A 576,716-nucleotide genomic window follows, 5' to 3' on the forward strand; every position below is an offset into this window, starting at 1 on the left:
CCAAAACACACAATGAATACATCTGCCTATAGACAGTGTGGAACGCTCCATCAGAGTGTGAAGAGAAATGATTTTTCTTTCACCGAGTGGCCACCCCTTGTGGACCGAGCAGGCCAGCTTGCAGCTCTGAGATAATCCTGGATGCAGCAGTCACTCTGAGCGAACTCTGAGATAAGTCTGGATGCAGCAGTCACTGCGAGCAGCTGCTAGCTCGGAGTCCGGAGGGTGGTTTTACATGGTGCCCCTGGGGTGCAGTCCAATGGGGGGATGAATTGAAGATGCACGCTCCGTATCGGCAAGTGATGAAGTTTGCGCCCGGTTTGAGCAGTAAGTGTTCTCCATATTCTCGCTCTACGCACGGTTAATGTTTTCTGAGCCTATAAAACGTGTTAAATGCTTTTATTCAATGAAACCGAATTACAGTGAATTGAATAAACATTTCCTAAACTGCAGCAGAAATATCAAATCTGATTTAGCCTCAATCTCCACTCACTGGAATGGTGTTTTTAGTAAATTGCCCGCTGTTAGAAACCTGTTGCATTGATAGTGCTTCTATGTTTGAAGACATTCTGCACGCTTTGTAAAAATGGTTTAACTCCTTGATGTCTGAGGAAGTTTAACCCTTTACGATGCAATGCTTCTAGCACTCAATGTGTTAATAAATCCACCAATGACGTGTTCTGATTTTAGAAAGGATGTTAACATTTTTTATATTTAATGTTTATATAACTTTATTCAACTTGTCTGCTTTCGTAGAAATTAAATAAATACATAGTAAAAACGTGCTAACAACTTGGAACCAGCTTCAATGTATTTGGACTGTGATAGTGGTTCTCATTATTATTATAAAGTTTATTATTAAATTCTGCAGCGTGGTACAATAAAACGATTATATGGAAGCCAATTGTTAACAAATATTGATTAACACACATAGCTCCAGACAGATATTCAATGTCAGGGAGGAAATGAAGAAATCGTATAAATTGCTAAGATAGAGTTCTAGGGGGACGTAGCACAGACTGTATAATCGGAGCCTCTCAGTGACTCTTCGTTCTATATACGTGGCGCGTTTTTACGAATCTGAATGTTCACGAAATGTTGAAATTGTTAATACAATTTTATTCAAATCAATGTATTCGATCTAACTGACTAAATTCACTTAAAGAAAATGTTCCCTTCACTCTCTTATAACCAAAGTAAACCCACGCTGAGCCGACCGGGTCCTGACTATAATCGCACGGGTCATAAAGCTGCAGTTACATTTGTTTGAAAAGGGCTCCAGTCAAACGGCAGCAAATTAGATGACATTAGCTTCTATTCGGTTCTATGTTTCCATTTAAACTGTTTTGTTAACGACATGCCGTTAGCTACATAGCCTCGATTTCTTTATTCCACGTAGGACAGGGACAATCACACCTTCCTATCGTTATAGGAAACCTTACTTCTTCCATCTGGAGGTTTGAGATCTGGATATGCCCATAATGGGGGTCCCATCCAGAAAGAGGGACAGACAGGCTGCGGCTGATAGTGCCCGTTTACAGTGAGGCTAATCATGTGCTTGCGCTGTGCTGCCTGAGGACAGTTTCTTGGTTTCCACGGATATGTGACACCAGGGAACAACATTGGGATTGTAAGACAGGAACACAAAATCAGGAAGGTCCAGGTTATATCCAAATTATCGGGGAGCCTGGGGAAGTCTGGGGTCTCAGATAAAGAAATCATAAATCTGATCACTAGGAGAAAAGGTTATCCTTCTCTGCAGTTTGTAAATTAGATCCTGTCACAAAACGTACACATCTTTATTCACTAACGTGTGAACTCTCTGGAATATAAAGTGAATTTCATATTTCAGGCAGAATAGTTGGAGAATTGGTAAATGATCCAAACTGGTGCTCCTTTCAATTTGGCCTAAAATTCACTTTGAAATCCTAATTCACGTTTTAGCAAAACGTGTAGAATTAATGATGAGTCCTTCAACGTGTAAATGGTGCTGCGATGGCTGACGTGCTGACGCCATGTTTTCACGGAAGTCTTGTTAAGGACTGGTTAATTACACCGTAACGATGTGTCCAGAGGAGTAGTTACATCTCTAGCACCAGACGGGTTAAACTCTCCGTGTGCGGGTACAAATGCCAGGCACCATAACCACTTTAAATATGTGATGTGGTGATGGTGCGTGGAACACTATAAAATATATTAAGATGTAATTTCTGATAACGATCTAATTATACCTATTTGTGCAGAATTTGTTATTTAATGCTGTTTTTAATATTTTAAAAGGTATTTGTTGATCCTTTTTATAGTGATTCAGAGAAGTTTAATTTACTCTCCTGCCCTCTAGTGTTCTCACAGAGTATGACATTGAATCTCCATAATATAAATGATTTGTTCATAACTACCCATTCACAGCAAACAGCATTATCTACCACGAGGTTTGAATCCGTTTTAGAATGTCTGTAACTGCCAGAGGAATGACAATCAGGGAGAACGTAAAGGCAGGAGTGCAGGCATGACTTGTAGACAATATTCTAAGAATCAGAACTGGAATCACAGCAGACTTTGGAGAATTTTTACCTTAAATTGGAAATTCACTTTATTGATTAACCCTACATGAATGTGTCAATTTTATTTGTAGAAATCAAATTAAAATCCAACTTCTATCGTCTTAAATCAAGTGTAGGATAATCGCACTGACGTTTAAGGTTCAATGATCCCAAGAAATCCCGTAACCCCCTGTCTCCCATTCACTCGTGTTCATTGCTGTTCTGCAATCCACGAAAACGCTTAGTCCATAATTTGCTCCAACGCTGTTTATTAACACAAATACATTTCGGGTTTCTATTCTTTCCTTCTGCAGAGAGGCAGTCAATCTATGTTCTACATTCACAGTTAATTCGCCCCATCCTATAGCCTTTTTAACTGGCAAGCTGTGGTTGTCATGGTGACATGTGTCTGTGCTTTGTCATGTAACAGACTAACCTACCTTTGGTTAGACCCCAGTAGATGTCATTGGTGGGCAGCCAAAAGAAGACTTCTTTTTTTTTTATATTCAGACAGATTTTTGCGCCTCCACCATTTTGTACCAGTAGGTAATATACAAGTATTCTGCCTCACTTCCAATAGCCCCAAAAAATGGGGAAGATTACTAAATACTGTTCTGATGCGAAAACTAAGATATGTTATTTTTTCTGCCTAAGTTCCTCAATTTTGAGAAGAAATATTGTTCCAGAAATAAACACCAAATTTAGAGTCACGGAAAAAAGAGAAATGAAACAAAACACTTTCTGATTAAAAAAAATAACGGATACATCTATTGTGGGGCCTAAAAATTATATATTTTTTTTAAAAGAATCAACAGAAAAAAAAAACATCTAATATTTGTGTCAAAACTGCCAAAGTATTTACAGAGGTCATAACCTTTCAATGCCAAACGATTTAATGTCTTTCCAAACTGTATCAATAAGACGGCAAAAATCTCAACATCTCAGAAATTGGATAGCAACCCTGTCAATAAAAAATATCTCTCTCCAAGCACCATAACCACTACAGCACACGTCCGGACAAAAGGTAGATCATCAGATGTTGTAGAACTACAACTCCCATAAGGCTTTGCATGGCTTAAGAATGCCTTTAGCATGCCAAAGCATCATGGGAGATGTAGTGTTAAAACAACTTGGGATCCACCTTTTGGGCAGCCCTACTTTAGTATATAAAATTATAGTTAAGGTGCAAAAAAGCATCAGAAAAAAATATATTGCGCCAAACAAAACTTCAAAAAAATCTCCCCATTGCCTTTAAACTCCTTCTGTTCTTCATGGTATGCTATACGACATGTGTCCCTTCTTATTTACTGTTGTCCAGTTTGTTTCTCCTGTGCCTTGTCACTACAGAGCCACGCCAACGTGATATGGGTAATATTGTTTATTGTGGACATTCTGTGCCTTGTCACTACAGAGCCACGATAACGTGATATGGGTAATATTGTTTATTGCAGACATTCTGTGCCTTGTCACTACAGAGCTATGCCAACGTGATATGGGTAATATTGTTTATTGCGGACATTCTGTGCCTTGTCACTACAGAGCTATGCCAACGTGATATGGGTAATATTGTTTATTGCGGACATTCTGTGCCTTGTCACTACAGAGCTACGCCAACGTGATATGGGTAATATTGTTTATTGCAGACTTTCTGTGCCTTGTCACTACAGAGCTACGCCAACGTGATATGGGTAATATTGTTTATTGCAGACATTCTGTGCCTTGTCACTACAGAGCCATGCCAACGTGATATGGGTAATATTGTTTATTGCAGACATTCTGTGCCTTGTTACTACAGAGCCATGCCAGCGTGATATGGGTAATATTGTTTATTGTGGACATTCTGTGCCTTGTCACTACAGAGCTATGCCAACGTGATATGGGTAATATGGTTTATTGTGGACATTCTGTGCCTTGTCACTACAGAGCTACGCCGACGTGATATGGGTAATATTGTTTATTGCAGACATTCTGTGTCTTGTCACTACAGAGCCATGCCAGCGTGATATGGGTAATATTGTTTATTGTGGACATTCTGTGCCTTGTCACTACAGAGCTATGCCAACGTGATATGGGTAATATTGTTTATTGCGGACATTCTGTGCCTTGTCACTACAGAGCTACGCCAACGTGATATGGGTAATATTGTTTATTGCAGACATTCTGTGTCTTGTCACTACAGAGCCATGCCAGCGTGATATGGGTAATATTGTTTATTGTGGACATTCTGTGCCTTGTCACTACAGAGCTATGCCAACGTGATATGGGTAATATTGTTTATTGTGGACATTCTGTGCCTTGTCACTACAGAGCTACGCCAACGTTATATGGGTAATATTGTTTATTGTGGACATTCTGTGCCTTGTCACTACAGAGCTACGCCAACGTGATATGGGTAATATTGTTTATTGCGGACATTCTGTGCCTTGTCACTACAGAGCTACGCCAACGTGATATGGGTAATATTGTTTATTGTGGACATTCTGTGCCTTGTCACTACAGAGCTACGCCAACGTTATATGGGTAATATTGTTTATTGTGGACATTCTGTGCCTTGTCACTACAGAGCTACGCCAACGTGATATGGGTAATATTGTTTATTGTGGACATTCTGTGCCTTGTCACTACAGAGCTACGCCAACGTTATATGGGTAATATTGTTTATTGTGGACATTCTGTGCCTTGTCACTACAGAGCTACGCCAGCGTGATATGGGTAATATTGTTTATTGTGGACATTCTGTGCCTTGTCACTACAGAGCTACGCCAACGTGATATGGGTAATATTGTTTATTGCAGGCATTCTGTGCCTTGTCACTACAGAGCCATGCCAGCGTGATATGGGTAATATTGTTTATTGTGGACATTCTGTGCCTTGTCACTACAGAGCTACGCCAACGTGATATGGGTAATATTGTTTATTGTGGACATTCTGTGCCTTGTCACTACAGAGCTACGCCAACGTTATATGGGTAATATTGTTTATTGTGGACATTCTGTGCCTTGTCACTACAGAGCTACGCCAACGTGATATGGGTAATATTGTTTATTGCGGACATTCTGTGCCTTGTCACTACAGAGCCATGCCAGCGTGATATCTGTAATATTGTTTATTGCAGACATTCTGTGCCTTGTCACTACAGAGCCATGCCAGCGTGATATGGGTAATATTGTTTATTGTGGACATTCTGTGCCTTGTCACTACAGAGCTACGCCAACGTGATATGGGTAATATTGTTTATTGTGGACATTCTGTGCCTTGTCACTACAGAGCTACGCCAACGTTATATGGGTAATATTGTTTATTGTGGACATTCTGTGCCTTGTCACTACAGAGCTACGCCAACGTGATATGGGTAATATTGTTTATTGTGGACATTCTGTGCCTTGTCACTACAGAGCTACGCCAACGTGATATGGGTAATATTGTTTATTGCAGACATTCTGTGCCTTGTCACTACAGAGCCATGCCAGCGTGATATGGGTAATATTGTTTATTGTGGACATTCTGTGCCTTGTCACTACAGAGCTACGCCAACGTGATATGGGTAATATTGTTTATTGTGGACATTCTGTGCCTTGTCACTACAGAGCTACGCCAACGTGATATGGGTAATATTGTTTATTGCGGACATTCTGTGCCTTGTCACTACAGAGCCATGCCAGCGTGATATGGGTAATATTGTTTATTGCGGACAATCTGTGCCTTGTCACTACAGAGCTACGCCAACGTGATATGGGTAATATTGTTTATTGCAGACATTCTGTGCCTTGTCACTACAGAGCCATGCCAGCGTGATATGGGTAATATTGTTTATTGCGGACATTCTGTGCCTTGTCACTACAGAGCTACGCCAACGTGATATGGGTAATATTGTTTATTGCAGACATTCTGTGCCTTGTCACTACAGAGCCATGCCAGCGTGATATGGGTAATATTGTTTATTGTGGACATTCTGTGTCTTGTCACTACAGAGCTAAGTCAACGTGATATGGGTAATATTGTTTATTGTAGACATTCTGTGCCTTGTCACTACAGAGCTACGCCAACGTGATATGGGTAATATTGTTTATTGCAGACATTCTGTGCCTTGTCACTACAGAGCCATGCCAACGTGATATGGGTAATATTGTTTATTGCAGACATTCTGTGTCTTGTCACTACAGAGCTACGCCAACGTGATATGGGTAATATTGTTTATTGCAGACATTCTGTGCCTTGTCACTACAGAGCTACGCCAACATGATATAGGTAATATTGTTTATTGCAGACATTCTGTGACTTGTCACTACAGAGCCACGCCAACGTGATATGGGTAATATTGTTTATTGTGGACATTCTGTGCCTTGTCACTACAGAGCTACGCCAACGTGATATGGGTAATATTGTTTATTGCAGACATTCTGTGCCTTGTCACTACAGAGCCATGCCAGCGTGATATGGGTAATATTGTTTATTGCGGACACTCTGTGCCTTGTCACTACAGAGCTACGCCAACGTGATATGGGTAATATTGTTTATTGCGGACACTCTGTGCCTTGTCACTACACAGCCATGACAGCGTGATATGGGTAATATTGTTTATTGCAGACATTCTGTGCCTTGTCACTACAGAGCTACGCCAACGTGATATGGGTAATATTGTTTATTGCAGACATTCTGTGCCTTGTCACTACAGAGCTACGCCAACGTGATATGGGTAATATTGTTTATTGCAGACATTCTGTGCCTTGTCGCTACAGAGCTAATCCAACGTGATATGGGTAATATTGTTTATTGCGGACATTCTGTGCCTTGTCGCTACAGAGCTACGCCAACGTGATATGGGTAATATTGTTTATTGTGGACATTCTGTGTCTTGTCACTACAGAGCCATGCCAACGTGATATGGGTAATATTGTTTATTGTGGACATTCTGTGTCTTGTCACTACAGAGCCATGCCAGCGTGATATGGGTAATATTGTTTATTGTGGACATTCTGTGCCTTGTCACTACAGAGCTATGCCAACGTGATATGGGTAATATTGTTTATTGCGGACATTCTGTGCCTTGTCACTACAGAGCTACGCCAACGTGATATGGGTAATATTGTTTATTGCAGACATTCTGTGCCTTGTCACTACAGAGCTACGCCAACGTGATATGGGTAATATTGTTTATTGCAGACATTCTGTGCCTTGTCACTACAGAGCCATGCCAGCGTGATATGGGTAATATTGTTTATTGTGGACATTCTGTGCCTTGTCACTACAGAGCTACGCCAACGTGATATGGGTAATATTGTTTATTGTGGACATTCTGTGCCTTGTCACTACAGAGCTACGCCAGCGTGATATGGGTAATATTGTTTATTGTGGACATTCTGTGCCTTGTCACTACAGAGCTACGCCAACGTGATATGGGTAATATTGTTTATTGCAGACATTCTGTGCCTTGTCACTACAGAGCCATGCCAGCGTGATATGGGTAATATTGTTTATTGTGGACATTCTGTGCCTTGTCACTACAGAGCTACGCCAACGTGATATGGGTAATATTGTTTATTGTGGACATTCTGTGCCTTGTCACTACAGAGCTACGCCAACGTGATATGGGTAATATTGTTTATTGCGGACATTCTGTGCCTTGTCACTACAGAGCCATGCCAGCGTGATATGTGTAATATTGTTTATTGCAGACATTCTGTGCCTTGTCACTACAGAGCCATGCCAGCGTGATATGGGTAATATTGTTTATTGTGGACATTCTGTGCCTTGTCACTACAGAGCTACGCCAACGTGATATGGGTAATATTGTTTATTGCAGACATTCTGTGCCTTGTCACTACAGAGCCATGCCAGCGTGATATGGGTAATATTGTTTATTGTGGACATTCTGTGCCTTGTCACTACAGAGCTACGCCAACGTGATATGGGTAATATTGTTTATTGCGGACATTCTGTGCCTTGTCACTACAGAGCCATGCCAGCGTGATATGGGTAATATTGTTTATTGCGGACATTCTGTGCCTTGTCACTACAGAGCCACGATAACGTGATATGGGTAATATTGTTTATTGCGGACATTCTGTGCCTTGTCACTACAGAGCCATGCCAACGTGATATGGGTAATATTGTTTATTGCAGACATTCTGTGCCTTGTCACTACAGAGCTACGCCAACGTGATATGGGTAATATTGTTTATTGCAGACATTCTGTGCCTTGTCACTACAGAGCCATGCCAGCGTGATATGGGTAATATTGTTTATTGCGGACATTCTGTGCCTTGTCACTACAGAGCTACGCCAACGTGATATGGGTAATATTGTTTATTGCAGACATTCTGTGCCTTGTCACTACAGAGCCATGCCAGCGTGATATGGGTAATATTGTTTATTGTGGACATTCTGTGTCTTGTCACTACAGAGCTAAGTCAACGTGATATGGGTAATATTGTTTATTGTAGACATTCTGTGCCTTGTCACTACAGAGCTACGCCAACGTGATATGGGTAATATTGTTTATTGCAGACATTCTGTGCCTTGTCACTACAGAGCCATGCCAACGTGATATGGGTAATATTGTTTATTGCAGACATTCTGTGTCTTGTCACTACAGAGCTACGCCAACGTGATATGGGTAATATTGTTTATTGCAGACATTCTGTGCCTTGTCACTACAGAGCCATGCCAACGTGATATCGGTAATATTGTTTATTGTGGACATTCTGTGCCTTGTCACTACAGAGCTACGCCAACGTGATATGGGTAATATTGTTTATTGCAGACATTCTGTGCCTTGTCACTACAGAGCCATGCCTGCGTGATATGGGTAATATTGTTTATTGCGGACACTCTGTGCCTTGTCGCTACAGAGCTAATCCAACGTGATATGGGTAATATTGTTTATTGCGGACACTCTGTGCCTTGTCACTACACAGCCATGACAGCGTGATATGGGTAATATTGTTTATTGCAGACATTCTGTGCCTTGTCACTACAGACCTACGCCAACGTGATATGGGTAATATTGTTTATTGCAGACATTCTGTGCCTTGTCACTACAGAGCTACGCCAACGTGATATGGGTAATATTGTTTATTGCAGACATTCTGTGCCTTGTCACTACAGAGCCATGCCAGCGTGATATGGGTAATATTGTTTATTGCGGACACTCTGTGCCTTGTCGCTACAGAGCTAATCCAACGTGATATGGGTAATATTGTTTATTGCGGACATTCTGTGCCTTGTCGCTACAGAGCTACGCCAACGTGATATGGGTAATATTGTTTATTGTGGACATTCTGTGTCTTGTCACTACAGAGCCATGCCAACGTGATATGGGTAATATTGTTTATTGTGGACATTCTGTGTCTTGTCACTACAGAGCCATGCCAACGTGATATGGGTAATATTGTTTATTGCAGACATTCTGTGCCTTGTCACTACAGAGCTACGCCAACGTGATATGGGTAATATTGTTTATTGCAGACATTCTGTGCCTTGTCACTACAGAGCTACGCCAACGTGATATGGGTAATATTGTTTATTGCAGACATTCTGTGACTTGTCACTACAGAGCCACGCCAACGTGATATGGGTAATATTGTTTATTGTGGACATTCTGTGCCTTGTCACTACAGAGCTAATCCAACGTGATATGGGTAATATTGTTTATTGCAGACATTCTGTGCCTTGTCACTACAGAGCCATGCCAGCGTGATATGGGTAATATTGTTTATTGCGGACACTCTGTGCCTTGTCGCTACAGAGCTAATCCAACGTGATATGGGTAATATTGTTTATTGCGGACACTCTGTGCCTTGTCACTACAGAGCCATGACAGCGTGATATGGGTAATATTGTTTATTGCAGACATTCTGTGCCTTGTCACTACAGAGCTACGCCAACGTGATATGGGTAATATTGTTTATTGCAGACATTCTGTGCCTTGTCACTACAGAGCTACGCCAACGTGATATGGGTAATATTGTTTATTGCAGACATTCTGTGCCTTGTCACTACAGAGCCATGCCAGCGTGATATGGGTAATATTGTTTATTGCGGACACTCTGTGCCTTGTCGCTACAGAGCTAATCCAACGTGATATGGGTAATATTGTTTATTGGGGACACTCTGTGCCGTGTCGCTACAGAGCTACGCCAACGTGATATGGGTAATATTGTTTATTGCGGACATTCTGTGCCTTGTCGCTACAGAGCTACGCCAACATGATATGGGTAATATTGTTTATTGTGGACATTCTGTGACTTGTCACTACAGAGCTACGCCAGCGTGATATGGGTAATATTGTTTATTGCAGACTTTCTGTGTCTTGTCGCTACAGAGCTACGCCAACGTGATATGGGTAATATTGTTTATTGTGGACATTCTGTGTCTTGTCACTACAGAGCCATGCCAGCGTGATATGGGTAATATTGTTTATTGCGGACACTCTGTGCCTTGTCGCTACAGAGCTAATCCAACGTGATATGGTTAATATTGTTTATTGTGGACATTCTGTGTTTTGTCACTACAGAGCTACGCCAGCGTGATATGGATAATATTGTTTATTGCGGACACTCTGTGCCTTGTCGCTACAGAGCTACGCCAACGTGATATGGGTAATATTGTTTATTGCGGACATTCTGTGCCTTGTCGCTACAGAGCTACGCCAACGTGATATGGGTAATATTGTTTATTGTGGACATTCTGTGACTTGTCACTACAGAGCTACGCCAGCGTGATATGGGTAATATTGTTTATTGCAGACTTTCTGTGTCTTGTCGCTACAGAGCTACGCCAACGTGATATGGGTAATATTGTTTATTGTGGACAATCTGTGCCTTGTCACTACAGAGCTACGCCAACGTGATATGGGTAATATTGTTTATTGTGGACATTCTGTGCCTTGTCACTACAGAGCCATGCCAACGTGATATGGGTAATATTGTTTATTGCAGACATTCTGTGTCTTGTCACTACAGAGCTACGCCAACGTGATATGGGTAATATTGTTTATTGCGGACATTCTGTGCCTTGTCACTACAGAGCTACGCCAACGTGATATGGGTAATATTGTTTATTGCGGACATTCTGTGCCTTGTCACTACAGAGCTACGCCAACGTGATATGGGTAATATTGTTTATTGCGGACATTCTGTGCCTTGTCACTACAGAGCTACGCTAACGTGATATGGGTAATATTGTTTATTGCAGACATTCTGTGCCTTGTCACTACAGAGCCATGCCAACGTGATATGGGTAATATTGTTTATTGTGAACATTCTGTGCCTTGTCACTACAGAGCCACGATAACGTGATATGGGTAATATTGTTTATTGCAGACATTCTGTGCCTTGTCACTACAGAGCTATGCCAACGTGATATGGGTAATATTGTTTATTGCGGACATTCTGTGCCTTGTCACTACAGAGCTATGCCAACGTGATATGGGTAATATTGTTTATTGCGGACATTCTGTGCCTTGTCACTACAGAGCTACGCCAACATGATATGGGTAATATTGTTTATTGCAGACTTTCTGTGCCTTGTCACTACAGAGCTACGCCAACGTGATATGGGTAATATTGTTTATTGCAGACATTCTGTGCCTTGTCACTACAGAGCTACGCTAACGTGATATGGGTAATATTGTTTATTGCAGACATTCTGTGCCTTGTCACTACAGAGCCATGCCAACGTGATATGGGTAATATTGTTTATTGTGGACATTCTGTGCCTTGTCACTACAGAGCCACGATAACGTGATATGGGTAATATTGTTTATTGCAGACATTCTGTGCCTTGTCACTACAGAGCTATGCCAACGTGATATGGGTAATATTGTTTATTGCGGACATTCTGTGCCTTGTCACTACAGAGCTATGCCAACGTGATATGGGTAATATTGTTTATTGCGGACATTCTGTGCCTTGTCACTACAGAGCTACGCCAACGTGATATGGGTAATATTGTTTATTGCAGACTTTCTGTGCCTTGTCACTACAGAGCTACGCCAACGTGATATGGGTAATATTGTTTATTGCAGACATTCTGTGCCTTGTCACTACAGAGCTACGCCAACGTGATATGGGTAATATTGTTTATTGCAGACATTCTGTGCCTTGTCACTACAGAGCTACGCCAACGTGATATGGGTAATATTGTTTATTGCAGACATTCTGTGCCTTGTCACTACAGAGCTACGCCAACGTGATATGTGTAATATTGTTTATTGCGGACATTCTGTGTCTTGTCACTACAGAGCTATGTGTAGCGGTACTTACCCTCTCCAGGGGCCGGCCGGGGTCCTCTCTTCTCGCCGCGCGCGGTCCTGCTCCTGCACGAGCCGCGCGCGGCTCAGCCAACGATAAGATCAGTCAGGCGGGCAGTGACCGCGAGAAGCGGTCACGTGTCCCGCCCGACACTAAGAGCGTGCCGCGCGTCTCGGGCGCGCTCTTAAAGGGACAGTGGGAGACTAAATTAGAATCAGTCTCCCATTGGCCCCTGTCAGGCCACATTCCCCATACACTCACGTTTTGGGGGCGTGGATATGACAGGGGCCAATCAAAGTGAACCTTAGGGTATTTATACTCACCTGTTTCCCTTGCTCCTTGCCCTATCGTGGTTTCTGTCCAGTTCCCTTTAGTGCTTGTATCGTTCAGTTGGTTTTTTGGTGCTTGACCTTGGCTTTGTTCCTGACTCCGCTCTCTCCTTATCCTTGCTTGCTTATCCGCTGTTTTGTCCTCTGTGTACCAGTCCTCGGCTTGTTCTACGTTACGCTGTCTCTCAGTTCCCTTGACCTCGGCTTGTTCTGACTCTGTCTTTCTCTCGTCCTAGTCCGGCCATTCTAAGGTCCGGTAAGACGAACTCTGTTTCTTGTCTCTTGACTGTTGAACTATTCCTGCGTGTTGGGGTATATTACCGTGACACTATGCCAACGTGATATGGGTAATATTGTTTATTGCAGACATTCTGTGTCTTGTCACTACAGAGCTACGCCAGCGTGATATGGGTAATATTGTTTATTGCAGACATTCTGTGCCTTGTCACTACAGAGCTACGCCAAAGTGATATGGGTAATATTGTTTATTGCGGACATTCTGTGCCTTGTCACTACAGAGCTATGCCAACGTGATATGGGTAATATTGTTTATTGCAGACATTCTGTGCCTTGTCACTACAGAGCTACGCCAGCGTGATATGGGTAATATTGTTTATTGCAGACATTCTGTGCCTTGTCACTACAGAGCTACGCCAACGTGATATGGGTAATATTGTTTATTGCAGACATTCTGTGCCTTGTCATTACAGAGCTACCCCAAAGTGATATGGGTAATATTGTTTATTGCGGACATTCTGTGCCTTGTCACTACAGAGCCACGATAACGTGATATGGGTAATATTGTTTATTGCAGACATTCTGTGCCTTGTCACTACAGAGCTACGCCAGCGTGATATGGGTAATATTGTTTATTGCGGACATTCTGTGCCTTGTCACTACAGAGCTACGCCAACGTGATATGGGTAATATTGTTTATTGTGGACATTCTGTGACTTGTCACTACAGAGCCACGCCAACGTGATATGGGTAATATTGTTTATTGTGGACATTCTGTGCCTTGTCACTACAGAGCTATGCCAACGTGATATGGGTAATATTGTTTATTGCAGACATTCTGTGCCTTGTCACTACAGAGCTATGCCAACGTGATATGGGTAATATTGTTTATTGCAGACATTCTATGACTTGTCACTACAGAGCTATGCCAACGTGATATGGGTAATATTGTTTATTGCAGACATTCTGTGCCTTGTCACTACAGAGCCACGATAAAGTGATATGGTTAATATTGTTTATTGCGGACATTCTGTGCCTTGTCACTACAGAGCTACGCCAAAGTGATATGGGTAATATTGTTTATTGCGGACATTCTGTGCCTTGTCACTACAGAGCTACGCCAACGTGATATGGGTAATATTGTTTATTGCAGACATTCTGTGCCTTGTCACTACAGAGCTACGCCAACGTTATATGGGTAATATTGTTTATTGCGGACATTCTGTAGCTTGTCACTACAGAGCTACGCCAACGTGATATGGGTAATATTGTTTATTGCAGACATTCTGTGTCTTGTCACTACAGAGCCATGCCAACGTGATATGGGTAATATTGTTTATTGTAGACATTCTGTGCCTTGTCACTACAGAGCTATGCCAACGTGATATGGGTAATATTGTTTATTGTGGACATTCTGTGCCTTGTCACTACAGAGCTACGCCAAAGTGATATGGGTAATATTGTTTATTGTGGACATTCTGTGACTTGTCACTACAGAGCTATGCCAACGTGATATGGGTAATATTGTTTATTGCGGACATTCTGTGCCTTGTCACTACAGAGCTACGCCAACGTGATATGGGTAATATTGTTTATTGTGGACAATCTGTGACTTGTCACTACAGAGCCACGCCAACGTGATATGGGTAATATTGTTTATTGCGGACATTCTGTGCCTTGTCACTACAGAGCTACGCCAAAGTGATATGGGTAATATTGTTTATTGCGGACATTCTGTGCCTTGTCACTACAGAGCTATGCCAACGTGATATGGGTAATATTGTTTATTGCAGATATTCTGTTCCTTGTCACTACAGAGCTACGCCAACGTGATATGGGTAATATTGTTTATTGCGGACATTCTGTGCCTTGTCACTACAGAGCTACGCCAACGTGATATGGGTAATATTGTTTATTGCGGACATTCTGTGCCTTGTCACTACAGAGCTATGCCAACGTGATATGGGTAATATTGTTTATTGCAGACATTCTGTGCCTTGTCACTACAGAGCCATGCCAACGTGATATGGGTAATATTGTTTATTGCAGACATTCTGTGCTTTGTCACTACAGAGCCACGATAACGTGATATGGGTAATATTGTTTATTGCAGACATTCTCTGCCTTGTCACTACAGAGCTACGCCAACGTGATATGGGTAATATTGTTTATTGCAGACATTCTGTGCCTTGTCACTACAGAGCCATGCCAACGTGATATGGGTAATATTGTTTATTGCAGACATTCTGTGCCTTGTCACTACAGAGCTACGCCAGCGTGATATGGGTAATATTGTTTATTGCAGACATTCTATGACTTGTCACTACAGAGCTATGCCAACGTGATATGCGTAATATTGTTTATTGCAGACATTCTGTGCCTTGTCACTACAGAGCCACGATAACGTGATATGGGTAATATTGTTTATTGCGGACATTCTGTGCCTTGTCACTACAGAGCTACGCCAACCTGATATGGGTAATATTGTTTATTGCAGACATTCTATGACTTGTCACTACAGAGCTATGTAAACGTGATATGGGTAATATTGTTTATTGCAGACATTCTGTGCCTTGTCACTACAGAGCCATGCCAACGTGATATGGGTAATATTGTTTATTGCAGACATTCTATGCCTTGTCACTACAGAGCCACGATAACGTGATATGGGTAATATTGTTTATTGTGGACAATCTGTGTCTTGTCACTACAGAGCCATGCCAACGTGATATGGGTAATATTGTTTATTGCGGACATTCTGTGCCTTGTCACTACAGAGCTACGCCAACGTGATATGGGTAATATTGTTTGTTGCAGACATTCTGTGCCTTGTCACTACAGAGCTACGCCAAAGTGATATGGGTAATATTGTTTATTGCAGACATTCTATGACTTGTCACTACAGAGCTACGCCAACGTTATATGGGTAATATTGTTTATTGCGGACATTCTGTGCCTTGTCACGACAGAGCTATGCCAACGTGATATGGGTAATATTGTGTATTGCAGACATTCTGTTCCTTGTCACTACAGAGCTATGCCACCGTGATATGGGTAATATTGTTTATTGCAGACATTCTGTGCCTTGTCACTACAGAGCTACGCCAACGTGATATGGGTAATATTGTTTATTGCAGACATTCTGTGCCTTGTCACTACAGAGCTACGCCAACGTGATATGGGTAATATTGTTTATTGCAGACATTCTGTGCCTTGTCACTACAGAGCCATGCCAATGTGATATGGGTAATATTGTTTATTGCAGACATTCTGTGCCTTGTCACTACAGAGCGACGCCAGCGTGATATGGGTAATATTGTTTATTGCAGACATTCTATGACTTGTCACTACAGAGCTATGCCAACGTGATATGCGTAATATTGTTTATTACAGACATTCTGTGCCTTGTCACTACAGAGCCACGATAACGTGATATGGGTAATATTGTTTATTGCAGACATTCTGTGCCTTGTCACTACAGAGCTACGCCAACGTGATTTGGGTAATATTGTTTATTGCAGACATTCTGTGCCTTGTCACTACAGAGCCATGCCAACGTGATATGGGTAATATTGTTTATTGCAGACATCCTGTGCCTTGTCACTACAGAGCCACGATAACGTGATATGGGTAATATTGTTTATTGCGGACATTCTGTGCCTTGTCACTACAGAGCTACGCCAACGTGATATGGGTAATATTGTTTATTGCAGACTTTCTGTGCCTTGTCACTACAGAGCCACGATAACGTGATATGGGTAATATTGTTAATTGCGGACATTCTGTGCCTTGTCACTACAGAGCTACGCCAACGTGATATGGGTAATATTGTTTATTGCAGACATTCTGTGCCTTGTCACTACAGAGCTACGCCAACGTTATATGGGTAATATTGTTTATTGCGGACATTCTGTAGCTTGTCACTACAGAGCTACGCCAACGTGATATGGGTAATATTGTTTATTGCAGACATTCTGTGTCTTGTCACTACAGAGCAATGCCAACGTGATATGGGTAATATTGTTTATTGTAGACATTCTGTGCCTTGTCACTACAGAGCCATGCCAACGTGATATGGGTAATATTGTTTATTGTCGACAATCTGTGCCTTGTCACTACAGAGCTACGCCAGCGTGATATGGGTAATATTGTTTATTGTGGACATTCTGTGACTTGTCGCTACAGAGCCACGATAACGTGATATGGGTAATATTGTTTATTGTGGACATTCTGTGCCTTGTCACTACAGAGCCACGCCAACGTGATATGGGTAATATTGTTTATTGCAGACATTCTGTGCCTTGTCACTACAGAGCTACGCCGACATGATATGGGTAATATTGTTTATTGTGGACATTCTGTGTCTTGTCACTACAGAGCTACGCCAATGTGATATGGGTAATATTGTTTATTGCGGACATTCTGTGCCTTGTCACTACAGAGCCACGCCAACGTGATATGGGTAATATTGTTTATTGCAGACATTCTGTGCCTTGTCACTACAGATCTAGCCAACGTGATATGGGTAATATTGTATATTGTGGACATTCTGTGACTTGTCGCTAAAGAGCCATGCCAACGTGATATGGGTAATATTGTTTATTGTGGACATTCTGTGTCTTGTCGCTACAGAGCTACGCCAACGTGATATGGGTAATATTGTTTATTGTGGACATTCTGTGTCTTGTCGCTACAGAGCCATGCCAACGTGATATGGGTAATATTGTTTATTGCAGACATTCTATGCCTTGTCACTACAGAGCCACGCCAACGTGATATGGGTAATATTGTTTATTGTGGACATTCTGTGTCTTGTCGCTACAGAGCCATGCCAGCGTGATATGGGTAATAACCAAAGAAAAAGTTACCTGCGCTCTCTCCTTAATCCCTATTTATACTTATTGAAACAAATGGAGGTCATTTAGTTACTCCAGTAGTTAGATGAGAGCGCAGGTAACTTTTTCTTTGGTTTTTACTGTAAGTATTGGGCTGGTGTGTACTGTGGTTGTTGCTGCTGCCCTGGAGTGATGGAAATGAGCGCAGGACTTGTCTTTTTGAATTAGTGATATGGTAATATTGTTTATTGTGGACATTCTGTCTCTTGTCACTACAAAACCACGTCAGCGTGATATGGGTAATATTGTTTATAGCAGACGTTCTGTGTCATGTCACTACAGAGACATGCCAACGTGATATGGGTAATATTGTTTATTGCGGGCATTCTGTGACTTTTTTAAATGGTTCTGTTTTTTTTTTATTATTCTACAATGGCAGTTTTAAATTTTGTAGTGGGTACATTAGTAGAAGCCATTACAGTTCTTTAATTCTTGATTCAGGAAGTGAGTGTTCATGTTTGTAAAGTGACATTTTTTCACTGTACACATATCGATACTAGGAATGTGCATGGGTAAAAAGTTCAGTTTGGAAATTCGGGTAAGTAAAAAAAATTGTATGCTTAGCCAATTGAGACCAATGGCATTCTGTTCATTCGGGCACGCAGCATTTAGGTATTCAGCAGTTCTGCATGTCATTCGTTTCAGGCATTCAGCAGTTCGGAATGTCGTTCGTTTTGAAAAATAAACATTTGTGTGTTTTTTTTCTTAAAGAGCAATGTTTTACATTGCACAGTGGACCACAGCAGTACCCAGGCCCAACCTAAAGAAGTGGTCTGGGTTTAGTTAATAATTAGTAGTGTTAGTTTAGTGTATATATACAAGTTACAAAATGATTTTTTCATTGCACAGATAGCGCAGCCAATCAGGGAGCACTACCAGCATGCAACTCTTCTGAACCCTATATAATCCCACCCCTGTGACACCAACATTGTGGAGAGTTTAGGAGCAGAGTGTGAGAGCAGAGAGAAAGCAATTTGTGTGAACAAGCGAGTGAGAGAGGGGAGAATGTTAGGAGGACGTGGACGCTCCATTATGGTTTCTTTTGTTTTTTACATTTTAATTTAAATCAAATCACAGAAAACTATAAAAAAATAATCACTGTAGCAAAGTCACAGTGCAGCACAGAGACACCCTGGCAATCAGACTACCTGGCTTACACAGCCACACACTCTCTCACCCCCCTCCCCTCCCCCTTCAAAAAAAGAAACAAAATGCAGAAAAAAAGGCAAAACTTTTTATCTCTCTCACTCTCCCTGGAAAAAGCAATGTGGCTCCCCAAGTTTGCAACAAGTACAATAAATGTAATGTAATTTATATCTCTCAGTCTCTTGTGCTATCACAGCTAGTCTGGTCACATGAATGCAAGCCAACATCCTGACAGCCCGATTTATGTACTATCCCACCTCAATGACTCTGTGTGCCTTCATTGGCGAAGTGTCAGTAACAAAATCAAGATTAATTGTCTGTCCTCTAACATCAATCACCAAAATGTGCTCATTTCATTGGACTGGGAATAGTGAAACCGGATTGGACAACCAAGCATTACATTACATACACAAAAGGAATTAACTTATTGGTCAAGATTCCTGTCATCATTCATGTAATTTCCCCCCCTCCTCTCTTGTTTTGCCACTTTAAATCTGAATCGCTTCGGAACTTCGTCACTTCGGCACTTCAGACATTCGTAAAAATCCAAATGTTCGAATGGCATGAAATTCGTACGACTGTACATTCGGAATGAAATTAATTGCACATGTCTAATCAATACTAAAAGAGAGGACACTACCTTGGAATCTGCATTTACTTAACGGTTATACAAATGCTTAGTGCTAGAGGCCCCCATGTAGAAGTGGCTCCAGAAGCAGACACCAGGCAACCAATCTTGGACAGCAAGGTAAGGACTCAAATCAGGACCACCCTGCTGAATTAAAGACATTTGGGAGTATGCAATGTGACAATGTTTAGAAAATTTCTGATATCAGTAGTATAAAGAGGATCCAGGCACTCCAAGTATCTTCAATTGTATTTGTTAGGACAAGTGAGACACCACAATGTTTCGACCCCTGAAAGGGTCTTTGGGAAATTTTTTGATGACAATGTCATTTCAAGAAGATTTTTCCAAATATATAAAATATGTTCTTATCACTTTATAACCAGATTGTCTACTTGTTAATTATTATCTTTTCAGATGATGCAATGAAGTCCATCGGTTACAATCTCCAGTTAGCTGGTGGGAGCATTTACATAATTACTGCTGTTATTACATTAGACTGTTTATCTTAGAAATTCACATATTCAGATCATAATTCCTATAATAACTGTTAATAATAATAATAATAATAATAATAATAATAATAAATATTATTTTCCATAATTAGGTATGCACAATTCGGAGATATTTCACAGACAGACAGGCTGACCGATTGATTGATAGATAGACAACCAATGGAGAGAGGGAGGAAAGGATGGATGGGTAGACAGACCGATGAATGAAGGAACAAGAAGTACAAACTGGGCATAGAACCAAGGCTTGGGCATTTTGTCTTAGTCTATGTGGAAAAATGTACTTTGATTCCAAGGTTCAAGCTTATAGGTGTCATATTAGATATCCTATATTAAAATTGGCTAACTTGGACTCAGGAAATGCTTGATGCTTAAAACGACACTTAAGACCATATATGTCTAGTTCCGGGAGCAGATAGCAACCCACCTGAGCTGTTTCTCCTAAATCAGTCTGTTCTTTCTCTTCCTCTGAATTTATCTGTTATATGTACATGACATTCATCCCTATGTCTTATCTGTACTCCTTTCACCCTTTCACTCCCTTCCTACTACTGTCCTAGTAGTATTTGCACGTAAGCACTTAAGTTTTAATGTATAAAAACACAACTGACAAAATAAAGGTCAGAGGCTTATTTTGAATACCAACAGGTGTCTGGTGTCTGAATTCCAAGTGCACTTGAAATAATAACTTGGGTTTCCATGAATATACCAAAGATCACTTTGGATCTATATCATCTATTACTGGGTGAGCGGCCACAGGAAAGAGATAGTTTAGATGACTAGTGTTGGTTATAGTCTTCTAAACTCCATCCTATCAGCCTCAATGACTCAAAGGTTCAATGACAGTCAATGCAAGTGGGGTGCGTCGTGCCGTTTTAAGTATGAATGGCCCTATTGCGGTGGTGCCCACTCGGCCTCACGCTCTTTTAAGCGTGGTAAGTCAGGGGACAAAGGGGACCTGATGTCGTAAACAAGATGCGCCCCTGGCTCACCCGTTCTAAGAACTGTCGGGCTGTGGGATTGCTTCTGGAGTGGTTCATAGATGGGTTCTGGATTCCCTTCTCAGAACTTGAAATCGGTTCTGGATTTTCCTCAAGTGGTCCTGGACAAGCTCCAGAAGGAGGTATCGCCGGGGTGGGTGGCGGGGCCATTTGATGTCACTCCGCTGCCCAATTTGCGTGTGCCCCTCTAAGGCATGGTGCCCAAGAAGGAGGCAGGGAAAATTCTCCTAATTCATAATTTGTCATACCCTCACGGGGGTTCGGTGAATGATGATATCTCTGCAAAGCTGTGTTGGGTGTCTTATGCTTCATTCGATGCTGCAGTTCGCATAGTTAAGGCAGCGGGTCCTGGGGAATTGCTGGTAAAGGTGGACGTTAAAATGTTGTTTCACTTATTTCCTGTGCACTCGGATTGCCATAACCTCCTCGGTTGTGTTTTTGATGGTCGGTATTACGTGGATATGTGCCTTACAATGGGTTGTTCCATATCTTGTTTTTACTTCGAATGCTTCAGCACTTTCCTGGAGTGGATGGTGTGGCAGAAGTCAGGGATCGACTAGCTGCTACACTATCTTGACGACTTTCTGTGTGTGGGCCTGGCGAATTCCCAGGCTTGTCGGATCTTGCTCAACACGGTGGAAAGGGTGTTTGGGCACATCAGGGTTCCCCTAGCGCATGATAAGACGGTGAGGCCAGTGACATGCCTTAGCTTTTTGGGCATTGAAATAGATTCGGTGGCCATGGAGTACCCATTGCCTCAGGATAAAGTGGAAGAGCTGCGCCGGGATGTGTCGTGGCCCGGGGCTTGCAGTTGTGCCAGCTGCAATCTCTGTTAGGGAAGTTGAACTTTGCATTTTGTATCATGCCCATGGGGCAGGTTTTCAACAGGCGCCTGGCGGCCGTGACCGCTGGGGTGGCGAGGCCTCTGCATTTTATTTAGCTCACGTGGCAGTTGCGAGACGACCTGGACGTCTAGGATTCTTTCCTGGCTGAGTATAATGGGAGATCATATTTGCAGGCGCCAGAGGTGTCTGGTTCGGATCTTCACCTCTATAAGGACGCTGTGGGTTCAATCGGTTTTGGGGCAATCTTAGGGTCGCACTGGTGCGCTGGCACTTGGCTGGAGGCATGGTGCGCCTCTGGCCTGGCTAGGAATCTTGCCTTCCTTGAGCTTTTCTCCATAGTGGTAGCATTGGAGTTATGCGGTTTGGACTTGTGGGACCGGCGGGTCGTTTTTCATTGTGATAACCTGGGGGTCATGCAAGAAATTAACCAGCTCTCTGTCTCTTCTCCACCCATGGTACGTTTGCTCCAGCTCTTAGTGCTACAGTGCCTGTGCCTTAATGTGTTGTGTAGGGTGCTGCATGTTCTGGGGATTTATAATGTGATTGTGGATGCTTGCTCTCGTTCACAGTGGGCAGAGTTCCGAGCGGCTGCACCTCACGCGGATGAAGGCAGTTGCCCGTGTCTGGTGGAGCTGTGGTCCCTGGATTCGGCAGGCTGATGGATCTGGTTCGCGGGTCGGTGTCTAGTTCCACTTGGACCAGATACTCGAAGGTATGGGTGGAATGGCACAAGCTGGAGTCAAAGGTAGGGGTCTTTCAAACTACATCCGCTCGATTGCAGGGTCTGTTGCGACTTTTGGAGACGTGGGTTTGTACAGGCATGTTGCCTTCGGCGGTGTCCTTGCGCTTGTCTGAGCTGAGGTTTCTGTTTAAATTGCAAGTCTTGGGGGATGTGACTGTAGCAGATGGTACCAGGGCTGTCCTAAAAGACTGTAATATTATTGCAATTTGTGTGTTATTTCTGTTTCTATGGTTAAAATGTATGTGGGATTCGCATGATTGTTCGGTAGTTTCCATCCGTACTCCATACGAATGTAAACTACCGAACCAATAGACCACTCCAGAGAGAAGTGTGTACCTTATTAATCGTTCACACTTCTCTAACTGCAGGTTAATCTGTACTTTAGTGCTGTATCTGGGTGGCCGCCGTTCGGTATACGAACACGTGGCGACGGCCATCTTATGCACGGAAATCCCAGCGGTGTTTGGTCGTCGAGTGTCTGGAACTCAAATCGGACACTCGATTACCCGAACATCACTGAGACCTCCATGGCTCCGTAACTCCCGAACGGGAAGGCTAATCAGTCTCCCGTTCAGTAGTTTCAAAGTACCGAACAAGGGGATTCATACGGAGTATTTGATGTGTATTTTACCTCCTGAACGAAGACCGACCGCAGGGCCAAAACCTATGGAACTCTTTTCGGATACCACCTCGTGTGCGGTCGGTCAAATTACACCCTCCACCTAAATCCCGAACCCCTGGTCCGATCTGGGTGATTTTTGGATATGTTAGTCACCCGGTTCAGGGCTACCAGGGGGTACCCCCAGGATTATTTTAACTGCTTGTTTTGGGGTACATTCAGAGCTGGGGGAAAACTACAGTATGTATAATGGGATTAAGTGTCATACTGAGGTGAGGAGATGTGTGGGAGGTAACGGTTACACTATTGGATACTGTCCTAATTAATGGGAATCTCTCCCTTGCATGGAAAAATGCTTTATAAGGAGACTGTGTGGATTAAAAGTTAGTTCTGCTCCTGATGCTGTGTGTCGTCCAGTCATTGGGATCTGTATGGGGATATTTGTGGATTACTTTATTTGCTTGAATTACTGCTTCATGGTGTTTTTACTACTTGTTCCTGAGCTTCACTGGGATCTATAGTGGAGTTAACCTGTGGAATATCAGGCCTCCGCTACAGTGACCAAGGAGTTTCTGGTGCGGCAGGCAGTTAAGGGGCTGTTCCGGGGGTCGTGTTGCTGTGGATTCAAGGAGGCCAGTGTCGGGTGCACTCCTGGCGCAATTATGCCAAGTGCTCCCACAGGTGTGTTTCTCGGACTTTAAGGTGCAACTGTTTAGCCTCGCCTTTTCGTTCGCATTCTTTGCTGCCATGAGGATTGGGAAGTTAGTGTGTCTGAGCAAGTCGAACGTTGGTGGAATCTTTTTCACTGATGTTGAGGAGGGGGAGTTTCCTTTAAGATTCACCGCTCCAAGACTGATGTGTTTGGGAAGGGTAACTGGGTTCAGCTGGCGGCAGTCCCTGGGTTAACCACCTGCCCAGTCCTGCCTTTTCAGTGTTTTTGCGGGGTTCGCCCTGCACTGTCTGGCCCGCTGCATGAGGATGGGAGCTTCCTCTCCCATTTTCAATTTGTCAGGGTTTTTCGTTTAGGGTTGGCTGCGTTGGACTTGGAGGGTGCTCTATCTGAATTGGCGCTGCAATGGAGACTTCTCGGCTGGGTATGCCAGATCAACAGGTGCAGAGGATAGGGAGGTGGGAATCCAGGAGGTTTGTTTCTTATGTGCGTCCTGCCGGTCTAGTGAGCTAGTGTTTTTTGTTTTTCCTCCTCAGGTTCAGTCCCCCCCATGGTCTGGTTGATCAGGCACTCCTACGTACACTGGGTACAGTAGTGAGCAGCACTTCGGCCGAGGGGGAGCTTCTCAGTTTCACACCTTTGACTGCTGTGGTACAGTGGTTTGGCGCCAGAGGCATGAGGTGGGTCCGACTCCTCCCTGAATTGGTCAGGCTCTCTCGCCTGCTAGGAACGCCATCTGTGTTGGTCATCCATTTGTGGGGCAACGACCTGGGGACCGTGCTGGTCGGGGGCTTGGTGGACATGGTCAAAAGGGACTTGTCCCATATATTGACCCTGTTCCCTGATTTCTGCAAAATTTGATCAAAATGAGGAAGTGGCTAGGAAATATTAATGGCAGTCCAACAGCAAGAGTGCGCTGGAGCGCTGCCGCAACAAGTTTAATAGGAGGGTTTCGAAGTTTGTTGTGGGGGTTAGGGGTATATCCATTCGTCATCAGGTCTTTGAGAAGGAGGCGGCAAATTTGTTTTGATGGGATGGGGTGCATCTGACCTAGGCGGGCTTGACCTCTTTAATCTGGCGATCCAGGAGGCGGTGGAACAGGCCTTGGGTGGGTCCCACCACTGATTTTAGGCTTTAAACAGCAGGGTTTGTGGCGGGGGCATGTCTTTGCCAAATAAGGTGAGAGATGGTTTGCAGGTTAGATGAATAAGGGGGATAATGGCCAGGTCTCATTCTCCCCTGTCTCTTATGGTGAACCTTAAGGGGTACCAGGTTGGATGAGTCCCCACCGAGCTAAAAGCCGGCTGGTGGGGAGCATTATGGTCAGGCCCCACCAAGCTAAAAACCGCCTGGTGGGGAGCCCAAAAGAGAAGAGGAGTTTTTATTATGCCGAGGGGGGGGGGGGGGGGGGGTGAGAGCCTTTGGGAAGAGGGATTTAGATTGGCAAGGACGATTCGGTTACATTACTGTATGACATTATGCAAGTTATTTATGTTAATGTAGATATTTTATTATGTACAGTTTTATATGTTGAAGGAGTTATACACTATTTGGATGTGATAATAAATGCTGTGGCCTGTTATATCCAAGTTTTGTGTCTGTCATTATTTGGGGAAGTAATGATTGGTTGAAGGGGATATCTCATCCAATGTCCACTACGTACATACATGAAGATTTATCAGGTTCTGTGCTACAATTCACATTCCCAGTATGTAAAAACACGTCCCTCTTTGTGGTGCTCTTGGGATCTAGGCCAATGTTATTTTGTGTTTAAAACCGTGTAGCAGTTCCTGACTCAATAAAACAAGTACCAGACTGGGTTGTTTTAATATAATTATTTTCCTTTCTCCACAGATCCATCACCTTGTATACATTCTACATCGGTCAGCTCTTCATCCTGTGTTTCCACCATGAACTCTTTAGATGGTCTCACAGCTTATATGGGGAGTTCTCACACCTCCCCAAGGCCCACTGCAACAAATATAAACTCTGAATGTTCTCCTGCGATTAATATTGGTGCTCCTTACCGAGTGATCACATCAACAGTGGGACCTCATTCTCTATCTTCTCAGTCCATCCTAGACTTCTCTGGACATGAAAGACCACAGGTAAGTGTGTAGCTGGAACCTTAATGCATTAGTGTTGCATGGTATTCCTAAAAAGTCTTTAAATTTTATTTATTTACATTAAAAACCAAAGAAAAAAAAATACCTGCGCTCTCTCCTTAATCTCCATGTACATTTAGACAAATGGAGGTCATTTAGTTACTCCAATGGCCACTGGAGGGAATGCCCGCACGGCAACGTCAAGGCAGGCCCCCCTAGACGGGTCCCACTCTGACCCTTTACCTTGCTTCCTTGAGGTTCTGGCAAAGATATCTCTAACGAGACAGAAAGGGGTATTTTTTATATACACCCCTATATATTTATTAACCCTTACTAGGGAACACATGCGATGGGCGGCAGCATTGTAACCAGGCTGTGTGATACAAAAACTCAATACAAATACAAAAAAAGACAAGTCCTGCACTAACTCCCATCACTCCTGGATGGCAGCAACGACCACAGTACACATCAGCCCAATATATAGTATGTTTAACCAATCTACACAATCAAATGTACTCTCCTCATCAAAGGATATGTTTATACCCGGGGTTGCCAATAAGTGGAAAAGGTTAGTGGCCTGGTCAGTATTAACAGGACTTGCCTTAGACCTTCAGATGCCATGTGCAAAACAAAATTCTCAGCGCCCCCTGGCCACATCCCTCTCTGGCCACTCCCTGCTCCCTGCTAAGTCTCGTGCCAGTGTGTGTGAGTAATCCTTGTGTGCATGTTTAAATGTAGGTGGAATGTCAGTTTTTGTGTGTAAATACATGCATGAAATTGTGTATGTTTGTAACTTGTGTGGGTGTCCTGTGCGTGGAAATGTGCACACATTTTATTTTTATAACTAGTTTGCTGTTTTCCCGTATTCTGACATGTCTTTGTCCTTTATTTCTCCTCCATTACTCCCCAATGTGGTTCTTCCCATCTATTTCCTATGTTTATCATTCTATTCATATTCCCACGTGTCTATTTTAATGCATCTCTCTCCTGCTAGTCTATTAACCATCCTTCCCTCACTGGTGTCTTCTGCTATAACTGTCACATACATCTCCATACGTATGTCTGTCTCTCATCCCCCCATTCCCGCCCCACCGGTCTCTACCCACACCCATTTCTAGCGTATCCTGAATCCCACTGGTCTCTCCCAGGGCTGTCTTACTGGCCACAGGCATAGGTGCCCCATAGGCTAGCTAGCCTTTCTGTATTTTATTCTTTATTTATTCAGAACGTTCAAACCTCTTTATTAAAACGTTTAGGTGGACTAATCACCTGAGTATCAGCTGTTATCGGTACATGCAATCTTGCTCTTGCAAATACATATCTTGCCCTTGATGAAAACAATGTACACGTACGAAATGTACATAAGCAAGACAGTATTTTCTGAAGCCATTAAGCTATAATATAATTCTTCCAATATTTTTTTTAACAGTCCAGTCAGTTGCCTCCCCCTGCTACCTACTAAAGGTTTGTGTGGGTTAATCTCTGCTAATTTTGCTGGAGTTACCAATAAGCTTCATTTTATCCTGTTAGTGGTTGTGTAGGTAGGACCCCAGTGAGCTGCTTTGCCCGGGGGCTTTTAATGCTGTTAAGATGGTCCTTATTTCAACACTGTCCAAACCGTCTCCCCTACTTCTAGCCCAGCTGTCTCTTATCCACCCATCTCTCACTTTCAATTACCATCTGTCTCTCCCCAATTTCTAACCCTTGTTGTCTCTCCATCCCCTCCCTTGACTCAGGAACTCCTGCAGGGGAGTGTGCAGCCAGAAATCTCCCTGTGCACTCTCTGTCTCAGGTTCTAACAGAATGAAAGACTCTGCAGGGAGCACACAGCTGGTAATGCATCTCCGAGGTGGGAGGTGCTTTCTCTCACCTTCAATCCCTAAGAGAAACTGCTATGTTTCACAGAGGGTTAATCCAGCCTCTAGTGGCTGTCTCATTGACAGCCGCTAGAGGAGCTTCCGCTATTCTAAAACACTGAACGTCCATAGGAAAGCATTGAGTAATGCTTTCCTATGGGCGGTTTGAATGCGTGCGCGGAAGAGCATTCAGAGCTGAGAGGCGGAGGGATACCCAGCGCCAAGGGAGTCCAACGCTAGAGAAAGGTAAGTGCTGAAGACACACACACGCTCTCACGAACAGATGCATACACACCAGCTAACAGACACACACATTTACTGACAGACACACTCAGCGACAGACATACACACACACTCACTTACAAAACATACACTCTCACTGACAAACACACACTCACTAACAGACATCAAACAGACTCACTAATACACACACAAACACACTCAGTAAGAGACACACAGTAACACACTCACTGACACTCACTAGCAGACACACTCACTGACACACTAGCAGACACACACACTGACACTCACTAGCAGACACACACACTGACCCTAGTAGACACAGTCACTGACACTCACTAGCAGACACACACACTGACAATCACTAGCAGACACTCATTGACACTCACTGACACTCACTAGCAGACACACACTGACACTCACTAGCAGACACACTCACTGACACTCACTAGCAGACACACTCACTGACACTAGCAGACACTCACTGACACTCAATAGCAGACACACTCACTGACACTCACTAGCAGACACACTCACTCGCACTCACTAGCAGACACACACACTGACACTCACTAGCAGACACTCATTGACACTCACTGACACTCACTAGCAGACACACTCACTGACACTCACTAGCAGACACACACTGACACTCACTAGCAGACACACTCACTGACACTCACTAGCAGACACACTCACTGACACTAGCAGACACTCACTGACACTCACTAGCAGACACACTCACTGACACTCACTAGCAGACACACTGACACTGACTAGCAGACACACACACTGACACTCACTAGCAGACACACTCACTGACACTCACTAGCAGACACACTCACTGACACTCACTAGCAGACACACACACTGACACTCACTAGCAGACACTCATTGACACTCACTGACACTCACTAGCAGACACACACACTGACACTCACTAGCAGACACTCATTGACACTCACTGACACTCACTAGCAGACACTCATTGACACTCACTGACACTCACTAGCAGACACACTCACTGACACTCACTAGCAGACACACTCACTGACACTAGCAGACACTCACTGACACTCACTAGCAGACACACTCACTGACACTCACTAGCAGACACACTCACTGACACTCACTAGCAGACACACACACTGACACTCACTAGCAGACACACTCACTGACACTCACTAGCAGACACACTCACTGACACTCACTAGCAGACACACACACTGACACTCACTAGCAGACACTCATTGACACTCACTGACACTCACTAGCAGACACACACACTGACACTCACTAGCAGACACTCATTGACACTCACTGACACTCACTAGCAGACACTCATTGACACTCACTGACACTCACTAGCAGACACACACACTGACACTCACTAGCAGACACACTCACTGACACTCACTAGCAGACACACACACTGACACTCACTAGCAGACACACACACTGACACTCACTAGCAGACACACTCACTGACACTCACTAGCAGACACACTCACTGACACTCACTAGCAGACACACACACTGACACTAACTAGCAGACACACTCACTGACACTCACTAGCAGACACACTCACTGACACTCACTAGCAGACACACTCACTGACACTCACTAGCAGACACACACACTGACACTCACTAGCAGACACACTCACTGACACTAGCAGACACACTCACTGACACTCATTAGCAGACACACTCACTGACACTCACTAGCAGACACACACACTGGCACTCACTAGCAGACACACACACTGACACTCACTAGCAGACACTCATTGACACTCACTGACACTCACTAGCAGACACACACACTGACACTCACTAGCAGACACACTCACTGACACTCACTAGCAAGACACACACACTGACACTCACTAGCAGACACACTCACTGACACTCACTAGCAGACACACACACTGACACTCACTAGCAGACACACTCACTGACACTCACTAGCAGACACTCACTGACACACTCACTGACACTCACTAGCAGACACACACACTGACACTCACTAGCAGACACACTCACTGACACTAGCAGACACACTCATTGACACTCACTAGCAGACACACACACTGACACTCACTAGCAGACACACACACTGACACTCACTAGCAGACACTCATTGACACTCACTGACACTCACTAGCAGACACACACACTGACACTCACTAGCAGACACACTCACTGACACTCACTAGCAGACACACACACACTAACACATGTTTTTTTTTTTTATTTAATCCCCCAGCCTCCTTACCTTTTGGAGTGCTGAAGGGATTCCCTGGGGTCCAGTGGTGCTGCTGGGCTCCTGGGCTCCTGGGCTCCTGGGCGGGCGGGTAGGCAGGCTGGCTGGCGGGCGGGCACGCGCGCGCGAGGGAGCACTCTCCCATGTGTGCTTCCTCTTCAGCTCCCTCGCGCACCGAGTAGGGATGCCGGCGCCGGAAGATGACGTCATCTTTCGGCTCCGGTATCAGAATGCGGCGCGCAAGGGAGCTGAAGAGGAAGCACACATGGGAGAGTGCTCCCTCGCGCGCCCGCAGAACCGGGCGCTCGGCCACGCTACAATAGGTCGTCGGTTGGAGGGGAGCGCAGTGCGCTTCCCTCCTTCCGGACAGCCTGATTTTGCGCCCCCAGGGCCGGTGCGCCCTAAGGCGGCCGCCTGGGCCGCCTTATGGTAGCGCCGGCCCTGCTGGTCCTGAGTATTAATACAGATCAGGAAGAGGTATTTTAACTTGTTCTGCATTTAGTGTCACAAGAGAAGGAAGATTGGTCTAACGTACATTACAGTCAAAAAAGTTTAGTTTTTTTTAAATGCAAGCTATTGGGACACCAGTGAGTGAGTGGTGCCACTGGGCAAGTGGGCACAGTATACGCTGTGAGCCTGACACACACGCTGGCAGGAAGGCAACTGCAATTAGATTACACAGGAAAAAAAAAAGCAGACTGATGTTCTAGCCCTAAAAAGGGCTTTTTGGGGTGATGTCCTTACAGCAGAGATCAGATGAGTCCTTCAGGACTGTAGTGGACACTGAATATACTAGCCTATGTATCAGTTCCCCTACCAAATCAGCAGCAGCTACACTGTCCATACTCTCACTAAGAATGCAGCTTCACAATGAATGTAAAATGGATGCTGTCCAGGAGGTGGGAGGGTCTGGTAGGGAGGTCTGCTGCTGATTGGCTGGAATGTGTCTGCTGACTGTGAGGTACAGGCAGGGTCAAAGTTTACTCAATGATGATGAATAGGGGACGGACCAAACAGCGCATGTGTTCGCCATCCGTGGCAAACGCGAACAAGCGATGTTCGCCGGGAACTATTCGCCAGCTAACAGTTCGGGACATCACTATTACCAAATGCTAACTTTTAGTTTTTTTACTATTTTGGCCACATCTGCGGAGTACCACAGTGGTTTCTTGATTTTTTTGCTTTTACTGACAAGCCTAATGCAATTTTCTGTTGCCTTCAGCAGTGCAACTTTGAAATAATCCCATTTCTTTTGGACTCCATTTAAATTGCTCCAGTCTGATAATGACTCCTTTACACATATTCTAATTTTAGAAAAGTCTGTTTTTCTAAAGTCTAAAACTTTTGTTTTTGTGTGGTGTGACTCAGTCACTGTTCTTATATTAAACCACACTGACTGATGATCACTGGATCCTAAACTTTCACCTACAGTAATATCTGATACCAAATCTCCATTTGTTAACACTAAATCTAGTATGGCCTCTTTACGAGTTGGCTCCTCAACGACTTGTTTTAGAGACAATCCCAGTAGGGAGTTTAGAATATGTGTGCTCCTGGCACAAGTAGCTATTTTTGTTTTCCAATTCACATCAGGAAGATTAAAGTCACCCATGATGATAACTTCCCCCTTTATTGTCATTTTAGCTATTTCCTCAACTAGTAGATTATCTAACTCTTCAATTTGTCCTGGGGGCCTATAAATCACACCTACACGAGTTACTGTGTGATTACCAAATTCTAACGTAACCCAAACGGACTCTAGGTTCGTCTCACTAACCTTTATTAGACTAGATTTTATGCTATCCTTCACATACAGGGCCACCCCTCCCCCTTTCCTGCCTTCCCTGTCTTTTCTATATAAAGAGTACCCTGGTATTGCTATGTCCCAGTCATTTTTCTCATTATACCATGTCTCAGTTACAGCGACTAAATCTACACTATCAGTTGCCATTATTGCCACAAGTTCATGGATCTTATTCCCTAAACTGCGAGCATTTGTAGACATGACTCTAAGCTTATCATTTTTTAACACACTTGCTACAGGCACCTTCTGTCCTTGTTTGGGGGGACAATTGGATTGATGTTTTATCACCCTTTTGCCACCCCCTTCCCTCCTAGTTTAAATACACAAACAGTGTTATCTGCAAAAGGCCTGAAGGGAATGATTCTACTCACCCAATAAGCTGTAATTGTTCTGGTGACTATAGTGTCTCGTTAAGTAAAACTTTTTTTTGTTTAATATAAAATTATATTAATATATTATAAATATAATTTAATATATAAGGATCTCTTTACATGGTCTCACACACTAGTAGACACACTCTTACTGACGTTCACACTCTGTGTCACTTACACACTCACTAACACACACAGTGTCACTAAAACACAAAAGCACACCACTTTACATAAAGTCACACATTATTTACACACACACACACACACACTTACAAACATGCGCACAATAAACAGTCCACCTCAGCCTCCAGATATGCCATACCAGAGTGCTGTGGAGAAGGGGACCAACCTGTAGAAAGTGATATAGGGGTCTATTGAGCCCACAAAATGTTTATTTATTTTTATTTGTTTTTACTTTTTAATGTGGCTGATGGCTAGCAAGCGCTGGTCAGCCACCGCATGATTAACCCTCACACTGCTAATTGCTAGCACTGCTAGTTGGAAAATAGTTATTTAACGTATTATTCGCTTGCAAAATATATGAATGATAATTTGCGAACGTTCATCTTGCTGTTTGCGTTCGGTTTATCTTCGACTGCCACGCGGTTGTTGATAAATCTTTGATGCTTTAAATTGGGTCATATTTGGATATTGGCATTTTTCTGAATGCTTTTAAACTAATTTTACAGAATTGGTTGGACTGACTGAATCCTGAAATCAGTTAGCTTAAGTAAATCTGTGAATTGCCGATGCAGTCCAAATTCAGTCATTTTCACACAGTCTATTCAATAACCCTGTTAATATTCTGATTTGTATCATTATCCAAAAAGTGAAGTCCTTCTGGACTCCTACTGATTGAGCTTTAATAGAATTTTGTGAAGCTCATCACACAAGTTTACATACATTTCTTCTATCCTAAACCATGTAAACGTCTATTTCACGCTGTTTTGACAGAGGATCTAGATACAGTTGGAAATGTTGCTTTAAAGTTTTATTGTCTACACATATGAGTTCATTCTTCCTTGGCTTTAGAGTCCTTCAAGTTTAATAAAGCCATGCAACGCCCACCATAAAGCCATCCTGTAATAAACATTTACAGTTCTTGTCATCTTTTGGCAATTAAATGTTCTTATAATAATGTAGCTAATGTTTTTGTTTTTGTTGAAGCTCGGTCTTATGAATAACGTCAACTGCTCAGAAGACATAAAACCTCCACCCGGTTTGAGTGGGTTGGCGAGTCCTTGTGTTAATAGTTATTCCTGCAACAGTCCTTCAGCTTTGAGCAAACACATCTGTGCCATCTGTGGGGACAGATCTTCAGGTAACTGCTGATTTAACTTGACACTTTACACTCTATTCAGCGTCAATCCAGTGAACTATACTGTCATTTGGACCTTTGGCCAGTTTGGGAACATTGGAAAACCCAACCTGCCCTTTAAAATCGGTTTCTGCAATGCCGAGCTCCTCTTGTTAATAAATGCATAACAATTTGCATGTCAGTACTATTATTATTATTATTGTCATTTATATAGCGTCCATTTATTCCGCAGCGCATGACAATATTATAAAGGGGGAAAATTAGCAAAAAATTAGACAATTACAAAATGTTACATGAACAATACGATGAGGACCTTAGCCAAACAAGCTTACAGTCTAGAGGAGGTAGGGTACAAAAACATGACAGGATGGGCATCACGGTGGGTTTTGGCAGTCTCTTAATTTATTGAAGACTAGGGCAGAGTCTGATGGGGGTAGGCAGGATATTCCAAAAGAAAGGCTGACGGCAAGAAATTCTGCAAGTGAGAATTAACATTAAGGGTGCAAGCAGCGGACAGGAGAAGGTCATCGGCAGGTCAGAGAGACCGAGAAGGATTCATACCTACGAATTAGTGAAGAAATATAACAGGGGCCAGAGTTTGTTTAGAGCTTTATAGGTAAGGGTTAGTATTTTGAATTGACTCCTATATACAGAAAGTCAGTGTAATGATAGACAGAGGGGTGAGGTGTGAGTGGAGCGACAGGAGAGAATGATCAGCCTGGCGGCGGCATTCATTCATTGCAGATTGTAGCGAGGCAGTATGGCTGCTGGAGAGACCAATTAAGAGATAATTACAATAATCAGCGTGAGACATTATGTGAGACATTACATCTTGTGCAACTAAGGGGTGTGCGCGGGAATATTTTTTCAAGGTGGAGGTGACAGGTTTTGGCAACAGACTGGACATGAGACGCAAATGTGTTAACACCAAGACAGCTAACTAGCAAGGATGAGCTAATATGGGTACCATCAAGTTGCAGGGAGAGTGAAAGAGGAGGATTAGTATTATAAGGGCGGTAAAACAAGAAGCTCAGTTTTAGAGAAATTGAATTTCAAAAAAGCCCGGAGGACATTTGATTAGAGATGGAAGAAAGGCCACCGTTGTAGGACAGTGGGGGAGAGATCAGAGGAGGAGAGATATATCTGGGTGTCATCAGTGTACAGCCACTGGCGGATCCAGGGGGGGGGGGCAACGGGGCAATTGCCCCCCCCCCCCCCCCCGAGAATCCGAGGTTCTCCCTCTCCCCTGCCGGCTAATGCAGGGCTGGCGCTGTCTAAGCGCTAGCCCTGCAATGTGCCTTCATGGACCGGAGGGGAGATCAGAGATCTGCCCCACATACATACACTGCCCCCATACACACACATTGCCCCACATACATACACTGCCCCCATACACACATTGCCCACCATACACATACACTACTGCTCCCACACACATACACTGCCCCCATACACACACATACACTTCCCCCATACACACACATTGCCCCCATACACACACATTGCCCCCACATACATACACTGCCCCATACACACACATTGTCCCATACACACACATTGCCCCCACATACATTGTCCCCACATACATACACTGCCCCCATACACACACACTGCCCCCACATACATACACTGCCCCCACACACATACATTGCCCCACATACATACACTGACCCCATACACACATTGCCCACCATACTCATACACTACTGCTCCCACACACATACACTGCCCCCATACACACACATACACTTCCCCCATACACACACATTGCCCACATACACTGCCCCCAATACACACACACACACCATACACATGCACTGCCCCCAATACACACACACACACCCTACACATGCACTGCCCCCACATACATACACTGCCCCCACATACATACACTGCCCCCACATACATAATTGCCTCACATACATACACTGCCCCCATACACACATTGCCCACCATACACATACACTACTGCTCCCACACACATGCACTGCCCCCATACACACACATACACTTCCCCCATACACACACATTGCCCACATACACTGCCCCCAATACACACACCCTACACACACATTGGCCTCCACACACAAACTTCCTCCCATAAACACATTGCCCTCCACTCACACTGCAATGCACATACACACACACACTGCCCCCTAACACACACTGCCGTCCTCATGTACACACTGCAACTTTCACACACACACTGCTCACACAGTCCTTCTTACACAAACACACACACACTGCTACCCTGCTCCTATGCCCTACTACAGCCCCATTTCCAAGCAGACCTCAGGTAAGTTGTCAAACTGTTGTTAAACGGTTTGACTACTTACTCTGGGAGGGGGTCCCGGCACTACTGGCACCATAACCACTACACTGAGCTGTAGTGGGTATTGTGTCTGGATTATTTCTTTAAATAATCTGCAAGTGCCCCTCCCGAGGTCAGGCTCTGGATCCGCCACTGTGTACAGCTGGTAGCAAAATCCAAATGAATTAATACTTTTGCCAAGAGAGGCAGTATAAAGCGAAAACAGAAGGGGATCAAGAACAGAGCATTGGGGGACTCGAGGAGGTATTATTAAAAAAAGAGACACCGAATGAACATTGTGAGTGATAGGAGGAGAACCATGACCGTGTCACAGAGAGCAGTGTTCAAAGAGTTTGAAGAAGGAGGACATAATCGACAGTGTCAAAAGCAGCAGAGAGGCCAAGAAGTATTAGTTTAGAGTAGTGGATTTAGCTGTGATTAGATCATTTGTAACTTTAAGAAGAGCAGTCTAAGTAGAGTGGAGGGGGCGGAAGCCAGATTGAAGAGGGTTGAGAAGAGAGTTAGAATTGAGGAAGCAAGCCAAAGTAAAGGCACGTCTTTCTAGAAGCTTTGAGGAAAAAGGGAGGGGTATGGGACAATAGTTGAAAGGGGAAGAAAGCTCAATAGATTACTTTTTTTAGGATGGTTTTGACAGTAGCATGTTTAAGGGGAGCAGTAACAATGCCAGAAAAAAAGAGAGCATATGAATATACACATTAAGGGGAGCAGGGACAATGACAGAAGACAAAGGGAGAGAGATCTGATAAGGTGAGATAAGACAGGATCAAGTGGGGAAGTGGTGGGGTGTATGGAAAGAAGAAGCACAGTCATCTTTTGTTCAGTAGTTGGCGAAAAGGCCTGAAGCATAGGAAAGGCACATTCGAAGTGCGACATGAGAGAGAGAAGAGTGTAGGGGTTTAATCTTGTCAGTAAAGCAGCGTGCAAAGCTATCAGCTGTAAGATTAGTTGGGAGCTAGTCACAGCAGGTTGAAGAAGAGAGTTGAAGGTATCAAAGAGACACCTGGGAATGTGGGACCATAAACTAATGAAAGAGGAAAAATATGACTGTGTGAGATCTGCACTGTACGAACGCACAATGAATTCATAATGGAGAAAGTCTGACAAGGTGCAAGACTTCCTCCAGCAGCTGAATGGGAGCACCTCTGCAGGTAGCATGTTGACTGGCCATAGTTGGAGACACGTCCTCCTTGAGGTCTATGTTTGGAGTGGGGCTGCAGCGTCCAGGGCAGTGGTAAAGTTTGTGTTATATTAGAAAATAGCCAGAGAAGGACAGGTGAAAGTAGGGATGAATGAGAGTTAAGAATGGATATCAGCTGAGAGTTGACGGAGGTCAATAGAATTCAGCTTCCTCCTAATTTGAGGAAGGTTAGGTGAGAATGATGGGTGAGGTTTGCTCTCAAGAACAAATAATTAGAGGTGGTGACACGGAAAGGGAAATTGTACTGTTACAGAGATTAGAGATCGTACATGCATCTAAAAAAAAAAAAAAAAGATTGAGGGTTCTGTTAGCTTCATGTGTGGAAGAATCATCCCAGTGGGATAGACGAAGGGAAGAAGTAATTGAAAGACGTTTTGAGGCTATTGAGGTCAAGAGTTGGTACATGGGAATGTTGAAGTCCACAAGAATTAGGGATGGAATATTAGAGGAAATAAACAGGGAGGCCAGGAAGCAAAATGGTCAAGTATGAGAAGAGGGGAACCAGGGGGTGGTAAATAACATCAATGTTTGCAAAGATGGGTTTGAATTAGGGCAATGTAGCTAATATTAATTACTTTGTTAAATCTGAACCTTCAGGCAAACATTACGGCGTATACAGCTGTGAAGGTTGTAAAGGATTTTTTAAACGAACCATAAGAAAGGACTTGGTCTACACTTGTCGAGACAACAAGGATTGCTTAATTGACAAACGCCAGCGCAATAGATGCCAGTACTGTCGTTATCAGAAGTGTTTGGCCACGGGCATGAAAAGGGAAGGTGTGTATGTTCAATGACTCCCTCTAAAACTTCCATAAGTTCCATTACAATGGTGTTTTAGTAAATTAACATGTAACGTAATAGCATATTACTGTGTGAAAAATCTCTGTATTCCAAACGTTTTACTCTTTGAGGAACCATATGTCCAGTCTGTTCCGCTTGTTTGAGGATGCCCATAAAGGTATTAAAGTTGTCATCTGGGTTTTGGACCTTAAGAAGGTTTTTAACCCCTTAAGGACCAAACTTCTGGAATAAAAGGGAATCATGACATGCCACACATGTCATGTGTCCTTAAGGGGTTAAAGAATAAACAAAAAGATGTACAGCACTTCTTATTCTAAACAATGTGTCACATTGCTTAATGAAGACACTCAGTGAAAACGTTGCTGTTTTACCAATAAAGGGATGTAATCTTTTCACAATAAAGAGAGAAATAAAAAATATTTTTTGTGTATTCTTTGATACTTAAGGCGGAGCTGGAGTCATTGCACTCTTAAGAAATATACTATTGCTATTTAAGAAGATTTTTGGTGTGGTTCAAATGTTTATTACAAACAATAATATAAACAACGTACAATAAAAAGTTTAAACCCCAACGTCCGATGTGTGACGCAGCAGGAGCAAATATTGACCTCTCTCGAAATATCTCAAAACTTGTATTTTTATATTAGTTGGAAGTCTGCTTTAATGGTAAGAATTTACATTTTGGAATTAATAAAGCCTGATTTTGTACTCCCATTCTTTATTCTCTAATGACATATATCAACTTTCTCATCATCAGCGGTGCAAGAAGAGAGACAAAGAAGTCGAGACAAGAGTGACACGGAAGCCGAATTGACATGCAGTTCAAGTGAGGAAATGGCGGTGGAGAGAATACTAGACGCTGAACTTGCTGTGGAACCTAAACTCGAGGCATTTGGAGATGGCAGTTTGCCCAATTCTGTAAGCAAGCTTTAGTATAGTAAATTTCAAGGTGCCTTTGGTTGCCTATATTAGCGTGTATAGCTAAAGGTAAAAAGCACAGTGAGATGTAGGCATAATTTGTGTTGCCCTCAGCCTAATTCACACGTTGTATATACCTAATAATGGAGCATAGACTAGGTGGAATTCCTGTCATACGCCTGCCATTACTGTTAGAACAGCAACCATGCTCGGCGACGCCAAGACCCCAGGGGACTTTTCGGAATGTGCCCGGCCAGAGCCGAACATTAGTGTAGGCTGACACTCACCAACTCTCCCTGCCGCACGGCGGCCTGGACGGCTGTCATGCTATCACATCAATGCAGCCATTGAGGACTATGTCCCGCCAATTTTTAATTTGAATTTTAATTTTTCATGCCCCACATCCCCACGACAGGCGAATGATAGATAGTTTATGATCTGTTTTTGTAACGTACTGTTTAATTAACCTACCCACACATAACGGCTTAGCTATATCACACTCCGACTAGAAACCTCTGCAGGGGACCCGTTCAGATATACGCTGATTTATCATGGGCTGGGTGATAGGTGTCCGGCTCCTCCCTGAGGGTTGCCTCTGGGCCTCGCACACATCGCTACTATAAACTTAGCGCTTCGCGCTAGCCTTGGTAATCAACTAGTGTTACCTGAGTAAGCCTGCCTATCCCATGATATTACCAGATCGACGAATAGGTCTAGCCGGTTTGCAGCTTAATAAAACACTTTAAGCCGAAGTTATGCTGCATAGTAGGGCTTCGTCTGTAAATATTAAATATTACAGAATTGACATGTACACTCATAATCACTCAGGTATTGTTTAGCCTGCCTAGCTTGTTTAGCCTATGTAACACTGTTTTGTCTTCCCTAGGCACATTTTGTGTGAGGTCTCAATCGTGCATAGTGGACAGTATGCCACAAATATAGGCAATATGTTTCTTATTTGGGTTTTATTTTCTTTCTGTGTATAGTACCTACTCCACCTGAATATCCTGGCCTAACCTACTTAACCATCATCACACTCAGACCGCTGCTGTGCTTAAATATGTTTGCAGATTAGATTCCTCAAAAATTGAGTGTGCCTGATTATTAGCTACTGGTACAACTATGAAAACCTGCATGTTCATGGCATATCTACTAACATAATCGAGGCAGGACAGATTAGGAACTAACTGAACATACTGTGCTAACTAGCAGCTCTCTAAACACCATACTGCCGGACTGTCTGACCTGTCGTATTTACTTACCTGCCCTCAACACAACGTTTAAGTTAGTGTATAACGTTGAATTTATAAAGCCTATGACTCTTAGCATATGTGATTGTTTCTACCAATGTTGTGAGATCAGCTTTTGAAATAAGCCTGTAATCAAAAAAAAAAAATGCGCTAATGCCCATGCCACTGTTTTGAATGTTTGATATACACGAGTACGCTGTTGTGGCGTCTGTATTGTTATTGTACTCACCTGCGCAACCAAAATAAAGAATTAAAAAAAAAAAAAAAGCACAGTGAGGAAGATGAAGGAACTGAGTCTCAATAACCATAAACCAAAAAAGGCTACTGAAAATAATCTATCCCTGTGTTACCTCGGCACCGTGGACTGACTACTAATGCCTACCTAAACCAGTCTCCCTGCCTAAAAATAAATAAAAATAAACTAGTGAGACAGAACCATCTGTCTGTGGATTACGTTTATCTGTTGCTCATTCATCTGTTTGTTCGTGCCTTTTCTTGTCCGAAGGGGTCCAGTGTTATTTCCCCTTTTTCCCGAAAGACTTGCAAAACTGCCGGCCACCCAGTGGGAACGTGTGCTGCTTATTAACCTCTTGGCCTCATTGAACGTTGTGGTTAACCGTAGACACTTCCCCATGTTAATGGTCGGCTGGGTGGTCGTCGTTCGTATCAACGAACACGAGGCGACGGCCATCTTGGACATACGAACACCCAGCGGTGTTCGTCGACGATTCTGTGGAACTAAAAACGGCTACTATTTTCATACGAACACCGCTGAAACCGCCGACCTCCCTTCCTCTGTTTCATCTATTCATACGAACGATGGCTGTGCGGCACATTTTCATACGAACAGAGCCACCCTCAGATAGCCGTCCCATGGAGCCCATTCGTATAATGAAAGGACTATGTGAAAGACTTTGGCTCCATGGTGATTGAACTATATGCATAGGATCTGAGCGCTATTCTGTAGTTTTGTGCGATCAGATCCCAGCTATCTGGGGATACGTTAAATGTGGATATTCTGTTGGGGAATTGTGAAGTTATATATTTTTGTGTATTTCTGTTACACTGTATAACATAGAGTTTTGCCTCTATCCTCGGAGATAATTGAGTTACTTTCCAATTATCTCCAGGATAGAGAGGAGGGTCCTGTACAGCTAAAGGGGAGTGATTATATGTATAACATTGTGATTGGCTACTGTAATATTATTGTCCCAGTTTTCCACCAGGTCCCCTAGGGGAGTGTCCACCTGGTGGAAGACCTGCATAAATACCGGGCAGGTAGCCCATATTAAACAAGATTCCTGCTGACCCTCAATACGGAGCTTTGTCTCGTATTTGGAGGGAATTATTCGTATGTTTTTCTCCCGTTCAGGTGTTTGGAGCATTCGTATGGTGTGGATGATTCGTATGATTTCTGTTCGGTTGTTTGGAGTGATTTGTAGCTGCCTTTGCATTCGGAAAGGGAACATCTTACACGGCTTTACCCCTTCTATACCTGGGGTGCCATAACAACTAGTGCATACTAAATGAAAGTGCTACCAAGTGAAGTGAAAACAAAAATAGAGAGAGCTCAACGCGTGTTTCGGTGTGTCAGCACGCACACCGTCGGCAGGAGTTGTAGCACTTTAATTTAGTATGCAATAGTTTATTTTGATTTAACATTAGGTAGAGAGGCTGGTTGAGGTAGGCATTAGTGGTTAGTCCATGATGCCGAGGTAACACATGGATAGATTCTTTTAGTAGCCTTTTTTGGTTTATGGTTATTGAGGTTCAGTTATATGTGATAAATGTTTTGATGTTTTAATATATAGAAAAAAATATTTGAAAAGTTTATCACAAAATATTTATTCTGATGGAAATCTTATCCAACAATAATAAACCAATTATATAATATTGCTATTCATATACAGCTATGGGAATAGTAATTGCCTGATCATTTTATATAAAGTAATCTAAAAAAATACATTTTTTATTAGAGTAAATTCTTTTAAAGGTTTTACACAAATTTCCATTTTAGAAGAATACAGCTCAATGAGAAGTCACCTACTCTGGGCAATTGCTGCCTCTTAAGTTTATCTCCACTGAGCTAAACAAACCAGGAAGTAATATTACCTGTCAGCTGCTTGGAAGCCAAGAGGGTGTAACCATTTTCATTTATAAAAGTGTCTACTTCTATTGAAATTTTGCAAAATAAAAAAAGAGGACACACTCTTCACTCATAAAGCATTTCAGCAAACTAAAGTGCTTTAGGGGTCTGGAGTGTCCCTTCAAGCTTTTTAAATAATTTCATATTTTTAAATAAACATTTATTTTTTAAAATCTAAATATTAAAATATTTGTCAAAATATTAAATAATTTTAAAGGTTTATGCAAGAATTTCAAACCGTTTGAAACAATATTAAATCCAGGTTTTAATTTGGTGACTTTTTTTGTTATTAAAACAGACATTTCTTTACAGGTCTACATTCAATTTGAGGGTCTTTTACGTGTGTTTTGTTTTCCGTCCCAGACAAGTGACCCAGTTACTAATATATGCCATGCAGCTGACAAGCAACTGTTCACCTTGGTTGAATGGGCAAAAAGAATACCGCATTTTTCTGACTTACCTTTAGAAGATCAAGTGATTCTATTGCGAGCAGGTAATTTTTAAACTTTATTTATTTTACATTGTTACATAGTTACATAGCTGAAAAGAGACGTGCGTCCATCAAGTTCAGCCTTCCTTACATATGTTTTTGCTGTTGATCCAAAAGAAGGCAAAAAACCTAGTCTGTAGCGCTTCCAATTTTGCAACAAACTAGGAAAAAATTCCTTCTTGACCCCAAAAGATCAGTCGGATGTAGTGATGTCGCGAACACGACATTTTCGGTTCGCGAACGGCGAACGGGAACTTCCGCAAACGTTCGCAAACCGGCAAATCGCCATTGACTTCAATGGGCAGGCGAATTTTAAAACCCACAGGGACTGTTTCTGGCCACAAAAGTGATGGACAAGTTGTTTCAAGGGGACTAACACCTTGACTGTGGCATGCCGGAGGGGGATCCATGGCAAAACTCCCATGGAAAATTACACAGTTGATGCAGAGTCTGCTTTTAATCCATAAAGGGCAGAAATCACCTAACATTCCTAAATCACAATGGATATGGATTGACACCTGACATATGACATATTGACACCTTGACATATGGATTGACACCTTGACATATGGATTGACACCTGTCCTCAGAGACCCTGATACACACTGACACAGAGCAGAATAGGAAAAAACAAAGTGTATAGGCGCCCGCTATAACGTGATGAATTAGTAAGGGCTGCTGTATACAATACTGCTGTATACAATACAAGGATTCCCAAAACCTTGTGTATTGGTGAAACAGAAAATATAAAATATGGCGTATACTGCGCCCAAGGATAATACGTACATACACCTCTGAGAGGAGAGTTGGTAAGTACCTCGAAATAATAAAACAGAGGAAAAAATAATAGTGCAATACAGTTTATAGCAAATATTTGTGCTGGGTAACTATAGGAAAATCACTCACATAGGGTAGAGCTATATAAGAGCTCTACTTTGTTCAGCGTGGACGGTATAATCCCCGTCTAAGGATACAAGCTGGTACAGATGATATTGATCCTCCAAATGAGAAAATGAAAATAAAAGAGAGAGACACTCTGATAGTGTAGTAAGTACTGTAAAACCAGGGTAGTAGATAAAGTATTGTACTTACAATTTATAGAGCAAGACCTGCTCTACTAATCACAGCATGGGTGGTACTATCCCCACCTAAGGTTATGATGGCACCAGGTAGTCAGCAGGACATCAAATGTAGGTAAAATAATAAAAGATAAGTAGCTAAATGCAGTAAAATAAACTATTTATTATAAAAATATATTACATATAAAAGTACAAATGTACTTGCTCTATAAATTGTAAGTACAATACTTTATCTACTACCCTATCGGCCGTGTAGGAACGCCTGAAATGGCCACACACCTTCCTGGCCTGCTTCAGGATGTCCTGTAAGCCTGTGTACTTATGCACAAAGCGTTGTACGATCAGATTACACACATGTGCCATGCACGGCACATGTGTCAACTTGCTCAACTTGCCCAATTGCTCAATGCCGCTAACACATTTTTTCCATTGTCACAAACCACTTTGCCGATATCCAGTTGCTGCGGAGTCAGCCACTTTTCCACCTGTGCGTTCAGGGCGGACAGGAGTGCTTGTCCGGTGTGACTCTCTGCTTTCAAGCAAGTCAAACCCAAGACGGCGTGACACTGCCGTATCCGGGATGTGGAATAGTACCTGGGGAGCTAGGGGGGTGCCGTTGATGTGGAGCAATACCATGCTTTGCAGACCAGGTATCAGTGGTCAGATGGACCCTTGCCCCAACACTGTGTGCCAGACATGCCATTACTTCCTTTTGCATAATCGAGTACAGGTTGGGGATTGCCTTTTGTGAAAAGAAATTTCGTCCGGGTACCTTCCACTGTCCCAATAGCTACATAGATTTTGAACGCCTCAGATTCCACCAGCTTGTATGGTAAAAGCTGGCGGGCTAATAGTTCGGACAAGCCAGCTGTCAGACGCTGGGCAAGGGGGTGACTTTCTGACATTGGCTTCTTACGCTCAAACATGTCCTTGACAGACACATGACTGTGGGCAGATGAGCGGGAACTGCTCAAGGTGGGAGACGGAGTGGCGGATGGTTGAGAGGGGGCAAGGAGGACAGCAGTGGTTGACGTGGCTGGAGATGCTGGACCAGGAGGAGGATGGCGGCTTAGAGTAGGCGTGCTGCTTGTACTCATGTGTTGATCCCATAGGCGTTTGTGATGTGAGATCATGTGCCTACGCAAAGCAGTTGTACCTAGGTGGGTGTTGGACTTCCCACGACTCAGTTTCTTTTGGCACAGGTTGCAAATGGCATCGCTGTTGTCAGAGGCAGACACACAAAAAAAATTCCACACTGCTGAGCTCTGCAATGACGGCATTCTGGTGGTGGACACAGCATGCGTTGATTGGCGTGCTGTCGGGCTGACCCCGGGTGCCGATGCATGCTGTCTGACTGTGCCACTAGCTCCTTGAGACGACCTCCCCCTGCTTCCAACTCGTCTCCTCCTCCTCCTCTCTGTCTCCCCATCTGAACTTTCGCCCCGGTTCTTCTTCTTGCCGAGCGGGCACCCACGTGACATCCATGGACGCATCGTCATCATCAACCGCTTCACTTGTATCTGACAACTCAGCAAAGGAAGCAGCAGCGGGTACCACATCATCATCATCACACCGTACGTCCATGTGGGTAATGCTGCCTGAGACATATCCCTGTTATCTACATCCTCTGGCAATAATGATTGCGCATCACTCATTTCTTCAAATGGATGTGTTAGCCAGTCAACTATGTCCTCAGAACTTTTCAAGTTCAGGGTACATGGCCTCTGAAAACTGGGCATTATTCTAGGGCCAAAGGGAATCACAGCACCACGACCACGATGGCCCCTGTGGGGTGTCCTGCCTCTGCCTGTCATTTTTTGGGGGATTAGTGGTACTATGCGTGCAAGCTACTGTGAGACCAGATATGAGTGGCAATGTGCAATGGCAGAGGTCTGCAGAGTACACGCTGTAGGCCTGACACACCCGCTTGAAGACAACTAACTGCTATTCAATCTATAACAGTGAAAAAAAAAATGTTTTAAATGCACGCTATTGTGACACCAGAAATAAGTGGCAATGTGCACTGGCAGAGGTTGCCAGAGTACACGCTGTAGGCCTGACACCCGCTTGAAGACAACTAACTGCTATTCAATCTATAACAGTGAAGAAAGTTTTTTGGTTTTAAATGCACAAAATTGTGACACCAGATATGAGTGGCAATGTGCACTGGCAGGGTTCTGCAGGGCACACGCTGAAGGAAGGCCTGAAACGCCTGCTTTAAGGACACTGACTGCTATTAGCTTACACTGGAAACCTTTTTTTCTTTGTAAAAGCACGCTACAGAGACACCAGAAATGAGTGGCAACTGTCAAAGTATGCTGGCAGGGTTCTGCAGGGCACACGCTGAAGGCCTGAAACACCCGCTTTAAGGACACTGACTGCTATTAGCTTACACTGGAAACCTTTTTTTCTTTGTAAAAGCACGCTACAGAGACACCAGATATGAGTGGCAACTGTCAAAGTACGCTGGCAGGGTTCTGCAGGGCACACGCTGAAGGAAGGCCTGACACACCCGCTTTAAGGACACTGACTGCTATTAGCTTACACTGGAAAACTGTTTTTCTTTGTAAAAGCACGCTATAGAGACACCAGATATGAGTGGCAACTGTCAAAGTACGCTGGCAGGGTTCTGCAGGGCACACGCTGAAGGCCTGAAACACCCACTTTAAGGACACTGACTGCTATTAGCTTACACTGGAAAACTGTTTTTCTTTGTAAAAGCACGCTACAGAGACACCAGATATGAGTGGTGGCACTGGGCAAATGGGCACAGTATCCACTGAGCCTGACACAGAAGCTGGCAGACAACTAACTGCTCTTCTTCAATCTATTACAGTGAAAAACTTTTTTTGGTTTTAAATGCAATCTTAAGCTATTGTGACACCAGCAGTGAGTGAGTGGTGGCACTGGGCAAATGGGCACAGTATGCACTGTGAGCCTGACACAGAAGCTGGCAGGCAGGCAACTGCAATTACATTACACAAAAAAAAAAAAAAAAAGCAGACTGATGTTCTAGCCCTTAACCCCTTAAGGACCAAACTTCTGGAATAAAAGGGAATCATGACATGTCACACATGTCATATGTCCTTAAGGGGTTAAAAGGGCTTTTTGGGGTGCTGTTCTTACAGCAGAGATCAGATGAGTCCTTCAGGATTGTAGTGGACACTGAATACCCTAGCCTAGCTATGAATTTCCCTATCTAATCAGCAGCAGCTACACTTTCCCTCCTCTCACTAAGCATGCATCTTCCGAATGAATCGAAAATGGATGCTGGGAGGGAGGTGGGAGGGTGTGGAAGGGAGAGACTGCTGCTGATTTGCTGGAATGTGTCTGCTGACCGTGAGGCACAGGGTCAAAGTTTGCTCAATGATGACAAATAGGGGGCAGATTGAACCGCCTATGTGTTCGCCCGCGGCGGCGAACACGAACACGCTATGTTCGCCAGGAACTATTCGCCGGCGAACAGTTCGGTACATCACTACATAACATGTTTGTTCAGAATCTGTCATGCGCACATTACTTATCTACAAGAATAATGTAATATTTCATTGTTGCAATTAACACATCAACCTTTGTACCAACGGGTTTGCTAAGGCTAAGCTCTGCATCTGTCTGTTATATGATATTCAGAATTTTCTACTTTACACCACATTATCAAGTCTAGTAATCAATAAGTGATGTAATCATTGTATCCATTAGTACAAATGCCCAGAAAAAGGCAAAATGGTTCAAACAGATCCAACACTTAAAGGGACACTATAGTCACCAAAACAACTTTAGCTTAATGAAGCAGATTGTGGTGTATAGATCATGCCCATGCAGTCTAACTGCTCAATTATCTGCCATTTAGGAGTTAAATCACTTGTATTTCTGTTTATGCAGCCCTAGCCACAGCTCCCCAGGCTGTGACTGAAGCAGCCTGCATGAAAAATGGTTTCATTTTCAATCAGATGTTACTTACTTTAGAAGTTTTTATCTCCTGCTACGTAATTTAACTTGAACAATTATCAGAGCCAGAGATAATAAATTTAAACAGACCGTGCAATAAAGGAAGTTAAAACATCAGATCTCTATTTACAGGAAGTGTTTGTGGAAGGCTGTGTAAGTCACATGCAGGGAGGTGTGACTAGGCTGTATAAACAAAGTGATTTAACTCCTGAATGGAAGAAAATCGAGCAGCGAGACTGCAGGGGCATGATCTATACAGCAACACTGCTTCACTAACTAAAATTGTTTTGGTGCTAATATTATCAGTTTAAAGTTCAGAGTTTATTTAGCTTCAACATTGCCTCCTGTCTGTTAAACCCAATATATCTGATATAAAATGGAAGACATCCCTGGTACGGTCATGGATATGCTGCATGCGATATTCACATTCCTTATCGGTTCTTAGCGATGTTATGTGTCTATTTGTAGGTTGGAACGAGTTGCTGATTGCATCCTTTTCTCACCGCTCTGTGTCTGTTCAGGATGGTATTCTCCTTGCAACAGGGCTTCACGTCCATAGAAGCAGTGCACACAATGCTGGTGTAGGCTCCATCTTTGACAGGTAAAACTTCTTCTAAGTCTATCCTTTGCCAACAATACCGAAAACTTCTCACTGATTTTATTTCAATAGGGTGCTGACTGAACTGGTCTCTAAAATGAAAGACATGGAAATGGATAAATCAGAGCTGGGATGCCTGCGAGCAATTGTTTTATTCAATCCAGGTAAAGAAAACTAATTCCCGTCACATCTCCATTCTCGTTTACTTTGATACAATTAATAGAACTGGTAATTACCCTTGTCTGATAACTAATTCTAAGTCATGACCAGCAGAACAGGTTTTCAGAACCTCACCACCAGATATTCCACTTTGTAAGGGTCAACAAAAGACATCCAGTTCACAATAATTAATTTAATTCTTGTATGTCTGTTACCTTTTACAATCTAGCCTATGCTTCTTAACGTGATTAACATCAATGTTTTTTTGCCTAACAAAAGATTAATTTCATGTGTTGAATGTGTTGGACTGCATAGTCAAAACTGAAGCAGAGTGCGAGTGAATACTGAGAATGAATTTAGTTAGTCCCAGATCATGTCTCAAGCTGGTTTTTGTTCACATGTGCCGTTACAGAGAGAATCTGCATCATTTGCACATTGACCCCAAAAAGGGCAGTTCAGATACAAAATGATGGCAAGTCCTTTGTGTGAGGGACATAATAATCCCAGAAAACCATTTTGACGTTAGTGAGGTGTGGTTTATAACAATCTGGGCACTGTGAACATTCATTCCATATTTGGTAAACACTTTGATTTTTTGGTGAACACTTTTATTTTCTGTCCTATACTAATCGAGACACTACTATAGATAACAGCCAGATAAAGAAAGCTGGAAGGTAAGAAATGTACATTAAGTATGTCTAATTAGTTTACGTCATTATTTTAGATGCAAAAGGACTATCTAATTCTGCCGAGGTGGAGGTGTTGCGTGAAAAGGTATATGCAGCTCTAGAATCCTACACCAAACAGAAATATCCCGACCAACCTGGAAGGTGAGAAATTCTCCTCCTCCTCAAATGGCTGTTAGAGATCCTTCCTGGGTCATGGCTGCCTAAATTGCATCCAAACATTCAGTGTCTCCTCCATGCAGACACTGAACTTTCCTCATAGAGATACATTGATTCAATTCATCTCTATGAGGAGATGCTGATTGGCCAGGGCTGTGTTTGAATCATGCTGGCTCTACCCCTGATCTGCCTCCTTGTCAGTCTCAGCCAATCCTATGGGGAAGCACTGTGATTGGATCAGGCTACCACTTCTAATGATGTCAGCAGACTGCTTTCTGGTCTGAGGCAGACAGGGCAGAGCCAGCAGCTTCAGGCTTGAATACATGTAAGATGTTGCTATATTTAGGGAGGCATGAGGGGCCCAGGGGGGCTAGATGGTGGTTTTAACACTATAGGGTCAGGACCCTATAGTGACCCTTTAAAAGACAACTCCCCAAAAAATATTGAGAAGCCTCTGACTTTGTCCCCACGTGCACGCGCGTCCGCCTCTTGTGCACTGCTGAAACTGGTATGAGGTCTGTTAGGGAGGGAGGGGAGGCAGACACACTGAAGTAGAGTGAGCCTGCCACTTCTGTTAGTTCAGGGGAGCTAACTGAAGTAGGAAGGAATCCTCCCTGGCTGTTTGACAGCCGGGGGGAGTACCCTTGTTAATTTATAAAAGTGCTGATTTCTCATAAAAATCTGCACTTTTATGAACTGGGGTTAAATGAGGGTACTCCTCACTCATAAAGCACGTCAGCAAGCTGAAGTGCTTTTGGGGTGTGGAGTGGTCCTTTAAGTCCTATTCAATATACGTTACATCCTATTCCATTTAATATACATGGGACCTAAGTTCCATTCCATACACGTTACGTCCTATTCAATTGAATATACACAAAGTCCCATTCCATTCACTATACATTAAATCCAGTTCCATTCCATATACGTTACGTCCTATTCCATTCAATATACATTAAGTCCCATTCCATTTAATATACATTAAGTCCAGTTCCATTCCATATACGTTAATTCCCATTCCATTCAATATACATTAAGTCCAGTTCCATTCCATATACGTTAAGTCCCATTCCATTCAATATACATTAAGTCCCATTCCATTTAATATACATTAAATCCAGTTCCATTCAATTCACGTTACGTCCTATTCCATTGAATATACATTAAATCCAGTTCCATTCAATACACGTTACGTCCTATTCCATTCAATATACATTAAATCCAGTTCCATTCAATACACGTTACGTCCCATTCCATTCAATATACATTAAGTCCAGTTCCATTCCATATACGTTACGTCCTATTCCATTCTATATACATTAAGTCCCATTCCATTGAATATACATTAAATCCAGTTCCATTCAATTCACGTTACGTCCTATTCCATTGAATATACATTAAATCCAGTTCCATTCAATACACGTTACGTCCTATTCCATTCAATACACATTAAATCCAGTTCCATTCAATTCACGTTACGTCCTATTCCATTGAATATACATTAAATCCAGTTCCATTCAATACACGTTACGTCCTATTCCATTCAATATACATTAAATCCAGTTCCATTCAATACACGTTACGTCCTATTCCATTCAATACACATTAAATCCAGTTCCATTCAATACACGTTACGTCCCATTCCATTCTATATACATTAAGTCCCATTCCATTTAATATACAGAAGAGCCCTTGACCAGGAGAACAGGTTTTGAGAACCTCATGACACTGGCGCGTATAACTCTAACACCAGATTCTAATAATTCTAATATTTCTAATCATTTGTAAATACAAATAAGGGAATTTGTGTAAGAGGAAGAGTTCGGAGGTGTTTAACCCTTTAAGGACTGAGACAGTTGTACAAGTTGTCATAAAAACAAAACGTAAACAAAACCTGGCATTTGCGCTATATGTCTGTCCAACCGTAATTCACCTCTTTCATATTAAATGCACCCCCCCTTATTATATATCATTTTATTCAGGGGAAACAGGGCTTCCATTTAATTTATAATATTTATATATTAAACATAAATTAATATGAATAAAATGTAAAACAAAATGTGAACAATTACGATTTTTTTAGTACTGCCTGGCATTTTAACTGTGAATGTCATGATACTGTTAGCTGTTACTGCAATACAATGCACATATTTGGATTCAGTAAAGTCTCTCGAGTACAATAGTACCCCCAAGTACAAGTTGTATAGTGTTTTGGAAAGTTACAGGGTCAAATATAGCACATTCAATTTTTTAGCTTATACACATTGAAAAATCCCAGATTGGTTATGTTGCCTTTGAGACCGTATGGTAGCCCAGGAATGAGAATTACCCCCATGATGGCATACCATTTGCAAAAGTAGACAACCCAAGTTATTGCAAATGCTGTATGTCCAGTCTTTTTTAGTAGCCACTTAGTCGCAAACACTGGTCAAAGTTAGCGTTCTAATTTGTGTGTGAAAAATGCAAAAAACTGATTTGAACGATAATTTTGGCCAGTGTTTGTGACTAAGTGGCTACTAAAAACAACTGGACATACCCCATTTGCAATACCTTGGGTTGTCTACTATTGCAAATGGTATGCCATCATGGGGGTTATTCTCATTCCTGGGCTACCATACGGTCTCATAGGCAACATAACCAAACTGGCGAATTTGAATGTGAAAAAATGGAAATGCAAGTATTCTATTAAACTCTGTAACTTTTGAAAACACCATAAAACCTATACATGGGGGTGTTCTGTTATACTCAAGAGACTTCGCTGAACGCAAATATTAAAACATTACAACTTATCAAAAAAATTATATTGTCAAAAAAAATTATATTGTCAGTGAAAGTGTTGTGTGTGAAAAATGCAATCAACTGTACTTTCACTGACAATATCATTGTTGTGATATGTTTTACTGTTTTGAAACACTAATATTTGTGTTCAGCGAAGTCTCCCGAGTAAAACAGTAACCCCCGTGTACAGGTTTTATGGTGTCTTGGAAAGTTACAGGGTAAAATATAGGGCTTGTGAACTATATACTCTGGACTTTCTGCCTGAATTATCAGGCAAGTCCCTGAAATTGTAATTAATTAAATGACTTAATCATGTAAAAATATTATATAAATATATATGTAGAATTTAAATATAAATGTATATGTGTTTAAATATTAATGTGTATATATATATATTTTAATATTATTTGTATTTATATATATAGTTACATATATGTATTTATAGCATCATTCTAAATGTATTGTGATTTAAATATATATGTATACTAATATAAAAATACAGTTAGAGTGAAATATACCTGTATATCTTTTTTTTCAAATTTAATGTAATTTTATATTTTATTTTTTAATTTTTCAATTTTTTAATGATTATTTAATACATATATAATTTTAATTATATGGAGAAATAAGAGATGCACTCTCAGGTCTTTACGGGATTTCAATTATTTTTATTAAGTTGTTTATAGTAGTAGAAAACAAGAAGACAGAACAAAAAAAAAAATACCATACACTAACCGAGAGAGGTATTACAAAACGACAACCTTTCTCGATTAGGACAACAACACATAGGGTATAGGAAGACCCTGTAGGGTCGAAACGTCAGTCACATGATGTAACTATTTTACCGGAAAAAAAAAACGGATTTTTCGTAAAGACCTGAGAGTGCATCTCTTATTTCTCCATATATTCCATAACGTGGGATTGCACCAAGGCATAAAGACATCTACTTAATGGGAGATAGGGTGAGTGCCAAGCTATCTATTTTTGTATATAATTTTAATTTTATATTTATATTTATATTTATATTTATTATTGCCATTTATATAGCGCCAACAGATTCCGTAGCGCTTTACAATATTATGAGAGGGGATTTAACTATAAATAGGACAATTACAAATAAACTTACAGGAACAATAGGTTGAAGAGGACCCTGCTCGATCGAGCTTACATTCTATAGGAGGTGGGTGTAAAACACATTAGGACAGGAATTTGCAATCAAATAAGGTGGGCTGCCCTTTAGGAGAGGGCAAGAGACAGGTATGTGAGGTAAGGGTTAGTCTTGGAGGCCATAAGCTTTCCTAAAGAGATGGGTTTTAAGGCACTTCTTAAAAGATGCAAGACTAGGGGAGAGTCTGATGGCGGCAGGCAGGCTATTCCATAGGAAGGGAGCCGCCCGCGAGAAGTCCTGCAAGCGCGAGTTGGCCGTACGGGTGCGGACAACAGGCAGAGCGGAGAAACCGAAAAAGGACATACCTATGGATCTGTGAGGAGATATAAGAGGGGCTAGAGTTGTTCAGTGCTTTATAGGTGTGAGTTAGTACCTTGAATTGACTCCTATATCATACAGGAAGCCAATGTAAGGACTGGCAGAGGGGTGAGGTGTGAGAGAAACGACTAGAGAGGAAAATCAATCTAGCAGCAGCGTTCATTACGGACTGTAGGGGTGCAGTACGGCTATTGGGAAGACCAATCAGGAGAGGGTTACAGTAATCCATGCGGGAAATTACTAGAGCATGGACAAGCTCCTTGGTAGTATCTGGTGCAAGAAAGGGGCGGATGCGGGCTATGTTTTTAAGATGGAATCTACAGGATTTGGCAATATGCTGGATGTGAGGCTCAAAGGTGAGACCAGAGTCAAGTATGACGCCAAGACAGTGCGCTTGCAAGGATGGACTGATGTTGGTACCACAAACTTGAAGGGAGAGCGAAAGAGGAGGATCAGTATTAGGAGGAGGAAAGACAAGAAGCTCAGTTTTTGAGAGATTGAGTTTCAGAAAGCGGGAGGACATCCAGTCAGAGATGGAAGAAAGGCAAGCAGTGACACGTTGCAGGACGGGAGGGGAGAGGCCCGGGGAGGAGAGATATAGCTGGGTGTCATCAGCGTACAGGTGGTAGTGGAATCCAAAAGAGATAATAAGTTTGCCAAGAGAGGCAGTATAAAGAGAAAATAGAAGGGGACCAAGGACGGAGCCTTGGGGGACTCCAACCGAGACAGGGTGAGGGGAGGAGGTATCATTAGAAAAGGAGACACTGAATGAGCGTTGGGAGAGATAAGAGGAAAACCATGAGATAGATAGATAGATAGATAGATAGATAGATAGATAGATAGATAGATAGATAGATAGATAGATAGATAGATAGATAGATAGATATTCCAATAAATGGATAGCACTCCAGGGTCTTTCAGATGAAAATAAAATTTTACTTTTAATTCATGTTGAAAATAAAAAATAAAATACATCAACGTTTCGGCTCTCCTCTGGAGCCTTCTTCAAGATGTCTGAAACGTTGAGAGCCAAAACGTTGATGTATTTTTTTATTTTTAACATGAATTAAAAGTTACATTTTATTTTCATCTGAAAGACCCTGGAGTGCTATCCATTTATTGGAATATCTACATCATTGTGCTGGATCAGCACCGGGCAATATTAGTACCTTTACCAGGAGTGCAAGCATTTTTGGATTTTGTATATATATATATATATTATTATTAAAATACACTTAGAATAATAGTTTATGTGTGTGTATGTCAATATAAAAGTACTTAGATCATATGCATATATATATATATATAATATCTAAGTACTTTAATTTACTTTATTAAACTTTTGTTTACTTTTACTTACTTTTAAAACTTTTTTACAGGCAGCAGGAGGACAGCCTGAGAGCTCAGGCAGTCCTCCTGCTGGCACTGCATGAGCAGGCTATTCCGGCCATGTGATCGCAAGGACCCCGTGATCACATGGCCCTGGAGGGCTGGGTCATGCTGAAGGAGGCTGCCTGAGCTCCCAGGCAGCTCCCCGGAACGCGACTGCCGTCGTGGGATCGGCGGGGACCCAGTAAGTCCCCTAGATGGCGGGGACGTTCTATGCCACCCACCAGCATTTAGGACTGCCCAAAAAAGGACTCCATAGAACGCAGCCTTCCTTAAGGGGTTAAATATTTACTTACAGCAGTTAATGATCTAGATATATTTAAAACTTCCCTCCATTTTACAGGTTTGCAAAGCTTCTCCTACGACTTCCAGCATTGAGATCTATTGGACTTAAATGCCTGGAGCACCTCTTCTTCTTCAAACTCATTGGTGATACCCCCATAGACACATTCTTAATGGAAATGCTGGAGACACCCCACCAAATCCCTTGATATCTTATTTGTGAAAACCCATCAAGATACTTTGTATACATAGCCCTGTGGTGTCCTCTTATGGTTCAGAAACTTGGAGAACGCTATTGATCTAAACACTGGAAAACAGATGTGGACTTGATAGTAACACCTTCTTCACCTCTATTAACATGAATGAAAGTTATATACAGCACAAACAAAATGTAAATTATGTGTGTTTCTATTTTATAATCTGCGCCATTTTCACTTGAAAATTTATTTGTAGATAAAAAGAGATACATATGGAGCTGGATGAGTCTTGAAATGTCCATATGTAGAAAGAATGTCCATATAACATAAGCCATTACTAAGTAGTTTGTTTAAAGGGGCTGCTAGGCACCATAACCATAACAATCGAATTTCTGCAGTGTTTGGCACTTACTTGAGTCCACCAGGCACCTGCAATCCTCAATTCTCTTCTGATATCAGTAACGGGGAAGTCCCTACTGTAGGAGTCTGGGCAGAAGGTGTCAGTGGAAGCACGGAAATGCTAAGCCATTTGAAGAAGATTTGACTACTTACTGCCACATGGTGCCAGGGGAATCATAGCACCATAACCACTATAGCACACAGGACTATGTCATGATGTTTGTGACAGGAGAGATGGGGTAACAGTTTACCAGGTCCTACACAGGCCTATACTTTGACTCCTACTATAGGAATGGTGAAAATGACTTAGCTCAATGTCTTTATGGCCACCATGTTTATCCCAGATCTAGGTGGCTTCCTTATGTTACCTTATGATCATTTCACTGTAGTGTTATTTTATGCTTAGAAGGTCCCTTTAAAGCATCATAACCACTGCAGGGTGCTATAGTGGCCTTGGTTGGTTTCACTTTTTACCTGTGATCTCCTGTGCACTGCTCCCAACCTCCTATGAAACCCTATGCTATCTGGGCCTGGTGGTGAGGGACTTAGCTCATTGGATAAAAGTGATCAGCTCCCAGTCAATGAGCGATCCACTCATTGCAGGGCTTATCAGACACAAAAATGTTCTAAAACAGTTTGACCGATTGCACTGCTGACACCATAACCACTACAGCGAGTTGACCTGTAGACAATAAATACTGCTTAGTTGGGAAATGTTTACTGCATTTGTGTACCTTAGAGAACTTTCTTGCTGATATAATGAAATCACTAATTATGTCCTTTTCTGTCTTGTAGTGGGTTTTCCATTTCATACTGTGATCTATTTATTTTATACTATTTCCTATTGTTACCTCATGTTACGTGGTCTGTATATTAAACTGAGAGGCTCTATGTCCTTTTGTACTTTGAGTTTTTCACGAACAGGTACGCAGGTCAGGTATACATGGCTAATTTCACATTTCATGAATTGATCAGATATCAGGATTATAGAACGGCAACATTTATCCAATTGTACGAAACCGGAGACTGGAATCCAGCTTGTCAACTTGTTCTAGTCAGTTTGGGTGGAATTGACCTATGTCTGCTTATGATCCCTGGTTTGTTCGTTAAAACTGCGTTCACCTAACAAAACCATGAAAAGTCCAGACCACCCATATGCTTGTTAACCTCCATTACCTCTGTTAACACTTCCATAATGGATCACACCTGTGTTCTAAACTGTTGGCTGGATGGACATCATTCATATGTATGAACACATGGTGGCTGCCATCTTGTTCCTGTGAATGCAGGCAGCGGTGTTTGGTCGTTGAGTGTATGGAACTAAAATTGGACACTCTACCTCGCGAACACCGCTGAACTTCCATCTCCGCCTGCATACGTTTCTATACATCTGAGAAGAACACTGTTCGGTGGAATCATTCCCACAAATGAGGGGCACACAATCAGCATACGTGTGAAAGCATCCATTTGGTATTTTGTACGTTTTCATGCTCCCGAAAGAGACCGACTGTCAAAACTTTACCCCGGTGGCGTTTTGGCTGTGTTCATGGGATCCGAGCGCTTTTCTGATATGTTGTGCACTCAGATCCAGCTATCCAGGGGTATAAGACTTGAGGGGGTACATGGTTGTTTTATGTGTGTTTTGGGGTGTCATAAAAATTGGCGATTTTTCTGTACCTGAGAGATAATTTAAAGGATCATGGGAAGGATTACCCTGTAAATTTTTATGGGAAACCCAGTCTAGGGGCTTTTGCATAAAAGGCCGTGTGTGGCTCTGAATAAACCAGTTGGCTCCCAGAACTGTGTGTCGTCCGGTTACTGGGTGATTGGGATAGATCTGCTAAACCATGCTTCTTTTCCAGCTTCTGAGAACACCAGTGGAGATTTTGGATTTTAGTATTGCGGCTCCACTACACAGAGTTATTTATTGAAGTGTCAGATAATTAAAAGTAATTTTATTGCTACAAGATGTAGCGACAGGCCCGCTCCACTGAACACCTGACACACGGTCAAGTATGTTATGAGGTTGAAGCCCAAGCGCGTAAAGGTAACACACGAAACTCGCAATGTTCTCAAAACTTTATAAATACCCATTCTATTGTACAGCGTGATTACCTAATCCATCCAGAAAACCCACCTTTAATGTTTTTTTACCAGCCTATGTTATTCAATTCATCTGGTTTGTTCCTAGGGTTCGACTACATGTCTACTGTTCTAACTCCAAACCCTTGTCTTGTCTGCCTGTCATGACTATTTTGAAGCGACATAAAAATAAAAATAAAGATTGTCAAAAAAAGAAGTAATTTTATAGGAGCACTTTAAACACCATGACAACTACTGGGCCCTGGCACCATTGTAAGCATTTTACTTCTTATCTGGGGTTTTCTGTGCACTGCTCCCTTTGTCCACTATTTCCCATGGAGAGGTCTCTATCGGAGCTGAGGCCTGCAGTGCATGGGATGGTTTATTGGCTGAGTGCAATCAGCTGACACTCTCCATCAATGAGCTAGCAGAGTTTAGGAAAGCTAACGGAGCCTCCGTCTCACCATAGGAAGTAGTGGGAAGTCATGACCGAAGAAGGTAAGAAATTACATGGGTTGGTTTATTGGCTGAGTGCAATCAGCTGACACTCTCCATCAATGAGCTAGTGGAGCTAAGGAAAGCTAACAGAGCCTCTGTCTCACCATAGGAAGTAGTGGGAAGTGGTGACCGAAGAAGGTAAGAAATCACATGAGTTGGTTTATTGGCTGAGTGCGATCAGCTGACACTCACCATCAATGAGCTAGTGGAGCTCAGGAAAGGTAACGGAGCCTCCGTCTCACCATAGGAAGTAGTGGGAAGTGGTGATCAAAGAAGGTAAGAAATCAAACTGTCCTTAAAAGGATTGACTGCTTACAATGGGCGAGCGCTAGAGTACTCCTGTCACTATAACCACAGCGAGTGATCATAGTGTTTGGAGTGTTCATATAAATTCTAGGCTAAAATAGACAGGCTGAGTAAACTGGGTTCGTAGCCTAAAATGTAAAATTCAGTTTGGGGCAATTCACTAAACATTAATTGGAGCGAACTGAAAACTGAAAGATAAAATTAAGACTCAAAAAAGGCAAACTGTGATTTTTTTTTTCAAAATCAAGTATTTTGGCCAAACGTAATGATTTGGAAGGAGTTTTAGTTAATATTTCTATTACTAGCTCTTACCCAGACTGCCAGACATTATTTTATACAATTCCATTGCCAAGATTTTCAAATTCCTGAGGAATACATATATCTTGTTTTTGTGACTTATGTCTAATTGGGCATATCTAATGATTATTATTGTTAAACAGAAAATAAAAGGGAAAAGAGATAAACATGTGGTATAGCGAGTAGGGGCAGACAGGAAATATTATTATTATTATGTTATTAAGTGTTCTTGCATAGCAAGACCACTTAATGTTATCTCACATATATATTATTATTAAGTGTTCTTGCATAGCAAGACCACTTACTGTTATCTCACATATATTATTATTATTATTTGCCACCCTAACTCCTCCCACAGTTTTTACACTACATAGACAGTAATATACCGAAACGTGCGGATTGTTCCCGATCGGATTGCTATTACTTTGTGGAACGTTTCGCTGAATGGTTCACGGAATATCCTCGTTCTTGTGGCGAAATTTGTCCCATAGGAATGAATGGCAAAATGTTCAAAACTAGAGTGGGAGCTGGCAAAAGCTGAAAAATCAGGACATGATTTCTAAACTGCCACCACTCCCTAATTTTCAAGCCCACCTACACAAATCTTATATCAAAATGTTCAGCTATCCCTGCTGCCACTAAAAATGTCCACGGCTAAGCCATAGTCCTGGTAGTTTTCACAATATGACCATTTGTTGAAACTCCACTCTAGCCACCTCAAACTTGAAGGACGATTTCTAAACTGCAACTGGTCCTTCATTTTTAATACTTCAGAGACATCCATGCATCAAAATGTAGGTCTGGGTCTTGTGATTCTCACAATATAAAGCTCTTCACTGTAGGATTTATAGTTTTTAAAATATGACGGTTTGAAGATGGCAACCGCCAAAATACTCTGACCTGTGCCAGGCTGGAGCAGCAAGTGATGTCATAGACAGGGTCTTTCGTACACCTGCTAATGTTTTTCTAAACGTATGTTTTAATGTAACTGTGAACACTTTGGGCAACAACGTTGCAATTAAATGTGCTATATAAATAAATAATAACAGTTACTCCGCCCACTCTAGTTGTAGACTACTGGTGGAGGCAAGAACACTTCACACAATTTCCCCAGAAATTGTAGCTTTTCTAGTTAAGTGTTCTTGCATAGCAAGACCACTTAATGTTATCTCACATATATATTATTATTAAGTGGTCTTGCATAGCAAGACCACTTACTGTTATCTCACATATATATTATTCTTATTATAGCCAAATTTACCACCCTAACTCCTCCCACAGTTTTTACACTACATAGACAGTAATATACCGAAACGTGCGGATTGTTCCCGATTGGTGTGCTATTACTTTGTGGAACGTTTCGCCGAATGGTTCTCGAAATATCGTCGTTCTTGTGGCGAAATTGGTCCCATAGGAATGAATGGCAAAATGTTCAAAACTAGAGTGGGAGCTGGCAAAAGCTGAAAAATCAGGACATGATTTCTAAACTGCGACTGTGCCTTCAGAGACATACTCTTTATTGCATCAAAATGTAGGTCTGGGTCTTGTGATTCTCACAATATAAAGCTCTTCGCTGTAGGATGTATAGTTTTTAAAATACGACCGTTTGAAGATGGCAACCGCCAAAATACTCTGACCTGTGCCAGGTTGCAGCAGCAAGTGATGTCATAGACAGGGCCTTTTGCACCTGCTAATGTTTTTATAACTGTATGTTTTAATGTAACTGTGAAGCACTTTGGGCAACAACGTTGCAATTAAATGTGCTATATAAATAAATAATAACAGTTACTCCGCCCACTCCAGTTGTAGACTACTGGTGGAGGCAAGCACACTTCACACAATTTCCCCAGAAATTGTAGCTTTTCTAGTTAAGTGTTCTTGCATAGCAAGACCACTTAATGTTATCTCACATATATATTATTCTTATTCTTATTATAGACAAATTTGCCACCCTAACTCCTCCCACAGTTTTTACACTACGTAGACAAAAATATACCAAAACGTGCAGATTGTTCCCGATCGGATTGCTATTACTTTGTGGAACGTTTCGCCGAATGGTTCACGGAATATTGTCGTTCTTGTGGTGAAATTTGTCCCATAGGAATGAATGGCAAAATGTTCAAAACTAGAGTGGGAGCTGGCAAAAGCTGAAAAATCAGGACATGATTTCTAAACTGCCACCACTCCCTCATTTTCAGGCCCACCTACACAAATCTTATATCAAAATGTTCAGCTATCCCTGCTGCCACTAAAAATGTCCACAGCTAAGCCATAGTCTTTATAGTTTTCACAATATGACCATTTGTTTGCAACTCACGCAGTCCATTGACATTCATTGAAACTCCACTCTGCAAAGCTCACATTTGAAGGGCAATTTCTAAACTGCGACTGTGCCTTCATTGTTACATTGTTAATATCTCAGAGACATACTATACATCAAAATGTAGGTCTGGGTCTTGTGATTCTCACAATATAAAGCTCTTTGCTGTAGGATTTATAGTTTTTAAAATACGACCGTTTGAAGATGGCAACCGCCAAAATACTCTGACCTGTGCCAGGCTGCAGCAGCAAGTGATGTCATAGACAGGGCCTTTTGTACACCTGCTAATGTTTTTATAAATGTATGGTTTAATGTAACTGTGCAACAACGTTGCAATTAAATGTGCTATATAAATGATAACAGTTACTCCGCCCACTCCAGTTGTAGACTACTGGTGGAGGCAAGAACACTTCACACAATTTCCCCAGAAATTGTAGCTTTTCTAGTTATTATTATTATTATAGCCGAATTTACCACCCTAACTCCTCCCACAGTTTTTACACTACATAGACAGTAATATACCGAAACGTGCAGGTTGTTCCCGATTAGTGTGCTATTACTTTGTGGAACGTTTCGACTAATGGTTTCCGAAATATCAACGTTTTTGTGGCGAAATTGGTCCCATAGGAATGAATGGCGAGATGTTCAAAACTAGAGTGGGATCTGACAAAAGCAGAAAAATCAGGACATGATTTCTAAACTGCCACCACTCCCTCATTTTCAGGCCCACCTACACAAATCTTGATAGTTTTCACAATATGACCATTTGTTTGCAACTCACGCAGTCCATTGACATTCATTGAAACTCCACTCTGCAAAGCTCAAATTTGAAGGGCAATTTCTAAACTGGATTGTGCCTTCGTTGTTAATATCTCAGAGACATACTATACATCAAAATGTAGGTCTGGGTCTTGTGATTCTCTTCGCTGTAGGATTTAAAATACGACCATTTGAAGATGGCAACCACCAGTGAAGTGAGCAATTTGGAGCAGTTTGTTTTTAACCGCTCTATTTGAAATCTATTAGTTCCTGTTGGTAGTTGGTGGAATGTTCGAGGGATTTGAAAGATTTGAAAACTCCTCTCTGCCCTTGCTGTAGAGTAAGTGAACCACACTCCAACCTTTCCACAGCTACTCCAGCCACTCCACCCAGTTACTCCGCCCACTCCATCCAGTTACTCCACCCACTCCAGTTGTAGACTACTGGTGGAGGCAAGAACACTTCACACAATTTCCCCAGACATTGTAGCTTTTCTAGTTATTATTATTATGTTAATTTTTAGAAAGCGCCATCAAATTCCGCTGTGCTTTACAATGGGTGGACGAACATACATGTAGTTGTAACCAAGAACAGAGGGATTGAAGGCTTGCTCAGTGAGTTTACATGTTAGAGGGAGTGGGGTATAGTGACACAGTAACAGAGGGATTGAGGGCCTGCTCAGTGAGTTTACATGTTAGAGGGAGTGGGGTATAGTGACACAGTAACAGAGGGATTGAGGGCCCTGCTCAGTGAGTTTACATGTTAGAGGGATTGGGGTATAGTGACACAGTAACAGAGGGATTGAGGGCCCTGCTCAGTGAGTTTACATGTTAGAGGGAGTGGGGTATAGTGACAGTAACAGAGGGATTGAGGGCCTGCTCAGTGAGTTTACATGTTAGAGGGAGTGGGGTAAAGTGACACAGTAACAGATGGATTGAGGGCCTGCTCAGTGAGTTTACATGTTAGAGGGAGTGGGGTAAAGTGACACAGTAACAGAGGGATTGAGGGCCCTGCTCAGTAAGTTTACATGTTAGAGGGAGTGGGGTATAGTGACACAGTAACAGAGGGATTGAGGGCCTGCTCAGTGAGTTTACATGTTAGAGGGAGTGGGGTATAGTGACACAGTAACAGAGGGATTGAGGGCCTGCTCAGTGAGTTTACATGTTAGAGGGAGTGGGGTATAGTGACACAGTGTCAGGGTACCTGTGGTCTCTACCTCCGAAAGAGGTAGAGACTTAGCTGTTCCTCCATCCAGACGGTCTGATGGCTCCCTTCCCCGCGGTCTATCCGGTCATGCTAGGCCGGCCGCGAGGGAGTGACTGCCTTTTACAGCATCTAGGCAGGAAGTAGTCATCAGGACACTCCCCCGGAACAACCTGTCAGTCAATGGCTGCAGGACCAATCAGGACGCCTTGGGGGCGTGGTTACTGCTCTGAACAGGGTATTTAACAGAGCTTCTTTCATTAGCTCATTGCCCTGTCGTGGTTCTAGCTTGTTCTAGTCACTCAGTGCTTGTATTCTATTATCCCTTTTGGTTTTGACCCGGCTTGTTTACCTTACTCTGCTTATCTCTGTTACCCTTGATTCGGCTTGTCTCTCGCTTACCTGTATTCTGTTACCCTCGACCTCGGCTTGTCTTTGACCATTCTATACTGTACTACTTACGTTAGTCCGGCCATTCTAAGGTCCGGTATACGTATCTGGCTACTGTTTGTACTCTGCGTGTTGGATCCCTGTCCCGATCCTGACATTACGACAGGGCCAATGGATCCTGCAAGTACAAACAGTCAGCTGGCTGCTCCTGATCCTAGGTTTGAAGCCATGGATCACAGAATGGATCAGATGGCGCTTGCGCTACAGGCTCTATTAGCTTGTGCCAATAAACCACCAGAGGAGATACGTAATACCCCTGTTTCTCCTGTCGGTTCAGGTCTAGAGGTAGCCACAGTGGGTGCTTCTTCTCACATTACCCCCCCAGTACGCTATGGTGGGGCTCCTGAGAAGTGTCGTGGTTTTTTAAACCAAATTAGTATCCACTTTGAATTGCAACCTCGCTCTTATCCTACAGATAGGGCAAAAGTAGGATTTATTATCACCCTACTCATTGAGAAAGCTCTGAGATGGGCCAACCCACTATGGGAGAACGATAATCCATTAGTTTATAACTATAACGCATTTGTAGCTGCTTTTAGAAGAACATTTGACCCTCCAGGTAGAAAGGTTAATGCAGCCAGATTACTGTTGCGCCTGAGACAGGAGAACCGAACACTGGTGGATTATGCACTAGAGTTCAGGTCTCTGGCGGCAGAAATCAAGTGGAATGAGCAGGCGTATATGGATGTATTTTTGAATGGCCTATCTGATGTAATCCTTGATGAGGTTGCTACCAGAGAACTCCCTGAGAATTTAGAGGATTTAATTTCGTTCATCTCTCGTATAGATGAACGTCTAAGAGAGAGACAGAACACTCGAGAGGGGAACCAGAGACCTTCTTTTAGGTTAGCTCCCGCTGTTCCAAGTCCTGACTCCACGATATCTTTGCTTACTGAACCTATGCAGAAAGGGTATACCCGCCTCTCTGAGGAGGAAAGACAGCACAGGAGAAGAGAGGGTTTGTGTAGGTATTGTGGAGCCAAGGGTCATTTACTCTCGAACTGTTCTAACCGCCCGGGAAACGCTCGCACCTAAGTCTCTCTAGAGGACAGGCCTTGGGTGTTTCTATTTTGTCCTCTACTCCTGATTATAAAGATCACAGGCTTCTGCTACCAGTTTCCTTAACTTGGGGGAAGGAAGTAGTAAGGGCTATGGCATTGATAGATTCCGGTGCTGCTGAGAATTTTATCGACCAAGCCTTTGCTAGTAAGAACAATTTCCCATCCCAGCTAAGGGAGACACCTTTGGCCGTTGAGGCCATAGATGGTAGACCACTACTAGACCCTGTTATCTTTCGTGAGACCATACCCATTAATTTAAATGTGGGTATCCTACACGTGGAGAATTTATCTCTTCTGCTCATTTCGTCTCCTTCCGTTCCCATAGTTCTGGGGTACCCATGGTTGAAAAAACATAACCCTATTATCGATTGGGAGTTAGGAGAGATACTCTCGTGGGGCCAGGGCTGCCAGGATCGGTGTTTGTGCAAGGTTTCTCCATTAGCTAATATTAACATACCGGAGAATCCTACTCAGTCCACAGAAAGACAAATACCGGACCTTTACCTAGACTTAAGGGCAGTGTTTGACAAGAAGAATGCCGATTCTTTGCCTCTACACAGGTCATTTGACTGTAAGATTAAGCTTCTACCCGGCACTATGCCTCCGAGGGGCCATGTATATCCTTTGTCTGTTCAGGAAAACTCGGTTCTAGAGGAGTATATTCGGGAGAATTTAGAAAAGGGATTCATCAGGAGGTCTTCTTCTCCGGCCGGGGCTGGGTTCTTTTTCATTAAGAAGAAGGATGGCACGCTGAGACCTTGTATCGATTACCGAGGCTTGAATAAAATAACTGTCAGAAATGCCTATCCTATCCCACTGATTACCGAGTTATTTGATCGTCTTAAGGGCTCCAAAATCTTCACCAAGTTAGATCTCAGAGGGGCTTACAATTTGGTGAGAATCCAGCAAGGTCACGAGTGGATGACGGCATTCAATACCCGGTATGGCCATTACGAATACACTGTTATGCCATTTGGACTATGCAATGCTCCTGCAGTATTTCAAGATTTGATTAATGAGGTACTTAGGGAGTTTCAGCATGATTGTGTTATTGTTTACCTAGACGACATACTAATACACTCTAAGGAGATTGAGACTCACCATAGACAGGTCAGAAAGGTATTACACAAGCTGCTGCAACATGGTCTATATTGCAAATTGGAGAAGTGCAGTTTTGATCAGTCTCAGGTAGACTTTCTTGGATACGTGATTTCTGGGGAGGGTTTTAAAATGGATCCTGTAAAACTTCAATCTATTTTAGACTGGCCCTTGCCCAAAGGACTCAAGGCTATCCAAAGGTTTATTGGTTTTTCCAACTACTATAGGCGCTTCATTAAAGGATACTCCTCTATCATTGCGCCTATTACCAATATGACCAAACAAGGGGCTGATACTAAGTTCTGGTCTAAGGAAGCTCTGGGTGCTTTCAAGACTCTCAAGGAACTTTTTGCCTCGGCTCCCATTCTAGTCCATCCTGATACGACTCTGCCTTTCTTGCTCGAGGTCGATGCCTCTGAGACAGCAGTTGGGGCTGTTCTGTCTCAAAGGTTAGGGGTGGATAAACCGTTACACCCTTGTGGTTTCTTCTCTAAGAAATTTTCTGGGCCTGAGAGCAGATATGACATCGGGGAAAGGGAACTGTTAGCAGTCATTAAAGCCTTAAAGGAGTGGAGACATTTGTTGGAGGGGACCCTACACCCTATTACGATTTTGACGGACCACAAAAACTTGTCCTATATTGGGGAGGCTAAGCGCTTATCCTCTAGACAAGCTCGTTGGTCCTTATTCCTGACTCACTTCAATTATGTACTGACTTACAGACCTGGTTCTAAAAACTCTAAAGCCGATGCATTATCTCGCCAATATGAACCTTCTACTGTACCTGAACCAGTTCTTTCTTCTATAGTTCCGAAATGCAATATCATTGCTAATACGAATCTCAGGATTCATTCTCCATTACTGGCCGAGATCATTAAGTTGCAACATCTAGCACCTAAACAGACTCCTGCGGGCCGTCATTTCGTTCCTCCTGCTCTTCAACTGGAACTTTTACAGTGTTTACATAATAGCAAGATGGCGGGACATCCTGGTATCCGCAAAACTTACGCATTGATCTCTAAGGACTTCTGGTGGCCTGCTTTACGGAGGGACATTGAGGAGTTCATCGCTGCATGTGAAGTTTGTACTAAAACCAAACAACCCCATACGCTTCCATGTGGATTCCTGCAACCCTTGGAGGTTCCAGAAAAACCATGGTCCTGTTTGGCCATGGACTTTATTGTCGATCTACCTATCTCTAAAAGACAGACTGTTATCCTCACCGTGGTTGACAGGTTTACTAAGATGGCACACTTCATTCCCCTGCCTAAACTCCCGTCTTCTCCCGAATTGGCAGAGATATTCGCTAAGGAGATTTTTCGCCTACATGGGATACCCTCTCAAATTGTATCGGACAGAGGCTCCCAATTTGTTTCCCGCTTTTGGAGGTCCTTCTGCTCTCAACTTGGTATTAAATTAAACTTTTCTTCTGCCTATCATCCTCAGTCTAACGGAGCTGCTGAACGTACCAACCAGAAAATTGAACAATATTTACGATGCTTTGTTTCTGAACACCAGGATGATTGGGTCGGTTTGATTCCTTGGGCGGAGTTTGCACACAACAATCTCGTTTGCGATTCTACTCATTCAAGCCCCTTCTTCATGAATTATGGTTTTCATCCGTCTATTCTTCCTTCGGATTCCCCTTCCCAGGGGGTGCCGTCGGTTGATGTTCATGTTGCCAATTTGAGGAAGTTGTGGGATCAAACTCGACAAATCCTTGTGCACAACTCTATGTTGGTCAAGAAACACGCTGATAAACGTAGAAGGGCGGCTCCGGTCTTTGTTCCAGGTGATAGGGTATGGCTGAGCACGAGGAACATCCGTTTAAAAGTGCCCTCCATGAAGTTCGCTCCTCGTTATATTGGACCCTACAGGGTGCTGACCCGTATCAATCCAGTTGCGTATCGTTTAGCTCTTCCTAATACCTTACGCATCCCGAACTCGTTTCACGTTTCATTGCTGAAACCACTCATATGTAACAGATTTTCCTCCACATAGCCCCTCCTCGCCCCGTTCAGGTGGAGGGTCAGGAGGAGTATGAGGTTAACTCTATTATTGATTCTCGAATCTCCCGGGGGAGAGTACAATATCTGGTTGATTGGAAGGGATATGGTCCTGAGGAGAGGAGTTGGGTACCTCAGGAGGATGTTCATGCTCCCCGTCTCCGCAGGGCGTATCACTCTCGCTTCCCATCTCGTCCCGGTTCATTCCGCCCGGTGGGCGTATCTGAGAGGGGGGGTACTGTCAGGGTACCTGTGGTCTCTACCTCCGAAAGAGGTAGAGACTTAGCTGTTCCTCCATCCAGACGGTCTGATGGCTCCCTTCCCCGCGGTCTATCCGGTCATGCTAGGCCGGCCGCGAGGGAGTGACTGCCTTTTACAGCATCTAGGCAGGAAGTAGTCATCAGGACACTCCCCCGGAACAACCTGTCAGTCAATGGCTGCAGGACCAATCAGGACGCCTTGGGGGCGTGGTTACTGCTCTGAACAGGGTATTTAACAGAGCTTCTTTCATTAGCTCATTGCCCTGTCGTGGTTCTAGCTTGTTCTAGTCACTCAGTGCTTGTATTCTATTATCCCTTTTGGTTTTGACCCGGCTTGTTTACCTTACTCTGCTTATCTCTGTTACCCTTGATTCGGCTTGTCTCTCGCTTACCTGTATTCTGTTACCCTCGACCTCGGCTTGTCTTTGACCATTCTATACTGTACTACTTACGTTAGTCCGGCCATTCTAAGGTCCGGTATACGTATCTGGCTACTGTTTGTACTCTGCGTGTTGGATCCCTGTCCCGATCCTGACACACAGTAACAGAGGGATTGAGGGCCTGCTCAGTGAGTTTACATGTTAGAGGGAGTGGGGTATAGTGACACAAAAAGGTAAGGATAGTATTAGACTAGAGGAAGAGAGGAATCAGTCAGGAGGTATTAACAATTTAATTGATACGCTTTTATGAAGAAGTGGGTTTTTAATGAGTTTTTGAATGAGTGGAGACTGGGTGAGCATCTACCGGAGGAGGGAAGTGAGTTCCACAGGAACGGTGCAGCCCTCGAGAAGTCTTGAAGGTGAGCATCAGAGGTGGGAGTACGGACAGAAGATAGACGATTCCCCTTTTAACTAATACTAAGCAATCTTTTATTAGTATTATTAAAATGTTGGTCTTTCAGTCTTTTAATACATGGCTCTCTAAAACCGTAGGAATTAGGGAGCTATCTACTAAGATGCTGCAAGATGCAGCTCCGGCACTGAATGGATTGGAATTTAATTAATTTGAATGCAATTCCGAACAGAACAAAAAGTACAGAATGCCATCCTTACATGAATGCACTAACTGAACTCATTCTGCTTGGACGAAATTCTGTAGTTTTGCCAGCACCATGTCTGTATGATAGGACGTTTGAACAGTGAATGAAGAAACACGAGAACCCAGAGTATTGTGGGAAAATGTCTTTAACATTTGAGAGGTCTTAAGCTTCTCCTTGGGTCAAAGCTGATTAAGCGTAGAAAAAATACAGAAGACAAAGTAGTCCCTATGTTTTAAAGAAAAGAAGAACAGATCCTGAGAGCGGAAGAGGAGAGGAATCAATAGGAGAAAGGTAAGCTTGACATGGCAGTGCCGCTTTAACACACAGATACATATACACAGTGACACATACACATACATAGATACACACACTGTCACATACACACTGTGATGAACTGATCCTCGTCACATGTGCTTTGAGGGGCCTGCTGGCCAGCGTCTTACCAAAAGACTATGGGCCCTTTAAAAATTATGTGAACAGACTTGGTCCGTGGGATTTTATATTTTGTTCGAGAACCGAACAGCCGCACGAACCGGAGACCACCATGGAGCTTGTTCAGCCTAATTGCTACTTTGTAGCAATTTCCACCGCAGTGTTCTACATTTCGTCTGGATGGCTGTAATTCCTATGGACAATCACGAGGTGGCGGCCATCTTGCTCGCATGAAACCAGGCAGCGGTGTTTGGTGTCGAGTTCATGGAACTATTTTCGGACACTGAAACTCCCGAACTTACAGCATCGCCTGTGTTCGGTTCTACAAAACTCAGAAAGGCGCTGTTCAGTGGAAACGTTCCCACGAACAAGGTGATGAAGCTCTAGGGTAAGACTATTGACTCTGTTCGGTAGTTTGTTCATTTTTAAACTATCGAACTAGACTGCACTGATTCTCTGGCTTTCTTATATGTGTGCTGCACCTGGTCATGTGACCTGGCACGCAGTGATGACCTCAGAGACCACAAGGGAGTGAAGAAACTACTTCCACGTGTTGTGGTTAACGCTAATTGGAGATTAGCCAATCAGACACCCTGTGTGTATATAAGCTAACCTCTCCCTTGCCTTAGTGCCCTGTTGTGGTCTTTGGTTTACCATTGAGCGTTGCACTTGTTATTTGGATTTCCTGGTCACTGATATTTGGCTTTGTCTCTCGTTATTCCGTCACTCTGTTTCCCTTGACCTCGGCTCGTGTTTTGACTATCCCTTTTTGCATAACCCGACCATTCTAAGGATCGGTATTGTAATTCTCTATATTCTGTCCTGTCTGCGTGTTAGGGATCCCTAGTGAATGCTACACTGGAACTGTTTTAGTCATGGGACCATGCGGGCAGTGGGTCAAATTATGACTTCCAGAAAATTCCTTAACCCCTGAACTGATCTGAGTGATTTATGGATATGTTAGTCACCCAGAACAGATCTATCAGGGGATGTAACGTTCATGGGGATTATGTGTGTTTAACCCCTTAAGGACACATGACATGTGTGACATGTCATAATTCCATTTTATTCCAGAAGTTTGGTCCTTAAGGGGTTAAAGGTATTTTTTTGAGTTTTGTAAAAAAAAAAAAATGTTTTTTGTGCCTGGAGATAATTGAGTTTATTACAGTGCTTGACTCTATTATCTTCCAGACATAGGGGAGGGAATAACCTATTTTGTATGGGAGTGTCCAGGACCTGAGAGCCAATGTAATCGTGTATATGTTATTACTGTAGTCTACTCTCAGGTCCAGGGGGGAGTGCCCCTTGCATGGGGACCTGCATGTAAGGCCAGTTGTGGCTACCATTAAACAGATTTGTTTTACCCTTCATGAAGTCTAGGCTCATGTTTGGGGGATTGGAGAGCTATATTCACTCTAGGGATTGCTATAATCACTATACTCCCGTGGATCACAACAATTGCTCTTGTAAGAGCAGCCTGCTTTGCTCTCTTGACTTGGAGAGGTCTACCTATTGGAAGCTGGATCCTGGTCGTGGGTCCAGGGAGGGTGGAAGACAGCGAGACCCCAACCAAGCTGCGGCGGTTTGTGGGGTTTACAGTGGTTATGGGGTTCCAGTATGGTGCTTATGGTGCTCGCTAGTACTAGGAAGCAGTAATTGACGGAGGTACCCGGTCAGGGTGTCAGGAGGTCCGTCACATATGGTGGCAGCAGTGGGAGGGCTTCCTAGTGTGAGGAGAAGCATCCTGGAGACACCGGTATTGTGTGGATTTATAATTGAGGGCAACGCCAGCATTCATGCAGCACCCCTGGTTGCGGAGGAACTCACCATGATAGACCATGTTGGCTATGGTATTCCAGTGCAGTGCTTGTGGTGCACACAAGTACTAGGAAGCAGTGATTGACGGAGGTACCCAGTCGGGGTGCCAGGCGGTCTGTCACACACACCAATTCATATACACACATACATATACACACCAACTCATACACAAACTGACAGAGATGCACACAATGACACATACACACAAATTGACACAAGCACACACTGAAACATACACACACCCTGACACACAGAGCATAGTTGCCAAAATATGAAAAAAAATTCCAGAGACATTTTGCAGCACATTATATATATAATTATATATAATAATTCTATGTATATATTTATGTAATATTTTTACATAATTAGGTCATTTTATTAATTACAATTTGCAGGACCTGCCTGACAACCCAGGCCGAAAGTCCAGGAATTGAATTTGCTAGCACTATATTTAACCCTGTAACTTTCAAAGACACCATAAAACTTGTACATGGGGGGTACTGTTTTACTCGGAAGACTTTGTTGAAAACAAATATTAGTGTTTAAAAACAATAAAACATATCACAGCGATGATATTGTCAGTGAAAGTGATGTTTTTTTTTCCACACAGAAACAACACTTTTACTAATGATATCATTGTTGTAATACATTGTATTGTTTTAAAACACTAATATTTGGGTTCAGTGAAGTCTACTGAGTTAACAGAACCCGCTATGTACAAGTTCTATAGTGTTTTTGAAAGTTACAGGATCAAATATAAGGCAGTTTTTTCACATAGAAATTTGCCAGATTGGTTATGTTGCCTTTGAGAGCGTATGGTAGCCCAGGAATGAGAATTACTCCCATGACGGCATACCATTTGCAAAAGAAGACAACCCAAGGTATTGCAAATGGGGTACGTTCAGTCTTTTTTAGTAGCCACTTAGTCACAAACACTGGCCAAAGTTAGTATTCATATTTTTTTTTGTTGCATTTTTAACACACAAACAAATATAAATGCTAACTTTGGCCAGTGTTTATGACTAAGTGGCTACTAAAAAGACTGAACATACCCCATATTGAATACCCTGGGTTCTGTTCTTTTAAAAAATATATGGTTTGATGGGGGTAAAAAATGTCCAGCTTTAAAAATGTCCCAAATAGGACATGGGTGCATGATGACCAGCTGTGAAAATTCCAAGGAATACGCACCATCCAAATAAGGTCTTTTAGCCCCCAGAGAACCCAACACACCTATACATGGGTGGTATCACTGTACTCAGGAGATGTTGCTGAACACATATTGGGGTGTTTTTTTGGCAGTAACCCTTAAAGTTCCCAGTACATGCATTCTTAAATTGCCATGTGTGTTAAAAAAACACCAATTTTTTTTTTTTTTTTTTAAATTTGGCATAGATTGGTGATAAAATGATTGCATGAAATGTGTCAAAATACCCCAGGTTTAATACCTTAGGTTGTCTTCTTTTAAAAAAGTAATACATGCGGAGAAACCAAGCAACGAAAACCTCAAGCACCCAGGGCCTAACCAAGATGGCGGCCCAGAGGCAGATCGAAAGGAGACAATCACGTACTACACCGCCCAAGCATATTCTGGATTTCTATAACCAGCTTTGTACTTACCTCTGGAAGAAACTGCGTAAACGGAGACAACTCTTCAGGCAGGCATTAAGAGACGCAGAGGCATGGATTCGACCAGCCACCAGGCGCAGTCTGCGGGAAAATGTAACCCGCGACTATGGAACAGCATCTCCAGCGCAACGGAGCCACAACACTACAAGGCGGGAAACGGCGTCATGTTCCCTGGGCAATGCTGCTCATATCCCCGGGCCTCAAAGCAAAACGCACAACAACACTCAACAGGCTTATCAAGCGGCATCCCCAGAAACTGCTAAACAAAGCCCAGCCAACATGCCCGAGCTGTCTACCACACAGGGACTCTGGAAAATTCCGACCTCCACGCTCACATCACCAGCTCCCCGAGCCTCAACTTATGACAGGACTCACCAGAACGGTGAACATCTTTCGACTAGTGGCAGCGTCTCTCCCACTACAGGCATTGGATGAATGGGCTGCGGTCCACCCTGCAGCAAAGCTAATTTCCACGCTGCCAGCCCTCTATCACCGGAGGACACCGACTAACCCCTGCCGAAATCACCTGAACGCTATCCAGTTACCAGTCTCTTTTGACTTTGCGATTTTGCCCCTTTTATCATTACTCTGCTAGCCCATATATTACCTGTCTTTCCTAGAGCGCATTAATGATTTATAGATCATGAATATGTGTAGCATGTCTTAATCAGGGTTTTAATTTCTTTTTGTTTACCATACCTACTTCACTCGACTACCTAACCTGCAATTAGAGCTATCCTTAGTAGATATAGCCGATAGGTATATTTGTATAGCCTGGAGTTAAGCTTTTATATGCTGAGTGGGTGCAGGGCGAGAGTATCTGACCTGATGTTATGTTATTGCTCTACGGATTATTCACCTTAGACGAGACCAAACTAGTCAGTCGATTGCCTAGCTTAACCTGCCTGAGCTACTATGCTAAGGTTATAGAGCAGAAAGTTTACGTGCTTTATAACCCTGTTTCCCTGCTTTCATTTTATAAGCTTCTTACTTAACCTTATTGAATAATATGGGGTGTAATACGCGCTGAGCTGCGCGATACGGTTTGTTCGTTTATTTAGCATACAATTCTACGTGTGAGCCTCCTTATAATCGTGATACCGCACCATGACCGTGGCTAATACCGCAAGCCAACTGTTGTTTTGTGACACATTGCTCTATTTAACCGTGTACCCCACCTGTCCTGTTCACAGAGCAGGGAAAGGTGCCTGTAACATCGATGCAGCTATGCATTCTAGAATACTTATGTAATAAGATACCATGCTATAGTGACTACCCTCCTGAGCAATGTTAGCACTCTAAGCCTGAAATTAATGCTCTAACCTTTAGGCCTACGCGTATGTTATTTTAGTTAATGCCTATTAATCTATTTTCACCAAAAAAATGTGCACTGTTTTAATGCCATGACTGTATAGAAACTGTGTTATGCTTTGGCTTTCAAACGCTGTTGTGGCGAGGAAAGCTGTCTGTTATCTTCCATGCACGCAAAAATAAAGAATTTAAAAAAAAAAAAAAATGTAAATGAAAAAGACAGATACAGACAATAAATATACATATAAATCATAAAAAAAAAAAAAAAAAAAAAAAGTGTTGAACGGCATGATCTTCGGTATTTTATACACAAATGAAAGGGGCATGCTGAATACCAGCAGGGTTCGTGGGTAATAGTATCTCAAAAAGAGTATCAGGTGTATGACAACCAGGTCCCACTCGGCGTTCGGTAATAAAAGATGGCCACCACCACGTGTTCGACATACGAACGGCCACCACCCTGTCGACAGCCAATTAGGCTGCGGTTAACCACAAAACCACAGCTTCAGGGTGGTTAATCAGGGGCACACTCCTCAGGCAGGGTGCTTGATCGTCCAACAGTTCGCCATTTGGTTCGGTACTTTGTTCGAAACTCTCCTACATGAACGGCGACCACCCCGTCGGCAGTCAATTAGGCTGCGGTGAACCACAAACCGCATCTTCAGGTTGGTTAATTGGGGGGCACACTCCTCATGTAGGGTGATCAGCCGTTCGATAGTTTGTTCGGAATTGTGAGAGGTGAACGGGGTTAATTTGCGGCACACGCCAGGAGCCGGGTGGTCGGTCATTCGTACATATGAATGGCCCGCAACAGTATTTCGGGAAAAGCGACAAATTAGCAAAGTTGTAGCAGACAGATGGGACTTTATAACAGTGTTCGGGGAAACTTTTAACACAAACTAGGAGGGAACTATCCTTAGAATAAACAGTGAGTTAGTCACATTGTATATGGCCCATAGTTGGTGGGCAGGAGGTCAGCTTCCACACTCCTCCAGGAGTTTGTGCCAAATGTGCAAGGTAAAGAGAGTCTGTCACAACATGTAGCTGTAAACCCTGCAAAGAGCTATAACCACCGCAGGGAGCTATAAACACTGCAATGAACTATAACCACTCTACGGAACTATAGCTATTGTAAGGAAGTGTAACCACTGCAGGGAGCTATAACCACCGCAGGCAATGGCGTACATACCGCGGTCACAGGGGTCGCAACTGCGACGGGCCCATCACTCCAGAGCGCCCGGCCGCCCTGCGGACCACTGCGACCTGGTTCCCGCCGCTGGGGCTGACGTCCAAGGGGTCCATCGGGTGGCCCATGCTGTCAGGGCCACACGATGGTGATGGATTGTCACAGGGCCCGGTCAGTGCTGGGCGCTTTAACAGCGTGACCGGGCCCCCTGTGATGAGATCACACGCTGGGACGAAGTGACTGCATGTCACTCCTCCACAGAGCCCACGTGGGAGGAAGAAGAGGGAGTCAGAGTGGGAACTCTGACTCTGTAACGGAAATATACCCCAACTCGCAGGATTCAACTTAACAAAAGACAACACGGAGGAGAGATACGTCTACCGGACCTTAGAATGGCCGGACTCGACGTATATGAGAGGAGACAGAGTTAACGATCCGAGGTCAAGGGTACAAAGAGACAGCGTAAACTAGGACTAGTTACACAGTCTGGTACACAGTAAACAGCAAGCTGGCAAACAGAACAGATAAGGATAAAGAGATAACGTAGTCAGAAACAAAGCCAAGGTCAATACGAAGGAACACAACTGAACACCACAAGCGCTAAAGGGAACTGCAACAGAAACCACGATAGGGCAAGGATTGAGGGGAAAAGGTGAGTATAAATACCTTCTAAATTAATGTGATTGGCTCCTGTCATATCCACACCCCCAAAAGGTAAGTGTATGGGGAGTGTGGCATGACAGGGGCCAATGGGAGCCTTTTGCCAATTTAGGCTCCCACTGTTTCTTTAAGAGCGCGCCCGAGACCCGCGGCACGCTCTTAGATTCAGGAGGGAAACGTGACCGCTTCTCACGGTCACTGCCCGCCTTCTTGTTGCAGCCGTCGGATGAGCCGCGCGCAGCTTGTGCAGCAGCAGGACCGCGCGCGGCTCGAAGAGAGGACCGCGGCCGGCCCCTGGATAAGATAAGTAGCGCTACAGACTCCCATCAACCTGAGCCATCACTGGACCCCAAGGAAAGTCACCCTCCTGCACCTAAAAGGTAGGAAACCGGAGGGTGACTTAAACATTGTGTGTGTGTGTGTTTGTAGTTGTTTGTATATGTGTCGTGTGTGTGTGTGTGTTTGTCTGTATGTATGTGTGCCTGTCTGTTTGTATGTATGTATCTTTGTATGTGTGTGTGCCTGTCTGTGTCTGTGTGTGTGTCTGTCTGTATGTATGTGTGCCTGTGTGTTTGTATGTATGTGTCTTTGTATGCATGTGTGTCTTGTTTGTGTGTGTGTGTGTGTGTGTCTGTCTGTATGTGTGTGTGTTTGTAAGTGTGCCTGTCTGTTTGTATGTATGTATGTGTCTTTGTATGTATGTGTGTCTTGTGTGTGTGTGTGTGTGTGTGTGTGTGTGTGTCTGTCTGTATGCATGTGTGTGTGTATGTGTGTCTGTCTGTATGTATTTCTGTGTGTCTGTATGTATTTCTGTGTGTCTGTATGTATGTGTGCCTGTCTGTTTGTATGTATGTGTCTTTGTATGTGTGTGTGCCTGTCTGCGTCTGTGGGTCTCTCTGTATGTATGTATGTGTGCCTGTCTGTATGTATGTGTGTCTTGTGTGTCTGTATGTGTCTGCATGTGTGTATGTGTGTGTGTGTGTCTATATGTATGTATGTATGTGTGTCTGTATGTATGTGTGTGTGTGTCTGTCGGGGGGAGGGAGTGGGGGGAAGAGGTTGGGGGGCCCACGGATCCAGTTTCACACCGGGTCCCCATGAATTATGTGTAAGCCACTGACCACAGGGATCTATAACCACTGCAAGGAGCTATAACCACTGAAGGGAGCTATAACTACTGTAATGAACTATAACCACTGTATGGAACTATAACTATTGCAAGGAAGTGTAACCACTGCAAGAAGCTATAACCACTGCAGGTTAGAATGTTTACACCTCACAACATAAGTGTCAAAACCGCAAGAGTGTTTCCCTGGATAGCCGTCATTCGTACAGACGAACATCACCACGGGGAGCATTTGTGGATTGTTTCCCGCCTCGTTCATTTCCCGAACAAGGACCTCCCCGGTGCCCCATTAGAATGCACATACCAATTAATCAGAACATTCACACTCGCACTCGTGAAACCGTAAGTGCTTTCCTGGGTGGCCGCCATTTGTACAGACAAATGCCACCCAGGGGGAGCATTCGTACCCCAAAAGGAGACGCTTCTCCTTTCTGGGTTTCACCTCAGAATATCGTGAACGTAGATTAGTCGATCGAGGGACCAAGCCGAGGGTCCCTGAGATTGATGTGGGCACATTTGGGGCTGGTGAGTTTGGCGGGCTCCCTCTTTTCCCGCAGACAGGCTTTTCTGTGAGGCTCCTGGGAAGAAGACCCCCTGGCGGGTGGGAAACCCTATGCTTGTAGTGGCGGGCTTTGGGGACCCCAGGGAGGGGGGAGGATCATGGGATGAGTCCTTGTATGTTAGTGTGGTAAACCCCTTGCATGGGGTTATGTATAAAAGCCGTGTGTGGCCAATAAAATTGTGTTGTACCTCCAGGACTGTGTTTCGTCCGGTTACTGGGAGGAAATGGGTCTCCTTGTACTTTAAATGGTTCTTGACTGGCTGAAGGAAGGGAATTAGCAGAGGTAACCAGTTGGGTTACGCGTAGTCTGCTACTGTGCTGGCCTTCAATTAGAAATTCACTTTGAATTCTGAACAATTCATACTTTAGTCAATAAACTTGAATATAACCCAATTTTCCCCCAAAAAACTTACATGTAATTGGTTGCTTATGGTGTTTTGTATTTAGAGGGAGCAGTAGCTTGTAGTGGTGGGTTTATACATCCATAACTTTATTTATTATATCTCTTCTTTTTCTGTAACCAAAAACGTTAGGCATAAATAAGCATAAATTAACATATATACATATATAACTCCACCCATAGTGTTATACAGTGACCCAACCGTCCTTGCCAATAAACATACAGTGGTTCCTAATCACCACTTCCTCTCACTTCCCCCCTCGTCATAAAAATCATATCTTTCCAATGCCCGCCATCAGCCGACCTTATCCACGCTCGATGGGCACGAGACCTCAGGCAAACTAATGTTAACCGTTTGAAGCAGGGGAGGTTGAGACCTTAAAAACTTATTCATCTCATTCCATATACTTAAACGTAACCCCTCAAACTCAATTGGCAAGGACATACCCCCGGCTAGCTGTGACTAAATATACTAATAGGGCGGGCGGGAGGGAAGCTGTCTGCTGGCCCGTAACCCTGTGTGTAGCTGTGTGACTATGTCTGTCTGTCTTTAACCCTATGTGTCAGTGCATGACTGTTTGTCTGTGTGTTACACTGTGTGTGTGACTCAGTGTGTCTGTGTGTAACCCTGTGTGTTGGTGTGTGACTCGATGTGTCTGTATGTAAACCTGTGTGTAGGTGTGCTGCTGTGTGCAACCATGCATGTAGCTGTGTGACTCTGTGTGTCTGTTTATAACCCTGCGTGTAGCTGTGTGACTCTATATGAAGGTGTGTGACTGTGTGCAGGGTGGCCATCAGGGGGTGATAACCACGATGGGCCCCATGTGTAGCGCCCGAACTGCCGCCGGTGCACTTGCACTGGGTTCCGCATGCCGTTGGGCTCATATCTTCAGGGCCTTTAAAAAAAATTGCAGCCGCACTGCAAGTAGTGCTGGGAGGAAGTCACGGCCGGTCACTTCCTCCCAGCTCACTCCCCGCGGGAGGAGAGACAGCGTGGAGGCCGTGAAGAGGGAGAGCCCACATTAACTCCCATTTGCCCCAGCCACCCTCCTCAAACGAAAAGGTAAGAAACAGTAGAGTGGCTGAAAATTAGCTGTGTGTGTGTATGTATGTAAGTAGGTCAGTATGTATGTCAGTATATGTGTGTGTATGTATATATGTCAGCATGCATGTATGTATTGTGAAGGATTCTCCTATATTCATTCAGCTGTTTTACCTCCCTGCCTTGAAAGCATTCAGTTTATTTGTTCATTCGGTAAACCTTCCATTTTACCGAACAAAGACCACCCTGGGTAGCAATTAGAGCATGGAACTCTATGTAACTACACGAAACCGCAAAGTAATTGAATGCTCCTAGGTGGCCGCCATTTCGTGCATATGAACGCACGTGGTGAGAACAATGGATGGCGGCCAACTTAAACTCCTGAACGCACTCAGCGGGACTTGGTAGTCGAGTGCCTGGAACTGTTTTCGGCATGGCACTCGCACGAACACCCGGTCCCCCATGGAAGTCCCGCCTGACCTATTTCTACTCACAGTACACGATTGGCGTTCAGGAGTTTCAAACAACTGAACGATGGTAGCATTCTCCACGTACCATCTGCATTCTAACTATAGTGATTTTCATGTAATTTTATCCGAACGGAGACAGGCTCTTACTACGAATTTCGTGGAACTCTGGATCGGATAGAACCGCATGGCGAGCCGGTCAAACTTCCACATGATGCGACACAAAAAGTACCAAACCTTTTTTTTTTTATTTAATATGTTGCTCCCAGTATCCTCAGCTACCCAGGGATGTGCTTTTTATATTGTTATGATGTGCATAAAGTATAGTTTTCAAAATTGTGAAAAATAGTAATTTTTCTGGCCAGCAGATAATTGAGTTTAGCATGCTACTGAAACTCAATTATCTAACCTGGCCCAGAGGAGGATCTTGTACTGTATAAATTGAATGCCTGTTGCTTTGAATAAATCAGTCTTGTTCCAGCATTAAGCTTTGGCTCATGTGTGGATTATTTGGCGATACCAGCGTTATTTTACGCTGTGGATTATTGGCGTATTTTATTCTTAGGAAAAAGGAAATATTTGACGGGGATACTGATTACTACCATCACAACTGGTGGCAGGTGTGGGATCTTCCTTTTTTCTGCATCAACATTCCAAGCAAGGCACTGGGGACAGTGAATGGAAGGCTGGTACATGCAGCTTAAAAGCAACACTTTAAAGGAACTGTTGGAGGTCCGTGGAAAGAGTACCAGCAGCAAAGCCAAGCGGGTAATCATTGCTGAATTAATGGAGCTAGACCGGGATAACTTGGCTGTGGCAAATCTGACCATTCGGGAGATTGGGACCCTGGTGGTTCGGGAAAATGAATCGCCAACCAACATGGAGATTCGGGAACGGCTGGCATGGTTCGGTCCGAATCCAAGTGCCGAAATCGTCATGCAAGTGATGAATATTGTAGCAGAGGAGGCGAAACAAAGAATGCAGCTGGAGCTGCAGATAAGGCTGGCGGAAACCCAGCGAACCGCGGCAAGTTCATCGAACGTAGGGAACAGCACAGTGGATGCACGAAAAATTCCCTTCAGCGCTTTTAAAAACTTTAATGAAAATGACTGTGAAATTGATGGTTACCTGGCAGACTTCGAGCCAGTGTAACCTGCACAAGGTGCCTGCGGATGAGTGGGTCACGGTATTATCTGGGAAACTGTCAGGCAAAGCAGCGGATGCCTTCAGGGCAAAACCAGAGCAGGAGGTCCACAGTTATGCCCGGGTCAAAGTAGCGCTCCTAGCTCGGTACGCCATAATCCCAGAAGCGTACCGCAGGAAATTTAGAGACTCACGCAAAATGGACCGAGACTCATATGCAGAGTGGGCCTGTTGGTTACAGCTATCTGTTGCCAGGTAACCTGCAGCTTATGTTACTGGAGCAGTTCTATGATCACATCCAGGCAGATGTCAAGGACTGGGTAAGAGACCGCAGACCCCTTTCCCTACCAGAGGCTGCCAAGCTTGCCGACAAATTTACGGATACCCGCAAGATGACCCGTGTTACACCCCGGAGCCAACCCCCTAGGACCGAGGGACCACCACCACCGGCAGTGACCAGATACCAACCACCCAGCAGGCCAAGCATCTCCAACCCACGGTGCCCAGCAAGCAACAAGCCTCGCTTTTTCTGCTGCAATCAACCAGGGCACTTACGCAACAATTGCCCACTGGAAGCACCCAGGTCCAACTGGACGCGCCCCAGGTTTTCACAGCACAGGGCCGCAGCCCACTGCATGGACTATCCCGTACCCTCTGCCTGGGATGCCCGAGAATTAAGGCGAGAGGAACCCCTGGGCACCCTATACGAAGCCCACCTGGTTCAGTCGACCATCACCGACAACCGACAACATCATTTTCAGTTGGTGATGGTCAATAGGAAAACCGCCCGTGGCCTGAGAGACAGCGGTGCTACCATCACCTTAGTCCAGAGACATTTAATCGATAATGCAGAAGGTCCAGGAAAGTCCATTGCTGTGCGAGTGGCAGAGGGGGCTATTTACCGGATTCCCACTGCCCAGGTACACCTAGACTGGGGCCGACAACGTGCATGTAGGGGTCAGGAAGGAGTTACCCGCAGAGGTCGTACTGGGCAACAATATTGTTCCTCTAACCTCCGCTTATGTACCAGCAACCACTCACGAGACACAAGCTGTGACTACTTGAGCCCAAAGCCATGCTGCCAAGAGCCATCCACCTCCTACTGAGACCCAGGTAAACCAACCTACTTTACCCCTGACTGTAGAGCCCCTCCCCTGGGATATTTGGGGAGGGAAGTAAACCATAAAAATACATAGTAAAGTATAGGGAGAAAGCTAGGGCAGGCCACGGGGGGCTGGAAAAGGAACAGTTAGTCTATACGACTATACAGGCTCATTGAGACCCGTGTCAACACACCCGGCCCCCGGCCCCCGGCCACCGGCAAAAACACCAGCTGGTAATTCCCAGGAAGTACCGGCGGGAGTTATTGTGGATTGGGCACGATGTCCCCTTAGACGGACTAGGCATACTCCGGACGTTACATCGGGTAACCCAGAACTTCTTCTGGCCTGGGGTATCCGACGATGTCCGAGCGTATTGCCAGACGTGTGAGGTATGCCAGAGAGTGTGTAAGAAAGGAGACCGCCTGAAAGCTAAACTGTTCCCGATGCCTATAATAGAGGAACCCTTCAAGAGAGTATCTGTAGACACTGTAGGACCCCTGGCCCAGCCTAGCCGCTCCGGTAAGCGCTATATACCTACCGTAGTGGACTACGCTACCCGCTACCTGGAGGCCGTAGCCATCTCCTATATTCAGGAGGAGACGTTGACTGATGCCCTGGTAAAGATTTTCTCTCGAGCTGGATTTCCCAAAGAGATTTTATCAGACCAGGGTACGCAGTTCACTGCTGAGTTAACCCAGCAACTGTGGAAGGTCTGCGGGATTAAACCCCTGACAAGCTCCCCGTACCACCCTCAGACCAACGGTCTCTGTGAGCGCTTCAACGGAACTCTGAAGCAAATGCTGAAGACGTTCACAGGAGCCTACAGAGATTGGGAGCGATTCCTGCCACACCTCCTGTTTGCGTACCAGGAGGTACCCCAGGAATCCACCAGGTTCTCACCCTTCGAGCTGCTGTACGAGAGGTGAGTGAGGGGGCCCCTAGACCTTATTAAAGATCATTGGGAGGGCCAGACCGAGATTGAGGGGCCCCCATTGTGCCCTATGTGCTGGAGCTAAGGGACCACTAGGCGGCCCAGCAGCACCAGAAAGTATGATACGATCGGAGGGCCAGGTACCGGAACTTTCAGGTTGGGCAAAAGGTAATGGTTCTAAGACCCATCTGAACTGACAAGCTCCAGGCTGCCTGGCAGGGCATACAGGTGTGCGATACCACCAACACTATAGCCAGCTGTGAGAATGAGGATGTGAAACAGATGTTTCACATCAACATGCTCAAAACCTATAAAGAAAGGGCCGAGGAGGTGACGGCCATCTGTGCCCCCACTGGAGAGGACACAGAGGCCTTGCCCTCACCGGACCTGTTAGGGGGCGACAGGGAGAGGAGGGATATAGAGTTGGTCCAGTTGGGGGAACAGCTGGGGGCCCAAGAAAGGGCTCAAGCCTACCGCCTGCTGGAATCCAAACAAGCCACGTTTTCCCAGAAACCTGGGTATACTCAGTTAGCCGTCCACAGGACAGGCACCTCTGAGACAACCTCACCACATTCCCGAGGCTGTTAGAGAAATAGACGAGATGCTTCGTCTGGGAGTGATAGAACACTCCGATAGTCCTTGGGCTTCCCAAGTCCCAGCAACCCCGGTAGAAAAGAAAAAGGTACACTTTGCTGCTTTTAAAATGTTTATTGAAGCAGAGGGGGAAATTGATGGGTACCTTGCTGATTTTGAGCGGCAATGTGCTCTACAAAGGGTACCCACAGAGGACTGGGTTACTATTCTATCCGGAAAGCTGTCAGGGTGGGCCAGCAAAGCTTTCTGGGCTATCCCATACGAGGATATTGCAGATTATCGGTTGGTAAAGGAAGCCCTGCTGACCAGGTATGCAGTCACACCGAAAGCATACCGGAGGCGCTTCAGAGACACCAACAAGCTGACAGGAGATTCTTATACCGAGTGGGCATGCCGGGTACACCGCACAGCATCCCACTGGGTCGCTGGATGCCAAGCTGTATCTAGGGAAGAGGTGCTACAGCTGTTTTTACTTGAGCACTTCTTTGACAAGTTGTCCCCAGGAGTCAGAGAGTGGGTCCGAGACCGAAAACCCTCCACCATGCCTGAAGTTGCCCGCCTGGCAGATGAGTACTCCGATGCCCACAAAGTGGATAACTCTGTAACCAAAGCAACAGCTTGAGTGGAATATCGACCAGTGGCACCCCTTACAGCTACCACCTACCATCCACCGGCACACTGCTCTCCAGCACCACATTCAGCGCCCCCTTATGAACAGCAGTCCAAGTTCAAAGCTCAAGACTATTCCAAGCCCATCCAGTGTTATGGGTGTAAGCAACTGGGGCACAAGAGACCTGAGTGCCCATTAAACCCAGCCAGAGAGTCCCAATCATGGAGCCGGCCAGCCGGAGGAAATCCCTGCACACCCCTGCCTGCTGCACACTGCGTTGAGGAGGAAGAATGTTGGGGTATACTTCATGAAGCAGGTCCTGTCCAAGCAGCCCACCGTGACAATAGGCAACAGCCCAGACAGACAGTCAAGGTCAATGGGAAAGTAGCCAATGGCTTGCGTTATACTGGCACTACCATGACCCTGCTGAAGAAGAACCATGTATCCGAGAGCCAGCATACCGGGGACACTGTGGCTGTAAGGGTAGCAGGGGGCACTGTCTTTTGCCTACCTGTTGCCCGTGTACATTTGGATTGGGGAGTGGGCTCTGGACATGTGAATGTGGGGGTGATGAAGGATTTAACGGCAGATTTCCTCCTGGGGAATGACCTGGCCCCTCTTGTTTCGGCCTACGCCCCAATGGGGCCCGCTGAAGCTAACCCAGTGACCACCCATGTCCAGGCCCGTGCTGCTGAAACCGTCCCACCTGCTGCTGAGAACAATGTAAGACTATCTTCCCTGACCTGTACCCTAGATCAGGCCCCCTTAGGCTGGGGTACTCCAGAGGCCTTTGGGTGGGAAACCCAGGAGGATCCAAACTTGTCCAAGTATAGAGCTAAGGCAGATAGTCAGGAAGAGGGTTTGGGTGGGGAGCGCTACGAGTAGGTGGGGGACAGGCTGTATAGAATTCCTAAACCTTCCCAGAGAAGTAATGCCCCTTCCCAGAATCGACAGCTGGTGGTGCCCGCGAAATACCGGCAGGAGATTCTGAGAATAGGACATGATGTACCGCAAGTAGGACATCTAGGTTCCCGTCGCACAGCACATAGGATCACCCAAAACTTCTTCTGGCCCAATTTTAATCAGGCTAGTGTATGTGGTACTACCTACGTTATTGCCAGCTGTGCAGATGAAAGGATCCAGCGGTCCTTTCATGTGAACATGCTGAAGGAGTATCAGGAGAGACAGGAGAATGTCGCTGCAGTGTGTGCCTCTGCTGCAGACGACCCTGAGAGCCTACCTCTTCCTGATCTACTAGAGAGGGACCCCCAGACTGACCTTACTAGTCTTGTGCAGCTAGGGGACCGGTTGAGCCCCACAGAGTAGGTACAGGCGAAGCAGCTTCTGTGGGAGAATCAGGCGACGTTCTCCCAAAAGCCTGGCTACACGACCCTAGCTTTACATAAGGTAGAGACAGGTACCCCTCCGACAGGCCCCCTACCGTATCCCTGAAGCAGTCTGAGAAGGAATGCGGAAGGAGATACAGAAGATGACCCAGCTAGGGGTCATCGAGCACTCAGACAGTCCTTGGGCCTCGCCTGTAGTCCTGGTGCGTAAGAAAGATGGGACCACCCAATTCTGTGTGGACTACAGGCGACTCAATGAGAAGACCCCCACTGATGCCCCGGGTAGACGAATTGTTAGATCGCATAGCCAGGGGACGCTATCTAACTACCATAGACCTGTGTAAGGGCTATTGGCAAATTCCCCTGGCTGAGGATGCTATCCCCAAGTCGGCGTTTGTCACCCCGTTTGGCATGTACCAATTTAAGGTCATGCCATTCGGGATGAAAAATGCCCCGGCTACCTTCCAACGTATGTTGGATAGGCTCCTTGATGGCTTCCAGGATTTTGCTTGTGCATACCTGGACGACATTGCGATCTACAGTGAGTCTTGGGAGTATCACTTGGTGCATGGAGGGCTAGTTCTGGACAAGATTTTGGCCGCTGGCCTGACCTTGAAGCCAGACAAGTGCCATCTAGGTATGGCTGAGGTACAGTACTTGGGTCACAGAGTGGGGTGTGGAAACCAGAGACTGGAGCCAGCCAAGGAAGAGGCAGTGGCTAACTTGCCCACACCCCGCACCAAGACCTAGGTACTGGCCTTCTTGGGGACTGTAGGGTATTATCGACGTTTTGTCCTTGACTACAGCGCTATTGCCAAGCCCCTGACGGACCTGACTAAGATGAATTTACCTAGGCAAGTGCTGTGGTCTCCAGCTGCGTTCATTGCCCTCAAACAAGCACTTGTGAATGCCCCTGTCTTGGCTGCCCCAGTACCTAACAAATGTTTTCTCGTCCACACAGACGCTTCCATGTTTGGACTGGGGGCTGTGCTGAGCCAAGTCAGGGAGGATGGAGGAGAGCACCCTGTCGCATTTCTCAGCAGAAAACTACTACCCAGGGAAGTGAGCTATGCGGCAGTGGAGAAGGAGTGCTTGGCTCTGGTCTGGGCACTGAAAAAACTGAACCCTTATTTATACAGACAGGAATTTTCCCTTGTGACTGACCACAATCCATTGGTCTGGCTTAACCAGGTCTCAGGAGACAATGGCAGGTTGCTGTGGTGGAGCTTAGCCCTACAACCGTATAATTTTACCATCAGCTATCGACCCGGTAAGCACAACGGGAATGCCGATGGATTGTCCCGGCAAACAGCCTCCTAGTTCCAGTCATCCCCAAGTTGACCCGCAAAGGGTCAAGCCAGGTCTGCCGGAGTGTCCCACAAGGAGGGAGCCGTGTGACAGATCCCTCTGTCTTGGAACTGTGCTTATAACCCGCTGGGTTAGTCTGTTTTTTGGTTAATTGCCTGTCCGTACCCCTATTCGTTTATTTCCTAAACTCATGAACAAACTGCCGAACGGCCGACCACCCAGCCTGGAAGTGTGCTGCTGGTTAACCTCTCGGCCTCATTAGAATGTTGTGGTTAACCACAGACACCTCCTAATTCTCAATGGTATGCTGGGTTGTCGTCGTCGTTCGTATGCCGACCACGAGGCGGCGGCCATCTTGGAAGCACGAATGATCAGCGGTGTTCGTCGATGATTTCCTGGAACTGAGAAACGAACACTATTTCTCCCGAACACCGCTGAATCCGCTGACCTCCCTTCTCTGCCTTTCAGCATAAGAACGCCCGTCCGTTCGGTACTTTTCTGCACGAAATGACTTAACCCAGATAGCCATCCCATAGAGCCCGTTCGTATACAGAAAGACACTGTGAAATACTTTGGCTCTATGGCGATTGAACTGTGTGTATAGGATCTGAGCGCCATTTGGTAATAATGTGCGCTCAGATCTAAACTATCTGGGGATACGTTAAATGTGGTTATTCTATCCGTGTAATGTGGAGTTATGGATTTGTATCTGTGTTTATTATTATGTACAAAATGGAGTCTAGCCTCTATCCGTGGAGATAATTAGATTACTTCCCCGGCTGATTTGAGCTTTTCTTAGCTGTCTCTCCATTCGGAAGGTGAACGTTCTCAGCGGTATTAACCCCTTTTATACCTGGGTGTGCCGTAACAGTATGTATGTCTGTGTCTGTATATCCTTATGCATGTGTGTGTGTTTGTGTGTGTTACAACACTCACCGCCAGGGGAACAAAGCCGCCGTTTAGTGAATAATCCCCTTTCTCCAGAAATGCAGTTTTAATCCAGCCGATCGTCAAACTCCCGAACGGAGCATACAAATGCGGCAACTCCCGATCAGCAATTCAGTCTAAATCCTTCCACAGCTAGAAATAACGAAAAGTACTGTCCCAATAATAAATCCCTCCACAAATGAGACCAAGCTCCGTCTTGAAGGTCAAACAGGAATGTGTTTAATGGGGGCTACCTGCCCGGTATTTATGCGGGTCTCCACAAGGTGGACACTCCCCTAGGGGACCTTGTGGAAGACTGTACAATATATTGGACAGTAGCCAATCACAGTGGCTTCAACATAAGCCCTTCCCATCTTACCCATAAATCCTTCTTCTCTATCCCAGAGATAATTAGGAAGAAACCTAATTATCTCCCAGGATAGAGACAATCGCCATTTTAAAATACAGTAGGAAAAATGCAATAAAATACATAACTTAAGAAATACCGAATGCATATGGTTCGTGTAACGTATCCCCAGATAGCCTGGATCTGAGTGCATATTTCTACCGAACAGCGCTCAGATCCGATGTACCTAGTTCAATCGCCATGGAGTCAAAGTCTTTCACAAGTCCTTCGGTATACGAATGACTCCATGGGACGGCTACCTGGGTAAAGTCCATACGAATGATCGAAACTCCCGAACTGACCGGTGTTCGTACGCCTTGACGAAATAGGCGGGCGGCAGCTTCCAGCGGTGTTCGGCAGATAAAGTATCCGTTTTTAGTTCCATAGGATTTGCACCGAACACCGCTGATTCTCCTCGTGTCCCAAAATGGCCGCTGCCTCGTGGTCGGCATACGAACGACGACCACCCGTACGAATGGAATGGAGAGGTGTCTGCGGTTAACCGCAACGTTCTAATTGAGGCCAATAGGTTAACAAGCAGCACACTCCTCTCCTGGGTGGCCGTCCGTTCGGTAGTTTCAATCGGTACTTGGGGAAACACACGAACAGGGGCATACGGACAGGAAATCCAACAAAATTAAGGCAAACAGACGAACCAGCAATATAAGTCCATACAGATGGATCTGTCACACGGCTCCCCCCTTGTGGAACACTACGGCAGACCCGGCTTGACCCTTTGACGGGTCAACTTGGGGATGACCGGATTATCCCGGCAAGGACGTCGGTTTGCCGGGATAATCCATCTGCATTCCCATTCTGCTTACCGGGTCGGTAGCTGATGGTGAAGTTATATGGTTGTAAGGCTAAACTCCACCGTAGCAGTCTACCATTGTCTCCTGAGACCCGGGTTAAGCCAGACAAGGGAATTGTGGTCCGTCACAAGGGAAAATTCCTGTCCATACAAATAGGGGCTTAACTTTTTCAATGCCCAGACCAGTGCCAAGCATTCTTTCTCCACTGCCGCATAACTCACTTCTCGGGGTAACAGCTTTCTACTGAGATATGCGACAGGGTGCTCTCCTCCATCTTCCCCGACCTGGCTCAGCACAGCCCCCAGTCCATACATGGAAGCATCTGTGTGTACGAGAAAATGTTTGTTAGGGACTGGGGCAGCCAGGACAGGGGCATTTACAAGAGCCTGCTTAAGTGCTTGAAACACAGCTTCACAAGCTGGAGACCACAGGACCTGCTTAGGGAGATTTTTCTTAGTCAGGTCAGTCAGGGGCTTAGCAATAGAGCTGTAGTCGGGGATAAAGCATCTGTAATACCCTGCTGTCCCTAGGAAGGCTAACACTTGGGTCTTGGTGATAGGTGTGGGCCAGTTAGCAACTGCCTCTATCTTAGCTGGCTCCGGTCTCTGGCTCCCACACCCCACTCTGTGACCCAAGTATTGCACTTCAGCCATGCCTAAATGGCACTTCTCTGGCTTCAATGTCAGGCCAGCGGCCCGAATTTTGTCCAGCACTACCCCTACATGCACCAGGTGTTCCTCCCAGGACCCACTGTAGATCGCAATGTCATCCAGGTATGCACAAGCAAATTCCTGGAATCCATCGAGGAGCCTATTCACCATATGCTGGAAGGTAGCCGGGGCATTCTTCATCCCAAATGGCATGACCTTAAATTGGTACAAGCCAAATGGGGTGACGAAGGCCGACTTGGGGATAGCGTCCTCGGCCAGGGGGATCTGCCAGTAGCCCTTACACATGTCTATGGTGGTCAGATAGCGTCCCCGCCTGTAGTCCACACAGAACCGGGTGGTCCCATCTTTCTTAGGCACCAGGACTACAGGTGAAGCCCAAGGGCTATCTCCTGTATCTCCTTCCGCATTCCTTCTCGGACTGCTTCAGGGATACGGTAAGGGGGTTGTCGCAGGGGGTTCTGTCCAGGGGTCTCTACCTTATGTACAGCTAGGGTAGTGTAGCCGGGCTGTCTTGCCTGTCCCTTCTCTGTGGGGCTCAACCTGTCCCCTAGCTGTACAAGGCTAGTAAGGTCAGTCTGGAAGTCCCTCTCTAGCAAATTGGGAAGAAGTAAATTTTCTGGGTCGTCTGCAGCCAGGGCACATACTGCAGCTACATTCTCTGGTCTCTCCTGATACTCCTTTAGCATGTTCACATGAAAGGATCGCTGGATCCTTTCATCTGAACAGCTGGCTATAAGGTAGGTAGTATCACACACCTGAGCTAACACTTTATACGGGCCCTGCCAAGATGCTTGCATCTTGTTTGCCTTCACAGGTTTGAACACTAACACTTTCTGCCCCACCTGGAAGACCGCTGCCGGGCACCCCGATCGTACCATCTCCTCTGTCTCCCCTGGGCCACCTGGAGATTCTCTCTTACCATCAGAGACAGTTTCTCCATGCGGTCCCGGAGTTACAGGACATACGGCACGATGGGGGTTCCTTCTTGCTCTGTCTCCCCCTCCCAGTGGCCTCTAATGAGATCTAGGGGTCCGCGGACCCTTCTCCCATAAAGCAACTCAAAGGGGGAGAACCCAGTAGATTCCTGGGGCACCTCTCTGTAAGAAAACAACAGATGAGGCAGGAATCGCTCCCAGTCTCTGCAAGTGTCAGAAAAGGTCCTCAACATCTGTTTGAGGGTGCCATTAAATCGCTCCCAAAGACCGTTAGTCTGTGGATGGTATGGGGAACTAAGTATCGGTTTAATGCCGCATACCCTCCACAGCTGCTGGCTGAGCACAGCGGTAAATTGGGTTCCCTGGTCAGAGAGAATCTCCTTAGGGAACCCGACCCTGGTAAAAATCCTAACCAGGGCATCAGCAACTGTCTCTGCCTCTATATTAGACAGCGCTACTGCCTCTGGATAGCGAGTGGCATAGACCACCACTGTGAGAATATATTTCTTACCGGATGGACTAGCCCTGGCCAGTGGACCCACAATGTCAATGACTATGCGGGCAAAGGGCTCCCCAATGATAGGCATAGACATAAGCCTAGCTCTTGGGTGGTCCCCCCGCTTTCCTACCCGTTGACAAGTGTCACACGTACTACAATATATCCGCACAGCCTGATTAAAGTTTGGCCAAAAGAAATTCTGCATGATCCTATAGGCTGTGCGGCGGGACCCTAGATGTCCAGCTAACGGAACATCATGCCCGATCCGCAGAATCTCGTGCCGGTATTTTGCGGGCACCACCAGCTGTCAATTCGGCGGATGGGCAACACTTTTCTGGGACGGTTTAGGGATCCTATATAACCTGTCCCCCACCCACTCATACCGCTCCCCATCTACTCCTTCCTCTCCAGTATCTGCCCTGTCCCTATACTTCTGGAGGGTCGGATCTGCCTGGGTTTCCCTCCCAAACTCCTCTGGGGAATCCCAGCTAACAAAAGTCTGCCCTAGGGTATCAGTCGGGGAATCGGGTCTTACCTGGGTCTCAGCAGCAGGTGGGCTGGTGCCAGCAGCACGGGTCTGAGCATGGGTAGTCACTGGGTTGACATCAGCAGGTCCCATTGGGGCATAGGCAGAAACCAAAGGGGCCAGGTCATTCCCGAGCAAAACATCAGCAGGCAAGTCTTTCATAACCCCCACATTCACATGTCCAGAGCCCACTCCCCAATCCAAATGAAACCGGGCAACAGGTAGACGGAACACGTGCCTCCTGCTACCCTCACTGCCACAGTATTTCCAGTGTGTTGGTGTTCAGAGACAAGGTTATTTTGGAGCAGGGTCATAGTGGCTCCGGTGTCTCTCAGACCAGTGACCACTTTGCCATTTAGCTTAACGGTCTGCCTGTGTTGTTGACGGTTATCCTGCTGGGCTGCTTGCACTGGGTCTGCCTCATGTAATATACCCCAAAATTCCTCCTGCTCAAAACAGTGAGTGGAAGGCTGGGGTGGCTGCTGATTTCCGCCGGCTGGTCTTCTCCATGACTGCGCTTGGTTGGCATTGTTCAATGGGGAGTGCCTTGTGCCCCAACTGTCTATTGTGCCCCAACTGTTTGCATCCATAGCACCAGATCTGCTGAGAGTAATCCCGGGCGTTGAATCGGGCTAGCTGAACATAATTGTTTGCTGGTGGCATTGTGGGGGTGCATTGCGCTGGGGGGTGATACACAGTAGTGGTTGGAGGTGCTGCCGGTTTGTACTCCACTCGGGTAGGGACCTTGGCTGCTGTCTGGTCTAGCTTTCATGCATCTGTGTATTCATCGGCCAGACGAGCAGCTTCAGGTAAGGTAGAGGGTTTGCGGTCCCTAACCCACTCTCTAACTCCTGCAGGTAACCGGTTAAAGCAGTGCTCCAACAAAAATACTTGCAGCACCTCTTCCCCAGTTACCGCTTGGCACCCTGCCATCCAGTGGGCTGCGGTGCGGTGTACCCTGCATGCCCACTCCACATAGGAATAGCCAGCCTGTTTGTTAGTGTCCAGGAACCGCCGCCGGTACGCCTCAGGGGTGACAGCGTATCTGGCCAAAAGGGCATCCTTCACTGCCCAGTAACTTGTAATTTCCTCCTCTGGGATGGCCCGAAATGCCTCACTGGCCCGGCCGGATAACTTCCCAGAGAGGATAGTGACCCATTCCTCTGCGGGTACCTGGTGTAAGGCACATTGCCTTTCAAAATCAGCCAGGAACCCATCAATCTCTCCCTCTGTTTCAACAAAATTTCGGAATGCAGCAAAGGGTACCTTTCTCCGTCCATTATTATTATGGGGTACCTCTGCTGCTGCAGCTCCTCTTCCCTGGAGCGCCTGTTGTGCTGCTACCGCTGCTTGCACCTGGACCACAATATCTGCTGCAGGGTTGGGGCCAAAGTGTGCCAGCCTTATCTGGACTGCCCGGTTAAATTGTATCTCCTCGGGTGTTAAATCCAGTATGCCAGGCACATTAGCTCTCTCCATTCCCTGTGCTGCATCCATCTCCAATAATATAGAAATAATCTCTCTTTTCTTGAGATTACTCGCTGATCGTCCTCTGCGTTCCAATATATCTTTAAGGGTAGCACGCCTTAATTCTTCATACTGCATTTCCAACCTGGGATGTGTAGCAGGCCTTCAGGGCGGTGGGATTCATCCCGTCGCTTGCCACCAATTGTTACGACACTCACCGCCAGGGGAACTAAGCCGCCGTTTAGTGAATAATCCCTTTTCTACAGAAATGCAGTTTTAATCCAGCCGATCGTCAAACTCCCAAACGGAGCATACAAACGCGGCAACTCCCGATCAGCAATTCAGTCAAATTCCTTCCACAGCTAGAAATAACGAAAAGTACTGTCCCAATAATAAATCCCTCCACAAACAAGACCAAGCTCCTTCTTGAAGGTCAAACAGGAATTTGTTTAATGGGGGCTAGCTGCCCGGTATTTATGCAGGTCTCAACAAGCTGGACAATCCCCTAGGGGACCTTGTGGAAGACTGTACAATATATTGGACAGTAGCCAATCGCAGTGGCTTCAACATAAGCCCTTCCCATCTTACCCATAAATCCTTCTTCTCTATCCTGGAGATAATTAGGAAGAAACCTAATTATCTCCCAGGATAGAGACAATCGCCATTTTAAAATACAGTAGGAAAAATACAATAAAATACATAACTTAAGAAATACCGAATGCATATGGTTCGTGTAACGTATCCCCAGATAGCCTGGATCTGAGTGCATATTTCTACTGAATAGCGCTCAGATCCGATGTACCTAGTTCAATCGCCATGGAGCCAAAGTCTTTTACAAGTCCTTCGGTATACGAATGACTCCATGGGACGGCTAACTGGGTAAAGTCCATACGAATGATAGAAACTCCCGAACTGACCGGTGTTCGTACGCCTCGACGAAATAGAAGGCGGGCGGCAGCTTCCAGCAGTGTTCGGCAGATAAAGTATCCGTTTTTAGTTCCATAGGATTTGCACCGAACACCGCTGATTCTCCTCGTGTCCCAAAATGGCCGCCGCCTCGTGGTCGGCATACGAACGACGACCACCCGTACGAATGGAATGGAGAGGTGTCTGCGGTTAACCGCAACGTTCTAATTGAGGCCAATAGGTTAACTAGCAGCACACTCCTCTCCTGGGTGGCCGTCTGTTCGGTAGTTTCATTCGGTACTTGGGGAAACACACGAACAGGGGCATACGGACAGGAAATCCAACGAAATTAAGGCAAACAGACGAACCAGCAATATAAGTCCATACAGATGGATCTGTCACAGTGTGTATCTGTATGTGTCTGTGTGTCACTATGTATGCCTGTATATGTGTGTATGTCTGTTTTAGTATGTGTGTGTCATTATGTATGCCTATATGTGTGTATGTCTGTTTCAATATGTGTCTGTTAGTATGTATGAGTGTGTGCGTCAGTATGTGTGTATCATTGTGTGTGTATATGTGTCCTTTTGTATCTGTGTTTGTGTGTTTATTACTGTGGGTGGGATTTGGAGGTGTGCCCTGGGGCAGGTTTGGAGGCGGGCCCCAAAGGCCCAGACTCTGAGCTGTGTTACGGGCCCCAATATTTCTGATGGCTGCCCTGACTGTGTGTAACCCTGCGTGTAGCTACGTGACTCTGAGTGTCTGTGTGTAACCTATGTGACTCTGTGTGTAACCAAGTGTGTATCTGTTTGTCTGTGTGTGACTGTTTGTATGGGTGTAACCATGGGTAACTCGGTGTGTCTGTGTGTAACCCTGTGTGTAGCTGTGTGACTCTGTGTGTCTTTTTTTAGCCCTGTGTGTAGGTGTTTGTGTGTAACCCTATGTGTAGGTGTGTGACTGTTTGTCTGTGTGTAACCATGTGTGTGTCACTTGGTGTATCTGTGTGTAATCCTGTGTGTAGATGTGTGTGACTGTGTGTCTGTGTGTAACCCTGCGTGTAGCTGTGTCACTCTGTGTGTCTGTGGTTAACCATGTGTGTAACTGTGTCACTCTGTGTGTCTCTGTGTAACCCTATGTGTAGGTGTGCTGCTGTGTGTAACCCTATGTGTAGCAGTGTGGCTGTTTGTCTGTGTGTAACCCTGTGTGTGTGACTCAGTGTGTCTGTGTTTAACCTTGTGTACAGGTGTGTTACCTTGTGTACAGGTGTGTAAGCCTGTGTGCCCCTTTGTGATTCTGCGTGTCTGTGTTTTACCCTGTGCCTAACTGTGTGACTCTGTGTTTAGGTGTGTGACTGTCTGTAACCTTGTGTGTAGCTGTGTGACTCTGTGTGTTCAACCCTGCATGTAGTTGTGTGACTATGTGTGTAACCCTGTGTTTAGCAGTATGATTCTCTGTATCTGTGTTTAACCTTGTGTCTAACTGTGTGACTCTGTGTTTAGGTGTGTGTCAGTGTCTAACCCTGTGTGTCTGTGTGACTCTGTGTGTGTGTCAACCCTATGTGTAGCTGTGTGACTCTGTGTATTTGTGTTTAACCTGTGTGTAGCTGTGTGACTCTGTGTGTAACCATGCGTGTAGCTGTGTGACTCTGTGTGTCTGTGTTTCACCCTGCATTTAACTGTGTGACTGTGTGTTTAGGTGTGTGACTGTGTGTAACCCTGTGTGTAGCTCTGTGACTCTGTGTCTGTGTACAACCCTGTGTATAGCTGTGTGTCTGTGTTTAATCCTATGTGTAGCTGTGTGACTCTGTGTGTCTGTGTGTAACCCTGCATGTAGCTGTGTAATTTTGCATGTCTGTGTTTAACCCTGTGTGTAGCTGTGTGACTCTGTGTTTAGGTGTGTGGCTGTGTGTGACCCTGTGTGTAGCTGTGTGACTCTGTGCATGCGTATATGTTTGTGACCCTGTATCTGCGTGTGTTTAACCCTGTATGTAGCTGTGTGACTCTGTGTTTGTGTGTAACCCTGCATGTAGCTGTGTAATTTTGCATGTCTGCGTTTAACCCTGTGTGTAGCTGTGTGACTCTGTGTTTAGATGTGTGGCTGTGTGTGACCCTGTGTGTAGCTGTGTGACTCTGTGCGTGTGTATATTTTTGTGACCCTGTATCTGTGTGTGTTTTTACCCTGTGTGTAGCTATGTGATTATGCGTGTCTGTGTTTAACCCTCTGTCTAACTATGTGACTCTGTGTTTAGTTGTGTGACTGTGTGTTCAACCCTACGTGTAGTTGTATGACTCTGTGTGTAGCTGTGTGACTCTGTGGGTAGCTGTGTGACTGTGTTCAGCCCTGTGTGTAGCTGTGTGACTCTGTGTTCAACCCTGCGTGTAGCTGTGTGACTGTGTTCAACCCTGCGTGTAGCTGTGTGACTCTGTGTGTAGCTGTGTGACTGTGTTCAGCCCTGTGTGTAGCTGTGTGACTCTGTGTGTAGCTGTGTGACTCTGTGTGTAGCTGTGTGACTGTGTGTGTAGCTGTGTGACTCTGTGTGTAGCTGTGTGACTGTGTGTGTAGCTGTGTGACTCTGTGTGTAGCTGTGTGACTGTGTTCAGCCCTGTGTGTAGCTGTGTGACTGTGTGTGTAGCTGTGTGACTCTGTGTGTAGCTGTGTGACTGTGTTCAGCCCTGTGTGTAGCTGTGTGACTCTGTGTGTAGCTGTGTGACTCTGTGTGTAGCTGTGTGACTGTGTGTGTAGCTGTGTGACTCTGTGTGTAGCTGTGTGACTGTGTTCAGCCCTGTGTGTAGCTGTGTGACTGTGTGTGTAGCTGTGTGACTCTGTGTGTAGCTGTGTGACTGTGTTCAGCCCTGTGTGTAGCTGTGTGACTCTGTTTTCAACCCTACGTGTAGCTGTGTGACTGTGTTCAGCCCTGTGTGTAGCTGTGTGACTCTGTGTTCAACCCTGCGTGTAGCTGTGTGACTGTGTGTGTAGCTGTGTGACTCTGTGTGTAGCTGTGTGACTGTGTGTGTAGCTGTGTGACTCTGTGTGTAGCTATGTGACTGTGTTCAGCCCTGTGTGTAGCTGTGTGACTCTGTTTTCAACCCTACGTGTAGCTGTGTGACTGTGTTCAGCCCTGTGTGTAGCTGTGTGACTCTGTGTTCAACCCTGCGTGTAGCTGTGTGACTGTGTGTGTAGCTGTGTGACTCTGTGTGTAGCTGTGTGACTGTGTGTGTAGCTGTGTGACTCTGTGTGTAGCTGTGTGACTGTGTTCAGCCCTGTATGTAGCTGTGTGACTCTGTGTTCAACCATGCGTGTAGCTGTGTGACTGTGTTCAGCCCTGTGTGTATCTGTGTGTGTGTGTGTGTGTAGGTTGACTGTGGGTTGTTTTATAAATATCTCTATATTCTATATCATGCATATTTGATGCGAGTTAAAACATGAAATTCTTGATATAAGAGGCCTATTTTCATGTGACTTCCTGAAAAACATTTGTGCAGGGTTTGCAGTTTTGATATATGACTTTTACTGTAAACATGTCTGACAGGGGCCAGTGTGACTGGGAGATCCATTTTCTGCAGTAATTGGAAGCAGATGTGGGACAGGATTCATGCTGGCTTCTCTGACAGACTCGCTTTCCTATGTAGAGAATCCGTGCTGTACCTCCCTTTCCTATTCAGTCCCTTTCTAAGAAGAAATGATCCACAAACTGGCCAATAGCTGCCAGTAAGAATGACAGAAATGAGGAGAGAGACTGACCGTTTACAACTGCACAGCCTCGGGACGTTTAGAACTATGTAACTACATACCGTCTGCGGCAGTCCAGTTACTGAGATGTGGAATCTATAGACGCAGGAACAAAGCAGCGATAACTGGGGTTATATGCGACATAAATGTAAGTGTTAGAATGAGAATTGACTTACTGCGTTTACCTGTTTATTATGCAATAGCAAAAACTGAAGGGTTTATTCGCTAAACAGCAAACCGTAGTTAACGTATAGGGCAATCTTATGGGAAAACAGACTGAAATTTTCAGCCTTGTCTAAAGTCACAGCTTGGCTGGTAAATTACATTCTTAGTGAATGCAATTAATAGGAACACTTAATGAGTTCTTAACCCCTTCCACCCACCCCCGCCAGTCCCCCCTCCCGCCTCCCTCATACTGTCCAATCCGGCACGACTGGCGTGAGCCTCACAATTTAATGACCAATCTGGCGTTACTAGCGTGAGCCTCACAATTTAATGACCAATCTGGCGTGACGGGCACAAGTCTCACAATTTAAAGACCAATCCGGTGTGACTGGTGTGAGACTCACAATTTAATGACCAAACTGGCATGAGAGAATGAGCCTCACAATTTAATGACCAAACTGGCGTGACGGGTATGAGCCTCACAATTTAATGACCAATCTGGCGTTACTAGCGTGAGCCTCACAATTTAATGACCAATCCTGCGTGACGTTTATGAGCCTCACAATTTAATGACCAATCCGGTGTGACTGGCGTGAGCCTCACAATTTAATGACCAATTCGGCGTGACTGGCGTGAGCCTCACAATTTAATGACCAATCCGGTGTAACGGGCCCAAGTCTCACAATTTAAAGACCAATCCAGTGTGACTGGCGTGAGACTCACAATTTAGTGACTAATCCGTGGTGATGGGCATGAGCCTCACAATTTAATGACCAAACTGGCATTAAATGAGCCTCACAATTTAATGACCAAACTGGCGTGAGAGTATGGGCCTCACAATTTAATGACCAAACTGGCATGACAGTATGAGTCTCACAATTTAAAGACCAATCCGTGGTGATGGGCATGAGCCTCACAATTTAGTGACCAAACTGGCATGAGAAAATGAGCCTCACAATTTAATGACCAAACTGGCATGAGAGAATGAGCCTCACAATTTAATGACCAAACTGGCGTGAGGGTATGAACCTCACAATTTAATGACCAAACTGGCATGAGAGTATGAGCCTCACAATTTAATGACCAATCCGGTGTGACGGGCACATGTCTCACAATTTAATGACCAATACGGCGTGAGGGTATGAGTCTCACAATTTAAATATTTACTCTCCTACTGCGACTGGCAAATCCTGACTTGAAGTGGTGTTGCCGGCTCCTCTTGCAGATGTGGTGATTAACGTAGAAGACTTGGTGTCACGGTAAGACGCCTGATTGACTTTACAATACTGATGACATTTATTAATTAGAATTCATTTATTTATCTGTAAATCATGTCTCAAGCACATCTCTAAATGTTTAGGATTCTCTGAAAACTGAAACAATGGCTTCTTTAGCCTAACATTGGCTGATTCTGCCGAATCTAGCGAGCAATTACTTTTCTTAAAGTTCAGATTTTGGTATGAATGCATGTAATGTATAAAGAAATGGTTTACAGAGTGGAGTTTGTATAAGATCCATTTATAAGGCAGTATAGCTGCTCGTTCGCCAAGATATACTGTTTCTGGGCTGATAATACTGTTATTAGAATCGTATGTGTGTTTATCCTGTGGACATAGTGAATATGAAATGAAGCATGTATCTGGCAGTGTTAATTTACTAAACAGCAAGGTGACAACAAAAATAGAAATATTAGACTGAAATTGGAGTTTTGGAAAAAAAAACAAATCTAGTTTGGGTCCAGACGCTGGGAGGTGAGATCTGATCAGACGCCAGTCTCAGTTTTCTTTGGAGCTGACTGGCGGATTGCAAAAACGTTGAGAAAATATTCACCATAATCAGCTAAACTCTGTTACCATAGTCTAAATTAATTTCTCCTTTTCAAATTCGAATCCCCTTTTAGTGATTAAACCTTCTGATCTGAAAATATGAGTTTAATGCCAACATGTCCAGCTCCCAGAGCTCCCTCCCAGTCGGTCGCTCTTCCATTTATTCACTATGTACGAAGTGTTTATAAACGCAAGATATGAGATGCCGATTGCCAATTCTCTAAACACAGCCAAGTATCGCAGTATCATTTGTACGACTGAAGTTGTTAAAGTTTAACCATTAATGCACCTTCCTTGCGTGTGCCAAGGACTTCTCTAAACACAGCCAAGTATCGCAGTATCATTTGTACGGCTGAAGTTGTTAAAGTTTAACCATTAATGCACCTTCCTTGCGTGCCAAGGACTTCTCTAAACACAGCCAAGTATCGCAGTATCATTTGTACGACTGAAGTTGTTAAAGTTTAACCATTAATGCACCTTCCTTGTGTGTGCCAAGGACTTCTCTAAACACAGCCAAGTATCGCAGTATCATTTGGACGACTGAAGTTGTTAAAGTTTAACCATTAATGTACCTTCCTTGTGTGCCAAGGACTTCTCTAAACACAGCCAAGTATCGCAGTATCATTTGTACGACTGACGTTGTTAAAGTTTAACCATTAATGCACCTTCCTTGTGTGCCAAGGACTTCTCTAAACACAGCCAAGTATCGCAGTATCATTTGTACGGCTGAAGTTGTTAAAGTTTAACCATTAATGCACCTTCCTTGCGTGTGCCAAGGACTTCTCTAAACACAGCCAAGTATCGCAGTATCATTTGTACGACTGACGTTGTTAAAGTTTAACCATTAATGCACCTTCCTTGCGTGCCAAGGACTTCTCTAAACACAGCCAAGTATCGCAGTATCATTTGTACGACTGAAGTTGTTAAAGTTTAACCATTAATGCACCTTCCTTGCGTGTGCCAAGGACTTCTCTAAACACAGCCAAGTATCGCAGTATCATTTGTACGACTGAAGTTGTTAAAGTTTAACCATTAATGCACCTTCCTTGCGTGCCAAGGACTTCTCTAAACACAGCCAAGTATCGCAGTATCATTTGTACGACTGAAGTTGTTAAAGTTTAACCATTAATGTACCTTCCTTGCGTGTGCCAAGGACTTCTCTAAACACAGCCAAGTATCGCAGTATCATTTGTACGACTGACGTTGTTAAAGTTTAACCATTAATGCACCTTCCTTGCGTGCCAAGGACTTCTCTAAACACAGCCAAGTATCGCAGTATCATTTGTACGACTGAAGTTGTTAAAGTTTAACCATTAATGCACCTTCCTTGCGTGCCAAGGACTTCTCTAAACACAGCCAAGTATCGCAGTATCATTTGTACGACTGAAGTTGTTAAAGTTGAACCATTAATGCACCTTCCTTGTGTGTGCCAAGGACTTCTCTAAACACAGCCAAGTATCGCAGTATCATTTGTACGACTGAAGTTGTTAAAGTTTAACCATTAATGCACCTTCCTTGCGTGCCAAGGACTTCTCTAAACACAGCCAAGTATCGCAGTATCATTTGTACGACTGAAGTTGTTAAAGTTTAACCATTAATGCACCTTCCTTGCGTGTGCCAAGTACATTAAGGAATATATTTAGTCCATGTAACAAAATGAACCAGGGGCGGACTGAGAACCCTCAGGGCCCCCGGGCAAAATAAATCAAGGGCCCCCTTACAGGCCCCACCCATACTCCGCAGCAAGCGCCACCCATGTCCCGCCTCCATGCACCGCCTCCAGCCACACCCTACACAATCTTTAGACACAAGGAACAAAAGTGCAATAATCCCTTCGAGGCCCCAGTAGAGACTACAATTGAGGGCTAATGGGCCATGGAGGGGGGTCTTTCTAGCAGAGGCTATCTCAGTGTCCTTTAGAGAGTGTGTTAGAAAGAATCCCCTCCAGGCCCCATTAGAGACTACAATGGAGTCTAATAGGCTTGGAAGGGGGTCTTTCTAACAGATGCCATCTCAGTGTCCCTGCTGGAAACAGTCGCCTCCAGGCCCCAGTAGAGACTACAATTGAGGGCTAATGGGCCATGGAGGGGGGGAGCATTCTAGCAGAGGCTATCTCAGTGTCCTTTAGAGAGTGTGTTAGAAAGAATTTCCTCCAGGTCCCATTAGAGACTACAATGGACATAGCTCACTGATACCTAGGCCAAGTTAGCTCCTCTTACCTTAATTACTGTTGCTGGCTGGCAGTCTGTGGGCTTGCTGGAAGGCTGTGGGCTTACTGGCTGCGGCTGGCAGGCTGTGGGCTTGCTGGCTACTGCCGGCAGGCTGTGGGCTTGCTGGCTGCGGCTGGCAGGCTGTTGGCTTGCTGGCTGCGGCTGGCAGGCTGTTGGCTTGCTGGCTGTGGCTTGCTGGCTGCGGTTGGCAGGCTGTGGGCTTGCTGGCTGTAAGCCTAACTGGTGGCCTGTGGGCTGGCTGGCTGGCCGGCCTGTGGGCTGGCTGGCTTGCTGGCTACTGGGGCACTTGTAGATTATTTAAAGAAATAATCCATGCACAATAACCACTACTGCTCTGTGTAGTCGTTATGGTGCCAGGAGGGCCCCCCTTTCAGAGTAAGTAGTCAAACCCTTTAAGAACAGTTTGACAACTTACCTGGGGTCTGCTGGGATATGAGGCTGTAGTAGGGTATAGGAGCAGTGGTGCAATGTGTAAGGGGTGCCGTGTGTGTGAAAGGTTCAGTGTGTGTGAGGGGGTGTAGTGTGTGAATGTGAAGGGTGTGTGGGGCAATGTTAGTATGGGGGGCTGTGTGTGTATGGGTGGGCAGTGTATGTGTGTGTGAGGCAATGTGTGTAAATGTGTATGGTGTGTGTGGGTGTATGGGGGGGCAGTGTGTGAATGTGTATGGTGTGGGGGGGCAGTGTGTTTATGGGGCTAGAGTTCACTCTCACCACTGCGACCACCAGGAATCCCTGGTGGTCACAGTGTTGAGAGTGAACTCTAGCCTGTAGCTCCAGGGCTAGTTTACTCTCGCAAGAGCCGTAACGTTGCCGTGGTAACCGCGGCAACGATCTGTGCTCGCGCAAGGACCCAGAGGAGCTGCAGGCTGAGCTCCCGGGTCCTCTCTTCCTCCCTCCCCTGCCGGCTGCCCGCACGGTGCCTGCGGACAGGGGAGGGAGCAATTGCCCTCCTCTTACTCCCCCCCTCTCCCTACCCCCCTCCCCCTCTTCTTACCCCCCTCCCTTTCTCTTCTTACCCCCTCCCTTTCTCTTCTCCCCCCCTCCCTGTCTCTTCTTACCCCCCCTCCCTTTCTCTTCTTACCCCCTCCCTCTCTCTTCTTACCCCCTCCCTTTCTCTTCTTACCCCCCTCCCTTTCTCTTCTTATCCCCCCTCCCTCTTTCTTCTTACCCCTCCTCCCTCTCTGTTCATTCCCCCCCTCTGTTCATTCCCCCTCTCTCTGTTCATTCCCCCTCTCTCTGTTCATTCCCCCCTCTCTGTTAATCCCCCCCTCTCTGTTCATTCCCCCCTCTCTGTTCGTTCATCCCCCCCTCTCTGTTCATTCCCCCCTCTCTGTTCGTTCATTCCCCCCCTTCCTCTGTTCATTCCCCCCCCTCTGTTCATTCTGATCCCCAACCCCCCCCTCCCTCTGTTCATTCCCCCCTCCCTCTGTTCATTCTGATCCCCAACCCCCCCTCCCTCTGTTCATTCCCCCCTCCCTCTGTTCATTCCCCCCCTCCCTCTGTTCATTCCCCCCCCTCCCTCTGTTCATTCCCCCCCCTCCCTCTGTTCATTCCCCCCCTCCCTCTGTTCATTCCCCCCCCTCCCTCTGTTCATTCCCCCCCCTCCCTCTGTTCATTCCCCCCCTCCCTCTGTTCATTCCCCCCCCTCCCTCTGTTCATTCCCCCCCCTCCCTCTGTTCATTCCCCCCCCTCCCTCTGTTCATTCCCCCCCTCCCTCTGTTCATTCCCCCCCCTCCCTCTGTTCATTCCCCCCCCTCCCTCTGTTCATTCCCCCCCCCCTCCCTCTGTTCATTCTGATCCCCAACCCTCTCTCTTTGTTCATCCCCCCCCCCCCCCCCCCGTTCTTACCCACCCCCTCCCCTGTAGCGTGGCCGAGCTGCTGTGTGGTCCGCGTGCCCGGCCGGAGTGATAGGAAGGTGCACCTTCCTGTCAGTCCGGCCGGGTACAGGAAACAGAAACTTCTGTTCCGCGCGGAACAGAAGTTTCTGTTTCCTGTACCCGACCGGACTGACAGGAAGGTGCACACTGAGCACCTTCCTATCACTCCGGCCGGCACCGCGGACCACGCAGAAGCTACAGGGGAGGGGAGGTGAGAAGCTGCAGCCGCCTGAGGCTCTGAAGAGAGCGCTCAGGCGGCTGCAGGATTTAAAGGGGCGGCCGGGCCCCCTGATGGCGGGCCCCCCTCCCGGCCGGGCCCTCGGACCATGTCCGAAGTGCCCGACCGGTCAGTCCGCCCCTGAAATGAACGTTACAAAGAACTGACGTGTACAGGGCAGACATGACTAGCTGCTAGGATAAGTGATTCGAGTATATGGCTTAACGCTCTGTAACAATTAAACTGAACACATACAATTTCCCCACAATATGAATACGAATAAACTCATGTATGTACGTAGTGGGGAATTACGATGAAGCATAAACATAACTAACCCCATTCAACCTCCCCCCAATAACGACAGACAACGTAGTATGGATGAACAGGCCACAGCATTTACTATAACATAAATAAATTACTGTATAACACACCCATAACTCCATATATTAAACTCTTCTTTCTGTAACAAACTTGTTAGAAACAAATAATCATAAATAACATATATACATATACAACTCAACATACAGTGCTATACAGAGAACCCCCCGTCCTTGCCAATAAAGCTACAGTGGCTCCTAAACACCACTGCCTCTCACCTCCCCCCCCCCCCCCCCGTGATAAAAACATATCATTCCAATGCCTGCCATCAGCCGACCTTATCCACGCTCGATGGGCACGAGACCTCAGGCAACCTAAAGTTAAACCTTTTGAAGCAGGGGAGGCTGAGACCTGTAAACATGAGGAACTTATTCCATCCTTAACATAACCAAACTTAATTGGCAAGGACATACCCCCGACTCGCTGTGACTAACTAAACCTACACGGGGTGGGCAGGCGGGAAGCTGTTTACTGCCCCGAATCCCAAGTGGCACTGAGGTAAGACTTTCCCCCCTACTAGCTCACATAGCCCTAACCCCACCCACACACATACACACACTACCAAAGACCCTCCCATGCATCTATCCCCAAACTCCTACATGTGCCCTTGTCCGCTTAGCTGCGCTATCTCCCCAGGGCCTAACTTCCCCGTCCATGCTTTGCATTCAGAGTCTCTGTAATAGAATAGCAATAAACATTGAAGACTGAATTGCTAAATTTGCCAAAAAATAGCCAGGCTGTCACTATAGATTAATCAGATGTTTTTACTTAAATGTTTCAATTCGGTTTCAATACACCACAAATTGATGTTTATGGACCTCTTAAAGGGACACAGCCTGAATAAAATAAAAAAAAATCACTATTTAATAGATGTAGTCCAAATAAAATCTGTTTTTATTTTTTCATGGTGGGAGGGGGTATATCTAAAAACAGTTTGCAGCTTGTCTGCAGCCTTTGCAAGTCCTTCCCTTGTAACCCCACCCAGACTTTCTATGACTGTCCAATCATAGACTTCCCAATCCAGCTCAATGACAAGTCTTGGCAAGGCAGGTGCTCTGGGTAGTTGCTTTCTCTTGAGTTTAGCTCCACTGAGCTAAACAAACCAGGAAGTAACAGGACCAGTTATCTGATTGACAGCCAGGGGGTGTAACCAGGTCCATTTATGAAAGTGACAATTCCTATTAAAATCTGCACTTTTTATAAAAAATAATAAACAAAAGACACAATCTTCACACATAAAGCAATTCAGCAAGCTAAACTACTTTACGGGTCTGGAGTGTCCCTTTAATGCATATGTTAATATTTCTAACTGCGTATTTTAGCCAAAAAAACTTTTTTACCAAGATCATTTACAAAAAACGAACAAAGACAAAAGACGATTTGGGTTTCAGCTATAATTTATTTTATTAAATTCAAATATATTTATTCAATTCAGTTCCAGTATCTGGATTTGCACACTTGTTTCTGGACAGTAGCAGAGTTAATAACTAAAATGAGAATTCAGAGTGAATTCAAAGAGAATTTCAAATATAGGGTCAAAGTAGCCAAAGTGGAGAGAGTCTTGAATTCAGCAGCTTTAGTGAATAGACCTGTAAACGTCTGGTGGGAATGGAGACATGGCTATTTACCAATAGTAGTTCACTTGTTCCTGGAGAAATTCAATTATATCAGTTCGTTATCGCTTGAGATTTGCTTTTTAGAAATCAACAAACATAAAGAGCCAGTCAGAGCAAATTTAAAGGAAAAAAAGCTAATGCAAAATGTTTGTGTTTTTCAATGTACACCTTATAATGATATGGAGATTAGGGTGGGCACTCTCTTCTACCCTACAACAGACAGAGGGTCTCATTCTTCTGCGACTACACTGTGTAGTGGGTGTATCATATAGTATATCGTCTTCCAAACTGTTTAGGCGCCCTTAATATTTCAATATTATTCCAAGGCGCCCCAAGTCAAAACAAAATTCTAAGTTGTATATCTGTACAGCGCTGTGACATATTGTGGTTCTTTAGTATATAATGTACAGTGTTTTAATTGTGTTTGATAGAAGGTGTGCTTGTATATAATGTTAGTGTTTTGATACAGGGGTGTGTTTGTATGTAATGTTTGAGTTTGATTGCAGTGGTGTGTTTGAATATAATGTTCACTTTTGAATGCGGATGTACATTTGTGTGTATATTGGTGTTGTAGGGAAGGGGTGTGTTTGTATATCATTTTGAAGTTTGAATGCAGGAGTGTGTTTGTATATTGTGTTAGTGTTTGATTGCTTGGATATATGCACATACACTATCACAAACATACATACATACATACAGATATGCATACACATTAACACACAAATACATATACATACACCAACACATACACAAAAATTCACAGACACTGACACAAACAAACAGATATATACACACATCAACACTGACACATACACACACCTTAACAAATGCATACACCGACATATACACACATAAATACACACTCTGACACACACAAACACTGACATATGCACACACCATGACACACAGACACACACACTGACATATACAAACACAGAAGCACACTGACATTGTAACAGATCCCCTATACTCTAGCTGAGTATATCCGTGCCGAATCTCCCGAAATCCAAGTGTATCAGAAGGTGTAGTGAATTATAGCTCCCAATCCCCCAAACATAGAAACATAGAAACATAGAATGTGACGGCAGATAAGAACCAATCGGCCCATATAGTCTGCCCAATTTTCTAAATACTTTCGTTAGTCCCTGGCCTTATCTTATAGTTAGGATAGCCTTATGCCTATCCCACGCATGCTTAAACTCCTTTACTGTGTTAACCTCTACCACTTCAGCTGGAAGGCTATTCCATGCATCCACTACCCTCTCAGTAAAGTAATACTTCCTGATATTATTTTTAAACCTTTGTCCTTCTAATTTAAGACTATGTCCTCTTGTTGTGGTAGTTTTTCTTCTTTTAAATATAGTCTCCTCCTTTACTGTGTTGATTCCATTTATGTATTTAAATGTTTCTATCATATCCCCCCTGTCTCGTCTTTCCTCCAAGCTATACATGTTAAGATCCTTTAACCTTTCCAGGTAAGTTTTATCCTGCAGTCCATGAACCAGTTTAGTAGCCCTTCTCTGAACTCTCTCTAAGGTATCAATATCCTTCTGAAGATACGGTCTCCAGTACTGCGTACAATACTCCAAGTGAGGTCTCACCAGTGTTCTGTACAATGGCATGAGCACTTCCCTCTTTCTACTGCTAATACCTCTCCCTATACAACCTAATACCTCTCCCTATACAATTCTGCTAGCATTTTCTGCTGCTCTATTACATTGTCTGCCTACCTTTAAGATATCAGAAATAATCACCCCTAAATCCCTTTCCTCAGATGTTGAGGTTAGGACTCTATCAAATATTCTGTACTCTGCCCTTGGGTTTTTACGTCCAAGATGCATTATCTTGCACTTATCCACATTAAATGCCAGTTGCCACAACTCTGACCATTTTTCTAGTTTACCTAAATGTGGCGAAACCGACCTCGCCACGTGTCCTTGGAGGGGGCTGATTGCCCGCCTCTTGCCTTTGGACTATGGACCAGACTTTATGGTAATGTGATACCCCAGATAGCCATACCATGGAGCCTATTCATATAATGAAAGACTATGGGAAAGACTTTAGCTCCATGGCAATTGTACTGTGTGAGTAGGATCTGCGCGCTATTCGGTAGTTTTGTGCGTGCAGATCCCAGCTATCTGGGGATAGGTGAAATGTCTGTGTGTTATGTGTAAATGTGACTTTATGTATTTTAAAGTGTTTTATGTTGTTTTGCAACCATGTTGTTAATGGAGTCTGCCTTTAGTCCTGGGTAATTGGATTACTTCTCCAATTAACTCCAGGGCAGAAGGGAGGAAACCAGGGTGCATTGTGGGGATGTTTTTCTGCCAGCTAGAAAGGAACAAAAGATACTTTTAGTAACTTTTGAACCCCTGCTCGGATTCATGCCATTTTTTAATATGTTGTTCCCCTGAATGGATTGATTGTGGATATGTATTTTTATGTGAATGTGATGTATGGTTTTAAAGTTATGAAAGTTGTGTAAAAGTATATTTTACACTGTATGCATAATGGGATTATGTGTCACACTAAGGGGAGGGGATGTGTGGGAGGTAACATCTATGTCATTGGTTCTTTTATGCCTCCCCCTGGGTGTGGCCTGTATGTGTGAGTTGGAAATAAAAGCCAGGCTGGATGAGCCAGTCCAGAGTTCCTGTTTTACCCTCAAAGTGATGTGTCGTCTCATTATTGGGGGAAGGATTTATTGTATGCTGTTCCAGTTGACTGCTAGGGGTACAAGCCTATTCGTATGGTTCCTATTCAATGGTCTACAGCATTCATACGCTTGGGAGAATTTAAAGGTTTCTTGGATTCGGTGATTATGGTGTCTGCCAGAGTGCTTGGAGTCCTCAGGAAGCACTAGGAGCATCCATTAACGGAGGTACCAAGTCGGGGTGCCAGGCGATCCGTTACATTGGTGGCAAGCGGTGGGATGGCGTCCTAGTGCGAGGTAAAGCAGCTCAGAGACACTGTTTGGATTTACAAATTGAGGGCAACGCTAGCACTCGTGCAGCGCCCCTGGGAGCAGACTAGTATGGAAGGTTCTGGCTCTGGAGATGATTGGCTGGCCGAGGTGAGGCAGCGAGTGGCCGAGTATGGGGATGATATACCCATGGAGACACGCCGAGTGATCTGGAACCAGGTCATGGCCGAGCGAAACACAAGGCTGGACCGAGAATTCCGGTTGGCGAAAGAGAGGAAGTATGCTCAGCAGCAGGAGCGTTACAGCAGCCGAGTAGAGGCTGCATCCGAGGAGGTTAGCCGTCTTTCCCTGAGGCGGCGGGAGGAACCCAAAGTGGGGGTCCTCATAGACTGGTCCTGTGAGGAACCACAACAGGCAGGTAGAGATGGGACCAAGGTCTCTCCACCGGGATGCTGGGCAGCCGGCCCAGATCCCCAGCAGCAGCCAGAGTTGCCAGGTGGGGAAGCAGGTGGCCCTTACTCACAAATGTTGAGGGGCCTCACGGATTGGTCCTGGGAAGACCCACAGATGGCAGGTGGAGATGGGACTGCGGTCTCTCTACCGGCCCTACAGGGATGCTGGGCAGTCGGCCCAGATCCCCAGCGGCAGTGTGCGTTACAGGGAGCTGAAGGTGCCGTTCTTGCTCCTCAGCGGCAGTCTACGGTGCAGGGAGAGGAGCCTGTTATCCCCTCTCCCCAGCGGTTGAAGGTGTGTAAGGGAGAGGAGTTTGTTATTCCCTCTCCCCAGCGGCAGCACAGCTCACCAAGGGGAGAAAGTAAGCCCCCCACCAGCGCAGATGGGACCGTGGTCTCTGCGCCCTGCCTACAGGGAGTACAGAGGGTCAGCCCTGCTCCCCAGCGGCTGAAAGTGTGTAAGGGAGAGGAGTTTGTTACCCCCTCTCCCCAGCGGCAGCTTAGCACACCAAGGGGAGACAGTAAGCCCCACACCAGCGCAGATGGGACCGTGGTCTCTGCGCCCAAGTTACAGGGAGCTGAAGGGGCCGTCCTCCCTCCCCAGCGGCAGTGTGATTTGTTGGGAATTGGCAGCCCAGTCTCCATTCCCCAGCGGCAGAGTATCCAGCAGGGAATGGAGAGCCCAGCCCCCTTTCCCCCTCAGCAGGACTCTGTGCTGGGAGGAGAGACAGTCGGTCTCCCTCCACAGAGACGGGAAGTATGTATGGGAGAGGATATTGTTACCACCTCTCCCCAGCGGCGGATCATTAATGTACAGGGAATAGAGAGCCCAGTCTCCATTCCCCAGCGGCAGAGTGTTCTAATGGGAGAGGAGCTGGTTACCACCTCTCCCCAGCGGCAGCTTAATGTACCAGGGGGAGACTGTAAGCCCCACACCTGTGCAGATGGGACAGTGGTCTCTGCACTTCCAGCACAGGGGGTAGGGACGGTCGGTCCTGCCCCCCCACGACAGGGCTGTTTAGCCAAAGGGGAGACAGTCTGTCTCCAGCAGCAGAGCTGTGTACCCAGAGGGGAGACGGTCGGTCTCCCCCTCCCACAACCAGGCTCCAATCAGGCTACTTCAGTGGTAGCGCTGGCACCAGGGCAGAGTACCGCTGGTCTCTGCCCACTCAGCAACCCACCAAGGCAGACTACCAGTCCCCCACACAGCCGTGGTGAGGCACCTGGACCTGGACAAAGTTCTCCTCTACCCAGGTGTAGTAACCAGTTATTGTGGGTGGGAGGTACTGCTGTTTGTGCTTCATGGGTGGGTTGCTGGACTAACCAGGGCACTGACCGGCAGGAGGTCAGATACCCTGTTAGTCTGGGGGGTAAAGGGGAGAAGTGTGGCGAAACCGACCTCGCCACGTGTCCTTGGAGGGGGCTGATTGCCCGCCTCTTGCCTTTGGACTATGGACCAGACTTTATGGGAATGTGATACCCCAGATAGCCATACCATGGAGCCTATTCATATAATGAAAGACTATGGGAAAGACTTTAGCTCCATGGCAATTGTACTGTGTGAGTAGGATCTGCGCGCTATTCGGTAGTTTTGTGCGTGCAGATCCCAGCTATCTGGGGATAGGTGAAATGTCTGTGTGTTATGTGTAAATGTGACTTTATGTATTTTAAAGTGTTTTATGTTGTTTTGCAACCATGTGGTTAATGGAGTCTGCCTTTAGTCCTGGGTAATTGGATTACTTCTCCAATTAACTCCAGGGCAGAAGGGAGGAAACCAGGGTGCATTGTGGGGATGTTTTTCTGCCAGCTAGAAAGGAACAAAAGATACTTTTAGTAACTTTTGAACCCCTGGTCGGATTCATGCCATTTTTTAATATGTTGTTCCCCTGAATGGATTGATTGTGGATATGTATTTTTATGTGAATGTGATGTATGGTTTTAAAGTTATGAAAGTTGTGTAAAAGTATATTTTACACTGTATGCATAATGGGATTATGTGTCACACTAAGGGGAGGGGATGTGTGGGAGGTAACATCTATGTCATTGGTTCTTTTATGCCTCCCCCTGGGTGTGGCCTGTATGTGTGAGTTGGAAATAAAAGCCAGGCTGGATGAGCCAGTCCAGAGTTCCTGTTTTACCCTCAAAGTGATGTGTCGTCTCATTATTGGGGGAAGGATTTATTGTATGCTGTTCCAGTTGACTGCTAGGGGTACAAGCCTATTCGTATGGTTCCTATTCAATGGTCTACAGCATTCATACGCTTGGGAGAATTTAAAGGTTTCTTGGATTCGGTGATTATGGTGTCTGCCAGAGTGCTTGGAGTCCTCAGGAAGCACTAGGAGCATCCATTAACGGAGGTACCAAGTCGGGGTGCCAGGCGATCCGTTACACTAAATCATTAGCCATTTGGCTTATCCCTCCTGGAACATAAACCCTGTTGCATATCTTAGTATCATCAGCAAAAAGACATACCTTACCATCAAGACCTTCTGCAATATCACTAATAAAAATATTAAAGAGAATGGGTCCAAGTACAGATCCCTGAGGTACCCCACTGGTGACAAGCTCAAGCTTCGAATATACTCCATTGACTACAACCCTCTGTTGCCTGTCTCTCAGCCACTGCCTTACCCATTCAACAATATTGGAATCCAAACTTAAAGATTGTAGTTTATTGATAAGCCTTCTATGTGCAACAGTGTCAAAAGCCTTACTGAAATCTAGGTAAGCAATGTCTACTGCACCACCCTGATCTATAATTTTAGTTACCCAATCAAAAAAATCAATAAGATTAGTTTGGCATGATCTCCCTGAAGTAAACCAATGTTTTCTCTGATCTTGAAATCCATGTGTTTTTAGATGTTCAACAATCCTATCCTTTAACATGGTTTCCATCACTTTCCCCACTACTGAAGTAAGGCTTACTGGCCTATAGTTGCCCGACTCCTCCCTGTTACCTTTCTTGTGAATGGGCACAACATTCGCCAACTTCCAATCTTCTGGGACTACTCCTGTTATCAATGATTGGCTAAATAAATCTATTAATGGTTTTGCTAGTACACCACTAAGCTCTTTTAACCCCTTAAGGACACATGACATGTGTGACATGTCATGATTCCCTTTTATTCCAGAAGTTTGGTCCTTAAGGGGTTAATAGCTTTGGGTGTATTCCATCAGGTCCCATTGACTTATTTGTCTTTACTTTTGAGAGATGAAATAGAACCTCTTTGTAACGGATCACCTGGCACCCCGACTGGGTACCTCTGTTGAAGGATGCTCCTAGCACTTCCTGAGGCTTCCAAGCACTGCAGCAGACACCATAACCACCGTAGACTCCTCCAGAGAGCAAAACAGGAACCAGCTATTCCAAGAGCTTAACAGTGATGTAGCAAGGGAATATGACAAGCATAGCAATCCCTTGTAGCAGATTCCCCCAATAAGAGTTGACACTTCAAATTGAGGGTGAAGAAGAACTGACTGTGCTGGCACACCCAGCCTGGTTTTTATTACGGTCTTGCACATACAGAGCACACCCACAGGGAGGTACAAAGTATGTACCACAGGGAACAACATATGTAAAAATCAGCCCATTCGGATAAAGGGTTCGGGAGTTATGGGACTGTAACGGACCGTTTCACTCACAAGAGGATAAAAATCGTTTAGTCGATAATCCACTTTTCCATAGACCAGCAGCTACTGCAATCACCAATATCCCGAACTCCAAACTGTACAAATTCACCAACTCCCGAACTGGAAACACACGAACCCTGGAATCAGCCGAACAGGAAAAGCATACAATCCGCTTACACTCCTGGCAGTCAGCATACAATCAATTCCCCCAATAATGAGACAACACTTCGTTTTGAGGGTCAAGCAGAATCTGAGGTGCTGGCACACCCAGCCTGGTTTTTAGTACAGTTGTTGCAAATACAGGTCTGCCCACAGGGATGTATAAAACAACCAATCACATCACAGTTACATCCCACATATTCCCTCCCCTTATCCTGAGAGGAAACTCAATTACACATACAGTTAAAACATACTTTCTATCCAACTTTCATAACTCTAAAACCATACATCACATTCACATAAAAATTACATATTCAATCAATCCATTCAGGGGAACAACATATTAAAAAATGGCATGAATCAGACCAGGGGTTCAAAAGTTAGTAAAATATCTTTTGGGCCCTGGCTGGCACATGGCTATCTGGCTCAGACCGGTTTTACAGAGCCCTCTCTCCTGGAGACAATGGAGAAGTAATCCAATTACCTCCCAGGACAGAGACAAGACTCCATTATGCACATGGGGACACAAAGACAGTAAAACACTTTAAAATACATAAAGTCACCTTTTACACATAACACACAGCCATTTCACATATCCCCAGATAGCTGGGATCTGAGCGTACAAAACTACCGAATAGCGCTCAGATCCTATTCACACAGTTCAATTGCCATGGAGCTAAAGTCTTTCCCATAGTCTTTCATTATATGAATGGGCTCCATGGCATAGCTATCTGGAGTATCACCGCTCACACAGGGCAAGTACCGAATGACCCCACTGTATTTAAAGGGCCAGAATGAGTGACATGCACTCTGTTAGGGCCGAATACGTTTTTTAAAGGGCCCAATCTCCCAGGGCCATAGTCCAAAGGCAGCAGGCGGGCAACCAGGCTTCTCCAGTTCATAGTGGCGAGGTTGGTTTCGCCACAGGGACTTTGAAGTTTTGACCGACCGCACAGGCAAAATAGCCAAAAACAGTTCCATAAGTTTTGGCCTTGCGGTCGGTCTAGGTTTGTGTAATAAAAGTCCCGAACAGCTTGCCATCCATGGATATGCTGAAGTTCGTATGAATCCCCATAGTTAACTTAGTCTTTCTACCGAACGGCGGGCTGTTCGCTAGTTTTGGCACAAATTCCCGTTGTTATGGAGGTCTCAGCTGTGTTTGCCTACTCGAGTGTCCGATTTTAGTTCCAGACACTCAACGGCAAAACATGGGAATTAAGATGGCCGCGAACACATGTCGAAGTCCCGAAATGGCGGCCACTTTGACGACTTCGGCACTTCGACGACTTTGGCACTTCGATCGCATTCGAAGTGCCAATTTAAAAGTACAAACACTGCTCCAGGGTATTTAAAGGGCCAGGGACAGCATGAAAATCCATTATGCCCAAATGTAGTTCTTTAAAGGGTCCCATCTTCCCGGGACCATAATCACTGGGCAGGAGGCGAGCTAGCAGTCCCCTCCAGTAAACTGGGGCAGACTCTGGTGCAGGGTCCAGTCTGCTACACTCTTCCTCTGTAAACTCACGTGTAATAAATTACTCATTTATCCTTTTTCTTAACTGAGGTCCCGCTCCTTCATTTTCATCGGTAAATACCGAACAAAAATATTTATTGAGGCAGTCAGCTAGACCTTTATCCTCTTCTATATACCTTCCTTCTTTTTTTTTTTTTTTTTTTTTTAAATTCTTTATTTTTGGTGCAGGTTTGCAGGTTAGTACACACATTGTTTTAAAGACTTTTGAAACATATGGTACATTTAAGTCAGGACATAAGTAGACATTGTGCATATAATCAGACAACGTGGTATGTTGCACTTTTTGTATGTTTTGGTGGTCTGTCATGTTGTATCGACATGGGTGCTATGTGGGTATGATCCCCCACTATGCATGCAATCAAGTGGATGACGTGCCGTTGAGGTGTATGTGTGTTGAGGCTCCATGTGGTGATGTAGGGGGGTTGGTAGTCGGGAGTCTGGTGGAGTTGGTCCATGGGCTGGTTGCTATTGAGTCTTCATTGTCTATGTAAGTCCCTTCAGTGCTCAGTCAGTCCCTCTCTGGCGTGTCGGGTGGTACAGGGGGGGGGGGGGGGAGTTTCCTAAGCGTTGTGTGCGCGTCGTGTGTGTGTGTCCTTGGGGATGTCGGCTGTATTAGGCGCCTATGTGAGTGTATTTGGATGTCAAAAGTGGAGTATAATATGTGGAACTCAAAACGTGAAACATTAAACATTGAGTAGCTTTAAGCTAATAGAGTTCTCAAGAATGCCCCTTCTGCTTGGGCTATTAGGGTACGCTGTTCTATTCAGGTTTTTGGTCCCCCAGTTCTCCGGTGTTCAGTGATGGATGTGTCTGAGTCAGTGTCCATGAGGTGCTGCATGTCCAGTGGTCCTTGGGCTGGGCTCTGCTGCGGGTGTATGTCCAGGGCTGTTAGGAGCGCAGGAGTGTCCGCTGGGTCTGTGGCTTTGTAATATTTCTCTCCCTTGGTGATCCATATAGTTTGCGGCGTCGCCCATCTGTATGTTAGGCCTGCCTTCTGCAGAGCTTGTGTGAGAGGTTGCATGGCTTTGCGCCACTGTAGTGTGGCTCTACTAAGATCTTGAAAAAAGGCTATTTTACAGTTCTCAAAGCCGTATGGTGACTTTCCTTTCATCGCTGCTAGCAAGGCTAATTTGTTGGACATCGTTTGGCACCTGAGTATAATGTCTCTCGGCGCGGTTGCAGGAGCTTTAGGGGATTTCGCAATTCGGTATGCTCCATCAAAGGAGAAGTATTTAGCCTCTTTGGCTGGGAGTAGTGATGCCACTAACCTTCTGATGAAGTGCGGTAGCTCTTCCAGGGGTACGTTTTCAGTTATTCCCCTTAGCTTTATGTTCTTCCTCCTGCTCCTGTCATCAAGCAGTAACAAGTGTCTGCTAGTTTCTGCTTGTTGAGTCTGTATGTGTTGCACCCTGTCGTTCAACTCTTTAAGTCCTTTTTGCAGGTCTGTCACGTTGTGCTCAGTGGCCTGTGTGCGGCCCTGGACTGACCGTACCTCCATTTTGAGGGCCTCCAGATCTGCCTCCCACATCCGTCTGAGGTTATTTTGGAGACCGGTTAACATTTCTTGCAGCTCCCGTTTGGACGCCGGTGAGTCCGCACTATCCGGGCTAGGAGGGCCCTTGTCCGACATATTAGGGCCTTTCTGTGTGGTTTTGCTGACTATCCGTACCGGTGAGAGGGAGTGCTCCCGGGCAGGTGAGGGCTCCCGTAATGATGGGGTTTTTGCTGGTGCCGGTTGCTGGAGCATGTAGCCGATGTCGTGTTGTGGCTTGGCTGCGGGCGCAGTTTGTCTTTGGGATTTTCTCCCCATGCCGCCCGTAAGCAGGTCTAGGTAGTCGGGATCGGAGTCGTCCCAGTCTAGGTCTAGTGGGCCTCCGAAGACTGCTGGAGTGTGCCGGATGGCGCGGTAGGCCTTGGTGCCGCGGGTCTGGATTTTCTTGCCCGGGGTGTGAAAAAAAGGCATCGGCGGACTCAGGGTGGCGTGCTGTGGCTATGTTTGACACTCTTTTGTCGAGTTTCCCCAGGATGGTGGAGATATTAGCTGGATTTTATGATTCAGCGCACGGAGCTCAGAAAATGGCGTCTAGTCGGTTGTGCTGTCAGGCTCCGCCCCCCCTTCTTTTGTTTTTAATCTAACTAATCCTTGTTTTACTTTTCTTTTCTCATTTATGTATCTAAAAAAAGTTTTGTCCCCATTTTTTACTGACTGTGCTATTTTCTCTTCTGTGTGTGAGTTGGAAGCTCTTATAACTTGCTTAGCCTCTTTCTGCCTAATCTTATAGATCATTCTGTCTTCCTCACTCTATTTTTTTTTATAATTACTAAATGCTAACTTTTAGTTTTTTACTATTTTGGCCACATCTGCGGAGTACCACAGTGGTTTCTTGAATTTTTTTGCTTTTACTGACAAGCCTAATGCAATTTTCTGTTGCCTTCAGTAGTGCAACTTTTAAATAATCCCATTTCTCTTGGACTCCATTTAAATTGATCCAGTCTGATAATGGCTCCTTTACACATATTCTAATTTTAGAAAAGTCTGTTTTTCTAAAGTCTAAAACTTTTGTTTTTGTGTGGTGTGACTCAGTCACTGTTATTATATTAAACCACACTGACTGATGATCACTGGATCCTAAACTTTCACCTACAGTAATATCGGATACCAAATCTCCATTTGTTAACACTAAATCTAGTATGGCCTCTTTACAAGTTGGCTCCTCAACGACTTGTTTTAGAGACAATCCCAGTAGTTAGTTTAGAATATGTGTGCTCCTGGCACAAGTAGCTATTTTTGTTTTCCAATTCACATCAGGAAGATTAAAGTCACCCATGATGATAACTTCCCCCTTCATTGTCACATGAGCCAAGACTTCATGAAGGGGTAAAACGATCCGTTTAATCGGGGCCACAGCTTGTCCTTTTATGCAAGTCCTCCAGCAAGATATACTCCCATATGGACCTTGTGGAGGACTGGAACACAATTACAGTAACGAATCCACATACAGTTACAATGTAAAACACTCCCACATAAACAGTAAAATCCCTCCTCTCTATCCTGGAGATAATTGGGTTAAGTGGCCGTAGTAATCTTAATTATCTCCAGGTAGAGATAATATTTCCAAGGTATAACTTTTACAAAACACATTAAAATACATAACTAATCTTTCACATAACTGAACCTCCATATGCGACATATCCCCAGATAGCCATGGGGTTAAAAGATTTCACCGACCGTTCAAAATAAGTCTGTCCAGCATTAGTTTGTGGGTTTTCATGAACAGAAAGTAGGGAAATCAATGAAAAGGTGAATGACTCTCCTGGCTCAGTGTATGTTAATGGTTCGGTAGTGTTCTGTCGAACAAAGTGTCGAACAGGGTTCTCCTAACTTGTCGCAGCTAGAAACAGGCGTTTGGGAGTTTTGACTGGGGTTGCGGGTCGTCGAGTAGCCACTTTAGAGTTCCATGCACTCGACGACCAAGTTATGCTGCTATCATTCATGCGACAAGATGGCCGACGTTTTCTCCACCATGTGGCGTTTGGCTATACGAACGGCAGTCACACAAAGAGAACACTGTGTTCTTGTGGTTTGTTTCAAGTTAACATCCAGGAGGGTGGTCGTTGTTCAGTGAATTGGTCGGTAAACAAAATAAAAGGTGAATAGAGCCAAATGCTCAAACAGCATACTAAAAAGGGACATTGGTGCATACAAAACAGGGGTTTTGTCACAGACATATTGTGGCAGAACCAACCTTGCCACTGTGAACTGGAGAAGCCTGGTTGCTAGCCTCCTGCCCTGCGACTATGGCCCTGTGGTGTATTAACCCTGTAAGAAGGGTATTTGGGCACAATGGATGTTTGTATGCTGTTCCTGGCCCTTTAAATACTGTGGAGCAGTATTACAACTTTCAAACTGGCACTTCGGATGCAGTCGAAGTGCCGAAGTCGTCGAAGTGGCCGCCATTACAGTCGAACACGTGGCGGCGGCCATTTTAATCCAGTCGAACGCGGTGAGCTGTTCCTTCCCCTACCCTTCGACACTGCGGCTGGAGACTAAGTCCCGTTTGAAGATTCGAACACACGTTCGAACGGGACTTTGTCATTTCTGGGTGTAAAATAGACCTCTGGTAGACAATATAACACCATGGAAACACAACCCTGGTTTCACTTCGACACTTCGGCAAAAGTCGACGTGAATTCAACGATTCGAACGCTGCCTTCGGATGGGACTTTGTAACTTTTCAGGGCAGAAATAGACCGACCGCACAGGCTGAATCTGTGGAACTGTTTTGGGCGGTCGGTCATAAAGGATTGCTTGCGTTCGGTCATAAAGGACTTCCAGCTAACTATTTAACCCCTGGATGGAATTAGCTGAATTTTGGATATGTTTGTAAGTACAGTATGCTGATTATTAATATGTGTTTTTATGAAGATTGAATGTATCGTTTTCGAGTTATAAAAATGTATAAAAATGTATAAGTTTTAGCTTGGTGTTAATTGAGTAGATACAGTAAGAAACTCAATTATCTCCCAAGCAGAGGGAAGGGAATATGTGGGATGATTGGTTAATGCTTAATTGCCTGTGGGCGTCTCCCTTGCAGGGGAGCACTTCATAAAAGCAGAGTCCCTGTCATTAAACATGAGAGAGTTCTTCTTGACCCTCAATACGTAGCCTTGTCTCGTTATTGGAGGGAGCTGCTATATCACACTGGGGATTGCTCCCTTGAGCTTTAATCACTTAACTCTTTTAAGAGCTTGTTACTGATACGCTCTCCTGGAGGAGAGGTCTTCCCCTCACGGTCCTGAATGCTGGAGGTTCATTCAGGGTGGAAGGAAGACGGCGCGGCACCAGTTAAGCTACGGTGGTTGTGGAGTCTGCGGTGGTTGTGGTGTCGTCTGCAGTGCTGGGAGTCCTCAGGAAGCGCTAGGAGCATCCGTCAACGGAAGGTGATCCATTACACATATATACACACAAACAAAGATGCACACCCTGACAAACAGATGCAAACACACAGATGCACATCCTGACATACACACACAGTCTGACATTCTTGTAACACATACATGTCATGTTTTTTTATATTTACAACCACCCCCTCTTAGCTTACCTTGTGTCTCCCACACACATTAGGTGCACTGTGTAGGTTAGGTTACAGTTAGTTAAACTGTGTGCATGGGAGTCCGCAGGAATTTTTCCAGGGGGAAACGGAGTGTTAGGAAGTGCGGATTGACGTCAGGCATGGGTGCTACAGATTGGCTAGAGTGGTCAGCATTGGCGCCTGTAGGATTTTTTCCAGGGGGTGGCATAATTGTTATGACATCCATGCTTGGTCCCTTTTTGACATTGTCATGAAAGGGATGGATCATTGTCATTATCACATAAAGCCAGGGTGAATAGCGTTTTCACAACTATGGTGTCAGGAATACATGTTTGTATTCCTGACACTATAGTGTTCCTTTAAGCAAATTAAAGGAACATTCTGGTCACCATAACAACTTCATCTAAATGAAAATGCTATGATGACAGGAAGCCCCTGGGTGCTCTCTTTCCTTTAAGGGGTTAAACTGCTCTCAAATGGTTTAGCCACAACGGCTTCCTCCAGCTCCAGATCTCCAGGTCGCTCAGTGGTATACGGCTTCTGAGTGTCAGGAAGTGCAGATTGACGTCAGGCATGGGTGCTACAGATTGGCTAGAGTGGTCAGTTGACGCTCTAAACCAATCACTAGTTCCTGGTTCATAAAAATGTTTTACTTTACCACTCTAGCCAATCAGCAACACCCCTACGCAGCAGCCTTCTGTGTTTCCTGACACTCAGTAAATAAAAGTGAACACATTAACACTGATATTTTTTTTTACCTGGGAGATGAGAAGGTCAAAAGTTTCCCTGCCAGGCCCAGGTACCAAAGCCTTATGATGTGGTGTCCAGAATAAAGTGGAGGGTTCACTTCCTGCTCCAATCTCCTTTTCTTCTCCTTCATTTGACACAGTCTTCTTTTTCTTCTTTTTCAGTCTTCTCTCCTCCTTGGCTCCTTCTGCTCCGTTACCTTTCTGCTACTTTCTGCTTATTTTGCTCCCCCTTCTGCTCCTTTCACTTTCTGATCTCTTTCTGCTCCTTCTCCTACTTTACCTTTGTGCTCTTTGCAGACCCTTCCTTCTCCTTGCTGACCCTTCCTGCTAATTTCTGCTCCTTCTCCTACTTTACGTTTGTGCTCCTTCTGCTCCTTCCAGCTCATTGCTGACCCTTTCTGCTACTTGATGTCCCTTCCTGCTCATTTCTGTTCCTTCTCCTACTTCACCTCTGTGCTCCTTCTGTCCCTTCCTGCTCCTTCCTGCCCTTTTCAGCTCCTTGCTGACCCTTTCTGCTCCTTCTACTTTACCTTTGTGCTGCTTTACCTTCCAGCTCCTTGCTGACCCTTCCTGCTCCTTGCTGACCCATCCTGCTCCTTGCAGACCCTTCCTGCTCCTTGCAGACCCTTCCTGCTCATGTCTGTTCCTTTGTGCTCCTTCTCCTTCACTTAACTGATCTGTAGGCTGTCTCTGCTGGCTGCATGTGCTGCTTCTCTGCAGTTTCAGTCAGCAGAGAGAAGCAGGGATAAGATGTAGCTTCCTATCCCTGTCTCTCTCCATACACGGTATTGCAGTGTATTTTCAATCTCACATGAAAAATAGCAGAACAAGCTGAAAAATACAGGGGCAAGTTCTCCCCTCCTTCCCCTCCCCCCCCCCCCTCCCCCTGCGGACGCCCATGACTGTGTGGGTTTATATTAATAAAGGGACATTACATGCTCCCACACACATTAGATGCACTGTGTAGGTTAGGTTACAGTTATACTGGGTGGGTCTATATTATTAAAGGGACTCTCCAGGCTCCTACACACGTTAGAAGAACTGTGTAGGCTATGATACAGTTAGTTCACTGTGTAGGTTAGGTTACAGTTAGTTATACTGGGTGGGATTATATTATTATTAGGGACACTCCAGGCTCCCACACACATTAGGTGCACTGTGTAGGTTAGGTTACAGTTATATTGGGTGCATTTATATTATTAAAGGGACACTCCAGGCTCCAACACACATTCGATGCACTGTGTAGGTTAGGTTACAGTTATACTGAGTGGGTTTATATTATTAAAGGGACACTCCAGGCTCCCACACACGTTAGATGCACTGTGTAAGTTAGGTTACAGTTATACTGAGTGGGTTTATATTATTAAAGGGACACTCCAGGCTCCCACACACATTCGGTGCACTGTGTAGGTTAGGTTATAGTTATACTGAGTGGGTTTATATTAAAAAAGGGACACTCCAGGCTCCCACACACGTTAGATGCACTGTGAGATTAGGATATTTTTGGAAGCTGCAGTGGTTATGGTACTTGGAGTGTTAATTCAAAGCCATGGTGTATCTAATAAAATTAGCTCAGTCTGTGTTTTAATGATAGTCCCTGTAACGGACAGTTTCAGCAGACAAGGGGTTAAAATCCGTTTAGGCGATATTCCCCTTTCAGATATAAAGGCAGCTACTGTAGAACACCAAACTCCCAAATTGAATACAAGTGAATGACCCAAACTCCCGAACTGCATACAAGGGAATAAGGTAGCACTCCAAACTCCCAAACCGAAACCTCACGAATAGCTGCTAGCAGACGAACAGGAAAAGCTCCCAAGCGGTTTACACTCCTGGCAATCAGTCTCTAACATCATACAGTAAATCCCCCCAAAGACGAGACAGAGCTCCGTGTTGAGGGTCAAGCAGTGGTCTGGTTTATTCAGGGCTACCCACCCAGTATTTATGCAGGTCTCCCACCTGGTGGACACTCCCCTAGGGGACCAGATGGAAGACTGTAACACAGACAGACATATATCACATTTCAGACACACAGAAGTAAAACATCCCCACAATGCATCCTAATTTCCCTCCCTTTATCCTGGAGATAATTGAGAAGTAATTCAATTATCTCCCAGGACAGAGGCAAACTCCATTATACATGTGGGGACCCAAATACAGTAAAATACATTAAATCATCTAATATTACATTTTATACATAAAACACAGACATGTCACATATCCCCAGATAGCTGGGATCTGAGCGCACAAAACTACCGAATAGCGCTCAGATCCTATTCACACAGTTCAATTGCCATGGAGCCAGAGTCTTTAATTACACGAATTGGCTCCATGGCATAGCTATCTGGGTTAACACATTCACATATACAAACTACCGAATTAACCGATGTTTGGCTAAATCGCACAAATAGGAACCAGGGGGCTGGAGGCTCAGCGGTGCCTACACGTAAAAGTGTCCGCTTTTAGTGCACTGATTCCGGGCTGAGCTCCGCTGGCCGTCCGGGGAGCTCCATAACACCGCCACCTAGCGGCCAGTAAGTGTAATCGCAGACACCCAGTAACAGTCAATTAAGCTGTGGTTAACCGCAGCTACTGGGTGGTCAATTGACTGCACACGCTCGTTAAGCCGTGGTTAACCGCGGCTTCAGGGAGGTAGATTGAAGGCACACGCTAGCTTGCCGGCTCCCCATGACTCTGGGGAGGCTAACAGAAGGCAGTTCGTGCGGTAGACAGAATCTACCGGACGGCTGTGCAGAAAGGCATGAAGAAACCTTTCTGCACAGTAAAATTAACCGTTTAACTGCCGGTCCATAATCCAAAGGCAGCAGGCGGGCAACCAGGCTTCTCCAATGCAATGTGGCGAGATTGTTCTCATCACATCTCTCCCCTTTTCCAAACAGACTAACTAACATCTAACAGACTAACATCACATCTCTCCCCTTTTCCAAACAGATCTGACCTCCTGCCGGTCAGTGCCCTGGTTAGTCCAGCAGCCCACCCACAAAACAGAAAGAGCAGTACAGCCCACCCACAATAACTGGTTACTACATCTGAGTAAGGGAGGAACTTGTCCATGTCCAGGTGCCTCACCACCGCTGTGTGGGGGACTGGTAGGCTGCCTTGGTGGGTTGTTGAGTGGGCAGAGACCAGCGGTACTACCACGGGAGTAGTCTGGTTAGGGCTTGATTGCTGGAGACCGACTGTCTCCCCTTTAGATGCACAGCTCTGCTGCCGTAGGGGGAAACCGACTGTCTCCCCTTTGGCTAAACAGCCCTGTCGTTGGGGGGCAGGACCAGCCGTCCCTACCCCCTGTGTGGTAAGTGCAGAGACCACGGTCCCATCTGCATAGTTGTGGGGCTTACAGTCTCCCACTGGTACTCTAAGCTGTCGCTGGGGAGAGGGGGTAACAGGCTCCTCTCCCGATAGAACACTCTGCCGCTGGGGAAAGGAGACTGGGCTCTCTATTCCCTGCACATTAATAATCTGCCGCTGGGGAGATGGGGTAGCAAGCTCCTCTCCAATATATACTTCCAGCCGCGGGGGAGGGAGACCGACTGTCTCCACTCCCAATACAGAGTCCTGCTGCTGGGGAAAGGAGACTGGGCTCTCTATTCCCTGCTGGACACTCTGCCGCTGGGGAATGGAGACTGGGCTCCCAATTCCCCAAAAATAACCCTGCCGCTGGGGATCTGAGCCGACTGCCCAGCATCCCTGTAGCTCACCCTGCCGCTGGGGAGGGAGGACGCTGCTCTCCTCTCCCTGTACTTCACACTGCCTTCCCGGCATACCACTCTGCTGCTGGAGGGCAGGAACAACTACCTCTGCCCCCTGTAACTCAGCCTGCCGCTGGGGAGGGAGGACGCTGCTCTCCTCTCCCTACACTTCACACTGCCTTCCCGGCATATCACTCTGCTGCTGGAGGGCAGGAACAACTACCTCTGCCCCCTGTAACTCAGCCTGTCGCTGGGGAGGGAGGACGCTGCTCTCGTCTCCCTACACTTCACACTGCCTTCCCGGCATACCATTCTGCTGCTGGAGGGCAGGAATAACTACCTCTGCCCCCTGTAACTCAGCCTGCCGCTGGGGAGGGAGGACGCTGCTCTCCTCTCCCTGCACTTCACACGGCCACTGGGGAATGGAGGCTGGGCTCCCAATTCACTGCAGGACCAGTGGAGAGACCTCAGTCCCATCTCCACCGGCCACCTGGGGTTCTTCCCAGTAAAACTTTACCATCTGGTCCCCGCTGAATGGGTCTGGCTCTGGGTCTGTCATGCTGCTCTCCTGCTGAGCCTTCTCACTGTATTGGAACAGCTACTGGCAGCCCTGTTCTAGCTCCATCTCCCGGGTCACCAGGTGGACCAGGTCTTGCTCCATCTCGTGAGTGTCATCCCAGTCATACCTGCTCTCCCTCCACTCCAAGAGATCACTGAAAAAGACTCCCATAACAAGCCAGGACCATCAAACTCCTCTCCCTCTGGCTTGTCATGCTCGGCTGTCCAGGGCAGGTACTGTGCCCCATACCACCAGAGCGCCTGGTAGGCATCCTCCAGCCACATTTCCTGCCATAACCGGAGCTCCAATTCCTTTACGCATTCCTCCAGGGGCTGCTCTCCCAGGAAGGGCATCCGCAGGGCTAGTCGCTTCTGCAATCGCTGGTCTTCCTTGGGGAGTCTCTCGCCCCGCTGGTAATCCACAATACCCAGTGCCTGGTACCAGATGCCTTTGCGGACTGCATCTCGGTCATCCATGACACCCTCATCATACTCCACTGCTGGTTCTTTCCTGGTGCTTTCAGGGTCGCTGTACTCAGACATGCGTTGCCCACAAATTGTAAAATCCAAAGAAATGGTGTCTCCTGTAGCTGTCCTTCTGGCTGTAGGAACGATCCTGCCGCTTGCCACCAATTGTAACGGACCGTTTCAGCAGACATGGGGTTAAAATCCGTTCAGGCGATATTCCCCTTTCAGATATAAAGGCAGCTACTGTAGAACACCAAACTCCCGAATTGAATACAAGTGAATGCACCAAACTCCCGAACTGCATACAAGGGAATAAGGTAGCACTCCAAACTCCCGAACTGGAACCTCACGAATAGCTGCTAGCAGACAAACAGGAAAAGCATCCAAGCGGCTTACACTCCTGGCAATCAGTCTCTAACAGCATACAGTAAATCCCCCTAAGAACGTGACAAGGCTCCGTGTTGAGGGTCAAGCAGTGGTCTGTTTATGCAGGTCTCCCACCTGGTGGACACTCCCCTAGGGGACCAGATGGAAGACTGTAACACAGACAGACATGGATCACATTTCAGACACACAGAAGTAAAACATCCCCACAATGCATCCGAACTTTCCTCCCTCTACCCTGGAGATAATTGAGAAGTAATTCAATTATCTCCCAGGACAGAGGCAAACTCCATTATACATGTGGGGACCCAAATACAGTAAAATACATTAAAACATATAATATTACATTTTATACATAAAATACAGACATGTCACATATCCCCAGATAGCTGGGATCTGAGCGCACAAAACTACCAAATAGCGCTCAGATCCTATTCACACAGTTCAATTGCCATGAAGCCAGAGTCTTTAATTACACGTATTGGCTCCATGGCATAGCTATCTGGGTTAAGACATTCACATATACAAACTACCGAATTAACCGGTGTTCGGCTAAATCGCACGAATAGGAACAAGGGGGCTGGAGGCTCAGCGGTGCCTGCACGTAAAAGTGTCCGCTTTTAGTGCACTGATTCCGGGCTGAGCACCGCTGGCCGTCCGGGGAGCTCCATAACACGGCCACCTAGCGGCCACTAAGTGTAATCGCGGCCACCCAGTAACAGTCAATTAAGCTGCGGTTAACCGCGGCTTCAGGGAGGTAGATTAAAGGCACACGCTAGCTTCTGGGTGGCCAATTAACAGCGCCTGCCGGCTCCCCACGGCTCTGGGGAGGCTAACAGAAGGCAGTTTGTGCGGTAGACAGAATCTACTGAACGGCTGTGCAGAAAGGCATGAATAAACCTTTCTGCACAGTAAAATTAACCGTTTAACTGTCGGTCCATAGTCCAAAGGCAGCAGGCGGGCAACTATGCTTCTCCAATGCAATGTGGCGAGATTGCTCTCGTCACAGTCCCCATTTCGTATTTTTTTATTTTATTTTTTATTCCTTATTTTTGTGTGGGTGGTATCACATGGTTGGTTTGTAAGGTATAATGCATATAAAACATCAGTAAATAATTGGTAATATGGTAGTCACATTGTAATGACTAACAATACATTGAGTAATTCATATACTACACACATTAGGTGCCCTCACTAGCTATGTGAGGGCAATATTGAAAACTCGAAGCTTGCTAAAACTAAATCTAAAGCAAATGAGGACAACTAAAACAAGTATAATTTCCAGTCTAAAACTGGACATTAGCTGGACATGAGTCCCCGATGGTGCCCATTTTTTATAAACCCGTATTTTGTAAAATGTTTGAATATTTAGTATTGCGTTGGTTTGAGTAGAGATCTTTCTCCATCCCTGATCGAGAGTCTTTTAGTAGTTAAACGTTTTCCAAAGTAACTTTCTGGAATTTTCCATTTCCTTACAAGTCATTATTTTGTAGCTGCCAAAATGTGACATGTATTTCCAGAGATGCTGGGCTTAGTCAATTAGAAATATGGTTATACTAAAAGTAAAGATGGTTTCTTCCGCTTCTATTGGCCAATATTGTTTAATTTATTTATGACAGATTCCCTGTCCCTGGATTATTGTTTTATTTGACTGCTCCGGTAAACAAACTCCACCGAACAGATTGAATAAATTGGTTCGTATACTGAACCATCTACCAAATGGATTGACCACCCAGAATAGTCATGTGCCGCTCATTAACCTGCCTGACCTCTTTAAACACTTTCGGAAACCACAAATTATCAACATGCTAAGTGGTCGGGTAGGTGGCCGTTGTTCGTATTACCAAACACGAGGCTGCGGTCATCTTAACTTCGCGATCGCCTACAGTGGTGTTTGGTCGTCCAGTTTATGGAACTAAAATTGGCAACTCGCCGTTGCAAACACCGCTGGGACTTCCAGCCACAAGTATGTTCGATTTAATTTGAGTAACTGGAACGGCGTTAGTCAGAAACAACCTCCCAAACGAGGGGCACACGACCAGCTCTCATTCAAACAGATACTTTCGGCATTTTATTATGTTTTGGACTCCCGAAAGAGAACAACCGACCAGCCTGAATCTTTGGAACTATTTTGGGCAGGGGCCTCGTGTGCGGTCGGTCAAAACTAAGACTTCCATTGAAATACAGAACCCCTGAACTGTTCTGGGTGATGTTGGTCACCCAGATCAGAGCTATCAGGGGACATGACTTTTGTGGGGTTTCCATGGGTTTTTGGGGTACTTTCGGGGTGTCTGTAAAAGTTGTGTTTTTTGTGCCTGGAGATAATTAAGTTAGTACAGTTCCTGACTCAATTAACTGCATTTCCAGCGTCACTCTAGCATCATACCATAGCAGTGTACAGGTTTTGGGGATTACATCAATCCCCACCCAGGTGCCTCTGTGTCTGGGAGATAATTGAGTCAAAGACGGGTAAATTAATTATCTCTTAGATACAGAGGACCAAACATAAAAAACATAAAAGTACCCCAAAAACACAGTTAAATCATAAAGGAACCCCACATGTCTACATCCCCAAATAGCCCTGATCTGAGCGCCCAAGTTGTCCATATAGCGCTCAGATCCATGGAGTGTAGGGGAATCATCATCAGGGCAAGGTTCTGACTGGCCGCACACGTGGGTGATACCTAAAATAGATCCAGGAGAGACAGGGGTTTCAATTTTCGGGAGTTCCTGTAAGTGAAGACATGGGTGCTCACCCTGACTCTTAGGGAGCGATGGTTCCCCACAGTCCATAGTACCTCCAATTAGTTATCTCCTGTCATGTCTGTAAGTGTGCAAAACAACACTATAAAAAAAACTATAATGGACTCTAGTGGTACTGATGGTCAGAGTAACCCTATCACTCCTGGTCTGTTAATTGACATTTAATCATATACAAGAGGCAGCTGAAGGGTATTAACAGAGCAGGACATAAGAAACTCTAAAAGAAACACACTGTGGTATCAAAGCTGATTGAAAATTAAACCTTTTTTTTTTTTTTTTTTAAATGCAGGCTGTGTCAGCTGTGACAAGGGCTGCATAAACAGAAACAAAAATGATTTAACTCCTAAATGGTAGAGAATTGACCAGTGAGACTGCAGGAGCATGCTCTATACAACAAAACTGCTTCATTAAGCTAAAGTGGTTATGGTGGTGACACTGTGACAGCACTGCATGTCCCAGGCAATAACAACACAAAAATTATACTTTCCCACCAATAAGAGGCTCATACAGATTGGCCCCCATGTTACTGTGTGATGATAGGCTGCTCAGAGCCAGAACCTCCAGCAGACCGTGCCCATGGTCCTACTGCCAACCCCGAGCTATATTTATAAAGAGAAATCAGAGTGCAAAGATACAGTTAAATGCAATTAGTGTTCCAATGCACTAAGGTACTCTAAAACCTATAGAGCAGACCTGCCAGATACTCTAAAAAACCTTCCCAAGTTTTAAAAGATATCAACAAAAAATAAAAAATAACATTAGTATCGGCACTTGGCAGATAATCCCTTATTTTGCAAATGTAGGGACAGAATTTATAATCTCACAATATAATGATAATTACTAAAGATGATAATTACTAAAGTCCAATCAATATTTGTTAACGATATATCCCTTTTTAAGGGAATTATGTCCTCTGTGTCGTCTGATGTGATTTAGTATTCAACCTTAAATCAAAAAGGATACTGACATAGTGTAAAAATCCAACAATTTATTTCCCATACATAAAGCCCCCTAAATAAAAACTCTTACAGGATAATGTGGTGAGACTTATTTCTAAGTGCCACTAACAAAGCATTAGTACAATACGGTGTATTTACCGGTATTTAGTTGTTAACTGCTCTGCTGATGGAGATGTGCTGATCAGTCCTGTGCACTCAAACCGATCTCAATCCAGAGACACCGGCTGTCAGGTACTGCCGTATTGGTTCTCTCTATTCAAAATAGACAATCCTATCATCTACGTGTTTCGCCCGTTAAACCGGGCTTTCTCAAAATGGATAATTTGTGGGAAATAACGATGCACTCACATGACATTATTGCACAGTCGTTATTCGGCATGTGCCAACCATACCTTAATAACACACAGACACCAAGTTTTCTGTTGGAGTATAACGTCCACAGCTTTATTAATTAATATGAATATATATATAATTAACAATTTAGGGTCATTGTCAACAGTACTCCTTTCGTTACGCTCTTTCCTGTATCATACCCCCGACAATGACCCTACCAAAATAAACATTAACATAACCAATAATATTTACATGTAACTCAACGGCCTACCAAGAGGCCCCACCTCCATTTGTCCAACTGCAGGGGTGTACCCAGACACCCCTACACCCCTTGGTTCGTAGCCACCGATGGGCTCGAACCTACCTCCAAACTTTTAACTTCCGGCCTACTTTCGCCTAGACCTTGGCCTACCAATTTCTTAACCCACCAAACTTCCAGTTTAACCAAGACCTTTTCCCGCCGCTGTGACCAAACGGGAACAACTTCCAAAACATAGGGTGGGTGGGAGGGACAATTTACAGGTAAGAAAGGCTCAAATTAGAATGGACTTACCCTAAAATGGCCGCTATTTAACATCCCTTCTAAACCACGCCCCCTAGCACAAACCTTAGGACAACCCCTTGACCTAAACTTCACCTGCCTACTCCTGGCTCTGTCAAGGCCCACTTCTCCCTGCGTTGCTCCGTGGTTTCATGACATTATTGCACAGTCGTTATTCGGCATGTGCCAACCATACCTTAATAACACACAGACACCAAGTTTTCTGTTGGAGTATAACGTCCACAGCTTTATTAATTAATATGAATATATATATAATTAACAATTTAGGGTCATTGTCAACAGTACTCCTTTCGTTACGCTCTTTCCTGTATCATACCCCCGACAATGACCCTACCAAAATAAACATTAACATAACCAATAATATTTACATGTAACTCAACGGCCTACCAAGAGGCCCCACCTCCATTTGTCCAACTGCAGGGGTGTACCCAGACACCCCTACACCCCTTGGTTCGTAGCCACCGATGGGCTCGAACCTACCTCCAAACTTTTAACTTCCGGCCTACTTTCGCCTAGACCTTGGCCTACCAATTTCTTAACCCACCAAACTTCCAGTTTAACCAAGACCTTTTCCGCCACAGCACTTGCCTTGACCCCTTAAGGACATGTGCGACCCCCACCACACAGAAACAGGGCTTGTGCTATCCCATCTTGCAAACCTAGATTAAAAAGGTCATAGCCCACATCTGACAAATGCACTCCGTCTGCCCGAAAATAACCAGGTAACCGCTCTTCCAATTCCCGATGCCGTACCACCACTCCTCCTAGCCTACGAATGAACGTCGACATGGTCTTGTTCACCTTACCACGGCATCGAGAAACAGCCTTCACATCCCTGGCGTATCTCCAGCATAAACGAGGTACCATCTCCGACCATACCACTTTCACGCCAGGGATAAGCCCCCTCAATTTATCCACATCCCGCTTCATCCATTGAACCAGATCACGCTGGGGAATCAAGCCTAAATCGTTCCCACCCCCGTGAACTACCACCACATCCGGTAAGGCCCCTTCTGCTACCTTACGAAACAGTGCCGTACACATGTGCTGCCAATCAAACCCCCGATAACCAAACCAGAATAGTGCCACCCGGTCCACAGGAAAGCCCAGCTGCGTTCCGTCTCTTCTAACTGCGGCCCTCCTCCGTGCCCAGTGAATATACGAATGGCCGATTATCCACACCATCCAACCTAAAAGGAAACATAACAGTGATGAAGCAGCACATACCCCCCAAAACACATCCACTTTCAACCCCCAACTCAAACCAGCCTATCTGGCCGTACATAAGAGCGAAAACGAAGCGATTCCCATCTCCCAATCCTTTTTATCCGCTCATCCCCTAAGCCCAAGCGAGCCGCTTCGGTCGCTGCACCAATGCGGAATGAATGTGTACCAAACTGCATGGGCTCCAGACCCAATCTCTGTAATCCCAAACGGAAAACCCGCACAAATTGGAACCGAGACAACGCCGTACCGTCGGCATGAATGAAGAAACATCCTCTCCTTACTGGGCGGAGTACTAAAAACCCCCGCCCGCTTGCCACCGGACACAACCCTGACCCCGGCAATTCAAATAACGTTACCGTGAAACCTTTCCCGAAGACATCCGTCTTCGATCGAACCAGCCGGATCATCACCCTGTCCCCACCAACCGTCACATCCTCCAGCCTAAGTCCGCCAACCCCTTTCTTGTTGGCACTAAGCAACTCCCCAATCCGGAATGCCCCAAAAAAGGCCCACGAAAAAGCCACCGTAAACAACGTCACCTCGAACCCGGAAAAACAGATCTCCGGCAGTATGCCCAACAACCCTTGCAACACTGCAAACGAGACTGGTCGTCTCGTATCTTTCGTCTTTTTACCTTTCTTAAAACCCCGAACTGCCTGCCTCACTATAAAATGTTTCGTGACATCCGCCCATCCATTAAATTTAAACATAAACGCCAAAGCCGACAAGTGCCTATCCACCATTGACGGCGACGCCTGCTTAGCGAACAACCTGCACAGTATCCATAACAGTACATCCAGCCGAGCATCCTCAGAGCTCCCTGCCCCAACCTCCTGCATAGTATCCTCCCAAACCTGCCAAACCTTAACATAGGAAAACCATGTCCCAGGCGCCAGAGACTTCTTTACGTATTCCCCAAGCAGGACGTCCCGAGCTCCCACATCTCCGCAGGACAGGCCAGGCCGTCCTCCTCCGCCTCCGGTGCCGCCTCCCGAAAGCGCTCCCACTGCAAGCGAGACAGCGCGCCAGCAACAACATTGTCGAGTCCCGGAATATGCCGAGCACGAAACACAATATTACACGACATGCACAAGAGGACCAATTGCCGCAACAGCTGTACCACTGGCCAGGAGGAAGCAGATAAACCATTAATAGCCTGAACCACCGCCATGTTATCCGAATTGAACACTACCCTTTTATTGGCTAACTCCGCCCCCCATAACGACACCGCCACCACAGCTGGGAAAAATTCCAAAAAGGCTAAGTTCCTAATTAAAGGGCTCGCCTTCCACGCCTCCGGCCACTCCTCCGCGCACCATTTTCCAGCCAGGTACGCCCCGAACCCGACGCTACCCGATGCGTCCGTAAATAAACCCACATCCGCGGAGGATCCCACCGGATCCCGAAAGAACACTCTCCCATTAAACTCACTCAAAAACCTAGCCCAAACCCTTAAATCCTCCTTCATGTCCACCGAAACTCTGACATAATGCGACGGCTTTTTAACACCACTCGTCGCCCGTGCCAACCGCCTGCAGAACACCCTCCCCATCGGAATGACCCGACACGCAAAGTTCAAACTACCTATCAACGATTGAAGCTCACGCAAGGTCACCTTCCTTGCCTTCTCAACCGTGACCACCAGCCGCTGAAGGGCGTGTAGCTTGTCCCTTGGCAACCTACACTCTCTCTTCACCGAGTCGATCTCCAACCCCAGAAAGCTTAGGCACGTGGTGGGCCCTACCGTCTTGTCCTCAGCCAACGGCACCCCAAATGTTTGCGCCACCCACTGAAAGGTCTGTAACACCTGACTACAGCGTTCCGTGTGAGGCGGGCCAACGCACAGAAAATCGTCGAGGTAGTGCACTATTGCACCCCCAGCCGATTCCCGCCGCACGACCCACTCCAAAAAGGTGCTAAACCTTTCGAAGTAAGCGCACGATATGGCGCAACCCATAGGCAAACACAAATCCACAAAATACCCCCCCTCGAAATAGCACCCCAATAAGTGATGACAATCCGGGTGTATGGGAAGCAGCCGAAAAGCTGCCTCCACATCCAACTTAGCCATCAGTGCCCCCTGACCTGCTTTCCTAACCAACTCAACAGCCCTGTCGAATGACGTGTAGGAAACAGAACACAGGGCCTCATCGATATCATCATTAACCGAAGCCCCGTGTGGGTACGATAAATGATGTATCAAACGGAATTTACCCACCTCCTTCTTGGGGACTACCCCGAGTGGAGACACTCGCAAACCAACCAACGGCGGGGAAGGGAATGGCCCCGCCATTCTCCCCAATTGTACTTCCTTACATAACTTATCTCGAGCTACCCCTGGATGTTCCCCCACAGACCGCAAGTTTTTACACAACGTTCCCGAAGCCCTATCCTGAAACGGAATCCTGAAACCTTCTGTAAAACCGAGCAGCAAAAACCTCGCCACCTCCTGGTTATCGTACATTCTTAACCAAGGCAGCATCGCGCCTACCTTCACCGGTGACGCCCCCCGCTGCAGACGCAGCAGCGGATGCACCGGCGACTCCCCCTCCAACGCTCGGCTTACCCTTCCTAAAGCACCTGGAAACTCCATGATTGCCCCCGCAACCGGAGCACTCATGTTTGAATCTGCAGGACGCTCCCCACTTGCACTGGCTCTCATTGTAGAGCCAGCAAAACCCCTTCTTCTGTCCCGCCGACGCGGTACCCGAGCCCGCGCCGGCTGTTCCGAGAAAGGGGGCACTCTTCTGTGCCATCATCAGCCTCATCCACAAAGGCAGGTCCATCTGGTCCCACCGCATGGACGGATTAGCCGCTAAGCGTTGACGAAATTGTTCGTCATACTTCCACCACGCCAAACCCCCGTAGGTTCGATACGCGTCCCCAATCCCGTCTAAATAACAAAACAGTTGCGAACAGCAATCAGGGTATTTCTCCCCGATCACGCTCGCCAAAATACAAAAGGCTCTCAACCAGTTCCCAAAGGACTTGGGTATCTTCCGATACCTCCGCCTCTTTTCCTCCTCCTCCTTTTTAGCATCCTTCTTATCCTCCTCTTTCAAATCCAAAAACTCCTCCAGAGGAAGCAGGGAAAATATTTCCACAAACTCCCCTCTCCATATCTTATCCTTAATCTCCACCTTTAAGTGGCACCCCAGCGGCCCTGCAAAAGACACATGAACATTCTGCCGCGCCGCATCCGTCACCTCCCCGCAGAGATCGACAAGATCTCCTTCCCCACCAGTCAGTCCCTGACCCGGTTTCGTGTTGGCCTCACCCCCTTTCAGCGCTGCGGCCGCTGCGGCCTTCGACCCCGCCTCCCGACCGCCATCCGCGACCCACACCTTCTCAAACTGCGTCGGTGACCCCCCGTCCCCCGACCATGATTCTAACAATGATCGCAAACACCCCAGTAAATTCCCCGAGTGTGGTGCAGTTGGAGACTCACCGCTCGAGCCCCCGGCCGCTGCTGGCCGCGGGGGCGCCATCTTGTCCACAGCATCAGCCGACCCAGAAGGAACCAGTGGACGCCGACTCCTGCCCGCCTGTTCGTGCTTCGCTCCCGTGGGCGTCCTACACAGCGACCTGCAAGGAGAATATAGCCTGGGTGAACTGTCCGACTGCAGTCCCACCCGCCCCTCATCCCTGTGAGCAGACGTGACATCCCCACTCCCACGCTTGTAACGTCCCTCCTGCTCGCTTCTCCTCTTCCTCCGAGTAGCATAACTCCTCTCTGACGATCCTGACTCACTGTGCCTGCGCCTCCTCCACCTGTCCCTGGAAACAGACCTCTTCCCCCTGTTCCGATTCCTCACTGGGCTCCTGTCCCCTAGCCTCCGTCTGTCTTCAGATCTCCGCCTGCTGTCCCTACACTCCGCTCCTCCACGCTGACGTCCACCGTTGCTCCCACTGCTGGCGCTCCTCCTATCCCGCTGATCCTGGGAGCGACCCCTAATGGCCTCCCGCCCACTGCTGTCCTGGGTGCCACCGTCATGCCGGCCAGCCACCCGCTGTCCTGTGGCCACTGCGCTTGTCGTCGTCCCCCTCTGTACACCTGCACGCCTGTCTCCACTGCGCTCCACACTACTGCTCCTTGCTGCATTAGAGACCTCAGCTACACCACTGCTGCGTCCGTCACCCCTTCTTCCTATGCTCCTGGTCACGCTCCTCCGCTCCTGTAAATCTACAGCACCATCCCTCTTGTCCTTAGCTCCAGTCGCTGCCTGCTGCCTCATGCTGACCTGGTCCCCCCCCAGATCTTGGGAGACCGCTGCCCTGTCACTGCCAGTACCATGCACCCTCCCCTGCCCCTCAGCTCTGCCCCCAGGGGGCGACTCACCGGGACGTCTTGGGCTGCCATCGGACCCTTCCACCGAGTCCTCTATGTCCACTCCAGCACTGGCCTGTCCCCCCGCCTCCCTCCGGCAGGGGGCGCTCGACGAGGGAGGCCTCTTCCTGGCCTGCAACCTCACCGCCCCGCCGTTGCGCCCGGCTGGCGGTCCCGGCCGGCGGTTCACTCCCCGTCCTTGTTTTCCGGCTGGTGCCACGGCCTGCCTCAAACTGCTGCCCGCTGAGCTCCTCCTCCGTCGTGCAGCCGGACCCGCTCCAGGACTCAGCCGTTGAGGCGGCCTGGCTCTCCTCTCCGGCCTCCGATCCGGAACCGCATGGGGGGGAGCAGACGTGCTCGGAACCCCCAACTGCTCCTGCAGCCATGCCATACCCTTCTCCTTCACCACAGACCGCACACCCGACAAGATTTCTTCCAAAGAAGCCATGCTGCACCTGAAAAAGAAGAAAAGAAGAGCCCAGCCGACCTGCAACAATTTACAGGTAAGAAAGGCTCAAATTAGAATGGACTTACCCTAAAATGGCCGCTATTTAACATCCCTTCTAAACCACGCCCCCTAGCACAAACCTTAGGACAACCCCTTGACCTAAACTTCACCTGCCTACTCCTGGCTCTGTCAAGGCCCACTTCTCCCTGCGTTGCTCCGTGGTTTCAGGTCTTCAAAATAGGAATTCTCGTTTTTTGAATGAATTAAAATATTGTACAATCTATGTTTCTTTAGAATTTTTCCATTCTTTGTATAACATTTTCTATAGTCATTGAAGTCTATTAATATATCGTTAGCTAATAAATATGTCCTTTATATATATCGTTAGCTAATAAATATGATTTAGAATAATGTAGAATAGCACATTTCATTTAGAAAAGCCCATACTCTCTTTGGAGACACTCTCTCTCGATGTACCTCTATGGATTTTGAGACTTAGCTATTGATTGAATTATTTATCTATTTACTTCCCTTGCCCCTGATAATGACTAGATGGGAATGAGAGAGATATTCATATTTTCTCTCTATATAAACATTTTTATATAATCTAACAATATAGTGTTTTTTTATGTATGTAAATCTAGTTAATGACATTAGTATAATATGTAGAATACGCCTCATGCTATGTATTTTGTGTCCAATAATCTGTAGGAATGCTTTTTGCTCTATTTTCCTGGAGCTCTTACCGGGACTGTTCGTCCTTCTGCTTCTTCTTTCTCTTTCCTCTCCTTATTCACACACTGTGTGGTTTTATTCTCACTGCGGTTGTTCATATGTTTCAATACTCACTTGTATTCACATTACTCTTCTCACATCTTTTTGATTTCTCTTGACTATATTTCTTATGGCATTCCCTCACTTACCTGATCTGTTCGCTGCCCTTCCATCCCTCACTTGACTGATCTGTAGGCTGCCCCCCATCCCTCACTTACCTGATCTGTATGATGCCCCCATCCCTCATTTACCTGATCTGTAGTCTGCCCTTCCATCCCTCACGTACCTGATCTGTAGGCTGCCCCACCCCTTCCCTCACTTACCTGATCTGTTGGCTGCTCCCCCCATCTCTCACGTACCTGATCTGTAGGCTGACCCACCCCTTCCCTCACTTACCTGATCTGTAGGCTGCCCCCCATCCTTCACTTACTTGATCTGTATGCTGCCCCTCCATGCCTCACTCACCTGATCTGTATGCTTCCCCTCCATGCCTCACTCACCTGATCTGTAGGCTGCTCACCCATCCCTCACTTACCTGATGTGAATACTGCCCCCCATCCCTCACTTGACTGATCTGCAGGCTGCCCCCCATCCCTCACTTACCTGATCTGTATGATGCCCCCATCCCTCACTTACCTGCTCTGTAGTCTGCCCTCTCATCCCTCACTTACCTGATCTATAGACTGCTCCCAACACTCACTTACCTGATCTGTAGGCTGTCTCTGCAGTTGCTGGCTGCATGTGCTGCTCCCCTGTGGATTCAGTCAGGAGAGGGAAGCATGGATAAGATGTAGCTTCCTATCCCTGCCTTTCTCCATACACAGCGCCACGTGCTGGCCATCGCCGATATTTCACTGTTTTCTAAATCTGAAAAAAAAAATACTGGCACCAGGGGAGGGGGGGAGGAGCATCCCCCTTGCCCCCTTCCCTCCCACCCCCCGCGGATGCCCATGAGCAAGTTTAATGCTTCTCCACAACCTGCAGTGATTATGGTGCTTAATGTGTCCTTTTAACACACACACTGACACTCCATGCCGTTTATGAACCCAATTTAAAAAAATATATAATTCACACACACTTCTAGATTGGCCAGTAGGTTAGGCCATTAAGATTTAATCCCTGTATAGATAAATGTGATTGGGGGCAATGGAAGCACCTGAGAATTCTAAATATCCTTAGTGAGAATTAAAAACAATATATTTTCATTGGTGTACAAAGTTACTAAGCAGATATAACTTTTAGATTGATATGGGGGCCAAGAGAGGCCATACTTACTCTGCCCAAGTTCACGTCACTAATTATTAGCAATTCTTTATCTTGAATTTTGTTGAAATAAAGAGCAATAATTGTGCTGATTTAGTTTGTTCTGACTAGCTCTGAGATAGAGTGAAGGATATAATTTAGAATAAACAGAGCCATGTTCTGGAGCGTTGTGGTGAAGGTCATGCTATGGTCTACATCATGCACGCTTTCATTCTGTGGTCAATGCTGTCTCTAGTATTGAACTTCTGAACTCTTGCACAAAAAAATAATAAATATGCAATAATCCAAGGCATAGAAAGTAAAGGAGCACTTAAGTATATAAAATGTTATATGTGTGCTTTCGTATTTTGTTTTATGCCATTTATTATAGCAATATAGTAATATCGAGGACCAATAATAAAGTCCATCCTTCACCTTCAGTCATGAAATGTCTGTAGTAATGGGGTACTGTATTGTTCTTCAGAAAGAAAAGATTCCAGCACTTTGAATGATGAAGAAGGTGAAAATAGACTTTGTGTCTTCCTGTTATCATTGAGTTGGGAATCAATGATGGAAGGAATGGGGCTTTAATCTGGTGGTGAGGATATTGTTTAACAGTATTTATGGGAGGCATTATGTGGCCGGCATTTATTCATCATCATTAGAACCTGTAGAGCATGCCTAATCCCACAAGATGCATATCCCCAGAATTGTTATGAATAGTTAACTGGCAGTGTGGGGTGAGGACCTTCTTATGGTTCATTAGGTGCATCGCTAAGGGGGTATGGGGTCTCCAGTTATGAATGTGGGGCCCTTTAGCTCTGAATCTTCTTGCCTGCCTTTTGGTCTTCCTGCCCACTCTCCTTAGTAAGTCACTCTATCATATTCCCTGTGTCTATATTACTGTGTTACTTTTGCTCCTTTTTGGCTCTGACCAGACTGGGAGATACCCGAGCACCCATGCAGTCAATGCATTTATGGCTAGGTTGGGGAGATCATCATCAGATCTTTCTAACTTGTTCTAAAACACTTCATTTAATTCACAAGTAAGCTGCTGGACCCTGTGTAGTGCATACTGTTTCATTCAACCTTTGATTGCTGCCAGCACCTCTGTAAAGGATCTAGCTGAGTTCCCTATAAAAGATCTCTGTGTAATGGATAGAAGTAGGGACCGGATTTTACATCCACCTCTCTGCCCCTCCACACACTGTACCCATGTGTTGACTAGTGAGCAGTATGCACTAGGGCAATGGTACTACAGACTACATGTCCCATGATGCCCTCACAATAATAATACTGGTCTAGTGTCAGGGGAAATGTAGTCCAAAACTTCTGGAGTAAAGAAAGTTGCCTACCCTAGGAGCTAAGGGCAAGCAATAGCCCTGTGAATCGGAATATGTAGCTTAGAGGGAAACCTAAACATGATGGTGGGATTGAAGTAAGATGTGGAGGAGAGGCAAGCTGGAGGAGTAGGAAACACAGACGGTGGATTGCATAAAGGACACTTATGGAAATAGAGACAGATGGATGAGGAAAAAAGTGGAGATGAAATTGAGGCAACATCTCAGTTACTTACAGACACATCCCCTCATTGTTACACCTACAAAGTCAACCCCACATTCACTCACACATAACAGTATACACACAAACACAAACTGACACAATGTTTACATACATTTCATATACACACTCCATGCACCCAGATACACCCCCATGTCCACACAACCAAAGAAACTCAGTGTTTTCTCACGATATCTATCTATTTATAAATATATATATACTACAATATTCAAACTGGGGTAGTTTTATAACTCACTTCATTTCCCAGCCCAAGTGGTTTGGCATTAAAGTTCCAATTTCTTTTTCAGTCTACATGTATTTATTGCTAAACAAGTGTTGGGGTTCTTAACTAAACAACTAATTGTAATGTATCAAAATTTAGACTAATATAGCTCATCTGCCACCATAGCAGAATTGTGGATTTTTTACCAACCATTTTTTTTTGGCTTGAATTATCCAATTCAACGTTCAAATGCAATTAACTGTTTAGTGAAGAAATCAATGTATGTCTATGTCTTGAAGAAATCAATGTAATGTGTGAGTCTGCAAATCTATGTATTTGTCTGTGTGTGTTTCTGCAAGTCTATGTCTGTGTGTGTCTGCAAGCAGTGGCAGATCCAGAGCCTGATCTCGGGAGAGGCACTTGTAGATTATTTAAAGAAATAATCCAGACACAATAACCACTACAGCTTAGTGTAGTAGTTATGGTGCTAGTAGTGCCAGGATCCCATCCTAGAGTAAGTAGTCAAACCATTTAATAAGAGTTTCACAACTTACCTGGGGTCTGCTGGGATATAGTGCATAGAAGCAGTGGTATGTGTGAGGGTTGCAGTGTGTGTGTAAGGGGTCAGTGTATGTGTGAGAGAGCTGCAGTGTGTGTGTGAGCAGTGCAGTCTGTATGTGAGGGGGGCAGTGTGTGAGAGTTGCAGTGTATGTGTGTTTGGGGCAGTGTGTGAAAGGGGGGCACTGTATGTGTGTGGGGCAGTGTGTGTATGGGGGCACTGTATGTGTGTTTGTGTGGGGGGGGGCAGTGTGTGTATGGGGGAAGTGCACGTGTGTATGGGGGGCAATATGTGTATGGGGCAATGTGTGTATGGGAGGATAGTTTGTGTATGGGGAACACTGTATGTTTGTGTGGGGCAGTGTGTGCATGGGGGGTGTAACGGCACCCCCAGGCATAAAAATGTTAAACCGCCGTTTAGTAGATCTTCCCCCAGGCACAGCTACTGCAGAACCCCAAACTCCCGAACAGGATACCAAGTAGCACTACAAACTCCCGAACTGAAACCTCACGAATAGCTGCTAGCAGCTGAACAGGAAAAGCACCCAAGCGGCTTACACTCCTGGCAATCAGTCTCTAACAACATACAGTAAATCCCCCAAGAACGAGACAAAGCTCTGTGTTGAGTGTCAAGCAGTGAACAGACAGTTCTGTGGCTTTATTGTTCTTATATACACATTAGTACCACCCACAGGGTTTTGGAAAACAACCAATAAACACGTACAATACACTCAGACACTCCCACACAAAATCCTCCCCTCTGCCTGTGATACAATTAGCTTACACAATGGGTAATGTAATTATCACAAGCAGAGAAATACAGTTTTTTCCACATTATTCATAACTTGAAAAGTATGCATCACATTTACATTGTCAGAATCAGCATTCTCCAAATACAAACATACGTCAAAATCATACAAATTGGTCCACTGGTTCAAAAGAAAGATCGTAGTCCATTGTGACCAAATGAAGCATGGCGTTTCTACCCAAAACCAGTTCCACAGAGTCTTCTATCCTGGAGATAATTGGGAAGTAATCCAATTATCTCTAAAGACAGAGGCAACACTCCATTGAACACATGGCAGCAAAATACAATAAAATACATAAAAATATATAACTGTGCAGCCATTGCATAAAATAGGTACATTAAACATATCCCCAGATAGCTCAGTGTACATGTGTATGGGGCAATATGTGTATGGGGGCAATGTGTGTATGGGAGGACAGTTTGTGTATGGGGAGCAATGTATGTGTGTGTGGAGCAATGTATGTATGTGTGGGGCAGTGTGTGTATGGCGGGGCCGTGTGTGTGTGGGACAATGAGTGTATGGGGGGACAGCAGTGTGTGTGGGGCACTGTATGTGTCTGTTGGACAATGTGTGTATGGGGGCCAATGTGTGTATGGGGGCAATGTGTGTATGTGTGGGCAGTATGTGTGTGGGGCAGTGTGTGTATGGGGCACTGTATGTGTGTGTGGGGGGCAATGTGTGTATGGGGGCAGTGTACGTGTGTATGGGGGGCAATATGTGTATGGAGCAATGTGTGTATGGGAGGACAGTTTGTGTATGGGGGGCACTGTATGTGTGTGTGGAGCACTATATGTATGTGTGGGGCAGTGTGTGTATGGGGGGTCGTGTGTATGTGGGGCAATAAGTGTGTGGGGGGGAAAGCAGTGTCTGTTGGGCAATGTGTGTATGGGGGGACCGTGTGTGTGTGGGGCAATGTGTGTATGGGTGTGCAGTGTATGTGAGGCAGTGTGTGTTTGGGTGACAGTGTTTGTGGGGCAGTGTGCGTGTATGTGTGGGGTGGTGTGTGTATGGGGGGGCAGTGTTTTGGGGGCAGTGTGTGAATGGGGGGGGGAGAGGGTAAGGAGGCTTTTGAATAATGTTTTCTTTTTTAATTTAATAAAATAAATACATGTATGTCCCCCCTCCCTTCTTACCTTTACTGAGGGAGGAGGGGGGACATTTCTCAATCCCTGGTGGTCAGTGGGGAATCCCTGGTGGTCCCAGTGGTTAGAGTGAACTCTAGCCTGTAGCTTCAGGGTTAGAGTTCACTCTCGTGAGATCCGCAGCGTTGCCGTGGTAACCGCGGCAACGCTCCGTGCTCGCGAGAGTAGGAACCGGAGGAGCTGTAGGCTGAGCTCCCGGCTCCTCTCTCACTCCCTGCCTCCCTCCCCTGCTGGCTGCCAGAAATGTGCCTGCGGACCGGGGAAGGAGATCTCTGATCACCCTCCCTTGTCCGTAGGCACATTGCAGGGTTGGCGCTTGGACAATGCCAGCTATGCATTAGCCGGAAGGAGAGAATCTCGGGCGGGGGGAAATGCCCCGTTGCCCCCCCCCCCACATGGGATCCGCCACTGTCTGCAAGTCTATGTCTGTGTGTGTGTGTCTGCACAAGTTTATGCTGTGTGTGTCTGCAAGTCTATGTATCTGTCTGTGTGTGTGTGTATGCAAGTCTATATTGTGTGTGTCTGCAAGTCTATGTATCTGTGTGTGTGTGTCACGGTCTGTAAGTCTATGTCTGGGTGTGTGTCTGTAAGAAACTGGATGTGTGTTTCTGTAGGTCTATGTCTGTGTGTGTGTGTTTGTCTGTAGCTAGTTGTGTGTGTGTGTGTGTGTGTGTCTGTTTGTCTATGTCTGTGTGTGTCTGTAACTAACTGTGAATGTGTCAAGATGTGTGCCATGTAGGTGTTAAGGGGTGAAGTCTGGGGAATTGCCAGGGATTGTTTTTTAGAATGGGGCCACCAAATTTAGTTTTGGGCTCAAGCCTCTGTTTTTTTTAACCTAGCAATGCCCTTGGGATTTATAAAAAATTAAAAACAAATCATCAGAACATATAGTTTTCATGGCCCAAAGGTATATTTTTTGTGCTGTTATACGTGTGCTGGCACATGTTGAAGCAGGTTTGAAGATGTCGAGGAAGATATTTTAGGCACTCTGCATTTTTCTTCTTCCATTCTATTCCAGCGTTGATTACTCCCAGAGTTAGCTTACCATAGCTTCGTACACTAGGATATTCTATATGTAAGGTAGACATTTAAAGAGACATCATAAGGTAAAACGTACACTCCATTTTATTATATTGTAAAGATTGCATTAACAAAATATGCAAACAAAACTGAAAAGAAAAATAATTAAATACAGAGAAAATCTGAGGGTCTCCTTCTGGTTTATCCTATCCCATCTTGGATACGCAGCACAGAGTGTGAGTGCTGTGTAAACTGACAGCAGTCATTCTGCACTGGCTATCATCTTACATTCACTTTGGCTCACTTAGGTCCACCTGTGGCTCTCTTTCCTGAGAATAGACTTGGTCCTAGTCTCATACTGAGTTGCTTGATTGACACCATTTTATGAACTGGTCCATCCATGGCTCTCTTCCCTGGGAGGAGAAAACTTAGTCCTAGTCTAGTACTGGGCTGCTTGATTGACACTGTTTAATGAACTGGTCCATCTGTGACTCTCTTTCCTGGGAGGAGAAGACTTAGTCCTAGTCTAGTACTGGGCTGCTTGATTTACACCATTTAATAAGCTGTCCATCCATGGCTCTATTTCCTGGGAGGAGAAGGTTCAGTCCCAGCCTGGTATTGGGCTGCTTGATTGGCACCTCTGAGATGTTTTATTTTTACAAACTGTTGTAGTTCTAACCAGGCTTGGTGCAAGGATGTTTGGCTTTACAGGCAAATATGCATTTTGTGTGTCTATTACTTTCCCCCTGCCCTTTTATGTGTCTCTTTCTTTCCCCCAGTCCCTTTCTGTAGTTCTCTCCCCCCAGGGCCCTTTGTGTGTCTTTTTTCTACCATGTCATATAGACATAGATGTATAGCAACACATAACCATACAGGCACACAGAATAACTCAAGCACAGGGCGGGGCCTGACATCTGATCGGAGCAGACACATGCCTTGCCAGCTCCTGCTCCAAGCACTGATTTTAAGCATTAGATGGCCACTGATCTACAGCTCAGACCCCATAAATGCAATAGCATGAACAGGGGCATCCTGGCGAACCCACCAATGTTAAATTTGTAACGCTACTCACCGGATCGCCTGACTTCTGACTTTCGGCCTACAGGCGGACCTGGCGTAGGAGAGACGGATGCTCTCCTGGTGTCCTGGTCGGCTGAGCGGATCAAGCAGATTGGTTTCCCCCCCCCCCTCTCCGTGGACCGGTGAGGGATATCCCGTTCCCACCAGAGAAAGCTACTACATCTTCAAGGCATAGGAGCATATACTCAACTTACAGAAAAGAGGCAAGTGGTGAAGCTAAGATGTCCTCCACACCAACCGAGCACATGCACCACTAGGAAATCAAGTTCCAGGCAGCTTTTGATGTCCTGTGTGCAGCATTCTGGACCCGGATCGAGACCCGCCAGCAAAAACAATAAAATAAAGATTGATACAAAGAAAAGAATAATTCAGGCACACAGTCACATACAGGTACAATGTCATACAAATACAGACACACACAGAGACACTGTCATATAGAGACATACATACACAATGGTATAGTCATACAGATACAGACATACAGAGAAGGGCCAGATCCAGAATCTCAGGAAGAGTGATAAGATGTCCGGATCCAATGGTGGTTGGACCTGTATAACAAAGAAGAGTCCTCACTCTGCTTGATTGACATTGTGAGAGGGAAATAATCCGATTACCCGTTTGTACAATCCTGTTCCATGCCAGACCTGTCAAAACTCGTGTAGGGGTTCCTGGTCTACACGCCACCTACAAGATAGGGTATAATATAGTGAGACCCCTAGGTCCCTGTACCCCTGACTGTCCAGGCACGTCTCTCCCAGAGTAGGCCCTAGGTCAAGGGACCCAGGAGTATGAATTTGAGGACGGAAGTCAAGGCCTCACTATAGAGGGATACCTCCCTTCTTAGCTTGGAGTCCCGTTAACACATAGCGTTCTCTAATACGCAGGCAAGACATAGAGCAGATCTAACGAAAAAAACAAGGGTCTAGCTTCAACCGTCCGAAGCAGGTGTTGTCCGTTTGAAAATGCCCGCAGTCCTATCTCAGTCTGCTACACCTCCTGAGCAGTACTCCAGCGGTAGGTTGCGTCCCGACTTTTGACGTCTGTGTAGGAGTCTGGCACACAGGGTTCCTCCATAGAGTCCACCATAGGTCTCCTTGATGGTAGTTGAAACAGTGGGTTAGCAAGAACCCCAACCAAGACAGTTCTCGTGGGGTATATAGAGAATAGAAGGAGGGCCCTCCATATCCAAACCATATTCTCCAGATATGTGCTCAGAAGAGTAGGGGCAGTCCTGTCATCCCATACCAAGATTGTAATGACCAGGGAACCCATATCAACCGAGGATTCCGTTCTTTCCATGCGATCCATTCGCACGGTGTACCTACAGACCAAGTAGTGGGCCTTCCCTAGTCTTGTTACCCGAGCAAGGCAGCGCCCGTTTGCTCTATGAAGGCCCCAGGATCTCATGTCACCTTGACATGGGAAAAACTGTCTGCGCAGTTTGTTCGCAATGGTCTGAATATCTTAAACAGAGTGCAATTGCTTGTTTTGATATAGCGTTGATTATACCAAACCTGCACTCTTGTAATACCTGAGGCTCATCCGTTAGCCATACCGTCTCCAGGAGTGTGTGTGAATAATACCACTGTGAGTAATTCTCGCGTGACATACAGTGGTCCGGATCCAGTAGATCCATCATAGGAGGTGAAATAGAGGGACCCAGTCTAAATATGTATACCCTGTATGATCAGGCAGCCCTCTATAACAAAATCGGTAGTACGGTCTTTAGATCTAATGGAATACAGGAGGGGCGCCCCTCTATGCAATCATCGTTGTCCTGTTCAGGTACAAGCCTGTGTGACAAATAAATAGACGGCACCGTAGCGCGTTGAGTGAATGAGAGAGTCGCACTCTCTAATAATGTGACTGAACTCCGTGTCAGAATCTGTCTGATAGCATGAGCGGGCCGCGCCCATTAACCAAATCTTATAATTTACATCCGTGTCCGGTTCCCTCTATGAGTATGTGTCACTCAAAACATTTCCTCTGTATCCAGCTCGGTGTGGGGCTGAGGTTGAAGGAGGGTCGCGCCCTCTAATAATGAATCAGTGTCCGGTACAGTATATGAGAGGGGTTCGCTCTCTGCTCGTCAAAATAAAAATATCAGTCTCGGTCCAAGACGATGGAGGGCCGCACCCTCTTGTGATCCAAACTAGAGTCCCTTAAAGACTCAGGGTGACCAACTTCAGGGGTACACCATTTACTAATATCAGCATAAAACTTAGATCCTGAGGTGGGTCTCTCTCTGACCACGAGACCTCTCTCTAAAATCGCTCACTTGAGAGATGGAATTGACTGGTAAGAAACCAGACCGATGGTAGATGGAATAGTATACAACTTCGGGCCGTGTCAATCCTTAATAACAGAAAGGGATGATGAGAAAATGCAAGCTTTGGAAACAATGATGGAAACTACCAATGGACTGTCCGGATCCCGTGCGCACGCGCAGGATCCAGGATGACCGTCGGTAGCCTGAGGAAAGCTGGAGACGTTCTCCGCTATCCAAGAGAGCTCGGGAGGTCGGAGGAGGTCAAGTCAGGCCTCTCGATTACCCGAGCAATAGGACAATTGGAAGGCCTGAAAACCAAGACACAACAAAAATGTAGATAACGGTAAATACGTACCTCGGAGAGAAGGTAAATAACCGATCGGAAAACAATTTAAGTAAACCCAACTGAGAGGGTCAGGAGCTAAACCTGACGTAGGACTAACTACCAATACCTAAGATGGATACCGGGAAGGCAGCTAAATAGTTAGTTGCTGAAGGCAAGGAAATCGTGTTCACCTGTTGGTGTCTGAACACTGGTCCCTGCTTGTGCCAAATTCTCTTAGGAGATGTGTCGCTGCTGGGTTAGTGTACACCGTGGTTGCGTGCCCGGGAATCTTCATAAAAGCTTTGCCCCTCAGGGCATGAGGTGTAAGGCCTTCACCCTTCCAATCATATTTAGGTGTCTGTATCCTGGTGTCCTCTTGGGTAGTATGGCAGCAGTGCTTGCCTGGACACCCACCTATATCCATGTCAATAGTGGGCACTGATCTTTCCTCCGTGATATTTTCCCAGGCCTGCGGCCCAAAGGGAGTACGGGCATAGATAGGTCTGGCCAACGATGGGCATAGTTAGAGCAGGCCAGACAGAAGGGCACAGACATAGCAGGCCGATCAAAGTGGCACAGACATAGCAGGCCAATCAATGGGGCACAGAAATAGCAGGCCAATCAATAAGGCACAGACGTAGCAGGTCCATCCTGGGTTGGTGTTAAATGAGTAATGGGGACCTCGGTGTGGCAGAGACCCCTAAATATCTGTAAATCTACAGGGTACCCTGAGACATAGGACCCTTTTAGACAGTGTAATACTGTGCGAATAAACATGAACTGGGACTAGCAGTCCCTAAATGCCCAGCAAGCAAAATAGTGGTATTCCAGCTGTAATTGATATAGGCTGAAAAGGTTCCAGTGATTATTGTGTCCACTAACTCATGATATATTGAGCGATTCCATTTTAACTGAGAGCTGGTTTGCGCCTGAACCTGCGGATCTGTATGGGATTTCCTCATCAATATTACGCACCGTCAGTATATCCCCTGAAGGGTATTTTATCCATGGTATGTTTCAGTAAAAAAGGGTTAAACAATAGCCCACTCAAGGCACCCCTCATTGAGCTTGGAAGGGACCACCTTCAAACTCTACAAGCCACAGAAACCTAATAAAGGTGAATTAATGCCAGTAGAGACTGGTCTCCCATACCAGTTTGAGCCAGGGCTGTATAGCTTTATATATCTGCCATAGACAGTGAACATCACATTACAGAGGAGTCATCTCTGACTCCAGAGATGAATCAGGAACATATATATATTGAAGCAGAGGGGTTGGACATAAGGACACCAGATAAATTGTGCAACATAAAAACATTCACTTACCCTAGTTTATTAACTCCAACTGGACTCTGTAAAACAAGAATTGCCTTAAACTCCAAAAGTGCAAGCATGTAAGAAGCAATCCCCACTTAGAAGGCCCCCTAGTTGGTCGTATAGTACATGGGTCTTAGAAGAAGAAGCCGGCAACGGCGCCCACGTGTGTGAGCCTGCCGGCACCGCGAGAATTCCCGGGGTGCCGGCAGGCTCACACTGAAGCTCGGGGGATCAGAGGAGACAGACAAATGACTAATCTACTGAAACCCCGAGCGAAGCGCCAGTAGACCAGCGGCGCTAGAAAGTGGGGGGGGAGGGGGGAATAAAAAACAGATGGAAGGCAAACTGAAAGGCCTCCCGAGGAATCCCCTATAAAAACCACCCCCTAAAAGGCAAACATCCCCAAAGCAACAGCGGGAGCCAAGAGGAGTAAAGGGACAGTAACCCCAAACTAAATATAATAAAATATAATAAAATAATATATCTAAAATATAACTAAACAATATATATATATATATAATACATAAACAATAAATATATAATAAACATATAAAATTATAAAATATAATACATATAATTCATAAATAAATCATAATAAATCCCAAAGCCACCAACTAAAAATAGAAGGAGGCAGTGGTACGCTGACCTGTACTGATGCGGAGCAGCAAAGAAAGAGGAAATGATGAATGGGGAGGGGAGTTTTATAGTACCTAACTTTTTTCTGATTGGTTGTTTTCTGTGCTGCTGTGGAGTTCTAGTAAAGAGAGACTAAAGCAAATATGAAGCCTCCTGTCATGTTATAAAATTGGGGGTATATGGACTGAAATAGGTTTATGGCTACAATCTGGGAAAGGGGCTGTGGTGCAATCAGGGCTGGCGCTACCTGTAAGGCAACCTAGGCAGCTGCCTAGGGCGCACCTTAGCAGGGGGCGCCGGATCCCTGTGTCCGGAGTCCCCGCTGCGGCTCCTAATGCTGTGCCGCCTGAGCGCTTTAGCAAGCCCCAGGCGGCACAGCACTGCTGTGCACAGAGCGCTCCCTCCTGCCGGTCTCTCAATGTAGTGTGGCCGGGCGGCGGGTTTCCTGTACCCGGCCGCCGGCGGACTGACAGGAAGTGCTCACTGAGTGAGTGTGACGAGAGCAATCTCGCCACATTGCATTGGAGAAGCCTGGTTGCCCGCCTGCTGCCTTTGGACTATGGACCAGACTTTAAAAAACGTATTTTCCCTGCAGAAAGGCTTATTCGTGCCTTTCTGCCGGGGTGTTCGGTAGATTTTATCTACCGAGCAAACTACCGAAGGAGCGACCACCTGGAAGCTGGAGTGTGCCGCCAATTTACCTCCCTGAAGCTGCGGTTAACCTTTGGTGGTTCTTCCCCCCCTTAGTGGTCCTCCCTCTCCCAAACCCCTAAGTGGTCCTTACTCCCCCCTCTCCTCCCCTAGTGGTCCTTACCCCCCTCCACTAGTGGTCCTTACTCCCCCCTCCCCTCCCCTAGTGGTCCTTACTCCCCCCTCCCCTCGTGGTCCTTACTACCCCCTCCCCTAGTGGTCCTTACTCCCCCCCTCCACTAGTGGTCCTTAACTCCCCTCCCCTTTCCTAGTGGTCCTTACCCCCCTCCACTAGTGGTCCTTACTCCCCCCTCCACTAGTGGTCCTTACTCCCCCCTCCCCTCCCCTAGTGGTCCTTACCCCACCCTCCCCTCCCCTAGTGGTCCTTACTCCCCCCCTCCACTAATGGTCCTTACCACCCCTCCTCCCCTCCCCTAGGGGTTCTTACCCCCATACCCTAGTGGTCCTTACCCCCCTCCCCTCCCCTAGTGGTTCTTACTCCTCCCTCCCCTAGTGGTCCTTACCACCCCCCTCCCCTCCCCTCCCCTCCCCTACCCTAGTGGTCCTTACTCCCCCCTCCCCTCCCCTAGTGGTCCTTACTCACCCCCCTCACCTCCCCTAGTGGTCCTTACTCCCCCCTCTCCACTAGTGGTCCTTACTCCCCCCCTCCCCTCCCCTAGTAGTCCTTAAACCCCCCCACCACTAGTGGTCCTTACTCCCCCCCTTCACTAGTGGTCCTTACTCCTCCCCTCCCGTTCCCTAGTGGTCGTTACCCCCCTCCACTAGTGGTCCTTACCCCACCCGCCCCTCCCCTAGTGGTCCTTACTCCCCCCGCTCCCCTAGTGGTCCTTATTTCCCCCCTCCACTAGTGGTCCTTACCACCCCCCTCCCCTCCCCTAGTGGTTCTTACTCCCCCCTCCCCATACCCTAGTGGTCCTTACCCCCCTCCCCTCCCCTAATGGTTCTTACTCCCCCCCTCCCCTAGGGAGGGATGACCACTAAGGAGAGTGGAGGAGGGTAAGGACCACTAAGGGGGGGGGGGAAGAGGGTAATGACCATTGGGGGGGCGGGGAGATTACCAGTTAGGGGGCTGGGGGGAGGAGGGGAAGGTCTACTAAGGGGTTTGGGAGAGGGAGGACCACTAAGGGGGAGAGGGGGGAGTGAGAAGACCACCAAGGTGGGACTGCAGAGGGACAGGGGGCCAAGGGAGAGCACTAAGGGACAGAAGGAGAGAACACAGAGGGACAGGAGGGAAGGGGAAATCAATAATTGACAGGAAGGGAGAGCACTATGGAAATGTGTTTTAAAAATAAAGAGCTGCTCCCCTCTCAGTCCCTATCCTACCCCACAAACCATCTCTTTTACATTACACACATACATAATGCATCCCCACCCACACACACACACACACACAGAAAGATACAATGCATTCAAACTCACACACAGACACACCTGAAACACACAATGCATCCCTTACGTTCACAAAAACACTCATTCTCTTACACACAGAAACAAAATGCATCTCTTACACAATCAATGCACCCCTTACAGACACACACTGCATTCAATTACATACACAGAAACTCACCTTGCACCCCTTACACACACACGCACACACAGAAACATACAGAAGTGGTTTTATCAGAGTCCATACAGATGTTCAAACAGCTACTAGATGCATACTTGCAAATACAGAATATTCAAGGATATAATCTTTCAATGTAGGGTAATAACTGCTTGATTCAAGGATAAATCTGACTGCCATTCTGGGGTCAAGAAGGAATTTTTTGTCCTAGCTTGTTGCAAAATTGTGCTTCAAACGGGGTTTTTTTTTTTTTTTTTTTGCCTTTTGGATCAACAGCAAAAAAAAAAAAAACAGGTGTGAGGAAGGCTGAACTTGATGGACGCAAGTCTCTTTTCAGCTATCTAACTATGTAACTATGTAATTACACGCAAACAAACACTGCATCCCCTATAAACACGCTACATTCCTTACACAAATTGGTATCCCTATACACTACATTCCACAAGAACACACACACATTGCATCCTCTACAATAACACATAAAACATCCCATACACACATACACTCCACTTCCTGTGAGAGAACTCATGGGTGGGCCATGTAGGTATTTATGGGTGGGCATTGTAGGCATACTCACGGTCAAGCCCTGGGGGCCCAGACCTTGAGCTGTGTAAGAGGCCCTAAAAAATGGAGCTGCTTCCTGTTCGTTAATTGTTGTGAGCACTGTTAAAAACAGTCTCCAGAGAGCCTCTTCTACACCAGACCTGTGGAGCCAGACTGAGCCCATCATCAGCCTCTTGTCCTCATCTGGTGGTAAGTAGGCATTCCAATATATTATTAGTGGCACTAATCTCTAATTTACCTCACATTAAATGGATACTATAGTCACCAGAACCACTACAGCATAATGTAGTGGTTCTGGTGTCTATAGCCTGTGCCTGTAGGCTTTTTAATGTAAACAGTCGTTTCAGATAAAGGACACTCTGTGAAGACTGACGGCCCATATGGCAGAGCATATGGGCGGGGCATTGTGATGTCACATGGTGGGCAGGACATATCAGGGGGGGGGGGAATTTTTTTTTGCCTAGGGCGGCAAAAATCCTTGCACCAGCCCTGGCTGCAATTGGGGGAGAGGGGCTGTAGTGTAGCGTTACTTACCTTATCCAAGGGCCGGCCGCGGTCCTCTCTTTGAGCCGTGGTTCATCTGACGGCTTCAATAGGAAGGCGGGCAGTGACCGCGAGAAGCAGTCACGTGTCCCGCCTGAATCTAAAAGCGCGCCACGAGTCTCGGGCACGCACTTAAAGAGACAGTGGGAGCCTAAATTGTCAAAAGGCTCCCATTGGCCCCTGTCATGCCACACTCCCCATACACTTACCTTTCGGAGGTGTGGATATGACAGGAGCCAATCACATTAGTTTAGAAGCTATTTCCCTTAGTTCCTTGCCCTATTGTGGTTTCTGTTTCAGTTCCCTTTAGCGCTTGTTGTGTTCAGTTGTGTTCCTTCGTATTGACCTTGGCTTTGTTTCTGACTACGTTATCTCTTTATCCTTATCTTTTTTGTTTGCCGGCTTGCTGTTTTCTGTGTACCAGACCCCGGCTAGTCCTAGTTTACGCTGTCTCTTTGTGCCCTAGACCTCGGAACGCTCTTGACTCTGTACTCCTCTCATATACGTCAAATCCGGCCATTCTAAGGTCCGGTAGACGTATCTCCCCTCTGTGTTGTCTGTTGTTGAGTTGAATCCTGCGTGTTGGGGTATATTTTCATTACATTACGATAGGGCCATGGACCCCGCAGATTTAGCTCAGCAGATGGCTTCTCATGAGGCTAAATTTGTAGAGCAGGATCACCATACGTTCTTATCTAGAACTATTCCAGCAACCACACCTAACCCTCCTACACCCCTTCCTCCTGAAGTATCTACTTTGCCTAATACTTCAGCCCATTTAACACCTCCTCCTAGGTATTGAGGGGAATCTAAGACATGCAGAGGTTTCATTAATCAAATAGAATTCCACTTTGAGATGTATCCACGTTCCTTTCCCACAGATAGGTCTAAAGTGGGGTACCTTATGCACCAACTTATCGATAAAGCACTTGAGTGGGCAAATCCTATTTGGGAGGCTAATGGACCTATGGTGCATAATTTCAATAGTTTCCTTACGGCTTTTCGTAGAACTTTTGACACAACTAAAAGATCAAAGAATGCCGCTAGAACATTGATGAGAATTAAACAGGGTTCTAGGTCTGTTGCTGACTATGCCATTCAGTTTCGTACCCTTGCTTCACAGGTAGATTGGACAAACAATGGGCTAACTACTGCATTCATGGAAGGTTTATCGGACACTATATTGGATGAGGTAGCAGCTAGGGAGCTTCCTATTGCATTAGAGGACCTTATTGACTACCTCATTGATATAGATAATAGGATTCGTGACAGGCTCTATACTAAAAACAGGAATAGACGTTTGGTTACACCTATTAACCCCAGAGTTGATAAACCTGAGATTGTCAAAGTATCAGAGGAGGAACCCATGCAATTAGGGGTTGCCAAACTCTCTGATACTGAAAAATTGCATAGGAAAAAGGAAGGACTCTGTCTATACTGTGGTGGGAGAGACCATTTGATAAAAGAATGCCCCGTGCTTCCGGGAAACTCACACCTAAGACCTTATAGGGGAATGGCCTTGGGTGTGATATCTATGCCTCCTAACCGTTTGCTTCTCCCTGTTTCTTTATATATGGGAGAGAGTTGCATAGCTGAACACATACAAGCCCTAGTTGACTCCGGGGCAGCTGATAATTTCATGGACTCGGGGTTTGTTAAGAAAAACAACATTCCCATCAGAGAGAAGGAGATACCCTTGGCCGTTGAGGCCATAGATGGTAGACCATTAAGTTCTCCAGTTGTTACTCATGAAACGGTACTGTTACACATGTATACAGGGGTTTTGCACTTTGAAACCATTCAGTTCCAGGTCATCACATCTCCCTCTTCTCACATCGTGTTAGGGTACCCATGGTTACGTACTCACAATCCCATTTTCGATTGGGAGTCAGGGCAAATAAAATCATGGAGCGAAGCTTGTCACGAGTCTTGTACTATTTAAGTCACCCTCTGAATTCTATTAATGTTCCTACCACTCCTCCTTTGTCTACGGTTATATCCCCTCAGTACTTACATATAGTTACATAGTTAGATAGCTGAAAAGAGACTTGCGTCCATCAAGTTCAGCCTTCCTCACACCTGTTACTTATTTCTCAAGACTGTCTTCGATAAAAGGGAGGCTGACAAATTACCGCCTCACAGACCCTACGATTGTGCTATCGATTTATTGATTTATAGAAAATGGGTTTATTAGGAGATCCTCTTCTTCGGCTGGAGCGGGGTTCTTCTTTGTATCAAAGAAAGAAGGTGATTTAAGACCGTGTATCGATTATAGAGGCCTAAATAAAATCACTATCAAAAATGCATACCCTATACCTTTAATCACAGAATTGTTTGACAGGCTCAAACATGCTACTGTATTTACCAAATTGGATCTTAGAGGTGCATACAATTTAATACGTATTAAGAAAGACCATGAATGGAAGACGGCATTCAACACTAGATCTGGCCATTACGAGTATACTGTTATGCCATTTGGTCTATGTAATGCTCCAGCAGTATTTCAAGAATTTATTAATGACGTCCTAAGAGACTTTATTCACACATTTGTAATTGTGTACTTGGACGACATATTAATATACTCTACAGATTTACATACTCATCACAGACATGTTACAACAGTTCTAAAGACCCTTCTTGCTAATGGTCTTTATTGTAAACTGGAAAAATGTCTATTTGACCAATCCGAAGTCCAGTTTTTGGGGTATTTGATTTCTGTTAAAGGTTTTCGTATGGATCGCCAGAAGCTTTTTGCTGTCATAGAATGGCCTCTACCACAAGGTTTGAAAGCCATTCAGCGTTTTCTTGGATTCTCTAACTATTATAGGCGCTATATTAAAGGTTTTTCCTCTATTGTAGCACCTATCACCCGTATGACAAAAAAGGATGGCAATACTCGTGTCTGGTCTACCGAGGCACTTCAGGCTTTTGAATTTCTTAAGACTACGTTCGCCTCTGCACCTATTTTACAGCATCCTGTCCCCTCACTGCCCTATATTCTTGAAGTTGATGCTTCCTAAATTGGGGTAGGTGCTGTCTTATCCCAAAGAGAGTCGCCTGAAAAGCAATTGCATCCTTGTGGCTTCTTTTCTAAACAAATGTCCAAAGCAGAGAAGAATTATGATGTGGGTAATCGCGAACTCCTTCCTAGTATTTTAGCACTTAAAGAATGGAGACATTTGTTAGAAGGAACTAAGGATCCCATCCTCATATTTACAGATCACAAGAACCTATCCTACCTTAGCGAGGCTAAAAGATTGTCTTCTAGGCAGGCTAGGTGGTCACTGTTTTTCTCTCATTTCAATTATATTATCACCTATAGGCCAGGTGATCGCAACACTAAAGCAGACGCTCTGTCCAGACAGTTCGAAACTGCTGACAAACAGGAGATTGATGTTTCTCCTGTCATTCCCCCAGACAGGATAATAGCTACTACTATTTTGTCTATTTCCTCATCCCTCTTGCAAGCCATACAAGCGAAACAAAGCATGGCACCTAGCGAGAGGCCTAATGATAAACTGTTCGTTGATGTTCCCGAGAGACGGGATATTCTGTCATTGTATCATGACACTAAGACTGCTGGACATCCTGGTATTTCCAAAAAGGTGTCAGCTGTTTCTCTGTATTTTTGGTGGGATTCTTTACGCAAGGATGTCACCGACTATATAGGTGCTTGTACTACTTGTGCCTGCATGAAATCTTCTCGTAGAGTTCCTTGTGGGCTGTTGCATCTGTTACCCGTTCCCGAGAGACCTTGGTCTAACCTGTCAATGGATTTTATTGTTGAATTACCCCCTTCGAAGGGTAACACAGTCATCCTGATGATAGTAGATCGGTTTTCCAAAATGGCTCACTTTGTGTCTCTTCACAAGTTGCCCACATCCAAGGAACTGGCTCTTATCTTCGCTAGAGAAGTATTTCGGTTACATGGTATTCCCGTATCTATTGTGTCCGATAGGGGTAGCCAATTTATTTCCAAGTTCTGGAAAGTCTTTTGTTCGGAAATGGGTATTTCTCTCTCATTTTCTTCCGCTTACCATCCCCAGTCTAATGGAGCTGCTGAACGTGCCAACCATTCTCTGGAGCAGTACCTTCGTTGTTTTGTGTCTCACCATCAGGACAATTGGCCTGACCTGTTTCCTTGGGCTGAATTTGCTTGGAATAACACCACTCATGATTCTTCCGGCAAAAGCCCTTTTTACGTTGTCTATGGCCAGCATCCCGTTGTTCTTCCGGCTGCGTTCTCCTCACAGGGCATGCCAGTTCTGGATGAGCATTTGGCTGGTTTGCGTAATACTTGGGAGCAGGTTCAGCGTTCTTTGGTGGATTCCGCTGCCCGCCAGAAGGCTCAGGCTTACAAGCATCGCAGAGCGGCTCCTTCTTATGTTGTGGGGGACAGGGTTTTGCTTTCCACGCGGAATATTCGCCTCCGGGTGCCTTCTATGAAATTGGCCCCCCGCTTCATTGGTCCTTTTCGTATTCTACATAAGGTTAATCCTGTTTCGTATGCCTTGGGTCTGCCTAAGAATCTGCGTATTCCTAATGTCTCTCACACCTCATTGTTGAAGCCTTACGTACGCAACCGCTATACCCGGCATACTCCTCCTCCCCCTCCTGTCTCTGTGGAGGGTCATGAGGAATTTGAAGTGTCTGCTGTTCTTGACTCTTGTTTCCTTAGGGGTCGACTTCAGTACTTGGTACATTGGAAGGGTTATGGGCCTGAGGAGCGCAGTTGGATTTCAGCTAATGCTGTTCATGCTCCCCGCCTTGTGCGTTCTTTCCATTCTCGTTTTCCTGCCAGACCTGGTCCTACCCGCCCGGAGGGCGTGTCCTTAGGGGGGGGGGTACTGAAGCGTTACTTACCTTATCCAGGGGCCGGCCGTGGTCCTCTCTTCGAGCCGCGTGCGGTCCTGCTGCTGCACGAGCCGCGCGCGGCTTATCCGACGGCTTCAATAGGAAGGCGGGCAGTGACCGCGAGAAGCAGTCACGTGTCCCGCCTGAATCTAAGAGCGTGCTGCGAGTCTCGGGCGCGCTCTTAAAGAGACAGTGGGAGCCTAAATTGCCAAAAGGCTCCCATTGGCCCCTGTCATGCCACACTCCCCATACACTTACCTTTTGGGGGTGTGGATATGACAGGAGCCAATCACATTAGTTTAGAAGCTATTTAAACTTATCTTTTTCCCTTAGTTCCTTGCCCTATCGTGGTTTCTGTTTCAGTTCCCTTTAGCGCTTGTTGTGTTCAGTTGTGTTCCTTCGTATTGACCTTGGCTTTGTTTCTGACTACGTTATCTCTTTATCCTTATCTGTTTTGTTTGCCGGCTTGCTGTTTTCTGTGTACCAGACCCCGGCTAGTCCTATTTTCTGCTGTCTCTTTGTGCCCTAGACCTCGGAACGCTCCTGACTCTGAACTTCTCTCATATACGTCGAGTCCGGCCATTCTAAGGTCCGGTAGACGTATCTCCCCTCTGTGTTGTCTGTTGTTGAGTTGAATCCTGTGCGTTGGGGTATATTTTCGTTACATGTAGTGGGGATGATATGGGAATGTTGCAAGGGTATAGGGGCTGTAGTGGGGTCATAGGGGTACAGGATCTGAGAGAGGAGGACAGGAGCTCTAGAGGGGGGACACAGGGGCTGTTGAGGGGGGCAGGAGATGTAGAGGGTGGTCAGCTACTATAGAGGGGACAGAGAAACATAGAATGTGACGGCAGATAAGAACCAATCGGCCCATCTAGTCTGCCCAATTTTCTAAATTCTTTCATTAGTCCCTGGCCTTATCTTAAGTCTAGGATAGCCTTATGCCTATCTCATGCATGCTTAAACTCCCTCACTGTGTTAACCTCTACCACTTCAGCTGGAAGGCTATTCTATGCATCCACTACTCTCTCAGTAAAGTAATACTTCCTGTATTTAAATGTTTCTAGCATATGCCCCCTGTCTTGTCTTTCCTCCAAGCTATACATGTTAAGATCCTTTAACCTTTCCTGGTAAGTTTTATCCTGCAATCCATGAACCAGTTTAGTAGCCCTTCTCTGAACTCTCTCTAAGGTATCAATATCCTTCTGAAGATACGGCCTCCAGTACTGCGTACAATACTCCAAGTGAGGTCTCACCAGTGTTCTGTACATTGACATGAGCACTTCCCTCTTTCTACTGCTAATACCTCTCCCTATACAACCAAGCATTCTGCTAGCATTTCCTGCTGCTCTATTACATTGTCTGCCTACCTTTAAGTCATCAGAAATAATCACCCCTAAATCCCTTACCTCAGATGTTGAGGTTAGGACTCAAGGACTCAATCAAATATTCTGTACTCTGCCCTTGGGTTTTTACGTCCAAGATGCATTATCCACGTTAAATGTCAGTTGCCACAAGTCTGACCACTTTTCTAGTTTATCAGCAAAAAGACATACCTACAGAGGGGGTACTCCAAACACAGTGTATCTTCCCACTTTTTGACATTGCAAATAAAGATCTATCTACTTTGGGTTTCATGGCTATTGGAGGGGGGCGAACAACTTTAGAGAGCTCAGTAGATTGGAAAGCCAATGGATCTTTGAATTGGAATCTCTTCATCCAAGTGGCTTAAATTTAGATTTTGATTTAGCTCACTTTTTATATTTTTTTTATAATTTGGCTTGTATATACATTTTTAATATTTCATATTTTTATTGATCTAATTCACTACATAGTAACTCTCAGTGTCTGTCCTCATACCCTGCAAACTATATTGGTGATAAATATAAGAGTCAAACCCGTATATGTATTTCTAATAAATATCTATATGTATTTCTCATTTGGATACTTGGGAAAAACGTCCATCTGTCCATATTGTTTATTTGTATACAATGAAAAACCTATTGTACCACATAGAGATGTTTACACATATTTTGTACATGTATATATAAGTTATCAGTAATGCTTTTTTATTTCTGTGGAGACCGTATAGGTGTTATATTACACGTCTGGCAATGTTTCCCATTTCATATATGGACGATGTACCACTTCCGGTAGAATACAAATGGGAATGGACTTCGTATGTACGCCGTAATAGCGCACACAAGTGACCGGAAGTTAACGTCATTGTACGCGCGACCCGGAAGTGAATGCGGTTTAGCCGCGACCCGGAAGTGGGATTCATTTCTGCCGCGAAAATTTGAAAAACCAAAATGCATAACAACTATTACACTGAACTAAGTCTGCCATTTTAATGAGATGAGGAGTTTAAATTAAACAAATCTTACCTTTTGTTTCTTTTTTCCCACCTTCTGTGTACCTTAGACTAGCTGCAGTTTATTTCCAGAATATTTCCAAATATACTTTGTAGAAGCACAAAGTATACTTACCTTGGCTTACCTTGGGCCAGGGAGGGGTGAGCCAGGAGCTGGAGCTGCATCCAGCATACAGTGAAGTCGGACGACCTCTCCTGCTGATGTTAGGAGGAGAAGCGTCCACTGTTATCCGCTGGGGAGTCTGGGAGAGCAGCAGTGGAAGTCACTCCCCCTCCTCCTGACATCATCAAGAGAGGCCTACCGACTTCCCTGACCGCAGGGAGAGTGAGGTGATTTGAAAAATCTGATTCTCCAGCCAGAGGCAGGGCCAGCGCCAGAGGCAGGGGATTCGGATTCTTATGCCCCCCCCCCCTGCCCTGGCGTCCAATGGATGCGCCGGCCCTGACGCTAATAGATACGTTAACAAAGTTACGCTAATGTGTTGGCAATGGTGTAAGATATGTGATCTATTCAAAATACTTTAAAATGGCTGCTTTTAGAAAAGTTGATTGTGGTGTAAATATTTTTTTGTTCTCTCTGTTATCATGTCATGTCCACTTTGATCATTTTTGTCATACACAGCAGTGCTCCACCACAAACACTGCAAACATCACCACCTGGATAAAAACACGAGCTGGGTAACCACGTTACAACAAAATGGTCAGTCACCGTGTACAAGCATGTTCTATACAAACATATTGTCTTCATTTTAGTACAGAAGGTGAGGGATGATCTCCAGACTGAAACATAAAACCAGCATGACTCACATTGCTTGAATATAATTATAGGAACCATAACTCTGTGTGCAGAGAGCTATTTTTAATAAATGGATAGAATGTGGGAATAGGAAAACATGTTCCTCTTTTGAATTAGGGACAGCTATTTTCTTTGAAAGGAGATGAAACTCGTAATAAGTGCATACTCAACTGATCTTAAAAGCAGATGGAAACCCATGAAATGGCAATGTTGGCTGCTAGCACCTTCAATGTGAAGAATGATAAACTATTTGGTTGTTTATTTTAATATATGTTATGCCCTGCTTTAACTAGTTTGTGACTGGAGCATTTTTCATGGAATAAAACTCGTCAGCTCATGGTTGGAAGTGTTGGGTTTTTCTCTGTTCCACTATTCTGGACCCGTTTTAGGTGTGTAGGCTTATGGGACTAAATCTGAGGTTGGATTACCACGTCTTGAAGCCCAGAAAAATCTTTGATTTCCTGGGTCTCTTTTGAGGACTTCACCAGCATGTCCTGCTATAAGTTTGGGCTCTCAGGAACCCTGTCCTGTTAAATATAGTGGCAGAATGCCAGAGACACACAGAACATTACTTTCCTTGATTTCCCACAGGCACACCTTGGAAATTATCCAGTATTAGCTTGGGTCTTCTTGGAACTTGGCGCCCTTTAAAAACATCCTGTGCTTTGATATATATGATTATTTCAATGCTTAACAAAATAGATACAAAACCCAATACAGATGTATCGTGTAACGGATCACTTGGCACCCCGACTGGGTACCTCCGTTGAAGGATGCTCCTAGCACTTCCTGAGGGCTCCAAGCACTCCAGCAGACACCATAACCACCGTAGACTCCTTCAGTTAGCAGATCAGGAACCATCTCTTATAAGAGCTTAGTGATTATAGCAAGAGAGTATGACGAGCATAGCAATCCCTTGTAGCAGATTCCCCCAATAAGAGACAGATCTCTAAATTGAGGGTGAAGTAGAACTGAAGTTTAATGACACATACTCTGCTTTTATGCAATTCTCCTATGCAAGGGAGACTCCCACAGACAATCAGTAACCATCCAATCGCTAACTGGTTACATCCCACACATCCCTTCCCCTTAGCCTGAGAGGTAACACAATTAACCGTACAGTTAAAACACACATTTTTACCCAATTTCTATCATTTTAAAACTATACATCACATTTGCATAAAACTTTTCTGAATCAGCATACATAGGGAACAAACATATCCAAAAATCATTCAAATCCGTTCAGCCGTTCGGGAGTTAGCTGGAAATATTGTTTTGACCGACCGTACACACATTTTCATGCCCAAAACAGTTCCAGAGCTGTGCAACCGGTCTATTTCCCATGTTAAAGTCAGTTCAAACAGACGAACGACAGCCATTCGAATTGTCGAACAAACTGTTGAACAGCGTTTGAATTGTCGAACGGTGTTCAAATTGTCGAATCAATTAGTTCCAGGGAAGGTAAACTTTCAGCGGTGTTCGTGTCGTCGAGTAGCCGATTTTAGTTCCATGAACTCAACGGCAAAACACCGCTGACCACGTTCGAATTAATTAAAATGGCCGACGCCACGTGTTCAGTTTTTGAATGGCGGCACTTCATAAAAACAATAAAAATGGTGAGAGCACACTACATTAAATGACACATTGCAAACTGTTTTCTCTCCGTGATCCCTTGTTAAATTCAGATCTCACGAATATAGTTGGAGCACCATGGGGTTAAACAATAGCAAGGGCTAATGAGAGATTGAAGAGGGACAAAGCAGCCAGTTTCAACTGGTCTGGCAGTGTCCCTGGGACAACACCCTGCTGGAGAACAATGGGACAGGAAAAAGGGGGAAGGAGGGGAAGAGGCACATTCTCCCATGGAATCAAAGGGGCAGAAAAAGTGTGTCAAAATCCAATAAGCCCAAATAGACTTTTTAAACGGCAATACACCCCAGGGGCCATAGTCACAGGAAAAGGATCTGTACTTTTAAACTGGCACTTCGGATGCAGCCGAAGTGCCGAAGTATTAACAAGGTAAAAGATATAAGGTTAAAAATAGACCAAGTAAAGAAGGTGCTACGATTACCTATGTGAGCCACTTAAACACATACAAGTGAAAAACATAAAAACAATAAAAATCGTGAGAGCACACTACATTAAATGACACATTACCCTTATTGCACTCTTAGGCCAATCGGTTCGTCAGTACTTTGGTCACTCCTGCAAGTAACATATAAAAACAGCAAAAAACGCAAATAGGGTAGTGATATTAAGCCTTAATATAACTAAAATTGGAGAAGGTCTCACTCACATGGTCTTGAGCCACTTAAAATAAGCTGGCTCAGACTACCGGTGTAGAAAGATATCTGCACGTGGCTTGCAAACCACAAACTGCTTTTTCTCCGTGGTCCCTTGTTAAATTCAGATATTCCAGGATGCAGGAAATCGAATAAACAGGTTTATTGAACACACTTTAAAACAACTGGGATAAAAACAAAATAGTTTGTACAAATATATCTTTAAAGTCCACTGTGCAGATCTAGTGACTTGACGCGTTTCGGCCTCAGCCTTTATCAAAAGTCCTTTATCCTTTCTTTTTCCTGGTGATTTAAATAACCCAGTTTTGGCGTCTTTTTCGATCCATTGCGCCATTTTCACTTCCGCTTTCGGTGCCAGGGCTGCATCCTACGTCCTGGCGCCCTTTTTGTGTGGCTTCCGGTTTCCTGTACGTAGCGTCATGTCGCAACTTCCAGTCCTCGCGTTATGACGCACATCCGGTTAGGACGGAACATTGAGTTCAATTCGCCCATAAATACAATGGCTTTTCCATAATTAAAGAGGGCAAGATATATATTCGGACATTTTAACAGTACATGTCTGTTTACATATTCCTATCGGCATTACATATTAGCACTTTTATATCAAAACATAGTCTAATACAATAAAAAGCTTTGCTAAAAAAATATTGTTGATTTACTCATCATGATACATAACATGAGGGGACAAGCACATACAGGGGAAAAATGAAAAAAAGGGGAAAAAATGATAAATATTAGAGTTACATATTAAATACAGTTTATACAAATACCATAACCCCATATTTAGGAGATGTTTGGTAAAAATGCATCATTTAAGATCAGCCCACACATACAAAAAATATAAAAATTCTGAATAAAATACAAAACTTAAAAAGCATATATAAATTATGACATCAGTAAAAAAACACAAACTGAAAAGGGATCAAGATGACTATAAAACAGGAAATATCAGACCTTTTAAAAAAAGTAACCCAAGAGAGAATACCCAGAGAATTCAGTTTCAAAATAGGAGGAATAATACTCATAAGAGAAGGGACTGTTATAGAATGGAGAAAAAGTGAGACATTTCTAATCAAAGATACTTAAATCAGAAGACTAATCAGCCCCAATATAAAAGCCCAAAAAGGATTAGAAAGGATGAGGAAAATAAATGGACTGAGGTGAAATATGGAAGACGTTCGTGGAGGGACAAAAGAGATGAATTTAAACCAAGGACCCCTAACGTTCACCTTTCCAGCAGATTCAATAGACTAAGGAACCTATAGGAAGAGAATTCTTCTTTTTTAGACAGGGGTCTGGGAAGAAAAATGGGGAGAAGAGAAGGCCTGTATACCCCGACCAAGCGAGGCAGGGAATTAAAAGAGGGGGAAATAGAGAGTACAATAGAAGAGAAAAGGAGGAAAGAGGAGAGGAGAATAAGTCAAGGCTAAATAGTGCCCTAGAATGAGGTACCTGTAACAGGTGCCCTCTTTAGTCTTAACTTGCAGAGAGTCCCAGTAAGGAAGTATTTCACAATTTGGAATTTGCACATGTCCTATCAAACATGATACATTAATTTCCAAAATTCTTCCTGCTTGGGGGGACACCATTCAAGATCCTCTACATAGCCTTTTGAGGCAGCTTTGGGCATTATATACAGAGCCTGGCACGGCTCTGGAATTCGTGAGTGTATCCAATTACTTTTATACTCATTTATTTGTACAATCTATACTATGTACTGTTCTTTTGTGTTGTTGTAGAAATCTACTACATGGAATATTATCTGCATACATCTGCACATGTATAAGTATTCTTAACCATTTTTGGCCAATTTTTATTGGTACCATTGGTACTCAGGGAGCAGGGCCGCCATCAGGGGGTGACAACCGTGACGGTTGTCACGGGCCCGGCGGTCCTGGGGGGCCCGGACTCCTTTGGCAGTCCAGGGCCCCACAATTACTTTCTGCACATATATATAGCGATCATCGCTATATATATGTGCATCCGCGGGCCCCCCGGCTCCCTATACTTGCAGAGGGGGCCCAGCGGACTGCAGGAACACTTTCCAGCATTTCCCTGTCTCTAACTCCCGCGAGACGTGCGGCCGTTAGAGCGTTGCCATGGCAACGCTCCGCGCGGCGCGCACACCACATCTCGCGGGAGTGAGAGCAGGAAATGCTGGAAAGTGTTCCTGCAGTCCGCTGGGCCCCCTCTGCAAGTATAGGGAGCCGGGGGGGCCCTACAATGGCACCGGACCACCAGGGATCAAAGGATCTTCCCCCCTCCCTGAACCAGGTAAGAAACAGGGAGGGGGGAATAACAAAAATAAATTTACATTACTAGTACTACATTTACATGCATACACTACTAAACACATACACACACTGCATTCACTGCATTCATTACACTCACACACACTGCATCCACTGCACTAACACACACACTGCATCCACTGCACTAACACACACACTGCATTAATTGCACTGACACACACTGCATTCACTACACTGACACACACACTGCATTCACTACACTAACACACACTGCATTCACTACACTGACACACACTGCACTAGCACACACACACTGCATCCACTGCACTAACACACACACTGCATTCACTGCACTGACACACGCTCTGCATTCACTGCACTGACACACACTCTGCATTCACTGCACTGACACACACTCTGCATTCACTGCACTGACACACACTCTGCATTCACTGCACTGACACACACTCTGCATTTACTGCACTGACACACACTCTGCATTCACTGCACTGACACACACTCTGCATTCACTGCACTGACACACTCTGCATTCATTACACTGACACACACTGCATTCACTACACTGACACACACACTGCATTCATTACACTGACACACACTGCATTCACTACACTAACACACACTTCATTCACTACACTGACACACACTGCATTCATTACACTGACACACACTCTGCATTCACAACACTGACACACACTGCACTAACACACACACACACTGCATCCACTGCACTAACATACACACTGCATTCACTACACTGACACACACTCTGCATTCACTACACTGACACACACACTGCATTCACTGCACTAACACTCACTGCACTAACACACACTGCATTCACTGCACTAACACACACTGCATTCCCTGCACTAACACACGCTGCATTCACTGCACTAACACACACTGCATTCATTACACTGACACACTCTGCATTCACTACATTGACACACACACTGCATTCACTGCACTGACACTCACTGCACTAACACACACTGCATTCATTGCACTAACACACACACTGCATTCTCTACACTGACACACACACTGCATTCACTGCACTAACACACACTCTTCATCCACTACACTAACACACATACTGCATTCATTGGGGGGGGCAGGCCGGGGGGGGGGCCCAGACCTTGTGCTTTGTCAGGGGCCCCAAAATTTCTGGTGGCGGCCCTGTCAGGGAGTGGTGTGTGTATGTGGCACTTGTTGTCCTCAAGTACCTTTATTTTTCTAATTTCTAATTTACTCGCAACACTCTCGATCTGATCGCGGTCTACGTTTGACTATTCTTTGCAGCCATGTTGCAGTGACCTCTGACTCCAGTATTGGATTTTCATAAACTCTTAACTCCAGTTTTGATTTTGTGTTCCAGTTATCTATAATAATTTCTGTACCATGTTTATCGAATGAGGCCTCAATTTAATATTTTTGAATAAGCTTATAAATTGAGATAATAATTTTGGATAAATGTTTAAAATTATTTAATATTTGAAAAACATATTTCGATGTACTGTTTGTTCTAAGAAAGTTTGCGGGAAAATTTCTAATTCAACCTCAAAACCTCAAAACAAAAGCCACTCTGACTCTATATAGACAAACAGGAAGGGGAGACTCTATAATTACCCCTTCTGAACAAGGAGGCCAGGGCCTCATATTTACAGATTTCCAAACACGCCATCCACACAGAGAAATGTACAAGCAATGATAACAGAAATCCACTAACTATTTACTGCTGACCACTAACCAACTCTCACATCTCCAAGTCTGGATAGATGATCCACCACTATGCAATGCCTGTGGGAAAGCATCGGATTGGCTAAAAATTGTAAATTCTCATGATGTCACCAAGGAGATGAATTGGGGAGGGGGCCAGTGCAGGTGGACCTGCGCAGTGCTGGGAATAAGGTGATGTTTAAGCCTTTCTAAGATGGCTAAGGGGGGGCAAGCCACCTAATTGGTGGTTTTAACACTATGTTTAGGAATACATTTTTGTATTTGGTATACCAAAATACAGTCAGGAACAAGCAGCAATATAATCCAAAATTCTCCTACCTCCTCCCCAGCAACTGGACAACACACAGCTCTGGGGGTATAACTGAATTTATATTCTTATGATAATCTCACATACACGGCTTTTATGCCCAGTACCATGCAAGGGGTTTCATACACAAGAAATGCAGGGGTTTCAATTGCAGAATCCCCTGTGCCTGAGAGATAATTGCTTGAGTAAACTCCTCTAATTTAATTCTCTCTCAGGTACAGAAAATTCACAAAATGTCCCATATGCCAAACATACATAGGAACCCCACATAAAGCACGTTCCCAGATAGTCCTGATCTTAGTGACCAACATATCCAAGAATCACTCAGATTGGTTCAGTAGAACAGGAATGCCATTGTGGGGAAGTTTTGACTAGCCAGACATGAGGCACTAGCCCAAAATAGCTCTCAGTTCGTGAGGTTCCTGTGCGAGCACCATACAAGGGAATCTCTAGCTTTCTGCGTACGAATGCTCCGCCTGTTTGGTAGTCTATATTTCCAGAACACCGTTCATGTAAGTCATTGGGAACAGGAACTAAAAGAGTTCTAGGCACTCGACGACCAAGTACCGCTGCCCTCGTTCGGGAGACAAGATGTCCGCCATTCTCTCTGCCACGTGTTCAGTTTTACGAAATGGCGGCCTTCAAGGGGAAGCACTCATTAAATATTTTTCGCACTTAAGTGGCTGGTGTCAATGTTCTAATGGGGCACAGGGGTGGTCTTCATTTGGGAGACGAAGGGATTAAGTTTGTATGAAGTCTCCCGAACTGCCAAAGAGCAACCACACAAAATAACAGGGGAAAAGACACAGTATTGTAACGGGAGGGGGGAGGGGGGTACGGAGAGAGAATAAAGGGAATAAATGTAGCTGGTAAGTGTCTACTCCACTACATGTTCATTTAATCTCAATGGTTATCCCCCTTCCCCCCGTTACAAATGCCATCTAAGTAACATGACATATTGTTATAATAAATTCACCTATTGCTCAGCAGTTATGCTGTACGTCACGATTCCGGGAACCAAATACGCTAACACACACACAGAAAAGGTGCAGTACCAGACCTTAGAGTGGCCGGGCTAAGCACACAAAGAATATTCAGGAGACAAGCCGAGTAAGGGGAACCAGAAGACAGGATAACGAGAGACAAGCCGAGGTCAAAGGGTAGGAGAAAGTCACAAAGTCGGATAAACAAGCCAGAGAGTACGTAACCAGAAAGCACACGTTCACAATCAATACTATAAAGCAAAGACCACAACAGGGCAGGGAGGAACAGGAAAGGTAAGTATATAAATCATTAGGTTAATTCTGATTGGATAATTTCCAATCAGAATTAACAATCACACGTGGGAGATATCTAAACCTCCCACTGTGATTGAGGCACTGTGCCTTTAACGCCGGGTCAGGTGGCTGACCCTGGCGTTTACAAAAATGGACGGTCTCCCAGCGTGCAGCGTCATGCATGCTGCCGCTGGGGGACGGAGAGGAAGACGCGGGCGGCATCCAAGGCTGGGAGGACTGCCGCCCGCCAAGCGTACGCCGGGAAGGGGACCGCGGGCGGCTGGAGGGTGAGTGCCGCGAGCGGACTGCAGCCTCCCCTTGCAGCCGCCAGCGGGATCCTGACACTGTATATATCCTCATAATCTGAATGTTTATTTCAGTTTTTTCATATATACATTCTTTTCTAAAGTTCAGAATACAATATATATTCAGAAGTCATTTCCACTCATGTTTGTATTTGGTTTGTCTGAATATTAATTTGCACTGTAAATTCGGAAACAATTACAATGTTATCCTCGTACCCATTACTGTTGAGTGATAGGTTAAAAATGGACGCAGTCTGAAGCCTTTGCCGTGGGATTGGGGATATGAAGAATTTGGGAGCAGGGTGTTTATTTTACCATAGGACCATATAGTCTACTAGTACAATGTCCGAGGTCCAGGTAGAACAATGTATTCATTTTTTTTGACTGGATTTCTATTCTCTGTTAATCTTTTTTTTAATTTAATAACTTTATAAATGTATATCCACTTCCAGGTATTCACATATCCATTGCCGTGCTAGGGAAAGAACAGCCATAAATGAGAGCTCCTGTCCTGGAGGGTAACTCCCATTAGACATGTATGTCTGTGCTTGTGTGTTTTATCTGTGCACATACCTCCCTCCCAATATTGGGAGAATGCAAATCTAGATGGGTGGATGCATGTGGAACGTCAAGCACGTAATTCGGGATGGGGGGACTGGACCCTGAAATGAAAACTTGTTACTGTGTGTATAAACGTGTGCACCTAGCCCTCATTATAAACAAATAAAGTCATATAAATGACACAGTGCTGGGTGTCATTAATAAAATCGCAGAGCTCTCGACTCCCCCCCAAACTATTAAATGGCATTATATTCCCATATTACACACTTTATTGTTGGGAATTCTCTCTCACCCTTTACGGACACAGTACATACCTCTAAACATTGATGAAGTTAAAAACTTGCATTATTGTACACTGAATAGAAAAGGGTGCAGTGCTTCCTAGTAACCAGTCTCAGAAAGAGGGGGTTACACAGACTCTTTTAGAAGGGTCGAGCACTGGTTTTTGCATATTTCTTTTAGACGTGTGAGATTTCAATATTTGTGAGTGATCCTGCTTTTCCTGGAGAGTTACGTGGTTGTTTCTCTGCCTCTGTTAATCCTCCAGCAGGCTTCCTACAGACCCTCTTTGTTCTAGAAAAAATATCTTACAAGCAAAGACTGTTATATGATTCAGCCTCAACCGAATCGTTCTTAACCCCTTCTGTTCATACTGACAAATTCACTTATTCATAGACTTGAATATACTGAGATATCTCGAATTTACTAGAATTGGACTGGAAAGCAGTCATTTAATGTTGGTGTGGCTGCTTTGTCCTTGACAAGAATCGACTGATATGTAAAATGTAAAATACATAGGTAGGTTTTGCTTACCCGAGTAACAATCACATCTTGATACGTTTATATCTTGTTTTACTCACAATAGACTTTCTGACAGCTGAAGGTATATCTTTTTTATGTGATTGGTACAACATTATCCCAATTATATGTTGATTGTTGGTTAATAGTTTTCTGACACTCACAATATTCAGCTGTAGAATTTAAAAAAAAAAAACATTAGACTTACAATACATCCTGTTTGAAACTAATTATGATTCATCCGGATTTTGGGCAATTGGAAAAACAAAATAAAAAAAAAGATGAGGATTGACGACTACGGGGCAGTCACTAAATGTTGATTTTATTCACAGAGCAAGTGAGAAGTAAAGTTAAAAAAGATATATATTTATATATATTTAGTGAATATATTATACATAATTAGATAAAAATAGAATTTTTTTTACTGCTCCTCCTTTTTTCCATTTATTGGTTATTTTTTCTCACTTGATTGGTGACTAGAGTTAAGCGGACACCTGGATGTTCAGGTCCTGCGGGTTCGGCCGAACTTTGAAAAAAAGTACGGGTTCGGGATCGAACTTAACCTCGAACTTGACCCCTAACTCCATTGAAGTCAATGGGGACCCGAACCTTTGGGCACAAAAATGCCTCTAAAAAAGTCCTGGAAAGGGCTAGAGGGCTGCAAAAGGAAGTCAAATGGAGGTGAGAGTAGGACAAGTGCCCTGCAAACAAATGTGGATAGGGAAATCACTTAAAATAACATAAAAATTAAAAATACAGCTAAGCCATAAAATAGCACTAGATAGAATCTTTGATTTTAGCTTTGGAAGAACATAAATCAAAATCTAAAGCATGGCTGTCAGGAGGATCACCAGAATTATCCATTTGAGAGAGGGTTGGAGTGCAGGGTATTCTCTTTCATTGTTCAAACTGAGCTCAACTCCTGATGCATGGAGAAAAGGCCTTCACAAGCCTCTGCTATTGTGTACATAGTTTATACTAAGTGACCTATAGGTTGAGGAGGCGGTGACCGTGGATGGTGTAGGTGGAAGCGGCAGTGGATGAGGAGGAGATAGCCAACACTTTTTTTTTTTTTTTTTATTGGGTTAGCCCCCAAAATATTGCGACATATAAAAAAAGAAAACAAAGAATAAGTGCACTTGAGTATAACAATGGCTGGGTGAGGCCGGTATAAATGTCTATTCTGCACAAGGTACAGACAATTCTGGTGGGATCCATGCCTGGTTCATTTTAATAAACGTGAGCGTGTCCACGTTGGCTGTGGACAGGCGGCTGCGCTTGTCTGTGATAACGCCCCCTGCCGTGCTAAACACAATAATACAACAATAATACAACAATAATACAACAATACACTGGCTGCAGGGCAGGCCATCACCTCCAGGCCATCATCATGTGCCCAATTTGGAGACCCAGAAGTTGAATGGGGCAGACCCATCAGTCAGTACGTGTAGGCGTGTGCACACATACTGTTCCACCATGTTGCTGAAATGCTGCCTCCTGCTAAGACGTTCCATATCATATGGTGGTGCTGGTTGTTGTGGCATGCTGACAAAGCTTTTCCACATTTCGGCCATGCTAACCCTGCCTTCTGAGGTGCTGGCGCTGTGGCGGATCCAGAGCCTGATCTCGGGTGGGGCACTTGTAGATTATTTAAATAAATAATCGTGGCACAATAACCACTACAGCTCAGTGTAGTAGTTATGGTGCCAGTAGTGCCAGGATCCCACCCCAGAGTAAGTAGTCATACCGTTTAATAACAGTTTGACAACTTACCTGGGGTCTGCTGGGATATAGGGCATAGGAGCAGTGGTGTGTGCTAGGGGTGAAGTCTGTGTGAAAGGTGCAGTGTGTGTGTGAGCAGTGAAGTGTGTGTGTGAGTGTGTGAGGGCGGCAGTGTATTTCAGGGTTTATCTATCTCAGCCCCCCTTTATCTATCTCAGCCCCCTGTACCCACCTCAGACCCCCTGTAACCACCTCAGGCCTCCCCCTGTACCCATCTCAGACCCCCCCTGTACCCATCTCAGACCTCCCCTGTACCCCCCTCAGCCCCCCTGTACCCTCCTCAGCCCCCCTTCATCCACCTCAGCCCCCCTTCATCCACCTCAGCCCCCTTCATCCACCTCAGCCCCCCTTCATCCATCGCAGCCCTCCCTGTACCTGCCTCAGACTCCCCTGTACCTGCCTCAGACCCCCCTGCTCTCACCTCAGCCCTCCCCTGCTCCCACCTCAGCACCCCTCTATACCCACCTCAGGCTTCCCCCTGTAACCACCTCAGGCCTCCCCTGTACCCATCTCAAACCCCCCCTGTACCCATCTCAGACCTCCCCTGTACCCACTTCAGCCCCCCTGTACCCACCTCAGCCCCCCTTCATCCACCTCAGCCCCCCCCTTCATCCACCTCAGCCCCCCCTTCATCCACCTCAGCCCCCTTCATCCATCTTAGCCCTCCCTGTACCTGCCTCAGACTCCCCTGTACCTGCCTCAGACCCCCCTGCTCCCACCTCAGCCCCCCCTGCTCCCTCCTTAGCCCCCCTTCTCCCGCCTCAGCCCCCCCTGCTCCCACCTCAGCCCCCCCTGCTCCCTCCTTAGCCCCCCTTCTCCCGCCTCAGCCCCCCCTGCTCTCACCTCAGCCCTCCCTTCTCCCACCTCAGCACCCCTCTCTACCCACCTCAGCCCCCACTTTACCCACCTCAGCCCCTCTTTGTACCCACCTCAGCCCCTCTTTGTACCCACCTCAACCCCTCTTTGTACCCACCTCAGCTCCTCCTCCACACACCACATCTCCCCTTGCACCCACCTCAGTTCCCCTGAACTCACCTCCGCCACCATTCCTTCCTACACTCTCCCCAGGATCTTCCTAAGCACCTATGCACCCACCACATCCCCTATGCCACCTCCACCTACCATAGCTCCTATGCCTTCCAGTACCCACCACAGCCCCTATGTCCCTCCCTGCACCCACCATAGCCCCTTGTCTATCCGCATCCACCACCCACCATAGTCCCTATCCCTTTCAGTACCCACCACAGCCCTTATGTCCCTGCTGCGTTCACCACAGTTTCTATGTCCCCTCCTGCGCTTACCACAACCTCTGTCCAGCCCCGCACCCACCTCAGTCCCCGTACCTCCCTGCGCCCACCACAGCCCCCGTGCCTTCCTGCACCTACTTCAGCATCTACCCCCTATGCACACACTACAGCTATTATACTACTTACACACAGTAGAGCCCCTATTATCCAAACACGCACACACTACAGCCCCAGTAACCACCAGATGCCTACTACAGATTCTATCCCACACACACTGCAACACAACCAGCCCTGTCCACTCACATACTGCAAATAGCCCCATTAACACACGCAAACACCCACAAGGAGTCTCGCTGTTAGACACAATCCCACATGCAGCCTCCCCACAGATACACATCACAAACAGCATACCCACCACTGCAATACTGCACACAGCTTCCATACACACAATTATTACAATCACTTATATAGCGCTTACATATTCTGTAGCGCTGTACAATAGGTAAAACAAGAGTAACGATTAATTCACAACACTTTGACATACAGGCACACAACATCACTAGCAGCATCCCCACACACGCAACCCCACAAGTAGACTCCGAACACATGTGGCTACTTGTATGGTTGCACATGTGGGGGACGCTGCTTGTGATGTCCTCAGCAAAATCAGTGGAAGAGTGTCACTAAATTTGCTTTATTTCTTTATTTTAATTGCTGGGGAGGCACGTCAGCAAGGGTTACTCCATCTAAATACAGTGTTTATTAAAAAACTGTTTCTGCTTGGACTAACCACTTAAAAGCAAATCTAGCCATTTTTGGGGGCTCCACAGGTGTGGGAGTCAGGGCTGTGTCTGTGTGGCTCTCACACAGCCATTCTGTGTACTTGCCAGCCTACACATAATATATGTGTGAAAGCAGCAGAAAGAAGGGGGAGAAGAGAAGTAGGGGACCAAGAAACCTTGTACCAGGATGGGGGGCCCATGATCACCCACTGCCCGAGGGCCCTGTGAGTGGTCAGTCCGCCCCTGATGAAGAGCACGCCCCAAAATGTACTATTTAGCAGATTAGTAGCAAAACAATTAGAATGTTTACAACGTATTATTATTATTATTATTGCCATTTATATAGCGCCAACAGATTCCGTGGCGCTTTACAATATTATGAGACGGTTATTTAACTATAAATAGGACAATTACAAATAAACTTACAGGAACAATAGGTTGAAGAGGACCCTGCTCGATCGAGCTTACATTCTATAGGAGCTGGGGTGTAAAACCCATTAGGACAGGAATTTGCAATCAAATAAGGTGGGCTGCCCTATAGGAGAGGGCAAGAGACAGGTATGTGAGGTAAGGGTTAGTCTTGGAGGCCATAAGCTTTCCTAAAGAGATTGGTTTTAAGGCACTTCTTAAAAGATGCAAGACTAGGGGAGAGTCTGATGGCGGTAGGCAGGCTATTCCATAGGAAGGGAGCCGCCCGCGAGAAGTCCTGCAAGCGCGAGTTGGCCGGACGGGTGCAGACAACAGGCAGAGCGGAGAGACCGCGAAAGGACTTACCTATGGATCTGTGAGGAGATATAAGAGGGGCTAGAGTTGTTCAGTGCTTTATAGGTGTGAATTAATACCTTGAATTGACTCCTATAGCATACAGGAAGCCAATGTAAGGACTGGCTGACCGGGTGAGGTGTGAGAGAACCGACTAGAGAGGAAAATCAGTCTGGCAGCAGCGATTTGACTCTCAGATATGAAGTGCACCCCACTAATGTACTTGTTTGCAGAATTATTTTCTAATCTGCCCCTCAAAGCGGCAGAATCCTCTCCCTACACTAATAAGAGCTCATGTGCGTTCGTCACTACGCTTATATATAGAGGCTGGGTCACATGCTGCACTGGCCAATCACAGCCCATTAGTAGGCATGACTGTGATGGCTTCTAAGGGCACATGAGTCAAACGCTTGTTGATTGGCGGCCCTGCAGCCTTTAAAAACGCGCCAGTAAATCGCTGAACACCAAACTCCAATCCGAATGTACAGTGATATGTCCATGTTCGGGTCTGGGGTCCAAAAAACTTAATGTTCGGTACGAACCCGAACTTTACAGTCCGGGTTCACTCAACTCTATTGGTGATCTATATCGTGAGAAAATAAGTAATATTAATATTTTACAGTTTACTGTTTGGTCAGTTTCAAGCCTCTTCGGGTTGCTTTGCATTTGGCTTAGTTTGTCTGAACTGCCATAGTTCAGTCCTGAATTGCCCGAAATTATAATATAGTTACGGCTTCATCCCTTGTCTGTCATTGGCCACTTGAGATGTAGTGCACTATACAAAATATTGGGCACAAAGAGTCCTTGTTCAACAAAAATGTCTGTTTACTGGTCATGCAGTAGATTAGCCACCAGGTACCAATAGTTGGAGAGATATTTGTGTTTGATAATGGAGATGTGGTATGGACTACTTTCTGGAGAATGGATTTCACGTTCTCCTTAACTATTACTGAAGCTTGAACTTTCTTTGAGACCTTCAAGATCTTCAAGAATCCCAATGCACTCCATTCTGATGTGTAACGGATCCCCTATACTCCGACTGAGTATATCCATTGTAAATCTCCCGAGTCCCAAGGTAAAGCATTGATTATAGCTCTGGTATACCCAAACACCAGCAAAGACTTGATGAAGGGTACAAGAAGGAATCTTTTATTACAACCCAGTGGCCAGCTTATATACACAGACCCCCAGCATGGGGTCTCTTTATTCACTTGTACAGTAAGCCCGCCCAGGCACCTCTGTGTCTGGGAGATAAGAGAGCTCGCTTTTGCCTAATTTAAAGGGACACTTTAGTCACCAGAACAACTACAGCTTAATCATTGGATTGGCTAAAAATCTGCAATTTTTATGATGTCACCAAGGGGGTGGGGCCAGCACCGGCAAACCCGTTGAAAGCTGAAAATAAGGTGAGTTTTAACGCATTCTGAGGTAGCTAAGGGGGCGGGGTAAGCCACCTAAATGGTGAGTTTTCACTAGAGGATGTTTGTGTTCCTGACCCTATAGTGATCCTTTCATTATCCCCCAGGCACTAGAGTTACAAAATATTAACATAAACCATTAAAAATACACCTAACATATATCTGAACCCCCAAAGCATTATATCCCTGGATAGCCTGGATCTGAGCGCCCAAAATATCCAAGTAGCGCTCAGATCCCACAAACACAGCCGAATTGCCACCAGGGTAAAATTTTGACCGACTGCACATGTGGGCGTCTGCCCAAAATGGTTCCAGGGAAATAGTGGTAGCGGTCGGTCACTTTCGGGAGTTCAGAACCGAATGAAATGTTGAATGGTTCCCATGGCTAATAGGTAGTGATTGTTCGCCTAGTTCGTGCGAACAGTCCTACTGAACAGCGCTCTCCTGTCTTGTCAGGAAAAGAAGCAGGCATTCGTATGAAATCACCGGTGTTTGCAAGGTCGAGTGTCTTACTTATAGTTCCAGACACTCGACGACCAAGTCCTGCTGCCTGCCTTCGTGCGACAAGATAGCCATTTTCTCCAGCATGTGTTGTTTGGTGTAGCGGAACCCTATTGTGGCTGTCCTTCCTGTATTGTTGATTGCCCTCATCTACCCTACCTTGGCCCTAAAGACAAATACTATGCCTGGCCCTTGGATTACCCCAGGGCAGTGGTGCTACTTCAAATCGGCACTTCGGATACCGTCGAAGTGCCGAAGTAATCGTCGAAGCGGTCGAAGTCGTCGAAGTGCGAACGAAGTGCGAACGAAGTGCGAACAAAGGGCCACGTGGCGGCGCCCATTTTAACTCCGAACATCGCCGACCCGTACCATCGACTCCACTTCGACACTTCGACTAACGTCGAAGTACCGGCCACACTTCGAACGGGACTTAGACGTTTTTATGCCAGAAATTGACCGACCGCACAGTTCAAATCTATGGAACTGTTTTGGGCAGGAAAATGTGCTTGCGGTCGGTCATAAAGGGACCTCCAACTAACTATTGATCTAATTAAAGGCTGCTGATTATGAAAATGCATGTTTTATGTTTGTAGCACGAATATTATAGAAGTTATGGATATTGTGTAAAAGTTATGTTTGAAACTGTACAATAAGTGGATTATCTCCCAGGCTAAGGGGAGGGAATCTGTGGGTTGCACCCAAGATACTATTGGTTGTTGTATGCCTCCCCCTGGGTGTGGCCTGTCTGTGTACAGTTGTAATAAAAGGCAGGCTGGATGTACCAGCCAGCAGTTCTGTTCCTGAAACTGTGTGTCGTCCAGTTATTGGGATTGCTGTGGGGATATCGCTGTGTTACTTTGCCTGCTGGAAACTCTGCCTGTGGATTTACTATTGCCTTGTTCCTGAGCCTTCCTGGGATCGTCAGTGGAGAATAGCTGTGGGATATCAGCTCTCCGCTACATTTGGTTATATGAATGGCGGCCACACAGGGAGAGCACTTAAGTTTGTAGTTAGTTTGTAGTTAATGAGCCAGGGGGGTGGTCAGTGTTGGTAAGATTGCTACTCCCGAACTGGGGAAATGTGAATGGGGTTCAGAGAACCTAATATACGAAAACTTAGCAGAGAAATGTCTTAAACACAGGGAAAATGTTCAGTTTGTCACATGATGCTGCTCCCAGTATCCCATGGATAGGTTATTGTATTGTACATACAGAATTGGCAGACCTTATCTGCTGAAATAGCAAGGTTTTAAGTTAGCAGGGATGCTATTATAGAGCTAACCCAACTGAAGATGAGCAGTCAGAGCAATGTGATGCTGGAAAAGAGAGCCTTCCAAGCAGCAGGAGAAAGCTTGGCTGGTCATTGGTCAACAAGACACCTATTTAGCACCACATTTTACACTGAATCCATAAATATTCAAGCAAACATTTCTGGACAAACTGAAACTTGATAAAATTGCAACATATATAGAATTGGAAAGACCAAAACCTCTTCATGCACTCATTGGAAACTAAGGATTGGCCAGCCACCATTCAATTACCCGGGATGAGTGCCAAGGTATGCAGTGCTGTCATGGTTTCCAAATTAAAAGTGATAATAACTGCTCTGGGATGAGACAGGGAATATTTACTCCCACTCAGCATCTGCCACAGTCAGGAATCTCGTAGAAGATATGCTGTTTGCTCATCAAAAACCTCACTCACTATACCCACGAGTAAGAGGGAGGCTTGGGCCCTTTCAAGAGGAACACTGTAGCTGTATGTGTTTTAACAAAAGGAAATATGGTCTATTAAAATGTTACTCCAGGCATCATGACCACCTCACTAATTGGACAGTTTCAAGCTTTTTGGTTTGCCTGAAATAATCACAGCTAAAATTAATCAAAATAGAAATGCCACATGAAAAAATCCTGAATCACCCAAAACATTTTTTGTTTTGTTTTGGGTATAAAGAAACAGTGGTTTAAAGTGGTTATGGTTATTGAAGTCTGCATGTGCAGTATAACAGTTTGAAACAATGCAAAAACATAATGAAAGCACATTACTGCTGGTGGTGTGTAACGGCACCCCCAGGCATAAAAGGGGGTTAAAAGCTGTTAAGGAGATATTCCCTTCCAGATATACAGGCAGCTACTGTAGACACCAATCTACCGAACCGTAGAAGCATATGAAGGCTCTCAAACATACGAATGCAGCCGAATAGGAAAAAACATACGAAAGGTTTACACTCCTAGCAGTCGAACTGGAACAGCATACAATAAATCCCCCCAAGAACGAGACAAGGATCCGTTTTGAGGGTCAAGCAGTGAACAGCCAGAGCTGTGGGTTTATTGTTCTTATATACACATTAGTACCACCCACAGGGTTTTGGAAAACAACCAATAAACACGTACAATACACTCAGACACTCCCACATAAAATCCTCCCCTCTGCCTGTGATACAATTACCTTACACAATGGGTAATGTAATTATCACAGGCAGAGAAATACAGTTTTTCCACATTATTCATAACTTTAAACGTATGCATCACATTCACATGCATTACATTTTCAGAATCAGCATACTCCAAATACAAACATACGTCAAAATCATGCAAATTGGTCCAGTGGTTCAAAAGATAGATCGTAGTCCTTTGTGACCAAATGAAGCATGGCTTTTCTGTCCAAAACCAGTTCCACAGAGTCTTCTATCCTGGAGATAATTGGGAAGTAATCCAATTATCTCCAAGGACAGAGGCAAAACTCCATTGAACACATGGCAGCAAAAGACAATAAAATACATAAAAATATATAACTGTGCAGCCATTGCAGAAAACAGGTACATTCACCATATCCCCAGATAGCTTAGATCTGAGCGTACATTATTACTGAATGGCGCTCAGATCTCATACATAGAGTTCAATTGCCATGGAGCCAAAGTCTTTCACATAGTCTTTCATTATATGAATGGGCTCCATGGCATAGCTATCTAATGTATCATTATTCAAATAGGGGAAGTACCGAATGACCCGGCTTTCATGTCTTTGCAGGGGAAAATCAAGTTTTTTAACATGGGGCCATAGTCCAGACGCAACAGGCGGGCAACCAGGCGGGCAACCAGGCTTCTCCAATGCAATGTGGCGAGATTGGTCTCATCACATCTCTCCCCTTTTCCAGACAGACTAAGAGGGTATCTGACCTCCTGCCGGTCAGTGCCCTGGTTAGTCCAGCAGCCCACCCACAAAGCACCAACAGTAATACAGCCCACCCACAATAACTGGTTACTACACCTGGTTAGAGGAGAAACTTGTCCATGTCCAGGTGCCTCACCATGGCTGTGTGGAGGACTGGTAAGCTGACTTGGTGGGTTGCTGAGTCTGACCTGGTGCCAGCACTACCACGGGAGTAGTCTGGTTGGAGCCTGGTTGCTGGAAGGGGAGCCCGACTGTCTCCCCTTTAGATACACAGCTCTGCTGCTGGAGGGGAAGACCGACTGTCTCCCCTTTAGATACACCGCTCTCCTGCTAGAGGGGGAGACCGACTGTCTCCCCTTTGGCTAAACAGCCCTGTTGTTGGTTGACAGGACCAACCGTCTCTGCCCCCGGTAGCTCAGCCTGCCGCTGGGGAATGGAGACTGGACTCCCAATTCCCTGCAGATCACACTGCCGCTTTGTTATATGCTAACAGTGTTATATGGTGCTGTGTTATATGTTAACAGTGTTATATGGTGTTGTGTTATATGCTAACAGTGTTATATGGTGCTGTGTTATATGTTAACATCATTATATGTTGCTTTTTTCAGTTATTGTATTGTATGTTAACAGTGTTATATGGTGCTGTGTTATATGCAAACAGTGTTATATGGTGCTGTGTTATATGTTAACAGCGTTCTATGGTGCTGTGTTATATGTTAACAGTGTTATATGGTGTTGTGTTATATGCTAACAGTGTTATATGGTGCTGTGTTATATGTTAACATCATTATATGTTGCTTTTTTCAGTTATTGTATTGTATGTTAACAGTGTTATATGGTGCTGTGTTACTTGCTAACAGTGTTATATGGTGCTGTGCTATATGCTAATAGTGTTATATGGTGCTGTGTTATATGTTAACCGTGTTATATGGTGCTGTGTTATATGTTAACAGTGTTTTATGGTGTTGTGTTATATGTTAACAGTGTTTTATGGTGCTGTGTTATATGTTAACAGTGTTATATGGTGTTGTGTTATATGTTGCTGTGTTATATGCTAACAGTGTTATATGGTGCTGTGTTATATGTTAACAGCGTTTTATGGTGTTGTGTTATATGTTAACAGTGTTTTATATTTTGTTATATGTTAACAGTGTTTTATGGTGCCGTGTTATATGTTAACAGTGTTTTATGGTGTTGTGTTATATGTTAACAGTGTTTTATGGTGCTGTGTTATATGTTAACAGTGTTATATGGTGCCGTGTTATATGTTAACAGTGTTTTATGGTGTTGTGTTATATGTTAACAGTGTTATATGGTGTTGTGTTATATGTTGCTGTGTTATATGCTAACAGTGTTATATGGTGCTGTGTTATATGTTAACAGCGTTCTATGGTGCTGTGTTATATGTTAACAGTGTTTATGGTGTTGTGTTATATGTTAACAGTGTTTTATGGTGTTGTGTTACATGCTAACAGTGTTATACGGTGCTGTGTTTTATCTTGCTGTGTTATATGTTAACAGCATATACGGTGCTGTGTTTTATGTTGCTGTGTTATATGTTAACAGCATATATGGTGCTGTGTTATATGTTAACAGTGTTATATGGTGGTGTGTTATATGTTGCTGTGTTATATGCTAACAGTGTTATATGGTGCTGTGTTATATGTTAACAGCGTTCTATGGTGCTGTGTTATATGTTAACAGCGTTTTATGGTGCTGTGTTATATGTTAACAGTGTTTTATGGTGTTGTGTTACATGCCAACAGTATTATATGGTGCTGTTTTACATGCTAACAGTGTTATATGGTGCTGTGCTATATGCTAACAGTGTTATATGGTGCTGTGTTATATGTTAACCGTGTTATATATTGCTGTGTTATATGCTAACAGTGTTATATGGTGCTGTGTTATATGTTAACAGTGTTATATGGTGCTGTGTTCTATGTTAACAATGTTATATGGTGCTGTGTTATATGTTAACAGTGTTATGTGGTGTTGTGTTATATGTTAACAGTGTTCTATGGTGCTGTGTTATATGTTAACAGTGTTTTATGGTGTTGTGGTGTTGTGTTATATGCTAACAGTGTTCTATGGTGCTGTGTTATATGTTAACAGTGTTTTATGGTGTTGTGTTGTATGTTAACAGTGGTAAATGGTGTTGTGTTATATGTTGCTGTGTTATATGCTAACAGTGTTATATGGTGCTGTGTTTTATGTTGCTGTGTTATACGTTAACAGCATTATATGTGTTATTAGCAATAATCAGCATGGTTTTATGAAATATAGGTCATGTCAAACTAACCTAATTGCATTCTACGAAGAAGTAAGTAGAAATATAGATCAGGGTGTTGCAGTGGATGTGATCTACTTGGATTTTGCCAAGGCATTTGATACGGTTCCTCACAATAGGTTAGTCTTCAAACTAAAAGAAATTGGTCTAGATTAATGTTCTTGTTCTTGGGTAGAACATTGGATTAAGGATAGAGTACAGCGAGTTGTCATAAATGGTAAATTTTCAAGCTGGACAAAAGTGGTAAGTAGTGTCCCTCGGGGTTCTGTTTTGGGACCGCTTCTATTTAACATATTTATAAATGATCTTGAAATGGGCATTGAAAGCCATGTATCAGTGTTTGCAGATGACACAAAACTTTGTAAAGTAATAAAATGTGAGCAGGATATTGCCTTGCTGCAGAGGGATTTGGATAGATTGGGGGACTGGGCACTAAAATGGCAGATGAAATTTAACGTAGAAAAATGCAAAGTTATGCACTTCGAGGTCAAGAACGCACAAGCAATTTACACCCTAAATGGTAGTGAACTAGGGATAACCACACACAAGAAGGATTTGGGAATTGTTATAGACAACAAATTAGGTAGCAATATGCAATGTCAATCTGCCGTTGCTAAGGCCAGTAAGGTTTTGTCATGTATAAATAGGGGCATAAATTCTCGAGATGAAAATATAATTTTGCCTCTTTATAAATCGCTGGTAAGACCACACCTTGAATATGCTGTGCAATTTTGGGCACCTGTTCTAAAGAAGGATATCATGGCACTAGAAAAAGTGCAGAGACGAGCTACAAAATTGATAAAAGGAATGGAGCATTTTAGTTATGAAGAAAGGTTAAAAAATTGAAATCTCTTCAGTTTGGAAAAACAGCGACTTAGAGGGGATATGATAACATTATACAAATATATTCGGGGCCAGTACAAACCATTATCTGGAAATCTATTCATAAACAGGGCTATACATAGGACACGAGGTCACACATTTAGGCTTGAAGAAAGGAGATTTCATCTAAGGCAAAGAAAAGTTTTTTTTACAGTAAGAGCAATAAGGATATGGAATTCATTGCCGGAAGAGGTGGTTTTGTCAGAGTCTATACAGATGTTTAAATTGCAATTGGATAAATACTTGCAAAAACATAACATACAGGGAGACAATTTCTAATTAGTTGGCTAATAGCTGCTTGATCCAAGGAGACATCTGACTGCTATTTTGGGGTCAAGAAGGAATTTTTTCCTAGTTTGTTTCAAAATTGGAAGTGCTTCACACTGGTTTTTTTTTTTGCCTTCTTTTGGATCAACAGCAAAAGCATATGTGAGGAAGGCTGAACTTGATGGACGCAAGTCTCTTTTCAGCGATGTAACTATGTAACTATGTAACTATGTATATGGTGCTGTGGTATATGTTAACAGTGTTATATGGTGTTGTGTTATATGTTGCTGTGTTATATGCTAACAGTGTTATATGGTGCTGTGTTATATGTTAACAGTGTTATATGTTAACAGCATTATATGGTGCTACGTTATATGTTAACAGTGTTATGTGGTGCTGTGTTATATGTTAACAGTGTTCTATGGTGCTGTGTTATATGTTGCTGTGTTATATGAACACAGTGTTATATGATGCTGTGTTATATGTTAGCAATGTTATATGTTGCTGTGTTATATGATAACAGTGTTATGTGATGCTGTGTTATATGTTAGCAATGTTATATGGTGCTGTGTTATATGCCAACAGTGTTATATGGTGCTGTGCTATATGTTAACAGTGTTATATGGTGTTGTGTTATATGATAACAGTGTTATATGATGCTGTGTTATATGTTAACCGTGTTATATGGTGCTGTGTTATATGTTAACAATGTTATATGGTGCTGTGTTATATGTTAACAGTGTTATATGGTGCTGTGTTATATGTTAACATTGTTATATGATGCTGTGTTATATGTTAACAGTGTTATATGATGCTGTGTTATATGATAACAGTGTTATATGTTAACAGCGTTATATGGTGCTACGTTATATGTTAACAGTGTTATGTGGTGCTGTGTTATATGTTAACAGTGTTCTATGGTGCTGTGTTATATGTTGCTGTGTTATATGAACACAGTGTTATATGATGCTGTGTTATATGTTAGCAATGTTATATGTTGCTGTGTTATATGATAACAGTGTTATGTGATGCTGTGTTATATGTTAGCAATGTTATATGGTGCTGTGTTATATGCCAACAGTGTTATATGGTGCTGTGCTATATGTTAACAGTGTTATATGGTGTTGTGTTATATGATAACAGTGTTATATGATGCTGTGTTATATGTTAACAGTGTTATATGGTGCTGTGTTATATGTTAACAGTGTTATATGGTGCTGTGTTATATGTTAACATTGTTATATGATGCTGTGTTATATGTTAACAATGTTATATGGTGCTGTGTTATATGTTAACAGTGTTATATGGTGCTGTGTTATATGTTAACATTGTTATATGATGCTGTGTTATATGTTAACAGTGTTATATGATGCTGTGTTATATGATAACAGTGTTATATGTTGCTGTGTTATATGTTAACAGTGTTATATGGTGCTGTGTTATATGTTAACAATGTTATATGGTGCTGTGTTATATGTTAACAGTGTTATATGGTGCTGTGTTATATGTTAACAATGTTATATGGTGCTGTGTTATATGATAACAGTGTTATATGATGCTGTGTTATATGTTAACAGTGTTATATGGTGCTGTGTTATATGCTAACAGTGTTATATGGTGCTGTGTTATATGTTAACAGTGTTATATGGTGCTGTGTTATATGATAACAGTGTTATATGATGCTGTGTTATATGTTAAAGTGTTATATGGTGCTGTGGTATATGTTAACAGCGTCATATGGTGTTGTGTTATATGCTATCAGTGTTATATGGTGTTTTGTTATATGTTGCTGTGTTATGTGATAACAGTGTTATATGATGCTGAACAAAAAAAGAATGCATTTATTGTTCCTCACAGGGATATAGTATGTATATATAAGTGCTTTAAGGGACATGCCTGAAATGCTTTATGCATAAAGAATGTGTGTTTTTTACATTATACAAGACGTAAAGATTTAAATGGAAATTGACACGTTTATAAATGGACATGGTTACACCCCCCTGGCTGTCAATCAGACAACTGGCCCTGTTACTTCCTGGTTTGTTTAGCTCAGTGGAGATAAACTCAAGAGGCTGCAATTGCCCAGAGCACCTGCCACTTAAAGTCTGGGTGGGGTTACAAGGGGAGGGCTAGCAAAGATTACAGACAAGAGATTTGCAGCTTTTGCAAGCTGTGTTTCCACCAGCAGCCATGCAGACAGATAAACTTCTGCAGGCCTGGATTTCGGTGGCAAATTGGGATTTGAACAACTGAGAGCCTAAAGTGTTTCAATATTTTTAAGCATTTGCACCCCTAATGCCACTTGTCATCACCAGTGGGGAAAGGTTCAAAACAGACCCTGAACATTGTAGTATATATAAAAGAGGCATACTCAGGTATGTTAGTGCTATTTACTGGTTCTTCAGGGAAAGAGGCCTAGCCCTGGATGGCGTAATGTATCCAGTGGACCACTTTCATCTCCAGAGGGAGAGAGTTGGGTCAAATCCCCGGTCACCAAAAGAAGGTACCCAGGTGTTACAAACTGCCATTTGTAACTGGCCCTTTAAATGACAAATTGCCCTGCTTCCCTGGGTTGTGGAGAAGCCTATTTGCCAGCCTCTTTCATCATGACTATGGCCCCTGGGAGATTGTGCCCCTGAAAACTTATGGACTTTTATTGGGTGTGTATGGCCCTTTAAGAACTATCTGGGGACATATTGTGACTTTGTTGAACAATGCCCCTTTAAGACGGTGTCCCCAAACCTTTAATACACAGTGTTCCTGGCTTTCTCCCACTTGGTTCAGCAAATGGGGCTTACTGAACCAAGTGCCACACAGGCGGACCCCCCAGAAGTGGAAGTGTGCAGGCAATTTACCTCCCAGGCTGTGAGGTTACTGCCGGTTAATTGCCGAGCGCTGGGTGTCCGCTGTTCATGCAAACGAACACGTGGCGGCGGCTATCTTTGTTCATTCGAACGAGGTCAAATTCATGGAACTAAAATCGGCTACACATTTCCGCGAACACCGCTGACCCTTACCTTCTCCTACACTGAACTTTCAGCTGCAGAGACTAAGTCCCGTTCGAAGATTCGAACGCACGTTCGAATGGGACTTAGTCATTTTTCTGCATGAAATTGACCGACCGCACAGCCCAAATCTATGGAACTGTTTTGGGCAGGAAAATGTGCTTGCGTTCGGTCATAAAGGACTTCCGTCTAACTTTTTATCCACTGGATGGATTTGTGTGATTTTTGGTTATGTTTATATTTAAATTGTGCTGATTATTAATATGTTATTGTATGGTTTTAAAGTTACAGTGTATGTGTAAAAACTGTATTTTTACTGTCTGTGATAATTATGTTAACCTATTGTGTAACATAATTATATCACAGGCAGAGGGGAGGATTTTGTGTGTAATTGCTGGGAGTGTTTTTTCGGTAATGTACGTGTGTTATTGGTTGTTTTGTAAAACCCTGTGGGTGGTCCTATCTAAGGGAAACCTGCATAAAAGAAGGTTATTTTGGTTCCAATAAAACAGAATGACTTGACCCTCTAACTTGCAGCCTTGACTCATGTTTGTAGGGGACAGCTATAATCACTACAGGGATTGCTATGCTCTTCATACTCCCTTAGCTACTGGGCTCTTGTAAGAGCTCTTGTTCATGATCCTGCTTCGCTCTACAGAAGGTAGAGGTTCACCTACTGGAACCTAGAGCCTGATCATAGGTCCAGGGCGCAGAGCAGACGGCGAGATATCAGCCCAGCAGCGGTGGTTCGTGGAGTATGCAGTACTCATGGTGGCTACGCAGTAGTTATGGTGTCTACGGTGCTGATGGTCCTTTGGTGAGCGTTAGGAGCATCCTTTCTACGGTCCAACTTCCAGCCAGCCTGGAGGCAACTGTAACACCAGGCTTGCAACTTATAGAGATGTGCTGCTTGCTGGGTCTTCAGGACTTAGAGGCTGAACCCTGGTATGTATACAGTGGACCACTTTCATCCCCTTAGGGAGAGATTGGGTCCGACCCTGGGTCACAAAAGGGGATACCCAAACTGGCAACTTATAAAGATGTGCTGGGTCTTCAGGGATTAAAGGCTGAACCCTGGCAGGGCCAGAAAAATATTGGCCTTGTGAGCATAAAATAAAATCTAGACCTGCTAAAGCAGAATCCTTCCAGACTTCTGTGAAGGACAGGAAAAAAGACTGTCTGGTGGCAAGATGGTGGATCTATTTATACCAATTTCAGAGTTGTGAACTTGTGTTAACCTCTTTTTCATGGGATTTTCCGTTTTCTTTTAAATGTATATTAAAGATGTAGCAGCTGGTATCACAATCCAGTTCAGACAAGGCAAAGTCTAGGCAAGCATTGCATTGAAAAGGAAAAATCGAATTCTAGTTTAATTTTTCTCGATGCTGAGTGTCAGAGGGACAGAGCTTATAATGTTGACTGAGCGGGTAAGAAGGAGGCTACAGGATAAAAGGCTGGGGATTTCTCTATTTAACAACATAGTAATGTGTAATAAAAAGTGTAAAAAGCAGAAGGGAATGGGGATTTAATGAAATGAAGTGATTATTTTCCTTTTTAAATAGTTTTGTAAAAGAAAATTCTAAGATCGGTAGTACTATGTTTAAATTTCTCTTTATTGAAATAATTTTACATTTATATACACATTTATATACTCTTAGTTAATATTAATATAAATAATTTAAATACAAAGAACATAAAATACATTACATACATGACAAACATACATAACTTATTGGTTAGTATGTTAGAAACATAGAAACATAGAATGTGACGGCAGATAAGAACCATTCGGCCCATCTAGTCTGCCCAGTTTTCTAAATACTTTCATTAGTCCCTGGCCTTATCTTATAGTTAGGATAGCCTTATGCCTATCCCACGCATGCTTAAACTTCTTTACTGTGTTAACCTCTACCACTTCAGCTGGAAGGCTATTCCATGCATCCACTACCCTCTCAGTAAAGTAATACTTCCTGATATTATTTTTAAACCTTTGTCCCTCTAATTTAAGACTATGTCCTCTTGTTGTGGTAGTTGTTCTTCTTTTAAATATAGTCTCCTCCTTTACTGTGTTGATTCCCTTTATGTATTTAAATGTTTTTATCATATCCCCCCTGTCTCGTCTTGCCTCCAAGCTATACATGTTAAGATCCTTTAACCTTTCCTGGTAAGTTTTATCCTGCAATCCATGAACCAGTTTAGTAGCCCTTCTCTGAACTCTCTCTAAGGTATCAATATCCTTCTGAAGATATGGTATCCAGTGCTGCGTACAATAATCCAAGTGATCTGTCTAGTCCCTCCGTTCTGGAGTTATGGCACTCTAGAGGTCTCAGCGGTGTTCGGTTGTTTGAGTGTCCGATTTGAGTTCCAGACACTCGACGACCAAACACCGCTGAGATTTTTGTGCGTAAGATGGCCGCCGCGCGTGTGTTCGTATACCGAACAGCGGCCACCCAGGCACTTAACCAATATCAATTAGCCTGCGGTTTTTGAGAAGTGTGAACGCTTAACGTGGCGCACACTTCTCACTGGGGTAGTCTGAGGGTTCGGTAGTTTCATTCGTATGCAAACTACCGAACCCTTATACGAAAATACATACATTTTTACAATACACAGAGATACAATTAAACGAATGCAGTTTTACACAAATATTACAGGACAGGCTTAATACAATCCGCTACAATGACTCCTTTACACATATTCTAATTTTAGAAAAGGCTGTTTCTCTAAAGTCTAAAATGTTGGTTTTTGTGTGGTGTGACTCAGTCACTGTTCTTATATTAAACCACACTGACTGATGATCACTGGATCCTAAACTTTCTACTACAGTAATATCTGATACCAAATCTCCATGTGTTAACACTAAATCTAGTATGGTCTCTTTATGAGTTGGCTCCTCAACGACTTGTTTTAAAGACAATCCCAGTAGGTAGTTTAGAATATGTGTGCTCTTGGCACAAGCAGCTATTTTTGTTTTCCAATCCGTTAAAAGGGAAAGAGTAAAGGTAAAGAGTAAAGGTAGAGAGTAAAGGTAGCATGTGTTATCTACTAGGTAAGGGAAATACATAACTATTAGGCTAATTCTTTTATCTTTTTAATCCACCTTTCATAGTGATGTATATATTTATAGTTATTGTTTGAATATGCAACACCTCTCCCCATTTCAAGCTGGAATATGAGTTGTTTTTTATACTGTTCAATATCTGGAGTTGTTGTTTGTTTCGAAGATCTTGCATATTTTCGCCGCCATAAAAGATTGTATAGTCAGTAGTAAATAGTCTTTTGGGAGTTTACCCCAATTAAGATGGAGCAAACCAATTTCTGGGCATTTTTTTACCTTTATATTTACGAGCGACAAAATAAAATATATCAAATCCCACAGAGTACTTATCTTTGGGCAATCCACCAGATTTGCAATATATTCATGAGCTAGACATCTCCAACAAAGATCGGTAGTAGTAAACCACTAATGGTTGATGAGTTTTCAAACTCGTATTAGATATCCTCCCATTGATTTCTGTGTCATATAAGACTATTCATTTTAACTATATAAAGCTGTTTTTTTGGGACAGAATATGTTCAGCGTGAGAATTTTTTTACACTAATTAATTGGTCTTTTCCATTTCCTTCATATACAATTCTGTCACAGGTTTGTCCTCTGCTCTTTTAATCAATGCCTAAATATGGGATCTCAGTCTCACTCTATTTCAAATGTATCAAGGAAACAAGAGATTAAACAAAACGTCCCAATCTAACAATGACTCCAATTTCACCTCCTAAACTACCAACACAGTGTCAGTGAATCTCCACGAGTGTAACAGTGTGTGTGGAGAAAGAAAATGTCTTCCAATCTTTGTGATGTATAAATTTACATATGTAGGGGCCACACTGGATCCCATTGCCATCCCTTTTGTATGCCAAAATTAAAAAAAAAATGAAAATAAGAAGAAATTCTGCATGAGACATAATTCCATGACTATAATGAGGAATCAGATATGTGATATTGGACACTGGGGCTAGAGCAATGTTTTATATTATGGTTGCATTTGGAACAGTGTATCAATATCTTACACCTTGGAAAGGTGACCTTATTTCATGCAGATGAGAGAGTTGGTCGATGATGTCTAAGTCCCATAAACTCTGTGAGTGTTTTCTTTCTCAGTCAGCTTCTAGGCCAGGCCATGCTCATATAACGGGATATTACAACACTCGCACAAAATGTGTCCTCAGCTGACAGATGAAAACCAATGGATAATAATTTCTGAAGACAGATGTTACTATTGTATCACAAAGATTTTTAAAGTCATGTAATAGTACATCTAAATAACTTAAAGCAAGCGTACCCTAAAAGTAGACCCGCAGATGTTGTAGAACTACAACTCCCATGATGCTTTGCATGCTTTTGGAATGTCTTTAGAATGGCTAAGCATCATGGAAGCTGTAGTTTTAAAACATCTGGGGATCTACCTTTAAGGTGCCCCTGGCTGTGGGGTTAACACGACCCATTTTGCACTCTGTCAATATTAATTATATAGTTAATTTCAAAAGCAGGTGAGATGTTTGTCTGGGACATTGGTTAATCTAACAATTGAGAACTTTATTAAATCTGTGCAACGATAGTTTGCCATCAAGAAGAAACACATTCTCTGCTCTCTTTAAATGATAATTATTTTTAATACGTTTTATTTGTGGGCAATTTATCCTACAATCATTGTAGAAAATGGTTATCTGTGACACATTGCTATTAATATATTTGATAACTATATATATTTATGAATAAATTGTAAAATATATATATATTTGTTTTCCTCACAGATTTGGGAGAACTTGATTCTTCAGGTAAAAGAAAGATGATAAAGAAAAGACAAGTTCTATTCATCCTATACGTGTTCCTGCAAATCTTGAGTTCTGTGGAGTCGCAGGTCAATCCAGGTGAGTGCCTTCTCTTTCTCTAATAATGTTGGTTTGGAGTGTGATTTGGGATAGCAGCCCATCCAAGCAGAGACAGCGAAAAATCCCTCTCTGCGCCAAGAAAACAATCTTCCAACCTATTTTTAGTCGTATTTCCAAAAGAATGGCAGCATAATAAGCAAATAAATGTAGCCATGTTCTCTAGGCCATCTACACGGAATGACTCTGGGGAGAAAGAAGGACAGGTAAAAGACGTCATTAGGAACTGGGGAAAGTACAAGACAACAGAATGTGGCAACGAGAAGACTAGGATGGAATCATAGGAGAATTGAAGAGGGTGAGGAACCAAGTAGGTAGGAACTGGCAACTAGGCTCGGAGATTAAATTTGTTATGGTCGAATTCTTCAACTCCAAGCAGAAATGTACCCAAGTCGTGAACCAAACAAATTACGCAATGATGAACATGATTTGGTTCTAAATTCCACGTGTGGCATCACAAAAAAAGTAACCTAAGTGCTGGTTTTATTCACAGATCAAGTGAGAAGTGACCAAAAGAGAGAATAATAAAAAATAAAAAAATACATTTATTTATTATAGATTTACTGCTAACCCTCCGTTTTTTTAAATCAGTTACTTTTTCTCGTTTAATCTGGAAACCAATGCTCCTAACAGTGTACTGTAAAGTATATAAATAATAGAAACAATTATAAACCAAGAATGAAATGGTGGAGAAAAAAGTGATTGAAAACCGCTTCCACCTGAAGTCAATGGATAGTCAATACGTTGTTAAGTTTGATCCTTATTATCTAATTTTAAAAGAGCACTATGGGGTCAGGAACACAAACATATATTCCTGACCCTATAGTCTTAAAACCACCATCTAACCCCCCCCTCCCTCCCTCTTCCGCGGCCCTTTCTTGCCTCACTAAATATAGTATAATCTTAATTGTATTCAAGTCTGGAACTGCTGTCTCTGCCCCTGTCTGCCTAAGACCTGCAAACTGTCTGCTTACATCATGAGAACTTTTATTCTGAGACAATCACAATGCTTCCCCAAAGGATTGGCTGAGACTGTGAAGGAGGCAGATCAGGGGCAGAGCCAGCACAAGTCAACACAGCCCTGGCAAATCAGCATCTCCTCATAGAGATGAATTGAATCAGTTAATCTATATGAGGAAATTTCAGTGTCTGCATGCAGAGGGAGGAGATACTGATATGTTGTGATGCACACTACGTAAGACTGCTTAACCCCTTAAGGACTGAGCCAATTGTACAAGTTGTGATCAAATCAAAACGTATAAAACCTTGAATTTGCACTATATGTCTGTTCAGGTGTAATTCACCTGTTTCATATTATGTGTACCTACACTTATCATATATAATTTTTGTGACGAACCGCCTGGCACCCCGACTAGGTGCCTCCGCCAATCGCTGCTTCCTATTAGCCTTGAGTACTATAAGCACGGAACCGGACACCACACGCCCCTTAGCCGCCGCAGCTTGGCTGGGGTCTCCCTGTCCTCCACCCACCCTGGACCTAACACAAGGCTTTCAGTGGGTGGACCTCTCCAACTCCAGAGCGTATAGCAGGTATAGCTGTGTAGCGCTTACTAGAGCTAGTAATTATAGCCAGTGTAACGGACCGTTTTGCTCACCAGAGGTTAAAAACCATTTAGGCGATATTCCCCTTTCCAGATGCACAGGCAGCAACTGTAAGCACCAATCTCCCGAACTGCAAACTCTACAAATCCTGGAAACAGCCGAACAGGAAAACCATACAAAAGGGTTACACTCCTGGCAGTCAGCATACATTCCAATTCCCCCAATAACGAGATGACACTTCGGTTTGAGGGTTAGGCAGAATCTGACTGTCCTGGCACATACAGCCTCTTTTATTCACAATCCACAACCACAGTACAGCCCACAGGGTATTACAGAACAACCAATCAATCCGTACAATACACACAGCCACACCCACACAAAATCCTCCCCTCTGCCTGTGATATGATTACTGAACACAATGGGTAATCTCATTATCACAGGCAGAGGAATACAGTTTTTACACAATATTTATAACTTCTAAAATATACAGGTCACAAACATAAAACATATATTTTCATAATCAGCATGCAAGAAATAAACACATACTCAAAAATCAGGGCAACGGGTCAGGGGTTAAAAAGTTAGATGGAAGTCCTTTATGACCGACCATTTTCCTGCCCAAAACAGTTCCATAGATTTGGGCTGTGCGGTCGGTCTATTTCAGGCTGAAAAAATGACTAAGTCCCATTTGAACGAGCGTTCGAATCTTCGAACGGGACTTAGTCTCTGCGGCTGAAAAATCATTGTGGGAGAAGGTAAGGCTCAGCAGTGTTCGCGGAACTGTGTAGCCGATTTCCGTTCATTTGGCTACACATACCGCTGACCGCATGAAATGAACCAAGATGGCCGCCACCACGTGTTCGTTTTTCGAATGGCGGCCACTTCGACTACTTCGGCACTTTGACGGCATTCAAAGTGCCAATTTAAAAGTGTGACGAGAGCAATCTCGCCACATTGCATTGGAGAAGCCTGGTTCCCGCCTGCTGCCTTTGGACTATGGACCGGCAGTCCAAACATAAAACATATATTTTCATAATCAGCATGCAAGAAATAAACACATACTCAAAAATCAGGGCAACGGGTCAGGGGTTAAAAAGTTAGATGGAAGTCCTTTATGACCGACCATTTTCCTGCCCAAAACAGTTCCATAGATTTGGGCTGTGCGGTCGGTCTATTTCAGGCTGAAAAAATGACTAAGTCCCATTTGAACGAGCGTTCGAATCTTCAAACGGGACTTAGTCTCTGCGGCTGAAAAATCATTGTGGGAGAAGGTAAGGCTCAGCAGTGTTCGCGGAACTGTGTAGCCGATTTCCGTTCATTTGGCTACACATACCGCTGACCGCATGAAATGAACCAAGATGGCCGCCACCACGTGTTCGTTTTTCGAATGGCGGCCACTTCGACTACTTCGGCACTTTGACGGCATTCAAAGTGCCAATTTAAAAGTGTGACGAGAGCAATCTCGCCACATTGCATTGGAGAAACCTGGTTCCCGCCTGCTGCCTTTGGACTATGGACCGGCAGTTAAATGGTTAATTTTACTATGCAGAAAGGTTTATTCATGCCTTTCTGCACAGTCGTTCGGTAGATTCTGTCTAACGCACAAACCGCCTTCTGTTAGCCTCCCCAGAGCCGTGGGGAGCCGGCAGGCACTGTTAATTGGCCACCCAGAAGCTAGCGTGTGCCTTCAATCTACCTCCCTGAAGCCGCGGTTAATCGCAGCTTAATTGACTGTTACTGGGTGGCTGCGATAACACTTAGCGGGGCCGCTAGGTGGCGGTGTTATGGAGCTCCCCGGACGTCCAGCGGTGCTCAGCCCAGAATCAGTGCACTAAAAGCGGACACTTTTACGTGCAGGCACCGCTGATCCTCCAGCCCCCTGGTTCCTATTCGTGCGATTTAACCGAACACCGGTTAATTCGGTAGTTTGGCTAAATCGTGTTAACCCAGATAGCTATGCCATGGAGCATAGTGTAATTAAAGACTCTGGCTCCATGGCAATTGAACTGTGTGTATGGGATCTGAGCGCTATTCGGTAGTTTTGTGCGCTCAGATCCCAGCTATCTGGGGATATGTGACATGTCTGTATTTTATGTATAAAATGTAATATTATATGTTTTAATGTATTTTACTGTATTTGGGTCCCCACGTAGTGATGTCGCGAACACGAAATTTTCGGTTCGCGAACGACGAACGGGAACTTCCGCAAACGTTCACGAACCGGCGAACCGGGCGAACCGCCATTGACTTCAATGGGCAGGCGACTTTTAAAACCCACAGGGACTGTTTCTGGCCACAAAAGTGATGGAAAAGTTGTTTCAAGGGGACTAACACCTTGACTGTGGCATGCCGGAGGGGGTCCATGGCAAAACTCCCATGGAAAATTACACAGTTGATGCAGAGTCTGGTTTTAATCCATAAAGGGCAGAAATCACCTAACATTCCTAAATAACAATGGATATGGATTGACACCTGATATATGACATATTGACACCTTGACATATGGATTGACACCTTGACATATGGATTGACACCTGTCCCCAGAGACCCCGATACACACTGACACAGAGCAGAATAGGGACTGTTCCCCTTACATAGGGTCACTTGGCAGGTATGGATTGACAACTGTCCTCAAAGCCCCTGATACACAATGACACAGAGCAGAATAGAGACTGTTCCCCGTCCTCAGAGACCATGATACACACTGACACAGAGCAGAATAGAGACTGTTCCCCCTACATAGGGTCACTTGGCAGCTATGGATTGACACCTGTCCTCAAAGCCTCTGATACACACTGACAGAGCAGAATAGAGACTGTTCCCCGTCCTCAGAGACCATGATACACACTGACACAGAGCAGAATAGAGACTGTTACCCCTACATAGGGTCACTTGGCAGATATGGCGTGGTCGTGGGAGGAGGAGGATGACTTTCACCTCTTCCCCTGTTAGATTCCCGTTGTGCTGTGACATCACTCTTATACGTGGGTAAAGCATACTTTTTTTATTTATTTTGCAAATGCTGCATCCGACTTGTAATTCGGTAACATTTCCGCCACTTTCTGCTTATACCGGGGGTCTAGTAGCGTGGACACCCAGCACAGGTCGTTCTCCTTCAGCCTTTTTATACGAGGGTCCCTCAACAGGCACGACAGCATGAAAGACCCCATTTGCACAAGGTTGGATGCCGAGCTACTCATTTCCCGTTCCTCCTCCTCACTGATGTCAATGAAGGTATGTTCTTCCCCCCAGCAACGTACAACACCACGGGTACCAGATAGGTGACAACGAGCACCCTGGGATGCCTGTTGTGGTTAGTCTTCCTCCTCCTCCTCAAAGTCACATTCCTCCTCTGACTCCTCTTCCTCACAATCCTCTTCCAGTGTTGCCGCAGGTCCAGCAAGCGATGCTGATAAGGCTGTTTCTGGTGGTGATGGTGACCACAACTCTTCCTCTTCCTCTTCACGCTCATCTACGGCCTGATCCAGCACTCTTCGCAGGGCACGCTCCAGGAAGAAAACAAATGGTATGATGTCGCTAATGGTGCCTTCGGTGCGACTGACTAGGTTTGTCACCTCCTCAAAAGGGTGCATGAGCCTACAGGCATTGCGCATGAGCGTCCAGTAACGTGGCAAAAAAATTCCCAGCTCCCCAGAGGCTGTCCTAGCACCCCGGTCATACAGATATTCATTAACGGCTTTTTCTTGTTGGAGCAGGCGGTCGAACATTAGGAGTGTTGAATTCCAACGTGTCGGGCTGTCGCAAATCAAGCGCCTCACTGGCATGTTGTTTCGCCGCTGGATATCGACAAAGTGCGCCATGGCCGTGTAGGAACGCCTGAAATGGCCACACACCTTCCTGGCCTGCTTCAGGACGTCCTGTAAGCCTGTGTACTTATGCACAAAGCGTTGTACGATCAGATTACACACATGTGCCATGCACGGCACATGTGTCAACTTGCCCAACTTCAATGCCGCCAACAAATTTTTTCCGTTGTCACAAACCACTTTGCTGATATCCAGTTGCTGCGGAGTCAGCCACTTTTCCACCTTTGCGTTCAGGGTGGACAGGAGTGCTTGTCCGGTGTGACTCTCTGCTTTCAAGCAAGTCAAACCCAAGACGGCGTGACACTGCCGTATCCGGGATGTGGAATAGTACCTGGGGAGTTGGGGGGGTGCCATTGATGTGGCGCAAGATGCAGCAGCAGAAGAGGACTCAGCCGGGAAGGTTATGGAAGAGGATGGAGTAGGAGGAGTAGAGGAGGTGGCAGCAGGCCTGCCTGCAAGTCGTGGCAGTGTCACCAACTCCTCTGCAGAGCCACGCATTCCATGCTTGGCAGCCGTCAGCAGGTTTACCCAATGCACAGTGTAGGTGATATACCTTCCCTGACCATGCTTTGCAGACCAGGTATCAGTGGTCAGATGGACCCTTGCCCCAACACTGTGTGCCAGACATGCCATGACTTCCTTTTGCACAATCGAGTACAGGTTGGGGATGGCCTTTTGTGCAAAGAAATTTCATCCGGGTACCTTCCACTGCGGTATCCCAATAGCCACAAATTTTTTGAATGCCTCAGACTCCACCAGCTTGTATGGTAAAAGCTGGCGGGCTAATAGTTCAGACAAGCCAGCTGTTAGACGCTGGGCAAGGGGGTGACTTTCTGACATTGGCTTCTTACTCTCAAACATGTCCTTGACAGACACCTGACTGTTGGCAGATGAGCGGGAACTGCTCAAGACGAGAGAAGGAGTAGCGGATGGTTGAGAGGGGGCAAGGAGGACAGCAGTGGTTGACGTGGCTGAAGATGCTGGACCAGGAGGAGGATGGCGGCTTTGGGTTTGCGTGCTGTTTGTACTCATGTGTTGATCTCATAGGCGTTTGTGATGTGCGATCATGTGCCTACGCAAAGCAGTTGTACCTAGGTGGGTTTTGGACTTCCCACGACTCAGTTTCTTTTGGCACAGGTTGCAAATGGCATCGCTGTTGTCAGAGGCAGACACACCAAAAAAATGCCACACTGCTGAGCTCTGCAATGACGGCATTCTGGTGGTGTACACAGCATGCGTTGATTGGCGTGCTGTCGGGTTGACCCCGGGTGCTATCTGACTGTGCCACTAGCTCCTTGCGACGACCTCCCCCTGCTTCCAACTCGTCTGTCTGTGTGTGTGTAATCAGCAGTCTGTGTGTGTAATCAGCAGTCTGTGTATTCAGCAGTCTCTGCATATTTTGCAGTCTGTCTCTGTGTGTGTAATCTGCAGTCTGTGTATTCAGCAGTCTGCATATTCAGCAGTCTGTCTGTGTGTGTAATCAGCAACCTGTCTCTGTGTGTGTAATCAGCAGTCTGTGTATATACTCAGCAGTCTGTGTATTCAGCAGTTTCTGCATATTTAGCATTCTGTGTGTGTGTGTGTGTAATCAGCAGTCTGTGTGTGTGTAATCAGCAGTCTGTGTATTCAGCAGTCTCTGCATATTTAGCAGTCTGTCTGTGTGTGTAATCAACAGTCTGTGCGTGTGTGTGTGTAATCAGAAGTCTGTGTGTGTAATCAGCAGTCTGCGTATTCAGCAGTCTCTGCATATTTAGCAGTCTCTCTGTGTATGTGTAATCAGCACTCTGTGTGTGTGTAATCAGCAGTCTGTGTATATACTCACCAGTCTGTGTATTCAGCAGTCTCTGCATATTTAGCAGTCTGTCTGTGTATGTGTAATCAGCACTCTGTGTGTGTGTAATCAGCAGTCTGTGTATATACTCACCAGTCTGTGTATTCAGCAGTCTCTGCATATTTAGCAGTCTGTCTGTGTATGTGTAATCAGCACTGTGTGTGTGTAATCAGCAGTCTGTGTATATACTCACCAGTCTGTGTATTCAGCAGTTTCTGCATATTTAGCAGTCTGTGTGTGTGTGTGTGCATGTGTAATCAGCAATCTGTCTGTGTACTTGGCAGTATGTGTATTCAGCAGTCTCTGTATATTTAGCAGTCTGTCTGTGTGTGTGTAATCTGCAGTCTGTGTATTCAGCAGTCTGCATATTCAGCAGTCTGTCTGTGTGTGTGTAATCAGCAACCTGTCTCTGTGTGTGTGTAATCAGCAGTCTTTGTATATACTCAGCAGTATGTGAATTCAGCAGTTTCTGCATATTTAGCATTCTGTCTGTGTGTGTGTAATCAGAAGTCTGTGTGTGTAATCAGCAGTCTGTCTGTGTGTGTGTAATCAGCAGTCTGTGTATTCAGAAGTCTCTGCATATTTAGCAGTCTGTCTGTGTGTGTGTAATCAGCAGTCTGTCTGTGTGTGTGTAATCAGAAGTCTGTGTGTGTAATCAGCAGTCTGTGTATTCAGCAGTCTCTGCATATTTAGCAGTCTGTCTGTGTATGTGTAATCACCACTCTGTGTGTGTGTAATCAGCAGTCTGTGTATATACTCACCAGTCTGTGTATTCAGCAGTCTCTGCATATTTAGCAGTCTGTCTGTGTATGTGTAATCAGCACTATGTGTGTGTGTAATCAGCAGTCTGTGTATATACTCACCAGTCTGTGTATTCAGCAGTCTCTGCATATTTAGCAGTCTGTGTGTGTGTGTAACAGATCGCCTGGCACCCCGACTGAGTACCTCCGTTAAAGGATGCTCCTAGCGTTTCCTGAGGACTCCATGCACTCTGGCAGACACCACAATCACCGAATCTGAGAAGCATATGAATGCTCTCAAGCCTATGAATGCTGTAGACAGTTGAATAGGAACCATACGAATAGCAGTCAACTGGAACAGCATGCAATAAATCCTTCCCCCAATAATGAGACGACACTTCACTTTGAGGGTAAAACAGGAACTCTGGACTGGCTCATCCAGCCTGGCTTTTATTACACTTGTACACTTACAGGCCACACCCAGGGGGAGGCATAAAATAACCAATCACATACATGGTACAACCCACACATCCCCTCCCCTCAGATAACCAGTTAACATAATTATACAGCCAGGAAAACTACAGTTTTTATACATGTGCTATAACTTTAAATCCATACATCCAATCTTCCTAAAAACTACATATTTAGAATCAGCACACTTTAAACATACACCCTTCCAAAAATCCCTCCAGTGGATCAAAAGTTAGCTGGAGGTCCCTTTATGACCGACCGCAAGCACAATTTCCTGCCCAAAACAGTTCCATAGATTTGGGCTGTGCGGCCGGTCAATTTCATGCGAAAAAACGACATTTCGAACGGGACTGGAGTCTCTGGAGCTGAAAAACAAAGTGTAGGAGAAGGTAAGGGTCAGCGGTGTTCGGTAAAATGTGTAGCCGATTTCAGTTCCATGAATTTGGCTACACATACCGCTGACCTCGTTCGAATGAACAAAGATGGCCGCCGCCACGTGTTCGTTTGTCGAATGGCGGCCACTTCGACTACTTCGGCACTTCGGCTGCATCCGAAGTGCCCATTTAAAGCTGCAGTACTGTTCCAAATTATTTAAAGGGATAGTCTTATAAAATCCAATCTGCTAAAAGAGTCTTTAACAGGTAATACCTTCCAGGGGCCATAGTCTTAAAGGGTATTGTTACCCAAAGTCTCAATATGTCCCCAGACAGTTCTTAAAGGGCCAGCAGCAGTACAATATAATACAATTCACTGGGCTTAAAGGGCCAGCAGTCGCACAATAAAATACAATATTCCCCAAATAACCCAGGGGCCATAGTCAGTAGGTAGGAGGCTAGCAAACAGGCTTCTCCAGGGCCCAGTGGCGAGGTTGGTTTTGCCACAGTGTGTGTAATCAGCAGTCTGTCTGTGTTATGTATTGGGGTGTTATGCAGTCCACCTTCCAGTAGATTGCAGCATAGTGAAGTTATGCTCTTGTTCTGTTGTGTTAGTCTCTCTTGTGTTATGTCACTATGTGTGTGTACTGAAGTAAAGAGAAGTTCTATTTTACTACAATGTCTGAGAGCCATTTGTGAATATATAACATGCTAATACTTTAAACTGGCGACGAGGATGGGATGTCAGTAAATGGAGACTGCAGTATATATATATAAAGGAAATAAGATCACCCTGAGTGAGGAAGTAAAACTTTCCTTTTGGAATTCCATTATCTACAAATATCTCCAGCATGGCTTCTCTGGGACACATGGAGGAATTTGATCTGGCTAATCCTGCCTCATCGGACTCATATACTGAGCGGTTAGTGTTTTTCCTGGAAGCTAATAAGGTTGTTGAGGCTATTCAGAAGAGAGCCGTGTTACTGAGTGTTATTGGATCCAAGACTTTTGATATTGTCCGCTCACTGATATCTCCTGCTAAACCACAAGACTACTCATTTGAAGAAATACTGGCACTGTTAAAAAATCATTTAGCACCCACCCCATGTGAAACAGTGAGGTGTTTCCATTTCAATAGACACAATCCATAGGCGTGCGCAGCCTATTGCATTAGGGTGTGCACCCTAAAGCACAAGCACACGCCGCGTATATATATGTATGTATTTATATATATATACACATATATCCACACACACACACACTGCTGTGTGTGTGCTGTGTGAGGGTGCTGTTAGTGTGATGTGTATGTGAGGGTGCTGGTAGTGTACTATGTGGGTGAGGGTGTTTGTGTGTGCGTGCGTGCTTGTGAGGGTGCTGTGAATGTACTGTGTGTGAGGGTGCTGTTTGCGTGTGAGGGTACTGGTAGTGTGCTGTGTGTGTGTTTGTTAGGGTCCTGTTTGTGTTTGTGAGGGTACTGTTAGTGTGCTGTGGGAGTGTGAGGGTGCTGTTTGTGTAATGTGTGTGAGGGTGCTGTGTGTTTGTGAGGGTGCTGTGTGTGTGTGTGCTGTATGTGTGTGGGTGCTGTGTATGTGTGTGGGTGCTGTGAATGTCTGTGGGTGCTGTATGTGTGTGGGTGCTGTATGTGTGTGGGTGCTGTATGTGTGTGGGTGCTGTATGTGTGTGGGTGCTGTGTGTCTGTGGGTGCTGTGTGTCTGTGGGTGCTGTGTCTGTGGGTGCTGTATGTGTCTGTGGGTGCTGTATGTGTGTAGGTGCTGTATTTGTGTGGGTGCTGTATTTGTGTGGGTGCTGTGTATGTGTGTGGGTGCTGTATGTGTGTTGGTGCTGTGTATGTGTGTGGGTGCTGTGTATGTGTGTGGGTGCTGTATGTGTGTTGGTGCTGTGTATGTGTGTGGGTGCTGTGTATGTGTGTGGGTGCTGTGTATGTCTGTGGGTGCTGTGTATGTGTGTGGGTGCTGTGTATGTCTGTGGGTGCTGTGTAAGTCTGTGGGTGCTGTGTATGTGTATAGGTGCTGTGTATGTGTGTGGGTGCTGTGTATGTGTGTGGGTGCTGTGTATGTGTGTGGGTGCTGTATGTGTGTTGGTGCTGTGTATGTGTGTGTGTGGGTGATTGTGGGGGGTGGAGGTGGGGGTACATTACTTAATATCCCCCCTCCCTTCTTACTTTATGTGGGGAGGGGGGATCCTTCCTTGCTGCCTTCCCTGGTGGTCCAGTGGAGGTGGGGGCAGATCAGTTAATATCCCCCCTCCCTTCTTACCTTATACCTGGGAGGGGGGATCCTGCTGCTGCCATCCACCCCTGGTGGTCCAGTGGAGAGTGAACTCTAGCCCCGCAGGGCTAGAGTCCACTCACGCGAGATCTGAGCGTTGCCGCGGCAACGCTCAGATCTCGCGAGAGGAATCCGGCGGTGCTGCTGGCAAGAGCTCCGCCGGTCCTCTCCTGCCTCCCTCCCTGCCTGTGGGCCGGTGGGGAGAGAGGCTGAGAGCAGAGCCGGCGCTCGGATAGCGCCGGCTCTGCATGGACCGACAGGGGGGATCCTGAGATCTCCCCTGCCGGCCTCAATACATAGGCGTGCCGCGGAGATTAGGGTGTGCCCAGGCACACCCGGCACACCCCGTGCGCACGCCTATGACACAATCAGAAACCAGGTGAAAGCATTGCAGCATACATTGCAGGACTGCGCAGGCTGTCGGAAAATTGCAATTTTGTTAAGGGACATGCTTGTGTGTGGGGTGCAAGATGAAACACTGCAGAGGAGACTTCTTGCAAGACAGAATTTAACTTTTATTATTGCACAAGAGGAAGCACTCGCAAATGAGGCTGCATATGTCCATTCAAAAGAGATACAATCCTCCTCCAGCAAAGAGAACTCACCTGAAATAAATCTAGTGAAGAAGACTGATGTTAAATCAAAACACTGTTCACCACACACTGATGTCACAGCTCCATTTAAAGGAACTTGTTATAGTTGCGGTGGAAAACACAGGCGTAATACATGTCGTTTTTGAAATGCAGTTTGCCACACATGTAAACGTACAGGTCACATACAGACAGTTTTCCAAAGACAAGCCCGTGGAATTCAAACCAAATATAAGAATGTGAATAAAATACAAACCACAGCGCACTCTGTTAATACTCCACAAACCGTTTCAGATAGTGAAATGACTGCAGGTGTTTACTCAAATGACTATGTGAATAAAGTGGAAAATTCGCCATCAGGACTGAAGATTTACACTGAAATTGTGCTGCAAGATGTTCCGTGCAAAATGGAAGTAGATTCTGGGTGCGCATATTCTTTGATTTCAGAAGAGACATTTACATTGTTATGGCCTCATAATTCTCCTTCAATAGTACCTTGTGATATTCATCTGGTGGACTACAACAAACAGGCTGTGGATTTTAAAGGGGCTTGTTTCATACTGTAACGGAATGCAGTATATTAGTCCACGATCTCCGTTGGTATCTTAGGTAATCCACAGTCAGAGTAGAAAGCACGGCAATATTCCCAATCCTCCCAATAACCGGACGAAACACAGTTTGGGAGTCAACTAACTTGCTTTATTCACAGACTTCCATATTTATGCAGTTCCCCTTGCAAGGGGTTTCCTTACAGCTGTTACAGGGGATTTCTCCCATCAGGCAGCAGGATTATCCCAACAGGCATTGCTGCACGAGAGGGATACTCCCACTAAAATGGACGGTTAAGTGGATTATCCCCTCGTGCAGCAAAACTGGCAATTTACACAGAAATCCATATTTTATACAATTTTACTCGCTTTTAGACGAATGACCGTTCGGTAGATAGCTGGGGTCGGCGGGCACATTTAGTGAGAATACCGCTCAGATCCCAGCTAAACTAACTGAACGCCGCACAAAATACATTAAACCATCGAGTTCGGTCTGAAACTACCGAACATCGATGGGGAACAGAATGTGACGAACGCGGAACTCCCGAACGCTCTGGAAGTCCAGCGGTGTTCGGATCATTGAGTAGCCGTTTTCAGTTCCAGGCTCTCGACGATCGAACACCGCTGCAGAGACAAAGGATCCAAGATGGCCGACCGCCGCATGGTCGGTAGCCGAACGACGGCCACCTAGGAGAGCCTTTAATTACCGATTGCAACATTGTTGCAATCGGTTAATTGGTGCCACACGACTTGTGAGTGGGTGGTCTACCTGGAGAGCCCGCATTCATCTGGCGAACGGCCCGGATAGCCGTGTTTCGTCGAACGAAAGGTTTGCATACGGCTGCCAGCATGCGAACGGCCATAATACATCACATACACAGTTTAAGATATACAGTACACATTCAGCCTACGGACAACCTTTAATAAATATAGTCCAGAAGTGGGTAGGTTTGCCACAATGCTCCCCCAGAACCAAGCCGGCATACACAGTCTGATCCCAACGGATCGGCTTGGGGATGTCCGGGAGAGTACTCACAGATCACTTCTCGAGTTCAGTTTGTCTGGATAACCCGTCGGCGTTACCGTTTTGTTTTCCTGGGCGGTAATGGATGGTGAAGTCAAAGGGCTGCAGCGCCAAACTCCAGCGCAGCAGCCTGGCATTGTCCCCAGACACACGGTTCAGCCACACCAACGGGTTGTGATCTGTGAGTAAGGAAAAAGGTTGTCCATACAAATACGGCTGTAACTTTTTAAGGGCCCACACCACGGCCAGGCATTCTTTCTCAATGGCGGCGTAGCTCACTTCACGGGGCAACAACTTTCGGCTTAAGTAGGCTACGGGATGCTCTCCGCCATCTGCTCCCACTTGGCTCAGCACTGCCCCCAATCCAAACATTGAAGCGTCTGTGTGGACAAGAAATCTTTTAGTTGGATCAGGAGCAGTTAATACAGGAGCATTAGTCAGAGCCGTCTTGAGTTGTTGGAATGCCTGCTCACACTCTGGGGCCCAGACAACCAGTCGGGGAAGGTTCTTTTTGGTCAGGTCCGTCAGGGGTTTGGCCAGGGTGCTGTAGTCGGGAACAAATTTTCTATCATATCCGGCAGTCCCTAGGAACGCTAGCACTTGAGTTTTAGTCCTTGGGGTGGGCCACTTGGCTACGGCCTCAATCTTGGCTGGCTCGGGTCTCTGCTGCCCACACCCTACTCGGTGTCCCAGATACTGCACTTCGGCCATCCCTATGTGGCACTTACTGGGCTTTAAAGTTAACCCGGCTTCCCCAATACGGTCTAAAATCGCCCCTATATGGCGTAGGTGGTCTTCCCAGGTCTGGCTAAAGATGGCTATGTCATCTAAGTAGGCACAGGCATACTCCTGGAAGCCGTCCAGTAGCCGATCTACCATCCGCTGAAAGGTAGCCGGAGCGTTTTTCATTCCGAAGGGCATGACCTTGAACTGGTACAGGCCAAACGGAGTGACAAACGCCGACTTGGGAATGGCGTCATCGGCTAGAGGAATTTGCCAGTATCCCTTACACAAGTCAATGGTAGTGAGATACTGACCCCGTGCCATCTTATCTAGCAGCTCGTCTATCCGAGGCATCGGGTAGGCATCAGACACCGTTTTGTCATTTAGCCTCCGGTAGTCGACGCAGAATCGGGTGGTGCCGTCCTTTTTAGGCACCAGGACTACCGGCGATGCCCAGGGGCTATCTGAGGGTTCGATAACCCCTAGCTGTAACATTTCGTCCAATTCTGCCTTCATATGGGTCCGGACTGATTCCGGAACCCTATATGGAGCCTGTCGCATAGGTAGCTATCCCGGGGTTTCGACTCGGTGGGTGGCTAGTGGAGTGTACCCAGGTAAATTGGAGAAGGTAGCCCCTTTAGCTACAATCAGCGCTTGTACCTGGGCACGCTCGTGAGGGCTTAGCCGCTCCCCCAGCTGAACTCCCCGGGAGGGCTCTATCGGCTCTTCCGGTTCTAGTAAGTCAGGTAGGGGCAGGTTCTCCTGATCTTCTAAGGCGGAGGCACAGATCGCCGTCACATCCTCTATCCTCTCATGGTAGGGTTTGAGCATGTTCACGTGGAGCATGCGTCTCTTCCCTACCCCTGAGCAGGGGCCAATCACATAGGTAGTGTCGCATCGCTGCTCTACTACCTGGTATGGGCCTTGCCAGATGGCCTGCAGCTTGTCTGTGCGGATGGGTTTTAAAATTAAAACCTTCTGCCCCACCTGAAAGCTGCGGTCTCTGGCTCCTCTATCGTACCAGCGTCGCTGGCGTTGCTGAGCCGCCTGGAGGTTGGTGTGCACAGCCTGAGTTAGCGCCTCCAGACGGTCTCTGAACTCCAGTACGTATGATACGATAGGGGTTTCGTTAGTAGTACTCTCTCCCTCCCAGTGTTCCCTAATCAAGTTCAAGGGTCCTCGCACCCTCCTTCCAAACAGTAGTTCAAACGGGGAGAATCCGGTCGACTCCTGGGGGACCTCTCTATACGCAAAGAGTAGGTGAGGCAGGAACCTCTCCCAGTCTTTGTTGGTTTCCCCGAACGTCCAAAGCATCTGCTTCAGCGTCCCGTTGAACCTCTCACATAGCCCATTGGACTGGGGATGGTAGGCAGAATTGACTATTGGCTTAATGCCACATACCTTCCACATATGTTGGGTGACCTCAGCAGTAAATTGGGTGCCCCGGTCCGATATTATTTCTTGGGGAAACCCTACCCTGGAAAACACTTTCATCAAGGCTTCAGCTACGGTCTCAGCATGAATGTTAGTGAGGGCCACAGCCTCGGAGTACCTGGTGGCGTAGTCCACTACGGTTAAAATGTACTTTTTGCCAGAGGGACTGGGTTTTGGCAGGGGCCCTACTATGTCTACAGCTACCCTGCTGAAGGGCTCGGCAATAATGGGTAGGGGACATAGCTTGGCCTTGTGGCGATCCCCCCGTTTACCTACTCGCTGGCAGACGTTGCAGGAGGTGCAATACTGTCGCACGTCCTGAGAAATTCCGGGCCAGAAAAAAGCATGCGTTAAGCAATATCGGGTGCGGGTCATCCCTAGGTGTCCTGACAAGGGAATATCATGAGCGATTCTAAGCAGCTCCTGCCTATATTTCTGCGGTACCACTAACTGTTTGTTGGTCAAGGTGACAGACCCCCCCACGTCTTTTGCCGTGACACGGTATAATAACCCTTTCTCCCACGTGTATCGCTCCCCCTCTAGCCCTGCCTGGTCAGCGTGTGCCCGGTCCCTATATACTTGTAAGGTGGGGTCTGTCTGTACTTCGGTCACAAAGGTAGTCGGGGTATCCCAAGACATGGGAGTCGGGTGGGGGTCATGGTGTCTTACCTGAGCCTCAGAGTGTATCGGTGTAGCCGTGGTGCGAGCCTGCTGCCGTGTAGTTACGGGATGGGCCTCCTGGTATGGAGCCTGGGGTATAAAAGCGGAAGTCATCTGACCCAAGTCATTCCCCAGTACCACATCTGCGGGTAAATTTAGCATAAGTCCCACTTCCACAGTCCCCTCTCCCCCACCCCAATCCAAATGTACCTTGGCAGTGGGTAGCCGGTATACTGCTCCCCCTGCCACCCGTACTGCCACTGATCCGCCAGTGTGAGTTGCGCCTGGTACCAAATGCGGTGCAACCAAAATTAGAGTGGCTCCCGAATCTCGGAGCCCTTGTACCTCCTTCCCCTCCAGGGTCACTAGCTGCCGATGATGTTGTCGGTTGTCGGTGGCTCGGACCGACATTACCTCGTGGAGTACCCCTAGAGGTTCCTCGATTTGAGCGCTCAGCATTTCTTGGGTGGCTGGTGCTACCTGATAGTGATGCGCAGCAGCCCTTGGTGTTAAGTTTTGTCGCACCTGGTTCCATGCTTGTCGGCTCCGGTTTTGCGTACACTCACGAGAAATATGTCCCCACTGCTTGCAGGTGTGACATTGAATGTTAGCCCGGCCATTGTATCGAGAGGGGGGTGGTGGATTATTTAGTGCTGGCCTGGACAGGGGTACTGTGGGGCCGGTAGGAGAAAAATTATTGGGTGGCCCAGTAATCCGAGGGAGAGTCTTACTTTGGAGTCCGTGATGCCTCCTGGCATCAAAATGCTGATCCGCCAATCTAGCGGCTTCGGGTAGGGTGAGTGGTTTCCGATCCCTCACCCATTCTTGTGCTTCTGGGGACAAGCCATTAAAGAATTGCTCCAGCAGCATTAACTGCCGCAATTCTTCCATATTGGTAGCGTTGCTGGCTTGTATCCAGCCTTGTGATGCTTGGTCCAGCTTATGTGCCCACTCTGCATGGGAATCTTTCTCAGGTTTGCGCAAGCCCCTGAACTTGCGCCGGTATGCCTCTGGGGTAATGGCATACCTCTCCAAGATCGCCCTCTTTAATTTAGGGTAATCCTTGCTGTCCTCTCGGGGCACAGCGCGGTAGGCTTCAGCGGCCCTACCCGATAATTTGCCTGCCAGTAGAGGTACCCATACTGCGGGTTCCAAGTCGTGCAAATCACACAGCCTCTCGAAATCCTGTAAATACCCGTCGATCTCGTCCTTTTCTTCACAAAACACTTTAAATGCGTGATGTGGGACTTTGGGTTTTACCTGTCCGTATATGGAGGCAGTAACAGACTCTGCCCTAGGCGGTGTCTCCGGTGTGCGGTTTGCCATCAGATAATCATGCACATCTGACATCAGCACGGTCATTATTTCCATGGGTACTGGCTGTGGTAGGAACTCCATCCTGGTTCTCAGCTCTCTCTGGTATGGGGTCTCTTCCATGGCTGGTGGAGGTGTAGCGCTGCGGGCTCTGTCTCCCTCCATCAGTTCAGCGATCAGCACAGCTTTAGATTTGTTGCTGGCTATCTTACCCCTGGCTTCCAGTAGTTCCTTTAAAGTCTGTCGTTTCAGTATGGTATATTCAATCTCCATACGAATTGCCCTTGCTTTCCTTGTTCGGTAGTTTCAGTTTACACGAACACTGCTTTTCGGCTGTAAGGTTCGGATCCCGTCGCTTGCCACCAATTGTAACGGAATGCAGTATATTAGTCCATGATCTCCATTGGTATCTTAGGTAATCCACAGTCAGAGTAGAAAGCACGGCAATATTCCCAATCCTCCCAATAACCGGACGAAACACAGTTTGGGAGTCAACTAACTTGCTTTATTCACAGACTTCCATATTTATGCAGTTCCCCTTGCAAGGGGTTTCCTTACAGCTATTACAGGGGATTTCTCCCATCAGGCAGCAGGATTATCCCAACAGGCATTGCTGCACGAGAGGGATACTCCCACTAAAATGGACGATTAAGTGGATTATCCCCTCGTGCAGCAAAACTGGCAATTTACACAGAAATCCATATTTTATACAATTTTACTCGCTTTTAGACGAATGACCGTTCGGTAGATAGCTGGGGTCGGCGGGCACATTTAGTGAGAATACCGCTCAGATCCCAGCTAAACTAACCGAACGCCGCACAAAATACATTAAACCATCGAGTTCGGTCTGAAACTACCGAACATCGATGGGGAACAGAATGTGACGAACGCGGAACTCCCGAACGCTCTGGAAGTCCAGCGGTGTTCGGATCATTGAGTAGCCATTTTCAGTTCCAGGCTCTCGACGATCGAACACCGCTGCAGAGACAAAGGATCCAAGATGGCCGACCGCCGCATGGTCGGTAGCCGAACGACGGCCACCTAGGAGAGCCTTTAATTACCGATTGCAACTTTGTTGCAATCGGTTAATTGGTGCCACACGACTTGTGAGTGGGTGGTCTACCTGGGGAGCCCGCATTCGTCTGGCGAACGGCCCGGATAGCCGTGTTTCGTCGAACGAAAGGTTTGCATGCTGGTAGCGTACGGCTGCCAGCATGCGAACGGCCATAATACATCACATACACAGTTTAAGATATACAGTACACATTCAGCCTACGGACAACCTTTAATAAATATAGTCCAGAAGTGGCTAGGTTTGCCACACATACCAGTAAAATATGGTAAATTCAGAGGACATTTACGTTTAATAATTACTAAGGGACAAAGAGCAAGTTTGCTAGGTAGAGAGTGGTTTGAACCCTTAGGAATTTCATTAACTGGAGTTAATAGTGTAGCCACAGATATTCTACAGAAAGTGATTGATAAATTTAGAGCCGTTTTTGAAGAAGGTCTTTAAAGATGTTTAAAGGCCCTTCTGTTCCTTTTGTATTAGATTCAACAGTATCCCCAATTCGTATGAAACCCCGCAAAATTGCATTAGCTCTCAGACCAAAAATAGATGCTGAGATTACACGTCTTGTGGAACAAGGCACACTTGAACCTGTAACACACCCAAAGTGGTGTACACCCATAATTCTGGTGATGAAACCAAATGGGGATGTCATCTATAGACTGTAAGCTCGATTGAGCAGGGTCCTATTCAACCTATCGTTCCCGTAAGTTCTTTGTAATTGTCCTATTTATAGTTCAATCCCCCTCTCATAATATTGTAAAGCGCTACGGAATCTGTTGGCGCTATATAAATAGCAATAATAATAATAATAATAATAATAATCTGTGCTGACTACAAATGTACAATCAACAAAGTGTCCCTATCAAATTCCAGCTGTTAATCAAATTCTTACTACTTTGGCAAAAGGAAAAGTATTTGCCAAGTTGGATATGGCTCAAGCCTACCAGCAGTTACCTGTGGATGATGGGGCTGCTGATGCACAAACGATAATAACACACAAAGGAGCTTTCCGAGCAAGACGTTTGCAGTTTGGAGTTTCCATTGCTCCTGGCATATTCCAGAATTTAATGGAGGACCTCTTATCTGGACTTCCAGGTATAGTGCCTTATTTTGATGACGTTCTTATTGGAGCAGATTCTATACAGTCATTGGCTGCACAGCTACAACTTGTTTTACAACGTTTTCTTGATGCTGGTCTAAAACTTAGAGCGGCACTTTCATGGCCGAATCCCGTTTTTTTTTTTAACCCCCCCCCCCCGACTCCACTACATCTAATTGACCCCTTAGTCACCCCCAAATGTCCCTAAGCCATCTTTAATTTCTGCCCCGATTTATTTTCACCATCATCTTTGTGTGGGTAGATGAAGTCCCACACTAGATAGTACTGTGAGTTTCCTGCACATGCCCAGTGAAACACTTGGGCATGCAAACGGGAATTTCAGCTATTCATTCGTCAGAAAGACGAATGAATGACTAGAAATTTCAGGCGAACAAACAAACACTGAATATCAGTGTTCGTCTGTTCATTCCGTTTATTACAAGGAGAGAGCTGCCGGCGTGCTGCTCCCTCCTTGTAATATGTAAAGATAGAAGCAGCAGGGAGCAGTGCTCCCCGCCACTTCCTAAGTCCCCCATGTCCTCCCTCACTCTATAATAGCATAAGGGGCATGTCCAATACCAAACTGTTGTCCTCCCACCCCTGAGCCCTAAATAACAATAAGGGGGGGACCTATTGTCCTCCCCCCAGCCCCCACCCCTGAGCGGTGGGTGGGGGCCCTAAATAAGAATGTGTAGGGGAACCTACTGTCCTCCCCCCGGCCCTCACCCCTGCGCGGCTGGTGGGGGCCCTAAATAACAATAAGTGGGGGAACTTTTGTCCTCCCCCCGGCCCCCACCCCTGAGCGGTGGGTGGGGGCCCTAAATAAGAATGTGGGGGGTACCTACTGTCCTCCCCCCAGCCCCCACCCCTGGGCGGCGGGTGGGGGCCATAAAGATAATGGGGGGACCTACTGTCCTCCCCCCTCTGGCCCCCACCCCTGGGCGGCAGGTGGGGGCCATAAAGATAATGGGGGGACCTACTGTCCTCCCCCCCGGCCCCCACACCTGGTCGGCGGGTGGGGGCCCTAAGACAAATCCCCCTCCGCAAAAAGCGAAAAAAAAAACTGCCGAAAAAGAAAAAACCAGAGCGCAAAAATAATAATCTTTCTTCACCCATGGAGGGCTCCGTGCAGACTGAGCTCTGCAGGGCGGGGGAAGGCTTATAAAGCCTTGCCCCACCCTGCAATGAGGTTAAGAACACTCAGATTGGTTGGTTTAAGCCAATCAGAGTGCTCTTGGGCATTTTACACAGCGTGGGAAAAATCCAAAGAACTTTCCCACGCTGTGTAAAATGACAGAGCACTCTGATTGGTGGATTTTCAAGCCAACCAATCAGAGTGCTGTGACAGGTAAATGTAGAGACTTGCCTGTCAGTCTCTTCATTTACCTGTCAGAGCACTCTGATTGGATGGCTTAAACCCACCAATCAGAGTGTTCTTAGCCTAATTGCAGGGCATGGCAAGAGCCTGGGGGGAGGAGTCTAGGGGGGAGGAGTGTTATGTATTGGGGTGTTATGCAGTCCACCTTCCAGTAGATTGCAGCATAGTGAAGTTATGCTCTTGTTCTGTTGTGTTAGTCTCGCTTGTGTTATGTCACTATGTGTGTGTACTGAAGTAAAGAGAAGTTCTATTTTATTACAATGTCTGAGAGCCATTTGTGAATATATAACATGCTAATATTTTAAAGTCTGTGTGTGTAATCAGCAGTCTGTCTGTGTGTGTACTCAGCAGTCTGTGTATTCAGCAGTCTGCATATTTAGCAGTCTTTCTGTGTGTGTGTAATCTGCAGTCTGTGTATTCAGCAGTCTGCATATTCAGCAGTCTGTCTGTGTGTGTAATCAGCAACCTGTCTCTGTGTGTGTACTCAGCAGTCCATGTATTCCGCAGTCTCTGCATATTTAGCAGTCTGTCTGTGTGTGTGTAATCAGCAGTCTGTGTATTCAGCAGTATGTCTGTGTGTGTGTACTCAGCAGTCTGTGTGTGTACTCAGCAGTCCGTGTATTCAGCAGTATGCATATTTAGCAGTCTTTCTGTGTGTGTGTACTCAGCAGTCTGTGTGTGTACTCAGCAGTCTGTGTATTCGGCAGTCTGTGTATTCAGCAGTATGCATATTTAGCGGTCTGTTTGTGTGTAATCAGCAGTCTGTGTATTCAGCAGTCTCTGCATATTTACCAGTCTGTCTGTGTGTGTGTAATCAGCAGTCTGTGTGTGTACTCAGCAGTCTGTGTATTCAGCAGTATGTCTGTGTGTGTGTACTCAGCAGTCTGTGTGTGTACTCAGCAGTCCGTGTATTCAGCAGTATGCATATTTAGCAGTCTTTCTGTGTGTGTGTACTCAGCAGTCTGTGTGTGTACTCAGCAGTCTGTGTATTCGGCAGTCTGTGTATTCAGCAGTATGCATATTTAGCGGTCTGTCTGTGTGTGTGTAATCAGCAGTCTGTGTATTCAGCAGTCTCTGCATATTTAGCAGTCTGTCTGTGTGTGTAATCAGCAGTCTGTGTGTGTACTCAGCAGTCTGTGTATTCAGCAGTATGCATATTTAGCGGTCTGTGTATGTGCATTCTGCAGTCTGCATATGTGTGTGTATTTAGCAGTCTGCGTGTGTTTGTATATACACATTTAGACAACGACACACTGCTATACACACACATGCACTCATCCAGACAGTATATACTGCCTCATTGTCAGGATCGGGTCAGGGATCCAACACGCAAAGTACAAACAGGTACAGGGTACGTATACCGGACCTTAGAATGGCCGGACTAACGTACAGAGAGTATAGAGAATGGTCAGAGACAAGCCGAGGTCGAGGGAACGAGAGGACAGGTAAGCGAGTAACAAGCCGGGTCAAGGATAACAGAGGTAAACAGAGTAAGTCAAACAAGCCGGGTCGTAACCAAAAGGATAACTGAAAACACCAGAGCACTGTGTGACTAGACAGGCTAGAACCACGACAGGGCAATGAGCAACAGGGCGAAGTATGTTTAAATACCCTGGCTAGAGAGGATAGACACGCCTCCGACGAGTCCTGATTGGTCTCCAACGGATTGAGTGACAGGTCGTTCTGGATTGGCGTCATGACGTCGGTCTCCGGGCACCATGCTACATAAGGAAGTAACTCCCTCGCGGCCGGCGTCTATGTGAACGGGTCGACCGCGAGGAACAGGAGAAACATGGCGTCCGGACGGATAAACGTCTAAGTCTCTACCTCTCTCGGAGGTAGAGACCTCAGGTACCCTGACAGTACCCCCCAGATATTGAACCTTCCCCCGTGAGAGTCGAGAATCAATAATAGAGTTAACCTCATACTCCTCCTGACCCTCCACCTGAACAGAGCGAGGAGGGGCTGTTGTGGAGGAAAATCTGTTGCATATAAGTGGTTTCAGCAATGAAACATGAAACGAGTTAGGGATGCGTAAGGTAGCAGGAAGAGCTAGACGGTACGCAACTGGATTGATTCGAGTCAGTACCCTGTAAGGACCAATATAACGGGGAGCGAACTTCATGGAGGGCACTTTTAAACGGATGTTCCTTGTGCTCAGCCATACCCTTTCACCTGGAACAAAGACCGGAGCCGCCCTTCTACGTTTATCAGCGTGTTTCTTAACCAGCATAGAGTTGTGCATAAGGATTCGTCGAGTTTGGTCCCACAACTTCCTCAAATTGGCCACATGAACATCAACCGACGGCACCCCCTGGGAAAGAGAAGCCGAAGGAAGAATAGACGGATGAAAGACATAATTCATGAAGAAGGGGCTTGAATGAGTAGAATCGCAGACGAGATTGTTGTGTGCAAACTCCGCCCAAGGAATCAAACCGACCCAATCGTCCTGGTACATCGTAAATATTGTTCAATTTTCTGGTTGGTACGTTCAGCAGCTCCGTTAGACTGAGGATGATAGGCAGAAGAAAAGTTCAACTTGATACCTAGTTGTGAACAGAAGGCCCTCCAAAATCGGGAAATAAATTGAGAGCCTCTGTCAGATACAATTTGGGAGGGTATCCCATGTAGACGAAAAATCTCCCTAGCGAATATCTCTGCCAATTCGGGAGAAGACGGTAGTTTAGGCAGAGGAATGAAGTGAGCCATCTTAGTGAATCTGTCAACCACGGTGAGAATAACAGTCTGTTTTTTAGAGATAGGTAGATCGACAATAAAGTCCATGGCCAAACAGGACCATGGTTTCTCTGGAACCTCTAAGGGATGCAGGAATCCACAAGGGAGTGTATGGGGTTGTTTGGTTTTAGTACAAACCTCACAAGCAGCGATGAAATCTTTAGTATCTTTACGTAAAGCAGGCCACCAGAAGTCTTTGGAGATCAAAGCAAATGTTTTGCGAATACCAGGATGTCCCGCCATCTTGCTGTTATGGAGACACTGCAACAGTTCCAGTTGAAGAGCAGGAGGAACGAAATGTCGACCCGCAGGAGTCTGTTTAGGTGCTAGATGTTGCAGCTTAATGATCTTGGCCAGTAACGGGGAGTGAATCCTGAGATTCGTATTAGCAACAATATTGCATTTCGGAACTATAGAAGAAAGAACCGGTTCCGGTATTAAACACTGTCTTCCACTCGTGGCCTTGCTGGATTCTCACCAAGTTATATGCCCCTCTGAGATCCAACTTGGTGAAAATTTTAGAATCCTTTAACCGGTCAAAGAGCTCGGTAATCAGGGGAATAGGATAGGCATTTCTGATGGTTATTTTATTCAAACCTCGGTAATCGATGCAAGGTCTGAGTGAACCATCCTTCTTTTTAAAGCGGCACTGTCATGCCGAATTCCGTTTTTTTTTAAACCCCCCTCCCGCCTCAACTACATCCAATCGACCCCCTAGTCACCCCCAAATGCCCCTATGCCCCCCACATTACCTATTTTTTATTCTTTATTTTCTGCCCCGATCTATATTCAGGGCGCCGCCATCTTTGTGTGGGTAGGTGAAGTCCCTGTGGGACACGTCATCTGCCCACACTACACAGACTGTGAGATTCCCGCACATGCCCAGTGAAACATCTGGACATGCGAACGGGAATTTCACCTATTCATTCATTCATCAGACAGACGAATGAATGAATAGAAAAAATCAGACGAACAAACTAACACTGTGTATCAGTGTTCGTTTGTTTGTTCGGTTTATTACAAGGAGGGAACTACCGGCGTGCAGCTCCCTCCTTGCTATATGTAAAGACAGAAGCGGCAGGGAGCAGTGCTCCCCACCACTTCATAAGCCCCCCAGGTCCCCTCCTCACTCTATGGGGGTCAATATGACCCCCATAATAGCACAAGGGAGATTAAAATCTCGCCTGTGGCTGCTCACTGTAAAAAAAAAAAAAAAAAAAGGGTAATAAGGGGGGGACGGGGGACCTACTGTCCTCCCCCGCCGGCCCCCACCCCTGGACGGCGGGTGGGGGCCATAATGGGAATGAGGGGGGACCTACTGTCCTCCCCTCAGGCCCCCACCCCTGGGCGGCGGGTGGGGGCCATAATAGTAATAGGTGGGGGGGGGACCTACTGTCCTCCCCCCCCCGGCCCCCACCCCTGGGCGGCGGGTGGGGGCCTTAATAGTAATAAGGGGGGGGGACCTACTGTCCTCCCCCCCCCCGGCCCCCACCCCTGGGCGGCGGGTGGGGGCCATAATAGTAGTAGGGGGGGGACCTACTGTCCTCCAGCCCCCGGCCCCCACCCCTGGGCGGCGGGTGGGGGCCCTAATGGTAAAAGGGGGGGGGGACCTACTGTCCTCCCCCCCGGCCCCCACCCCTGGGCGGCGGGTGGGGGCCATAATAGTAATAAGGGGGGGGGACCTACTGTCCTCCAGCCCCCGGCCCCCACCCCTGGGCGGCGGGTGGGGGCCCTAATGGTAAAAGGGGGGGGGACCTACTGTCCTCCCCCCCGGCCCCCACCCCTGGGCGGCGGGTGGGGGCCATAATAGTAGTAGGGGGGGGACCTACTGTCCTCCAGCCCCCGGCCCCCACCCCTGGGCGGCGGGTGGGGGCCCTAATGGTAAAAGGGGGGGGGGACCTACTGTCCTCCCCCCCGGCCCCCACCCCTGGGCGGCGGGTGGGGGCCATAATAGTAATAAGGGGGGGGGACCTACTGTCCTCCAGCCCCCGGCCCCCACCCCTGGGCGGCGGGTGGGGGCCCTAATGGTAAAAGGGGGGGGGGACCTACTGTCCTCCCCCCCGGCCCCCACCCCTGGGCGGCGGGTGGGGGCCATAACGATAATGGGGGGGACCTACTGTCCTCCCCCCGCCCCCACCCCTGGGCGGCGGGTGGGGGCACTAAGTAAATTCCCCCCCCCCCCCATCAAGGTGACTAGGGGTGCCCAAGCCCCTAGTCACCCACCCCCCACCCAAATAAAAAATGCCCCTACCTACCCCCCTCACCCTAAAAAATAGTGAGGGGGGAATAAAATTGCTAACCTGTAAAGTAAAATTAAACTTACCATTCGACGTCTTCTTTTTTCTAAAATCTTCATTTTCAGCCCCAAAAAAGGCCAAATAAAAAAACATCATAGCCGTCGAACTAAAAATAAAATAAAAAACCCGAGCGCAAAAAAAAAACCCGACGAAAAAGAAAAAACCCGAGCGCACAAAAAAATAATCCATCTTCACCCATGGAGGGCTCCGCGCAGACTGAGCTCCGCAGGGCGGGGCAAGGCTTATAAAGCCTTGCCCCGCCCTGCAATTAGCCTAAGAACACTCTGATTGGTGGGTTTAAGCCAATCAGAGTGCTCTTTGTCATTTTACAAGCGTGGGAAAGTTCTTTGGAATTTTCCCACGCTTGTAAAATGACACAGAGCACTGTGATTGGATGGATTTCAAGCCATCCAATCACAGTGCTCTGTGTCATTTTACAAGCGTGGGAAAATTCCAAAGAACTTTCCCACGCTTGTAAAATGACACAGAGCACTGTGATTGGATTAGGGCCCCCACCCGCCGCCCAGGGGTGGGGGCCGGGGGCTGGAGGACAGTAGGTCCCCCCCCTTATTACTATTATGGCCCCCACCCGCCGCCCAGGGGTGGGGGCCAGGGGGGGGAGGACAGTAGGTCCCCCCCCCTCTTATTACCATTATGGCCCCCACCCGCCGCCCAGGGGTGGGGCCGGGGGCTGGAGGACAGTAGGTCCCCCCCCCTTATTACTATTATGGCCGCCGCCCAGGGGTGGGGGCCGGGGGGGGAGGACAGTAGGTGTCCCCCCCTCTTATTACCATTATGGCCCCCACCCGCCGGCAAGGGGTGGGGGCCGGGGGGGAGGACAGTAGGTCCCCCCCCCCTTATTACTATTATGGCCCCCACCCGCCGCCCAGGGGTGGGGGCTGGGGGGGGGAGGACAGTAGCCCCCCCCCTCTTATTACCATTATGGCCCCCACCCGCCGGCCAGGGGTGGGGGCCGGGGGGGAGGACAGTAGGTCCCCCCCCCCCTACTACTATTATGGCCCCCACCGGCCACCCAGGGGTGGGGGCCGGGGGGGGGAGGACAGTAGGTCCCCCCCTCTTATTACCATTATGGCCCCCACCCGCCGCCCAGGGGTGGGGGCCGGGGGGGGGGAGGACAGTAGGTCCCCCCCCCCCTCATTATCTTTATGGCCCCCACTCACCGCTCAGGGGTGGGGGCCGGGGGGGGGACAATAGGTCTCCCTCCCTTATTTTACTTTACAGCCCCCACCCGTCGTTTAGGGGTGGGGGGCACAGGCTGCTCACTGCTTACTAGACATGCCCCTACTCGCGGTATAGCGAGTAGGGGCATATTATTTACTATTCATTTTTACTTAGTATTAGTAAAGTTGGCTGAAAGACCAGTTTAGGTCTTTCAGCCTTTTAGTAGATAGCTCCCTAATACCGTGGGAATTAGGGGATTATCTACTAAGCGGCTGCAAGATGCAGCCACAGCAATGAATAGGATCGGGGTTTCATTCATCAGAATGAAATTCCGATCCGAACAAAGTACCGAATTGCATCCTAACACCAATGGAGAAACAGTGCTCATTCTGTTAGGATGCAATTCGGCAGTTTTGCCGGCGTTCTGTCTAAGTGACAGGACGTTCGGCAATACTGACAGGAAGCATTGTGGGAACTGGGAGGAAAGCTAGGGATCATGAGAAAATTGCTCTGACCAGCGGAAATGAAGCACACTTTGCTCCTCCGCTGGTCAGAGCTGGTCAAGCGGAGGAATCCTCCATAAGACAGAGTCCCTACTTTGTCTTATGATTTTAAAGAAAACTAAAGAAGACAGGAAGAAAAGAATAACAGATCCTGAGAGAGGGGGAGAAGAGGAAGAGATTGAGGAAAGGTAAGTTCGGCATGACAGTGCCGCTTTAACAACAAAAAATCCAGCCCCGGCAGGAGAGGAAGATCTCCTAATGAATCCCTTGTCTAAATTCTCCTGAATATACTCCTCTAAAACAGCATTCTCTTTAGTGGATAGAGGGTATACATGACCCCTGGGCGGCATGGTACCAGCTAATAGATTAATTTTACAATCAAATGTCCTGTGTGGGGGTAGCGTATCAGCATTCTTTTTGTCGAACACTGCTTTTAAATCCAGGTATAGAGGGGGTATCTGTATCCCCTTAGACTGGGTAGAACTGTCTGGTGTGTTAATTACAGCCAATGGGGATACCCTGCGTAAACACCTCTCCTGACAACCCTGACCCCATGAGAGTATTTCCCCTAACTCCCAATCGATAATAGGATTATGTCTCCTTAACCATGGGTACCCCAGAACTATGGGAACAGAGGGAGACGAAATGAGCATAAGTGATAAGTTCTCCTCGTGTAAGATACCAACAGTCAAGTTAATAGGTATAGTCTCACGCGAGATAACAGGCTCGAGTAGCGGTCTACCATCTATGGCCTCAACGGCCAAAGGTATCTTTCTTAACTGGGATGGGATAGTGTGTTTAGTAGCAAAGGCTTGGTCGATAAAATTCTCAGCAGCACCGGAATCTATCAAGGCCATGGTCTTTAGCACTCCCTTCTCCCACGTTAAAGAAACTGGTAACAGCAACCTGTGATTTTTATAATCATGAGTAGAGGACAAAATAGAAACACCCAAGGCCTGTCCTCTAGAGAAACTTAGGTGCGGGCGTTTCCCGAGCGAATAGGACAATTCAGGCGCAAGTGACCTCTGACTCCACAATACATACATAATCCCTCCCTTCTCCTGTACTGTCTCTCCTCCTCTGAAAGGCGAGTATTGCCTATCTGCATAGGTTCAGGAAACAGTGAGGTATTGGAATCAGGACTTTGAAATGCGGGTGCTAACGTAAAGGTAGGTCTAAGATTCCTCTCTCGAGTGTTCTGTCTCTCTCTTAAACGCTCATCAATGCGAGAAATGAACGAAATTAAGTCCTCTAAATTCTCAGGCAGCTCCCTAGTAGCAACTTCGTCAAGGATAACATCTGATAACCCGTTCAAAAATACATCTATATAAGCCTGCTCATTCCACTTGACTTCTGCCGCCAGAGACCTGAACTCTAGTGCATAATCCACAAGTGCTCGGTTCTCCTGTCTCAGGCGCAACAGTAATCTGGCTGCATTGACCTTCCTACCAGGCGGGTCAAAAGTTCTTCTAAAGGCAGCTACAAAAGCATTATAATTATATACCAACGGGTTATCGTTCTCCCATAATGGGTTGGCCCATCTCAGAGCTTTCTCAATGAGTAAGGTGATAATAAATCCAACCTTTGCCCTATCGGTAGGATAGGAGCGAGGTTGTAATTCAAAATGAATACTGATCTGGTTTAAAAAACCACGACACTTCTCCGGTGAACCACCATAACGTACTGGTGGGGTAATACGGGAAGAGGCACCTACAGTGGCTACCTCTAGGCCTGAATTTACAGAGGAAACTGGAGTAGTACGCGTCTCCTCTGGTGGGTTATTAGCACGAGATAATAACGCCTGTAGTGCTAAGGCCATTTGGTCCATTCTGTGTTCCATGGCATCAAACCTGGAATCAGAGGGACAAACCTGACTGTTTGTACCTGCAGGATCCATTGGCCCTGTCGTAATGTCAGGATCGGGTCAGGGATCCAACACGCAAAGTACAAACAGGTACAGGGTATGTATACCGGACCTTAGAATGGCCGGACTAACATACAGAGAGTATAGAGAATGGTCAGAGACAAGCCGAGGTCGAGGGAACGAGAGGACAGGTAAGCGAGTAACAAGCCGGGTCAAGGATAACAGAGGTAAACAGAGTAAGTCAAACAAGCCGGGTCGTAACCAAAAGGATAACTGAAAACACCAGAGCACTGTGTGACTAGACAGGCTAGAACCACGACAGGGCAATGAGCAACAGGGCGAAGTATGTTTAAATACCCTGGCTAGAGAGGATAGACACGCCTCCGACGAGTCCTGATTGGTCTCCAACGGATTGAGTGACAGGTCGTTCCGGATTGGCGTCATGACGTCGGTCTCCGGGCACCATGCTACATAAGGAAGTAACTCCCTCGCGGCCGGCGTCTATGTGAACGGGTCGACCGCGAGGAACAGGAGAAACATGGCGTCCGGACGGATAAACGTCTAAGTCTCTACCTCTCTCGGAGGTAGAGACCTCAGGTACCCTGACACTCATACACAATACTATACACACAGACAAAGTACAAACATTGTAAGTATTTTATTAGTGATTTAGGGAATCTTCTGCTTCCAAATATTCTCGTTCTTTTATGTACGTTGTGTGCTATGATGTCATGCATATATAATTAATTATGCAAATTAGCACGGCCAGTATTTTTTTCCAAAAAAATGTCAACCCTATTTGGCTGCTGTTTGATGAATAGAGCCGAATAGACTGAAGGGTTCTCATGTTACAAAAAAAACTGTTTCAACACTCAAGGCAGGAAATAGCTGGGGGAAAAAAATCAAATACTTTAAGGAGAGCAGAAAATCGAATCGTTTACTATACACACAGCAAAACATCTCATAAACAGGCATCCTTAGATACAGTATAATTATAAAAACACAAAATAATAACCCGTGGTTTAATACAGGAATTCATTCCAGATACATTCATCTAGTAGGAAAAGAGAAGGAAAAAAACAAATATCTCTAAGCCAACATTTTCTAAAAAACTGTGATACATAAAACTGAAAATGTATGCCATGTGGTCATTGTGTTTCCATCGCCACCTACTGGCCATAGCTAACTATGACAAGGAATCACAATTCCTATCGGGAGGGTTCACGGGAGCTAAATTCATTTTATTATTTGATGTCATTTATGATTAAAAAACAAATCACTGATTAATATAGAGTATATACCTATATAGTTTGTATTACAGTATTCACACATTAAATGAAATGATTTCTGCATTGCTGCTGCTAATCTTTCCAAACACATGGACGTATAACAGTAAACATCCACATACTGTGCAGCCAGGCACTCGACCTCACTATACAGAGGAGAGTTCCTGACAGTCACCTGGGGGCGCCCCAAAACAGCCCCTGTCACTCCCTGCACCCACTACAGCCCCTACAGACCTGCACACACCAGAGATCCTATGCCCCCCTATTCCCTTATCTCCCCTGCATCCACTACAGCCCCTATCCCTCTTTGCACCCACTACAACCTCTTCACTGGACCCACAACAGCCCCTATCCTCCTGCACCCACTACAGCCCCTATCCCTCTTTGCAACCACTACAACCTCTTCACTGGACCCACTACAGCCCTATCCTCCTGCACCCACTACAGCCCCTATCCCTCTTCACACCCACCACAACCTCTTCACTGCACCCACTACAGCCGCTATCCTCCTGCACCCACTACAGCCCCTATCCTCCTGCACCCACTACAGCCCCTATCCCTCTTTACAGCCACCACAACCTCTTCACTGCACCCACTATAGCCCTATCCTCCTGCACCCAATACAGCGCATATCTCTCTTTGCACCCACTACAACCTCTTCACTGGACCCACTACAGCCCCTATCCTCCTGCACCCACTACAACCCCTATCCTCCTGCACCCACTACAGCCCTTATCCCTCTTTGCACCCACTACAACCTCTTCACTGGACCCACTACAGCCCCTTTCCTCCTGCACCCACTACAGCCCCTCTCCCTCTTTGCACCCACTACAACCTCTTCATTGGACCCACTACAGCCCCTATCCGTCTTTGCACCCACAACAACCAGGGACCAGTGAGACACGTGGGGGGATTTTGATTGGACCCTGGACAAGCATTTACTTGGGCCCCCTGACTACATATAGATACACACAAATACACTACCTGACACACATGCAGATACACACTGACCACATATAAATACACACAAGAACATACAGATACACACAGACTACATATAGATACACTGAGACACACACAGATACAAACACTGACATACATGCAGATACAAAGGTACACACACTGTCTACATATAGATTCACCGACAAACACTTACACACATACAGATACACAACCTGACACACATGCAGATACACAACCTGACACACATATACAGATACAAACACTGACACATACAGATACACACACAAACACAAATGGACAACATACAGATACAGAGACACATTCTGACAGACGTATACTTGCAGGGGGGGGCCAGCAGACTGCAGGATCACATTACCGCTCTTCCCTCTCTCCAACTCACGCGAGATGTGCGGCTGTCCGAGCGTTGCCATGGGTTACCATGGCAACGCTCCACGCGGCACGCACGGCACGCTCGCAGGGAGTTAGAGAGAGGGAAGAGCGTTAATGTGATCCTGCAGTCTGCTGGGCCCCCCTGCAAGTATAGGGAGCCGGGGGGCCCACAATGCCACCGGGCCACCAGGGAATCATGGACCAGGTAAGAAACAGAGAGGGGGGAATACAATTTAGTACATTTACATTATTAGATGACATGCATAAACTAGTAGACACACACACACACTCTGCATTCACTACACTAACACACACTCTGCATTCACTACACTAACACACACACTGCATTCAATACAATAACACACTCTGCATTCACTACACTAACACACTGCATCCACTACACTGACACACACTCTGCATTCACTACACTGACACACACTCTGCATTCACTACACTGACACACACTATGCATTAACTATACACCCAGCATCCACAACACAAACACCCTGTATTCACAGTACACACACTACATCCACCACATATTCAAACACTCTGCATTCACTATACAGATACACTGCGTCTAATACACACAAACACTACATCCACTACACAAACACACACTACATCCACTACTCCAACACAATCTGTGTTCACTATATACACTGCATCCGCCACACAAACACACACTCTGCATTCACTGCACAAACAGTATCTAATACACACAAACACTACATCCATTACACACCATCTAATTCACTTCCACTATACACACCACATTCAGTCCTGCATCATTGTCAGCGGACTAGGTAGGAGTCCTGTGGGCGGGCGGGGGCAAAAATTGTCAGGGGCCCAAAAATGTCTGATGGCAGCCCTGAGTGTGATCACTCTGTTCTTTACAAATGCACTTGCGGCTCTCAGGCCTAGCTCTCTTGATTTATCCCCAGGCTGGACGGATCGTGCAGCCAGCCAATAGGGCAGAAGACTCTGTTGCTAGGATCCCTAAAAATCCCCACATAGCTAACAGTTCCAAAAGGAACTAATATGCAAAACTATATTTTTATTCAGGACTAGCCCATGTGCTCATTACATTTAGATTTCTGTGACAACTTCAAAAAACACAAATAACCAAATCATATCAGACAACATACAGAACATTATAATAACATAATGACATATTTATAAAGGGATGGGAAAGACAGTAAGTAGCACAAAACACGTCTCCTGCCTCCAGAATTAGCAACATGCAAATCTACCTGAATATGCAAATTAACAAACCATGCTATTATTACAGTATTATATGCCTGTAGTACATATAGCTGTTACTACCATCAGAGGGTACTATACAAGCTCCATAGCCAAATCCACCTAGTTGGTAGGAAGCATTAGCAGGACAGGAGACCACACAAAACAATTAACAATAAATACATTACAAATACCCTGCATATATAATGGGTACTGGGAAACTTAGACATAGGAGTAGTCCGGGGTCCGCCATAAAGTGTATGTCAGAAACTCCTGGTGATGGCAACTATACTCATTTTACAAAAATATATATATTATAAGAACTGCTGATAATTACCAATATTATATGATTAACAGACTCTACAGGCGGAGATCTTACAGCAGCTGTTAAGGGAAGAGTTTGTGTATACTGTCTGTTAGATATGATTTTGTAATCAGCTGCCATTTGAAGAATTTCTTCAAGACTTTTCTCATCAATATTCCTGGAGTGACATCCAGGAAATCTCTGTTGATCTAGTGTAGGTTTCTTTAATACATAGATCCCTGTTTATATATTCTAGATCGGGGGTCAGCAACTTACGGCACTCAAGGTTTCTTTGCACGGCACTCAAGGCTCTCAGAGCCAAACAGCTTTGGCCAATCCGGAGTCCCAGTGGACTTCATGTATCTGCTAGTGCAAACCTAGCAGGTATTGCAGGTGGTGAGGAACAAGCCTCAATGTACACATTGTATTACTTAATGGAAGTGATGTCAGATCACTTATTCCCCGTACTTGTGAACGGGAATCCACACTGGAGTAGAGCAGCCTGCAGCAGCTATAACGGCTACTGCCTTTGACCTATATCTGGCCAGCATGGTCCCTACTGGACACACAGAGCTGTGGAAGAAGCCTCCACCTCATAGAAGTTAGACAAACAGCACCTTCTCCTCCTCCACCTCCCCGACACACACACACACATAGTCCTCACAAACAGAACACCACTGACAATCCACATACATGCACTCAACTTCACAAGCAGCCTCTCACATGCAATACCACAAGCACATACAAACACACTATGTGACATATCATGAACACACACTATTTCATAAGCAGTCCCCATACAAAGCCCATATTCATAGGTATCATACACAATACCCCAAATTTCTCATGAACATAAACAATATTACACACACAGCCCACATACACACAAATACAATGCTACAAAGCAACTGCAGCACCCATAAATAACACAAGCAGATATGGCAACATACACTCATACCTCAATGCAAAAAAAATAAGATTGGCATGCAAAGGAACTTCAAGATCCTGTTTTGGCACATTACTACTAAAAGGTTGCCTACTCCTGTTCTAGATGCTCGTAATAGTAATCTTGTCTGTCATTTATAAACAAATACCCAACTTTTGTAGAACAAGGTTCAACACTACGCATGGGACTAGGAAAGTATTGGCCCAGCTCAAAGTACATGTCTTTCCTGTAATGGTGCCTTTGCTTTGAGGGTAAAATTTATCATCAAACCAGAGAAAGTCATAAAGTATTTATTTGGTTCCAGCTTCTCGGAATACATAGTTACATAGCTGAAAAGAGACTTGCATCCATCAAGTTCAGCCTTCCTCACATATGTTTTTGCTGTTGATCCAAAAGAAGGCAAAAAACCCAGTCTGAAGCACTTCTAATATTGCAACAAACTAGGAAAAAATTCCTTCTTGACCCCAAAATGGCAGTCAGATATCTCATTGGATCAAGCAGCTATTACCCCACTAATTAGAAATTATATCCCTGTATATTATGTTTTTGCAAGTATTTATCCGATTGCAGTTTAAACATCTGTATGGACTCTGATAAGACCACCTCTTCAGGCAGAGAAGTCCATATCCTTATTGCTCTTACTGTAAAAAAAACCTTTTCTTTGCCTTAGATGAAATCTCCGTTCTTCCAGCCTAAATGTGTGACCTCGTGTCCTATGTATATCCCTGTTTATGAATAGATTTCCAGAAAATGGTTTGTACTGGCCCTGAATATATTTGTATAATGTTATCATATCCCCTCTGAGGCACTGTTTTTCCAAACTAAAGAGATTTAAATGTTTTAACCTTTATTCGTAACTAAAATGCTCCATTCCTTTTTTCAATTTTGTAGCTCGTCTCTGCACCTTTTCTAGTGCCATGATATCCTTCTTTAGAACAGGTGCCCAAAATGGCACAGCATATTCAAGGTGTGGTCTTACCACGATTTATAAAGAGGCAAAATTATATTTTCATCGCGAGAATGTATGCCCCTATTTATACATGACAAAACCTTACTTGCCTTAGCAACTGCAGATTGACATTGCATATTGCTACCTAATTTGTTGTCTTGCCAGACTAAATGTGTGACATGGGGAGAGACATGGGGACACTGAGACACTAGAGACACTGGCAGGGAAGCATGGGGACACAGACACTTGGGACACTGGGAGACATGGGTGCACTTGTGGACGTAGACATGGGGACACTGGGAGACATGGGGACACAGACATTTGGGGACACGAGGGATACAGAGACATGGGGACACAGGCACTGGGAGACATGGGAACACTGAGACACTGGCTGGGAGACATAGGGACACTGGGAGACATGGGGACACTGGGAGACATGGGGACACAGACATTTGGGGACACTGGGAGACATGGGGACACTGAGACACTAGGGACACTGGCTTAGAGACATGGAGACACTGGGAGACATGGAGACACTGAGTCCCTAGTGTCTCCATGTCCCAATGTGTCTCCTAATGTCTCACAGCATCCTCACGTGTCTCAGCATGCCCACGTCTCAAAGTGCCCCCTAGTATCGCAGTGTCCCCATGTTTCCCAGTGTCCCAAAGTGTCTCAGTGTCCCCACATCTCCCAGTGTCCCCTAGTGTCTGAGTCTCCCCATGTCTCCCTGCTGCCTTTCCCCCCCATCCTTCACTGTAGTCTGTCTCGGCAGGCTGGGAGCTGCTGTCTGAACTCTCTGTACTGTGTAGCTGCTCCCCCGCAGATCAGTGAGTAGAGAGAGGCAGGGAGATGCTGTAACTTCCTATCCCTGCCTCTCTCCATGCACAGTGACCCCAACTGGCCGGTGCTGGTATTGCAGAGTAATCTCCGTTTAAACTGAGAAAAATATTTGCATTTGTATTGCCGGTATTACTTTAATACTGTCACGGCCAGGCAGCCTCAAATACTGTCTGTGCCTTAAAATGCCAGTCAGGTGGCAAACCTAAGAGTAGTGTGTAAAAAAAAAATATATATATATATATATATATATTTTTTTTTCTTTTTTTTTTAAATGGGCCTGCAGCTCCATCAGCCCCTATGTTAATCTGACCCTGCATAGACTATGGGCCGTATCCAAAGACCCTGTTCGGAAGTTAAACCTCCCCAGCCACCATTAGCAGCATTCCCTGGGTTCCCCTGGTTTGGCAGTTTCCCTTCATTCGAATTGAACCGAACACTAGCTCCCTGGTGGCCGTTCGCATGAAGAAACCCACAAATTGTCCTCAGTGGTACTTAGCCGCGAACCCTATGGAACTAAAATCGGCATGAGGACTTTGTGGGTTCCCGGGCACCTCAGCAGGACTTAGTGGCGAATGTTATGAACTGTTTTCGGCATGAGTTAACCATGCGGCTCCTGGACAACTTGGTCCGGGATTTTAAACGACTTTGCGATTCGCCAGGAGAGCACTTTTTGAAAGGAAGGTACCTGAGACTAAGGGGCACAAACACTACCTTAGAGCTAGCCAGAGCACCCTATATTTCATATGCATGAGCTCCCGAATATATATTTTTATGTTTGCCTCTCTGTTCCTGGGAGATAATTAGCTTACCAGTCTTTAACGTAATTATCTCCCAGGCCCAGAGATTTATGGGAGAGGCTTGTCTTGCATTGAATGCATTGAATACCCCATGCTGGGGATGTGTATAAAATTAGGCAACTTGGCCATAATAAAGCAGATCCTTTACACCCTTCACGCAGTCTGGGCTAGTATTTGGTTGGATCAGCTATACTCTCTGCAAGAGAGCTTAATCACTTGAAGCTGTTCCCAGTACCCTGTTCCAGGGCGGGAAGCGATGGAGAGACCCCAGCCAAGCTGCGGCAGCTGGGGGCTAAAGCACTCCTGTGTCCCAGATGAGAGCTAGGAAGCGAGCTTGACAGAGGTACCCAGTCGGGTTGCCAGACAGTCTATCGCAGTTATATAACAGGGTATTCTTATTGTTATTAATATTAGCAGTAGTAGGACAAGAACAATTACTTATCTTTCTGTTTCTGTAATTTTTATTGAATGAGAGTTGGCAGTATAAAATGAAAAAAAAAAAATCTGTCTGCAGTAAAATCCTGTGGCCCAATTAAGGAATTAAGGGTAATAGAGAGCCGAATGCTCACGTTATCTCTTTCCCTCTTGTTTCCAGCTGTCTGCCGTTACCCTCTGGGCATGTCTGGAGGCCAGATTCTTGATGAAGATATTACAGCGTCAAGCCAGTGGTCGGAATCTACAGCCGCCAAATATGGAAGGTAAATCAACATCTAGTAAACGTTCTTGGACTTGCTACTGTATGAGCAGGACTTTCATCAGACCTGTCTGTGTAAAAACATCTATATAACGATGAACCTTAATTCTCAATCTATATCTCATCATTCTCCATATTTAGGTATTGGATATCTTGGTCCTTTTCAATATATAACAAACATTTCTGGAATAAGATTAAGGTTCTTTTTTTTTAAATGTTAGATTTATAAAAATCCTTACGCAGCAGTAAAGTGTCTCAGTTTATTAGAGTATGTGCACAACACATTTCAACATGTCTTCCTCGGGTATATATTATGGTATAAAAAATTCCGATTTCTTTTTCTTTTTTTTACAAAATTTTTGTATTTTATTGTGTTTTGCATACAAATGTGTAAATCCACTAGGGTTGTGCACGGGGAAAATATTCAGTTCGGCATTCCGAAATTCAGGACTTCGGTACTTTGGCACTTCGGCACTTTGGACTTTCGGAACTTCAGCACTTCAAAACTTCGGCTCTACTGCACTTTGGAACTTTGGCACTTTGGCACTTCGGAACTTCATCTGAGCAGTGAGTGGGGGCCCTAAATACCAATATGGGGGGGGACCTATTGTCCTCCCCCCTGGCTCCCACCCCTGAGTGGTGAGTGGGGGCTCTAAATTAGAATAAGGGGGGCCTATTGTTCTCTCCCCGGCCCCCACCCCTGAGCAGTGGGAGGCGCCCTAAATAAAAATTGAACTCCCCCTAGTTGACTAGGGGTCACCAAACCCCTAGTCACCCCCCTTAAAATTAATAATGCTCTACCTACCCCCTCCCCCTAAATATAGTGAGGGAGGACCAATAACTAAGTACCTGTAAAAATTCTTCTTTTTTCTAAAATCTTCTTTTTTCAGTCCCAAAAAAGGACAAATAAAAGTCCATAATAACTGTCTCACTTTGAAAGAAAAAAAAACAAAAAAAACCTGAGCGCAAAAAAAATTCAGACAAAAAAAACCCACTGACAATGAAAAAGTAATCCATCTTCACCCATGGAGCGCACCCCGCAGACTGAGCTATAAAGCCTTGCCCCGCCCTGCAATTAGGCTCAAAACACTCTGATTGATTGGTTTAAGCCATCCAATCAGAGTGCTCTGACAGGTAAATGAAGAGACTGACAGGTAAGTCTCTACATTTACCTGTCACAGCACTCTGATTGGTTAGCTTGAAATCCACCAATCAGAGTGCTCTGTGTCATTTTACACAGCGTGGGAAAGTTCTTTGGAATTTTCCCACGCTGTGTCATTTCTGAGACGGCAGAGACGGTGTTCTGGAGCTCCCAGGGCAGCCAGCGCTTTTCTGCCCGGCTTTCCTGCACCAAAACCGGACACTATTACATGCAGGCACCGCTGAACCTCCAGCCCCTGGTTCTTATTCGTGTAGATTTAACCGAATACCTGTAAATTCGGTAGTTTGTATATGTGAATGTTAACCCAGATAGCTATGCCATGGAGCCAATTCGTGGAATTAAAGACTCTAACTCCATGGCAATTGAACTGTATTCATGTGGTCTGAGTGCCATTCACCTAATAATGTGCACTCAGACCTGAGCTATCTGGGGATATGTTACATGTCTGTGTTTTATGTATAAAATGTGTCTTTATGTATTTTAAAGTGATAGTCTGTTTTTGTGTCCCCACGTGTGTAGTTTTGCCTTTGTCCTGGGAGATAATTGAATTACTTCTCCAGGGCAGAGGGGAGGAAGCCAGGATGCATTGTGGGGATGTTTTACTTCTGTATGTCTGTAATTGGTACTTGTCTGTCCATTGTTACAGTCTTCCATCTGGTCCCCTAGGGGAGTGTCCACCAGGTGGGAGACATGCATAAATACAGGGGCAGGTAGCCCTCAATAAACAGACCACTGCTTGACCCTCAACACGGAGCCTTGTCATGTTCTTGGAGGGATTCACTGTATGCTGATAGGGACTGACTGCCAGGAGTGTAAGCCGCTTGGGAGCTTTTCCTGTTCGTCTGCTAGCAGCTATTTGTGAGGTTCCAGTTCGGGAGTTTGGAGTGCTACCTTATTCCCTTGTATGCAGTTCGGGAGTTTGGTGCATTCACTTATATCCAATTTGTGAGTTTTGGTGATTTTACAGTAGCTGTGCCTGTCTTTAAAAAGGGGATTATCGCCTAAACGATTTTAACCCCTTGTCTGCTGAAACGGTCTGTAACAGGGGGGGCACAGTTTCTTTTTTGTTTTTTTTTAACAGTGAGCACAGGCTGCTCACTGTGTACTAGACATGCCCCTACAGGGGCAGAATTTACTAATACTAAGTAATCTTTACTTAGTATTAGTAAATTTGGATGAAATACCAATTTAGGTCTTTCAGTAGAGTTGAGCGGACACCTGGATGTTCGGATCCGGAGGGTTCGGCCGAACTTTGAAAAAAAGTCTAGGTTCGGGATCGATCTTGACCCCAAACTTGACCTCGAACCCTTTTGAAGTCAATGGGAACCCAAACTTTTGGGCACAAAAATGCCTCTAAAAAAGTCCTGGAAAGGGCTAGAGGACTGCAAAAGGAAGTCAAATGGGGGTGAGAGTAGGATAAGTGCCCTGCAAACAAATGTGGATAAGGAAATCACTTAAAATAACATACAAATTAAAAATACAGCTAAGCCATAAAATAGCACTAGATGGAATCTTTGATTTTAGCTTTGGAAGAACATAAATCAAAATCTAAAGCATGGCTGTCAGGAGGATCACCAGAATTATCCATTTGAGAGAGGGTTGGAGTGCAGGGTATTCTCTTTCATTGTTCAAACTGAGATCAACTCCTGATGCATGGAGAAAAGGCCTTCACAAGCCTCTGCTATCGTGTACATAGTTTATATTAAGTGACCCATAGGTTGAGGAGGCGGTGACCGTGGCGGTGTAGGTGGAAGCAGCGGTGGAGGAGGAGGTAGCCAACACAGTTTTTTATTTACACAAATATAAAGCACCTCGCTTACAGCAGCAGTAGCAAAGTATCCAACAGCTCAAAATACATAGTAAAAACAAAGAGAACGTTACCTGCGCTCTGGCCTAAATCCCCATGTACATTTAAACAAAAGGGAGGCTCTTTAGCTTTTATTCCAATGGCCATTTGAATATAAGCTCACCTGCCACGTCAAGGCAAGCCTCAATAGGTGAGTTCCTACACTAGCCATTAGATATGCTGAAATCAGCCAAGAATCTCCAATAAGACAGGAAGGGGTATTTTATAAACCCTTTCACACTTAACCCTTTATAGGGCTTCTACACATACAATAAACTTTGCTGGTATCAGACAAAGTGTAAACATCTCTAATGAGACATGAAGGGGTGTTTTATAACCCCCTACATACCCTGAACAAGGCTATAACATATAAATCACCTTGTCGGTATCAGCTAAAAGGCAAATTTCTCTGTTGAGACAGGAAGGGGTGCTGCCCCTACATACTTATAAACTCTTAATAAGACAAACCTGGGGTGGCTGGCAGCAATGTGACCGTGTCGGTGTAGGTGGAAGCGGCTGTGGAGGAGGAGGAGGAGGAAGTAGCCAACACTGTTTTATATATATATTAATTGGGGTAGCCCAAAAATATTGGGACCAGGGCCGCCACCAGAAATTTTGGGGCCCCTAACTGAGCTCAGGGTCTGGGCCCCTGGGGGCCCACCTCCAAAACCGCCCACAGAGACCGCCTTCAAATCACGCCCACAGGAATACACACACAGACACAAACACATTCACTGATACAAAAGGACACAGATACACACACACACACTGATACATACTAACAGACACACATACTGATACGCATATAGGCATACATACTGACATACACACACTGAGACATACACACATATACAGAAACACAGGCGTACATAGTGACAGACACAAACTAACATACATACAGACACACATGCATAAGGACATACAGACACAGACACATTCATAATGACATACAGACAGACATTCATACTGACATACACACATTCATACTGACATGCAGACATACATACACTGACATTCATACACACATAATGACATGCATACAGATAGACATACATGCATACAGACATACATACAGACATACATTCATACAGACACTGACATCCATACATACACACATTCATAATGACATACAGACATACATACATTCATACAGACATACACACATTCATAATGACATACAGACATACATTCATACATACATTCATACAAACAGACATACACACATTCATAATGACATGTAGACATACATACACTGACATTCATACACACATAATGACATGCATACAGATAGACATACATGCCTACAGACATACAGACATACATACAGATATACATACAGACATACATAGTTACATACATACTGGCATACATACATTCATACAGGCACTGACATCCATACATACACACATTCATAATGACATGCAGACATACATACACTGACATTCATACACACATAATGACATGCAGACATACATACAGACAAACACACACACACACACACACAGACAGACATACATACACACACAGACGTACACACAGACAGACACACACAGACATACATACACACACACACAGACAGACAGACATACACACATACAGACAGACATACATACACACAGACATACATACACACAGACAGACATACATACAGACATACATACACACAGACATACATACATACATACAGACAGACAGACATACAGACAGACAGACATACATACAGACAGACATACATACACACAGACAGACAGACAAACACACAGACAGACAGACACACACAGACAGACAGAAAGACATACAGACAGACATACAGACAGACATACAGACAAACAGACAGACAGACAGACACACACAGACAGACATACACACAGACAGACAGACAGACATACAGACAGACAGACAGACATACACACAGACATACAGACAGACATACAGACAGACATACAGACAGACATACAGACAGCGACCTAAACTGCAGGACTTGTGTGGAGCCAGAGGAATAACGCCTGGTGGGTGTAACAAGGCCGAATTGACTGCTGCGCTCATGGAGGACGACCAGGCACGCAGTGAGGCAACAAACCCCAGCCAGGGGCCGGAGATGAGGAGGAAGTGCGCAAGGAGGTGTAACGGCGCCTGGCATATTACCCAGAGCCACCCTCAGAGGAGATTGTCAGCAGGACCTTTTTGGAGGTGCAAGCCTATGTCCTTGCCAATAGACAGAGGGCGACCTCCGTGAACCCAGATGAAGGAAGAAGGGAACAGAAGGCGCCGGGAAGCACAACCCCCCTGTCCGACAAGCTACCAAGGAATCCTTTAACTCTGATCAATTGGAGGGCAAGTCTGGTGCAGAGCGACTGACCCGTGCGTGCTGCAGCTGAAACTCCACTATCGCCTGCTACTGCTCGCACAGTGTCTCCAGCATGTGCAAGGTGGAGTTCCACCTTGTGGGCACGTCGCAAGGCCAAAGTTACGCTGCAGCGCAGACAGGCGAGCAGCAGCAGGGTGAGAACGCAGAAAGCGCGCATAGCTGCTTCAGTGAATGTCACATCGTGTTCCAAGTTGTGGATCAGTCTGGTGATGGCTTCTGGTATCCAGTACTCTTTTTACTGAAGCTGCATCAGGGTCCATGGTATGTGGCCGCTCAACACCAGGGGGCATGCGGTTAGCCTGCACCAGACCCTGCTAATCCATTCCACACTGTGACTCCTAACTTCAACATCAGGCATACTGGGTCCCGGTCGTCCGACCACCGCCCAGACAGTGTCTGGGTCCCGGTCACCAGACTGCGAAACTGCGAATAGCTCATTAAATCTGTTATGGTTCCTTTTATCGCTCCGTCTGTTACTTGGATAACTGTGGGAATTCTAAAGATAATACATGCCGACGAGCACTTGGGGACAGCCGCTCCGCTTTTGCACCCTGCTCCCTCTTATGCTGTGCTGGTGCCTCTTTGCGACCAGCGCCTCTTCCTTCAAACTGCACACGTCACTCGCATGACCTTGATTCCATGTGATGATGATGACCTCATCATCCTCCACATTATCTTCCACCCACTCCTCAACCCTGCCCTCCTTGCCGGTATGCACACTGCAGAAAGCCACAGCAGTTGGCACCTGTGTTTTTCCAGCATGTAAAGTCTGCAAAGGACACATGGAAATTGTTTTAGAATTGTATCCAGGCAACAATTAATATATATAAATATAAACCGACCTCTCAGTTTGACTTGTGAGGGTATTGCCCCCGAATTACAATATTGTTTTATTGATGTTTGACGGTTCTATTTGACTGTCAGATATGAAGTACAGGCCGTTATGTCACAGCACTATTAGACGCTTCGATTTGACTCTCAGATATGAAGAGCACACCCCAAATTTACTATTTAGAAGATTAGCACCCAGAAAATAAGAATGTTTCAAACTGCGCTGTAAGCGCAGTATTTGACTCTTCTATTTGACTCTCATATATGAAGAGCATGCCCCAAATTTACTATTTAGCAGATTAGCAGCCAGAAAATTAGAATGTTTGAAACTGCGCTGTAACTGGACTATCTGACGCTTCTATTTGACTCTCAGATATGAAGTGCACCCCACTAATGTACTTGTTTGCAGAATTCTTTCCTAATCTGAAAGCGGCAGCATCTTCTCCCTACACTAATAATAGCTCATGTGTGTGCGGCGCTACGCGACTCCAGTTTATATATAGAGGCTGGGTCACATGCTGCACTGGCCAATCACAGCCATGCCATTAGTAGGCATGGCTGTGATTGCTTCTAAGGGCACCGAGTCCAACGCTTGTTGATTGGTTGCCCTGCAGCCTTTCAAAACGCGCCATTAAATCGCTAAACACCGAACTCCAACCCGAACATACAGTGATATGTCCGTGTTCGGGTCCGGGGTCCAAAAAAACTTAATGTTCGGTACGAACCTGAACTTTATGCTGTGCTGGTGCGGGTTAGCTCAACTCTATCTTTCAGCCTTTTGGTAGATAGCTCCCTAATTCTGTGGGAATTAGGGAGTTATCTACTTATTCATTCCCATCTATTGACTGGCTAAGTAACTTACATTTTATATGAATGTGTTACTTGATTGTTGTAAGTGTTGCAAATGCTTACAGCTGAATCCTGACTATGTTTGTATACTTTGTAATTAAACTGGTGGTATACAGTGTAACATTCTTCATTCTTCCGCTGGGCATATTAGTACTTCGGCAATTCTGTGCTTCGGAACTTCGGCAACTTCAGAACTTTGGCACTTCGGCACATCTGCACATTGGCAATTTCGGAACTTCGGTGTTACGACACTCACCGCCAGGTAGATGAAGCCGCCGTTTAGTGAATAATCCCCTTTCTCCGGAAATGCAGTTTTAATCCAGCCGATCGTAAAACTCCCGAACGGAGCATACGAACGCGGCAACTCCCGATCAGCAATTCAGTCGAATTCCTTCCACAGCTAGAAATAACGAAAAGTACTGTCCCAATAATAAATCCCTCCACAAACGAGACCAAGCTTGAAGGTCAAACAGGAATGTGTTTAATGGGGGCTACCTGCCTGGTATTTATGCGGGTCTCCACAAGGTGGACACTCCCCTAGGGGACCTTGTGGAAGACTGTACAATATATTGGACAGTAGCCAATCTCAGTGGCTTCAACATAAGCCCTTCCCATTTTACCCATAAATCCTTCTTCTCTATCCCGGAGATAATTGGGAAGAAACCCAATTATCTCCCAGGATAGAGACAATCGCCATCTTGAAATACAATAAGAAAATTACAGTAAAATACATAACTTCAGATATACCGAATGCATATGGTTCGTGTAACGTATCCCCAGATAGCCTGGATCTGAGTGCATCTTTCTACCGAATAGTTCGGCAGTTTCATTCGGTAGTCCAGTATCACACGAACAGGGGCATACGGACAGGAAATCCAGCGAAATCAAGGCAAACAGACGAACCAACAATAAAAATCCATACAGATGGATCTGTCACATTCGGCAATTCAGAACTTCGCCAATTCTGTCCGAATGTCCGAATCACCCGAAATTCATCCGAATTTACATTCGGAACGAAACAAATTGCACATGTCTAACATCCACGTCAATGTATGAAAGAAGAAAAAGGATATAGTAAAATGACTATTACATACGGTAAGTAAGCTATAAGTGCAGAAACATTAATCTTGCAAAAGGTATCAGCTTAGAATTCCTCTATAACCTGTCTGAGAAACTTATGGATAAAGGTAAGTCATTTGTTAAGCCACAACAGTATTTCCAACTTGTAATAGGCAGGCAAGTAGGAGCAGTGTAGTGTCAACAAGTCTATCCCCCCATCAGAATCAGCATCTAGAGAGCATGTTCTTAGCGGGCTTGTTTCGGGTTGGCGAATTGCCTTCCCTTGGGTCTCTGTGCGTCTCATCCTGGGTACTCCTTGCTTTTTCTACTTGTTGGACTTTCAGTTTTAAACTCTGCATTAACATCTCAGGATCTTCGTCCTCAGCGTTTGCCACCGGAGCCAGTTTACACCTCTCCACTAGTGTAGCAAACAGGATGTCGCTGAAGAGTGACACTGAGGTTCCCTCAAACGGTCTACCAGCATTCTGGAATGACCCATAATTGCTGTGCGCACCGTGATGTTGCAGGTGACAATGAATTATCTCTGGGGGGTGCAGCCGGGGCTGTGGCAGCTTTGTATGCATGGAAGGCGGTAAGTATCATGGATGGGTACAATCCTCCCTTTTGGCCCATTGAGCCTATCAGCTTTTGGGAGTAGGGCAGTAGTTCTTCCCCACTTACATCTTCTGCTATGCCTCTCATGCGGATTTTGCAACGCCAATGCTGGGCTTCCATCGAGGCCACCGTAGTCTCTGTACCTGTTGGGTAAGACTCTCCAGGTGGTTTGTAGTCGAAAGGCTCATGCCTGCTCCCTCTCCTCCACTCCTCTGAGCTTCTGCTGGAGAACTCCCACCTCCTGTTGTGTCTCCTGGAGGTCTGCATTGCAAATATTGGGGTAATTGTTTTATATACCCCTTCATAAAGGGTGATGAATCATCCTCTGAGTCAGCTTCTGGGGAGGACACATTTTGTCTGGGAGAGGCAAGATGCTCCTTGTCTTCCTTGGAATCCTCTGAGGCTTCCACCTCGTACCTCGTGGCAGGCGCCATCTTGGGAGGTGCTGGCGCACAGGCCACTCGAAGGAGAGTCCGATATCTTGCTGTTTAGGAGTCTCAAGAGTTTAAAATTTTACGGTGCTTGCCTCCAATGGTGTCTCTATGAGGGTGACTTTGTGTTTATGCTTCCGCTGGTCGTTAAGTCGGTAGTATATTGGGTCAATCTCTAGGGTAGATGAGGAGCTCCACTAAAACATGTCTGAACAGTCGTGTGTTCAGACACACCCTAAGTTGAGATTTCGGCTCTTGCTGTTTGAATTCACAAAGAAACTTTTCTTTCTCAGGTTGAATAGAAGCCACACCAATGCCTATCTATTCCTTATAGATATACTATTGGGATATTTAAAAATCGGGGTGAAAGTAATTACATACAGTAAATGAGTTCCTGACATTACCCACATATGTTAATTTCAATGATGGATTTTAAATGTATAGACAGACAACTGTGCAAAAATATAGCTTTATTACAAAATGAATATCATATAAAACAACACAAATATCAACACAACTGCACATACATAAGCTACATCTAGTATGAAGGACCAACAAAGAATTACAGCCACGAGTATTCAATAAATTAGCCATTTTTAACACATAAAAGAATGGGCTCCATGGTTGAACGTGATGGACTTTAGTCTTATTTAAACCTATATAACTATGTAACAGTAATAACTATTTTCAATGGCGGCTAACCTGTTCTAGCACCAGACAGCTAAATATTGATCTAAAAACAAACTCCTTATGCAATCTGTAATCCGACCAATAAGAAATATACCACAGTTTGTTAACTAGCTTAAAACACAGCCATAATATAGAGTAACATATTGCTTCATTTCTAATAGAAAAATCATATATATTAGACTGAAAGATGAAGAACTAATTAGTAGGTTACTCTAAAAGAAATGGATGACTTGGCAAAATTATTTTATACGCAGTTTGAAAGAAAATGACCACGTATCATGTTAAACTTCCAGAAGGAATTATTTTAATTCAACTGATAAAAGGACTGGTTTTAGGAATACACTTCTATTTGTAATAGAAAATGTCAACATTACCAAAATTGGTTGATTTAGGAAAATCCCTAATTAGTATCTAATTAAAAGATTTCAGGATCGTCATGTGGACAAATTTTCTGTGTACACCTCAACTCTCTTTGTATCAATCCAACGATCACACCTGAGATCACACCTCAGAGCACACCTGAGACAAGCTTAGCCATTTACTCCAACATCGAAACATAGAACGGGACGGCAGATAAGAACCATTTGGCCCATCTAGTCTGCCCAATTTTCTAAATACTTTCATTAGTCCCTGGCCTTATCTTATAGTTAGGATACCCTTATGCCTATCCCACGCATGCTTAAACTCCTTTACTGTGTTAACCTCTACCACTTCAGCTGGAAGGCTATTCCATGCATCCACTACCCTCTCAGTAAAGTAATACTTCCTGATATTATTTTTAAACCTTTGCCCCTCTAATTTAAGACTATGTCCTCTTGTTGCGGTAGTTTTTCTTCTTTTAAATATGGTCTCCTCCTTTACTGTGTTGATTCCCTTTATGTATTTAAATGTACCCCCACTGTCTCGTCTTTCCTCCAAGCTATACATGTTCCTTTAACTATTCCTGGTCAGTTTTATCCTGCAATCCATAAACCAGTTTAGTAACTCTTCTCTGAAGTCTCTCTAAAGTATCAATATCCTTCTGGAGATACGGTCTCCAGTACTGCGTACAATACTCCAAGTGAGGTCTCACCAGTGTTCTGTACAATGGCATGAGCACTTCCCTCTTTCTACTGCTAATACCTCTCCCTATACAACCAAGCATTCTGCTAGCATTTCCTGCTGCTCTATTACATTGTCTGCCTACCTTAAGTCATCAGAAATAATCACCCCTAAATCCCTTTCCTCAGATGTTGAGGTTAGGACTCTGTCAAATATTCTGTACTCTGCCCTTGGGTTTTTACGTCCGAGATGCATTATCTTGCACTTATCCACATTAAATGTCAGTTGCCATTTTTCTAGTTTACTGTTACGGTTATCCTTAGTCTTGCTGAGAGTTGGACCGCTTAGTAGTCTGGATTCCTATTGCTGAAGAAGGGAGAAGCTGCTTTCCATAGTATTCCATACGAGTCCTGTAAATATAGAATAATCCCACTAGCTATAGCACAACTAGGATACCCTTCTGCCCACAAAACGAGTCAAGGCTACGATTTGAGGGTCAAACAAGAACTGAGGACTGGGATGCCCAGCCTGCTTTTTATTGTGGTCACATACAAAAAGGCCACTCCCAGGGGGAGGCATAAAATCACCAATCACATATTGGGTGCAACCCACATGTCCCCTCCCCTCAGATAAACAGTTAAAACAATTATATTATACACATCTGCACCCAAGTTCTGGAAGTACCCCAAAACCAGGGGTTACGCCTTTAAATCCTGCACCGCTGGATAGACCTTGTTCAGGGGAGCAACATATCCGAAAACTGGCTCGTTCGGATGAACGGTTCGGGAGTTATGGTGTTCCAAAGTTTTGACCGCCCGCACAGACTTTATAGCCGAAAATAGTTCCATACGTTTAGGCCTTGCGGTCGGTCTCTGTTCGTACTGTAAAACTCCACGAACCCCTTGCCATCCATAGTTACCCCGGGGGTCGCTGTACTCCCCATGCGAGGAGTAATCGTCTTTACCGACGGTGGGCCGTTCGGTAGGTCCAGCACGTAGTTATGATATCCTGGAGGTCTCAGCGGTGTTCGCCTGTTCGCGTCTCCGTTTTTAGTTCCATACGATTGCTGGAAAACACCGCTGTTCGAACGTAAGATGGCCGCGAACACGTGCAAAGTCCTGAAATGGCGGCCATCTATACGTTTACACAAAGGATTCGTGCTGAACCATACGAACGGCTGCAATGAAGAGAAAAAGGTGCAAATAGCACTTAAAGGCACACAGTGAAATAAGGTTTTTGTAACATTTACCTAAATCATTTGCCATTTGGCTTATCCCTCCTGGAACATTATTATTATTTTATTATTTATATAGCGCCAACAAATTCCGTAGCGCTGTACAATTGGTGGACTAACAGACACATAATTGAGATCAGACCACTGGACGTACAGGAACAGAGGGGGTTGAGGGCCCTGCTCGATGAGCTTACATGCTAGAGGGAGTGGGGTATAGTGACACAAAGGGTTAAAGTAGGGGAATTAAATAGTTTGTTAGAGAAGGGTTTACTGAGTGCTTGGTAGGTCATTTTTGACAGTTGCAGGAAAGGAGTCATGGGGTGGGGGATGAGAATCCTGCTGACAGTTTAATTGATACACTTTAAAGGGACACTATAGTTACCTGAACAACTTTAGCTTAATGAAGCAGTTTTGGTGTATAGAACATGCCCCTGCAGCCTCACTGCTCAATCCTCTGCCATTTAGGAGTTAAATCCCTTTGTTTATGAACCCTAGTCACACCTCCCTGCATGTGACTTGCACAGCCTTCCATAAACACTTCCTGTAAAGAGAGCCCTATTTAGGCTTTCCTTATTGCAAGTTCTGTTTAATTAAACTTTTCTTATCCCCTGCTATGTTAATAGCTTGCTAGACCCCGCAAGAGCCTCCTGTATGTGATTAAAGTTCAATTTAGAGATTGAGATACAATTATTTAAGGTAAATTACATCTGTTTGAAAGTGAAACCAGTTTTACTTTTCATGCAGGCTCTGTCAATCATAGCCAGGGGAGGTGTGGCTAGGGCTGCATAAACAGAAGCAAAGTGATTTAACTCCTAAATGACAGTGAATTGAGCAGTGAAATTGCAGGGGAATGATCTATACACTAAAACTGCTTTATTAAGCTAAAGTAATTTAAGTGACTATAGTGCTCCTTTAATGAAGTGAGTTTTCAAATATTTTTTGAAGGAGTGGAGGCTGGGTGAAAGTCTGATTGAGGAGGGAAGGGAGTTCCACAGAATAGGTGCAGCCCTGGAGAAGTCTTGAAGGCGAGCATCAGAGGTGGGGATCCGGGCAGAGGATAGGCATAGGTCTTGGGCTGCGCGCAGGGGTCTCGACGGGACATACTTGTGTATGAGGGAGGATAGGTATGTTGGAGCAACATTATGTAGAGATTTGTAAGCAAGCGCCAGAATTTTGAATTGGGCCCTATATCTAACTGGAAGCCAATGCAGGGACTGACAGAGCGTGGAGGCGTGGGAGGTGCGACCAGACAGGAAAATAAGGCTTGCAGCCACATTCATTATAGATTTCAGCGGTGCAATCTGGGAACACGTAAGACCGGTGAGAAGGGGATTGCAATAGACAAGGCGAGAGAGAACAACAGCATGAACCAGTACCTTAGCCGCGTCCGGCGTTATATATGGGCGGATGGGCGCTACGTTCTTGAGTTGGAAGCGATAGGATTTGGCTATCGATTGGACGTGAGGAGTAAAAGAGAGGTCAGAATCAAAGAGAACCACTAGGCAGTGAGCCTGCAAGGTAGAGGTGATAGTAGCACCGTTGACTTGGATAGAGACAGACACAGGAGTAGCAGCACTTGAGGGAGGAAAAACTAGAAGTTCTCTTTTGGACAGGTTGAGTAGTGAGCAGCCATCCAGTTGGAAATAGCAGAGAGGCCGTCAGAAACACGAGTCAAGGTGGGCGGAGAGAGATCAGGGGAGGAGAGGTAGATTTGCATGTCATCTGCATATAAATGATATTGGAAACCAAAGGAGCTGATGAGTTTACCAAGGGAGGTTGTATAGATAGAGAACAGTAGGGGGCCGAGGACAGAATCTTGGGGGACGCCTGTAACGTACCGTTTCAGCATAAAAGGGAATAAATCCGTTTAGGCGATAATCCCCTTTTCTAGAGACAGGCACAGCTACTGCAGAACACCAAACTCCCGATCTGGATACGAAATAACACTCCGAACTGGAACAGCTGAACAAGAAAAGCATACAATCCGCTTACACTCTTGGCAGTCAGCTTACAATCCAATTCCCCCCAAGAACGAGACGACACTTCATTTTGAGGGTTAAGCAGGAACTCAGGACTGGGACACCCAGTCTGGCTTTTATTACAAACAAGTACATACAGGACACTCCCAGGGGGAGGATGAAATTAACCAATCACAGGGATGTACCTCCCACACATCCCCTCCCCTTAGTGTGACACATAATCCCATTATGCATACAGAGTAAAATATACTTTTACACAACTTTCATAACTTTAAAACCATACATCACATTCACATAAAAATACATATCCACAATCAATCCATTCAGGGGAACAACATATTAAAAAATGGCATGAATCCGACCAGGGGTTCAAAAGTTACTAAAAGTATCTTTTGGGCCCTGGCTTGCAGCATGGCACGATCTGGCTCAAACAGAAGTAAAACATCCCCCACAATGCATCCCGGCTTCCTCCCTTCTGCCCTGGAGATAATTGGAGAAGTAATCCAATTATCTAGGACTAGAGTCAGACTCCATTAACCACATGGTTGCAAAAAGACAGTAAAAGACATAAAATTACATACTGATACATTTAACACATAAAACACACATTTCTACATATCCCCAGTTTAACTGAACACATAAATACCTACATAATATTTAAGACAGTATTACTGTGATATGTTACAAAGTCTTAAAGGGACATTAGTCCCAAAAGTCCCAATATGTCCATCGCTGATTTTAAAGGGCCAGTAGCAGCAATATACATTATTACATGCCCAAATATAGTTTTTCCAGTACAATATGTCCAGGGGCCATAGTCGCAGGGCAGGAGGCTAGCAACCAGGCTTCTCCAGTTCACAGTGGCGAAGTTGGTTTCGCCACAACGCCGACAGAGAGGGATTGGGGAGAAGAGGCAGAACCAGAGAAAGAAACACTGAAAGAGCGCTGGGAGAGGTAGGAGGAGCACCAGGAGAGAGCAGTATCCCGTAGACCAAAGTTACAGAGAATGTGAAGAAGCTGTTGATGATCAACAGTGTCAAAGGCGGCAGAAAGATCAAGGAGGATTAGGATAAAGTATTGGCCGCGAGATTTAGCAGCATTTAAATCGTTGGATACTTTGGTCACAGCAGTTTGGACAGAGTGACCAGCGCGGAATCCAGACTGAAGGGGGTCAAGCAGAGAGTTGGATTAGAGAAAGTCTGTCAATCTGGCGTACACAACTCTCTCTCGGATCTTGGATGCAAATGGCAGAAGCGAGATAGGGCGGTAGTTGGATAGGGAGTTGGGATCAAGGTTGGGCTTTTTCAGAATCAGGGTTACGGTTGCATGTTTGAAGGGTGAGGGAAATGTGCCAGAGGAAAGGGAGAGATTGAAAATTTTAGCGAGAGGAAGAGCAAGAGAGGGAGACAAAGTGCAGATGAGATGCGAGGGAATAGGATAGAGGGAGCAGGTGGTGGGGCGGGAGGACAGGAGCAGAGCCTGTTACATATCTTAGTATCATCCACAAAAAGAAATACCTTACCATCAAGACCTTCTAAACCCATGTTGTCTCGGATCTTGAAATCCATGTGTTTTTACATGTTCAACAATTAAACTTAAAGATTGCAATTTATTGATAAGCCTTCAATGTGCAACAGTGTCAAAAGCCTTACTGAAATATAGGTAAGCAATGTCTACTGCACCACCCTGATCTATTATTTTAGTTACCAAATCAAAAAGATTAGTTTGGCATGATCTCCCTGAAGAAGATCATCAAGACCTTCTAAACCCATGTTGTCTCGGATCTTGAAATCCATGTGTTTTTACATGTTCAACAATTAAACTTAAAGATTGCAATTTATTGATAAGCCTTCAATGTGCAACAGTGTCAAAAGCCTTACTGAAATATAGGTAAGCAATGTCTACTGCACCACCCTGATCTATTATTTTAGTTACCAAATCAAAAAGATTAGTTTGGCATGATCTCCCTGAAGAAAACCCATGTTGTCTCTGATCTTGAAATCCATGTGTTTTTAGATGTTCAACAATCCTATCCTTTAACATGGTTTCCATTACTTTCCCCACTACTGAAGTAAGTGTCAGGATTACAGAATGATCCAGCACGTAGAATTGTGTAACACAGAGGACTGATAGGTAACGTATACCGGACCTTAGAATGGCCGGACTAACGTACCAAAGAATAAGGCCTAAATACCCCTCCTCTAGGTCTGATAGGCTGTAACTGGCCTTTGACCCTAAAGGCAGTTACCAGGTTCAATTTGCATAATTGCTGCTCAGCATTAACCCTTCTGTGGATTTAGTTGCTGCTCGGCACAACTTTTCCTGTGTGGACAGTAAATGCCATTAACCACATTTTTATAAGCGGATGAATACGTGACATTACCCCCCACCTGAAGAACGCCCACCGGGCGGGCAGGACCAGGCTTGAGAGGAAATTTTGCGTGAAAATAGCGAATCTTGCGGCCAGCATGTATATCAGATGCCGGAACCCAAGAACGATCGGCTGGTCCATAACCTTTCCAAACCACCAAGTACTGTAAAGTGCCCCGAGAAAACCTGGAATCAATTATGGAGGAGACCTCATACTCTTCCTGTCCAAGAAACAACTAAGGGAGGAGGAGGGACACTTGAGACAGTATATTTATTGCAAACAAGAGGTTTGAGCAAGGACACATGAAATGTATTAGGAATTTTCAAGGAGGCCGGAAGGGCCAGAGAGTACGCAACAGGATTGATCCTACGAAGGACACGAAAAGGTCCAAGGAACCTAGGAGCAAATTTCATGCTAGGGACTTTGAGCCTGATGTTACGAGAAGATAGCCAAACCCTCTCACCCACTTGGTAAACAGGGTTGGCACCTCGACGTGTATCAGCAAAATGCTTGAAACGGTCAGCAGCAGTACCCAGAGCAGATTGAACTTTAACCCAGGTATCACGGATGGAAGCCAGACGGTCATCCAAAGCAGGAATAGCCGTGTCAGAAAAAACAGCCGGTAGGACAGTAGGATGCCGGCCATTATTAACAAAAAATGGACTATGCCCAGAGGAGTCAAGGTCAGCATTGTTCCTAGCAAACTCGGCCCATGGTAATAATTCTATTATTGTGCTATTAACGAAACAACGCAAGTATAACTCCAAAGACTGGTTAGCCCTCTCAGCTGTACCATTAGTCTGGGGGTGGTAAGAGGATGAAAAAGACAATTGAATCCCCAATTGCTTATTGAAAGCCCTCCAAAACCGGGATACCAACTGAGAACCTCTATCAGATACAATATTGTGACGAATGCCATGCTCACGTATAAAGATCAGTACCAGGTCTTGAGATGACGTTAATTTCTTGAGAGGGATGAAGTGAACCATTTTAGAAAAACGGTCAACAACCATGAGAATAGTGGTATAACCATTAGAACGAGGAAGTTCTACAATTAAATCCATAGACAAGTGGGACCTTGGGACCTCAGGAACGAGAAGAGGTTGTAACAAGCCACAAGGGAGTTTATGAGGTACTTTGGAAACCGCACAAACAGAACAAGCCTGCACATATTCCTTAACATCCTTCCTGAGGGAATCCCACCAGAATGACCTCATGATAGCAGAAGTGGATTTATTAATACCTGGGTGACCAGCAGACACATTGTCGTGAAACACCTTCATGATATTAACCCTTTCCCCCAATGGAACAAACAATTTGTCCTGAGGTTTACCGCAGGGCGCCTGAGACTGAGCCTCCATGATGGAGCCAAGCAGCGGAGAGAACAATGAAAGGATAGTGGAAGCAATGATACATTCCGGGGCTATTGTATAGACTCAGTATCAAACTGTCTGGATAAGGCGTCAGCCTTGACATTTTTAGAACCAGGTCTATAAGTTATAAGAAAATTAAAGCGAGAAAGGAACAGAGACCACCTAGCTTGTCTAGAAGACAATTGTTTAGCATTTCCTATGTAAGCCAGGTTTTTGTGATCAGTAATGATCAAAAGGGGGTCCTTGGAACCCTCTAAAAGATGTCGCAACTCCTTGAGAGCTAGAATAATGGCCAACAATTCCCTATTGCCAATATCATAATTGCGCTCGGCAGGAGACAACTTTCTAGAGAAGTAACCACAAGGATGCAATGGAGTATCCTGGCTCTCCCTCTGGGAGAGAACTGCCCCTACCCCTGTCTCTGATTCATCAACTTCCAGTATGAAAGGTTTACTGGTGTCAGGATGTATCAATATGTCGGCGGAGGCAAACCGCTGTTTGAGAGTTTCAAAGGCTTCTATAGCCTCCTTAGACCATATCGTACTGCTAACCCCCTTGCGTGTCATATTGGTGATGGGGGCTATTACTGAAGAAACTCCCTTTATAAATAATTGGCAAAACCAATGAACCTTTGAATGGCTTTCAACCCAGTGGATAAAGGCCATTGTAAAACCGATTCCAGCTTTTTAGGATCCATCTGAAACCCTGAGGCAGAGATATTATATCCCAAAAAACTGTACTTCAGACTGGTAAAAGATACATTTTTCTAATTTACAATAAAGTTGATTCTTTAACAAGGTCTGCAGACGTGAGTCTGAATGTCAGGAGTATAAATAAGGATATCATCCAGATAGACCAAGACAAACGAGTAAATGTAATCCCTGAGTACATCATTTATGAAATCTTGGAAAACCGCTGGAGCATTGCACAACCCGAATGGCATCACTAGATATTCATAGTGTCCACTTCTGGCATTAAATGCAGTCTTCCACTCGTGGTTTTCCTTGATTCTCACTAAATTGTAAGCACTTCTAAGATCAAGCTTAGTAAATACTTTAGCACCTTGGAGTCTATCAAATAATTCAGCAATAAGAGAAATGGGGTAGGCATTCTTAATGGTGATTTTGTTCAATGCCCTGTAATCGATACATGGGCGCAACTCACCGTCCTTTTTAGATACAAAAAAGAATCCTGCCCCAGCAGGCGAGGATGATTTTCGTATGTGGCCTTTATTCAATGAATCCTTAATATATTCCTCCATTACTCTACTCTCCTGAGGTGACAGAGCATAGACTGCTCCCTTAGGTGGCATAGTGCCGGATAGTAAATTAATGGAACAGTCATAAGGTCTGTGAGGAGGTAGAGTATTCGACTGAGTTTTGCAGAATACTTCTTTAATGTCTTGGTACTGTATAGGGATTTCCGGGTTTTGAGGTGTACTAGTGGGTAATCCAATAGTGCCCACTCTTTTGACAACATTCAATATACACCTTTCATAACAATCCTTACCACATTCTAATATTTCCCCATTAGCCCAGTCAATATGAGGGTTATGCTTGTTAAGCCATGGAAAGCCTAATATGATCGGACAGGAAGGGGATGCAATAACCTGAAATGTAATCTCTTCCTTATGTAAGGCACCAATGGAAATATTAATGGGTAAGGTTTCATGCGTTATTAATGGTTGTGAGAGTGGTCTCCCATCAATAGCTTCAACAGCTAGTGGTGATAGTCTCTCCTTGATAGGTATAGTATTACCTTTAACAAATTGAACGTCGATGAAGTTTCCAGCGGCACCTGAATCCATCAGGGCTTTGCATGAAAAGTTCTTATTTTCAAAGGCAATAGTAATATCAAGGAGAAACCTATTTTTATCCATTCCAGAGGACATTTCCATTACACCTAAGACCTGTCCCCTTAAGGTGCGGTAGTTTTCCGGACGTATGGGACAATTGTTTCTCATATGTCCTTTTCTACCGCAGTATAGACATAGGCCTTCTTTTCTCCTATATTGTCTTTCTGCTTCTGACAGTCTAGTGACCCCCAACTGCATGGGTTCGGGTTCGGGTTCGGACTGTACAGGAAATTCAGGGACAATAGGTTTGGAGAAGTGGGGTGCTATTCATGTGTCTGGTCTTGTTTCTAGTAGCTTCTCGGGTTCTCAATCTATTATCAATTTGCATGACAAAAGTGATAAATTCATTTCGTTTTTTGGGTAAGTCTTTGGCGGCAATCTCATCTAGCATAGTTTCAGATAGTCCCTTTTTAAATGCAGAGATTAACCCACTATTAGTCCAGTCTACCTTGGAAGCTAGGGTATGAAATTCTATGGCATATTCCGAGATAGACCGGTTCCCCTGTCTGATATGCATCAGGGCAGTAGAGGCGCCTTCCTCCCTGCCTAAAGGTTCAAACTTAAGTTTTAATTCTGTAATAAACTCCTGGTAATTGTGTGCCACACTCCTATTACTCTCCCATAATGGATTGGCCCAAGCTAAAGCTTTACCTTTTAATTGATTCATCAAGTAACCAATGTTAGCTCTGTCTGTGGGAAAAGATCCCGGTGAGGCCTCAAAATGATACTCCATGTGGTTAATAAATCCCCGGCATTCTTAAATATTACCATCAAAATGCAGAAGAGGCAGGTGCTTACTCTGATAAAATTTACCCGGCTGGGAGGAGAGGTCACTGGCGGCAGTGAGGGAGCTCAGTCTGTTCTTCCTGCTGCTCACTGCTCCCTCGCACGCGCCTTCTGTGGTGATGCTGGGTGCTGGAATATGACGTAATTCCGGCCCAACATCACTAAACTGTGCACATGAGGGAGCACTGAGGAGCAGGAAGGGAGATCTCCAGAGAGAAGATCCCCACTGAATCCCAAACCAGCTCCCAAAGATAGGGAGCAATAAATAAAATGATTTGTGAGTGTGTTCAATAATGTGTAAATATGTGTGCCTGTCAGTGTGTGTGTTGTCTGTCAGTGAGTGTATGTGTGTGTCAGTTGGTGTGTGTGTGTGTGTTGTCTGTCAGTGTGTGTGTATGTGTGTCTGTCAGTGAGTGTATGTGTTTATCTGTCAGTGCATGTGTATCTGTCTGTCAGTTAGTGTGCGTGTGTGTCTGTCAGTGAGTGTGTGTGTCAGTATGTGTGTATGTGTGTCTGTCTGTCAGTGTGTGTTTCTGTCAGGGAGTGTGTGTGTCTGTCAGTGAGTGTGAGTGTGGGTGTCTCTGTCTGTCTGTCAATGAGTATGTGTGTCTGTCAGTGAGTGTGTGTGTCTGTCAGTGAGTGTATGTGTGTCTGTCAGTGTGTGTGTGTGTCTGTCAGTGTGTGTGTCTGTCAGTGAGTGAATGTGTGTGTGTCTGTCAGTGAGTGTGTCTGTGTCTGTCAGTGCATGTATGTGTGTCTGTCTGTCAGTGAGTGTATGTGTTTATCTGTCAGTGCATGTGTATCTGTCTGTCAGTTAGTGTGTGTGTGTGTCTGTCAGTGAGTGTGTGTGTGTCAGTATGTGTATGTGTGTTTGTCTGTCAGTGTGTGTTTCTGTCAGGGAGTGTGTGTGTCTGTCAGTGAGTGTGAGTGTGGATGTGTATGTCTGCCTGTCAGTGAGTATGTGTGTCTGTCAGTGAGTTTATGTGTGTCTGTCAGTGTTTGTGTGTGTCTGTCAGTGTGTGTGTCTGTCAGTGAGTGAATGTTTGTGTGTCTGTCAGTGAGTGTGTCTGTGTCTGTCAGTGCGTGTGTGTCTGTCAGTGCATGTGTCTGTCAGTGCGTGTGTGGGTCAGTGTTGCGATGGCCGCGGCTGGACAGTGGAGGACCTGGAGGTGCATGGAGGCACGCAACGCCACGTAACATTCAGACATGACGTCAATGTGCTCTACCTTCACAGGGTTTCAAGGAGAAGCCGGAGAATCCGCTTTGGCACAGGGTGCGAACGCCACCAATTGGGGCATACCAGAGGCATGACTCCGGAGTCGCATACTGGCAGTGTCAATATTGGCTGATATTGTTTCGTTTTTTTAAACAGGGACCGGGGTTTATCAGAGGGCGGGACTGGGATTTAGTATTTAGGGACTGGGATTTGGGGGCGGGGGAGGCTGTGATTTAGTATAGAGCGGCCAACTGGGATTTAGTATAGAGGAGTAAATGGGATTTGGTATAGAGGGAGGGACTGGAGTTTAGTAGAGGAGGGTGCTGGGGTTTAAAAGAGGGGAATGTTGTTTTTTTATGCTGTACTTTTCAAAATAAACCTACCTATGAGTCTATAAAAATTTAAGTTTTTTATTTGCGGCTCACATACACGTAAACCTTGTTTATTAGGCCCGTGCTAGCCTTTGAGTTTGACATGCTTGATCTACACCACAGATCACATTTATGATCATCTCAGTCTTCTATACTTCAGAGCACAGCTAGGATCACAACTGACATCGCAGTTAGGATCACAACTGAGATCACACCTGAAACAGCAGACCCAAGATGAACTCGACGTTCTACACCTGAGATCATACCTGAGAGCACACTTGAGATCACACTTGAGAGCACACCTGAGGCAAGCTTAGCCATCTACAGCTGAGATAACAGCTAAGATCACAATTTAGATCACACATGAGACAGCAGACCTGAGACTAGCTCAACGTTCTTCACCTGAGATGCCACTTAAGAGCACACTTTAGACAAGCTTAACCATCTAAACCTCAGATCACAGCTAGGATCACACACCTGAAACCAGCTCAACCTCCTACACATGAGATCACACCTGAGAGCATACCTGAGAGAACAACTGAGATCACACCAGAGAGCACACCTGAGACAAATTTAACCAATCTACACCTGAGACAGCACATCTGAGACTAGCTCAACCTCCTACACATGAGATCACACCCGAGAGCACACCTGAGACAAATTTAACAAATCTACACCTGAGACAGCACATCTGAGACCAGCTCAACCTCCTACACATGAGATCACACCTGAGAGCATATCTGAGAGAACAACTGAGATCACACCCGAGAGCACACCTGAGACAAATTTAACCAATCTACACCTGAGATCAGCTCAACCTCCTACACCTGAGACAGCACACCTGAGACAATCTTAACCATCTACACCTGAGATCACAGCTAGGATCACAACTGAGATCACACCTGAGACAGCACACCTAAGATCAGCTCAACCTCCTAAACCTGAGATCACACCTGAGATCAGCTCAGTCTTCTACACCTGAGAGCATAGCTAGGGTCACAACTGAGTCAGCAGACCTGAGATCAGTTCAACCTCTTACACCTGAGACAGCATACCTATGGTCAGCTCAGCCTTCTTTAGACTCCAAGATTGTTGATTATTTTTAGAGTCTCAGCTTTCTTGACAGCCACTAGAGGTGACTTTCAATGCCACCTTATGGGCCCTGGGAAGAGCAGTGCACTGGGGTCCTTCCTACACAACCATAAAATGAAGCTTATATTTATTGGTACCTCCATCAAATGCAATCCATTCATACAATACACACACACACACACACAGACTGCTGAATACATTTACATACTGCTAAACACACATACAAAAATCCTGAATACTGAATACACACACACAGAGACTGCCGAGTACACACAGACAGCTGAAGACACACAAAGACTGCTAGATGCACACATACTGCTGAATACATACAGACTGCTAGACACACACAGATTACTGAATACACACACACACAGACTGCAGAATATATACAGACTGCTGAATACACACATAGACTGCTGAATACACACACACAGATTCCTGAATACATACAGACTCCTAAACACACACACAGACTACTGAATACACACACACATACTGCAGAAAATGTACAGACTGCTGGATACACACACAGGCTGCGGAATACACACACAGACTGCTAAATGCACATAGACTGCTGAATACACACACAGACTGCTAAATGCACACATACTGCTGAATACATACAGACTGCTAGACACACACAGATTACTGAATACACACACACACAGACTGCAGAATATATACAGACTGCTGAATACACACATAGACTGCTGAATACACACACAGATTCCTGAATACATACAGACTCTTAAACACACACACAGACTACTGAATACACACACACATACTGTAGAAAATGTACAGACTGCTGGATACACACACAGGCTGCGGAATACACACACAGACTGCTAAATGCACACAGACTGCTGAATACACACACAGACTGCTAAATGCACACATACTGCTGAATACATACAGACTGCTAGACACACACAGATTACTGAATACACACACACAGACTGCAGAATATATACAGACTGCTGAATACACACATAGACTGTTGAATACACACACAGATTCCTGAATACATACAGACTCCTAAACACACACACATACATCTGAATACACAGTCATACACAGACTGATAAATACACACAGACTGCCGAAAGCACACACACAGTTTGCTGAATACACACAGACTGCTAAATGCACACAAACCGGAATGGATCTTGTACCGCTGCCCTTTCAACTTCCCAACCACCTAGACGAAAAACGTTTTGGAGATATAATTTATATCGCTCCATAAAAGCCAGGGGTAAGATTCAGCAGTGTTCGCACAGGAACCCCGGAAAGCCAACTGTTACGGTTGCCCCAGGCTAGCTGAGGGTTAGACCATAGAAAGTGTGGGGATATTTATGGGATGATAATATTAAACAGTCGAGAATTGCCCACTATTTCAATTCTCTTAGATCGTAGAGATCGTTATCATGTAAGTGAAATGTATTCCATACAAATAAAATCACAATTTGTTATAAAAATAGATATAATTTATTGTGACAAATAAAATAATAATAATATTAGGCAGCATGCATGATAATAATCAGTGAATATTTAGTATAACATAAGTATGCAATACAGTGGAATGGCTATACACGTCCCAATGGCTAACAGCATCAACTGTCAAGACTTTGGATTTATGAGAGTACTTCACAGACAGAAAGCTAAAACTTCACACAGCCCAGCGAAAAGTCGTAAAACCTTGGCTAACAGTTAAATCAACTGAGTAACCCTTTCAATGCTGGCTAGATCCTCCGAGGCATATAATATCCTATTCTCATGTAATTTTCAATTAAAATAACATTTAAAGCAGCTCATTAATCATTTCCTGGAACCATCCTGTAGTGGAGCAGCAGGGGTTAATCCAAGGGCTCTCCGCTGGTAATCAGGATTCAGCATACAGAAGGCAGGACACACAGCATAATTCCCATTCCCAAGGACTAGACGACACATAGCCTGGGAGTCAACTGAGGCTTATTGGCACAATCTCCTTTTATGACATTCTCCCATGCAAGGGAGATACCGACCATAATTATTACAGTAACCAATCCCCTGTATGTTACATCCCATACATCTCCTCCCTTTAGATTAACAATTAACCTCATTAAAATATACAGACTTTTCCCCCATTCTTGGATGTACCTCAAATATAGGGGGTACATCCTTAAATGGGGTACCCCTGGTAGCCCTGGTCTGGGTGAGCAACATACTCAAAAATCACCCAGATCGGACCAGGGGTTCGGGAGTTATGGGACGGTAAAGATTTGACCGACCACATGGGCAAAGTATCCGAAAACAGTTCCATGAGTTTTGGCCCTGCGATCGGTCTCTATCATTCACCCAAAAGTCCAGAACTCCTATGCTATCAAGTACTAACTCTGCGTTCTGATGAATCCCCTATTTTGGGTGATTCATCCTACCGAACGGCGGGCAGTTCGGGAGTTTTAAACGAACCTTTCGGCAGTCCTGGAGGTCTTAGCGGTGCCTGGTTAGTCGAGCGTCCGATTTCAGTTCCAGACACTCGACGACCAAACACCGCTGTTCATGAGTTTAAGATGGCCGCCGCCACGTGTTCGTTTCCCGAATGGCGGCCACCCAGAGGACAAAGCCCACACTGCACTGATTGCCAATTAGCTGTTTGCAACATTGTTGCAAATGGTAATTGGAGGCACACTTATTCCTGGGGTGGTCTGATCGTTCGGTAGTTTCACCTGTATAAGAAACGGGGTGATTTTACCGAACAATCAGTTGAATACTGCATACAGGGAATACATAAAACTAGCAATAATAACGAATCAGTTATTGTAGAAGTCCCAAATACCGTTCCTTCACATAGAAAAAGTCTTTTTACAGTCCTTTGTGGCTACTTCTGCCACAATGCTCCCCCTGAACCAAGCCGGCATACACAGTCTGATCCCAACGGATCGGCTTGGGGATGTCCGGAGGAGTGCTCACAGATCATTTCTCGAGTTCTGTCTGTCTAGACAACCCGTCGGCGTTGCCATTTTGCTTCCCAGGGCGGTATTGGATGGTGAAATCAAAAGGCTGCAGCGCCAAACTCCAGCGTAACAGCCTTGCGTTGTCTCCCGACACTCTGTTTAGCCACACCAACGGGTTGTGATCTGTGAGCAGTGAGAATTGTTGCCCATATAAATAGGGTCGCAGTTTCTTGAGGGCCCACACCACGGCCAGGCATTCCTTCTTGATGGCGGCATAGCTTACTTCCCTGGGCAAAGGTTTTTGGCTTAAATAAGCTAATGGGTGTTCGCCGCCATCGGTTCCCACTTGGCTCAGCACTGCTCCCAATCCAAACATAGAAGCATAGAAGCATGGTGGACAAGAAAGTATTTAGTTGGATCAGGAGCAGCAAGTACAGGTGCATTTATGAGCGCGTTTTTCAGTTCTTGGAATGCCTGTTCACACTCTGGGCTCCAGGTGACTACTTTGGGAAGGTTTTTACGGTTAATTGGGCTCAAATTTCCGGTAATAGCCGGCTGTACCTAGAAACGCTAAAACTTGTGTTATGGTCCGGGAGGTTGGCCATTTTGCTAAGGCCTCTATCTTGACTGGCTCAGGCTTTTGTTGCCCGCTCCCTACCCTGTGTCCCAGGTATTGGACCTCTGCCATCCCTATGTGGCACTTACTGGGCTTCAAGGTCAACCCTGCCTCCCTAATGCGTTCGAGTATAGCTCCTATGTGGATTAGATGCTCGTCCCAGGAGTTGCTAAATATAGCTATGTCGTCTAAGCAAGCGCACGCATACTCCTGGGACCCATCCAGTAGCCGATCCAGCATCCTCTGGAACGTAGCCGGGGCGTTCTTCATCCCGAATGGCATGACCTTGAACTGGTACAGGCTAAACGGGTTAATGAACGCGGACTTCGGTATGGCGTCCTCGGTTAGTGGTTAATGGCCCCTGCCCATTTTATCTAGGAGCTCATCTATCCAGGGCATAGGGTAGGCCTCTGAGACAGTTTTATCATTAAGTTTTCGGTAGTCCACGCAGAAGCGGGTAGTGCCGTCCCGCTTCGGTACTAAAACTACCGGGGAAGCCCAGGGGCTGTCGGAGTGCTCTATCACTCCCAATCGTAACATTTCGTCAATTTCCATCCGCATATTCTCCTTTACGGATTCTGGTATGCGGTAGGGTGGGTGACGAAGGGGTAGTTGCTCTGGCGTTTCTACTCTGTGGGTTGCTAGCAACGTATATCCTGGTAAATTAGAGAATGTGTTCCCATTTTCCTGGATATTAGCTCTAATATCTGGGCTCGCTCTTGGGGGCTAAGTCGCTCGCCCAGTTGTACCTCTCCCAGATCTTCATTCTGGTCCTCTATCTCTAGTAGGTCAGGAAGGGGCAAATAGTCATGGTCTTCTGCGGCAGGGGCGCAGATAGCATTTACCCCCTCTGCGCTTTCGTGATACGGTTTTAACATATTCACATGGAGCATGCGTCTTCCGCCTGCTCCAGTGCACGGGTCGATCACATAGGTGGTGTCACATATCTATTCCACCACCTTGTATGGGCCCTGCCAGGAGGCCTGCAGTTTGTCGTTCTGGACAGGTTTCCGGATCAGTAACTTCTGTCCGATTTGAAAACTGCGGTCCCGTGCCCCCCTTTCATACCATCGGCGCTGACGTTGTTGGGCCGCCTGGAGATTGGAGCGTACGGTCTGGGTTAGCGCCTCCAAGCGTTCCCTAAACTCCAGCACATATGGAACGATAGGGGTACCGTTACTGGTTACTGTTCCCTCTCAGTGTTCCCTAATCAGGTCTAGAGGGCCCCGCACTCTCCTTCCGAATAGTAATTCGAAAGGGGAGAACCCAGTAGATTCTTGAGGTACTTCCCGGTATGCGAAAAGCAGGTGGGGTAAGAACCGTTCCCAGTTCTTCTGGGTATCTATGAAGGTGCGGAGCATCTGTTTAAGAGTCCCGTTAAACCGTTCACAGAGCCCGTTAGACAGGGGGTGGTAGGCAGAATTCACGATCGGTTTCACGGAGTAACCTCTGCCGTGAATTTGGTACCCCGATCCGAAATAATCTCCCTGGGGAACCCCATGCTGGAGAATATTCAGATGAGGGCATCCACTACGGTTTCAGCGTGGACATTAGTTAGGGCCACTGCCTCGGGATACCTAGTGGCATAATCTACTACCGTTAGGATGTACTTTTTGCCGGAAGGGCTTGGTTTGGCTAGGGCCCGATTATATCTACAGCCACCCTACTGAATGGCTCCTCTATTATGGGGAGAGAATGAAGTTTGGCTTTTACCGGTCTCCTCGCTTACCTACTCTCTGACAGGTATCACAAGTCTGGCAATACTGTTGAATATCTTTGGACACCTCTGGCCAAAAAAGTTTTGAGTCAGGCGGTGCTTGGTCCTACTGACCCCTAAATGCCCGGACAGGGGAATATCGTGGGCAATTCGTAGCAATTCTTGCCTATACTTCTTGGGGACTATTAATTGTTTAATAGACACAGGAATTGACCCTGCCACAATCTTCTCGGCACATCGGAATAGCAAACCTTTTTCCCAAGCATACCTCTCTCCCTCCAACCCCGTCTGATTTTGTGCTACTCTTTCCTGGTAAACTTGTAAGGATGGGTCAGTGGCTATCTCGTTACCAAATTCTAGGGGAGGTGCCCAGGGGACAAGAGGGGATGTGGGGGTCTCGCTTACCTGAGCCTCAGAGTGGTTGGATGGTGCGGTGGTACGGGCCTGCTGTCGGGTAACAACCGGTAGTGCTTCTTGTGCTGGGTGTCGTGGAACAAAGGCGGAGGTCAGCTCTCCCAAGTCATTGCCCAGGATAGCATCTGCCGGTAAATCCTGCGTGAGGTCCACTTCCACGTCACCTGACCCCGCTCTCCAATCCAAATGTACCCTGGCAGTGGGAATCTTATAGTTAGCGCCTCCTGCCACCCGTACTGCCACGCACTCCCCAGTAAGCTTGTTCTTTGGGACCAAATGGCTACGAACCAAGGTGATGGTGGCCCCTGAATCACGTAGACCTTGAATACGCTTGCCCTCCATATGGACCCCTTGGCGATGTCCCTGGCGGTTGTCTCAGGCAGCCTGTACTGGGTTGATTTCATGCAGGGTACCCAAGGGTTCCTCGGTGGATTCAGCAGGGTACGGTGGCTGCTGGGGCTCGCTCTGATAACAATGCACTGCTGCCCGGGTATGGTAGGAGTTGCTCTGGTTATTCCAGGTTGGTCGGCTCCTGTTCCTGGGACAATCCCGCTGTATGTGGCCCTGTTGGTTGCATGTGTGAAAGCGGATAGAGGACCGGTTGTTGTACCTGGGTGGCGGTTGGTAGTTTCCCCCTCCTGGACGAGGTGGTGGTGTGGTGGTGGTAGCTGGAAGCGGTGCAGTGGTCCCGGGGGTGGGACGTGTCCATTGTGCCCTCCTGGCGTCCTGGTACTCGTCTGCCAGTTGTGCTGCTTCAGTTAAGGTACGTGGTTTTCGGTCTCTCAACCAATTCTGTCGGTCCGGGTGTAGTTCTTGAAAGAACTGTTCTAATAACAGCAGTTGCAGCATGTCTTCCACGGTAGTGGATCGAGCCCTTGGCAGCCCTGGTCAGACGGTGTGCCCACTCCGTGTGTGAGTCTCGGTCCTGTTTGCGCAGTTCCCGAAACTGTTAACGGTAAGCCTCTGGGGTGATGGCATACCTGGTCAGGATGGCCTGCTTCACTTTCTGGTAGTCCCTGCTGTCCTCATCTGGCATGGTGCGGTTGGCCTCGACTGCCCGGCCTGATAACTTGCCCACTTGCAGGGGTACCTGGTCGGCTGCGCTGATGTCATGCAATTGACATAACCTCTCGAAGTCTTGCAAATATCCATCAATGTCCTCTGTGTCCATATAATTTTTGAACGCGTGGTAGGGAATTTTGGGTTTTCCCTGGACAATGCTGAGCGGTGTTGGAGACCCCTCTCTGGATCTCTGGTTTGCTTGTTGCTTGGCCATTAAATACTTGTGCACGTCGGCCATGATCCGTTCCACCTTTTCTGTGGGGGGCGTCCCTGGGAAAAATGCCAGCCGGCTCTTGAGCTCTTTTTCAAACTCTGTCTGTGTATTCTCCATTGGAGGTGCTACAGCAGCCGCTGCTCTGTCTCCCTCCATGAGTTCAGCAACGAGAATGGCTTTGGCTTTGTTACTGGCAATGATTCCCCTTGCTTCTAATAGCTCCTTTAATGTAGCTTGTTTCAAGCGTGTATAATCCGTCCCCATTCACCACCTGTTCGGGTAAATTCACATACCCTTGAATTCCGGTTCTCATGTGAATTGGGGTTTCCACGAATTGCTGTTCCTTTCTCTTTATTCGTGTCAAATCTGCCGAATGACGTTCTGCTGTGCAGTTAGAATCCCGTCGCTTGCCACCAATTGTAGCGGAGCAGCAGGGGTTAATCCAAGGGCTCTCCGCTGGTAATCAGGATTCAGCATACAGAAGGCAGCAAACACAGCATAATTCCCATTCCCAAGGACTAGACGACACATAGCCTGGGAGTCAACTGAGGTTTATTGGCACAATCTTATTTTATGACATTCTCCCATGCAAGGGAGGTACTGACCATAATTATTACAGTAACCAATCCCCTGTATGTTACCTCCCACACATCTCCTCCCTTTAGATTAACAATTAACCTCATTAAAATATACAGACTTTTCCCCCATTCTTGGATGTACTCCAAATATAGGGGGTACATCCTTAAATGGGGTACCCCCTGGTAGCCCTGATCTGTGTGAGCAACATACTTAAAAATCACCCAGATCGGACCAGGGGTTCAGGAGTTATGGGACGGTAAAGATTTGACCGACCGCATGGGCAAAGTATCCGAAAACAGTTCCATGAGTTTTGGCCCTGCGGTCGGTCTCTATCATTCACCCAAAAGTCCCGAACTCCTATGCCATCCAGTACTAACTCTGCGTTCGGATGAATCCCCTATTTTGGGTGATTCATCCTACCGAACGGCGGGCCGTTCGGGAGTTTTAAACAAACCTTTCGGCAGTCCTGGAGGTCTTAGCGGTGCCTGGTTAGTCGAGCGTCCGATTTGAGTTCCAGACGCTCAACGACCAAACACCGCTGTTCGTGAGTTTAAGATGGCCGCCGCCACGTGTTCGTTTCCCGAATGGTGGCCACCCAGAGGACAAAGCCCACACTGCACTGATTGCCAATTACCTGTTTGCAACATTGTTGCAAACGGTAATTGGAGGCACACTTATTCCTGGGGTGGTCTGATTGTTTCTGTAGTTTCACCCGTATAAGAAACGGGGTGATTTTACCGAACAATCAGACGAATACTGCATACAGGGAATACATAAAACTAGCAATAATAGCGAATCAGTTATTGTAGAAGTCCCGAATACCGTTCCTTCACATAGAAAAAGTATTTTTACAGTCCTTTGTGGCTACTTCTGCCACACGTCCAATAAGAATAATCTACCAGATTCTATAAGACGAATTTTAATTTGCCTAAAAAGATATCATCTTATTTAGAGCAAATCAATACACCTGGATAAAAACATTGGTATGCTAACACGTGATAATATCACATTAATATATAATTATTCTTAATTCCACCTGAAGAATGGAATGTTTATAACTATATATTCTTTAGTTAACTAAGATTTCTAAATATTGAAATCTGACTGTGATTTATCCAGTCATATATCATGCTATTAGATTTTTAATTAATTTAGATTCATTAAATAAAACCAGCATAATTACCAGTTAAGTAGATATTCTCATCAGATGAGTAGGTAGTCCCAGGAACTTGAATGCGTGTATGATTGGTTGTATGGAGGTATGTAAGTAATAGTAAAGAGTAAGTGTCAAGGAGTGTTTCTTGAGTTGGGTCCAAGAGAGTTTGAATGTTGAGTTAGTCCCTGTGACGAGACCAATCTCGCCACATTGCATTGGAGGAGCCTGGTTGCCCGCCTGCTGCCTTTGGACTATGGACCAGACTTTAAACAACTCTTTTTCCCTGCAGAAAGGCTTATTCGTGCCTTTTCTGCCGGGGTGTTCGGTAGATTTTATCTACCGAACAAACTAACGATTGCACGACCACCTGGGAGCTGGAGTGTGCCGCCAATTGACCACCCTGAAGCTGCGGTTAACCGCAGCTTAATTGACGAAGGCAGGGTGGTCTTTGTTCGTCGACCGAACACGTGGCGGCGGCCATTATACAAGTCCCGTACGGCCAGCGGTGTTTGGCACCTAAACTATGGAACTATAAACGGACACTTATTTGCACGAACACCGCTGAGCCATCCGTCTCCTGGTTCCTGTTCATGGGGATGTAGCCGAACAGCCGTTTATTCGGTATTTTGTTTCATGTGAATTTGTGGTAACCCAGATAGCTATGCCATAGAGCCTATTCGTGTGATTAAAGACTTTGGCTCTATGGCGATTAAACTGTATTCGTGGGGTCTGAGTGCCATTCACCTAATAATGTGCACTCAGACCTGAGCTATCTGGGGATATGTAACATGTCTATGTTTAATGTATAAAAAGTAACTTTATATATTTTAAAGCATAATACTGTATTTGGGTCCCCACGTGTGTAATGGAGTTTTGCCTTTGTCCTGGGAGATAATTGAATTACTTCTCCAATTATCTCCAGGGCAGAAGGGAGGAAACCAGGATGCATTGTGGAGATGTTTTGCTTCTGTTAGTCTCTAATGTGATACATGTCTGTCTGTGTTACAGTCTTCCTTTTGATCCCCTAGGGGAGTGTCCACCAGGTGGGAGACCTGCATAAATACAGGGGCAGGTAGCCCTCAATAAACAGATCACTGCTTGACCCTCAACACGGAGCCTTGTCTCGTTCTTGGGGGGATTCACTGTATGCTGTTGGAGACTGATTGCTAGGAGTGTAAGCTGATGTATGCTTTTCCTGTTCGTCTGCTAGCAGCTATTCGTGAGGTTCCAGTTTGGAGTGCTACCTTATTCCCTTGTATGCAGTTCAGGAGTTTGGTGCATTCACCTATATCCAATTCGTGAGTTTTGGTGATTCTACAGTAGCTGTGCCTGTCTGTAAAAAGGGGATTATCGCCTAAACTGATTTTTAACCCTTTTCTACAGTCCCAGAGTGAATATCTGTCCTGGATCTCTCTGAATGTCCGAATCTGAAAGCCCAAACTCCTCCAACCAACCTCTCTCTTCCCTTTGTCCTAACTTTTAAAGGGCCAGACTCTCTGTACGTCATTAGGTGATAAGGCCAATAGGAAACTGAAGGTGTGGTCAACCTGTAGATTGCAATTTAGGTATTTGGTCCATAGAGGGCAGTCTCGCCTCACTAAACCTTCCTATCCAGGAAAGAGTTAACTTTTCCTGATGATGATTTTGACGTCATTTGGCTTATCTAAAATAACTACCATAACTTAATTTTGCTGTCAGTTCAAAGCGTTTGCCTCAGTCTTTGTGGCAACGACTTTGATCGTAATTTCTAAAATTGACAGTTCTAAACTCAATTTCACCCCTTACTTACAATGGTATTTTGTAAAATTTAGAAAGTAAAATTCATTACTTAATCTTCTCTGTCACTATTGTCTGTGTTTAGAATTATTTATATTCCATTAACATTTCATCCCCCTGCTTCATTGCTTATCACTTGCTTATAATGCATTCCTTAGCTCAGGCTCAGTGGTTAGTGTTACAGAAGGCAAGGGGAAATTATGAATCTTTGTTATCCTGAAGATAGCAAAATGGAGTCCGCTCTGTTCTGAGTGACTCAGGCAATATACACTTTTACTTTCTATCATAGCACAAAATGTCTGCCGATATAAATATCCTGACAAAAGGATGCTCCTAGCACTCACCAAGGACCATCAGCACCGCACCAGACACCAGAAGCACTGCAGATCCCATGAACCACAGCTGCTTGGTTGGGGTCTCGCCGTCTCCTACCCACCCTGGACCTATGACAAGACTGCAGGTTCCAGTGGGTGAACCTCTCTTCCTTCCAGAGAGCGAAGCAGGAACAGGAACAAGCTCTTACAAGAGCTCAGTGAAGCTAAGGGAGTATGCAGAGCATAGCAATCCCTGTAGTGATTATAGCTGTCCCCTCCAAACACGAGTCAAGGCTGCGAGTTGAGGGTCAAGTAGAACTGCTTTAATGAGCATACAGGTCTTTCTTATATACACATTTCCCCACAAGGTTACCACCCACATAGACCTTGTGGAACACAGGACACAAAGTTACAACAGCCAATCAACACAGTACAGTACAGTCAGACACTCCCAGCTAATACACACAAACCTTCTGCCTGTGATACAATTACTGTGACGAGACCAATCTCGCCACATTGCATTGGAGGAGCCTGGTTGCCCACCTGCTGCCTTTGGAGTATGGACCAGACTTTATGTGAAAATGTTAACCCAGATAGCTATGCCATGGAGCCAATTCGTGTAATTAAAGACTCTGGCTCCATGGCAATTAAACTGTATAATGATAATATAAATACCCTAAATCTCTAGCTTAAATAAGCTCAATGTTATTTGTAAATTCATCTATACAGAATGTTTAAACAATTTGGTTATACATAACATAAAATGTAACAGATATAATGGATTCACCAGACTAATTAATGAATAGTCCAATGATGTCTGTGCAGACTCCTTAATTCAGAAATTCCTTTAAATAGTGATACTCCGTGATATAAATGACTGTGTGTCTATGCACAGTATGTACATTTTCTGGTTTGCTGCATTGTGTGTGAATGTGTGTTGTGGCAGAAGTGCGTCTGACCACGTGATCTTGGAGAGGCCTGTTTGCCAGCCACCTGCCTCAGGACTATGGTCCCTGCGATAGACCTGGGCTAAATATACTTTTAAAAAGACTCTGTTTGTGCAATTGCGATTATGTTGTTTGGTAACCGCCCGAATCTGAGACCACCCGGGAGCTTGTTAAACCCTATTAACAGTTGGTAACGATTTTAACTGCAGTGTTCTAATTGTCTGGGTGGCCGCTGTTCGCATGACTGACCACATGGTGGCGGCCATCTTGTTCGCATGAACGCAGACAGCGGTGTTTGGTCGTCAAGTTTCTGGAACTAAAATCAGACACAGAAACTCCTGAACACCGCTGGACTTCCATCATCACCTGTGTTCGGTTCTGCACAACGTAGAAGGGCACTGTTCGGTGAAATTGTTCTTCTGGATAAGGGAAACAAGCTCCAGAGAAATACTATTGACTATGTTTGGTAGTATGTTCAGTTTTTAAACTACCGAACTAGACAGACCGCAAGCCCTGATTCTCTGGAACTGTTTTTGTCAGGAGCCATGTGCAGTCGGTCAAATTATGACTTCCATGGAAATCCCGAACTCCTGAACCGATCTGGGTGATTTTTGGATATGTTGGTCCCCCAGATAGGAGCTATCAGGGGATGTAACTTTTGTGGGGTTTTCATGTGTTTTGGGGATACTTTCGGGGTGTTGTTAAAATATATGTTTGCTGTGCCTGGAGATAATTGAGTTTAGTACACTTCCTGACTCAATTATCTCCCAGGCACATAAGACAAAGGGAGGGATTACCTTGTTTTGTGTGGGAGTGTCTTGGACCTGAGAGCCAATGTAATTATGTGTATATTTTACTGTAGTCTCCTCTCAGGTCCAGTGGGGAATAGCCCTGGAATATGTATCCGAAGACCCCTTATATTGGGAGTTGCATGTAAGGCTGCATGTGACTCCCATTAAATCAGTTCCTCTTCACCCTCAACACAGAGCCTCATCTTGTGCTTGTAGGGAACAGATATACCTGCTTTGGATTACTCTACTGGCTATATTACTAGCTATTGAAAGAGCTATCCTGCTTTTACTCTCTGGAACAGTAGAGGTCTACCAACTGGAAGTTGGATCCTGTCTTGGGTCCAGGTTGGGTGGAGGACAAAACCCCGGCCAAGCTGCGGCAGTTAAGGCTCTACAGTGCTGATGGTGGAGTGCCTGTAGTAGTATAAAAACACAATATAGTGCTCTCTGTATAGTCTGGAATAAAACTAGGATAAAAAGGAGGAGGTATATTCACAAGCCGGGAGCAAAAGGAACATTGCTCAGTATAGGAAGCGTAGGTGGAATAATGCCCACCAAGAATATTATTATTATTATTATTATTATGTTATTTATATAGCGCCATCAAATTCTGCAGCGCTTTACAATGGGTGGACGAACAGACATGTAGTTGTAACCAGACAAGTTAGACACACAGGAACAGAGGGGTTGAGGGCCCTGCTCAATGAGGTTACATGCTAGAGGGAATGGGGTAAAATGACACAAAAAGGTAAGGATAGTATTAGACTAGTGACAGTTGCAGAAGAGGAATAAGTTGGGAGCTATTAACAGTTTAATTGATGCGCTTTTATGAAGAAGTGGGTTTTTTAACGATTTTTTCAAGGAGTGGAGACTGGGTGAGCATCTAACGGAGGAGGGAAGTGAGTTCCACAGGAACGGTGCAGCCCTCGAGAAATCTTGAAAGCGAGCATCAGAGGTGGGAGTACAGACAGAAGATAGACGTAAGTCTTCAGCAGATCGTAAGGGCCTAGACGGGACATACTTGTGTATAAGGGAGGATAGATAGGTGGGAGCAGCATTATGTAGCGATTTGAAAGCAAGAACCAGAAATTTAAATTGAGCTCTATATTTTATAGGAAGCCAATGTAGGGACTGACAGAAGGGTGAGGCATGGGAGGTGCAGGCGGACAGGAAGATGAGCCTCGCTGCCGAATTCATCATGTACTGTAACAGCGCAAGTTGGGAGCACGTAAGACCACTGAGAAGCGGATTACAGTAGTCAAGGCGAGAAAGGACAGTGGAATGGACCAACACCTTAGTCGCATCTGGCGTTAAGTAGGGGTGGATGCGCACAATGTTTTTGAGATGGAAATGACAGGATTTGGTGATAGATTGAACATGAGACTTGAAGGAGAGGTCGGAGTCAAAGAGAACACCTAGGCAGCGAGCCTGCGTGGTGGAACTGATAGTAGCACCGTTGACTTGGAGGGAGACAGACACAGGAGTAACAACACTTGAGGGAGGAAAGACCAGAATTTCAGTGTTGGTCAAGTTTAGTTTAAGGAAGTGGGTAGCCATCCAGTTAGAAATAGCAGAGAGGCAGTCAGAGACACTAGTCAAGAGGGACGGGGAGAGATCAGGAGAGGACAGGTAGATTTGCGTGTCATCTGCATAGAAATGATATTGGAAGCCAAAGGAGCTAATGAGTTTACCAAGGGAGGCTCTATAGATAGAGAACAGTAGGGGACCAAGGACTGAACCTTGGGGGACACCAACAGAGAGGAGTTGGATAGAAGAAGCAGAGCCAGAGAAAGAAACACTGAAAGAGCGCTGGGAGAGGTAGGAGGAGCACCAGGAGAGAGCAATATCTTGTAGACCGATATTGCGGAGGATGAGAAGAAGCTATTGATGAACAACAGTGTCAAAAGCTGCAGATAGGTCAAGGAGAATTAGGATAGAGTAGTGACCACGAGATTTTGCAGTGAGTAGTTTATTGGATATCACTTGCGAGTCCTCAAGTTCTTCATGATGAAATTGTGGTGTTTATAATGATAGGCTGGGAGGCTCCAAAAAAGCTTACATTTGCTATCTTTATTGGAGACAAATACAATAAAACAATATAGCAAAAAGGCTGTATAAAACACTAATGTGTTTAACCTGTTAGCAAGGCTTTTTCAAAGTGCTACAGCATACAAGACCTATCCTGTTTAAATAGCATTGCAATTACTGACATCATTCTAATTAGTGACATCATAGATCATGTGACCAAACATACAGAGAGCACTATATTGTGTTTTTATTTCTCCTCCTATACACCAAGGATACCGGTTTTGGCACTATCTGACACCAGAACATGCTTACCCCGAAGACGCCTCTGAGAGTGTACCGGGAGCATCATCATATCCATAGACGGGGATTGTACCGTCCAGGCGCATATATCTGGAGCTGAATATAAGCTCCAGAAAATTGTAAGTGCAAATTTTTCTTTATTTATCACAATCAGCTATTTAACATACTACACTATATCTGTGTCCTCTCCTCTCTCCCCTACATTTCACTGAGCTTGAGAAGACTACTACAGGCACTGCTTCCTGACACTACCTTCTATACCTACCATTCTGCCAGAAAAGAAGAGACTCTGGTTCCAGGGAAGTTCTAGCAGCCATATTATAAGCACTGATACATTCCACCCCTTACTTACTGTATCTGGTATCACCCAACCTTATCGACACTCCTTCTTCTTAGACAATCTTTTAATGAAAAGCACTTGGATTCCTCCAGGATTTCTACCTAAATTCCACGCACACACACATTTACTCTACAATTTGTACCCATTAGCACACTGCACACTTACAATCACAATCTACACACACATACACAGAGTACAGTATGTATACATTACGCTCTGAAAAGCATGCATCGAAACACATGCTTTCTCACACAACACACATCACATTACACAAAAACACACACATTCACACACTACGCACACACAGGCATGCTTACAAGCAGAAAAATAACTCATATCTTTATTCACACATATACGCATCAAAATACACCAGACCATACTTCCAAATTCATACATTCCACAACATAATAGCAATACATATAAACATTATCACCAACATGACACCTTCTTGTCCAGCTACAGTTATAGTGACTTATTGTGACTTAGCAATTCTTAGTAAACTCAGTCCCCTGTGAGGCCATGTGGGATAGCTAACAAATGGTGTTTTTTACTTTGTTTGTGTTATTTAGTCCCTATGAATAAACAGCATTATTTCAAATGTTTCTTTAGCAAAAAATAACTTATGGGATTTTCTATCAAAGCGGAGGGAGTGAGAAGAGTTCCCCGTAAAAACGGGGTCCTTAGTCTCACTACCGCTACCCCCAGTCTTAGTATCAAAACAATAAGAGCAACGAAAATAACAAAAACTTTAATAGAACAACTTTAAGGGAAAAAAAAAAAATTAATATAATATCAAAAAACACACCACCTATTAAATCACCCCACTCAGTGAGGGTTAAAAACAAGATAATACGATGCGACTGTAAATGTATTATATATTGTGTCTAGAAACTTGATACACCAGTACTTTTTGTGATTGCTGTTGCTACTTGCATTCCAATAGGTACCCAGCCACACTGGTTCGCCAGTGTAGCACTGCACTGTTTTTATCCAGTTTTCTGATCAGAAAAGAGAGACTCTGTATTGCTCTGTTCAAGCTGCTTTTGGACTATTATCACTTTGCTTCCGCTCTGAATTTATTTTTGTGTGATTGTGTATTTTATTAAAATGTTCTCTTTCAGGTTGGATTCAGAGGATGGGGACGGAGCTTGGTGTCCAGAATTACCGGTCGATCCAGCAGAGCTCACTGAATTCCTCCAGATCGATTTACGTGTTCTTCATTTCATAACATTAGTTGGTGTTCAGGGTCGCCACGCTGAAGGCCATGGTAATGAATATGCCCAGATGTTTAAAATCAACTACAGTCGTGATGGCACTCGTTGGATCTCCTGGAGGAATCGACATGGAAGACAGGTAATCAGTGATTTGAAACCCACCCAACATGCATAGCTGGCAATAGTACATTCTTTTAATTTATTTTTTTCACCTGTGATTAAAACACAAAATCACATTGACTAAAGACATTTTAATGCTCATCTGTTCGTCTTTTCTGACGAGGAAGTAATTTTTCACGAATCTTCTTAATGCTTCTAGGTACTTGATGGAAATGTGAACGCATATGACATTGTTTTAAAGGATCTAGAACCCCCAATTATTGCCAGATTTCTCCGCTTCATCCCAGTGACTGACCACCCTATGAATGTTTGTCTAAGAGTAGAGCTGTATGGCTGCGTATGGCTAGGTAAGATCCCATGGTAAGAGTCTGTGGGTCAAACCACTCAATTTGAAAGAGATGATTTATTGTCTATATTTGCTGCTTTGTTTATTTTTTGTTTAATTCATGTGGATTTAGCTTGTTGCTATTTAGAAGAACTGTTTTGGTATAATGACTGATTGAGCGACAGATGGGGAGATGTTAAACTGATTAAGCAGAATAAAATAATAACGTCCAACTGATATATATGCTCCGCTCCGTAGTCTATCATTCAATGTAAACCCGTCATTTAAAGTCTGCTAGAGATAAAACGTGATTCATATTATTCAAACTATTTACCAGGTGCTACAGTATTTCCTACAGATATTCAGCCCACTCATACGTCACTCAATTCTATTGCCCATCAAATACACTTTTGTGATATACTACACCTGAAAAAAGGATAATGAATAGAGAACTCTCTCCATTCAGTGACCTCAATAAGGAAGGTCAATACACACAATAAATTCAAGTAGGAATGTCCACCTTCATAAAATCCAAGCTTATATTCACAAAGTATCCACACCACACTGAAACAGTAAATGCCTCAGAAATTAGGATCATAAAAAGAAAGCAAGAAGGGTCTACATGTTTCTCTGTACAAAAAAACAAGCAAACAAGTCCTGCACTCAAACTCCCACTACTGGTGGGCACCAGCAACGACCATAGTACACATCAGCCTCAATCAGTGGTGGATCCGGGGGGGGGGAGAGGAGAAAACCGACGGTCTCCCTCTCCCCTGCCAGCACATGCAGGCGCTAGCCCTGCAATGTGCCTGTGGACCAGAGGGGATATCAGAGATCTCCCTCCCCGGTCCGCAGGCACTATGCTGGCAGCCGGCAGGGGAGGTAGTGAGAGAGGACCCGGGAGCTCAGCCTGCAGCTCCTCCGGGTCCTACTCTCGCAAGAACGGAGCGTTGCCGCGGTTACCACGGCAACGCTCCAAATCTCGCGAGAGTGAACTCTAGCCCTGGAGAGCGGGCTAGAGTTCACCACACCACCACTGGGACCACCAGGGATTCCCCACCGGACCACCAGGGAAATGTCCCCCCTCCTTTTATATATATTATAAAAAAGCCCCCCCTACCCTTATCACACACACACACACTCTACACACATACACTGCCCACCATACACACACATTGCCCCCCATACACACACATTGCCCCCAATACTGCCCCCCATAAACACACACACTGTCCCCATACACACATACTGCCCCCCCATACACACACACTGCCCCCCATACACACACACTGCCCCCCATACACACATACTGCCCCCATACACATACTGCTTCCATACACACATACTGCTCCCCATACACATACTGCTCCCCATACACACACTGCCCCCCATACACACACTGGCCCCCATACACACATACTGCCCCCCATACACACATACTGCCCCCCATACACACACACTGCCCCCCATACACACATACTGCCCCCATACACATACTGCTTCCATACACACATACTGCTCCCATACACATACTGCTCCCCATACACACACTGCCCCCCATACACACACTGCCCCCCATACACACATACTGCCCCCCATACACACATACTGCCCCCATACACACATACTGCCCCCATACACATACTGTCCCCCATACACACATAGACTGCCCCCCATACATGCATACTGCCCCCAGTACACACATACTGCCCCCATACACATACTGTCCCCATACACACATACTGCCCCCCATAGACACATACTGCCCCCATACACATACTGCTTCCCATACACACACTGCCCCCATACACACACTGCCCCCCATACACACATACTGCCCCCATACATACATACTGCTCCCCCATACACACATACTGCTCCACCATACACACACACTCTACACACATACACTACCCCCATACACACACACTGCTCCCCATACACACACACTGCCCCATACACTGCCGCCCCATACACACACAGTACCCACACTCACACATACACTGCAATACTCTCACACACACACACTGCAACTGTTACACACACATACTGTCCCACACATACACTGCATCCCTGACATACACTGCCGCCCTCAATCACACACTACAACCTTCACACACACACACACACTGCTCACACACTGTCCCCGCTCACACACACACACACACACACTGCACCCCTTACACATTGCACCACTCACACACACCACTGCTCCTATGCCCTACTACAGTCCCATTTCCCAGCAGACCTCAGGTAAGTTGTCAAACTGTTCTTAAACGGTTTGACTACTTACTCTGGGAGGGGGACCCGGCACTATTGACACCATAAACACTACACTGAGCTGTAGTGGTTATTGTGTCTTGATTATTTCTTTAAATAATCTACAAGTGCCCCTCCCGAGATCAGGCTCTGGATCCGCCACTGGCCTCAATATATACAGTCAAACCAAAGAAAAAAAGTTACCTGTGCTCTCTCCCAAACCCCTATGTATATTTAAACAAATTGAGGTTATTTAGTTACTCCAATGGCCATTAATGGGAATGCCTGCCCGCCACGTCAAGGCAAACCTCTCAGGTGGATCCTACACTAACCTTTCACCTTGCTTCGTTGAGTGATCTAAAAAGTGTCAGTGACACCTTCAACATTGTTCTAAAAACTAGCAAAAACCCCAATGCACAGGACAGCAAGATTCTGAATTCTAGCATCAGAGCGTCTGTGTACTTTGTTGGCATTTGTAACAAAACCCTACCGTATGCCTGGGAATATTTACTGCTACCGGCCCTTTAAGAGCTAACCGGGCACATATACAGGAACAGAGACCATGGATTATAAAGAAATATTGTGTATCCAGCAAAAGACATCAAACTGGATATAATTGAATGTGCTTACCTGTTTCATGGGGATTATTCTTTAAAACAGTTCGGGACTTTTCAAGCATTCGTTTACTTATGCGACCCAGACGGTATGGACTCTGCATTCATCGTACGAATGCAAACTACTGAACACTGGACCACCCTGCTACCTAATTATGTGGTAATTTACCTCCCTGATCGGCACATCCAGCTCTTATGGGAAACACACGAAAGCTTTGTTTCAGTTCCTGGGTGGCCGCCATTTCGGGACTTTTAAACGTGGTCGCGGCCATCTTAACTCCCGAACAGCAGTGTTTTGCCGTCGAGTGTCTGGAACTAAAATCGGACACTCGAGTAGGCGAACACCGCTAGACCTCCATAGCACCGTATATTAGTGCCAAAACTACCGACCGCCCTGCCGTTCGGTAGAAAGACTTTGCAACATATAGGGATTCTGGCGAACCTCCAGATATCCACGGATGGCAAGCTTTTCGTGACTTTTTACTGCACGAACGAGGACCCACCGCAAGGCCAAAACTCATGGAACTATTTTCGGCTAGTGTGATTGTGCGGTCGGTCAAAACTTTAAAGCTCCATAACTCCCGAACCCGTTAACCGAATGGGATGATTTTTTTCATATGTTGCTCCCCCAGATCAGCGCTATCTGGGGATACTGGATTTATGAATGTACCCCAGATATTTGGGGTACATCCAAAACTAGGGTAAAAATGTGTGCTTGTTAATTATGTTAAGGGTTTATCTGAGGGGAGAAGATGTGTGGGTTGTACCTTATCTGTTATTGGTTACTGTGTTAATTATGTAGGTGTCTCCCTTGCATGGGCAGCATCACATAAAAGGAGAATGCATGCCATTAAAGTTCAGTTCTTCTTGATCCTTCAAAACTTAGCCTTGTCTCGTTCTTGGAAGGGGATTTACAGCATAACCACCTGGCTCTTTTAATAGCTCTGCCTGACTCTTCACTTGGATCTCGTGGATGGGAATAAGCAACTCCACTACTACACAGCAACTTGCCGGGAAAAAGGACGTCTCCAACGGCTGATACCCTCTCACTACCTGGGTAGCCGTTACAGCATTTATCAGATTTTTCTTTTTTTAAACTGTCTGCACTATTAGTTTTTATACATTGTGCCTTTAAATTATTATCAACACCAGAGAGGGAAATTAATAATATCTCTAATGTATCAATGTGTGTAAGACAATTTTATATTGATTTAAAGTGACACAACCACATTCAATTTGTACAATAAGCACTTTAAGTAGCACATTAAGAATTGTCTTTAGGCAATCTGTTTTTTAAAAAGATTTATTTTGATATACACTTTGTGTTCTAGCACTTTAATTGTGAATTTGCACAGATGTTATGTAGAAGCGCCTTCTGCATTGGGTAATTTGACCATTTTTTAAATATGTATATTAAGCCCTCCACCAACACAACATACAATCTGTATAACACTATTTATTATATTACCTATGGTAAAATGTGGACATTAGACAGACTAATTTAATGATTGATGGAGGAAAAGAAGATTGGGTGATATATATATTTTTTTTCATTACTACACTGTGATTTGTTTTAATGTTTTGTATTTGAAGTTATTTCGTTGTACTAAGACACAAAGGAGTAGGAGGAACACACGTGAGGTTTATTTTGTGATAACGTGTTGGGTTTTGGTGGTAAATTGCAATAGTTATTTAATTAAACGATAAATGTTTGATGTAGTGATTTATATTCGTAATCACAAACATCAGTGGAATTTATTGCACCCTTAAATTATACATTCTACTCTGCTTTGCTAAGTATAGCATTTTCCACCACAAATCGTAAAGTGGCTCTGTCATCCTCTGGGGTCTTATTTTGTGAAGACCTCTGATGGTTATATTACTGCTTGATGTCCGGTAGGCCCGTTCTGTCTTCAAGTCCTGCTTCGTCCTCCAGGAGCCTGCATCAGTACTATTGTGCATGTACGAGAGTATATACTAATGTACTATAGAGAGTAATGTGAAACCACGGGAACCTCCATAGATATTTTCTTGCGATTAAACTGAAGTAAAAAGTGAAAAACCTAAACAGAGGTCATTCCACCTTTTGCTAAGTTTTTTCAAGAAAGGAAAAAATACAGATGGCAAAGTAGTCCCTACTTGTCCTTATTACTTTAGGGAAAAAGGGCTAAAAAAGACAAGAGGAAGAATGGATAATTAGTGGGGAGGAGAAGAGGAACAGATTGAAGCAAGATGACATTATATTGATCATTCAAACCAGAAACCTTTCTAAAACAAAGTACTTTTATTAAATATAAAACAATGTCTTTCTTCAGATGGACTCGTATCCTACAATGCTCCATCAGGACAGCAGTTCATTCTACCTGAGGGTCAGACCATCTACTTGAATGACACAATATACGACGGGGCTGTTGGTTACAGGTGAGACAAGTTGATCACAGAGGTTTAGGATGTGATGATAAATAATATTTAAGATTTCGGAAGTGAAGAGAAAGCTCATTGCAATAGGAAAGAAACTCAGAACAACGTCTTATCTTTCATAGAACGTTGTGTACCCGAGTATGGTGGAAAAGATTGTAAAAAATATGGTATTTTATGAATAAATATCAATCTACACAAAATAAAGTCTTATACCTTAAGTCAGGGGTCCTCAAAGTACAGCGCGTCAGGCCGGATCTGGCCCACCAGAGTCGTGAACCCGGCCCAAGCATTTAGGGCCACCCGATGAACCCTAGAACTTCTAGGGCCCGGTCAGCGCTGCGGCCGTGCAATAGCGCGATCTGGCCCCTTTAAAAAAATTGCAGCCACAAGTAGTGCTGGGAGGAAATGACGGCCGGTTCCCTCCCAGCTCCCTACGCGCGAGAAGGAAAAGAGACAGGCCGCAAGGACGGGAGAGTCACGCCGACTCCCATCAGCCACAGCCACCCTCCTGCAAAAAAAGTAAGACAAATTAGCTATGTGTGTATGTATGTATGTATGTCAGTATATGTATGTATGTGTGTCAGTATGTGTATGTCTGTAAGTGTATGTATGTATCTGTATGAATGTCAGTATGTGTATGTCTGTATCTGTATGAATGTCAGTATGTGTATGTCTGTATATATGTATGCGTATGTATTTCAGTGTGTATGTATGTCAGTATGTATATGTCTGTCTATGTCTGTCAGTATGTATGTATGTCTGTCAGTATGTATGTATGTATGTATGTGTGTGTATGTATGTTAGTATGTGTCTGTATATGTCTCTGTGTCTGTTTCAGTATGTATAGGAATTCATTCAAATTTTTTCAAACTATAGTCTGGCCCCCAACAGTGTCTGAGGGACAGTGAACTGGCCCCTTGTTTAAAAAGTTTGAGGACCCCTGCCTTAAGTTGTTGTTCACAGCAGAACCAAATGGCGATGAATCCTGGTGCTGTAAAAAAAAAAAAATAAGGAAATAAATACTACACCAGTCAACAAGATCAATCTAAAAGACAAAAATATAAAACATAGTTCAAACGATATAAATAAATAGTAAGCCCCTATATAGGATAAAACTCACAGAAAGTAGAGCCGTCCCAGTCTCTATATAATGCGCAGGAGGTTGCCCTACCATGCTAAAACGGCATTCTGAATGGAGAGCAGCACAGGATTCAGATATGATGAAACAGCAATTTATTGGTTTTACAGTTAAAATAAAGGACAACTGGAGCAGTGTTAAACATACAAATAAATGTACAAGACAAACACCGCAAATAGAGTAAAAAAAAAAAGTAAGTCCCAAAAAGCAATAAATAACGGTATCAAACAGCAGACGCGTTTCAACTCCAGCTGGAGTCTTCTTCAGTGCTGAAGTGCCCTCTCCTTAGTTGCAATAAGTACCATTTAAAATCAGTTTTCGACTCAACACAGCTGTGATTCTATCCATTTCCGGCATGGCATGCCCACGTCGCCACGCCACGCCTAGCCTGTGATGTCACTTCCAGCCCCTCGATCACCAAAGTGAGGGCAAGTTGGAAAAAGTCCCATATCTAGTGTGGGCAAAAAAAGTATTTGCAAGGATGGACAATAGTCTAGGAATACAGCATTGTATGATAGAGGAAAACAACAATGTATTGAAACCAATCCATGCAATGTAAATACATAACATAAAAGAAAACATAAAAAGGATCATATAAATAAAAAAAAATGTCTAGCGGAGAGGTGGAAGACAGTCAAAAAATTCCAAAATAATGTGCATACATAGAAGGAACTTTATTATAATGTTGTGAAAAAGTCATCTGAAACACTGTGTTTGGTGTATCCCCTCCATATATTACCCATGTGTTCCACAACACAGGTTTTAAAAGTCCTTGTAGCCATTCCCACGTATTGTAACCCACAAGGGCACCAGAGGAGATACACCACATTAGATGTATGACAAGTTAGGATATCTTTGATATCAAATTTCTGTCCAGTTATATTAGATTTAAAAAAAAAAATGTTCTAGTGTCTTTCGCAAACCTAGATTTTTTACAATTCTGACACATTTTACAAGGGTAAAACAATTTTTTGATTAAAAGAAAAAGTGGTCTTCACCGGTGAGAGGGACCTGGGTAACCTGGCTGGTTATTCCCTTTATAAATAATAGGTCAGACCCATTTCCCCCAGTAACTGGATGACACACAGTTCCAGGGTACAACCTTTGACAATCTTTATTTGGGCACATACCTTTCAATGCACAGACTGAAGGGTTGAAAAGTATATTGTTAAACAGCCCCGGGTCCCATCTTGGATCCCTGCAAAAAGCGGGGCGATCGGATGTACAGAGCCCGAGATATCAGCCTTCAAAGCCTGGGGCTCGAGGCTCTATACATCCCCGAAAACTGTTCCATGGAGTTGCTTGGTTTAGTCCAAGCAACAGCCAATCGGCTGAAAAGGCGCCAACCGAAACTAGCCAATCAGCGTTCAGGAGAGGAAGGAGTTTTGCCGCCCAATCCAAGGAAAGGGTGCAAAACCAAATCGAGCCCATCAGAGTCTAGGGACGAGAGGGGCCTCGCCGCCCAACCAGATGAAAGGGCGCTCCTGCTTTGATTGATCGCCCGTGCCCCGCAGCGTCCAATCAGCACTTACTCATTCCAACCAACCAGGAGAATGGTGCAAACCCAGTTTAGTCAGCACAGAGGGGCCTCGCCGCCCAACCAGATGAAAGGGCGCTCCTGCTTTGATTGATCGCCCGTGCCCCGCAGCGTCCAATCAGCACTTACTCATTCCAACCAACCAGGAGAATGGTGCAAACCCAGTTTAGTCAGCACAGACTCCCATTGGTCAGCTCAGACTTCCATGCTGCCAACAGGACCCTGCAGCTGTGAGACCGACTCACAGCTCCAAAGATTCCCTGCTGGCATGCGTCTCTCTCCCCGGTGGATACCCCCACGCAGGAATCCACCGTAGAGAGCATTCTCCTGGGCTGCCACGAGCATAGCCTCGTAGCTGCCAGATAGGAAGGTAAAAGTGATTATAGCTCCCTTGGGGAGCGGTTTGGGCAGTCCCCGACATGGGGATCGAAGACAGTGCATACAGGCTGGGTCGGGAGACGAATGCTCCCCCTGGTGGGCGTTCGGTGATACGAACCGGCGGCCATCCAGGGGAAGCATACGCCACTTGTTCCCTTGCGGATTTGGTTTTCACACCTCGTTAGCGAGGTGTGAACATTTTAACTAAACATTTGAAATGGAGTATCGGGGTTGTCCGGCACACAGGGCTCCATGCACCGGAGCACCCTGTGTGGTTAAAAAGTACTTTGCATGATATAAGGTCAAAATTAAGTAAAGGGAGAGAATTACAAAGGGGGAACACACATTCCAGAAGGGCACATTCACACATAGGAAAGTGCAATTCATAGCTAGGCAGCGGTCCCGCCACAACCTGTCTAATAAAACGTCTAACAAAGTCATTTTTAATATTCCTAGCACCTCGACAGATTACATTGGGTTTGTCTCCAATAACATTAATAAGATCATGATCTGTTAAAACATGCCAGAACTTATTTAAAATAGGTTTACTATGTCTGGATCCACTATTATAATCTAAAACAATGGGGATACTTCTTGAGCTAAAATCATTCTTAATCTTTTTATCTTTTTTGCATTTATACTCTAGTGCGCTAACCTTGTAACTGTCTGTCTAAAAATGCAGGATAATAGGTTTTAGCTAAAATCTGATCTTTTAACTAATTAGCCTGTAAAATAATTCATCCTTATTAATGCAATTTTTTTAAACTCGTAAAAGTTGACCTTGTCAATGTCATTTATTTATTAAGTGTTGTGGGATACACTTACACTACCCCAGTTACTTTTATTTGGAGTTGGTAGCACCTATACAACTTTCTATCTTTGTATTTTGAATCTTGGTGCTGGAATGTTATTAGGCCTCCATAAGTGGTTTCCCCCGTATCTGCCATTATCTTCTCCAAACTCCCCGTGGAATACGCCACGTACCATAATCACTACAACTCCACAACTTACCTGCCTCCCATTGGGTGTCTGTGGCCACATACCATGCTTCCAGTCTACACCTTGAGTAGGATCTGGTTGTCAGTACTGAGCTAAGAAGGACAATGTGGGACCACACTCTTTAGCAGAGAGTCTCAACTGAACACTATCAGCCAATGATCTTAAAACGATTAGTGACAGGCAGTGCTCTGTGTTAGAAATGCCCCCTCCCCTTGTCACCCCTGGCTTTATAAAGATTAATTAGATATTTGAGTAAATGCCCATGCTTAATCAGCCCTCAGGCAGTGTAACAGACCGTTTCACTTACAAGAGGATAAAACCCAGTTTAGGCGATATCCCCCTTTTCCATAGACCAGCAGCTACTGCAAGCACCAATCTCCCGGACTGCAAACTGTACAAATCTTCCAACTCCCGAACTGGAAACACACGAACCCTGGAATAGCTGAACAGGAAAAGCAGATAATCCGCTTACACTCCTGGCAGTCAGCATACAATCCAATTCCCCCAAAAACGAGACGACACATCGGTTTGAGGGTCAAGCAGAATCTGAGGTCTGGAACACCCAGCCTGCTTTTTATTACAGTTGTGCACATACAGGACACACCCAGGGGGAGGCATAAAACAACCAATCAAGCAACAGTACAACCCACACATCCCCTCCCCTCAGATAAGCAATTCACATAATTATTACATACAGTAAAAATACAGTTTCCACACATACTCTGTAACTTTAAAACCATACATCGCATTCTCATAAAAATACATATCCACAATCAATCCATTCAGGGGAACAACATATTAAAAAAATGGCATGAATCAGACCAGGGGTTCAAAAGTTAGTAAAAGTATCTTTTGTTCCCCCTGGCTGGCAGTATTTTAATCTGCTCAAACAGGAAAAGTAAAACATCCCCACAATGCATCCTGGTTTCCTCCCTTCTGCCCTGGAGAAAATTGGAGAAGTAATCCAATTATCTCCCAGGTCAAAGACAAAACTCCATTACACATGTGGGGACCTAAATACAGGATTATGTTTTAAAATATATAAAGTTACTTTCTATACCTTAAACACAGACATGTAACATATCCCCAGATAGCTCAGGTCTGCGTGCACATTATTAGGTGAATGGCACGCAGACCACACAAATACAGTTTAATTGCCATGGAGCCAAAGTCTTTCCCATAGTCTTTCATTATATGAATAGGCTCCACGGCATAGCTATCTGGGGGTATCACTGCTCACACAGGGCAAGTACCGAATGGCCCCACTGTGTTTAAAGGGCCAGAATGAGTGACATGCACTCTGTTAGGGCCGAATACGTTTTGTAAAAGGGCCCAATCTCCCAGGGCCATAGTCCAAAGGCAAGAGGCGGGCAAGCAGCCCCCTCCAAGCACACGTGGTGAGGTCGGTTTCGCCACAGGCAGTCAATGGGGCAATTAAGAAAGATAAAAATATACTATTTTACACTTACATTTGACAGCATTAAAGAGACACTAATTGTTTCCCATATTTATTTATTTTTGGCTTACCAACCTCCCCTCCAGAAAAATAATCTTAGTGTGTCTAAACTACTGCAAATGTTTTATCGCAATAAAAACTGATGGTGCGCAGTTCCAAGTGCCCCTATGGTCAAGCCCCCTTTGGCTTCAGCTAATCTGCAAGATGCCAATTTGCTGCTTAGACAGATGTTCCTTCTGCCAGGTTTGGTGGCCTATTCCCTCACAATCCACTCGAGACCACTCCTCGACGTGGTAGTTTGCATTAGCTATACTAGCATTAGTTGTTACCCAACTGTTTTAATATAAACATTTTAAAAATAAGCAACTGCAATCATACAGGGTTTCAACTAAAATATACTTGAGAAGAAATAGAAAATTTACAATTTAATTTAAATATTAAAGTAAGAAATGAGCCAACTCCAAACTGTTGACATGGGGAGTTTGTTCATTTAACTTTGGTGTATGTGTAAGCATGGATGAATTAAATTTGGTGTTTGTGTAAGGATTGGTGTAATTACCTTGGTGTATGTCTAAGGATGGGTGGATTCGCCATGGTGTATGTCTAAGGATGGGTGGATTCCCCTTGGTGTGTGTGCAAAGACGGGGGGGATTAACTTTGGTGTATGTGTAAGGATGGGTGTATTCCCCTTGGTGTATGTGTAAGGATGGATGAATAAACTTTTGTGTATGTGTAAGGATGGGTGGATTCCATTTGGTATATGTGTAAGGATGGATGAATTAACTTTTGTGTATGTGTAAGGATGGTTGGATTCCCTTTGGTGTATGTGTAAGGAGGGGTGTATTCCCCTTGGCGTATATCTAAGGATGGATGAATTCACCTTGGTGTATGTGTAATTCTTACACACAGCATGCCAATCATCTCAAACTCGCAGCCCGTGGACCGCATGCAGCCCACAATCAATATCTTTGCAGCCCAGCGAGCAGCGAGTTGAACATGTTAAGGCAGAGTTGGCACCTGCTCTCTCCACATTGCAGGTGTTTACTCAGCTTAAATTTACCTGGCTGGGGAGAGAGGTCGCTGGCAGCAGCAAGGGAGCTCAGTCTGTTCTTCCTGCTCCTCACTGCTTCCTCACACACGCCTTTTATAGTGATGCCTGGTGCCGGAATATGACGTAATTCCGTCCCGGCATCACTAAACTGTGCACATGAGGGATGTCAGGATCGGGTCAGGGATCCAACACGCAAAGTACAAACAGGTACAGGGTACGTATACCGGACCTTAGAATGGCCGGACTAACGTACAGAGAGTATAGAGAATGGTCAGAGACAAGCCGAGGTCGAGGGAACGAGAGGACAGGTAAGCGAGTAACAAGCCGGGTCAAGGATAACAGAGGTAAACAGAGTAAGACAAACAAGCCGGGTCGAAACCAAAAGGATAACTGAAAAACACCAGAGCACTGTGTGACTAGACAGGCTAGAACCACGACAGGGCAATGAGCAACAGGGCGAAGTATGTTTAAATACCCTGGCTAGAGAGGATAGACACGCCTCTGACGAGTCCTGATTGGTCTCCAACGGATTGAGTGACAGGTCGTTCCGGATTGGCGTCATGACGTCGGTCTCCGGGCACCATGCTACATAAGGAAGTAAGTCCCTCGCGGCCGGCGTTTATGTGAACGGGTCGACCGCGAGGAACAGGAGAAACATGGCATCCGGACGGATAAACGTCTAAGTCTCTACCTCTCTCGGAGGTAGAGACCTCAGGTACCCTGACAGTACCCCCCTCTCAGATACGCCCACCGGGCGGAAGGAACCGGGACGAGATGGGAAGCGGGAGTGATACGCCCTGCGGAGACGAGGAGCATGGACATCCTCTTGAGGTACCCAACTCCTCTCTTCAGGACCATAACCCTTCCAATCGACCAGATATTGAACCTTCCCCCGTGAGATTCGAGAATCAATAATAGAGTTAACCTCATACTCCTCCTGACCCTCCACCTGAACAGAGCGAGGAGGGGCTGTTGTGGAGGAAAATCTGTTGCATATAAGTGGTTTCAGCAATGAAACATGAAACGAGTTAGGGATGCGTAAGGTAGTAGGAAGAGCTAGACGGTACGCAACTGGATTGATTCGAGTCAGTACCCTGTAAGGACCAATATAACGGGGAGCGAACTTCATGGAGGGCACTTTTAAACGGATGTTCCTTGTGCTCAGCCATACCCTATCACCTGGAACAAAGACCGGAGCCGCCCTTATACGTTTATCAGCGTGTTTCTTAACCAGCATAGAGTTGTGCATAAGGATTTGTCGAGTTTGGTCCCACAACTTCCTCAAATTGGCCACATGAACATCAACCGACGGCACCCCCTGGGAAGGAGAAGCCAAAGGAAGAATAGACGGATGAAAGCCATAATTCATGAAGAAGGGGCTTGAATGAGTAGAATCGCAGACGAGATTGTTGTGTGCAAACTCCGCCCAAGGAATCAAACCGACCCAATCGTCCTGGTGTTCGGAAACAAAACATCGTAAATATTGTTCAATTTTCTGGTTGGTACGTTCAGCAGCTCCGTTAGACTGAGGATGATAGGCAGAAGAAAAGTTCAACTTGATACCTAGTTGTGAACAGAAGGCCCTCCAAAATCGGGAAATAAATTGAGAACCTCTGTCATATACAATTTGGGAGGGTATCCCATGTAGACGAAAAATCTCCCTAGCGAATATCTCTGCCAATTCGGGAGAAGACGGTAGTTTAGGCAGAGGAATGAAGTGAGCCATCTTAGTGAATCTGTCAACCACGGTGAGAATAACAGTCTGTTTTTTAGAGATAGGTAGATCGACAATAAAGTCCATGGCCAAACCATGGTTTCTCTGGAACCTCTAAGGAATCCACAAGGGAGTGTATGGGGTTGTTTGGTTTTAGTACAAACCTCACAAGCAGCGATGAAATCTTTAGTATCTTTACGTAAAGCAGGCCACCAGAAGTCTTTGGAGATCAAAGCAAATGTTTTGCGAATACCAGGATGTCCCGCCATCTTGCTGTTATGGAGACACTGCAACAGTTCCAGTTGAAGAGCAGGAGGAACGAAATGTCGACCCGCAGGAGTCTGTTTAGGTGCTAGATGTTGCAGCTTAATGATCTTGGCCAGTAACGGGGAGTGAATCCTGAGATTCGTATTAGCAACAATATTGCATTTCGGAACTATAGAAGAAAGGACCGGTTCCGGTATAGTAGAAGGTTCATATTGGCGAGATAAAGCATCGGCTTTAGAGTTCTTAGAACAAGGTCTGTAAGTCAGCACATAATTGAAGTGAGTCAGGAATAAGGACCAACGCGCTTGCCTAGAAGACAGACGCTTGGCCTCCCCAATATAGGACAAGTTTTTGTGGTCCGTCAAAATAGTAATAGGGTGTAAGGTCCCCTCCAATAAATGTCTCCACTCCTTTAAGGCTTTAATGACCGCTAACAGTTCCCTGTCTCCGATGTCATATCTGCTCTCAGGCCCAGAAAGTTTCTTGGAAAAAAAAACACACGGGTGTAGTGGTTTATCCACCCCTAACCTTTGTGACAGAACCGCACCTACTCCTGTCTCAGAGGCATCGACCTCGAGTAGAAACGGCAAAGTCGTATCAGGATGGACTAAAATTGGAGCAGAGGCAAAAAGTTCTTTGAGATTCTTGAAAGCAACGAGAGCTTCAGTAGACCACGTCTTAGTATCCGCCCCCTGTTTGGTCATATTGGTAATGGGCGCAATAATAGACGAGTAACCCTTAATGAAGCGCCTATAATAATTGGAGAACCCAATAAACCTCTGAATAGCCTTGAGTCCCTTAGGTAATGGCCAATCTAGAATAGACTGGAGTTTGTCAGGATCCATCTTAAAGCCTTCCCCAGAAATCACGTATCCCAGAAAGTCTATCTGGGTCTGGTCAAAACTGCATTTCTCCAACTTACAGTATAAACCGTGTTGCAGAAGTTTGTGTAACACCTTTCTGACTTGTCTATGGTGAGTCTCAATCTCTCTAGAGTGTATGAGTATGTCATCCAGGTAGACAATAACACAATCATGTTGGAATTCCCTAAGAACTTCGTTAATCAAATCTTGAAAAACTGCAGGTGCGTTGCAAAGACCAAAGGGCATGACCGTGTACTCATAATGACCATAGCGGGTATTAAACGCTGTCTTCCACTCGTGACCTTGCTGAATTCTCACCAAGTTATATGCCCCTCTGATATCCAACTTGGTGAAAATTTTAGAATCCTTTAGCCGGTCAAAGAGCTTGGTAATCAGGGGAATAGGATAGGCATTTCTGATGGTTATTTTATTCAAACCTCGGTAATCGATGCAAGGTCTGAGTGAACCATCCTTCTTTTTAACAAAAAAAAATCCAGCCCCGGCAGGAGAGGAAGATCTCCTAATGAATCCCTTGTCTAAATTCTCCTGAATATACTCCTCTAAAACAGCATTCTCTTTAGTGGATAGAGGGTATACATGACCCCTGGGCGGCATGGTACCAGGTAATAGATTAATTTAACAATCAAATGTCCTGTGTGGGGGTAGCGTATCAGCGTTCTTTTTGTCGAACACTGCTTTTAAATCCAGGTATAGAGGAGGTATCTGTATCCCCTTAGACTGGGTAGAACTGTCTGGTGTGTTAATTACAGCCAATGGAGATACCCTGCGTAAACACCTCTCCTGACAACCCTGACCCCATGAGAGTATCTCCCCTAACTCCCAATCGATAATAGGATTATGTCTCCTTAACCATGGGTACCCCAGAACTATGGGAACAGAGGGAGACGAAATGAGCATAAGTGATAAGTTCTCCTCGTGTAAGATACCAACAGTCAAGTTAATAGGTATAGTCTCACGCGAGATAACAGGCTCGAGTAGCGGTCTACCATCTATGGCCTCAACGGCCAAAGGTATCTTTCTTAACTGGGATGGGATAGTGTGTTTAGTAGCAAAGGCTTGGTCGATAAAATTCTCAGCAGCACCGGAATCTATCAAGGCCATGGTCTTTAGCACTCCCTTCTCCCACGTTAAAGAAACTGGTAACAGCAACCTGTGATTTTTATAATCATGAGTAGAGGACAAAATAGAAACACCCAAGGCCTGTCCTCTAGAGAAACTTAGGTGCGGGCGTTTCCCGAGCGAATAGGACAATTCAGGCGCAAGTGACCTCTGACTCCACAATACATACATAATCCCTCCCTTCTCCTGTACTGTCTCTCCTCCTCTGAAAGGCGAGTATTGCCTATCTGCATAGGTTCAGGAAACAGTGAGGTATTGGAATCAGGACTTTGAAATGCGGGTGCTAACTTAAAGGTAGGTCTAAGATTCCTCTCTCGAGTGTTCTGTCTCTCTCTTAAACGCTCATCAATGCGAGAAATGAACGAAATTAAGTCCTCTAAATTCTCAGGCAGCTCCCTAGTAGCAACTTCGTCAAGGATAACATCTGATAACCCGTTCAAAAATACATCTATATAAGCCTGCTCATTCCACTTGACTTCTGCCGCCAGAGACCTGAACTCTAGTGCATAATCCACAAGTGTTCGGTTCTCCTGTCTCAGGCGCAACAGTAATCTGGCTGCATTGACCTTCCTACCAGGCGGGTCAAAAGTTCTTCTAAAGGCAGCTACAAAGGCATTATAATTATATACCAACGGGTTATCGTTCTCCCATAATGGGTTGGCCCATCTCAGAGCTTCCTCAATGAGTAAGGTGATAATAAATCCAACCTTTGCCCTATCGGTAGGATAGGAGCGAGGTTGCAATTCAAAATGAATACTGATCTGGTTTAAAAAACCACGACACTTCTCCGGTGAACCACCATAACGTACTGGTGGGGTAATACAGGAAGAGGCACCTACAGTGGCTACCTCTAGGCCTGAATTTACAGAGGAAATTGGAGTAGTACGCGTCTCCTCTGGTGGGTTATTAGCACGAGATAATAACGCCTGTAGTGCTAAGGCCATTTGGTCCATTCTGTGTTCCATGGCATCAAACCTGGAATCAGAGGGGCAAACCTGACTGTTTGTACCTGCAGGATCCATTGGCCCTGTCGTAATGTCAGGATCGGGTCAGGGATCCAACACGCAAAGTACAAACAGGTACAGGGTACGTATACCGGACCTTAGAATGGCCGGACTAACATACAGAGAGTATAGAGAATGGTCAGAGACAAGCCGAGGTCGAGGGAACGAGAGGACAGGTAAGCGAGTAACAAGCCGGGTCAAGGATAACAGAGGTAAACAGAGTAAGACAAACAAGCCGGGTCAAGGATAACAGAGGTAAACAGAGTAAGACAAACAAGCCGGGTCGAAACCAAAAGGATAACTGAAAAACACCAGAGCACTGTGTGACTAGACAGGCTAGAACCACGACAGGGCAATGAGCAACAGGGCGAAGTATGTTTAAATACCCTGGCTAGAGAGGATAGACACGCCTCCGACGAGTCCTGATTGGTCTCCAACGGATTGAGTGACAGGTCGTTCCGGATTGGCGTCATGACGTCGGTCTCCGGGCACCATGCTACATAAGGAAGTAAGTCCCTCGCGGCCGGCGTTTATGTGAACGGGTCGACCGCGAGGAACAGGAGAAACATGGCGTCCGGACGGATAAACGTCTAAGTCTCTACCTCTCTCGGAGGTAGAGACCTCAGGTACCCTGACAAGGGAGCACTGAGGAGCAGTAAGGGAGATCCCCACTGAATCCCCAGGATAGGCCCCACACCAGCTCCATAGATAGGGAGCAATAAATCAAATGATTTGTGAGTGTGTGCAAGAATGTGTAAATGTGTGTGCCTGTCAGTGTGTGTGTTGTCTGTCAGTGTGTGTCTGTCAGTGAATGTGTGTGTATGTGTGTGTGTCAGTGAGTGTGTGTGTGTGTGTGTGTGTGTGTATTCGTCAGTGTGTGTGTATCTGTGTGTCTGTCAGTGTGTGTATGTGTGAATATCTGTCAGTGTGTGTGTATGTGTCTGTCAGTTTGTATGTGTAGCGAAGAGCTGATTTCCCACAGCTTAACTCCACCAATATATCAAGAGGATGCAGGAACAAGTAATAAATCCCAGAGAATATCCAGCACAGTCAGCAATAAAATCCAATAGTATCCCATCACCTTTCCCAATCACTGGACGACACACAGTATCAGGAGTAGAACTGAAGTTTAATGGCAACATTCCTGCTTTTATGAGATTCTCCCATGCAAGGGAGGGATTCACATTAATTATACATTACACCAATCATATAGACGTTACCTCCCACACATCTCCTCCCCTTAGCTTCACAGTTAATACAATTATAATGCACATACTTTTCCCCACTTTTTAGATGTACCCCAAATATGTGTGATATACCTTTAAATATGGTACCCCCTGGTAGCCCTGATCTGGGTGGGAAACATATCCAAAAATCACCCAGATCAGACCAGGGGTTCGGGAGTTATAGGAAGGTAAAGTTTTGACCGACCACATGGGTAAAGAAGCCGAAAATAGTTCCATGAGATCTGGCCCTGCGGTCGGTCTCCATTCGTGCCCCAAAAGTCCTGAAAGGCTATACCACACATAATGGAGTCGGTAACCGGATGAATCCCGTAGTTTGTGGGATTCATCCTACCGAATGACGGGCCGTTCGTGGGTTTCTTTCGTTGTTTTCTGCCGTCCTGGAGGTCTTAGTGGTGTTCGGCTAGTCGAGTTTCCGTTTTGAGTTCCAGACACTCGACGACCAAACACCGCAGTTTGTGGGTTTAAGATGGCCGCCGCCACGTGTTCGGCTGCCGAAATGGCGGCCACCCACGGAATGTAGCAGCGTGTTTGTATGTGAAAGGGAATATGAGAAGTGATCAGGGAGGTAAATTACATGAATACTGTACATCAGGGTGGTCCGGTTGTTCGGTACTTTGTTCGTATACCGAACAAAGTATGGCGATAGATGGTGCAATGTAATTCTGTGTACTCCATGCATATGAAAAACCTCTGCAGTGCCAACAATAAAACAAGAGATGGGACAGCCAAAAAGGGGTTCTGCTACAGTATGTGTCTGCCAGTGAGTGTGTGTGTGTCTGTCAGTGTGTCTATGTGTGTGTGTCTGTCAGTGCGTGTGTGTCTGTCATTAAGTGTGTATTGGTCAGTGTTGTAATGGCCTCGGCTGAACAGTGGAGGGCCTGATGGTGCACAGAGGCACGCAACACCACGTCACATTAAAAAATAACAACAACATGCTCCACCTTCACAGGGTTTCAAGGAGTAGCTGGGGAAACCACTTTGGCACAGGGTGCGGACGGTGCCATTAGGGTATACCAAAGGCTGGGCTCTGGAGTCACATACTGGCAGCGGCAATATTGGCTAATATTGTTCTTTGTTTTTGTTTTTTAAACAGGGGCCTGGGTTTATTAGAGGTAGGATTTAGTAGAGGGGGGGGGGGCTGAGATTTAGGATAGAGGGGGGGACTGGGATTTAGTATAGGGGGGACTGGGATTTAGTATAGAGGGTGGGGATGGGATTTAGTATAAAGCGAGGAACTCAGGATTAGTAGAGGGGGCTGTGGTTTAGTAGACGGTTCTGGGGTTTAGTAGAGGTGGGTGCTGGGGTTTAGAAGAGGGGGATGCTATATTTTTTTATACTGCACTTTTCAAAATAAACTGCACTTTTCAAATAAGTTTCTATGAAAATGTAAGTGTTTGTTTTGCTTTTTGCAGCCCACATAAACTTAAACCTTGTTTATTTGGCCCGTGCTAGCCTTTGAGTTTGACATGCTTGGTGTAAGGATTGGTGAATTCACCTTGGTGTATATCTAAGGATTGTCGGATTTCCCTTGGTGTATGTGTAAGGATTGGCGGATTCCCCCTGGGGTATGTGTAAGGATGGGGGGTTCACCTTGGTGTACGTCTAAAGATGGGTGGATTTACCTTGGTGTAGGTCTTAGTTTGGTCAACATTTTTTCCTTATCTAAATAAATGTATATTTGATTATACAAGTATTTACATATCAGTATTAATATATTAAATATCCACTGTTAAGTATCACATTGTGTGATTTCTATTTATGTAGCATGACAGAAGGCCTCGGGCAGCTAACAGATGGTGTCTCCGGACTCGATGACTTCAGTTTGACCCATGAGTACCATATGTGGCCTGGATATGATTATGTTGGTTGGAGTAATGAAAGCTTCACAAATGGTTATGTGGAGATCATGTTTGAATTCGATCGGATAAGAAATTTCACCACCATGAAGGTTTGTTAAAAGCAGAAACCCGTTAGTCTAGTTATAGTAAGTTCCTTGCTCTAGAGTTACAATATTTCACCTAAATCCATAGAAAAATAGTAAGCCACTAACTCCATAACTGAAAGTGAATCAGATACACGTATACGTACATATATATATATTGTAACGGATGACCTGGCACCCCGACTGGGTACCCCTGTTGATGGATGCTCCTAGTGCTTCCCGAGGGTTCCAAGCACTCCACTTGACACCATAAGCACTGCAGACCCCACAAACCGCCACAGCTTGGTTGGGGTCTCGCCGTCTCCTACCCACCCTGACCTACAACAAGGCTCCAGGCTCCAGTGGGTGAACCTCTCTTCCTTCAGAGAGCAAAGCAGGAACAAGCTCTTAAAAGAACTGAGTGATTATATACAGAGTATAGCAATCACCCAGTGTAGATGCAGCCTTTTCCCCCACACATGAGACGAGGCTCTTTGTTGAGGGTAAAACAGGAACTCAGCAGTCTGAGGGTTTATTGTCTCTTATATACAGGTTTTCCCACAAGGTTACCACCTACGTGGACCTTGTGGAACACAGGATACAAAGTTACAAAACCAATCAGGACCGACTTGTACAGTTAAACACTCCCAGCTAATGTACACAAACCCTCCCTTCTGCCTGTGATATAATTAACACACACAATGGGCTAACTTAATTACTCACAGGCAGAAAACACACATTGTTCCCAAAACACAGAAAACACCCCAAAACACCACACATCCCCATATATACTTCCCTGGATAGCCCTGATCTGGGTGAACAACATATCCAAAAATCACTCAGATAAGAGCAGGGGTTTACGAATTCCATGGAATTCACATTTGACCGACTGCAAGCATGGCTTTCCTGCCCAAAACATTTCCACAGATTTAGGCTGTGCAGCCGGTCTATCTTCTCCTCTATCCTGGAGATAATTGGCTTAAGTGGGTGTGGTAACTTATTATCTCCAGGTACAGGGAGTATCTCTAAGTCAAAACTGTTACAAAAACCACATAAACATACATAACTCAAATAATACAATGTTTAACCTATATGTCCAACATATCCCCAGATAGCTTGGATCTGAGTGCTCAATATGTCCGAAAAGCGCTCAGATCTCACAAATACAGTTGGATCGCCATTTTCTTAAACAATAGCAAGGGCTGATGAGATATTGAGGAGGGACAAAGCAGCCAGATTTAACTGGTCTGGCAGTGTCCCTGGGACAACGTCCTGCTGGAGAACAATAGGACAGGAAAAAGGGGGAGGGGAAGAGGCACATTTTCCCATGGAATAAAAGGGCAGAAAAAGTGTGTTACACCCCAGGGGCAAAAGGCTGGCAAACAGGCCTCTCCAAAACCCAGTGGCGAGGTTATTTGCGCTATATATATATATATATATATATATATATATATAAAAGTGAAAAGCCCTTGCACTCCAGCCAAGAAATAATGGTACCTTGTGCTCTGGTAGCTAAGCAATATATACAGAGGGAATACCGGCACTCCAAGGATTTTCAAGTTATTTTCTTCTTTATTCAAAATGACATCCAGCTCTGCATGAGGACATCCAGCATCAGCTATTTCCCCAAAATAAAGCGTTGATTAATTATTTCCTATATGGAGGGCCTAATGCACCCTCAGTGCTAGCCATGCATACGAATTAGGTCCCTTTAGACACCGAGACCACTTTATCTCATTGTAGTGGACTGGGTGCAGTGCCCCGTCTCCTTAACTCTGCAATTATAGTTTTATAATTCACACTTCGCACATATACATATCCCTTAACCCCTTCAAAATTGTCCAGCTTATAAATGAAAACAAAACCTAGAATGTGTGCCATGTGTCTATTCTATTGTAATTAAAGTATTCTCTGTAATGCACCCGTACACATTATATATTGTTTAATATTTTTAAATGAAAAAAGAAGGCTTTCTGTTAATATCTATCTATCTATCTATCTATCTATCTGTATATATATATGTATGTAACGGCACCCCCAGGCATAAAAGGGTTAAACCACCATTTAGTAGATCTTCCCCTTTCCAGAGACACAGGCACAGCTACTGTAGACACCAATCCACCGAACTGGAAAAGCATATGAATGCCGTAAACAGGAAAACCGGAACCATATGAATGCTGTAAACAGCCGAATAGGAAAAACCATACGAATAGGTTTACACTCCTAGCAGTCAAACTGGAACAGCATACAATAAATCCCCACAAGGCTCCCTTTTGTGGGTCAAGCAGGAACAGACAGAGCTGTGGGTTTATTGTTCTTATATACACATTAGTACCACCCACAGGGTTTTGGAAAACAACCAATACACTTTTTTCTTTTTAAAGGCACGCTATTGTGACACCAGATATGAGTGGCAAAGTACACTGGCAGAGGTTGGCAGAGTACACGCTGAAGGCCTGACACCCGCTTGAAGGACACTGACTGCTATTAGCTTACAGTGAAAAACTTTTTTCTTTTTAAAGGCACGCTATTGTGACACCAGATATGAGTGGCAAAGTGGACTGGCAGAAGTTGGCAGAGTACACGCAGAAGGCCTGACACCCAGACGCTTGCAGACAACTAACTGCTATTCAATCTATTACAGTGAAAAAAAAATTGTTTTTAAATGCAAGCTATTGTGACACCAGATATGAGTGGTGGCACTGGGCAAGTGGGCACAGTGTCCACTGTGAGCCTGACACAGAAGCTGGCAGGCAGGCAACTGCAATTACATTACACAGAAAAAAAAAGCAGCCTGATGTTCTAGCCCTGAAAAGGGCTTTTTGGGGTGCTGTCCTTACAGCAGAGATCAGATGAGTCCTTCAGGATTGTAGTGGACACTGAATACCCTAGCCTAGCTATCAATTTCCCTATCTAATCAGCAGCAGCTAAACTTTCCCTCCTCTCACTAAGCATGCATCTTCAGAATGAATCGAAAATGGATGCTGGGAGGGAGGTTGGAGGGTGTGGAAGGGAGGGAGTGCTGCTGATTGGCTGGAATGTGTCTGCTGACCGAGAGGCACAGGGTCAAAGTTTGCTCAATGATGACGAATAGGGGGCGGATCGAACTGCGCATGTGTTCGCCCGCGGCGGCGAACGCGAACACGCTATGTTCGCCTTCGCCAGGAACTATTCGCCGGCGAACAGTTCGGTACATCACTATTGTTTAGCTTTTGTACAAAACCAATAAAAAACAGTGTTATCTAAACAAATCTTTCACTTTATGAATTGTGATGCTGAGCTAATTCTGGCACTCATCTGGTGGACCAGAATTAATTTATTTATTTATTAAAGTCTTTGATAAAGCAACCGTCCTCTCTCCACCCCCCACCCCCCCCCCCACCCCCCACCCCGCTGAGACTTACATGGCATCCCTACATTCTTCCTGTAAAAAAAAATATATATATTTTTTTACTTAACTTACTGCAGTGTGTTTCATTAAGTGTTTAATATCACCTGGTGTGACTTTGACTCCTAGAACCTGCAGTAACACCCTTGTGTGTGATTAAAGTTCAGTTAACAGATTACACAGAGCACTTTTCAAATGTATACTAAATGATATTTCACAAAGCTAGAGCTGAAGGATGATATGTACCTCAGTGAGGATGGAAGTTCTTTGCTATTCTCCCCTCATTGATGGTCTACCACAATGTGTGGACCATGTGCTATATGGGGTAAGGAGCTAACCATGCAGTTATCTCAGTAGAGAACAAATCCCTGTAGGAAAAAAAACTGCTTTCTATATAACTGCTAGCTATTTCACGAGATGGAATTCTAATTCCAATCAAACAATTACATTTATTAACAAATATAATCATCCGAACGTCAAACATCTTACTGAAGCATTATTTGGCTATTTACGGTGGGAAACAAGTCACTTTAGCTCTCTTCTAAGCATTTTTCACTTGGAATTTTACAGGTTCATTGTAACAATATGTTTTCCAAGAATGTGAAGATGTTCAAGGAGGTGCAATGTTTCTTTCGCTCTGAGGCCAACGAGTGGGAAACCAATTCGGTTTATTCCGTTTTAGTGTTGGATGACACAAACCCCAGTGCTCGATATGTCACGGTACAACTCAACAATCGCATGGCAAGGGCCATCAAATGCCATTATTACTTCGCTGATTTTTGGATGATGTTTAGTGAAATCACCTTCCAGTCTGGTAAGTAACGCCAAAGAATTAAAAAATGAAATCATTGAGACAGGTGTAAAACATTGGTATGACCAGTCTGAAAAATGATGAGTCCCTTCAATTAGTTGTCAATAATATAGGAATATACACCCAAGCAGATTCATGTCAATGGTTTAATCGGAAATAAATAGACAAGTGTATAAATTGTAGTGTAAGTATATAGAGATAGGTCAAACCCAAGCCTTAATGATGGAAGTGGAACCTATTAAATGATCTCTGATACAATAAACTGAATATGCATGCCATACAGGAGCTAAAAGAACAACAAAACACATGTCAGTGTCATATTAACAAAATACAAGAAATTCCCATGGCTGACTGAGACACATGTCAAGTTTAGATATAGACCAATCTATCTGATGATCAGAAGTAGACTTGTGGATTCGGTTTCAAAGGAATCGCAACTTGTCTGGATTTTGGACATTTGGCAATTTGTTTGAATTCCGAAACTCCAAAACTCTATATGGATTAATCATGAAACAAATGAAACGAACAATGAATTGTTGTATCAATAATTCAGAGTTCTGCCTTAAAAAGATGATGATTGATGGAAAAAAAGAGGGGGCTAGTGGAGAGCCACTGAATGTCCCGCCTCACTTTACAGATAAGTTAGAATTTACCAATACAGGAAAAAAGGAGGCAAAGTAAAAAAAAATCTCTATTTATAAATAAATAACATGTAATCCTGTTTTCGTTCTATTTGTAGCTTCTTCTCACTTGATCAGCGAGCCAAATTACCGAAATACTCCTATCAGTTTTCTGCAAAATATATACATAATATTATGTCATGTTTTCGCACCATTTTGATTCATCCAAATATTTGGAGAAACCCATGTTTTCACCATCCACAAGTCTAAACAGAAGATTATTTTGATGGGCAGTGCTGATGTAAATTCACTCGGCGTGCAGTTTATACTGCCGGACTGGGGACCTAATTTATTATCTGTTCTACCTTCGCCCAGTGCTGCCAGTACTTTCATTTATTCAGACACAAATGAAATGACTGCTCGCGATGATAGAAGCCACATCTTGCATGGCTCCACATTGGTCTACGTATGGCCGCACTTATAATTGTGCACGAAGTGAACAATCTCCACTGATTATATCGGCGACTATTTCTCTTACAGGTTAATGCCAACAGATCGAATGATTAACACGATTATCATTAACTTGCTTTCATGTCAACATTTCTCCAGTTTCACAGCATTAAAGGATGATCTAAAATCAGAGTTTTGAGTCCCCGTTTATATTTTGGCCGAATTTTCTGTAATCTGTTACTGATTTTAGTGTTTTACTAATCTGACATGTTTGAGGGCTTTAGTTTTAACATCCATACTTCCTGGCTACTCATTTTGCGGTTCACGAGATATAATTTCAGTTATGGTAGCTGACACAATCAGTGGTTGTGTCTATTTAAAAAAAACAAAAAAAACATTTGCAAATTTTTTTATCATTTGCAATTTCTTTTTCTATATTAGATGCTGCAATGTACAACAATTCATTGAGCCCACCACAGTCAGCAAGTGTTCCTACCACGTATGGTATGTACAGATCAAGTACAGGCACTTTTGTCCATACCTAACGCACCATGAAGTTGTCATTGTTAAAACTGAAATTGGATATTTGTAGGCTAAATGCAATTTATCTGCATGAACACTGCATTTTCTGTATCTAAAAATCTATCTAAAAATGGAATCTATAATCTCTGAAACGTTAACAGAAGCATTAGTCCCCTAATTAATGTATTGTATTCCATAATGCTAATGCCTTAACCTATAACCACGTTACTGGCAAAATACTGTGTAAATATTAGTGTTACCATAAAAGACTTCAAAACGGAATATTGACATTTTGATATTATTCTCTCTTTTTTTTTCTTTTTTTTTATATGATCTGCTTTTTATAAATTCATCCTGACAGTCTTCTGACCAGTTTAACCCTTTAAGGACACATGACGGAAATGTTCCCTCCTGCTGGCCTTTTTCTTCTGCAGCTGTGTCCTTAAGGGGTTAAAAGCCTTTTAAGGTAACACTGATATTTATATGTTATTTTGCACAAAATTGTGAAATTGCACAGTGCACGTTAGTTTGTGCCAAAGATATTTTCGATTTATTTCACGTTTGTTTTGGAACTATTGTAGGTGGTTCTTTCTTTTAGGCTGCTCATTGACACTTTATCAAGATTACACTTTATTGATATATAACCCTAATCGGGTATCCATGTATTTTGCAGTATGACATTTAGTCCATGAAGCCTTACTCACCTTCATTCATACTCTAGCTGTGATTTCCAACTCATTCAATAAATATTAAACAGGTTCTGCGCTCGAAATACTTTACACAAAAAATATTTTCTTTATAATCCAAATCTAGAAATAATGACATACATACATAATAGTGCTGGCCATCTGTAACAATAAATAGTGATGCATCAAATAAGCAATATAGTGTCTGGGGGTCCAACTCACATTTACCAGAACACCTTCGCTCTGGCTCTGGGTAATATTGGCTCAATTAGAGAGAGAAATATCCCACACTGGAGGAACTGACTGCCACACAGAATCTGGAACTTTGATCTTGAAGAGAGAAGAACTAAACACAGAGGAACCAACACAGTGGGACATCAAATATATTTATAGTAAAATAAAAACATACCAGGTTTACTACTAAACTACTATGCAAGTTGCCATTGATACAGTGACTTGACATTGTAGGAAGAAGTCCTGTACGTGGGTGAAACACGTCACACTGCATGTCTGCAGGAGGCAATGCCAAAGCGAGTCGGTGGTCAGAAACTAAAACCAGGGACTTTTATCAGTGTTTTGTGTCTGTGAAGCGAGACACCTGGACTTCATGAAAGCTGCTTTTATATTTTTTATTTTACTATAAGTATATTTGGTGTCTCACCATTCTGGTTCATCTGTGTTTAGTTCCTCTCCACTCAAGATCAAAGTTCCAGATTCTGTGCGGCAGTCAGTTCTTCCAGTGTGGGATATTTCTCTCTCCAACTGAGCCATTATTACCCAGAGCCAGGGTGACCATGTTCTGGTAAATGTGAGTTGGACCCCAGACACTTTATTATTTACTCACTAGTGATTGTCACAGATGGTCAACATTTATGTCATTATTTATATATGTATTTGTTTGTGTCACTGGTTCTGCTGGTACTATATACTTACACTGAATATTGCAATAGTTTTTTGAAATATATATAATCAGACTATGTTGGGCTTTAGAGTGACACAGTCCACTATTTCTTGATTTGTGAATGCAATCACATTCATGGTCTTGTTCTTTGGATTTAAGCGCCCTATTCCACATGTTTTTGGTTGATGTTATGATTACCAACCTGTAGAGTTACAAATGTCTCTGCCAAAATCCACAAGTCACTGACATAATGAATGTAAAGTTGCTAAAAATGTCTGTTCACCCCATGCTTCCAAACAGTACAGGAAGTTTTGATAGGTCATACCATTCCTGCAGTTGGGGATGGGTATGGAATAAATGGACCCTACCATTTCACATTAGCAGTCCAGAGATTGATAAAGATTTCCATAGCAGTTTTATATACCTTTATTTTAGAATACACGATTTAACTGTGTTTACTGTATGTGGACATTATGCTCAATGCAGACATTCTTTTTACATTCTGTCACCATTTTCAGTAAGCCGCACTGCTAGTAATGCCTTCAGGATCCTTACAAATACCTATAAGAAATGGACCAAACTTCTGGAATAAAAGGGAATCATGACATGTCACACATGTCATGTGTCCTTAAGGGGCTAAACCATTTTAATTATCTATTTCTGTTACAACTTCTGTATGGGAGCAACACTGTGTTTTGTTTTTATGGTAACATTTCAGACCTTGTATGAAATATTGAGATACGAAATAAGGACACTGTATAACCTAAAAAGCTTTTCATTTTCCAAATATCTTTATTAAGGCTGAACGAATAAGTGAAAAATAAAATGTTGTAAATTGACATTGTTTTAATGTTTAAGTTTGCAGCTATGATATGTTTTCATGCTAGCTAGGAATCCCTGGCTTCAAATACATGTTATGCTAAGATTATTTAAATCGAAAAGTACTCGGTAGAGAAGGGGTTAATGCCAAACTTCTAATCCAAACCCAGTTTGTGTATTTATTTAATGTCTGCTCCTGTGATCAGATAGTAAAACATAGTAAAAGATCTGATATTTAAAGTGTTCTTTTTTATTGAAATGATCATTGAGCAAGTCGAAGGCAGGGTTCATTTGATAGTGGCATGTCTCTGTTCTAAATACTTACAAATGGGACTTGTCTTTGTATGTGTCTGTGAATGTCAGTATGTGAATATCAGTATGTGTGAATGTCAGTATGTGAATGTAAATGTCAGTATGTGTGTGTGAATGTCAATATGTGAATATCAGTATGTGTGTGAATGTCAGTATGTGTATGTAAATGTTAGTATGTGTATGTCAGTATGTGTGTGTGAATATTAGTATGTGAATGTCAGTATGTGTCTGTGAATGTCAATATGTGTATGTCAGTATGTGTGAATGTCAGTATGTGTATGTAAATGTCAGTATGTGTATGTCAGTATGTGTGAATGTCAGTATGCGTGTATAAATGTTAGTATGTGTGTGTGAATGTCAGTATGTGTGTGTATGAATGTCAGTGTGTGTAGGTAAATGTTAGTGTGTGCATGTAAATGTTAGTATGTGTATGTCAGTATGTGTGAATGTCAGTATGTGTATGTAAATGTCAATATGTGTATGTCAGTATGTGTGAATGTCAGTGTGGGTATGTAAATGTCAGTATGTGTATGTAAATGTCAGTATGTGTGTGTGAATGTCAGTATGTGAATATCAGTATGTGTGTGAATGTCAGTATGTGTATGTAAATGTTAGTATGTGTATGTCAGTATGTGTGTGTGTGAATATTAGTATGTGAATGTCAGAATGTGTCTGTGAATGTCAATATGTGAATGTCAGTATGTGTATGTAAATGTCAGTCTGTGTATGTCAGTATGTGTGTATGTCAGTATGTGTATGTAAATGTTAGTATGTGTATGTAAATGTTAGTATGTGTATGTCAGTATGTGTGACAGAGACATACTAGGAATGGCAGATGGATTACTGTAGGATCTGGTAGACTTGGAGTTGTGGATAAAAGGCATATTGCACAGTCTGTTACTCTACATAATTCATTTTCTGCACTTTCAGAGTGTAGTGGTGTCGTGGAGAGAGGCACTGAGGCTAGTGGTGTTGTGCAGAGAGGCACTGAGGCTAGTGGTGTTGTGCAGAGAGGCACTGAGGCTAGTGGTGTTGTGAAGAGAGGCACTGAGGCTAGTGGTGTTGTGAAGAGAGGCATTGAGGCTAGTGGTGTTGTGGAGAGAGGCACTGAGGCTAGTGGTGTTGTGGAGAGAGGCACTGAGGCTAGTGGTGTTGTGCAGAGAGGCACTGAGGCTAGTGGTGTTGTGCAGAGAGGCTTGAAGACTATGGTGAGGCCTAATAGAAAGCAGTTGTTGTTGGGGGATTCCATCATAAGAGGTGTGGAGATGGACAATGGTGGTCTTGTGAGGTGTCTTCCCGGAGCTACTGCTCACAGAGACAGGAGACGTATCTGTAATATTGTTAAGCAAGCAAAGCAGGAAGGGGAATTGGATGTACTTGTCCATTTAGGGACAAATGACTTGGCTTACAATGAGGTTTCAGAGGTTAAGGAAGTTTTTAGTGTTTTTGCCAATGATATACGGCAGGTTGCTTCCACACTGTCATTCTCTGAAGTTCTGCCTGTGCATAACACTCAGAACAACAGGCGGATGCGTATTAGGGACTTTAACTTGTGGCTTGGTGAATGGTGTCGGGAGCAAGGATTTGGCTTTATTGCTCATGGTAGCTCTGTTTGGAATGGAAATAAACTGTACAAAAAAGATGGTTTGCATCTTTCTCAAAAGGGAACAAATGTTCTCAGTGAGCAGTTCAGAGGTTTTGCTAGGATGTATTTAAACTAGGAGGGGGGGGGCAAAAGGGTGATAAAACATCAATCCAATTGTCCCCCAAAACAAGGACAGAAGGTGCCTGTAGCAAGTGTGTTAAAAAATGATAAGCTTAGAGCCATGTCTACAAATGCTCGCAGTTTAGGGAATAAGATCCATGAACTTGTGGCAATAATGGCAACTGATAGTGTAGATTTAGTCGCTGTTACCGAGACATGGTATAATGAGAAAAATGACTGGGACATAGCAATACCAGGGTACTCTTTATATAGAAAAGACAGGGAAGGCAAGAAAGGGGGAGGGGTGGCCCTGTATGTAAAGGATAGCATAAAATCTAGCCTAATAAAGGTTAGTGAGGCGAACATAGATTCCGTTTGGGTTACGTTAGAATTTGGTAATCACACAGTAACTCGTGTAGGTGTGATTTATAGGCCCCCAGGACAAATTGAAGAGTTAGATAATCTACTAGTTGAAGAAATAGCTAAAATGACAATGAAGGGGGAAGTTATCATCATGGGTGACTTTAATCTTCCTGATGTGAATTGGAAAACAAAAATAGCTACTTGTGCCAGGAGCACACATATTCTAAACTCCCTACTGGGATTGTCTCTAAAACAAGTCGTTGAGGAGCCAACTCGTAAAGAGGCCATACTAGATTTAGTGTTAACAAATGGAGATTTGGTATCAGATATTACTGTAGGTGAAAGTTTAGGATCCAGTGATCATCAGTCAGTGTGGTTTAATATAAGAACAGTGACTGAGTCCCACCACACAAAAACAAAAGTTTTAGACTTTAGAAAAACAGACTTTTCTAAAATTAGAATATGTGTAAAGGAGTCATTATCAGACTGGAGCAATTTAAATGGAGTCCAAAAGAAATGGGATTATTTCAAAGTTGCACTACTGAAGGCAACAGAAAATTGCATTAGGCTTGTCAGTAAAAGCAAAAAAATCAAGAAACCACTGTGGTACTCCGCAGATGTGGCCAAAATAGTAAAAAAACAAAAAGTTAGCATTTAGTAATTATAAAAAAAACCAGAGTGAGGAAGACAGAATGATCTATAAGATTAGGCAGAAAGAGGCTAAGCAAGTTATAAGAGCTTCCAAATCACACACAGAAGAGTAAATAGCACAGTCAGTAAAAAAAGGGGGCAAAACTTTTTTTTAATACATAAATGAGAAAAGAAAAGTAAAACAAGGATTAGTTAGATTAAAAACAAAAGAAGGAAGGTATGTAGAAGAGGATAAACGTCTAGCTGACTGCCTCAATGAATATTTTTGTTCGGTATTTACAGATGAAAATGAAGGAGAGGAACCTCAGTTAAGAAAAAAGATAAATGAGTTATTTATTACACGTGAGTTTCCAGAGGAAGAGGTTCTATTTCAACTGTCAAAAGTAAAGACAAATAAGTCAATGGGACCTGATGGAATACACCCAAAGCTATTAAAAGAGCTTAGTGGTGTACTAGCAAAACCATTAACAGATTTATTTAACCAATCATTGATAACAGGAGTAGTCCCAGAAGATTGGAAGTTGGCGAATGTTGTGCCCATTCACAAGAAAGGTAATACGGAGGAGTCGGGCAACTATAGGCCAGTAAGCCTTACTTCAGTAGTGGGGAAAGTGATGGAAACCATGTTAAAGGATAGGATTGTTGAACATCTAAAAACACATGGATTTCAAGATCAGAGACAACATGGGTTTACTTCAGGGAGATCATGCCAAACTAATCTTATTGATTTCTTTGATTGGGTAACTAAAATTATAGATCAGGGTGGTGCAGTAGACATTGCTTACCTAGATTTCAGTAAGGCTTTTGACACTGTTGCACATAGAAGGCTTATCAATAAACTGCAATCTTTAAGTTTGGATTCCAATATTGTTGAATGGATGAGGCAGTGACTGAGTGACAGGCAACAGAGGGTTGTAGTCAATGGAGTATATTCGAAACTTGGGCTTGTCACCAGTGGGGTACCTCAGGGATCTGTACTTAGACCCATTCTCTTTAATATTTTTATTAGTGATATTGCAGAAGGTCTTGATGGTAAGGTATGTCTTTTTGCTGTTGATACTAAGATATGTAACAGGGTTGATGTTCCAGGAGTAATAAGCCAAATGGCTAATGATTTAGGTAAACTAGAAAAATGGTCAGAGTTGTGGCAACTGACATTTAATGTGGATAAGTGCAAGATAATGCATCTTGGACGTAAAAACCCAAGGGCAGAGTACAGAATATTTGATAGAGTCCTAACCTCAACATCTGAGGAAAGGGATTTAGGGGTGATTATTTCTGATGACTTAAGGTAGGCAGACAATGTAATAGAGCAGCAGGAAATGCTAGCAGAATGCTTGGTTGTATAGGGAGAGGTATTAGCAGTAGAAAGAGGGAAGTGCTCATGCCATTGTACAGAACACTTGTGAGACCTCACTTGGAGTATTGTACGCAGTACTGGAGACCGTATCTTCAGAAGGATATTGATACCTTAGAGAGAGTTCAGAGAAGGGCTACTAAACTAGTTCATGGATTGCAGGATAAAACTTACCAGGAAAGGTTAAAGGATCTTAACATGTATAGCTTGGAGGAAAGACGAGACAGGGGGGATATGATAGAAACATTTAAATACATAAAGGGAATCTACACAGTAAAGGAGGAGACTATATTTAAAAGAAGAAAAACTACCACAACAAGAGGACATAGTCTTAAATTAGCGGGACAAAGGTTTAAAAATAATATCTAAAAGTATTACTTTACTGAGAGGGTAGTGGATGCATGGAATAGCCTTCCAGCTGAAGTGGTAGAGGTTAACACAGTAAAGGAGTTTAAGCATGCGTGGGATAGGCATAAGGCTATCCTAACTATAAGATAAGGCCAGAGACTAATGAAAGTATTTAGAAAATTGGGCAGACTAGATGGGCCGAATGGTTCTTATCTGCCGTCACATTCTATGTTTCTATGTTTCTATGTGAGCAGCTGCACGCGGTGGTGGTGGTCTGATCCAGGTTGCTCGGCCTCTGTTCTGTGGGCAGTCTCTTTTAATATGCCTTCACTCTTTGCAGTTATGGCATTGTATGGAGCTGGATGGCTGGAACCTGGGCTGTGGGGCAGTAGGTGGTGGGAACTGCCTCTGTGGTGCTTGGGGACCCATTGGTCTAGTAAAGGGCCGTTCCAAAGTCCATTGTTGAGGAACACACCAGGTATTCATCGGCCCTCCTGGCTGCCTCTCTGAGGGAGGTGGGGTTCCGGTCTCTGACCCACTCCTGGATGTCTGGTGCCAGGCCATTAAAGAACTGTTCCATCAGAACTAGCTGCAAGAGATCTTCTAGGGTGTGGGCTTTGTGTGCCTAGCGCAGCTCTGTGTAGCCTGCAGGCCCATTCTGCATGTGAGTCTTTTTCAGTTTTCTTGAGGTCTTTGAACCGGCTCTGTTATGCCTGGGTAATAGCATACCGGACCAATATGACCTCAGGCATAGTTTCTGATCTCTTCATCTGGGACAGTGCGATATCCTTCCGCTGCCCTCCCAGACAATCTACTTGACAATAACTGCACCCATTCCTCAATCTCAATCTCATGTAGGGCACATTGTCTTTCAAAATCTTGGAGGAATGCATCAATATCCTCCTCCGCCTCTACATAGTATTTAAATGCTTGATATGGGATTTTGGGCTTACCCTCTGGCACTGTGGTTACTGCTGGTGTTCCCTTTGGTACTTGCTGCTCTTTCTGCCGCATCACGAATTCCTGCACCTCTGTCATGGTGCAGTCGATGATCTCTGTGGGTGGGTTTTCCCCATAGATGGATAGCCGAAATTGCAGCTCTCTCTGGAACTCCAATTGTTCCCATGCGTTTGCCGAACCGCTTTGTTCGGGAGCCGAACTGCTATCCATTCGGTATTCTGTCATTACTTCAGCAACAAGCACAGCCTTTTTCTTGTTACTTGCTGGGATGCCTCTTGTCTCTAGGAGATCTTTTAGTGTAGACCGCTTGAGTATAGAGTAGTCGATCTCCATTCACGGTCCATTGGTACTGCTGACTCCTGTTGCTTGTTCCTTTGTGAGCTCAGGATCCCAACGCTTCTAACCAATGTAGCGGAGAGCAGTGGTAGCAGGGCTTCTTCTCCGCTGGCTACTCCAACAGCTACTCAGGAACACACAGGGTACTTCAGGACATCAGGCATAAATACAAGATGATACACGAATATCCCAATAACTGGACGACACTCAGTATTAGGAGCAGAACTGATCCTTTAATGGCCAGGCTGGCCTTTTATGCAGGTTTTGCCCCAAAGGTTACCATCCGGTGTACCTTGTGGGGCACCGATACAAATTTACATCAACAAGTAAAAACAGAGTTAAGTCACAAGACACTCCCATACACTGTATACAATCCCACCCCTCTGCTCAGGGGATAATTGAGTTAATTACTGTATCAACTCAATTATACCAAAGGAGAAAAATCTAAAGTTTTACAGTTTTCTGAAAACACCCCAAAAACATATCCTACATTCACAATTCCAACATCCCCTGACAGACCCAATCTGGGGGAGCAACATACTGAAAAATCACCCATATCGGTTCATGGGGTTCGAAAGTTTAATTGATTTCTTAGTTTTACTTACCACACACGAGGTGTAAGCCGAGAATAGTTCCATGAGTTTTGGGTGTGCGGTTGGTCTTTGTTCAGGAAGTTGAAATACATGAAAATATACAACAGCATATTTTGTGTCTTCATTCATTTAATTTCACCCGTTATATGGTTCTTTTTACCGAATGCCGCTCTGTTCCCTTGAGTTCCTACGAACTTATGCGAGGATGGAAGTCTCTGCGGTGTTCATGCCATCGCATGTCCGATTTGGGTTCCAGACACTCAACGACCAAACACCGCTGGGGCAATTCATATGTTAAGATGGCCACCGCCACGTGTTTGTATGACGAACGGCGGCCACCCAGGGAACACCTAGTTAGTTAATGCGGTTGGCAATTAAAGCAGTGTGAATACAGTTAGGGAGGTCAATTGATGCCACGCTCCTCTCCTGGGTGGCCTGGTTGTTCGGTAGTTTGTTCGTTTGTCGAACACTATGGTGTAAAATTGTTGAAATAGGATTCTTACCGAACAGCCAGACGAACCAGAGTTAGTATACAGTGTTACTTGTTTCCTCATGTAACAAACAGGGCAAGTAACTGAAATACAACTTACAATACAAATAGGGTGGGTGGACAGCCCTTAGCAAAAGGAAGGTATTGTGGTGAAGACCATTCTGCTACATCTTCCAATTGTGAATATAATATTTTATTAGACATAATAGAGCATAAATGATTGTACTTTGATATGTATAAGAAACATTCAATCATTAATTTCCTTTTTTCACATTGTCTACATACACTGATCAGCCACAACACGAAAACCACTGACCGGTGAAGTAATAGCATTGATTATATAGTTACAATGGCACCTGTCTATAAATTGGGCAGCAAATGAACAGTCAGTTCTTGAAATTCATGCTTGACTTTGACGAGGGCCAAATAGCGATGGGTAGACAACTGGGTCAGTGAGGGCGTGAGCATCAGAACTGGACCCTGGAGCAATGGAAGAAGGTTGCCGGGTCTTGAAATGATGCCCTCTGATGTCCCCTGGGTCTGGAAATGATGCCCCCTGATGTCAGTGGTCTCTTCCAGCAGGGTAATGCATCTGGCCGCACTGCAAAAATTGTAGATTATGCTAGCTTTAGTGTACCTATAATCTTAATTTTATTAATGACAGGAGGCGAGTATTTGCTTAAGTCTCTCTTTACTAGAACTCCACAGCAGCACAGAAAACAACCAATCAGAAAAAGTTAGGTACCGTATTTATTCGAGTATAACGCGCATTTTTTTTTAACCGATTTTTAATTTAAAATTAAGGGTGCGCGTTATACTTGAATAAATATACCTTCCAGGACCGCCGGGCTCATTACAAGCCCGGTGGTCCTGGGGGGTGGGCAGCAAGCATTTACTCACCTCCGTGCAGCTCCTCCAGCTTCCCAGTGTAAATCTCGCGAGACCCGCGGCCAGCTCTGACGCTCTGACGTCGTCAGAGCTGGCCGCGGGTCTCGCGAGATGTACACTGGGAAGCTGGAGGAGCTGCACGGAGGTGAGTAAATGCTTGCTGCACACCCCCCCAGGACCGCCGGGCTTGTAATGAGCCCGGCGGTCGGTATTATCGAGCACCCACTCGAATATTTATTCGAGTATAACAAGCACCCTAATTTTAGATTAAAAATCGGTATAAAATTTTATACCGATTTTTAATCGAAAATTAGGGGTGCGCGTTATACACGTGTGCGCGTTATACTCGAATAAATACGGTACTATAAAACTCCCCTCCCCATGCATCATTTCCTCTTTCAAGCTGCGACAAAACAGAATAAAAGGCAGAGAAACATCATGGGGAAGAAACGAAGTCCTAGGTACGATGAAAATAACGATGTCCATCATCCGAGAGTAACCGTCCTACTAGATAGTGTTGATGGACTGTAAACTGAAACGAGAGAAAAACAGAATCGAACAGGTTGATTATCCAATGAAATGTACTCTGAATAAGCATGTAGGTACCCAATGTAGCAACCAAAATTAACCTTAATATGTAGATATCCCAACCCTACTTATGAAAAAAGCACAGACATAAGGAATAAGCGACAGGTAGCACAGACAACAAACAGAGTTGCATACGTACCTGATAATCTAAATTAAAACATTAAACAAGGGAGGGACAAGAATGGGTGGGAAATACTCGCCTCCTGTCATTAATTAAATTAAGATTATAGGTACACTAAAGCTAGCATAATCTACAATTTTATAACATGACAGGAGGCTTCGTATTTGCTGTTTTAACGCTCAGTTCATCAATCCAACGCTGTTTGTGTCGCTGGTATCTATTCCAGGAAATTTCAGGGTAATCCTAATCGGACATTCCAAGAACGATAAACGACAGCAGACGGATCAAAGAAGATGCCAGTCGACGAAGCATCTCCAATACAGAAAAAAGCACCATCCGCTGGTAAATCCATTGTACGCGGTGTTGCGACCTGTTTCCCAGTAGTTGGTCCATGAGCTGGCAAGCTGACTTATTAGCCATATTCCTGTAGTTGTATAATATTGAAGTTCAAGCTCGGACACACGATCCGTAAGGCGGCTCCTCCCATCGTGCCAGGGTCCTTTGGCGATGCGGCCTTGAAGATAGATCTCCAATCTCGAGGAATGCGCCTAAGTCCCCCACCAAAATCGCAACAGAAAAACCGAGGAAGATCTTCCGTTCCTTCCTGTCCTACCCGGTGGGATGTCTCATCCGAGGATAAAATCATAATGCAGGAAAGAGTGTGGCCAAACCAGCCCTACTCTAAGTGATACCAATATTCCAAATGGACTGTGTAAACCTCGGACGCAGTAGAGAAAAAGACTCCAAAGGACGTCCATTCAAGGTTCCGAACTGAACTTGTGTGGAGGAAACGGTGGTCGACTACTCTGGGAATAGTGAATCCCAGAAATCTTCAAAGGAAGGAAAAAAGCAAACTGGAAACGCAGACTTCCATCCAGAAATGCCCTCGTCCAAGAGTGAAAGATGTCTGTGTAGGAGTCGGGGCACACCAGGAATCTCCATGAAGTCTCGTAGGTCTCCTTGACGATAGTTGAAAAGTAGGTAGCGCGAATAAAACAAAATGGCTCTCATGAAGGATAAATAGAGCATAGACGGAGGGTCCTCCTCCGAGGAGACGGGTCAGACCAGCCGTCTTATCCCAAGATCATAAAGACCGGGGAACTCAAGACAACCGGGGTTTCCGGTCTTACCCTGTGATCCATACGTACGGTTTTATCTTCAGACCGGGAAATAGGCCTTCCATAATCTTGTTACCCGAGCGAGGCAGTGCCCGTCTGCTCCATGAAGGTCTCCATATCTCCTGACATGTAGACATGGGAGAAACTGTCAGCGCAGTTTGTTCGTAATGGTCTGGAAATCCAAACAGAAAGCAATCTCTGTATTACATTGTGCAGAATATGCCAAAAAAAACTGGACACTCCTAGCACCAGAGGGCCATCCGTTAGCCGTACCAACTCCAGGAGTGAGTGCCAATAAGTGGGAGGCTCCCCCTGTTATACCTCTGAGTATTTCTTGCGCATTTTACAGCGGTCCGGATCCAGGGATCTAGTCTAAACATGTAAGTCTTGCATGACCAAGCAGATCTCTAGAACGAAGTCAGTAGCGTGGAAGTCCGCTCTAATTGAATGTAGGAGGGACGCCTCTCTATGTAGTCATCGATGTTTTGCACAGGTACAAGTCTGTGTGATGAATAAATGGCCGGTACAGTAGAGCGTCGAGTGTATGAGAGAGCCGCGCTCTCTACTACTGTGATCGCATACCATGAGAGCGTCCGGCTGTTAGCCTGAGCGGGCTGCACCCGTTATTAACCAACAGCAGAGTCCACATCCGTGACCGGTTCTCTCTATGCGAGTGGGTCCTCTCAACCTGTCCTCTGAATCCAGCCCGGTATCTGGTTGAGGACAAGTGAGGGGTTGCGCCCTCTAATAACAAATCAGTATCCGGTTCAGTATGAGAGGGCTCGCCCTCTTTTCCCGAAAGTAAATATACCCGGACCGCGGTGATGGAGGGCCGCACCCTCCCGTGGTGTAAATTAGAGTCCTTAGAGGTTCAGGGTGACCAAACTGTAGGGCGCACCAATTATTAATGGCAGCATAAGGCTGAGGGCAATCTTCGGAAACAACGATGGAAAACTATCAACCGACTATCCGGATCCCGTGCATGCGCGCGGGGTCCAGGTAGACCGTTGGTAGTCTGAGGAAAGCTGGAGACGTTCTCCTGCGATCCACGAGTGCCCGGGAGGTCGGAGAAGGTCAAGTCAGCCTCCCGACGACCCGAGCGAAAAGGAAAAGGAAGTCAAGAAAAAAATAAAAAATAAAAAATCAACAATAAAAGTAGATAAGAGAAAATACCCCCATTCTATCTCGGATAGAAGGCAAACAGCAGGCCGAAAGGTAAGAAAAATAAGTCCCACTGGACAGGGCCAGGAGCTAACCCAACGCAGGAAAAAACTACCGAACCCATAAGGATTCTGGGAGGCAGATACGGAGTAGCAGGTAAAGACAAGGAAAAACACTGCTTTCTCCTGTAGGAGACTGAGTACCGGTCCTTGCCTGTGCGAAGTTCTCCTTGGAGATGTGCCGACGCCGGTTTGGAGTAAACCGTGGGTGTGTCCGGGGTCTTCATAAGAAACTTTGCCCTTCAGTCATGAGGTTTAGGGTCTTCACCCTTCCCACCATCTTCAGATGGCCGTATACTGGTGTCCCCTTGAACACTATGGCAATGGTGTTCGTCTGGACACCTGCCTATCACCACGTCACTGGTGGACACTGGGTTTTCCCCAGTGATATTACCCCTGGCCTGCGGCCAAAAAGGGGTTCGGCACTAATAGTGTACCAATAGTGTAGGTCCGTCAGTAGGGCATAGGCCCAGTAGGCCAAACGAATTGACACAGAAAGGTTAGTCAGGCATATAGTCACAGACATAGCAGGTCATACAAGTAGGCACCGACATAGCAGGCTATTCAATGGGGCACAGACATAGCAGGCCACTCAATGGGGCACAGACATAGCAGGCCAATCAATGGGGCACAGACATAGCAGGCTGTTTTAATGGGCACAGGCATAGCAGGCCGTTTAATGGGCACAGGCATAACAGGCCGTTCTTATAGGTACAGACATAGTAGGCCGTTCTTATGGGCACCGACCTAGCAGGCCATTCTCATGGGCACAGACATAGCAGGCCATTCTTATAGGCACAGACATAGCAGGCCAATCAATGGGGCACAGACATAGCAGGCCAATCAATGGGGCACAGACATAGCAGGCCAATCAATGGGGCACAGACATAGCAGGCCAATCAATGGGTTGTGTATTACCATAATAATATATTTAACATGAATTTATATAGCGCCTTCCAATGCCGTAGCGCTTTACAGTGGGTATTGAATGAGTAACGGGGACCTCTGAGTTCGGGTAGAGGTCCCTAAAAATTGTAGATACTCAGGGCATCTTGTGACATAAGACCCTTAGACAATCAACCCTTTTAGACAGCGTAATGCTGTGTGAGTAACTTGAACCGGGACTGGCAGTCCCTATGTGCACAGCAGTCAAATAGTGGTATTCCAGCTGTATTGGGTATAAGCGGAAGTATTCCAGTGACCATCATGTCCATGAATGTAAGGTACACTAGGCGCTACTGTCCATGAACTGTGGGTAGGTATGCACCTGCACACACGGATCTGTTTTGAAAAAACAGTATCGTATCGGTGAAGACTGGTCTCCCAAACCCGTTAGAGTCAGAGCCAAATCTGCTAATTAAATTTCTGCCATGGACAGCGAAATCATATTAGAGTAGTCCCATCTGAAATCTCACAGCTGGGCCAGAAAAAATATATACTGAGAAGCGAGTGAATTCTAGCGTTAACTGACACTGCATACCCCTGTACAGAGCCTGTATAACAGTTCAAAATACCCGAAATACACAGTAATCCGTGATACACCCTGACAGTAGAACGCACAAAATTAGTGATATGCACTCTCCGCAAAAACCCTCAGCGATCTGAGGTACCACTGTCAGTAAATACACAGCAACCTGATCTGTACTGGCAGCCAAACAAAATCTAGAAATACACTGTCAGTAACAACACACAGCAACCTGTGATATACACTGTCAGCAAAAATCCACAGTAATCTGTGATATACAGAAATCTGTGATATACAGCAGTCTGTGATATACAGAAATCCGTGATATACAGAAATCCGTGATATACAGAAATCCGTGATATACAGAGATCCGTGATATACAGAGATCCGTGATATACAGTGATCTGTGAAATACAGAAATCCGTGAAATACAGAAATCCGTGATATACAGAAATCCGTGAAATACAGAAATCCGTGATATACAGAAATCCGTGATATACAGTAATCTGTGATATACAGAAGTCTGTGACATACAGAAGTCTGTGACATACAGTGGTCTGTGACATACAGCGGTCTGTGACATACATAAATCTGTGATATACAGTAATCTGTGATATACAGTAATATGTGATATACAGTAATATGTGATATACAGTAATATGTGATATACAGGAATCTGTGATATACAGTAATATGTGATATACAGGAATCTGTGATATACAGAAGTCTGTGACATACATAAATCTGTGATATACAGTAATCTGTGATATACAGTAATATGTAATATACAGTAATATGTGATATACAGGAATCTGTGATATACAGTAATATGTGATATACAGGAATCTGTGATATACAGTAATATGTGATATACAGGAATCTGTGATATACAGTAAATCTGTGGTACACAGAAATCTGAGATATGCAATAATCTGTGATATACAGAAATCTATGATCTATAGCAGTCTGTGAAATACATAAATCTGTGATTTACACTAGTCTGTAAAATCACAGCAATCTCAGTTAGTTATGCCATTAAAAACTCCTGTCATAGAAAAACCAGCAATCTGACAGGTAAGAAATCAGACAACCTACAGTGAGCCTGAGATCTACACTGCAAGAAAAACTAATAGGCATAACTGAAGGAAAGCTGGCAAACTAAAGCAGTCCGCCGGGGAATCCCAGAAGGGTGACAAAAACACTGAGCTCCGACCCGAAGACGGAGGGGGAGGGGGGGGTGCGAGTAGGCGCACTCTCCTCCACCCGGTCGGCTGCCCGCGGCTCTGAAAGAAGCTGAGCGCGGCGGGCGGCCACGTGGCGAGCGGGCGGCCACGTGGTTGAGCGGAGCGGCCGATGGGTACTCGCGTCCGACCGCGAGTGCCTCTGAAGCCAGAAAAGAACAAAGGGATTCGGGGAAATCAGGAGACAGCCCGAGGCTAGTCTCCTGAAACCCCAATACAGAGCATGCAGCCCGCGGAAAATGGCGGGATAAGGAGAGTGGGGTAGCGAGGGAAGGGGGCAGAAAGCATACAGGAATCCCCAAGAAACTCCCCAAACCACCACAGAAAGGGAAAGGTTATCCCAAGAATACATGGCAAGCAAAAAATCAAAAGGGCACAATCAATCTATCGAAATGCAATACAAATAACCCACATAAGCCGTAGGAAGAAAAAATATACATCACAAAAAAAATATAAAACATATAAATATATAGAAGAGAAAATATGATACTAAGAAAAATAACTAAGTAAATACAAGAAGATATCAAATATAAAATCTAATAAATCATAATAAACCCCAAACCACCCCCTAGAAGCAGGAGGTAGTGGTACTCTGACCTGTACTGATGCGGAGCAGCAAAGAAAGAGGAAATGATGCAGGGGAGTTTTATAGTACCTAACTTTTTTCTGATTGGTTGTTTTCTGTGCTGCTGTGGAGTTCTAGTAAAGAGAGACTTATGCAAATACGAAGCCTCATGTCATTAATAAAATTAAGATTATAGGTACACTAAAGCTAGCATAATCTACAATTTTTGCAGTGCGGCCAGATGAACATAAGTCCAAAGTGTTTCCTTAACCTCCAAATTCCCCAGATCTCAATCTAAATGAGCATTTATGGGATGTGCTGGAACAACTAATCCAATCCGACAGATCAGAGCTGTTTTGGCAACACAAGTGAAATTTGCACCATATTAGGTGATTTTAATGTTGTGGCTGATCAGTGTATTAAGTTCATGTTTAAATTGAATAAATAAAATACAAGTTTTTCATCTCTTTTTATGTATCTTATATGGGTTGTTTACCAGTAATATATTATCACTTTTTCACAGATCCAACACTGAAGGTAGATGACAGCAATACCCGCATTCTGATTGGCTGCTTAGTTGCAATAATTTTTATTCTTGTGGCAATTATCGTTATAATACTCTGGCGACAGTTTTGGCAAAAGATGCTTGAAAAGGTGGGTTTTAAGTCAAATTGTTACGTTCCAAAATTTTTTCATATATATATATTTTTTCTTATATTTAACAAATATCTGTTGTGAGGTTGGGAAATAAAATTATACAGAGAAATCTACACCTATCTCTATTTTTTGACCACTCTCATCCATCTTAGTTGTGGCAGCACAGCTGCCTATTCGTGTAACTCCCTTCTCTTTTATATCGGTTTTCCCTATATGTTCGTTTATTGTGACCGCTCCCCATTCAGGAGTGCTCCTGCATATGAACGGGGACCACCAACAAATGAATTAATGACTTTACACAATTCGAGATAAGGAAATGTCCGACAGTCCTCGGACGACATTTAACAATGCAAGACATGTGCCAAGCCAGCATTCACCTCTACACATAATTTATATAATTTTAATGACAGATTCGTGGTTATTATTACTTTTATTTAGTACCAGAATTAAAGGGACATTATAGTCACGAGAATAACTACAGCTTAATGTATAGTATACAGCTTAATGTACAGTATACAGCTTAATGTATTGCATATAGCTTAATGTACAGTATACAGTTACATGTATAGCAAATAACATAAAACGTATGTTAAAAAAAAATAAGACTTGAAATCCACAGTAAAAAAAACATTTATCCCATGAGTTGGAGACCCCTGAGTTTCTTTTTAACTCTTCTGAGAGGTTATCGAGCTTCTCTATGGCCATAGTAACGTTACCATTGGGGCCTGTGTTATCTGGAATGAAGGTGCAACATGTCATAGTGTCAGGAAGTATTTTACAAACACCCCCCTTTTCTGCAAGGATCATGTCTAGGGCCGTTCTGTTTTGAAATGTAATTTGGGAAGTAGCCTGTAATTGCTCAGCTAGACCCTGGAGAGCATCTTTGGTATAAATAACAAACCATTGTTGATTATAGTAAATATAATTAATCCAATTAACATTCTTGTTGGCCGTGATGAGTGGGATCAAGGATTTGAATCCTGCCGCAACTTCATCTCTTGCTTTAAATTCGTTAGGTACCCCCCTCGGCACACCTATGGCATCTGTGTATATGTGTGGGTCGAAACTGCCCTGTATAGTGGTTTCTCTCTTTGTTCTGAAGTATGTGTGTGGTGAATCAGGAGCGCCTTGGTGGATATCTGATATTATGTGTATAGGCATAATAACCTTAGCTAAAGTGCACTCCCCCCTCCACATACCTGTCAGTTTGGATCTGAGTTGCATGTCTCCACATAACCAATAAATGTCTCCCAAGGATGTAATTTGATTTGTCAATAGGGTAGCAGGAAGTTTTCGATGTATAGCACAATAACCAGTTCCATGTTCCTGTAGTGGTGGGTGTGGTGTAACAAGTGTAATTACCTGGATAAATGGTTACTCCATCAGGTGGTCTGATATCTCTTTGGTCAGAGGATAAATCTTTTCCCAAGATTCACATACCAATGAGTTTGTTGTTGACTGCACATAAAGACTTAAGAAACACATTTCAACATCAGGAGGTCAATTAAGAGGCACTGTACCCAAATGGGGTCTGGCCCCGCCACAAACATAACAATTAGTTTTATTATGGGAATTATCATTGTATCTCATCCATTCAAGCCATAGGTTAGTGTCTGAAAACCCAGTCTCTACTGCCATAGTGTCTTCAAATGTAGGGTTAGCGATAGCTACCATGTCTTTGAGAGTCTTGATGTGTTTTGAGAGTGTTAGTAGTCATGTGTCTAGAGTCAACCCAGTCAGGTGAAGTGGGCATGTCTTGCAAATAGAAGGTCCCCAATTTATTATAAGAACCCCCTCCTCTCCAATACATTCCCAAAATATATTCTCCAGCATCTCCTGGGCTTGGGTGTTCTGTATTTAAGATGAGTTTCATTGGGGTTGACCCCGTTGGCTTACATTCTATATAATAAAGGTTTCCCATTTCTATCCACCCTATCTAAGGCACTTTGTGGTCTATAGCCCCATGGTCGGCCTGTATTCCAGCCCGCTGCTTTCCATGTACTACAGTGATGTCCCCAATGGTCACCTGTCACACAAATATATGGGTCCTTTTTAATAGGTATGTCTTTGTATATTGTAGAATGTAGTGATTGTGGGAAAGTGCAAGAGACAATATCACAGTAATCAAAGGTAAAAGTTGCTACATGATTGTTCGAAAAATTATACCAGAATGTGTAAACATGATTATCTTTGATGATTGCAACTTGTTGGGCCTTTAATCAGGGCGCCGCCTAGGCAGCCGCCTAGGGCGCAACTTAGCAGGGGGAGCCGGATCCCGGTGCCCGGTGTCGCTCCTCATGCTGCTCCGCCTGAGCGCTTTTACAAGCCTCAGGCGGCGCAGCACTGCTGCATGGAGGGCGGCCGGGTTTGAGTGACCGGCATGAGGGAAGCGCAGAGCGCTCCCTCCTGACGGTCTCTCCATGTAGCGTGGCCGGGCGGCGCGGAACGCGGGACAGGAACCTCTGTTTCCTGTACCCGGCCGCCGGCGTAATGACAGGAAGTGCTCATCAGTGCCTTACATAATTAATGCCCCCCTGACAAATACACACTGCATTCAACTACATACACAGAAACAAACCTTGCAACCCTTACACACACACACACACACACCCAGAAACATACAATGCATTCCTTACATGCAAACACACACTACATCCCCTATAAATACACTACATCCCTTACAGAAATTGCACACATAAAACATACCCAACTCATGGATGGGCCATGTTGGTGGATTTATGGGTGGGCATTGTAGGCGTATGCCCCCTGGGGGCCCAGACCTTGAACTGTGTAAGGGGCCCTAAAAAATGGAGCTGCTTCCTGTTCGTTAATTGTTGTGAGCACTGTTAAAAACAGTCTCCAGAGAGCCTCTTCTACACCAGACCTGTGGAGCCAGACTGAGCCCATTATCAGCCTCTTGTCCTCATCTGGTGGTAAGTAGGCAATCCAATATATTATTAGTGGCACTAATCTCTAATTTACCTCACATTAAATGGATACTATAGTCACCAGAAGCACTACAGCATAATGTAGTGGTTCTGGTGTCTATAGCCTGTGCCTATAGGCTTTTTAATGTAAACACACTGTCTCTTCAGATAAAAGACCCTTTGTGAAGACTGGCGTTGGCCCATATGGCAGAGCATATGGGCGGGGCATTGTGATGTCACATGGTGGGCAGGACATATGGGGGGGCGGCAAATGTTTTTTTGCCTAGGGCGGCAAAAATCCTTGCACCGGCCCTGCCTTTAATAGGCCTAGCAACAGGAGAAGGCACAGAACGCTCATGGCTTAACGGGATCAGCTTCCTCTGGAGCAGGAACTTTCTTGCAGTGCGAAGTGTGAATCCGGGTGTTCTTCCCAGCTAGTTTCACTGAGGTAGATGTGATTAACCGTCAAATCTTAGCTCAAGGTTGTGTTTGCCCAGGAATTTCCTGACCATATCCCAATCACCAGGGAGAAGCTTATGGGTACCTGTATCAGACTCTGGATCTGGAATAGAAAAAAACACTTGCGCATTGATTTTGGTCAAAGCATGAGAGAGCGCAGTTATGTAGTCTACCATTGCATCTGACTGAATTTGTAGCTGCTGGGGAAAATACCAGCCTAACCTGGGTGCTGTATGTAACGGACCGTTTCGCACACAAGAAGTTAAAAAACGTTTAGGCGATATTCCCCTTCCAGATAGACAAGCAGCTACTGCAAGCACTAATCTCCCGAACTACAAACTACACAAATCTTCCAACTCCCGAACTGCACACACTTGAATTCCCCAATCTCCCGAACTGGAACCAGGGGAATACTCCAAACTTCCGAACTTGAAACACACGAACACTGGAAAGCTGAACAGGAAAAGCATACAATCCGCTTACACTCCTGGCAATCAGCATACAATCCAATTTCCCCAAATTCGAGATGACACTTTGGTTTGAGGGTCAAGCAGGAACTGATTTACTGGGGCTACCTGCCCGGCTTTTATGCAGGTCTCCCACCTGGTGGACACTCCCATAGGCGACCAGATGGGAAACTGGGAAACATATTGGACATTGACCAATCACAAGCTTCACAATCCCTCCTCTCTGTCCTGGAGATAATTGGGAAGTAATCCAATTATCTCCAAGGACAGAGGCAAAACTCCATTAACCACATGGCAGACAAAGGACAATAAAAGACATAAAAATACATACTGTTACATTTATCACATAGAACATACACATTCTACCTATCCCCAGATAGCTTAGATCTGAGCGCACATTATTACCGAATGGCGCTCAGATCACATACATACAGTTCAATCGCCATGGAGCCAAAGTCTTTCGTTACACGAATAGGCTCCATGGCATGGCTATCTGGGGGGGATGCTGTTCATACGGTTAAACTACCGAATGAACAGGCATTCAGTTAAATGACCAAATGCAGAAGCAAGGAGGCTGACGGCTCAGCAGAGTTTGCGCAAATAAGTGTCCGTTTCCAGTTCCATAGTTTGGGCGCTGAACACCGCTGGCCGTTCAGGACTTTAAAATGGCCGCCGCCACGTGCTCGGCAAACGAACAAAGGCCACCCAGCATTCGTCAATTAAGCTGCGGTTAACAGCAGCTTCTGGGAGGTCAGTTGATGGCACACTCCAGCTCCCAGGTGGTCCAGTCATTCGTGCGTTTGTTCGGTACATTGAATATATCGAACACCCTGGCAGAAAGGCACGAACAAGCCTTTCTGCAGGGGAAAATACAAGGTTTGCCATGGGGCCATAGTCCAGAGGCAGCAGGCGGGCAACCAGGCTCCTCCAATGCAATGTGGCGAGATTGGTCTCGTCACATACGTCCTGGCGCTCAAGCCACTGGCGAAGCGGATCAGGACCCATACATCCATCCACTGGGTTTACATAGGGCGCATGGAGCACAAACTAAGATTCTTCGCAGATGACATTCTCCTCACCATCACGGACCCCAAAACCTCCCTACCAGCACACACAGAAACCCTGGACGAATATAGCAAATTCTCCTACTATAAACTAAACACGACTAAAACCAAGGCCATGCCCTTCAACCTAGACCTCGACACCACACACCACCTTAAAACTTGCCACGACTATGACTGGAGAGACGATCACAGCACCTACTTGGGCGTAAAATTGACCAAAAATCTAGACAATATAATAAAAGCAAACTACGCTAAAATAGTCTCAGAGATCAGCTCCACTATGGACAAATGGAAAGGTAAATTTCTGTCCTGGTTGAGCAGAATTGTAGCATTTAAAATGATGTTACTCCCCAAACTGCAGTTCTTATTCCGCTCGCTTAAAACAAAGAGAACATTACCTGCGCTCTGGCCTAAATCCCCATGTACATTTAAACAAAATGGAGGCTCTTTAGTTTTATTCCACTCGCTGCCTGTAGAGGTGTCAAAGTCTTATTTCACCCAATTACAGAGACACAGATAGGTGTATCACAGGCCGTCGGAAATCCTGAATCCCTAAGACCACCTCCAGGAAGTGGGGAGGCCTGAGATACGCAATTACTACCTAGCTACACTACTTAATCATGCAATAGGAGCACACAACTCCAAAGCTGGTTCTCGATGGGTGGAGATCGAGTCCCATTGGTCCCTGCCCGAGGGGATTCACTATGTACTGTGGATACCTAGAGCATTGCACCCCAAAATGCGCGACACCCTACCCACCACGTCCACGATGTTGAAAGCGTGAGACGGCCACGCGGCCAAGTTCTCCTCCTGGTCTCCGGTGTCTCTGGCCACACCGCTCAGATGCTTTGAACACTTCATCCCAACATTTGACAGCAGGGGTTGGGAAGACAGGGGCCTAATATACCTACATCAAGTATGGACGGGAAGGAGCCTGACTGCCTATTCCCAACTTCAGCACACCTACAACTTTCATCAGACGGGGGGTATTCCCATTCACGGCACTTTGACACTTCACGTGCACCACCTAATATGCACTAAGGGAAACCCCTCTCTGCACATTTTTCGTTATGTTTAATTTTTGTTAACCATTCTCATTGATCATTTAATTTTGGTTTGGAGTCCGATACCACTGATAGGAACAGTATTTAGTTTAGCGATCTAGCGTTAGAACACCCACGAAGGTGTTTATTAGCAGAAGCAAAGGGAATTTAAGCAGTTTAGCGATCGATTTGTGTTACCCAAGAGAGATTTTTTCTCGTTACACCTTACTATTATCGCTGCCTGTGTTTGTCAGTAGACATCTTCCCTTTTACTTCACTACTGTGCATCAGTATTTGCCAAACGTTTTTTCTTTCTTCTTCTCCCTATTGAATACTGTGCCTCTCATTGTTACATGTATAGACTGCACGATTTATATCTTTAAGGGATCATACTAGAAGTCAAGGGAATCACAGCAGTCTAGCGATCTATTTGTGTTATCAAAGAGAGATTTTTTCTCGTTATAATTTACCTTCATCGCTACCTGTGTTTGTCATTAGACATTTTCTCTTTCACTTAACTACTGTGCATCAGTATTGGCTAAACGTTTTCTCTTTTTTCCTCTCCCTATTGAATACCGTGCCTCTCATTGTTACATGTATAGACTGCACGAGTTTTATCTTTAAGGGACCATACTGTCTAGGGGTTTACTGTCTCATACTTCCCTGGGAATAGCACTCTGAACAAAGTATTCATTTGCATACCAGGGACAGACTTTCCAATCATTTATAGGATACAGAAGTATATGTGGATACATAGTGGCAAGTGTATCTCTCTCTATAAGCAGTTAATAAAGTTTCAGTGTAACACTGTTGATTTCGAGATACTTTTTCTTGCATTGTATCCACAATTTCTAGTACTATTTATTGCTGTTTTTTCCTATTTTTTGTTCCCCTAGTTCGCCCCTATCCACTGGACTCCTAATCTTAAGATAGATTAGGCTCATATCAATATTGAACTGTCATCTTACCAGCTTGCTGGGTAGTCTCTTTTTTTAAGGGGCACTACCACAGCATTCAGTGCGCTTTCTTCATTATAGACTTATCTGCCATACCTGCAAATGCAATCTTTACTACGACACGTCAAACAAACTAGGTCACCTAAGCTGCCCATGGTCCAACACGTTTCCGTAATAGAGAAGATGTGCATAAGCCTAATTCCAAATACGAAGGGTATCTCAGTTTGCTACGACACGCTGTTGTGGGACGCGAAAACCCAGTTGCCCAAACACACCAAAGAGTGGGAGAAGGACATAGGTAGGGAAATTTCAGACACTGCCTGGACCAGGGCCTTCACGATACACAGATCCCTCACGAAATGTAACTCACATGTGGAGATGATTAGGAAAATTGCTACTAGATGGTATCTTGCACCGGCCAGACTGGCGCATATGTTCCCTAATACCTCAGACAAATGCTGGAGGTGCGCATCAGAAAAGGGAACGATGTTCCACATCTGGTGGTAGTGCAAAATGATTAAACCCCACTGGGATATGATCGCCAAACTAATCTCAGAAATCCTATACACCCCAAGGCAGGCCTCTGCAGAGTTTTTTCTATTATTTATGTTCCCGGAACATATGAACAAAATGCAGGGGACGATAGCATTTCACATACTGATCGCTGCCAACTTACTGCTGGCTATGAAGGGGAAATCCACGAGCACCGCCACACTGGGCGAGTTGATTAACCAGGTAACCATCAATGGGCAATACGAAAAAATGGCCCACAGGGGCATGACCAAGCATTTGAACTGAATGGCCGCATGGTCCCAGACCTCTGAGATACCGCAAGAGATTTCGCCACTTTACCCGCAGCTTTAACCGACCGGGACAAGATAAAGCCCGACAAACCCCGAATGGGCCACGATATTGGCGTACTCCTAAGACAGGCACAGCAGGCCCAAAATGGCAGACTACCCTGAGGCCTATTCAGACCTGTCCGACGAACTGTCTCTGGAAGAAGACGAGGACGAAATGCCGGCGAGACCGACATTAGCCGCAAAACAGGATAGCCCAGACAAGGAACCGGTAACAACAGCGGTGCTTAAAAACCTGCTGACAGACTTACAACACAATATCCTGGTAGATATGGCAAACCTACGCGCAGACCACCGGGGCCTGACAGGCCGGCTCAGAACTGTGGAAGCTACTACAGGGGAACATGCACAACAAATGGCCTCAATGCAACAAACAATCCTGGGGCTCCAAAAGCAGAATGAAACATATGATACCAGATTCGTGATGTTTGAAGACCTGAGACGCAAAAATAACCTGAAAATCAGGGGCGTTCTGGAGGCCATACTCACAGAGGAACTACCACATATGCTGAGGCGCCTCATGGTGGCGTTGCTATCCCCAAAACAGGCCAAATCTATGTCCCTGGAAGATTGTTTTCACATCCTAAAAGCGCCAAAGGCTCCTGCAGCAGGCCCGCGAGACAAAATAGTTCACTTTCACAATGGGAGATTCAAAGCAGCAATGCTCGCAGCCCTCAAGAACCAGGATCCTTACAACTTTGAAGGAATGCAACTTACCTTCTACTCAGATCTGTCAGGAGGTACCCTGGCATGGCGGAGATCCCTCAGACCGTTCACTACTCTCCTCCGGCAGAAAGGCATCCAATACCGCTGGCGGCTGACGAGAACCCTACTGATCCTCCACGGAGAAACACGACACACAGTCCACGACATCACTGAAGCATTGACCATACTGCCCACGCTAGGACTGCCGATGGACTCACTGCCTCCAGACGGACCTCAAAGAGGCGAAACTGCAACCCTATGCTGGGACCCAGCGAAAGTGATCGCATTCGTTCCGCGGAAGACTTGAACTCTTGTCAATGCCACGTTATGCCTAAATACTCACAGTAACCCTAAGTTACAATTAGTTGTACAAATATGTTCTCCTCAATATTGTATACACTAGGTTGCACTCTCAAAACACCCACACTCCCGAAGAGCGACTACCTGACCGCACACTAATACCCCCCCACTCCCGATGGAACACCCGCTGAACGGCACAAGCAATGTCTTAGCCAGACATTGCACCCCTAGCCTCAACAATAGACCGAGCGCATCGGATTAACGCCGTAAAACTGACCTACTAGACCAACAACGAGTCTCTCATATTATACACAAGCGGGAAACCTCATTAGCAGATTTGTAACACGAGTTTCGCTACATATGCTTAATTTTATGCACACTGTCTGCAACTAATACCAGATTTTTTCCTACAATCAGTATGCCAGACTCAACAGACGCACATCATATGCTTTGTTAAACACCCACACCCTCTTAGATCAATAGCTACATCACTCACACTTTAAAAAAAAATGTGCAGATCTTCAGTTAGCCACGTTGTAAATGTATATTAATGTTTAGCCCTGGACTGCTGTCGTGGCACCAAGGGCCCGTTTGTCATTATTCGCACTGCAAAAATAAAGAATATATATTTAAAAAATGGCCCACATGAGCTCAGAAAGGTCCAACAAGAGACTAGAGGTATGGGATATGTGGGAGACATGGGTGGAAAGACAAGATAGCATGCGACACTAACAGCCAGAACCTCCAGAGTCCCACACACACACACACACACAGAAGACCACGGACACCAGCCTCCGCCCTGAGACCAAAGGGCAAATACACCAGCAATTTGTTACCGAACAAAAACCACCAAAAATGTCAAGAGAAGAATCTACAATACCTCGCACCGAGGATCCACCCCATCCACTCAATCAGTAGCATCCGCTACTCTGTCCTTGTCTCCTCCTTACCTTTCCCTACTTTCTTTCTACATCCTGTTTCTTCTCTCCTTTGCTTAACACTGGGAGTAATCACAAAACCGGGTGACCTCAAAATAGGACAGCACCTGACGGGCACAAGTCCCAGTATCAGCCCAAGATTAACCCCCAGTCTCACCCAAGAGTATAAAGCAAAACAGTCACTAGACATTGACACAGGGGGAATGCAAAACATACCAGGACAGTTATCCACAGAGTCACGCTGGACCTTGACCATTGTGCCAAGCAGACACGCTCCAACGCCAGGGCGTATGTCAACAGTTGTGTCCATCCCTAGTCTAAAAACAGGTCCACAAAGTACACCTGCCTTGTCCAGGTGTAGGAGTACAAGATCGTACATGGGGTCGAGGTTCCAAGGAAGGGTTTATCGTTTGTCCCGGTACCCCCCGAGAATTGGGCTTCAGTGTCAGAGAATTTCAATGTTTGAATGACCTTGTATCTTTGTTGGAAGAAAATGATGAGACCTCCCCATACCCCTACACAGACTTGGGCCCTAGAAGTAAATTCACACCGAACATCAAAGACTTCAAAAATATAGATATGTTCGTTGAATCAGTATGTAAAATGGTAGACAAACTCAAATAGATTCCTAAAGGGGGGAACATTGTTGTTTTAAACAGAGCGCACTATATTCAGCTTGCAAACAACATACTCAAGGATGATACAACTTACCGTACATTGAGCTCTGATCCCTCCATCAAATTTCTGTCAGATCTTAAATGTGTCTTGGACTCAGCATTTGATGACGGCATACTGGGTAGGAGAGAACATGCCTACATCTATACTAAAAATCCGGTTGTGTCTACGTTCTACTGCCTACCCAAGGTGCACAAAAAATATACTCAATTAACAGCTAGACCGATTGTGTCAGGGTCAAATAATCTAACAAGTAGGGCTAGTTATTATCTTGACAAAATACTTAGACCATTTGTGGAAAAACTACCGTCCTACTTGAGAGATACAAAGGACACATTGAAGTGCCTAACGTCTCTCAATCTACCTAGAGGTGCACTTCTGTGTAGCCTCGATGTAGAGGCCCTGTACTCCTCAATCCCCCACACCCTGGGACTGGCACACACTAAATGCTGCCTAGATACACGGGGACTGAGACACGAGCACCACACGCGATTCGTAATAGAGTTGCTGAGGTTTGTGTTAACCCACAACTTCTTTCTCTTTAATGGCCAGCTCTACCACCAGGTGCAGGGTACAGCTATGGGCACGTCTTGTGCTCCATCATATGCCAACCTGCACCTGGGGTGGTGGGAAGAGAATGTGGTTTTCTCAGAGATCAATGTGGAGTTCACAAGACACATCTTCCTTTGGAAGAGGTATATGGATGATGTCCTCGTTGTCTGGACGGGCACGGAGGACGCCTTCAGGTTATTTGTAGAGAAACTGAACACTAATGAGCTGAACTTAAAACTCACAATGGAAATTGGTGGCTCTACACTTAACTTCCTAGATTGCACTGTCAATATCTCTAAAGAGTCAAGAATTGACACCACTCTGTTTAGAAAGGCCACCTCAACAAATACGATGCTAAGATGGGAAAGTCACCACCCAATAACTTTGAAAAAAGGCATCCCGGTTGGTCAATACCTACGCTTGAGGAGGAATTGTTCAACTATGGATGAATTCATCAACCAAGCCAAACTCCTCAGAGCTAGGTTCAAAGAGAGGGGATATCCCAATCGTTGCCTCAAAAAAGCATATCAAAGGGCACTTTTAAGTGATAGAGAAGATCTCCTAAAAGATAAAGTAGCACCAACAAAGCAGGAACCTATTCGCTGTGTGGTTACGTTTGACTCTGGATGGGACCAGACCAAACGAATACTAGGCAGATTCTGGCCTTTGATTTCCCAAGACCCCCAACTTAAGGGAGTAGTGACTCCTTTTGTCTCCCTCACTGCACGAAGAGGCAAAAATCTAAAAGAAGTGTTGGTTCCTAGTCACTTATCTACAAAAAGGGGCAACACTAACTGGCTCTCCGTGCAGGGAACTTACCAATGTGGCAAGTGTGTGGCCTGCCATTATATGTTAAAAGATTCTAAAGTTCTCCCAGACTTGATTGACCAATCAACATGTCAGATCAAACAATTTTTTAATTGTAATACGAAGGGGATTGTATACCTACTGATATGTGTGTGTGGCCTCAGATATGTGGGGAAAACTATTCGCCCCTTCAAGAGGCGAGTTATGGAACACATACATTCAGTTAGGAATTTTAGAGACACCCCAATCTCTAGACATGTTAGAAATGAACACCAAGGTGACACACGAGGGATCAAGTTTGCGGGTATAGAGAAGATCCAGCTAGGACGCAGAGGAGGCGACCTGGACCGTACTCTTCTCAAGAGAGAATGCTATTGGATCTACAAATTCAATACACTGGCCCCGAACGGACTAAATGAAGGGTTTACATTCACGCCCTTCATTGAAAATTAGAATGAGTTTCACAGTAGATAATATTCAACATCAGTAGTAATGCAAATTACTTAAACTGTATATATGTATATATAACAATCTGTGTAAATACTTTAGTTATTTGTGTGTTTAAGTTTGGTTTTTAATGTCCCTCGGCCCCTTAATCACAGAAGTGAACTAGTGATACAATATCTATATTTAAGGAAACATTGCTAAAGAACTAAAGGACATTTCTATTTATACACAGACGAAGATATGTATGTACAGTAAGTTTTCGTCTTGTCCCGTCCCTTTAAATAACCAGTACACAGATCTTGTGCTCCTAGACAAATATAGCATGGATCCGTTTTTACTCTTACATATATTCAGACATGGATGCATAGATTTTTTAGATCCTGCCCCTTTAAATAAGGACTTGGATCATGTAAACAATTTATCTGCCATTTATACCACACTTGCATATATGTATGTACAAATATATACTTTTATATCACTGATGCATCACTAATGTGCATATGTGTATACATCATGGACTAAGCTCCTCTAATCATAAATTTTGTGCAAAGAGGATTATTAGCTGGACCATTCAGACTAAGAGTGGATACAGACTAATCTTTGTCTGATCCACTAGATAAAAAATGACACAGATCGTCAACTTGTTCAATATGAATTGAACGTTTAGACGACAGTGCACCAGGGAGGTCCTTTAGAATCCCTGCCAATCATCCGGTGACGTTCACAAGGGGGCGGCACCCACTTGAACGGAACTTTTTGGCGCGAACATTTCTTTGACACGCCCACTGTTTTCCGACCCGGTACTCCTATATAAAAGAGCCGCACGAGGGACAGACTGACACTATACCTCTGACGAAGGCGCATCAAGGCGCTGAAACGCGCGTTAGGTTAGTTTAGTCAGGAGAAGCCACATATTTAAGATTCCAGCGAGCTATAGATTTATGAATCTGGGGGCTGAGGATGTCGAATTAATCAATTTATTCTATAGAGAGGAGCTTTGGATGCTCAGCTCTTTTCGTGTGATCTGGGGGTTTGGGAGGTGGATCCCTCGAGAGAAGGGGCTTCCAATGTTCGAGCATTCAGCTGTGACAAGTCTGCAATTTAGCTCCACTGCTTTTTAGTGACAAAACGTTAAAATTAAAGTTATAAGTTACAATTTAACATCCCAAAACACAGGGATTCTAAAGCTATGGGGCAACAATGTGCACTTGATATAATATCCCCACAAACAGGGATTTAAGAGCAACGGAGCAATAATGTGCACTTGATACAATTTGTTTCCAACATTGTTACCAGGTACACCAGGTTTTTATACCTATTCTGAGCTCTTCTCTCCATATCTCATCCTATTTTGGCTATTGAGCCCATTTGCTGGAATCCTATCTGGGGTGTGTTTTTTCTGGGAGGACTATATATATTATAGATTATGGTCCACACCCAACAGGCATTCTGGGGTCTGGGAGAGGAATCCTTTGAGAGAAGGGACTTCTAATGCTCCAGCTTGATCATTCAGCTGGGTCAGCTCATTTACCTCTATTGCTTTCCAGTGGTAGCACGATTTAGTAAAATATCCCACAACATAGGGACTTTACAACTGAGCAACAATGTGTACTTGATCCCACAACACAGGGATTTAAGAGCAATTGAGCAACTATGTGCACTTGATACAATTTGTTTCCAATATTGTTACCAAGTGCACCAGGTTTTTATACCTATTTTTGAGCTCCTCTCTCTATATCTCACCCTATCTGGCTATTGAGCCTACTTGCTGGAGTTTTATCTGGGGTGTTTTTGGGAGGACCTAATATATATATTACAGATTATGGTCTACACCCACAGTTATTTTTGTGGCTCTCCTTATCATTATTTTATACTTTTTTCTTACCAACTTTCTTTCACTTTTTATTTTTGTTGGTGTTTACACATATATATTTTATTTTGACAAATTACAATAAACGTTAAGTTTTATCGTGAAGCATTACCGAAGGGAGGGATTTCCTATTGGGTGGATCAGGTTTGGGGTTGAGGAGGTTCCTCTTCTCCACCTAGGTCTACCTTTTTGTAAATACGGGACAAGATAAAGCCCGACAAACCCCGAATGGGCCACGATATTGGCGTACTCCTAAGACAGGCACAGCAGGCCCAAAATGGCAGACTACCCTGAGGCCTATTCAGACCTGTCCGACGAACTGTCTCTGGAAGAAGACGAGGACGAAATGCCGGCGAGACCGACATTAGCCGCAAAACAGGATAGCCCAGACAAGGAACCGGTAACAACAGCGGTGCTTAAAAACCTGCTGACAGACTTACAACACAATATCCTGGTAGATATGGCAAACCTACGCGCAGACCACCGGGGCCTGACAGGCCGGCTCAGAACTGTGGAAGCTACTACAGGGGAACATGCACAACAAATGGCCTCAATGCAACAAACAATCCTGGGGCTCCAAAAGCAGAATGAAACATATGATACCAGAATCGTGATGTTTGAAGACCTGAGACGCAAAAATAAACTGAAAATCAGGGGCGTTCTGGAGGCCATACTCACAGAGGAACTACCACATATGCTGAGGCGCCTCATGGTGGCGTTGCTATCCCCAAAACAGGCCAAATCTATGTCCCTGGAAGATTGTTTTCACATCCTAAAAGCGCCAAAGGCTCCTGCAGCAGGCCCGCGAGACAAAATAGTTCACTTTCACAATGGGAGATTCAAAGCAGCAATGCTCGCAGCCCTCAAGAACCAGGATCCTTACAACTTTGAAGGAATGCAACTTACCTTCTACTCAGATCTGTCAGGAGGTACCCTGGCATGGCGGAGATCCCTCAGACCGTTCACTACTCTCCTCCGGCAGAAAGGCATCCAATACCGCTGGCGGCTGACGAGAACCCTACTGATCCTCCACGGAGAAACACGACACACAGTCCACGACATCACTGAAGCATTGACCATACTGCCCACGCTAGGACTGCCGATGGACTCACTGCCTCCAGACGGACCTCAAAGAGGCGAAACTGCAACCCTATGCTGGGACCCAGCGAAAGTGATCGCATTCGTTCCGCGGAAGACTTGAACTCTTGTCAATGCCACGTTATGCCTAAATACTCACAGTAACCCTAAGTTACAATTAGTTGTACAAATATGTTCTCCTCAATATTGTATACACTAGGTTGCACTCTCAAAACACCCACACTCCCGAAGAGCGGCTACCTGACCGCACACTAATACCCCCCCACTCCCGATGGAACACCCGCTGAACGGCACAAGCAATGTCTTAGCCAGACATTGCACCCCTAGCCTCAACAATAGACCTAGCGCATCGGATTAACGCCGTAAAACTTACCTACTAGACCGACAACGAGTCTCTCATATTATACACAAGCGGGAAACCTCATTAGCAGATTTGTAACACGAGTTTCGCTACATATGCTTAATTTTATGCACACTGTCTGCAACTAATACCAGATTTTTTCCTACAATCAGTATGCCAGACTCAACAGACGCACATCATATGCTTTGTTAAACACCCACACCCTCTTAGATCAATAGCTACATCACTCACACTTTAAAAAAAAATGTGCAGATCTTCAGTTAGCCACGTTGTAAATGTATATTAATGTTTAGCCCTGGACTGCTGTCGTGGCACCAAGGGCCCGTTTGTCATTATTCGCACTGCAAAAATAAAGAATATATATTTAAAAAATGGCCCACATGAGCTCAGAAAGGTCCAACAAGAGACTAGAGGTCTGGGATATGTGGGAGACATGGGTGGAAAGACAAGATAGCATGCGACACTAACAGCCAGAACCTCCAGAGTCCCACACACACACACACACACACACAGAAGACCACGGACACCAGCCTCCGCCCTGAGACCAAAGGGCAAATACACCAGCAATTTGTTACCGAACAAAAACCACCAAAAATGTCAAGAGAAGAATCTACAATACCTCGCACCGAGGATCCACCCCATCCACTCAATCAGTAGCATCCGCTACTCTGTCCTTGTCTCCTCCTTACCTTTCCCTACTTTCTTTCTACATCCTGTTTCTTCTCTCCTTTGCTTAACACTGGGAGTAATCACAAAACCGGGTGACCTCAAAATAGGACAGCACCTGACGGGCACAAGTCCCAGTATCAGCCCAAGATTAACCCCCAGTCTCACCCAAGAGTATAAAGCAAAACAGTCACTAGACATTGACACAGGGGGAATGCAAAACATACCAGGACAGTTATCCACAGAGTCACGCTGGACCTTGACCATTGTGCCAAGCAGACACGCTCCAACGCCAGGGCGTATGTCAACAGTTGTGTCCATCCCTAGTCTAAAAACAGGTCCACAAAGTACACCTGCCTTGTCCAGGTGTAGGAGTACAAGATCGTACATGCCGATATATATGGATAAGTTTAAATACACAAAAAAACAAAAGACTATTAAGACGATGTGTGTATCTGTGTGTTCCAACCCCATAGAAGACAGGGAGGGCACACCTATACAACAGGGTCTAAGGTACCCAAGGGAGACTCCAGGGGTCTCAATGGGGCTTAACCCCAAATAGAAATTGCCACAGAAAAAAGAAGAAGAATGAACGCAGGCGGACTTTGGATATGTAACAATCCCCAGTCTGTCTGCATTACCTGGAAATAATATATAGTAATGTAGCGTGGAAAAATAAACTGGCTAACAAATACCAGGGTAGAGACAAACTAGTAAGAAATATAAAGTTGGTATACACTCAATACTGATATTCCTTATGCCCTCTGCCAAGGATGCATGTAGGATAAACACAAACTGGCAATATGTCGTATATACTGATATATACCCTTATTCCTATATAACAGCTTTAATAGAAAATGTGCATATACTAAATAGGAAGGGGTATTTATATAGAAATCTATACTCCACATAATAGCATCCTAAATGCAATGTCCCACAGAACTCCTGTATATAAATAATATGAAGTAAATGGTAGAGGTATCTGCTAAGTATATATGCAAACACAAAAGTGAATTTGCATAAAATCAATGCATATTAAGGTAAATACTTTGCAGAACAACAGACCTTACATATATACTGAAAGTAAAAGTATAGTGTTACTCCTAGAAAGAAATTCTCAGAGAGAAGGAAAAAAAGATAATAGAATCAAATGGTCAGTCAAAAGTAGGCTGCCAATATAATTTACAAAGCCTCTCTCCCTGGTAAACTAACTAGACAGGCATAGGAATATACAGAAAAGAAAACTGAAAAAAATGTGCTAAGTGCAATTCATAGTGCTAGGGTGCCATTCAGTGCCCAGTGTAAATATTGGCAAATGCCCAACGCGCGTTTCGGTGCTTCGAGAGTGCATCTTCGTCAGGGGCCAACTTACTACTCACAATAATGTCTCTTAAATACCTTAAGTGCCCGTGTGTTAATCCTACCGGCAGCCAATCTAAGTCAGGGGAGTATAATCCACACGTGTGTTTAATCCTGTGCTGCTACTTCCGTGTTGTGTCTCCGCCCACGTGGTATACGTAGGGGCGGAGCTAACACGCAGTCTACCACACTCAAACAGCCGACCATGTGGTCTCACAGGTACGCCCCTAAGTGTCATCATATGGGCGTATCTACACCAAAAGGCAGTCTATATGCCACAATGCGTCCGTCCAAAATGTGGGCGTGCCCAGAGTATCAAGGACTAACAAAGCATAATACAAAGCCTATGGAGACAGGCATGATCCACAGCTTATAAAGTATTGATACCGGAGAAACTGACGGAAGCCAAGCACAGAGAGATGGACACAGGTTTCTTCAGGAAGGAAGAGATCTTTATTCGATTCACCGACCGGGACTCAGAGGGACTAATGTCACCAAAAACAGCTAAAATCTGAGTCCTGATCGTACAGTGTAGGCACCCTATACAGACATATAGCTCCTCCTATAATCAGTTCAACCTACACGTACTCTTACCCAATCAACAGAATAGAGACTAAATTCCTGTTTGACCACATGGCTTGCCCAGCACAATGGAGGAGGGGAATACTCGTATATCCTGTATTCCTACACATGCTCCTTACACTACTGATTGTATCGTTGCCACGTGCAACCAACCGACCGATACATCAGCATATACATATGCACATACCACGTGGCAATCTCGGCTTACTAAATTTATTTGTACCGAGATTCCACCACAGTATAGAAGTATCAATAACTATATTGTGTGTGATTATGCATATGAGATCTCTAGCATAATGTGGCATTTATAGATATAAAAAAGTACCATACTCCACATAAATATATCCATCTCATATTATAGGTCCGGGTTATAAGGACCATAATTGTATGATAGAATAAAATGGTACCAATATAGATATCATTACCTTTATACTAGTTACTCAATATGCAAAACTAAAATCATAATCCCTGACTTCCTGACTGTAGGTAAGTTAAAAAGTTAAAAAGTCTGATAAGTCAGTTCATTTTGGTCTGTGTCTGTAGCGGATTGGTACCGGGCTGTCCCACGACATGTATGAGAATAAGTGTATTTGGTCATATGGCTGGTTTAATGTGTATGTACATGTATAGAAAGCATGGTATCCGGGTATAATGACAGTTAAATGTATGTAAAGAATTGTATTCCTCTAGTTGTTCGGTAGAATCATTCAAATAAAACAAGGGAATGAAACTACCGAACAACCAGACCACCCAGGAATGAGTGTGCCTCCAATTACCGTTTGCAACAATGTTGCAAACAGGTAATTGGCAATCAGTGCAGTGTGGTCTTTGTCCTCTGGGTGGCCGCCATTCGGGAAACAAACACGTGGCGGCGGCCATCTTAAACTACCGAACAGCGGTGTTTTGCCGTCGAGTGTCTGGAACTAAAATCGGACACTTGACTAGGCAAACACCGCTGAGACCTCCATACTTCCAGAAATTCGTATGGAAACTACCGAATGACCCGCCGTTCGGTAGAAAGAGCCCCATAAACAAGGGAATTCATTCAAACCCTCTCCAGGCTCTATAACACAGGCAATTCGCCTGTTTTCATTCCCTTGTTTGTGACCGACCGCAGGGCCAAAATGCATGGAACTGTTTTCGGATACTTTACCCATGCGGTCGGTCAAATCTTTGGAACCCCATATCTCACGAACCATTCATCCGAATGGGCTAATTTTTAAGTATGTTGGTCCCCCAGAATAGAGCTATCTGGGGATGTTGGATTTGTGGATGTACCCCAAGTATTTAGGGTACATCCAAAACTCGGGGAAAACTGTGTACACAATAAGGGGATTATGATGCTAGAGGAGGGGAGGAGATCTGTGGGAGGTTACTACTTAGAGATTGGATAATGTCTTAAGTGATAGAACCTCCTCCCTTGCATGGGAGAGGGCTTTATAAGGAACTGTGGAATAAAGCTTGTCAGTCTACTCCTGAAACTGTGTGTCGTCCAGTTATTGGGATTGCGATGGGGATACTGCTGTATTACTTTACCTGCTGGAAACCTTGCCTATGGACTTAACATCACCTTGTTCCTGAGCCTCACTGGAATCTCTAGTGGAGAATAGCTGTGCAAGATCGGCTCTCCGCTACAGTGTCGATATCTCTGGTATCTCTATATACCATTATAAATTTTGTAAATATTTATGTATATATCTTTTGGATAGGTTGTAAATATGTACATCTTGCCAGATGCATTTGTAAATTGTTGTAAATAGTATATGTAGTTGTGTGTTTATTTAGTCATCAGGTAGTTTAATATATGTCTTTACTTTTTAACTTACCTACAGTCAGGAAGTCAGGGATTATGATTTTAGTTTTGCATATTGAGTAACTAGTATAAAGGTAATGATATCTGTTAAGACACCCTCAGTGTCTGTAAGTAAAAGCGCCGTTTAGTTCACCTTCCCTTCTCATCGTATCAATTCTCCGTTCGTATAAATTGTAATCCACGAACCATAACCAGGGGAAGCGGTAATCTCCCGAACGGGATCCGTGAAGGGACTCCGGTTCCCGAACAGAACTTCACGAACTGCCGCTACTAGCCGAACCATGACATCCACCAAGCGGCATACGTTTCCAATAAGCAGTCTCTAAGCGTAAATAATAAATCCCCCCAATAACGAGACAGAAGCTCCGTATTGAGGGTCAAACAGGATCTGGCTTTACTGTGGGCTACCCACCCGTATTTATGCGGGTCTCCCACTTGGTGGACACTCCCCTAGGGGACCAAATGGAAGACTGAAATTACAGAAGTACAGGAGGACATTCCAGACATACAGTCACAGACTTTTCCCACAATGCAATATGGTTCCCTCCTCCCTGCCCTGGAGATAATTGGGAAGAAATACAATTATCTCCAGGACAAAGACCCATCGCCATTTTAAATATAAAACCAGAAAGTACATAAAAATACATAACTTTATAATAACTGTACATTTCACACCCACATCACATATCCCCAGATAGCCGGAATCTGAGGGCACATTATTGACGAATAGCGCTCAGATCCCATACGTATAGTTCAATCGCCATGGAGTCAAAGTTCTTACAGTCTTTCGGCAGGCGATTGACTCCATGGGAAGGCTATCTGGGTTAAGTACTTTTCGTCGACGGTAAAACTCCCGAACAGCCGGTCTTCGTACGGGTTTGTCGAGACAGCCAGGTGACCCATGGTTTCAGCGGTGTTCGGCAGAAAGAGTGTCCGTTTTTAGTTCCATGGAATCAGAGCCAAACACCGCTGGGCTTTCGTATGGTTTAAAATGGCCGCTGCCTCATGGTCGACATACAAACGGAAGTCGGTTTAATTGAGAAGTGTCTGCGGTTAACCACAACGTTCTAATTGGGATCAAAAGGTTAACCAGCAGCACACTTCTCTTCTGGGTGGCCATCCGTTCAGTAGCTTTATTCATTGCAAACAGTCATTCGTATGGCTATGAGATTGGAAACAGTCATTTACACGGACGGGAATAAAATAGACGAATCCACCAAAAATAGACAGACGGATGGTTCTGTCACAATATCTATATTGGTACCATTTTATTCTATGATATACCCTTCCTACTAACCCTAATCGGAAACCACACCCAAAGTAAATTGATCGGGGAAAGCCTTTATTCCATACATGGAAACAGAAAGTAGCCATTCACAATATGGAGAGTATTAGTATAATTTGGAGATGTATGTCATTGCTAGTCCCAAAGTGGTGTCACACTCATCATCTATTACTGGGAATAGGTTTTTTACCCAGTTTGGAGGTCACACTTCCGACCGCCTCTACCATTATAACGCATCCGTTCCGTCATAGGTCCATTCGGGTAAAACCTTCCCAAAATATGGAAGTGACGTGGCTAAGTACCGCAAGTCAAGACTTTACATGCCACTTCCACTTTAACGTCCTACAACAATGGAAGTAACGCAAACCCCTGCCGTCCATATCGCAGTCAATTAGCGTCACCCCCGGTTCGGCTGGGAACAGTCCTTAAGGCAGACATGTTGGATAAGGGCATAAAACAGAAAATGCATATCCATCTTTAAAGAAACAATAGCTAAACCTATAAACACTTAATCTAAAAAGCATATATGAATATATATCATATTGTACATTTTGATGTACATCTGCACCTGTAGAAGAATCACTTGATATTTCTTTTTTATGTCATATAGGTTTTTAAACCAAGAGGCAACTATTATCATTGTGTGTGTTTTTCACCTTTTATGTGGTTTGTATTACGTTTATTAAGTGTAAGGGTGACAATACACTTTGGGGTGTTTTTTAAAATCGCATTTTACTGTTAATTTTAGCGTTGTGTCTATAGATCTACAAAGTGCTGGGAATTCTCACAATGGGATAAATACCAGAAATCAGGAACTGCAGAACAACAATTTGTTTTTTAGTCCACCGACTGTACAGCACGGCAGAATATGTTGACGCTATATAAATCGAAATGATAATAATGAATAAAATAATCTATGAATAGACTAACATTGTGAGGGGCTAGGAAACGTGTCTCTATATAAATGACGCGATGCATTCCATTCACAAATGTCACCTTTACATCATTGATTAAAAAAGATATAAAGGATCACATTAAACCCATTAATTCAGCAGCATTTCTACTCTTCATACTTCCTATTTCTCAGGCATCCCGACGGATGTTGGATGAAGAGCTGACGGTTAGCCTCTCAATCCCGAGTGATTCCAGCATGTACAATAACAACCGCCGCCATGATTCGGTCTCAGCCAGTGAGCAGGAGTCTAACTCCACCTATGATAGGATATTCCCACTGGGACCAGATTACCAGGAGCCGATGCGGCTAGTACGGAAGTTACCGGAGTTCAAGGTCCAAGCACTGGGAGAAGAGGAAACCGGTAAGACCAGAGTTGATACCTTTGGGTTATATTAGGGTACAAACTGCTTTATTTTGGTGTGTTGAGCTTAGAAAACCTTCTGGCAAAATGTTTGAATAAAAATAAAATGTCACAAAAAGATGCTTCAATTTATTGAAAGCAAAATTATTTTCTCTTAGGGTCGTGTTTAAACTCTGTCATGTTGTCTCAAAGCTATTTTAAGATTTTTACCATGTATTTATAGTGAACGATTTCTTTCTCTACAAAGATAACATCCTACCTACCTATTTTAGTTGTGATAAATAGTCTTTCCCCAGCCCTGCTGGAGATATTCAGGGAAGCAAAGATTCAAAAAGAGATCAGAAACATGCAAAGTACAGCACATGTTCAAATTGGACAAAAATATAAATATCGAACATTTTATGTAAAACATTATTGCAAACAAAATAGCACAATCAATGTGACCGTGGAGATGGAGGGGAGAGTGTGACACTGCTGAGACTGAGCAATTACTGCAGCCTCTGAGGATCCTCGACGAATGAAGTGTTTTCACATTCTACAGGGAACCGACTCTCCATTTGCCGTGGAACAAAATGTATTTCTACAAAAAAAAATTCACCATGTGATATAAATGGTAGTTGACAGTAAAACATGGTTAGTGAAAGATTATATCTCGACAATAAACCATTAAAGATTTGGTCTTTTTTGTGTTTCATGACATCTCCAAAACCCATAGCAAAAGAAGCACTTTATCTCTTCTGTGTATCTTCCCATCTATTGGTCATTAAGATAAGATTAATCTCTAAAGTTTAAGTTCTTAATCTACAGGGTATCTTTCTTTGCTGCTGGTGATTAACCTTTGGTACATAATCATATATAACCCCTTCCTGGCCAGGTGGCTTCCGATATGGTTATGGATTCTGCACCTCTGTAATATAGAGAGAGATTGGGGCTTTAACGCCTTAAGGACCAAACTTCTGGAATAAACGGGAATCATGACATGTCACACATGTCATGTGTCCTTAAGGGGTTAAGGGCCTGTTGGCAGTTCCTTAAGCTAACGGCCATTAGAGTGTAGTCATTAATTCCTAGAACTGAATGCTCTGCAATGATAACTGACTCAGTATATAGTGTAAGGGAGATGGGCATTCACTACTAACATGAACAATATCAATAAAACAAGCATTAAATGCACCACTCATGTACCAACCCTACATATGTCCCTCCCAAACAACAATGGCTCACTCTGAGTAAATCCTTTGAGTAACCATTGGTGCACATTGCTGGAAACACAGTCCTTTAGCATTAGTAATAATGGCAGTAAACCTCCTAGATCCAATTTGCATAACAAAAGAGGCAGATGTCAGTACCTGTCACTGCCTTAAAAGAACACTCCATGCTCCATAGTTTGCTGTAATAGTTAAAGTACCAGGGGTGCCTAGGTGTCCCCCACGGTAAGTATTTATGAACTGTTTTACTTTTTGCCTGGTCTCTGCTTCCACAAGAAAGCTGGAAGGCCCTTTCATGACTCCTGTAAGCCAAACTCTGCAGTGCAGGGCTAGCTCGTTGTGAGAGTGTCAGCCAATAAGCTAAGCCCTGCACTGCAAGGCTTATCTCAGACACAAAGCTCCTGGCTGTGCTCAGGTTATGTTGTTAACTCTATATAACTCTATAACCCACTGTATCCAGTACTCCAACTGAGTACCAACACCAGGTCTGCTACCACTTACTTATCAGGGAATCTGGAGCACTTCATATCCAGTCGCCGAGGCTTGTCTGGGATCACTGAGGGCCTTTTCCAGCCCTTGACACCCTTTCCATCAGCAGATTGATTATATCCCTTTCCCCAAACAACAGACGACACATGGTGAAGGTTAACACAGCAACTCCTTAATTAGATATAGAAAACACATTTTTAAGCCCCCAACAACCTAATTTACATACAATAGGGTAAAAAGATTACTATAGTACAAGGAAGGGTGGGGCCAGACAATAGCAAGGGCTGACGGGAGGTTGAGGAGGGACAAAGCAGCTAGTTTAACTGGTCTGGCAGTGTCCCTGGGACAATGCCCTGCTGGAGAAACAATAGGACAGGTAAAAGGGGGAGGGGGAGAGACATAGACAAGCAATACATTAAACATACTCTGCACTAATACTGGGCACAGGGTGACAAAACAAAAGAGGAAGATAGGGACCTACATATATTGTCTGTCTTCCATTCTCAGTGACTGTGACTACTGTCTCACGTACCATATCCAATTTAAGTCAGAAACCGTTACAATATGTATTATTTAACCAGACAGTAAACATGTTAGAATATTGTGAAATTCTGGGCTATACTGATCTTCCATGTTGAAAAAAGTATTGTTTTTCCCCACAGAACTTAGTTGTGTTGGAAAAAACCTTTTGGGTGCTGGTGCAGATAGCGTGCCACATTACGCGGAGGCAGATATAGTGAATTTACAAGGAGTGACCGGTGGAAACACATACTCCGTCCCGGCCATAACGATGGACCTCCTGACTGGTAAAGAGGTGGCTGTTGAAGAGTTTCCAAGAAATCATCTAACCTTCAAAGAGAAACTGGGGGAAGGTCAGTTTGGAGAGGTCAGTACGTTTCATTGTTTTTCTTTGATAAAAAATAATATATAGCTTGTTTTTGAATGTAATTTGCCTGTAATATTAAACTTACACACAGAGGCGGCTCTCTAATTAGGCGTTCTAGGGCAGACTAAACTGTCGGATCTTCGGTCCATGACTGAGGACCCGACAGTGAGAGGGGATCCGGCGGCTTGCCCAGTATGCCGTCGGGTGGCCCCTCCACCTGGTCTGCCCACAGAGAGAGCCAGCATCTGATCTGCAGCTCTGCTGAGTTCAGAGCTGCAGATCACATAAATGGTTCTCGCGAGCACACAGAGCATTGCCGAGGTTACCACGGCAGCCTCTGACAGGCGCTCGTGAGAACGAAGCCTGCAGCTCTTGTGGAGCGGAGCTGCAGACAGAAAAGTCATCCCACCGGACCACCAGGGATTGCTGCCACTGGACCACCAGGGAATTAACAAAAAGGTATTTCTATGCCCTGCCACCCACATACCCTGCCTCCACACTGCCCTGCCACCCATATACACACTCTGTCCCCACACAGTCTCTCACACAAAATGCCCCCCACTGTCACACACACACACTGCCCCCCCCCACTGTCGCACACATTGCCCCCACACTGTCACACTGCCCTGCCACCCACACTGACCTGCCACCCACATGCCCCGCCACCCACATACCCTGCCCCGCCACACACAGACCCTGCCACCCACATACCCTGCCACCCACATACTCTGCCACCCACACTGCCCTGCCCCCACACTGACCACCACATATGCTCACACCCACACTGTCTCCCACACACTCTGCCTCCTCCACTGACTCTCTCACTGTCACACACACTGCTCCCACACACCCTGCACCCCACGTTGTCATACACACTGCCCCCCACACCGACTCCCACACACCCTGCACCCCACTCTGACTTCCACACACTCTGTCCCCACACAGTCTCTCACACAAAATGCCCCCCAATGCCCCCCACACACACTGCCCCCCCACTGTCACACACATTGCCCCCACACTGTCACACACACTGCGTCCCCAAAATCTCTCCCACACATTCTGCCGTCCACATAGTCACACACCCTGCCCCCTCATGCTGTCACACACCCTGCCCCCTCTACACTGTCTCCAACACACCCTGTCCCCACACACTGTCACCTTCCTCCACACTGCTCCCACACACCCTGCACCCCACGTCGTCATACACACTGCCCCCCACACCGACTCCCACACACCCTGCACCCCACTCTGACTTCCACACACTCTGTCCCAAACATTGCCCCCTACACTGTCTCCCACGCACTATGTCCCCACACAGTCTCTCACACAAAATGCCCCCCAATGCCTCCCACACACACTGCCCCCCCACTGTCACACACATTGCCCCCACACTGTCACACACACTGCATCCCCAAAATCTCTCCCACACATTCTGCTGTCCACATGAGCACACACCCTGCCCCCTCATGCTGTCACACACCCTGCCCCCTCTACACTGTCTCCAGAACACCCTGTCCCCACACACTCTCACCTTCCTCCACACTGCCACCCAACACTGTCATCTTCCTCCTCACTGTCACCCACCCACACCCTGCCCCCTAAACTGTCACATTCCTCCACACTGCTCCCTCACCCTGTTACACTTTCACACACTTGCACCCCATATTGACAGCCTCCAACACTCTGTAATAAATGCATACAGTCACCCCCCACACACACTGTCACCCTCTAACACACACACACTGTCAACCCCCACATGCTGTCATTCCTCCTTCACCCAGCCTCGCTCAAACATCTTGTCGCTCTCACCCCCTCCATCCATGCCACAATTACCTGCCCTTGCTCTTCCACACTCACCATATCACCTTAATCCCCCTAATCCAGGGGAAAATACCAGACATTTTTTGAATTTACTAAACTGGGCCCGTGATAATAATAACAAGACTTAGTGCTAGCTTTGGACGCCGAAAAGGCATTTGATCGCCTAAATTGGATGTATATGAGAGAGGTATTGGCTAAGATGGGCTTTCCTCCTTCTTTTTTAGATAGTATCTTAGTTCTTTATACCCATCCATCAGCGAACGTTTACAGCTCAGGTTTTCTATCTACTCTGTTCAATATTACTAATGGAACTAGGCAAGGTTGCCCCGTTTCTCCCCTAAACTTTATATTATGCCTAGAACCCTTGGTACAACATATTAAAACACAAAATAAAATAAAGGGCTTACATACACCGGCAGGTGAAATGAAAGTGGCGCTTTTTGCGGATGATGTTTTATTATTTTTAGCCGACCCGCAGTAGAAAAGGCTCTATGGGTTGCCCAGGTTTGACAGGCATAGTCTGGTACTATGCTGCCCCCTACAAAACTACTTTTAAATACATGGGAACAGGCCGTATCTAAACTGGAAGTTGCTAAGGCCCTGTTATGTGTGGCACCAATTCAGGTTAGTGCCTCGTATACCACGGATTTATGCTTAGATACTTGGATAATATATGGGGTTCGATGCGTGGGTGATTTATACAAGAAGCAGGCATTAAGCCGTTCCCCGAGCTTCAGGAAACATATTCTTTGCCATCCCAGGAACTATTTACATACCTGCGCATCAAACATATTATGAATACAGTACTACCCAATATACAGGAAAATGCTCTTAGACCACCTTTTGTGCAAAGGTTTAAAGGGAAACTTCCACACAAAAAAGCTATATCTCTTTGCTATACTACCCTTATGTCCTTAGGGGAGGAGGACACTATAGCTGTAGCGCTTATTCCACAAAGACTATCTCCGCTGGTAATCCAAGAGTGGCTCAGGAACAAGTAGTTAACCCAAGAAAAACAGCATCAGTAGTACATCAAATAATCCAGGAATATCCCATCACCTTTCCCAATAACTGAACGACACACAGTATTAGGAGCAGAACTGATGTTTTATTCCACATACCCTGCTTTTATGCATCTCTCCCATGCAAGGGAGACACCCACAGAAAATTATAGAGTAACCAATCATACACAAGGTACTGTGATGGAATTCCAGTAAAATAAAAGTTTAGTAGGCCAAGATTGACACGTGGCATATGTAGGTACATGTGTTTGTAGTATCAGTTAGTTACACGTAGCTAAGATACTAGCATCAATGTACTGAGCATGTGCAGGAATGTAGGAACTGAAATCACACTCCCTTCTCCTTTGTTTCGGATGAGCCAAGTGGTTAGACCAGATGAGCAAGTCCAGACTTTATTCATTGATTGGTTAAGGGTATGTGTGGGTGTAGCTATTTATGGGAGGAGCTATAGTGCTATATAAGGAATGTACTCCATGTGTTCTGGGATCATACCTTTTGAACACAAGTTCAGTTTGAGACCCGATTGGTACATGAATAAAGGCCTCTTACTTCCTGAATACCTGTGTCCATCTCTCTGTGTTTGGCTTCTGCACGCTTCCACGTTTACATCTCTGGCGCATTGGGTCCGGGAACCTCATCGCATGGAAGCTGAGACAGAGACGTGAGACGGTAGATCTTTACCAACGTTCTCCACGGCAGCACCCCTGAACTTCTGTGTGGACCTCCTTTCGTCTCGGCGCCACTGGCCTTTTGTCCAGGAGATCATCGGCTTCTGCGCAGTGAGTACCGGGGTGCCCCATCGATGAGTGTGAGCCCTGGTTCAGGAACGAAGAGGTAAGATTAATACCGTTAGAGCGGTAGGCCCACAAGGGGTTTGTATTTGGTTTGGTTGTATGGAATCTGCCCCTTCCCTCTGGAAGGAAGAATCGAAGGCGCACCGCTTATTGGAAATTAGACGCTCTGTAGCCAGCCCGTCTAATACTGTGGTTTGGGTCAGGCTGAATTTTGGTGTAAATAGTTCAGGCCGGACACCAGTGTCCTGTCTTGACTAGCGTATCTAGGGTGTAAATTTTGTAAATGTTGTTAAATATACTGTAGTTGGTGAATTGGTGAATTGTATGTCCTGCTAGAAAGCTTGAGTTCTGCCGTTTAGCAGACGTGTAAATTAAGTGTATAGTGTAAAATAGCGCACGGTACCATAACCACTGACATGTACCATAACCACTGACATACCATAACTACTGACGTGTAAAAATTACTAAAAACTGTTGTCTTATGTTACATGCATTACACCATAACTGTTACTAACTGATCTGTGACTTTAAAACTGTATTATAACCACTTGCTAACCATACCATAACCACTGATTGTAAAGATGAGGTTACTAGAATGTGATATAGTCGGTTAGTTAAAAGTTGATTTATAGTGTGGATAATTGTAGGGTTTGATTTATAGTTACAGAGATAAGTATCTAGTGTTTGGTAAATCTTTGTGAGTGAGACGTCGTGATATCACTGTATGTACGAGAATTCTCTGCGTGTTTTCGTGTGTGTGTGTGTTTGGTCTAGCAACTGTGCCGCGTGGTGCTGTTGCTAAGGTAACTGGTGTGGCTGTTGAAACTGTTTGTATATTTGTACTGTTTTGAATCAGACGTTCTATTGAAATCATGGGTGCTTCTGATTCACAAACGGTCCTTTGTCTTGTATGTTTAAAAAAATAAAAACAATTCTAAGGGATATGCTGTTTGTGATTATGGTGTAACACTGTCCCCCAAAAGATTAAAATACTCTGTGTAGCAGAGGACGGCCTGTTCTGGTAACAAGTGCTCCTGTGGATCCTTGATCCAGATTTAATACAGCAGGTTTACATTGTTATAAATAATATGCTGGGGCTATACAGTAGTTTCTGTATACAGATTGTTGAAACACTGCTAAATGGATCAAGCTGTGCTAAGAGTAGTGATGTACCAAACTGTTCGCCGGCGAATAGTTCCCGGCGAACTTAGCGTGTTCGCGTTCGCCGCGGCGGGCGGACACATGCACGGTTCGATCCGCCCCTATTCGTCATCATTGAGCAAACTTTGACCCTGTGCCTCTCGGTCAGCAGACACATTACAGCCAATCAGCAGCACTCCATCCCTTCCACACCCTCCAACCTCCCTCCCAGCATCCATTTTCGATTCATTCTGAAGCTGCATGCTTAGTGAGAGGAGGGAAAGTTTAGCTGCTGCTGATTAGATAGGGAAATTGATAGCTAGGCTAGGGTATTCAGTGTCCACTACAATCCTGAAGGACTCATCTGATCTCTGCTGTAAGGACAGCACCCCAAAAAGCCCTTTTTAGGGCTAGAACATCAGGCTGCTTTTTTTTTTTTTTTTTTTTTCCTGTGTAATGTAATTGCAGTTGCCTGCCTGCCAGCTTCTGTGTGAGGTTCACAGTGGATACTGTGCCCACTTGCCCAGTGCCACCACTCATATCTGTTTTTACAATAGCTTAAGCTTTAGATTTAAAAAAAATATATATTTTTTCACTGTAATAGAAGAGCAGTTGCCTGCCTGCCATCTTCTGTGTCAGGCTGGATGCTGTGCCCATTTGCACAGTCAGTGCCACCACTCATATCTGTTGTGACAATAGCTTAAGCTTTAGATTTAAAAAAATATATATTTTTTTCACTGTAATAGAAGAGCAGTTGCCTGCCTGCCATCTTCTGTGTCAGGCTGGATGCTGTGCCCATTTGCACAGTCAGTACAACCACTCATATCTGTTGTGACAATAGCTTAAGCTTTAGATTTAAAAAAAATAAAAAATTCACTGTAATAGAAGAGCAGTTAGTTGTCTGCAAGCGTCTGGGTGTCAGGCCTCCTTCAGCGTGTGCTCTGCAGACCTGTGCCAGCGTACTTTGACAGTTGCCACTCATATCTGGTGTCTCTGTAGCGTGCTTTTACAAAGAAAAAAGGTTTCCAGTGTAATCTAATAGCAGCCAGTCAGTGTCCTTCAAGCGGCTCTGTCAGGCCTACAGTGTGTGCTCTGCAGAACTGTTCCAGTGCACATTGCCAATCATATCTGGTGTCTCTATAGTGTGCTTTTACAAAGAAAAAAGGTTTCCAGTGTAAGCTAATAGCAGCCAGTCAGTGTGCTTCAAGCGGCTCTGTCAGGCCTACAGTGTGTGCTCTCCAGAACTGTTCCAGTGCACATTGCCAATCATATCTGGTGTCTCTTTAGCGTGCTTTTACAAAGAAAAAAGGTTTCCAGTGTAAGCTAATAGCAGCCAGTCAGTGTCCTTCAAGCGACTCTGTCAGTCCTTCCTTCAGCGTGTGCTCTCCAGAACTGTTACAGTGCATATTGCCAATCATATCTGGTATCTCTATAGCGTGCTTTTACAAAGAAAAAAGGTTTCCAGTGTAAGCTAATAGCAGCCAGTCAGTGTCCTTCAAGCGGCTCTGTCAGGCCTACAGTGTGTGCTCTCCAGAACTGTTCCAGTGCACATTGCCAATCATATCTGGTATCTCTATAGCGTGCTTTTACAAAGAAAAAAGGTTTCCAGTGTAAGCTAATAGCAGCCAGTCAGTGTCCTTCAAGCGGCTCTGTCAGTCCTTCCTTCAGCGTGTGCTCTCCAGAACTGTTACAGTGCACATTGCCAATCATATCTGGTATCTCTATAGCGTGCTTTTACAAAGAAAAAAGGTTTCCAGTGTAAGCTAATAGCAGCCAGTCAGTGTCCTTCAAGCGGCTCTGTCAGTCCTTCCTTCAGCGTGTGCTCTCCAGAACTGTTCCAGTGCACATTGCCAATCATATCTGGTGTCTCTATAGCGTGCTTTTACAAAGAAAAAAGGTTTCCAGTGTAAGCTAATAGCAGCCAGTCAGTGTCCTTCAAGCGGCTCTGTCAGTCCTTCCTTCAGCGTGTGCTCTCCAGAACTGTTACAGTGCACATTGCCAATCATATCTGGTATCTCTATAGCGTGCTTTTACAAAGAAAAAAGGTTTCCAGTGTAAGCTAATAGCAGCCAGTCAGTGTCCTTCAAGCGGCTCTGTCAGTCCTTCCTTCAGCTTGTGCTCTCCAGAACTGTTACAGTGCACATTGCCACTCATATCTGGTGTCTCTTTTGCGTGCTTTTACAAAGAAAAAAGGTTTCCAGTGTAAGCTAATAGCAGCTAGTGATGTACCGAACTGTCCGCCGGCGAACAGTTCCCGGCGAACTTAGCGTGTTCGCGTTCGCCGCGGTGGGCGGACACATGCGCAGTTCGATCTGCCCCCTATTCATCATCATTGGGCAAACTTTGACCCTGTGCCTCTCGGTCAGCAGACACATTCCAGCCAATCAGCAGCACTCCCTCCCTTCCACACCCTCCAACCTCCCTCCCAGCATCCATTTTCGATTCATTCTGAAGCTGCATGCTTAGTGAGAGGAGGGAAAGTTTAGCTGCTGCTGATTAGATAGGGAAATTGATAGCTAGGCTAGGGTATTCAGTGTCCACTACAATCCTGAAGGACTCATCTGATCTCTGCTGTAAGGACAGCACCCCCAAAAAGCCCTTTTTAGGGCTATAACATCAGGCTGCTTTTTTTTTTTTTTTCCTGTGTAATGTAATTGCAGGTGCCTGCCTGCCAGCTTCTGTGTGAGGTTCACATTGGATACTGTGCCTACTTGCCCAGTGCCACCACTCATATCTGTTTTAACAATAGGTTAAGCTTTACATTTAAAATAAATAATTTGTTTTCACTGTAATAGAAGAGCAGTTGCCTGCCTGCCAGCTTCTGTGTCAGGTTGGATGCCTTGCCCATTTGCACAGTCAGTGACACCACTCATATCTGTTTTAACAATAGCTTAAGCTTTAGATTTTAAAGAAATCATTTTTTTTCACTGTAATAGAAGAGCAGTTGCCTGCCTGCCAGCTTCTGTGTGAGGTTCACATTGGATACTGTGCCCTCTTGCCCAGTGCCACCACTCATATCTGTTTTAACAATTGGTTAAGCTTTAAATTTAAAATAAATAATTTGTTTTCACTGTAATAGAAGAGCAGTTGCCTGCCTGCCAGCTTCTGTGTCAGGTTGGATGCCTTGCCCATTTGCACAGTCAGTGCCACCACTCATATCTGTTTTAACAATAGCTTAAGCTTTAGATTTTAAAGAAATCATTTTTTTCACTGTAATAGAAGAGCAGTTGCCTGCCTGCCAGCTTCTGTGTCAGGTGTGTATCAGGGGCTTTGAGGACAGGTGTCAATGTTAGGTGATTTCTGCCCTTTATGGATTAAAAGCAGACTCTGCATCAACTGTGTAATTTTCCATGGGAGTTTTGCCATGGATCCCCCTCCGGCATGCCACAGTCCAGGTGTTAGTCCCCTTGAAACAACTTTTCCATCACTTTTGTGGCCAGAAAGAGTCCCTGTTGGTTTTAAAATTCGCCTGCCCATTGAAGTCAATGGCGGTTCGCGCGGTTCGCCGGTTCGCGAACATTTGAGGAAGTTTGCGTTCGCCGTTCGCGAACCGAAAATTTCGGGTTCGCGACAACACTAATAGCAGCCAGTCAGTGTCCTTCAAGCGGCTCTGTCAGGCCTACAGTGTGTGCTCTCCAGAACTGTTCCAGTGCACATTGCCAATCATATCTGGTATCTTTATAGCAAGGTCCTGGGGAGTCAGCACAGCTAAACGGACAAGGGCACATGTATGAGTGTGGGGATGGTGCTAGTAATTGGCTTTGTGTTTAGGGGAGTGGTTATGGGTTTGTAGTGGGGCAGGGATCATCTTACCTCAGTGCCTTTTGGGATTCTGGCCAGCAAACATCTCCCCTGCCTCTGCGCTCCTGTTTGTCCTGGGCCTGGTGACTTTTCCTGTTTGAGGGATGGCTGTGGATTCAATCCTGTCTGCCCTCAGAGCTGCTGCTGCCCTGGATGATGGCAGTCACCTTCAGGAGCAATGTGCCCCCCTCCAGCCTGTGGCCGCCGGTGTGGGATCACCCCCCACGGTCAGGCCTCTCCTGGGGCCTCCCACGCGGCTACAGCCCTGATCCCTCACCTCAGGCCCGGTATGGGAGCTGGAGCCCAGGCCCAAGGCACTACCAGGCCGCGTGTTAGCTCCATCTGCTCCGTCTGCTCCTGCATCATCTGCCGCCCCCCGTCCGTGGACAGCGGGCCAGGGGGGGGGCAGAAGACCTGCTGAGCATCCTGGGGGGTCTGGGAGGCCTTCTTAGCCCCCGGCGCACAGCAGATCCAGAGCCTGGCCGGTGTTGGTGAGTGGGCCCCTCAGGGCCACGTGGGGCACGGCTGTGCTGCCGTTTGGGGGTGGTGGGGGGTCCTCCCCGGGCTCTGATGGCTCCTCTGGGGATGAGGGTCGGCCGGGGGGTCCCCCTCTTCTCCCCCTGGTTCTGTCCACAATTCCCCCTCCCTCCTTCCCCTCCCTGTGGTGCCATCCTTTGTCCCCTCTCCCTCTGGAGTCCCCCCCTGCCTTGGTGTTTACCTCCCCCCCCCCCTGTTGCTGCTGGTCTGTGTCCCTCTCCTCTCTCTGTGCTCTCTCTCTATCTCCCTCCCTCCTCCCCTGTTCCTGCTGTGCTGAGTGTCCCTCCTCTCTCTAAGCCCACTCCTGGCTCTCTCTGCCTCCCTCCCTCCTCCCCCCTGTCCCTTCTGTCCCTATTCTTGGTCCCTATGTCCCCCCTCTGGGTACTCACCTCGGCTGCCCTCCTGTGCGGGGTGTGAGCTCCTCTCCACGCTCTTCACACAGGATCTGGCTTAAATTCCTGGAACCGTCCAGCAGATGGCGCCTGGTGCTGCTGCAAGGCTGAAAATGAAATTAACTCTGTCCTGCCTCTGTCCTCGGGCATCGGCTGGTGAGTTCACGAATGTTTCTTCTTTTCAGTCCGGGGGTTCCTCGCTGGGGAGTTTCTGTCAGGGCTTAGGGGTTTTCTTGATCGGTCAAAAATAAAAATAAATGAAAGAAATTGAAATATATATATATATATATATATATATATATATATATATAAATAAAGGGAGCAGGGTGCGCAAGCAGGTAGGGTCCCCCCCATTAGATGGTCAGCTTCAGTTAGTGTGGTCCCAGGCGCTGCAGCCACAGGGGGTTTTGACTGTTTCTGGGGTCACGGGGTTACCATCTCCCGGAGTGGGCAGGCATGCTGGCACCCCTGCTACGGCGTCGGGTGCCACAGCACCTGCTGTTGCTGGGGGATCCCTAGCATTAGGTGACCCACCGGGTGTTGCTGCCATTTCGTGTGAGTCCGCCTATGTATTGGTCAGGGCCCTTGGGCTTGCACCTTCAACAGGAGATTCGTGAAAAACTTTGGAGGGGAGATTTTGTTGAGATTTTTCCCTCCTTCCCATGGAGGAGGCTCCTCCTTTCATGGAAAAGGACGGGTAGGAATCAAAAAAAAAAAAAAAAAAGACAAGGAGAAATACCTGTACCGAAAGATCCCTAAAACTTGCCTGAATCGGATTTGCGCGTTTGCAATCCTGGCCAGTGTAATTGGGGAAAGGGCTCCGCAGAAGTGCTCCACATTTTTCTGCTACCAGGATACCATTTGGAACGCGTGTCGTACCTATGGCGGTCTGGGGTGGTGGAAATATGACGAGCAGTTCCGTCAACGGTTGGCAGTGCGCACCTCAATTTCGTGGGAACAGAAAGACATTGGCCTCTCCACTGTGACCTGCCGGGCCACGCAGCAGGGTGGGTTCTCGTCCTTTCTCAGGGGGGCGATGGGGAGGGTCCTCCTCCTCAACGGCCGCGAAACAGAGGCCGGGCTGTTGTTGAAATTCAACGACAGTCACTGCAAATGGGGGGCATCTTATCCAGCACGAATGTTCCACTTGTGGGGGAGCCCATTCCGCCTCCCACTGCTTCAAGCGGGGTAAAGTTGGCGAGATAGGGGATTTGGGGTCGGAGGGCGATGGCGCCAGGGGTCATGAGCGAGATACGCCCTTGGCTCACCAGTTTATAGGAATCGTCGGGAGGCTGGCATCCTACTGGATGGGTTGAGCATGGGTTTTGGACAAATACCGTCTGATTCGCTATTTATCGTACCCCCGATTGGGGGGGGTTTGGTGAATGACGACATCTCTTGGGAACTCTTCCGGGTATCTTATGCATCCTTTGACGTGGCGGTTGACATGTTCAGGGCCATGGGCCCTGGGGCCTTGTTGGCCAAGGCTGATGTGGATTCGGCCTTCCGTCTACTGTCGGTGCACCCGCAATGTCACCATTTTCTGGGCTGTGTTTTGTAGGCATGTATTACATGGATATGTGCCTCCCTGTGGGTAGTTCCATATTCTGTTGTTACTTTGCATGCTTCAGCATGTTCTTGGACCGGGTGGTGAGGGCGGAGACTGGGATAGACGCCTTGCTACACTACCTCGCTGATTTCATTTGTGTGGGTCCTGCTAATTCGACAGCCTGTGCGCTGCTGCAACGGGTTCTGGGTGAGGTGTTCCATTAGTTTGGGATCCCGTTGGCACTCAGCGAGACAGTGGGCCCGGTCACTTGTCTCAGCTTTCTGGGCATTGAGATTGACCCTTTGGCGTGGGACATTCAAAGGCAAGTGGCGCGGGGGGGCCTTGGCCATGGGGCGGCACGAGATTCAGCTGCACTGCCTGCAGTCGCACTTGGGTGAGCTGAATTTTGCCGGTCGGATCATGCCCGTGGGGCGGGTCTTTAACCGGCGTCTGGCTGCGGCGACAGCTGGGTTCTCCGGGCCTCGCCATTTCATTCGACTCAGTCGGCCGCTGCGGGAGATTTTGGCGGTTTGGGACTCCTTCTTAGCTGCATATCATGGCCGGTCCTCCTGGCAAAGGCCCGAGGTTTCTAACGCCGACCTCCACCTATTTACGGAAGCGGCTGGCGCAGTGGGGTTTGGGGCCGCTCTGGGCTCACAAAGAATGTGGCCTTTATGGAGCGTTTCCCCATTTTGGTGGTGGGGGAGGTCTGGCGGTCACATTTTAAGGATCTAAGGGTAGTGTTTCAATGTGACAATTTAGGGGTTGTTCAAGCCATTACTCGGCTCACAGCCTCCTTCCCTCCAGGGGTTCACTTGCTTAAGGGGCAATTGCCTCACAGGCGGATCTGGAGGGGACGCCTTGCCGGCGGACTCATGGTCGCTCAGTCTGGCAGAGTGACGGAATGGGTCCGTGGATCAGTTTCCACGGCCACCTGGACGTTATGCTCCTGGGGGCCGTGCATGTTGGGGTATTAGTGATTCCTAGCAGGCCATGCGGTGGTGGGGTATTGTTTGCCACCATTCGGCGCCCTGCGGGTCATATCACTATAAGTTTTTGACAATCCAGGTTGGATGTTTTTCGGGAAGGGTATGGCGGTTCGGCTGTTGCACTTTTCCTTTGTAGAGAACTGTGAGCTGCGCCCAGTATGCACGGGCCCTCTTTTGGGTTATGCGAATGGTATTTTTTCTTTCCCATTCCCAATTTTTTGTGTCTTTCGCTCAAGTCTGATGGTTCTGGGGATTGTCGGCAAGGAATCTTGTGGCATTCCTTTCGGTTTAGTGCTGCCTTGGAGGCTTTTAGGATGGGTATGTCAGCGCACGTGGCGCAAAGAACCGGGAGGGGGTATGGTGAGAAGTCTCGGTGAAGTAATGCTGGTTTTGTGGAATTTGTTCAATCCTTGGGAGGGGTTCGGGTTCAATTCTCAGCGGCGGTGGCTCATCCATTCATTCCTTTGAGGTAGATAATTAAGTACCGCTTCCTTGGGTACAAGTAACAATTCCCAGGGTGCACTTGGAAAACAGATAATATCTGGATGTCCTTTTCCTGGTTATACTCCCAGGTGGGATGCGGGTGTCCGTCCGGGAGGTGAGCTATTGGGTTGTGCGCCTTCTGGAGCGGAGGTTCGTTGGTTTGGTACCAGAGGTATGAAATGTGTTCGGCTCCTCCTGGAGCAGGTTCAGCTGTCCCACCTGTCCCTAATGTTCGGGTTATCCACCTGGCGGGAATTGAGCTTGGGACGATACCAAGGTGGTGTTTGGCGTCTGCCCCTAAAAGGTTATTGGTGCGTGTTTTAGTTGTTTCGTGATGCATGGTGTTGGGTTCACTGTATGACCCTGTGTGTTAAGTTATATATGTTAAGTTATGGTTATTTATGTTTAACGTTTTGGTTTCAGAAAAGAAGAGAGATTATGGTTATAGAGATTATTATAATAAGTTCTGGATGTGTTATACAGGACTTGTTGTATGTTATAACAACAGCAGTTAAAAAATAATAATAAAAAAATAATAATAATAAATAATAGTAAAAATAAGGTCATTTCCCGTATCTTTTGGCAGCGGGCCCATAATCAGTGCATGGTACGCTGCCGTATGAAGCAAAATTGGAGGGCCTTTCGAGGTGTTTGAAGGTAAGGGGATTTTGGTTTGCCACAGGGTGTTTTCGCGCATGTGGCAGCTACTGTGTTTCTGGGTGATGAAGGTCGGGCTAGACCTTTTTTTCGTCATGCCATGCAGGAAGTGGTGGAACAGGCCTGGTTGGTTTTGGTGGGGCTCCCCGCTGATTTTAGGTTTAAAACAGCGGGGTTTGTGGCGGGGAGCGTGTCCTTGCCAACAGGGTTGGGGACCAGATGGAATGTCAGGAGATGGACATGGTGGGTCTCAACCTCCCCTGCTCTGTAAGGTAAACTTTTAAGTTACCGAATAGGACGTGCCCTAATGGTCGACCGCCTGCTCCAACAAGAAAAAGCTGTTAATGAATATTTGTATGACCAGGGTGCTAGGACAGCCTCTGGGGAGCTGGGAATTTTTTTGCCACGTTACTGGATGCTCATGCGCAATGCCTGTAGGCTCATGCGTCCTTTTGAGGAGGTGACAAACCTAGTCAGTCGCACCGAAGGCACCATCAGCGACATCATACCATTTGTTTTCTTCCTGGAGCGTGCCCTGCAAAGAGTGCTGGATCAGGCCGTAGATGAGCGTGAAGAGGAAGAGTTGTGGTCACCATCACCACCAGAAACAGCCTTATCAGCATCGCTTGCTGGACCTGCGGCAACGCTGTAAGAGGATTGTGAGGAAGAGGAGTCAGAGGAGGAATGTGGCTTTGAGGAGGAGGAGGAGCAAGACCAAACACAACAGGCATCCCAGGGTGCTCGTTGTCACCTATCTGGTACCCGTGGTGTTGTACGTGGCTGGGGGGAAGAACATACCTTCAATGACATCAGTGAGGAGGAGGAACGGGAAATGAGTAGCTCGGCATCCAACCTTGTGCAAATGGGGTCTACTAGACCCCCGGTATAAGCAGAAAGTGGCGGAAATGTTACCGAATTACAACAAGTCGGAAAGGATGCAGCATTTGCAAAATAAATTAAAAAGTATGCTTTACACAGCGTATAAGGGTGATGTCACAGCACAACGGGAATCTAACAGGGGGAGAGGTGGAAGTCATCCTCCTCCTCCCACGACCACGCCGGCAAGGACAGGACGCTTTAAAGACGTGTTGTTGATGGAGGACATGCGGACCTTTTTAAGTCCTACGCATCGCCACAGCCCTTCGGGATCCACCCTCAGAGAGCGACTCGACCGACAGGTAGCAGACTACCTCGCCTTAACTGCAGATATCGACACTCTGAGGAGCGATGAACCCCTTGACTACTGGGTGTGCAGGCTTGACCTGTGGCCTGAGCAATCCCAATTTGCGATAGAACTTCTGGCCTGCCCCGCTTCAAGTGTCCTGTCAGAAAGGACCTTCAGTGCAGCAGGAGGTATTGTCACTGAGAAGAGAAGTCGCCTAGGTCAAAAAATTCTAGATTACCTCACCTTTATTAAGATGAATGAGGGAATGAGGGATGGATCCCGAAGGGACTGACACTGGGCGATATATTTGATTAAAAAAGGCCTGATGAGATGAGCTGCCTTGGGCTAAAAATGGTCCACACGCTGCTGTATTTTAGCTCTGAATGACGTTTGACTTGCGTGACTTATCCGCCACCAACTAGGGTTCAAGCCGCCATGTTTTAGGGCACTTTCTGCCTGTGAAACAAACATCAATTTTTCTGGCCGCTGCTACAGCAGCGGCTGCAACAATACCAAATTTTTCAGGCATGTGTACATGCCTAATTTTTAGGCCCACTGGTGCAGCACTGTGGCTTCAAAAACCAAACCAAAAAAAAAATCCTCCAAGATGGCAACAATATACCAGTGGTCTAAGCATCTTCCCACCTTGGCCTAAAAAGGGGAGGTGATTCCACAATTAAAAATCGCTGCCATATACACGTCCACTGATAGGAGACGCGGAAGGTATTAAACTGATATGAACATTTACTAAACTCACCACTCCGAGTGCTGTTATTTATTAAAAATTTTTGTGGTGAGGCTTTACAGGACAGAGTGCTTCTCCACGGGACATGTTAACTCGCGGGCAGCTGGCTCATCAAGGAACCAGAGCAGCTTTAACGAGCAGCTTGAACGGTGTCCCAATAGCTTGCATTTAAAAACCAAAAAACATTTTTCACTGTTATAGATTGAATAGCAGTTAGTTGTCTCCAAGCGTATGTGTGTCAGGCCTGCTCATCTGCCCACAGTCAGGTGTCTGTCAAGGACATGTTTGAGCGTAAGAAGCCAATGTCAGAAAGTCACCCCCTTGCCCGGCGTCTGACAGCTGGCTTGTCTGTACTATTACCCCGCCAGCTTTTACCATACAAGCTGGTGGAGTCTGAGGCGTTCAAAAAATTTGTAGCTATTGGGACACCGCAGTGGAAGGTACCCGGACGAAATTTCTTTTCACAAAAGAACAAATTTGTTGGCGGCATTGAAGTTGGGCAAGTTGACACATGTGCCGTGCATGGCACATGTGTGTAATCTGATCGTACAACGCTTTGTGCATAAGTATACAGGCGTACAGGACGTCCTTCTTGTCTCTGTACTTAACTGCCAACAGCTCCTCTTGGCGCCGAGCTGAGGTCTCCCCACTTCGTAGCCGGGTGCGTGCAAGTTGTCCTGGGAAACCTGTGCTGTTCTTTTTAATTGTGCCGCAAGCTACTGTATCAAAACAGTACAGTACATAATTATTAGTAATTCAAACCACCATACGTGGGCGAAACAGTCCTAATAATTTATATTATTATTATTAATATTATTATATAATAATTATTAGGACTGTTTCGCCCACGTATGGTGGTTTGAATTACTAAGGACTGTTACAATTTTCATAACTTATTGTTACAATTTATACATTTCCATCTGGTTTGAGCATACTGAAGATCCAAGTGTTATCATTGCTACTGTGATTTATTTATTGTATAACATTGTTTAGCAGACCCACCACTGCTGCCAATTTCCTATCCTATTTTAGATACTGTGATTTTGAATATACCTATTTTATTATTATAAGTGTTAGTAACGATCTACTGGTCACAGCAATAGGATTCTTTCCTTTTGCTATCTTTATTCTTTCTATTATTTTTTCAGCCTAAGGTGTGGGTTGATTTACTGGGATTTGAGGAGTTACACACTTTTCTTAAGACCATTACCTTAACCTTCCTATTTATCAGAAAGGAAGCAATTCCTCTTCTGGTGATCCTCTATTTTTCTATTGATATTACATTGTTTAAAATATTAATGACCGTTTAATCATCATACGACAGACAGAAGTAGGATTGCTTACCCTATTTTAATATATTTATTGCTATAAGGTTTTATTTTATGTATAAATATATTAAAAGTTAAGTTTTATTATTAGACCCATAAAGATTATTTTGATATTATTACTTACCCTTTGGTGACACCTACTGGTAGGTTTTTGGTTTAACACTTTTTTTTATTTTTTCCATCCGCCAAATGCTTCCTTCCACCTATCTTACTACTCCCAGACCCAGGGCCTTCCTAAAAGGCGAACTAGGCAGCCGTCTAGGGCGCCATATAGGAGGGGGCGCCTTGCACCCCCATCGCCAGCCCTTTAAATACTGCAGCCGCCTGAGCGCTCTATAGAGAGCGCTCAGGCGGCTGCCGCACTGCCTCACCTCCCCTTCCTGTAGCGTGGCCAAGCTCCTCTCCGGTCCGCGACCCGGCCGGACTGACAGGAAGTGCACACTCAGTGTGCACTCCCTATCAGTCCGGCCGGGTACAGGAAACAGAAGCTCCTGTACCCACGGACTGGAGAACAGCTCGGCCACGCTACAGGGGAGGTGAGGAGAATGGGGGGGGAGTGGAGAAGATTGGGGGGGGAGTGGAGAAGATTGGAGGGGGGAGAGGGGAGAAGATTGGAGGGGGGAGTGGAGAAGATTGGAGGGGGGAGTGGAGAAGATTGAAGGGGGAGAGTGGAGAAGATTAGAGTGAGGGGGGAGTGGAGAAGATTGGAGTGAGGGGAAGTGGAGAAGATTGGAGTGAGGGGGAGTGGAGAAGATTGGATTGAGGGGGAGTGGAGAAGATTGGAGGGGGGAGTGGAGAAGATTAAAGGGGGAGAGTGGAGAAGATTGGAGTGAGGGGGAGTGGAGAAGATTGGAGTGAGGGGGAGTGGAGAAGATTGGAGTGAGGGAGGGGGGAGAAGATTGGAGGGGGGAGTGGAGAAGATTGGAGTGAGGGGGGAGAAGATTGGAGTGAGGGAGGGGGGAGAAGATTGGAGTGAAGGGGGGAGTGGAGAAGATTGGAGTGAGGGGGGAGTGGAGAAGATTGGGGGAGTGGAGAAGATTGGAGTGAGGGGAAGTGGAGAAGATTGGAGTGAGGGGGAGTGGAGAAGATTGGATTGAGGGGGAGTGGAGAAGATTGGAGGGGGGAGTGGAGAAGATTAAAGGGGGAGAGTGGAGAAGATTGGAGTGAGGGGGGAATGGAGAAGATTGGAGTGAGGGGGAGTGGAGAAGATTGGAGTGAGGGAGGGGAGAGAAGATTGGAGGGGGGAGTGGAGAAGATTGGAGTGAGGGAGGGGGGGAGAAGATTGGAGTGAGAGAGGGGGGAGAAGATTGGGGGGTGGGTGGAGAAGTTTGGAGTGAGGGAGGGGGAGAAGATTAGAGGGGGAGTGGAGAAGATTGGAGTGGGGGGGTAGAAGATTGGAGAGGGGGAGTGGAGAAGATTGGAGGGGGGAGTGGAGAAGATTGAAGGGGGTGAGTGGAGAAGATTGGAGTGAGGGGAGAGTGGAGAAGATTGGAGTAAGGGGGAGTGGAGAAGATTGGATTGAGGGGGAGTGGAGAAGATTGGAGGGGGGAGTGGAGAAGATTGAAGGGGGTGAGTGGAGAAGATTGGAGTGAGGGGAGAGTGGAGAAGATTGGAGTGAGGGGGGAGTGGAGAAGATTGGAGTGAGGGGGAGTGGAGAAGATTGGAGTGAGGGAGGGGGAGAAGATTGGAGGGGGGAGAAGATTGGAGTGAGGGAGGGGGGAGAAGATTGGAGTGAAGGGGGGAGTGGAGAAGATTGGAGTGAGGGGGGAGTGGAGAAGATTGGGGGAGTGGAGAAGATTGGAGTGAGGGGGGAGTGGAGAAGATTGGAGGGAGCGGGGTAGTTGAGAAGATTGGAGGGAGCAGGGGAGTGGAGAAGATTGGAGTGAGGGGGGAGTGGAGAAGAAGAGAAGATTACAGAGGGGAGGGGGAGTGGAGAAGATTGGAGTGAGGGGGGAGTGGAGAAGAAGAGAAGATTACAGAGGGGAGGGGGAGTGGAGAAGATTACAGGGAGGGAGGAGGGAGAAGAAGAGGAGAACACAGGGAGGGGGGAAGAAGTGCGCTGACATGATCCATCTAAAGGCCTATCAACAAGCCATTATTGCTGGCATGAAGGCAGGAGGGAAAAAGGCAATTAACATGTCCAGGATGGCTGAAGTGTTACAAAAAGCTAATGAATCACCCAGTAGTGATGTACCGAACGGTTCGCTGGCGAATAGTTCCTGGCGAACATAGCGTGTTCGCGTTCGCCACAGCGGGTGAACATATGCGCGGTTCGATCCGCCCCCTATTCATCATCATTGAGTAAACTTTGACCCTGTGACTCACAGTCAGCAGACACATTCCAGCCAATTAGCAGCAGACCCTCCATTCCAGACCCTCCCACCTCCTGTACAGCATCCATTTTAGATTCATTCTGAAGCTGCATTCTTAGTGAGAGGAGGGAAAGTGTAGCTGCTGCTGATTTGATAGGGAAATGGATAGCTAGGCTAGGGTATTCAGTGTCCACTACAGTTCTGAAGGACTCATCTGATCTCTGCTGTAAGGACAGCACCCCAAAAAGCCCTTTATAGGGCTAGAAAATCAGTCTGCTTTTTTTTCTGTGTAATCTAATTGCAGTTGCCTGCCTGCCTGCCAGCTTCTGTGTCAGGCTCACAGTGGATACTGTGCCCACTTGCCCAGTGCCACCACTCATATCTGGTGTCACAATAGCGTGCATTTAAAGACAAAATCTTTCTTTCACTGTAATAGATTGAATAGCAGTTAGTTGTCTGCAAGCGTCTGGATGTCAGGCCTTCAGCGTGTACTCTGCCAACCTCTGCCACTGCACTTTGCCACTCAAATCTGGTGTCACAATAGCGTGCCTTTAAAAAGAAATTTTTTTTTTTTACTGTAATCTAATAGCAGTCAGTGTCCTTCAAGCGGGTGTCAGGCCTTGATCGTGTACTCTGCCAACCTCTGCCACTGCACTTTGCCACTCATATCTGATGCCACAATAGAGTGCCTTTAAAATGAAAAAAGTTTTTGACTGTAATCTAATAGCAGTCAGTGTCCTTCAAGCGGGTGTCAGGCCTTCAGCGTGTACTCAGCCAACCTCTACCAGTGCACTTTGCCACTCATATCTGGTGTCACAATAGCTTGCATTTAAAAACAAAAAAGTATTTCACTGTAATCTAATAGCATTCAGTGTCCTTCAAGTGGGTGTCAGGTCTTCAGCGTGTACTCTGCCAACCTCTGCCACTGCACTTTGCCACTCATATCTGGTGTCACAATAGCATGCCTTTAAAAAGAAAAAAAGTTTTTGACTGTAATCTAATAGCAGTCAGTGTCTGTGAAGAAAAGAGACCTCAGCTAACCTTTTCTTCTATGTTTTGTGTTTAATTCCCCTTTTTCTGCCAACAGTAGCTTATCCGTTCGGCAGTTTGCATCACCGAACCACGACCTCCCTCCTTGCTTGTTGTGATCTGAGCACCGACAATTAAGTGTTCCCTGGGTGGCCGTTGTTTGTATAGCCGCACGCCACGAGGAAAAGAAAACGGCGGCCATCTTGTCCGCACGAGGCGAGTCAGCGGGACTTGGTCGTCGAGTGTCTGGAACTAAAATCGGACACTCGACCGTGCGAAGTACCGCTGAAAACTACCGGACGGCCGGTTCTCCCACTTGCCGAACACCCAGAAGAGCGGCATTCGGTAGTTATATCCGTATGGACCAGGGGAACAATCGCTCCTATGAGCCAGGAGGGTATTTTCGGGACTTTTGACAGTTTTCGCCCTTTTCCCCAATTGACCGACCCCACACACTGAATTCGTGGAACTGTTTTGGGCAGGAGCCTCGTGTGTGGTCGGTAAACTAAGACTTCCACACTTTTTAAGAACCCCTGAACCGATCTGGGTGAAATTTGGATATGTTTGCCTCCCAGATCGGGGCTATCAGGGGATATGTATTTTGTGGGGATACCTTGTGGGGAAAGGGGTGTTCCAATGTTTGGGTAAAATGTGTGCCCTCTGCCTGGAGATAATTGATTTAACCTTTAACTTATCTCACTATCTTCCAGGCAGAGGAAGGGGCGTGTAGTAAGAAAATACTGTACAGTGATTGGTAATATGTTTGTTTGTTTTGGGAGGTCCTCTTGCATGAGGACCCCCATAAAAGCCAGCCTGTTTCAATAAAGCTTTAGTTCTGTTACACCCTTCATGAAGTCTTGGCTCATGTTTGGGGAAAGGATACTCTAACTACTGGGAAGGATTGTCGTAAAGCTGTATTCATCTCTACCCCCTGCTGGAGCTATGGTCACTTATACTCAGCAGCTGGAAAAGGAACAAGGGACCGCAGTAACATCTCCCCTGCAGGTCTTAACAACTGGTGGCAAGCGACGGGATTGAATGGAACGTAGAAAGACAACTGATGAATGGCCCAGCAGTACGAGAAACTAAAAAAGACGACGCTACAAGATCTACTGGAAGCCCGAGGCCAGGTGGCAAGCAACAAGAGAAAAGCTACCCTCATAGCCGAACTAATGGAGGGCGACCAAACCAGCAGCGTGACGGACGTCAGCCGAGAGGAAGCGGAGTTCCAGCGGAAGGTGATGTGGAGGCTAAATTTATATGGGCCGAACCCACCACCGGAGGCGATAACGCAAATCCTGGCACAAGTGAATGCAGAACGCAGTGCCCTACAGGCCAGCTTGAACCAAGCAGACAATGCATCACTAACAGGATCTATAAATGGAGGACAGCGAAAGAAAATTAACTATGCTGCATTTAAAAGCTTTGCGGACGGAGAAACAGAGATTGACTCATATCTGCAGGATTTCGAACGTCAATGCGCTTTGGAGGGTCTGGAATCAGAGCAATGGGCATCGATCTTAAGCAGCAAGCTCACGGGCCGTGCAGCCGAGGCCTACAGAGCAGTTCCTGACACAGCCATACATGACTATGCCAAGGTAAAGGAAATTCTGCTAGCTAGATATGCTGTGACCCCAGAGACTTACAGAAAGAAATTTCGGGCCTTACGGAAAGGTGGCCGAGACTCCTACACTGAGTGGGCTTTTAGGCTGTATCGAGCGGCCCAAAACTGGATACAAGGATGCCTAGCCACCACATTGGAAGAGGTACTACAGCTCTTCTTACTTGAACACTTTTTTGAGCACACCCCGACAGACACCAGGGATTGGGTCAGAGACCGAAAGCCGGCTACCATCGAAGCCGCAGCCAAGCTGGCGGACGAGCATCATGAAGGCCGAAAGGGGGAAGCTAGTGGGAACCGTCCTCTGGTAAGGTCCAGTGCTCCACCACCAGGACCTGTGACCAACCCCAGACCACCCACACCCCAACCTGGTTTTGTCCGGAAACCTCCACCGGTATGTCACCAGTGCAATCAGCCCGGGCACTTCAAGATCCATTGTCCTCAGCGGAGCCGAACCAGCTGGGAATGGCCCCCACAAACCCCGAGGGCGGCTGCTCACCACTATCAGCACACCCAGGTGGGCGAGCCAGCACCCGACTCCGAACAGTGGGCTGTCCTACATGAGGTAGACCTAGCCCAAGCTGAAATAGACAATCGAGTCCACCACCGACAGTTGGTCACCGTAGACGGTCAAGAAGCAGAGGGGCTCCGAGACACGGGCGCCACCCTTACACTGGTACAGCCGCATACCGTAGCTGCCAAGGCTCGCACCAACAAGACTGTAGCAGTACGGGTGGCCGGGGGTGCCATCCACAAGATACCCACTGCTCGGGTACAGCTGAATTGGGGCCATGGTGACAGGCCGATGGAAGTAGGCATTATGGCAGGACTACCAGCCGACGTTTTGTTGGGGAATGATTTAGGGTGCCTAACTTCAAAGCTGATACAATCCGAACCTGCCGGAGCCTGCGCAGTGACCACTAGGGCGCAAGCCCGCCGAGCTGGACCAACACACTCCGAGGAACCACAGGTAGGAACTGAAAACCCAGTAGTCGCCCCTAACCCTATCCCCTTCTGGGGTACCCCCCAAGATTTTGGCCAAACCCAACAAACAGACCCCACCTTAGCCGGTTACAGGAAGGCAGTAGGGACACCCAGAGAAGGGAATAACCACGAGGGATTCCAATGGGATAAGGGGTTGCTGTATAGGGTTACCGGGGGAGTGGGGAGGGGGGCAGCACAAGTGATAAAAAGGCAGCTGGTAGTACCCCGGAAATACAGGGCGGAGCTTCTAAGGCTCAGCCATGATATCCCGCTAGCCGGACATCTGGGTATCAAGAAAACTAAGGACCGCCTTACCCAGACGTTCTTCTGGCCAGGAATATCCACTGATGTGCAGTCTTACTGTAGAACCTGTGATACCTGTCAACGAGTAGGGAAAAGGGGGGATCACCCTAGGGCCAAATTAAGACCCCTACCTATAATTGACGAGCCATTCTACCGGGTAGCAGTAGACCTGGTGGGGCCTCTCAACAAACCCAGCTCCTCCGGAAAGCGCTACATACTCACGGTGGTGGACAATGCCACCAGATACCCTGAGGCGGTGGCGCTCTCCAACATTGAGGCGGAGACGGTGGCAGAGGCCCTAGTTAAGATCTTTTCCCGAGTAGGTTTCCCCCGGGAAATACTTTCCGACCAAGGGACCCAGTTCACGGCAACTGTAACGCAACAGTTGTGGCAGAGCTGCGGGGTTAAACCTTTATTCAGCTCCCCCTATCACCCACAGACCAATGGTCTCTGTGAACGATTTAACGGCACACTTAAGCAAATGCTCACGGCGTTCACAGAGTCCTACGGTCAATGGGAGAAGTTTCTACCTCACCTCCTGTTTGCCTACCGGGAAGTGCCTCAGGCGTCCACTGGGTTCTCCCCCTTCGAACTCCTCTACGGGAGAAAAGTTCGGGGACCCCTGAACCTCATACGAGAGCACTGGGAGGGCAGCACAGGAGAGGAGGGAGTCCCAGTCCTGCCATACGTGCTGGAGTTTCGGGATCGCCTGCAAGCTCTCACCGAGTCCGTTCGGGAGAACTTGCGGGCGGCCTAGAAACGCCAGAAACAATGGTATGACCACGGGGCAAGAGATAGGAACCTGGACATAGGGCAAAGGGTGTTAGCCCTCAGACCATCCAAAAAGAACAAGCTCCAGGCAGCCTGGCAGGGGCTATTTAAAATAGTCGAGAAGATTAGTGACACCACGTATATCGTGGCCAAATGTTCGGATGAAAGAGTAAGACGGGCCTTTCATGTCAACATGTTGAAGCCCTATCACGGACGCTCGGAAGATGTGGCTGCCATATGCGCCCCATCTACAGACGACAGTGAGGGACTCCCCTTACCAGACCTACTAGCGGCTAACCCCGGGACGGTAGAACAAGTGGGGTTAGGAGACAAGCTAGACCCCCCCCAGCAGGCAGACGCTAAGCACCTGCTCCAGGAATACGGTGGGCTATTCTCCTCTCTACCCGGATACACGTCCGCCGCAGTACACCGGGTAGAGACCCAGGGGGAAAACCCCTTGAGACAACAGCCCTATCGTATACCAGCAGCAGTACGCACGAGCATGTGGAAGGAACTCCAGGAAATGCTCGAACTAGGGGTTATTGAGGCTTCCCAAAGTCCCTGGGCGTCTCCGGTAGTGTTAGTACCAAAGCGAGACGGCACCACTCGTTTCTGTATTGACTACCGGAAACTAAATGACAGGACAATCACAGATGCCTACCCTATGCCGCGGATCGACGAATTGCTCGATCGCATGGCTAGTGGACACTTCCTGACTACTTTAGATCTGTGTAAAGGCTATTGGCAAATTCCCCTAGACCCGGCTGCCATCCCTAAGTCAGCCTTCGTCACCCCATTCGGGCTATACCAATTTAAGGTTATGCCGTTTGGGATGAAGAATGCCCCGGCTACATTTCACCGGATGGCGGACCGACTTCTGGAAGGAATGCAGGACTTCGCATGTGCTTACTTGGATGACATCGCCATCTACAGCGGCACATGGGAAGCTCACCTGGGGCACTTGGCTTTGGTATTCCACAAATTACAGGAAGCCGGCCTTACCCTGAAACCCGAGAAGTGCCATGTGGGCATGGCAGAAGTCCAGTATTTGGGGCATCGGGTAGGTTCGGGTAAACAGAGGCCCGAGCCCGCCAAAATAGAGGCCATAGCAAATTGGCCCCAACCCCGCACTAAGACTCAGGTCCTAGCTTTCTTAGGCACAGCAGGGTACTATCGCAAGTTTGTCCCCGAGTATAGCACTCTAGCCAAGCCCCTCACCGATCTAACCAAAAAAGCCCTACCCAAGCAGGTATTGTGGTCCCCGGAGTGTGCAGCAGCGTTTCAAAGTCTCAAAGCAGCTCTGAGCAAAGCTCCAGTATTGGCGGCCCCAGACCCTAATAAGACATTTCTCGTTCACACAGATGCCTCTATGTTTGGGCTGGGAGCCGTGCTGAGCCAGGTGGGGGAAGATGGCATGGAACACCCGGTGGCATACCTCAGTCGGAAGTTACTACCTCGGGAGGTCAGCTATGCCACCGTAGAAAAGGAATGCTTGGCGTTGGTATGGGCCTTAAAGAAGCTTCAACCCTACCTCTACGGCCGAGCTTTTACGCTACTAACTGATCACAACCCTCTCATTTGGCTCAACCGAGTCTCGGGAGACAATCCCCGGTTGTTACGCTGGAGTTTAGCGTTGCAACCATACAATTTTACACTGCAGTACCGTCCGGGCAAACAGAACGGTAATGCGGATGGACTTTCCCGTCAGACAGACTTGGACTCTTAATGCTACCACCCGGACATCCCCTAGCCAACCCGGCAGGGTCTAGGCGGGTATGTCGACCCATGGAACTAAGGGGGAGTAATGTGAAGAAAAGAGACCTCAGCTAACCTTTTCTTCTATGTTTTGTGTTTAATTCCCCTTTTTCTGCCAACAGTAGCTTATCCGTTCGGCAGTTTGCATCACCGAACCACGACCTCCCTCCTTGCTTGTTGTGATCTGAGCACCGACAATTAAGTGTTCCCTGGGTGGCCGTTGTTTGTATAGCCGCACGCCACGAGGAAAAGAAAACGGCGGCCATCTTGTCCGCACGAGGCGAGTCAGCGGGACTTGGTCGTCGAGTGTCTGGAACTAAAATCGGACACTCGACCGTGCGAAGTACCGCTGAAAACTACCGGACGGCCGGTTCTCCCACTTGCCGAACACCCAGAAGAGCGGCATTCGGTAGTTATATCCGTATGGACCAGGGGAACAATCGCTCCTATGAGCCAGGAGGGTATTTTCGGGACTTTTGACAGTTTTCGCCCTTTTCCCCAATTGACCGACCCCACACACTGAATTCGTGGAACTGTTTTGGGCAGGAGCCTCGTGTGTGGTCGGTAAACTAAGACTTCCACACTTTTTAAGAACCCCTGAACCGATCTGGGTGAAATTTGGATATGTTTGCCTCCCAGATCGGGGCTATCAGAGGATATGTATTTTGTGGGGATACCTTGTGGGGAAAGGGGTGTTCCAATGTTTGGGTAAAATGTGTGCCCTCTGCCTGGAGATAATTGATTTAACCTTTAACTTATCTCACTATCTTCCAGGCAGAGGAAGGGGCGTGTAGTAAGAAAATACTGTACAGTGATTGGTAATATGTTTGTTTGTTTTGGGAGGTCCTCTTGCATGAGGACCCCCATAAAAGCCAGCCTGTTTCAATAAAGCTTTAGTTCTGTTACACCCTTCATGAAGTCTTGGCTCATGTTTGGGGAAAGGATACTCTAACTACTGGGAAGGATTGTCGTAAAGCTGTATTCATCTCTACCCCCTGCTGGAGCTATGGTCACTTATACTCAGCAGCTGGAAAAGGAACAAGGGACCGCAGTAACATCTCCCCTGCAGGTCTTAACAGTGTCCTTCAAGCGGGTGTCAGGCCTTCAGCGTGTACTCTGCCAACCTCTGCCACTGCACTTTGCCACTCATATCTGGTGTCACAATAGCGTGCCTTTAAAAAGAAAATATTTTTTTTACTGTAATCTAATAGCAGTCAGTGTCCTTCAAGCGGGTGTCAGGCCTTGAGCGTGTGCTCTGCCAACCTCTGCCACTGCACTTTGCCACTCATATCTGATGTCACAATAGCGTGCCTTTAAAATGAAAAAAGTTTTTCACTGTAATCTAATAGCAGTCAGTGTCCTTCAAGCGGGTGTCAGGCCTACAGCATGTACTCTGCCAACCTCTGCCACTGCACTTTGCCACTCATATCTGGTGTCACAATAGTGTGCCTTTAAAAAGAAAAAAAGTTTTTCACTGTAAGCTAATAGCAGTCAGTGTCCTTCAAGCGGGTGTCAGGCCTTCAGCATGTACTCTGCCAACCTCTGCCAGTGCACATTGCCACTCATATCTGGTGTCACAATAGATTGGATTTAAAAACAAAAATGTTTTTGACTGTAATCTAATAGCAGTCAGTGTCCTTCAAGCGGGTGTCAGGCCTTCAGTGTGTACTCTGCCAACCTCTGCCACTGCACTTTGCCACTCATATCTGGTGTCACAATAGTGTGCCTTTAAAAAGAAAAAAAGTTTTTCACTGTAAGCTAATAGCAGTCAGTGTCCTTCAAGCGGGTGTCAGGCCTTCAGCATGTACTCTGCCAACCTCTGCCAGTGCACATTGCCACTCATATCTGGTGTCACAATAGATTGGATTTAAAAACAAAAATGTTTCTGACTGTAATCTAATAGCAGTCAGTGTCCTTCAAGCGGGTGTCAGGCCTTCAGCGTGTACTCTGCCAACCTCTACCAGTGCACTTTGCCACTCATATCTGGTGTCACAATAGCGTGCCTTTAAAGAGAAAATATTTTTTTCACTGTAATCTAATAGCAGTCAGTGTCCTTCAAGCGGGTGTCAGGCCTTCAGCGTGTACTCTTCCAACCTCTGCCAGTGCACATTGCCACTCATATCTGGTGTCACAATAGCTTGCATTTAAAAACAAAAAAGTATTTCACTGTAATCTAATAGCATTCAGTGTCCTTCAAGCCGGTGTCAGGTCTTCAGCGTGTACTCTGCCAACCTCTGCCAGTGCACTTTGCCACTCATATCTGGTGTCACAATAGCGTGCATTTAAAAACAAAATATTTTTTTCACTGTTATAGATTGAATAGCAGTCAGTGTCCTTCAAGCGGGTGTCAGGCCTTCAGCGTGTACTCTGCCAACCTCTGCCAGTGCACATTGCCACTCTTATCTGGTGTCACAATAGTGTGCCTTTAAAAAGAAAAAAAGTTTTTCACTGTAAGCTAATAGCAGTCAGTGTCCTTCAAGCGGGTGTCAGGCCTTCAGCATGTACTCTGCCAACCTCTGCCAGTGCACATTGCCACTCATATCTGGTGTCACAATAGATTGGATTTAAAAACAAAAATGTTTTTGACTGTAATCTAATAGCAGTCAGTGTCCTTCAAGCGGGTGTCAGGCCTTCAGTGTGTACTCTGCCAACCTCTGCCACTGCACTTTGCCACTCATATCTGGTGTCACAATAGTGTGCCTTTAAAAAGAAAAAAAGTTTTTCACTGTAAGCTAATAGCAGTCAGTGTCCTTCAAGCGGGTGTCAGGCCTTCAGCATGTACTCTGCCAACCTCTGCCAGTGCACATTGCCACTCATATCTGGTGTCACAATAGATTGGATTTAAAAACAAAAATGTTTTTGACTGTAATCTAATAGCAGTCAGTGTCCTTCAAGCGGGTGTCAGGCCTTCAGTGTGTACTCTGCCAACCTCTGCCACTGCACTTTGCCACTCATATCTGGTGTCACAATAGTGTGCCTTTAAAAAGAAAAAAAGTTTTTCACTGTAAGCTAATAGCAGTCAGTGTCCTTCAAGCGGGTGTCAGGCCTTCAGCATGTACTCTGCCAACCTCTGCCAGTGCACATTGCCACTCATATCTGGTGTCACAATAGATTGGATTTAAAAACAAAAATGTTTCTGACTGTAATCTAATAGCAGTCAGTGTCCTTCAAGCGGGTGTCAGGCCTTCAGCGTGTACTCTGCCAACCTCTACCAGTGCACTTTGCCACTCATATCTGGTGTCACAATAGCGTGCCTTTAAAGAGAAAATATTTTTTTCACTGTAATCTAATAGCAGTCAGTGTCCTTCAAGCGGGTGTCAGGCCTTCAGCGTGTACTCTTCCAACCTCTGCCAGTGCACATTGCCACTCATATCTGGTGTCACAATAGCTTGCATTTAAAAACAAAAAAGTATTTCACTGTAATCTAATAGCATTCAGTGTCCTTCAAGCCGGTGTCAGGTCTTCAGCGTGTACTCTGCCAACCTCTGCCAGTGCACTTTGCCACTCATATCTGGTGTCACAATAGCGTGCATTTAAAAACAAAATATTTTTTTCACTGTTATAGATTGAATAGCAGTCAGTGTCCTTCAAGCGGGTGTCAGGCCTTCAGCGTGTACTCTGCCAACCTCTGCCAGTGCACATTGCCACTCTTATCTGGTGTCGCAATAGATTGCATTTAAAAACCCCAAAACTTTTTTCACTGTTATAGATTAAATAGCAGTCAGTGTCCTTCAAGCTGGTGTCAGGCCTACAGCGTGTACTCTGCCAACTTCTGCCAGTGCACTTTGCCACTCATATCTGGTGTCACGATAGCTAGTATTTAAAATAAAAAAAAAGTTTTTGACTGTAATCTAATAGCAGTCAGTGTCCTTCAAGCGGGTGTCAGGCCTACAGCGTGTACTCTGCCAATCGCTGCCAGTGCACATTGCCACTCATATCTGGTGTCACAATAGCATGCATTTAAAACTTAAACATTTTTTTACACCTTTCTTCATGAAATATGTTCCATTCCTTTTAATAATTTTGTATTCTGCCTCTGCACTCTTTCTTTTCCTCCACCCTTTCTGTAGGAACTTGGTGAATGGGAATTGTTGATAAGTGCACGTTACACAAGCAGAAAAATATCTGACATGGAAAATTTTCCTATTTGTGGAATTGAGACCTAAGATTTTAAAGTTGGACTTCCATGGTCAACTTCTAACAACTTCCGATTGGTTCTTGTATATGTCAAAGTTTGAAACAAAACTGAAACACTGCAGTTTGCCTTGACCTTCCCACAATCTACTCATTATTACTTTTCCACAATTCGTATAGTGATAAGTCTGTAAAGTCACAAGGAATGTCATTGATCCTTCCAACCAACAGCATCTTCTATATTAATTATTTCCAGTAGATGCAGCTTAGAAACTCAAGACAAAAGATTAATATGGGATCTAAAGGAAATAAGTTGGAAGAAAATACCCTGTAAGATTTGCAGAAATTAAGGGTTAGTCAATAAAATTATAAACCAGGAGCCTGCAAATTGAAAACAAAAAAAGAATGGGGAAAAAGTCAACTATGTTTCCAGCTTTTTTCAAAATTGTTATTGCACATAAATTATCTTTGTGTAACAAGAAATGTACACAGTCGCAAAATAAGGATATACAGTTATGTGATCTCTTTCTGCAGGTGCACCTCTGTGAGGCTGAAGGAGTGGAAGAATTCCTGGACAAAGACTTAATTCTAGACGCTACCGCTAGCCAGTCCACCTTAGTGGCTGTGAAAATGCTGAGAGCCGATGCCAATAAGAATGCCAGGTCAGTTTATAAAGTCGGTGTAACAAACCGTTTCGCTCACAAGAGGATAAAAACCGTTTAGGCGATAATCCCTTTCGAGATAGACAAGCAGCTACTGCAATCACCAATCACCCGAACTGCAAACTGCACGAATTCACCAACTCCCGAACAAGAGACACACGAACACTGGAAGCAGCCAACCAGGAAAAGCCATATGAACAGCTTACACTCCTGGCAATCGGCATACAATCAAATTCCCCCCCAAGAATGAGACAACACTTCACTTTGAGGGTTAAGCAGGAACTCCTTTACTGGGGCTACCTGCCCGGCTTTTATGCAGGTCTCCCACCTGGTGGACACTCCCCTAGGGGACCAAATGGGAAACTGGGAAACATAGTGGCCATGGACCAATCACAGACATACAACTTTAAACAATCCTACAATGCATTACAACCCCTCCTATCTGGCCTGGAGATAATTGGGAAGTAATCCAATTATCTCCAAGGACAGAGGCAAAACTCCATTACACACATGGCAGACAAAAAGACAGTAAAAGACATAAAATTACCTACTGATACATTTAGTACATAAAACATATACATTCTACATATCCCCAGATAGCTTAGATCTGAGCGCACATTATTACAGAATAGCGCTCAGATCACATACATACAGTTCAATCGCCATGGAGCCAAAGTCTTTCCCATAGTCTTTCGTTACACAAATGGGCTCCATAGCTTAGCTATCTGGGGTAACATATTCACATATCCAAAGTATCAAAAGAACCGGTGTTCGACCCTAAGAGCACGAATAGGAACCCGAGGCGGACGGCTCAGCGGTGTTCGCGCAAATAAGTGTCCGTTTTCAGTTCCATAGTTTTAGCACTAAACACCGATGGCCGTTGCCACGTGTTCGGCAAATGAACAAAGGCCACCCAGCGTTTGTCAATTAAGCTGCGGTTAACCGCAGCTTCTGGGCGGTCAATTGACGGCACACTCCCGCTCCCAGGTGGTCCATCGTTCGGTAGTTTGTTCGGTAGCTGGAATCTACCGAACACCCTGGCAGAAAGGCACGAATAAGCCTTTCTGCAGGGAAAATAAACGGTTTACCCTACAGGGCCATAGTCCAAAGGGAGCAGGCGAGCAACCAGGCTCCTCCAGTGGACAGTGGCGAGGTTGGTTTCGCCACAGTCGGTTATCTACAATAACCTTGATCTTGGATTTCCCATTCACCCACTCTGAACACGCATTCTCCCACTCTGTGATCACGCATTCACCCACTCTGTGATCAGGCATTCTACCACTCTGTGATCACACATTCTCCCACCCTATGATCAGGCATTCTCCCACTCTGTGATCACGCATTCACCCACTCTGTGATCACGCATTCACCCACTCTGTGATCACGCATTCACCCACTCTGTGATCAGGCATTCTACCACTCTGTGATCACACATTATCCCACCCTATGATCAGGCATTCTCCCACTCTGTGATCACACATTTTCCCACCCTATGATCAGGCATTCTCCCACTCTGTGATCACGCATTCACCCACTCTGTGATCAGGCATTCTCCCACTCTGTGATCAGGCATTCTCCCACTTTGTGATCAGGCATTCTCCCACTCTGTGATCACGCATTCACCCACTCTGTGATCACGCATTCACCCACTCTGTGATCAGGCATTCTCCCACTCTGTGATCAGGCATTCTCCCACTCTGTGATCAGGCATTCTCCCACTCTGTGATCACACATTCTCCCACCCTATGATCAGGCATTCTCCCACTCTGTGATCACACATTCACCCACTCTGTGATCAGGCATTCTCCCACTCTGTGATCAGGCATTCTCCCACTCTGTGATCACGCATTCACCCACTCTGTGATCACGCATTCACCCACTTTGTGATCAGGCATTCTCCCACTCTGTGATCAGGCATTCTCCCACTCTGTGATCAGGCATTCTCCCACTCTGTGATCAGGTATTCTCCCACTCTGTGATCAGGCATTCTCCCACTCTGTGATCAGGTATTCTCCCACTCTGTGATCAGGCATTCTCCCACTCTGTGATCAGGAATTCTCCCACTCTGTGGACACACATTCACCCACTCTGTGATCAGGCATTGTCCCACTCTTTGATCACACATTCACCCACTCTGAACACACATTCACCCACTCTGTGATCACGCATTCTCCTACTGTGTGATCACGCATACTCCCACTCTGTGGACACACATTCACCCACTCTTTGATCAGGCATTCTCCCACTCTGTGGACACACATTCACCCACTCTGTGATCACACATTCACCCACTCTGTGATCACACATTCACCCACTCTGTGATCACACATTCACCCACTCTGTGGACACACATTCACCCACTCTGTGGACACACATTCACCCACTCTGTGGACACACATTCACCACACCCAAAGTTACACGTGGCCAATCCCATTGAGTAAGTTCTTCCAGGAGATGTACACATTACGCAGAGACTGTAATACGTGGAATGTTTTATTCTCAGTAATTACAAAATGCTGAACACATGGCTTACTTTAAGTCTTTTGGGACCTAATATAATGGATTTGGTTATATGGACCATGAGAAAAACATAAATCTCAATATATATTTTTTTCTAAAACTGTCACAAATGCACCCTACTTAAAGAATGTGCATGACGTAGTTGTGGTGGTGAAAGGGTTAAAGTAATAATATAAATATTAATATTTTAATGCTGCCACCACCAAGACAATGTATAAATGTATAAATGGGGTGCCTTGGTCCCCCAGGTAACTTAAAGGAACACTATAGGGTCAGAAACATGTATTCCTGACCCTATAGTGTTAACCCCACCATTTAGCCCCCCCATGCTTCCCTAAATATAGTAAAACCTTTCTTGTATTCAAGTCTGGAGCTGCTTGCTTCGTCCCTGTTTTCTTTTGAACTGCCCACTGTTTGCTGACATCATCAGAAGTGGGGGCCTGATCCAATCACAATGCTTCCCCATAGGATTGGCTGAGACTGACAAGGAGGCAGATCAGAGGCAGAGCCAGCATGATTCAAACACAGCCCTGGCCAATCAGCATCTCCTCATAGTGATGAATTTAATCAATGAATCTCTATAAGGAAAGTTCAGTGTCTGCATGCAGAGGGAGGAGATACTGAATGTTTGGATGCATTTTAGGCAGCCATGACCCAGGAAGGATCTCTAACAGCCATCTGAGGAGTGGCCAGTGATGTTATCACTAGGCTGTAATGTAAACACTGCATTTTCTCTGAAAAGACAGTGTTTACAGCAAAAAGCCTGAAGGTAATGAGTCTACTCAACAGAACAAATTCAATAAGCTGTAGTTGTTCTGGTGACTATAGTGTACCTTTAATAATAGAAACTCACAAATACAAGTTAGCACAATATTTAAGCAATTGTAAAACACTCATTTATCTCTTAGTAGTCTCTTCAGGTAACGTGATTCTTAACCAGAAAAAAGGCAGAAATTAATAAAGGAATATTTATTATAAGCAAAAAATAGTCACAGTGCATAGAAACAATAGATAATAAATTATTTACACCAACAACAGATAAAAACAAAAGGATAAAAAAGCAGAAGTCCTAATAACTTATTCAGGTTTTCAAAGTAAAACTTCTGTCCAGGTGGTCTCTGGCAAGGAAGATGGTGACTCACTCAAAATCAGATTTTGGCCCCAAGCAAGTACAAACACATTTACATATCCTTGTATATATACCCTCCCTAGGAATTACCAAGCCTGGTCCAAAAGGTGGAGACAACAAATGACCACTCCCTTGTGTTTCAGACCAACATCAATCCAAATAGAAACTTTTTGAATGTGTTACCATTTTTCCATTCCATAGATGTGTCACACTTCTTACTTGTGACCCAATATAGCAGACATCACAATCCTGCCCAACAGCATAAGTTACGCAACTCATGTTTAGGCTTGATTAGAAGACTGTGCTTGTCCCATTCTAAATATAATAAAAATGAGGCTTAATTATCATTAATTATCATTCTGTGGGTAAGTATTAATGTTTCTTTTAGATATGGTACTGGAACTCAGGGTTTTCTTGAAGGTTAATGATCATTAACATATCAAAGAAATTAACTCATCATTTAATATATTAATACATATTAATAATTGATGAGCTAATTTCTTCGATCATATTACAGTTAGTTTACATTGGAGACATCCAGGTGTAGAATTTCACACCTTGCAGAGCCTTTGATCAATCAAAGGATCAATCCATGTTGTAAACTATCTGCCCCCTTTCACATTCCTATGCAACTTACATTACACATTCTGGAATTGACAAAATGTCGTGACAATAACCTTATCTGATTTAAAATTAATGTATAATAAGAACATAACAATGCGAGAACCATGTCTATTCGCTCAGCACTATGAAATGACTGTAATTTAGGATATGGACGATAGATGGCACTATGGCACTGTCTTTGTTATTTTGTCATTTCGATGACCTGGTAACAATACGGAACAAGCAGTGCTCTGCTGTTATTACTCATTTCATATTTTAATCTTTATAAACTATACAGATAAAAATATAATAACCCTAAAAACATAAAAATTATAACTTTTCGTGCATCTGGTTGTTTTTTTTTGTTTGTTTGTGTTTTATTACTTTGGCAGGAATGATTTTCTGAAAGAAATTAAAATAATGTCCAGATTAAAGGATCCCAATATCATCCGACTCCTGGCAGTGTGTATAGCCGAGGACCCGCTCTGCATGATTACAGAATATATGGAGAATGGGGACCTCAACCAGTTCCTATCACGCCACCAGCCAGAAGGTGGCACTGCTGTGATCAGGTCAGCCACGAGTATTTAATAACGCTGAGTTATGGGTTAGAATAAAGCAATAAATTGCGGTCAATAAAGGGTTAATGATTAGATCATGTGTTTGCTTCCTCCAGTTACAATGACCTTAGGCACATGGCTGCACAGATTGCTTCTGGGATGAGATATCTTTCATTACTTAACTTCGTACACAGAGATCTCGCCACTAGAAATTGCTTGGTGGGAAGAAATTACACCATTAAAATCGCTGACTTTGGCATGAGTCGAAACCTCTATAGTGGTGACTATTACCGGATCCAGGGCCGCGCTGTGCTCCCCATTCGATGGATGTCCTGGGAGAGCATCTTATTGGTGAGTCGAGAAAACCTTTTTATATTGCTCGTAACACACCAACGTGGTCAGACCTGGCAAAGGCATGGCTAGTATTTGGGCATATCAGTAATGTAATTAGAATAACAATGTTATTTATATTGAAGGTGCATTTTAATTAGTAGATGCATTTTGTTGCCCAGTCTGAATGTATAATAAAATAAAAACTAATATGATTTAACAGCATCTTATTTTAGAAATAATGTTAATGTGCTCGATTATCAATACATTTCCTTATAATAACATTCTTATTTAATGCTTCGAAGATGAAGATTAGCGCTGCGGAACTTGTAAACAAGAATAACTAGGCTGTGATTGTCTTTTTGCGCAGGGTAAATTCACCACGGCTAGCGATGTGTGGGCCTTCGCAGTAACTTTGTGGGAAACATTCACTTTCTGCCGGGAACAGCCGTACAGTGAGATGTCAGATGAACTGGTGATTGAAAACACAGGAGAGTTTTTCAGGGATAAAGGCAAACAGGTGAGCATCATCAGGTATCTGTCAGGTGTAAAACCAGCACGCATTTCAAGAAAGAAATACTATATTTATTCCACAGTAATAAATCATTCTGTATGTATTTCCTGTAAGTTGACATATAACTAGTGATGTCCCGAACGGTTCACTGGCGAATAGTTCCCAGGGAACATAGCGTGTTCGCGTTCGCCCCCTATTAATTTACTAATACTAAGTAAAAATTACTTAGTATTAGTAAATTGTGCCCCTACTCGCAATACCGCGAGTAGGGGCATGTCTATTAAACAGTGAGCAGCCTGTGGGGGTGGGGTGGGGGCCCTAAAAAAGGGGTGGGGGCCCTAAAAATAACAATAAGGGGGGGACCTACTGTCCCCCCGGCCCCCACCCCTGAGCGGTGGGGACCCTAAAATTAACAATAAGGGGGAGACCTATTGTCCCCCCCGGCCCCCACCCCTGAGCGGTGGGTGTGGGCCCTAAAAATAACAATAGGGGGGGACCTATTGTCCCCCCGGCCCCCACCCTGAGCGGTGGGTGGGGGCCCTAAATACAAAGGGTGGGGGCCCTAGTCACCCCCTCCCCTCCCCCCAAAAAAATTATCTCCCTACCTACCCCCCTCACCCTAAAAATAATGAGGGGGGGACCTTTAACTAAAAACCTGTAAAAAAAAATAGATAAAAAGAACTTACCATTCGATGTTTTCTTTCTTCTACAATGTTCTTTTTTCAGCCCCAAAAAAGGGCAAATAAAAAAACCATAATAACCGACGCAATAAAAAAAAAAAAAAAAAAACGAGCGCACAAAAAAAAAATCCATGTTCACCCATGGAGGGCTCCACGCAGACTGAGCTCTGCAGGGCGGGGAAGGCTTATAAAGCCTTGCCACGCCCTGCAATTAGGCTAAGAACACTCTGATTGGTGGGTTTAAGATTCCAAATTCCAAAGAACTTTCCCACGCTGTGTAAAATGACACAGAGCACTGTGATTGGATGGCTTGAAATCCAACCAATCACAGTGCTCTGTGTCATTTTACACAGTGTGGGAAAATTCCAAAGAACTTTCCCACGCTGTGTAAAATGACAGAGAGCACTGTGATTGGATGGCTTGAAATCCAATCACAGTGCTCTGTGTCATTTTACACAGCATGGGAAAGTTCTGTGGAATTTTCCCACGCTGTGTAAAATGACAAAGAGCACTCTGATAGGCTTAAACCAGCCAATCAGAGTGTTCTTAGCCTAATTGCAGGGCGTGGCAAGGCTTTATAAGCCTTCCCCCGCCCTGCAGAGCTCAGTCTGCGCGGAGCCCTCCATGGGTGAACATGGATTATTTTTTTGTGCGCTCGTTTTTTTTTGTTTGTTTTTTAATTGCGTTGGTTATTATGGTTTTTTATTTGCCCCTTTTTGGGGGCTGAAAAAAGAAGATTGTAGAAGAAAGAAAACATCGAATGGTAAGTTGTTTTTATCTAATTTTTTTTACAGGTTTTTACTTAAAGGTCTCCCCTTCATTATTTTTAGGGTGAGGGGGGTAGGTAGGGAGATAATTTTTTGGGGTGGAGGGAAGGGGTGACTAGGGTCCCCCCACTTTGTATTTAGGGCCCCCACCCACCGCTCAGGGGTGGGGGCCGGGGGGTGTGGTGTAACACCAAATTAATATATATTGTGGCAGGATGGCCAGGCTCTTCACAATAAACTTCAAGTGCAACAGTCAGGATAAAATAGTACTGCAGTTTATTGTCACTTTCCACAATTTATACAAGGTTGTGCTCTCCCACAAAATAAAACAAAAAGAAAATAAATCCTACTCCAACTTGGAGAATTACTAAACAGCAGTATTACTAACTATCCAACTGGCCAGCTAATCTGGTTCCCAGTTTTAAACAAAATAAAATACAGCACTTTTAGCAGGTTTCACACAGTACCTTTTTCTCAGAGTCTCAGGCTTAACTGCCTCCTCTCTCCCAGCTGTTAGACTCCCTGATGTCTTCAGAGGCTGACCTTTTAAAACTCTAGGGCTGGTTAATTACATTCACCTGGTTGATAACATTCAAGGGGTGACTCCCCCCAATTAACCCCATCATGCTGGGAATAGAGATCGCTCCAATCTATTACTCACATAGAAAGCCTCTCTGACCTTGCCACAATATATATATTACACAAGGTTCGTCTACATTAAAAGGTATTTATTTAGAAGGCAACAACACAATACTATAAATGTATCACAAACACACAGCCCAGACCCACGGAGCAACAACCCTTTTAAATCTATCTATCTATATAGTAATCCCCTTCCCCACACGTTTGATCTCACCCACGGTTAGGCCTTCACATCTAGTAATGGCTCACTGCTGCAAGTCCAACATCACATCCACCAAGGAAGAAAAGGAAGCAACAGAGTGTAACATGGTTCACCATGCTAGCACATGGCGTCTGCACATCTGCTCTGCAGCACAGCCAAGAAGGAACAGAGAGGAATGAGGATAGGGGGGTTGGTTATCTCTTTCCTGACTTGTAAAGGTATTGACTTACCCAATTACCCTATCAAAGGGTAAGAAAGATCTGTAAGAAAGATCTACATGAACTTGGTCACATGACCCCTGGTCACCATTTTAGTTTGATGACAGAATGTCACCACAGGGGGGGCAATAGGTCCCCCCCTTATTGTTATTTTTAGGGCCCCCACCCACCGCTCAGGGGTGGGGGCCGGGGGGGGGGACAATAGGTCCCCCTTATTGTTAATTTTAGGGCCCCCACCCACCGCTCAGGGGTGGGGGCCGGGGGGGACAATAGGTCCCCCCTTATTGTTATTTTTAGGGCCCCCACCCACCGCTCAGGGCTGGGGGCCGGGGGGGACAATAGGTCCCCCTTATTGTTAATTTTAGGGCCTCCACCTACCGCTCAGGGGTGGGGGCCGGGGGGGACAATAGGTCCCCCCCTATTGGTATTTTTAGGGCCCCCACCCACCGCTCAGGGGTGTGGGCCAGGGGGGACAGTAGGTCCCCCCCTTATTTATATTTTTAGGGCCCCCACCTGCCACACAGGGGTGGGGGCCGGAGAGGGGGAGGACAGTAGTTCCCCCCCTCATTATCTTTATGGCCCCCACCCGCCGCCCAGGGGTGGGGGCCGGGGGGAGGACAGTAGGTCCCCCCTCATTATCTTTATGGCCCCCACCCGAACCCAGGGGTGGGAGTCCATACAGATGTTCAAACAGCAACTAGATGCATACTTGCAAAAACAGAATATTCAAGGATATAATCTTTCAATGTAGGGTAATAACTGCTTGATCCAAGGATAAATCTGACTGCCATTCTGGGGTCAAGAAGGTTTTTATTCCTAGTTTGTTGTTCAAACTGATTTTTTTTTTTGCCTTCTTTTGAATCAACAGCACAATACAAATATGAAGAAGGCTAAACTTGATGGACGCAAGTGTCTTTTCAGCTATGTAACTGTGTGTTTTGCTTTTGCTGTCAACCCCCCTTGCTCAGGGCCGGTGCTAGGATTTTCGACTACACAGGCGAATATGCATGTTGACGCCCTCTCCCCCGCACCCAAAAAAACCCCAATGCATCTTCACCTCTGTGTCCCGTAGCCCCCCTTTTGAATTTTACCCCCATTAGTGTTGCATATCCACTCTCTTACCCCTCTGGTCCCTTTGTGCCTTACACCCCCCTAGTGTCTCATACACTAAAGTCAGTGTGTCTGTGTGTGTTTCTATATGTATTTCTTACTTCCCCGTCACCCCTTTTCTTCCCCCCAGCCCCTTTTTCTCCCATTTAGACATAGACATAGATACATGCACAAATACACAACCATACAAGCACACAGACATAATTATTCAGGCACACGGTCACAAAGATATACAGACACACAGTCATAAAAGGCACACAATCAAAAAAACACAGTCATACAATTTACACATACAGGTACATTGTCGTACAAACACAGACATACATTCATACAGACACAGGCAAACACAAAAATACAGACACAGACATAAAGAAACATAGAGATTGGCATATAGAGAAATACATACACAGTGATACAGAGACATACATACGCAGATAGTCATAAAGAGACATACAGACAAGGCATACAGAGACATACATACACAGACAAACAAAGAACCCTGCACACTGATACCGTGTAAATGCTCCGGCCATCCACAGTGATAGATGCTCCGTGTCAGGCAGACATCGCTGGATCCACCGGTAAAGTCTTCAAAAGGAATAAACGCAGGCAATACTCCAATAGTAAGGATGGAATATTTATTGATAGGTGAACCACCCCATAGAAAGTGTGATGTTTCAGCTCAGCAGAGCCTTAATCATGCAATAATGCTCTGCTGAGCCAAAACGTTGCACTTTCTTTGGGGTGGTTCACCTATCAATAATTATACCATTATTACTATTAGAGTGTTGCCTGCGTTTATTCCTTTTGAATACATACACAGATCATCATACAGAGACATAAAGACTTTATGACGGTCTGTGTATGTACACAGGATGGCTAAAAGATAGATCCCCATCTGTCGTGCAACTTCAACAATGCTTTGAAAGCTGGGGCTCTACCGATTCCCCATGCTTGCAGGATTGTATTTAGCACGGAGCAGTATTTGTGTGTTTGACTGTAAGCATGTGTTTGTATAGAGTATGTTTGTGTGAATGTAGGGGTGAGTTTGTATGTAGTGTTTGCGTTTGAATGCAAGCATGCATTTACGTGTAGTGTTGTTTTTTGAATGCAGGTGTGTGTTTATATATAATTTTGGTGTCTGATACAGACGTGTGTTTGTATGTAGTGTTGACATTTGAATGCAGGGGTGTGTTTGTATGTAGTGTTGAAGTTTGCATGCAGGTGGCTATTTGTGTGTAGTGTTGGTGTTTGAATGTTGAGATGTATGCACATATACACATACACTGCCACACACGCACACACTGTGATACACATACACGAAGATACACACACTGACACATATGCAGATACACATATACACAAACTGATACACATTCAGATAGACAGACACACATATACAGATACACACAAACACTGACAGACATACAGATAAACACACACTGACATACAGACACACTGACAGACATACAGATACACACATACACAATGATAGACATACAGATACACAAACAGACACACTGACAGACAGAAACACACAAGACACTGACAGACAGAAACACACACAGACACACTGACAGACAGATATATACACACACAGGCACACTGACAGACATACACACACGGACACTGACAGACAGAAACACACAAGACACTGACAGACAGAAACACACACAGACACACTGACAGACAGATATATACACACACAGACACACTGACAGACAGAAACACACACAGACACACTGACAGACATACAGGCACACTACTAGACATACACACACACACAAAGACACACTAACAGACAGACATACACACACACACATGCTGATCAAAAAATACACTTTTCTAGCCATAGACAGGAGGGTAGCTTACCTGGGGCGTGCTGGCTCAGGTAGTTGGGAGTTGGAGCTAGTCCTGCCCAACCCCCTCATATCTGCAGTCTTCTTGGGAGGAAGTCCTCCCATGCTGACATGAAGGTGGCCGGCGGTAGCACCGCCTCTGCTGGGCGCGCTGTGTGCTACAGAGGGAGCAGGGATATGACGTGTTCATATCCCTGCCCCCTCCACACAGTCCGCGGCAGGAAGGAAGGCTGGTCTGTGGGGATGCTGCTGCCGCTCGGCCACGCTACAAGAAGTGACCGGCAGGAGAGGGGAGCTGTGCGCTTCCCTCCTGCCGGTCACCCCAACATTTGCTCCCCCGGGCCGGTGCGCCCTAAGACGCCCGCCTGTGCCGCCTTATGGACGCGCCGGCCCTGCCCTTGCTGCAGAGAGTCTTCTCTCTGGCCAGTGTTTACATTAGACGCATTCCTTTGCTTGAACGAATAGAGTCAGAAAGAAGTAAAAATGGCACCTCTGTTTTAATGGTGACTCACAGTATACATTTGTAATTTCTATTTTGCACAAAATTTCTGCCAGTGTAGATACCCTGACATTATTGATAAGCCTTCTGTGTGCAACAGTGTCAAAAGCCTTACTGAAATCTAGGTAAGCAATGTCTACTGCACCACCCTGATCTATAATTTTAGTTACCCAATCAAAAAAATCAATAAGATTAGTTTGGCATGATCTCCCTGAAGTAAACCCATGTTGTCTCTGGTCTTGAAATCCATGTGTTTTTAGATGTTCAACAATCCTATCCTTTAACATGGTTTCTATCACTTTCCCCACTACTGAAGTAAGGCTTACTGGCCTATAGTTGCCCGAGTCCTCCCTACTACCTTTCTTGTGAATGGGCACAACATTTGCCAACTTCCAATCTTCTGGGACTACTCCTGTTATCAATGATTGGTTAAATAAATCTGTTAATGGTTTAGTACACCACTAATCTCTTTTAATAGCTTTGGGTGTATTCCATCAGGCCCCATTGACTTATTTGTCTTTACTTTTGACAGTTGAAATAAAACCTCTTCCTCTGTAAACTCACATGTAATAAATGACTCATTTGTCCTTTTTCCTAATTGAGCAAAAATGGATAGAAAGGAAGTAGAGAGAGTGTATCAGGTTCCTAAATGATAATGGGGGGTAACCCCTACACTTAAATTACTAATAAGAAAGGAAAACACATACAAGAATTCCAAAAAGTAAAAGAATGTCTAACAGCATTTACTTTAAGGATCTTGTATATTGTCAGCAACCCTAATTAATCATCTCAGAAAATTTGTAAAATATAACTTTTAATAAATAAAGTTAAAATAACTGTAAGAGTAAACTAATATTTAAAAACATAAACGGTAAAAAAACAGGAGAAAGTGATACCTTGACCGTGCTGCCCATATCAATTAGCAACACCAGTGGTACAAGGGTATAGGGGGTATAGGTGTAGAAAAAATAAAGTTAATAAATGTAAAGAAGGGATATAGGAATACTTCTCAGAAGAGTATCCCCCAACTCCCATCACCCTTGCCCACACTGTCAACACACTCTCATTCCCCTCTGTAATTCAACAGGAACCAATTTATCTCCACGGCTACCTGACTGAGCGTAGTAAAATAATAAAGCTGGGTGGCTAACACAGAGGGAAATAAATCTAACGGCTGCAGCTAGGTCCCCTGTCCACCTTCTCCACCCTTGTGCTATCAAAAGTCCCGACGCGCGTTTTGCCGACTATCTCTTTAAGTAATTCCTATATATCAGTTCATAAAGGAATATGCAGTTTATTATTGCCTACATAATAGCCTGACTGCTGCATTATATGATGTATATTAACATGTTTAAACACTAACTTAGAAATTACTCTTTGAGTTATGTAATGTTCAATGCTCACTTAATAGCTGAAGGTATAAGACATACCATCACCGAGCCGCATTTCTAATCGGGAGGCTCACTACGTAGGCTATAATGGTTGATAAGCATCCGTCACATCTTGCATGAGAGTTGGAGCCCTTACTATGTGAGATGAATATTTGCAATCTCGTAATTTAGCTTAACAATGGATATGCTGGTTCTGCCACAGTGCCCTTATGCGCTAAAGTTTAACGTAATTAATTATCACTGGACCAATGGCCATAGCTTAATCACCTACGTAGATGTATGCCTGTTCACTGTATTAGACCCCGTAATGCTTAATTAATTTGACAGTTCAGCTCATGCGCAGGTAATTATGTGCCGTACGGGGCAATTTATTGAATATTTGCCTCAATTCAGCTAGGAAAGAAGATCGCATGTGATTATAGGCTGCATCATCATATAATGCATTAAGATGTGCCCATTTGTTGAGCCATAGCTTCACCATTTACCCAAACAAATGCTTGTCACATGCCCCAGACCCTATAATGCTTAAATAATTAGCTGTATATGTTCTGGCACCGGCAATTACGCACCCTACGGGGTAAATTATTGAATATATGCATTCATCCGGCACGAAAAAATTATTATATGATTAACAATCATCTCATTACACAATACGCAACCTATAAAGACAGCTCCGTATTAGAATACGCACAACATGCAAATGGCTGCTTTTATACTGTAAAATCATAACAGGCCTCTGCGCAGGCCCATAAACGTTACCTCTTTTTTTTTTTCTTATGATAAGCCTCTGCACAGGCAACACTGCATTTCATCCTAATCTTGAGATGTTTCTGCCAGCATTTTATGAACAAAATAAAATGAGATTTAAAACAAAAAAAAAAACAAAAAATATATATACAGAACGTTTACCCAGGGGAGACCAATAATGGAACTGCCTCCTAACTAAAAATAGAACAAAGAAATAAGTAACCGTGTGACAAATGCCCTGTAGTCTGGTCGTTTCCCACAAGCTCCTGGAGGAGCCTGCTAACCAGCCTCCTGCCCCAGGATTATGGGACATACAAAATACCCTGACATCTCCTCTGTTCGTGTGATTTGGGATTATGTTGTTCGGGAACCAAAAAAAATGCACGAACCAGAGACCACCCAAGAGCTTGTTAAGCCCAATTGACACCTTGTTACTAGTTCAACCGCAGTGTTAGAATTGTTCGTCCGGATGGCCACTTTTCGTATGAACGACAAATAGGTGGCGGCCATCTTGTTACTGTGAACAAGGTGAACAAGCTCCAGGTTCGAACTATGGATTCTGTTTGGTAGTTGTTTGTTTTTAAACTACCGAACTTGACTGACCGTTAGCATTGATTTCATGGAACGGTTTTGGGCATAGGACCATGTGCATGTCAAGTCAAAATTATTATTTCCATGAAAATCCCGAACCCCTGAACTGATCTGGGTCTTTTTTGGATATGTTGGTCACCCAGATCGGGGCCATCAGGGGATGGAACTTTTGTGTTGTATGGTGAGAGCCATGCATCCCTCCCCAACCACAGCGGGAATGCCAAGGAGAGGGGTAGTTGATTCCTCTCCCCAGTGACCAATTCCCAACCATGTCCCGGGTGCAGTGGAGCGAACTACGTTCTTCACTAACATCCTCTCAGCAGAACAGCTGGCATCAGGGCAGAGCGCAGCTGGCCTCTGCCCTACTTGTCTATTTGCTCTGGGGCCGGACGTTAAACAGGCCACCCCAGCTGAAAAACTGGCTACGGGGCAGGGCGCCACTGGCTTCTGCCCCCCCAGCACTGATCGCTCCATGACAGGGCGCAAGGGAGAGAGCAGGGGTGATGGACAGCACCCACACAGAAACTGAGAACTAACAGGACAGATCATGGACCAATTGTTTGTTGGTGGGCTTCCAGATCAGACAATTGTTTGTTGGTGGGCTTCCAGACTACCTCAGGCACCGACCGACAGGAGGTCAGGTACCTGGTTAGTCTACCCTTGTGGGGGGGGGGGGAGATATGTGACAAACCAGAGACCATCCGGGAGCTTATTAAGCCCAATTGACACCTTGTTACTAGTTCCACTGCAGTGTTCTAATTGTTCGTCTGGGTGGCCACATTTCGTATGAACAACCACAAGGTGGCGGCCATCTTGTTTCACGAACAAGGTGAACAAGCGGGGCAGAGCTATGGATTCCGTTCGGTAGTTATTCATTTTTAAACTACCGAACTTAAACGACCATTAGCACTAATTTTATGGAACTGTTTTGGGCATAGGACCATGTGCACGGTCGGTAAAAATTATGACTTCCATGGAAATCCTGAACCACTGAACTGATCTGGGTGATTTTTGGATATGTTGGTCACCCAGATCGGGGCTATCAGAGAATTTTTTGTGTGGGTTTTATGTGTTTTAGGGGTATTTTGGGGGTTTTGTTATATTGCCTGTTTCTGTACTGAGAAATAATTACATTTATATTTCTCTCAGGCACAGGGGAGGAGCATGCCTCTGCCACATGTTCTTGGAGGAGCCTGCTTTCCAGCCTTCTGCCTCAGGACTATGGCCCATGGCTAAAATACTTTAAAAAGGTTCTGTGCAATTGAGATGATAGGGTTCGGTTACAGCCGCATGAACCAGAGATCACCCGGGAGCTTGTTGAGCCTAATTGACAGTTTGTAACACCTTCCACCACAGTGTTCTATGTGTTCGTCTGGGTGGCCGTTGTTTGCAAGAATGACCACAAGGCGGCAGCCGTATTGTTGCCGCGACCGCAAGCAGCGTGTTTGGTCATCGAGTTCATGGAACTGTTTTTGGACACTGAAACTCCCGAACACAGCTGAACCTCCAGGATTACCTGCGTTCGGTTCTTACAACTTAAAAGGGCATGTTGGGTGGAAATGTTCCCACCCACAAGGTGAACAAGCTCCATGGTAAGAACATTAACTATGTTCAGTAGTTGTTTGGTTTTTAAACTAACAAACTAAACCGACTGCAAGCCCTAATTCTCTGGAACTGTTTTGGGCATGGGACCATGCGTGTGGTCAGTCAAATTATGATTTCCAGGAAATTCCCGAATCCCTGAACAGATCTGGGCGATTTTTGCATATGTTTGTCACCCAGATTGAGGCTATCAGGGTGTGTAACTTTGTGGGGGTTTTGTGTGTTTAAAAGGTATTTTGAGGGTTTTGTAAAAATGTATGTTTTCTGTTCCTGGAGATAATTGAGTTTAGTACAGTTCCTGACGCAATTAGGGACAGGGGAGGGATTGGCCTATTTTGTATGGGAGTGTCCTGGACCTGAGAGCCAATGCAATCAAGTGTATGTTGTTGGGGAAAATATTATATATATATATGTTTAATATGTGCTTGATTAAGTCTGTGTGTATGGGAGGTCAGGAATTATCTTCAAAGGGAGTTTATGTTTAGATAGTTGAAAAGATACAGCACCTGAAAGACACTGATCACATTTACATATCAACTGATCTTCAAAGGAGTCTCTATCTAGGAAAACACACCTTAGGTTAGAGACAAAGGGATGGCTGGGAGAGTTAACACTTAAATAAAATAACAGGATAGATAACACTTTGGGCCTTGGGAAAGTAAATCACATTTACATATCAATTGAGCCGAGGAGTTTGCTATTTACAACATGGCAACCAATTCCTTTAAAAATAGAAGATACTGACATCACATTAGATTAGGTTTGGTAAGACACACACGCTGCACACAACATCTCACAGCACATACACAATGTAGCCGATATTATTAGATAGATGGAATGTATGAGTGTTATGAATGTATTGTAACTCTGTAATACTATAACTCTGTACCATTCTTCTTCTGTAATATTTAATTGGGCAGATTCTAAGTAAAGATTTCTCTCTGGTAAGAACTATGGTGTTGGCTGTTTATTTGTAATATCGGGTAGAATACCTTAGTAGTGCTAGTCATATATTTATCTGGACAAGGGGATAACGATATATGTTAGTTCTTGGAAGAGGTGACACAGGGATATTACATTCACTATTAATACACAACGCAGAGTGGATTTCTCTCAAAAGGATACCAATTGGAAGTATTGGTGGTGAGAGAAGGATTATACAACATATGTTTTTACTGTAGTCTACTCTCAGGCGCAGGGGGGAGTGCCCCTTGCATGGAGACCTGCATATAAGGCTGCCAATAAATGAGTTCCAGTTTGCCCTCAATACAGAGCCTTGTCTCCTGCTTGTGGGGGAAAGCTATACCAGCTATAATCCCTGCTCCTGGGATTGTTCTTTGGATTGCTATAATCACTAACTCTTGTAAGAGCTACACTGCTATACCTGCTATACTCCCTTTGAGGAGAGGTCTTCTCACTGGGAGCTGGATCCAGGAGTTTGGTCCAGGGTGAGAAGGGATGGCAAGATCCCAGCAAAGCTGCAGTGGCTAAGGGGCTACGGTTCTGATGGTGTCCGGTGCGGTGCTTATGGTACTCAAGGATTACTAAGAAGTAGCAATTGGCGGAGGCACCCAGTCGGGGTGCCAGGCGGTCCATCCCACAGTGCTTATGGTACTCAAGGATTACTAAGAAGTAGCAATTGGCGGAGGCACCCAGTCGGGGTGCCAGGCGGTCCATCCCACACCATGTCTAGAAATAACTGCTTCAAATGAGCCAATGTTTTGTTGTATGGATTAAATCCATAAATCAGTCGAAATAAATGGTTATGTATGTTGCAGATCCTTCCAACACATTAAAGGATGCTAGTGCCTAATGCAAATGAAAGAATTTATGCTAAAAGGAGTGATAGCATTAACATATTGACTAGCATTGTGCTATTTATAATAGTGGAGAAAGAAAAAGAACAAAAATATTCTCAATGACAATGAAAAGGTTTAGACCAGATCACAATCAAATAGGTTGTAATGCCCATAACATGAGGAGCATAATGCTTTCTAGAAATTGGCATCACAGGTTTAACCATGTGAGGAAAAAGTTAAGCTAATTTTTACCTGTAGGTTATGGACAACTCTCTTCTAATGGATCTTGGCAGATATAAGGAGGTCCATATCTGAAGTTATAGCCACAAGAATAGAAAGACTTTCCCGTAGAAATATTTAATATGTTTTTATCTTCCTTTTTAGGTTTACCTTCCTCAGCCTGACATCTGCCCAGACATGGTGTACAAGCTGATGCTGAGCTGCTGGAGACGAGAAACCAAAGATCGCCCTAGCTTCCAAGAGATCTACGAACGTTTGCAGCCGGAGGCCGTAATAGAGGAATGAGCCCTCTTAATATGCATGCCTAATAGTCGATAATCTCAATTTAAAAAGCTGGACAGTATTTCTCAAGATTTGGGCTTATCAACATAAAATACAGACTATAGAGACTGTTTACTTGTGTGAATGGCAATTGTAATACATACCCAATAAGTAATTCCAGCTATTGTGACTTTGTTGTTAAATTAATGGCAATCTAGCTGTACTTTGATGTGCAGGTCTAGAATGTTTAACCCTTCCATGAAATTGAGGCATAAAGGAAAGTAAGCATCATATCCTTTATTTTCTCATATGCCAATGGACTCACTTTCTCGTTCACCTTTGGGATAGGACTTTGTCCAGGAAGACACCGCAACTAGAAACATGATATTAATGGGGGTCCAGGATAAAACCGTGTGGTCGCCTTAAATTGCATTGCTTCATCATATTTTTTAAAATAACTGTTTTACGAAGGTGTGCACCAAAGATTAGCACAATTCCAAACTGTGTGATTGGATCTTTGTTTTCATTGATGTTATATTGTTCCAACGATGCTGTGCCATCGAGTACAGAGTTTTCAAGTTTTTAGGTATCTTTTCTCGGTTATGTTTTAGAATGTGCAGGTTATTCAGATATGATAGGTTGCCTACTTTAATTAATTTCAGAGAAAATCATTGATAATTAGGTCTGTATCGAGCAAATCAGGTGCTTTGTCAACTTTCCATGCCAGTAAGTGCACACAATAGAGCAGGGGGGGATGTGAATGGAGGGATTAAAAGGTTGGTGCCCCATAAAATATAAGATCCTAAATGTAGAAAAGACAGTGATGGGTCAGGGTCTTTTCACTAAACCAACAATTGTGGAGAACTGATCAGGAAAAAACAGAAACAGCAGTGAATGAATAATCAGACAGATTGGTGATTTTATTTCAATTCAGAATTATCATTTTTTTGCCTAATATCCCCACAATACCTGGGTGAGTTGAGCTAGCCCCCAGATTATCTGAATAGGTTAAAAAACAAGTGTGTGGGAAGTGTGTGTGTGTGCTTGCATGTGCATGCGTGTATATAATCATAGTTTACTCTGTGTTCATCTACTCTAAACAAGAACCAGAACAAAGAATAAAATAGGAATAAGCCAGAACAAAGAATGAAATCGGATCATAATGCTGCAGTCTCAGGAGTTCTGATAATAAACAGGATTCAAACAGTATAATTCACATCCCAGTCTGGAAGTTACAGCGAGTTATTGACTTACATTTCTCTTAGAAAAACTGTCACTGTTTAAATTCTATGATTTGCTTTTTTTAAATTTTACAATTTTATTGGTCATTTGAAATGTTACAAAACAGTGGGTATACAATTTTCGTGTACAATTAACATATATATTCCATCATAAATTTTCAAAGGTGTTGTACTGACATTAGCAGGCATTTGTACAGGGACATACATATACATATTTGTTGATACATGCATATCCGGAGGATGCGGTGACCCAGAATTTGGTAACTAACTGGCGAAGGAATAGAGGAGCTGTGTGCTGCCATGAGGAGGGTGTGGGGGGGGGGGTGGAGAGTGCTATATCTCCAGTGTTGTGCAATTTGGCAAGACGGTGCTGCTCGGTCTCCCTAGTGTCGTGTCTAAGGGTCGGAGTCTCCTGCGTCAATTGGGAGAAGTGCCATGGCGGGTGCGGGGGTGAGAATTTAAACCTGGTCTCCAATGCTACCACTAGATGTACTCCGCATTAATTTCAACCATGGTTCCCATACTTTCGCATATAGAGTATATTTGTCTGTAAAGGAGTATTGCAGTTGCTCTAATGGTTTCTATTTTCTGAAACCATTCCCTAATCGATGGAGAAATGTTTTGTTTCCATTTAGTTGGTATGAGTGTGTTTGCTGCTGTCAGCAGGTGGTTTATAATGATACCTTGTGGTCTGGGGAGATTGGCCGGGTATAGTAGGAACAGCATCATCTCTGCTGTGCATGGGATGCGTACATTTGTTGGCTGTATATCAGTAGGGAGATTTGCTTACAATAGTCTTGGATAATCTGTCAGGACCACCAGATATGTACTGTCATTCCCTTCCCCTGGGAACACCTCCAGCATACATCAGTGGCTGTTGGGAATAGTGTGTGCAACCTGCCAGGTAAGTGATGCCATTGAGATATTCTCTTATTATTTGCTTCCATTACATTACTGCTAATGGTAGTGTGGTGTACTTGCGTATAAATAGCAGTCCAGTCAGATGTCGTCAACGTGATTTGCAGATCCGTGGCTCGGGATGTCGAAAATGCTGGTAGTGAGGTCGTGTGTGCTATCTGTGGGGTTTTGTAGAATGTAGAGAGATGTTTGGCCTTTACACTGCGGTTCTGGCAGTGAGTTTCAAAAATGGTGGGGGAGCATCCCCCTGCTAGTAGGGTTGGTTCTGAGTGAACAAAGTGTGAGATTTTGCTATTGAAAAAGGATTCCAGGGGGGTCGGGGATCTGTTGTGTACCAGTTGAGATAAATGTTTTAAGGTGTCAATGTCCAAAACTGATCCCAGGGTCAGGTACCGAGTGTCACGCGGTAGTCGGAATGTGGTGGCTCGGAGGCTGGGAGGAAAGGGGGGGTTGTGGTTCAATGGGTACTGTAACGGAAGTCTCTCTCTCCTACGGCAGAACCATCATTCTTCCCAGTTTACCTCTTTGTTACTGTTGCCACCACAATGGATACTTTTATGGATACTTTTTGCTTACATTTATACTTGGATACTTTCAGCACGAAATACATACGAATGAACCTGGGTATTCATTTGCACATATGAACAGCCGACCACCCAGACTTTGGCGTGTGCCGCCAATTAACCCCGTCCCCTTTCAAACTACCGAAAGGTTTGTCGAACGGATGCCACCTACCCTCCGGCATGTGGCCTTAATTAACATGTGGTTTCTGCGGTAAACAGCAAGCTAAGTACTTCTTGCCAGGTGGTTGCCGTTCGTAAAATTCCTGGAACCCTAAGTGGCAGATGAAGTGCACGAACCCCGCTAAGGGGGTCGGTTCCCCGTTTCATTCGAATTCAAATCAGCCAAACAACCTATAATATTGGGACTATACTAAACCATTTGTGAGATCTGAGTGCAATTCGCACAATTGATGGGCTCAGATCAGAGCTATCCAGAGACTGATTGAATGTACTATTTTTGTATTAAAGTGTAAAAGTTATGTATTTTAGAGTATTTTTATGTATGTGCAAAGTATGGTCTTTTTCATGTGCTTGGAGACAATTGGGTTGGTATAACCGTTAAAACCCATTATCTCCAAGGTGGGGAGGAGCGGTTTCAAATGATACATTGTATTTCTATTGGTTGGGACATTGCATTGTCCCGTGTCCCATCAGGTCCAAAGGGGGCTGTCCTCTAGCCTGAGAGATCACATAAATTGCCATGCATGAGTGACATTAAATCAGTTCGTGTTACCCTCAAATCGCAGCCTCGACTCGTTTTGTATGGAAGGGTGTTATCCTAGCTTTACTCACAGCTAGTGGGAATCTCGACATTTTCAGGATTTATCGCTGTATGCAGATCGGAGCGACGCTCTCGCTCTCCATTATCGGGAACCAGGATATCCAAGTGGTCCAACTTCCAGCTAGCGCAGAGGCAACCGCAACAGGTACAGCAGGGAGGGATGTGGAGATATGTGAGGGGATTTCCTGATCTGAGTCTAGATACACAGGGTTGGGACTATTTGTCGGGTGATGTTTATTATCGGGGTGTAGAAGCTGCATTCCGTGTTTGTGCCTCGGTACAGTCTGTAAAAGTGTGGTGAGCATGCAGGTTTCTAGGTCTGTCCATTGTTTGCTGGGGCTTGGGTCAACCCAGTCATAAATTCTAGTGAGCATGACAGCTTTGTAGTAGGTTTCAGTGTCCGGTAAACCCAGTCCCACCATTGTGTTTATGACGCATAAGCATGTGGAATGCTAATCTAGGATGTTTATTACACCATATCAATCTGTGAATGTGGGTCTAATGGAGGCGAAAAAGGTCTCGGGTATTTTAATGGGAAGGACCTGTAGTAGATATAGTACTTTAGGTAAAGTGTTCATTTTCAGTATGTTGATTCTGCTTGTCCAACTAAAGTGTAGTTTATTCCATGATGTTAGCTCTTTTGTGATATTGTGGAGGAGTGGTGTAAAATTTAGTTTGTTTAGTTTAGCGAAGTCCTTTGCTAAATGGACACCCAAGTATTTTACTGCTATGGAGGCCCATGCAAAGGAGGAAGTATGTCGAATTGTGGAGTTGGTGGTGGTATCCGTTTAGAGGGGTAATATCTCACTTTTTGAGTATTTCCCCTGAAAATTGGATACCCGGTTGTATAGGGTTAGTTCCTCTAAAAGTGGGGCCATGGAGGTAATTGGGTCGGTTATTGAGAAGTGTAGATCATTGGCAAAGGCCAATACCTTATATTTGCAGTGTTGATGACTAATTCCGTGAATCAGTGAGTGGTCCCGGATGCCTTGCAGAAGGGGTTCAAGAGTGAGAATAAATAAGAGCACCCCTGTCTCGTGCCAGTGGGTACCCCTGTCTAGTGCCATTACAAATCATCACAGGTTCGGATGACTGACCTTTGATTCGTATTTTTGCAGTAGGGTTAGAGGATATGGCTTTCACCCATGGATTACAGCAAATATCAGCACCTACTCCCCTCTGTCGAACGCCTTTTTGGGGTCGACAGCGAGGAGAACACTTTGTAACAAGGCCGACTTAGTGATGTGAATCAAATTGAGTAGTTTATTAATGTTGTTCTTTGCCTCCCTGCCTAGTACAAATACTGATTGATCCGGGTGTATAAGCAACTGCAGCAATGGGGGAAGGTGATTTGCTAATATTTTGGTGAATATCTTTAAATCAATATTGATCAGAGATATTGGGTGGAAGCTCCCACAGTCTGTGAGGTCCTTTCCCGGCTTCAGCAGTAGAGTGATGTGCGCTTCCAAGGCCAACCTCGGCAGTGAGTTCGTCTTGGCCAGGGAGTTAAAGGCCTCAAGGAAGGGAGCAGTGAATGTGTGTGCGAAAGTCTTGCAGTACTTTGTGGTAGCCATCCGGGCCCCGGACTTTTACCCAGTGGCATGGTTTTTATTGCGTAATCGAATTCTTCTGTTGTGATGGGTGCATCGAACGCATGCATCACATTGCCAGGCAATGCGTGTTTTATTCTAGCATAGAGGAAGTTCGTTAATTCCTCATCGGAGGGGGGGTGTCTCTCAGGTTGTACAGCTTAGAGTAAAATTCATGAAACTCCTTCATTATCTCGGGTAGCAATTGAGTTAGCTCTACTATGTTTTTTTTTATTTTGGCAATAAAGGTGGACTGTCTGGTTTGTTTGAGTGTATTCACTAGCATTCGCCCGCATTTGCCCCCTTGGAAGTAGTAAGATAATTTGGTGAGGAGCAGCTTCCTTTTGACTTGTACATTTATAGTTGTGTCAGGGCTGATCGCTTATTTATTAGAGTTTTGTAGATGCCTAGGTAGCAGTTGTGTTTGTGAGCCATTTCTAACTGTCTAATTTCATTAGTGAGGGTGACAATTTGGGCTTCGCTGATTTTTTACATTTTGAAGAGTGATGAAAAGTCCCCGGAGAACACATTTATTAGCCTCCCAGGTGGCGGGGGATGGTGTGGATGGCAAGGTGTTTTCCACACAGTCGTGTTGCAACGAGAGTTTGATCTTGGAAACTATTTCAGTGTCATTTAAGAGGAGATCATTCAGTTTCCACTGAAAGGTTTTAATTGGTACAGACGGAATCCGGATAGGGACAAGGGTGCATGGTCCGACCAGGTTTTTGGGCCATATGTGCATGATTGGATAAGGTGGAGGATCCTATGGGGTAGGAAGAATAAATCGATCCGTAAATAGGTACCTGTTGCGGGGGGAGTAAAATGAGTAAACTCTCGACTGTGGGTGTGTATCACGCCAGCAGTCATAGAGTTGAGCTGCGTCCAATAATTGGTTGATCCTCTGCCTAGCCAATGTGCGATATGTGTCTGTGTTTGATGTGATGTCAAGTATATAATCTAAGGACATGTTCGGGTCCCCTCCCATAATCAGAATCCCTTCTGCAACTGTGTCTATGGCTTGTAGACAGCATCTTAGAGACTTACACTGGCACCTGTTGGGAAGGTACAGGTTAATGAGTGTAACCATGTTTTTGCCTACCATGCCTTTCACCATTATGTAAAGGGAACCTGCGACGATATCAGGATGGCCCCTCCCCGAGCTTTAGCCTCTGTGTAGTTACTGAAGTAGCCAATGGGAAATTTGTGGCTTCGATCTTGCACGTCAGCGCGAAAGTGGTTACTCCAGGTGGAGCACAGGTAGAGGAAATTTCTATCCCTTTTGGTTGTGTAAACCGAGTATGGTTTGTCTAATTGGTACGCTTGGGGGGGGGGGGTAGGAAACGTGTTAAAGAAATACACTGTAATAAAAAGCAAATCTGCAAGTTTCACCATTTGTCACAGAAGGTGATAATCATCTCAACAGTAATGACGTGGCAGTGGGCTGAGTACCTCTAGCTGGGCGCCTGTCAGGTAGGTAGTGCAGTTCTTTGGGATTTGTGCTGGGATATGGTTGCCCCTGTTATATGCGGGGCAGGGAGCACTCTATATGATGCATCTGTATTTGTCTAGAGGTTGGACAGCATGGGGCCATCCAGGATAACATCAGTTAACTAGAGGGAGCTGAAAAGAGATTGTTAAAAGTGCATGCGTGCACCTATAAGGACGTACAACCTCAGTGCACCTTTACATGGGGTGCGTGGGTTCAACCTGGGATCTCATGCCCTAGAGGGGGAGTGGGGGGTTTGTGCGATTAGGATCCTACATGGGCCTGTGGCGATCCGGTCTAAGTGTAGAGCCTCGTATCAACGGTGTGTGTCTGAGTGACCAAGTAGACATGAGATTGGACAGTATACCCCCTGCCCCATTTTATTGCATGAATACAGAACTAACACAGTGAAGGAACACACATATGCATTAATGAGTTTTAGTAGTGTGGGCAAATGCAGGAAGAGAAAGCGAAATTAAGAGAGGCAGAGTTAGTTAAAAGATGGGGAGGGCACTGTTTTGTTGTTTTGTTTTATTTATTTATTTTTATAATAATACATTATTTTGTTGCTTTTTTGTTTATAAGATGTTGCTCCCTTCGTTTTCCTCATCTTTTTTTGTTTTTTTGTTTGCATAGTAGAGCTGCAAGGAATGGAGATGTAGGTAAACAGAATAGGGAGGAAGAGACGGTATGCTGTCACATCTCTTACGTGAGAGTGGTCTCCGATGTGAGGTTCTGCAGTAGATCAGTGTCTCTAGAGTGCACAGGTGGTCAGTGTGGTCAGTGGGCAGCCCAAGCCCTGCAGGTATCATCAATGTACGATGGGCTGTATTTTGGTGCGGATGTTTGGCAGTCAGTGTCCGTGGAACATGCGTCCCTTAACAGCTTACTGCTTTGCCTCTCGGTGACATCAGGTTGCTTTCTGCAGCTCCCGGTTCAGTTCTGCTCTTGGTAGGGACATGTTTCTAGCGTGCTTGCATGTGTTGTGGAGCCACTGTAGATGTGAGCGGGCCATACCAATCTTGAATTTGCACTGCTGGTATGTCCAGGGCTTTTAAAAAGCCTGGAACATCCTGGTTAGAATGGATCGAGTGTAGAGCTCCTCTGTATTATACATGGAGAGCAAAGGGAAAGCCCCCTCTATATTTCTCAAGTTTTCGCGCCCAGAGATTATCAGTGGTCATCCAGGAAACATCCGGATATATGGAGATCGGTGCCTCCCGGTAGAGTATTGGCTGGGAGGATTGGCAGAGGGCTCAGAGAATATCTTCCTTACAGGTAAAATAGTGGATGTGTCATATCATGTCCCTTGGTTTTTCAGTCGGGGTCCCGCTGGGTCGGAAGGCTCTATGTGCCCTTGAAATAGATTCTTTTGCCCTCTGTTGTATATTGTCAGTCCTAATCAATACGTTCAACGTATAGCTCATGCATGAGGAGATAAATAATCACACTGACACGTGAAGTTCAGTAGGAAAATCCTTCTGTATTACAGCAGTCTGGACGTGGCTTTTATAGCCACAAATTGTCCCACTCAGCACATATACATTGTATAACCTAAGCTGTAAACATTTTGTTGAATTGTGTTGTAAGCTTTTCATTGGATACTTTTAGTTGCTATGTGTCTTCTCATTTCTTCCTTTGTTGACACATGGCTTATTCTTCAAGGGTATAAGGGTGATAAGGGTGTTTGTCTCTGGGGGAGGTATCGTCATTCTGTTGCGCTCAGCAAATTCCATAGCCATCGGTCATCTTAAAGCATAGAAAAATATATCTTTAAACACGGTATACAAAACATTGATTTTCACAGTACTTGGTTTGGGTATTTAAAATGAGGAATATAAAAGGGGCATTTCAGATCCTACACAGCCTTCCATCACACCCTGTCCAGTATTATCGGTGCATCAGGTGGCCGTCCCAGGATAAGACTAAATAACTCTTGTAAGGTGGTTGAGAGATTTTCCTGGTCCTTATCTGGGAGCCCCTTGACTCTCAGGTTGTTCCGGTGACCTCTGTTATCCAGGTCATTGAGATACTTTTGGAGAGCTGACAGGTGTGCACTGTGTGCCTCCATGGTGTGGTGGATGTGTTGCATCTGTGAGTAGGTAGTGATCCTGTCGTCTTCCAGGGAGGAGACTGTCTCCTATGTGGCGCAGGTCTCTCCCAATAGCATCCAATTTAGTTTGGAAAGACACCTCGAGTTTCCCCAACATGTTTGCCATGTCTTGCTTGGAGGGTAGCGTTTTCAGGATTCCCTTCAAGTCCAGTTCAGCTGGGGGGGAGGGGGAGGAGTGTTCCAAGTCTCCAGGGCTGGATGGTGGCATGTTGGGGCCATATTGGGGCCTGCTGTTGAGACATACAGGTCTGATTGATCCCGAAAATATTTAGTGAGCGCCCCCGACTTGCTTCCCGGGGTCTAGCTGGCAGCTTGTTGAGACTAAGTTGTTCTTTTAGAGTGCCCCATGCTGAATTTGGAGCCCGATGTTTGCGGATTAGCCTTCTGCTGTACAGAGTGGTATTAAAACGCGTCCATGTGGTTCAGTGGCTAGCTCTTGGCCCCCTCCTCCCTATGATTAGCTTTTTGTGTTGTCGATATGAAACACATTTTTGTGGATTGATGTTACTGTCACATATAAGATGTATTGTTGGTTTTAACCCACTACATAGAACTATTCATTTTACGTCAAGCACTTATTATATTATTTAGTTTGGGGTCAAAATGTTAGGATTTAAAGTTTTAAAGCAAATTGTAATATACAGAATCAGCTACATGTACATTTAGTATACTGTTACAATTGTTTACTGCTTGATTACTTTAATTTCCTTCTATGTTTAGAAAATGGAATCAAAGTAACAAAGTTTAAATGAACACAGCACACTATAACAAACAAAAGTGGTTATGGTGCCAGGATTGCCCTGGAGCCCTCTCAGATTAAGTATGTAAATAGTTTGAATATGGTTCGACAACTTACCTGGTGTTCCACCAGACATGTCAGTCTATTTCCTCTTTAACCAAAATAACCTGCTCTGATCTAATACTGGCAGTGCAGGACTTAGCTCATTGTCTGAGAGTACTGCAGGATCTAGCTCATTGGCTGACAGCGCTGACCCTGTACTGCAGGGTCTAGCTCATTGTCTGAGAGTACTGCAGGGTCTAGCTTATTGTCTGAGAGTACTGCAGGGTCTAGCTTATTGTCTGAGAGTACTGCAGGGTCTAGCCCATTGTCTGAGAGTACTGCAGGGTCTAGCTTATTGGTTGAGAGTACTGCAGGGTCTAGCTTATTGGTTGAGAGTACTGCAGGGTCTAGCTCATTGTCTGAGAGTACTGCAGGGTCTAGCTCATTGTCTGAGAGTACTGCAGGGTCTAGCTTATTGGTTGAGAGTACTGCAGGGTCTAGCTTATTGGTTGAGAGTACTGCAGGGTCTAGCTCATTGTCTGAGAGTACTGCAGGGTCTAGCTTATTGGTTGAGAGTACTGCAGGGTCTAGCTCATTGTCTGAGAGTACTGCAGGGTCTAGCTCATTGTCTGAGAGTACTGCAGGGTCTAGCTTATTGGTTGAGAGTACTGCAGGGTCTAGCTCATTGTCTGAGAGTACTGCAGGGTCTAGCTCATTGTCTGAGAGTACTGCAGGGTCTAGCTTATTGGTTGAGAGTACTGCAGGGTCTAGCTCATTGTCTGAGAGTACTGCAGGGTCTAGCTCATTGTCTGAGAGTACTGCAGGGTCTAGCTTATTGGTTGAGAGTACTGCAGGGTCTAGCTCATTGTCTGAGAGTACTGCAGGGTCTAGCTCATTGTCTGAGAGTACTGCAGGGTCTAGCTCATTGTCTGAGAGTACTGCAGGGTCTAGCTCATTGTCTGAGAGTACTGCAGGGTCTAGCTCATTGTCTGAGAGTACTGCAGGGTCTAGCTTATTGGTTGAGAGTACTGCAGGGTCTAGCTCTTTATTCGTAATGAATAAACTTGATGAATCTGTGTGAGGTCTGGTCTGGTCCCAATCTTCTCCGTCTTCTCCGTCATGACGAGCGGACGCAATTACTTTCACTTTTTATGCAACATATTCTATCAGCAGAACACACTCAGCACAGGCAGCTACAAATAAAGGAGACCCCCCCACGTAGCAAGACAGCCTCAAGGGGAAAAGGATTTCATCTCCCTGTGCAGCTCCACAACGGGTCTCCCTGGCAGTCAGCCAGCAGCACTTACTATTTGGATAGTTTGTAGCAGTAACAGCTTCAATACTCAGCGCTGCAGCAGACCTTACTCTCTTCATATGTAATCAGAAGGATGTCAGCACAAACGCAACCCCAACAGTAAGCTGTCAGCAAACTATACAAAGTTGGACTTTCCTCCTCCCCCTTTTTTTTCTTTTTTTTTTTTCTTCAGTGTTTTTTTCTGCCATTCCACTCTCATTTTTATATTTTTTTATTTTTTCCATATTTTTTATTACATTTTTTATGGTATATTTCTATTTTACCTTATATTTCATTAATTGACATAGTCTCTTTTTTTTACTTAGTAGTGCGTACACTCAGTATAGCAATAATTATTATTGTACAAGTTTTTTCGTCATTGTATTTTAAATATATTTTTAGATTTCATATAAAATTCAATAAATGTTTATATGTTTATTATCAACATGTGATTAGATTGCATTTTTCGCGCTACCTTAACCATTTTCAGTGTAACTTTGTCTTGTACTAGAAAGTGTAGGGATACTTTATTCTAAAGGAGGAGCATTAAAAGGCACCTCTTTCACATTGTTCACAGACACACCCTATATTAAGTATATACATGTATTTTTTTTCCCACGCAATTATATTTCTTTGGATCATTCATTACAACATTGGGAGTATACTTGCTTTGCGCAGTTTACACGTATACCAGAGAAGTTCCCACTCTCTTGGTTCTTATCATTGGCTGAGAGTACTGCAGGACTTAGCTCATTGGCTGAGAGTACTACAAGATCTACCTCAATGGCTGAGAGTACTGCAGGTTCTAGCTCATTGGCTGAGAGTACTGCAGGACTTAGCTTATTGGCTGAGAGTATGAGAGGACTGCAGGACTTAGCTCAATGGCTGAGAGTACTGCAGGTTCTAGCTCATTGGCTGAGAGTACTGCAGGACTTAGCTTATTGGCTGAGAGTATGAGAGTACTGCAGGACTTAGCTCAATGGCTGAGAGTACTGCAGGGTCTAGCTCTAGGGAGTTAAAAGGATATCCTTGAAGAAGCTCCAGACTCCAGATGTGGAGGTGACTGGCACCTGGTGGACCTCCTTGAAAGTTTTCAATTGGCTTTCTTACTTACCCTGGGAGAGCACCAGGACAGTGAGTAGTAGTGGTTATGGTGTTTTGACTGTTCCGTTAATGTTTAAACCTGTTAAATATTATATACATAGTTTTTTGTTCTGCCTTAGTCACTAGTTTTCAGACAAAAAAATCAGAGGTCACTAACATAGAAAGCTTTGATTGACATGCATATAATATGTGTGTTTAAGGGAGCCTTCTGATTGGCTACATAGCTTTGTATATATGAATGTATAAATTAAGAGTTATTAATTATTTTCTATGTAATGATTCTCCTATAACCCTTCTAATAAACAAATCGTATGATAATGCAGTATTAAAGTCATATTACTATATATGTGTATTATTACCATGCCTCGTCTGATTTATTTGGTGTTAGCTGATGATTGTAACGGATTACCTGGCACCCCGACTGGGTACCTCCGTTGAAGAATGCTCCTAGCGCTTACAGAGGGCTCCAAGCACTCTGCAGACCCCACTAACCACCGCAGCTTGGTTGGGGTCTCGCCGTCTCCTACCCACCCTGGACCTACGACAAGGCTCCAGGTTCCAGTGGGTGAACCTCTCCTCCAAGCGAGTGAAGCAGGAACAAGCTCTTAAAAGAGCTTAGTAGTGATTATCCAAGGGAGCATGCAGATAGTGATGTACCAAACTGTTCACTGGCGAATAGTTCCCCGCGAACATTGCGTGTTCACGTTCGCTGCCGTGGGCGAACACATGCGCGGTTCGATCCGCCCCCTATTCGTCATCATTGAGTAAACTTTGACCCTGTGCCTCACGGTCAGCAGACACATTCCAGCAAATCAGCAGCAGACCCTCCCTTCCACACCCTCCCACCTCCCTCCCAGCATCTATTTTCGATTCATTCTGAAGCTGCATGCTTAGTGAGAGGAGGGAAAGTTTAGCTGCTGCTGATTAGAAAGGGAAATTGATAGCTAGGCTAGGGTATTCAGTGTCCACTACAATCCTGAAGGACTCATCTCATCTCTGCTGTAAGAACAGAACCCCAAAAAGCCCTTTTTAGGGCTAGAACATCAGTCTGCTTTTTTTTTTTTTTGTTTCTGTGTAATGTAATTGCAGTTGCCTGTCTGCCAGCTTCTGTGTCAGGTTCAGTGGATACTGTGCCCATTTGCCCAGTGCCACCACTCATATCTGTTTTCACAACAGCTTATGCTTGACATTTAAAAAGAAAACATTTTTTTTTCACTGTAATAGATTGAATAGCAGTTAGTTGCCTGTCAGCTTCTGTGTCAGGCTCAGTGGATACTGTGCCCATTTTCCCAGTGCCACCACTCATATCTGGTGTGACTATAGCGTGCCTTTAAAAACAAAAAAAAGTGTTTCACTGTAAGCTAATAGCAGTTAGTTGTCTGCAAGCGTCTGGGTGTCAGGCCTTCAGCGTGTACTCTGCCAACCTCTGCCAGTGTACTTTGCCACTCATATCTGGTGTCACAATAGCGTGCCTTTAAAAAGAAAAACAGTTTTTCACTGTAAGCTAATAGCAGTTAGTTGTCTGCAAGCGTCTGAGTGTCAGGCCTTCAGCGTGTACTCTGCCAACCTCTGCCAGTGTACTTTGCCACTCACATCTGGTGTCACTTTAGCATGCCTTTAAAAAGAAAAAAAAGTTTTTCACTGTAAGCTAATAGCAGTCAGTGTCCTTAAAGCGGGTGTCAGGCCTTCAGCGTGTACTCTGCCAACCTCTGCCAGTGTACTTTGCCACTCATATCTGGTGTCACAATAGTGTGCCTTTAAAAAGAAAAAAAGTTTTTCACTGTAAGCTAATAGCAGTTAGTTGTCTGCAAGCGTCTGGGTGTCAGGCCTTCAGTGTGTACTCTGCCAACCTCTGCCAGTGTACTTTGCCACTCATATCTGGTGTCTCTATAGCATGCCTTTAAAAAGAAAAAAGTTTTTCACTGTAAGCTAATAGCAGTTAGTTGTCTGCAAGCGTCTGGGTGTCAGGCCTTCAGCGTGTACTCTGCCAACCTCTGCCAGTGTACTTTGCCACTCATATCTGGTGTCTCTATAGCGTGCCTTTAAAAAGAAAAAAAGTTTTTTCACTGTAAGCTAATAGCAGTTAGTTGTCTGCAAGCGTCTGAGTGTCAGGCCTTCAGCGTGTACTCTGCCAACCTCTGCCAGTGTACTTTGCCACTCACATCTGGTGTCTCTATAGCGTGCCTTTTAAAAGTAAAAAAAAGTTTTTCACTGTAAGCTAATAGCAGTTAGTGTCCTTAAAGCGGGTGTCAGGCCTTCAGCGTGTACTCTGCCAACCTCTGCCAGTGTACTTTGCCACTCACATCTGGTGTCTCTATAGCGTGCCTTTTAAAAGTAAAAAAAGTTTTTCACTGTAAGCTAATAGCAGTCAGTGTCCTTAAAGCGGGTGTCAGGCCTTCAGCGTGTACTCTGCTAAGCTTTGCCAGTGTACTTTGCCACTCATATCTGGTGTCTTTATAGTGTGCCTTTAAAAAGAAAAAAAGTTTTTCACTGTAAGCTAATAGCAGTTAGTTGTCTGCAAGCGTCTGGGTGTCAGGCCTTCAGCGTGTACTCTGCCAACCTCTGCCAGTGTACTTTGCCACTCATATCTGGTGTCTCTATAGCATGCCTTTAAAAAGAAAAAAGTTTTTCACTGTAAGCTAATAGCAGTTAGTTGTCTGCAAGCGTCTGGGTGTCAGGCCTTCAGCGTGTACTCTGCCAACCTCTGCCAGTGTACTTTGCCACTCATATCTGGTGTCTCTATAGCGTGCCTTTATAAAGAAAAAAGTTTTTTCACTGTAAGCTAATAGCAGTTAGTTGTCTGCAAGCGTCTGAGTGTCAGGCCTTCAGCGTGTACTCTGCCAACCTCTGCCAGTGTACTTTGCCACTCACATCTGGTGTCTCTATAGCGTGCCTTTTAAAAGTAAAAAAAGTTTTTCACTGTAAGCTAATAGCAGTCAGTGTCCTTAAAGCGGGTGTCAGGCCTTCAGCGTGTACTCTGCTAAGCTTTGCCAGTGTACTTTGCCACTCATATCTGGTGTCTTTATAGTGTGCCTTTAAAAAGAAAAAAAGTTTTTCACTGTAAGCTAATAGCAGTTAGTTGTCTGCAAGCGTCTGGGTGTCAGGCCTTCAGCGTGTACTCTGCCAACCTCTGCCAGTGTACTTTGCCACTCAAATCTGGTGTCTCTATAGCGTGCCTTTAAAAAGAAAAAAGTTTTTCACTGTAAGCTAATAGCAGTCAGTGTCCTTAAAGCGGGTGTCAGACCTTCAGCGTGTACTCTGCCAACCTCTGCAAGTGCACTTTGCCACTCATATCTGGTGTCACTATAGCGTGCCTTTAAAAAGAAAAAAAGTTTTTCACTGTAAGCAAATAGCAGTTAGTTGTCTGCAAGCGTCTGGGTGTCAGGCCTTCAGCGTGTACTCTGCCAACCTCTGCCAGTGTACTTTGCGACTCATATCTGGTGTCTCTATAGCGTGCCTTTAAAAACAAAAAAGTTTTGAACTGTAAGCTAATAGCAGTCAGTGTCCTTAAAGCGGGTGTCAGGCCTTCAGCGTGTGCTCTGCCAACCTCTGCCAGTGTACTTTGCCACTCATATCTGGTGTCACAATAGTGTGCCTTTAAAAAGAAAAAAAGTTTTTCACTGTAAGCTAATAGCAGTTAGTTGTCTGCAAGCGTCTGGGTGTCAGGCCTTCAGCGTGTACTCTGCCAACCTCTGCCAGTGTACTTTGCCACTCATATCTGGTGTCTCTATAGCATGCCTTTAAAAAGAAAAAAGTTTTTTCACTGTAAGCTAATAGCAGTTAGTTGTCTGCAAGCGTCTGGGTGTCAGGCCTTCAGCGTGTACTCTGCCAACCTCTGCCAGTGTACTTTGCCACTCATATCTGGTGTCTCTATAGCGTGCCTTTATAAAGAAAAAAGTTTTTTCACTGTAAGCTAATAGCAGTTAGTTGTCTGCAAGCGTCTGAGTGTCAGGCCTTCAGCGTGTACTCTGCCAACCTCTGCCAGTGTACTTTGCCACTCACATCTGGTGTCTCTATAGCGTGCCTTTAAAAAGAAAAAAGTTTTTCACTGTAAGCTAATAGCAGTCAGTGTCCTTAAAGCGGGTGTCAGGCCTTCAGCGTGTACTCTGCTAAGCTTTGCCAGTGTACTTTGCCACTCATATCTGGTGTCTTTATAGTGTGCCTTTAAAAAGAAAAAAGTTTTTCACTGTAAGCTAATAGCAGTTAGTTGTCTGCAAGCGTCTGGGTGTCAGGCCTTCAGCGTGTACTCTGCCAACCTCTGCCAGTGTACTTTGCCACTCAAATCTGGTGTCTCTATAGCGTGCCTTTAAAAAGAAAAACGTTTTTCACTGTAAGCTAATAGCAGTCAGTGTCCTTAAAGCGGGTGTCAGGCCTTCAGCGTGTACTCTGCCAACCTCTGCAAGTGCACTTTGCCACTCATATCTGGTGTCACTATAGCGTGCCTTTAAAAAGAAAAAAAGTTTTTCACTGTAAGCAAATAGCAGTTAGTTGTCTGTAAGCGTCTGGGTGTCAGGCCTTCAGCGTGTACTCTGCAAACCTCTGCCAGTGTACTTTGCCACTCATATCTGGTGTCTCTATAGCATGCCTTTAAAAAGAAAAAAAGTTTTTCACTGTAAACTAATAGCAGTTAGTTGTCTGCAAGCATCTGGGTGTCAGGCCTTCAGCGTGTACTCTGCCAACCTCTGCCAGTGTACTTTGCCACTCATATCTGGTGTCACAATAGTGTGCCTTTAAAAAGAAAAACAGTTTTTCACTGTAAGCTAATAGCAGTTAGTTGTCTGCAAGCGTCTGGGTGTCAGGCCTTCAGTATGTACTCTGCCAACCTCTGCCAGTGTACTTTGCCATTCATATCTGGTGTCTCTATAGCGTGCCTTTAAAAAGAAAAAAGCTTTTAATTTAAGCTAATAGCAGTCAGTGTCCTTAAAGCGGGTGTCAGGCCTTCAGCGTGTACTCTGCCAAACTCTGCAAGTGCACTTTGCCACTCATATCTGGTGTCACTATAGCGTTCCTTTAAAAAGAAAAAAAGTTTTTCACTGTAAGCTAATAGCAGTCAGTGTCCTTAAAGCGGGTGTCAGGCCTTCAGCGTGTACTCTGCTAAGCTTTGCCAGTGTACTTTGCCACTCATATCTGGTGTCTTTATAGTGTGCCTTTAAAAAGAAAAAAAGGTTTTCACTGTAAGCTAATAGCAGTTAGTTGTCTGCAAGCGTCTGGGTGTCAGTCCTTCAGCGTGTACTCTGCCAACCTCTGCCAGTGTACTTTGCCACTCAAATCTGGTGTCACTATAGCGTGCCTTTAAAAAGAAAAAAAGTTTTTCACTGTAAGCAAATAGCAGTTAGTTGTCTGTAAGCGTCTGGGTGTCAGGCCTTCAGCGTGTACTCTGCAAACCTCTGCCAGTGTACTTTGCCACTCATATCTGGTGTCTCTATAGCATGCCTTTAAAAAGAAAAACGTTTTTCACTGTAAACTAATAGCAGTTAGTTGTCTGCAAGCATCTGGGTGTCAGGCCTTCAGCGTGTACTCTGCCAACCTCTGCCAGTGTACTTTGCCACTCATATCTGGTGTCACAATAGCGTGCCTTTAAAAAGAAAAACAGTTTTTCACTGTAAGCTAATAGCAGTTAGTTGTCTGCAAGCGTCTGGGTGTCAGGCCTTCAGTGTGTACTCTGCCAACCTCTGCCAGTGTACTTTGCCATTCATATCTGGTGTCTCTATAGCGTGCCTTTAAAAAGAAAAACGCTTTTCACTGTAAGCTAATAGCAGTCAGTGTCCTTAAAGCGGGTGTCAGGCCTTCAGCGTGTACTCTGCCATCCTCTGCCACTGTACTTTGCCACGCATATTTGGTGTCTCTATAGTGTGCCTTTAAAAAGAAAAAACGTTTTTCACTGTAAGCTAATAGCAGTTAGTTGTCTGCAAGCGTCTGGGTGTCAGGCCTTGAGCGTGTACTCTGCCAACCTCTGCCAGTGTACTTTGCCATTCATATCTGGTGTCTCTATAGCGTGCCTTTAAAAAGAAAAAAGTTTTTAATTTAAGCTAATAGCAGTCAGTGTCCTTAAAGCGGGTGTCAGGCCTTCAGCGTGTACTCTGCCAACCTCTGCAAGTGCACTTTAACACTCATATCTGGTGTCACTAGTGATGTCGCGAACCCGAAAGTTTCGGTTCGCGTACGGTGAACGCGAACTTACTCAAATGTTCGCGAACCGGCGAACCGCGCGAACCGCGCGAACCGCGCGAACCACCATTAACTTCAATGGGCAGGCGAATTTTAAAACCAACAGGGACTCTTTCTGGCCACAAAAGTGATGGAAAAGTTGTTTCAAGGGGACTAACACCTGGACTGTGGCATGCCGGAGGGGGATCCATGGCAAAACTCCCATGGAAAATTACACAGTTGATGCAGAGTCTGCTTTTAATCCATAAAGGGCAGAAATCACCTAACATTCCTAAATCACAATGGATATGGATTGACACCTGACATATGACATATTGACACCTTGACATATGGATTGACACCTGTCCTCAGAGACCCTGATGCACACGGACACAGAGCAGAATAGGGACTGTTCCTCCTACATAGGGTCACTTGGCAGATATGGATTGACACCTATCCTAATGATCCCTGATACACACTGACACAGAGCAGAATAGAGACCGGGGTCTAGTAGCGTGGACACCCAGCACAGGTCGTTCTCCTTCAGCCTTTTTATACGAGGGTCCCTCAACAGGCACGACAGCATGAAAGACCCCATTTGCACAAGGTTGGATGCCGAGCTACTCATTTCCCGTTCCTCCTCCTCACACAGAGCAGAATAGAGACTGTTCCCCCTACATAGGGTCACTTGGCAGATATGGATTGACACCTGTCCTCAAAACCCCTGATACACACTGACACAGAGCAGAATAGGGACTGTTCCCCCTACATAGGTACACTTGGCAGATATGGATTGACACCTATCCTAATGATCCCTGATACACACTGACACAGAGCAGAATAGAGACCGGGGTCTAGTAGCGTGGACACCCAGCACAGGTCGTTCTCCTTCAGCCTTTTTATACGAGGGTCCCTCAACAGGCACGACAGCATGAAAGACCCCATTTGCACAAGGTTGGATGCCGAGCTACTCATTTCCCGTTCCTCCTCCTCACACAGAGCAGAATAGAGACTGTTCCCCCTACATAGGGTCACTTGGCAGATATGGATTGACACCTGTCCTCAAAACCCCTGATACACACTGAAACAGAGCAGAATAGGGACTGTTCCCCTTACATAGGGTCACTTGGCAGGTATGGATTGACACCTGTCCTCAAAGCCCCTGATACACACCGACACAGAGCAGAATAGAGACTGTTCCCCCTACATAGGGTCACTTGGAAGATATGGATTGACACCTGTCCTAAGAATCCATGATACACACTGACACAGAGCAGAATAGAGACTGTTCCCCCTACATAGGGTCACTTGGCAGATATGGATTAACACCTGTCCTCAAAACCCCTGATACACACTGACACAGAGCAGAATATGTACTGTTCCCCCTACATAGGGTCACTTGGCAGATATGGATTGACACCTATCCTAAGGATCCATGATACACACTGACACAGAGCAGAATAGGGACTGTTCCCCCTACATAGGGTCACTTGGCAGGTATGGATTGACACTTGTCCTAAGGATCCCTGTATTGGTGAACATTGTCGCCCAAACTAATTTATATGCCCATCAATTCTGAGCTACAAATCCGGACTTTTGTTTGGCAAAGATACACACTGTGCCAGAATTTAAAAAATTCTGGGCATTGACTATGCTGATGGGCATCATAAAGAAGCCCTCCATCCGCTCCTACTGGAGCAGTAGCCCCATCTGCTCTACCCTCATTTACTCCCAATGTAGGTCGAGGAAGAGGTATGAAATGATTCTGCATTTCATGCACTTCAGCGACAACAGCCTGTGTCCCCCTAGGGAGCATCCCCAGTTTGACAGGCTGTATAAAATTCGCCCCCTGATTACCCACTTTGCTGCCAGGTTTGTAGAGACTTATACACCTGGAAGGAATATATGCGTGGATGAATCCCTGATGAAGTATAAGGGAAGGCTGGGATTCAAGCAGTATGTTCCTTCCAAGCGCTCTAGGTATGGTGTAAAGATGTATAAGCTCTGTGATAGCGAGATTGGGTATACTCAGGCCTTCCAGGTGTACGAGGGAAAGGATAGCCACCTTGACCCTCCAGGTTGCCCAGAACATATGGGAACCAGTGGCAAGATTGTCTGGGACCTGATATTCCCCCTGATGAACAAAGGGTACCATTGTATACTGACAATTTTTATACAAGTGTCCCTTTGTTCAAGCTACTGTACTGTTTTGATACAGTAGCTTGCGGCACAATTAAAAAGAACAGCACAGGTTTCCCAGGACAACTTGCACGCACCCGGCTACGAAGGGGGGAGACCTCAGCTCGGCGCCAAGAAGAGCTGTTGGCAGTTAAGTACAGAGACAAGAAGGACGTCCTGTACGCCTGTGTACTTATGCACAAAGCGTTGTACGATCAGATTACACACATGTGCCATGCACGGCACATGTGTCAACTTGCCCAACTTCAATGCCGCCAACAAATTTGTTCTTTTGTGAAAAGAAATTTCGGCCGGGTACCTTCCACTGCGGTGTCCCAATAGCGACACATTTTTTGAACGCCTCAGACTCCACCAGCTTGTATGTTAAAAGCTGGCGGGCTAATAGTACAGACAAGCCAGCTGTCAGACGCCGGGCAAGGGGGTGACTTTCTGACATTGGCTTCTTACGCTCAAACATGTCCTTGACAGACACCTGACTGTGGGCAGATGAGCAGGCCTGACACACAGACGCTTGGAGACAACTAACTGCAATTCAATCTATAACAGTGAAAAATGTTTTGGGGTTTTTAAATGCAAGCTATTGGGACACCGTTCAAGCTGCTCGTTAAAGCTGCTCTGGTTCCTTGATGAGCCAGCTGCCTGCGAGTTAACATGTCCCGTGGAGAAGCACTCTGTCCTGTAAAGCCTCACCACAAAAAATTTAAATAAATTACAGCACTCGGAGTGGTGAGTTTAGTAAATGTTCATATCAGTTTAATACCTTCCGCATCTCCTATCAGTGGACGTGTATATGGCAGCGATTTTTAATTGTGGAATCACCTCCCCTTTTTAGGCCAAGGTGGGAAGATGCTTAGACCACTGGTATATTGGTGCCATCTTGGAGGATTTTTTTTTGGTTTGGTTTTTGAAGCCACAGTGCTGCACCAGTGGGCCTAAAAATTAGGCATGTACACATGCCTGAAAAATGTGGTATTGTTGCAGCCGCTGCTGTAGCAGCGGCCAGAAAAATTGATGTTTGTTTCACAGGCAGAAAGTGCCCTAAAACATGGCGGCTTGAACCCTAGTTGGTGGCGGATAAGTCACGCAAGTCAAACGTCATTCAGAGCTAAAATACAGCAGCGTGTGGACCATTTTTAGCCCAAGGCAGCTCATCTCATCAGGCCTTTTTTAATCGAATGTATCGCCCAGTGTCAGTCCCTTCAGGATCCATCCCTCATTCATCTTAATAAAGGTGAGGTAATCTAGACTTTTTTGACCTAGGCGACTTCTCTTCTCAGTGACAATACCTCCTGCTGCACTGAAGGTCCTTTCTGACAGGACACTTGAAGCGGGGCAGGCCAGAAGTTCTATCGCAAATTGGGATAGCTCAGGCCACAGGTCAAGCCTGCACACCCAGTAGTCAAGGGGTTCATCGCTCCTCAGAGTGTCGATATCTGCAGTTAAGGCGAGGTAGGCTGCTACCTGTCGGTCGAGTCGCTCTCTGAGGGTGGATCCCGAAGGGCTGTGGCGATGCGTAGGACTTAAAAAGGTCCGCATGGCCTCCATCAACAACACGTCTTTAAAGCGTCCTGTCCTTGCCGGCGTGGTCGTGGGAGGAGGAGGATGACTTCCACCTCTTCCCCTGTTAGATTCCCATTGTGCTGTGACATCACCCTTATACGCTGTGTAAAGCATACTTTTTAATTTATTTTGCAAATGCTGCATCCTTTCCGACTTGTTGTAATTCGGTAACATTTCTGCTACTTTCTGCTTATACCGGGGGTCTAGTAGCGTGGACACCCAGTACAGGTCATTCTCCTTCAGCCTTTTTATACGAGGGTCCCTCAACAGGCACGACAGCATGAAAGACCCCATTTGCACAAGGTTGGATGCCGAGCTACTCATTTCCCGTTCCTCCTCCTCACTGATGTCAATGAAGGTATGTTCTTCCCCCCAGCCACGTACAACACCACGGGTACCAGATAGGTGACAACGAGCACCCTGGGATGCCTGTTGTGGTTGGTCTTCCTCCTCCTCCTCCTCAAAGCCACATTCCTCCTCTGACTCCTCTTCCTCACAATCCTCTTCCAGCATTGCCGCAGGTCCAGCAAGCGATGCTGATAAGGCTGTTTCTGGTGGTGATGGTGACCACAACTCTTCGTTTTCCTCTTCAGGCTCATCTACGGCCTGATCCAGCATTATTCGCAGGGCACGCTCCAGGAAGAAAACAAATAGTATGATGTCGCTGATGGTGCCTTCGGTGTGACTGACTAGGTTTGTCACCTCCTCAAAAGGGCGCATGAGCCTACAGGCATTGCGCATGAGCGTCCAGTAATGTGGCAAAAAAATTCCCAGCTCCCCAGAGGCTGTCCTAGCACCCCGGTCATACAAATATTAATTAACAGCTTTTTCTTGTTGGAGCAGGCAGTCGAACATTAGGAGTGTTGAATTCCAACGTGTCGGGCTGTCGCAAATCAAGCGCCTCACTGGCATGTTGTTTCGCCGCTGGATATCGGCAAAGTGAGCCATGGCCGTGTAGGAATGCCTGAAATTGCCACACACCTTCCTGGCCTGCTTCAGGACGTCCTGTAAGCCTGTGTACTTATGCACAAAGCGTTGTACAATCAGATTACACACATGTGCCATGCACGGCACATGTGTCAACTTGCCCAACTTCAATGTCGCTAACAAATTTTTTCCGTTGTCACAAACCACTTTGCCGATATCCAGTTGCTGCAGAATCAGCCACACCTGTGCGTTCAGGGCGGACAGGAGTGCTTGCCTGGTGTGACTCTCTGCTTTCAAGCAAGTGAAACCCAAGACGGTGTGACACTGCCGTATCCGGGATGTGGAATAGTACCTGGGGAGCTGGGGGGTGCCGTTGATGTGGAGCAAGACGCAGCAGCAGAAGAGGACTCAGCCGAGGAGGTTATGGAAGAGGATGGAGTAGGAGGAGTAGAGGAGGTGGCAGCAGGACTGCCTGCAAGTCGTGGCGGTGTCACCAACTCCTCTGCAGAGCCATGCATTCCATGCTTGGCAGCAGTCAACAGGTTTACCCAATTCGCAGTGTAGGTGATATACCTGCCCTGACCATGCTTTGCAGACCAGGTATCAGTGGTCAGATGGACCCTTGCCCCAACACTGTGTGCCAGACATGCCATGACTTCCTTTTGCACAATCGAGTACAGGTTGGGGATGGCCTTTTGTGAAAATAAATTGCTGCCGGGTACCTTCCACTGCGGTGTCCCAATAGCTACAAATTTTTTGAACACCTCAGACTCCACCACGCTGGCGGGCTAATAGTTCGGACAAGCCAGCTGTCAGACGCTAGGCAAGTGGGTGACTTTCTGACATTGGCTTCTTACGCTCAAACATGTCCTTGACAGACACATGACTGTGGGCAGATGAGCGGGAACTGCTCAAGGCGGGAGACGGAGTGGCGGATGGTTGAGAGGGGGCAATGAGGATAGCAGTGGTTGACGTGGCTGAAGATGCTGGACCAGGAGGAGGATGGCGGCTTAGAGTAGGCGTGCGGCTTGTACTCATTTGTTGATCCCATAGGCGTTTGTTATGTGAGATCATGTGCCTACGCAAAGCAGTTGTATCTAGGTGGGTGTTGGACTTCCCACGACTCAGTTTCTTTTGGCACAGGCATTGCTGTTCTCAGAGGCAGACACACAAAAAAAATTCCACACTGCTGAGCTCTGCAATGACGGCATTCTGGTGGTGGACACAGCATGCGTTGATTGGCATGCCGTCGGGCTGACCCCGGGTGCCGATGCATGCTGTCTGACTGTGCCACTAGCTCCTTGCGATGACTGCCCCCTGCTTCCAACTCGTCTCCTCCTCCTCTCTGTCTCCCCATCTGAACTTTTGCCCTGTTCTTCTTCTTGCCGAGCGGGCACCCACGTGACATCCATGGACACATCGTCATCATCAACCGCTTCACTTGTATCTGACAACTCAGCAAAGGAAGCAGCAGCGGGTACAACATCATCATCATCATCACACCGTACGTCCATTTGTGTAATGCTGCCTGCCTGAGACATATCCCTGTTATCTACATCCTCTGGCAATAATGGTTGCGCATCACTCATTTCTTCAAATGGATGTGTGAATAACTCCTCTGACATACCAAGTAAAGCGGCTGTGGTGCTAGTTTTGGTGGTGGCGGCAGTCGGGTGAGTGGTATCTTGAGAGGTGCCTGAAGCTAAGCTGGACGAGGATGGTGCATCAAGGTTCTGAGCGGAAGCTGTAGAAGATTGGGTGTCCTGTGTTAGCCAGTCAACTATGTCCTCAGAACTTTTCAAGTTCAGGGTACGTGGCCTCTGAAAACTGGGCATTATTCTGGGCCAAAGGGAATCACAGCACCACGACCACGATGGCCCCTGCGGGGTGGCCTGCCTCTGCCTGTCATTTTTTAGGGGATTAGTGGTACTATGCGTGCAAGCTACTGTGAGACCAGATATGAGTGGCAATGTGCAATGGCAGGGGTCTGCAGAGCACACGCTGAAGGCCTGACACACCCGCTTTAAGGACACTGACTGCTATTAGCTTACACTTGAAAACTTTTATTCTTTGTAAAAGCACGCTACAGAGACACCAGATATGAGTGGCAACTGTCCAAGTCCACTGGCAGGGGTCTGCAGGGCAGACGCTGAAGGAAGGCCTGAAACACCCGCTTTAAGGACACTGACTGCTATTAGCTTACACTGGAAAACTTTTTTGCTTTATAAAAGCACGCTATAGAGACACCAGATATGAGTGGTGGCACTGACTGGGCAAATGGGCACAGTATCCACTGAGCCTGACACAGAAGCTGGCAGACAACTAACTGCTCTTCAATCTATTACAGTGGAAATAGAAAGAAGAATGTACACCCTTGAATCGGGGATGAATTCAGTGTGTCCAGATCATATCTCTAGAGGGGATAACCCTTATGCTGTGATACAAAAGAAGGAATGAAGTGTAAACCTAGGACAGAATGTCCAGGAGACACTAATGAGATACTGATCTAAGTGGCTTGTCACTTAAAATAAAAAAATCATTTAATTGGTATACAAGACCATGAACTAAAGAAAATGAAAAATATAAAAAGTAAAAAATAAATAAATAAACACACTCAGGAAGTTCAGGGAGCTCAGGGATAGGCTTAGGAGAGGGGTAAAAGGAGGTGAAAGTAGTATATAGCTATATAAGAGTCCATACAGGAGACAGGGTATGTCTAATGAGAGAGACAGATTAAATAGACTGCTCTCTAGAGAGATGGACATAAGCTATAGTGACAACTATAAGGGACACTCCAGCCCTCAAAAAAGAAAAGGTTTAACTACAGGACACTGTATAGACCAGTGTGATATATAGTGGCTCATAATGACTATAGTAGTACAATAGGTCCTTAGTATAAACAATGCCAGCTAGAAGTCCCCAGTAAATGGCTACACTAGAGGATATATCTAAGACCAGTGTTACAAATTAACTCCCACTGGCTACTGTGATCAAATACATCCTCAGTGAAATTGTGCCATGTCTAAGGAATAAGCTCGTGCTATCCCTACATACTGCTCCAAACAGGCTGCAAACCCTCTTTCCCTAACTATACACCCCAAACAGTGTTAAAGAAAATAAAGTGCCGTGGTTAAAAAATCATATTCTGCCTAACGCGTTTCGGCGCTATGAAAAGCGCCTTTCTCAAAGGCGATCAACAGGGAACTGAATATGGGCTCGTATTAAATATGTTACACGGTGAAAATTGAGCCAATCGGTGGTAAGTGTGGGCGGCGTTCTGTTAGCCGCAATAGCCGTTACGATTGGTTCGCCGATCCGTCAATCTAGTGGTTAAGCCCCAATCGGAGACAGGGGAGGGTGTACTAGATTACTTTATGCAAACCAATAAGTTTGAATGACTATCTGTTCCTGTCCAAATTAAAAATAATAAAGTTGTGTGCACGCAGAAGTAAATTCACACTGAGACACAGGGTTCAGGTTAATGAAAGAACTTAGGAAAATGTAATGGCTTGGCTTAAAAAGTGGGTGCGCAGACCCTTATAAAGGCATTATTACATCACTAAAGAATTCAAGATAACAACAAGTAAACATGATTAATTGGTTTAGGTGTTAAGTGGTTAGTTAAATGCCCTCCCATCAAGAGGTGGTGACATCCTTGACACGGGAGTGGACACAAGATGCAGGTGCCATCTTGTTAGCATGAGGTGCTCACTCGATGGGAGGGGTGCTTTGGCAGCCATTTTGAGTAGTTGGCTTTGTTAGTTTCAAGGTTAGTTTTCAAGGCTTTTAGTAAATACACATTTTATGATTCAGCTGACACATACTTATTAAGACCAACATGTAGCCTAGCTGCCACAATGTTTCATTCAACAGGAATTTATTGTTCCGCTGACGCACATTTCCTCCTAATAAAGCATTCTTTTAAGACAATTTTTATGAGGTCTAATAATTGTACAACAGTGGTATGGGGCAGAGCTAAGTGCCGAACCTGGAACGCATGTGTATTGCGTTGCCATGGGCACCTGCTCGTACACAAACCCAGTCTCTGGCACACAGATATCTCCAGACAACGTGATGTTACCAAGTGGGAATCACTGGAGCTCAGGGGGGATAGCGAGCCTATTTATGCATTGTCATACAAATAAATGACAACACACATTTGTGGGGGTATTCCCAAACTGTCCTAGATGAAAGCACTGGTGTGTTGGAATGGTTCCATTGTGGACATAGATTTAGAATGAACATAGTGCTGAAAACATAACACAACTTACCACTGGCTATAATATATAGTAACATATAGTAACCGTTATACATTCCTCAAAAGTTCATGAAAGTGACATATTAATAGTGATGTACCGAACTGTCCGCCGGCGAACAGTTCCCGGCGAACTTAGCGTGTTCGCCGCGGCGGGCGGACACATGCGCAGTTCGATCCGCCCCCTATTCGTCATCATTGAGCAAACTTTGACCCTGTGCCTCTCGGTCAGCAGACACATTCCAGCCAATCAGCAGCACTCCCTCCCTTCCACACCCTCCAACCTCCCTCCCAGCATCCATTTTCGATTCATTCGGAAGATGCATGCTTAGTGAGAGGAGGGAAAGTTTAGCTGCTGCTGATTAGATAGGGAAATTGATAGCTAGGCTAGGGTATTCAGTGTCCACTACAATCCTGAAGGACTCATCTGATCTCTGCTGTAAGGACAGCACCCCAAAAAGCCCTTTTTAGGGCTAGAACATCAGGCTGCTTTTTTTTTTTTTTTTTTCCTGTGTAATGTAATTGCAGGTGCCTGCCTGCCAGCTTCTGTGTGAGGTTCACATTGGATACTGTGCCTACTTGCCCAGTGCCACCACTCATATCTGTTTTTACAGTAGGTTAAGCTTTAGATTTAAAAGAAATACTTTTTTTAACTGTAATAGAAGAGCAGTTGCCTGCCTGCCAGCTTCTGTGTCAGGTTGGATGCCTTGCCCATTTGCACAGTCAGTGCCACCACTCATATCTGTTTTTACAATAGGTTAAGCTTTAGATTTAAAATAAATAATTTTTTTCCACTGTAATAGAAGAGCAGTTGCCTGCCTGCCAGCTTCTGTGTCAGGTTGGATGCCTTGCCCATTTGCACAGTCAGTGCCACCACTCATATCTGTTTTTACAATAGCTTAAGCTTTAGATTTAAAAGAAATATTTTTTTTTTCACTGTAATAGAAGAGCAGTCGCCTGCCTGCCAGCTTCTGTGTGAGGTTCACATTGGATACTGTGCCCTCTTGCCCACCACTCGTATCTGTTTTTACAATAGCTTAAGCTTTAGATTTAAAATAAATAATTTTTTTCACTGTAATAGAAGAGCAGTTAGTTGTCTGCAAGCGTCTGGGTGTCAGGCCTACTTCAGCGTGTGCTCTGCAGACCTGTGCCAGCGTGCTTTGACAGTTGCCAATCATATCTGGTGTCTCTTTAGCGTGCTTTTACAAAGAAAAAAGGTTTCCAGTGTAAGCTAATAGCAGCCAGTCAGTGTCCTTCAAGCGGCTCTGTCAGGCCTTCCTTCAGCGTGTGCCCTGCACAACCCTGCCAGCGTACTTTGACAGTTGCCACTCATATCTGGTGTCTCTATAGCGTGCTTTTAAAGGTATTAAACTGATATGAACAATACTCCACTCCTATCAGTAGGTCCGTCCCATTGTGATTTATGCCCCCCACCCACCGCGCAGGGATGGGGGCTGGGGGGGAGGAAAGTAGGCCCCCCCATTGTGATTTATGGCCCCCACCCACCGCGCAGGGGTGGGGGCCGAGGGGGGGAGGACAGTAGGTCCCCCCATTGTGATTTATGGCCCCCACCCACCGCGCAGGGGTTGGGGAGGACAGTAGCTCCCCCCAGTGTGTATCATGGGCTTTGAGGACAGGTGTCAATCCATACCTGCCAAGTGACCCTATGTAGGGGAACAGTCCCTATTCTGCTCTGTGTCAGGGTGTATCATGGTCTCTGTGGACGGGGAACAGTCTCTATTCTGCTCTGTGTCAGTGTGTATCATGGTCTCTGTGGACGGGGAACAGTCTCTATTCTGCTCTGTGTCAGTGTGTATCATGGTCTCTGTGGACAGGGAACAGTCTCTATTCTGCTCTGTGTCAGTGTGTATCAGGGGTTTTGAGGACAGGTGTCAATCCATATCTGCCAAGTGACCCTATGTAGGGGGAACAGTCCCTATTCTGCTCTGTGTCAGTGTGTATCAGGGGTTTTGAGGACAGGTGTCAATCCATATCTGCCAAGTGACCCTATGTAGGAGGAACAGTCCCTATTCTGCTCTGTGTCAGTGTGTATCAGGGGTTTTGAGGACAGGTGTAAATCCATATCTGCCAAGTGACCCTATGTAGGGGGAACAGTCCCTATTATGCTCTGTGTCAGTGTGTATCAGGGGCTTTGAGGACAGGTGTCAATCCATATCTGCCAAGTGACCCTATGTAGGGGGAACAGTCCCTATTCTGCTCTGTGTGAGGAGGAGGAACGGGAAATGAGTAGCTCGGCATCCAACCTTGTGCAAATGGGGTCTTTCATGCTGTCGTGCCTGTTGAGGGACCCTCGTATAAAAAGGCTGAAGGAGAACAACCTGTGCTGGGTGTCCACGCTACTAGACCCCCGGTCTCTATTCTGCTCTGTGTCAGTGTGTATCAGGGGTTTTGAGGACAGGTGTCAATCCATATCTGCCAAGTGACCCTATGTAGGAGGAACATTCCCTATTCTGCTCTGTGTCAGTGTGTATCAGGGGTTTTGAGGACAGGTGTTAATCCATATCTGCCAAGTGACCCTATGTAGGGGGAACAGTCCCTATTCTGCTCTGTGTCAGTGTGTATCAGGGGTTTTGAGGACAGGTGTCAATCTATACCTGCCAAGTGACCCTATGTAGGGGGAACAGTCTCTATTCTGCTCTGTGTCAGTGTGTATCATGGTCTCTGTGGACGACGAACAGTCTCTATTCTGCTCTGTGTCAGTGTGTATCATGGTCTCTGTGGACAGGGAACAGTCTCTATTCTGCTCTGTGTCAGTGTGTATCAGGGGCTTTGAGGACAGGTGTCAATCCATACCTGCCAAGTGACCCTATGTAGGGGGAACAGTCTCTATTCTGCTCTGTGTCAGTGTGTATCATGGTCTCTGTGGACAGGGAACAGTCTCTATTCTGCTCTGTGTCAGTGTGTATCAGGGGTTTTGAGGACAGGTGTCAATCCATATCTGCCAAGTGACCCTATGTAGGGGGAACAGTCCCTGTTCTGCTCTGTGTGAGGAGGAGGAACGGGAAATGAGTAGCTCGGCATCCAACCTTGTGCAAATGGGGTCTTTCATGCTGTCGTGCCTGTTGAGGGACCCTCGTATAAAAAGGCTGAAGGAGAACAACCTGTGCTGGGTGTCCACGCTACTAGACCCCCGGTCTCTATTCTGCTCTGTGTCAGTGTGTATCAGGGGTTTTGAGGACAGGTGTCAATCCATATCTGCCAAGTGACCCTATGTAGGGGGAACAGTCCCTATTCTGCTCTGTGTCAGTGTGTATCAGGGGTTTTGAGGACAGGTGTCAATCCATATCTGCCAAGTGACCCTATGTAGGGGGAACAGTCTCTATTCTGCTCTGTGTCAGTGTGTATCAGGGATCATTAGGATGTGTGTCAATCCATATCTGCCAAGTGACCCTATGTAGGGGGAACAGTCCCTATTCTGCTCTGTGTCAGTGTGTATCAGGGATTTGACTATCTTTATTCAGATTCAAAAATTACAATTCCAGGAAAAATTTAACAAACATTTACAAGAACATGTTATGCACATCATAGAAACAACGTGAACCTCTTTAAAGCCACAAACTTAAGACAAAAAATACGTACACACAATGTGTAAGGGTTTGAAAGAATATTCTGAATCCTTACACGTTTACTTTATCGTTTGTTTGATTTTTGTGAACCATATATAAACTACAAGCAGCGTGAAAACTCAAGTGGCCATGCTGATCAAATTAAATAGTATGCTTTACACAGCGTATAAGGGTGATGTCACAGCACAACGGGAATCTAACAGGGGAAGAGGTGAAAGTCATCCTCCCCCTCCCACGACCCCGCCATATCTGCCAAGTGACCCTATGTAGGGGTAACAGTCTCTATTCTGCTCTGTGTCAGTGTGTATCAGGGGCTTTGAGGACAGGTGTCAATGTTAGGTGATTTCTGCCCTTTATGGATTAAAAGCAGACTCTGCATCAACTGTGTAATTTTCCATGGGAGTTTTGCCATGGATCCCCCTCCGGCATGCCACAGTCCAGGTGTTAGTCCCCTTGAAACAACTTTTCCATCACTTTTGTGGCCAGAAAGAGTCCCTGTTGGTTTATAAAATTCGCCTGCCCATTGAAGTCAATGGCGGTTCGCGCGGTTCGCGAACATTTGCGGAAGTTCGCGTTCGCCGTTCGCGAACCGAAAATTCCGGGTTCGCGACAACACTACATATTAATATAATGATACAAATAGTAAATATACTTAGTGACAAGCAACTAATATATATCATAGGAAAGATTATTATGATGCAATAAAAGGGGTGAATGTGAAACCTTCATTAAGGCCATCAGGGGATAGGGTATTCAGTGTCCGTTTGGAGAGGTGACTAGCATGTCTTTGAGGTTTTTGCCTCTTTTGGCTGTTATTGAGACATGTGGGGGGATCACATCTTTGAGATGTCGATCTTGTGTAAGTAATGGCCAAAATCTAGCCAAACTCTTTTTCGCTGTGTCCCACCCTGCCACAGAGTAGACTCTGACTACTGTACAACATCCGAATATGAGACCTGACTAATGTACAACATCCGAATATGAGAGTCAATATGATAGACAATTCTATAGACACTTTAAGAAAATCTCAAGAGTAGACTCTGACTACTGTACAACATCCGAATATGAGACCTCAGATACGGATAGTGAACTAACAGTAGTGCCCCAAACTAGACAAGCCACACAGAGAGGCAAAGGAATCCTCAAAAAAGGGGTGTCTTTTTTAGGGCAGCTCCCGAGAGAGGGGGAACAACAAATACAGTACAGACAAACTCGCAACAGGGGGAGAACTCGCAGACGTTACTAGAGGGAGACACTAGAATAATTAATATCTCAGACACTCCTCTCACTGAGATACAGAGACAAGTAATTATGAAGGGCTTATCTTTCATCCCAACCCCACCATTCTGTAAATTTGAATGGATTAAAGATATTAATCTGTTTGGGAGGAAACTGGCCCTACATAAGCTCTTCAAAGTGAGAGACGAGAAAAAAGCCAAAGACCTAGGCTTTGACACAAGGGAATATCAATGTCTTCTCGATTTGGTGTCCCTCCTAGAAACAAATGACAATGCTTCCCCCCCACCATACACAGATCTAAATCCAAAAAGTAAATTCACTCCCAATTTCCGTGAATTTAAAAATATTGATATGTTCGTTGAGTCCACTACCAATATGATAAAGAACCTTAATATTGATACTTTCAAGGTTAAACCTAGAAACAATCTCACAAGAAACGAATGGAAAGCAATAACCGACTTAAGGGACAATGAACAGGTTATTATCAAACCTGCAGACAAGGGGGGTAACATTGTCATTCTAAATAGACTCCACTACATTCAGATTGCTGAAGAGATCCTCAATGATGCGAGCACATATAAAGTCCTGCCGTCTAACCCTACATCTAAATTCCTCTCTGAATTTAAAACTCTACTTGATAGAGCATTCGATTATGGCGTACTCACGAAGGATGAATATGCGAGTATCTTTGTGAAAAATCCTGTAATTTCTACCTTCTATTGTCTCCCCAAGATACATAAAGGCTATGAGCCATTGACAGCTAGACCAATTGTATCAGGCACTAATAATTTAACATGCAAAGGTAGCATTTATGTGGATAAAATTCTACGTCCATATGTAGAGAAACTACCATCTTATCTTAGAGATACAAAAGACACTCTAAGATGTATCACGTCAATCGAAGTACCACAGGGGGCGATTCTTTGCAGCCTCGATGTGGAGGCACTATACTCCTCAATACCCCATTCAGGAGGGATACAGCACGTTGGCTCATTTCTTGAAACAAGAGGTCCTAGTCACTCAGGTCATACCATCTTTGTTCTTGACCTTTTAAAGTTCATTTTGACTCACAATTTTTTTCACTTTAACAATAAATTTTACCACCAGGTGCAGGGGACTGCGATGTGGGGACGTCTTGTGCCCCCTCCTATGCGAACCTGCACCTGGGTTGGTGGGAACAACATATCGTCTATTCAGAGGGTTTGAAACATTATATGGACTTTGTCCACCTTTGGAAACGTTACATAGATGATATTTTGGTCGTATGGACGGGTACCCAAGAACTTTTCATTGAATTTGTGGAAATATTGAATACAAATGACCTTAACTTACGATTGACCATGGAAATTGGTATATCATCTCTGAATTTCCTTGATTGCACATTCACTATTACAGATCAATAATATGATAATTATTATTAGATAATATGCTTAATTGGCGTAGTTACCACCCTAATCCACTCAAAAGGGGCATCCCAGTGGGACAGTATCTGCGACTCAAAAGCAACTGCTCCTCTGTTGAGGATTTTATAGAGAAAGCAGCCTTACTAAAGGCCAGATTTAAAGCTAAAGGTTATCCAAACAGATGCCTGAAACAGGCATACCAAAGAGCACTTCTAAGTGAATGTGAGGTCCTTCTTGACAACAGTCCCAAACCATGCCCCTCTAAAATAATCAGATGTGTGGCAAACTTTGACGCAGGGTGGGACACAGCGAAAAAGATTTTGGCTAGATTTTAGCCATTACTTACACAAGATCGACATCTCAAAGATGTGATTCCCCCCACATGTCTCAATAACAGCCAAAAGAGGCAAAAACCTCAAAGACATGCTAGTACCCAGTCACCTCTCCAAACGGAATACAAGCAAAAAAAGTTGGCTTAATGTGTACGGTACTTATCAGTGTGGACGCTGTGTAGCTTGTCGCTACATAGATAAAGATTCTAAGTCCATTACAGATCCTTCAGGCACACTAAAAATTCCTATCAAACTATTTTTTAACTGCAATTCTACAGGATTAGTCTACCTTCTCACGTGTAAATGCGTCAAAAAAATACGTAGGGAAAACAATACGTCCCTTCAAGAGACGAATGATGGAACATATTCATTCAGTTTCATCTGACAGGGATACCCCCGTGGCTAGACATGCTAGAGGACACCACAGTGAGACGTTTAGATGCTTTAGATTTGCAGGGGTTGAAAAGGTTATTGTGGGGAAAAGAGGAGGTGATCTGGATCTGATCCTAAAGCGGAGAGAATGCTTTTGGATTCAGACACTGAATACCCTATCTCCTAATGGCCTTAATGAAGGTTTCACATTCACCCCTTTTATTGCATCATAATAATCCTTCCTATGATATATATTAGTTGCTTGTCACTAAGTATATTTACTATTTGTATCATTATATTAATATGTCACTTTCATAGGCGTGCGCACGGGGTGTGCCGGGTGTGCCTGGGCACACCCTAATCCCCGCGGCACGCGCTATGTATTGAGACCGGCAGGGGAGATCTCAGGATCTCCCCTGCCGGCTCATGCAGAGCCGGCGCTATCCGAGCTCACAGGCAGGGAGGGAGGCAGGAGAGGACCGGCTCACAGGCAGGGAGGGAGGCAGGAGAGGACCGGCGGAGCTCTTGCCAGCAGCTCCGCCGGGTTCCTCTCGCGAGATCTGAGCGTTGCCGCGGCAACGCTCAGATCTCGCGTGAGTGAACTCTAGCCCTGCGGGGCTAGAGTTCACTCTCCACTGGACCACCAGGGATGGATGGCGGCAGCAGCAGCAGGATCCCCCCTCCCAGGCATAAGGTAAGAAGGGAGGGGGGATAACTGATCTGCCCCCACCTCCACTGGACCACCAGGGAAAGCAGCAAGGAAAGATCCCCCCTCCCTACATAAAGTAAGAAGGGAGGGGGGATATTAAGTAATTTACCCCCACCTCCACCCCCCACACATATACACAGCACCCACACACAGCACCCATGGACATACACAGCACCCACACACATACAGCACCCACACACATACACAGCACCCACAGACATACACAGCACCCACACACATACACAGCAGCCACACACATACACAGCACCCACACACATACACAGCACCCACACACATACACAGCACCCACAGACATACACAGCACCCACAGACATACACAGCACCCACAGACATACACAGCCCCAGCACACATACAGCACCCACACACATACACAGCACCCACACACATACACAGCACCCACACACATACACAGCACCAACACACATTCAGCACCCACACACATACATACACAGCACCTACACACATACAGCACCCACACACATACAGCACCCACACACACATACAGCACCCACACACATACAGCACCCACACACATACAGCACCCACACACACATACACAGCACCAACACACATACAGCACCCACACACACAGCACCCTCACAAACACACAGCACTCTCACACACATTACACAAACAGCACACTCACACAGCACACTACCAGTACCCTCACACACAAACATCACCCTCACACACAGTACATTTACAGCACCCTCACAAGTGCACACACACAAACAGCACCCTGACACACAGTACATTCACAGCACCCTCACAAGCACGCACACACAAACACCCTCACCCACATAGTACACTACCAGCACCCTCACACACACATCACACATCACACTAACAGCACCCTCACACAGCACACACACAGCTTTGTGTCTGTGTGTGTATATATGTGTATATATATATATATACATATATATATATATATATATATATATATATATATATATATATACGCCGCGTGTGCTTGTGCTTTAGGGTGCACACCCTAATGCAATAGGCTGCGCACGCCTATGGTCACTTTCATGAACTTTTGAGGAATGTATAACGGTTACTATATGTTACTATATATTATAGCCAGTGGTAAGTTGTGTTATGTTTTCAGCACTATGTTCATTCTAAATCTATGTCCACAATGGAACCATTCCAACACACCAGTGCTTTCATCTAGGACAGCTTGGGAATACCCCCACAAATGTGTGTTGTCATTTATTTGTATGACAATGCATAAATAGACTCGCTATCCCCCCTGAGCTCCAGTGATTCCCACTTGGTAACATCACGTTGTCTGGAGATATCTGTGTGCCAGAGACTGGGTTTGTGTACGAGCATGTGCCCATGGCAACGCAATACACATGCGTTCCAAGTTCGGCACTTAGCTCCGCCCCATACCCTCCCCTGTCTCCGATTGGGGCTTAACCACTAGATTGACGGATCGGCAAACCAATCTTAACGGCTATTGCGGCTAACAGAACGCCGCCCACACTTACCACCGATTGGCTCAATTTTCACCGTGTAACATATTTAATATGAGCCCATATTCAGTTCCCTGTTGATAGCCTTTGAGAAAGGCGCTTTTCATAGCGCCGAAACGCGTTAGGCAAAATATGATTTTTTAAACCACGGCACTTTATTTTCTTTAACACTGTTTGGGGTGTATAGTTAGGGAAAGAGGGTTTGCAGTCTGTTTGGAGCAGTATGTAGGGATAGCACGAGCTTATTCCTTAGACATGGCACAATTTCACTGAGGATGTATTTGATCACAGTAGCCAGTGGGAGTTAATTTGTAACACTGGTCTTAGATATATCCTCTAGTGTAGCCATTTACTGGGGACTTCTAGCTGGCATTGTTTATACTAAGGACCTATTTGTCAGGGTACCTGAGGCCTCTACCTCTGAGAGAGGTAGAGACTTAGTCGTTTATCCATCTAGACGACCTGTTTCCTCCGTTCCTCGCGGTCCATCCAGTCACTTAAACGCTGGCCGCGAGGGATCTGCTTCCTTTTCTAACATGACGCTCGGTACGTGACGTCATGACGCCTATCCCGAGGTACCTGTCACTCAAGTGTCCGATATCTAATCAGGACTCGTTGGAGGCGTGTCTACTCTCCGGAGTCAGGGTATTTAAGCTTGCTTCTTCCTTTAGCTCATTGCCCTGTCGTGGTTCTAGCTTGTCTAGTCACTCAGTGCTCTTGTATTCTAGTATTCTCTTTGGTTCTGACCCGGCTTGTTGTACTATTCTGCTTATCTCTGTTATCCCTCTGACCCGGCTTGTCTCTCGCTTACCTGTCTTCTCGTTCCCTCGACCTCGGCTTGTCTCTGACTATTCTCTGTACGTTAGTCCGGCCATTCTAAGGCCCGGTATACGTACCTTTCTACTGTTAGTACTCTGCGTGTTGGATCCCTGTCCCGATCCTGACATTACGACAGGGCCAATGGATCCTGCAGGTACTAACAGTCAGCTTGGTTCTTCCGACCCCAGGTTTGACGCCATGGAACACAGGATGGATCAGATGGCCCTAGCACTACAGGCGCTTTTGTCTCGTGCTAGTAACCCACCAGAGGAGACACGTACTCCTTCGATCTCTCCTGTAAGTTCAGGTCTAGAAGTAGCTACTGTAGGTGCTTCTTCTCGTATTACTCCACCAGTACGTTATGGCGGTTCTCCTGAGAAGTGTCGTGGCTTTTTGAACCAGATCAGCATCCATTTCGAATTACAACCCCGCTCCTATCCTACAGATAGAGCGAAGGTTGGATTTATTGTTACGTTACTCATTGAGAAGGCTCTGAGATGGGCTAATCCTTTATGGGAGAATGATAACCCGTTAGTCTATAACTATAATGCCTTTGTAGCTGCTTTTAAAAGAACTTTTGACCCCCCTGGTAGGAAGGTCAATGCAGCTAGATTACTGTTGCGCCTTAGACAGGAAAATCGAACACTTGTGGATTATGCACTAGAGTTCAGATCCTTGGCGGCAGAAGTTAAGTGGAACGAACAGGCTTATATAGATGTATTTTTAAATGGGCTATCAGATGTAATCCTTGACGAGGTCGCTACTAGAGAGCTTCCTGAGAGTTTGGAGGATTTAATTTCTTTTATCTCTCGCATTGATGAACGCTTAAGAGAGAGGCAGAACACTCGAGATAGGACTCGTAGACCCTCCTTTAAACTAGCTCCTGCATTTCGAAATTCTGAGATCGAAACCTCACGTTTCCCTGAGCCTATGCAGATAGGTAATACTCACCTCACAGAGGAGGAGAGACAGTACAGGAGAAGGGAGGGTTTATGTATGTACTGTAGAGTCAGAGGTCATTTACGCCTAAATTGTCCCAATCGTTCGGGAAACGCTCGCACCTAAGTTTCTCTAGAGGACAGGCCTTGGGTGTATCTATTTTGTCCTCTGTTCACAATTATAAAGATCACAGGCTTCTGTTACCCGTTTCTTTGACTTGGGAGAAGGGAGTAGTAAAAACCATGGCTTTGATCGATTCTGGAGCCGCTGAGAGCTTTATCGATCAAGTTTTTGTTAACAAGCATACTATCCCATCCCAGTTAAGGGAGACACCCCTGGCCGTTGAGGCCATAGATGGTAGACCTTTACTTGAGCCTGTTATTTTCCGTGAGACCATACCTGTGAATTTAACTGTTGGTATCTTGCATGAGGAAGATCTATCCCTGTTGATCATTTCCTCTCCTTCTATTCCCATAGTCCTGGGGTACTCCTGGTTAAAGAGACATAACCCTATCATTAATTGGGAATTAGGGGAGATAGTTTCATGGGGTCAGAATTGCCAAGAGAAGTGTTTGCGGAGGGTCTCGCCTCTTTGCCTGGCAAACACGTCGGCTAGCTCCTCTAATCCTACAGAGATACAAATACCGCCTCAGTACCTGGATTTAAAGGCAGTATTTGATAAAAAGAGAGCCGATACCTTACCTCCACACAGATCCTTTGATTGCAAGATTAACCTACTCCCTGGTACCATGCCTCCCAGGGGTCACGTATACCCGTTATCTACTAAGGAGAATTCAGTTCTAGAGGAGTATATTCACGAGAATTTAGACAAGGGATTCATTAGGAGATCCTCCTCCCCTGCCGGGGCTGGATTTTTTTTTGTTAAAAAGAAAGATGGTTCACTTAGGCCTTGTATTGATTATCGAGGTTTGAACAAGATAACCATTAGGAATGCTTATCCCATTCCTTTGATTACTGAACTCTTTGATCGTTTAAAGGGTTCTAACATTTTCACTAAGTTAGACCTCAGAGGGGCGTACAACTTGGTGAGAGTCCAGCAGGGACACGAGTGGATGACGGCGTTCAATACTCGTTACGGTCATTATGAATATACTGTAATGCCTTTTGGGTTATGTAATGCACCGGCTGTATTCCAGGATCTGATAAATGAGGTTCTTAGGGAATTCCAGCATGAGTGTGTCATTGTATACCTGGACGATATACTCATTCATTCTAGAGAGATTGAGACTCACCACGAACAAGTCAGAAGGGTTTTGCACAAACTTCTTCAACATGGTCTGTACTGCAAATTGGAGAAATGTAGTTTCGATCAATCCCAAGTAAATTTCCTCGGTTATGTGATCTCTGGGGAGGGATTTAAGATGGATCCGGATAAACTTCAGTCCATTCTAGATTGGCCTCTACCCAAGGGTCTCAAGGCCGTTCAGAGATTTATTGGGTTCTCCAATTATTATAGGCGCTTTATTAAGGGGTATTCTTCTATTATTGCGCCCATCACCAATATGACCAAACAGGGGGCTGATACTAAGAATTGGTCCACGGAAGCTCTCCTTGCTTTCAAAACTCTCAAAGAGCTCTTTGCTTCCGCTCCAATTTTAGTTCACCCTAATACCACTCTTCCTTTCCTACTTGAGGTAGACGCCTCAGAGACTGGCATAGGTGCTATCCTTTCCCAAAGGTTAGGTGTGGATAAACCGTTACATCCATGTGGATTTTTTTCTAAAAAATTATCTGGTGCTGAGAGCAGATATGACATTGGTGACAGAGAACTACTAGCTGTTATCAAGGCTTTAAAAGAATGGAGACATTTATTGGAAGGGACATTACATCCTGTTACTATTTTAACGGACCACAAGAACTTGTCCTATATTGGAGAGGCTAAGCGATTGTCTTCCAGGCAAGCTCGTTGGTCGTTATTCCTCACCCATTTCAATTACGTTCTCACTTATAGGCCTGGTTCGAAGAATTCTAAAGCCGATGCCCTATCTCGCCAATATGAACCTTCTGCTTCATCTGAACCGGTTCTGTCCTCTATTGTACCTAAATGCAATATTATTGCTAACACAAGTCTCAAAATCCATTCTCCGTTGCTTGCTCAGATCATGAAGTCTCAACATCTGGCACCTGGACAGACTCCTGAGGGAAGAAACTTTGTTCCTCCTGAACTCCAACTGGAGCTCTTACAGTGTTTCCACGAAAGTAAGGTGGCTGGTCATCCTGGCATTCGCAAGACATATTCCCTGATCTCCAAGGATTTCTGGTGGCCTTCCTTGCGAAAGGATATTAAGGACTTCATCGGAGCTTGTGAGATTTGTACCAAGACTAAACAGCCTCATACATCGCCATGTGGTCTATTACACCCCTTGGACATTCCAGAGAAACCATGGTCCTGTTTGGCCATGGACTTTATTGTGGATTTACCTGCTTCCAAGAGACAGACTGTTATTCTCACGGTGGTTGATAGGTTCACTAAGATGGCTCATTTTGTGCCGTTACCTAAACTCCCCACGTCTCCTGAATTGGCGGAGATTTTTGCGAGAGAGGTTTTTCGCTTACATGGGATACCTTCTGAAATCGTTTCTGATAGAGGCTCTCAATTTGTCTCACGATTCTGGAGATCCTTCTGTTCTCAATTAGGTATCAAATTGAACTTTTCCTCTGCATATCACCCTCAGTCTAACGGAGCCGCTGAACGTACTAATCAAAAGATTGAACAATATCTGCGCTGCTTTGTTTCCGAACACCAGGATGATTGGGTCGGTTTGATTCCTTGGGCAGAGTTCGCACACAATAATCTCGTTTGTGATTCTACTCGTTCTAGCCCCTTCTTCATGAACTATGGCTTTCATCCTTCCATTTTTCCTTCGGTCTCTTCTTCCCAAGGAGTTCCGTCGGTTGATGATCATGTCGCCAATCTGAAGAAGTTGTGGGATCAGACTCGTCAAATTCTCCTGCATAATTCTATGTTGTTCAAGAAGCACGCTGATAAGCACAGAAGGGCGGCTCCAGTTTTTGTTCCTGGGGATAGAGTATGGCTGAGTACTAAAAACATTCGCTTAAAAGTTCCCTCTATGAAGTTTGCTCCTCGTTACATAGGCCCTTACAGGGTTCTGACTCGGATCAACCCGGTTGCGTATCGCCTAGCTCTGCCATCTGCCTTACGCATCCCCAACTCCTTTCATGTGTCTTTGCTAAAACCGCTAGTTTGCAACAAATTTTCCTCTACGGTTTCCTCACCTCGTTCAGTTCAGGTGGAGGGTCAGGAGGAGTACGAGGTCAACTCCATTATCGATTCCCGACTCTCCCGGGGGAGGCTACAGTATCTAGTCAACTGGAAGGGATATGGTCCTGAGGAGAGGAGTTGGGTACCTCAGGAGGATGTTCATGCTCCTCGCCTCCGCAGGGCGTTTCACTCCCGCTTTCCATCTCGTCCCGGTTCCTTCCGCCCGGTGGGCGTATCTGAGAGGGGGGGTACTGTCAGGGTACCTGAGGCCTCTACCTCTGAGAGAGGTAGAGACTTAGTCGTTTATCCATCTAGACGACCTGTTTCCTCCGTTCCTCGCGGTCCATCCAGTCACTTAAACGCTGGCCGCGAGGGATCTGCTTCCTTTTCTAACATGACGCTCGGTACGTGACGTCATGACGCCTATCCCGAGGTACCTGTCACTCAAGTGTCCGATATCTAATCAGGACTCGTTGGAGGTGTGTCTACTCTCCGGAGTCAGGGTATTTAAGCTTGCTTCTTCCTTTAGCTCATTGCCCTGTCGTGGTTCTAGCTTGTCTAGTCACTCAGTGCTCTTGTATTCTAGTATTCTCTTTGGTTCTGACCCGGCTTGTTGTACTATTCTGCTTATCTCTGTTATCCCTCTGACCCGGCTTGTCTCTCGCTTACCTGTCTTCTCGTTCCCTCGACCTCGGCTTGTCTCTGACTATTCTCTGTACGTTAGTCCGGCCATTCTAAGGCCCGGTATACGTACCTTTCTACTGTTAGTACTCTGCGTGTTGGATCCCTGTCCCGATCCTGACACTATTGTACTACTATAGTCATTGTGAGCCACTATATATCACACTGGTCTATACAGTGTCCTGTAGTTAAACCTTTTCTTTTTTGAGGGCTGGAGTGTCTCTTATAGTTGTCACTATAGCTTATGTCCATCTCTCTAGAGAGCAGTCTATTTAATCTGTCTCTCTCATTAGACATACCCTGTCTCCTGTATGGACTCTTATATAGCTATATACTACTTTCACCTCCTTTTACCCCTTGCCTAAGCCTCTCCCTGAGCTACTTATTTACCCTCTCTCCCTTCCTGAGTGTGTTTATTTATTTTTTACTTTTTATATTTTTCATTTTCTTTAGTTCATGGTCTTGTATACCAATTAAATGATTTTTTTTATTTTAAGTGACAAGCCACTTAGATCAGTATCTCATCAGTGTCTCCTGGACATTCTGTCCTAGGTTTACACTTCAATCTATTACAGTGAAAAAAGTTTTTTTATTTTTAAATGTCAAGCTTAAGCTATTGTGACACCAGATATGAGTGGTGGCACTGGTAAAATTAGCACAGTATGCACTGTGAGCCTGACACAGAAGCTGGCCACAGGCAACTGCAATTACATTACACAGAAAAAAAAAGCAGACTGATGTTCTAGCCCTAAAAAGGGCTTTTTGGGGTGCTGTCCTTACAGTAGAGATCAGATGAGTCCTTCAGGACTGTAGTGGACACTGAATATCCTTGCTTAGCTATCAATTTCCCTATCTAATGAACAGCAGCTACACTTTCCCTCCTCTCACTAAGCATGCAGCTTCAGAATGAATCTAAAATGGATGCTGGGAGGGAGGTGGGAGGGTGTGGAAGGGAGGGTCTGCTGCTAATTTGCTGGAATGTTTCTGCTGACCATGAGGCACAGGGTCAAAGTTTGCTCAATGATGAGGAATAGGGGGCAGATTGAACCGCCCATGTGTTCGCCCGCGGCGGCAAACGCAAACACGCTATGTTCGCCAGGAACTATTCGCCAGCGAACAGTTCGGTACATCACTACCAAACAGTATTAAAATACATAACTTATATTTAACCGAACGTAGTCCCTATGTTCCACATACCCCCAGCTAGCTTGGGTCTGAGCGCATAATATAGGCAAATAGCGCTCAGATCCCACGAATACAGTTCTCAATATCGTCGAGTAAAGTTTATTTTCCCCGGTGGTTCGGTAGATTGAATCCGAAAAGAGTTCCATAGTTGCAGCTACCTGGGGTCGGTCTATCTTGTATGGTAGTAAAGTCCCGAACAGTAAAGTGTTGAACGTGTTCGGGAGTTATTAGCTGTATGAATGGTGACTGGGTAGGTCTCAGCGGTGTGTGTTCGTATAAGTGTCCGAAAACAGTTCCAAGAGATTGATACCTCCCCCCCGCTGAGCATTCGACTATTTAAAATGGCGACTGCCACGTGTTCGTCAACCGAACGAGGACCACCATGCCTTTCGTCAATTACCTTGCGGTTAACCGCAAGGTCTGGGTGGTAAATGAGCGGCACACGACCTCAGTGGGAGGTCGGGTGATTCAGGTACTTTGTAATTGCACGAAATAGTCATACGTACGCATGTTTTAAACGAAGTGCCGTTTCTCTTGAGTCTTTTAAAACAGGGATTTCATTACAGGAACTGTGGTTGATTTCACCCCCATTTTCCCTTCTTTTCTTTTGTATACTTATATTGGTGGCTAAGAGAGATTTCCACTTAAGTGGTAGCTGCTTTAAGGGTTTACATTTCCACTATTTATTTAATTGCCGGTTATATGCACAGAGGACTTTATCCTCCAATATTTAATTTGGTATTATGTGTCTAAATCTAAAACGATAATGTAACGGAACCGCAGGCACCCCGACTGAGTACCTTCCGCTGACTGATGCTCCTAGTGCTTTCCGAGGGCTCCAAGCACTCCACCTGACATCATAACCACCGCAGACCCCACGGACCGCCGCAGCTTGGTTTGGGTCTCGCTGTTTTCCTCCTACTCTGGGCCCAAGACCAGGGACCAGCTTCCAGTAGGCCGATGTTACGACACTCTTGGTGTCTTTAAGAGAAAACGCCGTTTAGTTCACCTTCCCCTCTCGCAATATCAAGCATCCGTTCGCATAAACTGTAATCCACGAACCATAACCAAGGGAAGCGGTAATCTCCCGACCGGGATCCGTGAAAGGACTCTAAACTCCCAAACAGAAATCCAAAAACCACCGCTAATCGCCGAACCAAGATATCCACCAAGCGGCTTACGATTCCAATAATCAGTCTCTAGGTGTAAATAATAAATCCCCCCAATAACTAGACAGAAGCTCCGCATTGAGGGTCAAACAGGATCTGGCTTTACTGTGGGCTACCCGCCCGTATTTATGCAGGTCTCCCACTTGGTGGACACTCCCCTAGGGGACCAAATGGGAGACTGGAATTACAGTAGTACAGGGGGACATTCCAGACATACAGTCACAGGCTTTTCCCACAATGCAATATGATTCCCTCCCCTCTGCACTGGAGATAATTGAGAAGTAATTCAATTATCTCCAGGACAAAGACACATCGCCATTTTAAATACAAAACCAGAAAATGCATAAAAATACATAACTTTATAATAACCGAACATTTCACATTCACATCACATATCCCCAGATAGCCTGGATCTGAGTGCATATTATTGACGAATAGCGCTCAGATCCAATACGCATAGTTCAATCGCCATGGAGTCAAAGTTCTTACAGTCTTTCGGTATGCGATTGACTCCATGGGAAGGCTATCTGGGTTAAGTCCTTTCTTATGTGGTAAAACTCCCGAACAGCCGGTGTTCGTCGTGACAGCCAGGCGACCCGTTGTTTCAGCGGTGTTCGGCAGAAAGAGTGTCCGTTTTTAGTTCCATGAAATTAGAGCCGAACACCGCTGGGCTTTCGTGCGTTTTAAAATGGACGCTGCCTCGTGGTTGACATACGAACGACGGCCACCCTGAATTCGGTTTAATTGAGAAGTGTCTGCTGTTAACCACAACGTTCTAATTGGGATCAAGAGGTTAACCAGCAGCACACTTCTATCCTGGGTGGCCATCCGTTCGGTACTTTTGGTCGGTAAAAAACAGTAATTCATATGTCTGTGCTATCGGAAACAGCCATTTACACAAAGGTACAGGAAATAGACGAATCCACCACAATAGACAGATGGATGGTTCTGTCACAGCCGACCTCTCCGAATTCCAGAGAGCAGGAACAGGCTCTTAACAGAGCTTAGTAATTATACCCTGGGGAGTAAAGTGATTATAGCAATCCCCAGAGTGTAGTTCTCCAATCCCCCAAACATGAGCTGAAACTTCATGAAGATGATCTGCTTTAATGCAGGACTTTCTTTTATACAGGTTTTCAGGCCAGAGGCACACCCCCTGGACCTGGTGGTAAACTGTGACAAAAGGGACACAAACCAATGGGAACACTAATTAACAAAATAACACTCCCAAACACACAGTAAAATCCCTCCCCTCTATTCTGGAGATAATTGGCTTAAGGAGCTGCAGTAAACTCAATTATCTCCAGGTACAGAAAATATCTCCATTTTACACTAAAAGTAAAAAAATACATAAAAAATACAGTCCTATTATATAACACTGAACCCCCACATTTAACCTATCCCCAGATAGCTCGGATCTGAGCGCCCAATATAAGTGAACAGCGCTCAGATCCCACGAACAGAGTAAATTTGCCATGGGGTTAAGCATAGTAAGGGTGGATGAGAGACCAAGGACGGACAAAGCAGCAAGTTCCAACTGGTCTGGCAGTGTGCCTGGGACAATGCCCTGCTGGAGAACAATAGACCGGAAATAGGGAAGGGGAAGAGGCACACCTTCCCATGGATTCAAAGGGGCAGAAAAAGTGTCCCAAAATCCAATGTAGGTCTGGGTCTTGTGATTCTCACAATATAAAGCTCTTCACTGTAGGATTTATAGTTTTTAAAATACGACCGTTTGAAGATGGCAACCGCAAAAATACTCTGACCTGTGCCAGGCTGCAGCAGCAAGTGATGTCATAGAAAGGGCCTTTTGCACCTGCTAATGTTTTTATAACTGTATGTTTTAATGTAACTGTGAAGCACTTTGGGCAACAACGTTGCAATTAAATGTGCTATATAAATAAATAATAACAGTTACTCCGCCCACTCCAGTTGTAGACTACTGGTGGAGGCAAGAACACTTCACACAATTTCCCCAGAAATTGTAGCTTTTCTAGTTATTATTATTATTATTAGAACCAATTAAAGTACTATTTGTATTGAGAACAAAAAATGGGTCGCATGAGAATACTGAGAACGGGCAGCAGCTGAAATAGCCTGCCCTTCGGTGGGTCCCCGCTCAGTTCTCAAGCTGTTTTTTGCTAAACTTGTGCCATTACAGAGAGAACATCTCTGAAACATATCAGACTGGTCCCACCGATACGGGCAGTCCAGATCCGAAATGCCAGCAAGTTCCCTTGTATTGACACTTACATAGAACTAACTTGTTTCACAGTGCTATAAAATATTACTAAAGAGAATATAACGGAGCTCCTTGTACTCCGACCTAGTACCCTCCGTCAATGGATGCTTCCTAGCTAGCGCCGAGGACCACAAGCACCACACCGGCCACCACAACCACTGCAGACTCCACAATCGCCGTAGCTTGACTGGTCTCGCCGTCTTCCTTCCACCCTGGATCAGCTTCTGTCCTCCAGGACCAGGTGGGAAAGACCTCTTCCTTCCACCCTGTATTAACCTCCAGCATCCAGGACTGTGTGGGGAAGACCTCTCCTCCAGGAGAGCGTAACAGGAACAGCTCTTAAAAGTGATTAAGCTGCAGATTCCCTTTCAATAATGAGACAGCTACTTTTTGAAGGGTGAAGAACTGACTCCACTGAGCCTTTATTGCTGCTTTTTAATGCAGGATTTTACAGGTTAGGCCCACCCACTGGACCTTGTGGGGCACCAACAATACAGTAACAGCAGCCAATCAAACACAATGGGACAGCAGAAACACACCCAGCAGTTCCAGTAAATTCCTCCCCTCTGCTTAGGAGATAATTGAGTTAATTAACTGTATCTACTCAATTATCTCCAAGCTGAAAAGTTAAATTTTTCATGTATTTTTATAACTTTGTGATTTTATATGATACAGAAATAAAAAAACGTATATTGTTATAACCAGCTTAATTTGGGGACAAACATAACCGATTCAAGTGAATTTTGGATAAGTGGTTCAGGAGATAGGTGGAAGTCATATTTTAACAAAGCAGCCCACGATCCCACGAACAGAGTAAATTTGCCATGGGGTTAAGCATAGTAAGGGTGGATGAGAGACCAAGGACGGACAAAGCAGCAAGTTCCAACTGGTTTGGCAGTGTCTCTGGGACAACGCCCTGCTGGAGAAAAATGGAGCAGGGGGAGGGGAAGAGCCACACGTTCCCATGGATTCAAACGGAGCTTAAAGAGTGTTTCAAAATCCAATAAGCTAGAATAGAGACATTGACTACTACAGTTATTATTTATTGTGTTTGCATGAGTAATGCTTTGCTATAATGTGAGATACTGGATGGTAAACAAATTTTTAAATGATTTTTAGAATGACAACCATTCACATTATAGTTACATAGGCTGGAAAAAGACATGTGTCCATCAAGATCTGTGTTTTTCACACCTGTTTGTTCTGTTGATCCAAATACAATATGTTTTATTACCATATTAATCCATATATGTATCATAAAATCTTAGAGATTTCTTTCCTGTGTGGATTATTTGATCTCTAACAAAATCTGGTTTACTGACAAAACATTTCCCATATTCAGGACATGAGAAAGATTTCTCTCCTGTGAGTTCTCTGATGTCCAAGAATACTTGAGTGATGTTTAAAACATTTTCCACATTCAGAACACGAGAAAGGTTTCTCTCCTGTGTGAGTTCTGTGATGTACAACAAGAGTTGAGTGCTGGTTAAAACATTTTCCACATTCAGAACACGAGAAAGGTTTCTCTCCTGTGTGAATTCTCTGATGTGTAAGAAGATTTGAGTGCTGGTTAAAACATTTTCCACATTCAGAACATGAGAAAGGATTCTCTCCTGTGTGAGTTCTCTGATGTGCAACAAGACCTGAGTGACGGTTAAAACATTTTCCACATTCAGAACATGAGAAAGGTTTCTCTCCTGTGTGAGTTCTCTTATGTGTAACAAGATTTGATGGATATTTATAACATTTTCCACATTCAGAACATGAGAAAGGTTTCTCTCCTGTGTGAGTTCTCTTATGTTTAACAAGATCTGAGTGACGGTTAAAACATTTTCCACATTCAGAACACGAGAAAAGTTTCTCTCCTCTGTGAATTCTCTGATGTACAACAAGATTTGAGTGACGGGCAAAACATTTTCCACATTCAGAACACGAGAAAGGTTTCTCTCCTGTGTGAGTTCTGTGATGTACAACAAGACCTGAGTGATGGTTAAAACATTTTCCACATTCAGAACACATGAAAGGTTTCTCTCTTGTGTGAATTCTCTGATGTGAAAGAAGATATGAATGATAGTCAAAACATTTTCCACATTCAGAACACGAAAAAGGATGCTCTCCTGTGTGAATTCTCTGATGTCGAAGAAGATTTGAGTGAAGGTTAAAACATTTTCCACATTCAGAACATGAGAACGGTTTCTCTCCTGTGTGAGTTCTCTGATGTGCAACAAGACCTGAGTGACGGTTAAAACATTTTCCACATTCAGAACATGAGAAAGGTTTCTCTCCTGTGTGAGTTCTCTGATGTGAAAGAAGACCTGAGTGATTGTTAAAACATTTTCCACATTCAGAACATGTGAAAGGTTTCTCTCCTGTGTGAGTTCTCTGATGTGAAAGAAGACCTGAGTGATTGTTAAAACATTTTCCACATTCAGAACATGAGAAAGGTTTCTCTCCTGTGTGAGTTCTGTGATGTACAACAAGAGTTGAGTGCTGGTTAAAACATTTTCCACATTCAGAACACGAGAAAGGTTTCTCTCCTGTGTGAATTCTCTGATGTGTAAGAAGATTTGAGGGATGGTTAAAACATTTTCCACATTCAGAACATGAGAAAGGATTCTCTCCTGTGTGAATTCTCTGATGTGCAACAAGACCTGGGTGACGGTTAAAACATTTTCCACATTCAGAACATGAGAAAGGTTTCTCTCCTGTGTGAGTTCTCTGATGACGAACAAGCTCTGCATTGTAGGCAAAACATTTTCCACATTCAGAACATGAGAAAGGATTCTCTCCTGTGTGAGTTCTCTGATGTCTAACAAGATGCTCGTGCCGAATAAAACATTTTCCACATTCAGAACATGAGAAAGGTTTTGAATCCTTGGTCTTTTGATTGAAATATTTCTTCATCTTTCGTAGTGTATTCCAGTTCTGGTCACAATTTTCAGAATAACTGCTGCTGGCAAAAACCCCTGAAAGAAATATACTTGGAGTTAAAGGAAATTTGTCACAATAAATTATTTATCATTTACCATACTTAGAAAAAAGGGCCAATATTTTCATGACATAAGAAATACGACCATGAGGGATTATTGAGATGGACCGTTAACATTATTTTGTGTGTTTTAATTCATTTCACTATCAGTTATGTATGCTCATACTTCGTTTAATTTGCTTTGCACAATTACATTTAGTCCCTTACTTATCTAAATGTTTGCTTGCGGAACAGATTACACATACAGTGTATTTAAAATACTTTCTAGACATATGCAGCACATAATTTCAGTTAGCTACTATTCTTTCCACTAGAAGGTTGTGCAAAGTATCTAATACCTTTTCTAAATCACTATTAGTTTTAACCGCATTCACTGGAAGGGTGTGATATTGAAATTGTAGTAGAGAACTGAATTGACCTGCCTGTGGAAATGTACTGGGAGTTAAAGAGAATCTTTATTTAAATGTTTTCATGTTTAATGCCATGATTATTATTATTTTTTCCTATAACCCCATGCTGCCTTTTAAATATCAGTCTTTGGGAGTGGTTTCTGTGAAATCATTATCCCAGGAGCTTTCCCTACGCTTCCTCTACGCTTCCTTGTCTACATTGTGCGCTACTTGGCCTTGGTGAAATAGGGTTTATTTTTTTATATTTACTTTTATGTGTTCTTTTATTTCAATGTCTGATTTACTTATTTTTGCTTTTATTCACAGGAAGAAGTGTCAATTAAACTTTGTGTACACTTAGACTAGGCTGCCTATAAACTTGGTATGTTTAATATAAACCTCTTCTGTAGATAGGTTTAAGCTACCCTCACACAAGAATGTGAGAAGAGGGCTAATTTAGCAAATGAATAGTCTTCGAAATCAAGTTACAGACAAGGATACACATGTTTACGTATACATTAATTGCAAACATTACAGTTATATAACTTGATATAATCCAATATTTAGAGGGTTATATATATAAAAATGTCTTTTTATATTCTTTATTTATTGTCAATGCACAGAAGTGAAAATACATGCTCAATTCGAACAGAGATTATTGGTTTAAGATACATAAGCTGTGGGGCGGGGCCGGGCCGCCAAGATGGACAGTCGCAGGAGAGCTCGGCTCCTGCAAAATACAAACGTTTAAGCCAGTAATTTAAGCTTTACATCGATTACAACTACCTACCACTGCGACCCACAAAGGCTACCGGATCCGAGAAGAGGCTGGCTCCTGTAGTTTCAGTCCCTTGGAGGTGAGATCTCCGCGATTCACGGCGGGAACTTAGCCGGCAGTGAGTGGGGTGGACGGCTGCCACCCCACTATCCTGCCTAACGGAGCCTGAATGGCACTTGAACTCACCGCAGACCCGGCCCTGTTCCCCTCCCCCCCCCCCGAGGGGGGTGATCCCTCTCCTCACCCCATAGCTGCACTCACAGCGTGGCAGCGGAGATCCGGCAACGACGACATCACACAGGCTCAGGCCCAAACCTAAGATGGCGGAGACCATGTGCAGAATAACTGATGCAGATGGAGACGGAGGAGGGGAAACGCCAAGTAAGCGGCGGCACCACAGCACCTGTCACCAGCTACCAACCCGAAGTTGCCTACCTGCACCCTCCCTTCACTCACCGTAAGGAGCCTCCTGCCCAGCAACCCTGGAACCACGAAACACCCAGCCTGCAGACACGCAGCAGGATAGGGCTACACATGACAGATGCAGAAAGCCCCAGAGGACACTGGCAGATATACCACCATCTACTCGGTACAAGCACAGCGAACCTACACAGCCGGGACCTGAGCCCTGCTTATGGGCACCCGCACAGAGCGCTCTTGTGGGGTGGCACGGGGACTGCTGGGGTGAGGGACTCACACAACCGATATGAGCACTGAGCTTGGGGTAAAAGCAGTTACATTTAACATGGCTCATCTCATGTTTGGTTTTAACGCTACCGTACACTAGAAAAGTCACATTCTATGCTCTGTTTAGGCTGATCTCCAAAAGCTGTGTGTGCATGCCTACCTGCCCTGGCAGACACTTTCAAGACCTAGCCTGTATGCCACTTATATGCTAAAAGCACTAGTCTGTTTGTATAGCTACCGTGTATATATATATAGATAGATATTATATATATATGCGCATAACTTGTGTTGTTCACTGCCTAGTTTAAATACTCTCCAAGTATACTCACAGTTTAATACTACTAGCATATATAAATCATATATAACAGTTAATCGGTAGGCTTATTGTTAGCAATGTTTGTCTATCCTCTCTGATCAACACTAGCCTCGCTCACACTCATCAGCAGCTAACACGTAATTATCCTGGATTAAATGCATATTAAATATGAATACACGCAAGCTTGTTATTACGCTAAACGTGCTATCAATCCTTTGCAACGCTTAACTTTATTTAAAAAAAATGTGTAGTAAAACTGCAGAGTGATTCATGTCATATTTGTATTAGGTTATTAATATAATATACACTATAGACTTGGATTATATATCTATTGTAACACTATTGGTATTGATATGTTTTCTTTTATAATAATGCCTTGTTAAATTCTCTTATGCCATTAGTAACTTCTATTAATTAGTACTAATTAGTTGATTGAATTATTGACTGATTTCCTGTTGGTCAGTGTTTGTTATATAAGCACATTTTGTACTCTGTGGTGTCAGCTTGAAAAATACCTTTTTGGTCGAAACGTTGCGTTGCATTCTGTCACAATAAATCTGCCTGCGGCTTGAAAATTGGAGTGCCTGTGAGTTCTTTCTTCTTGAATAATATAATGAACAAATTTGAATGTTAATTTTGGACAGTGTTTGAGACTAAGTGGCTACTTAAAAATACTGGACATACCAAATAAAAGAAATTGCAATACAATACACAACAAAGTGGTGGCAGCTTACACACCAAAAGTAGGAACTCTCCAACCTACTAACAATCAAAGGTGTACAAAAAAACGCTATTGTGCAAATACATGCCAAATTGTGCAAAAATGTGAAGCGCTTGAAGGATAAACACTTACTCCTGGAAATTTCAGGAGATTTGGGTAAATGATGGAGAAGTCCTTTAAACGTCCATAATAGATGAAAACCTCAAGATGGAAACAAAAAATGGAGAAAACAGGTAAGCAATGCTGACCCTGGTGCAGAAATCCTTAATATGATAGATTACAAGGTGTAAATAACGATTAGCTTCTCACCTTATCAGGAGCCTATAACTGGGCTCCAAGTATACAGATGTAGTGTCAAATATAGAGTTCTTTGTAGCAGCATAAATATATCACTAGTCCACTTGATAACAAAATGACATTTATTGTAACTTGTACTTTAAAACAATAAAATCAATATACTTAAGTGCTAGTGCTGTGTCCAAGACGCGTTTCACCTATATAATTCGGCTTTATCAACTGGTAAAATAATGCTGCTAGATCAGGTTTTAAATACCCCCTAACTGGGAGTTGATTGGAAGATGGCGTCCGTGATACGTCCAATCACGGCGCTCATGTTGGTGGGAGTGTAAAGATTCAGCTGTTGTTGATATTCCCGATACCGTGAGGTCATCACGCACGACGGCTCGTGCGTGTGACGTCACACACGGAAGTAGACAGTTTGTATGAGTCCATCTCACATCGATGGTACTTCGGGGAAATGTTGTAATCCTCCAAAATGTCCTCTCCGGCTTTCAGTAGTGACGTGGGCGTTTAACTTTTCAACATAACGTCTGCCATTTTTCTTAATGGAAGAGTTAGAGTCAGTGACATCCTATACGGTGCAAAAAAGAAAGGAGAGAAATATTCCAAAAAATAATGGAATCTTCAACCTCTCTAAACGAGAATTAACAACACCACAAATGGAATTACTGACGAAAGGACTTAAATTTGCCCCCACAAAACCAATTGATAAATTCAGTGTATACTTGGATTTAAATAGGTTCAAGAGGAAACTTTGTCTCAAAAAGTTATTTCTCAAGAATCACATTAGTGACAATCAAGAGACTCAACTTGACACCAAAATTATACACACAGACTTGAAAGAAAAATCCACCTTTTTTCCAAGGTGTTGCATCTTTGGCGAGATGACCACCTTTGAAAAGATGGTGATGAATGATGTGAACAAAATAAAAAGACCTAGGCCAAGTGAACAAAATTTAAATCCAAAAGAGAGACAAGCTCTCAAACAATTAAGAGAGGACCAAACAATCGTTATAAAACCAGCCGATAAGGGGGGGGGGGGGGGGGGAATAGTCATTCTAGACATGGACGATTACAATCAGGAAATTCATAGACTATTAGGTGATCAACAAACTTACCAAGTCTTGAAAAAAGATCCCACGAATGAGATCAAAGGTACTTATCACAAGTTAATTGGGAGAGGTAAAATGGATGAAGTTTTGAACTCAAGGGAATACAAATTCCTAATGTGCAACATCTCAAAATCCCAGTCTTTTATTACTTCCCCAAGATCCATAAGAATAAAGACAGACCACCCGGTAGACCTATTGTCTCGGATATAGGATCCATTTCGAGCAGGTTGTCACAATACATTGACAAATGCTTACAACCCATCGTCAACACCTGCCCTAGTTATTTGAGAGACACCATAAACATTTTAAAGATTATCCAACAGATCACTTGGAACACAGATTATTATCTTGTGACATCCGATGTTAGTTCGTTATATGCGATCGTTTCCCATACCCAGGGATGTAGAGCAACTAGACACTTTTTGGAACATTCGGATACATTCTCCAATAATCAGGTCAATTTTATGCAGGAAGGGATCGAGTGAATCCTAGCCAATAACTATTTTTGGTTTGGTGATCAGTTTTACTTGCAAACATGTGGAACGGCGATGGGTACGAGGTTTGCACCCAGCTGCGCGAATCTGTTCATGTCATATTGGGAACAGGAGTTCATCTATAACAACCATAGATGGGACGCAAACCTCGTTACCTATCGTCGTTACATAGACAATATATTTTTTATTTGGAAGGGTGATGAATCATCTCTCAGTACTTTTTTAACCTATTTGATTACTAATGATTGGGGTATTATACTTACCAGTCATTATAGCAAAACTTTGGTTGAATATTTGGACCTCAATATATATGTGGAAGAGGACGTCCTTAAATCTTGTACCAGCTTCAAAAAGGTGGACGTCAACAGCTATGTAGGGGAGAAGAGTTGCCATTTCTCCCCTTGGCTGTTGAACGCCCCAAAAGCACAATTATTAAGAATTAAACACAATTGCACAGATAACATAAAGTTTCAAGAATAGTCCACAAAAATACTTAATGATTTTAAGGAAAAAGGATACAGTGATGAATTGCTAGCAAGAGCTTATGAGGAGGTAGAAACAAAAAATAGAAACGATCTACTCATTGATAAAGATAAGAAAATGGATACACAACATCAAAATGTAAATTTTATTTGTGATTTTAATTGTAATAACAAACAACTTAAGAAAATAGAATGAATAGAATGGAGAGTACAAGCGCTTATTTGTGTAGGATAAGATCTAGGTTATACCAAATAAATATGCGTGAGCTGCTGTATCACCGTGCTTATCTTTATATCAGAAATAATGGAAAAGGAAGAAATATCCGGTGTAGCGCTCTAATGGCAGTGGATATATAGGGGTAGTGAAGGAAAAACCTTGCTATACCTTAATAGGTCATATATTTATGAGTAGTCCCAATGTTTTCAGGTTTACCTTAAATAAAAAACACAAATGTACAAAACATAGTGTAACCTGTATACAAAGAATAAATAGAAATAAAGTGCATAAGTAACTAACTCACACTTTACTGAGCTAAACACTAGCTCAGGTATATGCGCCTTAGGGTCCGTAGAGGCGACCCTCACCCTCCTTTTGGTCCAAATTTTCTCCAGGTGCAGTATCCTAGATGATAGGTACAGGAGGGAACATATAGCGTAGTACAGTCTGTGTATATAGGATGTATATTATGGAATAATACCAATATACTCACAAACCCAGAGCCAGTATCTCGGCTCGCTTCATAGGACGTATGTGGTTAAGGACCACATTCCTTCTTTATAATAGCAGGTAAGAATAAAAGCCGTAAGTGTAAAAAAAAGTATATATGTAATTTATTGTATGTAAAAAGTATAATATAACATCAATATAAAAATAGTATATAAATAAAATAACACTTGTGGCTATAGTCCAAAAGACAATTCTGTCTGCTCACTGTTCATCCAGGATGCGTTTCACCAAATTGGCTTCCTCAGCTGGAAAAAATGTTCATGAGGCATTAAGGACTCCTTCCTGCTTATATATCCTGTTAATTTTGGCTTTAGGCTTGTATTTTTCGCGGGCAATCTTCATGGTGATGGAGATGCCCTGTGTTTCAAGCCTCCTTTTCATCCGGCTACTTCCGGGTATGATCACTTCCGGTTTCGGCTTGTTTTGCATCATGCGTTCCACAGTGCGTTCCACCATGCGTTCCACCATGCGTTCCACCTTATGGCAGTGTTTATAATGTCCTGTGCCATATTTGAATCAGTGTTCCTCTAAAAATTCACAACACAATATCAGAAAGGCACAATTCTTCCACTATCATTAATACAGAAATTTCTGCAACACCAGTACTTAAGAAGGAATATGTATATGCATATTTAAGCATATATTAGGAAAAAATAAATAAAAATGAGACAGCGCTAGGTAACTAAAAAGCAGCAACCTATTAAAAGGGGATCCCTCAAACCCTTTAGAGCTAGATAAGTAAAAAATAATAAAAAGGCTGCGCTTACGATAAAAGCAGACACAGTGTAAAGTCCAAAGGGAGGAAAAAGTCCAACTGGTGTGTCCTTACAGGAGGTCTTTGCTGGTGGTGTCCTCTACCAATGTAGTAGTTCCTCTCATATGAAAGACAAAAGGGAAGAGATGGACAACCAATAGTGTAGTTTGCACAATACTGATGTGGATAGAAATAATAATAATAGTTGAGAACTCACATTTACCAGAGCTACTGTCCTAGCTCTGGAATAAAGCGCATACAGCGGTATAATCCCCGCTTATGGGATTTAAATGGGTTCCTCTCTGTGTTCTTGGTGTCCAATTCTCAAAAAGATAAAAAGAAACATCCGATAGTGCTCACTGTTTGGCAAAGTGAATAAAATAATAAAAGGGTATACTCACAAACCAAGAGCAGACCGACTGCTCTGTGTAGACAGCTTTGGTGGATTGATCCCCACCTAGGATTTCTTTAAAATGCAGGAAACTTCCAGGGTTTTTATCAAGGTGTAATAAAACCAATAAAGATTAAAAAGCCAGGGTAAAATAATTAAGTTTCTATAAAAAAGATATTTTGGCACAAACAAATGTCCAAAAAATACTTTAATATATTATAAAAATAAATATCCATAACGCGTTTCGTCAGAGACTTTTTCAAATGGATTAACCAAAAAAAAGTCTCTGACGAAACGCGTTATGGATATTTATATTTGTGTTTTTATAATATATTAAAGTATTTTTTGGACATTTGTTTGTGCCAAAATATCTTTTTTATAGAAACTTAATTATTTTACCCTGGCTTTTTAATCTTTATTGGTTTTATTACACCTTGATAAAAACCCTGGAAGTTTCCTGCATTTTAAAGAAATCCTAGGTGGGGATCAATCCACCAAAGCTGTCTACACAGAGCAGTCGGTCTGCTCTTGGTTTGTGAGTATACCCTTTTATTATTTTATTCACTTTGCCAAACAGTGAGCACTATCGGATGTTTCTTTTTATCTTTTTGAGAATTGGACACCAAGAACACAGAGAGGAACCCATTTAAATCCCATAAGCGGGGATTATACCGCTGTATGCGCTTTATTCCAGAGCTAGGACAGTAGCTCTGGTAAATGTGAGTTCTCAACTATTATTATTATTTCTATCCACATCAGTATTGTGCAAACTACACTATTGGTTGTCCATCTCTTCCCTTTTGTCTTTCATATGAGAGGAACTACTACATTGGTAGAGGACACCACCAGCAAAGACCTCCTGTAAGGACACACCAGTTGGACTTTTTCCTCCCTTTGGACTTTACACTGTGTCTGCTTTTATCGTAAGCGCAGCCTTTTTATTATTTTTTACTTATCTAGCTCTAAAGGGTTTGAGGGATCCCCTTTTAATAGGTTGCTGCTTTTTAGTTACCTAGCGCTGTCTCATTTTTATTTATTTTTTCCTAATATATGCTTAAATATGCATATACATATTCCTTCTTAAGTACTGGTGTTGCAGAAATTTCTGTATTAATGATAGTGGAAGAATTGTGCCTTTCTGATATTGTGTTGTGAATTTTTCGAGGAACACTGATTCAAATATGGCACAGGACATTATAAACACTGCCATAAGGTGGAACGCATGGTGGAACGCATGGTGGAACGCACTGTGGAACGCATGATGCAAAACAAGCCGAAACCGGAAGTGATCATACCCGGAAGTAGCCGGATGAAAAGGAGGCTTGAAACACAGGGCATCTCCATCACCATGAAGATTGCCCGCGAAAAATACAAGCCTAAAGCCAAAATTAACAGGATATATAAGCAGGAAGGAGTCCTTAATGCCTCATGAACATTTTTTCCAGCTGAGGAAGCCAATTTGGTGAAACGCGTCCTGGATGAACAGTGAGCAGACAGAATTGTCTTTTGGACTATAGCCACAAGTGTTATTTTATTTATATACTATTTTTATATTGATGTTATATTATACTTTTTACATACAATAAATTACATATATACTTTTTTTTACACTTACGGCTTTTATTCTTACCTGCTATTATAAAGAAGGAATGTGGTCCTTAACCACATACGTCCTATGAAGCGAGCCGAGATACTGGCTCTGGGTTTGTGAGTATATTGGTATTATTCCATAATATACATCCTATATACACAGACTGTACTACGCTATATGTTCCCTCCTGTACCTATCATCTAGGATACTGCACCTGGAGAAAATTTGGACCAAAAGGAGGGTGAGGGTCGCCTCTACGGACCCTAAGGCGCATATACCTGAGCTAGTGTTTAGCTCAGTAAAGTGTGAGTTAGTTACTTATGCACTTTATTTCTATTTATTCTTTGTATACAGGTTACACTATGTTTTGTACATTTGTGTTTTTTATTTAAGGTAAACCTGAAAACATTGGGACTACTCATAAATATATGACCTATTAAGGTATAGCAAGGTTTTTCCTTCACTACCCCTATATATCCACTGCCATTAGAGCGCTACACCGGATATTTCTTCCTTTTCCAACTTAAGAAAATAATTCAAAAATATTGGCCGATATTGAAAAATGATCCTGTCCTTCACTCCTTGCTTCCCGATACACCAGTGATTACAAATAGGGGTGTACATAATTTAAGTAGTAGTCTAGTACACAACCATTTACCATCACAGAAGACCACTGTTAAATCATCTTTTTTTAATGAGACCAATGGATTTTATGTTTGTGGCTCTTGTGGAGCTTGTAAAAACACCCAAAGCTCGAAACGAGTAATTAAGGAGTTTAACCCCTTAAGGACCAAACTTCTGGAATAAAAGGGAATCATGACATGTCACGTGTCCTTAAGGGGTTAATCATCCTAGAGATGTTGGAAAAAAATTCAAAATCAAACAACTAATTACTTGTCATTCCACAAGAGTCATATATAAAATCACCTGCCCATGCAAGTTAACATACATGGGAAGAACTATTAGGACACTGAATACACGAATCCAAGAACATATAAGAAATATAAAAAATGGTTTCGAAAAACATAGTGTCTTTATGCATTTTAAAGACAAACATAATTGTGACCCCCGCTTTATGGAATTCATGGGAATTCAAAGAGTCTCTGTTAATTGGAGGGGAGGTGATTTAATCAAAAACATAGGACAAACAGAGATGAAATTGATTTTTAATTTGAACACAATGCAACCATATGGACTGAATGATGACTTCGAAATTTGTCATTTTTTGTAGTATTAACAATACTATTTTTTATAGTATTTTTTAATCATTATATATATATATATTTTTTTTTTTAAATTTGAAGTTTATTGAGTTTTGGTAACATAGGATGGGGGTTGGGTGGGGGAAGGGGTACAGAAGAAAAAGGTTTGGGGTAGGGAGGGGGGGGGGGTTGAAGGCAAGCAATTACCATACAGATTTGTATACATTTTACGTACATTCATCAAGCATTGCAGTTGAATGTGTGAGGTTGTGGCCCTATCCAACTAATAGTGCTGTGGTGTGTCTCTGGTATTGACGTGTTGTTATTATCCACCGTAAGTGAGTGGTGTATTTCGATTGTTTTTCTTGAAGTGATCCCTTCTATGGCCTATCCTGGGTCTTGTGCCCTTGGTTGGTCTGTTTTGCTACGTCGCCAGGTGGTCCACAGATCCCACGTTTCCCTGTGTTTTTGTGAGTTTGGATGCAGCGAGCTGTATTGTGTCTCGTAGATTAGTTGTCTATCTATATCTTGGACAAGGTGGTGTATGGGCGGGATATTTGTGTACTTCCAGGATCTCGCTACTAATTTTTGTGCTGTCAGCAGGATATGGTACATTAATTTCCTTGCAGCAGATGGAATACTATTGGGTATGTCTAATAATAGAAATATCCGGGGGTCGAGGTCTACGGTGGTTTTGGTGGTATGTGTTATTATTCGTTGTATGTGTTCCCAAAACCTCTTCAGTTTTGGGCATCTCCACCAAGTGTGTAGCACAGACCCAATGTCTTTTGTGCATCTCCAGCATATCGGGGGTGTTTGGGGGTATATCTTATGTAATCGGGTAGGTACCATATACCACCTGTACACTGTTTTTTGGTATTGGTCTATAAGTTGTGCTGATTTAACCAATTTTTTTACCGAGGCCAACATACGCTTCCATTGATCTTCAGTGATGGTAGTGTGAAGGTCTGAGGCCCAATGTTGTGCTTGTGTGGAACTGTAGAACGGTTGATGTGGGTGTATGGTTTTGTAGCAATCGGATAGAGGTTTAAAATTGGGTGGGGTCTTTCCTGAGATCCCTATTTTTTCCCATGTTGACAATCCACTCTTTGAATCAAGGTTATTTGTCTGCTCTTTGTTATATCTATTAAGTAGGGATTGGAGTTGCATGTGTGAGAATTGCATCTTATGTGGAACGTCATAGAGAGAGCAAAGTTTCGGGAAGGACATTAGTGTGCCTGCTGCATGCATGTGAGCTAGGTGGGTGACTCCTATATTTTTCCAGGGTGTTGCATGGAACGTGTGGATGCTGTCAACAATAGCGTCTATAGGAGTTGCCATGGATAGTGGGTGATTAGTTTCAAAGTGCGTTCTATGAACTTCCCATGTTTGAAATGCCAAACCAATCTGTGCAGGTATATTTGGGATTGTTGGTCTAGCGTGTTTTGGTAGCCACATCAGATTTTTAACCCGGAAGGGGGTTATAGCTAAATTCTCCATGTCTAGCCATTGGGGTCTGTTCACCGTTGTAAGGTGCATGAGCAAGGAGGATAGTACTGCGGCTTGATAGTAAGATTTGACGTGGGGGAACGCCATCCCTCCGCTTCTCACAGGGGCCATTAATACCTTTTGTGAGATTCTCGCTTTTCCCATACCCCAAGTGAATTGCAGCAATTTCGTTTGAATGCTTTTGAAGTACGAATTTGGTGTTCTCAGGGGGAGGTTTCTAAAGAGATACTGGAGTTTTGGCAGGATGGACATTTTTATCGCTATTATGCGTTCCGTCCAGGACAAATATAGTTGACCCCAGCCCTTCAGGATTTCCGTACACTCATTCCATACTCTATTGTAGTTGGAGGGGAACATATCGTTTGGGTTTTTAGTAAATGTTAGGCCTAAGTACTTTAAGTTCCCAGTGCGCCATTCAAAAGAATATTTTTGTTGCAATCGCATTAGTACCTGTGGCTCTAATCGGAGTCCTAGTGCTTGTGTCTTCGTTGTGTTAAGAGAGTAGTAGGACAACGTCCCATATTCTGTGATAAGGTTCATAATATTAGGTAGGGATTTTTCGGGGTTTGTTATATATAATAGTATATCGTCTGCAAATGCGCTAATTTTTATTTGTCTCCCGTGCCATTTGATCCCATCTATGTCTTGGTGGTCTCTAATCGCTACAAGTAGTGGCTCTAGGGCCAGCACATATAGCAGAGGAGATAAGGGGCACCCCTGTCTCGTGCCATTTGTTATCTTGAAAGTTTGTGACAGGAACCCCGCTTGTAGTACTTGAGCTGTGGGATGGGCATATAGGGCAAATATCTGATCGACGAGTTTCTGTGGGAACCCAAATTTTCCCAGCACCTGAGTGAGGAAAGGCCAGCCCAGGCGGTCGAAGGCTTTCTCAGCATCTAGCGCTAGTAGGAGACCGCCTGGGCCTGATCCCCTCATCTTCTCTATTACCAGGGATAATTTGCAGGCATTGTCCATCCCCTGCCTCCCCAGGACAAACCCCGTCTGGTCATCTTGAATTAGAGTTGGAAGGATTTTACCTATTCTGGTCGCTAAAATTTTAGCATATATCTTGGCATCCGAATTTAGTAGCGATATGGGTCTGAAGTTTTTGCATTGGTCTGGGGTTTTGCCCGGTTTGGGCAAGGTCACAATTGTGGCTAGGAGCATTTCTGGAGGGAGTTTTCCTGTGTCTGTCGCTGTGTGAAACACCTGTACCAGCTTTGGGCCGAGAATATCAGCAAATTTTTTATAATATAGGTTAGATAGCCCGTCTGCTCCCGGGGATTTCCCTGCGGGTAGTCTTTTTTTTTCTCTATATACATTTTTTTTACATTTTTAAAATGTGTACGAAGTCATCATTTCAAGCCACACTAATTGCACTTTCTTTATCCATTATATAGTATTGGCACTAAATAAGATCTATTCACTATATTTGTAACATATAAATAGGATGTCACTCTAACTCTTCCTCTATGGATAATGTATATTCCTTTTCTTTTGTTCCTGTTATGATACTATTTAGGAACATCTTTTGACATTGGACAATTATTGGACTATGTATGGACATTCATTTCCAGCACATTGCCATTAAGAAAAATGGCGGATGTTATGTTGAAAAGTTAAACGCCCACGTCACTACTGAAAGCCGGAGAGGACATTTCGGAGGATTGCAACATTTCCCCGAAGTACCATCGATGTGGGATGGACTCATACAAACTGTCTACTTCCGTGTGTGACGTCACACGCACGAGCCGTCGTGCGTGATGACCTCACGGTATCGGGAATATCAACAACAGCTGAATCTTTACACTCCCACCAACATGAGCGCCGTGATTGGACATATCACGGACGCCATCTTCCAATCAACTCCCAGTTAGTTGGTATTTAAAACCTGATCTAGCAGCATTATTTTACCAGTTGATAAAGCCGAATTATATAGGCGAAACGCGTCTTGGACACAGCACTAGCACTTAGGTATATTGATTTTATTGTTTTAAAGTACAAGTTAAAATAAATGTAATTTTGTTATCAAGTGGACAAGTGATATATTTATGCTGCTACAAAGAAGGGCAGTGTCACTCTATATTTGACACTACATCTGTATACTTGGAGCCCAGTTATAGGCTCCTGATAAGGTGAGAAGCTAATCGTTATTTACACCTTGTAATCTATCATATTAAGGATTTCTGCACCAGGGTCAGCATTGCTTCCCTGTTTTCTCCATTTTTTGTTTCCATCTTGAGGTTTTTATCTATTGTGGACGTTTAAAGGACTTCTCCATCATTTACCCAAATCTCCTGAAATTTCCAGGAGTAAGTGTTTATCCTTCAAGCGCTTCACATTTTTGCACTATTTGGCATGTATTTGCACAATAGCGTTTTTTTGTACACGTTCGGTAGATTTAGTCTACCGCACAAACAGCCTTCTATTAGACTCACGAGAGCCATGGGGAACCGGCAGGCGCTGTAAAGTGGCCGCCCAGAAGCTGGCGTGCGCTGCCAATCTAACCACGGTTAACCGCAGCTTAATTGACTCTTACTGGGTGGCCGCGGTTACACTTAGCAGCTGCTAGGTGGCGGTGTTCTGGAGCTCCCCGGACAGCCAGCGGTGCTCAGCCCAGAATCAGTGCACTAAAAGTGGACACTTTTACGTGCAGGCACCGCTGAGCCTCCAGCCTTTCCTGCTTCTATTTCGGCTGGTTAGGCGAACGCCAGTTCAATCGGGACTTTAACTAAGTGAATGTATTTAACCCAGATAGCTATGCCATGGAGCCTATTTGTGTAATTAAAGACTTTGGATCCATGGCAATTGAACTATGTGTATGGGATCTGAGCGCTATTCAGTAGTTATACGTACACTCAATTTTTACGAGTATTCCGGAACAACTCTCTCAATGAACATATTGAAATTCAAGTTGAAAATATGTATAATAAGTTCCTTGCTAGGGGATATAATCATTATATACTCGATGCAGCTTTGCATAAAGCACGACTATCAATGCTAGAAGTACCTGGAACACAGTATCAACCTAAGACACCGAGATTGACCTTCCCTATGAAATTCAACTCAGCTAGCACTAAATAGTCACAAGCTGTGAAAGCAAATTGGAACATTATTACTGGAGATCCCATTCTACCAAATTTTTTTCTCAAAAGCCGATGATATGCTACAAAAGGGCGAGAAATTTGCGAGACTTGTTAGTCCGCACTGACCCGGAATAAAGTTACTTGCGGGATCAAAGTAAATTCCTAAACCCTGGTTTTCGGTGCCTTGGGTGCGTTACGTGTGGGCACCTTATTCCCACCAAGTCATTTGTTCACCCTCATACTCAAAATAAATATCTGATAAAACATCGTATTTCCTGTAAAACCGATCATGTTAGTTACAAACTCTCGTGTCCATGTGGATTAAACTATGTCGGAAAGACAGACACACAATTGTGCGAGAGAATTAGGGGACATCGTTCCAGTATCCGCACGGCGGTTCGAGATGGCAATACGGGTAAACCAGTGGCACGTCCCTTCCTCGAGCAAAAACATCCACTTACATCACTTAAATGCATAGTAATAGATCATGTCCAAATATCCAGACGTGGAGGGGATCGCTCTTCTTTACTATTGCAAAGAGAGACATTTTGGATTCGAGAACTCAATACCATAGCTCCTATGGGCCTTAATGAAAAATTTACGTTTTAGTCATTTATTTAATTCTTTTGGATAGTTAGCTTTATTATTTTATTTTAAATATTTTGATTTTAGTAATTTGCTCTCCTGATGGATCTTTCATGACCATTAGCTGAATTTGAAAATTAGGGTCACATGAATTAAGACATTATTTTTTGGAATTTATGGGGGCTGTATTGATATGGATTATTATCTAATGAGCAGTCACCCTACTCCTGAGGGATTACATAAATATTTATGAAAGTAATCTAATTAAATGTTATCCATTTAGTGATCTGATTAATAAATGTATTCATTAACATAGGAGATGCATGTATACATTACATATACATATATTTTAAGTTTTGTATATTGCCACTTTTTGAATACATAGTGTGACGAGACCAACCTCGCCACATTGCATCGGAGGAGACTGGTTGCCCGCCTGCTGCCTTTGGACTATGGACCGGCAGCTAAAGGGTTAATTTTACTGTGCAGAAGGATTTATTTCTCCCTTTCTGCACAGCCGTTCGGTAGATTCTATCTACCGAACAAACAGCCTGTTTGCAACCTCCCCAGAGCCGTGGGAAGCCGGCCGGCGCCGTTAATTGGCCACCCAGGAGCTGGAGTGTGCTGCCAATTTACCTCCCTTAAGCTGCGGTTAACCGCAGCTTAACCCCTTAAGGACACATGCCATGTGTGACATGTCATGATTCCCTTTTATTCCAGAAGTTTGGTCCTTAAGGGGTTAATTGCTTGTTACTGGGTGGCCGCTGTTACACTTAGCGGCCGCTAGGTGGCGGTGTTCTGGAGCTCCCCGGGCAGCCAGCGCTTTTCTGCCCGGCTTTCATGCACCAAAATCGGACACTTTTACGTGCAGGCACCGCTGAACCTCCAGCCCCTGGTTCTAATTCGTATGGATTTGGTGAATGCATGGAAATTCGGTATTTTGTGTTGGAGGAATGTTTTAACCCAGATAGCACAGCCATGGAGCATATTAGTGTAATTAAAGACTTTGGCTCCATGGCAATTAAACTGTATTCGTGTGGTCTGAGTGCCATTCACCTAATAATGTGCACTCAGACCTGAGCTATCTGGGGATATGTTACATGTCTGTGTTTTATGTATAAAATGTGTCTTTATGTATTTTAAAGTGATAGTCTGTCTTTGTGTCCCCACGTGTGTAATGGAGTTTTGCCTTTGTCCTGGGAGATAATTACTTCTCCAGGGCAGAGGGGAGGAAACCAGGATGCATTGTGGGGATGTTTTACTGCTGTATGTCCTGAAATGCTAAATGTCTGTCCATTGTTACAGTCTTCCATCTGGTCCCCTAGGGGAGTGTCCACCAGGTGGGAGACCTGCATAAATACTGGGCAGGTAGCCCTCAATAAACAAACCACTGCTTGACCCTCAACACGGAGCCTTGTCTCGTTCTTGGGGGGATTCACTGCATGCTGATAGGGACTGACTGCCAGGAGTGTAAGCCGCTTGGGAGCTTTTCCTGTTCGTCTGCTAGCAGCTATTCGTGAGGTTCCAGTTCGGGAGTTTGGAGTGCTACCTTATTCCCTTGTATGCAGTTCGGGAGTTTGGTGCATTCACTTATATCCAATTCGTGAGTTTTGGTGATTTTACAGTAGCTGTGCCTGTCTTTGAAAAGGGGATTATCGCCTAAACGGATTTGTACCCCTTTTCTGCTGAAACGGTCCGTTACATATAGCTATACTGCTCTTCGACTAGCAACACAATATTTCTTCATCCCCTATTCTTTATTGATGTATTTTGACATCCTATTAATTGTATCTACCTAGTACACTATGTACATATTTTGCCACATTTTGCATGTAGCACTTTACGTTATTCTCACATATGCGTAACATTTAGATTCTAGCACTTTTCGGTACATGTTAATTGTTTTATACACGAGCACTGGCACTTTAAGGTCACTCTAGCGCCATCTGGTGCTTACTACTTCTATCACATATGTGCATTGAAACTGTATGAATGCCTTCCGGGGTTCCAGCATGTACACTGCGTGCAGAATTATTAGGCAAATTAGTATTTTGACCACATCATCCTCTTTATGCATGTTGTCTTACTCCAAGCTGTATAGGCTCGAAAGCCTACTACCAATTAAGCATATTAGGTGATGTGCATCTCTGTAATGAGAAGGGGTGTGGTCTAATGACATCAACACTGTTACAAATCGCTATTTGTAACTGGCCCTTTAAATGAGAAATTGCCCTGCTTCCCTGGATTGTGGAGAAGCATGTTTGCCAGCCTCCTGCCTCATGACTATGGCCCCTGGAAGATTGTGCCCCTGAAAACTTATTAACATTTATTGGGTGTGTATGGTCCTTTAAGAACCGTCTGGGGACATATTGTGACTTTGCTGAACAATGTCCCTTTAAGACTATGTCCCAAGACCTGTAAAATAACTTGCCCCTGGCTCTCTCCCACTTGGTTCAGTAAATAGGGCTTACTGAACCAAGTACCACACAGGCAGACCACCCAGAAGTTAAAGTGTGCAGGCAATTTACCTCCCAGGCTGTGAGGTTACTGCAGGTTAATTGCCGAGCGCTGGGTGGCCGCCATTCGGCAGCCGAACACGTTGCGGCGGCCATTTTAGTCATTCGAATGCGGTCAGCGGTGTATGCTAAAGATTCTGTGGAACTGAAATCGGCTACACATTTTGCCGAACACCGCTGACCCTTACCTTCTTCCATACGGAACTTGCAGCTCCAGAGACTAAGTCCCGTTCGAAATGGGACTTAGTCGTTTTTTCGCATGAAATTGACCGGCCGCACAGCCCAAATCTATGGAACTGTTTTGGGCAGGAAATTGTGCTTGCGGTCGGTCATAAAGGACTTCCAGCTAACTTTTGATCCACTGGAGGGATTTGGCTGATTTTTGGAAGTGTTTATGTTTGATGTATGCTGAGTCTGAATATGTAACTATTTATTTATTGAAATTGAATGTATGGTTTTAAAGTTACAGTGTGTATGTGAAAACTGTATTTTTATTGTATGTAATAATTGGTTTAACTGTTTATCTGAGGGGAGGGAACCTGTGGGCTGTACTATGCTGTTATTGGTTAATTTCATCCTCCCCCTGGGAGTGACCTGTGTGTACCTTATCCTAATAAAAAGCAGGCTGGGTGTTCCAGTCCTCAGACCTCTTCTGACCCTCAATACGTAGCCGTGTCTCGCTATTGGAGGGAACTGCTATATCACACTGGGGATTGCTATGCGCTGCATATTCCCCTGAGCTCTTAATCACTTAGCTCTTTTAAGAGCTTGTTCCTGTTACGCTCTCCTGGAGGAGAGGTCTTCCCCACACGGTCCTGGAGGACAGAAGCCGATCCAGGGTGGAAGGAAGACGGCGCGGCTCCAGTTAAGCTACGGCGGTTGTGGAGCCTGCGGTGGTTGTGGTGTCGTCTGCAGTGCTTGGAGTCCTCTGAGAGCGCTAGGAGCATCCATCAACGGAGGGTACTCGGTCGGAGTACACGGAGCTCCGTTACAAACACCCTATATCAGGTGTGCATAATTATTAGGCAACTTCCTTTCCTTTGGCAAAATGGGTCAAAAGAAGGACTTGACAGGCTCAGAAAGTCAAAAATAGTGAGATATCTTGCAGAGGGATGCAGCACTCTTAAAATTGCAAAGCTTCTGAAGCGTGATCATCGAACAATCAAGCGTTTCATTCAAAATAGTCAACAGGGTCGCAAGAAGCGTGTGGAAAAACCAAGGCGCAAAATAACTGCCCATGAACTGAGAAAAGTCAAGCGTGCAGCTGCCAAGATGCCACTTGCCACCAGTTTGGCCATATTTCAGAGCTGCAACATCACTGGAGTGCCCGAAAGCACAAGGTGTGCAATACTCAGAGACATGGCCAAGGTAAGAAAGGCTGAAAGACGACCACCACTGAACAAGACACACAAGCTGAAACGTCAAGACTGGGCCAAGAAATATCTCAAGACTGATTTTTCTAAGGTTTTATGGACTGATGAAATGAGAGTGAGTCTTGATGGGCCAGATGGATGGATTGGTAAAGGGCAGAGAGCTCCAGTCCGACTCAGACGCCAGCAAGGTGGAGGTGGAGTACTGGTTTGGGCTGGGATCATCAAAGATGAGCTTGTGGGGCCTTTTCGGGTTGAGGATGGAGTCAAGCTCAACTCCCAGTTTCTGGAAGACACCTTCTTCAAGCAGTGGTACAGGAAGAAGTCTGCATCCTTCAAGAAAAACATGATTTTCATGCAGGACAATGCTCCATCACACGCGTCCAAGTACTCCACAGCGTGGCTGGCAAGAAAGGGTATAAAAGAAGAAAATCTAATGACATGGCCTCCTTGTTCACCTGATCTGAACCCCATTGAGAACCTGTGGTCCATCATCAAATGTGAGATTTACAAGGAGGGAAAACAGTACACCTCTCTGAACAGTGTCTGGGAGGCTGTGGTTGCTGCTGCACGCAATGTTGATGGTGAACAGATCAAAACACTGACAGAATCCATGGATGGCAGGCTTTTGAGTGTCCTTGCAAAGAAAGGTGGCTATATTGGTCACTGATTTGTTTTTGTTATGTTTTTGAATGTCAGAAATGTATATTTGTGAATGTTGAGATGTTATATTGGTTTCACTGGTAAAAATAAATAATTGAAATGGGTATATATTTGTTTTTTGTTAAGTTGCCTAATAATTATGCACAGTAATAGTCACATGCACACACAGATATCCCCCTAAAATAGCTATAACTAAAAACAAACTAAAACTACTTCCAAAAATATTCAGCTTTGATATTAATGAGTTTTTTGGGTTCATTGAGAACATGGTTGTTGTTCAATAATAAAATTAATCCTCAAAAATACAACTTGCCTAATAATTCTGCACTCCCTGTATGTACACATACCTATGATATTTTCACACTGCACCAATGATTGATCATTTAATATATTTGGTCATGTTGTGTTACTTTGTTAGCACTAATCTGTTTCAACAGTTGTGCACATGGGGATATGCCCACAGAAATGTTTTGTTTAGCGATGTGTATTTTTGTTTCCTTGGTGATGGGAGACTCCACAACACTGACTGGAGATTGCAACATCAGGGGGAGGAGTTTGATTCACTCGTGTGCAGAGGGGAGCAGTACATGCCAGCACACATGTGATGGAGATTTGGTGAGTTAGTTTTCCTTATTTAAGTCAATGTTATATGATATGCAATTTGTGTCCTGAGGAAAGTTCCCAGTTGTGAACTGAAACGTTGACCACTTGGATTAAATGCCTTTTTTACGTTGAAGTCCTTGAGTGCTGGCTTTCTGTTTGGAGACTGTATTTGTGTGCAGCTGAGCACCGGGCCAAGACTTGGAGAGCTGGAGTGCAAAACCCCCACCGTATTGTATATATATATATATCACATCATATTAATATAAAAATACACAGTAAAATTACAGACTTGTATATATATAATTTTATATATTATGACAAATAAATAATACTTAAAAATAAATAAACTACCGTATATACTCGAGTATAAGCCGACCCGAATATAAGCCGAGGCCCCTAATTTTACCCAAAAAAACTGGGAAAACTTATTGACTCGAGTATAAGACTAGGGTGGGAAATGCAGCAGCTGCTGGTAAATTTCTAAATAAAATTAGATCCTTAAAAAATTATATTAATTGAATATTTATTTACAGTGTGTGTATATAATGAATGCAGTGTGTGTATGAGAATGCAGTGTGTGTGTATGAGAATGCAGTGTGTGTGTATGAGAATGCAGTGTGTGTGTATGAGAACGCAGTGTGTGTGTATGAGAACGCAGTGTGTGTATGAGTGCAGTGTGTATATGAGTGCAGTGTGTATATGAATGCAGTGTGTGTATATGAATGCAGTGTGTGTATATGAGAATGCTGTGTGTATGAGTGCAGTGTGTGTGTATGAAAATGCTGTGTATGAGTGCAGTGTGTGTATGAGTGCAGTGTGTGTGTATGAATGCAGTGTGTGTGTATGAGTGCAGTGTGTGTGTATTAATGCTGTGTGTATGAGTGCAGTGTGTGTGTATTAATGCTGTGTGTATGAGTGCAGTGTGTGTGTATGAGAATGCTGTGTATGAGTGCAGTGTGTGTATGAATGCAGTGTGTGTGTATGAATGCAGTGTGTGTGTATGAATGCTGTGTGTATGAGTGCAGTGTGTGTATGAGAATGCTGTGTGTATGAGTGCAGTGTGTGTGTATGAGTGCAGTGTGTGTGTATGAATGCAGTGTGTGTGTGTGTGTGTATGAGTGCAGTGTGTGTGTATGAATGCTGTGTGTGTGTGTATGGATGCTGTGTGTATGAGTGCAGTGTGTGTATGAGAATGCTGTGTGTATGAGTGCTGTGTGTGTATGAATGCAGTGTGTGTGCATGAATGCAGTGTGTGTGCATGAATGCAGTGTGTGTGTATGAATGCAGTGTGTGTATGTGTGTGTGTAATGCAGAGTGTGATGCAGAGCCTTGGTGGGGGGTGGGCATTTTTATTTTGTGATTATTATTTTAATATTTTTTTTGTTTCATTACATTTTTTTATTATTATTATTTTTTTTATTTTATTATTTTTTATTTTATTATTATTTTATTATTTTTTTATTTGTATTTTTTTTATTATTATTAAGATATATACATTTTTTCGTCCCCCCTCCCTGCTTGCTAGCTGGCCAGGGAGGGGGGCTCTCCTTCCCTGGTGGTCCAGTGGATGGGCACTGTGTAGGAGGGGGCTGTGGGGGCTGCAGAGAGATGTTACTTACCTTTCCTGCAGCTCCTGTCAGCTCTCTCCTCCTCCGCCGGTCCGTTCAGCACCTCGGTCAGCTCCCAGTGTAAATCTCGCGAGAGCCACGGCTCTCGCGAGATTTACACTGTGAGCTGACAGAAGAGCTGAACGGACTGGCGGAGGAGGAGAGAGCTGACAGGAGCTGCAGGAAAGGTAAGTAACATCTCTCTGCAGCCCCCACAGCCCCCAGTCTGTATTATGGCAATGCAAATTGCCATAATACAGACATTAACTCGAGTATAAGCTGAGTTGGGGTTTTTCAGCACAAAAAATGTGCTGAAAAACTCGGCTTATACTCGAGTATATACGGTAAATTTTTAATTATGTATATAAATATGTCATTTTATTCTCACTGTATTTTGATATAAATATATATATAATTTCCACTTAACAACTGAGGACAAACTAGGTACGTCCAACAAAAAACGGTCGTTAAGGACGTCCGCGATCGGAGCCCTGGACCGATGATCTGCGTCGATCACTGTTGGGGAGGACTGCCAGAGACCCCAGCAGTCCCCCTACAGCATCAACTGCCACCCCGGCCCTCCATGGCCATGTGATCACCATGATCACATCACCGCAATAGGACTCTAGGAGCTGCCAGCAGGGGGACTGTCTGAGCTTTCAGGCTGCTAAAAAAAAAAAAATTATATATATATATGTGGCGAAACCAACCTCGCCACTGGGCCCTGGAGAAGCCTGTTTGCCCGCCTCCTGCCTGCTGACTATGGCCCCTGGGTTATTTGGCCCTTCAAGTACAATATTTGGGCATATTGGATTTGTATGGTGCTGCTGCTGGCCCTTTAAGAACCATCTGGGGACATACTGTGGAGTTACTGGGTGGCCACCATTTCATGTATCAGAGGCACATGGTGAGAACAATGGATGGCAGCTATTTTAACTTACAGACACTGTTTGGACTTTTCTACACGGTGCCATCTTGTCGGTATTTGGTGCATCGTGCAGTAGTTTTAAACTATACAACAGGGGACACATTATACAGTAATTATTTTTTATATAATCTGTATATGTTCTGCGGAATCTGCATTAAACTGTATCTTCCAAACTACTCAACGGATCTGGGTGAATTTTGGATATGTGGTTCACCCAGATCCCCCGGTTCTGAGGATATACTTTATATGGGGTTATTGCATGTTTTGGGGTCCCTGTGATATGTTTCATAAAACTGTATTCCTCTGCCTGTGATAATGAGATTACCCATTGTGTTCAGTAATCATATTACAGGCAGAGGGGAGGATTTTGTGTGGGAGTGTCTGTGTGTATTGTACAGATTGATTGGTTGTTTTGTCCCTCCCTGTGGGCGGTCCTGTATTCTCAACAACTGTAATAAAAACTAGGCTGGTAGTGCCAGCCTCAGTTCCTGCTTAACCCTCAAAGTGAAGTGTCGTCTCATTATTGGGGGAAGGATTTATTGTATGCTGTTCCAGTTTGACTGCTAGGAGTGTAAACCTATTCGTATGGTTTTTTCTATTCGGCTGTATACAGCATTCATATGCTAGAGAGGATTCCTATGCTTCTCTGAGTCGGTGGTTGTGGTGTCTGCTGCAGTGCTTGAAGTCCTCAGGAGTGCTAGGAGCATCCTTTAACGGAGGTACCCAGTCGGGGTGCCAGGCGATCTGTTACAATATATATTATACATATACAGGTGGTCCTCATTTAGCGACCTACCTGTTTTACCACGGCTCCCATTTACGACCAGGCGTTAGTGCAAGCCGTCATAAGCATTCCCTGCTCTGGTGCATATGTATATGTTTGGGAAAACTTCCCCGAACATAGATGAACGCACCAGAGCAGGGAATCCCTCAAATCTATGTTAGGGAAATGTCCCCGAACATAGACGAACGCACGAGAGCAGGGAATCCCTCAAATCTATGTTCGGGGAAATTTCCCCGAACATAGATTAGAGGGATTCCCTGCTCTCGTGCGTACGTATATGTTCGGGGAAGTTTACCCGAACATAGAGAAATGCACCAGAGCAGGGAATCCCTTAACTCCTCACTTATCAACCGATTTGTTCTACGACCAAGTCTTAGGAAGGGAACCCGATCGATAAGTGAGGAGTGTCTCTATTATATATGTGTAATATATTATAAAATAATTAAATCATGTTATAATATATTATACATATATAATGCATCTATATGATTTCATTATAAGTGTACTTTGATATATATCTCAAAATACACTTATGATGAAATCATAGATGCATTATATATGTCTAATATATTATAAAATGATTTAATTATAACATATTATACATATATAGGAAATAAAAGTGTGTGTGTGTGTATATATATATATATATATATATATATATATATATATACACACACACACATACACAGTTGCAAGAAAAAGTATGTGAACCCTTTGGAATGATATGGATTTCTTCACAAATTGGTCATAAAATGTGATCTGATCATCATCTAAGAATGAGAATAAATAGTTGTGGCGCACTCAGACTACAAAAAAAATACAAAAAACAAAGAAGGCTACTAAAATGCCTAACTAAGTATAAATATGGGGATTTGGTTCCACCATATGGTCATATGGTGTTAAGCCCACCACTACTTTCAAAGTACCCCATTATTGGTGGGTCCTACACTAAAATGTGGGGTGCAAATAAATAGTAATAGTGTTAAAAATAAAAAAGTGTTAAATACTAGTAAGAGCATAGTGAGTATACAAACATAAGTGATGAAAGCAATTAAAAACAGTGTTAAAACTAAATAATTAATGTGTTAGTGCTGAAAATGAGTATACTCACTAATGCAGATGACTGTGCTAGCTGGAAAAAATAATAAAAGTGACTTGACTAATGACAAACTCCTCCTTAATATACACACCTGTGGCCACCTCTAAAGGAGACTCTGAAGCTGGGGGGGCCTGGGCGGGGTGCTTAACCCCTAAGGAATCTGGTCTGGATTCCAAATATAATTTAAACAGAAAAGATAGGGGGCACTCCCGAGACCTGAATTTGCAGGCAGCACCTTTCATACAAAATTCAGGGAGAAGAGAGTGACAAGGGAGGGAGGAGAGATTGACATCCATCACACACACACACAATCACACACAATGCACCCCTTACACACAAAGACAATGCACCCATTGCACACAGAAAAACACACAATGCATTACACACACAATGAATTAGACACACACACACACACATACATACACAAGCAATGCAACCCTTACACTCACAGAAACACACAATGCATTCCTTACACACGCACACACTGCATCCCGTACATACACAGAAACACACCTTGCAGCCCTTACACATACAAACTGTCAGGGTATTTATATCGGCAGACATTTGTGCTATGATAGAAATACAAAGTGTATATTCTGAAGTCATTGCTAAACAGACCAGACTCCATTTTGTATCTTCAAGCTAACAAAGAGACACAGAATTTCTTTCCTTTCTCTTTGACTGACTGCTTTGCCAAAGCTGAATGGAATGTATATATAAACAACAAAGAGATAAGACATTGAAAACGGGGGATGGACAGACTGTATAAATTCTATTCCCAGACTTAGGTGACAGAGGAGATTAAATAATTAAATTTTACTTTCGATATTGTACAACGTCCCATTATAGTTTAAGGTGAAACTTAGTTCACAAACTATCAATTTTAGGAATTATAGCAGAATTTGCAGACGCATAGTCTGGACAAAACTGAGAAAAACTGTGTGATCTGACAAGTGAATATAAAATATTGACCACCATAAAGATAACGTAAATGACGTCAAAAATAGCCACCAGGAAAAGTTAACTCTTTCCTGGATAGGTATGTGTAGTGGAACAATACTGCCATCTAGAGTCTGAATATTAAATTGGTTACCTAGAAGGGAACCACACCCCACATTTGTGATTGGCTATCACCTAAGGAATGTTTCCCTTTAAAAAGTTAAGACAAGGGAAGAGAGGGGGATTCGGAAAAAAAGATTCAAAGAAAGGAGACTCAGAGATTAAGAAGGAGATTCAAAGATTGAAGAGAGAGACATTACAACACTCTCGGGAGATTCAGAGAGATCCAGGCAGAATCGGGCGACCAGAGTAACCAAGAAACTCTCACACTCCATGCAGAGAAAGAGATCTATGACATTTAGCTACCTGAGAATATCTGATGAGAAAATATCTACATAACTGGTAAATATACAGGCATTTAATTAATTAATTTAAATTAATTAAAATTAATAGCATGATATATGACTGGATAAATCATGTTTGATTTCATATTTAGAAATCTTAATTATTAAAGAATATATATATGGTTATAGCATCCTATCTGCAGCTGGGATCAATATAATCATTAATGTATTTGTGTGATTAATATCACGTTAGCATATCATGACCACTTATCCAGCTGTATTGATTGGCTCTAAAATAAGATAAAATATCTATTTAGACAAATTAATTTAAATATCAGCTTATGTAACATGTAGATTTCTCATTGGATGGATCAAGGAGTGGTTACTGACTATTTAAATATTATTTTATTTAATATTACATAGGAGTAAATCTTAACTACTTAGGAGGTCTAACCAGCATTGAAAGGGTTACTTCTGCCAGAAAGTTTTACTGCAGCTCTAAGGAATGCTCTGCCTCCTAAAACTTTGTTTCCTTAGCTGTAAAGAAAGGGTCGTAAATTGTCTTGACAGCTTGTAGAGGCTTTGTATTAACCAGGAAGTAAACTGCCACTTTGTATTGCATATTGTTTTTATACTGCATATTAATTATTATTACCATATTGTATTACATATTCATGTTATACTGAATATTCCATTGATTATTATCATGCATGTTACTCATCATTATTATTTAAATTGTTAAGAAATAAATATCTATTTTTATAACAATTTGTGATTTTTAATTACCGGTATATGGTTATACATTTCATTTAACACGATAACGATTAAGGATCTGAGAATTGAAAATCGTGGGCAATTCTCATCTGTTTACTATTATTATCCCATAAATATCCCCACAAAACACAGATTCACACAATGCATTCCTTACACACATATCAGGACATCCCCTACACACTCCACCCCTGTGAACAATTGGTGGAACATGAAGGTGGACCCTGGGACCCAGACCTTGAGCTGTGTAAAGGGCCCCCAAAAAATGGAGCTGCTTCCCGTTCTCCCAGAACATTGATTTTTGTGACCACAGTTACAGCCTCCAGAGAGCCTGTTCTACACGATACCAGTGGAGCCAGACTGCAGCTAGAGCCCATCATCATCCTCATCTGGTTGTAAGTAGGCAATCTAGCATATTATTTGTGGCACTAATCTCTAAATTACCTCACATTAAATAAACACTATAGTCACCAGAACCACAACAGCTAAACGTAGTAGTTCTGGTGTCTATAGCATGTCTTTGCAGGCTTTTTAATGTAAGCACTGCCATTTCGTAAAAAGGCAGTATTTACATTACTGCTGAGGAATACCTCTAGTGGACACGCAGATGGCCACGTACTTCCTAGTCGAGACATGAATGCCGCCCTATGAAGTATCTGCGCATGTGCGGCAAAGCTGCGCATGCGCACCAGAGAGCAATGACGCTTCTGAATATAAGCATTTTATTGCTCCCTGCTCGCACCCTCCTATTTCGTCATTTTGACGATATAGGGGGCGCAGCATCAGGAGGATCCCGGTGCTGTATCCGGGTAAGTAAAACCCCTTCCCTGTAGTGACCCTTTAATGTTATTATTTAATCATTTATATAGCGACTGCAAATTCCGTAGCGCTGTACAATGGGATAAACAACTCCTAGTTTACGGAATAAGAATATACCCAGTGAGTAAAAATGCTATCCCCCCCCAGATTTTTTGGGGTTCCTACGCCCATGCTCCTAGACCAAGAGGGCCAGAACGGAGACCTGTGAGAAGTACAGTTAGGGGAGCGGTTAAGTCCACAGGAGCGAACCCAAGTCCAAAGCCTAATCAGGGAAAAAAGGGCCACCTATTCCAACCTACCCGGGTACACCCCATTGGCCACCCACAAGGTAGAAACCTTAGAACAGACCCCACTTCGCCAACCTCCTTACCGCATACCAGAATCCGTAAAAGAAAGCATGCGTAAGGAGATTGATGAGATGCTACAGTTAGGGGTGATAGAACACTCTGAGAGCCCCTGGGCCTCCCAGTAGTGCTAGTACCGAAACGGGACGGTACGATCAGTTTCTGCGTAGACTACCGGAGACTCAACGACAAAACGACCTCCGACGCTTACCCTATGCCCCGGATAGATGAGCTCCTAGATAAAATGGCCAGGGGCCAGTACCTCACCACAATAGATTTGTGCAAGGGGTACTGGCGAATTCCACTAGCCGAGGACGCCATCCCCAAGTCAGCGTTTGTCACCCCGTTTGGCCTGTACCAGTTCAAAGTCATGCCCTTCAGGATGAAAAACGGCCTTTCAGAGGATGGTAGATCGGCTACTGGATGGGTTCCAGGAGTATGCTTGCGCATACCTAGATGACATAGCCATTTTTAGCTACTCCTGGCCCGAACACCTGACACACATAGGAGCCGTACTAGACCGGATTAGGAAGGCAGGATTGACCCTCAAACCCAGTAAGTGCCACATAGGGATGGCAGAGGTTCAGTACCTAGGACACAGGGTAGGAAGCGGTCAACAGAAGCCCAAACCCGCTAAAATAGAGGCAGTCGCCAAGTGGCCAACCCCCCGCACCAAAACGCAAGTTCTCGCTTTTCTAGGTACCGCGGGGTACTATCGTAAATTTGTGCCCGACTACAGTACCCTAGCCAAACCCCTCACCGACTTAACCCATAAGAACCTTCCCAAGATAGTTGTATGGGCCCCAGAGTGTGAACAGGCATTCCAATAGCTCAAGACGGCGCTTGTTAACTCACCTGTACTTTCTGCTCCTGATCCAACTAAACGCTTTCTCGTCCATACAGACGCTTCTATGTTTGGATTGGGAGCAGTACTGAGCCAAGTCGGAGCAGATGGCGGCGAGCACCCAGTGGCTTATCTAAGCAGGAAACTTCTACCCAGAGAAGTAAGCTACGCCGCCATTGAAAAGGAGTGCCTGGCTGTGGTGTGGGCCCTCAAAAACTACAACCCTACTTGTACGGGCAACCATTCACATTACTCAAAGATCACAACCCGTTGGTGTGGCTGAACAGGGTGTCAGGAGACAATGCCAGACTGCTGCGCTGGAGTTTGGCGCTGCGGCCTTTTGACTTTACAATCCACTATCGCCCTGGGAAACAAAATGGCAACGCTGACTGGTTATCCAGACAAACAGACATTGACAAGTGATCTGTGAGAACTCCTCCGGACATCCCCAAGCCGATCCGTTGGGATCAGACTGTGTACGTATAGACAGGTATCTGTAATTTATGCTACCACCCAGCATTCATGCATTCGTTTCACAAACAGTGAATTTCAACGCTGTTCGTGAAAAGAACGAACTACCGAATGAGAGACCACACACACAGGGGGTCGTGTGGCTCTCATTAATGCTCGTTACAATGTATCTGTCGGCAATTCTTGAGATTTAGGATGGCCGCCGTTCGGCTACCGACCACGCGGCGGTCAGCCATCTTGGATCCTTTGTTAGCCCAGCGGTATTTGGTCGTCGAGCGCCTGGAACAAAAATCGGCTACTCGACGGCACGAATACTGCTGGACTTCCAGGCCGGTCGGGAGCACCGGCCGTTCGGTAGTTTGTTCTCCTATTCACAGTCGGTAGTTTTAAGGTGAATGTATAATAATATGTGTTTCATGCTGCGTTCGGTTAGTTGTGCTGGGATCTGAGCGGCACTTTCACGAAATGTGTGCTCAGACCCCAGCTGTCTACCGAACGGCCATTCGTTAAAATAGGATGTGTAATGTTGAAGTTATGGCATTTAAACTGTATGTATGTGATCTGAGCGCCATTCGGTAGTAATGTGCGCTCAGATCTAAGCTATCTGGGGATATGTAGAATGTATATGTTTTGTGTACTAAATGTATCAGTATGTAATTTTATGTATTTTACTGTCTTTGTGTCTGCCGTGTGTAATGGAGTTTTGCCTCTGTCCTTGGAGATAATTGGATTACTTCCCCAATTATCTCCAGGCCAGAGGGGAGGGATTGTGAATCATTGTGGGATTGTTTAACCCCTTAAGGACCAAACTTCTGGAATAAAAGGGAATCATGACATGTCACACATGTCATGTGTCCTTAAGGGGTTAAAGGTGTATGTCTGTGATTGGTCAATATCCAATATGTTTCCCAGTTTCCCATCTGGTCCCCTAGGGGAGTGTCCACCAGGTGGGAGACCTGCATAAAAGCCGGCCAGTTAGCCCCAGTAAACCAGATTCTGCTTGACCCTCAAAACGAAGTGTCGTCTCGTTATTGGGGCATGTGGATTGTATGCCGATTGCCAGGAGTGTAAGCTGATTGTATGCTTTTCCTGTTCGGCTGTTTCCCGGGTTCGTGTGTTTCCTGTTCGGGAGTTGGTGAATTCGTGCAGTTTGCAGTTCGGGAGATTGGTGATTGCAGTAGCTGTTTGTCTATCTGGAAGGGGATTATCGCCTAAACGTTTTTTATCCTCTTGTGAGCGAAACGGTCCGTTACAGTCCCCTACTGTACAACCCCTGTAATGTCAGTAGGGAAACCCCTTACATGGGGAATAACAAAAAATACTGTGACCTGTGAATAAAAGCTCAGTTGAATCCCAGCCTATGTGTCGTCTAGTTCTTGGGAGGGAAGAATTCTTATAACGCTACTTGGATTATTACATACTTTTCCTGTCAACCAGCGGAGACCGCGTGCATCATACTACCTCTCCGCTACAGACTGCCATACAATACACAGAACTGAGTACAATACAGAGACTGCCATACAATACACAGAGCTGGATACAATACAGAGACTGCCATACAATACAGAGAGCTGGATACAATACACAGAGCTTGATACAATACAGAGACTGCCATACAATACACAGAGCTGGATACAATACAGAGACTGCCATACAATACACAGAGCGCCATACAATACACAGAGCTTGATACAATACAGAGACTGCCATACAATACACAGAGCTTGATACAATACAGAGACTGCCATACGATACACAGAGCAGGGTACAATATAGAGAGCTGGGTAAAAATACAGAGACTGCCATACAATACACAGAGCTGGGTACAATAGAGACTGTCAGTGTATCTATACACTGATAATAAACATGTCGGTGTATAATAATACTGAGTATCTATACGCTGATAATAAACATGTCGCTCTGTATGTAACGAGGGAGGGATAATACAGAGACTGACGTACAATACAGAGACTGCCGTACAATACACAGAGCTGGATACAATATAGAGCCTGCCATACAATACACAGAGCTGGATACAATACACAGACTGCCATACAATACACAGAGCTGGGTACAATACAGAGACTGCCATACAATACACAGAGCTGGGTACAATACAGAGACTGCCATACAATACACAGAGCTGGATACAATACAGAGACTGCCATACAATACACAGAGCTGGGTACGATACACAGACTGCCATACAATACACAGAGCTGGATACAATACACAGAGCTGGATACAATACAGAGACTGCCATACAATACGCAGAGCTAGATACAATACAGAGACTGCCATACAATACACAGAGCTGGGTACAATACACAGACTGCCATACAATACACCGAGCTGGATACAATACAGAGACTGCCATACAATACGCAGAGCTGGGTACAATACAGAGACTGCCATACAATACACAGAGCTGGGTACAATACAGAGACTGCCATACAATACACAGAGCTAGGTACAATACAGAGCCTGCCATACAATACACAGAGCTGGGTACAATACAGAGCCTGCCATACAATACACAGAGCTGAACACAATACAGAGACTGCCATACAATACACAGAGCTGGGTACAATACAGAGCCTGCCATACAATACACAGAGCTGGATACAATACAGAGCCTGCCATACAATACACAGAGCTGAACACAATACAGAGACTGCCATACAATACACCGAGCTGGGTACAATACAGAGCCTGCCATACAATACACAGAGCTGGGCACAATACATAGACTGCCATACAATACACAGAGCTGGGTACAATACAGAGACTGCCATACAATACACAGAGCTGGGTACAATACACAGACTGTCATACAATACACAGAGCTGGGTACAATACACAGAGCTGGGTACAATACAGAGACTGCCATACAATACACAGAGCTGGGTACAATACACAGACTGCCATACAATACACAGAGCTGGATACAATACAGAGCCTGCCATACAATACACAGAGCTGGATACAATACAGAGACTGCTATACAATACACAGAGCTGGATACAATACAGAGACTGCTATACAATACACAGAGCTGGATACAATACAGAGACTGCCATACAATACACAGAGCTGGATACAATACAGAGTCTGCCATACAATACACAGAGCTGGGTACAATACTGAGACTGCCATACAATACACAGAGCTGGGTACAATACAGAGACTGCCATACAATACACAGAGCTGGATACAATACAGAGACTGCCATACAATACACAGAGCTGGGTACAATACTGAGACTGCCATACAATACACAGAGCTGGGTACAATACAGAGACTGCCATACAATACACAGAGCTGGATACAATACAGAGACTGCCATACAATACACAGAGCTGAACACAATACAGAGACTGCCATACAATACACAGAGCTGGGTACAATACAGAGCCTGACACACATTATACAGAGCTGGGTACAATACAGAGACTGCCATACAATACACAGAGCTGGATACAATACAGAGACTGCTATACAATACACAGAGCTGGGTACAATACAGAGTCTGCCATACAATACACAGAGCTGGGTACAATACAGAGTCTGCCATACAATACACAGAGCTGGGTACAATACTGAGACTGCCATACAATACACAGAGCTGGATACAATACTGAGACTGCCATACAATACACAGAGCTGGGTACAATACAGAGACTGCCATACAATACACAGAGCTGGGTACAATACAGAGACTGCCATACAATACACAGAGCTGGATACAATACAGAGACTGCCATACAATACACAGAGCTGGGTACAATACAGAGACTGCCATACAATACACAGAGCTGGGTACGATACAGAGACTGTCATACAATACACAGAGCTGGGTACGATACAGAGACTGTCATACAATACACAGAGCTGGATACAATACAGAGACTGCCATACAATACACAGAGCTGGGTACAATACAGAGCCTGCCATACAATACACAGAGCTGGGTACAATACAGAGCCTGCCATACAATACACAGAGCTGGGTACAATACAGAGCCTGCCATACAATACACAGAGCTGGGTACAATACAGAGACTGTCAGTGTATCTATACACTGTGTGGCAGAAGCAGCCACAACAGACTGTTACACCAAATGCTACATTATAACTGAATTGCATGTACTGAATGTTACAGTGTATTTTAAATGCATGTTAATGTAATCGGTTCCCGAACCAGCAACTCTTAGCCGGTTCGGGAACCGATAGAAGTACCGAATGAAAGACCACCCTGCTGGGGTCGTGTGCCTCACCTTAATGGAAGGCAACAATGTTGCAAATGTCCGTAATTGGGTTTGTGGGTGGCCGCCGTTCGCATACCGCCACGTGGCGGCGGCCATCTTAACTCCCGAACAGCGGTGTTTGGTCGTCGAGCGTCTGGAACTAAAATCGGACGCTCGACTACCCAGACACCGCTCAGACCTCCAGGACCCCAGAAACGTACCATTCAAACTACCGAACGGCCCGCCGTTCGGTAGGATGAATCCCCCAGACTAGGGGATTCATCCGAACGTAAGATTAGAGCCGGATGGCTAAAATGTTCGGTACTTTTTGTTCATTGAAATAGACCGACCACAGGGCCAGAATCCATGGAGCTGTTTTCGGCTACCGAATCCCTGCGGTCGGTCAAATCTTTAACTGTCTTTAACTCCCGAACCCCTGGTCTGATCTGGGTGAATTTTGAGTATGTTGCTCACCCAGAACAGACCTACCAGGGGACCCCTCATTTGTCACCGTACCCCCTGTATTTAGGGGACATCCAGAAACTGGGGAAAACTCTGTTCCCACTAATGAGTTTAATTGCTAATCTAAGGGGAGGAGAGGGAGAGGAGGTGACCACGATGTGATTGGATATTTTAAGTTACCTCCCTTGCATGGGAAAAAGACATAAAAGCAAATGTGTGAATAAAGCTGACAGTTGACCTCCAAGCTATGTGTCGTCTAGTTCTTGGAGGGAAGGGATTGTAACTACGCTACCTGTTTTATACAATGTGAGCAAGATATTACTTTGCTGCAGAAGGATTTAGATAGACTGGAGGACTGGGCACTCAAATGGCAGATGAAATTTAATGTTGAAAAATGCAAAGTTATGCACTTCGGCGTAAAGAATACACAAGCAACGTATACCCTTAATGGAAGCGAATTAGGGATAACAACACACGAAAAGGACTTGGGAATTGTTATAGACAACAAACTATGCAACAATGTGCAATGTCAATCAGCAGTGGCCAAGGCCAGTAAGGTATTGTCATGCATGAAAAAGGGCATTCATTCTCGGGACGAGAATATCATTTTGCCTCTCTATAAATCACTGGTAAGACCACATATTGAATATGCTGTGCAATTTTGGGCACCTGTTCTAAAGAAGGATATCATGGCACTAGAAAAAGTGCAGAGGCGGGCTACAAAATTAATAAAAGGAATGGAACTGTGTGAAACCGACCTCGCCACGTGTCCTTGGAGGGGGCTGATTGCCCGCCTCTTGCCTTTGGACTATGGACCAGACTTTATGGGAATGTGATACCCCAGATAGCCATACCATGGAGCCTATTCATATAATGAAAGACTATGGGAAAGACTTTAGCTCCATGGCAATTGTACTGTGTGAGTAGGATCTGCGCGCTATTCGGTAGTTTTGTGCGCGCAGATCCCAGCTATCTGGGGATAGGTGAAATGTCTGTGTGTTATGTATAAATGTGACTTTATGTATTTTAAAGTGTTTTATGTCGTTTTGCAACCATGTGGTTAATGGAGTCTGCCTCTAGTCCTGGATAATTGGATTACTTCTCCAATTAACTCCAGGGCAGAAGGGAGGAAACCAGGGTGCATTGTGGGGATGTTTTTCTGCCAGACAGGAGGGACAAAAGATACTTTTAGTAACTTTTGAACCCCTGGTCGGATTCATGCCATTGTTTAATATGTTGTTCCCCTGAATGGATTGATTGTGGATATGTATTTTTATGTGAATGTGATGTATGGTTTTAAAGTTATGAAAGTTGTGTAAAAGTATATTTTAAACTGTATGCATAATGGGATTATGTGTCACACTAAGGGGAGGGGATGTGTGGGAGGTAACATCTATGTCATTGGTTCTTTTATGCCTCCCCCTGGGTATGGCCTGTATGTGTGAGTTGGAAATAAAAGCCAGGCTGGATGAGCCAGTCCAGAGTTCCTGTTTTACCCTCAAAGCTATGTGTCGTCTCGTTCTTTGGGGGAATTGGATTGTATGCTGACTGCCAGGAGTGTAAGCGGATTATATGCTTTTCTTGTTCAGCTGTTCCAGTGTTCGTGTGTCTCCAGTCGGGAGAGTGGTGTTTGCAGTAGCTGCCTGTGCATCTGGAAAGGGGATTATCGCCTAAACTGGGTTTTATCCTCTTGTAAGTGAAACGGTCCGTTACAGGAACATATCAGCTATGAAGAAAGGTTAACAAATTTAAACCTATTTAGTTTAGAAAAACGTCGCCTGAGAGGGGATATGATAACATTATACAAATATATTCGGGGCCAATACAAACCATTGTGTGGAAATCTATTCACAAACCGGACTTTACATAGGACACGAGGCCATGCGTTTAGACTGGAAGAAAGAAGATTTCGTCTAAGGCAAAGGAAAGGTTTTTTTACTGTAAGAACAATCAGGATGTGGAATTCTCTGCCTGAAGAAGTGGTTTTATCAGAGTCCATACAGATGTTCAAACAGCTACTAGATGCATACTTGCAAAGACAGAATATTCAAGGATATAATCTTTCAATGTAGGGTAATAACTGCTTGATTCAAGGATATATCTGACTGCCATTCTGGGGTCAAGAAGGAATTTTTTGTCCTAGCTTGTTGCAAAATTCCCAGATTTTACTAGTAACATGACGTAAAGTCATGATTTTATTAAAGACACGGAGGCGAGTATTATGCATAACTCTTTCTTTATTTCCTCAGCAGCAAAGATAGAGGAATATAAATATTGTCAAAATGAAAGAAAAAACTAAACAGGCATAACAGTCAGCCAATCACATAACAGAGGAAGTAGCTATATAAGTCCTGTGTCTCCCACAATCCCCCTCTTTCTTGCGAAAACCGAAGACCAGGTAAGATAACGATGTCCCACTTGATCCAAACAGGAAACGGGAAACAATACGAAAACTTCAAGCTAAAAAAGATAGAAAAATATGGTAATTTCCAAACTCAAAACTGTAGACTTACCAAACATAACCGTGAGGAGCCATACAAAAAACTGTATTCTGGAATAGAAAATATATAAAATTAGGATCCAGCATAAAATGGTCAAGATCATACAAAACATGATGCAAATATATGATATAAATACATGAAATAAATACAGACCTAATTGAAAAGCATACCTGAATAGCACCGAAGCATCTCATTTCCCAGAATCCACACCGGGAGGGTGGGCGGGAATAATACTCGCCTCCGTGTCTTTAATAAAATCATGACTTTACGTCATGTTACTAGTAAAATCTGGGAATTTTATTAAAGACACGGAGGCTCATATTATGCAAGTTCAAAGCTGTGCCACTACTCGAGATGCGATGTGTTCAATAGGTCTGAAATAGAAATCTCGAAAGGTCGACTCTCTGGACCAGTCCGCCGCTCGCATAATGTCTTCTAGACGACATCCGACTGAGGATGCTTTCGAAGCCATCGCGCCCCGTACAGAATGAGGCGTAAAAACAGAGGTGTCTATACCTGCAGAAGACAGTAGCCAACGCACCCAACGTGCCAGAGTAGGTGTCGAAACTGGCCGGTGAGGTGACTTAAAAGATAAGAACAAATCATGCAGATCAGCGGAGCGAAGGGAGCGTGTAGCATCTAGATAAACTTTGACGCAATCCACTGGGCAGAGTGCCGGACAACTAGAAAACCTCGGGTAAGTAAACGACTTGGATGCGGATTTCGTCCTCCTGGATATGTCAAAAGTAACGCCTTCTGGGGTGAATGCAACGGCGTCCCAATCCAGGGCCCTGACGTCAGAGATCCTCTTGCAAGAGATCAAACAGAGTAACATCACCAGCTTGGATGACAAACGTTTTAAAGACAATTCTTGGTTAGGGTACCATGATGAGAGGAACTGCAACATCACGTTGACGTCCCAAAATGCAGAGAAACGAGGCCGAGGAGGACGGGCAAGGCGAATACCCTTGAGAAGGCGACATACAAAAGGATGTCTGCCGACAGGGGAACCATCCAAACCCCTGTGTCCTGCTGAAATAGCCGAGCGGGATAGGTTAATCGTGCGGTACGCCTTGCCCGAGTCAAACAGGAACGTGAGGAACTCCAGTATCAAATGTAGAGGGGCAGATACGGGATCCACTGCCCGTTCCATGCACCAACCAGACCACGATCTCCATGAAGTTCGATAAGCTGTTCGTGTGCCTGGGGCCCAGGCGTTATCGAGGAGCAGGAGAGTTGTCTGCGGAACGTCTGAGACAACCCAAGGTCCCCTGAAAGGAACCATGCTATCAGGGGCAACTGGTGTTGCAACACCAGGTCGTGTGAGTTCCCATCCGGATCCAGAAGGAGGTCCTGGAAGACTGGTATCAGCCGAGGGAAATCTATTGACAACTCCATCAAGCGAGGGAACCATGGTCGAGATCTCCAGAGAGGGGTGACCAACGCCACACGGCAATCGTGGCGAACCAGTTTCGAGATCGTGCGTGCGATCATGTTGAACGGGGGAAAGGCATACAGGTGACCCTGCGGCCAGTCTTGGAGAAAGGCATCTGTCGCCACCGCCGCCGGGTCCGGCCTCCAACTGTAGAACTTCGGCAGTTGAGTGTTCAGCCGAGATGCGAACAGATCCATCTGGAATTTTCCCCATAACATGTCCAGGCCCTGGAACACTGAAGCGTGTAAATGCCAGTCGCCAGAGTCTCTTAAGTGTCTGGAATTCCAATCCGCTCCCGAATTGTCCAGACCCGGAATGTGTTCCGCCGTCACTGAGACGTTGTTGTAGAGGCAGAACTGCCAGAAATCTTTCGCTAGAATCGCTAACATTTTGGACTTCGTGCCGCCCAGGTGATTTATGTAACGGACTGCCGACACGTTGTCCATCTTGAGTAGAACACAGCAATTCGCCCGCCCTGGGGTAAGGCTGCGGATCGCGAATGCTCCTGCCAGGAGTTCCAAGCAGTTGATGTGCAACGACTTCTCCACGTCGGACCATCTGCCTCCTGTGGAAACGTCTCCACAACGAGCGCCCCAGCCGTGTAAGCTGGCATCGGACTCTATCACTACGTCCGGGACGGAGCCGAAAATGGCTCTCCCGTTCCACGCCTCCATGTGTGCCAACCACCATTCCAACTCGTCTCTGGATTCCGCGTCCAAGCGTATCCGGGATTCGTAGGAGTGACCCAGCCGAAGGTGTGAACCTTTGAGCCGTTGGAGGGCTCTGTAATGTAGTGGGCCCGGGAAGATCGCCTGAATAGAGGCTGCGAGGAGGCCAATAATTCTCGCCAATTGTCTTACTGACAAGTTCGAAACACGAAGAGCCCTCCGGATTTCCGTCCGAATGGCCTTCATCTTGGAATCCGGTAGAAATAAAAACTGTTGGACGGAGTCCACTTTGAAGCCCAGGAATTCTATCGACTGGGCGGGGGTCAGGACCGATTTGTCCCAATTGATCAGGAATCCCAAACCTTGTAACAGGTCGGTCGTCCATTCTAAGTGTAGTAGGAGGTCCGCCCTTGACTGGGACAAGATCAGAATGTCGTCCAGGTAAATAATGAGACGGACCCCTCGGGTTCGGAGGAATGCCACTACCGGCTTCAAGAGCTTGGTGAAGCACCAAGGAGCCGAAGAGAGACCAAAAGGCAGGCAGGTGAAGCGCCATCGTCGGCCATGCCAAGTGAAATGCAGGTAATCCCTGCAGTCCGCAGCAATGGGAACCGTGAAGTAAGCGTCCTTCAGGTCCAGTTTGACCAGCCAGTCCGACTGGCGTAGAAGATCTCTGAGGCAGTGTATGCCTTCCATCTGGAAATGTTGGTAACGCAGGAAAGCATTGAGAGGGCGAAGATTTATCACGGGGCGCACTCCGCCCCCTTTCTTTGGTACTAGGAACAAGTTGCTCGTAAAGCCTCTTGCGGCGAACGGCAGTTCCTCTATTGCGCCCTTGGACAACATTTCCACGACCTCCGCGGAAATCATCTCGTCCTGATCTGGTGGAAGAGACAATTCTCTGGGGGGACAAAACTGGACAGGCATAGAAACGAACTCTAGGCGATATCCCCTTACACACTGTAGTACCCAAGCATCTGATGTCAGTGCCACCCACCTGTGGTAAAACATGGCTAACCTCCCCGCTACCTGAACCTGAGCGGGAGGGGAAGAAGGGGTACTCACCGTAAGGACGTCTGGTTGGAGCGCCACTGCGGGGGTATCTGGAGCCCCAAGCCCTGCCTCTGGCTGGGAAGAAGGTGGGTGCTCTCGGGTCTTGGAAGCCTCGTGACGGAAAAAAAGGAACCTCTGGGTGCTCGGAATGAGCCTCTGTAACCGCGGCCAGGCGGACGGTTCCTGCTACGCCCGGCCCCTCCAAAAACCTTGGGCGCGAACATGCGCTTCATGTTCGCTTGCGCCTTATCAATTGCGGTAAAGGTCTTGACATAGGAGCCCATGTCTTTGACAAAGGAGGAGCCGAACAGTAAGCCCTCTTCAGTCGGGTCAGGTTCTGTCACCGTCATAGCGGCCAGTTTAGGGTCGATCTTTAGGAGGATCGCCTTACGCCTCTCGGAGGACATAGCTGTATTAGCATTGCCCAGCAGGCATATAGCCCGTTGGACCCATCCAATGGCCACATCCATATCCAAAACTGAGTCTCCAGATTTGGCAGCTTCGAGAAGCTCGTATAATTTAGATAGGGGCCCCAGAGTATCCAGGATCTTGTCCTGGCACCCTTTCAGGGAGTGGTCAAGGCCCTTCTTGGGCTTCCAGCCCGACTTATTGAGAAATTGGGCAATTTGGGGATCAATATCCGGGGTTTTGCCGGCGGCGCCGGGGAGGGAAGGCCTCGGGCATTCGGCGCGCAGTTTATTGCGGCCTTCTTTAGAGAGCGGGGTGCGAATACGCTTAGCCACGTACTGGGCAATATGGTCCGGGGGAACCCATTCAGCGGACCTGGGGTGTCGCAGGTCATCAGGGTCGAACAGGGGGTTACCCTGCGGGTCAAGAATCGCCTTGGTGTCCCCAGAGGCGTCTAATAAGTGGCCACTGGCCATGGCGGAGGAGCCCGAGGGGGTCACGCCCGTAAGGGGCAAATCCTCGCCAGATTCACCTTCATCGAAGGAGTCATATCCCATATGGTCGGACTCATCCTCCACACTCCGGTCGGTATCCGACCCATCATCCAGGGCTCTAGCCCTTTTCCATAGTCTAGCCTTTTTAGCCCGGCCAGGGGCTCTTTTGCGCGTGGGGTGCGCGCTATCAGTGACCGCTTCCAGCGAGTCATTCAAGGCAGGTAGCACCTGCATCGAGGAGTGGGAGCCGACATTTTTGGATTTGGCCTTAGCCTTACGTGCCCCAGGCACTGTCTGGGCAGGGGAAGGGGACCCCCCACCCTGGGAAGCTGGGGCGGTAACGGTAGGTAAAACCATCGAGTGCAGGGAGTGGGTAAATGAGGAGGAGACAGCCCCCATGGCTGAGGCAATAGCCTTCTGCAGGGAGGAAGCCATAGTGGCTTCAAGCAATGCTTGAAATTCCTGAGAGGCCACAGCACTCTCAGTAGTCTCCATGGTAAAGTCCCCTGAGGGATCTGCAGGCCCATCATCCCTATCCTGCATGCTGGCTATAGTTTGTAAGAGCCAACTGTAGACTAACGAAAATGGGGCAGAGAGAACTAAAAAGGGTTGAGTAACCCACAGAGAAAAAGCAATAAGAAAATAGTCAGACCGTTAGTGTGCCCGGGAGGGATCGAGGCGACCGACTGCACGGCAACTAGGAGGCAGACCGCATGGAGGTCCGTCCAAAATGGCCGCCGCACGCGAGGGAGTGCTCGCGGCCGTGCACCCGTCGGGGGAAGGGGCGCGTGCACTCTGCCCGCGCGGTAAGACCGTGAGCGGGTAGGGAAAAAGTGCACGTAGCCGCGGTCGTGAAGCAAGGACCGGCCGCGGCAAAAATCACTGTTTGCACCCGCGAGGGAGCAAGGGAAAGGCAGGGGGAGAAAAAATCTCCCGGTAAAGGGGAAAAACCCCCAGGGATCCCCAAGGCACACTAAGAGCACAACAAATAAAAACGATGCATATACATTTAAACAAGGGATGCATCAATAAACACAATACCAAAGTAAAATCAGTAAATGGCAATAATAACAAGAAATACCACAATCAAAGTATAACAAGTAAGAGAGCTAAACATGGATACTTAGCTGTCTGAGGAAGCAGCAAAGAAAGAGGGGGATTGTGGGAGACACAGGACTTATATAGCTACTTCCTCTGTTATGTGATTGGCTGACTGTTATGCCTGTTTAGTTTTTTCTTTCATTTTGACAATATTTATATTCCTCTATCTTTGCTGCTGAGGAAATAAAGAAAGAGTTATGCATAATATGAGCCTCCGTGTCTTTAATAAAATTGTGCTTCAAACTGTTTTTTTTTTATTTTTTTTATTTTCCTTTTGGATCAAGAGCAAAAAACAGGTGTGAGGAAGGCTGAACTTGATGGACGCAAGTCTCTTTTCAGCTATCTAACTATGTAACTATATACCTGTTCCTGTCTACCAGCGGAGCTACCTTGGATCATACCTCTACTCCGCTACACACTGATAATAAACATGTCGGTGTATAATAATACTGAGTATCTATACACTGATAATAAACATGTCGGTGTATAATAATACTGAGTATCTATACGCTGATAATTAACATGTCGCTCTGTATAATAATAACGAGTACCTGTTATGTTTGACGATAGCTGACTGTTGTGCAGAGAATTCCTCGCTCCGTATACAGACAGATACTCGGCACTCTCCTATAGCTGCACACAGTTGATCAGCCTGGGGGAGAATTAGATTAGGGAAATGACTACTAACTGTATTGTGTTAACTGATAGACAGAAAGCAACGACACATGGGGGAGGGCAAACAGAGAGGGAAAAGGAACCTTGAAAATATACAACATCCGGAATGTAACGGGGGAGGGATAATACAGAGACTGACGTACAATACAGAGACTGCCGTACAATACAGAGACTGACGTACAATACACAGAGCTGGATACAATACAGAGACTGCCATACAATACACAGAGCTGGGTACAATACAGAGACTGCCATACAATACACAGAGCTGGGTACGATACACAGACTGCCGTACAATACACAGAGCTGGATACAATACAGAGACTGCCATACAATACACAGAGCTGGATACAATACAGAGACTGCCATACAATACACAGAGCTGGGTACAATACAGAGACTGCCGTACAATACACAGAGCTGGATACAATACAGAGACTGCCATACAATACACCGAGCCTGCCATACAATACACAGAGCTGGGTACAATACAGAGACTGACGTACAATACAGAGACTGACGTACAATACACAGAGCTGGGTACAATACAGAGACTGCCATACAATACACAGACTGCCGTACAATACACAGAGCTGGATACAATACAGAGACTGCCATACAATACACAGAGCTGGATACAATACAGAGACTGCCATACAATACACAGAGCTGGGTACAATACAGAGACTGCCATACAATACACAGAGCTGGGTACAATACAGAGCCTGCCATACAATACACAGAGCTGTGTACAATACAGAGACTGCCGTACAATACACAGAGCTGGGTACAATACAGAGACTGCAATACAATACACAGAGCTGGGTACAATACAGAGACTGTCAGTGTATCTATACACTGATAATAAACATGTCGGTGTATAATAATACTGAGTATCTATACGCTGATAATAAACATGTCGCACTGTATAATAATACTGAGTATCTATACGCTGATAATAAACATGTTGGTGTATAATAATGCTGAGTATCTATACACTGATAATAAACATGTCGGTGTATAATAATACTGAGTATCTGTACGCTGATAATTAACATGTCGCTCTGTATAATAATACTGAGTATCTATACGCTGATAATTAACATGTCGCTCTGTATAATAATAACGAGTACCTGTTATGTTTGACGATAGCTGACTGTTGTGCAGAGAATCCCTCGCTCCGTATACAGACAGATACTCGGCACTCTCCTATAGCTGCACACAGTTGATCAGCCTGGGGGAGAATTAGATTAGGGAAATGGCTACTAACTGTATTGTGTTAACTGATAGACAGAAAGCAACGACACATGGGGGAGGGCAAACAGAGAGGGAAAAGGAACCTTGAAAATATACAACATCCGGAATGTAACGGGGGAGGGATAATACAGAGACTGACGTACAATACAGAGACTGACGTACAATACAGAGACTGCCATACAATACACAGAGCTGGATACAATACAGAGACTGCCATACAATACACAGAGCTGGGTACAATACAGAGACTGCCATACAATACACAGAGCTGGGTACAATACAGAGACTGCCATACAATACACAGAGCTGGGTACAATACAGAGACTGCCATACAATACACAGAGCTGGGTACAATACAGAGCCTGCCATACAATACACAGAGCTGGGTACAATACAGAGACTGCCATACAATACACAGAGCTGGGTACAATACAGAGACTGCCGTACAATACACAGAGCTGGATACAATACAGAGACTGCCATACAATACACAGAGCTGGGTACAATACAGAGCCTGCCATACAATACACAGAGCTGGATACAATACAGAGACTGCCATACAATACACAGAGCTGGGTACAATACAGAGACCGCCATACAATACACAGAGCTGGGTACAATACAGAGACTGCTATACAATACACAGAGCTGGGTACAATACAGAGACTGCCATACAATACACAGAGCTGGGTACAATACAGAGACCGCCATACAATACACAGAGCTGGGTACAATACAGAGACTGCCATACAATACACAGAGCTGGGTACAATACACAGACTGCCATACAATACACAGAGCTGGATACAATACAGAGACTGCCGTACAATACAGAGAGCTGGATACAATACAGAGACTGCCATACAATACACAGAGCTGGGTACAATACACAGGCTGCCATACAATACACAGAGCTGGATACAATACAGAGACTGCCATACAATACACAGAGCTGGATACAATACAGAGACTGCCATACAAAACACAGAGCTGGATACAATACAGAGACTGTCGTACAATACACAGAGCTGGGTACAATACAGAGACTGCCATACAATACACAGAGCTGGGTACAATACAGAGCCTGCCATACAATACACAGAGCTCTGTACAATACAGAGACTGCCGTACAATACACAGAGCTGGGTACAATACAGAGACTGTCAGTGTATCTATACACTGATAATAAACATGTCGGTGTATAATAATACTGAGTATCTATACGCTGATAATAAACATGTCGCACTGTATAATAATACTGAGTATCTATACGCTGATAATAAACATGTTGGTGTATAATAATGCTGAGTATCTATACACTGATAATAAACATGTCGGTGTATAATAATGCTGAGTATCTATACACTGATAATTAACATGTCGCTCTGTATAATAATAACGAGTACCTGTTATGTTTGACGATAGCTGACTGTTGTGCAGAGAATTCCTCGCTCCGTATACAGACGGACACTCGGCACTCTTCTATAGCTGCACACAGTTGATCAGCCTGGGGGAGAATTAGATTAGGGAAATGACTACTAACTGTATTGTGTTAACTTATAGACAGAAAGCAACGACACATGGGGGAGGGCAAACAGAGAGGGAAAAGGAACCTTGAAAATATACAACAACCGGAATGTAACGGGGGAGGGATAATACAGAGACTGCCGTACAATACAGAGACTGCCGTACAATACACAGAGCTGGGTACAATACAGAGACTGCCATACAATACACAGAGCTGGATACAATACAGACTGCCATACAATACACAGAGCTGGGTACAATACAGAGACTGCCGTACAATACACAGAGCTGGGTACAATACACAGAGCTGGATACAATACAGAGACTGCCGTACAATACACAGAGCTGGATACAATACAGAGACTGCCATACAATACAAAGAGCCTGCCGTACAATACACAGAGCTGGATACAATACAGAGACTGCCATACAATACACAGAGCTGGATACAATACAGAGACTACCATACAATACACAGAGCTGGGTACAATACAGAGACTGTCATACAATACACAGAGCTGGATACAATACAGAGACTGCCGTACAATACACAGAGCTGGATACAATACAGAGACTGCCGTACAATACACAGAGCTGGGTACAATACAGAGACTGCCATACAATACAGAGACTGCCATACAATACACAGAGCTGGATACAATACAGAGACTGCCATACAATGCACAGAGCTGGATACAATACAGAGACTGCCGTACAATACACAGAGCTGGATACAATACAGAGACTACCATACAATACACAGAGCTGGGTACAATACAGAGACTGCCATACAATACACAGAGCTGGATACAATACAGAGACTGCCATACAATGCACAGAGCTGGGTACAATACAGAGACTGCCATACAATGCACAGAGCTGGGTACAATACAGAGACTGCCATACAATACACAGAGCTGGGTACAATACAGAGACTGCCATACAATACACAGAGCTGGATACAATACACAGACTGCCATACAATACACAGAGCTGCACACAATACAGAAACTGCCATACAATACACAGACTGTCATACAATACACAGAGCTGGGTACAATACAGAGACTGCCATACAATACACAGAGCTGGGTACAATACAGAGACTGTCATACAATACACAGAGCTGGATAAAATACAGAGACTGACGTACAATACACAGAGCTGGATACAATACACAGACTGCCATACAATACACAGAGCCTGCCATACAATACACAGAGCTGGGTACAATACAGAGACTGACGTACAATACACAGAGCTGGGTACAATACAGAGACTGCCATACAATACACAGACTGCCGTACAATACAGAGACTGCCATACAATACACAGAGCTGGATACAATACAGAGACTGCCATACAATGCACAGAGCTGGCTACAATACAGAGACTGCCATACAATACACAGAGCTGGGTACAATACAGAGACTGCCATACAATACACAGAGCTGGATACAATACACAGACTGCCATACAATACACAGAGCTGGATACAATACAGAGACTGCCATACAATACACAGACTGTCATACAATACACAGAGCTGGGTACAATACAGAGACTGCCATACAATACACAGAGCTGGGTACAATACAGAGACTGTCATACAATACACAGAGCTGGATACAATACAGAGACTGCCGTACAATACACAGAGCTGGATACAATACAGAGACTGCCATACAAAACACAGAGCCTGCCATACAATACACAGAGCTGGGTACAATACAGAGACTGACGTACAATACAGAGACTGCCGTACAATACACAGAGCTGGATACAATACAGAGACTGCCATACAATACACAGAGCCTGCCATACAATACACAGAGCTGGGTACAATACAGAGACTGCTATACAATACACAGACTGCCGTACAATACAGAGACTGCCATACAATACACAGAGCTGGATACAATACAGAGACTGCCATACAATACACAGAGCTGGATACAATACAGAGACTGCCATACAATACACAGAGCTGGATACAATACAGAGCCTGCCATATAATACACAGAGCTGGATACAATACAGAGACTGCCATACTGTGGTGGAATCTCGGTAAAAATAAATTTAGTAGGCCGAGATTACCACGTGGCATGTGTACGTGCATATGCTGACGTATCGATCAGTTGGTTGCACGTGGCAAGATACGATCAGTAGTGTACGGAGCATGTGCAAGAATACAGGATATAGTATTCCCCTCCTCCATTGTGCTGGACAGGCCATGCGGTCAAACAGGAAGTTAATTCTTATTTGTGTTGATTGGTTAAGAGAATGTGCGGGTGGAGCTTAATATGGGAGGAGTTATATGCCTATATAAGGAGCCTGCACTATTGTCCGGGGCTCAGAACTTGTGGTGATACCGGAGAAACTGACGGAAGCCAAGCACAGAGAGATGGACACAGGTTTCTTCAGGAAGGAAGAGATTCTTTATTGGATCACCGATCGGGACTCAGAGGGACTAGCGTCACCAAAATACAGCAAGTTCTGAGCCCCGGACAATAGTGCAGGCTCCTTATATAGGCATATAACTCCTCCCATATTAAGCTCCACCCGCACATTCCCTTGACCAATCAACACAAATAAGAATTAACTTCCTGTTTGACCGCATGGCTTGTCCAGCACAATGGAGGAGGGGGAATACTACATCCTGTATTCTTGCACATGCTCCGTACACTACTGATCGTATCTTGCCACGTGCAACTAACTGATCGATACGTCAGCATATGCACGTACACATGCCACGTGGTAATCTCGGCCTACTAAATTTATTTTTACCGAGATTCCACCACATTCCCCCCTTTGATGCCTCTTGATATTTTACAATTACTTGAGGCATCACATAACCTTAGTTTTGCTTACACCGCAAGTTACCTTGAACCAGACCAGACTTATCTTATGATGTGAATCTTTTAACACTCATCTTCCTGCATTGGTTCTCCTTGATCTAGAGCCTTATACTTATATATCGCCATTATCTGTGCAGCAGCCTTCCTCTCTGCTATACTTCCTATCAGGCTTTGCACAGACCTAACTACTAAGGGTATAAGACACGGTAGGAGTAGACACAACAGTAAAATCAGTAGGACTCCACCTACCACTGCCTTAAGCCCTCCAAACCACTCATACCAGCTACCAAACCAACTACTTGGATTGTACCCTTTCCATACCTGAGTAGGCACATGCGCTAGTTTAACCATATGGCTAGTAAGCTCAGCTATTGCTTGCCCTTCGTCGTCTATTTGAAGACAGCAATTGCTTAGGTTAAACTTCCCACATACACCTCCCTCTACTGCCAAAAGGTAATCCAAGGCTAATCTATTTTGGTAGACTGCTGTCCTCATCCTGGTGTTATGCTTCGCTAGAAGATTGAGCGCTTGTGATGTCTCATTTGTGATAATCTCAACCACCGCCTGTAATCTTATAATACGGTTGAGCATATAAATAGGGGTTCTATAACCAAAGGTACCATCCTCAGCCCACGTGGCTGGCCCATAATAGTCTATGATACGCTGGGGAGGCCATTCATTATCTTCCCAGGTGCCTATCTCTATGGGTCCCCTTTTCTTCCTATGATTCACATCATACACTTTAACACCTAAAGTCTCACCTGTTTCAATCGGTAACAAGAAGAAGGATGGTTTGAGCATACCCAACACACATGCCCCTTCCCAGTCCTGTGGCAACTCCGAATAGGCTTTCTTACCACAGATCCAGTACAAATTTGCTGGGGCTCTCCAGGTAGATGTGATGGATAGATCAAACCACACGTCCTTTAAATTGGCGTATCTAGCAAACGGGTTAGATGGTTCTGAGACATTTGAAGCCGACCACCAAGTTGTATTCTTTGTATCATCATCATAAGCTTTTTGCCCTAGACAAGTTAATTCTCCTACAGAAGTATTATACATTATTCCTTTCCTTGCTATGCAAACATAACCTATGATGGAGGTCTTTAATCTCCACTCAGATTTACCTCTAACACTCATATGATAATCGGCTTGTGTAGATATTAATTGGTCAACTGCCTCAGAACCGGACATTACCTCCTTTGCTTCCCAAGGCCATTGGTCTCCCATGTTAGTACCTCCACACACATAGCAGTTGGTAACATTAAGACTACCGGCAATACTTTCAGCTAGATCGATGAACAGGTTTTTAGCGTTATGGGGGATCTTATTATCTATACTCATCTCTTCATAAAAGGAATGGTATACTTGATGAGTCTGGGAGGATACCGTATCAGTCTCTATTCCTATAAACAATAATGTCCCAGGATCTAAACCCGTCCCGTATATCTGAAACCCAAATAAATTTCCATACTTATCTAGGAACTTGTCGGGGTTATTAATAAGTATATGGACTGGGTTGCATTCCATAGACTTACAATAAGGGCTAGTCGGCAACTTAGTCACTATCATATCTTTGTCTACTGTCTGTCCCCAAGTCGCCCACCCCACACAAGACCAATATGGACAAAAGTTATAGTCTTTATTTGGGCATCTAGGACTCACATATTTATTTTTGCTACTGGGACAAATATATTTATCATTAGACCCATACGTCCTCTCCCATCTAAGATCCCCACATACATTCCACGGCTTTCTACCACTCGATATCGCTTTGCACGCATCAAATAGCAGAACACCCGAAGAATGTATGGATTCTAATACCGTCTTATTAATTAGGGTCCCCTGAGGATCTCCATTCCTGAGAGTCAACCAAATTGTACGAGGTTGATACTCCGGACTGAAGCACTTAGGTTCTCCTACTCCTAAATGGCACACACTATAATCTATATTTAAGTATCTACATCTCGATACATCTCCTTTACACTCGTATTGTGAATGCCAAATTAGGGTTTGGGAAATATGGTTACCTGTTCTCGTAGTCTTAATGCATACCTCACAGCTAGGAGTGTCGGTACCTCTACCTTCCTGAATATAAAAACACATGTAAATAAACACAATCAAAAGCACATCTTTCGCCGTCATCCTCAGTCTTCGTCCGTGCGATGGAACCTCAGCTTCCAGGATGTGAGGGCTGCAGGGAATGGAGTTCTGCTCGTCTTCACAGGTGTCCCTTCGAGACTTTCCTGGCTTATACACTATGTGATGGTAAGCGGACAGGCTTTATTATGGCCTTCTCACTCACACCTGTAACAATAAAATTTGTAATCCACAATAATTCCTCGTTACTCCGACTGAGTAGTGCGTTTCAACCGGATCTTGCAGGGATTCTCTGGATCTGCTGTAACTTGCCAAGAATCGACTGCTGCTGGTTTAACCCTGGAGTGATGTATCCACGGAGTCACTTCTGCTACTTTTATCGCTGTAGGGGTAGACAAAAGAACAACATAAGGACCTCTCCACTTGGGCCCTAACGGTACATTATTCCACTCTTTAATCCACACTTGGTCTCCTGGATGATAACTATGAACAGGGGGATAAATATTCACAGGTAATCTATCTTGTACCCATTTCTGTACCTCCTCCATAGTCTTACCCAACTCTACAACCTGCTGCCGGGTAATTCCTTCTCCCAACTGACTCAAGTCCCCCCTTAAGTTACCAAGTACGGGAGGTGGTCGCCCATACATAATTTCAAAAGGAGAGAGGCCCATCCTTCTGGTAGGGGTACTGCGGATTCGCAATAGAGCTATAGGTAAGAGAACGTTCCACTTAAGTTGGGTTTCCTGACACATTTTAGCCAACTGGTTCTTTATAGTTCTATTCATTCTCTCTACCTTACCAGAACTCTGGGGTCTATATGCAGTATGAAGCCTCCACTTTATACCAAGCATATGAGTCAGTTGTTGTAGGCACTGGTGAACAAAAGCTGGACCATTGTCCGATCCTATAGAACAGGGTAGTCCATATCGAGGTATTATTTCTCGTAGCAGGAATCTTACAACTTCTCCTGCTTTCTCTGTACGAGTAGGACATGCTTCTACCCAGCCTGAATAGGTGCACACAATTACCAGCAGGTAACGATGTCCACCCGATTTAGGCATCACTGTAAAGTCTATTTGTAGATCGGACATGGGGAGTCCCCCCATAAACTGGACTCCTGGTGGCTTTACTGGTCCTTGTCTTGCATTATTCTTAGCACACGTTACACATCTACGTACAATGGCCTGAGTCAAGTTGGACAATCTTGGTATGTAGAAATGTTTCCTGAGAGATTCTTCAGTACTGTCTCTCCCAGAATGTGTCCCGTTGTGATAATTTTGGACAATTTCTACCGCTAGCGATGCTGGTATAACTATTCTTCCATCTTCTAGCTGATACCACTTGTTCTCCAGATACTTTCCCGGTTCAGTCTTTAACCACTCCTCTTCTTGAGCTGTATAAACTGGAGTCCATTGGGACAGTGGAGTTGGTATAAGAGCAGCTATATGCCCCACATACTCCTGTCTTCCTGATTCAGCAGCACGCTTAGCTGCACTATCTGCCATCCGATTTCCCTTGGTTACATCACCATCTCCTCTCAGATGCGCTCGACAATGTATGATACCGACTTCTTTCGGCTCCCACACTGCTTCCAATAGTTGTAGGATTTCAGCTGCGTATTTGATTTCTTTGCCTTCTGAATTCAGTAGTCCTCTTTCTTTATACAAAGCTCCGTGGGCATGAGTGGTTAAAAACGCATACTTAGAGTCCGTATAGATATTCACTCTTAAACCTTCAGCCAATTGTAACGCTCGTGTTAGTGCTATTAATTCTGCCTTTTGTGCTGATGTTCCTTTCGCCAGTGGCCGAGCTTCTATCACCTTGTCTATTGTTGTTACTGCATATCCTGCATAGCGGATCCCTTCTTTCACATAACTACTGCCGTCGGTATAATATTGAACATCGGGGTTCTGGATGGGAAAATCACGAAGATCTGGTCTACTTGAAAATACTTCATCCATTACTTCCAAACAATCATGTTGACTTTCAGTAGGTTGTGGCAAAAGGGTAGCTGGATTTAAGGTGTTTACAGTCTCTAAATGCACTCTTGGGTTTTCACACAACATTGCTTGATACTTGGTCATACGGCTGTTACTAAACCAATGATTTCCTTTGTAATCCAACAACGTCTGTACTGCATGTGGGACTCGTACATAAAGTTCTTGACCCAGAGTGAGTTTATCGGCTTCAGCTACTAGCAGGGCGGCTGCAGCTACGGCTCTTAGACAAGGTGGAAGTCCGCTGGCCACTGCATCCAATTGCTTAGACATGTAGGCAACAGGTCTTTGCCATGATCCCAAGTACTGTGTCAATACTCCCACAGCCATTCTTCTTTGCTCATGTACGTACAGGTAGAATGGTCGTGTGTGATCAGGTAGACCTAATGCTGGGGCACTCATCAAAGCCTTCTTCACATCTTCAAATGCCGTTTGCTGTTCTTGGGTCCATAAGAAGGGGTCGTGCTCTGTACCTTTGATGGCTGCGTACAGAGGTTTTGCTAGTATCGCATAGCTGGGAATCCATATCCTACAGAAGCCTGCTGCCCCCAAGAATTCTCGCACTTGTCTTCTATTCTTGGGTATTGGTATTTGGCAGACAGCTTCTTTTCTCTCTGGCCCCATAATTCTTTGACCTTCAGAGATATGGAATCCCAGATACTTGACAGTTGGCAAACACAACTGAGCCTTCTTTCTGGACACCTTGTATCCTGCCTTCCAGAGAATATGTAGTAGATCGTGCGTTGCTTGCTGACAGATTTCTTTTGTAACTGCTGCTATCAACAAGTCATCTACATACTGTAACAATACACACTCTCCTGGGATGGACTCGAAATCCAGTAAATCTTGATTTACGGCTGAACCAAATAGGGTAGGTGAATTTTTAAACCCTTGGGGCAGTCTTGTCCAAGTCATTTGGCGTTTTGAGCCCGTTACAGCGTTCTCCCATTGGAAAGCGAAAATACATTGACTTTCTGCGGCAATTCGGAGGCAAAAGAAGGCATCTTTGAGGTCTAAGACTGTAAAGTAAGTAGCCCCGCCCGGAATTAAAGCAAGCAGGTTATATGGATTGGGTACAACTGGATGTATGCTAACAACCGCATCATTGACTGCTCTTAAGTCCTGTACAGGTCGATACTCATCTGTACCGGGCTTTTGAACAGGCAGCAATGGGGTGTTCCAGGGGGAAGTACAGAATTTTAGGATACCATACCGTATGAACTTATCCAGATAGGATTGGATGTTCTTCTTAGCCTTCTGCGGAATGTGATATTGTCTTAGGCTCACTGGATAAACCCCATGTTTCAGTTCAATTTTTATTGGTGGAATATTGCGGGCCAGTCCTGGTGGGTTGTTCTCTGCCCAAACTCCTGGTATGTTAAACAATGTCTCATCACTCCTAGGGTTTTGGCTAGTCAACACTGTATAAAGTCGCCACTCTTCTTCCTTTGGTACGGATAAAGTCATAATACCTGAAGGTCCATTAAACTTTAAAGATGTTGTTCCATTTGGTAGGAACGTAATCTGCGCTTGTAATTTGGATAGCATATCACGTCCCAGCAATTGGACTGGACATTCAGGCATATAAAGGAATTGGTGTTTTACTACGTGGCCTCCCAATGTACAGAGTCGACTTTTAAGAACCGGTTTTTCAGCACTTCTTCCAGTTGCTCCTATCACAGTAATAGTCCTTCCAGATGGAGGAGCAACTAGATTAGTCACCACTGAATGTTCAGCACCAGTGTCGATCATGAACGCACTCCTTCTCCCCCCTATTGATACATCGACCATAGGCTCCGCTCGACCAAGGGGGATGGAGCCCAGTCGGTATCAATAGTCCTCCATGACCGTGTCAGCCAATCCTACGAAGTCCCTACCTTCTCTATCGCGGGACCTTTGCGCTGCTGGAATATACCTGTCTTCCCTAACACTTCCTCTGTTCCCATTACTCCCTCTATACCCATTACTCCCTCCGGGGCCTCCTCTACCTCTCGCTCTGCCTCTAAAGTTTCCGTAACCTGACCTAGGTCTGTCTCTCTCAGACTGTTCTCTTCGCGGACACTCATTTCTCCAATGCCCTTCTTCCCTACAGTAAGCGCACTGATTTCTACTTAGAGGTTCCTCATTCCACTTACTATCGCCTCTATCTGGGCCCCGTCTATCTACGCCTGCGATCGCTACCGCTAGCATATCAGCCTTTTTACGCATCTTGCGCTCTTCCTCTTTCTTGCTTTCTGTATCCCTGTTCATGTAAACCTTATTAGCTACCTCCATTAGTTGGGTGATGGACATACCTGCAAACCCTTCTAACTTTTGTAACTTGCGCTTAATATCTCCGTATGCTTGGCTGACAAAGGCGGAGTTAACCATTCGGGAATTATCTGCGTCTTCCGGATTAAAGGGGGTATACAAGCGGTATGCCTCCAATAATCGGTCATAAAAGACACTGGGCGCTTCATCGCTTTTCTGAATCACCTCAACTGTCTTCGACATGTTAATGGCTTTCTTTCCTCCGGCTTTCATGCCAGCAATTATAGCGTCTCTATAGGCTCTGAGTTGAACCATATCAGCACCATTTATGTTCCAATCGGGATCAGTGTTGGGATAGTGTGTTGCGGCCCATGCTGCTGGATTAGCTTGGTTCAAAGCACGGGCTCTATCTTCTAATGCTTTAATGGCTGCTTGATTTATTCTTGTCCTTTCCTCATTGTTAAATAAAGTCATTAGTAACTGCTGGCAATCAGCCCATGTCGGATTATGCGTCTGTACTATTGAGGTGAACAGATCAGTCATGGCTTGTGGTTTCTCAGTATACGAGGAATTATGGGTCTTCCAGTTTAAAAGGTCGGTAGTGGTAAATGGGACATATACGAAGACTGGGTCAGCGTGTGCCATTTGACCTGCGGCATCGAGATAAGCTGACCCGGGATTTAGGCGAAGAGGCATCTGATAGTGCTTTAATTGTTGGGCACCAGTCAACTGTCGGGTTTGGATGGGGCTACGTAGAGAGGCGTCAGTCATGGGTTCCGGTCGGGGAGAGATAGGGTATGGGGATGTGGGAGGTTGGTTTTGGGAAAAGGTTGTAAATAAAACACTTCGAGTCGAGCTAGATGAAGCTTGACCGGAAGTCTGAAGTGGCGCCAAATCAGGATATTCAGATCTAATGGGGGTTGGCTCTGGTTCCGGAAGGGGAGATTTAGTACGAGGGGGGGTGGATCCTGTACTGGAGGAGGAAGCGGAAGTGGATGAGGGTAATGAGGGGAGGGGTGCAGGACTTCCTGCGTTTGCGTCACTTCTTCTTAACGGAAAGTAAGGGGGCGGCAAAGGGATCTCGGACTCAGGGGGCGTGTCCAAAATGGGCCTAACACCAGTCCTAGTGGACGAACAAGTCCTAGCTACCATGAGGCGACACTGCTCCTCGTGGCATGTCTGGAGCCATTTTGGCGAGTCATTTACGGCCTGTCTCCAACAGTCAATATAAGGAAACTGGCCGTAAAGTTCAGGCCTACCTGATACAGCCACGTGTAGGCGCTGTACCAGAGTTGGATCCAAACTGCCACGTGGCGGCCATGCCGCAACCAAAGTAGGCCACTCCCTAGTGCACAAAGTGACCAAACGTACAGGAGACATCTTTACCCCAAAATCACAAACTTTGAATCCCTTTTTAAAATTCTTAACCATACATCCTAAGGGATCCGGAATCGTTGACTGCGACGCACCCATATTAAACAATGGAACGTCGTCGACAACGAATACTATACACGCGTACTATTCAACAGTCACACCCGTTTCCTCTGGCAACAGCACCACGTGGTACGGTTACCAAGTGAAACGTACACAATAACAATAAACACTCAGGGAATTCCCGTACACACACAGCTGTTACACCAGTCACTATATAATCAATATTATGCCCTTTGGCGTAACTATACAGTCACCCACGCTATAATTCTCTATATACGAATTACCCGTCTATAACACACCCCAGTAACATCGTCTTTTACAAATAGCGGTTACAGTACGGTTAGCATAGGTCAAAGCACAAGTTAAGGTCACAATACAATTATTAGTGGTTATGGTGTTAAACATGCAATGGACGACAATGATTAGTACTTATTATACAATGTCAGTAAATATACAGGGTTATGGTACCGTGCACTATAATACAGCAACACACTATTAACACTCTCGCTAGACGGCTGAGCTCGCGCTATCTAACAAGATATACACTTTACTAAACCAATCGTTAACACATTTACAATTCCCAACTAAACTATTGGCCAGTACCTTGAATGGACTACCTAAAAACAATCTACATACGTTTTGGTTAGCCACACTGCCCAATCACCACATATATAGCGAGCTAGAGAACCGAATTTACACAGACGCCTCTTAGTCGCACTATACAACGAGCTAGAGGACCGAATTTACACAGACGCCTCTTAGTCGTACTATCAAAAGTCTAGTGGGTTCCAAATTTACACGCCTTCCCACTTAGCCCAGATAGGATGAGAACTAGCGAACCGGATTTACACAGACGCCGCTTAGTCTCCCGGTCCCTCCGACCTAGCGAACAAAATATACACCCTAGAACGCTAGTCTAGACAAGACACCGGTGTCCGGCTAGGGCTTATTTTACACCAGAGCGCCCTGCCTGACTAACCAAATCAAACGGTCTGACTAAAGAGCGTTCGATCGAGCGGTGCGCCTTCGCTCCTTCCCTCCGACAGAGGGGGCAGATACAGATTCAAAAACCCCTTTGGGCCTACCGCACAATCGGTATACCCCTAGCGGGTCCTGCCGTCTAAAACAGCAGTTGTCTTACCTCCTCGTTCCTGAACCTGAGTTCACACTCATCGACGGGGACACCCCAGCACTTCTCACGTAGAGGCCGATGATCTCCTGGACAACAGACCAGTGGCGCCGAGACGAAGGGAGGTCCACGCAGAAGTTCAGGGGTGCAGCCGTAGAGAACGTGGGCAAAGATAGACCGTCTCACGCCTCTGCCTCTCAGCTACCGTTGAACGATGAGCTTCCCGGCCAATGCACCAAATGATACCGGAGAAACTGACGGAAGCCAAGCACAGAGAGATGGACACAGGTTTCTTCAGGAAGGAAGAGATTCTTTATTGGATCACCGATCGGGACTCAGAGGGACTAGCGTCACCAAAATACAGCAAGTTCTGAGCCCCGGACAATAGTGCAGGCTCCTTATATAGGCATATAACTCCTCCCATATTAAGCTCCACCCGCACATTCCCTTGACCAATCAACACAAATAAGAATTAACTTCCTGTTTGACCGCATGGCTTGTCCAGCACAATGGAGGAGGGGGAATACTATATCCTGTATTCTTGCACATGCTCCGTACACTACTGATCGTATCTTGCCACGTGCAACTAACTGATCGATACGTCAGCATATGCACGTACACATGCCACGTGGTAATCTCGGCCTACTAAATTTATTTTTACCGAGATTCCACCACAGTGGTATTTTGGTGACGCTAGTCCCTCTGAGTCCCGATCGGTGATCCAATAAAGAATCTCTTCCTTCCTGAAGAAACCTGTGTCCATCTCTCTGTGCTTGGCTTCCGTCAGTTTCTCCGGTATCATTTGGTGCATTGGCCGGGAAGCTCATCGTTCAACGGTAGCTGAGAGGCAGAGGCGTGAGACGGTCTATCTTTGCCCACGTTCTCTACGGCTGCACCCCTGAACTTCTGCGTGGACCTCCCTTCGTCTCGGCGCCACTGGTCTGTTGTCCAGGAGATCATCGGCCTCTACGTGAGAAGTGCTGGGGTGTCCCCGTCGATGAGTGTGAACTCAGGTTCAGGAACGAGGAGGTAAGACAACTGCTGTTTTAGACGGCAGGACCCACTAGGGGTATACCGATTGTGCGGTAGGCCCAAAGGGGTTTTGAATCTGTGTATCTGCCCCCTCTGTCGGAGGGAAGGAGCGAAGGCGCACCGCTCGATCGAACGCTCTTTAGTCAGACCGTTTGATTTTGTTAGTCAGGCGGGGTCCTGGTGTAAATAGCCCTAGCCGGACACCGGTGTCTTGTCTAGACTAGCGTTCTAGGGTGTATATTTTGTTCCCTAGGTCGGAGGGACCGGGAGACTAAGCGGCGCCTGTGTTAATTCGGTTCGCTAGCTCTCAACCTATCTGGGCTAAGTGGGAAGGCGTGTAAATTTGGAACCCACTAGACTTTTGATAGTGCGACTAAGAGGCGCCTGTGTAAATTCGGTTCTCTAGCTCGCTATATATGTGGTGATTGGGCAGTGTGGCTAACCAAAACGGGTGTATATAGTTTTAGGTAGTCCATTCAAGGTACTGGCCAATAGTTTAGTTGGGAATTGTAAATGTGTTAACGATTGTTTAGTAGAGTGTATATCTTGTTAGATAGCGCGAGCTCAGCCGTCTAGCGAGAGTGTTAATAGTGTGTTGCTGTATCATAGTGCATGGTACCATAACCCTGTATATTTACTGACACTGTATATAAGTACTAATCATTGTCGTCAATTGCATGTTTTAACACCATAACCACTAATAATTGTATTGTGACCTTAACTTGTGCTTTGACCTATGCTAACCGTACTGTAACCGCTATTTGTAAAAGACGATGTTACTGGGGTGTGTTATAGACGGGTAATTCGTATATAGAGAATTATAGCGTGGGTGACTGTATAGTTACGCCAAAGGGCATAATATTGATTATATAGTGACTGGTGTAACAGCTGTGTGTGTACGGGAATTCCCCGAGTGTTTATTGTTATTGTGTACGTTTCACTTGGTAACTGTACCACGTGGTGCTGTTGCCAGAGGAAACGGGTGTGACTGTTGAATAGTACGCGTGTATAGTATTCGTTGTCGACGACGTTCCATTGTTAAGTATGGGTGCGTCGCAGTCAACGATTCCGGATCCCTTAGGTTGTATGGTGAAGAATTTTAAAAAGGGATTCAAAACTTGTGATTTTGGGGTTAAGATGTCTCCTGTACGTTTGGTCACTTTGTGTACTAGGGAGTGGCCTACTTTGGTTGCGGCATGGCCGCCACGTGGCAGTTTGGATCCAACTCTGGTACAGCGCTTACACGTGGCTGTATCGGGTAGGCCTGAACTTTACGGCCAGTTTCCTTATATTGACTGCTGGAGACAGGCCGTAAATGACTCGCCAAAATGGCTTCAGACATGCCACGAGGAGCAGTGTCGCCTCATGGTAGCTAGGACTTGTTCGTCCACTAGGACTGGTGTTAGGCCCATTTTGGACACGCCCCCTGAGTCCGAGATCCCTTTGCCGCCCCCTTACTTTCCGTTAAGAGGAAGTGACGCAAGCGCAGGAAGTCCTGCACCCCTCCCCTCATTACCCTCATCCACTTCCGCTTCCTCCTCCAGTACAGGATCCACCCCCCCTCGTACTAAATCTCCCCTTCCGGAACCAGAGCCAACCCCCATTAGATCTGAATATCCTGATTTGGCGCCACTTCAGACTTCCGGTCAAGCTTCATCTAGCTCGACTCGAAGTGTTTTATTTACAACCTTTTCCCAAAACCAACCTCCCACATCCCCATACCCTATCTCTCCCCGACCGGAACCCATGACTGACGCCCCTTTACGTAGCCCCATCCAAACCCGACAACTGACTGGTACCCATCAATTAAAGCACTATCAGATGCCTCTTCGCCTAAATCCTGGGTCAGCCTATATCGATGCCGCAGGTCAAATGGCACACGCTGACCCAGTCTTCGTATATGTCCCATTCACTACCACCGATCTTTTAAACTGGAAGACCCACAATTCCTCGTATACTGAGAAACCACAAGCTATGACTGATCTGTTCACCTCAATAGTACAGACGCATAATCCGACATGGGCTGATTGCCAGCAGTTATTAATGACTTTATTTAACAATGAGGAAAGGACAAGAATTAATCAAGCAGCCATTAAAGCACTAGAGGATAGAGCCCGTGCTTTGAACCAAGCTAATCCAGCAGCATGGGCCGCAACACATTATCCTAACACCGATCCCGATTGGAACGTAAATGGTGCTGATATGGTTCAACTCAGAGCCTATAGAGACGCTATAATTGCTGGCATGAAAGCAGGAGGAAAGAAAGCTATTAACATGTCGAAGACAGTTGAGGTGATTCAGAAAAGCGATGAAGCGCCCAGTGTCTTTTATGACCGATTATTGGAGGCATACCGCTTGTATACCCCCTTTAATCCGGAAGACGCAGATAATTCCCGAATGGTGAACTCCGCTTTTGTCAGCCAAGCTTACGGAGATATTAAGCGCAAGCTACAAAAGTTAGAAGGGTTTGCAGGTATGTCCATCACCCAACTAATGGAGGTAGCGAATAAGGTTTATATGAATAGGGATACAGAAAGTAAGAAAGAGGAAGAGCGCAAGATGCGTAAAAAGGCTGATATGCTAGCGGTAGCGATCGCAGGCGTAGATAGACGGGGCCCGGATAGAGGCGATAGTAGATGGAATAGGGAGCCTTTGAGTAGGAATCAATGCGCGTATTGCAAGGAAGAAGGGCATTGGAGGAACGAATGTCCACAAAGAGAGCAGTACGAGAGAGACCAACCCAGGGCCGGCTACGGAAACTTTAGAGGTAGAGCGAGAGGTAGGGGAGGCCCCGGAGGGAGTAATGGTAATAGAGGGAGTAATGGGAATAGAGGAAGTGTTAGAGAAGACAGATATATTCCAGCAGCGCAAAGGTCCCGCGATAGAGAAGGTAGGGACTTTGTAGGATTGGCTGACACGGTCATGGAGGACTATTGATACCGACCGGGCTCCATCCCCCTTGGTCGAGCGGAGCCTATGGTCGATGTATCAATAGGGGGAAAAAGGAGTGCGTTCATGATCGACACTGGTGCTGAACATTCAGTGGTGACTAATCTAGTTGCTCCTCCATCTGGAAGGACTATAACTGTAATAGGAGCAACTGGAAGAAGTGCTGAAAAACCGGTTCTTAAAAGTCGACTCTGTACATTGGGAGGCCACGTAGTAAAACATCAATTCCTTTATATGCCTGAATGTCCAGTCCAATTGCTGGGACGTGATATGCTATCAAAATTACAAGCGCAGATTACGTTCCTACCAAATGGAACAACAAAAAAAACGCTAAAATCGGGTAGTACCCCTTTAAGGAGTGCTCCCAATTAACTGGTATAGATGTTAGTGGACATGCCTAAAACAGACAGGAAAAATAATAAATAGATATACCAATAAGCTTAATCTGAGAGAATAAGGAAACAAATGAAAGGGTTTATAGCAACTATCAGAGATAAAGTACACAGAGTATATGTTAAACCAAGTATCCTGACTAGACAAATGTTACAATTGAACTTTATTAGCTGTTGCCAGAAGGATACAGTTGCCTCAGTGTACTCTTGCAGATATTGTTGCTGATCCCTATATCGTTACTGGGAGACTGCTTCAAGGGCTGTACAACGGTAAGAGTAGTTATCCTTAATAATTAAACAGCCAAAGCAAAGGAAATAGGAAAAATATATTATAGCCCGATTGAAGCAGACATGCCAGTAATATAGGTGCAGTGAATTAGGGAGAGAATAAGAAATATAATATATCCTCCCCTGCTGAACACCTATCATAAATGTACAGGTAGACACAGGGAAATAGGGGGGAGAACCTGTATGAGATGGTCCCCTAATCGAGTAGGGCAGCTATAGGTGCTGAATCGAAAACCACGGAGTGTCTGTCTTGGTCCTATGATAATTTCGAAGCACTGCTATGCTAGTTCCCTACAAACTCCTTTTAACACCTTCGTGGGTGTTCTATGCTAATACTAGCGCTAGGAGTAAGGTCCCTATGCAAATCAACTACCTGTTAAAGTTCCTATTCTCCGTAAAGCATAATTTTAACGGCTTTAAAAAATAAAACAAAACATAAGTGCAGCGAAGGAATCCCTTAAGTGCATAGTGAGTGCACGGTGAGTGCTATAGTGAAGTGCAGGGATATCCTGAGATGACGGCCCGACGCGCGTTTCGGAGTCTAAAACTCCTTCGTCAGGGGCTGAAAATTGCCGCCCAAATCCCCCCGGTTTTAAATGTGATTCGACCAATCGGGTAGCGAGGTCCCGATCGGTCATCAGTGACGTGTCAGTGTATACCACGTGAGGATGCCGTAGGTGGAATACATGCGTCACTAAGATTGACAGCTTCACTGCCCTCCCCCTAATGCTCCTACAAATCCCCTGACCCAGTACATTCATCTCTGGAAAAGATACATAGATGATATTATAATAATCTGGACTGGGTCAGGGGAACAATTCCTCCAATTTATACAAATCCTAAACGTGAATGACTTGAACCTCAAATTCACGGCAGAAATTGGAACCCCCTCATTAAGCTTCCTTGATCTCACTATATCTCCAGAACCAGGAGGTACCATAAAAACTAATCTATTTCGGAAAAGCACAGCCACGAATAGCCTGCTGAATTGGAAAAGTCATCATCCAATACAGCAGAAGAAGGGAATCCCCATAGATCAATATTTACGTCTGAGACGAAACTGCTCGGATCTGGAAGATTTCAAGACACAAGCTAAAGAATTACGCTCGATGTTTCGGCACAAGGGGTACCCCAACAAGTGCCTCAAGAGGGCATACCACAGAGCCCTCTTAACCAAACAAGAAAGCCTTTTGAGGGAACATACGATCCCACCATCTACCTCCAAGGAAGCCGCACAGACACAAATCAGATGCATCGCTACTTTTGACTCAGGCTGGGACCAGGTTAAAACAATCATGAACCGGTTCTGGCCCCTCCTAAAACAAGATGCACAATTAAGGGATGTACTCCCATCATATGCATCCCTAACAGCAAGAAGGGGCCAGAACCTAAGGGACATGTTGGTACACAGCCATTTTCAACCCATCCAACCTCCGACACATTGGTTGTCTGAAAAAATTAAAGGCACCTACAGATGTGGGAGGTGCAAAGCGTGTAGATATATAAGCCCGAATTCAAAAGAGTTTAGCAATAGCACCAAAACCGAGAATTTCAAACCCCTGTCATTTTTTAACTGCAACTCGAAAGGGGTAGTATACCTGATTAATTGTCAATGCCACCTCAAGTATGTTGGAAAAACATTCAGACCACTCAAAAGACGAATACTCGAGCATATAAATTCAGTCAAATCAACAAGGAATATCGACACTCCAGTCTCAAGACACGTCAAGACAGTTCACAAAGGAGATCCCACTGTCCTTAATTTCTTGGGCATTGAATTAATCAAACCAGACCAAAGAAAAGGCAACTGGGATCAACGTCTAAGAAGACGTGAGTGCTACTGGATTTATCGACTACAAACGCTGTCCCCCAGGGGTCTTAACGAGGGATTCTCGTATACCCCATTTATCTAAAAGTCTCTAATACATTTCATGGACATTTTTAATCTTAGAACTTCATAATAAAGAATACCTTAGCTAATTTAATTTTGTATGTGTATTTCACATCCTTCACGCATAGGTTGAGCACTTACCACCCGAGGACATTATTTAGCCCTCTGGTGTTTTCAAAACATTTTTCTTTTTATTATTATTTTTCCTCCCCCCCCCCCCCTCCCCCTTTTATTTTTATTTTTCTCCTTTTACTCCTCATTAAATATTTACCCATTTAACCTACCACTGACCGATCTACAACTAGAGATACTAATGATAAATATGAATTTGCAGTAGTTTCATGACTTTAGAAATGATATCACAATATTACTGCAAATTGCATAACGCTTACGATCCGGGAAATCTACAGTTTTCGCCGGTCCCAGCAGTTGGGCCTCAAAGGAACACATATTGATAATAACTATGTACCTCCAAGATACCCAGTAAGCTTCCAACTCAAATATCTCGTTAGAATCAAGGGCAGGATTGATGTCCATATCACTCCGTAGGAGCATTAGGGGGAGGGCAGTGAAGCTGTCAATCTTAGTGACGCATGTATTCCACCTACGGCATCCTCACGTGGTATACACTGACACGTCACTGATGACCGATCGGGACCTCGCTACCCGATTGGTCGAATCACATTTAAAACCGGGGGGATTTGGGCGGCAATTTTCAGCCCCTGACGAAGGAGTTTTAGACTCCGAAACGCGCGTCGGGCCGTCATCTCAGGATATCCCTGCACTTCACTGTAGCACTCACCGTGCACTCACTATGCACTTAAGGGATTCCTTCGCTGCACTTATGTTTTGTTTTATTTTTTAAAGCCGTTAAAATTATGCTTTACGGAGAATAGGAACTTTAACAGGTAGTTGATTTGCATAGGGACCTTACTCCTAGCGCTAGTATTAGCATAGAACACCCACGAAGGTGTTAAAAGGAGTTTGTAGGGAACTAGCATAGCAGTGCTTCGAAATTATCATAGGACCAAGACAGACACTCCGTGGTTTTCGATTCAGCACCTATAGCTGCCCTACTCGATTAGGGGACCATCTCATACAGGTTCTCCCCCCTATTTCCCTGTGTCTACCTGTACATTTATGATAGGTGTTCAGCAGGGGAGGATATATTATATTTCTTATTCTCTCCCTAATTCACTGCACCTATATTACTGGCATGTCTGCTTCAATCGGGCTATAATATATTTTTCCTATTTCCTTTGCTTTGGCTGTTTAATTATTAAGGATAACTACTCTTACCGTTGTACAGCCCTTGAAGCAGTCTCCCAGTAACGATATAGGGATCAGCAACAATATCTGCAAGAGTACACTGAGGCAACTGTATCCTTCTGGCAACAGCTAATAAAGTTCAATTGTAACATTTGTCTAGTCAGGATACTTGGTTTAACATATACTCTGTGTACTTTATCTCTGATAGTTGCTATAAACCCTTTCATTTGTTTCCTTATTCTCTCAGATTAAGCTTATTGGTATATCTATTTATTATTTTTCCTGTCTGTTTTAGGCATGTCCACTAACATCTATACCAGTTAATTGGGAGCACTCCTTAAAGGGGTACTACCCGATTTTAGCGTTTTTTCTGTATTCACATTTCCCGGGTTCAAGCCCATTTTAGGTGGAACTGGTACCACCACCCTGACCCCCCTTCTTTTCCCGGACTTTAGACCTCCCCTGTTTTGGTTGGGCATAGAGTCTAGGGAAATATTTCCTTTCTTATCAAATGGAACAACATCCTTAAAGTTTAATGGACCTTCAGGTATTATGACTTTATCCGTACCAAAGGAAGAAGAGTGGCGACTTTATACAGTGTTGACTAGCCAAAACCCTAGGAGTGATGAGACATTATTCAACATACCAGGAGTTTGGGCAGAGAACAACCCACCAGGACTGGCCCGCAATATTCCACCTATTAAAATCGAACTAAAACTTGGGGTTTATCCAGTAAGCCTAAGACAATACCACATCCCGCAGAAGGCTAAGAAGAACATTCAATCTTATCTGGATAAGTTCATACGATATGGTATCCTAAAATTCTGTACTTCCCCCTGGAACACCCCATTGCTGCCTGTTCAAAAGCCCGGTACAGATGAGTATCGACCTGTGCAGGACTTGAGAGCAGTCAATGATGCGGTTGTTAGTATACATCCAGTCGTGCCCAATCCATATAACCTGCTTGCTTTAATTCCGGGCGGGGCTACTTACTTCACAGTCTTAGATCTCAAAGATGCCTTCTTTTGCCTCCGAATTGCCGCAGAAAGTCAATGTATCTTCGCTTTCCAATGGGAGAACGCTGTAACGGGCTCAAAACGCCAAATGACATGGACAAGACTGCCCCAAGGGTTTAAAAATTCACCTACCCTATTTGGTTCAGCTCTAAGTCAAGATCTACTGGATTTCGAGTCCATCCCAGGAGAGTGTGTATTGTTACAATATGTAGATGACTTGTTGATAGCAGCAGTTACAAAAGAAAAATGTCAGCAAGCAACGCACGATCTACTACACATTCTCTGGAAGGCAGGATACAAGGTGTCTAGAAAGAAGGCTCAGTTGTGTTTGCCAACTGTCAAATATCTGGGATTCCATATCTCTGAAGGTCAAAGAATTATGGGGCCAGAGAGAAAAGAAGCTGTCTGCCAAATACCAATACCCAAGAATAGAAGACAAGTGCGAGAATTCTTGGGGGCAGCAGGCTTCTGTAGGATATGGATTCCCAGCTACGCGATACTGGCAAAACCTCTGTACGCAGCCATCAAAGGTACAGAGCATGACCCCTTCTTATGGACTCAAGAACAGCAAACGGCATTTGAAGATGTGAAGAAGGCTTTGATGAGTGCCCCAGCATTAGGTCTACCTGATCACACACGACCATTCTACCTGTATGTACATGAGCAAAGAAGAATGGCTGTGGGAGTATTGACACAGTACTTGGGATCATGGCAAAGACCTGTTGCCTACATGTCTAAGCAACTGGATGCAGTGGCCAGCGGACTTCCACCTTGTCTAAGAGCAGTAGCTGCAGCCGCCCTGCTAGTAGCTGAAGCCGATAAACTCACTCTGGGTCAAGAACTTTATGTACGAGTCCCACATGCAGTACAGACGTTGTTGGATTACAAAGGAAATCATTGGTTTAGTAACAGCCGTATGACCAAGTATCAAGCAATGTTTTGTGAAAACCCAAGAGTGCATTTAGAGACTGTAAACACCTTAAATCCAGCTACCCTTTTGCCACAACCTACTGAAAGTCAACATGATTGTTTGGAAGTAATGGATGAAGTATTTTCAAGTAGACCAGATCTTCGTGATTTTCCCATCCAGAACCCCGATGTTCAATATTACACCGACGGCAGTAGTTATGTGAAAGAAGGGATCCGCTATGCAGGATATGCAGTAACAACAATAGACAAGGTGATAGAAGCTCGGCCACTGGCGAAAGGAACATCAGCACAAAAGGCAGAATTGATAGCACTGACACGAGCGTTACAATTGGCTGAAGGTTTAAGAGTGAACATCTATACGGACTCCAAGTATGCGTTTTTAACCACTCATGCTCACGGAGCTTTGTATAAAGAAAGAGGACTACTGAATTCAGAAGGCAAAGAAATCAAGTACGCAGCTGAAATCCTACAACTATTAGAAGCAGTGTGGGAGCCGAAAGAAGTCGGTATTATACATTGTCGAGCGCATCTGAGAGGAGATGGTGATGTAACCAAAGGAAATCGGATGGCAGATAGTGCAGCTAAGCGTGCTGCTGAATCAGGAAGACAGGAGTATGTGGGGCATATAGCTGCTCTAATACCAACCCCACTGTCTCAATGGACTCCAGTTTATACAGCTCAAGAAGAGGAGTGGTTAAAGACTGAACCGGGAAAGTATTTGGAGAACAAGTGGTATCAGCTAGAAGATGGAAGAATAGTTATACCAGCATCACTAGCAGTAGAAATTGTCCAGAACTATCATAACGGGACACATTCTGGGAGAGACAGTACAGAAGAATCTCTCAGGAAACATTTCTACATACCAAGATTGTCCAACTTGACTCAGGCCATTGTACGTAGATGTGTAACGTGTGCTAAAAATAATGCAAGACAAGGACCAGTAAAGCCACCAGGAGTCCAGTTTATGGGGGGACTCCCCATGTCCGATCTACAAATAGACTTTACAGTGATGCCTAAATCGGGTGGACATCGTTACCTGTTGGTAATTGTGTGCACCTATTCAGGCTGGGTAGAAGCATGTCCTACTCGTACAGAGAAAGCAGGAGAAGTTGTGAGATTCCTGCTACGAGAAATAATACCCCGATATGGACTACCCTGTTCTATAGGATCGGACAATGGTCCAGCCTTTGTTCACCAGTGCCTACAACAACTGACTCATATGCTTGGTATAAAGTGGAGGCTTCATACTGCATATAGACCCCAGAGTTCTGGTAAGGTAGAGAGAATGAATAGAACTATTAAGAACCAGTTGGCTAAAATGTGTCAGGAAACCCAACTTAAGTGGAACGTTCTCTTACCTATAGCTCTATTGCGAATCCGCAGTACCCCTACCAGAAGGATGGGCCTCTCTCCTTTTGAAATCATGTATGGGCGACCACCTCCCGTACTTGGTAACTTAAGGGGGGATTTGAGTCAGTTGGGAGAAGGAATTACCCGGCAGCAGGTTGTAGAGTTGGGTAAGACTATGGAGGAGGTACAGAAATGGGTACAAGATAGATTACCTGTGAATATTTATCCCCCTGTTCATAGTTATCATCCAGGAGATCAAGTGTGGATTAAAGAGTGGAATAATGTGCCGTTAGGGCCCAAGTGGAGAGGTCCTTATGTTGTTCTTTTGTCTACCCCTACAGCGATTAAAGTGGCCGAAGTGACTCCGTGGATACATCACTCCAGGGTTAAACCAGCAGCAGTCGATTCTTGGCAAGTTACAGCAGATCCAGAGAATCCCTGCAAGATCCGGTTGAAACGCACTACTCAGTCGGAGTAACGAGGAATTATTGTGGATTACAAATTTTATTATTTTTGGGATTTGGTGCGTGAGTGAGAAGGCCATAATAAAGCCTATCCGCTTACCAACACATAGTTTATAAGCCAGGAAAGTCTCGAAGGGACACCTGTGAAGACGAGCAGAACTCCATTCCCTGCAGCCCTCACATCCTGGAAGCTGAGGCGCCTTCGCACGGACGAAGACTGAGGATGACGGCGAAAGATGTGCTTTTGATTGTGTTTATTTGTGTGTGTTTTTATATTCAGGAAGGTAGAGGTACCGACACTCCTAGCTGTGAGGTATGCATTAAGACTACGAGAACAGGTAACCATATTTCCCAAACCCTAATCTGGCATTCACAATACGAGTGTAAAGGAGATGTATCGAGATGTAGATACCTAAATATAGACTATAGTGTGTGCCATTTAGGAGTAGGAGAACCTAAGTGCTTCAGTCCAGAGTATCAACCTCGTACAATTTGGTTGACTCTCAGGAATGGAGATCCTCAGGGGACCCTAATTAATAAGACGGTGTTAGAATCCGTACATTCTTCGGGTGTTCTGCTATTTGATGCGTGTAAAGCGATATCGAGTGGTAGAAAGCCGTGGAATGTATGTGGGGATCTTAGATGGGAGAGGACGTATGGATCTAACGATAAATATATTTGTCCCAGTAGTAAAAATAAATATGTGAGTCCTAGATGCCCAAATAAAGACTATAACTTTTGCCCATATTGGTCTTGTGTGGGGTGGGCGACTTGGGGACAGACAGTAGACAAAGACATGATAGTGACTAAGTTGCCGACTAGCCCATATTGTAAGTCTATGGAATGCAACCCAGTCCATATACTTATAAATAACCCCGACAAGTTCTTAGATAAGTATGGCAATCTATTTGGGTTTCAGATATACGGGACGGGTTTAGACCCTGGGACAATATTGTTTATAGGGATAGAGACAGATACGGTATCCTCCTAGACTCATCAAGTATACCATTCCTTTTATGAAGAGATGAGTATAGATAATAAGATCCCCCATAATGCTAAGAACCTGTTCATAGATTTAGCCGAAAGTATTGCCGGTAGTCTTAATGTTACCAACTGCTATGTGTGTGGAGGTACTAACATGGGAGACCAATGGCCTTGGGAAGCAAAGGAGGTAATGTCCGGTTCTGAGGCAGTTGACCAACTAATATCTACACAAGCCGATTATCATATGAGTGTTAGAGGTAAATCTGAGTGGAGATTAAAGACCTCCATCATAGGTTATGTTTGCATAGCAAGGAAAGGAATAATGTATAATACTTCTGTAGGAGAATTAACTTGTCTAGGGCAAAAAGCTTATGATGATGATACTAAAAATACAACTTGGTAGTCGGCTTCAAATGTCTCAGAACCATCTAACCCGTTTGCTAGATACGCCAATTTAAAGGATGTGTGGTTTGATCTATCTATCACATCTACCTGGAGAGCCCCAGCAAATTTGTACTGGATCTGTGGTAAGAAAGCCTATTCGGAGCTGCCACAGGACTGGGAAGGGGCATGTGTGTTGGGTATGCTCAAACCATCCTTCTTCTTGTTACCGATTGAAACAGGTGAGACTTTAGGTGTTAAAGTGTATGATGTGAATCATAGGAAGAAAAGGGGACCCATAGAGATAGGCGCCTGGGAAGATAATGAATGGCCTCCCCAGCGTATTATAGATTATTATGGGCCAGCCACGTGGGCAGAAGATGGTACCTTTGGTTATAGAACCCCTATTTATATGCTCAACCGTATTATAAGATTACAGGCGGTGGTTGAGATTATTACTAACGAAACATCACAAGCGCTCAATCTTCTAGCGAAGCATAATACCAGGATGAGGACAGCAGTATACCAGAATAGATTAGCCTTGGATTACCTTTTGGCAGTAGAGGGAGGTGTATGTGGGAAGTTTAACCTAAGCAATTGCTGTCTTCAAATAGATGACGAAGGGCAAGCAATAGCTGAGCTTACTAGCCATATGGTTAAACTAGCGCATGTGCCTACTCAGGTATGGAAAGGGTACAATCCAAGTAGTTGGTTTGGTAGCTGGTATGAGTGGTTTGGAGGGCTTAAGGCAGTGGTAGGTGGAGTCCTACTGATTTTAATGTTGTGTCTACTCCTACCGTGTCTTATACCCTTAGTAGTTAGGTCTGTGCAAAGCCTGATAGCAAATATAGCAGAGAGGAAGGCTGCTGCACAGATAATGGCGATATATAAGTATAAGGCTCTAGATCAAGGAGAACCAATGCAGGAAGATGAATGTTGAAGATTCACATCATAAGATAAGTCTGGTCTGGTTCAAGGTAACTTGCGGTGTAAGCAAACTAAGGTTAAATGATGCCTCAAGTAATTGTAAAATATCAAGAGGCATCAAAGGGGGGAATGTGGTGGAATCTCGGTAAAAATAAATTTAGTAGGCCGAGATTACCACGTGGCATGTGTACGTGCATATGCTGACGTATCGATCAGTTGGTTGCACGTGGCAAGTTACGATCAGTAGTGTATGGAGCATGTGCAAGAATACAGGATATAGTATTCCCCTCCTCCATTGTGCTGGACAGGCCATGCGGTCAAACAGGAAGTTAATTCTTATTTGTGTTGATTGGTTAAGAGAATGTGCGGGTGGAGCTTAATATGGGAGGAGTTATGTGCCTATATAAGGAGCCTGCACTATTGTCCGGGGCTCAGAACTTGTGGTATTTTGGTGACGCTAGTCCCTCTGAGTCCCGATCGGTGATCCAATAAAGAATCTCTTCCTTCCTGAAGAAACCTGTGTCCATCTCTCTGTGCTTGGCTTCCGTCAGTTTCTCCGGTATCAATACAATATACAGAGCTGGGTACAATACAGAGACTGCCATACAATACACAGAGCTGGATACAATACAGAGACTGCCATACAATACACAGAGCTGGGTACAATACAGAGACTGCCATACAATACACAGAGCTGGGTACAATACAGAGACTGCCATACAATACACAGAGCTGGGTACAATACAGAGACTGCCGTACAATACACAGAGCTGGATACAATACAGAGACTGCCATACAATACACAGAGCTGGACACAATACAGAGACTGCCGTACAATACACAGAGATGGATACAATACAGAGACTGCCATACAATACACAGAGCTGGGTACAATACAGAGACTGACGTACAATACAGAGACTGACGTACAATACACAGAGCTGGGTACAATACAGAGACTGCCATACAATACACAGAGCTGGATACAATACACAGACTGCCATACAATACACAGAGCTGGGTACAATACAGAGACTGCCATACAATACACAGAGCTGGGTACAATACAGAGACTGCAATACAATACACAGAGCCTGCCATACAATACACAGAGCTGGGTACAATACAGAGACTGCCATACAATACACAGAGCCTGCCATACAATACACAGAGCTGGGTACAATACAGAGACTGACGTACAATACAGAGACTGCCGTACAATACACAGAGCTGGATAAAATACAGAGACTGCCATACAATACACAGAGCCTGCCATACAATACACAGAGTTGGGTACAATACAGAGACTGACGTACAATACAGAGACTGACGTACAATACACAGAGCTGGGTACAATACAGAGACTGCCATACAATACACAGACTGTCATACAATACACAGAGCTGGGTACAATACAGAGACTGCCATACAATACACAGAGCTGGATACAATACACAGACTGCCATACAATACACAGAGCTGCATACAATACAGAAACTGCCATACAATACACAGACTGTCATACAATACACAGAGCTGGGTACAATACAGAGACTGCCATACAATACACAGAGCTGGGTACAATGCAGAGACTGCCATACAATACACAGAGCCTGCCATACAATACACAGAGCTGGGTACAATACACAGAGCTGGGTACAATACAGAGACTGACGTACAATACACAGAGCTGGGTACAATAAAGAGACTGCCATACAATACACAGACTGTCATACAATACACAGAGCTGGATACAATACAGAGACTGCCGTACAATACACAAAGCTGGATACAATACAGAGACTGCCATACAATACACAGAGCCTGCCATACAATACACAGAGCTGGGTACAATACAGAGACTGACGTACAATACAGAGACTGCCGTACAATACACAGAGCTGGATACAATACAGAGACTGCCATACAATACACAGAGCCTGCCATACAATACACAGAGCTGGGTACAATACAGAGACTGACGTACAATACAGAGACTGACGTACAGTACACAGAGCTGGGTACAATACAGAGACTGCTATACAATACACAGACTGCCGTACAATACAGAGACTGCCATACAATACACAGAGCTGGATACAATACAGAGACTGCCATACAATACACAGAGCTGGATACAATACAGAGCCTGCCATACAATACACAGAGCTGGATACAATACAGAGCCTGCCATACAATACACAGAGCTGGGTACAATACAGAGACTGCCATACAATACACAGAGCTGGATACAATACAGAGACTGCCATACAATATACAGAGCTGGGTACAATACAGAGACTGCCATACAATACACAGAGCTGGATACAATACAGAGACTGCCATACAATACACAGAGCTGGGTACAATACAGAGACTGCCATACAATACACAGAGCTGGGTACAATACAGAGACTGCCATACAATACACAGAGCTGGGTACAATACAGAGACTGCCGTACAATACACAGAGCTGGATACAATACAGAGACTGCCATACAATACACAGAGCTGCATACAATACAGAGACTGCCGTACAATACACAGAGCTGGATACAATACAGAGACTGCCATACAATACACAGAGCTGGGTACAATACAGAGACTGACGTACAATACAGAGACTGACGTACAATACACAGAGCTGGGTACAATACAGAGACTGCCATACAATACACAGAGCTGGATACAATACACAGACTGCCATACAATACACAGAGCTGGGTACAATACAGAGACTGCCATACAATACACAGAGCTGGGTACAATACAGAGACTGCAATACAATACACAGAGCCTGCCATACAATACACAGAGCTGGGTACAATACAGAGACTGTCATACAATACACAGAGCCTGCCATACAATACACAGAGCTGGGTACAATACAGAGACTGACGTACAATACAGAGACTGCCGTACAATACACAGAGCTGGATAAAATACAGAGACTGCCATACAATACACAGAGCCTGCCATACAATACACAGAGCTGGGTACAATACAGAGACTGACGTACAATACAGAGACTGACGTACAATACACAGAGCTGGGTACAATACAGAGACTGCCATACAATACACAGACTGTCATACAATACACAGAGCTGGGTACACTACAGAGACTGCCATACAATACACAGAGCTGCATACAATACAGAAACTGCCATACAATACACAGACTGTCATACAATACACAGAGCTGGGTACAATACAGAGACTGCCATACAATACACAGAGCTGGGTACAATACAGAGACTGCCATACAATACACAGAGCTGGGTACAATACAGAGACTGCAATACAATACACAGAGCCTGCCATACAATACACAGAGCTGGGTACAATACACAGAGCTGGGTACAATACAGAGACTGACGTACAATACACAGAGCTGGGTACAATAAAGAGACTGCCATACAATACACAGACTGTCATACAATACACAGAGCTGGGTACAATACAGAGACTGACGTACAATACACAGAGCTGGGTACAATAAAGAGACTGCCATACAATACACAGACTGCCATACAATACACAGAGCTGGGTACAATACAGAGACTGCCATACAATACACAGAGCTGGATACAATACAGAGACTGCCGTACAATACACAGAGCTGGATACAATACAGAGACTGCCATACAATACACAGAGCTGGGTATAATACAGAGACTGTCAGTGTATCTATACACTGATAATAAACATGTTGGTGTATAATAATACTGAGTATCTATACGCTGATAATAAACATGTCGAACTGTATAATAATACTGAGTATCTATACGCTGATAATAAACATGTTGGTGTATAATAATGCTGAGTATCTATACACTGATAATAAACATGTCGGTATATAATAATACTAAGTATCTATACGCTGATAATTAACATGTCGCTCTGTATAATAATAACGAGTACCTGTTATGTTTGACGATAGCTGACTGTTGTGCAGAGAATTCCTCGCTCCGTATACAGACAGATACTCGGCACTCTCCTATAGCTGCACACAGCTGATCAGCCTGGGGGAGAATTAGATTAGGAAAATGACTACTAACTGTATTGTGTTAACTTATAGACAGAAAGCAACAACACATGGGGGAGGGCAAACAGAGAGGGAAAAGGAACCGTGAAAATATACAACATCCGGAATGTAACGGGGGAGGGATAATACAGAGACTGACGTACAATACAGAGACTGACGTACAATACAGAGACTGCCGTACAATACAGAGAGCTGGGTACAATACAGAGACTGCCATACAATACACAGAGCTGGGTACAATACAGAGACTGCCATACAATACACAGAGCTGGATACAATACAGAGACTGCCATACAATACACAGAGCTGGGTACGATACACAGACTGCCATACAATACACAGAGCTGGGTACAATACAGAGACAGTCATACAATACACAGAGCTGGATACAATACAGAGACTGCCATACAATACACAGAGCTGGGTACAATACACAGACTGCCATACAATACACAGAGCTGGGTACAATACAGAGACTGCCATACAATACACAGAGCTGGGTACAATACAGAGACTGCCATACAATACACAGAGCTGGGTACAATACAGAGACTGCCATACAATACACAGAGCTGGGTACAATACAGAGACAGTCATACAATACACAGAGCTGGGTACAATACACAGACTGCCATACAATACACAGAGCTGGGTACAATACAGAGACTGCCATACAATACACAGAGCTGGGTACAATACAGAGACTGCCATACAATACACAGAGCTGGGTACAATACAGAGACTGCCATACAATACACAGAGCTGGGTACGATACACAGACTGCCATACAATACACAGAGCTGGGTACAATACAGAGACTGCCATACAATACACAGAGCTGGGTACAATACACAGACTGCCATACAATACACAGAGCTGGGTACAATACAGAGACTGCCATACAATACACAGAGCTGGGTACAATACAGAGACTGCCATACAATACACAGAGCTGGGTACAATACTGAGACTGCCATACAATACACAGAGCTGGGTACAATACAGAGACTGCCATACAATACACAGAGCTGGGTACAATACAGAGACTGCCATACAATACACAGAGCTGGGTACAATACAGAGACTGCCATACAATACACAGAGCTGGGTACAATACAGAGACTGCCATACAATACACAGAGCTGGGTACGATACACAGACTGCCATACAATACACAGAGCTGGATAAAATACAGAGACTGCCATACAATACACAGAGCTGGGTACGATACACAGACTGCCATACAATACACAGAGCTGGGTACAATACAGAGACTGTCATACAATACACAGAGCTGGGTACAATACAGAGACTGTCATACAATACACAGAGCTGGGTACAATACAGAGACTGCCATACAATACACAGAGCTGGGTACAATACAGAGACTGCCGTACAATACACAGAGCTGGGTACAATACAGACTGCCATACAATACACAGAGCTGGGTACAATACACAGACTGTCATACAATACACAGAGCTGGGTACAATACAGAGACTGCCATACAATACACAGAGCTGGGTACAATACAGAGACTGCCATACAATACACAGAGCTGGATAAAATACAGAGACTGCCATACAATACACAGAGCTGGGTACGATACACAGACTGCCATACAATACACAGAGCTGGGTACAATACAGAGACTGGACAACAGGGAGTAACGAAAGAGCCACAGGGGAAGTACACTTTTTAGAGAACGGGGGGTAACCCAAAAGTAACATAGCAACAAGGGAGGGCAAAAGTGTACCTATGTATATTGAGTGATTGCTCAAAAATACGTAAATGCAGAGAGGACTAAGGTGAGCTATATACAGAGTATTCAACTGTAGGACAACGTCTACCTTAGGTAAAATGCTCAGCAAATAAAGCAAAGAAAAATAAATAAATTTTATTCATAAATGTAAAACCACAACGTGCTAGTGTACAAAAATGTAAACCTAAATTAGTGATAACCTAAAATCCCAACATAGGTGTAATAAGTGAAACAAATGAATAAAAAAGGAAACAATCTCTTCCAGGACCTATATATTTATATATAGTAGGGAATATCAGGACTATTGAGTTTTCCCCAGGCCGCTGGGTAGGTGTGTGAAAGACCTCAAACCCTTCTTGCGGTAACACATGGAAAAATACGTATATTGTAGGCCCATATGATAAGGTTCCGTCCTGAATTAGGAATATATAGGTAGGGATAGACCGAGGAGACAAGCACTTTTTCACCGTACCCACGGAAAGATAGTAACGGTCACGCTTGTATAAAAACTGTCACAGTGTAGCTGGATTAGTAACTTATTAATGGTCTAGTTGTAAGATACTTAGTGACCTCCTGTTTTAAGCGTATATTGTTACAGTGGCAGTAGTAGGACTGTCCATATGATACCAGCAGCCTAAAGACATAGGTAGTCAAATATCGCATAAATTATCGGCTGTTTGTACCATTAACGGACTCCTCACATGAGCACTTGTTAAGTGCGGTACACAAAGCAGTGGTTATAAGGAAGAGGAGAAATTCCTCCCCGTGCCTACAAAGGCGCCTAGCGATACTACCACTTAACAGACAAAATATCTTAAGGTATAATAACTTTGTACGGAAACCAAGCCAAGTTGATAAACGGTCTAGTGAAAGGAACCGCCACTCCCCGTGCCTTCAAGGGCACCTAACACCCAACCCGCTCGAACAAACAGAGTATAATGAGTATACTTTGGTATAGATTTGCTTAATATGGTTACTAGAGTGGAGTTAGTCAGTCGTCTTATAAGGAGAGGAAATTGCTAGTCCCCGTGCCTCCATGGGCACCTAACAGTAATCCCACTTAGTCGTTAAGAGTATCTTAGTTATATCAAAACAGATAGTAAATATCGGAGGTCATTATCGCTAGGTGAAAGGCTGGACTGCCTGTGTAACCAAGTTACTCTGCCGTTACCCTGGAGAACTGTGCCTTCGAGGGCACCTCAAAGCTAACACCCCTGGAAGAGATGTCTATCCTCAGAGTAGCGAGGAACTGATAAAAAATTCTAACTACTGGTGCGCTGCATAATAGCTCAAATGGGCACACTCCAAGCCTCTGAATATAGGCGAAATTAAATGTAGTTAGAGAATAGCGTGGTCGCTGGTTGCAGTGCTTGTCACTAAATCATAGGAGAAGCACTGAAGGACACCCTGACGCGCGCGTTTCGCCCGACCTGGCTCGTCAGAGGGGAACCGGCCGGTACACTGCGTCTGGTTTAAATCTAGAGGTAAGGATTCCTATTGGATGAGAAGGACCATCGTCTGATAGGTGAATTCTCATTCCGTCATTGATGACGGAGTGAGTAGGCGGGGTTTATTCGCGGAGGTCGCTTAACCCCTTCAGCGCTGGGTCTGATTACAGGAACACGAGATTCTGATGTGTAATATTGAAAATACCAATACTTGGAGCAGGCAGCCTAATGGATGCCTATACTTAGTTATAGCTCGATATTAATGGGGCTGCAGCATAGTTATGTTATACTAACCACAGAGTTATGTCTCTGGGAAGAAGCTAGGCAGAAATCTGTATAATTTTGGTATATAAATGGACCAACCAGATTATATATGTGGCGAAACCAGCTTCGCCACTGTGAACTGGAGAGGCCTGGCTGCTAGCCTCCTGCCCGCTGACTATGGCCCCTGGACATATTGCACTTTAAAGACTATATTTGGGCATGTACTAATTTATATTGCTGCTACTGGCCCTTTAAAATCAGCAATGGACATTTTGGGACTACTGTCCCTTTAAGACTGTGAAGCATATCCTATTGTACTGCCTATATATTGTATATGTATTTATGTATGCAGTTAACCTGGGTTATATATATATATATGCCGCATTCATCTGATTGTTCGGTAGAATCACTCCATTCATTGTATTGAGGAAACTACCGAACAACCAGACCACCCAGGACTAAGTGTGCCTCCAATTACCGTTTGCAACAATGTTGCAAACGGGTAATTGGCAATCATGTAATGTGTTCTGTGTCCTCTGGGTGGCCGCCATTCAGGAAACAACCACGTGGCGGCGGCCATCTTAAACTACCGAACAGCGGTGTTTTGCCGTCGAGTGTCTGGAACTAAAATCGGACACTTGACTAGGCAAACACCGCTGAGACCTCCATACTTCCAGAAATTCGTATGGAAACTACCGAATGACCCGCCGTTCGGTAGAAAGAACCCCACAAACAAGGGAATTCATTCAAACCCTCTCCAGGCTCTATAACACAGGCAATTCGCCTGTTTTCATTCCCTTGTTTGTGACCGACCGCAGGGCCAAAATGCATGGAACTGTTTTCGGATACTTTACCCATGCGGTCGGTCAAATCTTTGGAACTTCATATCTCCCGAACCATTTATCCGAATGGGCTGATTCTTGCATATGTTGTCCCCCTGAATAAGGGCTATCAGGGGATACCTGTTTTGGAGGTGTAGCATATGTATTTGGGGTACATCCAGGAATTGGGGAAAAAGGTGTACAGTATAATTGTGTTAAGTGTTAATCTAAGGGGAGGAAATGTGTGGGAGGTACATCCATGTGATTGGTTAATTTCATCCTCCCCCTGGGAGTGTCCTGTATGTACTTGTTGGTAATAAAAGGCAGACTGGGTGTCCCAGTCTGGTGTTCCTGCTTAACCCTCAAAATGAAGTGTCGTCTCGTTCTTGGGGGGGATTGGATTGTACGCTGACTGCCAAGAGTGTAAGCCGATTGTATGCTTTTCTTGTTCAGCTGTTCCAGTTCGGAGTGTCATTTCGTATCCAGCTCGGGAGTTCTGATGTTCTGCAGTAGCTGTGCCTGTCTATGGAAAAGGGGATTATCGCCTAAACGCATTTTTCCCCTTTTATGCTGAAACGGTCCGTTACAATTGGTGGCAAGCGGCGGGATCGTTCCTACAACCAGAGGGACAGCTACAGACAACACCATTCCTGGATTACAAAGTGAGGGCAACGCCAGTACCCGTACAGCGACCCTATCTACGAAGGATTTTGGGAAAATGGGCAACACGCACACCTGGGCAACACACACACCTGAGGAAGAGAGTGAATTAGAATGGAGAGATAATGCCCGGATAGAATTATGGGATGATGCCCTGGAAGAAGTCCAGTATCAACGGCAGCAGCGCTTTCCTGGTGCCGCATACCAGTTGGAGGAACAAATGGCCTGGCGGATGCCGCTTCTGGGGGACCAACCCGGAGGGGAGCGGGTAAGACAACTTGAGTACCTCGTGGAAAGGGAACTGAGCCTGGACGTCTCATACCGGGCACTGTGGTGGTGCACTGTCCAGCCAGAGACGTGGAGGGCAGAGGGCATCCAGCCGGAGGGGGATCACTACACTAGCCCTGGCCTGTTGTGGAAGGCCCTAACAGAAGACGTCGACTTCGGCAGTCCAGCAGAGTCACGGTACTGGGCTATCGTGCATTACCGGAGTGAGATGTTACAGGGCCCGAGATCTATTGGACTGGGACAAGACCTCCGCCGATTCGCTGGCATGGAACAAGGGCTGGAGATGGACTATGTAGAACTATTAAATTCCGGCCAGCCGCAGAGAGGGGACGCAGACCGGGAAAACTGGGTGGCAGACCCAGACCTGCTAGCCTACAGCTGGGAAAACGGGGCCGAGGTACCTCCTGCTTCACTACCAGCTGCAGAAGTGGGGGACCTCATGGACTGGCCCTGGAGAGACCCACAGATGGCCGGGGGAGATGGGACCGAGATCTCTCTACCGGCCCTACAGGGATGCTGGGCAGTCGGCCCAGATCCCCAGCGGCAGTGTGTGTCCCAGGGAGCAGAAGGTGCCGTCCTTCCTCCCCAGCGGCAGTGTGTACCCCAGGGAGCTGATGGTGTCGTCCATCCTCCCCAGCGGCAGTGTGTAACCCAGGGAGCGGATGGTGTCGTCCTCCCTCCCCAGCGGCAGGCTGAGTTACAGGGGGCAGAGGTTGTTGTTCCTGCCCCCCAGCAGCAAAGTGAGATGCCAAGAAGGCAGTGTGAAGTGAAGGGAGAGGAGAGCAGCGTCCTCCCTCCCCAGCGGCAATGCGTGCCCCAGGGAGCTGATGGTGTCGTCCATCCTCCCCAGCAGCCGTGTGGGTCCAAAGGAGCCGAAGGTGCAGTCCTTCCTCCCCAGCGGCAGGCTGAGTTACAGGGGGCAGAGGTTGTTGTTCCTGCCCCCCAGCAGCAAAGTGAGATGCCAAGACGGCAGTGTGAAGCGAAGGGAGAGGAGAGCAGCGTCCTCCCTCCCCAGCGGCAGTGTGTGCCCCAGGGAGCTGATGGTGTCGTCCATCCTCCCCAGCGGCAGTGTGTCCTGCAGGGAGCAGAGACAGTCAGTCTCGCACCCCAGCAGCCAGACAAGAGAATGACCGGGGAGACAGCTGGTCCCCCTTTCCACCAGCAGAGAGAGTGGCAGGGAGAGGAGCCTGCTAACCCCCCTCCCCAGCGGCAGTTTACCGTCCAGAGAGAGGAGCTGGTTACACCCTCTCTCCAGCGGCAGCCTAACTCACCAAGGGGAGATGTTAAGCCCCACAACTGTGCAGATGGGACCGTAGTCTCTGCACTTACAGCACAAGGGATAGGGACGGTCGGTCCTGTTCCCCAGCCTCAGTGTGATGGATCCAAAGGGGAGACAGTCGGTCTCCCCCTCCGGCAGTCGAGCTGCGCACCTAAAGGGGAGACAGCCAGTCTCCAGCAACCAGACGCCCACCAGACTACTCCCGTGGTAGTGCTGGCAACAGGACAGAGTACCGCTGGTCTCTGCCCCCTCAGCAACCCACCAAGGCAGCCTACCCGTCTCCCACCCAGCAGTGGTGAAACACCAGAACTTGGACAAAATCCTTCCTCACCCAGATGTAGTAACCGGTTAGTGTGGGTGGGCTGCTCTGTTATTTCTGTTTTGTGGGTGGGTTGCTGGACTAACCAGGGCACTGACCGGCAGAAAGTCAGGTACCCTGTTAGTCTAATTGGCCAAGGGGAGAAATGTGGCGAAACCAGCTTCGCCACTGTGAACTGGAGAGGCCTGGCTGCTAGCCTCCTGCCCGCTGACTATGGCCCCTGGACATATTGCACTTTAAAGACTATATTTGGGCATGTACTAATTTATATTGCTGCTACTGGCCCTTTAAAATCAGCAATGGACATTTTGGGACTACTGTCCCTTTAAGACTGTGAAGCATATCCTATTGTACTGCCTATATATTGTATATGTATTTATGTATGCAGTTAACCTGGGTTATATATATATATATGCCGCATTCATCTGATTGTTCGGTAGAATCACTCCATTCATTGTATTGAGGAAACTACCGAACAACCAGACCACCCAGGACTAAGTGTGCCTCCAATTACCGTTTGCAACAATGTTGCAAACGGGTAATTGGCAATCATGTAATGTGTTCTGTGTCCTCTGGGTGGCCGCCATTCAGGAAACAACCACGTGGCGGCGGCCATCTTAAACTACCGAACAGCGGTGTTTTGCCGTCGAGTGTCTGGAACTAAAATCGGACACTTGACTAGGCAAACACCGCTGAGACCTCCATACTTCCAGAAATTCGTATGGAAACTACCGAATGACCCGCCGTTCGGTAGAAAGAACCCCACAAACAAGGGAATTCATTCAAACCCTCTCCAGGCTCTATAACACAGGCAATTCGCCTGTTTTCATTCCCTTGTTTGTGACCGACCGCAGGGCCAAAATGCATGGAACTGTTTTCGGATACTTTACCCATGCGGTCGGTCAAATCTTTGGAACTTCATATCTCCCGAACCATTTATCCGAATGGGCTGATTCTTGCATATGTTGTCCCCCTGAATAAGGGCTATCAGGGGATACCTGTTTTGGAGGTGTAGCATATGTATTTGGGGTACATCCAGGAATTGGGGAAAAAGGTGTACAGTATAATTGTGTTAAGTGTTAATCTAAGGGGAGGAAATGTGTGGGAGGTACATCCATGTGATTGGTTAATTTCATCCTCCCCCTGGGAGTGTCCTGTATGTACTTGTTGGTAATAAAAGGCAGACTGGGTGTCCCAGTCTGGTGTTCCTGCTTAACCCTCAAAATGAAGTGTCGTCTCGTTCTTGGGGGGGATTGGATTGTACGCTGACTGCCAAGAGTGTAAGCCGATTGTATGCTTTTCTTGTTCAGCTGTTCCAGTTCGGAGTGTCATTTCGTATCCAGCTCGGGAGTTCTGATGTTCTGCAGTAGCTGTGCCTGTCTATGGAAAAGGGGATTATCGCCTAAACGCATTTTTCCCCTTTTATGCTGAAACGGTCCGTTACAATATATTTGCCCCAGTTCTAGTGAACTAGACCCCCAATGATGGTGACCGAATGTTGCCGAGGTGTCATGTTCAATACTTAAGGCATAAGTATTCTTATAGTTTGTTCATTGGTGTATGAAAGGAGTAAAATTGAACTCTTCGTTCAGACCGTCAGGTGTTAGTGTTTTTAAGGCATAAATCCATCTGGACTCTTTCATCAGGAGAATTTTGTTAAAGTTCCCTTTTCTGGAGTTTAAAGTTAATCTCTCCAGTGCCTGAAATGTAAGGTGTGTTGGGTCACGCTGATGGTAGTTGCGGACATGATTCGATACTGGAGTGGAGATGTTTGGGTTAGTAATGGAGCAGATATGTTGTAGTATCCTGCGTTTCAGTTGTTGGTAGGTTTTTCCCACGTATTGGATATTGCAACTGCATGTGATCAAATACACTACCCTAGTGGAGCTACAATTGATAAACTCCTTAATTTTATATTCTTTTTTTGTTATGGAGCTTGTAACGATTTTAGTGGGTTTAATGTATTTGCATGCTTTGCAGTGTCCGCAGCGATAGATTCCAGTAGTCTGCGTTAGCCATGTGGATTGCAATGGTTTGGTTGGTTCAGTATGGCTATGGACCAAAACGTCTCTTAGGTTTTTAGCCCTGCGTGCTGTAATCTGAGGGTAGCTGCCAATGTTTTCACCAAGGTCTATGTCATGTTGGAGTATCGGCCAATTGTGTGCCATTATATTTTTTACTTGGTCCCAATATAGATCATAGGTGCCTATGCAACGAGTAATTTTTGTTTCCAGCTTTGGTTTGTTGGTTCTTATGCTTTCGCTTCTGTCTGTTGATAGTGCTCGTTGAAAGGCGCGTTTTAAGATTCTATTTGGATATCCTTTCTGCTTAAACATAGTTCTCAGTTTACTCGCTTCCAGTAGGAAGGTTGTTTCGGTCGAGCAATTGCGTCTTGCGCGCAGATACTGGCCAAAAGGTATGCCTGACTTCAGCTTTATTGGATGATAGCTTCTCCAGTGGAGCAGGCTATTGGTTGCTGTGTCTTTTCTAAATAGTTCGGTTTCTACTTTCCCATTTTCTAGGATTTTTATGTTAAGGTCTAGGAATACCAGATGTTCAGAGTCAATCACGTGAGTGAGTTGGAGGCCTATGGTATTGTTGTTCAGGTCTCTTACCAGATTGAGAAATTCTTCCACAGATCCTAACCAAAAGACCAGTATGTCATCAATGTATCTATGCCAGCTGTAGATACATGTGTCATACTGGTCTTTGGTGACAGTTGGCAAGATGGTTTCCTCCCACCACCCTAGGTATAGGTTGGCGTAGCTGGGAGCACACGCCGTCCCCATAGCAGTCCCCTTAAGTTGCAGATAATGTTGACCATTAAAAACAAAGAAATTGTGCATTAGTACAAGTTCCAGTAGTTTTATAATGAAGTCGCTTTGTGCCGATGTAAACCCTGGCGTTTTCTTTAGGAAGTAGGACGTGGCTGATATGCCAATGTTGTGTGGAATATTGTTGTACAGGGCTACCACGTCCAGGCTACCCAACATACAGTAAGGGGGGACTTCTAGATCTTCGAGTAGTAGCAGTGTTTGTTTAGTATCTTTCAGGTGTGATTTTAGTGTGACAACCAAGGGATGTAGTAGTTTTTCTAGGAATTGGCTACTTCTCTCGGTAAGAGAGCCATTGCCAGAAATGATTGGCCTACCAGGAGGATTATTCGGGTTCTTATGGATCTTGGGGAGACAATAGAAGGTGGCGATTGTTGGAGTCATATTGGGGATAATGAATCTGTATTCGTCCTTACTGATGATGCCATCCGATTCTGCTACATCCAAGATGTTTTTAAGTTCAGTCAGATATTCTGTGGTAGGGTCATGTGGAAGATGGCTGTAGTGCTGTGTATCCTGAAGATGTTCCATGCAAATCTTTATGTATCTACTCTTATCTAGCAGGACGATATTGCCACCCTTGTCAGAAGCCTTGATGACCAGATTTGAATCGTGGCTTAGTTCAAACAGGGCTCTTCTCTCTGCTGTAGTGAGGTTATCATCCTGTCTGGTGGGGGTCTGTAAGGATTCAATTTCGTTGGTGGTCATTTTGATGAAGAGGTCTATGCTGGACACTTCCTTAAGGTTGGGGGTGAACCAACTTTCAGGTTTTAGACTGGTGAGTGGTTGGATAGGATCCTGCTCATCTAGTAAAGATAGAAGTGTTTGGTAGTGTTGGTAGTCAGTGTTAGAGAGGCCAGCCTCTTTGGCTAGTTTTTGGTTTTTTCTTTTGTGGACTACATTTAGGGCCAGTTTCCTGCCAAACAGATTGGTATCTTTAACCCAGTCACATTTTTTTTGAGGTTGGTGTGGGTACAAAAGATAGACCTTTGTTGAGGAGTGAAAGATGGTGTTTTTCAAGTTTAAAAGTTGATAAGTTAATTACTTGATTATCATCCTTCACTCTTGGGTCGCATTGGTTCTTTTGTCCGATTTGTACCCCCATTTTTTCCGGTCCCTTAGCCTGCCCCCTAGTGGAAGTGGCCAATCGTCCTCTAAAAAAGGAAGTGAGGATGGTTTTGTCGTCCTGTCTATTTGGTTGGTGGAATCTTGGTTCTCTGCTCTATGATTCCCTGGAAAGGTTACTACTCTCGTGGGCTTTTTTAGAATGCTTCTGCCTCTATTCTGATTAGGGTAGTCTCTGTTCCTTTGGTTACTTTTAGATCTGGATGAGCCTGAATCAGAATCAGTCCAGTCAGTATTGCCAGATGTGGAGCTGTTTCTACTGAAGGAATGTGTTCAAAATTTTCTTTTTGGGCGAAAGATGTTCCCCGCTTGGAAATCTTTATGATCTCTGACAAATTTCAAATGTTTTTTCTCTTTGATGTGTTTCTTGAACGAATCTAAGTTATTTTGGAGTTTGTTTTCCATAAGAGGAAACTCCGATTGGTCCTTGAACGTTCTTACGTTTAGTAGTTCTTTTTCTAGATTTTGATTAGTGGTCTCTAGATTTTGTGACTCGAGTTTGATTAAAAATTGCATTAGTTTTGCTGAGCATTCTAGTAGAATGTTATTCCATTCTTGAGTCTGCTCTTCGGTAGTGATTTTGTCAGGGAGTGGGATCTCGGGTCTGAGGCCCCTTGGTACCAGTCTTTGGTCTATATACTGTTTAAGGCTCACTAGTTCCCAATAACCTTTTATCTGTTGTTGGTACAGTTTTGGAATTAGGAAGAATGTTTCACTAATATCGTTACTGGGTATTGTGTTAAGTGGGTTTAGTGAGAAGACATTATTTACATCAGTGGTTCCAGGGTCAGGATTCACCACACTTGTTAGAAAAGTTGACATAGTCTATAGTCGACTTGTCTAGGCTCAATAATGGTATTAAAACCGAAAATGAAAAAGGACAACAGGGAGTAACGAAAGAGCCACAGGGGAAGTACACTTTTTAGAGAACGGGGGGTAACCCCAAAAGTAACATAGCAACAAGGGAGGGCAAAAGTGTACCTATGTATATTGAGTGATTGCTCAAAAATACGTAAATGCAGAGAGGACTAAGGTGAGCTATATACAGAGTATTCAACTGTAGGACAACGTCTACCTTAGGTAAAATGCTCAGCAAATAAATCAAAGAAAAATAAATAAATTTTATTCATAAATGTAAAACCACAACGTGCTAGTGTACAAAAATGTAAACCTAAATTGGTGATAACCTAAAATCCCAACATAGGTGTAATAAGTGAAAGAAATGAATAAAAAAGGAAACAATCTCTTCCAGGACCTATATATTTATATATAGTAGGGAATATCAGGACTATTGAGTTTTCCCCAGGCCGCTGGGTAGGTGTGTGAAAGACCTCAAACCCTTCTTGCGGTAACACATGGAAAAATACGTATATTGTAGGCCCGTGGGTACGGTGAAAAAGTGCTTGTCTCCTCGGTCTATCCCTACCTATATATTCCTAATTCAGGACGGAACTTTATCATATGGGCCTACAATATACGTATTTTTCCATGTGTTACCGCAAGAAGGGTTTGAGGTCTTTCACACACCTACCCAGCGGCCTGGGGAAAACTCAATAGTCCTGATATTCCCTACTATATATAAATATATAGGTCCTGGAAGAGATTGTTTCCTTTTTTATTCATTTCTTTTACTTATTACACCTATGTTGGGATTTTAGGTTATCACTAATTTAGGTTTACATTTTTGTACACTAGCACGTTGTGGTTTTACATTTATGAATAAAATTTATTTATTTTTCTTTGCTTTATTTGCTGAGCATTTTACCTAAGGTAGACGTTGTCCTACAGTTGAATACTCTGTATATAGCTCACCTTAGTCCTCTCTGCATTTACGTATTTTTGAGCAATCACTCAATATACATAGGTACACTTTTGCCCTCCCTTGTTGCTACAATACAGAGACTGACATACAATACACAGAGCTGGGTACAATACAGAGACTGCCATACAATACACAGAGCTGGGTACAATACAGAGACTGCCATACAATACACAGAGCTGGGTACAATACAGAGACTGCCATACAATACACAGAGCTGGATACAATACAGAGACTGCCATACAATACACAGAGCTGGGTACGATACACAGACTGCCATACAATACACAGAGCTGGGTACAATACAGAGACTGCCATACAATACACAGAGCTGGGTACAATACAGTGACTGTCATACAATACACAGAGCTGAGTACAATACAGACTGCCATACAATACACAGAGCTGGGTACGATACAGAGACTGCCATACAATACACAGAGCTGGGTACGATACACAGACTGCCATACAATACAGAGAGCTGGGTACGATACACAGACTGCCATACAATACAGAGAGCTGGGTACAATACAGAGACTGCCATACAATACACAGAGCTGGATACAATACAGAGACTGCCATGCAATACACAGAGCTGGGTACGATACACAGACTGCCATACAATACACAGAGCTGGATACAATACAGAGACTGCCGCACAATGCACAGAGCTGGATACAATACAGAGACTGCCATACAATACACAGAGCTGGATACAATACACAGAGCTGGATACAATACAGAGACTGTTATACAATACACAGAGCTGAGTACAATACAGACTGCCATACAATACACAGAGCTGGGTACGATACAGAGACTGCCATACAATACACAGAGCTGGGTACGATACAGAGACTGCCATACAATACACAGAGCTGGGTACGATACACAGACTGCCATACAATACAGAGAGCTGGGTACAATACAGAGACTGCCATACAATACACAGAGCTGGATACAATACACAGACTGCCATACAATACACAGAGCTGGATACAATACAGAGACTGCCATACAACACACAGAGCTGGGTACAATACAGAGACTGACATACAATACACAGAGCTGGGTACAATACACAGACTGTCATACAATACACAGAGCTGGATATAATACAGAGACTGCCATACAATACACAGAGCTGGGTACGATACACAGACTGCCATACAATACACAGAGCTGGGTACAATACAGAGCCTGCCATACAATACACAGAGCTGGGTACAATACAGAGACTGACGTACAATACAGAGACTGACGTACAATACACAGAGCTGGGTACAATACAGAGACTGCCATACAATACACAGACTGCCATACAATACACAGAGCTGGATACAATACAGAGACTGCCATACAATACACAGAGCTGGATACAATACAGAGACTGTCAGTGTATCTATACACTGATAATAAACATGTTGCTCTGTATAATAATACAGAGTATCTATACGCTGATAATAAACATGTCGCTCTGTATAATAATACTGAGTATCTATACGCTGATAATAAACCTGTCGCTCTGTATAATAATAACGAGTATCTATACGCTGATAATAAACATGTCGCTCTGTATAATAATACTGAGTATCTATACACTGATAATAAACATGTCGCTCTGTATAATAATACTGAGTATCTATACGCTGATAATAAACATGTCGCTATGTATAATAATACTGAGTATCTATACGCTGATAATAAACATGTTGCTCTGTATAATAATACTGAGTATCTATACGCTGATAATAAACATGTCGCTCTGTATAATAATACTGAGTATCTATACGCTGATAATAAACATGTCGCTCTGTATAATAATACTGAGTATCTATACGCTGATAATCAACATGTCGCTCTGTATAATAATAACGAGTATCTATACGCTGATAATAAACATGTCGCTCTGCATAATAATAACGAGTATCTATACACTGATAATAAACATGTCGCTCTGTATAATAATACTTAGTATCTATACGCTGATAATAACCATGTCGGTGTATAATAATACTGAGTATCTATACGCTGATAATCAACATGTCGCTCTGTATAATAATAACGAGTACCTGTTATGTTTGACGATAGCTGACTGTTGTGCAGAGAATTCCTCCCTCCGTATACAGACACTCAGACTCTCCTATAGCTGCACACAGTTGATCAGGCCCTGGGGAGATAGCGCAGCTAAGCGGACAAGGGCACATGTAGGAGTGTGGGGATAGATACAGGGGAGGGACTTGGGAAGTGTGCATGGGAGGGGTTAGGCTTAATGTAAGTTAGTGTAGGGGAGGTCTTACCTCAGTGCCACTTGGGTTACGGGCCAGCAAACAGCTTCCTGTCCTCCAGCTCCTGTTTGCCTGGGCCTGCAGATTGGCACAGCTTGAGGTGATGGATATTGAGGCGATCCTGTCATCCCTCAGGGCTGCTGCTGCGCTGGATGGTGGCCGGCAACTGAGGGAGCAATTTCAACACATTAGTGGAGATAGGGCTGTCGGTGTGGGCACCCCCCGTGGCCTACCCTCTCCTGGAGCCCCCCCTGCGGTCTCCCCTGCTGCCCCCATGCGGTCCCTGCCCCTGGGGGCCACGCCAGCACTGGCAGGCGTTCCCGTCCGCCTGCCAGGCTGTCTCCTGACACCACTCCTCGGGCCCGGTTGAGGAGCAGGAGCCCAGGCCCGAGGCCTCGCCAAAACCGCGTGTCTGGGGCTCCAGACACGCGGCCTACTACTGGAGGACGGAATCTGCGGCCTACTGCGGCCGCACGGGTGGCACGGCCTTCAGCCACGCGGCCTGCCACCTCCGCGCGGCCTGCGCCATCCACAGCCGCCCGGCCGGCTACTACCAGGCCGGGGATGCGGCCTGCAACAGCCGCGCGGCCTACTGATGCGGCTGCCGCGCGGCCTACTCTTCCTCCCCCATCTTCACCATCCGCCCCAGCCGCTGTTGGAGGATCGCGGGCCGGGGGCGGTGGATCAAGTCCTCCAGGCGGCGGGCGGCCTCCAGGCGGCGGGCGGGCGGCGGGCGGGCGGCCGGCGGGGGGCTAGGGCGGTGAGTGGGCCTTGGCGGGCCATGCGGGGTACCGTGGTACCGCCGTTGGGGGTCAGGGGGGGGTCCCCTTGCCCATCGGGAGCCTCCTCTGACAGTGAGGAAGGCTCCCAGGGCTCAGTCTCCCCTGACGGTTCCCTTATTTACCACTATAATGTCTTAAAGCATAGATCTTAGTAGGGCTAACCATACAGATATCTTAGCCATAATTTTATATAGTTAGTAAGAGATCCTCTATTTAACATATATAAATAATTGAGAATATAATATAAAATAAGGATTGTCTTGGAAGCAATAGATTTTGTCTTTTAGATATTTATTATATAAAAATATAAATATAGACATATCAAATCCATTATAGCAGAGTTTATAAGATGAAATTAAATGCTTGCAAATATCATTAATAGGTTAACATACCCTTCTGAACATGTCATCATGTCAGCCTCTCAGTCATTTTAAGATGGAGCAGCGTCTGTCTCCAAGTCTCTCCTCTCTTTGCTAACATTTAAAAGTACACCTATTTATACCTTAGGTGTCGTAATTTTAGGGTCACCATAGTTCAAATATGAAAAAGTAACTTATCTACTTTAAATCAATTTAGGACCTCCCTTTAGATACAAGGCCATAACTAAAAGCAAGTGCACACGTCATGGGAAACTCCCGGACCTGGGGAACTTCCACCAACTTGGGACAAGATGGCTTCCCAAAGTCTGAATAGCTTATCTGTTGTTTATACTAAGACGTAAGTGCACAGTCGTGGGAGATTCCCGGATTTGGGGAAGTTCCGTTAACTTGGGGTTACCACAGTATATTGTGTACTGAAAGAGTCGTAGCATAGCCTTGAAGCTTGATTATGCATTATTGTTATTGTAATTCGTCTGAGACAAAATGGCGTGAACATAATATGCACTGAGGTTATTGCTTAAAGAAACATCTATGAAAAAACAATATGTTCCATTTCTAACACATTGTCAATTTGCAATATCTCTTAAAGACAAAGTACACAGTTTAAGAAATACAACATTTCATTCTAAAACTTGTAATATTTGCATTTGCCCATAACACCTCCTTCGCCTGTTTCTTCTTTTTCTGGTTCCCGGGGGCCCAGCTTATCCTTGGCCGGGCCCCCTGGTCCCCCTTCCGCTTTCCCAGTGTCCTCTTCCCCCCCCCCCCTTTCTGGTGGGTCTGCCCCTGCTCTTCCTGTCTCCCCCCCCCTCTGTTCTTTCCCCCCCCTCTTCTTTCTTCCCCCCTTGGCTTCCTCCTCTCTATTGTCCTCCCCCCCTCTGCCTTGTCTGGGCCCCCTCCCCCCCTGCAGGTCACTTACCTTGGCCATCTCCTCAGGGGCATGGGCTAACGTCTGCTCTGCTGCTTTCTTCACAGGATACTGCTGCAGTTCATGGAACCTTCCAGCAGGTGGCGCCTGATGTCTTCTGCGGCTGCTGGAAATGCTGATTCTTTGCCTTCTGTGAGCGCAGCGCCGGGCTTGGATCGCCAGTCTGCGACCGGTAAGTACTTTGTTCCCTCCGCGTCTGGCGCCGCGAGTCCAGGGTGGGGAGGGTTCCTCTCGGGTCTTAGGTTTTTTTTTGATCAGTGGGAGGGGGGGATGGCGGTTAGTGGGGGCGCTTCGGTGGACAGTCAACTCCGGTCGGCTTGGTCCCCGGCCCTGCTCCCTCCTCCTGCTCAGGCTTCTCCCCCTCCTGGGCCTCTTCTCGGGATGGGGGGCGGTACGGTGCCACTGGGTTCCCCGGCACCCGCGGTGGCCGGTGTGGGCGCCACCTCGGTTGATGCTGGTCTCGAAGGGGGGGTCCCGGACGTGGCGCAGGGTGCACCTTACATGTGCTGGTCTGGCCCTCTGGGCTTGCACTTGAAGCAGGAAACAAAAGAGAAACTTTGGAAAGGGGAATTTGTGGAGATATTTTCTCTACTGCCACTGGAGGAAGCTCCTCCCATGGCGGACAAGGACAGTAGGGAGTCACAAAAGGATAGGGAGAAGTACCGTTTCCACAAAATTCCCAAGACCTTTGGGAACTGGATTCGGGCGTTCTCTATTTTAGCCAGCGTGGTTGGGGAAAAGTTTCCCCACAAGTGCTCTGCACTGTTCTGTTATCAGGACACGATCTGGAATGCTTGTCGCACCTATGGGGGGCTGGGTTGGTGGAGATATGACGAGCAGTTTCGACAGCGGCTGGCAGTGCGTTGAGTGCGGTGAGAAAGGGGACATGGGGCTAAGGGCGACGACTCCAGTCCTCGTAAACGTGATGCGCCCGTGGCTCGACCTTTATAGGAATCGGGCCGCGGCGCGGATCCTGGTGGAGGGGTTTGAGCAAGGGTTTTGGATTCCGTTCTCTGAGGGCCCTCCGCTGCTCTCAGTACGTAACCTCAAATCGGTGCAGGCTTTCCCTCAGGTGGTACGGGAGAAATTGGATAAGGAGGTCTCATTGGGGCGGATGGCCGGCCCTTTCTCCTCCCCACCGATGGCTAATCTGCGGGTTTCTCCTTTGGGTGTGGTGCCTAAGAAGGATCCCGGGAAGTATCGTTTGATTCACCATTTGTCGTACCCTCAAGGGGGTTCGGTGAATGACGACATTTCCGCTGAGCTTTGTAGGGTCTCCTATGCTTCCTTCGATTCGGCGGTTCGCATTGTTAGGGCGGCGGGCCCGGGGGCGTTGCTGGCTAAGGCGGATGTGGAATCCGCTTTCCGGCTGCTCCCAGTGCATTCGGAGTGCCATCATCTTTTGGGGTGCGCCTTTGAGGGTCAGTTTTTTGTGGACATGTGCCTCCCTATGGGTTGCTCGCTGTCCTGTTTCTATTTCGAGTGCTTTAGCACTTTTCTGGAATGGGTGGTACGGAGGGAAGCTGGGGTCACCTCACTCCTGCACTACCTCAATGATTTCCTGTTTGTGGGTCCAGCGGGATCACGGGGAAGTGTTTCAGTGATTCGGAGTCCCGTTGGCTCACGACAAGATGGTGGGTCCGGTCACGTGTCTGAGCTTTCTGGGCATCGAGATTGATTTGATGGCGGGGAAATGTCGGCTGCCGCAGGATAAGGTGGTGGACCTGCGCCTGGCGGTGTCCCGGGCCTTGGGGCGGCGTAAGATACAGCTGCGCTGCCTGCAGTCTCTGCTGGTGAAGTTCAATTTTGCCTGTCGAATCCTGCCTATGGGGCGCATCTTTAATCGGCGCCTGGTGGCTGCAACGTCAGGGGTCGTTCACCCGCGGCATTTTATCCAGCTTACCCGGACCTCCATTTGTTCACCGATGCGGCGGGCTCGGCTGGCTTTGGGGCCATTCTGGGCGCAAAATGGTGCGCTTACTCTTGGCCGGAGGCCTGGCAGGGAACGGGGCTCATTCAAAACTTGGCGTTTCTGGAGCTCTTTCCTATTGTGGTGGCTCTGGAAGTGTGGGGTGCTGGTGGACAGACGGGTGGTCTTCCATTGTGATAACTTAGGAGTGGTGCAGGCAATCAACCAGCTGTCTGCTGCCTCTCCCCCCGTGGTTCGCTTGCTGCGGCGCCTAGTTCTGCGCTGTCTAGAGCTGAATGTATGTTGTTGGGCGGTGCATATCCTGGGTGTTCGTAATGTGATGGCCGATGCTCTCTCTCGTTCACAGTGGGACGTGTTTCGGGCAGTGGCTCCGCAGGCCGAATTGGTGGGTGTCCCGTGTTCGACGGAGGTGTTGTCCTTGGGTCTGACCAACTAATGGTGCTGGTCCGTAGGTCGGTGGCTGCGGCCACGTGGGACCGCTATAACAAGGTCTGGAGGGAATGGGACGGGTGGGAGAGGTCCCAGGGGGGTTTCGGGGACTCCTCCGCTCGCCTGCAGGCTTTGGTTCTTCTCTTTAGGGATTGGGAGGCTGCGGGATTGTCTCCCTCGGCCGTTTCGGCGCGCTTAGCGGGACTCCGCTTCCTCTTTAAGTTGTGGGGTTGGGACGACGCTACCAAGGCGTTCCTCATATGCCAGGCGCTGAAAGGTTTGAGGCGGGGGCGGGTGTCTACGCGAGACTCGAAGCGTCCTGTCTCGGGCAAGCTTCTAAATACTTTGTGTGAGGCGTTGCACAGGGTGTGCCATTCGGATTTTGAGGTCGGCTTTTTCGCCTAGCCTTTTCCTTGGCATTTTTTGGTGCTATGCGGATTTGGGAGCTGGTGTGCCCCAGCCGGCAGCAAGTGGGGGGGGTGCTGTTAGGGGATGTTTCACGTACCGCTGACCGGATCTCGTTCAGGATTCGCCGCTCTTGGGGAGGGGTAAGTGGGTCCGGTTGGGGTCCGTGCCGGGTTCCGGCATCTGTCCTGTTTGGTCCTTTGGGGAATATTGTGCTCGGCGCCCTCTCCCCGCGTTGCCACTCCTGGTGCACGGGGATAGTAGTTTCCTTTCCCATTTCCAGTTTATTAGAGTTTTTCGTTTGGGGCTGGAGGCTGTGGGATTGGATAGCAGGGAGTTTGGGGGCCATTCGTTCCGTATTGGGGCGGCTACCGAGGCCTCTAGGCTTGGCATGCCGGCGCAGGTAGTTCAGAGGATTGGTAGGTGGGTGTCAGGTTCGGGACAGGGATCCAACACGCAGAGTACAAACAGGTGGTAGGTACGTATACCGGACCTTAGAATGGCCGGACTTAACGTAAGGAGTAAGTAGAGAATGGTCTAGGAACAAGCCGAGGTTGATGGAACGAGAGGACAGGTAAGCGAGAGACAAGCCGAGTCAAAGGGTAACAGAGATAAACAGGGTAGTACAAACAAGCCGGATCAGAACCAAGGAGACAACTAGAATACAAGAGCACTGAGTGACTAGACAGGCTAGAACCAAGACAGGGCAATGAGCAGATGCCGAAAGCCTTACTTTATACCTTGATTCTAGAGGGAAATCACGCCCCCGACGAGTCCTGATTAGTGCTCGGGACTTGACTGACAGGTCGACCCGGGTTGGCGTCATGACGTCGACTACTGAGCGTCGCGTCATATAAGGAAGTGGATCCCTCGCGGTCGGCTTGTAAATGGCCGAGAGGACCGCGAGGAACGGAAGAAACAACCCCTCTGGGAGGATAAACGTCTAAGTCTCTCACCTCCTCTGAGGTAGAGACTACAGGTACCCTGACAGTACCCCCCCTCTAAGAAACGCCCACCGGGCGGAAGGAACCGGGGCGAGATGGAAAACGGGAGTGAAAAGCCCTGCGGAGGCGAGGAGCATGTACATCCTCCTGAGGTACCCAAGTCCTCTCCTCAGGACCATATCCCTTCCAGTCAATAAGATATTGTAACCTCCCCCGGGAGATTCGAGAATCGATGATGGAGTTGATTTCATACTCCTCCTGACCCTCAACCTGAACAGAGCGAGGAGAGGATATAGTGGAGGAAAATCTGTTACAGACTAGCGGTTTCAGTAGGGAAACATGAAAGGAGTTAGGGATGCGTAAGGCAGCTGGAAGAGCTAGGCGATACGCAACTGGGTTAATTCGAGTCAGAACCCTGTAAGGGCCAATGTAACGAGGAGCGAATTTCATAGAAGGAACCTTTAAACGAATGTTTCTTGTACTCAACCATACCCTATCACCTGGAACAAAAACCGGAGCCGCCCTTCTGTGCTTATCAGCGTGTTTCTTGAACAACATGGAATTATGTAGGAGAATTTGTCGAGTCTGATCCCACAACTTCCTCAAATTGGCAACATGAACATCAACCGACGGTACCCCTTGGGAAGGAGAGACCGAGGGAAGAATGCAAGGATGAAAGCCATAATTCATGAAAAAGGGGCTGGAACGAGTAGAATCACAAATGAGATTATTGTGTGCAAACTCCGCCCAAGGAATCAAACCGACCCAATCGTCCTGGTGTTCAGAAACAAAATAACGCAAATATTGTTCAATCTTTTGATTGGTACGTTCAGCAGCTCCGTTAGACTGAGGGTGATAGGCAGAAGAAAAATTCAATTTGATGCCTAGCTGAGAACAGAAGGATCTCCAAAAACGTGAAACAAATTGGGAACCTCTATCGGAAACAATTTCGGAAGGTATCCCATGTAAGCGAAAAATCTCTCTTGCGAATATCTCCGCCAATTCAGGAGAAGTCGGGAGTTTAGTTAAGGGCACGAAATGAGCCATCTTAGTAAACCTATCAACCACCGTGAGGATCACAGTCTGTTTTTTAGAAACAGGCAAATCTACAATGAAGTCCATAGCCAAACAGGACCATGGTCTCTCTGGAATGTTCAAGGGATGTAACAAACCACATGGAAGCGTATGAGGTTGCTTAGTCTTCATACAGACCTCACATGCTCCGATGAAATCCCTAATATCCTTCCGTAAAGAAGGCCACCAGAAATCTTTAGAGATCAAGGAACATGTCTTGCGAATACCCGGATGCCCAGCCGCCTTACTATTGTGAAAACACTGTAAGAGTTCCAGTTGGAGTTCAGGAGGAACGAAATGCCTTGCCCCAGGAGTCTGTCTAGGCGCCAGATGCTGCAACTTTATGATCTGACCAAGCAACGGAGAGTGAATCTTGAGACTCGTGTTGGCGATAATATTGTACCTGGGTACTATAGAAGACAAAACCGGCTCAGATATCGCAGAAGGTTCATATTGGCGAGACAAAGCATCGGCTTTAGAATTCTTAGAACCAGGTCTATAAGTGAGCACGTAATTGAAATGCGTGAGGAATAAAGACCAACGAGCTTGCCTGGAGGACAAGCGCTTGGCCTCCCCAATATAGGACAAGTTCTTGTGGTCTGTCAAAATAGTAACAGGATGTAAGGTGCCCTCCAATAAATGTCTCCACTCCTTTAAAGCCATGATAACTGCTAGTAGTTCCCTGTCACCAATGTCATATCTGCTCTCAGGACCTGATAGTTTCTTGGAAAAAAAAACACATGGATGTAAGGGCTTATCCACACCTAACCTTTGGGACAGGATAGCACCTATACCTGTCTCTGAGGCGTCTACCTCGAGTAGGAAAGGCAGAGTCGTATCAGGGTGAACTCAAATTGGTGCAGAAGCAAACAGTTCCTTGAGTGTTTTGAAGGCAAGAAGGGCTTCAGTAGACCAGTTCTTAGTGTCAGCCCCCTGTCTGGTCATATTGGTAATAGGAGCTATAATTGAAGAGTATCCCTTAATGAAGCGCCTATAATAGTTGGAGAATCCAATAAACCTCTGAATGGCCTTGAGGCCCTTGGGTAAAGGCCAATCTAAAATGGACTGGAGCTTATCCGGGTCCATCTTAAACCCTTCCCCAGAAATCACATAACCAAGAAAGTTTATCTGGGATTGGTCAAAGCTGCATTTCTCCAATTTGCAGTACAGGCCATGTTGAAGAAGCTTGCGCAATACCCTTCTGACTTGTCTGTGGTGAGTCTCAATCTCTCTAGAGTGTATAAGTATATCATCCAGATATACAATAACGCAGTCATGTTGAAATTCCCTAAGAACTTCATTGATCAGGTCCTGAAATACTGCCGGTGCATTACAGAGACCAAAAGGCATTACTGTGTATTCATAGTGCCCATAACGGGTATTGAACGCCGTCATCCACTCGTGTCCCTGCTGAATTCTCACCAAGTTATACGCCCCTCTGAGATCTAACTTGGTGAAAATTTTGGAGCCTTTTAGACGATCAAAGAGCTCGGTAATCAAAGGAATTGGGTAGGCATTTCTAATGGTTATTTTGTTCAAACCTCGATAATCAATGCAAGGTCTTAGTGTACCATCCTTCTTCTTAACAAAAAAAAAACCCAGCCCCGGCAGGAGAGGAGGATCTCCTAATGAATCCTTTTTCAAGGTTCTCACGAATATACTCCTCTAAGACTAAGTTCTCTTTAGTGGACAAAGGATATACATTACCCCTGGGAGGCATAGTACCAGGTAGTAGATTAATCTTACAATCAAAAGACCTGTGTGGGGGTAAAGTATCAGCATTCTTTTTGTCAAATACTGCCTTTAAATCCAGGTACAGGGGCGGTATTTGTACCTCTGTAGAGTAGGTAGAATTAATTGGTGTGTTAACTGCGCAAAGCGGTGACACTGTCCGTAAGCACCTGTCCTGACAACCCTGACCCCATGAGACTATCTCCCCTAGTTCCCAATCAATAATAGGGTTATGTTTTTTTAACCAAGGATACCCCAGGACTATGGGAACAGAAGGAGACGAAATAAGCAATAAAGATATATCCTCCTCGTGTAAGATACCAACAGTTAATTTAACGGGTATGGTTTCACGAAAAATAACAGGCTCGACTAAAGGTCTACCATCTATGGCCTCAACGGCCAAGGGTGTTTCCCTTAACTGGGATGGGATAGCGTGTTTGGTAACAAAAACTTGGTCTATAAAGCTCTCAGCAGCTCCGGAATCTATCAATGCCATAGTTTCTAGTACTCCCTTCTCCCAAGTTAAAGAAACGGGTAGCAGAAGCCTGTGATCCTTATAATTATGATTAGAGGACAAAATAGAAACACCCAAGGCCTGTCCTCTAGAGAAACTTAGGTGCGAGCGTTTCCCGAGCGATTAGGACAATTTAGGCGTAAATGACCTCTGACTCCACAGTACATACACAACCCCTCCCTTCTCCTGTACTGTCTCTCCTCTTCTGAGAGGCGAGTATTGCCTATCTGCATAGGTTCTGGAAAAAGTGAGGTTGTGGATTCAGAACTTTGAAATGAAGGAGCTAGTTTAAAGGAAGGTCTACGGTTTCTCTCTCGAGTGTTCTGCCTCTCTCTTAAACGTTCATCAATGCGAGAAATAAAAGAAATTAAATCCTCCAAATTTTCAGGAAGCTCTCTAGTAGCAACCTCGTCAAGGATTACGTCTGATAACCCGTTTAAAAATACATCTATATAAGCCTGTTCATTCCACTTAACTTCTGACGCCAAGGACCTGAACTCTAGTGCATAATCCACAAGTGTTCGGTTATCTTGTCTAAGGCGCAACAGTAATCTAGCTGCATTGACCTTTCTACCTGGAGGGTCAAAAGTTCTTCTGAAAGCAGCTACAAAGGCATTATAATTATATACTAACAGATTATCATTTTCCCACAATGGATTGGCCCATCTCAGAGTTTTCTCAACAAGTAATGTGATAATAAATCCAACCTTCGCCCTATCTGTAGGATAGGAGCGGGGTTGTAATTCGAAATGGATACCTATTTGGTTTAAGAAACCACAACACTTCTCTGGAGAACCACCATAACGTACAGGTGGAGTAATACGGGAAGAAGCACCTACAGTGGCTACCTCTAGACCTGAACTCACAGGGGAGATAGAAGTATTACGCATCTCTTCTGGTTGATTACTAGAACAAGATAGTAACGCCTGTAGTGATAGAGCCATCTGGTCCATTCTGTGATCCATGGCGTCGAACCTAGAGTCAGAAGGACCAACCTGAGTGTTTGTACCTGCAGGATCCATTGGCCCTGTCGTAATGTCAGGATCGGGACAGGGATCCAACACGCAGAGTACAAACAGGTGGTAGATACGTATACCGGACCTTAGAATGGCCGGACTTAACGTAAGGAGTAAGTAGAGAATGGTCTAGGAACAAGCCGAGGTCGAGGGAATGAGAGGACAGGTAAGCGAGAGACAAGCCGAGTCAAAGGGTAACAGAGATAAACAGGGTAGTACAACCAAGCCGGATCAGAACCAAGGAGACAACTAGAATACAAGAGCACTGAGTGACTAGACAGGCTAGAACCACGACAGGGCAATGAGCAGATGCCGAAAGCCTTACTTTATACCTTGATTCTAGAGGGTAATCACGCCCCCGACGAGTCCTGATTAGTGCTCGGGACTTGACTGACAGGTCGACCCGGGTTGGCGTCATGACGTCGACTACTGAGCGTCGCGTCATATAAGGAAGTGGATCCCTCGCAGTCGGCTTGTAAATGGCCGAGAGGACCGCGAGGAACGGAAGAAACAACCCCTCTGGGAGGATAAACGTCTAAGTCTCTCACCTCCTCTGAGGTAGAGACTACAGGTACCCTGACAGTGGGACTCGAAACGTTATGTTTCCTATGTTCGTCCGGCTGGTTTATTGACATGATTTCTCTCCGCAGTTTCGTTTCCCCCCAGGATCTGGATCATCGGGCACTCCTATGTTTACTGGGCTGGGCAGCGTGCGGCGATGCGGCCTGGAGGCGTAAGGTTGGGTTTCACGCCTTCCGAAGCAGAGGTACGATGGCTCGGGGCGAGGGGTATGAGGTGGCCCCGGCTCCTACCCGGGTTAGCGCAGTTGTCCCATCTCCTGGGGGTGCAGAGTGTCCTGGTGATCCACCTAGGGGGGGATGATCTGGGCGTGGTGCCCATTTGGGACTTGATTTCGGTGGTGAGGCGGGACCTAGCCCGCATTCTGAGTTTGTTCCCCGGGGTGCGCTTGGTGAGTTTTGGTACAATTCATAGTGGTGCTCAGGGCTCTACAATTCGTGGTATTTTTCCACCATGTGGGGCAAAACAGGGATTCAGTATTAGGGTCTCTTGAACAATTACATGCAAAAGACCAACATAGTTCAGCGCCTGTCACATTAATTGTCTTCAGGGATAGGGGGGGGGGCATGCCTACCAGTGGTTTGAAGGCATAAGAATATAGTTGTAGAGATTTTCGGGGTCTATGGGTATGTAGGTACTTCCTCAACAGTGAGATGGGGGTAGGGACAGCTATAAGACAAGATTCTATGGCGTTTTCAGTACTAAGGATAGGGTTGAGGCAAAAGGAGGTTAAATTAAAAGCCTTTGCTATCTGCAACCATATATTTGTGTGTGTGTGTATGGACTCATCAGTCTGTGTCTGTGTATGGACTCAGCAGTCTGTATGTGTGTGTGTATGGACTCAGCAGTCTGTGTGTGTGTGTGTGTGTGTGTGTATGGACTCAGCATTGTGTATGAACTCAGCAGTGTGTGTATGGACTCAGCAGTCTGTATGTGTGTATGGACTCAGCAGTCTGTGTGTGTGTATGGACTCAGCAGTCTGTGTGTGTGTATGGACTCAGTAGTCTGTGTGTATGTGTATGGACTCAGCAGTATGTGTATGTGTGTGTGTATGGACTCAGCAGTCTGTGTGTGTGTGTGTATGGACTCAGCAGTGTGTGTGTGTGTATGGACTCAGCAGTCTGTGTGTGTGTGTGTGTGTATGGACTCAGCAGTGTGTGTGTGTGTGTATGGACTCAGCAGTCTGTGTGTGTGTGTGTACTCAGCAGTCTGTGTGTGTATGGACTCAGCAGTGTGTATGAACTCAGCAGTGTGTGTGTATGGACTCAGCAGTGTGTGTGTATGGACTCAGCAGTGTGTGTGTATAGACTCAGCAGTCTGTATGTGTGTGTGTGTGTGGACTCAGCAGTCTGTGTGTGTGTGTGTGGACTCAGCAGTCTGTGTGTGTGTGTATGGACTCAGCGGTCTGTGTGTGTGTGTATGGACTCAACAGTGTGTGTGTATGGACTCAGCAGTCTGTGTCTGTGTATAGACTCAGCAGTCTGTAAATGTGTGTGTGTGTGGACTCAGCAGTTTGTATGTGTGTGTATGGACTCAGCAGTGTGTGTGTGTGTGTGTGTGTGTGTGTGTGTGTATGGACTCAGCAGTGTGTATGTGTGTGTGTATGGACTCAGCAGTGTGTGTGTGTGTATGGACTCAGCAGTGTGTGTGTGTGTATGGACTCAGCAGTCTGTTTGTGTGTATGGACTCAGCAGTGTGTGTCTATGGACTCAGCAGTCTGTGTGTGTGTGTATGGACTCAGCAGTCTGTATGTCTGTGTGTATGGACTCAGCAGTCTGTGTGTGTGTGTGTGTATGGACTCAGCAGTGTGTGTGTATGGACTCAGCAGTCTGTGTGTGTGTGTGTTTGGACTCAGCAGTGTGTGTGTATGGACTCAGCAGTCTGTGTGTGTGTGTATGGACTCAGCAGTCTGTGTGTGTGTGTGTGTGTGTGTATGGACTCAGCAGTCTGTGTGTGTGTTGGGACTCAGTAATGTGTATGAACTCAGAAGTGTGTGTGTATGGACTCAGCAGTCTGTATGTGTGTGTGTGTATGGACTCAGCAGTGTGTGTGTATGGACTCAGCAGTGTGTGTGTATAGACTCAGCAGTGTGTGTATAGACTCAGCCGTCTGTGTCTGTGTATGGACTCAGCAGTCTGTATGTGTGTGTGTATGGACTCAGCAGTCTTGAGTGGGTAACTGTCAGGGTACCTGTGGTCTCTACCTCCGAAAGAGGTAGAGACTTAGCTGTTCCTCCATCCAGACGGCCTGATGGCTCCCTTCCCCACGGTCTATCCGGTCATGCAAGGCCGGCCGCGAGGGAGTGACTGCCTTTTACAGCATCTAGGCAGGAAGTTGTCATCAGGACACTCCTCCGGAACGACCTGTCACTCAATTGCTGCAGGACCAATCAGGAAGCCTCGGAGGCGTGGTTACTGCTCTGAACAGGGTATTTAACAGAGCTTCTTTCATTAGCTCATTGCCCTGTCGTGGTTCTAGCTTGTTCTAGTCACTCAGTGCTTGTGTATTCTATTATCCCTTTTGGTTTTGACCCGGCTTGTTTACCTTACTCTGCTTATCTCTGTTACCCTTGATTCGGCTTGTCTCTCGCTTACCTGTCTTCTGTTACCCTCGACCTCGGCTTGTCTTTGACCATTCTATACTGTACTACTTACGTTAGTCCGGCCATTCTAAGGTCCGGTATACGTATCTGGCTACTGTTTGTACTCTGCGTGTTGGATCCCTGTCCCGATCCTGACATTACGACAGGGCCAATGGATCCTGCAAGTACAAACAGTCAGCTGGCTTTTCCTGATCCTAGGTTTGAAGCCATGGATCACAGAATGGATCAGATGGCGCTTGCGCTACAGGCTCTATTATCTCGTGCCAATAACCCACCAGAGGAGATACGTAATACCCCTGTGTCTCCTGTCGGTTCAGGTCTAGAGGTAGCCACAGTGGGTGCTTCTTCTCGCATTACCCCCCCAGTACGCTATGGTGGGGCTCCTGAGAAGTGTCGTGGTTTCTTAAACCAAATTAGTATCCACTTTGAATTGCAACCTCGCTCGTATCCTACAGATAGGGCAAAGGTAGGATTTATTATCACCCTACTTATTGAGAAAGCTCTGAGATGGGCCAACCCATTATGGGAGAACGATAACCCATTAGTTTATAACTATAACGCCTTTGTAACTGCTTTTAGAAGAACATTTGACCCTCCAGGTAGAAAGGTTAATGCCGCCAGATTACTGTTGCGTCTGAAACAGGAGACCCAAACATTGGTAGATTATGCACTAGAGTTCAGGTCTCTGGCGTCAGAGGTCAAATGGAATGAGCAGGCGTATATGGATGTATTTTTGAATGGCTTATCTGAAGTAATCCTTGATGAGGTTGCTACCAGAGAACTCCCTGAGAATTTAGAGGATTTAATTTCATTCATCTCTCGTATAGATGAACGTTTAAGAGAGAGACAGAACACTCGAGAGAGGAACCAGAGACCTTCTTTTAGGTTAGCCCCCGCTTTTCCAGGTCCTGACTCCACGGTATCTTTGCTTCCTGAACCTATGCAGATAGGGTATACCCGCCTCTCTGAGGAGGAAAGACAGTACAGGAGAAGAGAGGGTTTGTGTATGTATTGTGGAGTTAAGGGTCATTTACTCTCGAACTGTTCTAACCGCCCGGGAAACGCTTGCACCTAAGTCCCTCTAGAGGACAGGCCTTGGGTGTTTCTATTTTGTCCTCTACTCCTAATTATAAAGATCACAGGCTTCTGCTACCAGTTTCCTTAACTTGCGGGAGGGAAGTAGTAAGGGCTATGGCTTTGATAGATTCCGGTGCTGCTGAGAATTTTATCGACCAAGCCTTTGCTAGTAAAAACAATTTCCCATCCCAGCTAAGGGAGACACCCTTGGCCGTTGAGGCCATAGATGGTAGACCACTACTAGACCCTGTTATCTTTCGTGAGACCATACCCATTGAGTTAGGTGTTGGTGTCCTACACGTGGAGAATTTATCTCTTCTGCTCATTTCGTCTCCTTCCGTTCCCATAGTTCTGGGGTACCCATGGTTGAAAGAACATAACCCTATTATCGATTGGGAGTTAGGGGAGATACTCTCGTGGGGCCAGGGCTGCCAGGATCGGTGTCTGTGCAAGGTTTCTCCATTAGCTAATATTAACATACAGGAGAATCCTACTCAGTCCACAGAGAGACAAATACCAGACCTTTACCTAGACTTAAGGGCAGTGTTTGACAAGAAGAATGCCGATTCTTTGCCGCCACACAGGTCATTTGACTGTAAAATTAAGCTTCTACCCGGGACTATGCCTCCGAGGGGCCATGTATATCCTTTGTCTGTTCAGGAAAACTCGGTTCTAGAGGAGTATATTCAGGAGAATTTAGAAAAGGGATTTATCAGGAGGTCTTCTTCTCCGGCCGGGGCGGGATTCTTTTTCATTAAGAAGAAGGATGGCACGCTGAGACCTTGTATCGATTACCGAGGCTTGAATAAAATAACTGTCAGAAATGCCTATCCTATCCCACTGATTACCGAGTTATTTGATCGTCTTAAGGGCTCCAAAATCTTCACCAAGTTAGATCTCAGAGGGGCTTACAATTTGGTGAGAATCCAGCAAGGTCACGAGTGGATGACGGCATTCAATACCCGGTATGGCCATTACGAATACACTGTTATGCCATTTGGACTATGCAATGCTCCTGCAGTATTTCAAGATTTGATTAATGAGGTACTTAGGGAGTTTCAGCATGATTGTGTTATTGTTTACCTGGACGACATACGAATACACTCTAAGGAGATTGAGACTCACCATAGACAGGTCAGAAAGGTGTTACACAAACTTCTGCAACATGGTCTATACTGCAAATTGGAGAAGTGCAGTTTTGATCAGGCTCAGGTAGACTTCCTTGGGTACGTGATTTCTGGGGAAGGTTTTAAAATGGATCCTGGTAAACTCCAATCTATTTTAGACTGGCCTTTGCCCAAAGGACTCAAGGCTATCCAAAGGTTTATTGGGTTTTCCAACTACTATAGGCGCTTCATTAAGGGTTACTCTATCATTGCGCCTATTACCAATATGACCAAACAAGGGGCTGATACTAAGTTCTGGTCTGAGGAAGCTCTTGGTGCTTTTAAGACTCTCAAGGAACTTTTTGCCTCAGCTCCCATTCTAGTTCATCCTGATACGACTCTGCCTTTCTTGCTCGAGGTCGATGCTTCTGAGACAGGAGTTGGGGCTGTTCTGTCTCAAAGGTTAGGGGTGGATAAACCGTTACACCCTTGTGGTTTCTTCTCTAAAAAAATTTCTGGGCCTGAGAGCAGATATGACATCGGGGAGAGGGAATTGTTAGCGGTCATTAAGGCTTTAAAGGAGTGGAGACATTTACTGGAAGGGACACTACACCCTGTTACTATTCTAACGGATCATAAGAACTTGTCTTATATTGGGGAGGCGAAGCGCTTGTCCGCCAGGCAGGCTCGCTGGGCCTTGTTCCTCACTCACTTTAATTATGTACTTACGTATAGACCTGGTTCTAAGAACTCTAAAGCCGATGCATTGTCTCGTCAATATGAACCATCCACTATAACTGAACCACTTCTGTCCTCCATAGTTCCTAAGGGGAATATCATCGCGAACACGAATCTCAGGATTCACTCTTCATTGCTTTCTGAGATCATGAAGTCTCAGCATTTGGCACCCAAACAGACCCCTGGGGATCGACACTTCGTTCCTGCCGCTCTCCAACTGGAGGTGCTACGCTGTCTCCATAACAGTAAGGTGGCTGGGCATCCTGGCATCCGCAAGACTTATGCGCTGGTCTCTAAAGATTTTTGGTGGCCTGACTTACGCAAGGATATTAAAGAATTCATTGGGGCATGTGAAGTTTGTACCAAGACCAAGCTACCCCATTCGCTTCCATGCGGATTTCTACACCCTTTAGAGGTTCCTGAAAAGCCTTGGTCCTGCCTGGCAATGGACTTCATTGTTGATTTGCCTATCTCTAAAAAGCAGACTGTCATCCTCACTGTGGTAGACAGATTTACTAAAATGGCTCACTTCATTCCCTTACCTAAACTCCCATCTTCGCCCGAATTAGCGGAGATATTCGCCAGGGAGATTTTCCGTTTGCATGGGATACCTTCCCAGATTGTCTCTGACAGAGGCTCCCAATTTGTTTCCCGTTTTTGGAGATCATTCTGCTCCCAACTAGGCATCAAATTGAATTTCTCCTCTGCCTATCATCCTCAGTCCAATGGAGCTGCTGAACGCACTAACCAAAAAGTTGAACAATATTTACGTTGTTTCGTTTCAGAACACCAGGACGATTGGGTCGGTTTGATTCCTTGGGCGGAGTTTGCACATAACAATCTCATTTGTGATTCTACGCATTCTAGCCCTTTTTTCTTGAATTATGGCTTTCATCCTTCCATCCTTCCTTCGGAGTCTTCTTCTCATGGGATACCGTCGGTGGATGTTCATGTTGCCAATTTAAGAGAGTTGTGGGATTAAACTCGACAAATCCTTCTGCACAATTCTACGCTGGTTAAAAAACACGCTGACAAACGTAGAAGGGCAGCACCGGTGTTTGTTCCAGGCGATAAAGTATGGTTAAGTACTAGAAACATTCGGTTAAAAGTGCCGTCCATGAAGTTTGCTCCTCGATATATTGGACCTTACAGGGTACTGTCTCAAATTAACCCAGTTGCGTATCGTTTAGCGTTGCCTAATGCCTTACGCATTCCTAATTCATTTCATGTTTCCTTGCTAAAACCATTAATATGTAACAGGTTCTCCTCCACGATCGCCCCTCCCCGCTCAGTTCAGGTGGAGGGTCAGGAGGAGTATGAGGTCAATTCCATCGTTGATTCTTGAATCTCCCGGGGGAAACTGCAATATCTGGTCGATTGGAAGGGTTATGGTCCTGAGGAGAGAAGTTGGGTACCTCAGGAGGAGGTGCATGCTCCCCGTCTCCGCAGGGCGTTTCACTCTCGATTCCCTTCTCGCCCTGGTGTATTCCGCCCGGTGGGCGTATCTGAGAGGGGGGGTACTGTCAGGGTACCTGTGGTCTCTACCTCCGAAAGAGGTAGAGACTTAGCTGTTCCTCCATCCAGACGGCCTGATGGCTCCCTTCCCCACGGTCTATCCGGTCATGCAAGGCCGGCCGCGAGGGAGTGACTGCCTTTTACAGCATCTAGGCAGGAAGTTGTCATCAGGACACTCCTCCGGAACGACCTGTCACTCAATTGCTGCAGGACCAATCAGGAAGCCTCGGAGGCGTGGTTACTGCTCTGAACAGGGTATTTAACAGAGCTTCTTTCATTAGCTCATTGCCCTGTCGTGGTTCTAGCTTGTTCTAGTCACTCAGTGCTTGTGTATTCTATTATCCCTTTTGGTTTTGACCCGGCTTGTTTACCTTACTCTGCTTATCTCTGTTACCCTTGATTCGGCTTGTCTCTCGCTTACCTGTCTTCTGTTACCCTCGACCTCGGCTTGTCTTTGACCATTCTATACTGTACTACTTACGTTAGTCCGGCCATTCTAAGGTCCGGTATACGTATCTGGCTACTGTTTGTACTCTGCGTGTTGGATCCCTGTCCCGATCCTGACAGTAACAGGATAGCGTCCATAAGTGCACTCACGGCTTCAGAATTCTTGATTGGAGTTCCTGCTGAGGTGAGAAAATCACGAGCCCGTCATATAGGGCCAAAATCATGGGCTATACCAAAAGCATAGCGAGAGTCTGTATAAATATTAGCAGTCTTACTGCGGGCACAGAGAGTCTGCCTGTATCTGTCTTCCCTGTAGCCCATAAGGAATCAGGGACTGAGGACAAGTCAATGGTAGGTTCTGGCACATGGCTGGGCATAGTGAGAGTTGCCAGACCATTTGAAAGAGATATCATTTGTTTGTCCTCCAAAGGCACAGACAATGTTACTTTTCCAGTGGGGCTATACTGGATATTTGCACTAAGAGCAGACAGTATGTCACTGCCTGGTAGATTAACAGGGGCATGAGGGCTGACAAGTAGCCTTGTCACAAGGGCAGTAGAGTCGTGTAGCTTCAATTTCAGCTTGTGGGTAAGGGGAATGTCATTTTCGATACCATCCACCCCTACACATGATAATACATCATTAGATTTCTCATACGGGAACACATATTTTTCCTGTAACATCGATTTAGCAGCGCCAGTGTCCAACAGGAAAGGGACTATTCGACCCCCGGGTAGTGTAACATTGATAATGGGTGAGGGTCCTGCAGAGTCAGGGTTATTTATAATATGTAGGGACACTTAGGTGGGGGCTCTCTGCTCCCGGGACTTAGACATATATGGTCTTAAGTGTTGTTTAAGCATCAAGCAATCAATCCTAATTCCAAGTTAGCCAATTTTAATATAGGATATCATTATATGACACCTATAAGCTTGAGCCTTGGAATCAAGATAAATTCTATCACAGGAGGCGGCTCTTTTTTTTTTTCGGGGGGACGGTGTGCACCTGACGGAGGTCGGGCTCGACCTTTTCAATCTCGCCCTTCAAGAAGCGGTGGAACAGGCCATGGGAGGTTTTGGTGGGGTTCCCCGCTGATTTAGGGGTAAAGCAGCGGGTCTGGTGGCGGGGGTATGTCCTTGCCAATAAGTGGATAAGGAAGTGGATAAGGACCGTGGATAAGGTCGGCTGATGGTGGGCATTGGAAGGATTTTTTATGACGAGGGGGGAGGTGAGAGGAAGTGGTGATTAGGAACCACTGGATGTTTATTGGCAAGGACGGTTGGGTCTCTGCATAGCAGAGTTTTGTTATATGCATAGTTTTGTTATTATATGTATATATGTTAATTTATGATTATTTATTTCTGACAGAAAGAAGAGTTTAATAAATAAAGTTATGGATGTGTTATGCAGTAATTTATTTATGTTATAATAAATGCTGTGGCCTGTTCATCCATACTAAGTTGTCTGTCGTTACTGTTTTTTATTTTTTTTATTGGGGTTATCTATGTTATGTGGTATCGTAATTCTCCACTACGTACATACAAGCATGGGGGAGAATTAGATTAGGGAAATGACTACTAATTGTATTGTGTTAACATATAGACAGAAAGCAACGACAAATGGGGGAGGGCAAACAAAGAGGGAAAAGGAACCTTGAAAATATACAACATCCGGAATGTAACGGGGGAGGGATAATACAGAGACTGACGTACAATACACTGAGCTGGATACAATACAGAGACTGCCATACAATACACAGAGCTGGGTACAATACAGAGACTGCCATACAATACACAGAGCTGGGTACAATACAGAGACTGCCATACAATACACAGAGCTGGGTACAATACAGAGACTGCCATACAATACACAGAGCTGGGTACAATACAGAGACTGCCATACAATACACAGATCTGGGTACAATACAGAGACTGCCATACAATACACAGAGCTGGATACAATACAGAGACTGTCATACAATACACAGAGCTGGATACAATACAGAGACTGCCATACAATACACAGAGCTGGGTACAATACAGAGACTGCCATACAATACACAGAGCTGGGTACAATACAGAGACAGTCATACAATACACAGAGCTGGGTACAATACAGAGACTTCCATACAATACACAGAGCTGGGTACAATACAGAGACTGCCGTACAATACACAGAGCTGGGTACAATACAGAGCCTGCCATACAATACACAGAGCTGGGTACAATACAGAGACTGCCATACAATACACAGAGCTGGATACAATACAGAGACTGCCATACAATACACAGCGCTAGGTACAATACAGAGACTGCCATACAATACACAGAGCTGGGTAGAATACAGAGCCTGCCATACAATACACAGAGCTGGATACAATACAGAGACTGCCATACAATACACAGAGCTGGGTACAATACAGAGACTGCCATACAATACACAGAGCTGGATACAATACAGAGACTGCCATACAATACACAGAGCTGGGTACAATACAGAGACTGCCGTACAATACACAGAGCTGGGTACAATACAGAGACTGCCATACAATACACAGAGCTGAGTACAATACAGACTGCCATACAATACACAGAGCTGGATACAATACAGAGACTGCCATATAATACACAGAGCTGGGTACAATACAGAGACAGTCATACAATACACAGAGCTGGGTACAATACAGAGACTTCCATACAATACACAGAGCTGGGTACAATACAGAGACTGCCGTACAATACACAGAGCTGGGTACAATACAGAGCCTGCCATACAATACACAGAGCTGGGTAGAATACAGAACCTGCCATACAATAAACAGAGCTGGATACAATACAGAGACTGCCGTACAATACACAGAGCTGGGTACAATACAGAGCCTGCCATACAATACACAGAGCTGGGTAGAATACAGAACCTGCCATACAATAAACAGAGCTGGATACAATACAGAGACTGCCGTACAATACACAGAGCTGGGTACAATACAGAGACTGCCATACAATACACAGAGCTGAGTACTATACAGAGACTGCCATACAATACACAGAGCTGGATACAATACAGAGACTGCCATATAATACACAGAGCTGGGTACAATACAGAGCCTGCCATACAATACACATTGTGACAAATTAAATAATAATATTAATTAACATGCGTGATAATAATCAATGAATATTTAGTATAACATCAGTATGCAATAATGGCAGTTTAAAAAAAAAAAAAAACATTTGTGGCAAACCTAGCCACTTCAGACTATGGAACTAGTTCCCTAAAGGTTGTCCTACACACTGCTAATATGTTGTAATTGAATGTACTTTGTATTCCGCCTTTAAATGTATGGTTGCATGTATTCCTATGGTATTCGTATGCTAGCAGCCGAAAGCCACTAGCATTTACATGGTCGTTTCACGAACAGCAACTTTACCGGCTGTTCGTGAAATGATTTAGGTATCGAACGCAAGCCCACACACTTAGAGGCGTGTGGCACCAATTACCCGATTGCAACATTGTTGCAATCGGTAATTAAGTGGATTCTTAGGTGGCCGTCGTTCGGCTACCGACCACGCGCGGTTGGCCATCTTGGATCCTTTGTCTCCCCCAGCGGTGTTTGCCCGTCGAGTGCATGGAACTAAAAACAGCTACTCGACGGCACGAACACCGCTGTACTTCCAGGCTGTTCTTGGTGTTCGGTACTTTTTAAACGAATTAAACAGATGAATGTATTTTGTGTGGCGTTCGGTTACTTTACCTGGATTTGAGCGGTATTCCCACGAAATGTACCCGCAGACCCCAGCTATCTACCGAATGCCTGTTCGTGCAAATAAGACGAATATTGTTAAAGTTACAGATTTTAATGTGAAATGCTGGTTCTGCTGCACGAGGGGATAATCCACTTAACAGTATATTTCGGTGGGAGTATCCCTCTCGTGCAGCGGTGCCTGATGTGAAAAATGTACCAAATGTTAAGTCCCCCATGTAGTCCCTTACTGTATCACCCCTGCTTTGTCAGTAAGGAAATCCCTTGCATGGGGACTTGCATAAATACTGGAAGTTCTGAATAAAGCTGCTAGTTGACTCCCAGACTTTGTTTTGTCCGGTTATTGGGAGGATTGGGGATATTGCCTTACTTTTCAGCGCTGACTGGATCCAACCTTACAGCCGAAAAGCGGGGTTCGTGTAAATTGAAACTACCGAACAAGGAAAGTGAAGGGCAATTCGTATGGAACAAAGAACCGAACAACGAGGTGAATGGAGATTGATTATACTGCATTGAAACGGCAGACATTAAAGGAGCTACTGGAAGCCAGGGGTAAAGTAGCCAGCAATAAATCCAAAGCTGTGCTAATTGCTGAACTGATGGAAGGAGACAGAGCTTGCAGCGCTACACCTCCACCAGCCATGGAAGAGACCCCATACCAGAGAGAGCTGAGAACCAGGATGGAGTTTTTGCCACAGCCAGTACCCATGGAAATAATGACCGTGCTGATGTCAGATGTGCATGACTATCTGATGGCAAACCGCACACCGGAGACACCGTCCAGGGCAGAATCCATTTCTGCCTCCATTTACAGACAGGTAAAGCCCAAAATCCCATATCACGCATTTAAGGTGTTTTGTGAAGAAAAGGATGAGATTGACGGGTATTTGCAGGATTTTGAGAGGCTGCGTGATTTGCATGACTTGGAACCGGCAGTATGGGTACCACTACTGGCAGGCAAACTGTACGGTAGGGCAGCAGAAGCTTACCGTGCTGTACCCCGAGAGGACAGCAACGATTATACAAAAGTAAAGAGAGCGATTCTAGAAAGATATGCCATTACCCCGGAGGCATACCGGCGCAAGTTCAGAGGCTTGCGCAAACCGGAGAAAGATTCCCATGCAGAGTGGGCGCACAAGCTGGACCAAGCATCCCAAGGGTAGATACAAGCCAGCCACGCCACCACTATGGAGGAACTGAGACAGCTAATGCTATTAGAACAATTCTTTACTGGCTTGTCCCCAGAGGCGCAAGAATGGGTGAGAGATCGAAAGCCCCTCACCCTCCCTGAAGCGGGCCAACTAGCCGATCAACATTTTGATGCCAGGAGACATCACGGGCCCCTAACTAGGACCTATCCTCGACCCACCGTACAACCCAGTACCTTCACGCCTACCGGCCCAACAGCACCACTGTTTAGACCAACACAGGGTAATCCACCACCCCCCTCCCGGTATAATGGCCGGGCTAACATCCAATGTCACACCTGCAAACAGTGGGGACATATTTCCCGAGAGTGCACTCAGAACCGGAGCCGACAAGCGTGGAACCAAGTCCGACAGAATCTGGCACCCAGGGCAGCGGCACATCATTATCAAGCAGCACCAGCCACCCAAGAAATATTGAGCGCTCAGGCAGAGGAACCTCTAAGAGTACTACATGAGGTGATGTCAGTTCGAGCCACCGACAACAGGCAGCATCATCGCCAGCTAGTGACCCTGGAGGGGAAGGAAGTACAAGGGCTCCGAGATTCAGGAGCCACTCTAACCTTGGTAGCACCCCATTTAGTTCCAGGTTCAGCACACACTGGCGGATCAGTGGCAGTGCGAGTGGCAGGGGGAGCAGTGTACCGACTACCCACTGCTAAAGTACATTTGGATTGGGGTGTGGGAGAGGGGACTGTAGAAGTGGGCATCATGCAAAATTTACCGGCAGATGTTGTGCTGGGGAATGACTTGGGCCAGATGACCTCTGCTTTTATACCCCAGGCTACATACCAGGAAGCCCATCCAGTGACCACCCGGCAACAGGCTCGCACCACGGCTCCACCAATACACTCTAAGGCTCAGGTAAGAGACCATGACCCCCACACGACACGTATGTCCTGGGATACACCAACTAAATTTGAGGCAGAGGTGAAGACAGACCCCACGCTACAGGTATACAGGGACAGGGTACACGCCGACCAGGCTGGGTTAGAGGGGGAGCGGTACACATGGGAGAAAGGGCTACTTTACTGCATTGCTGAGAGAGGAGTGGGAGGGTCGGTCACAGTGACAACTAAACAGTTAGTAGTTCCCCAGAAATATAGACAAGAGCTACTTAGGATTGCCCATGACATTCCCTTATCTGGGCATCTAGGGATGACCCGTACCCGATACAGGTTAACCCATGCCTTTTTCTGGCCAGGGATTTCTAAGGATATGAGACAGTACTGCACCTCCTGTGACATTTGCCAGCGAGTAGGCAAGCGAGGTGACCGCCACAAAGCCAAATTATGCCCTCTCCCTATTATTGAAGAACCCTTCAGTAGGGTGGCCGTAGACATAGTGGAACCCTTACCCAAGCCCAGTCCCTCTGGTAAAAGATATATTTTAACTGTAGTGGACTATGCCACCCGGTACCCCGAGGCTATAGCCCTCACCAATATTCACGCCGAAACTGTGGCATTAATAAAAATATTTTCCAGGGTGGGTTTTCCCCAAGAAATAATATCCGATAGGGGCACCCAATTCACTGCCGAGGTCACCCAACAACTGTGGAAAATATGTGGCATTAAGCCGATAGTAAATTCTGTGTACCACCCTCAGTCCAATGGTTTATGCGAGAGGTTTAATGGTACGCTGAAGCAGATGCTCCGTACGTTTGGAGAGGCTCATAAAGACTGGGAACGTTTTCTACCCCATCTGCTCTTCGCATACAGAGAGGTACCCCAGGAGTCGACAGGGTTTTCCCCTTTTGAATTGCTGTTTGGGAGAAGAGTACGAGGGCTGTTAGATTTAATTAGAGAGCATTGGGAGGGAGAGAGTAGCCCTGATGGAACCCCTATTGTATCTTACGTACTGGAGTTCAGGGACCGTCTGGAGGCGCTGACTCAGGCTGTGCGCACCAACCTCCAGACGGCCCAACAACGCCAACGCCGCTGGTACGATAGGGGAGCCAGAGACCGCAGCTTTCAAGTGGGACAGAAGGTTTTGATTTTAAAACCTGTCCACACAGACAAGCTGCAGGCCATCTGGCAAGGCCCATGCCAGGTGGTGGAATAGAGATGTAACACCACCTATGTGATTGGCCCCTGCTCAGGGGTAGGGAAGAGATGCATGCTCCATGTGAATATACTCAAACCCTACCATGAGAGGATAGAGGACGTGGCGGCGATATGCGCTTCCGCCTCTGAGGATCAGGAGAATCTGCCCCTACCTGACCTATTAGAACAGGAAGAACAGACAGAGCCCTCCAAGGGGGTTCAGCTGGGGGAGCGGCTAAGCCCTCAGGAGCGTGCCCAGGTACAAGAGCTGATTGTAGCTAAAGGGGCTACCTTCTCCAATTTGCCTGGGTACACTCCTCTAGCCACCCACCGAGCCGAAACCCCAGGACAGCTACCTATGCGGCAGACTCCATATCGTGTTCCTGAAGCAGTCAGGACACATATGAAGACGGAGATCGAAGAAATGTTGCAGCTAGGGGTTATCGAACCTTCCGATAGCCCCTGGGCATCGCCGGTAGTGCTGGTACCTAAGAAGGACAGCACGACACGTTTCTGTGTCGACTACCGGAGGCTAAATGACGAAACAGTGTCTGATGCCTACCCGATGCCCCGGATAGACGAGCTGCTGGATAAGATGGCACGTGGCCAGTATCTCACTACTATAGATTTGTGTAAGGGATACTGGCAAATCCCACTAGCCGAAGATGCCATCCCCAAGTCGGCGTTTGTCACCCCGTTTGGCCTGTACCAATTTCGGGTCATGCCATTCGGGATGAAAAACGCCCCGGCAACTTTTCAGCGGATGGTAGATCAGCTACTGGACGGATTCCAAGAATATGCATGTGCATATTTAGACGAAATCGCCATATTTAGCCAGACCTGGGCAGAGCACCTACAACATATAGGGTCCATTCTGGATCGTATCAGAGAGGCAAGGTTAACACTGAAACCCAGCAAGTGTCATATAGGGATGGCGGAAGTACAGTACTTGGGCCACCGGGTGGGGAGCGGGCAGCAAAAACCCGAACCAGCCAAAATTGAAGCCGTAGCAAAATGGCCCACCCCTAGGACAAAGACCCAAGTACTAGCGTTTCTAGGTACTGCAGGGTACTATAGAAAATTCGTGCCCAATTATAGTGCCCTGGCAAAACCCTGACTGACTTGACCCGCAAGAACCTTCCTCGACAGGTTATCTGGGCCCCAGAGTGTGATCAGGCATTCCAGCAACTAAAGACTGCTTTAACCAATGCCCCTGTACTTGCTGCTCCTGATGCAACTAAAAGATTTCTTGTTCACACAGCCGCTTCAATGTTTGGATTGGGAGCAGTGCTGAGCCAAGTTGGAGCAGATGGCGGAGAACATCCCGTAGCTTACCTGAGCCGAAAGTTGTTGCTCCGTGAAGTAAGCTACGCCGCCATTGAGAAAGAATGCCTGGCCGTGGTGTTGGCCCTCAAAAAGTTACAGCCGTATTTGTATGGACAACCTTTTTCCCTACTCACAGATAGTGATGTCGCGAACCCGAAATTTTCGGTTTGCGAACGGCGAACGCGAACTTCCTCAAATGTGCGCGAACCGCCATTGACTTCAATGGGCAGGCGAATTTTAAAACCAACAGGGACTCTTTCTGACCACAAAAGTGATGGAAAAGTTGTTTCAAGGGGACTAACACCTGGACGGTGGCATGCTGGAGGGAGATCCATGGCAAAACTCCCATGGAAAATTACACAGTTGATGCAGAGTCTGCTTTTAATCCATAAAGGGCAGAAATCACCTAACATTCCTAAATCACAATGGATATGGATTGACACCTGACATATGACATATTGACACCTTAACATATGGATTGACACCTGTCCTCAGAGACCCTGATGCACACGGACACAGAGCAGAATAGGGACTGTTCCCCCTACATAGGGTCACTTGGCAGATATGGCGTGGTCGTGGGAGGAGGAGGAGGATCACTTTCACCTCTTCCCCTGTTAGATTCCCGTTGTGCTGTGACATCACCCTTATAAGCTGTGTAAAGCATACTTTTTAATTTATTTTGCAAATGCTGCATCCTTTCCGACTTGTAATTCGGTAACATTTCCACCACTGTCTGCTTATACCGGGGGTCTAGTAACGTGGACACCGAGAACAGGTCGTTCTCCTTCAGCCTTTTTATACGAGGGTCCCTGAACAGGCACGACAGCATGAAAGACCCCATTTGCACAAGGTTGGATGCCGAGCTACTCATTTCCCGTTCCTCCTCCTCACACAGAGCAGAATAGAGACTGTTCCCCCTACATAGGGTCACTTGGCAGATATGGATTGACACCTGTCCTCAAAACCCCTGATACACACTGACACAGAGCAGAATAGAGACTGTTACCCCTACATAGGGTCACTTGGCAGGTATGGATTGACATCTGTCCTCAAAGCCCATGATACACACTGACACAGAGCAGAATAGAGACTGTTACCCCTACATAGGGTCACTTGGCAGGTATGGATTGACACCTGTCCTCAAAGCCGCTGATAAACACTGACACAGAGCAGAATAGAGACTGTTCCCCGTCCACAGAGACCATGATACACACTGACACAGAGCAGAATAGAGACTGTTACCCCTACATAGGGTCACTTGGCAGATATGGATTGACACCTGTCCTCAAAGCCCCTGATACACACTGACACAGAGCAGAATAGAGACTGTTCCCCGTCCTCAAAGCCCCTGATACACACTGACACAGAGCAGAATAGAGACTGTTACCCCTACATAGGGTCACTTGGCAGGTATGGATTGACACCTGTCCTCAAAGCCCATGATACACACTGACACAGAGCAGAATAGAGACTGTTCCCCGTCCACAGAGACCATGATACACACTGACACAGAGCAGAATAGAAACCGGGGGTCTAGTAGCGTGGACACCCAGCACAGGTCGTTCTCCTTCAGCCTTTTTATACGAGGGTCCCTCAACAGGCACGACAGCATGAAAGACCCCATTTGCACAAGGTTGGATGCCGAGCTACTCATTTCCCGTTCCTCCTCCTCACACAGAGCAGAATAGAGACTGTTCCCCCTATATAGGGTCACTTGGCAGATATGGATTGACACCTTTCCTCAAAACTCCTGATACACACTGACACAGAGCAGAATAGGGACTGTTCCTCCTACATAGGGTCACTTGGCAGATATGGATTGACACCTGTCCTCAAAACCCCTGATACACACTGACACAGAGCAGAATAGGGACTGTTCCTCCTACATAGGGTCACTTGGCAGATATGGATTGACACCTGTCCTCAAAACCCCTGATACACACTGACACAGTGCAGAATATAGACTGTTCCCCGTCCACATAGACCATGATACACACTGACACATAGCAGAATAGAGACTGTTACCCCTACATAGGGTCACTTGGCAGATATGGATAGACACCTGTCCTCAAAGCCCCTGATACACGCTGACACAGTGCAGAATATAGACTGTTCCCCGTCCACATAGACCATGATACACACTGACACATAGCAGAATAGAGACTGTTACCCCTACATAGGGTCACTTGGCAGATATGGATAGACACCTGTCCTCAAAGCCCCTGATACACACTGACACAGAGCAGAATAGAGACTGTTTCCCCTACATAGGGTCACTTGGCAGGTATGGATTGACACCTGTCCTCAAAGCCCCTGATACACACTGACACAGAGCAGAATAGAGACTGTTCCCCGTCCACAGAGACCATGATACACACTGACATAGAGCAGAATAGAGACTGTTACCCCTACATAGGGTCACTTGGCAGATATGGATTGACACCTGTCCTCAAAGCCCCTGATACACACTGACACAGAGCAGAATAGAGACTGTTCCCCGTCCTCAAAGCCCCTGATACACACTGACAGAGCAGAATAGGGACTGTTCCCCCTACATAGGGTCACTTGGCAGGTATGGATTGACACCTGTCCTCAGGGACCCTGATACACACTGGGGGGGACCTACTGTCCTCCCCCACCCCTGCGCGGTGGGTGGGGGCCATAAATCACAATGGGGGACTTACTGTCCTCCCCCCCCAGCCCCCACCCCTGCGCGGTGGGTGGGGGCCATAAATCACAATGGGGGTCCTACTTTGCCGATATCCAGTTGCTGCGGAGTCAGCCACTTTTCCACCTGTGCGTTCAGGGCGGACAGGAGTGCTTGTCCGGTGTGACTCTCCTTTCAAGCAAGTCAAACCCAAGACGGGGTGACACTGCCGTATTCGGGATGTGGAATAGTACCTGGGGAGCTGGGGGTGCCGTTGATGTTGAGCAAGACGCAGCAGCACAAGAGGACTCAGCCGAGGAGGTTATGGAAGAGGATGGAGTAGGAGGAGTAGAGGAGGTGGCAGCAGGACTGCCTGCAAGTCGTGGCGGTGTCACCAACTCCTCTGCAATGCCACGCATTCCATGCTTGTCAGCCCTCAGCAGGTTTACCCAATGCGCAGTGTAGGTGATATACCTGCCCTGACCATGCTTTGCAGACCAGGTATCAGTGGTTAGATGGACCCTTGCCCCAACACTGTGTGCCAGACATGCCATGACTTCCTTTTGCACAATCGAGTACAGGTTGGGGATTGCCTTTTGTGAAAAGAAATTCCGGCCGGGTACCTTCCACTGCGGTGTCCCAATAGCTACAAAATTTTTGAACGCCTCAGACTCAACCAGATTGTATGGTAAAAGCTGGCGGGCTAATAGTTCGGACAAGCCAGCTGTCAGACGCTGGGCAAGGGGGTGACTTGGTGACATTGGCTTCTTACGCTCAAACATGTCTTTGACAGACACATGACTGCGGGGAGATGAGCGGGAACTGCTCAAGGCGGGAGACGGAGTGGCGGATGGTTGAGAGGGGGCAAGGAGGACAGCAGTGGTTGACGTGGCTGAAGATGCTGGACCAGGAGGAGGATGGCGGCTTAGAGTAGGCGTGCTGCTTGTACTCATGTGTTGATCCCATAGGCGTTTGTGATGTGAGATCATGTGCCTACGCAAAGCAGTTGTATCTAGGTGGGTGTTGGACCTCCCACGACTCAGTTTCCTTTGGCACAGGTTGCAAATGGCATCGCTGTTGTCAGAGGCAGACACACACAAAAAATTCCACACTGCTGAGCTCTGCAATGACGGCATTCTGGTGGTGGACACAGCATGCGTTGATTGGTGTGCTGTCGGGCTGACCCCGGGTGCCGATGCATGCTGTCTGACTGTGCCACTAGCTCCTTGCGACGACTCCTCCTCCTCTCTGTCTCCCCATCTGAACTTTCGCCCTGTTCTTCTTCTTGCCGAGCGGGCACCCACGTGACATCCATGGACGCATCGTCATCATCAACCGCTTCGCTTGTATCTGACAACTCAGAAAAGGAAGCAGCAGCGGGTACAACATCATCATCATCACACCGTACCTCCATGTGTTTAATGCTGCCTGCCTGAGACATATCCCTGTTATCTACATCCTCTGGCAATAATGGTTGCGCATCACTCATTTCTTCAAACGGATGTGTGAATAACTCCTCTGACATACCAAGTAAAGCGGCTGTGGTGCTAGTTTTGGTGGTGACGGCAGGCGGGTGAGTGGTATCTTGAGAGGTGCCTGAAGCTAAGCTGGAGGAGGATGGTGCGTCAAGGTTCCGAGCGGAGGCTGTAGAAGATTGGGTGTCCTGTGTTAGCCAGTCAACTATGTCCTCAGAACTTTTCAAGTTCAGGGTACGTGGCTTCTGAAAACTGGGCATTATTCTAGGGCAAAAGGGAATCACAGCACCACGACCACGACGGCCCCTGCGGGGTGGCCTGCCTCTGCCTGTCATTTTTTGGGGGATTAGTGGTACTATGCGTGCAAGCTACTGTGAGACCAGATATGAGTGTCAATGTGCACTGGCACCGGTCTGCAGAGCACACACTGTAGGCCTGACAGAGCCGCTTGAAGGACACTGACTGGCTGCTATTAGCTTACACTGGAAACCTTTTTTCTTTGTAAAAGCACGCTATAGAGACACCAGATATGATTGGCAATGTGCACTGTAACAGTTCTGGAGAGCACACGCTGAAGGAAGGACTGACAGAGCCGCTTGAAGGACACTGACTGGCTGCTATTAGCTTACACTGGAAACCTTTTTTCTTTGTAAAAGCACGCTATAGAGACACCAGATATGAGTGGCAATGTGCACTGTAACAGTTCTGGAGAGCACACACTGTAGGGCTGACAGAGCCGCTTGAAGGACACTGACTGGCTGCTATTAGCTTAGACCAAAGAAAAAAAAAATGTTACCTGCGCTTTCTCCTTAATCCCTATGTATATTTAGACAAATGGAGGTCATTTAGTTGCTCCAATGGCCATTGGAGGGAATGCCCGCCTGCCAACGTCAAGGCAGACCCCCCTAAACGGGTCCTAACACTGACCCTTCAGCCTGCTTCCTTGAGCTTCTGGCAAAGATATCTCTAATGAGACAGAAAGGGGTATTTTTTATATACACCCCTATACTTATTAACCCTTAATAGGGAACACATGGGATGGGCAGCAGTATTGTAACCAGGCTGTGTGATACAAAGTAAATACAAATAGAAAAAGAGAAGTCCTGCGCTTTGTCCCATTACTACTGGGCCAGCAGCAACGACTACAATACACATCAGCCCCAATATATAGTAAAAACCAAAGGAAAAAAAAATCCCTATTAAGGGTTAATAAGTATAGGGGTGTATATAAAAAATACCCCTTTCTGTCTCATTAGAGATATCTTTGCCAGAAGCTATATATTGGGGCTGATGTGTATTGTAGTCGTTGCTGCTGGCCCAGTAGTAATGGGACTAAGCGCAGGACTTCTCTTTTTGTATTTGTATTTACTTTGTATCACACAGCCTGGTTACAATGCTGCTGCCCATCCCATGTGTTCCCTATTAAGGGTTAATAAGTATAGGGGTGTATATAAAAATACCCCTTTCTGTCTCATTAGAGATATCTTTGCCAGAAGCTCAAGGAAGCAGGCTGAAGGGTCAGTGTTAGGACCCGTTTAGGGGGGTCTGCCTTGACGTTGGCAGGCGGGCATTCCCTCCAATGGCCATTGGAGCAACTAAATGACCTCCATTTGTCTAAATATAAATAGGGATTAAGGAGAAAGCGCAGGTAACATTTTTTTTTTCCTTTGGTTTTTACTATATATTGGGGCTGATGTGTATTGTAGTCGTTGCTGCTGGCCCAGTAGTAATGGGACTAAGCGCAGGACTTCTCTTTTTGTATTGCTATTAGCTTACACTGGAAACCTTTTTTCTTTGTAAAAGCACGCTATAGAGACACCAGATATGATTGGCAATGTGCACTGTAACAGTTCTGGAGAGCACACGCTGAAGGAAGGACTGACAGAGCCGCTTGAAGGACACTGACTGGCTGCTATTAGCTTACACTGGAAACCTTTTTTCTTTGTAAAAGCACGCTATAGAGATACCAGATTTGATTGGCAATGTGCACTGGAACAGTTCTGGAGAGCACACACTGTAGGCCTGACAGAGCTGCTTGAAGGACACTGACTGGCTGCTATTAGCTTACACTGGAAACCTTTTTTCTTTGTAAAAGCACGCTATAGAGATACCAGATTTGATTGGCAATGTGCACTGGAACAGTTCTGGAGAGCACACACTGTAGGCCTGACAGAGCCGCTTGAAGGACACTGACTGGCTGCTATTAGCTTAAACTGGAAACCTTTTTTCTTTGTAAAAACACGCTATAGAGACACCAGATATGAGTGGCAATGTGCACTGTAACAGTTCTGCAGAGCACACACTGTAGGCCTGACAGAGCCGCTTGAAGGACACTGACTGGCTGCTATTAGCTTACACTGGAAACCTTTTTTCTTTGTAAAAGCACGCTATAGAGACACCAGATATGAGTGGCAATGTGCACTGTAACAGTTCTGTAGAGCACACACTGTAGGCCTGACAGAGCTGCTTGAAGGACACTGACTGGCTGCTATTAGCTTAAACTGGAAACCTTTTTTCTTTGTAAAAGCATGCTATAGAGACACCAGATATGAGTGGCAATGTGCACTGTAACAGTCCTGGAGAGCACACACTGTAGGCCTGACAGAGCCGCTTGAAGGACACTGACTGGCTGCTATTAGCTTACACTGGAAACCTTTTTTCTTTGTAAAAGCACGCTACAGAGACACCAGATATGAGTGGCAACTGTCAAAGTACGCTGGCACAGGTCTGCAGAGCACATGCTGAAGGAGGCCTGACACCCAGACGCTTGCAGACAACTAACTGCTCTTCTATTACAGTGAAAAAATGTATTATTTTTTTAAATCTAAAGCTTAAGCTATTGCCACAACAGATATGAGTGGTGGCACTGACTGTGCAAATGGGCACAGCATCCAGCCTGACACAGAAGCTGGCAGGCAGGCAACTGCTCTTCTATTACAGTGAAAAAAAATATATTTTTTTAAATCTAAAGCTTAAGCTATTGTCACAACAGATATGAGTGGTGGCACTGGGCAAGTGGGCACAGTATCCACCGTGAGCCTCACACAGAAGCTGGCAGGCAGGCAACTGATCTTCTATTACAGTGAAAAAAAATATATTTTTTTTAAATCTAAAGCTTAAACTATTGTCACAACAGATATGAGTGGTGGCACTGGGCAAGTGGGCACAGTATCCACTGTGAGCCTCACACAGAAGCTGGCAGGCAGGCACCTGCAATTACATTACACAGAAAAAAAAAAAGAAAAAAAGCAGCCTGATGTTCTAGCCCTTAAAAGGGCTTTTTGGGGTGCTGTCCTTACAGCAGAGATCAAATGAGTCCTTCAGGATTGTAGTGGACACTGAATACCCTAGCCTAGCTATCAATTTCCCTATCTAATCAGCAGCAGCTAAACTTTCCCTCCTCTCACTAAGCATGCAGCTTCAGAATGAATCGAAAATGGATGCTGGGAGGGAGGTTGGAGGGTGTGGAAGGGAGGGAGTGCTGCTGATTGGCTGGAATGTGTCTGCTGACCGAGAGGCACAGGGTCAAAGTTTGCCCAATGATGACGAATAGGGGGCGGATCGAACCGCGCATGTGTCCGCCCGCCGCGGCGAACGTGAACACGCTAAGTTCGCCGGGAACTATTCGCCGGGAACTATTCACCAGCGAACAGTTCGGTACATCACTACTCACAGATCACAACCCGTTGGTGTGGCTGAACCGTGTGGCTGGGGACAATGCCAGGCTGCTGCGCTGGAGTTTGGCGCTGCAGCCTTTTGACTTTACTATTCATTACCGGCCAGGGAAGCAAAACGGTAACGCCGATGGGTTATCTAGACAAACTGAACTTAAAAAGTGATCTGTGGGTACTCCTCCGGACATTCCCAAGCCGATGCGTTGGGATCAGACTGTGTATGCCGGCTTGGTTCTGGGGGAGCATTGTGGCAAACCTAGCCACTTCAGACTATGGAACTAGTTCCCTAAAGGTTGTCCTACACACTGCTAATATGTTGTAATTGAATGTACTTTGTATTCCGCCTTTAAATGTATGGTTGCATGTATTCCTATGGTATTCGTATGCTAGCAGCCGAAAGCCGCTAGCATTTACATGGTCGTTTCACGAACAGCAACTTTACCGGCTGTTCGTGAAACGAATTAGGTACCGAACGCAAGCCCCACACTTAGAGGCGTGTGGCACCAATTACCCGATTGCAACATTGTTGCAATCGGTAATTAAGTGGATTCTTAGGTGGCCGTCGTTCGTCTACCGACCACGCAGCGGTCGGCCATCTTGGATCCTTTGTCTCCCCCAGCGGTGTTTGCCCGTCGAGTGCATGGAACTAAAAACAGCTACTCGACGGCACGAACACCGCTGTACTTCCAGGCTGTTCGGGAGCTCCGGTCTTCTCCTATTGGGGGACCCATTGGTGTTCGGTACTTTTTAAACGAATTAAATAGATGAATGTATTTCATGCAGCGTTCGGTTACTTTAGCTGGGATCTGAGTGGTATTCCCACGAAATGTACCCGCAGACCCCAGCTATCTACCGAACGCCTGTTCGTGCAAATAAGACAAATATTGTTAAAGTTACAGATTTTAATGTGAAATGCCGGTTCTGCACGAGGGGATAATCCACTTAACAGTATATTTCAGTGGGACTATCCCTCTCGTGCAGCGGTGCCTGATGGGAAAAATTTACCAAATGTTAAGTCCCCCATGTAGTCCCTTACTGTATCAGTACTGTATCACCTTTGTCAGTAAGGAAACCCCTTGCATGGGGACTTGCATAAATGGTGGAAGTTCTGAATAAAGCTGCTAGTTGACTCCCAGACTTTGTTTCGTCCGGTTATTGGGAGGATTGGGGATATTGCCTTACTTTTCAGCGCTGACTGTGGATTTACCTGTATTACCAGCGGAGATCGTGGATTCTAATATTGCACTCCGCTACAACGTTCCAATAGCTAACAGCTTCAATTGTCAAGACAAGATTTATGATGGTGCTTCACAGAGAAAGAAAGTGAAACTTTCACACAGAGAAAGCTTTCTTTCACACAGCTTGCAGCGAGAGGCCATAAAACTTTAGCTAACAGTTAGATCATTGAGTAACCCTTCCAATGCTGGTTAGATTGTCCTAGGCATATATTATCCTATTTCATGTAATTTTAATTAACACAACATCTAAACCAGTTCATTAGTCATTTCCTGGAACCATCCAATAAAAATATTCTACCAGATTCTATAACAGAATTTTAACTTGCCTAAACAGATATCTTATCTTAGTTTAGAGCAAATCAATACACCTGGATAAATATCACGATATGCTAACATGTGATATAATCACATTTAATATATATAATTCTTAATCCCACCTGCAGAATGGGATGTTTGTTATTATATACTCTTTAGTTAACTAAGATTTCTAAATATTGAAATCTGACCGTGATTTATCCAGTCATATATCATGCTATTAGAAAAAATTTAATTAATTTAGATTAATTAAATAAAACCAGCATAATTACCAGTAATGTAGATATTTTCATCAGACGCTTTTAGGTAGTCTCAGGAATTTGTTTGGATGTATGATGGTTGCATGGAAGTATGTGAGTAATTATAAGTGTTAGCTTCAGAGTGAAGGTCTGTCATGGATTTCTCTGCATGGCCGAATCTGGAAGCCCAAACTTTCTCTTTCAACTCCGACTGCTTTCTTCTGACTCACTTCTGACTTAGCCTCTCTTCCCTTTGTCTTACTTTCTAAAGGGCAAGATTTTCTGTTCGTCACTAGGTGACAAGACCAATAGGAAACTTGGAGGTGTGGTTACCTTCCAGATAGCAATTTAGGTATTTGGTCCATAGGGGGTAGTATCGTCTCACTAAACATTCCTATCCAGGAAAGAGTTAACTGGTGGCTATTTTAACATTATTTGGCTTATCTATATGGCCATTATAATTTAAGTTTACTTGTCAGTTCAAAGCGTTTTCCTTAGTCTTGGTGTCTACACTTTGATCGTGAATTCTAAAATTGACGGTTCTGAACTAAATTCGGCCCCTAACTTACAATGGGATCTTGTAAGATATGGAAAGTAAAATTAAATTATTCAATCTTCTGTCACAAATGTCTGGGTTTAGAATTATTTCTATTCCATTAACATCTAGACAGTCTTCCATCCCCCTGTCTCATTGTATCACTTGGTTTGTATATACAACGCATTCTTTAGGTCAGATTTCAGTGGATAGTTACAGAAAGGATAGAAATCTTTTGTGTCTTTGTTAGTTTGAAGATAGCACAAAATTGAGTCTGCTCTGCTCTGAGTGACTCTGACAATATACATTTTAATTTCTATCATAGCACAAAATGTCTGCCGATATATATACCCTGACATAACCCCCCTTAGTGCAATTCATAGCAACGATTAATTTAGCTTATGAATAAGCACTATGGATGTTACCAGACATATTGTGTAATCACATCATTTCGACTCACTCAGGCCTGTGCGGGGAATGAACATTTTTGTATATTTTTGTACCTGTAAGAGTTTTGAACTTTACACTTAGTACAATCAACCATAATATCATTACTATCATAGTACACCCAATAACAATCTTAAGATGGATGAACCAGTCAACACGAGCAATAAGGTCAGTATCTAGCTCAGAGTATTTAAATGTGTCCACAGAAATGCTATCTTTCCTAATTGACATTTGGATAGTGTGGTCGGGCTTATGGTCCAGCAACAACTTTAGATTAAGATCTAGAGGTATATCTAGATTCTGGAAGGGATCCACCATCTCAATAATACTTTCGATGACGTCAGTGTACATTGGGTATAGCGTAACATCACCGATAGTGATACGAGAGTCATGGGGTACCTTGATCAGTGATACAGGTGCTGGTAAGGCAATAACGGTATTAGTCACCTGGTCCCTGCGAAAAACACTCACGTTTTTAAGACACGTGCTTACCAACCATTTATCTTTTACTAAGATAGCATGTGTTACGCTACTAGGGGTGATTTGGGTTGGAACTCAACTGCAGCTTGTAATCTCCCTAATTACATTAGTGAAGAAATGGAGAATCCTTAAGTATTAATACTGTAGCTTGAGGAAAGAGAGAATCACAGGTAACTTGATTCAACCGAAGTTTTAATAAGTGTTAAACTTAAATAAATTGCATTTAGGCAATAATCCAATAAGAAGAAGTGCAAGTAATTAACAACACAAAGTTCATTATTAAGTATTTCTTCAGAGATGCATTAAATAACTTTAGTTCATGAGAATAATCTTCAATAGGAACAATAATCAATTAGCTAAGGATATTTGCAAAGCAAGAACAGTTCATAGTGAATAAGCATGATGGGAGTTGTCCTTCATGAGATTAGTAGATTGAAGCACTGAATGTAATTGCAAAGCAAGAAACAGTTCATAGTGAATAAGCATGATGGGAGTTGTCCTTCATGAGATTAGTAGATTGAAGCACTGAATGTAATTGCAAAGCAAGAAACAGTTCATAGTGAATAAGCACGATGGGAGTTGTCCTTCATGAGATTAGTAACTTGAAGCAATGAATGTAATTGCAAAGCAAGAAACAGTTCATAGTGAATAAGCATGATGGGAGTTGTCCTTCATGAGATTAGTAGATTGAAGCACTGAATGTAATTGCAAAGCAAGAAACAGTTCATAGTGAATAAGCATGATGGGAGTTGTCCTTCATGAGATTAGTAGATTGAAGCACTGAATGTAATTGCAAAGCAAGAAACAGTTCATAGTGAATAAGCACGATGGGAGTTGTCCTTCATGAGATTAGTAACTTGTAGCAATGAATGTAATTGCAAAGCAAGAAACAGTTCATAGTGAATAAGCATGATGGGAGTTGTCCTTCATGAGATTAGTAACTTGAAGCACTGAATGTAATTGCAAAGCAAGAAACAGTTCATAGTGAATAAGCATGATGGGAGTTGTCCTTCATGAGATTAGTAACTTGAAGCACTGAATGTAATTGCAAAGCAAGAAACAGTTCATAGTGAATAAGCATGATGGGAGTTGTCCTTCATGAGATTAGTAGATTGAAGCTGTAACGGACCGTTTCACTTACAAGAGGATAAAACCCAGTTTAGGCGATAATCCCCTTTCCAGATGCACAGGCAGCTACGGCAAACACCATTCTCCCGACTGGAACCACACGAACACTGGAACAGCTGAACAAGAAAAGCAGACATCGGCTTACACTCTTGGCAGTCAGCATACAATCCCATTCCCCCAAAGACCGAGACGACACATCGCTTTGAGGGTTAAGCAAGAACTCAAGACTGGGACACCCAGTCTGGCTTTTATTACAAACAAGTACATACAGGACACTCCCAGGGGGAGGATGAATTTAACCAATCACATGGATGTACCTCCCACACATTTCCTCCCTTAGATTAGCACTTAACATAATTATACCGTACACCCTTTTCCCCAATTCCTGGATGTACCCCAAAAACAGGGGGTACACCTTTAAATCCAGCATCGCTGGATAGCCCTTATTCAGGGGGACAACATATCCAAAATTCAAGTAATTCGGATGAATGGTTCGTGAGATATGGGGTTCCAAAGATTTGACCGACCGCATGGGTAAAGTATCCGAAAACAGTTCCATGCATTTTGGCCCTGCGGTCGGTCACAAACAAGGGAATGAAAACAGGCGAATTGCCTGTGTTATAGAGCCTGGAGAGGGTTTGAATGAATTCCCTTGTTTGTGGGGTTCTTTCTACCGAACGGCGGGTCATTCGGTAGTTTCCATACGAATTTCTGGAAGTATGGAGGTCTCAGCGGTGTTTGCCTAGTCAAGTGTCCGATTTTAGTTCCAGACACTCGACGGCAAAACACCGCTGTTCGGTAGTTTAAGATGGCCGCCGCCACGTGTTTGTTTCCCGAATGGCGGCCACCCAGAGGACAAAGGATACATTACACTGATTGCCAATTACCCGTTTGCAACATTGTTGCAAACTGTAATTGGAGGCACACTTATTCCTGGGTGGTCTGGTTGTTCGGTAGTTTCACTCAATATAATAAATGGAGTGATTCTACCGAACAATCAGGTGAATGCTGCATACATATCCCAGGTTAAACTTAATACACATATAATATTACAGGCAGTACACTAGGATATGTATCACAGTCTTAAAGGGACAGTAGTCCCAAAAGTCCCAATATGTCCATAGATGCTTTTAAAGGGCCAGCAGCAGCAATACAAATTATTACCTGCCCAAATATAGTTTCTAAAGTGCAACACGTCCAGGGGCCATAGTCAGCGGGCAGGAGGCCAGCAGCCAGGCCTCTCCAGTTCACAGTGGCGAAGCTGGTTTCGCCACAGAAGCACTGAATGTAATTGCAAAGCAAGAAACAGTTCATAGTGAATAAGCATGATGGGAGTTGTCCTTCATGAGATTAGTAGATTGAAGCACTGAATGTAATTGCAAAGCAAGAAACAGTTCATAGTGAATAAGCACGATGGGAGTTGTCCTTCATGAGATTAGTAACTTGTAGCAATGAATGTAATTGCAAAGCAAGAAACAGTTCATAGTGAATAAGCATGATGGGAGTTGTCCTTCATGAGATTAGTAACTGGAAGCACTGAATGTAATTGCAAAGCAAGAAACAGTTCATAGTGAATAAGCATGATGGGAGTTGTCCTTCATGAGATTAGTAACTTGAAGCACTGAATGTAATTGCAAAGCAAGAAACAGTTCATAGTGAATAAGCATGATGGGAGTTGTCCTTCATGAGATTAGTAACTTGAAGCACTGAATGTAATTGCAAAGCAAGAAACAGTTCATAGTGAATAAGTATGATGGGAGTTGTCCTTCATGAGATTAGTAACTGGAAGCACTGAATGTAATTGCAAAGCAAGAAACAGTTCATAGTGAATAAGCATGATGGGAGTTGTCCTTCATGAGATTAGTAACTTGAAGCACTGAATGTAATTGCAAAGCAAGAAACAGTTCATAGTGAATAAGCATGATGGGAGTTGTCCTTCATGAGATTAGTAACTTGAAGCACTGAATGTAATTGCAAAGCAAGAAACAGTTCATAGTGAATAAGCATGATGGGAGTTGTCCTTCATGAGATTAGTAACTTGAAACACTGAATGTAATTGCAAAGCAAGAAACAGTTCATAGTGAATAAGCATGATGGGAGTTGTCCTTCATGAGATTAGTAACTTGAAACACTGAATGTAATTACAAAGCAAGAAACAGTTCATAGTGAATAAGTATGATGGGAGTTGTCCTTCATGAGATTAGTAACTTGTAGTTCATTAATAAATGATATTGCAGACAATTAGCTGAAAGATATACTCAGGGCCGTTTGAAGGAATTTGGGGGCCCCAAGCAAAACGGACATGGAGGCCCCCCAAACTCCAACCCCCACCCACCCCCCACATGCACGCTCAAGGTCTGGGCCCCCCAGCGCCTGCACCCGGTTTCCCCCCCCCCGTGTCCGCCCACAAGGATGCAGTGTCTGCAGGGCCGGTGCAAGGATTTTTTCCGCCCTAGGCAAAAGTAAAGTTTGACGCCCCCCATGTGACATCACAGTGCCCCACCCATATGATCTGCCATGTTAACTAACACAGTGCTGCAGTGCCGCCGTGTTTACAATAAAAGGCCTGCAGGGACAGGCTATAGACACCAGAACCACTACATTAAGCTGCAGTGGTTCTGGGGACTATAGTGTCCCTTTAATGTGAGGTAAATTAGAGATTAGTGCCACGAATAATATACTAGATTGCCTACTTACAACCAGATGAGGATGATGATGGGCTTCAGCTGCCGTCTGGCTCCACTGGTCTGGTGTAGAACAGGCTCTCTGGAGGCGGTTTGTAACTGTGGTCACAAAAATCAATGTTCTGGGAGAACGGGAAGCAGCTCCATTTTTTGAGGGCCATTTACACAGCTCAAGGTCTGGGTCCCAGGGTCCACCTTCATGTTCCACCAATGAGTTTTTTCACAGGGGTGTGTGTGTGGGGGATGTCCTGATGTGTGTAAGGAATGCATTGTGTGAATCTGTGTTTGTATGTGTAAGGGCTGCAAGGTGAGTTTGTGTATGTATGGGATGCAGTGTGTGTGTCTGTAAGGCAGTGTTTCCCAACCCAGTCCTCAAGGCACACCTACCAGTCCAGGATTTAAGGATTACCCAGTTTTGTCTAAGGTGTTTTTAGAAAAAAAAAGAAAACACCTTAGACACAACTGGGTCACCCCTAAATCCTGGACTGGTAGGTGTGCCTTGAGGACTGGGTTGGGAAACACTGCTGTAAGGGATGCACTGAGTGTGTGGAAGGGGTGCATTGTGTGTTGCTGTGTGTAAGAGATGCATTGCTTGTGTATCTGTGTCTGTGTGTAATGCATTGTGTGTTTTTCTGTGTGCAAGGGGTGCATTGTGTGTGTGTGTGTGATGGATGTCAATCTCTCCCCCTACCCCCGTCAATTTCCTTCTTCTCCCCCCCTCTCCAATTTCCTCAAATTTTCTCCCTCCCTTCCCCCCCCCTCCCTCCCTCCCCCTCTCAAATTTTCTCCCTCCCCCCCTCCCCCCTCAAATTTTCTCCCTCCCCCCTCCCCCCTCAAATTTTCTCCCTCCCTCCCCCCCTCCCCCCTCCCCCTCAAATTTTCTCCCTCCCTCCCCCCCTCCCCCCTCAAATTTTCTCCCTCCCCCCTCAAATTTTCTCCCCCCCTCCCCCCTCAAATTTTCTCCCTCCCCCCCCTCCCCCCTCAAATTTTCTCCTTCCCTCCCCCCTCAAATTTCCTCCCTCCCTCACCTCCACTCACTGAAATGTCCTCCCGCTGTCCCTGACACCCGGCGGGCGCGCAAGGGAGCACTCTCCTCTGAGTGCTTCCTCTTCAGCTCCCTCGCGCGCCGCGTACTGATGCCGTAGCCGGAAGATGATGTCATCTTCCGGCTCCGGCATCAGTACAGTGCGCGAGGGAGCTGAAGAGGAAGCACTCAGAGGAGAGTGCGCCCTCGCGCGCCCGCCGGGTGTCAGCAGGGCCAGCCTCTGGGGGGGCCCTGAGGTGACCGGCTGCTGGGCCCCCCAGGAGAAGAGGCTGGCCCAGTGAGTACATCCCGGGCCCCCTGCGACCCGGTATGTACCCACTGAATGTGGGGCCCGGACGACCTGAGCAGTCCGGGCCCCCCAGGACCGCATGCCCTGATGGCGACCCTGCCGGCTCTGCTTGGGGCCCGGGCCAGCTCGGGGCCCCAAGCAGTTGCTTGGTTTGCCTGTCGGGTAGCGACGGGCCTGGATATACTTAAGGTTAATATGGGTAGTCCTCCAATAGTTCAGAGATATGGTCCACTTGTAAAGTAGCAAAGTATCCGTTCTCCAGTAATCCTTTATGGCATGCAGCAATCCTTGCATTTGCTCAAAGGCTGGAACGGCTTGTCTGAGCTTGTGGAGAGGTAAGTCTGGTGGAAGTAATTCCCAGTAGCTGAGCCTGTGGAGCCCGCGGTCTCGCGGAGGCAGCTCACACGTTAGCTCACACAATCAATCACCTAGCACCCTCTCTCTGGCCCAGTCTCCCTAAATACCGTCAGAGCTGTGTCAGAGGGGGGCGGGGTCCGGCTCCTCACAGCTGAGTGCCGAACCCGGAAGTGTTACTCCATGACAGCATGTACTAATGCATTACTGTCGGTTTTTGACATGTTTCAGAGCCATGTTTAAGGTACTCGATCCCACACAAAGCATTGGTAGAATCGTACACAAAAGGTTTTCCATCACATTGGAAATTATTGTCTTTGAATTTTTCACAGTCATTCAAAATGGGTATTGAATACCAATCTGGTATCCACGGTTGAAAAGTCAAAACGTCTGGGGTTTGGACTTTGACATGGATATTTTCCTTCCATGTACCAACGTTGTAAATTGTTTTCATTTGAAAAATGTTTTTGGGAGTTACATATGGTATGGCCAATAAAAAGCAAATCTCCATACGTTCCGGGTCAATTAAGAGAGGTATAGCGCTCCCCATCTCAAAGGCCAGATTTAATTGCATGGGCTCAATTGTTTCTCCATCCACATCGGCAAGCATCGCATGAACAATATCCTTGGATACAAAATTCGATAATTCCAGTTTGCACTTCGTCAAGAAAAGCAAGTGTGTGGAACAATATCGGGTCATGCAGAAAAAGAAGTTCACGCTTAAATAAGTCATGACTTTGGTGCAACTCAGTGGATTTGGCAATTAACTCCGAATGCAAATTTGTTGTAACAACTGTGTCTTCCACAATAGTTAACACGTCTTGGAGAAGTGTTCTTTGTTGTTGTATCACCTGATGAATATCGTTAATGTGTTGCTTTAGCGCATAGGTTTCCATATCCAGCTTTTGGACAGTAATAGAGTTGGCTGCAGACATTTCAGTTGCGAAAACTGCACCGACAGTGGCACAAACTAATGCAACAATTATAGCGGTGAGGAACCTTTTGGGTCGGTTGCTCATCGAAATAGAACTGTATACAAATGGTTTCCGGGCTTGCTCCAAGATGTTTCGCACACGGTCCTGTGCTCTTTAGAGGTGCATCTGGTACCAAGTCTGTAACTCAGGAAGCTGCATCGATGAAATGTTGTACGCCTTCTCGATGGAAATCTTGGGGTCCAAGCTGACGAACACACGTCGGGTAAGGATCCTCTTCTCTGTCAAGATGAACCCTGGTGTCTCTTGAATCAGGATGCCGGAGGATGGTCCCATCTCTGCGATTGGGTCGGTCCGTAGCTCTTGGCACAGGAGCAGTACGATCCAGAAACACGCCACAACCTTCTTGGACATCTTTCGACAGTCACGGATCAGGAACTCGTTTCAGACTTATCTACTAATGATTCAAGGTTTGTTAAGTATACAAACTTATAACAGTGTGACATCACTTGGCCTAGGACAACACATTATTACGATTCATCAACATATGTATTCTCTCTAATTCTATTTTATATCTTCATCCCTCACTACATTTATTATTGACTCCTCAGCAATATGTCTATAGCAGTTAAACTAGCTAGTAACCTGCTTAGAAAATGTAGTTATTGGATGGCAAGGAAATGGTTAGTGACATGAACGTACATGAGATCATGGCACATCACAACATTTCACATCATACGATACCACGTGAATCAAGCATTCATCCAGGTTAGTCGTTCACCCTTCTGCATCCGAATCCACACCTACAATTCTTAATTGAGATTTAGGATGACAAGCACGCAACTGGTTAATGTGAACCCACTTTTCAATAAAATCACCATCCTTAGGAATTTTTATTTTGTACGCTACTGGGGAAATTTTGTCAATGATGACATATGGCCTTTTCCAAGAAGGTAAAAATGTATTTTCCTTGACTTGATTTCGCGCAAAGTTATACAGATAGACTTGATCTGTTATCTCATATTCCTTTTTCGTGGTTTTTAAATCGTAATAGGTCTTAACCCCTGTCGCTGCTTTTTCTAGATTCTTTTGGGCAAAAGCAAACGCATGCTGTAAATGCTTGCGCAAATTTTCGATATACTGATGCGTAGTGGCAGCATTGATCAAATTATGATCTGAAGTACGATATAGTAAATGCTGTGGTAAAACCATCTTTCTTCCTGTCATCAATTCAAAAGGTGACAATTTGGTAGCAGTGCTAGGTGTAGCTCTAATCGCCATTAAAACTAGGGGCAATTTAATGTCCCAGTCTTTACCAGACTCCTTAAGATACTTCTTCAGAATATTAACGATAGACTGGTTATATCACTCTACCCCTCCGCTAGACGCAGCGCGGTATGCAATATGTAGCTTTCGTTTAACACCTAGAATATTCCACATCTTAGCCATTACTTCGCTGGTAAAGTGACTACCTCTGTCTGACTCAATTCTTTGAGGCAGACCGAACCTGAAAAAGACATGGTTAATCAACAAAGTGGCGCACACGGTACTCGTGTTCTCTTTACAAGGCAAACATTCTATCCACTTTGTGTACATACATGAAACGGTTAACATGTATTTGTTACCTCTTGAAGATCTTGTTACAGGACCTATAAAGTCAATTTGGATATCAGACCAGGGTAATGACACCTCCCTCTTCTGAAGTGGTGCACGATGGGTTGGACCATGGGGTTGATATTGCGGACAAATCAAGCATCCCTGACAGTATGTCTTAACATCTCTTAACATGTGTGGCCATTATGCATAATCACGCAATATCTCATATGTGATCTTATCACCACGATGCCCAGATGTAGGTGCATCATGTGCGTGTTGGAGCATTAACCCTCGGTTTACAGTTGGGACTACCCATTGTTGAATACCATGTTTAGAAGTTCTGACCAGCAACCCATCCATGATACTAAATTGGACTTTATATCTCATCAAGATTCGTAAATCTTCATTATCTTTGCAATCCTCATAAGTGATGGGATTGGCAGTAGGGTCTTCTATATGTCTATAGAATATGCCTATGACGGGATCGTTCTTCTGACTGGTAATCAGGTCCTCACTAGGAGCTTCTTGACTCCATTGCACGACATTTAAGTCGGCATGATCTCTAGCCTGTCGCCTAGTTATGGCTTCAGCGTGAATTGAACCCATAAGATCATCAATGTTTAGGGTTTCACCATTGATGGCTGCTTGTTTTGCCAGTGAATCGGCTAAGTCATTACCATCCTTGTCAATACCTTCTATCTTAGAATGGCCTTTGGTTTTCTTCCAGTATATGGTTAAACCATGTTCCTTAACCAACTCATCGATTTTACAAAACAATTTCCCATGTTTAACAGGTTTGTTATTGCTTTTCAGCATTTGGTTACGTTTCCAGCTAGGCAGATATTCAACGGAACTGTTGCGAACATAGTTTGAATCAGTAATGATAACAAATTCTTTGATAATATATTCTATTGCCATTTGAATGGTCTTATATACTGCACAGAGTTCGGCTATCTGACTGCTTTTGGGACCAATACTGTATCCTATAGATACATTGGGATAATCACCTATCCAAGCGATTCCGATACCTGCAACTAACTTCCGTTCAGCACCAGCGACGTGGTGATATGAACAACCATCAATGTATACCCACGGTAGTGGTCGACAGTATTCCTCATCATAAACTTTATAAGGGGATAGCAATTGCTCTTTTAGGAAGTCATCTCCGGTGTCATTATCATCAAGAGATGGAGCAGTACAGTCATGTAATTCTGCTAAACCTTGGGCAACTGGGCTTCTCTTATTATGTTTATAACGGACATCTAACGGCCATCCCTGTAAGGATAGAGTCCATACAGTAATCCGACTGTTAGAGAGATTACCGTCTCTAATTCTTTCACTCTGCAGCTACTGTAGAGGTTGGTGAGCTGTTTCTACAATTATTTTCTCACCTTGGACATAGCTACGAAAATGTTGTAGTGCCCAGACTGTCGACAATAACGCCTTCTCACACGTGTTGAATTTAACTTCAACAGGTGACAAAGTCTTGCTAGCATATGCAATTACTTTGTTTAAACTGTCCTGCTTCTGATACAGAACAGCACTTATGCTTAAATCGGTATATCCTGTCTCCAGATAGAAGAGTTTACCCCCCTCTGAGTATGCGAAACAGGGTGCCTGAGTGAGCTTCCTCCTCAGTTCACTTACCGCTTGGTCCTGAGGCTCCCCCCAGTTCCAGGTAGTTTCCTTTTTAAGCAGGTGTAAGAGTGGTTATTTCTGCATAGTTATCTATAAACTTACGGGAGTAGTTAGTCATACCAAGGAACGATCTTATTTCCCTGATGTTTGAAGGTGTTTTAGCCTTTAGTACGGCTTCAACCTTCTTCCTCTGGGGATTTAACCCTTCAGAGGTTACCTCATGTCCGAGGAAATTGACATGGGTGCGACACCATTGCGCCTTTTGTAAAGACAGTTTAATCCCAGCCTCTCTTAACTGAGTGAGAACATGTCTAATCTCTATGATATGCTTATCAAAGGAAGTGCTTTTCAGCAAGACATCGTCGACATATGATAACGTTCCTCTCTCGAGTGCGTCAGGCATAGCTTTATGCATGAACACAGCGAATTCATGACCAGAGTTTATGTAACCGAAGGTCATACGGGTCCAGGTATACTGCTGCTGCTTTCCAAATGTGAAGGCCAATTTGTATTGGTCTTCATTGTGGACTGGTACAGTCCAATATCCCTGCACACAGTCAATGGCAGTGAATATTTTGGATCCCTGCATTTGTACCAAACATTGGTCTATGTATGGCACTGGCCAACCAGACATATAGACACGTTTATTTAGCTGTCATAAGTCAGAGCATAAACGCCATAAACGCCATTGTCCATTAGGTTTCAGAATCCCCAAGATCGGATTATTATACGAACTGTGCACTGGACGTATAATGCCCCTTTCCTTTAAATTCTGAATGATGTCTTGTAGACCATCATATGACGCTAATGGGAGTCTATATTGTTTGATAAATACATGTGGTAGATTTGGATCAGTTTGTATTCTGGCTACGTGGAGGTTAGTTAACCCACAGTCGTAGGAATCTTTGGCAAAAATATCTTGGAATTCCAAAAGGATTTCCTTTAGCTGTTGTCGCTCAGCATCGTTGGAGCAACCGTCAGCTAAAGATATTTGCTCTTCTAGCCTTTCCTGAAATCCTGGAAAGATTTCAGGCTGGCCTATCTCATAAGCTTCTTCAAGCCTAGAAGTTAGGTCAGTTTGGTGTTGACTTACATTTTCTCTTTGGTTGTGATACTCTTGTGATTCCTGCTCATTGAGCAGATGATCGAAGTTGATTGATGCTTCTTCGATTTTACACGAGCCTTCTTCAACATTGAAGGGATACACAGATAGGATAGTGAATAATCCTTCTGGGGAGGAATGGAATATTTGATCGACAATTTCGTCCTCAGTTAAGTATTCTTCAGGGATGAGGCCTATAATTTGGTTTTGGAAACCAAATGTATAGTACTCAGCATCCAATGCTAGACCTAATAATGTTCCTTTTGGTAAAGTAACACTATTGGGTGTAACATTGTTGACCATTATATAGGTGGGATTCTTACCAATACTTACCATTGGTGTATGCGTTACCACCATCCCTAATTGTTGTATCCTGTTGGATAAACAGATTAGGGCATCAGAGTCTTCTAATCTCTGACCCTCCTTGCCCTGTAGAGGTAAAAGAAAGTTACTTGTCCCTTGTGGAATGGTTATGTCATCAGGTACTTGGATACTTACCGCATATGGTAGTATTTGTCCTGATTTCAGGGCGTTTTCCTCGTTAAGGTTTCCACAAGGATTACCTTTTAACCTTGTCCACAAGTTGGAATTAATCAGGTCAAGGTGTATGGCAAAGCGATGTATGACATCATTGCCAATGTAAACCTGATAGCGAGGTTCGTCTATCACTAGGAATAAATGTTTAGCTGTCTTATTTCCAATGGAAATAGATAGTAAACATTTTGCTATCACATTGTGACTCTCTGATTCGCCATCCAGGTTCTGGATCCACCTGTCATGTGGGGAAGCGTACCTGATCATTTTAGGATTAGCGATCTGCTTTAACAGACTTCTGCTAATATAGCTGTTCTCATTCTTTAGGTCCAGCTTTGCATTCCTACTTCTTCTTAAGTCATTTATCTGAATAGGAAAGAATAAGTTATCATTAACCCTTTTAATTCTGGCAAGGAATTGAGCATGACCTGCCAGATCTACAGATTCAACATAGTCCCTGTGGAGATAAATGGTTAAAACATCACCTTCCAGAGAGACATTCTGGATCCTCTCTGGAGCAATTCTTACGGAATGCTCATCTACAGGTGCGACTGCATCATTCACCTGCAGGATAGTCACGTCAGGTGACTGACTATTCCTAAAATGTACCTCAATCGAGTCAGGTCTTTCTTCTATTACATGGCAGTTACGATCAGATTGTACATGTGATTTCTCATAGGTTATAGGAACCTTAGCTTGTGACCATACAATTCCATTCACACAGTCAATAATTGTGTTAAGTCTTCTGAGTATGTCTATACCCAGAATCAGTCGGTTATAGGGGAGATCTACCCCTATCACCGGGTGTCTAAAGGTTTTGTTACCTATTTTAAACTTTAACCAGGTATTGCCAATAACATGAAGTGCATTTCCTCCAACACTCAACAGAGCATTGGGGAAATATCTTAGCTTCGGCTTATCCGTTGCTAAGTCCATTACCTGCTGGAAGTAGGTATTGGATAAGATCGTGGCTTGTGAACCAGTATCTATTATTCCTTTGAAAGGCTGGGGTAGCGAATCCTGTATTTCTACAGACATGTAGTACCTTCCTTCATGTTCTTCTAATTCACATAAGAATTTAGAATGTGTCAACCTATTACTTGTTTTCCATACATTACCGGTCACAGCAGTAATTTCTACCTGTACTGAGGAATGCTCAGTCTTACCCACAGGCCCATCCTTTTTAGGAACATCTTGAACTGTCAAGCAGGAACTAGTGGTTGGCATCTCATCAGTTAACCCTTTCAGGGCTGGATCCTGGAAACTAGTGGTTGCTGGGGCTATTTTAGCCTTTGGCTGAAATGAAAAAACAGAGGAACACGTTGCGCCTCCTTCACCCAGAAGTGAAGTGACGGGATAGGCAATAGGTTTCCTAACACAACTATCGTTTATTTGACTGTGAGTACCTGGAAAGGAAACAGGGTTAGGTATTACAGCTACTGACAACCTGGCCTGTTTAGTCACTGTAGCTATATTTGCTGCGGCACTTGTTGTTGCTGTTGTAGTTGCACAGGTGGCTCTACAATTGGAGCTGCCCCTAAAAAAGGATTGATAGCAAAGACTCGGTTAATCTTTGTTATTTCCTCCATTAATTTGCCCATCTGGTCTGTCAAATGACCAACCTGACGACGCAAATTATTTCCCCCATTGCCGTTTTGTGGTGGAATCTCGGTAAAAATAAATTTAGTAGGCCGAGATTACCACGTGGCATGTGTATGTGCATATACTGGTGTATCGGTCGGTTGGTTGCACGTGGCAAAGATACAATCAGTAGTGTACGGAGCATGTGCGAGAATACCGGATGTAGTATTCCCCTCCTCCATTGTGCTGGGCAAGCCATGTGGTCAAACAGGAAGTTAGTTCTTGTTCGTTTGATTGGGTAAGAGAATGTGTGGGTGGAGCTTATTATGGGAGGAGTTACATGCTTATATAAGGAGCCTACACTATTGTCCGGGGCTCAGAACTTGTTGTATTTTGGTGACATTAGTCCCTCTGAGTCCCGATCGGTGAACCGAATAAAGAATCTCTTCCTTCCTGAAGAAACCTGTGTCCATCTCTC

The 576,716-nt window shown here is 45.0% G+C and overlaps 3 protein-coding genes across 5 annotated transcripts; 2 read left to right on the plus strand and 1 right to left on the minus strand.

Moving 5' to 3' along the window:
* Positions 1 to 239: 239 nt before the first annotated feature.
* LOC134568909 (retinoic acid receptor RXR-gamma-like) lies at positions 240 to 56,693 on the plus strand. Its single transcript, XM_063427610.1, has 10 exons — positions 240 to 327; positions 26,272 to 26,525; positions 34,227 to 34,374; positions 38,499 to 38,684; positions 39,466 to 39,626; positions 43,386 to 43,515; positions 49,008 to 49,140; positions 49,210 to 49,301; positions 50,021 to 50,126; positions 56,135 to 56,693. The coding sequence occupies exons 1-10, from the start codon at positions 279 to 281 to the stop codon at positions 56,280 to 56,282; spliced, it is 1,407 nt and encodes a 468-aa protein (XP_063283680.1). The 5' UTR covers positions 240 to 278; the 3' UTR covers positions 56,283 to 56,693.
* Positions 56,694 to 98,381: 41,688 nt separating this feature from the next.
* DDR2 (discoidin domain receptor tyrosine kinase 2) lies at positions 98,382 to 387,192 on the plus strand. Of its 3 annotated transcripts, none has more exons than XM_063427125.1 (17): positions 98,382 to 98,742; positions 192,035 to 192,151; positions 230,000 to 230,102; positions 269,579 to 269,810; positions 269,991 to 270,138; positions 275,305 to 275,410; positions 289,969 to 290,152; positions 294,084 to 294,327; positions 295,836 to 295,898; positions 313,167 to 313,297; positions 335,622 to 335,850; positions 338,210 to 338,433; positions 368,300 to 368,427; positions 373,072 to 373,251; positions 373,356 to 373,590; positions 373,940 to 374,089; positions 386,575 to 387,192. In XM_063427125.1, the coding sequence occupies exons 1-17, from the start codon at positions 98,730 to 98,732 to the stop codon at positions 386,713 to 386,715; spliced, it is 2,628 nt and encodes an 875-aa protein (XP_063283195.1). In that variant the 5' UTR covers positions 98,382 to 98,729; the 3' UTR covers positions 386,716 to 387,192. The 3 variants fall into 3 exon arrangements, with proteins under 3 accessions (XP_063283195.1, XP_063283196.1, XP_063283197.1); XM_063427126.1 differs by having other exon boundaries at positions 373,108 to 373,251; XM_063427127.1 differs by lacking the exon at positions 295,836 to 295,898.
* Positions 387,193 to 434,316: 47,124 nt separating this feature from the next.
* Positions 434,317 to 435,968, minus strand: LOC134569313 (oocyte zinc finger protein XlCOF7.1-like; the record flags this gene model as incomplete). Its single annotated transcript, XM_063428229.1, has 1 exon — positions 434,317 to 435,968. A coding segment is annotated over one exon (1,557 nt), but the record flags the coding sequence as incomplete, so codon positions are not given.
* Between the last annotated feature and the right edge of the window lie 140,748 nt (positions 435,969 to 576,716).

This window comes from Pelobates fuscus, chromosome 7 (genome assembly GCF_036172605.1).
Source record: "Pelobates fuscus isolate aPelFus1 chromosome 7, aPelFus1.pri, whole genome shotgun sequence".
NCBI lineage: Eukaryota > Metazoa > Chordata > Amphibia > Anura > Pelobatidae > Pelobates > Pelobates fuscus.

Excerpts from the sequence above, each read along its gene's own strand:
- LOC134568909 (XM_063427610.1), top strand. The coding sequence starts at position 279 with ATGCACGCTCCGTATCGGCAAGTGATGAAGTTTGCGCCCGGTTTGAGC. Across the intron at positions 39,627-43,385 it reads ATGGCAGTTTGCCCAATTCT|ACAAGTGACCCAGTTACTAA; the intron begins GTAAGCAAGCTT and ends TTTCCGTCCCAG. Across the intron at positions 49,141-49,209 it reads GTAGGCTCCATCTTTGACAG|GGTGCTGACTGAACTGGTCT; the intron begins GTAAAACTTCTT and ends TTATTTCAATAG.
- DDR2 (XM_063427125.1), top strand. Across the intron at positions 275,411-289,968 it reads GACGGGGCTGTTGGTTACAG|CATGACAGAAGGCCTCGGGC; the intron begins GTGAGACAAGTT and ends CTATTTATGTAG. Across the intron at positions 374,090-386,574 it reads TCAGGGATAAAGGCAAACAG|GTTTACCTTCCTCAGCCTGA; the intron begins GTGAGCATCATC and ends CTTCCTTTTTAG.